Consider the following 428,615-nt stretch of genomic DNA (forward strand, 5'->3'; position numbering starts at 1 on the left):
TCCCTCGAACTCATAACTTCCAGAAGTCTTAAACTCTCCGAAGGCTCTTAAGATGAAGTCAAATGTGGAACAATTGTAATTCACACTATAATTCCTAAAAAAAAAAAAAAAAAAAAAAAAAAAGGATAACAAAAATCAAAACTTTCTGTTGTGTTACTGTGTGGCCTTTAATGAAAACCTGACGTGGAGAAAAAAAAGAAACCTCTGCCCGCATTTAGTTTATTAAGTTTATTCTTCTCTGGGTGTTAAAGGTTTGACTCATGCTAAGTGTTAGCAGTTTACAGAAAGTGCACACGCTCCTAATCATTTGGTTTGTCTCTGATCATTTGCATCTGTATATTCATTCAGCAAAGAGGGGATTCCAATTTTGCTCGATAAAGAGACTCGCGGAATGTGAAAATGGCTTGGGTGTGTTTCAAGGAGCATTCAAAGAAAGTGTCCAGTTTATGACTGACTTGTATTGTGTTCTGCAGAATGGAGGCGGTCCAGCACACGGATGAGGAGGGAGTAGCCGTAGTGTAGACCAGCTGATGGAGCCTCAGTCGTACATCCGTCACAAGTTCGGTCGAACCAGAGTGTCCTTTTTTATTCCAGCCGGGATGGATGCTAGTAGTATCAATGTAACAGTTTTCCGATGTTGTTGTTTTCGATGAAGCCATATTTACTGAGCTGCTTGGTCAAGCCCGAACCCACAGTGCCGGTGATATGCGGACCGGGGAACCATGGAGGCGACGGCCTGGCGTGCACCAGACATCTTAAAATGTTTCTAAGTGTGCTTTTCTTCTTTGTGGGAGCCATCTTTCCAACTCCAAAGAGTGTTTTCGCTCCCAACGTCTCTCATCTTCTCTCATTCTCACAAATTGTGTCAGAAGAAGTACTGTTTCGGGGTCTGACCAACCAGTGTCAGAGAACAGAGAGCCCCCACCCCCACCACGCCTTTCTCACTGAAATGCCTGAGGTTTGTCACAGCTTTATCTGTTCAAGTCAAGATTTTTTTTTTTTTTGTAACCTCAGAGCTCTAAAGGCTCCCACAGTATTGCGTATTATCTTATATAAATATACAGTATATCTACTTTGTGTATGACTTCAAACAATGGCTCATTAATGCATAATAGGTTTGTTTTTTCCATACATGTCCAGCTTTGCTTCTGTGCGTTGCAAACTATCTTTACACTGCTGGCACCAATGCTCTCGCTGAGATTCGTACTCGAGTTCTTTATCAAGAAAAGAAAAAGAACAAAATACTTGAGCTGTACAGTAGATGGGAGTCTTGTCTCCTCCGCAAGTTATTTTAAAGCAGTTAACGGGACGTATAGGAGGGATGTTTTACGTCCAAAATGGAATCCTGAAGATGGAAACAGAATGTTATTAGATTCCATGACACAGTTAAAAAACACACACACACACACAATAGAAATGTGATTTTCACTCAACCACTTACTCAAAGGAGCCTCCTAAAGTCACAAAGTGTGACAAAAATGGTATACGGTATCACGCATTCAAAATAAATGTGTCATAATTCAGATTATTTGGAACATACCTTGGCTATTCTCCAACCTGCCCAGCACAGTTGTCTTTACTTTCGGAGGCAATTGCTAAATATTCAGCATTCCTGGAAGGAAATTGGGAATAAAACATGGCCCTTCATTTGATATATCTATCCATCCATTTTTAGCCGCTCATCCTCACAAGGGTCGTGGGCAGTGCTGGAGCCTATCCCAGCTGTTGACGGGCATCCAGAACTGGTTGCCAGCCAATCGCAGAAACATCGCGACAAACAGACGCACTCAAATCACACCTATGGGCAATTTAGAGTGTCCAATTAATGTTGCATGTTTTTGGGGATGTGGATGGATATCGGAGTACCTGGACAAAACCCACGTAGGCACGGAGGAACATGCAAACTCCACACAGGCGGGTTTGGGATTGAAGCCGGGACCTCAGAACTGTGAGGTCAACGCTTTCCAGCTGATCCACTGTGCCGCCTCATTTGATATCGTAAATTGATAAATTGTTCTTTTGCCTTATACCAAAATAAAGTTTTCCAACACACTAATAAATTGAAGAAATGTACATACGCAGCTTCTCTTAGCGCTTCCTCCCCGGCCGCTGCTATTTTCCTGTAGCAGTATATCATCTCGATGAGGAGCCACACCTGCAAGCCGATGATGGACACGTACATCATAACTTCGGACACGATGGAAGCTGTTCCTCTGGTGGCTGTGCAAGAAAGATGACGTCACAAAAATGCCAGATAGAGCGGGAAAGCGTAAGTATCCGATATCTGAGTTCAAATGCAAGACAAAGGAATTTTGTTGATGATGATTTGAAAGCAAGATGGCAGGTATATAGCATATGTAGTAGATAGAAGATAGCAGATAACAGTGCAATACACCTGTATATTCAGCTTTTGTCTATGTTTTCAATGCAGTTACCTTTTTCGACCACCGTGAGGTAGACCACTTTGCTGACAACAGTGGTGTACTCGTAGTTGTCATAGCTGAGGATGCGGTTGAAGAAGCAGCGGTATATGCCCGTGTCATTTAAGGTGACGTTGAGAATATAAATGGACGCGTCTTGGATGTCGTTGCTCCTCTTGCTCCCGTTCCAGTCCAGACGGTCCATGAAGTGCTCGTTTTCAATGGTGGGGCCCAGCTCGCCGTAGGTGTAGATCTGATGACACAGCGATATTACATTTCTAATCACTTCTCTTTACCATCGTGGCATCGAACGAGCTTTAAATGAGCACTGAAATTGAGATTTCAATTAAAGGTCTGTGTGCTGGTTGATGAGCAAAGTTAGCCTGACCGTCACGTGGCACGACTGTCTTCTGGCATCAAGTCAAAGGAGTGACAGAAAGAGTGAGTCACACACTACTGGTGCGGCCATACGACTACCTGGTTCTCATTTTCACCACTTCTTGTTGCATCACTAAACGCAGGACCGCGGTTTCGACATCAGAATCAGAACCAGCTTTATTGGCCGAGTTACCGGTAACTACAAGAACTGTTCCGTGTTCTGTCACAGACTACCCATCCATTCATTTGCTTTGCCGCTTATCCTCACGAGGGTAGCGGGGAGTGATGGAGCCTATCCCAGCTGTCAACGGGCAGGCGGCGGGGCACACCCTGAACCGGTTGCCAGCCAATCGCAGGGCACATCGAGACAAACAACCGCACTCACAATCACACCTCGGGGCAATTTACAGTGTCCAATTATTGTTGCACACAAGCACGGGGAGAAATTGCAAAAACTCCACACAGACGGGTCCGAGATTGAACCTGGGACCTCAGAACTATGAGGCCGATGCTTTACCATCTGATCCACCATGCCACCTTGTCAAACACTACAACCAAGTAAATCTCAAGTTATCTATCTCCTAAAACGGGTCTGCGAGTGAGCAAAAAGGAACGACTTTGACACTGCAGCCGACGCATGATCATGTCAAAGTGTTAGCACAGATTAGCATTAGCTCCCAGTTTTACTGCAGGGAAAGCCCGAAGAAAGCTGGGCTTGCAGAAGTACTTTAGGAAGGATGGGTTCTGGCTCATGCATGAAACATCTCCACCCCAAATGTATCCAATTCTTGATCCTTAGGGTATTCATCACAAGAAGATTCATATGCGTGCCTAATTGAAGTGTCTAGTGAGTGGACAGTAATTTTCCACAGAATGCTATCAAACAGCAAATAGAGGACTGGGCGCAAGGTCAACACTGCTGCGTGTCAGAGATATTGACATACGGGCAAGATGAGCAAGATCATATATCCGACTGGACGCATGCACACGCCTGCACAAATATTGCAGACCTCGCCAAACAAAATATATGTCAACAATGACAGCCGTTCCCTCGCCTGCACAAAGTCGACCTCTCCTTTGGCCTTGAAGTACCATTCAACAGTGGCGGAAGCTTTGACCTCGCTCCTCCTCTTGCAGGAGAGGCAGCCCAGCTTGAAGCCTTGGCCCACCACCGCCTCGGTGTCCGACTCGGGCTCTGCGCACGCCCCATCGCACCGGTTGTCTGTTTGCAGATGACAACGATACACGCCAATTGCACACACATTGCGTATGTTTAGGGACAATGCACGAAGACAGGGAGAAACTCACCCAAAAATGTGAAGGAGAGGAAAAGGAGCAGGATGTGAACAGCAGTCATGTCACTGATTATATCTTTCTATTACAATACGGGGACTCAAAAAGTTATTTTTACACTCCTAATTTTAGTTTTCCTCTTGATAGATATTGATAATATATATATGCATATATTGCGTTTTATTTGAAGAATATTGCAGATATTAATAAAGGTAGGTCAATAAAGTGCATCCTAGCAGCTACACATGCGTTATAATGTGCAAAATACATCCACCTTCAGGCCTTTCAAATAGATTCTAAGCAGAACAAACACTTTGGCCCAAGTCTACAGTTCCCTGCTGATTACAATATTTATTGCGACAAATTATTGCTGCAGACAATTTTAGCTGTGCTGAAGCTTACTGGTAAAATTAACATGCTTCTTCTGCATTTTTTTTTTTTTTTTACAAAAAAGAAGCGCGTGTCACATTCCACTTCATGCTACGACTCACGGTGTCCTCCGGAATTTCACCTTGAGGTTGTACTGTATTACCTTTTCCCTGAGGTTGTTAAAATGACATTTGACATCAACACAACAGCCTGGAACTCGATGCACTCATCTCTAATCTTGTCAAGCGACAATGATAGTTTTGTTCATATGCGCAACATAAGACAAAAACTGACTCTAGATTGCGCACACGACGTGCACATGATATTACTTTAAAATCGATATCAAATATATATATTTGTACGAACACAACAATCTAAACACGTTGAATCTAATTCTGATTGCGTCAGTTTAATTACTAATGCTCCTCCGGGGGGAATTTGATGTCCTCTCCCACGACGTCAACGGTTTGTTGAAAACATGGAATTTCAGATATTTAATATAATCATCCCTTATTGCTTGTAAGAAAGAATCTTCGATAGCGGTGGCATTGCAGATCACCCTGGAGGCGCGCGACCAAATCCATCATCCAGCAGGGGAACCCAAAAAAAAAAAAAAAAAAAAAAGCCGCGTACGTCCTTGGTGCTGTCGCGGTGCCGACTGATGCTGCGCCGCAACGCGCACTTGTGCACACTTCTGTCTTTCCTCTCAGTTGATGCTGCAGCTGTACTGCGGTAGAATGACCCATTTACGCAATGAAAGCAGCTGCCTCTATTCACTCCTTTTTTTTTTCATTTCCCCGCTCTCTTTCCCTGTAAAATTCCATTTGATATCTTTTTTTTTTTTAAATGCTAGTTTAATAAAATCAGTTAGCTGTGCTGGGTCTTCAAGAAGTTTCTGGCAGGACGAGGTGATCTCAAGGTTCCTTCTCATGACATTGTCTAATCCCACGTCGGCCCCATTTTTTTTTAAATTTCCAATATCTTCATGTATAATTCGTTCAAATGCATAGAATGGATTGAGAGACACATCTTCTTTCAAGATCTAATTTATTTATCAGTCTTAATTTTAATTTACCAGCAAAATCACAGAAAAAAAGGTGTATTTAAACCATTGTTTTTCCACATACACTTCAACATCAACTGGAACATCGGAGCAAGACAAGATAGTTGTCGAACGTTATTAAGAAAGACTGTCTCTTTAAGAACTAGTCGCCGGTCATTCTCAATGTCATATATTTTCATCTCCCGTACAACAAAAACAGACGTCAGTAAACTTGTTTCACCCGACAACCGACAACCCGATCCGGATCAGGTGATCGAAAGCTGTCTCGAAGAAGTGGACTGTCATTGAAGTGTAGTGTACTGGCCCTTTAAGAACCTCCCGACTTGCAGGCCTCGGCGACCCAGTAGCACCATCTCCTGTCCGTCTCTAATTTCATATTATGCCGCTCTTACTTTTATTAACGCCTAAACAAATGAAAATAACCACACGTGGTAATATTACATACCCTTTGTGTTGGTTAGCGTAGAGCAAAATAGGAGGTATTTCCACGTTTCCTTCCGAGAAGCTAATTACGATGATGTGATGCTCTTTAGCCAGACAGTTAGCATAAGTACACACAGCCGAGCTGCTGTTTACTCTTGCTAGCTTTACATCTTTTTTTTTTTTAATGTAAGAACACAAATTACATACCACACGCTGCAACCTGGAGGGAATTGTCACACGGGCATGCCAGAAGACGCGACGCATTCCAAATAAAAAGAGGGGCGCAAAGATTTCGCTCGGGTAAGAGAAAATTACTGCTAGCGTTGATGCTAATTTATCAGAGTTAAGGAATTGAGTGCGAATTATAAGCAGTTACACGCCATGGTAGGGGTAGTGTTGGGCAACAAATGCCTTTGTGCTTATGGAATGATGCTGTTTAATGATGACGAGCAGTGTCAACCATGCTACTTTGCTGTCTGTAAGGCAATTCGTATACTAGTAGCAAGCAGCAATGGGATTGTTTACTCTTGCACTGTGCACACATGTCCACGTTATTGCATTGTTGTTGTGTATATTTGTGTACCTTTCTTGAGACTATGGGTCTGAAAATGTTAGATTTAGGAACCCACCAACACAAATGCAATGTCATTAGATACTTGGACCACTGAGTATATAGGGGAAATCTGATTAACATATCTCGTCAGTTGTTTTTGAAATTGTAAAAAGCATCTGTAGACATCCTATGCATTAATCCAGCCAACTCTTCTCTCACTAGTATCGCGTGACTATGGATCCGAGCTCCAGTGCTTCGTCTGTTCCAGCAGCTTTGACCGTGCAGGTCTGCTTCCCCTCTGTGCGTGCAACGGTTCTGGACAATCTGAATCACCAGCGAGAGGAGGGCCGGCTGTGTGACCTCTCTATCCATGTGCAAGGCAAAGTGTTCAAGGCCCACCGCTGTGTGCTAGCTGCGTCCTCGCCTTACTTCCATGACCAGGTAGCGCCCCCCCACATGTGTGTGTAATACAGCTTTATTAATTGAGATGAATAGTTGTCGATACACGCCCCACTGTTGGCTGGCGACTAGTCTGCTTTTCGGTCCCACGCCTCTTGTCGAGGGTCAGCTGAGATGTGCTCTGGCTCACCTGCGATCCTAATGAGGATGAATGTCATATGAAATGGAATTATTTTGTATTTCATTCTCATCCATATTTTTTTAATGCAAAGAATTTAAGTACATTTGTATTCGTCTTAGAGCCCAAGTGTCATCCCTACAAACATTCAAAAATAGATATTGTAATGAAAAATACGTAGACCATTATTCACTTCAATGTCTATACGAAAAAGTAAATATGAGCGGAGAGCGTGTCATCCATGCTCAAAGTTGCGGACGTCTCATTGGACAGCCAAGTGGTCGCCATATTGCCTGCATGTTCTGTCCGTGACGTCACACTGGAACATTCGCCATTTTAAAAACACGCTGTGCCACCTACTATGGGAGACGAACACGCCCCTTCTGACACGAAGCTATTTTCAAAGAAGAGAATATCTCAGAACTGAGTGAAGTGACCGGGGCAATATTACCCTATCGTTTCGAGCCATATTGAGATGATATGCGGACCACAGCCAAACTGGATGGGGCCAAACCACCTCCGTGTTAAAAACATGCGAGCAATGACGACGCCGCAGCCGAACCGCCTCTTCATCTGGTCCACTTCCGAGCAGTGGCACCGGTACGAGCCACACCGAACCAACACAGCTTCGGCCGGCGGTGATCCACGAAGCCAGCTCGGCCTTGTCGACAAGGCCGGTGGCGATCCACAAGGCCTGCTGCTGCGTGGTAGCCTCCCGACACGCACATCAACACATATCGTACTGCCCTGTATCTCACTTCCTGCTTCTTCTCAAAAACAAATCCATCAAGAGGGTTTTCATGGGGGGAGTTCCAAAAAGCCATATATGTCAAAATCATGTTTTGTGGTGAAGAAATGGCTGGGTCCATACCATTTCTATTAATGACATACTAAAAATCATGCATTTCATCACAGTGGACCTATCCACAGTAGTGATAGGAATGCAGCCCTGCTTTGAGACTGGGAATAGATATCCCCAATAATTGATATTTTCTTGGTTTACATTTTTCATTGTTTGTATAACAGAATTTCTTTTCTTTTTCTTTAGGTGTTACTGAAGAATGTGACAACGGTCTCCCTCCCCTCAGTCATGGACCCAGTGGCGTTTGAGAGCGTGCTGAGTTCGGCGTACACGGGCCAGCTGAGCATCGTTCACGATGACATCGTCAACTACGTCACCGTGGCCAGTTTCCTCCAGATGTGGCACATCGTGGACAAATGCACCGAGATCCTAAAGAGACCCCGAGTCTCGGCAGAAGTAACCACGCCGGATGCCTCAGCGGTTCATGCCGGCAGTGCATCCAGACAGCAGTCACCAAGCAGCACTGACTGTTTGTATCTAGAGCGAGAGGGAAGACGGAAAGAGGCTAAACCTGACGCTTTGCCTCCTTTAGCTACTTGGAGGCGCCCGCAGCAGTTTTCAAGGTGGGGGAGCTCGCGGCCCTCCTCGGCGCAGCACTTGGCCGACTCCCAACTGGATGCCCTCCCGTTTGCGGAGAGCAATTACACCTGCTGCGAAGAGCCGTGCGACGGCAAAACCGGCCATTTCGCCCGCAGTTGTCCCAGCGTGGAGGTGCGGAAGCAGAAACTCGGGTATCAGCCGCGAGGAGCTCTGCAGAGTGTGGACACGCAGCGTGAAAGAAGCATAGACGATGAAGGTGGTGAAACGTCACAGAGCAAGAAGAATGAGAAAAGAGAGCTCGAAGCTGATGAAGGAGTCGGAGAAGAGGCGGTGGGGAAGAAGGAAGGATTTGCACAAACGGGTCATTGTGGTAAGATGAAGCGTTTTTCTTGTTAAACTTAAATCAAGTGTCATGTAATAATGATTTTTGACATGTTATTAATGAAAAAACAACATTGATCTGTTTTTTTTTCACCACAAAACATGATTTTGACATATGGCTTCTTGTAACTCCCGCCATGAAAATCCTCTCGGGGATTCGTTTTCGACAAGAAGCAGGATGTGACGTTGGAGGCAGTAGCATGCTCAAGCGGACTCGTTAGTTTTACCTGCGGGAAGGTAGCTCGTTGTTCCTTCGTGTTAGCCAGAATGCCGGCTCGTTGCATTGCTGGGTATTGCAGGAACACTCGTGAGGATGGATTTACCTTTCATAAATTTGCAAGAGACCCGGTTCGTCGTGAAAAATTGATTGCACAGGTGAGCTTCTTGGGTTCCAAATGACAGGAAATAAAATGTATACAGCTACTTAAAAAAAAAAACAATACTTTGGGGTGTACCACGTAATCCGTCTCTCGTTACGTGACAAAATATCCTTGTACGTATGACAGGGGTGCTAAATGTGTGTGTGGGACAGCTTCCACGTCGGGCTCGCGGACGAGCACGGGTTCGGCCGGGCTGGTTCATCCATACTGTCTGGGAATGCCACCGTGTCCGCCGGTCACGGCTTCAGCGCCGCTTGAACCCAGGGTGGCCTATCACGGCACCGCTTTCCGGCATTGTCGTCGCGCAGGGCCGAGTGCGCTATTGCTGACAGTGTGGTTCTCAGCCGCCGCCGTCCGCGGAGTTGTATTGCCCCGCACGCTTGACTCGATTGTGACATGTTCTCTTCTTCGAAAAGAGCTTCCGTGTCAGAAGTGGCGTGTTCGTCTCCCATAGTAGGGTCCACCGCGTGTTTTCAATGGCGAATGTCCTGGGTGACGTCACTGACAATAGATACAGCCAATATGGAGACCACTTGGATGTCAAATGACACTTCCGCAACTTTGTCCATGGATGATGCACTCTCACTTTTTTATGGACATTGAAGTGAATGTTATATGTATTTTTCATTTAAATATCTATTTTAGAATGATTATAGGGATGACACTTGACCTTTAAGAGTTACACAGGTGAACAAAACCCCTGCAAATCCTTTACATAGCAGTTGAAAGCAGGACATTGCAGCCATAAATGTTGTTCTATATTCAGACAGATGTCCTAATCTTACTTCTGCATTTCTCCAGGGGACTTGCAGCCCATGTTAATAGAGGATGAAGAGTCAAGACGAGGGATAGGGAAGATGAGTTTGGCGGACGTACGTGATAAACCGCAGATGTTGTCCGGTGTCCCACCTTGCCACAAAGCCGAAAGCCCTTTGGGAGAACCCTGTGCCGTTTTAGCCCGAGTGCAGTGGCAAGCGGGTCCCTGGTCTCAACAAGACCCCAGACCACAGGAAGGGGAAGCGGTCGGTAAAGCTGTGGATGGTTTTCAATGTCTCGCAGAGGGGAAGTTTAACTCTGAGACATATGATGAGATTGAAGATGGGACAGGGCAGGTTTCCCAGAGGCCTCTGGTGCCCCCGTCTCCTGACTTCACCATGGCGGCCTCAGAGGGGAGCTGGCTCTCCACCAGCGGGGTGCAAAGCGGTCCGTCGTTTACCCTCTCCTCCGCTCGCCATTTGCCCCCCTCTTCGGCCAGTCTGCCGCCGCCCCCGTCGCCTCCGACCCCGTCCTCGTCCTCCTCGGTGATCATGGCCAGCGCCCCCTACTCGGGCAAAGTCCACTTCTGCCACTGCGGCAAAGCTTTCACGCTGAAGAGCATGCGGGACCGCCACGTGAAGATGCAGCACCTCAACCTGCGGCCGTTCGGCTGCCCCGTCTGCACCAAGTCCTTCAAGATGAAACATCACCTCACCAAGCACCTGAAGACCCACGGAGGGCTGCGGCCATACGAGTGCGGCGTGTGCGGGAAGAAGGTCATCTGGAGGGACAGCTTCCTGAGGCACCAGGCCAGATGCGAGAGGATCGCGTCCTCCGAGGACAACGCGAGCTCGGCTCGGGCCGACTTGGACGGCGGCTACGGTTACGCCTTCGACGGCGGGGACGCCTTCCTCTCGATGGGAGGGCAAGTGAAAGTGGAGGAGGTGGATTTCCGCGGGGACATGGAGGACGGCATGAGTGGCCTCCTGGGAAGTGTGTCCGGGATTGTGGATGAACTTCGAACTCAAAATTTGGACACTGGCGGTCAGGTTTACAAAGAGGAGGCAGGAGAGAACTTTGGTGAAACAAAGTAGTATTGAACCATATAAATAAGTGTACTATAAGAATCTATTTGGGATATTATGAGATATTTCCCCTGAATTGTAAGGTTTTCTTTCAATTTTGAAGCGTGGTTACAAATGAAAGCTAAAGTCAAGAACACAAAAAAGTTGTTCTAAATCTCTTAATTGGAAGCTAAAAAAAAGATCAATGGTAATTAGTATGAGCACTATATCGTGGCACATTTTTCATTTGGTTGTTATTGTACTTTGTTGTTACTTTTTTCCTTTTGTCGCCACAATTTTTTTTTTGTTTCAACGGTATCTCCAATGGACCTTTCCGACTGGTGATCTTAAGCCCCGCCCCCCTTAGCTACAGTTGCCATGTCCCACAAGCTTCCAAAATGGCCACTGAACCGAAAAGGTTCGAATCGATTCTCTATCGAGTATTCCAGATAATATTGCAGTATGTTTTTTTGCCAAATGCGCCAGACTTGTCCAAGAGAGTTCTACAGAGAGGTCTCAACTATTTCACGCAACGATATGTACACGGAATTAAGATTTTGGACGGCGCAGGACGCAATGTCAAGAGTTACAGCGAAACGTTGGCGATCGATGCAAAAAAAAGTCTGAGGCCTCACAAACTTCTCAGCAACAGGATAAAATAGTGGAATCGTACTGCACATTTAAAGCAGGGTGAGTACTTTTTACTTGGAAAGATCACAAGTAATATTGGAGTCTTTATAACTGAATTGGGTTTGATTTTCTACATTTAAACAATGGTGATTAACTCAGTCAGTACCGTAGTCACCAGATGAAAAAGGTTGACTTGGCGTGTAATCGAACCCAGTGCTCTGTCTTAAAAGGTCTTCATGACATTAACTTTTCCAAGCGCAGGCTACTGACGAGCAGGATTGCTTGTGGGACAACATGGCGGCAGGGGCGTGTCAAGCCAGGGCTCCTTAAGACAATGCGGCTGTCTGATTGTCTGTTATTGTACGAGTGATTGACAGGTCGGAAAGGTCCATTAGCTGAATGTTTGTCGGCCTATATCTATCTGATTTACAATTTTGCAACAGTATTTTCTTTGCATTTCCAACAGCACCTAAAAATTTTTGAAGAAAATCTGGGAATTGAAGGAAAGATTCTTGTTTGATATTACATGTCACGATGCACTCCCACAACTCAGAAGTGGCTCTTTCGGAGCAATTTTGGGAACTTTAATGTTACATTTTGGGAAAAAATACTTCAAGGGATGACTGTAATGCGCTTAAGTACGTTTGTAACATGCAGTGTTCTTACTGTTGTTTCTTTTGAACCTAAATTTGCACATGTATTATTTGCCTTCCACCTGAAGTGGAACATGAAAAATAGACGAGTACAGTACAAATAGAATGTTTTTTTTTTTTTTTTGGGGGGGGGTCCTATACTGTTTTGCACTGTAATGAAAAATAGGAGAATAAATGTGTGTTGTTTTTTTTTTTTAAATCTACTTGTAAATGAAGATGATTTACATGACTGAAGCATTCATGCATTGGACATTTCATGAGGTACACCTCCACAGTCGAGGTCCAACACAAAAGCAATTGCAAATAATTTGATGTTGCAAAGATTAAAAAAAAAAAAATACACTATTAAAAAAGTGCTGTAGAATGAGGACGGGGTACCTTGGTAGTGACAGTCACTTCGAATAAATCAGTTGCGTACTGCGGTCGGATCCAGGAAACGTGACCTCCATATGTTATCTGCAAAGACGTATGTTTACATCATAATGTATATCAAGATAATCCCAACAGTATTGGAGACATTTTGAATTATTCCATTTTTATTTGGTGAGCAATATTTGTTATTAAAAAGCAAAGTGAATGTATGAAAATTACAAGCATTTGTCACTAACAGTATTTTGTCTAGACAGAAGATAAACATCCACACAGTACAGTCATGACAATTAAAAATCAAAAGTATTGAAAGAACTTTTGCCATATTTGTGTAAATGCAGTGGACATTACGCTGCTCCTTGTGGTGTATGCGCCTTGGCCACCTGGGGGCAGTATAACACAGAAATATGTTGTTGACGGAGCTGATCTCAACATCTGAGCAAGCCACAGGAATAGTTGTTCTTCATGTAGAATATATACCTGCGAGTATTCTGTCTACATTTGTTTCACCACAACTTGTATTTAAATATCCGTAGTAACACTGCAACACTGATACTATTCGTTAGCCCGTCTATGACATTTCCAATTACATGTGAACATTAAGCTCCCAGACTCAAAAGCAAATCCATGTGGTTGTTTTAATTACACATGTATTTGTCTTTATTTTGTTTAGTTTGATTGTAAGCTTGAAGTTTCAATTTAACACTTCAGAACATTTAATATAATAATATAATTTAATTAATACATGTCATCACAGGATTTCCGGTTAGGTTGCACATGCAAACATTCAAATATGATTACAAACTCAAAAAGTGTTATTTTGCAACTGTAAAGCCAGGACACGCCCCCTCACTGTGGCAAGGACTCATTAACATAAGCACATAGAATATTTGGAAATTATAACTATTCACAAAAAAAAGACAACATTTCACCCAATTGCGCCTCCTTGCTGATCACTGCGCTCATAAACGCGTCGCTTACTTCCTATTAAAACCTCTGAACCACTTGCAAAAGGACCGTCAGAACAACAAATCTTTTTTTTTCCCCGCAAACCGCACAAAACGTCTTTCGATATTATAAATTAATAATAATATGCACGCCAGCAAGTCCTTTGTGGGGCTGTGATTAGCGTGTGACAGTGCAATCGAAAAGGGCCCGTTCACCAGATAGATTTATTGCTGATGGTACTGTACATGATTAATAACCGAGGTGCAGGAGTTACATTCTCAATTCTTACATTTGAACATGAAGCACACTTCTTTTTTTTTTTTTTTTTTACAGAAAGCTGTGAGAGAAACAAAAAGGGTCACGCGTATACAGAAAAACAAGACTGCAGACAGATAGAAAAACATCTCACGAACAATTTTTTTTTTTTCAAACAGAACTCTGAAAGACTTGAACAGCTACATAAGGACCGGGACGAGACCGTCTCCATCCCTGGAGCGTGGATGCAAATATCGAGCGTTAGTGTGTTAACGCACAACGTTTGTTTGGTTGTGAGTCATCTGTGTGTCGGTGTGTTGTTGCGCCGTCATGCTGCGCCATCTGCTTCAACTCTGTGCTTTTGGGCCTCGCAGGAGAGCTCAGAAGATGGTGCTCCAGCGTTTGGGGGGTGGACGGGACTTGGTTTCTCCCTGGGGGGGGGGGGGCAAATGGAGGAAAAGAATCACTTTTTGCTCCCCGAAATCGCTTGCAAAGAGACAAAGTGCGGGCGATTCAAAGACCCTGTAAAGTGAATTCTTTGAGGTGTCCAACCTACTGTATATAATAATCCATTGTTTATGTTTTTGAACCATTTCCACAATGAATCCGCTAAGTAGCAGCTACATTTGTGTTATTCATACTTTTAATTCCCCCCAGACGCTTTTTAACCTCTATCATACGCTTATAAATCATTTCTATACTCAGAAGTATTTTCTAAACTCTTAAACATGCAGTAATGCATAGTAGTAATATACACTGTGACTTTAATTCCTTGCAATATGTTTTATTTTTTTTATTTGTTAGAGGGGTCAGTTTTAATGTTATGAACAGGGAATCGTTTCTATTACTGAAGGAGGGGCATCCACTCAAAATCCCACATTAGGCTAATTATGTTCAATTTGAATATGGAAATAAAGTGTCAGTGATGTAATGAATCTGCAACTGGTGAACCACAATTTAACGAGGGAATACCATTGGCTGAAGAATACAAAGATCATCACAAAACGTCATCTGATTCTATTTGTCCTATTCATTGTATTTCCAGTGATTTTTGTGACTATCAAGAAAATTATGTAAAATGGTCAGATATCAACTTTTAAACTCTTATGGGCTATTTTTTGTTGTTGTTGTCATTGTTAAATTTGTACAAACAAACACGTTTTTAGTTGTACAAGACAGCCAGGAAACAAAGGTGGTCTTATTTATTATATATATTTTTTTCTGTATCCCAAATGCCTAATGGGATTTTGGACCACTCGGCGCCATTTAAATTTCTTTTTTTTTTTAAATACCTTTTCTTTATTATTTACCATTTAAAAGTAAAAAGCTTTGTTTGATTTTTCACAAATCTGAAGCCTCATTTTAAATACTAAGATTTTTTTCGGTAGTCATTCAATTTTGGCAGGGTTGTTAACAACACTCTTCTTTGTGTTATGTCAAATTTAGATGACATTTTTTTCACTTTGCAGGGACTTTCTTCATACTTCCAGTGAAACACGCTGAGTGCCGTGAAATTAGATGTGATTGTCATAACCGTTCACATTTAATGGGATTTATCCAAATGGACCAAAAGAAATCGATGACGTTGCACATGAGATTGATGGATATGGAAAAAAAAATATGATGAGATAATGCTGTGACTCGCCAGCCGAAATGAGGGATGATATTTAACGATTTTCTACTCACTGAATTCGGATGATGTCACTGGTGTAAAGAGATTGAAAAGCTTTTATGAGGTTCATCCCTTTTAAAAAGATGTCAATAGTGAATGCAGAAGGTGTTCCAAAAAAAAAAAAAAAAAGTGGGGGGGGGGGGTCGACAGTTGTGTTGTCGCTCACCAGGTTGAAGAGTCGGGACAGCGTGCTTTGCTCCCTGCGTCGTCTGACCGGCGACTTTGTGCTCTCCGCACGTGGAGACGACACCTAAAAAAACACCCCGGGTAAGCGCACCTGTAATTTTTCACCTTGCTTCCAATACATAAATTGTTTTCGGGACCATCTTTTTTTTTTTTTTTTTTTTTTAAACAAACGTCCTCTTTTGGTGTTTCTGGACACGAGGCTTTGCAGAAAGTTTAATTTCCATTGTGAAATGCTGATGGAAAATAAAAGATAATAAAAAATAAACTAAAAAATAAAGTATAATAAATAAATAAAAATACTAATTAAGAAATTGTCACACAAGGTAGTATAAAGACTATTTTTTTCTACTCGCCTAATGTGGTGAAAGTCAATTGCAGTAACCCCTAAACTTTTAGTTTTTTGGCCCCACAGACCAGTTTCATGTAAATACAAATTTCAACAAACCAGTTTAGAAACAAATAGAAACATAAGACAAAAATGACTTCAAGCTTTAAAGGTCAATGTGAAGTCGTTTGTTTTGTTTTTCAAGGATTAAAATACTGTAATAAAAAAAAAAAACAGCAGACCGTAAGAAACAGTTCTGTAGTTTTCCAGATACATCTCCTCCTCTATAATTATTAAAATCCTGAGCATGCTTTAAATAGCTTGATAGATAGGAGATAAGTAGATTGTTTACCAGCAATATTGTGCTGAAACTCTACTTTCTTTTTATGTAAAATCACAAATGTCAACTCAGTTGGCACTCGAAGACTCACTTCAAGATGTAAAACCTTCGGATTGAGTCAGGGAACAATAATTAGGAAGACGGGGACAAATGTATCATGAAATCCAACTAAATAAACATATGAGCATGATTTATCAGAATTGAATGATCACAAAAAAAAAAAAAAAAGAAGTGATAAATCCCCGGAATGGAAATGTTCCTATGAAGCACTGGTGTCAAACTCAAGGCCAGCGGGCCAGATCTGGCCTGCCGCATGATTTTATGTGGCCCGCGAAGGCAATTTATGAGTATGAACTTTTCGATGATTTTTGTTCAAATCTGTACCAAAATATCAAATTGTCATATTATAAATGATAATGTTGAGATATTGCAACCATTATTGTGTAGCCAAACATCAGCAATACTTTAAAAATGTATTAACCTTGATTTCCAAAACTAGCTCATAAATTTCGCGTGTAAATATGACGAGGCGAAAGATTTTCATGGTTTCACAGTCATAATGGCCCTATGAGGGAAACCGTGACAACAATCTGGCCCGCGACAAAAATGAGTTTGGCACCCGTGCTCTAAAGGATGAAAATGAGGTGGGGCTCACAAGTGAGACAACAGCCACCTACAAGGAGAAAGAAAACACACGACAAGTGGAGGCCGTGTCGCTTGACAAGTACAAGACCGCCTCTGACACGCGAGAAGACGACAAGACGATCCGATCTGAGACGAAAGAGAGAGAGGTGGGAAATGATAGAGAAGACGACAAGAGCCGATCCCCAAAAGAAAAATAGTCACACACGAGCAGAGTGTCGCTACAGGTTGGAGGCAAACAAGGGGAAAGTGAAATTGTTTTTGTAAACCAACCACAAACAAAACAAAAACTTTGTTAGTTTTACCAGCGAGTCAATAAGAAAAAAAACATGCTATAAATCCTATATTATCAAACAATTCATTTAGTCATTAACACGCTATGTTTACATTGTTTACACCAACCATGCACTGTCTGTATTTTATTGCTCCACAAGTGGGTAAGGTACACACACCAGAAGGAGCAGCACAATGTCCATTGAACCGAAGCAAAAAAAAAAAAAAAAATTTCTTTAAATTCAGTTAAACTATGTCATTACTGTATGTTTTAATAGAATACAATAATATAGTGGAAAATACACCATAGGGAGGAAACTGGTTAAATTGAGATTGAGAAATTGGATGTTAGCCACGTCATGCAGACAAAGCATGCATTTAAAAATAAATAATACCATTGAACGTTGCACTCACACACACACGCGCGCATTCAAGCGCAAAGAAAAATTAATTTCACAAAGGTGACTTTGTGTTGACGTACCAAGCCAAAGAGCTCTCGCCACTGCACATGAAAAAGAAACAGTGTCATGAGGAGATGGCAATTGGAGGAATTTCTCTCCCCAAGCGCGGTGAGCCTCCCGTTCACGAAAATTCATTTCAAAGCAAAACACGAGCGTTTTTCTTTTCACGGCGTGATCCCCCCCCCCTTTTTTTGGGGGGGGGGGGGATGCCCTGCAAAGGGAAAGCTAACAAGATGGTTGAAATCCATCATAGATGAGCATATACTTCACTTACCTTTGATTTAGGACGAGGCGAGGATACCTGAGAAGAAACCAGAAGGAATAAAGTAACTCAACGCTTGTGCAATAAATTGTTTTTATTAATATCAGTTCTGTTTTGAGTAAAATTGGCACTAAACAAAAACTGCCGTTTAAAAAAGGGGTGTGTTGACTTTTTATCTCCTCTATATTTCATGTGGAGACATGTTAAAATCATTTTCTTCAATATAGTGTTCCTCAAGGATGCCCTATTTGCCCGTTAACGTTTAATTGAAAATATTCTCATCAAATATGGGAATTATTTGCTAAATGCTGATAGTATGTTATTCTACATTAATGCACATGTAATACACCTTGGCTTAAATATAAGATTTAAAAAAAGGCTCGATAAAAGACTTCAATTTGGATAGTAAACATAGCGCAGTGAAATATATTTAAAAAAAAAAAAGATAAAAAAAAATACATACAATGCTGCGGAAGAACTGGACCACAGCATTTTCATTGGTCCTGCGGCGGGCCGAGGACTGCTGGGGGGATGCGGCCAGGTGACCACGGAATGACCCCTGAGAGGGACAACAAGTGTGATGATATGAAAGATGACTTATGTAAAGAGCAAGAATCTTTATGCATCACAGGTAGCGTTGAAACTATGATCATTAATGGTAATACGCATTATAAAGCGGTAATAAGCTGTGTACTACACCTTTAATTTTAGTCGAAGTAGATCTGTGTCGGAAACGTCGTATTCCAAAAGTGGATCATTGTGATATCAACATTAATATTGTACATCTTTGGATTCAAAAGTTACCCCCGAGAAATGCTGCTCCATTTCGCAAAAGTTATTATTAATAAAGTCACTTTTTTGGTCACAGCTGCTTAATTTAACGACGTCACATGCAAGAGCTGTGTCAAAATTTGGACCCGTTATGTTTCCAAATATCTAAAAAACAAAAAATTCACTGGATTTGAAAGTTAATTCTCCAGTTTAAAAATGTCAAATGGTGTGTGGTGTGTGTGTGTGTGGTGTGTGTGTGTGTGGAGGTGGGGGTCAGGGGTGAGGTTGCATGTGTGGGTGTGTGTGTGTGTGTGTGTGTGGTGTGTGTGTGTGTGGGGGGGGGGGTGACGCCTTGCTGCCCACCTTGCTCCGTTTCTTTTTGTCCCCTCCAAAGATCTTGCTAAAAGAATCCATGATCCCCGAGTTGTGGTTCTTCCTGCCGAGGGCCGACGAGCCGGGTGCAGCCATGCAAGTTGCGCTGAGCTCGCGGGTGCGGTTCTTTCCTCGTCCAAATGCTGTGACGCTCTGCCCGTCGCTTTTGCCGCTCTTGTGACGCTCTTTGAAGGTGTCGCCCGAGCGCCGGACGCCAACCATTGGACGCGGCGAGGGCGAGGTCCGCCGCTTGGCCCGGCGCCAGGCATTCTTCGGAGCAACAGTGTCCGTGTCAGTCGCTGCCGCCCTCCGTCAGGGTCGGCCCATTGTTCCTCTCCCATCTGCCTCAGGTCCTGCTCGGGGTCAACGAGGCCCGACTGATCGGCGTCGGTCTTAAAGGTTTTTGGACGTGCGTGAGGGGGTCCTGCAACCCGGCCGCTCACATTCACACCTAGGGTCATTTTACAGCACAGGTGTCCAACTCAAGGCCCGGGGGCCAGATCCGGCCCGCAACATGAGACTGTCTGGCCCGCGGAGCCAAATCTAGCGTCAATTGCCATGATCTTTGTCAAAAATGTATACCCAAATTTTCAATAGTCATATATCATAAATGATAATTGTTGCGATACTGCAAGCATTTTTGTGTTACCAAACATGAAAAGTCGAAAAACACATTACCCTTGATTTCTGATTCTGAAACTAAGTCATAAATTGATGATGTAAATATGACGAGACAATTCAATAGTTTTATTTTTTCAGTCATAACGGGCCTCTGAGGGAAAACAGAACCACAATGTGGGCCGTGAGAAAAAAGTTCGATACCCCTGTTTTAGAAAAATACACGCAAGCCACACAGAAAAAAGAAAAATTAGAATGACAATATCTCCCATCCAACTGTATATTCAATAACTCCGACATGATGCTATAATCATAACGAACTTGCAAATACATAAATGTTTTGCTCAGTACTCCGTCAATGCGAAGCCGTTTGTGGCGGTGCCGCCGCTGCAGGCTGCAGCAGCTGGCGGACAAAGCCGGTTCTGTTGCGGGTTCGGCCGGCCCGGAGTTACACCCAAGCAGCGTCGGAATATTCATATTTTGGAACAGACGGCTTTTTGTTTATGGTTTCACCTTCTTTTGCTAAATCCCAAAACAGCTTTTTGGATTCAAACAAATGTTTGTGCTGATAAATATGACACTTTGAGGGAATTTATTAAGTATGTGTACACTAGAGACAGGTCACTGATGGTGTAGTGGTGCACACGCCCGCCTTTGGTGCGGGCAGCGTGGGATCGATTCCTGCTCAGCGATGGTGTCGATATCTTCCTTGCGACTGACTGGCGAACAGTTCAAGGTGTAGTCCGCCTTTTGCCCGAAGCTAACTGGGATTGTCTCTGGCTTTCCTGCTACCCCTGTGAGGATAAGCGGCTTGGATAATGACATGACACCAGGGACGGGCGAACGTATATTTGCATTTTACGGGCCAAGTCATGTACAAATGAGCATTGAGATTTTCCATTGAATTAGATATTAACTGAATTAATGCTGTTATAAATGCATAATAACAAATCTCCTACATGTTTATTAATGAATAAAATACAAGCTATACATGGAGAAAGTAATACAATAAATATTACAGGACTCTAAATCAAGTAAACCAATTCTCTAGCTAGATATATTTATTTAAACAGAACTTTTTGGGAAAATTTGAAATTGAATGCAGTGTACATGCAGTGGTGCCGAGAGTTCAATCCGTGACCCTGCTGGTACCTCGAAACACTCACTGGTAACTCAAGTAGCACGTTCTTAAAAAATAATAATTAAAAAAAAAAAAAAAACATGGACGTTGCTCAGCTTGTCTCGGCTCCTCGTGGAAGATAAATAACTCATGCCATACTGTGTTATTATGAACAAGTACATGTGTTGCTGCACCGTTTATGTTCCAATATCATTTGCTTAAAGAATTACGTATGAATCTCCCATTGTCTTAGTATTAGCAATAAGCTAGCGGACTAAAAGCTACATTGCTGCTTTGTTGATTCAACTAGTTTGAGGTTTTCTTTGACAGTCATCTTCAACTGGGAAAAGCAAAAAAAAAAAAAAAAAAGAAAATAAAAATGTCAGAATGAAGCCTCGTAGCTTGAAAAACTTGTAAGTCGGGTCACTTGTACCTCAAGGCACCAACGCATTTTCGCTCCTCTCTCTCACGTCATTGGCTGTGCACATGTTTCCTCACAACACAGCTTTTATGTCTATTTTATTTTTATTTCAATTTTTTTTATAGTGAAAATGGGGTTAGCCGTGTTTGTCCGCTCGTGTCGGACAGGACACAGAAGTCCTTGTGTCAGTCCCACTGGGCGCAGGAATGCCCAGAGTGGGTCGACCACATACTGCTCGTGTCCTCGCGCACACAACAGAGACCCGGATTTGTTTCTGAGGGGGGTGTCACTGGGGGGTGGCAGCAAACAATGGTGCCCATGCACAATCCTGGTAGGAATGTGGCTCTCCACCGAGACACCCACCCGGAGAATTTTAAAAAGATTCTTGTTCCTACAGGATGCAAACACATGGGACGTTTGCTTGTACGGGCGTGCCTTGAGATACGAGTTCTTCGAGATGCAAGCTTTGACTTGAGAGCAAAAATTTGAAGACAAGCACCGTAGGGTACAAGTGAACTCAACTCACGACACAACAGTTTTGTAAAAGGGAAAGATGATTTGAGATACATGATTTGTGTTGTTCACCGTACCTGCGTGGGTTTTCCTTGGGCACTCCGGTTTCCTCCCCCATCCCAAAAACAAGCAACATTAATTGGATACTCTAAATTGCCCCTCGGTGTGATTGTGAGTGCGGCTGTTTGTCTCTATGTGCCCTGCGATTGGTTAGCAACCAGTTCAGCGTCTACCCTGCCCCTCCCCGTTAAAAGCTGGTATAGGCTCCAGAACTACCGGCGACCCTCGTGAGGATAAGCGGCAAAGAAAATGGATGGATGGATTTGTGTTGTCGCTGAACTAAATAAACTCATATCTCAAGGCACCACTGTATTTCCTTTGCATCCTTTAGTGGATGGAACAAGGAACTTTGTTGAAGTACGTTCAGGAGTTTCATTTAGATAAAAGTAGCGCTTTGCCGCGATCTTGTAGCATCTATTAGCAATTACAAACCTTGGGGCACATCAATATCAATTTTTTTTTTTATGGCAGGGGTCAGTCCCAATTAATGGGATTTGTTGAAAATACAAGTTTTTAACTAACTCCAATGAGTGAAGAATTTTTTTTTTCCATTTTGGTACATATTTTACAAAGTGAAAAGGGTTAAACAATTGAGCAAAATATGTGAAGTAAACCCATTTTAATTGCTTTCTTGTTTGCTTAGTGGCCAACCAAAAATTAATCAACTGCCTCACATCTACAGTATTTATCGTAAAGGTCGTCAGACTTCGTTATTTCCCTCCTCATACTGCAGCGCCTCCAAGATGTCATCTTTGAGACGTGATATTATTAACAGATGATAACCGCTGAGCCCTCTCTGCCAAACGTCCATGGAATCACCGAGTTCCGAGCGAAGAGCCAATACATCACTGGCATAGTCGCCGAGCAGTTAACATGAACGCTTTATTCATAAAGAAGAATAGAAAGTGGCCCTTGTTTCATTCCGGGGAGGAAGCGGGGAGCTATTTGGTGACATCATCGATGCCGTGCCGTCATCTGTACAAGTGGCCCAAGTTGGATGGAAGAGGTCATCCGAGGTGACAAAAGAGTGGCTGCAAGGCAGAGAGGGTTTACTCGGGGAAAAAAAAGTAATAAAAAGCCTGGCCTATATGCATCATCAATTATATATATACTTATTTTAAATTATATGTATATACACATTTTCTTAATTTAGGTTGCCTAAAAGTCACATCCCAGTCTAATCTGGACAACATATTTTAGACCCGAGGTATCAAACTCATTTTTGTCATGGGCCACATTGTACTCACGGTTTCCCTCAGAGGGCCGTTATGATTGTTGAAACCATATTTACATGTGAAATTAATGAGCTATTTTTGGAATTAGAAATCAAGGTTAATGCATTTTTAAAGTATTGCTGATGCTTGGGTACACAATGATGGTTGCAATATCTCAACATTATCATTTATAATGGGACGATTTGACATTTTGGTACAGATTTGAACAAAAATCATGGAAAGTTCATACTCATTATTTGCCTTTGCGGGCCACGTAAAATCATGCGGTGGGCCAGATCTGGCCCCTGGGCCTTGAGTTTGACACCAGTGTTTCAGACATTGGGTAACAGCCACTTACCGCCACCTGGTGACCGAAAGAAGACTTTACCTCACCAATCACACATTGCTCATCAGGGGACTAGTTCAGAGTACATTATACCCGCCTGTGACCGTTATGGTAGGTCAGCGGGAGACAGCTCACTGAAATTTGGGGTACACAGCAGACTGGTCCACAATCAAAACTTTTTGGGTGGGGGGGTTTATATTGCAACTACCTTTGCCCCCACCAAATATATAAATAATGCACTTGGCAACAATCCAAATCAGTTTTAAAAGCTAAAATTAAATTGTGGTACATATTAAGAGCAAGTGGCAAGAGCTTACTGAAATGCCGCAAGGAAGGCCAAAGACTAAATGAAATAAAATGACTTTATTGTTCAGCTGTGTCACAACCTCGTCTCCGACAGAAACAGCAGAACTCTCAACTTGCTCGTCGACCTGGCGACCTTTTGACAGTGCCAACCAATTTTCCATCAGACACCCAACGATAGCATACAAAATAGTAACCTACCAGGTGAATGTATATAAAACTTCTCTAGATTTATCCCCAACAAATCCCACAATTTGATCTCTTTAGAACATGTGACATTGACAGTTTATATTTAAAGAAGCACATATTTAGAATGCATCATCCTCCATTTTTGATTATAAAAAAAACTACACAATGTTACATTTTAAGTCAGAGTACAACTGATTATTAGTGTTCTACACATTCTTCCATAAACCAAAGAAACATTGTATATCACTATAACTTAACACTACATGTAATATACGTAAAAAAAAAAATGAAAAAAAAAAAGACAGATGATTAGCATTGAAGACAAAATTAAGATGGCTAGTGTGAAGGCAAGCTGGGTCAGTACCATAACAAAGAATGAATAATACAAAACAAATAAAAATAAAAAAATAGAATACAAAAAGTAGAACTGAAACGGGATAATACAGGCAAGGCTAAAACATGTTACCAACTTTAAGTCCAACTGGTGTGCACTCAACCAAACCGGTAACCTGCTCCAAGACCCCCACCTTTGTGATGTCACATCCATTGCAGTTAATTCAAGCCCCTTTCTCCCAACACCCTGATCCCCCCCACCCCACTCCTCAACTTACTAAAACACTCCCATGGCAACCATCTTCTTTATTTTCTGGTGTCAGGCACTTTCCAAGACCCCTTGTTCCTTCCCATACCTTCACAACTTTACACAGCCAATCAAAATGCTGCTTCAGACCATCCAGGTTACAGGCCAATCACAATGGCAGGCTCGATCAAAAACAACTGCGAAAGAACACAGGACAACATTTCATCTGAGATGCCAATGATATTGCTTTTAAACATATAAATTGGACAGTTATGGATTGGGGGGTGGGGGGATGGAAGTAACGCTCACCAATCCTACAGGTCGGTGTCAAACCAGGCCAGCTGGTTGCTGTCCATCAGGTCCTGGCTGTGACCGAGGTCTGGAAGGGGATCAGTGTGATGGCCCAGGTCGGGCAGAGCGTCGGCGTGGTAGTCGGCCCCCTCCATCATGGGGTCCAGCAGGGTATCCTGACCGTAGCCTGCGGGAAAGGCACGGTACGCTCCATCTGTGATAGGAGGGAAGGGGGCATCAGTATCGTCTGTTAAGTCTATAAACGGCTGCATTAACACCCGCAAGCTCAAAACTAAATTTACTTGTATGTTAAATAAATAAAGAGAAAGCGCTCACCATCCTGCCTGTAAGCTAGAGGGTCTCCCTGAGCCCCCATATCCAGTCCAAGATCTCCAGCCTGGAAGGAAAAAAAAAAAAAAAGCATTTGTGCTCGTTGCATGTGTAAATAAATACTCGAGAGTTTTGACGTGTACACAGATTGTGTATGCACCTCATTCCAGGCCAAGGGCTCAGTTCGGAACAAAGAGCTGGTGAGCTCCACTGACAGACGTTTCTTGTAGTCCTGCGGCTTGTCTTCAGACATGCGGAACAGTACGGCTGCAGCATAGGTGGCTGCGCAAGGAGGAAGAGTTAATTGACAATATGACCCGTAAGAAGGTTGTCCGGTTCACGTGGGAGGCAAATCCACATACCAACACCCTCGTTACGAGAGTGCAGCAGCTCCGTGAGCGGCGCGGTGGCTCCCTCGGCTTCGATGGCCTCTGCCGCCTCTTTGTCCTGAGCCAGCTCGCACAGCACGCCGGCAGCCACACGCTGGATGTTCTCCACTGGGGAATACAGCAACTGGACAGAACCAGAACCGATTTTAAGATTATTAATGACAAAATACATCCATTAACATGAATGCTATGTGACTCGCTGAAATTTGATTTTTAATTCACCTGCACAAAGAGTGGAATGGTGTTAAGTCCTCTGATGACAATTCTGTTGTGGACGTCCCGCGCCAGGATGTGGAGGGCTCCAGTGCAACCTTCCACGATTTCTTCCATACGCACACCTTCCTGTATATGGGATCACACGGGCGAAACTTGCAAAAAGTTTGAACGCCTGCAGTATGGCTGGACGATGGAGTGATTTGATCTAGTCATTCAAATTTGTCAGGATAACTTACTTTTTTTTTTTTTAAAGTTCAAATCGTATCCACACTGAGACATCCTACATCAGCCAACAACATGGCTGCGAACATACAGCAGCTAGTTTACAAAAGCAGTCACTGTCGCCAACTTATCATTTTGGAGTGACTCTTGAGGACTATTGGGTATTTTTGAAAAACATGACTAGCGACTTTAACTGCAACGAGGAAACAGAAATGAGCAGGATAATTTTCACACTGTAGGTGTAGAAGTACTTGCAATACAGTCCCCATTTACATTATAAGTTGCAAAAGCAGTGTTTTATTAGAATGCTGGAAATTTTTGACCTAAGTTATGTACTTTTAGTGCACCAACCTAACAAAGCAGTTCGATGGCTCAATTTATGTTAGGTTGCCAATCATTTAATTGTGTAGACGGTACAGCCTCTCTTTTAATCGCAGAACCTATGTTCCAGAAAACTGTAGTAATAAATTAAATCTGTAAAGTAGGTTCAAATATGCAATATATTGGCAAGTTTCATTTATGCAAGAGGTGCAGTTATTTTATTATTCCACTAGAGGTCCCCATCCACACACGCCAAGTGCCCATGTGAACAGGATGCTTTATGCGTTAAACTGTAAAAGCTGGAGGGATTATTGTACAATCATATTTTTACGAAAAGTAAATTTTTATTTGTAAAGGATTATTTTTTTTCCATTAGGAATTATGATTATTTCAGTGGAAGTTAAGGCTGTGGAAAAACTGCATGGAAAAATGCGAGAGGTCTGTTATCAGGAAAAATGAGATAGGGAAAGCACAAGTTGAAAGCTGTCACTTTTGCATAAGCTAAGTGGGGAAAATTTGATTAAAATCAGAAATATTATTATTGAGATGGAAAAAAAAAAAAAACTGTATATTTTGGAGTCGTATCGTCCAGTCCTACTACACAAGAAATACTTTTTCTGCAGGTCTGGGTACCCACCACAAACTGTTGCTGGTTCCCTCCCATGCTGGTGCGCCTCTGGGTATCTTGGTGAGCTCTGACAAGCAACTGGACCAGGCGTGGAATGGCTCCCTGCTCTCGAAGAGCGCTGTGATTGGCCGGGCAAAGGGCCAGATTGCGAATCAGACCGACTGTCGCCTAGTTAAAAAAAAAAAAAAAAAAAAAGGGGGGGGGGTAAAGAGACACACATTTGAAACCCGAATCAAAACTGGAGGAGGGGGGGGGATAAATCTGGTGGCAAGTTAAAAGGTACCAGACCTTGATAAGTGGCCAGTGGGACGGGGGGTGCAGTAGTTTGACAACCACAGGCAAGCCGTAATGAAGGCGGACGGCGTTCTGGGCCATCTCGGCATCCTGGTGGCGCGAGGTAAGGTGCCGCAGTGCGCAGACGGCCGGCTCTGTGATGTCCTCTCTGTCGCCTGCCCTGAGGACTGTCCTCACAAGGGCCTCGATTCCTCCAACCTGATAAGGGTCACAACGTTTGGAAGATTAGGTCAGTGGTTCCTAACCAGTACTGCCAGATCCCATCCACCCCAAACCCATTTTTTATGCATATAAATATGCATAAATGCAATATGCAAGTGAAAGAAATGACTAAGAAAAAGTGTCATACCTGGCAGACCATAAGTTTGTTACTATAGTTGTTGCAGGTCAAGTTGGAGAGGATGCCGGCCGCACAGGTCACGACGTTGATGTCATCGCTTCCTAGCAACTGGACCAGGGTCCCCAGAAGACCCTCCATTCCCTCCTACAGGAAGTGGAGTCACATTTACGTCACACTTTGTTAATTGCATTACTGACAAGAAAGTAGCATCCAAGAAGACTGAATGTGTTGTACCTGTTTAGTGGCAGCGTCTGAAAGGTTCCTCAGAGTCCACAAGCAGTTCTGGACCAAACGCTGGCTAGGGTCAGTCAGATGGAGTCCCAAAGCCTGCATCCCTCCTACACACAGAAAAGCAACCAAAACAATTGTATTTATCATACACAATACTATCTATTATTGTAGGCGCAAAATACAAATCCGAAACCTGAAGAAAAAAAAAAAAAAAAAATCCCCATTTATTTTTCCGCCTGGAAGATGAACTTACCAGCTTCGACTATTGCAGGTTTGTTGCTGGAGCAAACGGAGAGGACCTTGAGCACTCTGCTTGTGGTCCATAACAGTTTCTCATAAGTGAAGGTCCTCATGATGTTGACCAGAGCTTGGGGGCCACCACTGGCCAGAATGATCAACTGCAACAATGACAGGTTTACATTTAAATGATCTGAAAGTATTCTGACATCTTGTCTTATTTTGAATATGTTACCAATCTCTTTACAAATCTGCAATAGTAAACATAGAACAAACCAAATCTATAAAGAAAAACACTTTAATCAATACCTTGCTTTCCTGGTTGCCATAAGCAAGAATCTGTAGGCAGTCCGTTGTGATGGCAAGGAACTTGACGTTGGTGTTGGACAACAAGGCCACCATCTTCTGGAGTCCTCCGGCCAGGCGAACGGCCATCTTTGCTCCTTCTTGGTGCAAGAGGAGGTTATGGAGGGTGGTGATGGCGTAGAACAACACACTGTCCACTGGTGAACTGAAAGACAGTTCATAACATTTTACAAACAACATATATATAAGATTCAAATGGCCACTCTTCTTTTTGTAGGGGCATTGAACTATTAGAAAGTTAGCATGATAGTTGTTAAATGGATACAATTATACTGTTACAATCATTTTATAACAATAAAATACACAAACGCCTGCACAAAAGTGCATTTCTGGGGCACAACACACTGCATGCTTGGGATGATTCCCCCCACAAACTTGGACACCAAAATGCCTTCTGCTGAGCCGCGATCTTCTAACGCCATTTCCATTTAGATTAGTTTGGCCCAGTTATGAGCCTAAATGACAACTGAAATGTGCCAGATGGTCTACCTCCTCAGAGCTTGCACTTAGCTGAATTTCTTTAACAAAACTACTAATGACTGCACTACTTGTGAAATCCACACACGGGGATATGGACTGTAATTAGTGTAAACAGTATAACCATTAGTTAGTTAATTAGAACTTCACCTTTTCTACCAACTTTAAAAACATTAAAATCATATTAAAAAAAACATTTCAAACATATTAGAAAAATGGTAATTGTAAACTGCATAAAATGTATACAAAATAGCATAGATATAATAATGTCCTGTGCTTTTCAGAGGCAGAGCCAGGTTGGATGGTGTGTGAGACTGGGTCTGCTTTTGAGTGTGTAGGTGTGAGCTATGGCAAACATCAGTTCCATGAGTGGCTTTGTTTGTCAGCTTGCCTTCGTTCTCCCAGTGTTTACATCTGTGGCTGCCTCCCCCCGCCCCCCACAACGTGAAGGAATGACAGTAAGTTAAAGGGAGAATGTGGTTTTCAAACTGCTAGAAATATTTAAACAAAACCCCCTGCCCGCCAAAAATGGCTATTTGCTCACGTCTCCCGTCACTCCACATTGACTGGCTTTCCTTGTCCCTCTGTGCCAAGTTCTAAAATAATATCATAAAAAGAGTCCGTAGATGGGTCAGAAATTACATTTTTTTCAAAAGTTAATTTTAATATTCAAGTGTCAAGCCAAAGATAATTGCAAATTGTATCTTTAACTGCAAAAGTCTGGAAAACAGCAGGGGGTGAAAACTAACCACTGTTTGGGGGAATTCTCTAGTCTAGTGGTTTCTCTTGCTATATAGCTATTTAGCCCCTCAGGAAATACGTTTGGGGGGCAAAATGCACTTATATTACACCTCCATTAGTTACTTACCCAAGCATCTTAACCAGAGCGGGGATCCCTCCAGACTTGAAAATGGCAAGGAGGCCTTCTCGGTGGTGGGAAAGGTTGTGCAAGGTTCCGGCAGAGCAGCGAGCGGTTTCCACATCACCGGTGTTTTGCATTGCTCGGACGACTGCTGAAACCATCTGTGGTGAACGCATCAGAGCGTGGCGCGAGGCCTCCTTCTTTGACAACTGGTGCACCATTACAGCTGCCTTGTTCACTACAACCTGGGGAGGGAAGGTAATGGTAAGCGATGATAGAGTTTTTGCTGTTGAGTCTAGTCTGCTTCTACTTACCTGGTCCTCATCGTTGAGCAGTTTCGTAAGCTCGGGGATGGCACGAGTGGCCAACTCGGCATCATCTTGGTAGTTAATGAGGTTGACCACAGCGTGCTTGAGCATCTGAGAAGGTTCAGCCAGGCGCTGCACTGCGGTGGGATTAGTGGCATCAAGCTGTGTTGGCGGAATCTGGATACCTTCCTCTAAGGTTTCAGGGAACATGGCCGCACGCACCCGCTGGGCACGAGTCATGGCATAGCCTTCGATGTCTGCAGTAGAAAAAAAAAAAATCATTACAACAAAAATAACGACAACAACTTATTAGGACAAACTTTGAGCTAAATGATTCACGGTGATCCACACCTGTGGTTTCAGGGGTGAAGGGCTGGTTGAACTCCCAGTCGTACAAAGTCGGATCATCCTCCTCAACATCAGGGTTTCCTTTCCCACTCAAAGACGGTGCTGTGGTGGTGACTCCAGACTGAATGCCCGAGTCCAGGTAAGACTGCTGCTGCCACTGGCTCACTGCAGCCTTACTGTCTCCCATTGCCATGTCCAACTCCATCAGATCAGCTAAAGACAGGGGGGGGGGGGGGGGGGCCTTGTTACTTTAAAAAGCTGCAAATCTTGCAACGTGGCTGAACTACATGGAAATGGACAGTTGCAAGCAAATCACTGTTGCAATGTGATACCTGGCATTATTATCAGGGTGGAGCGAATAACTTTGAAGAACCACCCACAATATTTTATTAAACCACATACAAGGAAAAAGCGGATTGCACTGGCTGCTGTAGCTATTAATTTCTCTGTCATCACAAGTTTATAAAACGGAAAGAGATGGTGATTGGCGCATTTGTTTTCATAATGATAAAGGTGCGTCTTGACAATATTATTTGACAGGGTGCTGCAATCTCATAAAAATTCTTTATAACACTTCCCTTTTTAAAAAGCCGAATTACAGTATCAAGTTTAGCTAAGAATTTTTTTTTTTTTTTTACATCACACACCTATAGACCTCTGATAGCCTGGTACCCCTCAAATGTATTTTAATGCTGTTGTGGAGCTTGTGAGCCATATCATATTAAAAGTACGTGAACACACATCAAGCCTTACACGAACGTCCTCTCCTGACCACCGGTGACCAACACTTTTTTCCCCTCAATTTGCTTTTTATAATCCAGTCGCCCCAATCAACTTGTTTTGTCACCCCTGCAGTAACGAACGTATTCACTTGCATCTGAGTTGACAAGCTAAAGCCAATTGATCGTAAAAAAAATAAAAAAAAATAAAAAAATTTGCCATGCAGCGGAATCGGAATACATTTTATTGCAGTAGGCTGACAGCGCAATGATTAAAGAGCAAATTTGCCTGATCCGTGCATTACGTGTTGTCTCTCAGCAGTTTTCTCTCTCCCATGCCGCTGACATTTTTCGTTTCTTTGATCACCCTGCCGTTAATTAGACAACTGATACTTACTTTTTTAAAACAGAGTCAAGAGTAAGGAAAAGGAATGATGTGATAAAGTAAACCACTTCAGCTACCCTGCCATATTATTTAAAGAGCAATGTGACAAGTGGATGGCATTTCTGCGGAATTTTTCAAAAAAAAAAAAAAAAGAAAATCATGGAAGAAGCACTTCAAACGCTTCTAAATATCTCCATAAATTCACAGAAACAAAAAGAATATTAAGGTAGATGACCTATTCAACAACATCCTGCTCTTGTCACAAATCTTCGATTTGCAAAATGTGACTTTTAGGGGCAGTGACGCTGTCTGAAATGTCACAGTAATTTTGACAATATGGAGAACCACTTGAAATTTCAAATCATATTCTAAATTTTTTTTATTGGTGTACATTTTTAACCAAAACCTCTAATCTGAATAGAGAAGTGGTTATCCAAGCAGCAGATGAAATGAAAATTGAGGACATATGTTGAAAAAAAAGAAAAAGAAAAAAGAAGTTACACCGATTGATTTCGAAAGTGTGGCGATACACAAAAGCAGTTCCCAAAGAGGCCTTTTTTCTCGAAGCAAAAAAAAAAAAAAAAAAAAAAAAAACTAAATTTCTTCAGAGCTCTTTTTGAAATTTTTGGTGCATTGTCATCTAGTTGAAGTGGCTATTCCAATCACATCATTTTTGGGAAATCTTGTCAGACTTCCAATTTTATGAATGCCCTGTGTCACTATTTAAGTGACACGTCTGGCAAGACTGGTAGAAAAAGATGCAGTTGGTGGTTTTGTGTAATGATATAGAAACTTAACAGATTGACCGGGACACATTAAGATGCCAGTAATGAAAAGTTATTACAAGTACTCATACTCAGTCTGAAAAAACATATTCTTTAAGAGTGCCAGAAGATTGTTTGTTTTTCAAAACTTACACTGGGTAGCCATTGTTCTCGCCTGCCCTCGGCCTGCACAGCAGCTAGGTCTGTGTAGGGGGGGAAAAAAAAGAAGAGAAAAAAAAAAGACACAAAAATGAAGTCACACACAGGAAATAATAAGGATTGGATCGATAAGGCGTTCAACTTGGTGAAGTTCCATTCGATCGCAGTTTCTCTGTTGGAAAAACACTGCCCTTTGCACCAATTTACCTGCCCCAGGTCCCACCACTTCAAACGACTGCTTTGCTCGCTAAAGTAGCTGAAAGGGTGGGGGGAATGCCGAGTCTCCACCTACAGCCGAGAAAGTAAAGCGGTGGGTATTTCCAGGCCCGAACTAGCACAATTCACCATTCAGCTGCAAAGCACTTCAAAGGCATATTTCTCCCCCTCCCCCGTACCACGGCCAAGTTCCGACCTAGCAGACTCCCCTGCCTGCCTGGCTTTCCGATGACAAACTACCTCCTCCTCCGCTCCGCTTTTGCTTCCATGACTCCACCTCTCACGGTGGGGACGAACTACACACGTAAGAGTCAACCGAAACAAACCCCCCACAAAGAAGTTTACCAAGCACACCGGGCTTTGAATTGTGCGGCATTTTTTTTTTGTTAATCGCCATTAATGGCGTTACGGTAATTCTCATTAGCCCCACCGCTTACCTCGAACGTGCTAACCGCCAGCAGGCTAACTAGCAAACGTAAACAAACACAACTGGAAGCTTCAGTGTCAAATAATAGAGGAGGTATCTTAAAAGTGACACAAATATGAAGTGTTAGTACTGCAAAACGAGACAAGTGCTGCAAACGTGATTCGCTAACAAGAATTATTTCCAATTTTCTTAGCTTAGCTAGCCAGGACGTCAGAAAAGTAGATCCGGGCGCCACCACACTAAACCTGCCGTGCTGCCAGCCAAAAATCAGAAAACCTCACCGGAGCCCCCTCCCAAGCCAAAGAGGATTTTCTCCTAGGAACGGCAAAGTGACACGGTGTAAATAGGTCATATGCGAATGATAGCAAACAAGATATCCATTACCAGAATCCAGTGGCACCTCCGTTATTCCTGTTCTGCTTGGGGGAGGAAAAAAAAATCTCCTTCAGCTTGGGTGAAAAATTTGAAGGGCTGCTAAGTGAATCAGCCGAGCAAGTCCGAACCACACCCGCTCTTCCTCCGCCAAAGCTAGTGCTTCCGCTTGCTCGATAGAGCAACAAGATGGCGAGGGACGAAATTACATGTATTCTGCCGCAATCGGAAAAGTAGTGCGTCGTTAAAGTTATCGCCTTAGAATCATTATGCAACTAAGAGATACTTGTCGCCAAATTAAAATATATTTTTAAAGTATAGCCTTTGACAAACAAAACTAGAAGACGCGGTTGCTGGGCCGGTTGAAGAGGGCGCGTCGCACTCATTAGAATGGAATGTGACTCATTAATGACTTAATTAAGAAGTCCATGTTATTTACAGTACATGATACTGGGCAATATTTGAACTTGGTTGTCAAAAAAAAAAAAAAAAGACAGCGATACAAATTACAAGTGGAAAAATTACCAAATTTTTTAATTCAATGAAAGAATCTTTTGTGACTTGGTGAAAGAACGGTGGTTATTTTTAACCAAGTGTACTGTATTTGACAACTAGTGTGTTACTTTTGCAATATTCTAGAGAATATGGGATCAAGGAAATTTGCATGTCAGTCATTCAACAGAGAAAATAATTACAGAGGTGTCTGTATTTTAGTCAAGGACCGCAACGGTGCTGCAAAAGGTATATCATTTTGTGTAATTCAGTTATCATTACAGCCTCTTTAATGGAATTGCTAGAATAACATCCTCCCATCGATTTTATGAGTCGCTCATCCTCATGAGGGTCACAAGGCAGACCCACCTGTCATCGGTACACCTTGAACTGGTTGCCAGCCAATTGCAGCTATGACAACATAAATGTCTTATTAATAACAAAAACAGCTGAACGCTCTAATTCATAAAAAGTCCTCATAACAAAAGCTGCAGGGTGTCATGAAAAAAACACACTGACATATTTACAGCAGTAAGCAATCACTTTTTTTTGTGAGTAAATTGCAGCACCTCACTGTTTAATAATCATACCAATTGTTTTTCCTTTCTCGTATTCAAATGATTAGCATTACTCTATAAAATGAGACACCCGATCGATAAATGCGAATAAATACCTTTTATTTAACTGCTGAACGGGTCTGATTATACAAACCCCAACACAGAGCTCTGAAATAACAGGACCAATCAGCAAGACGATGACTGTACATTCTCGATGTGACCCTACCAAGCTGACACCCCCTGGCCACCCACCCACGGCTCTGCCTGTTGAAACCACTGCTGCGTCATTCTGGACGGGTAAAGCTCACACACCTTTTGCAGTTCCTGTGTATCATTTTGGGAGCTCGGTCAAATGTTAAATTGTGTGTCGTGCTAGACTTAAGTCCAATATTTTTTTTTGTCCATGTTTATAGTTTGTGGTGGGGTATAGTGTGTTTCAAAGTGTAGTGTAGTGAGCATAGTCTTTTTGTTTGTGTGTGTTGTAAATATAACTCCAACATCCACGAGTAGGTTGCACTTATGTCCTTAATGTTCTGTTTCACTCTCTCTCATACAAACAGACTTTCACACGCACACAAATGTGTTTCTCCCTTTTTAAAAAAAACAAAACAAAAAATACACTATTGTTCCAGGCAATAATTTTTGTTCTCAATCGCTTCCTCTGCCTAAGCCACTGACCAAATCCTATCATCTAAGTGCAGTTTCTTCAACATCCTTCAGCAGTTACTACAATTAAAAAAAAAAAAAATCAAAACCACAAACTGAACCATCACAATTAATGGATGGATATACATCTTCACTACTAGTCTCGCAATGAATATTTTCAAAACAAAATTCCAGCCTTCACCCCCACATTGGTCCCTCATACCCATGTAACCATCCTTGACATGTCCCACCCTCAGTGTAACAGCCAGGTAAGAGAGGTAGGTGGGGTTGGGAGGGTGGAGGGTAGGTTTTGGAAGAGGGGATGAAGAGAGGACACAAGTCTTCACATGGAGAGTTTAAGAGAACGAGAAGAAGAAAAAAAATGAGGTCTCCACATTTTCCTTTCCCCTACGTCCCCCTTGCATATCTATGTGTCAGAATAGAGGGAGGGAGGGCAAAAGATGCAGAGGGTGATTACGGTGGAGGAGAGAAGAATGGTGGACAAAGTGTGTTGGTCTTCATGTGTGTTGGCCGTCGGTGGCGGGGGTCTCGTTGGCATTCGGCAAGTCCAAGTCAGTCTCTCGGTTGGATATGCGGTCCAGCTCCGCCTGGACGTCGCTCAGGCCCAATTTCGAGCCTGCAGCCGCGGCGGAGAAACACAGGTCGTTACACGTTTTGCTCCGGAGAAAAGCCACCTCTTCCTTCTTTCAAGCATGCAGAATCACATTATCAGTCAGTGCAATAATTACCACATATCCAAGTCATTAAGCTGCAGGGGGGCACAATTACACATGTTTTAAATTAGGGCTGGATGCAATATACTCGTGCAATATATGCTATTTGAAGTAGAGGTCAAATACCGTTCAAAGATGTGATCTGATGTATTATGTAACCACACAGTGGATCTTATTAATTGCATTTTATACATTGTAATGTAATACCTTTATACTTGTGCATTATTTATTACAAAATCACCCTGGACGCTAACAAAATATCAATGCACCAATATTGCCTCTGATCGCAACTAATTAAAAAAAAAAATGCTAATGAAAATAGTCAAATTGTGTTTGGGACCTTCTTTAACTGGCTAGCAAATTATCCATATTCTGGATTGATATCGGATTTTTTAAAAGTTGTTTCCCATACTCCAACATTTCAACACTTTTAAAGTGCTGTATTTTTTTTTTTTTAAATACTTTTGTGACCAGCCAGCCATAATTGGAATCATGTGAACCGTGTATGGCACAAGTGAATCTACAACAAATACAATGCAACATGCTCTAAAAAAAAAAAAAGGTAAGATGTTGCTTACATTTTAAAACTAACCCTTTTTTGGAAAAAAAAAAAAATCTAATATGCTAAAGCGCCAAGTTCTTATTTTAAATATTGGCTGCAGTATTGCTCATATGGTGGGTGCAGCTCTGGTGCGCTCCTTCATGCTGGGATGGTGATAAAAGGTTCAGCAAGAAAACAGAATTCTCAGAAAATAAGAGCAAATATGCGAGCAGCAATAATCAGAGAATGCGTTGCTCGCACACACCTTATCGGGGCCAACATCCTCTGACTGGGGCGCGCACATACACAAGTTGTGAAGGATGTTAACAGTGAGATTGGATAAAGACGAGGTATGTGATCAAAAAAACGAGGGGCCATTTTTCACGATTCTATTGTGTAATGGATACAAGGAGAATAGAAGTGTGATAATGTTGCAAAATATTAGGGCTTGGGAGAGAGGAGTGAAAAGTCAAAAGATGAGGGATGAGCAATGACTGAGGATTGTGGGAGGACTGGATGCTGACTTTTTGGTCATATAAGCTAAACGTCACAGAAACCACAAAGCGCAGGTGTGCGGATGTTCTCACCTGACTTGCGCACTGTCCCCGGGGTGTTGTTCCCACCCCCTGGCGTTCCCGCTCCTCCTGTCCCCGTTTTCTTTGTCAGTAAACTGTTGAAGAAGTTGGCCAAGACGCCCTCACTGGTTTGACCTGCAGAAAACATGATTGAACCACGTGAAAACACCAAACTGCCGCGATCCTGCTGGCAATTATTACACCGCAGCGTGACGCGGCACACCTGATTGTGGCATGGCGTTGGCAACGTTGGCGGCCGCAGAACGGTTGCTCGTCCGCGGTGAACCGGTGGGTGCTCTGGTTGTCGTGTCCTATGCAGAAAACGATTCCGCTCACAATCGTGGACTTTTTGTGGGTTAGGTCCAGGAAGGAAAAATGAAGTACTCTTACCACTGGTCGCCCGACAGTAACAGCGGGCTGTTTGGCGAGCAAAGACTACAGTAAAGAGTAAAATATACATAATCATGTTAATGTTAGCACATATCATGTAAACAAACGACATGTACAATTGAAATCTTTGAGTACCTGCAATTTTACCAGAAACACTTGATCATCTTCGGCTTGAATCTCCTTTTCGTGGACAATCTGATGAGACATACGAAAACTGTTTCAAACTGGTACAATAGCTTCAACTGGCATGAACCCTTTGAGGACAATGGTTATGAAATACAAGAACGCTTGTGTCATATCATATGAATTCATGCCTTATCCTTGCACATCTACAAATATTATATCCTGCAAAACTTCAATATTTTTTGGCACTCATTTCAGAATGTGAAACCCGTGCATTACGTATATGCCGGTATATTCATTACACAGAGTGAAATACAGTATTTCAAGCCGTATTATTTCTCACCAAATTAATAATTCTGGATTACGGATAATTGAAAGGCCAAAAATTCTGTCTGTTAAAATTCAAATACGGTGAAAAAATTGTCAATATTGAAAAGTCATTGTGTAACACACTTACAAGCTAACTCGAAACATTTGTCAAGGTTTCCTAAACGCATGGTAGCCCGCGAGGACAATTTAAGGCGCCCGCGAGGAAGTGTTAAAACAACACAGCTTTAAATTTTGAATCTGACTTCCTTATGTTATTTACATTTTTAAAATACCTGTAATGTCACAGCACACAAAAAATGTAAACGAAAATATTTCAGGTATGCATAATGAACTATAACTGAAGTTTGCTGCAAACAAGTCATGTAGCCCTACGTACAATCAGTTCTCACGAAGTATCCCTCAGCCTCAAAAGGTTGATGACCCCTGGTTTAGACAGTCTCTCTCAATCTGGGTCAGTAAATGTCAATGTCTGAAGAAAGACGTTTTTTTTTTCTCATGGCATTTTATTTGGATAAGGTCAATTACCTTTCTAACTGGTGGTTTGACGATTACGTCCTCAAACCCGTCATTCGTCTTTATTGTCTGGAAGTTCTCGTGAAGTATCGCAATCTTCTTTTCGTTGTCCCAACCTGAGGGACTGATACGGGGGGTGGTGGGATCATTACAAAAAAAAAAAAAAAAAAAAATTTACACAAGAAAAAAAAGGTGCAACCTCAAGCAGTCAATACGGCCGGTGATTACATAACAATTACAACACTTACATGAAGACTGCATCTCTTTCCACCACTTGTGCAGGGCAGTGGCATGGAAAGCCATAAAGTCTGTGGACCAGATATTTATATAGCACATCGAGGTTCTTCATCTCCTTCACTGATGTATAAATGAGAGATGCTCCATCTGACACCCCTGTCAAGGTTGTTTGCTAATATTAAAATTGAAAGTATGATGGGGAAAAAATGTACAAAAGGTAATTTTGTGCCAGTTTGGACTGTTTAAGCACATGGATCGTGCAATATGTCCTGGACCTAGTTTATAAGTAGGTATGTTGCAGTTAAGCAAGAAATGATCATGCATGTTATTTTCACATTACGCTTTAATGAACTTCAAATTTAGTAAGACATATTATGCGCTGAACCACCATATTAAAATTGAAACAGTTTTGGGAGGGAGTTTGTGCGGAATAAAGGCACAACGTTGATGTCAAGAAGGATACACTGTAGACAGAACTGTCTGATGTGAGACTGAATAAAGTCCAGGTGTTCGTCTCTGTAGTCGTGCTCCTTTTCCAACGTGCTGATGGCATCACACTGGAGGACAGACAAGTCAGTGTCAGACGGAGGGCAATGAGTGACAAATCAGCACTGATCTGCACTGAGATGCAAGCTTTTTTTTTTTTAATAAGTGAGCTCTTATAATAACAACAAAAGATCCAGATTCTGACTTAATCAATGCATCATAATACTATATAACCAAACACACAGGTCCAAACTGTGTGGAATTATTGACTACATTTATACCCCCTTGCTAAGTGCATGTACCTTAGTGCAGACCACTACCATTGGTATGCCCAGGTTGTGCGTGAGTGTGTTGTCTCCTAACGGCAGCAGCACACACTCCTCCTCATCAGCTCTCCTCTGTGGGGTCCCATCCTCCCCACTACCAGGCTCTGTGTATTCCTGAAACTGTTTTACAACTACACAGACAACATAGATGTAGTTAAAATATTCTATCTTCAGTATTTTGTTGCTCACACGTTGCACACTAGCTCCTGTTCTGTGTGTTCGCGGTCTGAGAGGCTACTTCTTGCAAACTTCAGTTGGTTAACACCCAGATTATCTATTCATCCAATTCCTACACCGTTTGTCTTTACTAGGGTCGCAGGTGAGCTGGACGCTATCCCACCTGACCTTGGGCAAGCGACGGGGTAATCCCAGGACTGGTCACCAGCCAATCACAGGTCACACATGTAGTATAGACCAACTATTCCCACAAGGAGGACAAAATATGTGCTAATGGAATTAAATATTTTCAGTTGTCGGTGGGCAGTACGACTCACGTTTTAGCTCGAGATCCCGCAGTGTTTCTGGGGGGACTCGCAGTTTGTCGACGTGTTCCCTCGCGACTGCCGCCCACTTCTGGAGCGAGTCCAGCGCGTTCCACGGCCGCGACATGTCTACCGTTATCAGCAGTAACGTGTTGCTGATCGCGTCCACCGGTACAGCGACTCCTTGTAGACCTTTGTGGTAAAGGTCTCCGTCTAACACCCATACGTTACACCTCGTGTGGTCTAAACAGAAAACACCAAAATTAGACGGGGGGCTAGGGGGGAAAGAACCTGACACAACCATACATTTTGAAGCGATACAATCAAATTGCAAACAGGAAATACTGCGAGATACCATCGATGTCGTCATCGTGCACATTGACGTAGAGATATTCTAGACCTCGTCCTTTCATGTACTCTTCAACTCCTTGTAACTTGGCGACCAAGGTGGTCTTCCCCGAGCCAACTTCCCCTAAACACAAATGCACACAACATGAGAATGGACTTCCTTTTGGGTTAAGAGGTGGCTCTACAAAAGCACTTAAAGACCCATTTATTTAGGCATGTTATGTATTGTATGTTCTGTATTTCAAATCATAGATATACAGGAAAATGGAAAAGTAACTAAACATAAAGAATTGGTTGTATAATTTTTTTAGTATCACTAAAGTTATTTCATGTTGTCCTATTTCCTCGTCTTCCACTTTAGTCTGTTGATTTATTGTTGTTGTTGGTGATGTAGAAAGATAAAGATTAAATTTAATTTTCCATGTAATAAAGAAAACATGGTTGAATACATTTGTAATTGGAATCTGGATTTTATTATCAAATTTTGATTACTATGTGACGAGCTTTCCCAAATATTACAGTCTGTTAAAATAGATGGAATGGCCATGTCAAACAGGATGCAATGGAGTAAGATTTTTGAAAATTTGGAAGAAATTGAGGGTTTTTTTACGTCAGCATTTGTATGCCCTTTTCTGACATTTTGACTTCGAAAAAAAATCTGGTCAAAAAATGATAAAACATAACTTGAGATTCCTCAAAATATCATGTTTCATTTTTTCTGGTATTCAGGGAATTTCCAATATTTTTGCTATTTAAACATACAATACAGAGTATTGTGCCGCGTCTGATATTTTGGCTTGATTAGGCGTGCCATTAATTTCTTGATTAACTGTTAGCATAAGCATTGGTTATGAGGATAAATCCAAGAAATCAGCCCTGGGCATAAATGGTGTCCCATGTAACTGAGCGTTTGGAATAGCACGTAACACGTCACATCCGCCCACGTGGGTCATGTGACTCGTGAAAATGGCAGCGGCCCTGAAAATTCGTAATTGTCGACAAAAATCTTCTCAAAACACTTAAATGAGAGAGGATTTAACATCACATTGTCAAAATATGGAAGATATTACATGACCCATTGGATACATTGTTCATGCAAACCACTGGAATTCCCCTTTAAACTACATCAACATTTGGTTTCAGAGTAACAGTCACATTTTCAATTTCTTGAAAACATATCTGCAGACAACAAATACCTGACTTTGGAAATGCACATACATAAATGCAATATAAACGCTTCCAAGCATCACAGCGTCATTGGCTGCATTTGTATTGGTTTGAAAGCGTAACAGTTTATTGTTATTGTGTTGTCAAGGCTGCATCAATTCCTCCACTGTGCTGTATCCACTCAAGCAGACAGAGGGACTCCATGCAGCACCGATGTTTTGATTGAGATTTAACCGGGCAAGCTGCGGGCCAGTGTACCGCGCTGCACCTCGATAAACTCGCTGACTATCCAAGGCAAAGGTTTAGTTCTGCAAAGGCGACAGTACAACATAGTTCGCATCCTCTTCTCAGCATCATTTCTATTGGAACTACTAGCATGCTACAATGACTTGCAGTGTTGACTCTACGCTCTCATTAATCATAATAATTATTCTTATATGATAAAAATAATAAATACACCTATCGCAACCGACCGTCCCCTAATAGAAAGCACTACGTGACATATTGTAAGCATTCTAGCTGGTTATTCGATAACACATGTACTGTACCCACCCATAACCAGGACATTTTTCCCCGAGGGTAGCTTTGATCGTGAATGCGTTGACACTTCGCTCAGGATAGTCGACCTGAAGACACAAAGAAGCCGGTTATCCCAGGATGATTCATTATTCACGCATTCCATTGAACGACAGGTTAAGTCAGGTTAGCTTGCTCCACTGTCACCAGCTTCTGTCTGGTACTGAGCTAACCTCGTTAGCTGGCGGCTAGCTGTCAAAGCAACCTCCTCGCCGGAAGATTCCAGCTTCGGCGCCTCCAAAGCCCACCCGCTATCGATGACCTCGAATGTAAAGAAAGCTCACACGCACCATAAGTTCTGGCCGTCATCCTCCTCCGGGTTCTCCAGCGTGGTCTTCGATCCAGTTAAGGTGGAGGATAATAATGCACTCCTGCCTGTAGTCGCCATCTTCGCAGGGTTGTCACTTGTCAAGCGAGCAAAGTGCCCGGATGTAATTGGGATTGCACTACAGTGGAGTGAGCTGCACGGTGGGGCCGGGGCGTGGTCGTACCGCACAAAGATGGGGGGGGGGGGGGCTCAAAAAGACATGACCTCACCCTCAGCGTGACAAATACAACCCAACACACGCAGAGGTGCCCTAAAAGCATTTCTCTGTGCGTGCTAGTTTGTTATCTTTTATGTGGGCTTGTGTCCATGTGTCCTCATATAAAAGCTTAAAACCCAAATCGTTTGATGATACAAAGCCCATTGCACATCATCAGCTTTTGTCCAAATGTGGGTGAATGGGGAAAACAAAATATCCAAGCAGACGCATGCTCAGACTTATATTATTCGTAATGTGATGCAAATTTAATACAGGGTGGCCACAAAGTCTCTTTACAGTGCAGTTTAATAAAGGATATTACAAAAGCAGTGAATGAATGAATGAATGAATGAAGTTATGGGAAAGAGTAGTGGAGGCTAGAATAAGGTCAGAAGTAAGTATATGCAAGTATGGTTTCATGCCTATAAAGAGTACCACAGATGCATTATTTGCCTTGAGGATGCTCGTGGAAAAGTACAGAGAAGGTCAGAAGGAGCTACATTGTGTCTTTGTAGACCTAGAGAAAGCCTATGGCGGAGTACCAAGAGAGGAACTGTGGTACTGCATGCGCAAGTCTGGTGTGGCAGAGAAATATGTTAGAATAGTTCAGGACATGTATGAGGGCAGCAGAACAGCAGTGAGTTGCGCCATTGGTGTGTCAGAAGAATTGTGTATATAGAGCCCCTTCCTGCTTGCAGTAGTAATGGATAGCCAGGCGGAGTAACAATTAGAAAGATGGAGGAACGCACTGGAAAGGAGAAGAATGAAGATTAGCCGAAGTAAAACACAATATATGTGCATGAATGTGAGGGGGGAAGGAGGAAGAGTGAAGCTCCAGGGAGAAGAGATAGCGAGGGTGGACGACTTCAAATGCTTGGGGTCAACATAACAGAGCAATGGTGAGTGTGGTAAGGAAGTGAAGAAACGGGTCCAAGCGGGGTGGAACGGGAGGATGGAGCTGCCAGGGAAAAGAGAGGAAGAGCAAAGAAAAGGTTGATAGATGTTGTGAAGGAAGGTGTGAGGACAGTGGGCGTGAGAGAGGAAGATGTACAAGATAGGCTTGGATGGAAAAAGATGACACACTGTGGAGACCCCTAACGGGACAAGCTGGAAGGAAAAGAAGAAGAAGACAAAAGCACTGATTTTAGATAGGTGTACCAGATTTATCGGATATACTCAACAAGGCTTTCTCTGCTGGCTAAAACACAATAATAAGCATTGACCTATACACTTACAACCTAAAATTTGACATTTGTTCCGCAGCGGAGATAAATTCCTTGTGTGTTGTTACATACATCGTCATTAAAGCTGATTCTGATTCTGAGTGTGATGAAATTGTATTCATGTTTTCCCCAATCAATGTCATGCAAAGGTGCATGGAGGGGAGGGCCAGAGGGAAGAATTTAAATGAATTTATTTTGTAGTTTACACCGGTGTAAAAACATCAAAATGCATCCATATAACAAATCATTTAAAAGAATGAACAAATTCAGCTACTTAGGACACATGATACATATATTTAGGAAACTTCTTGCACAGTTGCCATATTTGAGAGTGCTGTATTTGAAAGGCCTTTAATCCATCCCCAGAAACTAATCTTGCTGCTGCAGGGTCTTTTTTTTTCTTTTTTTACGGACCACCAACTGGTCTCAGGTGTGCGGTCATTGCTTATTATAAAACCCCTGAAGCGCATCAGAGCCAATCAAAAGTAGAGAAGCGGGGGTGCAAAAAAAAAAAAAAGCAACACTATGCCACCCACATGTGGCCACTAGGTGACGCTGGTAGACTGCGCTGCCGGTCGAGCGGGGTCCCTGGCTGCTGCCCGCTCACCGCGGCCCCCCGGTGGAGTCAGCGGATTACAAACTCCTGTTAAGTGGCGCACCGCCCCACTCCCCGCCACCCCCACCCCCCTCCTTCCATTTTTCATCCAGAGTGAACCAGGGGAAAGGAGCGCGTCCTGGCCGCGCTTGCCCGCTGGGAATTTGTATTCGGCTCCAATACTTGGTTGTCAGCACCATCCTCACTCAGCTCTGCGGTGTTGTGGGTGACTGAAATCCGAAAAGACAAAAGAGTGTGTGAGAGGAGGAGGGAGAAGGGTCCGGAGACAGCGATGTGATTGTCACGTCAGCGGCGGGGAAGTTTTTGGGCTTGTTCGGACCTTCTCTTCAAGTGGGTGAGTTTTGTGTGTGTGTGTGTGTTGAAGCTGCTGCTGCTGCTGCACCTCCTCTACATTGTGCATGAAAAGTGTGGTGCACGCTTTTCAAAAATCTTTGCAGGGGCACCCATAAAAGGATGCAGTTAGCTCAGATTTTGCATATAAAAATCTGCCAATCAGATAAACACAAGACGGTGAGGGGAGAAATGTGTTGCATGAATTTAAATGGAAGAAAATCCCTGCAAGCGGGGTTAATCTGCTGAATTCTCTGCTTCTTGTTTCTCCTCTTACTCTCTTATTCGTTCACCCTTTCTTGCCCCCACTTCTGTAATCCGCTGTCTTCCTCCCTTTCCCTTAGCTCTAACCACGGAGTTCTGATAATATCCCCTCTATAGATCAATTTTTGCTGCCACGTCATTCAGCTGAACGTAATTGGGTCTCCTGTACCGTGACCATGAACCTGAGTTGTGTGACACGGCACCTCTTTAGTGGATGCTGCTGAAAGGCGATGCTGCTGCACCTTGTCTGCTGATCAATAAGAGCTATAGCGGCGGGTCTCGAGTCTTCCTGTGACGGAATCGTTAATATCACAGCTGTCACAGTCGCACGTGCACCGGGGAAGGTGGATGGCCATACGCACAGTCAAGGTGGCACACAAGACTAGACTGATTGTCACAGTGCGGCGGTTACAACCAATGGAGCATTGCAGAAATGTTACACACCATTTATGGTTTCTGTTTAAAATACATAGCAATTTCAGGGCATGAGGTATATTTCCACAAGAGATAAGTGTCAAATTAAAGGTCATGGGGCAACATCGAATCTGCCTTATCGTTTTGTGCATCTTTAACAGATATTTCAAACATTTTTTGGGGGGACTTGCGAAGGCTGACGGTTACAGAAATTGAGAAATTGCCGGTAAATGGTGGCGCTTGGACACATTGAAAGAAAGAGAAACCTTTGTTTACAATTATATGCCATTGGGTTAATTGAAATTTTATGTTTCAAAAGTGGGGGCACAGTGGAGCAACTGGTTAAAGCTTTGGCCTCGCTGTTTTTAGGACCGGAGTTTAAATCCCAGCCCCGCCTGTGTGGAGTTTGCATGTTAAAATACATCCCATTGGGATGAGTCTTTTATGTTTTTCAATAAAAGTAGTCAATTTAATATTATTGTAAGCCACTGTAGCTGCATAATGATTCAATCAAAATATACGTCCATCCATCCATATATCCCAATCCCTATCCCAATTTTTTTTGCCACTTGTCCTCACGAGGGTCTCGGGGAGTGCTGGAGCCTATCCCAGCTGTCAAGGAGGAGGAGGCAGGGTACACCCTGAAGTGGTTGCCAGCCAATCGCAGGGCACAACGAGAAAACCAGCCACACTCACAATCACACCTCGGGCCAATTTAGAGTGTCCAATTAATGTTGCATGTTTTTGAGATGTGGGAGGAAAGCGGAGTACCCGGAGGAAACCCACGCAGGCATGGGGAGAACATGTAAACTCCACACATTGAACCCGAGACCTCAGAACTGTGAGGGGCCGAGGCTTTACCAGCTGCTCCATCGTACCGCCATCTGGTTTCCTCCCACATCTCTAAAAACATTAATTAATTGGAGACTCTAAATTGCCCTTACATATAATTGTGAGTGCGACTGTTGTATGTTTCGATGTGCCCTGTGATTGGCTGGCGACCAGTTCAAGGTGTACCCCGGTTCCTGCCCATTGACAGCTGGGGTCGGCTCCACCACTCCCGCGAGCCTCGTGAGGATAAGCGACTCAGAAAGTGGATGGATATATACACATTTGTCTAGTGGTTAGCAAGTCTGCCTCACAGTTTCCTTCATGATCATTGTCATCTCCGCTCGGCTGGAATGGACAGGAATTGACAGAAACAAACATTTTCAGTGTAGCTCAATGAAAAATGCACACATGGCAACAGAGCACAGCACCTCGGTCAGTTGTATGGAACACACCTGCCCTGTGCTTGTGTCCATGTCTACATGTCAGTAAGTGCACAGCCCATTTGGCTCTACTTAGCTAAAAATAATCATCACTAACTGACACACACGAACAGACACACGCACCCCCCCCCCCCCACACACACACATAAGAAACATGAATTATGGAGGATAGGGGGAGCGAGATCCAGGTCAGAGTCAGACCCAGTTCCAGGAGTTTCAAATCCCCAAGGATGAGACTACTAGACCACTGCATTAATATTCACTTTGTACCATCTAGCACATCTGCAGACCTGTGGTTATCCTTTGGGGTGAGACTAACTGGCTGGAGGCGAGTCGAGGTTTGTACATTATGGAACCGCAGAACGGGTCTGTGCATTTTGATATCTTTTATAGATGTGATGCAGTGTCTTTAATAATAAATCTGTTATAGGTTTAAAACAGGTGTCAGATAGCTCTGGCGTGTCAAATTGCAATGTTTTAATATAGAGGCGTTTATTTTAAAGATATCATTTAGTTAGATGATAGGTCGGATTCTATTGTGAATACAGTAGAAAAGTGGTTCTCAAATTATTTACATAAAGGTAACAAAAAAAAAAAAGAATACATAGCTTGCCAAATAACAACATCGTGACCAGCCTTAAAAAACAGTAGTGTCGGAGCCTGAGTTTTTTACCCCTAAAAAAAAAGTAATTATTAATATTATTGTCAGCCACTGTAAAATTATGCAGTTTGAACATTGCATTGCACTTGAATTTAAGGAAATTAAAAAACTGTAGCTGCATAATAATTCAATTAAAATAGGTTCCACAAAAAAACTTAAATAAAAAAGCAGACCTACGGTAGTTCTTAAACATTAAATCCAAGTGTACAAAAAAGTTAAATAGCGTTGGATGATACTTGGGCAGTGATTCTCCACACTTTGAGAATCACTGCAGCACCAGGAGAGAATGACAGACAAGTGCTTCACTTGAAAGATAAGGCATAACTGGTGGTGTACCAATATGTTCTTTTTGAAAAGCACTTCATTGATCCAGCCTTTAGTGTTTCTACGTAACACATCGACATTTAAACATGTTCTTGCAGCGCTTCAAATAACTATATTCACACACCATAACGATTTACATAGTGTGTGTGTATAAAAATCAAAATGCAGTTTATGAACACAAAAACAAAGGCTGAGATCCTATTCCATAACACTATATTTATTATTATTGTGAGCCACTGTAATATTATGCAGTCTGACCATTAACACTGTCAATTACAATGTATTGCGTATTAGTTAAATAAAAATTATACCATAATAAATGTTTTAATACAAATGGTTCTAAGAGGCTACACAAAAAGGTGCTGGCCTTAAAAGTTAAATACAACTGAAACGTACTTGACAAAAATACTGTACTGCCCCCTAAAAAAAAAAAGTTTAAGGCACTGTCACATTAGGCACAGTTGGACATATAATTAAGTAATTCTTTCACATACCACTAGGTGGAGGCCATGTACAACTCGTAGTACTTGTACGACACACTTCGAGAACCGCTGATCTAAAGTATTGCACAAAATGAAGCCCCTCCCACAAAAATGTTCGGAAAAGCCTTCTAGAACATGTATCCATCTCCATCTTCTTGTTCAAGTTTGACTCGGACTATGCCCTATCCAGTCAATTACGGGGCATGTAGCGACAGACGACCATTCTAACTCACATTCACCACCGTCTATCTATCTATCTATCTATCTATCTATCTATCTATCTATCTATCTATCTATCTATCTATCTATCCATCTATCTATCTATCTATCTATCTATCTATCTATCTATCTATCTATCTATCTATCTATCTATCTATCTATCTATCTATCTATCTATCTATCTATCTATCTATCTATCTATCTATCTATCTATCTATCTATCTATCTATCTATCTATCTATCTATCTATCTATCTATCTATCTATCTATCCTAATCTTATTTGTTATTTTCTCTGCCTTTCTGTTTTCAGGGCGTGATTGCGCATCGACGATGAGCAATATCTACGAGTCCGCAGAGGCCACGCTGGGCTTTATCAGCTCTCCGTGCCTCACCAAAGTGGAGCTGAGAGTGGCCTGTCGGGGAATCTCAGACCGAGACGCCCTCTCCAAACCAGACCCTTGCGTGGTTCTGAAGATGCAGTCTCATGGCCAGTGGTTTGAGGTAGAGTACAGTGATGGAGTGAGAGAGAGAGACGATTGGAGGGGGATAAATTGTCTGCAATTTTTAACTCATTTTCCGCCTCTTTACTGCTTTGATGTATCTGTTGTCAATTCTTGCAATTTCTTATTTTTTTTTATCGCTTTTTAGTACATTTTCCCAATCTGAAATGAATCTTCATATGATTATGTCAGTGTGGTCATTTCTCTCTTCTTCAGAGAAGTTGCAAATGCTTCGGCACATTCATGGAAATGACTAAGAATTAGTAATTCCGTGCTATTTCTAACATTGTAAATTGCTTATGCTATGTTGATCAAATATATTATAATCGGCCTCTGTTGAATAGATTCACTCCACCCCCCAACCACAAAATTTGGAAATTTGTGTATCCAAGTCTTTACATTCCAAATGGTTGAAAAATATGTCAAGCACAACTGTACTCATCAAAAGGCCCTTCCAGAGTACACTGTTACATTGACAACATCCATCCATCCATTGTCCAAGCTGCTTATCCTCACAAGGATGGCAAGGTGTGCCAGAACCTATCCCAGGTAGCAATGGGAAAAAGGGAGACTACTCCCTGAATTGGGAGTCACTGGTAGTGTAGTGGTACACACGCCTGCCTTTGGTGCGGGCAGCGTGGGATTAATTCCTGCTCAGTGATGGTGTCGATATCTGCACTGCGACTGACTGGTGACCAGTTCAGGGTGTAGTTTGCCTTTTGCCCGAAACTAGCTGGGATAGGCTTCGACTCTCCTGTGATGCTAGTGAGGATAAGCGGCTTGGATAATGACATGACACCATGAATTGGTCGCCAGTCAGTCACCAGGAACACATCGACACCATCACTGGGTGGGACTCGGTCCCACGCTGCCCCCAAAGTCAGGGAATGTGTACCACTAATCATAAAAAAATGACAGCCATTATTTTACTCAGCCAACTTCTTCTTTCACCAATATTTACTTTGGAGGGATGAATGAAATATTTTGCGCAAAAGACTCATTTTATTAGTTATGGTGTTTTGCTATTTGAGGAATGCACTTAATGTTTTGCAATTGTTCAGGATGATTGCAAAACTGTACCAAAGGGACTGAGAAAAACTTTAATGTGAACACAAAATACTTTAGATTATGTTGATATTGCAACTCCTTTTTCTACCTTTGTTTTCTTTTGATATTAGATTTAAGGTAGTGGTATGTTACATGTGTAGACGATGAGTTACGATGTCCTCTAAGAGGGAAAAGACAGATAGTGCATATGCCGAGTGCACAAAATTCTCTTTAAATACACTACGTGCACCCCACATGTCGCCCCTTTACATAATCAGTAGCAGACAAGAACATGATGGTGCAGACACTGAGGCACATTTATGGTCACACATGGAGCCTGCTTGCATGACCTTCACTTTCTGCCAATGTGTGTGCGTGTGTGTATGGAAGAGGGAGCGCATGCACAAAAGTTTTAACAAAAGCCCTGCGGCCTCACCAGACCGATTTATGTTTCAATTCCTTTCTTCCTTAGGGTGAAGAGAACGTAAGAACAATTCTATTCTCCGTGTAGTCAAAGAGCTAGTTGATAAGTCTGCACAATGTAGCGCTCTCTAATTGTATTTGTAACGGCCGCGGTGCTGAGAAGTTGGCTGATTCACAATCGATGCGCACCGGGCGGCGCGCTGGATATTTAATGACGTTGGTTCTTTTGTAAAAACACATTATAAGTGGACCGCAATAAAAATGGAAGAGTTGCAATCTCCGAATTGCACCGTATCGTACCTTCGGGGATATAATGGCTTTATCGCTAATGTGGTGCCTCAAAATTTACTGTAAGAGTACAATAATAAGATCTATGAGTACATTGGTGGGGAGCGTAGACTTTCCGTTCAGGTTCAGAAACTGAGTTCCGATGTACAGTGCTTTTTATGATTATTGCCGTATCTGCACTACACCAACTGGCCAAAACTGAAAAGAGACACGGAAGGAAGATGACTATGAGCTCATCAACTTTCAATGACAACATTGCTGTGAAATAAAAACAAGCTTCACTTGGTTTTTGATCACATGATGTCAGCCAGTATTGCGTTTGCTGCCTCCAAGTGGCCAAATATCACAGAAATTATGTACAGTACATCTTTCCAGTGTTACTGCACCTGCACGTGATAATCGAAAGAAACACAAAACGTGGGCACTTGTAGCATTTTCTCGAGGTACTTCCAGATTCTAAAAACATGCATTTTAGGCGACATAAAGAGTTAAACTGTCAAGAAGTGTATGTCTCTGTTTGAAAATGTTTAATTTAAACAGAATATATGCTTTGCTACAAGCTTTGTTGTAATGTTTGATCGTATGGCATTCTTTAAATGTTGTAAATTGTATCTGCGGGTGCCCACATACTACAATAGTACACTTTGAGCGTCTCAGGGGTAGGTTGTGGCGAACCCCGCCTCTCGACCCAAGTCAGCTGGGAGAGGACCCAGCTCTCGCATGACCTTATACGAGGGCAAGCGCTATAGAAAATGGATGAAAAGATGGCTCATACATGAATTCATTGAAAAACTTGGGTGATCGTGTCTGCGTGCGCATGTGTGGGCGTTTGAAGGTGGACCGTACAGAGGTGATCCGCAGTAGCAGCGGCCCGGTCTTCTCCAAGATCTTCCTGGTGGATTATTACTTCGAAGAGGTCCAAAGGCTGCGTTTTGAACTTCACGACATCAGCTCGGGCAACAACGGCCTCCGGGATGCCGACTTCCTCGGAGCCATGGAGTGCACCTTGGGACAGGTATTGAGGGGAGCAATTGTGGCGTGCTACACGTGTGCAATTTGCCGCGTTAGGCTTGTATCTTAAAAACGAACTGATGATTTTGCTGATGGGCTAGCACCAATATAATTTTAATGTGTTTATTCTCAGCTTCAAATTGTACAAATTTGGGGCTTTCTGGATTTAAACATATGGGGTATATAAGACTTTAGGAGAGCAACATAGTAAACAGTACCAAAAGGTCTCCATAACTACTCTATCTGGCAGAATCTTTTTCTCCCAGAAAATGACCCAAAAAAGAGATTCGACTGACTTTGAAAAGTTATAGATTGTAAAAGATCTTACAGAGGAATCCAACACGTATTTGGGGTCATGATCACAGACCCGTCAAACATTTCATTACAAAAGGTCATCCGGGTTGGAAGAAAGTGCAAGTACTCAGTGCTCAAGGACACGCCCAAGTGAGGGAAGGAGGAAATCTGACACAGAAGTTCAAACATAAAAAAAAAAAAATGGGCAAGAAATACCTGAAGACTGATTTTTTTTTTCCAAAAGATTTATACACTGATGAAATGAAAGTGACTCTTGCCGGGCTAGATGGCGGGATCAGTCATCAGCACAAAGCTCAACTTCGATTTAGATGCCAGGAAGATGGAAGTGGGATTGTGATGTGGGCCACTGCCATTTTTTTAGAGGAGACTTTCTTCACACAGTGCTACAGAAGAAAAAAAGCCTGCATCTTTCAAGAAGAAACTATTTTTATCCAAGATAATATTCACCGTTACATAATCATTTTGGGGGCAGCATATTTTTAACTCTGATATTGTTTTTAAGGGGGACAGAAGATCAGTTTTAAAAAACAACAAAAAACAACAACAACTTTCCCATAAACAGATAGTACCAAATAATTTTGGACGGGCTTAAGCACCTTTTAGGGGGCGTGAAGCCGAGGCCTCATGACACTTCTTGATTTGATTTTCTTCACACTGACTGAATTAAACAAAATTTAAATTATTTTATATACGTCCTGCATGTGCAACTGTCAGACACGTTCTTACAACAATGCAGCATCCATGACGACGACGAAAGGCTGCATATGGAATTCAGTTCAACAAGCTTTTTACTGTGGATCACACAACTTCATCCTATGATTGCTGCGATCGGCAGGCAAAGAGCTGCAGTGCTCTGAATCCCAATGGGATGATTTTTGCCTGAAGTCAGCTACTGTCACTAACATTATGGGATACATGTCCTTGAGCCCTGACTTGCGGCTCCGCACTGCTTCAAAGTAATTTTGTTTAGGAATGTGCGTTATGTTACAGTATGCGTATTTGCTTAGTTAGCTCCTATATGAGTATCCAACGGGATGATGAGAAGAGAATTTTAAGGGGTTGGTGCTTTGCTCAAGGACACATTAGCGGGGAAGTGAACTGGCGCCTTTCCAGTCGCCATGCAGTCTTTTTGCATACTACCAAAATTAAAGGTGCGGTGGTACCATTTAATAATAGGGCAATCAATATTTAAATATATGCTTTATCTATGAGTTGTGCTCATTAAACAAGGGCATTTAGAGGTAAAAATAGGAAATACGCTCATTAAGAAGACCGATGACCAAAAGTGATCCTCAGGAAATGCCGGCTAAGCGGCTTAAATTCCGTTGATGCCGCAAATACAACCAAACTATAAAATATGTGTTAGCAGATGACCCGGCCGGCACAAAGCTGGGAGATTTACAATAGCGAAAGGGGACTTGGATTACTGACACATGGGAAGAGGATTTTTTTTTAAGGGTTAGCGAGCGGTTTGCTGAAATTGGATAACGTAAAGCCAGCAGCATTTTCAATAAAAGTCTTATAAAGAGCTTTGTTTCATTATAGTGCTTTATGTTGGTGCAGTGGAAAAACACCAGAGGAACCGATCTGCTTGGAAAAGGTGTCACAACATTGTGTCACAACCTAGTAACATTGTTTTTTGTTTTTTTTTCAGTATTTTTGGACTAGTTATAATATTCTCTTAGCAACCTGCTGGCCTTTAACAAATCGGAACACTCAAATCTATAATCGTCTTTACTCACTGAAATAAATGAAAATTCCATTAGTTTATCCCCGCCCCCCCTCCAAAAAAAATTGTAATGTATTTTGTCATGAGGAAAATAGCAATCTGTATTAGTTAAGGAGAATTTAAAGAATCTGTTTTACAAGTGGCGACACGGTGGGGCAGCTGGTAAAGCGTTGGGCTCACAGTTCTGAGGTCCCGGTTCAATCCCGCACCCGCCTGTGTAGAATTTGCATGTTGTCCCTGTCCCTGTGCCTGCGTGGGTTTTCTCCGGCCACTACGGTTTCTTCTCACATCCCAAAAACATGCAACATTAATTGGACACTCTAAATTGACCCAAGCTGTGATTGTGAGTGTGGCTGTTTGTCTCGATGTGCCCTGCGATTGGCTGGCAACCAGTGCAGGGTGTACCCCGCCCTCCTGCCCCTCGACAGCAGGGATAGGCTCCAGCACCCACATGACCCTTGTGAGGATAAGTGGCTAAAAATAGATGGATAGGTAGATGTTTTAGAAGTAAGCTCTAGTAATTATAATTTTCCACAAAGAAAAAGGAAAACTAAAATAAGGAATATTGTTATATGTCTACATATTACTCTACCATTTAATGCCAAATATCTGTCGCTTAAAGGGTTATAACACCATGACACTGATATTTAAATATATATGAACATTATTTATCTTTAATTTTAATTGTTTACATATTCTTTCTTTAATAATTATGTGATTTTGCAGGGGTAGTGATCAAGTCCAAGCCTTTTTAAAAAAAAAAAATTGTTCAATAAGCCAAACTGCTGACTTGAATTCACTGCTAGTATTGCGAGTTCTTTTCAAAGTCAAACCAAAAACTGTTCGGAAATGGCTCACACCTCGAAAAACCCGTATGCCAGGTCAATCTTATCTCAAAGCAACACTCCACTGTTCTATGTTTTGCAAGACTGCAGATGAAATATATTTATCTATTTAACACAGTGATGTAACTTTGATTTCAGATTGTCTCCCAAAGAAAACTCAGCAAAGCCCTTCTCAAACAGGGAAACACCGCTGGAAAGTCTTCCATCATGGTATAGCGCCGATTCAAATCAGCCCAACACATTTACACTCACATCACATCTTGGATTTGAGGCAATTAATGTGATAACGTTGTGAGTTCGGTGCGATCGACGGCTCACTTCCATCTCATTTTCTCCCGTCTCATTTTTTCGGCTCCTCGCTCTCTTGACTCAAAAGGTGACGGCGGAGGAGCTGTCTGGTAATGACGACTACGTTGAACTCTCCTTCAGCGCTCGTAAGCTCGACGACAAGGTTTGTATGAGTGCGTGGGCTCTTTGAATGACGCAAAAGTGCTGCTTTCCTCTTTAAGATACCACATAATACTGGTGTGTTCTAAGATTCAGGTGTGTGCACCACCTTAAGTGATGTGGTGTAACGGGTTTCGTTAACTGAAAATTCAACGTGTGTGTCAGCTGGTAAAGTGTTGGCCTCACAGTTAAGAGGACCCGGGTTTGATCCCGGCCCCGCCTGTGTGGAGTTTGTATGTTCTCCCCGTGCCTGCGTGGGTTTTCCCCGGGTTTCCTCCCACATCCCAAAAACATGCAACATTAATTGGACACTCTAAATTGTCCCTTGGTGTGATTGTGAGTGTGGCTGTTTGTCTCTGTGTGCCCCGCGATTGGCTGGCAACCAGTTCAGGGTGTACCGCGCCTCTTGCCCATTGACAGCTGAGATCGGCTCCAGCACTCTCGCGACCCTTGTGAGGATAAGTGTCTAAGAAAATGAATGGATGGACGGAAAATTCAACGTGGAATCAAATGAGGCCCGCTGAGATATTCAGGCACCCTAAATAATACGTACCTACTATCTCAGGAACAGAGATAACTATATTAATTTCCAGGCTTCCCGTGCATGCACACAGGCACATTCATGAATGTCTAATCCAAACAGGCTGCGCCTTAGGGGAACTGCGGAAGTCACCAAGTGCGAGGTGGACGATTTAGAGCGGGACACGAGGAAGAGACAAGGGAGAAATAATGATTTTGTGTGAATGATTTATGGTGATGCCTCATAGATTTATTTTCCCTCTGAAGGACTTCTTCAGCAAGTCAGATCCTTTCCTGGAGATTTTTAGAATAAATGATGACGGGAGTGAATCGCTTGTACATCGAACAGAGGTAATAAGGGTACATGCTTATGTATGGAGTTATTGACATTATTCCCATTAAAGAGCCTTATTTATGTTTGTTTGTTTTTTCATTTTCGTTCAGACGGTGATGAATAACCTGAGCCCCGTTTGGAAGTCCTTCAAAGTTTCCTTGAACACTCTTTGCAGTGGAGACCAGGAAAGGGAGCTCAAGGTGAGTCTGCAGCGGTTATCATTTACAGCGGGTCTTTAAAGTTTCCAGCATCATTTTAGTCATTCTGTGTTCACAAGCTTTTTGTAACGTTTTGCACAAAAGCGGACCCATTTGTGTCACAAAGGAACCGTTTCCTTCTGGGCACAGGATGCAAATGAGTCCCATTTGTGCATTCCCGACATCTTACGGCCGCCTTGCGAAACCATAAAACAGCCTGTTAACTAGGAAATGGATGGACAAATACGGAACTGTTTTTTTTTTCTCTCTCTCTTTCACCGTTTGAACCTGTGTTTTTTAGTAACTGATAAGGCACAGAGCCAAAGTTAGGTGTAGTTGGGTACATGTTTGTGGCCAGAGCAGCCAAAAACTGTACTCAAGTAAGAGTGGAATAAAGTGTGGAGTAAAATAAATCAAGTCAAATTAAAAATTACCGTATTTCCCGCACTATAAGGCACACCGAAAAGCCTTTAATTTTCTCAAAAGTCAACGGTGTGCTTTATAATCCGATGCTCCTTATATATGGATCAATATTGAGCCTTTAGTGCAGCTTCATCTAATGGATGGATAATGTAATCGCAGCCTCTACTGTCACGTCTATTCTATGCGCCCTATAATCCGGTGCGCCTTATAGTGTGGAAAAAACAGTAGTCATTTAAATAATTCCTTGAGTGAGAGAAATTAAGTATTCAGTGAATAAACTACTTAAGTACTGAGTGACTTCTGATTTATTTATTCAGCTGATTTATTCATTTTTCAAATGTAATTTAACGTGTGTTTGTGTGTGTGTGTGTAGCATAATACCACATATTGTCTCCTTCCGCTGTTAAAGTGACCACAATGCCACGGGTTGACTTCAGGTCATCCTCACAATTTCTCAGTGTCATTGTGCTATTTAAAGAACGGGTGCAGGTGTGAACGTGCTCAAATAGCCGAACTTTCACCTTTGCTTGCCAGAATAGATTTGTGTAAATGAGCGCGAGCGCGGTGCCCCGCACATCGACTTCGAACGGTATCCTTCCCATGAATAAACATGAGCTTGATCATCAAATATTCAGAGGCGTCTTAACTCTGCATGGATCCTGACAGCAGGAAGAAAGGGCTAACACACACACACACGGACACACAAACACACACACACACATGCTGTGGGCAATGGCTTCCCAGGCTACCTGTTTGAAACATCAGCAGCGGAGTGAGAAATGGCAGGGCACAGATTTCTATCTTCCCACTGACTCCTTCTCACGAGGCTGATAAATGACCAATGCATGAATTCATTACCCTTATCTTTGTGTATATGTTGTTGTTGGTTTTTTTTTTTTTTTTACATCTCTCCCCATACCCTCCCATCCTTCTGTTGATCTCTGCCTCCATTCAGCAGTAAAGATTCAGTGAATGAAGCCAGGCTTTGTCCTTTTTTTTAAAAATTTCCTAACCCTCTTGCGCCGCTGAAGTGGTAACGAGGTTGCACAGCGAACACACACACACACAAACACACACGCCGGCGCACAAATTAACGTCAAGTACCTAGTCACGAACGCAATCCCCCCCCTAACGTCACGCTTTGGATTTGGCCACTTCCCAGTTTAAAGTGGGAGATGGGGAAATAAGAGGATTACCAGTAGTTGATGTCTCTAATCAAGCGTTGCTTGAATTGGTTGTGATTGCTAGTTGTTAGGGTAACCCCAGCCTCAAAGGTCACATCGTTCTTCAACCAAACGACAATCCACAGCATCTCTTCGTGTTTTGTGTATTGATTTTTAAAACAAGCCCAGACGGCCACACGAGCGTTGCCGCTAGCCCCTTTAAAATTAAAGAGCGGTGTATTTTTGTTGCGTGCGCCGTGGCCCGCTGACTCTCACATTTTCTTGGGGATTGCAACCATTTATCTTGTTCACGGGCTCCTTTGGGAGCTCACATAAGGCACACACAAACATCACACATACACAAAACACGGTGTCTCTCAGGCCACATCCCTCCCAGCATCCTCAGATTAATATTTCACCGCTCCATTGCCCCCCCACCAACACCTCGTTATCAATCATTCAACATGGCATTTCCCGCGCGCGCGTATGTGTATTCGTCGGGGCAATGCCGCAGCTGCACTTTAACCGAAGGTTCTGCGTCTTTTTCAGTGCACTGTTTGGGACTGGGACTCGAACGGAAAGCACGATTTTATTGGGGAGTTTCAGACTACATTCAAGGAGATGAGGGCAGAGCAGGAGGGCAAGCAGGTGAGAAAATAAATGCAGTGACAAAACTCTTGCAAAAAGCCACTTCGCTGCAATTTTGTATCAAATGATATTGATTGGTCAAAAGTTCGAGTGTTGGGAGAGGTGTAATCAAAACAGCAATGTGAATCATGTTCACCAAATATTGAACTGAATACAAAAAGAGTTTGACTGCTGTACAATGTTGTTTATGACAAACAAAGTAGCTTAAATGTGTACTTTGTCTTGCTGTGAGGAGCAACACCAGCTGCCTTCCTAAGGAAAAAAAAAAACTAAAAACAAAAAAACAGATGTCATCCGGCCCACAGCATGCTTCGCCACAGCCTGTTTTGTCCTTTTCGGCATGAAGGATGTTTTCACAGATGTGCGAGTTCCCCATAATGGCATGGCCACTGACACAATCGCACATCATCACCAATCCAGGCTACTGAACTCTGCTCTGACAGCAATCTGTGTCCGGCTTGTTCCCTCATACTGTGAAGGATGCAATGTAAAAAAAAACACATATTTTCCACACCATCGAAGATCCATTCAGGGACACAGAACTTGTTTTACAACTTTTTCTGCTCGTAGAGTTCGCTAGTTATCTGACAACGCTTTATTACACAACTTTCAAAGGCTACTTATTATTATTATATTAGATATGGGTGGAAATGGGAATTAACAGTTGCAAATCCAGTGTCTTTGTTTATTTTGACAAAATGCAACACGACAAAAACACCCAGGTTCTAAAACCTGCGTGTGAAACGCTCCTTGATGTGTTTTAATGTTCATCCTTCATGCTGTTATGAGACTGTGGCAAGGAAGTGAAGAAACAAGTCCAAGCGGGGTGGAACAGTTGGCGGAAGGTGTCTGGTGTTCTATGTGACAGAAGAGTCTCCGTTAGGATGAAGGGCAAAGTTTATAAAACAGTGGTGAGGCCGGCCATGATGTACGGATTAGAGATGGCGCCACTGAAGAAACAACAGGAAGCAGAACTTGAGCTAGCAGAAATGAAGATGCTGAGGTTCTCGCTCGGAGTGAACAGGTTGGATAGGATTAGAAATGAGCTCATTAGAGGGACAGCCAATGTTGGATGTTTTGGAGACAAGGTTAGAGAGAGCAGACTATGATGGTTTGGACATGTTCAGAGGTGAGAGAGTGAGTATATTGGTAGAAGGGTGCTGAGGATGGAGCTGCCAGGCAAAAGAAAAAGAGAGAGGAAGACCAAAGAAAAGGTTGATGGATGGTGTGAGGGAGGACATGAGGACAGTTGGGGTTAGAGAGGAAGATGCAGGAAAGAGGCTAAGATGGAAAAAGATGACACACTCTGGTGAACCCTAATCGGGACAAGCCAAAAGGAAAAGAAGAAGACATTATATGCATGCAAGTCTTTTCTGTTCAAATGTTGCACTGTGTAATCTGAATATTTTATAATGTTTATACAATTTGGCCAGATTCAGTGGGAGTGCATCAACCCTAAATACCAGATAAAAAAGAAGAATTACCGAAACTCCGGTGTCGTCTTTCTCAACCACTGTAAGGTAAAGTATAAGCACCCGTGCATACTGCCATAATCCAATTTACGTCTATAAATTTATGTACTGTATTAACTTCATTCGGAATTTCATCTTTCTGCATTAGTCACACATTTACAATCCAGTGCAAAACACTCATATCCATACAAATATGATCATGCTGAGTTTTGTCTGACGCTGTTATTTTATTTATGTATTGATTGTTTGCTGTGGTTGAGCATCCTACTAAGAGGAGCAAAGTACTACAAATACAGTTGCAGAATATGGTGAAATGCAGTTCTATACCACTGCAATCTACAACCACACCAGTAAACAGACTGCATCGCTGGATTAATAACCTCCTTTATGTTACAAGCTATGACATTGAAAGCTGAAATAGTTTTTGCAGATGTAAAAAGGGTTGCTTCCACCTTTCATCAACTTTCTGCTTACTAATCGAGAGTTTATTTTTTCCCCTCAAACATATTTCCCACGACAGATCATCAAAATGTATTCATTCTTGGATTATATCATGGGAGGCTGTCAAATCCAGTTCACGGTAAATTCCATCAAGTCTGATCGTCACCGAATGAGCTGTGCCATTATCTGCCTGTGCCCACTCGTGCCGTGGGAGTGCTTTATGTCGTGTGTGTGTGTGTGTCCAAGGTGGCAATAGACTTCACGGCATCCAACGGGGATCCTCGAAACAGCTGCTCCCTTCATTACATCCACCCCTACCAACCCAATGAGTATCTAAAAGCTTTAGTGGCCGTGGGGGAGATCTGCCAAGACTACGACAGGTAGAGCGAGCGCTCCAACCATCACCATTCACTTTATTTGGAGACACACACAAATGCATACACACACATGCTCATTAATTCTCACTCCTTTCATCTTATTTTCTCTTTCTTGTCTGTTCAATGAATCACGGATCTCTCCAGCGATAAAATGTTCCCAGCGTTTGGTTTTGGAGCTTTAATACCGCCTGACTTCAAGGTAGGAGGTGCGCGCGCGGGTTTTGTTCCAGATGAAAGGCAAAAACGTATGCGTGTGGTTGTAAATTCTGTAAATCCCATGACGCGGCAGCAAGGCCCTGTGTTCTCTGCCCCGCACGAAGGTGTCACATGATTTCGCCGTCAACTTTGATGAAGACAACCCCGAATGTGCCGGTGAGATGTGCAAACGCACGTACTCGTAGATTTTTTTTTCTTTTCCTGAGTTTCTCGACTCATTCACATTCATGCATCACAGGATGGAAATAGTTCCACAGCATCACTTCTCTCTGACAGTCAGACCCATTTTTCCTTCACCTGGATCGCACATGCACGCACGCACAGACCCAGTCGAGAGATTTGTCACTACCCGGCGCAACTATTTCAAGCTACAAGACACAGAGAAAAATAACACTAATCTGTATGTGTGAAATGGGCTTCTGTTCTTTTCTCTGCACGCTGCTGCTTTGCTTGCTGTGAAGTTCGATGTGCCATGTTTGGTTTGTGCGTATTATGCTGTCATGTCGGGAAAAAAATTGTCCCCTGTTGTGGAAATGAGATCGCATGAGTAGAACGTGATCCTCTCAGCGAAAACTTTTCTTTCCAAGAGCACGACCTTTGTGGTACTGATATCAGCGTATATGCGTTCATGTGTGTGGTAGGAATCCAAGGCGTTGTCGAGGCCTACCAGAATTGTCTTCCCAAGATTCAGCTGTACGGGCCCACCAATATTGCCCCGATCATCCAGAAAGTGGCCTCTTCGGCCTCTGAGGAGATGCACACCAAAGAGGCCATGGTGAGAGAGAGAGAAAATAACATTTTTAAAAATCTTCTTTTCTTTCCTTTTTATAGACTTCATATTCATCATGGCTAAAGAATAACATCATGATGTGAGCGATGGAGGAGGGAATACATATATAGTCAGAATTTATTGCAAATGGCGGCCTTTGCCTTGCTCCAGGAGAAAAATTACTTTTGTTCAAATAGGTTGACAAAAACTACTTTGAAGCTTTTATCGTATGTCTGCCAACATGAACCTGAGTTGAAATGGATATTACACACCTCAGTATGCTGTACAGCAGTCGTACCATGTTAATAATCGTAATGAAAAACTTTAAAAGTTTAGAGAACAGAAAATTATACTTTCATGTGATTGTTTAAAAAAAAAAACCTGAGGTAGGAGTTTAATTCATTCCGCGACTGCACTTGCAACATACTCAAAAGCCATTATTCAGATGCAGCCCTCCCAAAAATCAAAACAATTTTCTTTTTTTATCTGGACAAATTACACTTGTCATCGAACACGCATAACGACACACAGTAATGCCATCAAATGTTAAGAAATGAAGTTTTTGCCAACTTTTGCAATATCAGGTTAGGTTGCCCGCCTATGTACATTTGTATTTGGGCAGAAAATGTGCAAATTCATCGGATGGAATAAAAAAAAAAAAAAACAATATAAATGGCAGACTTAATTATTGTTTTATTTGTTATTCTTCATGTTGCAGCTGAGGCTCTGCCTCCCCTACCTACCCCGATGTCTCTTCTGAAACTGCTTCCTCTCTTCTTTCTTTCTTTCTTTTTTTTAATTATACATGCCTCTCCACATCCTTCCCTTTTCTCGACCTCAAAATTCTCCCCACCCACTTCCCGCCATAGGAATATTTCATCCTCCTCATTCTGACGGATGGCGTCATCACCGACATGGCCGACACGCGGGAGGCCATCGTGCACGCCTCCCATCTACCGATGTCCGTCATCATCGTCGGCGTGGGCAACGCGGACTTCACTGACATGCAGATTTTGGACGGCGACGACGGCATCCTGCGTTCTCCCAAGGGCGAGCCCGTCCTCCGCGACATCGTCCAGTTCGTCCCCTTTAAGGATTTCAAGCATGTGGGTGGCTATGGCAAACTTTCCACTTAATCGCAGAAAGCATGCTGGCTAAATCTAGTGTGTGGGTATAATCAGCACATCCGTTTGTGTGTTTGTGTGTTTCTGTGTGTGCGTGTGTGTGTGTCTGTCTGCATGGGTATACACAGTGGCATTGATTTAGTGAGGTTTTGACAGAGCCTGTTTGGCCGGATTTGTTACACCAAGTTTGCTCTTTGGCAGGTTGAGAAATCAACCAATTAAACAGAAATGTGTGTCTGGCAGATGTGTGTGTGTGTTTGCGTGCGGATAGATGGGGACTCAATAAAAGCGGGTGTCGGGAGACGCGAACTTGAACATTTTGATAAAACGATGTGCAGGTAGTGGAACAGTTAGTGAGCACGGGAAAGAGAATGTTTGGTCGGCGTGTTGGTGTTTTGGTGGAGGAGTTGGGTCAACAAGAGTGGAGCTAATGACGAAAGGGAGCAGGGGAGTGTGTGACAGAGGTGGAAAGGTGATTTTCTGCTCTGTCGTTTCTTTTCAGAGGGGATTAAGAGGAGCGGGCAAGTGTGTGACAGGCAGAGCTGGATGTATCAGGTAGGAAGGAGCAGAGGACCAGTGGGGGTGGAAATTAGAGGAAGAGGAGGCGGAGGGGGGTGGGCGAGCATACTTTGATGGTGCATTGTTTCAGGGAATTACGATGAGATAGAGAGCAAGTGACTGACTTGGACGGTTTTGTGTGTCTTGGATGTGTGCAAGTTGAAAAGTTAACCACGTTGAAAACTTTTGTCTTTAGTAATTTACAGCAGTGCCTAGAGATACAAGTGACCTGACTTGCAAGGTTTTTTTTGTGATATGAGCTGTCGTACGGGCCATTTTTTTGCTTTGAATAGTGGGCAAAGTATTTTGATCTTGACCTTTGATATCATCGTAAAACATTCTGCATATTTAAATCAACCACGTTCCCTTTAAGCAGCAGATATCAGAACATAAATGGAGCAACATGTATATAGAAAATATAACAATACCCATGAGTATACACTGTATTCTTTCTCTGCTGCGAAGAGCGACTAATATTACTACAGTTTACTGAGTCAGTTTACTTGGCCACCAAAACTGAAGTCGCCATCCGCCATCTTGATACTCCTAAAACAATCATGCCGACCTGTGCAGAGACAACGATTAACTGCGTTAATTGCCATTTTCGTGGCTGTCAGATAACATTCCACAGGTCAGTTAGAAAGATGTACTTTGACACCGTTAAAGTTTGTTTTTAAAGGTTTTTTTTTTTTTTTTTAATTTTCTGATCAGCTTAACTCATTTGAAGAAAGTTTTGTTTACGGGTGTTGTTGTTCGCTGTCCACTCTCTGCTTCACCTTTATGGGCCAACGTTTTTTTGCGAAAAAGCGATGTAAATATTTTCCCAAACGCATTTTCTGTGAAATGTTTGATGAATTTCATAATACAGAACTCTGCAAATTGAATTTGATTTTCAAATGCGACGAAACAAGTTTAAATTTTCTGTCTGAAATAGGATGTCGCAGAGACAACAAATGAACAATGCATTTGGCATGTTTTTTTCCATTGCGAATCCTTATTTCCAAAAATATATATTACTGATTGACTTAAAATGTAATGTTTTTATGACCAAAAATGCTTAGGTTTTTTTGCTATGTTATGATCATAGTGCTTTGCAGCAGATTTTGGGAAAAGTTAACATGTCACGGAAATCGTGCCCAAGGTAATAGGCAAGGTTTCTTGTTAGTCACGGGGTTTTGTATGTCTTTCCTTTGCACTCAGCCTTTTTTGGCTTACCAAGACAAATTAAAAATCCTTCATTTTACCAGAACTGAAGAAAATGTCAAGCTCACGCGACAAAGTTTTAATTCTACATGCCCAACTTTGAGGAAAAACCCCACCACAATCCAACCTCTAAACAATCTTCTCCACTCGTTTTGGGAGTACCAAGATGGCGGTCAACTGGTTTCAACCAATCGACATACCACTCGATGTGTATGCGCTATCCAGTCTTTTTTTTTTTTTTTTTTTTTTTTTTAGATCAGTGGCTCCATGTATAATGTATAATACATGTACAATATAGCTCTATGTCTGCTCTATACTGCCCCGAGGTGGCAGAGAGTGCACACCAGCAAGACCAGCACAATGTCCCTTGAATTGAGGCAAATAATTTTTTGTATGTTTTTATTAAGTACATTATAGAGGGCTATTCTACTTATGAGGAAAAACATTCACACCTAGTGACAATTTAGTCTTTAATCAACCTACCATGCACTTTGGGATGTGCGAGGAAACCGGAGTACCCGGGGGAAACCCACACAGGCACGGGGATAACATGCAAACTCTACATAGGCCCAGCCGGGATTTGAACCCCAGACCTCAGAACTGTGAGACAGCTGCGCCAACCGGTTGTTCACCGTCTCGCCAGATGTTATGCAAATTTAGGCAAATTTGTAGCCTCCACTGGGGATCCCTCAGTCCCAAACTCAGTTTTACTGCAGGGCCGTTGATTCTGTTCCTCATAAATCTTTCTTTGTTAATGAATAAGATGAGTTATTTAAAGCGCTCCTCATCACTGATGATGTCGTGGTTCACTGGTTTGACCTTGGTGCAGTCAGAATGGGTTACATTCCTACACAGTGTGAGTCTGAACGTGTGTTTAGCCCGTTTTCTGACTCAAAATGTTGCCCCTGTGATTGACTGGCGACCAGTCCAGGGTGTGAGCTGGGATAGGGTCCAGCTCACCTGTGACCCTAATGAGGACAAGAGCCTTAGAAAATAAATAAAAGGGTTTTGTTCGTTTCACAAAATAAAATAAAGGGGGAAAAATACGCATACGGTATACTGGTAGTTGAAATTGGCCACGGAGAGGCAGCCCAAAGGAAAACTGATTAGCACATCACAGCCTCACAGTTCAAGTGCTTCATGTGCAAGTCAGCACATACAGTAACGTTGCTGTATAATCTTCCCGTCTGCTCAAATTCTCATTTTTATGCACTTGACACCTCTTGTGGTGGCTGCTCCTTCTTTTGGCCTCAGCGTTGAGAAAAATGCAGAAGACGTGAGACATCTGTGCTGTCACTCTGAAATACTGTATAAATTTGAGGCATATTTTCACACCAGTCTGGGTTCAAATTCCAAATAGATTCACCCGTTTTGGCAAAATCATCAATAACCAGAAAGGAAAAGTACTCACACTGTGTTCTTAAGTAGAAGTACAGATACCCGTGTTAAAAAAAGGAGTGAAAAAGGACCAACCTGGCATAAACGTCATCACTGGGTGGTTTTAAACAGTTTGGATTCTCTTGTTAGAAGAATTGTCAACTTTTTGCCAAACTGTTGCTTATTGTTAAGTGATCTGAACTGAGTTCATGTTTGCACTCACAACTGAAAACAAAAAAAAAGATCCTCCAAACGATGGCTCATAGCTTGAAAACCTTATACTGTAATTTCCGGCCAAAGAGCGCACCTGATTGTAAGCCTCACCCAGTACATTTCTAACGGAAATATCATTTGGTACATACATAAGCCGCAGCTGTGTAAAAGCCGCAAGTGCCCACATTGAAACCCACATTGAAAGATATTCACAGAGAAAGACGGTACATCGAAATAGTTTTCAAAGTTTTAATACCTTAGTTTAGCTGAACATAGCAGCAACACGGTAGCAGGAACTGGGCTGGTAAAAAACAAACAAAAAAAAAACATACCGGTAAAAAAAAAATTAGCCACAGCAGCTACACAGTAGCAACACTGTAGGACAACACTAACAGGGCCGGTTAAAGAAAACAGCATATCTAAATCACTGAGATGCAGCGCTAACACTAGCGCGGCTCTAACAGCGCCAGTTAAAAAAAAAAACATACTGGTAAAAATCACTGAGACACAGCAGTAACACAGCAGCAACAAGCTAGTGCAGTGCAAAGAGGGCCGGTTAAAAAAAACATGCCGGTAAAATTAACTTCCTTGGCACATATATTCCACCGGTGTTGCGTTTCCCTTTTCCACTCGATTGCCCTCTCGAGGGTGTTAGAAAAAAATGCACAAATTAGCTGCATCACCACACAAGCCGCAAGGGGTTGAAAGCGTGTGAAAAAAGTCGCAGCTTATAGGCCGGAAGTTACGGTAAATCTACTTGAAATCCTCCCAATGTCAAATCGTTTTTTTATTACCTATTTATAAGACTTCAATAAGAGTTTCCTCACTATAAAGCCGTGCCCATTTTATGCCAACCGAGACCCAGAGGACCACATGTAGAAGTCCTCGGGTTGGGCGTATAAGCTTGTCTGATCATGTCAGTCTCAGTGTGCTCAGCCTATGACAGCATCAGAATCTCAGCAGTGAGTTCCAGCCTGCAAGAGTCACGCATGGCCAGTGATGCGCAAGTCTTAACGTATTCAGCTTTCTCCCTTCTCTCTCTCTCTCTCTCTCTCTCTCTCTCCTTCTCTCTCACTCTTTCTGTCTGTCTTTTTATTGGCAGGCATCCCCAGCTGCCCTGGCAAAGAGCGTTTTGGCAGAAGTCCCGAACCAGGTGGTGGATTACTATAACGCTAAAGGCATCAAACCCAAGTGTATGTCGGACTATGAGTCAACAAGGACCTTCAGTCCCTGACAATGGACTGGCGATATGATATATGTACACGTTTACACTCAAATACAAATGTGCATTGCTTACCTACCGTATACACACATGCACAGTTACATGTAAATACATAGACATTTGTCTAGCTCAGAGAAATAGCTCGTTTTGGTGAAGCAGTTTGAACCCCATCAATGACTATTGCATGTTTGGCCATGATGGCATTAAACTGGGGATTATTACTTCTATATCTTACAGATGTTTATAGAAATAAATCTACTGAACCTGCATGCAGACCTCAGCCTACCCAAAGAAATGACACTATACCTTATTTATATAACTAGCAAATGCATAGATCACACATATGCGATGAATATATTCTGATAACTAGCATTGCACTTTGTACTTAGATGAATAATATTAGTTTACTGATGTTTTTTTTTTTTTTTTTTTTTTGCATAACGGGATGCATAATTCCACTCACAAATCCCCTGTAGATGCTTGCTGGTTATGGAATAAAGTATATCTGTCATTTCAGTGACATTCTGGGCTGTTTTTTTTTCTACAAAAAAATGTTTTTAGCACATAATAACTCAATAATTGTAATAATTTCTTAATAATCTTCCTAAATTGTAAAGAGTTTTTGCAGGGTTAGATAGGTGTGCGTTGTTGAAACAAATCTGTGAACTGTTTTTTTTTTCCCCCTGTAAACCGCATGTTGATTATAATAAAGGGACTTTGCTTTTCTCATTTTTTGGCATTTTCTGTGCGTGTGTGTATGCAAGAGTGTGTGTTTAAAGTGTAAGATTGAGCCCGTCTCTAAGGGCAATTCCAAGAAATGAAGCAGATGAACACACAAGGAGAGGCTAGGGCCGCAGATGTCTCGTACCGCAGAATTTAATGAACTCAGCCGAGGACAGTTTAGCAATGCAGTGAGAATTACAGAAGTTAGCGTCACCCTGACTCACGATTAAACTCTCATTCCCATCATGTGGATGTGGAGAGCTAATTGAATTAATAATTGCATCATAATGAGATGACAGTTTCATGATAGCCTGGGTTAAGAATAGCTGTATATTAATTTAAGCATTTATAACCATCATAATCAAACAGTTGCACCAAAGCACGAGTTTATAGATGAATTGTGCTTTAGGGTTTTGCTCACTGTTAAGTCACCAAGAGTGAAACTAGATGTACCCACACTATACATAAATGAGTGCATATATTTTTGCTCATCTGTGAATGAGTACACAGGTTCAAGTTAAAAACTTTGAGGGATGGGAAGAAAAAATAGGTGTCGTGCAAGTTGTTTGTTTTTGTTTGTCTCAGCCCCTTCGGCACCTACGTCTCCAAGCACATTGACGATGCTGAAAGTGTTGACGCCCGGTATTTGCATAATTTGCAACCTTCCAATGGGACACTGAGGAAATAAACTCGTACCTCTTTGTCGCTCACAGCCAGCCCCGAGTTGCCGATGCCACGCAGCGGCACAGACTTTGTCTGGATACACAAATTGCAGTGGTCCACAGACATTTGGGCTTGTTGGAACACGCTCAAAATAAACTTTATGTTCGATAAATTTTCTAGTCTAAATCTGATTACATATATTGAACTACTAAAATCAGAGCTGAGTCATCGCAGGAAACTTTACTTTCTAATGTCATCGATTTGTTTGCACCGAATCGAGGAAAAGTGCTGAAAGTAACAGGAGCAAGTTTTCGAACATCCATTCATTTTCTTTGCCGCTTATCCTCACAAGGGTCATGGGGAGTGCTGGAGCCTATCCCAGTTGTCAACGGGCAGGAGGCAGGGTACACCCTGAACTTGTCGCCAGCCAATCACAGGGCACATAAAGACAAACAGCCGCACTCACAATCACACCTACGGGCAATTTCCAGCGTCCAGTTAAAGTTGCGTGTTTTTGGGACGTGGGAGGAAACCGGAGTGCCCAGGGAAAACCCGCGCGGGAACAGGGAGAACATGCAAACTGAGTTTTTAAACATTGCAATGCAAAATAAATGAAATAAAGACTTGCCACATGGCATTAAAGCTAATTGCATGTTGTCAAAAAGCGCATCAGTTAATCAATAAAAATCACTTCAAAAAATAAATAACATTTAAAAAAACATCAATAACAACATGGTGTAGCGGCGCACAATTGCTTAGTGCATCTGACTCACAGTTCTGTGGATCAGGGTTCAAATCCAGGCTTGCCTGTGTGGAGTTTGTATGTTTTCCCCATGCTTGGGAGTTTTTTTTTTTTTCACGGTACTCCAGTTTCCTTTCACATTCCCAAAACATGTAAAGTAGTTGAATTTTAGAGTCTCACAGTTTGATTGTCTCACGTATGTGCCCACAAATTCACTGATGACCATTCCTGAGTGAAGCTGCCTATTGCCTGAATCCAGCTGCGATCGGCTCCAGCTGTGTCCGTGACCCTGAACAAGATAAGTGGTATAAAAATGGATGGAATCATCTGTCTTTTCACTGTCTCTATTATTGGAAACAGTGCAAACTGCAACTGGGTCAGTCAATACCTTCAGTAAACGCAACACATTTTTCTTAAATGAAAATAAGTTTCCACCATATAGGATATACTGTAAATGACCTTGAGATATTAATGTATGAAGTCTATTATCAATTTTTATGAGCACACAAGAAGATACATGTGTGTGTTAAGACAATAATGATGCAGAACTGCACACAGGGCCATCTCACCGCTTAACCTGGCCCGCAAAACAAACAGTCAGTGTGTGTGGGGCCTAAATAGCATCGCACTTAAAATATGTACAAAGAAGCACACCTATGTGTAATTGAATTACATAACACTTCAAATATTATATGATGAATGGCTGTTCCATCCATTCATTCACTCGACTAGTCGCCGCCAATTACACAACACAGATGGGCAGACAATCATTTAGACTCGCATTCACACCGATGGGAAATTTAGAGTCTAAAATTAAACTACCGTACATGTTTTTGGAATGTGGCAGGAAACTGGAGTACCTGGAGAAAAAACACACACGTTTTACTAACTAACTAACTACTAACTAACTAACTAACTACTAACTAACTAACTAACTAACTAACTAACTACTAACTAACTAACTAACTAACTAACTAACTAACCAAACTTAAAATTGAAGCATGGAATACAAGAACTTTTGTAAAAAAGTGGTACAATAAGGAAATGGACTACTAAGAATAATAGTTTGACAATTTAATCCTGATTTAAATAACCTGGACCTGAACAATGATAAGTATGGGAGATATAAACGACACAAAAAGGTTTCAAGGTTACATAAAATACGAGATGGGAAAAAAGGTTTCAAGGTTATATAAAATACGATATGGGAAATTTAGTTACTATAACTTTATTTTATTAACTAATTTACATGAAGCCTGATTTCAATGGCTGGGTGGAACTTTTGTGAGGGAGCCCGCGTAGAGGAGGAATGTTTTCCTCAAACACCGGAAATATGTGGGGTGTCATTTGGAACAGAGCAACATTGCAGATGTGAACGCAAGTCAATGTTGCTAAGTCTTGGATTGCTATTTTATTTTTAATATATATTTATCTAGCAAGGAAGATAACGAAATGGCGGCGTGGGGTTGTCGACTTCTTCAGCGGGGAACTCGTCTGATTTCTCTGCGAGCAGCAACTGAAAGGTAAATTATGCTAACTCTGATAACTATATTTTAGTTGACTATCTATGCTCATGTTGTATTATCAAAAACATTTTCCCATTTCATTTAGTGAAACAGTATGACTTTTTAAATATATGCTAAATTAGTAAGTAGCTTTTTTTGGTATTTTTCAAATTAGCTGGCTAACGTTAACCTGGCTGCTCGAATTGGTTCCAAATATATTTGATATTGGTCAGTTATTAATAAGACTAAATAGATAAGTGATGATGATAGCAAGTTCTATTATCATCAACAAGACCACTGCAGTGACATTGCCCAATGAAGAATAAGGACTCGTGTTATTTAAGTTTTATTCAGAGAGATAACGTTATCAATTACAATAATTGTTTGTATAAGATAAATGTAATAAATTTAAAATGTTAAGTATACCAGGTTATAAAATTATATGCGACAGCTTTGTAATTTTTAAACCTATTTATACAGAATAAATCTGCATCTTATATGCACTCATTAGCCATTAGGTGCACTTGGGCAATATAATGATGAGCTGTCCTTTACTCTTGTTTTGATTGCCTGCAGTTAGTTAAGTAAGATACCAATTATTCGATTATAGTAACTGAAGTCATGCTTTGAACCATCTGCACCTGACTTACTATGCCTCCTGTTCCAGTTCCATTCAGTCAGTAACTTGTGTTCGGACCTTAAAGACGACAACGTGGTTTGATGAGCACCTCACAGAAGAGAACCAACAATACTTAAGGAGGGAAGCAGCTGAGGAATACAGACAACAGACTCTGGACAAACTCAACCCGCTAAAAGATGAACCATGGCAGCGACACCAGTGGACAGAAGGTCAGTGTCTTATTAAGAAACCGTTTTGTTTCTCATCACGTGACACTCCCCAAAAAAAATTCTTTTAAATGTGGATATTTTTTAGGCAGTCGAAGAGTTGGGCTGGTAGCTGTGAAGTTGGGGATGGCTCCTCTATGGACAAAAAATGGAGAAAGACATACTGTCACTATGTTGCAGGTACAAAAACAATCATATTTTGTAGTTGTACTGTATTTTCTGGCAGGTTTACTTCAACAAAGATGACAATGACATCCTTATGAGGTGTTAATTATCATTATGAAAGGAGACATTGAAAGGAGAGCATTTTTTTTGTCTGATCATACTTTTGTCAAAATCCCTCGAGAATTACACACTTTACAACCTCTTTTGTGAATGAAGCGAGACATTGAGGCCACCAGATGATTAGGTTAATAGAGTTTAAGCAAGACACAACAGAGATGGAGAGCCAGAGTACTTAGGAGACACTATATTCAGAGAGAGAGAGCATGAAGCAGGCAAGAGAGATTTAAATTTCCATACCTTCATTCAAAAACAGGACATTATTTAAAATTGACAGTGCAGAAAATGCATATTGCATATTGATTTAGTTACAGATTTGGTCTTTTAACATGTCAGAAAACAGGCAAAAAATGTTAATCATTGTTTTTCCAAGGCAAATGTCTCATTTCGATTCAACAAAAGTGAACTAAATAACGTTTTTCTCATGCAGGTTCAGGACTGCCATGTGATACGGCACTTGTCGAAAGAAGAATTTGACGGACGCACCGCTGCTCTTATTGTAGGAGGAAAAAACGTGTCTCCATTCCATGTAAGAAACTATATTGTTTAAAAAAAAAAGCATTAAGAAGGCTCTGTTAAAATATTTTCCCTTGTCTTCAGTAATGAAACAACATTATGTACCACTGCTTAATAACATGATAATAATAATAAGTCTATGAGCTTTGTGCATATTTGGGTGTGTTTTTCTATTATTTTGTGACACTCTTTTACCCTTACAAATTGAATGACATTGATTTAAAAATGATGACGCATTGAAAGACCATCTCGCCTTGCCAAATCTAGTATAGAACGGCTCATTAAGAGTCAATGGTAACTTATCATATCCTGCGATCTGCGCAGCATGAATGCCTGCTCAGTTCTTGATTTAATGGCGTAATAATAACGTAATACACTCAACCGGCAGATTGTTCCTTATTACAGTTCCGGCCACATATCATGATCGTGGTGAAATCATAGAAATGCGTTATGGAAATCTAACTAGATTTTAGAATAGAGGTCCTGTCGGGACTTCCCGGTGTATTTTATGACGACGCTGCCACAGTCAGGAAATTATAGTCACCCCTTCATTGTGGATGTGGGTGAATTTGTGTGTCTGTGCATAAGAATGTCTGTCTGTCTCTGTGTGGGTCTGTATTTGTCTGGAGGAGTGAATGAGAAAGTCCTTCCGTTTATGCGCGTGCGTGTTTCATCCCAGGTGCCTAAAAATATATGAAGCTCAACAGATTTTACAGCTGCTTTGTCCCGCCAACGACGACACCCGCCGTTCATTTGAATACTGACTTTGACGATCCTAATAAACTTGAAGGAGACTCAGATCCACTCATCATAGCGACACCAAGCACCAAAGTGACAGCAATTTATTGGGCTCGCCGCTTTTTCCCCCCTTTGAGGAAATGTTAAGCTGTTTAAAGACGTCATCAATGCTCTGTCGTTTCTTCACGGATGTCTTATTGTTTGGTGTCGTCTTGTCAACTGGTTTTGAATTCTTTTCAAACTTAAGTCGGAGGCTGGGCTTGTTGGAGTGAAACGCAGTTGGGAGGCTGATTCTCAGGCAACAGAAGGGGAGAGAGTGTTTTGGAGTGACTGGAGGGGTTGAGTCGAGCGCAAGCAAATGTCAGACACGTTGCCAAGTGTGTGTGTGTGTGTGCGTACACTTGGCTCCCGCGTGGGCCTAACAGGCCCGCTGTCAGATTTAAAATGCCAGCATCTGACTGCAGCTCACTGCTGGTTCTTCTTCATTGCTTTATACCCCCCCTGCTCTCTCCCCACATTTTTTACATTCCCTTTTTGTGTGCTTTTCCATCCACCTGACTGACAGAGATCTGAAAAGCAAATGGAGATGTTCATGAATGCAGGAGTACCTCCAAAACAGAAACTCACCACTTTTAAAGTCTCTGACAACGCTGTCATTAAACCTGGTATGCACACATGCGGGCAACTCTCATCGGATTTCCATTTTAATTGGGACAGCAACTTTCCAAAGAGCATCTGAATAATTTTTCTTGTATGTTGTGTTTGTGTGGGCAGGCACTCCTTTATACGCCGCACATTTCCGTCCAGGCCAATATGTGGACGTCACGGCCAAATCGTAAGTTCTGCTTTTCTCTCGTAAACTTTAGTCCTTGGCTTGAAGAATGACTGCGAGGAAGTCAGGCGTGTCACATTTGGCTATAAGGACTGACCTCAAAACCTTCCAGTTATACGCAAACTAAAAACATTTTTAAAAAACTGAGATACAACTTGCAAGCTGTCTTTCAGGTGATTTAAAACAAAAAAAAAACCTTTTTTTTTTGGTTTCTTTGTTTCGTCTTGTATTTAATATAAGAGTGTTGTATGGTACCAATGAACCCAGCTCACTTCTCAGTAAGCATCACTTTGGCAAAGAGTGAACAGTTAATTCTTCAGAAGAGAGGTTATTAAACATAACGAAGAGCGTAACAAGCTGCATATTTAAAACAAATGCACAGTTTAGCCTGCTAAATAGCATTTATGTAATGGTGCTATAATGTAGTAAAGCCACAGATTCAACACAAAAGGTGAAGCAATACATGTAGATGGAAAATGTAACACTATTGTGATATTTTTATCCTGTGCAAAAGCAACTAATATTGGTGCCATATGATCAGCTGAAAGGATTTTTGATGCCCTTCTGTTTGTCTTATTCTGTGACTAATGTGGGCACACCAGGAAAAGCAGTGCAACAGCCATGCAGTGTGGCAGAGGCGCTGTTTAGCAACAGCCACACAAGCACCCATAGCGGGTTTTTTTTTCAGAGCATTCACTTTCTTTAACACCATATGTATATATTTTCAAATCAACATTTAATTGAATAGTTGAGCATAAATGAATGGCATTCCAGTACTTCTCAGCTATATGTAACAATGTATTGTGTGTGTTTATGTATGTATGTATGTATGTATGTGTGTGTGTGTGTTTTTGTGTATATGTATTATCTAGAATTGGTAAAGGCTTTCAGGGCGTGATGAAGCGTTGGGGTTTCAAAGGTCAACCAGCCAGCCACGGACAAACCAAAACACATCGCAGACCGGGCGCTTCCGGACCTGGAGGAGTAAGACGCACACGCTAAAACAAACACATCCTTAAAATGAACAGTTGGGCTTCTCTAATCTGTTAATGCGCTCCCGCTCTCAGGATCCAGGCAAAGTTTTTAAAGGGAAGAAGATGCCCGGAAGAATGGGAAACATCTACGTCACAGCTTACGGGCTGAAGGTGAACGCGGACTCTCGCATCGAAATAAAAACAAAAAGCAGCTTTGACCTTGCGCAAAAATAATTTTCTCACCTGTCCGGCCCATCCCCGTGACACGCTTTTTTTTTTTCCCAGATATGGAGAGTCAATACCAAGCACAATGTGCTGTATGTTAACGGCTCTGTCCCTGGCCACAGGAACTGCTTACTGAAGGTAAAAATAATTACACACCCGCGGACACACGCGCGCGCACACGTCTTTAAAGTGAACTTCGAAAGGTCGACCCATGTATGGCTGCTGGGGGGGGGGGGGGGGGGTGATGGGTGACCTTGCACCCGGAAAGGAGCATCTCACCTGTGAGGCACTGTGATCCATCCTCATTGACACTGTGCTTTATCAGCAGTGCGCGTGTCTGTGTGTGTAGGCGGGGGCGGCGCACCTTAATGATCTTAGTGATATCCACACAATCCATCTCCATACTCGACCGGCTGTTCTCATCGCACTCGTGCACGCACACCCTATTATTTGTTTTGCAGACGAGCGATAATGAATACAAATGCGCTGAGCTTTTCACCTCGTTCAGCCCCTTCTAAAGCGTGCACACGCGTGCGCCCACCTCCACCTGGACTCACTTCAGATTACATTATCCCAAAGGGTATACGTGTGGTTTAATAACGTTTATTATTGGATTTTTTTTTTCTTTTTTTTTTTTTTTTGCTATTCTCTTGGGCCCTCGTGTCTCGGGGATGTTGCTTTAAAATTAAAATTACACCCACTGCCGATATTTTTTTCCCTTTAAAATATATATGTAGTTATAGAGTTAGTATAGTTAGTTTAATATAGTTATCATGTACCATCCAATTGCGATAGCACAGGTGTCAGACCCAAGGCCCGGGGGCCAGATCTGGACCGCCAGACGATTTTATGTGGCCCGCAATGGCAAATCATACGTGTCAACCTTAATGATTCGTGTTCAAATCTGGACCAAAATTTCAAATTGTCGTATCATAAATAATAACGTTGGGATATCGCAGTCATTTTTGTGTTACCAAGCATGAATAATAGTTGAAAAACGCATTACCCTTGATTTCTGATTCCAAACCTAGTTCATAAATTTAATGTGTAAATATGCAATATAAGCGGTGAAACGGGAACTCCATCGTGGCCCGCGACAAAAATGAGTTTGACACCCCTGACCTACAGTTTTCAAGTAAATCATCCCTCCAAAAGTATTGGTGAGGTCTATTCCTTTGTTTTTGTTGTGTGCTAAAGACTTTTGGGATTCCGATCAAAAGACGAATATGAGACAAAAGTTCAAAATTCCAGCTTTTATTTCATGGCATTTACAGCTAGGTGTGTGTGTGTTAAACAACTCGTTCCACCTTTTGTTTGAACTCAAATGGTACTCTGTCTCGAGTTATTTAACACATCTGGATGTAAATACCATGAAATAAAAGCTGGAAATCTGAACTTGAGTTTGTCACGTTTTGATCTGAAACCCAAATCTCTTCAGTATACAACAAAAACAGAATGTTGCAACTCAAAATGGTAAATTGGCATCATTGAGGTCCTTTATAGATGTACCATTTTAAATTCAAATAGTTGCCAATGGTGCAGTCTGGATCAGATTTAGATTAAAATTGATTTAAAATGACTGTTTAAATGCCTCGATTTTTCACCAGCAAAGATTAATTGAAAGTGTGTGTTTTGTTTTTTTTAAAGACTTTGTCTTGGTACTTGTCACCTCAATGTAATATCTGTGCAACATTGCTAATCATTATTAAAAAATATTAGTGATTCAGGTGACTCAGACACTGGCAACCAAATTAACCCAAATAACCCCCTTTGCATAAATAAAAGAATAAATAAATAGATAAATGCAGAGATTAACAGCCTTCACACAAGTACAGGAGCCCGAAATGACAAATTGAGACGAGAATACACACAGATAAGGGAAATTGTGAGAAGACGCTGCCGCGCAGCTTAATGGTGTTACACGCTTGTTTGCATCAGTGAGCAAAGGCTAATAGCACAATACCTTCCTGCAATAATTATTATTATTTTGTTTTTGGGGGTGAAATAGACACCAGCGTAACAAACTCACGTCGCATAAAGCACGTGAAATGGTAGTTATATTCAGTTTTTGTGCTTTTTATGCATTTTAAAAGGGAAATACAGTGAACAATTTGTCCAATAGGTCATGTAATATGTACTCTATTTTGACAATGTGATATTAAATCCTCTCATTTAACCCATTCATGGACAGCATCCCATTTTTGGGACATCATGATTTTCACGCATTATATTCTTCAGTATATCAAAATATTTAAGTGTTTTAATCTGATTCTGGTTTTTGGGACGATCTACTAAGAAAACCCAAGTACCCTCTCGTGGGCAGCGTCCCATTTTTGGGACGAGATTCTAAATTGGTAAAGTTATCCATAAACAAAGAAGAAGTGTTCCTGTATTTCCTTGATTGTTGCCTTTTAGGAGACTTTGATCTCAATAAGGCAAAAAATTGCCACCCTGCCCATGAATGGATTAATAGTGTTTTGAGAAGATTTTTATCGACAATTCAAAATTTTTGGGGGGGCTGCCATTTTTGCGAGTCACGTGACCTATGTGCGCGGATGTGACATGTTACATGGGGTTTCAAATGCTCGATTACATTGGGGCACCATTTATGCCCAGCGCTGATTTCTCGGATTTATCCTCGTCTGATGAACAAATAGCAGTATCGGTTGATCAAGAAGACGGAGGAATACTTCCGTACACAGCTGTGATTGGAGCCAGCAAGCCAGCTTCGGGGTATCTGTCCCCCCGCATAACACGTGTCACTCACGCCTTTTTCCTCCGTATTGTGGAGGAAGAGCCGACATCGAAGGGTCGGGCTTGGGACTGGGTTGCCGGTGGAGAATTCACTCGCGCAGCACGCCATCTTGCAGCCATCGCCACGCCGGGTACTGGTTAATTCTGATAACGAACGAGACTTGGGCATGCTAACTCGTATTCCTCCGTCTTCCCGATCAACCGATACTGCTATTTCTTCATCAGATGAGGATAAATCCAAGAAATCAGCGCTGCGCGTGAATTTTGTCCATGTAATCGAGCCTTTGTTGCGGCACGGTTCACGTCACATCCGCACACGTAAGTCATGTGACTTGCAAGAATCAAAATTGGCAATTGTCAATAAAAATCTTCTCAAAAGGCGATTAAATGAGAGAGGGTTTACCATCACATTGTCAAAATAGAGTACATATTACATGACCTAGTGGACACATTGTTAATGGAAACCAGTGGATTTCCCCTTAAAATTGCATTTGTTTGGTGCTCTCAAGTTTCGCTGTCAATACGCGTATCACAGGCTGTGTTTGTGTCCACGTGTTGCAGGTGCGGGATTGCAATCTTCCCAGCAGGTTGGCCACACTGCGCAGCCTTCCTTTCCCCACCTTCTTCACGGAGGAGGAAGGCAACCTCGATGAAGACCTCTACGACGAGGAAATGTTCGTTCACACGGAGGCATCGTTGTCGCTCACCTGACTCCGCCGCCATTTATACCAGCGAATGTTATTGTGAACCTTCAATAAAGTGTAACTCGGTTAACCTCTCTTGAATTCCTTTTCCTGTGAAACCATGGCAACTAGGAGTGATGTCACTATAGGATCCCCTAGTGTAGGGGGGGAGTATATCGGTGAGGAAGCCAGCATAGACGAATGGGTGGGGTGGGGCGTCGGGAGGGGCAGAGTGAAGCGACTCCAGACAGGAGGAAAATGATATGACTTGTCTAAGCCATGGAAGTCAGCACAAAGGAGTTCTTAAGAGGAAGGGCAAAGGTGAGCCAAAGGAAGGGTGGAGGCTGACAAAGGTTTGACATTTGTGCATAAGAGGATAAACGAGGACATTAATGTTGCAGCAGGAAGCGGCAGGTGCTTAAGTGCACGCGCGTGTTTGTGTTCAGCACTATTTAAATGAGGAAGTGTCCCGCTGGGACCCCGGTGCTTCCTCCCTCGCACCGTGGGGACCCTAAAATGAAAACCGAGGCCCTCCGAATTGTGCTTCAACGCCGCCCCGCGGGCCAGTATTCTTTTCACGGCCACCATTCGATATGATTAACCGCTAAAGTATATCTCAAAACGGCCATAGAAGGAGAAGTTTGGAAGAAGTATCAAACTGTAGTTGGCTGGCAATTAAGTTTTGGAATAGATGTACAGAGATGCTTTAAGATAAGCGTTTAACTCATTCTGTTAACCATGCTTGTAACTCAAAACACTCGTCAAATCATCTTTCTCCATCGTAGTGAATGGTAATGCCATTAATTTGTTCGCCCCCCAAAAAACATAGAACTACAAAAAATTTAAGTGTTTTTTTTAAAAGAAACATTATATCGTACTTGAGAAAATAATACAGTAATGGCAACATATAGAATTTTAAAAAAAGCATTTCCCCCCCCCCCTTTCATTCAATGGATGGTGCTCCTGGTGTGTGTGCCTTGGCCACGTGGGGGCAGTATAATACAGATGTGGGTATGTAAAGATGGTCGCTTGTCAAGACGCCACACCAATTTTGGTCGGTCTTTGCAGATGATAAAGAATATATGCCTGTATTATATTATATATCTCCACTGATTGCTCCACTAGTTGGCTAACGCACTTGTTAGCCAAAGCTGAACCTCAACCGGACTCCAAAGATGACTTTCTTGATCTCTACCTGAAGCCTGATTTTTGCAGAAAATGGATAGACAGATAAATATAAACCATAATAGAGTGATATAAACAATAATGCCACCCAACATCTTCTGCCTCCATAAGGCAGCAGGTGGCACTTTGAAATGGTAATCATTTCTTTTGAACTTCCTGTTACGTGCAGCACATCATCAGGCTCTTGTGGGTGGAAGCCCTGTGGATGCTTGTTGGGGGATGACAGTGGGGGTGGGGTTCGGGGGGGGGGGGTATCAAGATTCCAGCCTGGTCCCTTTAGACAGAGGCGAAGTCTCGAGTTCTATAATGCCAACCTCATCTTTTTTTTTTTTTTTGTCCACATCACGCCAAATTCTGCTAAAGTTGTAAGTGGTAAATTTGATCTGAAATGTCGTGACAAGTAAAGATTCAAGGTAAGGTAAAATCCTCCATTCGAACCTTTTATTGATTGATCCATTAATTAAGAGGGATGGCTCGCAGTTCTTTTGCCAACTGATTCGTAAAAGAAAAAAAAAAGCTTTAATTTGGAGTAAGTGCTTCAAAGGGATTGACATTAAAATAAACTTCATTCACAACAAAAAGCTGACTGAACAGTTTACTTCGATAAACAAAAATAACATACAACAACTTTGTGTATAGAGTAATTTTTGATTCCTTTGGATTTATCCTGGTTAAACCACAAAACCGCAGGGAACTTCAATCCATTTTTGGGGATGTTGGATTATGAAAGGATTTTATATTGTGCGTCCCAAGGCAATGAGTGGAATTCACAGCTATTCTTGGATGACTTTTCTATTTTCGTGTGCTGTGGTCCCTTGAGATGAGGGTGACCTGACCTTTGGCCTTTAGCAGACAGAAAACACGTCGTCAAAAAAAAAAAAAAAAAAAAGAGGCTAAATGCCACTCCTGCCGACACTTTCCTGTCATACTAAACATTAAACAAAGAGAATTACAAGCTGCGTATTGAAAACAATCCAACCACATAGCTTTGCTTGAGGATAGTCCAATTGCCTTAATTCGAACAAAGTATGCAAAACTCTTTAGACAGGTTAATAAATTCTGCATGTTGGCACTGTTCTAACACTTTAAGCGACAGATTTGGAATAGAAATGCTGCGTTAACCCATGTAGATAGACAAAATAACAATACTGACACAGATTTATTCTTTATTTGACGTGAAAAATAACTAATGTTACTGCAGTTTGCTGAGGATTACGGCCACGCTACCCTGAGAACGCCCAATCTCGTCAGATCTCGGAAGCTAAGCGGGTTTGCCCCTGGTTAGTACTTGGATGGGAGACCGCCTGGGAATACCTGGTGCTGTAAGCTTCTGTCCCGGGCTAAATGGCAGGAAGGGCATCCAGTGTGGAAAAAAAACTGTGCCAAAAAAATATGCGTTCATCTCAGATGACACGTTGTGGCAACCCCTAACGGGACAAGCCGAAAGGAAAAGAAGACTGCAGCTTGCTGAGTCACTTTCAGTTCTTGTGAAACTCTTCCTTGTTTGTCTATGAATTGAATCATAACGTGTATACTGTAATTATTTTGTTACTGTGTTTTATAATGTACAATATTATACACTGCTATTTTCTTTATTTTAAAAAAACAAACTTTTTGGTGAAGGCTGTAACAGATTAATGACCTTTCCATTCATTTCTGTGGGAAGAGATGACTCGGGTTACGAGTATTTAGGTTACTGAACAAATTAAACTCGTATTTCAAGGCAGCAGTGAAATTAAAATATCAAAATTAAAAAGGTTGAAGTATACTGCACACATTGAGAATGATTGGAATCGGTTTAGAAATGCGGTGGCGGCACGGTGGATCAGCTGATACGTGTTGGCCTCACAGTTGTGAGGACCTGGGTTCGATCCCGGCCCCGCCTGTTTGGAGTTTGCATGCTCTCCAGGGACTCCTAACCCTGCGATTGGCTGGCGACCAGTTCAGGGTGTACCCCGCATCCTGCCGGTTCACAGCTGGGATAGGCTCCAGCACTCCCCGCAACCCTTGTGAGGATAAGCGGCTAAGAAAATGAATGGATGGATGTAACAGATTAATGACCTTTCCATTCACTTCAGTGGGAAGAAGATGACTCGGGTTACGAGCATCTAAGTTACTGAACAAATTAAATTCGTATTTAATATAATTTCAAAATTAAAAAGGTTGAAGTATCGTCCACACATTGAATATTAATTTGAATCGGTTCAGAAATGCGGTAGGAGGAGGTCAATGTATAAAACGTCTTAATTGATTTGAGAATGTTGTCATGGGAGTGTTGAATACTGAAAGTGAAAAATACTTTTCCAATATGTCAAAAAGAAGGTGAAGAATTTTGGAGCAAAATAACAATGGAGAATGAATGAGATTGACAATGATAATAATAATAATCAAATATGTCTCGCTATTGCTGTACAATACTTCCCACTAGCCCCCCCCCCCCACTTCCCCCCACTGTCGATCAAAGTGTCACATCCCTGAATGCTTTGTAATTTGCAAAGTACTTTTGGGCTCAATACAAACATTTTGGTGGGAAATTGCTTGGATGGCAGCGTGACACGATGGATCTGGCCCTCGCCTTCTGCTGGCTCAACAAGCGAGCTGTCTGATTTCCGTTATTAATGAGGTCACACATAGACACTGCATCGCTCAAGAGTGTGTGTCTCTCGCTCTCACACACACACACACACACACACACACACACACACACACACACACACACATTTAATGTCTAAGCGAGATTCCCCAAATAAAATTGGCCAGCGCTCGTGCGACGACTCGCCGTCGCACTGACACACACGACGCTCCTTCCCCGTGTATGTGTGCATGTAATATGAATTATTGAGTGTGTTATTTGAGGGACAGCTGGCTCTTGAGCACGTGAACTCCCGCAGCCAGACGTCCGCTCGCGAGGCAGCCGCAGTCGAGCGGCAGCACAATTTGCAAATTGTTGGTGCAAATTTCACGCTGGCTTGTAACACTCGGATAGGATTTGGCGTGTTTGCTGAGGGGTGCAATTAATCAGTGTTTTTTCATTTTTTTTTTAAGCAGGAGAGGCCATTATTGTTGCTTGATTACACCTCATCTGAATAGTATTTATTATACAGCTGATCTTGGGCTGACGGGTTCCACTCAATTCTTTGAGGGATGCTATTTAACCTTTCCTCAATGATATTTTCCTAGTTTTATACCCAAAAGAAAATGAGACCCGTATAGTCAAATTCACATTAAGTGCATGTTTGGAATACCGTAATTCCCGGCCTACATAGCGCACCTGGTTATAAGCCTCACTCAGTACATTTGCGAAGGAAATACCATTTGGTACATACGTACGGCGCAGCTGTGTAAAAGCCGCAAGCGCCCACATTGAAATCCACATTGAAACATGAGATATTTACAAAGAAAGATGGTTCACAGAGAGTTTAACGTTAGTGCCGCCACGCTAACGCTAACACTGGCGCCACGCTAATGCTAACGCCGCCGTGCTAATGCTAACACTAGTGCCACGCTAACGCTAGCGCTAATGCTACCAGGTCCGGTTATAAAAAACATACCGGCAAAAATCACTAAGACACGGCAGTAACACGCTAAGTGCTAAGAGAGCCGGACCGGTTCAAGTCACTTCCTCGGCACATATATTCCACCGGTCTCACTCTTACCTTTTCTGCTCAAGTGCCCCCTTTGCGGCCGTTGGGAAAAAAAAATGCACAAATTAGCCGCGTCACAGCATAAACGGCAGGGTTGAAAGCATCTGAAAAAAGTCGCGGTTTATAGGCCGGAAATTACGGTACTTGTTTGGTGTTATTTTGTCAAAATTACATGTTGAAACAATTCATACTTTTTTATGATTCAAACCAAAACTAGGCAAACAGCTTTAAGTAAATTGTGACCAATAAGCATTTTCACCCAAATAACTCAAACTAAAATGCTTGCCAAACGGTTGCCTTGTCGATTATCTGACATCAGACACGTTAGCATGAAACGTGCTAGCATGCAGTAGGCTTGATTTTGCTTCCGCCGGTGACATCAAAGTAAGGTGGGATGCAGCCCCCGGGCCTCCAGTTCGCCACCTGTGTGTTAGAATATCACCAGATGTCTTCGAGCTTCACTCCCGGTGGTCTCGCTGTGTGTGCACGGCCCCTCTGCGCCCCTCTCAAGTGATTCCCCCCCCCCCCCCTCCTTCTGCCTCTGTAAACGTGGGCTCCTTTTTCGCGACACAGAGCGGCGGTGCGAAGCCTTCGGGCGCTCGCCCTCCGCTCCACGGGTGTTCGTCGTCGTCGTTCCTCTCTAATATTGCCGTGGGGGCGGGTGGGTGCGCCCGTGACCTTACAGAAAGAACTCTCTTCCCGCTTTCCGCCTGATCCCACTCGGCTCTCCCACAATTAGAGGCAGACCTTATGATACATCGCCATAGCAACACAGCAAGAAGCTCTTACTTCCACTTCACTCCTTCACCTCATCTCCTTTTGGACATTGTCTGAAGGCTAATTGAGGAGGCCGCCCGAGCAAGGTCACGCACGCTTCCTCACTTGACTTTACAGTAAAGGTGTCCCATTTCTTGAGTCAGCGCCCGTAAAAGCGCCTCGTGCTTGTCGGGCATCCATTAAGCCAACTACAGTAACCTTTCGGTAATTTGTAGGGGGAGGGGGGGGGGCTTTAAATGAGCTGTGTTGTGATTAGGAAGGAAATGTCAGTGGTTTTTCAGGCCGGATATCTTCACCGCAAGAATGTAACCGCGGGGCGTCGGGTAAATCAATACTGGAGCCGAGCGAGGGGGGTTGAAGGAGGAGGAAGAAGAAAGCGGGAATCGGAGATCAGCGGAAGGATGTCGTGCGAGTCAACTTGTGTTGCTTCACCTGTGAGACCTTCGGCACATTATTCGCTTCGCTGTCGCGTGTGGGACAGTAAAATTAGGACGAGTCACTTCATCAATTATTGAACTCATTTTTCTCGCAGGCCACATTGATGTCGCAGTTTCCGTCAGAGGGCCGCCATGATGGTGGAAATATTTACTCATCATATTTACATTATCAATTCATGAACTAGTTTTGGAATCAGAAATCAAGGGTAATGTTGTTTTTCACACAATGATGCTTGTAATATCTTACCTTTATCATTTATGACATATGACAATTTGAAATTTTGGTACAGATTTTTACAAGAATTACAGAAATGGGCACTCTAGATTTGGCTTCGCGGGCCTTGAGTTTGAGACCTGTGGTTTAACCGGTCAGTCACTGACAATAGAGGATCTTCATCTGGTCCGGACGGTTTGAGCAAAATCAATTGCTTCGTTTGCGGGAAGGTGCACAAAAGCAAAGTCCATTAAGGCAAGGTCCAGTGAGTCTGGGGTGGAAGAACTTGGGACCGCAACCCCGTCTAACACCTTCGGGATGAACAACAAGTGAAGATTGGGAGCCTTCAGCTTGATGTTCTTCTGGATGAATAGAGCGAAAATGTAGTTGAAAGTCTTCACTGGAAAGTGAAATGTGTAAAACGTGCAAAAAGGCCAACAACGCAGTTTTTCCTTCAGCAACAATGGGCACATACAGTGGATATAAAAAGTCCGCACACCCCTATTCAAATGAATGTTTTTTTTATGTATTTATTTTTCGGGTGGCGATTTTGTTATTAAAGAAATACCAAGTGAAAAAAATGAGGAAAAGCCTACTAGAACATCTGGAATTCATTTGGCGTAGCTCTTTAAATGGTGGATGGCGTGTGCCGACTCCCATTTGACATACGTTTGAATGTGATAGTTCATTATGAACACAGCAACATCCCAGCTATGAGGGTGTGCACACTTGTGCAACCACATTATTTACTTTCACATCGCTTTTCGGAAAGATTCCTTTTTGTTTTAGTTCAGTCAAGTTGTACAGGTTATAAGTCAAGTTTTTTTAAAAAAAGGGATTTTGAACTGATTTACCTTGGTGTATGTTTTTTTTTTTTAAACCACAAAAACCTAGTATTTGAACAAGGGTGTGCAGACTTTATATCTACTGTTGCTTTGACACTTTGTGGTACTTAGTGGACTAGTTGACTCATTTTTGACACGGGCCACATTTTAGTTACGGTTTCCCTCGGAGGGCCGTCATGCCTGTTAAACTATAAAAATCTTTAATGGGTTCATCATATTTACACATGAAATTTAAGCACTAGTTTTGGAATCAGAAATCAACAGTAATGTTTTTTTTCAACTACTGTTGATGTTTGGTAACACAAAAATGTTAAAATATCGCCGTGCATCGAAGATGACGCGCTGTGGCGACGCCTGATGGGACAACCCGAACAGAAAACATATATTATTATTATTATTAATGATATGACAACTTGAAATTCTGTTCCAGATTTGAATAAAAACCATGGAAGTTGACACACATCAGTTGCTTTCGCGGATCGCATAAAATCACATGGTGGGGCCGGATCTGGCCCCCGGGCCTTGAGTTTGACACCATTGTTATAGAATATTCTGAGCAAAATGCTCTCTCTCCACTTGAAAGAAAAGTTAACGTTATATTGATGAATTTCTAAATGTATTGATTGTTTTTGCCACCCTGTTCTGTTTTTGGCAGCACGGTGCCGCAGGTGGAAAGCATTGGCCTCACAGTTCTGAGGTCCCGGGTTCGATCCCAGCCCCGCCTGTGTGCAGTTTGAATGTTCTCCGCGTGCCTGCGTGGCTTTTCTCCGGGCACTCCGGTTTCCTTCCACATCCCCAAAACATGCAACATTAACACTCTAAATTGCCCCAAGGTGTGATTGTGAGTACGGCTGTTTATCTCTATCTTCCCTGTGATTGGCTGGCAACCAATTCAGGGTGTACCCCGCCTCCTGCCTGTTGACTGCTGGGATAGGCTCCAGCACTCACGTGACCCTCGTGAGTCTAAGCAGCTGAGAAAATGGATGGACGGATGTTCTGTTATTATGATCATATTTGACTTTTTCTTACATTGGCTGGGAAAAATCTCCTGGCTCTCCTGCCTCATCGTGGTCCACACCGAGTCAGGTTCAAGTACTGATGCTGACGGGACCTTCATGATTCACTTTTTGTACTGCAGACACCTGCAATTTCCAAGTAAGATGAGTCGGTGATGAACGTGGCTGAAAACGTTCATGATATTTGAACACGTCACGACAAATGGAAAAAAACACGTTTTAAAGTGCCGGGGTCCGCGAGATGCTGAAATTTGACGGCGTATCGATTGAGGGGCGTTTGAGGGAAGCGACCCTTTAAGGTGACGTGTCTGGACTCGACACACTTCCTTTTGTACTCTCACGTGCATTTTTATACGCACTGACATTTTCTCACCTCAACAGAAAGTCGACGGGAAAGGGTTCACGGACAAATAAGCAAACACAAAAGAAACGTTACACAGAAAAGGGATTGCCGTTTTTTTTCCATCACCACGTCTCATAATATCGCCGTGCATGAAGGAGTACGAAGAAAAGTGAACTATCGGAGTAGAGAATGATGAGAATGTTATGATCAGAATTGACTGGAGAATATGAATTGGGTAGATTAAAAAAAAAAAAACATTTTCAATCATAAATATAGTGATGCAGATTGAAGTCACCTTGGAGAGTATTTGTGATATAACTCGAAACGCAAATATCTCAACTCATCTTTTTCCCCATTGAAAATTAATTAGATGCCATAAATTTGTTACCGCTACTCACCCCCCCCTTAAAAAAAAACATTTCCTAATGTGCTTTCAACACAAAATATAGCATGCTATAAAATTGTAAAGACACAATAATTACATCAGTAAATGCAATGTATAGAATTTAATCATTTTTTTGCCACATTTTTCACTTCAGTTCATTGGTCATCGTGCTGGCCCTTCTCATGTGTTCCTTATGGTGACCTACAGGGGGCAGTATACGCTCACATCTTCTTGGCAACTTGCATATTTGCTGTTCTTCACTAAGGAGAATGTATCTATGACTGCGTGAATTGTTATGTTGTTTTTCTACATGTGTTGCTCCTGGATTTGTGTACAAATATTCATTGCTTACACCACCGGTGTCAAACTCAAGGCCCGGGGGCCAGATCCGGCCCTTGATGGATGATTTTATGTGGCTTGCGAAGGCAAATCGTGTATATCAACTTCCATGATATTTGTGATTTTGATAATCTGGAACAAAATTTCAAATTGTCACATTATAAATGATAAAGTTGAGATATTGCAAGCATTTTTGTATTACCAAACATGAACATGAATAGTTGAAAACCCCATTGCGCTTGATTTCTGATTCAAAGCTAGTTCATAAATTTCATCTGTAAATATCATGAGGCGAAAGATTTTCATGGGAGGGAAATCGTAACTCCAATGTGCCCCGCGACAAAAATGAATTTGACCCCCCTGGCTTACAGTCATAACACTATGACACCGATGCTATTCGTTACCTCTGCTATGGCATTTTGTGCTGTTTTTGACACATCGGAAGAAAATATTTGTGATTTCTTTTACAAAATACACAGCGTGTAATTCTCCCTTTTATGCTTCGTTTTGGCAGAAAAGTTGAGTCAAAGCAAAATATCGTCCCAGCAATGGCTCATATCTTGAAAAACTGGTCGGTCAAGTCACTCATATGTCAAGGCAATTACTGTGTTATAAACTCACAGTTCACATCAATGCGTACATCTGTCCATCACATTCAAATAGTGCACTGTAAATGCTAAAATAGCTTCTTTCAGGTCCGCTGAGGCACAGCCTTACTTAAAAAAACACATACCTTATAGTAATTTGTGATCTACTGTACATAGTGCATATTTTACACAAATGATAAAGACCACCCACACTGTAAAAATGATTACTCTGACCGAATCAGCGCACAATTTCGCCGCTGACAAAGACATAATTTAAATGAAGATGCAGATGAGAGCTTTGGCTTCCGAGTGCCAGAGGCTGTCAAGTGAGCCGACATCCAGAAAGCACGCTTTCGTGGGCCTGTCGCGGTGCAACACTGCCACCTTGTGCCTATTATTCAAAAAATCTTTGCAGTCAAAGGAGCTGCACCAAATGCGGAAGGGTCGTGCGAGGTAATTCTTCAGAGGGAAGGGATGGAGAAGTAATCATCTCGCTACTGCGTGGAAGCAAGTACTGCGTGCTCTTTAGCATTATTATAGTTTGTATTTATATTTTTGGCGTAATGCTTTACAATGTCAACATTCATGTTGTGCAAAATGTTCGAGGGGGAATCAAACAGTAATGAGCCCCACTTTCCTCTCGTTTCGGTTTGTTGTAATAGTAACTTAATATGCGCAAGCATGGACACGAAGCCCAAAAAGTGCTTCAATATAATCCCCCAAAGTTTTTTTTTTTTTTTAAAATAGGCCTTCAAAGAATTATTTCAACTACAAAGCAAGATGAACTCCAGTTCACTTGCGATCTGACTGATAATAAATGCTACAGAAAAAGCATCAACGGATGATAACAAAGATCCTCAAGAATATTCAAAAATGGGATGTTTTCACTTATACATGTTTGAGTATTTTTGGAAGTGGTTTCAACGTGTTGTAAATATTTCATCAGTCTTGTCTTAAAAAGACAGAGCAGCAAGCCTGAGAAGTGATTTTAAAACAATCTTCATGAATATCGCGAGAGGCCCCGTAGCTCAGTGGTTAGAGCACTGGTTTGGTAAACCAGGGGTTGTGGGTTCGTATCCCACTGGGGCCTCCACTCCCTGAGAAGGGTTCCGTCAGGAAGGGCATCCGGCGTAAAAATTGTGCCAAACATATATATGCGTTCATCTGAGATGATACGCTGTGGCGACCCCGAAAGGGACAAGCCGAAAGGAAAACAACAACAACTTCATGAATATCGCGCTGTTCCCTGATAGTGAAATGCTTGACACAATTCAATGATTTATAGTGTATTCAATTGAATATAGGTTGAAAATGATTTGTAAATCATTGTGTTCTGTTTTTTTTTTTTTTTTTTTTTTTGCATATTTCTAGCTTTGACGCGTGAGGTCGAAGTGAGCAGGTGGAAGCGGAGAAGTCGGGTGCTGAGTATCACCGAGAGCGACACAAAGTCCACTTCGACTGATGCCGGCCTATTTATAAAGACGGAGAGTGGCAGGAAGGACAACTTCACCTTTAGCCGATCTATTTGGGAATGCGGGCCGCTCGCCTCGGAGAAGTAAATCAGACGAGAGAAGTCAGCCTTTGCGCGGCCCGCAGCTGTGTGACAATATGGCCGACCGGGCAAATGCAGCATCTGACATGTTGAATTTAAAGTCAACAAAGGAAACTGACGTGTCTGCCGCGACTGGAGGAGGCATATCCCGTCCAGAATGCGACAGAGGAATTAATCACAAGCCTGGCGTTATGAATAATTTATTAAAATGCCGAGGAACGGCAAGACTGTTGTCGGAGTTTGAGTATAGTTCTTTTGTTTCATTGGACTGGACATGATGTTTTATAACCTGGACTAAAATTTGGCAAAATGGATCAAACTAGAGAACATGAGCAGTACTGAAAATGAATAAACGAATGTGGAGCATGGTGAATATGATTAATAACAATATAATAACATAAATATATTACCCATCTAATTGGAAATTCAGGTATAGCGCCTCATACACAGAGCCAATTAAACTTGAATTCAGATTAATAGAATTGAATCTCGTGCTGCAATTCAAATATTGTCCACGCGGCGGCAGCAGAGGTCCTCACCCTGGCATTCATCCATCCATCCATTTTCTTTGCCGCTTATCCTCACGAGGGTCGCAGGGGGTGATGGAGCCTATCCCAGCTCTCAACGGTCAAGAGACGGGGTACACCCTGAACTGGTTGCCAGCCAATCGCAGGGCACATCGAGACAAACAGCCGCACTCACAATCAAACCTAAGGGCAATTTAGACTGTCCAATTAATGTTGCATGTTTTTGGGATGTGGGAGGAAAGCGGAGTGCCCGGAGAAAACCCACGCAGACACGAGGAGGGCATGCAAACTCCACACAGGCGGGGCCGGGATCGAACCCGGGTCCTTAGAACTGTGAGGCCAACGCTTTACCAGCTGACCAACAGTGCCGCCTCCTGCCATTCAATTACCGACCATTTCTTGTATTTCTTCAATTAAATATAATGCTGCACGTGATGTAGTATCATCCATTTATTGGGAAATAGGGAACATGTCAAATGTACCAAAAACATGAAATACTACTAATTACAAAAAAAAAAAAAAAAAAAGATGTATCGATACAACTAAGTCGAGATTCATAAAAATGAACTGACATTGGCACCAGGTTAGGACAGCTTGTTCGCACTTGTCGGGTCGTTTTGTGCTTCTTATGTGACTTTTGACCTGAGTTTTAACCAACTTGAAGGCTTCTACTTGCAACGAATCCATCTAAGTTGCGTTGTGTGTCTGTAGTTAAGGTGGATGGTGCGTACACAGCTGTTCCACTTGCACTTCTGGACCCTAAATGTGGGGGGGGGGGGGGGTGTACGGCGAGCCTAATGAAGGTTAGAGTCCTAATGGATAATGACATTAGAGTCAGTTTGTATGCAAAGGCGTTTCAGCATTTATTCGATTTCCTTGATATCCAGCTTGAGGATCATGTACTAGTCCGTGCTACGTCCTCACTATTAAAACAATGCAGCACACAAGTTTAAACTAAAGCACTAGTTGCCGTTTAGTTTACCATTAGTTGTTAAGGTACATGTACTAGTGTGCTCTTTGTCCTCAATGGCAAAACGTACATGAAGTGATTTTTTTCCCCACGTCTCTGTGCACTAGTGGACACCTGCATGCTAGTGGTATTAGTAGTGAAACACTTAGTTATGTACATGGAATTTTCCAGGTGCACTAGTAGTGTAGTTGACCTACTTGTGTGCAGAAATGTAATTCATGTTACAGTATATTACTATACACTATACTAGAAGTGCACTAGATGCACATGGAAAGCCATTTTAGCTGTGTACCTTCACACTAGTATGTTGTTTGTCCTCACTTGTAAAGAAAAATTGAGCACAAAATAGAACAATTGTGTCTTGCTCAACATTTTTTTTCCACTAATAGTATCACTTTTGAACTATATTACCACACTAATAAAGTAGAAAGACTATAGGTCCATCAAGTAGGTATGTGTTATGCACAAAGAGCCCTCTCGTCGTATCGAAATGTCCACTAGTAGTTCAAGGAAGGTATATTTTGCCTTACTAGTACTGCTAGCAACAGCAGACATGCCTGCTTGTAGTACTTGTAAGATAAAAGTCTTGGAAAATAAATTACAGGGAAGAATGAATTGTCTTGCAGTTGAGCACAAAAAAAGATACTAGTACATGGATCTTAACCCTTGTGGTCTGGCCATCGTTACTGTTTCCATGGAAATCATCTGGGTCGGCTCAAAAGTACCACAATAGTACCACGAAACCTCCCTCCCCAAAATAAAACCATTTACTTTTTACTTTTACATATTGGCTGTTAAACGTTAAGCTAGATATTGCGGATTTCGAATAAAAGGTCAAACAGCATCCTGTACGTGCATTTGAACATTTTAGGAAGGGACGGAACAAGTCATGAGAGCGGCGGTAGAGATCGGGTGCTGACCGGGCTGCACTTGGCCCTGGAGGGTGAAGAAGGAGTGGTGAGATGGGGCGAGGAAGGGGATGGACGAATGTGACCGTCCTCCCTTTCCCTGCCAGAGGAGTAAGAACTGGAAGGCCGACCTTTTGGCGAGTGGTGGGCGGACGGGCGGCGCCCGGGGACAGAGTAGCCCCCGGGTGCGGAGTGCCGACTGGGGGACGGGTGGCTCCCGGGTGACGGGTGGAGGAACGGCGAGGAGTGGCGCCCGGAGAGGGGCTCGCGGTTATCGTGACGATGATCCTGGCCGTCTTTGGGGGATTTCAGCACCTTGGATGCACTCTTCGGGGTTTGGGGGGACTTGGCTACATGGTGGGAGGCCCCGCAAAGAGAGTTGGCGGCGGTCGTCTCGCCGTTGTCTGCGACCTTGTAGAGAAAGACGTCGTACTGCAGGGGAGCATTCTTCTCGGGGAGCAGCTTGGCGTCTTTGGGGAGGAGCACCTCCAGACCGATAGTGACTCCATCCTGATGTAGACATACGGCAAGTAGAGAAGGAGGCAGAAATGCAGGGACATTGACTGGGAAGGATGTCAAGCTATGCAAATTGTTACTGCTGGTGGAAAAAGGGGCTTCGAGATGTCATCATAAATCTTAGATAAAGGATACAGCCAGCTGCCCCATAGCCCCTGCTAGCTGAATGCTAACATACTCCAAACTCCAGCAGACACAGAGGCTAAAAATGAACGTCTATGCGGTTTTGTTGTCACCCTTTACGCAAAAACGAAACATAAACGGCACAACAACGAATATGCATTTATCGTAAAATGCTAACCAGCATATATTCTTTATCTTCTGAGAAGAACAAATAATATTACTGCTGTACTGTGAAGCCGAGAGAGGAGCTGAGTCTCCAGTACACTAATATATATCTTCACATTTATCTGTGATAGTTTTTATTGAAATTTTATGTATGTATGCACATAAAGAAATATTTTTCATTATATAGAATTGGTTATCACATTTTATTTAAATTTTTCAATGTCTCATGCTTTTGTTTTAAATATCTAAAAAATATACATCTGTTATGTATATGTATAATTTTTTACAAGTTGAATGTAACTTGAGCATTTTTTAAATTTTTGGATAACCAGGATGGCATAAAAACCAATAACTTTCTGCCTTGTCATGATAACGCAAAGCCGAAATGTACGTACGTATCTAATTCCTCGTGTGGATAAGCGGCAAAGTAAATGGATGAATGGATCTAATTCTAGTTTTTATATGAATACGTTTGAATAAACAAGTGAAGTGCTCCCTTTCCATTTTTCTTGAGCGGGGGAGTATTTGGCTCCTAGCAAAAAGCAGCTCTTATTGACACCATATTCTCTGTCACCATGTAAGACTTCCCACGACCTTTGTGAGGATAAGCAGCTCAGAAAATGGACAGATGGATTATGTAAAACCACTGCACATATATTCGTGTACTGGACTATTTATGTATTTATATGTATAGTTTTTGCCCTCTTCTATCTTTATCTGATTTTTAAAGGTACATTTTACTTTATGTTTATAAAGCAGATTTTTTTTTAACGCCTTTTGAATTGGATCCCATTGGAATGTGCAAGTGTCCCTGATGCATCGGCCGGCTGAGCGTATTTTTCAAGCTCCTACGGCTCGGATGTCAGCCTCATATTTGTCACGGGCCACATTGTCGTTATGAATTCCCTTGGACGGCCGCGATGACACCGACGCCATTTAAATTGAAAGATGACCTCATATACTCTAACTGCGTACAGTGTACACAACACAGTGACGTATAACCAGTTTTGAAATCAGAAGCCTATAAAAACGTGATTTTCAACAGTTTCTTTTCAAATGGAGATTGGTATCTCGACGCTATTACACCCAAATACAATTAGTGATTTTGATATGCGTTTATGGGCCGCATAAAATGATGTGGCGGGCCAGATCTGTGCCCTGGGCCACCAGTTTGACACTGTGTCCTATGGCATTCTCAAGCGCGAGGGGCTGTCCATGGTGCTGAATTTGCACTTTCCGTGTACGTGTGCGAGCGCGTGCGAGCAGCCCTACAGTAGCACAAAAAGCGGGGTCAGTGGAGCGTTCGGTTATTATTAGCGAGGGAGCAGCTGGGCGGTCGTTAGCTTCGTGAGCAGACATGCAGACAAAGAGAGACGCCACAGGGAATGTAGAGCAAAACACGGGGACAAGTTGGATAAAATGAAAAAAGATTTATTCCCACCACTGTTAACTATACTCTTCCATGTATAGCTCCAAAAAAGTACAAAAAGAACCTCAAGTACATAAAAGTATTAGAAATCACATTGAAAACCAAGACACAGCGTGTTTCATATATATAGATTCCAATATTGACTCGAGCAAATACTTTGACGTCATTTAAATCTAGACACTTATTAGCGATGGCGAACATGAAAAAGTCGCAAGCACAGATCCACTTAATTTCCACTTTTTTTATGCGACCTTTTGCAAATATTTTCAGACACTTCACTTTGATAAACACCAATGCATGCGAGCGGTGCGGGGCGGTTAGGTGAGGCCGAGCACAGGTGAGGGGGCGTGGGGGGGGGGGCAGAATGGGAGACAATGGACGTTGGAGTTCATTGGCCAAAGGCCAAGGCAGGGGCGTCAGTAGCGAGGAAAGGTCAGTCATTAGTTCAAAGTGGATAGAGGAAAGAAATGAGATGGGGGCGGGGGGTGGGGGGGGGCACTATGTAATCAGTGTGGACATTGAAGCCTTGTAAACATGTATCCTTGGACTTAGTGTGTGCTGACTTTGACTCGGGGGTGGGCTTGATTATACTTTAAAGGATACACAGTGTGCTCTTTGCAAGGTGTAAACAATGTTAAACTCACTGGCGTGTGTGCTCTCTCGGGTGCTCCAGGCGGGTGCGTTTTGATTTTTTCATACCAGGTTGTTGGGGAGCGCGTTTACCTCGGCGGTGTCGTCTGTGTTGTTGGGGCTGCGGCTGTGGTCGTGGACCACAGAGTTTGGCCGGTTGTTCTCGTGTTTGGGGGAATGCGAGTTGAGGATGTTCATGGCGCCCTCCTCCTTAGGTTGGGGGGACTTGGCGGGGTCCTCCTGCTTCTGGGGGTCGTCCTGTTGGGAAGTTGACTTCATTTTTAGCACAGCTCAAAAACAAAAAGGGCGCGACTAAGGCAGGTTTGATGTACATCGGGTCCTTGTGTGAACGTACACTGCACTTCTATGACTTCAAATTTTCACTTATGCACATTTAATAGTTAGCATTTTGTTTTTATTTGCTGTGGCGCGATGCTGAAAACATACACTACGTACAGTGGACAGAAAAAGTCCACACACCTCTGTTCAAATGCCAGGTTTTCGTGATGTATAAAAAAAATGAGGACATGCAAATCATTTGCTAAAGATTTTTTAACCATTTTTTTTTCATGATTTTTCAACTTGAATTAAAAAAAATAATGAAATAAACAACTCAGACGATGTGGTTCCACAAGTGTACTCACCCTCAGAATTACATTTAAACTCATCTCAAATCCAATCAAACTTCAGATGTTCCAGGAGGCTTTTCCTGACATTTTGCAGTCACATCACTTGTCTATATATCAAATATTTTTTTTTCCATCTATACATTTTTTTTCAGGTTGTAGCTCACATTATGGTGGGAAAGGTTTTAATGTATTTATCCATCCATTTTCAGAGCCGCTTATCATCACAAGAGTCACAGGGTGTGCTGGAGCCTATCCCAACGGGCAGGAGGCGGGGTACACTCTGAACTGGTTGCCAGCCAGGGCACATCAAAACAAACACCCGCACTCACAATCACACCTAGGGGCAATTTAGAGTGTCCACCTAATGTTGCATGTTTATGGGATGTGGGAGGAAACCGGAGTGCCTGGAGAAAACCCACGCAGGCACGGGGAGAACATGCAAACTCCACACAGGCGAGTCTGGGATTGAACCCAGGACCTCAGAACTGTGAGGCCAACGCTTTGCCAGCTGCTCCACCATGCCGCCGGTTTTAATTTATTTTGGTCTATTTTTTTTTTTTTTTTTTTGGTAATCTCAGAAAAAAGCAATTATGCAGGGGTGTGTAGACTTTTTTTCATCCACTCTTTGTCCAGTGGGACAAACTGAATTTTCATATATGTTTCATAGCTTACGTACATTCGGTACAGATGCACAAGCTCATGAGATCCAATGAAAGTAATATGCCTTTACACCGTGTGTATAGTGTGAGGTAATGTTGTAGTTTGTAGTTCAACAGTACTTTTGCAATGCTTTGTACTGTATCTAGTGTCTGCCCCCTCTCCATTTGCATTATTTATTTTATGATAGATAACATAACATAACCATAATCATCTTGAAAGGAGCTTAAAAGCTGACCATCCAATCATTTTCGAGCATGAAAACAAAAGAAGCAAATCAGACCGGACTTGTGACATTTACGCTAGTGCAGTGCGTTTCGTACATCTGCCGGAGCTTTTTAGCCTCTCAACCTGACATTTAAAGCAACTGAGAACTTGTCATTTGCTGCTCTGAAATGCCAGCCAGGTCCAATTTGCTTATCGTAGTTAGCCCAAGGCATTTGGAATCCCCAATAAATACGGATTATGGTTATTCACTTTAAATGTAACCTGCAAGTTTATGTTGATCAGTGTATTGTAAGTTGTGCTGGTGTGACGGCAGTGAGTGGAAATTAAAGTCTGCGCGTGTCAGCTCGTTCAGAGGTCGTCCATTGATCGCTATGTCACGGACAGCTGAAGGTCACAGTCGCAGCAGGCGCTAAGTGGGCCACCATCGATTGGTCGCGCGGGCAGCGGCCGGACGCTGCTTTCTAAATGTCCTCTCCCATCACGCCTTATCGCATCCGTGCGTTTTAAGCGCGTCGGCATTTGGTATGTTCAACTAAACTAAAGCATCACTAAGGAGCACATCTGTATCCCACCAGGTGACAATGTTGGATTAATGGCTATGATTGAATTGTTTTACTTCCATAACAGAAATATGTCATCTTCCAATGTAATTTTGAGGACTTCATTATATCTCAATTCTTATTTATAAGAAAAAAATGCCATAAGTCATGAGATAATTGCCATTAAGATACATTTCATTATTATTAGTTATTATATTGTGTGTGTGTCGGGGCTCCAGTGGGATAGATGTGGTGACCTACAACCATAAATTTGTACTTTCAAGTACACGCAAAAATTCCGATACGGAATGTTGCTTGGGGAAGCAATACATGCACAAGCCATAGCAGGGAATTTTGTGAAACAAAACAGCTTGGAAGCTGCAGAGGCATTCAGCTAAAGCGGGTCAGGGACCTTACAGTGAATTTGTGCCGAATAATTGATTGCGGAGAGCCCAGCATCAGGTGATTAATCATTCCACGATTCAGGAAAATATTAAAGTATTGCAGCCGCCTCCAGCAACAACAAGATCGATGCGAGATATTGTTGTGGGCCGGGAAGGTTCCCACCGAGTGTCAAAATGTGGCATTTAATATCTGGATAGGTCAAAGCGAAGCCAGGTCGGGATAGAAGGAGGGGTGGGGGGTGGGGTGCTTGGGTTGGCAACCGATTGCGGAAACTCCGCTCCGCTTACCTGGTAGTGGTTATAAGAGTTTCTGGGTTTAAATTCCCAGCTAAAGGTGGTTGATGATGGCCTCTGAGGGAATCAGTGAGTGTAAAAAAAAATATCCCATAAAAATACATCCATATGTACATAATCATACAGTATATGTGTTGTATCTCTGTGTAGATATACAATGTATAAACGACGACAAGTTTGCCTCAATTGATTTAAAGATCAGAATATTCAGTAGTTCAATTCACACAGTGAAACTCACACATGAGACAGAAAATACAGAACACACATGAAAATACTTTTCAGAAGGCTCAATTCATTTATGTATTAAAAATAATCCATCCACTTTCTTTGCCACTTATCCTCACAGGAGTCGCGGGAAGTGCTGGAGCCTATCCCAGCTGTCAACGGTACACCCTGAACTTGTCGCCAGCCAATCGCAGGGCACATCGAGACAAACAGCAGCACTCACTATCACACCTAGGGGCAATTTAGAGTGTCCAATTAATGTTGCATGTTTTTGGAACATGGGAGGAAACCGGAGTGCCCGGAGAAAACCCACACAGGCACGGGGAGAACATGCAAACTCCACACAGGCGAGTCTGTGATCGAAACCGGGACCTCAGAACTGTGAGGCCAACGCTTTACCAGCGGCTCCACTGTGCCGCCCATATTAAAAATAATTTTGATATATTTCTTATGTAATTCTATATTTGAATTTCACGAGATCCTGAATTGTGGGTTGTTCCATCGTTGTGAGCGCAAATCATTGAAATTATTTTTTCACTGTCACTAGTCAATTTATGTAACATTGTGTATGAATTTCACATTTTGAATTGGCCCAATGAACTAAATTGACTTTAAATGTGCAACTTTCTGAGTGAACAATTCTAGACGAGCTTTCCCTATTTATCAGGGATAGTAAGATGCACGTATAATTCATATCAGAAAGCACGCATACAGCAGTTGTGGAAAGACACACAAAGCGAACACAGAGGATAAAACGTAATGAACGGTGAGGTCAAATGATAGACAGAAGAGGAGAAGAGAGAAAGCGGAGGATGGAGAAAGAAGTCGGAGACGGTGGCCAATGGAAGGAGGACGGGTGGAGAGTGAACATGAGGAAAGGTGGGGCATACCTGACAGATAATGTTGTCATAGTACGCCAGGTTGTGAGTGTGAGCTTGGGGCACGGGCGCTGGGGAGTCGCACAATTTCCTTACGTTTGGCTGCGAGCCGTCAGCTGTGGTCGAAACCGAGAGGCCGTCCGTCTGCGGCTCGGAGCTCTGCGGACGGTACTTACTGTAGGGTGGGGGGTGGGGGGGAACCCAAAATGTTAGCATGTGGAAACTTATGTGTCACCAAAATCATATTGTGCAATAGATTTTGTTATTTATGTACTGTATATATACATTTGTTGAAGTAGTATAGTAATAGTGATATCATTTTATCAGGGCTATATTTTTAAAAAAATATCGAGTGCAATGATGTGGAACTGCATGACATCAAACTCAGTGGGAGTCTTAGTATTCACTGGCATAATAATAACAATAATAACATAGCATAATACACATTTACAGCTTTATTTATCCTTGGGGGTGGGGGGTTGTGCCAAGTTATCAAAATGGGTACAGACCGACTGTTAAAATGCATTTTTACTTTTGACATATTGTACCTCAGTATGTGTCAGTCTATATATTTTTTGCTTTTACTTGTACAGTAGTTTGTAGTTAGAGGTTTTTCAAGGAAAAATAACATTATTTTTTATTTTAAAAAACACAGAGGAATAAGATAATTAAGTACAATGTCATGAATAAAAATGTGCACCATAATTTGATGCTGCAATTCAGTTCATTGTGCTGCTCTTTATAGTGTGCCCAGCCTGGCCACCAGAAGGCGGTCTTGCAGAATAAGGTTGTGCAGACATAAACGAAGAAGAATAGTACTTCCTGTAAGGGACTGTAAGATTCTGTAATATTTGTCATTTTGATAGGGGACACAGAATATATGCCTGTGAATATTGCTACATTATCCATCTACATGTGTTGCTCCACCTTTTGTTCAAATATCTGTTGTTTCTAAAACCTTGACTATTGATACTATTTGTAAGCAAGTATTTTGCATTAGCAGTTAGCATTAAGCTAATCAGACTTTCAAAAGGCAAAGGATGGGGTTGTTTTAAATTCAGTTGTCAGAAAAAAATTAACAGCAGAATGAATACATTGTTCACTATTTGCCAAACTGGAGTTTTTTTTTTTTTTTTTTTTTTTTATATTTTTGTCCACATGGACCAAACACACACCTGCGTTTGCGAAGTCGTTTGTTCTCGTTCTTGAGGCGGTGCAGCCTCTTGGCGAAGAACACGACAATCATGAAGAGAAGGAGGAGCGCTATGGACGCCACGCCCACCACCGTGCTCATCACCTGGAACTCGGTGATGGCCCAATCGCAGCGCGTGCCTTTGTTCCAGATGTAGTCCTGCACATTGCACCTGCATGGACGAACGCAAAGGAATCCGGAGAGACGCCAATACCGTTAAGACACTTGTGTGCACCGGTACACATGACTGGCCGCCAGTAGCTCGGACCAGTGACTACTAGTACTTAGTTTGGCTAGTGTTAGTAAAAATAAAAAAGATGTGGCTCCAGCATTCAACATAAAAGCACGAAAGAGGCTGATGGTGTCCTGAGTTGTGTCTGCCAAAGCTGGGATTCTCCCTGCAGCCTAAACCTTAATGAGCTCAAAGGATCAGTGAATGTGTATGTGCATTTGCATATGTGCCATGTGCGTGCAACGGATTCACTGTGTGGTTGCAAACATGCCCACCGGCACGGTAGCAAACATATTCTGCATTTTTTTTTGTGTGTGTGTCTTATATTTAAAATTATCTGAGGTGCTTTAATGCCTCGTGAAAAGTTGTTGCAGTTTTGTTTGTTGTAAGAGAGACTGAGATGCATTTATTTATAACCAGCCATTTCACTTACTTATTATATGACTCCCGTCTTGAGATACAAATAAATTTTATTGTATGTTGTGATGACACAATCTGGTCAAATTCCGAACTGAACTTACTGACACTTTCAAAGTTTTTGGTTGCGTACTCTCACAGTAGTAGTAGTAGTAATAGTAGTAGTAGTAAAACAATGCAGCACACTAGTTTAAACTAAGGCACTAGTTGCCGTTTGGTTTAGCATGAGTTCTTAAGGTACATGTACCAGTATGCTCTTTGTCCTCAATGGCAAAACGTACACGAAACGATTTTTCCCCCCATATTTCTGTGCACTAGTGGATACCTGCATGCTAGTGGTATTAGTATTGAAGCACTTAGTAATATATATGATTTTTTTTCCAGGCGCACTAGTAGTACAGTTGTCATACTTGTGTGAAGAAATGTAATTCATGTTACAGTTGTGAGTAGTGTGCAATCGTATACTCGTAGTGCACTAGTTGCACATGGAAAGCCATTTTAGGTGTGCACCTTTACACTAGTATCCTGCTTGTCCTCACTTGTGAAGAAAAACTGAGCACAAAATAGAACTGTGTCAAGCTGTACATTTTGTTCCCACTAATAGTATCACTTTTGGCCTATATTACCATACTAGTAAAGTAGAAACACTATAGGCCCATCAAGTAGGTATCTGTCATGCACAAAGAGCCCTCTAGTCATATCAAAATGTCCACTAGTAGTACAAGTAAGGTATACTTTGCCTTACAGCAGACATGCCCGCTTGTAGTACTCGTAAGGTAAAAGTCGTGGAAAAGAAATTACTGGGAAGAATGAATTGTCTTGCAGTTGAGCACAAAAAGGATACTAGTACATGGATCTTAACCCTTTTGTTGGCCATCATTACTGTTTTCATGGAAATTGTCAAGGTAGCCTCAAAAGTACAAACAGCTTCCTGTACGTGCATTTGAACATATGAGGAAGCGGCGTAACAGGTCATGAGACACCCACACTGGATGCATGGCCAGGCATTGCAGAGAGATAACTCTGTCCAATTATTTTATTATTTAAATCTAAAAAAACAAAGTCACCAAAATATGATGTGTAGTTAAGTATTTGCTAAATCTGTCTTATTGTGCATCTTTACTTACTAAAACACACACACACACACACACACACACACACACAGAGTGAGTAAATATTCAGTAACACCATTCTGGACTGTATATCATAACTGTTGTGCAGAATAGTTTTGCATCTCCAGAATCAGTACTTTTCAGGAAAAGGAAAGAGTTTTTGGACCATGACTCAGCAGAAACAGAGAGATGAGTAATTGTTAGACTCTGCGCGAGACAACGCAGATGGTGCCATCCAGACTTTGAGTATTGCATGACGATGTGTTTTGTCTGTTGCTCATCCCGAATTGTCACCTCAGTGATACATAATGAGTGAATTTTAGCGTCCACCCACTGAAGCCTAAAGAGTACTGTATGTACAGTACACTGTTTTTATTTCCTTGTCTTCAAAATGCATACTTTTCCTTTTCGGTGACCCTGCTGTGATCTTCATGACACATTAATCCAGCCTTCTGTCAGGATCCGGACGACCTAATGGTCTCCTCAATCTTTTCTTTTGCTGCAGTGAACAAGAATGTTGGAAATCCTCCTCTGGACTAGAAATGAAATTTGGGAAAGAGTCAACAATCCATCACTCCTAAAAAAAAAAAAAGGAGGGGGCTTGTATGGGGAATATCTTGCTTCTCTGAATACAGTGAAGAAAACAAATACAGTATCTGAACACCCTGCTATCTTGCAAGTTCTCCCATTTAGAAATCATGGAGGGGTCTGAAATCTTCATCGTAGGTGCATGTCCACTGTGAGAGAGATAATCTAAAAAGAAAAATCCAGAAATCCCAATATATGATTTTTTAACGATTTATTGGTGTGATACAGCTGGAGATGAGTATTTCAACACCTGTCTGTCAGCTAGAATTCTGACCCTCAAAGACTTGTTACTCCACCTTTAAAATTCCACCTCCACTCCGCATGAGTTCCATCCCAAGAACACCATCCCTACTGTGAAGCATGGGGGTGGTAGCATCATGCTTTGGGGGTGTTTTTCTGTACAAGGGACAGGAAGACTGCACTGTATTAAGGAGAGGATGACCGCGGCCACGTATTGTGAGATTTTGGGGAACAACCTCTTTCTCTCAGTCAGAGGATTGAAGATGGGTCGCGGCTGGGTCTTTCAACATAACAATGGCCCGAAGCACACAGCCAGGAAAACCAAGGAGTGGCTCCGTAAGAAGCACATCAAGGTTCTGACGTTACCCAGGCAGTCTCCAGACCTAAACCCAATAGAAAATCTTTGGAGTGAGCTGAAACGCCGTGTTTCTCAGTGACAGCCCAGAAACCTGTCTGATCTCGAGAGGATCTGTGTGGAGGAATGGGCCAAAATCCCTCCTGCTGTGTGTACAAATCTGGTGAACAATTACAGGAAACATTTGACATATGCAATTGCAGACAAAGGCTTCTGTACCAAATATTAACATTGGTTTTCTCAGATGTTCAAATACTTATTTGCAGCTGTATCACACAAATAAATTGTTAAAAAATCATACATTGTGATTTCTGGATTTTTCTTTTGAGATTATCTCTCTCACAGTGGACATGCACCTATGATGAACATTTCAGACCCCTCCATGATTTCTAAGTACAAGATAGCAGTGTGTTCAAATGGTTATTTTCTTCACTGTACTTTATGCTACTGTTGTTTAATGCTCCTTTTTTAAAATTCCTCCAGTTACCTATCAACCTATCTACCTATCAATATCTCAAACATAGTTGACTTTATCTCTTTCTATTTATGGCTTTTGGTGGTGTTTTATTATTATTATTATTATTATTTCCTGAAAAGCAATGATTTTTGGTGATGCAAAGATTCTGGTATACAGCTACAACATGTAAATGTATGTTTGTGTTTTTTTTTACCTGCAGAAAGCGCCCACCCCCGCCACAACAGTGCACACTCCTTCATTGAAGCAGAAATTGGGTTCAACGTCACACTGGGACACACACATCCCGGGACCAGAGCGCACGAAGCCCAGCCTGCACCCGTCGCTCCCCATGGCGCCGCCCAAACTCAAGTCCTCGCTGTTGTCCGGCTCGGGCAATGGCTGGGCGGGTGAAGCCGGTTTGTTCTCTGTTGGAGGCTTCACATTGATGGGAGCACCGGCCAAGAGGGGATTCTCATCCTCCATGTCGGCCGGGGCCGAAGGGGAGGGCTCGGGCTCTTGGGTGGGGGCGGACGCCGAGAGGTCGTCATCAGGCGACAGGTAGTCGTAAAAATCAGAGAACGTCCAAGCTGTGGGGTCGCCTCCTTTTTGCTTTTGGGGTTTTGGAATTTTGGCTCCGTTAGGATCAAGATCCGATGACGCAATCTCCGGCGCCGAGCGGTGGAACTCCACGGTGATAATGTCATCAGACAAGGGGTTCCCGGGCTGATCCGGTCCTGCTCCTCCCGCAGTCAACTCCTCCCCCGCGGGATCTGGATTTAGATGGACCTGTTTGTGGGAGCGGTGATGCTTGGGGAAAGTGGGGTGCCCCGCTTCTATCAGGTGGTCTCTCTCTGCTGAGTCATCACTGAGCACCATTCTGGCATTCAAGGCTTCCTGGTTGATGGATGACTGGTTGCGGTGGTGATGACGCCTGGTCATCAAATGCTTCCCTGCCAAATTAAAACCAAACGACAAATTAGGCAACGGTTCTTCGTGAAGGTTCTCGATCTGGTCACGAGGGGTGCATAACTTTCCATGGGAATTAAAGGAATTCCAGTGGAATACTGGAACGTACTGCAAGGGTGACCAAATGGGAGAATAAAGTGTGACACAAGATCCACCCATCCATCAATCCAGTTAATATCCATTCATTTTATTTATTCATCTATCCAGTTATCCTGTCAATTAAGCGCAAAATATTGAAAAGATTCACCTCAAGGGGAATCTGCGCATAAACTCTAGTGACAGAAACTCCCCACAATGATGAGAAAGCAGATTGGTAAGAAAAATAAAATAAAATAAATGTTGACCGGGTAAAACAAATCCATGCAGTTTAAAGGTTCAAAGGTCAAGTAATTTGCTGTAAATGACAGCCAAAGAGGAGTTCAAGAGTGCAGTGTAATCAAAGTGTGACGCTGCAGGATTAGACACACTGAATGACTGACTAATGTGCTCCGGTGACCAAGACTGGGTGGGGCTGAGTAGATTAAGATTTAGAACCATAGGTTAGAGGTCGCCTGGTCGGCCGCATTCGCCGAAAACATCCGCTGGAGTTCGAAGGCGAAGACAAACTGACGCTTACGAGGCACACCTGCACGAGATCCAATACAACATTTGTCAAAAGTGTCCCTTTACAAATGATTGTATCGTATATTGAGTGAATTGCATTATTCCATATTTAGCAGCAGAGGTGGGCTAGAATTAATCGCATTCATTCCCTCTATTGACATCTTTTCCGAGATTTCCCGCCTAATCTGAATTTTCTACTCCAAATTTGTGCTGATCACAAATCCAAAGCAATGTACGCCGCCACCTACAGGGATCTGTTTGTCACTGGAATGCTTTATACACCCGAATATCACTGGCAAGCTGGGCGAGACCCTCTTCCACGCTTACATATTGAAACACAAATCGGTGTCGGATCAGCGTTCGATTCCAGTTGACGAATATAATCGTCCACGGCAGCGAACGAGTTAAGGCAGAAATAGAGTTAGGTGCGTGATAATGTTCGCACTTAATTGAATTTCAAGAGGACACTTCTACACAATCTCCGCCACATAACAGCAAAGCTCAATCGAGCGCTCGGCCGGCCGTCTTCTCCGTCCGTCCGTCTGTCCGTCTGTGTCCATTGAGACCTCAGCTCATTGTCAGGCACACCATTCATCGCTGATGTTAAAACCATCCAAACGTGCCCGCAGGCACGAAACCTCGGTGGCGGCCGAGGAAAGCACGAGAGTAGCACACACACGCACGCTGTCCCGCACACACCGCGCAGTTGCCATGGTGAGATGCAAAGAGGTGGCAGGTTGAAAGGAGGAGAGAAGCAAGGGGGGCTGTAGCAGAAACACAGAATCCAGTGTTTGCCGCCGCTGCTCCTGTTTTTTAATCAATCAAGCCAGCCTCACACTAAGTGATTTCTGCCAACTCGAGCTCTGGGAAAGGAAACAAAAAAATAAAGTGAGGTGGAGTGAAAGTCTTTGAGAGAGATGTTCCACCCAAGCCGAGTGAAAGTATTTCCTTTGAAGGTGGCGCTTGCCAATCAGTTTTCCGCGGAGGCTCAAATGTCGCGTCCTGTTAGCAGCTGGCTCAGTTAACTATTTATACGCATTAAATGGAACAAGGGCAGATTACAAGAGCAAGCGGCGCACATTAGATGCACAAGGCCCCCCTGCTTTGCGAGTGGATTTCTCTTCTTTGAAATAGCGGTATTCGTGCCTTGAACCGCCACTCCGTCTTCACCTTTGCTTGTCGCCATGGTAACGGGTATGACTGGAGGTGGCCGTCCTCGTAGACGCTCCCGGAATCCGGCGCTTAAGCCAGCGGGGCACCGGGGCAATAATGGCCAACTATGCCGCATCCGTCGTTTTGACTACTCTAACCATGTTAGGAGCACCTAATTCTGCATGGGCATTTCTTTAATATTAATAATTAATTAATGATATGTAATGCTCATTCGCAATCAATGGAATGTATTCAAATTGCCATCACTAGTGGAAAGTTAGGTTAATAGAAGACTCTTAATTGTCCTTCGGCAAACTAGCGGTGTAGAAATTTGAACAGTAGAGTTTGTAACTAATTAAGTTTGTATCAGGAGACGTTCTTCAGTGTACCAAATATGCATGTTTTTTGTTTTTTTGATGTGGGAACTTGGAGAACCCACAACAGCAGCAAAGGAACATGCAAACTCTACTCAGGAAGGCCGAAGCCAGTATTTGAACCCTGAACCTCAGATCATGTAATTGTTCTGCCTGTCACTATACGTCGCTGGCATTGATCGAAGAACAGCAATTTGTACGAAATAAAAAGATTTGGACCAATTCAGGGAAATTGGATCATTTCCCAGGGTGCACCAGATGATCTCTGGTCGGTAGTGACACATACTTAATTGGCTACTGTTTATAGCGGGGGTGCTATTTTGGTCACCGATTCATTGTTTAAAGACCTTGTTGAACTTTAAATTCTTAAATTATCCAAAACCTTGAACTTTTACCTCTTAGCAGTAAATATGATCGGATTTATGATTTCCATACATTTGCTTTTACTTCTGCAAACAATATGTTTTTGCCTTTTTAACATTTTACAGGGGCGGCACAGTGCGTTAGTTAGAAAGCGTTGGCCTCACAGTTCAGAGGTCCCGGGTTCAATCCCGGATCCACATATGTGAAGTTTGCATGTTCTCCCCGTGCCTGCGTGGGTTTTCTCCGGGCAATCTGGTTTCCTCCCACATCCCAAAAACATGCAACATTAAGTGAACACTCTATAAATTGTCTTTAGGTGTGATTGTGAATGCGGCTGTTTGTCTCTACGTGCCCTGCGATTGGCTGGCAACCAGTTCAGGGTGTACCCTGCCTCCTGCCCGTTGACAGCTGGGATAGGCTCCAGGCACCCCTTGCAACTCTTGTGAGGATAAGCAGCTAAAAAAGTGGATGGATGGATGGATGGATGGATGGATGGATGGATGGATGGACATTTTACTGACCGAACGGTAATTTCATCATAATACTGTCCTGTTTTTCAATGAAAAGATTGACATTTTTGGGGAAATGGAAGCGTTTTATTCAATTCGTTGATTGATCAAAAAACTGATTAACCGACTACTACAAAATCATTATTCGCACACCCTGCGTTCTCCCATCCTTTTCACATGCCTTTGTTGGGTGGGGAGCGGCAAATGTCAGCACTGGGAGATGCTGCTGATCTTTCGACGACACCTTACGCGCTTCGCGGGGATACAAAGGCAGATGGACCTCGCGGTGAGAATTCACGCAGACTGAAGAAACACAAGATGGCAGTCTGGATTGTTGCCACAGACATCTTCATTAAAAGGCATGGAATTCTATTCCAATCTGTAAAACTCATGCACCCAACTGGTTGCCTGCTTCTTAGCGTGACACAAATGTGACCTAAAATGACCGAAATGGTAATTGTCTACATAAGGTCTGAAACTAGTAACTCCTCAAGTTGCATTAAAGGGAATTTATGGTCACTTTAGATTTTCAACTACAACATCTCATCATGTTCCCCAATTGCCCATTGCTGTCGCAACAACATATGACAGCATATACATTTTCGGTCATTAAGCCGCAGGGTTGACACTCCTGGGGGCGGGGGGTGGGGGGTGGGGTGTTCAGTGAGAAAAGAAGGGCGGCGATAAGGATGTGAGGGTGGGTGCTCGTGCACGTGAACCCCTGCGACCCTCGGCGTGCACGAGCCGCCTGTTGCTGGGCAGCGGCTGCAAGCTAATTCAATCCCCCCAGATTTAACACCTTCATTCCCACTACTACAACCACGGTTGGCTTGCACCCCACCCCCCCCCACCCTCCACAACCCCGCTCCCCTCCAAGTCTCAAGTGATGCAAATGAGACAGGTCAGCTGCATCCACAAAGATCTACAGGAATTCAAATTGCACTAGAATTGGCATGTGAACCTAATCCAGCCTTTTGTCAGGGACGCACGCACCATGGACCCGCAACAATATACACTTATGCACGTGCATGACATCATCACTTTGAGGATGAAATCACCGTGCACTCATTTTGTCACTCAGAGCAGCTCACACCATGACAACAGCCCAAACGGTGTCCAATTCATTTATTTGATAGCAATAGAAAGAGACTACATAAAAACATTTTTTCTAGGACGGTTGTCATTTGAGCCACATGAAAGATTTTTTTTTTCCCATCCAGTGCAACCAAACTTGCCCTTAATTCCCCCTCCTATGCAAGACATGCCGCAGGTGCAATGTAATTCACGCAAGTTGCACGCACACGCTACACAGACACACACTGTCTGGGTGTGACAAGGTATTATAGTCACGCGTGAAAATGCGGTGGGCCTTACCGTGAGCGGACTCGGGGATGAGAACCATGGAGATGGCGAGGAGGACCTGCCAGGTCAACAAGCGGCCGTCACCGTCGCTGCACGCCATCAGGCTGGCTTCTTCCTCTGACGCTCCGCTGCTCAACTCTACCCTGATCCTCGTCTTCAGATAGTGGAGCGCAATACACTGGCGTCATTCAACAGCTTTGGTTCGGGTCCATCGCTTTGCGGAGTGGCCGTTCCACTATTCCTCCGCACCCTTAGCGCGCCGGCAACGTGTTTTTTTTTCCCCTCCTTTGGAGTGAGTGGAGTAGTAAATGCGCGCCGTCCGAGTCCCTGCAGAATCGTGTTTAATAAGCCGGTGCGTTCGCGGACGAGAGAGCCGCCGCTCTTCCACCTCCGTGCGTGTTTTAAGTGGCTGTGCGTGCACGACGGACAGAGAATTGGCCTGCCTCACTAAGTCAGCGCGACCTGGAGGATGCAAAAAGCTCGTGCGCGGTAATCCTCTTACTGTTTTATTGTGCGATAGGCACCAGACAATACCATTTGCTCGTGATTCACCCAGTACGGACCGGGTATTAGGGGCCGGGGAGGGGAGTGCACCACTTCTCCCAGCAGATGGTGCTGTGGTACATTTCTTTATTGGTAGTTTTATTTCATTCTGTGGGCACACTAGTTACTTAAAAAAAACGGCTTATTAAATATATATTTAACATTATTGCAAGCCCTGCCACAGGAGTGAGGATAAGCGGCCCATCCCAGCTGTCTTTGGGCGAGAGGCGGGGTACACCTTGAACTGGTCGCCATTCAGTCGCATAAAAGATGTCATGTCATTATCCAAAGCGCTCATCCTCACAAGGGTTGCAGGAAAGATGGAGATTATCCCAGCTAGCTGCGGGCGAAAGGCGGACTACACCCTGAACTGGTCGCCAGTCAGTCACAGGGCAGATATCGGCACAATCACTGAATGGGAATCGATCCCATGCATGCTGCCCGTACCAAAGGCTGGCGTGTGTACCACTACACCATCAGTGACTCCTATGAAAGGTGTCATGTCATTATCCAAGCCGCTTATCCTCACAAGGGTTGCAGGAAAGCTGGAGCCTATCCCAGCCAGCTTCAAGCGAAGTACATCCTGAACTGGTCCCCAGTCAGTCACAGGGCAGATATTGACACCATCACTGAGCAGGAGTCGATCCCACGCTGCCCGCACCAAAGGCAGGCGTGTGTACCACTACACCAAAAATGAAATTAAAATCTTTTTGAATCGAATTGAAATTGGTAAACAGATGTGTTTCAAAGCTAACAGTTCAGAACAAAATCATGCACATTTTTTTTACTTAAAATTGAAATACTTCTGGTGGAAGAGTGGGTCAGCTGATAAAGCGTTGGCCTCAGAGTTCTGACGACCCGGGCTCAATCCAGCCCTGCTTGTGTGGAGTACCTGCGTGGGTTTTCTCTGGACACTCCAGTTTCCTCCCAAATGCTAAAAACATTCCACATTAATTGGACACTCTAAATTGCCCCTAGGTGTAATTGTGAGTGTGGCTGTTTGTCTGGATGTGCCCTGCGATTGTCTGGCAACCAGTTCAGGGTATGCCTCGCCTCCTGTCCGTTGACAGCTGGGATAGGCTCCAGCACTCTCACCGCGACCCTCGTGAGGATAAGCGGCAAAAGAAAATGGATGGGTGCCTTTGATCAAAAGATGTCAGACTCAAGGCCCATGGGCCAAATCCTGCCAATCTGTAGCCCCCCCACCAAATTTCCACACATATTGAAATCCCGCTGCATTTAATTCTACCAAACAGTGAGACACATGATTTGTTAAAGTCACAAAAAATAGGGACGATTGCTGCAGATACTGTTGGTCTGGGTCAAATATGTTTCTCCCCTCTTCCGAATGAACAAATTGCAATCCAATTCACTAATTTGGAGGCAATTGATCCAAACCCCTTCCGAGTGGGCTGGCCCACTTTTCGCCATCAATCGCTACCAAACACACTCTGGGCAAAACTCGAGTATCGACTCTCAGCAACGGCGTGGCGAAGTGTTCTGAGACAAGAACATGGCAAAAGGAAAGATGGGATTCAGATATGGGCAAGCGGAGCTGCAGAGTGGCGAAGACTGTGAAAGAGAAAAATGTTTACTGATGAACTGCCAAACACAGCAGAACGAAATTGTTTCTGTAAAATGTGCACATACAGGGTTTGTAATGATATACAGTATATACAGAGCCGTATGTATGGGAAATACATACACACAAGTACATACTATATTTTTAGCCCAAGAATTTTTCTTCCCTAACATTATTTTGAGTGTTTGATCGTGTAGTCTGAACAGATGGATCCAACAGAGAACTAGCATGGAACTATAATGCGCCACATTTGATGCCAGGCTACGTTGGTTATTTCATCCTGTTCCCATGATGAACAGTAAGGGGTGGGCAGGATGTCCAAAACTTCTCTCTGTGTCCATGTTGCGCAAAAAGAGGAAGAGACTTTATTGACAATATGTACATATTTTATAATAGAATGCCGTTTCTCCTATTAAAAACACAGATGCACTTAAAACACCAGTCAGTGCTATTAAATGTTCTGGTTTAAAAGGCGATAAGCAAAATGAAGCCATCTTCATGTTGCATCAAAACTAACATAACCTAAAACCTAGTGGTTAGCACAAGTACCTCCCAATTTGGAGGTTCTAAGTTTGAACCCTGGACTTGGACTGAGATCCCATTATAATGCGGGAAGGAAAGACTGCAGTAGAATAAACAAAGATGGCAGCGAACATTGTTCTCTTCACTTTTGTTAACAGTTGAAGTTCCAAAACTCGAGTTTCATGGACAATGTCAACTGTGACACGAAATGTGAAATTAAAGATTGATTAAAGATCACCATTGGTCCATGAATCAGACGGGAGGATGAGCTGGTAACTTAGAAAAACAACTTTAATGAGCTGCGATAAATCTGAAGATTCCTCAACTCGTGAACACAAATATTTCACAGACTCAACGCTTTGAACTTGACTGTTTGAGCCACTCAGCAACTTCACACAGACACACACAGACACGCACACACGCACACACACGCGCGCGCACACACACACACACACACACACACACCACACACACACACACACACACACACACAGCATCCAGTCTACGAATGGGACTACTGGATAAGGTTTGACCATCAATGCTGTCATTTTTTTTTTTTTTTAAAACATTATTTATGTTAAGTTCAACAACGTTCAGCTGTGACTAGACGCCGGAAGACCGGGCTGAGCTGCCGTCATGCCATCGGGCTGCACGGACGGATCTGAAACAACAAAAGAAGAAGTTAAAAGTGTGCGCGAGGTGACAATAGTAAGAACCTGCGGCACACGGTAACGAATGCTCACACATGCCATTGGGTGCTCCGGTGTGACGGGGGGCCATAGCCTGCATTTGTCCTCCGCTGGGAGCGAGTCGGTTGGCCATGGACTGACCTGAAGAAGGCAACAATGGAGCCGGCGTTTTATCTTCATGCAATTGTTTTTTTTTTTTTTGTTTGTGTGTGTGTAGTGTCTTCTAACCCAGTGGCGGCTCATCGATCTGGTAACTGAGCATTCTGTGGGGACTTGCCCACACTTCATCCTCCTCTAATAGCACCGCTATCACATAACAACTCTAGAACCCATCAATACTCTACAAAAACGCAATGCAGGTTACATCAGATGGAGCAGTTTACAATCAATATTTATTTACTAACATGACAAACCTAAACAGAAGGAACGCATCATAGGCACCAGTGATGAAGATTATGGAATGAAATCTGATTGGTGAAAGAAACTGTGTGTGTGCATATGTGTACATGAGCATACACACACAGCACAGTCATGAGAAAGACTCTTGAGAATAAAGCAATATAATGTCTTGTAACAACTATTTGAATTGAAGTCGTAATTGTAACTCCCACCACTGTCCTAACCTGAATGTTGCACTGGGAATGCTGGCTGGCCCTGCTGCTCCCTCTGCTGCTGAAGCTTCATCTCTGCCTGTTTGAGTTGCTCTGTATGGAAGGTCTGCCTCTCCGCAAGAAGCTGCTGCCGCTGCTGCTCCAGCTACAGAACAACCAAAACTACCGTTTCACCACAGTTTAAGGACGTAAACCCAGTTGTGAAAATATACAACAAAAAGAAGTATTTTTCAGCGGTATAACTAATGGGAAAATGCATCATTAGCTTACAGCCTCTTTCTCACGGTCCATGATGGTCTCCAGCTCTTCAAAGTGCCTCAATTTGATCTCAAGCTTCTTCATTTGGGTCTCCACCAGCAAAGCAACCAGAGACTTGATCTTCCTCTCCTCCACTGCTGCCAAATGCTGTGTGAGACAAAGTTAGTACTGTACATTTTCTGTTATCAGACATGTGATTTGACTGAATGAAAAAAGACTGAAAATTCACTGAAGGTCTGGGGGCTGCAAGCATGATTAAAAGTTTGATCAAAGGATGATCACCAATTTTAACGTGCAAGTTTTATAAATTGTATTAGGAATGAAATATTTCAAGTACATCTATAAATAAATGCTACAAGATTGTTCCTTATTTGCTATTATTAGTATCATTACCTTTCCTCCCCCCCAAAAAATTACAAATTCAACTAAGTAAACTACTAACTTGATATCAGATTTGCATCATGGCATGCTAGCGCACTTTCATAGCGCGTATTATTGTATCCATTCAAAAACGTTTTAATTCCTTATTTTAGTAGATGATTGAAACGGATGAATTCGACAAAAATTATCAACGTCATGTGTCGTTATCAGTAAATAATACAGCTATTTTTACAAGTAATTGCTTCTGAACTCTCACCGTCTGCAAATGGGGTTGGTCGTTGGCCTTGGGTTGACATCTTAAAGTAGCAGCTATGGAAAAGTTAGTTTTCCTTGCTTTCAGTTTTTCAACCTGTTTTTGTCATTTCGTGTGAACTTCCAATGCCTTGAAACCTCTTGATCCATAGTCAATAGTATCCTGACCCCATGTGCACAATGCTTTACCAGGTCGATCGATTTTGCGAATGAAGTCGCTTAACAGAGTGGCAACTTCCTTCTTTCCAACTGTATCGACGATTTCTCGTTCCATCCAATCCCATCGGAAGTGATTTTTGACATATCTATCAATTTCTTTCGCTCGAGAGGCGTCTTTCCTCTTAAGCGCCTCCATCGTGTTCACTTGAAAATGGCTCCTTGAGCTTCCTCGTACACAACAAGCTTTTTCAGTGGTCGGGAGGAACACATTCGACCAATCAACAGACGTGTATCTAATCTTCCACCTCGCTTGCAAAAGTCGGACTGGAATATGAACCAGTGTGAATTTTGGCACGGGTAACGGTCGGAATATTGCAGACAAACTATTCTAAACATATATTTACATATATTTTTTTATCAATGCACTTTAAAAAGACGGAATTCCACCTAAAAAATCACATCTTTGTTATATTCAAAATCATTTTTGAGTTGCTACGAGACTGAATAGGCAATGTTTCGAAATGAGCGGGCGGCCTTTACCTTGGCCTTTGTCGCGGCAGAGGCCAAAGCAGCTGCTGCTGCCGTGGTAACGGTGCTCTCGACGAGATCAAGCTCCATCACTGCTCTCCCCTCGTCCCCTTCTCCCTCCTGACGCTGCACGCCGTCGTCCTCATTACCCGTCCCTGGAAACGTGTGAGACATTCTCAAGTACAGATCAAATATTTGGGATGAAACTTGGTTAAATTAAAACACTGACACAGTACCTATATGAATCCTTTCGCTTTCATCTGAATTCTCTCTTTTGACTCGTTCTCCTTCCACTTTGGGCGCTATTGATTCAACCAGGGGCCCATCAGCATTGGCAGCAACCTGCATTAGGTCCAAACACACATACAGTCAACATTAAATGGTACCAAAAAAAAAAATTGTGGCTAACTGGTCATTTACCTGATGGGAACTGGTGTTTATCTGTATTTGTGATGCATCCATTGAGTCTGAGGGGTAAAAATAAATTTGTAACTCATCAACATGAATCGTGCTTGAATGTACATGGTTGTACTTCAGTCTCACCAGTTAGTTTCAGCTGGTTGCAGGTCGTACCATTCAAAGACTCTTCCTGGACTTGTGAAAATTCCTCTGTACACAAATTGAATCTTTGACAAAGCGTATCAAATTAAAACCACATAAACCGGTTGTGCCTGATCCCCTCACCCAGTGCAGCCTTAGCAGCGGCAGACGCGACCCGTGGATCCACCACCGAGGCCAGGAAGGCCACAGTGCTCATCACGGGGTTTTCGGATTGGCTGAAGGGCACAGGCTGGTATGCCAGCGGGCCGAGGGAGGCGGACGAATCCTCGAGATACGGGTCTTCTATGGGTAGACGGAGGAAGTGCAGGATGCAGTCATCCTGCGTTCTGGAGCCTACATGCTCAGATACTTTATTCCAGTCATCTCTATAGACCTCCAAGGCCTGAGAATGTCCAGAAAAGAGCTTTAACCACATACAAAGGTACTTTGATGTTATGTTTCATCATAATTGAATAAGTCTTACCTCTAACAACAAAAGCGTCTCTTGCTCTGTCCATTCCCATCCTGCACAAGCGCCCTTTGTCTGAGACAAAAGAATAACAGTAAATGTCAGATGTTAAAAAGGGTTATCATAATTTCCGGCCTATAAGCCGCGACTTTTTTTCATATGCTTTCAACCCTACAGTTTATGCAGTGATGCGGCTAATTTGTGCTTTTTTTTTTTTTTTTTTTTACGGCCGCAAGGGTTCACTCGAGTGGAAAATGTAAGAGTGAGACCGGTGGAATATATGCACCAAGGAAGTGACTTTTACCTGGCGGCCCTGTCGGCGCTGCGCTAGCGTGTTACTGCCGTATCTCAGTGATTTTTTTACCGGTATGTTTTTTTTCCACCGGGCTTGTTAGGGCGGTGCTAGCGTTAGCATTAGCGCAGCGGTGCTAGCGTTAGTGCTCTGTAGGCTGGGAATTACGGTACTAATAAGCTATTGAAATAACAGTTGTGGAGGTATAGGTAGGAGTAGGTAATCTACATTGGTAAATTAAAACATTTCAGCATGCTTTCTGCTGTCGCTAAGACCTTTGGGTGTTTCTTGGCATAAACATCCATGCGCAAGCCAAAATTCTGGCAATCCGAAGGCTTCTCTCGGCTCTTTTCCGGGAAGCACAACATGTGCTGCGACGCCGTCACCTGCAACAGTGAGTTCAGACAAGAAGAATTGATTTAAGTACACATTTTTTTTAATAAAGCTGTTACATGAGAAAATGTGGAACAGTACAGCACTGGCAATAAGTTGTAGATATATTTGTTGGACATTATTTTTGAGTATTTGGAAATTTTGCAGATACCTGCAGTGGTTTGTGTTGCAAGGGAGCCAGCCCAGTGGGTGTGTCGGCTAAAACATTAAAATGAGGAGTGGGCGGGGGTCCCATGGGGAGCGGCCTGCTCTCGGCGTCCACCTGGTAGTTAATTAAACCCCACTGCTCCATAAACGCATGCACCCTGAACACAATGATCGCCACAATCATTCTGATGTACTTTTAAGAGAGTGGACGTACTGTATGAACGCAGTACTACACATGTATACCTCATTATGGAACAAACGTCTCCAGTTAGGTTCCGCCTGCAGGATGTTGAACTGAGGTATTCTTGGGGGTTGAGCCGGTATGTGTCAATCATGAAATTACGGTAGGCCAGGTAGCTGCAATGTACAAAAAAAAAAAAAAAGTACTTTCAGCAAATTTTAGATTATTAATTTTTGCTTGTCTAAGGCCTGCCGCACCTGAGCGATGTTGCCAAACGCGATTTAAATTAAACAACCGTGAAAACAACAGTCAGTAAAGCAAAATTGTGAGGCGGCGAATATACAGTGCTATATTGTTAGTTTTTACTGAACCACAAATAACTTGGCGTGATTGTCAAGGAACAAGCAGTTTGCTCTGGCTGTTGTACCTGTACTATGTACAACAATAAAAAAGAGGGGAAATTGATAAGAAATAAAATCGGAGTGTGGATATTTCAGAGGATGTTAGCTCTAGTCATATTCATACTGAATATACATTATTGCATAAAAGTGTCACTTACACTTCAGGTGATTTTGACTTGTTTTTTCCGTTGAAAAATTCAGGGAGGGCGCGTTTCTCTATTGAGTGGATGCTGACAAAAAGACATTTGGAATAAGTAAAAGAAGCAATTTCATCAATAAAACTACAGATATTGTTAAAAGGCACAAGAGCATTTATACATATCTCTTCACCTGTTGTTATTGAACCAAGAAGTGTAACTTGGTATTATGATGTGATGAGTTTGTTCCGTGATGTTGTCCTCTCCCTCTAATAGGCGAGGAAGCTCCACCCTTCCCTCCTCATCTTCCTGGTTTAGAATCCACATGTACAAACACATCATCAACTGGTTATCAACATGAAAACATCTACTTCCAATATTTGAGCAGACAGGAAAAAAAGTCGAAACAATACATATTTTAAAGCCAATCATATTTACCCTTCCTGGAAAGTCGTCTTCCTGGTCATCTAAGAGAGGAAAAAGGAGTATATGAGAATATATGGTGCAAAGATAAAATGGAGGAAGAATTAAAGATCCAAGTCTTATACCATAATAAAAAATATATAGCTATTACAAAGCAATTTAACAGAAGGAGCATCATTTACCCAGGTCAGCCATGATACCTCCTTTGACAGGCGTGTTCTCACTGTCTTTTTTAAAGTTAACTGCGAAGCAGAGTGAAAAACGGCAAAAACGGACTGTTAGCTCAAGTCATGTGAACGACTACCATGATGGGGCAAAAAAAAATCCCATTTAAAATTGTACCAATTTTGGGTAGTACAATCTCCTCCATGTTAGGAACAGGAGTGGGGTCCTCCATATCTTTGGTCAAGTCCTCCTCTGGCTCTTCCTCCTGCTGTCCACGTCGCCTCCTTCGTGTCGATATTCACAAATGAAACGTAGAAGTAGAGCACGACGACGCCACAGGAGAATGAATTTGAATTTTGCATACCCCTTCTTCCCTTTCTTCCTAGCTTCAGAGGACAGCGGAGATGGAGAGCGCCTCCTCTTTTTGAAGGGAGTGGACTTTGTGTCCTGGCACAGACATGGAGAATAGTGAAATGACATTCATTGGCACGTTAAGTCTTTGCCCATCGAGAGATTTTTCCTTCAAAGGGAAGAAAAGCAGTGCAAAAAAAAAAAAAAGAAAACACAGACCTGCTCTTCTCGTAGTTGTATGCGCTGTCTGAGGATAACAGACATGTTCTCTTCATTCACGCAATAGTCTTCCTCATTCATCCACTCGTTGAAAGCGTCTGTGTCCAGAACATAGCCAGCGTGGACCTGGAGCATGCGGCCATGTAAAAAACATTACGGCAGATAGTAGGGGGAAAAAAACAACATTCATTTAGATCAAGTCATTAGATCGGGTTGCAGGGGCAGCAGCCTGAACAGACAAGCCTCGTTTATACAAATCACGCTTTTAATGCCTTTAATGAGAAATTGTTTTTTCCTGATGTTGGTTACACCTGGCTAAATTTGCTTTCATCAGTAATCTTGCCGTCATATTATATTAGTAAGAAGCTAAAGAATCATCTGCTCAGTATTGTTTGGTCTACCTTGTGCTCCCACTGCGGGGCAAGTAAGCAGGATGGTAATATCTGTGCCACTTTTAAAAATGGCGTGACATCCTACCCGCACAATAACTGTAAACAAAGTGCAACTTTGAAGGAGAAATATCAGTGTGTGTACAATAGCTTTCACTGTTATGAAACAACTGCAACTAATATACCAGTGGTGGGTTTGTCTTAGAGAATTGAGAATGCGTGCTCCTCTCACCCTCCACGGTTTTTCTGGATGAGGGAGCTCCTCAACATCCCCATCGACATCATTTGAGGGCAACCAGCTGTCATAACTACGAAGATGAAAACAACTAACAGTGAATGTTTTCGTTTCTGAATCTATCATTGTGTGTTTATATTTGCGCCTGTCTCATACCTGTCCGGGTGCTTGCCCCAATGTACCAGGACATGGTTTTGCTTTCGCATGACAGGCCGTATCCATTCATCTGGAATGCAAATACTGAAATAAAATACAAGTCTGTCCTCACTTTGGAAAATGTAGTTATTACACGCAGGTGCTTTTACCCACCTTCTTCTGTGGATGCGGGGAACGGATATATGTGATGACTGGCCAGGTTTCTGTCTACACTAAGTGTACCCTGCATGGATAAAAGCAAAGCCAGCACATATTTGTCTGTGCAAGATTAACACAAATGACCGAGGAATTACATGCTTGACCCAAGCAGAGTCAGCCCAAGTTATTTTTGTCCACAGCAAACATTTTTGGGGTGATCAAAGAGTAGCCGTTCACCTTTAACATGAGTGACAAAAATAAAGTATCAGGCATTTAAGAATTATGGCCATTTTATGTAGAGAATCTCCATTTGCAGGACCAGGAAAATCATAAAATCCCAGACTGTCATCGCTCAAATATTTCTGGACTCAAATGTGTCACATTTTGAAGACCAATCATGTTACCTGGTGTTTTGTAACGACACAACTAATTCTGCTTGCCAGCTCCTGATCCAGTGAAGGGTCCAGATAGACCACCGGATGTGACATACAGTTCTGCTGTTGACGTAAAACAGACCAAAAAAAACACTGTTCATATTTATTGCCAAATGGAATATTGCTGTTTCCTTGTGCCATTACCTGCAACAGTGTTCTTTCAATCACATCAAACATTTCAACATTCCTTTCAGTCCTTGATGGATTTTGCAAGTCAAACCTCCGCCTGTGAAAGTAGAGAGTGAAGGTTCAGTAATCTATTATCTCTCATGAGCAAAGACATTTCGTGGGGGCGCTCGTCACTCACCAGCCTTGCTCAACTTTGAACTTGTAAGCGGAGCCGAGAATGTGACAGAGTCCACCCCCTGGCCGCAGGTCCATGAAAGACTGCGTCTACAAAATGGTTTAGTGAAACAGTCCTCAGTCAGTGCTATTGAATTGCTTGTGTCTTGCAGATGGTGTGGGAGGTGTAAGCCAGGAAATGATCCAATTTTGCTTCAGTAGAAAATAGATGGATGGACTACAAAAGTGTCCTTGTTCAATCTCGAGCTCAGCCAGAGATAGGTAAATAATTAAATGATGCCATAAAACTGCTTTGTCTACAACAACGGGAATAAACAACCAACTTCCACGTTCGGTAAAACAGGTCAAAGCATTTCCTTCGGGTTCGGATCACTAGTGGACACCAACTGTAGAAGTATTAAACGTCAACACTGTCTACACTACACACAAGATGTCCTCAAGAGCTCCCAGCGATGACCATACCCAATATTTACACTTCGTGCACATTTATCATATAAATGTGATGCACATAATTACCGTTTTCTTCTTGTGAATACATCAGCCAGAATTTTAAAAAATGACATTTTAGCATGTTTGGGTTCAAATCATTACTTCATCAGCCAGCAATTACAGTACTGAAGTTATCATTTTCTGAGCCTCTTTTTTTTTAATCTCTGTAAAGTCTGTTAAACAAGACGTTGGACATTGGTTATGATCTGGTTGGTGTGTTTTATTGTATCAATGAATAAAATTGTGACGGACTTACGGGTAGTTTGTTGCGGGCAGGATTTGGAACTCGTCTTCCAAAAGCATCCTCTTGAAACTGAAGGAGCTGCAGCGTCACAGCAGCCAGTGCCTGACATGACGGAGCATCCACCAACACACACTACACAAAACATATTTCATGACTATGAGAAGTGGACGTTCGCTAATGATGGTGCTCCGTTTTCGCCAATATTCTCCATTCCAACTGTTAATACTGTTTTGATCTAACATCGATGTGATGCTACATTTGATTTTAGTGCATATGTGGATTTCGTTTGTAATGGCAAAATGTCGATGTAAACGTTAACCCCTGATGGATGTCTGTTTACAATCCGCTGGAAGGAGGTGACTAGCTTGCTAGCTACCAGCTAACTACCTTTTTGTAGTGCTTCCCGATCCACTGGCGCACGATCTCCAGCTGAGCTAAAGTGTCGGGACTCTCCCAGAACCAGGCTGACGGAGTGCTGTCTTTTTTGCGATGCGCGGCGAACCCGGAGCTGGTCTGACTTGTCCCTGGAAACTCAAGGTTCGTTCCTCCGGACATAGCGAGAATGAACGCTGATTAATGTAAAACGGGAGAACAAAACTGACTAGCACGCATGCTAGCTCCGGGGCTTTCGCATACTCTCGCGAGATTTCGCGAGTCATTATACTCTTTCTTCGATAGAGGGCGGTAACGAACACCACCAATCGAAACCCCAAAATATCGAGATAAATATGGGCAGATGCGACACGCCTCTTTCGACATGCGTGCTTACATTAACATTAAGATAGTGGGGCAAAAACGCCAGTACAGTACATTCTTTAGTCTGTTGGCAACAAGTAAAACGAAAGAACAAGGATTTGGGTATACTGTAATATGCTGCGTACGGTTGTGCAAAAGACAACACGATCACGGCCACTTAGAATAACTGTTAATTGACCTATTTTGTTCTTACATTTAATATTATTATGATGGAATATATATGATAGTACACGCTTTGATATTGACTAATGAGTAAAATTCATGAAAATTGGTTGAGAAATTAGGAAGTTACGAGATAATGTTAGTGTCCGTGCATTGTCTTTGGTGGGAACGTCACCCGTGCCAATATGGCCGCCACGTAGGCAAGTTGGTGAGCAGGCGGTTCTAGTTTTCGCTTCATCTGTGGTAGAAAAGCGAAGTTTGTCAAACACTCCCAGGAAAATTCAACGCAGCGGACAAAATTCAAAGTAGATTAGATGAACAGTTCCGGGGTTGATATTTTTTAAAAGAAAGGCGTGAATTTTGGACGGATTCAGACCACAGAGGTAAAGGTACGGAATATTACTTTGGAAAGCGAAAGTTAAAATGAGCAACAATTGTACACGGAGTTGGGACACAAACTAGTAGTGATGAACTAAGTTGTTGGAAATTCATGGTGCCTGCAAACGGTTTAAATTGGCTACCTTGGTGCTTTTTCACACCGCACTTGCGCAGTCCGCGCGGGAGAGCGCAAGGATGGCGACGCCCCGAGTTCCACCTTGCCTCTGGAAGCGCTATCGTCGAAAACTACAAGTAACCCGCTGGTAGATGAGTAGACAGCACCGCAGCAAATATGTTTATATTTGTCATTAGCCGAGTTTACATACAGACTTTTGTTTGTCATATGGGTTTAAATCATTCCGATGGAAGGTCTGTAGTAAACTGTTTACATGTGACATCTATTCCGATTGGGTGTATACATGTGCTCTACCGTACGCTCACTGATCTTAAAAAAAAAAAAAAATGGATACCGCATACACATCGAGTGGTATGTTGACTGGTTGAAGCCAGTTGGCCGCCATCTTGGTACTCCCACAATGTGTGGAGGACATTGTTTACAGGTTGAATTATGACGGGTTTTTTCCTCAAAGTTTGGTATGTAGAATTAAACTGGTCGTGTGAGCTTGACATTTTTTTCAGTTCTGGTAACATGAAGAATTTTTAAGTCGACTTGGTAAGCCAAAGAAAGGCTAAGTGCAAAGGAAAGATATATAACACCATGATGACCAAGATACCTTGCATATTACCGAGGGCCCGATTTCTGTGACATGTTAACTTTTCCCAAAATACACTGTGAAGCACTACCATCATAACATTGCAAAAAAACAAGCCTTTTTTTTGCCATAAAACATTCAATTTTAAGTCAATCAGTTAGATGTATTTTTGGAAATAAGGACTCGCAATGGGAGAATACATGCTAAACGATTGTTCATTTGTCTCTGCGACGTCCTATTTCAGACAGAAAATTTAAACTTGTTTCCTCGCATTTGAAAATCAAATTAAATTTGCAGAGTTCTGTATTATGAAATTCATGAAAAATTTCACAGGAAATGTGTTTTCTTGCTTATCCACTGATGAAGCTTGGGAAAATATTTACATCGCTTTTTGCGAAAAACCGTCGGCCTATAAAGGTGAAGCAGAGAGTGAATAGTGAACAACTGTAAACAAAACTTTAAGTGAATTAAGATCATCAGAAAATAATTCAAAAGAACCTTTACAAACAAACCTTAACGGTGTCAAAGTAACTCTAACTTGTGGAATGTTTTCTCACAGCCACAAAACTGGCAATTAATACAGGTCGGCATGGTTATTTTGGGAGTATCAAGATGGCGGATGGCGACTTCAGTTTTGATGGCCAATGAGCCATGCAGTCTTTTTTTTTTTTTTTAGATCAGTGCTACACTTGAATTCAATTCCAAGACTGGGTGTATACATATGCACCGCGTTTAACTTTAATTCTAAGACTGTACAAAGTTCATCTTTAGTTCTGAGTCGACACCTAACTTAGATGTGTCTGTAGCCGTTTGATAAAGTACATACGTGTGCCTGTTTGCTGGAGGACACGTCGTGCTGGTGGTTGGCATTTCTGCCTCACGGCTCTGATATTTCTAACCACTGTATCCTTTCCAGACTCTGAGCTCTCATGGGCGTCCATGGTCTTACTACCTTTGTGGAAGGAAACAGACATTTCCTCTATAATGTCCGATTCAGAGGCAGCCGCCTGGTTGTTGACGGCAGCAGTTTGTATTTCAATCTCTACTTGAAACACGGCTTGGATAGACAACATGGAGGAGACTATGATGCCTTTGCATCCCTTGTCCATGAGTTCTTCGCTGCCCTGGAGGTCTGTGGTATTGAGCCATACGTGGTTCTGGATGGAGGTAATTAAAGTTTTAACATCAAACTTTAATCTCTATTGCTATTCCTGGTATTAGGGTTTCTTGAATCTTTTTTCAGGAAGTGACCCCAGCAACAAGAAGTTTGACACTTTGCAGCAGCGTCTGCAGTCCAGAATAAAGGAAGCAGAGAATATGTCACAAGGGCGCAATGGCTCAGTTCTCCCCATCCTTACGAGGCAGGTCTTTATTGAGGTCCTCATTCGGGAGGGGGTCTCCCTGGTCCAGTGTCTTGCTGAGGCTGACTGGGACATTGCCTGTTTGGCCCACGAATGGAGGTGCCCAGTGTTGAGCAACGACAGTGATTTTTTCATTTTTGACCTGCCAGGTACAGGACTTGCTTATCAGTAAATACGGTGCCTTGAAAAAGTATTTTCTGTCTTCCTGATTATTTTTTTTCGAATATCTTTCACAATTGAGTGTGTATGACGAAAATTTCATATCATCGGACCCATTTTAATATCTCGCAAAGACAAATATAATTCAAAGTTGAGGATTTTATTGATTTTGGAAGGGAAAATCCCAATTTAACACACAATAAACCACTTAATTGGTGCCAGTTTGAGAAAGTGAAGAAAAAAAACATCATGCCACAATCCAAAGAAATTAACCCTTTCCAGGCAGGGGTTACAAATTTGCAACAGGATTAATATTTAAAATTTTAAGTCCAGAGTATCATTTTCTGAAAGTATCAGATTTTACAAAATTACCAAATTTGATTTGGTCCAGAGAGGGTCTAGCAAATTTTAAAACGGTGAATTAAATCAGTCTTAAAAAGATTACGATGCTATTTACAATGCTCCTACATGAGCATTAAAAAAAACCCTTTTTATTTGGAGGTACTTGGGTTGCCTTTGCGAGATATTAAAATTGGCGTCATGATCAGAAGTCTGGGAAACGTAAATAAAAAATCAGCAAGGGGGCAAATACTTAGCGGCACGGTGGTTCAGCTGGTAAAGCGTTCGCCTCACAGTTCTGAAGTCCCGGGTTCAATCTCGGACCCGCCTGTGTGGAGTTTGCATGTTCTCCCCCGTGTCTGCGGGGGTTTCCTCCGGGCACTCCGGTTTCCTCCCACATCCCAAAAACATGCAACAGTAATTGGCCACTCAAAATTGCTCCTAGGTGTGATTGTGAGTGCAAATATTTGTCTCTATGTGCCCTGCGACTGGCTGGCAACCAGTTCAGGGTGTACCCCGCCTCCTGCCCGTTAACAGCTGTAATAGGCTCCAGCCGTCCCCGTGACCCTCGTGAGGATAAGCGGGAAAGAAAATGGTTGGATGGATGGCAAATACTTTTTTTATGGCACTGAAAATGCTTTGTGAGAGGATGCAGATATTTTTCAGTGTATTTTATCTCATCATAGGTGGATACCTGCCACTCAATTTTTTCCAGTGGACCAACGTTAATGAGAGGCTCCCTCACCCCTACATCCCTGCTCGGTGCTACACCACTGACGGTCTCTGCCATTTCTATGGGGGAATGAATCCAGAATTACTGCCGCTCTGTGCTGTCTTGACTGGTAATGACTACGGCGCTCCATCAGAGGCTGAAAGACTCCTCTCTCTGATAGACCGGAGAACCGGCAGCCATAAATCACCCTCTTCCCGGATTGATGTCCTGCTTCAGTGGCTGTCCTCTTTTTCAAGTTCAGCGGAGGCCCTGGCGGAAGTGAGAAGGCTCATGAGAGAAAACGGTGGCAGGAATAAGAAACATGGCCTTAGTTCAAAGCTGCAAGCAGCTATGAAGGAGTACCACGTCCCCCCTCAAAGCCCCTTGAATTGTTGGTTCGCTGACAACATGGTTCCGGAAGAGTATCGGTTAACATTACCCCAGTGCTTGTCAGGGGCCGCAGTACAAGGGTGTTTGACCCCCATGGTGGTTGATGCTTTGGTTATGCGCCGAGTGCTGCTCAATGCACAGGTGGAGAATAGCAGGCAGCAAAGTAGCCATTGTTGCGCCAGAGCTATACGCCAGGCTATATACGGGATATTACTGCTTGATGGGAGGCAAGGGGGTCCTGTCAGATCACAGCAGGTGAGAGTACAAGACAGTTTTACCCAGAGAGGTGGAGGGGGGAAAACGCAGAGTGAATTTCAATTTCCTCAGCAGAGCGGATATGAGCGATTTAGCGACGATCAAGGCGCCGTCGCAGCTGCCCAGCAAGTCTCCAGCGCCCCCGTATGGGTGGAGGAGTTTGATCGGCTTAATCTAACCCTGAGGAGAAACCAAGTGAAGCCACAGCGGTTAAAATTGCATTTACACGTGGATACCCTCAGCAAGGTAACTATTAAAAGTTCACCGTTCTCCTGTGATTAATGTCATTAATGAATTTCAAAATAACTAACGGGTGTTGTGGGACATCATCCAAATTTCCAAAAAGTAAGACTGTATGTACAACACTCTCGCCTCCAGTCCCTTCTGCAACACTCGCCAAATATCGACTGCTTGGTTTTTGTGAAAGTGCGTGTGATCATGTTAAAGTCAATGGTGGAAAAGAATCTTTACGTTTGGTGTTCTGCGTGGAGATGTTGAAGCTTGGTGCCACTATTTAAATTCACATTTTTTATTTTGTGTGATGCAAAGCATTGCATGTACATAGATTATAAATTGAATTTCTCCCTGAGGGATTGTGGGTAAAATACATTTTAAGAAACTAATTCTGTATGTGAAAAAATAAAAATGTAACTTTCTAAGTGGCTCCAACTCAAATAAAAGCTCTACTTCCAATTGAAGGAAAAAAAAAATGGATATGAAGCTATTCTTGAGGGTTTTCCCCTTTATTTTTTCTTTGAAAGAGGTTTTTTGAATAATAGTATATATCGCCAGTGCGCATTTATATTTCCACACAACAACAACAAAAATTGGGGTAGATGGTGAATCGGCGAATAGGTGAATCGCAAACTGAATATGCAGTGGTCTACTACAGTGAAGATAATAAGTATCTGAACACCCTGCTATATTCCATGTTGTCCAACTTGAAAATCACAGAGGGGTCTGAAATTTTCATCATAGGTGCATGTCTACTGTTAGAGAGATACTCCAGAAAACTCAATGTATGATTTTTTTTTTCAACAATTTACTTGTGTGATACAGCTGCAAATAAGTATTTCAACAGCTGAGAAAAAAAATGTTGATTTGGTACATTAACCTTTGTTTGCAATTGGAGGCCTCGCAGCTCAGTGGTTAGAGCACTGGTTTGGTAAACCAGGGGTTGTGGGTTCGTATCCCACTGGGGCCTCCACTCCCTCAGAAGGGTTGCGTCAGGAAGGGCATCCAGCGTAAAAATTGTGCCAAACATATGTGCGTTCATCTGAGATGACACGCTGTGGCAACCCCGAAAGGGACAAGCCGAAAGTTAAGAGAGAGAGAGCCTTTGTTTGCAATTGCTGAGAAACACGGAGTTTCAGCTCCCTCCAAATATTATCTATCGTGTTTAGGTCTGTCTGGAGACAGCCTAGAGCACACCAGAACCTTGATATGCTTCTTACAGAGCCACTCCTTGGTTTTTCTGGCTGTGTGCTTCAGGTCATTGTCATGTTGAAAGACCCAGCCGTGACCCATCTTCAATGCTCTGACTGAGGGAAAGCAGTTGTTTCCCAAAATCTCACAATACATGGCGGCGGTCATCCTCTCCTTAATACAGTGCAGTCATCCTGTCCCATGTGCAGAAAAACACCCTCAAAGCATGATGCTACCACCCCCATGCATCACAGGAGGGATGGTGTTCTTCAGATGGAACTCATCATTCGTCTTCCTCCAAACACGGTTAGTGGAATTCTGACCAAAAATTCCATTTTGGTCTCATCTCACCACAAAACTTTCTCCCACGACTCCTCTGTATCATCCAAATGGTCATTGTCAAACTTAAGACGGGCCTTGACATGTGCTGGTTTAAGCAGGGGAACCTTCCGTGCCATCCATGATTTCAAACCATGACGTCTTAGTGTATTACCAACAGTGCCTTGGAAACGGTGATTCCAGCTCTTTTCAGGTCATTGACCATGTCCTGTGTTGTAGTCCTTGGCTGATTGCTCACCTTTGTAAGGATCATTGAGACCCCACGAGGTGATATCTTGCATGGGGCTCCATTCCGATTGAGATTGACTGTCATGTTTAGCTTCTTCCATTTTATAATGATTCCTCCAACAGTGGACCTTTTTTCACCAAGCTGCTTGGCAATTTCTCTGTAGCCCTTCCACCCGTGTGGAGTTGTACAATTTTGTCTCTGGTGTCTTTGGACAGCTCTTTGCTCTTGGCCATGTTACAAGTTTGAGTCTTACTGATTGTATGGGGTGGAAAGATGTCTTTGTGCAGCTCACGATCTCACACGGGAGCATCTGATTCAGGATAATACATGGAGTGGAGGCGGACTAACATGTCTTTGAGGGTCAGAATTCTAGCTGATAGACAGGTGTTTAAATACGTATTTGCAGCTGTATCACACAAATCAATCGTTAAAAAAATCATACATTCTGATTTCTGGATTTTTCTTTTTAGAATATCCCTCTCACAGTGGACTTGCACCTATGATGATAATTTTAGACCCCTCCATGATTTCTAAGTGGGAGAACCTGCAATATAGCAGGGTGTTCAAATACTTATTTTCTTCACTGTAAATCACCACAATAGAGTGTGTTTGTAAAAATGAAGTTTCAAAAGGATTAGGGCTGATGCTAATTGTGTTACTCATCCTTTCAATCATCCAGGTCCCTGAGACACATCGCCGTCAAGCCCTTTTTGAAGTCTTACGGGTGGATCTCTCTGCTTTGGCTCATCTTCCGGACAGCATGTGGCTACCTGTTGCAGTGACAAGCTTCTGGCTGCAGGAGGCTGTACCAAGACCTTCAGATTTTCACCTCCAGGCCTTGGTTCTGGGAATGGCTTATGGAGAGCTCGTTTTGATCGAACAAACTGGAACTGTAGACTACCAAATTCCTAGTTAGTTACACTCTGATAATTGTCTTTTGTACCCCATGCATCATTTATAGTTCTTATTATATAAGCTAGGCAGCACAGTGTATCAGCTGGAAAGCCTTGGCCTCATAGTTCTGAGGTCCAGGGTTCAATCCTAGACCCGGCTGTGTGGAGTTGGCATGTTCTCCCTGTGCCTGCGTGGGTTTTCGCTGGGCACTCCGGTTTCCCCCCACATCCCAAAAACATGGAACATTGATTGGACACTCTAAATTGCCCGTAGGCGTGATTGTGACTGCGGCTGTTTGTCTCAATGTGCCCTGGGATTGGCTGTCAACCAATTCAGGGCATACCCTGCCTCCTGCCCGTTGACAGCTGGGATAGGCTCCAGCACTCGCTTGACCCTCGTGAGGATAAGCGGCTAAGAAAATGGATGGATATTATATAAGCTCAAAGAAATGGCTCTTCCTGATTATCAATGTGGTGTTTCACAATTGCAGTCCCAAAGCGTAGGTGGTTTGAAGAGCGCCGTTTGATTGGTCAGCTGGATGAAATACGTGCGAGGTCTTTGAGACATCGCTTGGATGTCGCAGGGGCTCACAGTTTCAGCCAATGGCAGTCCTGCCTCTGGAGCGCCAAGTCTCTGAATCAGCTATTGTTGCTCCCAGAAATCAGCATCTCACAGTAAGAGAGAGTACAAATAATACATATATATTTTCCATGTACAGTATTTGCAGTTCTCACAAAAATTTGGAGGTCTTCTGCTTTCAGTTGAAATTCAAGGATAAATCTATAAAGCACTATAACCTTAACAAGTGACCTTAATTTAAACCGGTCTCACACAAGACTGTATCTCTAGACACTGGTTGTAAGTTTTGATTTGACGACTCCACTCTCTGTGTGTTTCAATTAGTTTGTTCAACGGTTCCATGGTGCACGGCATTCTCCACTACCTAAAAAACAACGGAGCAGTAGAGCATATGCTGCCTGACTTTTCTTTCGCCCTGTACTCCATGCTGCTACATGCCGTGGAGAACTGCAGCCTCAAGCCTCAGCCTTTCTCAGGGGAAGCATCGAGGGGACGAGGAGGTGAGCGGGGAAGAAGAGGAAGAGGAGGACAGAGGAGAGGGAGGGGACCAAGAAGGAGAGGGAATGAGGAGATAAGGAACCGCTTTGCTGTTTTAGAGATCAATGATTAGGATAAGTACTCTTTTGGACCAAATGTAAGGGAGCATATTTCATAGACTTGAAGCAATTCTCTATGATCATAGTGCACTCATTTTCCTTTAGTTCCACTTGTGCCTTTGAAAACTTTTGCTGTCATTTCAAACTGTTCAAAACGCATACGGTATTATCAAAATTTGTTCTTAATTTTCTTTATTGGTGTTTTAGGTAATGGATTTTATCATTCTTACATCAAGTGTTTACACTGTCATTTGGCATTTTGCAATAAGACACTTTAAATAAAGGAACTTTTTATATTGAGTCTGTTAGTCCACAATGAACATGAATTGACTAAAACAACAGCAAACAATATCTGCTCCAAGCAGTCATCCTTCCATCCAACCATTTTCTTCACCGCTTATCCTCACAAGGATCACGGGGAGTGCTGGACCCTATCCCAGCTGTCAACGGGCAGAAGGCGAGGTACACCCTGAACTGGTTCGACAGACAATCACAGGGCAGATGGAGACAGACAACAATTGCACACACAGTCACACCTTGAGGCAATTTAGAATGTCCAATGAAGGCATGTTTTGGGCATGTGGGAGTGCCCAGAGAAAACCCACGCAGGCACCAGGAGAACTGCTGAGATTGCCGATAAACTCATCATTTCAGTTGTTTGAGTTTTTGGCGTATGGCTAAAATCAAACCCTTTATGGCATGAGTTAGCTCCCTTCCTCAATACAAGTACTGAGTACTATCATTGTATCAGTCGTTGTAATTGCAAGTTCGTAATACTGTAATAACTTGGCCCATTTCTGCCACTACACCAAAGAAGGCAGTTAGCTCATGGAATGGTGTCATACAACAACATATCCGTATTTACCATGAACAAGTCTATTAAATACAATTGAGAATTTTGAGGGGAAAATGTATCTGCAAATTCTTGTATATGAAAAGGCACATTTGATTGTCTTTTTCTACTCTGCTACAGTGTATGTTGGTGTGTGTGTGTGTGTGTGCACCCCTGACTACCGTAATAATAAAAAAAGATAACAGAATAGTTTTCAGGAGTCATATGACAATGACGTCATGTGGAATGTGGACTCTATTGTCAGAAATCATTGACCCGAAAAAAAATTGAGAGACGCGCACGAATTGCAGAAAATGCTGCGTTGCCTCTGCACTTGTTGTTTCCTGAAAGAAAACTTCGACGAGGTATGTGTTGAATTCTATGCGGTCGCGATGTCCTATTGACAAAGGGATTTACTGGAAGTCGGTTTGCTCGAGCTTAAAGAGATGGTTCAAATTTAGCCACACAATGAGAACTAGTTGCAACTATGTGTTCTACCTTAATCAGGCATGCTGTAGTTTCCCCAAGTAATATTGAATTTTAGAATCCCTCAGATGCGAGGCAACATAGATAAGTAAATATTGGACCATGTCAAATAATGTACTTTTTGTCTCAGTGTATATAATGCGACTTTCTTTAACAGTGAAATAAGGCAAAGTAAAGCTTATCTACATCACAGTTTGAGTCCTGTGGCAGCCCCCCGCCCCCTCTTTCCATGGGGGCACCTTCTTCTACTGTCAAGGTGCCCCTGAGCAAGGCACTGACCCCTCCAAGTGCCGAATTGTGCACTCATTCACTCTGGCATCTCTTCAGCTCCCTTAAATATTTGGTAGTATGTGGTCGTAGCGAAAGTTTATCTTCCTACCCCCAAAATGGCCTTGACAAAAACACCCCCAATTACGTTTTGGGCAAGAATAAATCAACCTTTTTTTTAACTGATTCTGTTGGAATTTGTTGTTGTCTATAGATTTTTGTTTTCAGACTATTTTGCTTTTATGTTCCTTTTATAATGTTATTGTCTGAAATTTCATGCCACAATCCGAGTCAAGTTTCTCTCTAATGCAAAAGACATTTGGTTAAGTAAAGGTTCTATCCACCCATCCATCCATTTTCTTAGCGGCTTATCCTCACAAGGGTCGCGGGGAGTGCTGGAACCTATCCCAGCTGTCAACGGGCGGGAGGCTGGGTGCACCCTGAACTGGTTGCCAGCCAATTGCAGGGCACAGAGACAAACAGTCGCACTCACAATCACACTTAGGGGCAATTTAGAGTGTCCAATTAATGTAAGTAAAGTTTTTTTTTTTTTAATGATTTGGATTGTCAGAGGCAGCCTCTCCTGCAGCCCTGTCCTCCTCAACTGAATGGAGCTGAATCTGCTAGGCTAACACGACCAGCAAACAGCGGTACGTCATCTTGAACTCCTAATAGAAGTTAGAATGGGCCCTGCCTGTCTAGTGAATGTGTCAAATACTAAGTATGGTTTTGTGATCCTTTGCTAGATGCACAACACGTGCAGCAGACGGGCAGACTGGCGATGAGGCGGTTATGTGTACCGGAACTGGATTTGAGGTTTTCCGACGTGGCCGAGACCTTCAATGAGCTGCAAGAACGTTATGAGTCCGTGGTCCGACACGTCAGAAACCTGCAAAAGAACTGCGGTTGTGCACATAACGATCGTCTGACTATAGCCGAATCCGTGGACAAGATCAGTGAAGAACACAGTGAGTGCGTTTAAGTGGGTCATACAGTATCGTGACTATGACTTTCAATGAGGCCTTTTTCTTTTTTATTAAATTTCTTGGTTTTTCAAGGAGACAAATACAAGGTCTCATTAAGCATGAAGGGCTACGACTTCTCCCTCTCCGTGGGTCCCGTGGATTCAGACGCAGCAGATAATGAGAATTCAGTTCCTCCCGCTCTGCGATTAGCTCAAGAAGAGCTGAAGCACGCTTCTGAGAACACCAAGGCCGCCATATCCAAATGTACCACTCTTCAAGAGCTGATTAGCTGGCTGCTTCGGAGCAAGGTTAAAATCGGCGAACAGGTGAAGAGGGCCGCGGCGACTTACCAGGAGGAAGGAAGACTGATTGAGAATCTGGAAAAGAACATGAAAGAATTGAGAAGAGCAAAAGAGTTGTCAGTGAGATACAGACAACACGCTGGAGAGCTTCTCACCGAGGCAGCTCAGATAGCAGGCGCTCCTCTGTAGTTTTGCACATTTCATAACTGGATTCACAGAATACCACCTTACACAAGTCAACTATTATATATGGAATACTTGTGATATAACTGACCCTACTTATGAGTTTTTGAGATATGAGCCATATTATATATTTGCTTTGTCTTGTGAGCACAAACTATAAATACGAGTGTTTTGTGGTGGCAGGTTTGATTCTACTCACTTCAAAACAATCGACAGTTCATCAGCTATAAGTCATAAGTATTCTTTAAAAAGGGAGACTCCAAGCTTGCCATGCTCAGCTGGAAGTTGCTGTCAAACTGAACAAATGGAATTAAAAGTTGTGTATTTATTTGTGTGTGTGCATTGCTCCCTTCTAAACAAGGGATATTTGAACATATTCACTGAAGCAACTCATGGAAAGATATAACAATACTCACAGGTATTAAATACTTTATCCTCTGTGAAGAACAACAAATATTACTGCTGTACTGAGAAGCAGAGAGTACCAGGCTAAGGCCAATAAAACACAATGATGAGCAGCACAATGTGCATTGAAGGAGAATATGTGAGAAAAACTTTAATGTTTTTTAATTATTTATTATGTCCATGCTGTCCACTTGAGTTTTTTTTTTTTTTGCTACTTTTTACAGAAGGCTGGAACAGATTCATGGGATTCCCATATATTTTAAAAAAAGTGATTTGATAGAAGAACAATGCGTTAAGAAGCATGGTCATAAAATAAAAAATATGAATCCTATCTCAACGATTGACAAATATAGATTGCATGTTTTGCACTTTCCCTAATCAACGCCAGGAGGCAGGAGACACCCATAATGTATTTTTTTTTCCACGCAGGAGACAACCCGGGTCAAGAGAAATGTGTTGTTATGGTTATTTTTAACATCAGGGTGGTTAAATATAATCAAGCTTTAATACTCCCGGCCTGAAATGTACAGAAGATCACAGAACAGCGATGGAGCAGCAGCAGATCTTTTCTTATTATTCAAGACAAAGACAGTGATTGCACACGGACACGTATAATCGCCCATTATTGTGAAAGCCTGCTTGCAAATGATCATTTGATTTATGTTTATAATATATTGTTCCTAAAGTCAGACAAATTCCCATGTATCCTTAATCGAAGAGATAGTTTCTCGTAATAAGTGTTCAGCATTTTTGGTGTTTGAAAATGTCAAAATATTACTTGTTCGACAAATGGGCGTAATAATACAATATCTTCCAAAGTGATTCATTAAAATGCGTATTTGACAGATCACTCACGCGTCAAACAAAAATACCGCGGGTGACAGCTACAACCTACGCTGATGGTGGAAATTACCGATGCAAGAATTTGACTGGCTAAGAAATACTGAGGGCGGGGCTATTTGGCTTTCTATTTATTTCCCATTGGCCCACACGTCCTTTTGCTTCCGTTGAGTGTGAGAGAGCTCTCGCTTAAAGATGGTTTGACTCATCCATGGCTTGACTGAGGAAAGTAAACCAAGATGAAGGAGCGTGTCTTCTGTACTACTGTAGGAAATTAAACAGTAAGCGAAGTGACGTTTGTTTACTTCTTGTCGGGACCCAAGAGGACGACACTCCCAGGAGCTTCACTCGATAGCATGCCAGTAAGTGAATGACAACTTGTCTCGGTTTAGTTCCTGTCGCGCCTTAGCCGAGCTAGCTAACTAGCTAAACCTGTAAGCAATTCGTCATGACAGTTCGAAGTCATTCAGCAAGATTAAGCGTGTGTGCCGAGCTGAGATTAATCTTTATTTTATGACTGTCTTTTTTTTTTTTTTTTCCCCCCAATAGACCCACACCGTGCAACCTAATGTTCGCAGAGAAACGTTTTCTTTTGCTTAAACCCGATCTTAGTTACCAGACAGTTTTTGTAACACAAATGCGAATTTGTGTAGTCAAGTAATATGAGCTTGGGCAACATTTGTAAGAAAGCAACAGTTTCAGTATGGCAGACCTGTGGTGTCGTTTTCCGCCGAGAGAGGCTTTGCACTGGACTCTTGTCGTAAGGCTGTGTGGGTGTGTTTTCTGGCAGACAAACCAGTGCACACTGCCGTGGTAAAGCGTTGTTATATCATGTGCAATAGGTTTCAGAGGGACAGACCCAATGTAAGTGTAGCGATTGAAAACACTTCGTATTGTTAGCCTCCAAAAACTATAAGACTCATGCTACTTGCTACAATATACTGTACAGTACTCTCTTTTAACATAGAAGCTTGGTTCTCATTTAAGACAGAGTATTGATCATAATTTTATGTCGCAATATTGGCTAATTGAAACTGCAAATGAAAATCACATTATTCAAACCAAATTTAGCTTTTGGTTTTGTCCTCCTGATACCAAACAAGTTGAACCTTTTTTTTTTTTTTTTTTTTTTTTTTTTTTGGGTGGAGGTTGTGTACAACAATTAATCAAGTAATCCTCAATCCATTGCTCATCAAATTAATCAACAACTATTTTGGTCATGGATTATTCACGGATCATTTAGCGATTTTGTTCAATTTAAAATTGCACAAATCCTCAGAATGCTAGCCCAGTAAATATATTTCTATAATCCACCATGAAAGCAAAGTATTATTTTTTAAATAGGTCATCAAAATAAGAAACTGCTTTTACTTTGGAAAACAGTGATAGGGAGTAAACAATAATGGAATCACAATCAGATTATGCATATTTTGCAGTCCATTTGAATTGTCTTGTTTTTTAATTCAGGGACTTTTTTTTGTAATCTGATTTTTCAGTTAATCTAAAAAATATCTCAATTGTTAAAATAAGTTACTTGCTTCTTACTTTTACCCCTAGGTTTTGTTTTGCGTTTCACAGAAATAATACTGTATAAGTATACAGTATTTCTTTCTTTACAGGTAGTGGGGAAAATTGATGTATTGCGCATCTCCCTCAAAGTTCTGGAGTTGTGGGTTTAGTTCTGGGCTATTTTATGCTTTTTTTTTTTTCCATTTGCATGTTCCCACATTCCCAAACCATGCAATTAAGGTTCATTGATGAAAATTGCCCTGTGGGGGGTTCTTCGGGTGTATGGGGTACCGAACCCCCTGATACAGTCTGTTCGGTCCCTGTACGTCTGGTGTCAGAGTTTGGTCCTTATTATCCGGCATTAAGTTGGACTCGTTTCCGGTGACAGCTGGACTCTGCCAAGGCTGCCCTTTATCACAGCTTTTGTTCATATTTTTTATGGACATAATTTCTAGGCATACTGGGTGTGCAATTTAGTGGCCTCAGCATTGAATCTGTGGCCGAAAGTACAAGATCTCGGATACAAATGACCAAAATGAATTTCCTCCGCAGGTTGTCTGGGCTCTCCCTTAGAGACAGAAGCTGGGTCATCCGGGAGGGGCCACCTCATCTGGCTTCACATTGAGAGGGGCGCGGGGGGTGTAAAATCAATGTAATCTTTCAACCCTCCTCTCAGTAAAATGCACTGCATTTTTACAATATACTGTCAGTCAAAACTAAGTATTTACAGATAGTTCTGAGTCAGCGCTAATACCTGTAGATACAACTATTTGTACCTTGTTTTAAGTGTGGGGAATTATTTCTCAAAATTGCTCATTTTTTTACAGCCAAGGAGGTCTTGCAGTAAAGGAAAGTGTTCACTGCTTGTCACGAAGCATCAGATGACGACACAAAATTACCGTTCTGTCAATTATCCAATCATGTTGTGTAACGTGGAGCATTTTAATTCACTGTGAAATGGAAATGGATGGCTGGACGGGCGGACGTGCTATTCATTTCCGATACAGGCAATGGTTAATGAGAAGCTTCAGTTATTTCACAGTGACGTAAAAAGCTATTTCTGACAAGAAAAGAAAATTGACTCATCACACATCTTCTGATTGCTGAAGGAATAGTGGTTAGAGAGAGAGAGAGAATAGCACCAGGCGACGATGCATCTCCAGCTAAAAGAGCGTAGGTTGCTAAAAGAGGTTTCCTGTCTGTTCGAGCTCTCCATCCATCTCCCATAAAAGTAACACAACGTGCACTTTTGCGGGGACGTGCGCACACACAGACACACACACACGCCACCAGATTGCTATGTCTTATGAACTGACCCTTTAGGGGTGGGTGGATAGCTTGGTTGTGTGAGCACAAACAATAATGCACTTTTTGTCCATTTACTGAACACAGTAAGAACACTAAATCTCAAAACCGATTTACTGTGTACGTTCTGTTCTGATGCTCACATTTGTTTGAATGTGATCTTATTGTCACATTAGCCATAATTGTATTGCGGCAGACGCTCGTACTAAAGTTGTTCTGCTTCTATCGTCATTGCCACTTTTTTCCTTTTTGCCATCACTGATACCTTTTTAATCTCTTGCTGCATTTGTGGAAGTCTTGCCTGACATGCATGGTGATGACCGTTCAACTTCCAATGTTTGTTTTTATAGAGATGTGTTTTGCCTGCAAATTACAATCACTTTTTTTTAAACCTTAATAGAGGTGTTTAACTCAAGAGCTTCTGCTGTATATTTAGTGAGTTTACAACTAAGTCACTTTTGACAGTTTGACTGTCTCAACTAAATTTCCTTGATAGAGCTCAGCTAAACTGTGTGCTTTATATGTATAAAAATGAACATAAAACCCTTTAAAGTTGAACATAAGAGGGTTTTAAAAAATATACTAAAATAATAGTTATAAACAAGACATTAAAACAGGGTTTGAGTGTTGCTGTGTGTTGAAAGCAAAGGTATACAAATGTGGGTTTTTTTCAGTTTTTAAAAATGGACATTGAGTCGGGAGGTCATTTCATATTTTGGGGCCAGCAATGGAAAAAGCTTCTGAGGTTCCTCTGAGTATTCAGTACCTCCATGATCAGTTAATCAGCTGACCTGAGGCACTGGGTGGGAGTTTAGGGATGGAGCAGCTCAGAGCTATAAGGTGGGTTGAGACCATATAGCAATTTGAGGGGGGGGGATTGTTGTGTGAATGTGAACTCTAAGGCATGCAGACATTCAGTGGAGAGTGGGCAGAATAGGAGTTCTGTGCTATCTCTTGCATGTTCCACATTTATAACCAACTGGAGACGTTTGATAGTAGAGGCAAATGGTTTTTGTTTTTTATCCGATCAGCAGGTAAGGTTTTCGAAAGTGCAATCGGTTGTAAAAATGTTAAACTTTTAACTAAAATGCAAGCTTTTTTTTTTTTTTTTTTTTTTTTAAAACTTTCAAATCAATGTAGTCTTTCCAGTTTTGGTCTATTTGTGATAATCTTAACTTTGTTCCATCATGCACCCTGTACCACAGGAAAAAGCAGCTGGGGCAGCTCAGCTACTCTTAATACCACCCACTTCATTGTTTCCTTCTTTTTCCTTTAGTTCCTCATTTCAAGCTTTCTACCGTACCTCTCGCCCACATTTCAACATGAATGTGTATGGGGAATAAACAGGAGGTAGGAACAACAGTTCTCTGCTAGTACTCTAGTTTTTGTCTTTTAATACATGGGAAGGCATATTATTTTTTTTAATGGAGTAATCTCCAGAAAACTACAACTAGGATTTAAAAAGAATGTAATCAAACATATCTCGAGTCAATAAGCACTATAAAACTTTCTACCGTCATGCCATGTGTTCCTGTATGTGTGTGACACTAAGGACAGAAGCGTGGGTAGCTTGCAAGCTCAATCACAGGAACAGGTTTGTTCAAATCCTACACTGAAGAAACACTTTTGTACACACAGAACACACGGGCTGATATCTTGACACATTCTTCCTCACTTCGTGGAACGCTGTTAATTTGTTTCAAAGCATTCTCTGTAATCATTCATATTCAAAGTATTATATTTTCTCGCTCTGGCTCGCCTGTCGTGTATATATCAGTGTTTCCATGTCTCGTGCCTTTCCATTAGTCTGTTTTTGTTGCCACGGGCAGTGGAGAACATAATGAAGTTCTTTTATTGACCCAAATGTCTCACTTCAATTGTTATGGATCCCCTGGGTTGTTATCCAATTCCTTTTATCCATCGTCTCTGTCTACATCCAATTATCTTTCTCTCTCTTGCCTTTGCCATTGATCTGCGCACTGTTCATGCACACAGCCTGTGCCCCTCACCCACATTGCTTGCATTAAGTCCTTCATCACTTCAGTATTATGTTACTTCTTTCTGTTGATGTTTTCCACTGTCTTGTTTACAAGTGATTTATTCATGTGTGCGTGGAGCTTGCCAGTTATTTCATTCTCCCTTCAAGTCCTCTCTTTGTAACTCGCATTGGTTTGATACCTTCACGATGATATAATTACTCGTTGCGTAATCCCCAGATGGTTTCTTGCTTGCCTTGTCAGTTGTACATCAACAGAACAAGCAATTTACTTTGTCTGAAATTGTAGTCTGATTTTGTTGGATGAATTTTGCACCCTCAATTATTCATTATATTTTATTGTCATGGCGGGTGTAACACAGCGCCTGAAAGTGATATTGTAGATCCTTCAGTCAGAATGATTGTTATTGGCCAAGTATGTAAACAACACTCAAGGAATTTCTCCAGTAGTTCGAGCCGCCCGAGTACAACATGCATGTTGAGTATTATAGCAGCGAGACCGTCAATTGACAGACAGTACTTTTGAGACGTCAGGACATTTTTTTTTTTCCAAATTAACAATTGTGCTGAAGATCCTTTAGCATTTAGAGCAGTTTAGAATGTCCATTAGCTCAATAGTCCCGTGAAATGACCTTTCTGCAAAGGGTGTCAAGCAATGTTCCCTCTAATTTTTTACGTGTCTGAGCAAACACTAAGGCCATGAGTGCTCCCTTTGACCACCGTGAGCAACATCAGACGTATGCACTGTGGTCAGTTAGTTTCATTTACATGGCTCATTAAAGCCCAAGTTTCATCCCTATAGATATTGTAATAAAAAAATAAGGTTATGACGGAGCCGAGTGATGCTGCTTTAGGGGGTTGTTCATAGACGCCGCAGTATGCGATGAACAAGTCAAGCCGGGGTGCTTTACTGCGCGCACGCGGTTGAGTGAGGCATTCTCAGCTGGGTTCTTCAGAGCCGCACCCGTCCGCAAAGCCCAACGCGCAGCCTTCGCAGAAGCTGTGACTGCCAAATGTGGCGCCTCAGCCGGTGTGGCTGATTTTCGGCACCGTGGTGGCATATAGTCGAGCCGAGCGGTGCTGCTTTTCGAGGGATGTTCATAGCCGCCGCAGTTCTCGATGAACACAGTCGAGCCACGGCGCATTACTGTGTGCATGCGGCTGATTGAGGCATTGTTGGCTGGGTTCTTCAGATTTGCCGCCCAGCAGCCCGATGCTGTCCGACGCGCACGTCGACATATTTCGTACGAGGATCTTTTGTTACGTTACGAGAGACCAATAACGTGGTCCGCCCCAAACTATTATTATTATTTTTTTTTTTTTTTAGGAGCTGTATACACACCTACCTGGTATTTGGAACCCACGAAGCTCTCGTCCTCTGCACCCATGCAATCAATTTTTCATGATGAACCTGGTCTCTTTCAAATTTATGAATGGTAAATCCATTCTCTGGAGTGTTCAAGCAAAGTCCAGCAAAGCAATGCGCAGTCATTTTGGCTAACACGAAGGAACAATGAGCTACCTTCCCGTAGGTAAAACTACTGGAAACAAGAGAGTCCACTTGGGGGCGCCGCTGTCCGTTACGTCACTTCCTGCTTCTCGAAAACAAATTCCTCGAGAGGATTTTCATGGCGGGAGTTACAAAAAGCTGTATACGTCAAAATCATGTTTTGTGGTGGAAAGAACGCATGGGCCCATATTGGCAGAGGTTTTTTCATTAATAACATACCAAAAATCATCCATTTCATGACAGTCGCCCTTTAAAAGGTTTAGATTACATACCCATGAGAACATTAAAAAAAGTGTTTTTGCAAACGTACACTGAAAATGTCAATAAACAAAAAAATACACTGCTAACCAAATCAAGCAAACTTTGAACTATAAATTTGAAAGGTCGCTTCCAACTTTGTTTCATTTTTTTGTTTTTAACCCACAATGGTATCCGGGTCTGTTTTTCTTGGTGTAAAACGGAATTATTCCTTGCAGAATATCTTTGGCAATACATGTTGAAAGCTGAATGATGCGCATAAACAGTTTTAGGGTTAATCTTATGTTGCCTCCTATATTTAAAATACAGAATTGGCTTTTTGTGCATTGTATTGTCTGTGCTTTCATCCTCGATCAGGCTGTGCCAAGGTGGAATTTTATCATTATACACCATCTCATCCTGCACTTCCTACTTTGGCTTCAGACCAGACCTTTTTACTCCAAAATGGAGAGAATCTCGTCCAGTTTTATCACATTTTCGTTGATTATTAACATACTCCGACATTCATTAAAATAACAGCCCTTTTTTTTTTTAACTTTTACCATTATTATTGAAAGTAAACATAAGCAGCATGTCTAACTATCTTTGCTCTACGTTGCCCAGTCTCTGTTTCTAACCAAAGCAGTGGTGGTGCCCGGTGTTTGTAATTATGAGTGTACCCCTTTAAAGCCCAACTGTCATCCCTATAAACATTCTAAAATAGATATTGTAATGAAAAATACATATATTATTCACTTCAATGTCCATACGAAAAAATAAATGTGAGCGGAGAGTACGTCATCCATGCGCAAAGTTGCAGAAGTGTCATTCTACGATAACCAAGTGGTCGCCACATTGGCTGCATCCTCTGTGAGTGACGTCACCCGGACATTCGCCAATGAAAACGCGGTGCACCCTAACTATGGGAGACGAACACATCCCCTCTGACACGAAAGCTCTTTTCGAAAAGGACAACACCACACAACTGAGTGAAGTTACCGGGGCAATATTACACTATTGTTTTGAGCCATATTCAGATGATATGCTATCACGGCCAAACCGCATCCCCGCCTGATCCACTTCGGCGGCAGAGATGAGTTGTCGCGACTCATCGCAGCCGGCCGGTGTGGCTTATGACTGAGCCGAGCCGTACTGCTTGAAGGGGGGTGTTCATAGACACCGCAGTACGATGAACAACACAGTCAGCCGGGGCGCTTTACTGTGCGCACGCGGCTGAGTGACTCATTTTCGGCTGGGTTCTTCAGAGCCGCCCCCATCCGCAAAGCCCGACGCGCAGCCTTCGCAGAAGCTGTGACCGCCGAACGCGGCGCCTCTGCCGGTGTGGCTGATTTTCAGTGCCGTGGTGGCATATAATGGAACCGAGGTGTGCTGCTTTTAGAGGGTTGTTCACAGCCACCGCAGTACGCATTGAACACTATCGAGCCAGGGTGCATTACTGCGCGCACGAGGCTGAGGGAGACATTGTTGGCTGGGTTCTTCAGATTCGCCACCGTCCGCGCAGCAGCCCGACGCCGTCCGATGCGCACATCAACATATTTCATACGCAGATCTTTTGTTACGTTATGAGAGACCAATTACGTGGTCCGCCCCAAACTATTATTTTTTTTTTTTTTTTTTTTTTTGTAGCTGAACACACACCTGGTGGTGGAAGAGCTGGTGGCCAGGATGTGGTGGGTCCCGTAGGATCCTCCCTGCTCTTGTCCTAGTTCAGGTGACATGTAAGTCCTCAAGAGCGGGTAGGGTGATGCTGACAATCCTTTCAGCAGTTTTGTCTGTTGCAGTTGGGGTTTGTCATTTTTTGTGGCAGCCTCAAACCAGACTATGATGTACACGCACAGTACCGATTCAATGATCGCTGTGAAGAAGCCACACGAAGTACATCCTTTACTGGGCTTTTTTGATGATAGTTGTTTTTCTCCCACTTCAGCTCCTGTGAGTCTATAATCCCCAGGAATTTCCAGTAAAGGTGTCGACTGGTGACACAAGACGGTTGGATAGCGTGAGGGGCAGCTGTGGTGAAGGATGCTTCCCGAAGTCCACAATCATCAGTACAGTCTTTAGTGCGTTCAGCTTCATTGTGTGTAGGCCAGACCAGAGCTCCAACCTCACCACTTCCTGTTAGTACACAGACTCGTCTTTTATGAGCCCGATGACTGTGGTGCCATCTGCAGACTTGAAGAGTTTGACTGCCAGGTGTGGAAGTGTCCCTTGTGGCCATGGATATATTGCGTTTTCAATAATATTTTCTGTAAATTATCACAAATTGGCTAATTATATTGTGAGCAGCAGTCAAAGAGCATCATGCCTTAATTCGAGGGGAAATACTACATGACGCTTACATTCTAAGTGAGAAAATAAGGTGAATTAATATATTCTGGCTGAGGAAAATGTGCTTATTGTATGAGTACGTATTAGGCAGGTCATTTGGAAGCAACTCATTTGTTGACAAATCCACAAAAAGTAACTGACGGTTTCTTTTACCCCCGTCAGTTTTAATTGTTGGAACACACTTCATTATAGAAGGAAAACCCACGATGGTCACTGAAATTTGAAACTGACAAAATTATTGACAAGACACAAAGTCTCTAGAGGAAAAATATTCAGTTAAAAAAAAAATTCAAAAGAATTAAAATTTTTTTTTAGTAGGTTTCAATATGTTTTTATTAATGAATTTCTTCTCGCCATTATGGGTTGTGGTTTAACAGCTACCAACAAATTTCCCTACATGTAGTTTCTTTTTGTCCATTTGCTTTAACTATAAACTGCACCCAAGAAACAAAGCCGGTTGAGAATTAAACCCATAGGAGGGAAACTGTCCTTTTAAAAAGACTGAGTCACACTGTAATTACAGCCTTATTTTCTTCTAGCCTGCTATTAAAACACGTACAGCTCAAGATTTAAGCACCTGTTTTACATATGAAAGATCATACAGCCACAATGCACTAATTTTGCTAAATACAGGCTGTTCTGTCTCATAATCCGTCTCCATTTTATGAGTCACAGACTCCCCTCCCCCCCTACATGTCATTCTTATCACTGGCACAGTCCAAAAATGGACACCTGGCTGCCTTTTAGGGACCATGCACCAAAATAATAACAAATAAAGCTGTAAGCTCTGTGATAAGGAAGGTACAGGGCGGGAGCTTGGGAGAGGTGTTGCTGGAAGGAAAGCTACATGTATTTTATAAAAGTATTGTTGGGATATTATTTGTCTCGGTTGGTCTCACTGTCCTGCAGTGTTACTACATTTTATATACCGGGAGTATGTTTTTTTTCACAAGCATGGGAATGGAGTCAAAGTAATTTTATAACTGAAATCAGAGTATGGTTGTACAGTACACTGCGATTGGCAAAGAAATGGATTTCAACTTCTCCTTTCTACTTCCTTTACTCTATCTCTTCTAAGCGGCCTGGGTAAAAGGACAAGACCAAACATGGACTCTGCATTCCTACTGCCCATTGAGCCTTGGTTGTTTTGTTTAATAGTGTCTCGCTTTGGTCTCCATTTTGTTTGTTCTCAGTTTTAGAAGATGAATAATGCTGAAAGTAATTGTGTCCTATCACTAGAGCATTTTGCAATATTTCGTCTCTTGCACTGGGCAAATTGCGTCAAGTAATCCATAAGTACAGTCAAAATTCACCCCTATCAATATAATTGAGCTCCTTTTTTTTCTGTCGTAATTGTTCTTTTTAATTTGGCTTCTTGATAAGTGGTATAATGGTTGTTGTGCCATACTCAAGAGATTCAAACTTTTCCAATTTTTCTGTTGTTACGGGCAGTTGACATATGTTCTGGAGAGGAAACTTGTTTAATTTATTTTGAAATAAAATCTTCAGAAGAGATAAAAAATTGCTGTTAATTTTGAGCGTTTCAATGATTATTTTTCAGAATATAATGTGAAAAAGTATCGTTATCAGGATGTAAAATTACCTTTTTTGGGACTTAAAATGTTGTCTGTATTGCACAGGTTTCCTTGTGTCAGTATTAAAACCTGAATTTTAAAAGGTAAAAATTTATGAAATGAATTGTTACTTAAAAATATTTGAGTCTTTTTAGTATACTCTTTGGCAGAGAAATGGGTGTTCCTGATAAAATTGAAAATTTACCTAACAAAACATTTTGAATGTTTGTTTGAGCTACGCTTTACAATGTGTTAGATTGTGGCTGAAATATTTTGTCGTCGAGTTAATCAGTCCATGTAAGAATAGGTTTTGTTGTGCATACAGAATTGATGGCAGTGTAGCAGCACAAATTGACTGCCAAAATGTGCCCGTGTACATTTTATCATGTCATTTGTTTTGTGTAGGTAGAGGTGACACCTCTTCAAATGCAGGAACATGTTGGCGATGGACCAAGGAGTGGTGGAGGAATGGCTGTCAGAATATAAGGTACAGTAAAGCTGTTTGAGATACATGTAGGCCTAAGTAAAAGCCTGGGGGTTGGGGGGTAATTTTCAGAGTACCGTTTTTTTCCGCACTATAACATGCACCGCGTTATAAGGCGCACCTTCAATGAATGGCCTATTTTGAAACTTTTTTCATATATAAGGCGCACCGCATTATTGGGTTCATAGAATAGAGGCTACAGTAGAGGCTGGGGTTACGTTATGCATCCATTAGATGGAGCTGCACTAAAGGCTCAATATTGATCCCTATATAAGGCACACCGGATTATAAGGCGCACCGTCGGCTTTTGAGAAAATTAAAGGTCTTTAGGTGCACCTTATAGTGCGGAAAATACGGTATAGTAAATGGCAATAGGTGAAAATCCACAATCTGGAAAGAGATTGTGTAGAACTATAGTTCTAGCCCTCACGCATATTTTAAATACATTTTCCATGTTTTAAGATGTTTGTCACTCCCAGTTGGTCACTGTAAAACTGACACATTAACCCCCCAAAAAAACATTTTAAACTGTATATTCAAGCACATAAATGTTCACCGAAACCATATAATTTTGTCTAAAGAAAGCCCGCTAGCTTAATTTGAGAGGGGGGTGCAAACAGTCAACTGGAATGTGGTGGAAGATTACTTACTCCCATACAACAAATAATTATTGAGCGTATTCATTCACCTTGTTAAGAAGACTTCTTTTTTATTGATTTATACACAAATTATCTTAATGGGGACCAATTTTAGTTGACCACCCTTTTCTAGTATTTGGGATGTTATATTGCGTTTATGGTATTCCTGAGTTCCATACATTTTTCTGCTGAGAGGGTTGAAATCAGGTCATTGGAATTTCATTTCCGCCTTCCCTTTCTGCTCCTGAGCCAGCACTATCAACGTAACAAATGGGTGTGCTCTCACAATTGGGTCTTCTGCATTGAGACAGTCAAATAGATACAGCCATATATGGACAAAGTGGATACAAAATTGGGTCAAGCAGAAATAGCGGTTTCTGGACACTTATGACAAAACCAAGTTTTGTGTTTTCTTATGTTTTTAATGAAATTGACTCTTTTGTATCAAGTCAACGGAGATCTAACTAGCCAAAATACAGGACCATTGAATACGAACAAACTTAAGCTTGTGTATTTCAGACCCTGCCTGACAGTGCTGTGTCAGCCTATGCTGCATCACTTAAAGAAAGAGGTGCCCTCGTCCCTGCACTCTATAAGGTCATCCGGGAGAACTACAGTGAAGTAAGAAAATAGCCTTTTTGAATATTTGTCTGTATACTGCACATGAATTCTCCTGGTTGGATATTTTTAGACATTGATTTGCACCAGTGCTTTGGCTTTGATATGTTTTTTTTTTTTTTTTTTTTTTTTTTTTTTATATCATCCTCAGCTGCTAGAGCCTGTGTGTCACCAGTTGTTTGAGTTTTATCGGAGCGGTGAGCCTCAGCTTCAGCGTTTCACTCTTCAGTTCCTTCCAGAGCTCCTGTGGAGCCTGCTGTCTGTCAGCGCAGCCAGGGACCCACACACCTCAGGCTGCATCGAGGCCCTGCTGCTGGGCATTTACAACCTGGTAGGGGATGAGCGACCGTGTGTGTTTGTGCATGTGATTTTCTATTAATAAAGATTCATTTATAGTCGAGCCTTTTGGACTTTAATAGAAAGGGGTCTCTACAGCTATGAGTTATGAGAAGGATGCAATATGTGCAGACTGTGCCCACAAATATTCTACCAGAGCTCTTTTCATGTTTGATCCAGCTTGAATCCATTTGGGCTAATGTTCTGTGTGGGGGCTGATGCCTTTATGTCTGCATAACAGAATAGGTCATGTGTCACTCAGCACACATTGCTCTCCTCTTTATAATTGACCTGACATTAACAAGCACTCAGGGGGCACATAGACCCTGAGGTGTGTTGGCGTGGGTGTGCACACAACTGTACACGGAAAGGAGACATGCCGGCCTTCACACAAACACCCACACATTAAACATGAGATTTTCTCTGGAGATAAGTGCTAGAACCAGGATAGTGGAGTCTTCTGATTTTCCTCACCTACGGATGGTCTTTCCCTATTCATTAATTTTGTCTCCTACCATTGTGGGTTGTGCTTCTTTCCTTCCCTCAGGAAATAGTTGATAAAGATGGGCAGAGTAAAGTGTTATCCTTCACTGTTCCGTCCCTCTCCAAGCCCTCGGTGTACCACGAGGTAAGTGGCATCCACACAAATGTAAGGGAGAACTTTAAATTCGCTTTTTCAGAAACGTTCAACCACACTGTCATCTCCGTCTTTCAGCCATCCGCCATCGGCTCCATGGCCCTGACCGAAGGGGCTCTTGCCACACATGGTTTGAGCCGAGTTGTGTACAGTGGGCCATTCCTTCAGAGAGAGAACTTTACTGCACAAAACAGGTGTAGTTCTTTTGTCTTTAGTCCTTATCAGTAGATTGTAATTGCGTAAAGGTTTTGTCGTTGGGCCCCGTGAATGAAATATTTTATGTAGACGTGTGAGTTCTTTAATATTCTCATAGAATTCTTGCTGTTTTGTATCGATCATGTCCTGTGTGTGGGCATAACACTTTATAAAGTATATTTTGTTTTTCCAGATTTGAGGTGCTGTCCTTCCTGTTGCTGTGCTACAACTCTGCTCTTAGCTACATGAGCTCTTCTTCCCTCCAGTCACTCTGCCAGATCAGCTCCAGGTACAAACACACATTACCCAGCATCTCTCAATATACCATGCTTCTATTATTACATAGATATATGTTCTACTCATACAAAAATTTTATTAAATTGCATTTACTCTTCTACACTGTTTTTGGGAGCAGTTCTTTTTCTCATTCACAGGTCAAGTTCACGTGTGCTAGATCATTTGGTCAAATTGAATAGTGTTAACGTTTGTCCACTGACACAACTTCCCTTTTTTTGGGGTTGTTTATCCTCCAGACTGTGCATCTGTGGTTACCCACGACAACAGATACGGCGCTATAAAGGTATTAGCACACGGATGACGGTTACATCGGAGTTCTTGGTTCAACTCCTCACCGGGATCCACTATGCATTGTGAGTGACTAAACATACCTGCACACAGATTTATCTTTATTTTGGTCTGGTGGTATAATCTGTGGTTTTTTTTTTTTTTTTTTTTGGTCCACATGTCCTTCTGTCTTTTAATTATTGTATTATGTTGTTTTGTCACATTGCCTATACCCTTGACAGTGTGTGGTTGTCATAATCAACCTCTTCCTTACATTTTCCCACAGTTTTTTTAAGTCAGATGATCAATATCCTCAATCACTTGTGTGTACTGCAGGTGTAACGGGGAAGCGGAACTTGGATCCAAGGCCCTGGATGACGTCCTGTATCGGGCCCAGCTGGAGTTGTTCCCTGAAGCTCTGTTGGTAAGTGTATTATTAAATTGGTACTGTGTGTATGGGGGTGGGGGTGAGCATGTGAAGCAGACACACATGCTCGCCATTATATTGGCCTCATACACAGAACATTATGCTGTATTGTGTTGGTCTGTGTCAGCCTGCAAACTGTGTGTAATCCCACTAGATTATTTACATGCTTTGCACTCTGCTCTGTTTAGCTGTAATCCTTGTGGGGGAAGCAGATTGACCCTAAGACTACAGTATTGCTACACCAGCGAAGGTGCATTCCTGCACCTAATAGGATCTCTTATAAATAATGGTTTTTAAATCACAGAAGTGTAGTGTTCTAGTGTTTTTATAACAACCTGCACATACTGTTGAGATTCATTACAAGAGCTGTGCCAAAATGTTGGTCGATTGATAAAATGTTCACTTTCAATTGATATTCAGAGGAGCTGATTGCAGTTTCCTGTAGACTATACAATTACACCGGTTGTAGTTTATCAGTAGTAGAGAACATACAGCATCATGCTTAAAGGTGTGTCTAATAGTTTGTCCCTCTCACATAGCTCGCAAGATTTCTCCTAAATATTACGAATGCATTGCATTCCATTATGACAGTCCCGCACTCCTGGAAACTACTGTAGTAGTAGACGTTAATTTAATGTGTCAGTCTTAATCAAACCTATTATTATGTTTATAAAGGCAGGTATTATAGCTTCCTCTTGAAATCACATCATACTAAGTTGAGCAGCTTATGAAGTTCGCAGTGAGCGCATGATATTTCTCACCCATTGGAACAAAAGCCACATTGTTGTGGGATTATAACCTTCCAGTCTCTGCTCTTACACGTTCCTTTTGAGAATTTCGAGAAAATGCATAGACTTGAAAATGCTCTTAACTGATAGGCCTTTAAGATTTGAAAGTTTCTTGTGCATAAATCTGAAAGAAATAGGATTCCGGCGCAAATCTCATTACAGTTGGTTTAGTGGACTGATCATACCACTGTCAATAATTCCTTTCTCTCGGTTATGATTTACGAGGGCCACACATTTTGTTTCTGTTTGCATAAATTGTATTTATGCAGTCTTGCATCCCGAGTATTTTTAGTAGATAAAAAGAAAAATGTCAGTCATTTGTCATTGTAGTGTTAACAGTAATGTAGCCATAACACCCTATGTTCAAATTGATTTGTACCTTGTGAAATTGTATCAGCCTAAAGTCAGCTGGGATAGGCTCCAGCTCCCCTGCATTATATCAAATGGATGAAAGTTTTATAACAAGTGAAAAAGTGAGGATTATTGTATGCGGATGTGGATGACTACGGGCTGTACCATGTGAGCAAATTGGAGAGCAGGGCATCTGTGATTATCTTTCCCACAGCTCTGGAGCAGTCATAGTTGACAATGTGTGCTTTATCCAATCTATCAGGTGGGTAATGCCATCAAGTCGACGCAGCAGGGCGCAGCTCTGAAAAGCAACACCAAAGAGGGTGCACGTAGTATCCAGGTGGAGATTACACCCACTGCCTCCAGGATCTCTCGAAATGCTGTCACTTCCCTCTCTATAAGGGGGCACCGCTGGAAAAGACACGGTGAGCCGCTTGCACGCCCGGTGGTCGTCCTGTGGAATATTGAAAGGCAAAAAGTGCACACACATTGCACAAATGAGAGCAAGAAGTTTAAGCACACCTTCATGTCATTGTCCCATAGTCACTGTCAAGTGTTGTTTTTCATTCATCAGCCTTTTGGCTCAAACTATTTTTATAGAAGGTAATGCATTCAGCTTTGTTGTTTACATTTCTGTCAAATTTGTACACAGTGAACCCTTATTTGTCGCTCGGGGTGCGTTCCAGAGCCTAACCTGTTACAGGTGAAAATACTGAGACCTTTAAAAAAAAAAAAAAAAAAAAAAAAGGCTACTGCCATATGCTTAAGACACATTTAAACCTATTCTGTACTATTACCGGACAGTAAAAGTTTCCATAGGAAAAAAAAAAGTGTAAAGTGTAAAATATTAACAAAAATCAATTTTCATGCAGTGGAACTCAGTGCTCCCCAGCATGTTGTGGTACAGCGCCAGTCCTAAACGACAAATGCACAACTCTCAATTTACGCTGCCTGTTAACTGTTAAAAAAAACATACACATTTTATAAAGCAGCAATTACAACAGGGGTTCACTGTACACGCTTTGTGTAATGTTTTAGGTGAGTTATATAAACATAAGCAGCAGAATTCATCTGGTGCTGTATGGTGTTCATTGGTTCAAATTTGTCCTAGTTGTTTTTCATTGACTTTGTCAAGATTCCATCCAAATCTTCCACTCCACAGACTAGACCATGTATTTTGTTCTTATCAGTGCATTTTTTAATTTTATTTCTCTCATTGCATTAATTACTTTTTGTCTTGTTTTGTCATGGCCATGTGTGCCTGTGCACATTGCCTTTTTGTTTTTCCATCTGTGTGCATGGTTTGTGTGTGTGTGTTTGTGTGTTGTTCAAATCCCCACATGCCACACCAGCAGAGTCCCAGGAGGTGAGTATAGACAGTGAGGCCACAGTGGGGGGCATGGTCATCCCCGATATCAGTGTGACCGGCGTGAGCACTGAACGAATGCCCAACGGAGACTCCTTGCGACCACGCTCTGACGGCCGCACCCAGCCCGACGGCGAAGCTCTGGGAGGAGCTTCTGAGGTCAGCCAGGACCACCGAAGTCATGACTCCAGCACACGAGGCCAGGAGGTCAGGAGGCAGAAGTCTTTGAGGCGAATGCTGGAAAATGAGAGTTCCGGGTCAGCCTCCATAGGGAGGAACCAGTACTAGGGTCCTGCCCTTCCTCTCCCTTGCCCCACTCCTGGGGTAACCTAGGTAACTGTCTGTGGGCCCGTTTTCTGAAACCCCTTTTTAGCCTTTAACCACCCTTTCTTTCACCGATTTGCACTATTACGCCATCATTCTAACTGCTTTCACTCACTCTGTCCTTTGTGGCTCAGCCTTCCTCACACTTCCCGGCGAATGTTCCTTTAAATCATTACAAAACAATCCTAAGCACAACTCTATGTATATGACAGCAGATGCTTCCAATCTGTCTCTTTCCACAAATTTTGTGCCTCCTTGACAGCACTCCTGGGTTGCACCTGGACACTTTTTTTTTAAATTATTATTAGGCAGAAGCTGAGAAAAGATGTGCAGGTCTTTAACAAGCTAGATTTTGATGTAGATTGAAAGCAAAATCTTTCAGTGTTGTATGATTTATTTATTTATTTATTTTTTTTTTTTATAGCTGTTTTCAAAATGGAATCAGCACATTACATTAACAGCCCTGCATTTGTTTACCAGCTATTCACTGTTCTATTCCACTGTAGCTGTGTGTAAGGGATGGGTTAGTGTGTGAATGCATGTCTTGAAAGAGTGGTGAAAAGATTTTAACTGTATTTTTTTTTTTTTTTTTTAATGGGACTGACTAATTGAAGGTACATTCCAATGCATTTGCTGTCTTGCTTTCTTCACTTTCCCTTTTGTGGTTTTTCCTCAGCTTGTGCCTTCAACATTGTCAATCCTTCCATCTTTTGGGACTAAATATATATCACTTCCCTGCAATAAACCACAGTTGTTTGGCTAAGCTAACCTTTTGTTTGCTGGAAACCTGAAAAATGGTCTCACAGTAAGTGGCAAGTGCCCATTTCTAGAACTCTGGTAATGGTGTTTCTGCGCCACCTGCTGGAAGAGAGTAATATATTAAAACTTGCCATGCAGCCCATCACCTAAAGTGCAGTTTTGTTCCATAACATTAATTCCCAACACCACAGTAAGCAGAATTTAGCAAATAGGGAACACTTTATTTCTTTTAAAATAACCAAACACTGTTGCCTTAAGAACTGACCGTTTTAGCTAAATGCTAACATATAAATCTCCATTGACATGCTAACAGTTATGGTCTGTTTTACAATGCTCAACTATTTGAACACTAATGGTGCGACAACACACGTAGACAAGCTATAGTAAATTAAGGGAGGTGTCATTATTTTTTTTCATTGTGCCATTCCATTAGATTTTTCCGGCTGTGAAATAGAATGTTAATCAAAACTTGGAATATGCATTTTATGTTCATCCTTTAATTTCAGACAAAAGCCAAATGTTCTAACTTTTTATTAATGCTGTGAATCGATTAAGTGGAAATTGGGGAAATGCCAGTCCGAACTGGTTAATATCCAAGCTATCTTTTTTATTTTTCCCCTTTTTACTTGTCATGGGCATAATGACAAATTAGTTATATCCATTCTCTCTGTTGTTCATTCCACTTCATGTCTGCCATTGCAGACGCAGTGGATCTGGGTTCCCCGGATGACCTGATTGATATCGCCGAGGCGGATGAAGGCCTGTGGCCGGGTGGGGGAGCGCCTGACGCAAACCCGCCCACCATCACGATCAGCAACAGTGTGACCACGTTAAACCTGGGCGCGAAGGCCATGAAGAAGTGTCGTCTTGGCGGGCGCGGTAGCAAGGACAAAGAGGCGAGCCTGCTTTCGACCAGTCGGACGGCCAGCGAGAGCGCCGAGGTATCCCTCAAGCGCCTCACGCTCACTTCGAGCCAATCGGTGCCGAAAGCGGGAGCCCTCACCAGCCTGACGCGCACCGCCAGCGCCGTGTTCTCCCGTTCATTTGAGCAGGTCGCCGCCGGTACCGCCCCGCCCTCCGGCAACCACACTGCCTCGGAAGCCGGCCGTTATTCATGCAGCCTGCAGGAGGAGGGGACGGGCTATTTAAATCCGGGGGCCAACCACACGCAGCGTTCGCCTAGCGTCAGCGTGCACCTCGGCTCGGACCTGTGAAATGTTTTCACGATGAACCTTCGGATCTGATCCTGTGATTCTGCACCAGTAACCTGGAACTGTAAGCCATGCCAACCGCAAGGGACCACAAATGTTTAGATTTTTTTGTCTCTCTCTCACCTCTCACTCTCATACTTAAACTGTGTGGCATTGTTTTCTCTGCCGAAAAGCAGCCAAACGGGGGAAGATGACAAGTCCCCTTGCAGTTTTCTTTAACTCATTGGTTGTGCACCGATTCCATGTCGGGAACAAATTGGAACCTGTTGACGGTACAGTAGGTACATTTTAAAGCTCATCTCCAAACACCGTGTGCAAAAGTGTTTGGAAATTATTTTTAAGCGACATGTTGCCTTTGCATGCCTTTTCCATATGTTCACCTTTACCTTCCCTCCAGTCTGTGGGGGTAGATGTGTGTGTGTGTGTGTGTATATGCGCGTGTTTAAGTATGTATGCACAGTGTGTATTTTTTTTTTTTTTAAATGGTTTATTTTTAGCATAAAAGCTGCTGATTGAATGGTGGGGTAACTGATTCAAAAAGAAAACACTCCTTCCCCGTAGCAATATAAATCTTACCTTCAGTGTTTGGGCAAATATTTAAACTTAAACGTTGTGGTCTGTTTGCACTTTGATCCAGTGACAGATGTGATTCTTGATTTAAAAAAATCTACATTCTTCCGAAACGAGTGTGACGAGAAAAAAAAAAAAGCGCCATGATATAAATATTTTAGTGTTTACAATCGCACAGTATTGTCGCTATTATGAGCAATAACAACTCCCTCGAACAAAGTAAAACAGATTAAACCTCAAATTACTTATAGACCTTTTGATATGGTTACAAAGTATTGTTTTGCACTTGAAAGGTTGATTACATATAGTAGGTTTATAAAAGAGTAATTTTCAAACAATAATCTAAAAAGAAGGTATGCCCCCCCCCCATAAGAAAAGATATGGATTTATCTCATCTAGTCGCCATACCCGGTATTTGTAGTATTTCAGCATTGTTTTCTACGTCCCACCTTCAGCCCATCGTCGCGCGTCATTGGGGCAAACACTAACGCCACCTCCACTCAGTGTAAACTGCCGTTTGTATGAAATGATGTACATAAATTGGTTGGACAATCATTGTGTTTCAGTATGTTGGTTTACAGCTCGTGACTGATTTCTGCTTTTGTTGTATGTCATATTGTTCTAAAGATGTTTTTATTGATCTTTTTATATGTCCGAGGATGTGCAGCTCAGTGTTTTCTGGAAATAAAGTTTTTCTTTTGAATCAAATTTCTTTGTCTTTGAGGTTGCCTGGCAACCACGACTCCAAAGGTGTGTACGTGCCTCCTTTCTTACCCAGAAAATCACTTTAATAAGGATACACATGATAGAAAATGGAAGGATGGACTTGGATTAGCACAATTTAGCTCTCAATATGAATAATCAATACTGTATTTATTTGATAAACACCCTATTTACTGGCATATTCATATTGTACCTCAATTCATGCAATTTTTTTCCAAACTTTTGTTTTAGTTTATTCATGTTTCAATTTGAAAATTTGCATGCATTACATTTTTCATACATATTGGACAGAGGTGCAATGATTAACAGGAAAATTATTAAATAATAATGGTTGAGAATCAATTCATTTTTTAAATCAAAATAAGACAAATGGAAACATCTTTTACTTTGGAAATCAATGGTCAACATTTTTGGTTATTTTCTGCCTCATGTTACGAAGCAAACCAGTAATTGAATAATCATTTGTGTTGGTACTTTTCCCCACTGTTAATTTTAAATGTTCTGTTTTAGAATGAAGGGGTGGAAATCTCTTTTTTTTTTTTTTGTACCTGATTCATTGATTACTTAAAAAAAAGATTAATCCATCCATTCATTTTTCTGAGCCGCTTATCCTAACAAGGCTCACGGGAATGGATTAATATAATAGTTGCAGTCCTACTAGACATAATGGTTGTATTATGATTCATCACTGTTACTACACCACTAACAAAAATCTATAGCCTATATTAGACTGATTGTACAAATATTACTGTACAGTAATTGGTGCGAGTATTATTCTAAAGTAATGAATAAATAAGTATAAATACCTTAAAGTGTATGGTAAGTACAGCAAGTTTTGTCCTCCACACTGTAGTTTTAAATAAGTGTTGAAATATTGAAATTATTATTAAAACATCGAAATGTTGAAAAATATGGGAATACATATTTACTAGAATGAATGACGATTATTTATTTAATCGTGTATTCATTTATTTAAATTTGGCATTCTTTATCCCCCATATTGTAGTTATTTGCCATCAGTACAAATGCTAACATACTTGCTTTGCTGTCCAATCTAAATTTATAACAAACTCGCAGTTTTATCTTCCAGCCACAAGGTGGCGATAGGAACCCAGAAGTCTTTTTTTTTCCACGAGTCGCGTTCCTTTTCCGTTTCCGTGTCCTTGTTAGCACCTAGTTGCTTTTCAGGCTACAAGATTTCAAAACAAAAATGGCAAAAATAAGTAAGGAGACCAAACAGCGGTTGCAACAACTGTTCCAGTGCGGACAATTCGTCATCCGATGGGGTTTTATTCCTACCGTGCTTTATTTGGGTTAGTATGAAGACTTCAAAGAAATAAGCGTGTGTAAAAGACGGCTAGTCTCGTGTTAGCCAGTTAGCATTGGTGTGGTAACGCTTAAGAAATGTAATGTTCTTTGTTCTGTAATAACGTCAACGACTAATTTTAATTCAAGAATGCCTTGATAATGTGCTACAAAAAGGCAAATTTGATTTCAGGTGGGACGAACCCGAAAAATCTTTGCTTAATTGAAACATATGGTAACAAGGTTGCGCAGTGAATGTGTGGCATATTTATTACACCCTACACTACATACTTCTACTATAGAACTAGGCCATATGGTTGACAACGCTAAGTAGAAGTTGTAAAATGTGTAGTTTGGCTTACGGACTTGACTAGGAAGTTCAATTGTTCACGTTGTGGTCTCATGGAAAAAAAAATCTGCAATTGTCACATTGGAAACACCGAAACTGTCGTCATCACTTCATTCACACCTATCCCATGGAACATTTCCCCTCATTTGTACAAGTGAGAGCTCCAAAATTTTGAAGGTTTGCGCAAGTGCAGTGTTTTCTAACTATTAATAACTAAACGACTGACTGAATGGCAGGGGAAGTCTTTAGCCTTACTTCCGTTTAGGGCGTGTGTGCTTTCTCTGTGGACTCCAACTTTGAAATGGGGGGCTCACTATAGTATTAAGGTCGCCCTACATCGTTTTTGCTCTAATTCTGTTATTTGTGTTTTGTTTCATATACCAGGGTTTAAACGAGGTGCTGATCCAGGAATGCCAGAGCCCTCAGTCTTGGGGTATGAGCTGAACACATGAAACACTGCAGTATGGGTGAAAGTTGTGTCAAGGTTACAGGGAGCTCGATATTAATATGTCAAGAGCGCATAAGTAGATGGTTATGGAGCACAAGAAGGAACATTCTCAGTACAATGTTCCCCTTTTATATTATGGTTCATGCTCCCGTTAAGAGTGCATTTTTAAGCAATCATTTTCTATAGTTTTTACAGTATGCCGTAATTTCTCGAAAATAATGCATGAATTTTTTAAAAAAGTTAATACAGCGCATTATATTCAGGTATGGATGAAAAATAAAAAATACAATCACGTTGTATAGTTGTATACAGCTACATGGAGTGGTTTAAAAAATGTATACATATACATTTTGATGATATTCGATGTCTTATGTTACACATTTCTATGTATTACGGTAATGTAAAGCCCCCAACCGGAACTCTTTGACCTCCTCAGGGGAGCTTGCATTTTACGATCGTTAGCGTAGCATGTTTGTTGTCACTGCACCAACGATCAGAAACGAATGCCCATGAGTTTGTTTTAACTTAAACCAAGACAAAAAATGTCGACGACAACGGTTAGTTGTGCAGCTGCTTTTAAAAGAAATGTGTCATCATGCGTGCCAATGACGCCGCCAACCCGGAAGTAGCGCCACAGTCCAAAACAACGATAGCTAGCCTGAATGGCTTCAGGTGGCTATCAAAACAACGTGAGCATATTGGTGGAATGGTTTTCCTGATTTTATTTAGGTCAACTTTGGGGGTGCCCATTATACTTCAGGACGCATTATACTCGAGAAATTACAGTACTTGTTGTACTGTAATGTGAGAAAAGAGAGAGTTGGCGATGCACTTTTCAGATCCAGATTTTGTCATTGCTGTAGGAATGGAATTCCAATGTATACTGAAAATCCAGTATTTTTAAAAAAAAAAGAGAGAAATCATTCTGCAACTCAATTCAAGCTTCATCTTATCCATGACTTCAATCATTGAAAAACACGGGGTTGCCTTTGCCGTTCCTGCCCCCCCCCCTTTTCCTGAGCGTGTTGAGCGTTTCCTGTCGTCTCAAAAACCAAACTGCCAGTCATTGATGTCATTTCTTCAGATGAAAGGGCAAATGCCCTATTTTGCAGTGCATGCGTGTGGTGAAATACCAATGAAACGTTGGCATACTTTTGGGGAAATGCGAACAAATGGCAGCACTGACTTGCGTCATCAACTCTTGGTGTCAACATTTACACACTCTCTCTTGCTCTCTGTTTCGTACATGCTAATCAGTCGCCTTTCGGTGTAATTTGCCATTTGGAACTCGAAATGGGTAATTTCTGTGAATCATAGATCTGATTATAGAGTTGTGTGTGTACTCCTTGATCACTGGTTGCTACTATAGATCCATTCCACACATCCACCAACCACTTCGGGGCAGACTCATATGCGAGTGGCCTGAAATTTGGCCTGTGCGCTGAAGCCTTACTTTGGACACGTCACGGGAGCTGACAAGACCAGAAAGAACACATGTGCTACTTTTACTCAGCTATTATGATCCAAATGTCACTCGCTACTTTTATTCATCCCTTACTGCTTATATACCAGCAGTTTTCGTGCGCGAGACTACAGCAAATCCAATTTAAGCGCGAGCGGCGTTTGTCGAGTTCACCAATCAAACAGCGCAAGAAAGTCACATGACTTCACACGTCTTTGATTGGGCTTTCTGGGCATAGGTATTGCCACTAGATAGCCAGCCCGGATGATCCTCATGCTTACGTGGCCACCTTGTCACATCTCATTGATGGTCTGGTGGTCCACACACCTGACTCTGATGCAGACAGTGTGGGATCCATTCCCACACAGCGGTGGTCTTAGTATTTGGCCTCTGTCTGACTCGTGGCCAGTTCAGGGTGTAGGCTCCCTTTTGCCCAAAGTTAGCTGAGATGGGCCCCTGTGAGGTTAGGTAGATTAATGGATGCTAAAATTAAAAACATTCTGGGGTGTCCCCTCCAGGCTCCCCTTGCACATTTTTTTGGGTCACATTTTTTATGGCTTTGGTGTTTGCATTTTTGAATGAGGCAAATTCATTTTGGATCTTAAATTTCTACATCATGTACGTCGTCCATCCATTTTCTTAGCCGCTCATCCTCACGAGGGTCGCAGGGAGTGCTGGAGCATATCGCAGCTGTCAACGGGCAGGAGACGGGGTACACCCTAAACTTATTTGCCAGCCGAACGCAGGGCACATGGACACAAACGACTAATCGCACTCACAATCAAACCTAGGGGAAATTTAGAATGACCAATGAATGTTGCATGTTTTGTGGGATGTGAGAGGAAACGGGAGTGCCCGGAGAAAACGCACACAGGCACGGGGGGAACATGCAAACTCCACAGGCCTGGATCGATCCTAGGTTCCTCAGAACTGTGAGCCCAACGCTTTCCAGCTGAGCCACCGTGCTGCCACATCCTGTACTTGAAGGGAAATTTATTTTGCTTACTGTATTCTTCAATCTTCCAGACTGTTTAATTTATGTTAAAATATGTATATTTTAAATTATCCGCACTGGCCTGGGGATGCCCCTTGACGCCCCTACTTTTTTTTTTTGGCAATTTCTACGCCTCCCACACACAGAGGTGTGATACTGTGTGTGAAAGAAGAAAGAGAGAGTTTGTGATGGACTGTGAATGAGAGACTGCAACAGAAAGTATTTGTGCGTAAGACAAGTTGTGGGACAGAAAGTTGGTTTCTCTGACAGCCTGGTGGGGAGATTGTATCACACTGAGTGTATACACCGTGAAGAAAATAAGTATTTGAACACCGTTATAGTGCGAGTTCTCCCACTTAGAAATCATGGAGGGGTCTGAAATTTTCATCGTAGGTGCAAATCCACTGTGAGAAAGATAATCTAAAAAGAAAAATCCAGAAATCACAATGTATGATTTTTTTTTTTTAACGATTTATTTGTGCGATACAGCTGCAAATAAGTATTTGAACACCTGTCTATCAGCTAGAATTCTGACCTTTCTGTGTGAGGATATTAGCTGCATAAAGACACCTGTCCACCCCATACAATCAGTAAGACTCAAACTTTTGTAACATGGCCAAGACCAAAAAGCTGTCCAAAGACACCAGAGACAAAATTGTACAACTCCACACAGCTGGAAAGAGCTACGGAGAAATTGCTAAGCAGCTTGGTGAAAAAAGATCCACTGTTGGGGCAATCATTAGAAAATGTAACGAGCTATTCATCGGAGTGAAGCCTCATGTAAGATATCATCTCGTGGGGTCTCAGTGACCCTTAGAAATGTGAGGAATCAGCCCAGGACTTCACAACAGGACTTGGTCAATGACCTGAAAAAAGATGGGACCTCCGTTTCCAAGGTGACTGTCGGTAATACACTAAGAAGTCATGGTTTGAAATCATGCATGGCACGGGGGGTTGCCCTGCTTAAACCAGCACATGTCAAGGCCCGTCTTAAGTTTGCCAATGACCATTTGGATGATACAGAGGAGTCATGGGAGAAAGTTTTGTGGTCAGATGAGACCAAAAAGGAACTTTTTGTTCATAATTCCACTAACCATGTTTGGAGGAAGACGAATGATGAGTTCCATCCCAAGAACACCATCTCTACTGTGAAGCATGGGGGTGGTAGCATGATGCTTTGGGGGTGTTTTTCAGCACGTGGGACAAGACGACTGCACTGTATTAAGGAGAGGATGACCGCGACCATGTATTGTGAGATTTTGGGGAACAACCTCTTTCCCTCAGTCAGAGTATGTAAGATGGGTCATGGCTGGGTCTTTCAACATGACAATGACCCAAAGCACACAGCCAGGAACACCAAGGAGTGGCTCTGTAAGGCCTAGCCAGTCTGCAGACCTAAACCCAATAGAAAATCTTTGGAGGGAGCTGAAACTCCGTATTTCTCAGCAACAGCCCAGAAACCCGTCTGATCTAGAGAAGATCTGTGTGGAGGAGTGGGCCAAAATCCAAATGCTACTGTACCAAATATTAACATTGTTTTTCTCAGGTGTTCAAATACTTATTTGCAGCTGTGTCACACAAATAAATCATTGAAAAAAAATCATGCATTGTGATTTCTGGATTTTTCTTTTTAGATTATCTCTTTGTGTGTGTGTGTGTGTGTGTGTGTGTGAGTGTGAGTGAGTGAGTGAGTGAGTGAGTGAGTGAGTGAGTGAGTGATGAAGAAGACCATTGAAGTAGTAGAAGCTACTGGCCTGTAGCAGTCATGTTCACAGAAAAAGCATAGTATAAGACTATATCTCTGTCCTGGGTGTTCAGTACAATTTGGTGACATAAACAATCTGCATCACTGCTTGATTGTGTGTGTTGTTTTTTTTTTCCTCTCCAGTTTACTTTGGGGATGAGGAACGACTACGTCCACATCAACAACTCCCTCCTGAATACCACCTTGCAATGAACATTTATTTTTCTACATTCTGCTCCAAAAGTCATGATTCATTCAGTTTGTTCATTTAGCCGCAGATATTTATTTGTTGTCGTTATGACATTTTCTTTTTGTCAACCCTGTGTTCCATGTTTGTTTCAATAAATGTCTGACAAGAGGTCCCATCAGAAAAGCGTCCTTATTTGAATTTTTGGATGTAATTTAGCAAGTGTTGGTTGATTGATGTTGTGAGGGATGACATGAGGACAGCGGGTGTTAGGGAGAAGGATGCACGAGATAGGCTAAAATGGAAAAAGATCACACGCTGTGGCGACCCCTAACGGGACAAGCCGAAAGTAAAAGGAAGATTTAGTAAATGTTGATACAGGTGCATCTCAATAAATTTGGATATCATGGAAAACTTTGTTGGTTTTAGTTGATCAAATTCGAAAAAGTGAAAGTCATCTAGAGCCACAAAACATGGAGTGAAATATTTCATAATTGAAATTGTTCTAATTTGGATGTTTATAGGTTATGGGGGAACATTTTTTCTCAAAGAAATAAAAATATACAAGAAACTATTTTTCATGCAGAAATTAGGCAGGAATTGGTCATGGAAATTTTTTCCTGTATTCCTGTGTGTGACACTTGAGTTTCACTTTTCTAAAGTGAACTACTCAAATATATTCTATAATTAATTTAGTGTAGACAAGACATAAATATTACATTTTGATGAAACAGGTTTATGATCACATTTTAGGTTTCAAAAAATGCCTTTTTAAAATATTTTTTACGTTGTAGACAAGCAGGGCAATCAACTTGAGTAGGCAAAATCATTTTATTTGTTTATAAAAAATACAGTACGACAACTTTCAGCTTTTACGTACATTAAATTATTAAACAAACTTGAAATAAATAGTTACCACACCTTCAGGTATAAGAGCAAAATAAATATGTGGAATAATGTTAACATTCTTTAAATAATTCTTTGTAATTAAATAAAATTAAGATATGCACCCACGTGTTTTTGTGTGAGCAATAAATATTTTCTCCATGAAATAATAATTTGAGAAAAACAAAATGTCTCAGTGCGTCATGAACAGAACTCATAAATACATCATTCCGTCAGTGGATTGCGACACCTCATTGCACATACAACAATAACTTCCCCTAAATTGACACGTTTTGCCCAACTTTCCAGAGAGTGCCTTCATTGCGGATGTGACTACTGTAATGGATGATGGACCTCGGGGGCTCTTCCCCTCTGTCTGTCTTTCCGGCGCAGAGCTCGCTTGCCGTCAACCAGGAAGATGTAGAGCTGCCGCAGGATGCTGTGCGCCGTCATTTTTCTCTGGAAAGCGTCCTGGTTGTCGATTGACCCCAGTAGGCTCTCCTCTTGGCTGCTGCTCACGCTTGTGACCTCGTCTGTCTTTTTCATCTGGAGGACACAAGTAACCCATGTTAAAATATGTATTGAAAACAATTAAGAATACAGAATAGAGTAGAGAATACAAAGAACTCGAAAATTCAGCCAGAAATGTTGTCTTCTAACTTTTTTTCACGTCCAATACGCCCATTCGTGAAGCGTTTATGGCGACTTGGACTTTTGGACTTGTCTTGTAAAACTATTTTTAGCTGGCCGAAAGATATATCATACTGCAATTTTGGAAAAACTGTTCGTAAAAACAATGCTACGTTGCTATCCTAACAGGCCATTAAGGATTAGACGTTTGAATGATGCTAACATCCCAACAATTTGTATGGTCACGTATCGTTAGCCTAATAGCTTAATTGCCTCGGACAATTTTTAACCTTTTCAGAAAAAACAATTACACTTTATATATATATTTAAACTGTGTCCAGGTGTCTCACTTCAACTTTTGGAAACTACTATGATGTTGATAACTGAGAATTTACACAGGCATCAAGAAAAAAAAAAAATAGAAAGCACTGTTGTGTTATTATTATTGCTAGTGTACTGTGATAGCAAATTAGAAATGATATACGCAATCATGGTATTAGGCTAATGGTGTATATAGCAAGATGTCTCTCTGGTAACGTGGGTTCGAGCAATGGGATGGGATGTTCAAGGATGGCCACCGTTGTGGTCCACGACCACATAATGCGACTTCCAAAGTTTTGGTGCAACAACAATGTTTCTTGTATTATTTCATTCCCTCACTTAATGAGACTGGATAAGGAACCCGAGCAATAAGTGGTATTGACAACCCAGTCGGAGCTGCTAGATTATTACGAATCCTGAAATTTAATTGAAGGACAGATTACAGCATTTCCAACCTACCTTTTGTTTGATGAGCCTTAGCAAGAGTCTGATGTAGAGTTTGGTCTCAGACAGATTTCTACTGTCGGGGTAGACCTTCTCCACGTATTTCAGAAGACTCGTGTACCTGGTCAGACCTTGGGCCAGCCTCTGGAGGCAAGACTCCTGGAGAGACGACACGGAATCAACGTCAGCCGATCGTTCATCCGTTGACGTTGGTGAGAAGTAAGCAGATTTCAAATACATTTTTTCTTTATATTTTTTGGAACGATTTTTATTTTGCAATTTTGTTATCTACTTTTAAAAACAAACATCTGTACTTTTATATAAAAATAGACTTGGTGCTTAATTTGCAGAAAAACAATAAATAAGGAAATTACATACATATATATGTCACCTGAAAACAACAAATAAGATGTATCTTTTCAGCTGTTATTAACTACTGTAGCTGTTTTTTTTTTGTTTACCTCTCTACAGTATGTTAAGTGATTTTATTCTGTTCTGTCAGTATGATCCAACACCAACTAAATTAGAGGGAAACAACATTTTTGCAGAGAATTAATTTTTCTATGTACCAAGTTATCAAAACAGGTATCTTTCAGATATAGTTGGCAATACTGTACAATTTATTTTCAACCTATATTTTATTTCAATTAACAATACTATACAGATTATTTTTAACCTATATTTTATTTTGTACTCGGCAGATTTCAAAGTCTGTACTTTTTGAAACATTTGACTTAATAACAGGAGTGGAATTAATTTTTTCATTTTTTATAATTACCAGTTAGTATTTTTACTACTTCTGGTTCTTACCTTGCTGAAGTTGGAGCTGGGGCAGTTTTCTGGAAGCTGGGATAGGTTGTAGTCATCCAGTAAATGATACTTGACATTGTTTTGAAATTCCTCATCAAACTGAAATTAGATATGGTGGCGGGGGAGATAGAATCAGTATAACAGCCAGAAAAGCCAAACAAGAGGCTTTTGAAGTTCCACTTACAGCTTTCTGGTGGTCTTTGGCGGCACCCAAAATGGAGTCCCAAACTGGGGAAGAGGTCAACAGGTCGGAGGGGTCCGTCTCCACCTCACCTGAGGTGTCACCTGGCAGGACAGCGGATGCTTCTGGAAGCGGAGCTCCGGCGACACGCAGCGCCAGCGACGCCAGCAAGCCCAAAGCGAGGACGTGCGTGACTAGTTGGTAGCATGAGAAAAGCTTGAATGGATGGAAAAAGAGGAACAAAAAATAGGAAACGTGCACTGCTACACGTTTTTGACTTACACATTTCAGAGGACATGAAGCACTGTTGGTTGACTTGATTTTGCTCTTGCGTTGACCGCCTGCTCTCGTGGAACTTGTCTTGTCTTCACATCACGCTGCCATTATATATTCTCCTGACCGGAGGGATTTCCCAATACCTTCCTGCTTCCAGCATCCATTTGTGTGACTGATAGTGGATGTGTTTGTTGTGGTTCCTCCCAACATGTCAATTCAGTACATTTCATTGAAGACAACTATGAATCATAGACTTTTTTTTTTCTATATTTATTATGTCTGTTCATAAAAAAAAAATAAAATTCTGAGCTGGATCGCAGTCACCACATACGCAATCATGGTACCTGGATTATTCTTAGATTTTGATGATATGATGACATTTTTCTCATAATGTCGATGTCATGAAAAAGACGCTTGACCTTTGCGTTGACCTTATTGTTGCAACCTATAACATAGTTTTGTCGAAGACCTCATGGGATGTACATACAAAGCCGGACAACGTCTACATGGGGGACCCAGCATAAATTGGTTTTGGGGTCATCTGCTTCTGCTAATATCTATTATTGATCATTCATTGTTGACGTTCCCTAACCGGAATCATGATGTAATGTTTTATAATTGGATAACTAACTAAAATAAACTAAAAATAAAACCAATTTACACATCAAAAAAGGACTGGGGTTGATTTACACAATATTCCAAGTGATAAATAAAAAACACCCCACCCAGTCTTTGCTTCCTGCTCACGATGCATACCACTACCCACACCCTCCATTGCTGCATTTTAGTAACCGATACGTGCCCATAGTCCAAAAATATTTTCAATTTTTTTTTTTCTGACAAACAACTGAAACAGTCTAGAAAAAAATAATAAAACTCACCTCAATCATTCCAATATCAGAGAGATACTGTACATGTTTGCTGCACCTGTGTTTAGCCTGATATGATCGTTTTATTTACCACGCGCTAATATGTAATGGGATGGAGACAAGATTTGAGGGAGCAGACTTCGATGGTTTGGACATGTCCAGAGGCGAGCGAGTGAGTATATTGGAAGAAGAGTGCTGAGGATGGAGCTGCCCGGCTAAAGAGCGAGAGGAAGACCAAAGAAAAGGTTGATGGATGTTGTGAGGGAGGACATGAGGACTGTGGGTGTTAGAGAGGAGGATGCACAAGATAGGCTTCGATGGAAAAAGATGACATCCTGTGGCGACCCCCTAATCGCGACAAGCCGAAAGGAAAAGAAGTGCGAGAATATGTAACATAAAGTGGGGTACTGAATGTCATCTAGGTGAGGATTCTCAAAGCGTGGTACACTGGCTCCTTCTTGTGGTAGAGGAAAAAAATAATAATTAGATATACTCTACTGTAAATAAAAAGTACAACATTTAAAATGTGAAATGAAATTAAACATTAAGAAAAAGCTTATAGCTATACCTGCAGCCTGTTTAAATTTTTTCAATCCAGTACAAATTTGTCAAGGGGCATCGCCAGACCCCTGCAGATAATTTAAAATGCACATTTTAACATAAATTGAGCAATTTTCCTCACTGAGAAAAACCTTTACACTGTCAAGTACATGATGTGGCGGCACGGTGGCTCAGCTGGTAAAGCGTTGGCCTCACAGTTCTGAAGACCCGGGTTCGATCCCGGCCCTGCTTGTGTGGAGTACCTGCGTAGGTTTTCTCCGGGCACTCCGGTTTCCTCCCACATCTCAAAAACATGCAACATTAATTGGACATACTAAATTGCCTCAAGGTGTGATTGTGAGTGCAGCTGTTTGTCTCCATGTGGCCTGCGATTGGCTGGTAACCAGTTCAGGGTGTACCCCGCTTCCTGCTCATTGACAGCTGGGATAGGCTCCAGCACTCTCCGCGACCCTCGTGAGGATAAGCGGCACAAGAAGATGTATATATATATATATATATATATATATACATACAGACACGTATGCAGTCACTCACATTTGAAAAATGTAGGGGTGTGGTTAGTTATGCCCGCAGATATAAAGTTACGGGTGTGTGTTCTGTTTGTAATTATGAGTGTACTCCTTTAAGAGTGGAGGGGGTGGTGTCAGGTAAACTAATAAGTACAAGTAGGCTTAGCAAAGACCCGTGTTAAAAAAAAAAAAAGACTGGAAAGTGAAGGAAAGAAGAACGCAATGAGCTTGCCTGTTATTTTTGTGAAAAACTACAATCCATCAGGTTAAATATCAGCACAAATCAGTAATATAATACAATGGTACTTCATCTGAAGCCACCCAGAAAAAGCTCTATATTATCGAGGGGTAACCAACGTGGTGCCGGCGGGCGCATGGTAGCCCGCAAGGACAATTTAAGGCGCCCACGAGGCATGTTCTAAAAATACCACAGCTTTAAATTTTCAATCTGACTTGCTTATGTTATTTAAATGTTTAAAATATCTGTAATGTCACATCATACAAAAAATTATATGCTGCAAACAAGTCATGTAGCCCTTCGTACAATCAGTTCTCACGAAGTAATAAAAAGGTTGATGACCCCTGCTCATGACCATGTCAGAATTTTATACAGTTGACCAGAAAAATGTAGAGAAAACTCTTCAGCAGCTGAAGCCGTCAGCAAGCTGTCTTGACTCGATACCATCTGACTTATTCAAAACTATTGTGAAATCAGTGCTAGGTGATTTGAAACAAATAAATTGCTCACGTCAGCCTGGCCAGTTTCCCAAGCTCTTAAAGTAGCCGCTGTTAAGCCTTTTCTAAGAAACAGAGCACTGGGCGCTTCCCGTGTTAGCAAGCTGTAGACCAATCTCTAATCTCCCTTTCATAGCCAAGATTGTTGAGAAAGCTATTTTTAATCAACTCTGCAATTTTTGACAAATTTTAGTCAGGTTCCTGAACTCATCACAGTACAGAATCTGCTCTTATCAAAGTGCAAAATTATATAAGATTGAATACTGACTCAGGAATGGAGTCAATTTTAGTCTTGTGTGATACCGTAGATCATAATATACTGATAAACAGGTTGGAAATGTGGGTAGGACTAAATGGAACAGTCCTTAAAATGTTCAAGTCCTACCTGGTAGAAACGAGCTACTTTGTAACCATTGGAAGTGCTCAATCTCAACAAATGGCAATGACACATGGAGTCCCTCAAGGATCAGTTCTTGAACCCATCCTGTTCAGCCTATATATGCTACCCTTGGGTTAAATTTTCCAAACAGATGGCAAATAGTTATATGTAGAAGTAATGATTGTAGTTCAATTAAAGTGTTGTGCCACTGTCTACATCAGATAAATAACTGGATGAGCCAACGTGTCCTTCAACTAAAACACAACAAAACTCTGATAATTGTTTATGGTAATAGAGAAAAAAGGGTTGCTGTTCGTAAATACCTGGACTCACTATTATTAAAAACCAAAGACCAAGTCCGAAACCTTGATGTTCTGATAGATTCCGATCTGAACTTCAACAGTCCTATCAAATCAATCACTAAAACTGCCTTTTACCATTTGAAGAACATGTATAGAGTGAAGGCTTGCATGTGTCAAGCAGACCGGGAGAACCTCATCCTTGCTTTTATCTCAAGCAGACTTGACTGTTGTAATGGTCTTCTGACTGCCCCCCATACAAAGTATTAAAGTGTCATATCCAAGTGTGAGTATTTTAAAATCCAGATTATAAACTCTTCTTTTTTTCTCATGCGTTTTAGAGTACTTTCACTTTTCATTGATATTTATTCCACTAACAGCTGTTTTAACTGTACTTTTTCAAATGTTTTTATTTATGTATTTGAATGCTTTTAATCATGCAAAGCGCATAGAGTTACCTTCTACCTTTGACTCCTCTATCTTAATGCGAAGGCTAATTAGCATACATGTTTTGGCACACTGGCCTTTTAAGCAGTGCCTTTTGAATACTTTCAACTTACAGCAAAATGTTTGCCATTATGAGGCATAACACAAACACTGCGTGGAATATTTCCACTTGAAAATAAATCATGTCTGTCTATTTTTGTTAACTTTCCTCTTTCAACTCATTCATAAGTATTAGTCATTGAAACTGGGGTGGGGGGTGGGGAGAACTTCCACAGTGTTGATATTGGATCTGCTGTCCCGAGAATTTTGTAAGAACGGGTTTACGTGTTCATATTTCATCATTTATTGGTGTGATGATGATCATCCATTCATCCTATTTTTTTCCAGACTGCTTATCTTGTTTTAGAGGGATGGTGAGGTGGAGCCCATCCCAGATGACTCTGAGGGAAAGGCAAACTACGTCCCTGACCTTGACAGTTATTCACAAGGTTGTGTAACTATTATTAGTGTACTGTATGTATTTTTGGAAGTGTTAATTTTCTAATTCTCAATTCTAGTTCTTAGTTTTTGGACCCTTTTTTTTTTTTTTTTTTTTTTTTGCTGTTCACCCAAAAAAACACTAAAATGTAAATATTTGTATTGTAAATACAAGGCACTATATCAAATAGTGGGTTTCTCTTGTTGCTGTATCTACACAATATGATGTGAAAAAATAAAATATATGCTTATTACCTTAACACAAATGTACAAAGGTCACGTTCTCTTCACAAAAAATAACGTTTTCTAGTATAGTACAATGTGCACGTTCTGTAGGTGATTGTAATCAAATCTGGAAAATGGATGCTTTAAAGGCCCTGGCGACTGAGACATCTCACTGGATCGTGTTGTGGTTTTACCACACTTTGACAATGAGGCACTCTAAAGCGCCCTCAACCAGCCAAAGCCCCAGTCAACATAATTGTTGCCAAGTCAAGATATTAAATGATTAAAAAATAAAATAAAAATGTAGCTGCCTACTACCTACCATCTTTCTCTGCGTGACACGCACACTCACGGCGAACAACGAGGCACTCAATGAATGTGGACTATCCAAAGGGAGGATACATTTTTAGGGTTCAGGCAAAGCTAGCTAGCTAAGCACGGGATTACTGCTAATGGTACTAATTGCACCCAGGATGCAATGGGGCGAGGGACAACATGTGCTGGGCCGCAAAGTGGTGCCAAAGCCACACCCAAAAAATAATTTTAAAAAATGATATGATGACAAATACGTCATAAATAAATACGCTAAATTTTAGTTCCACAATTAAAAACAACCGAGTTCATAGTCTTTGTAAGATTTGAGCAACCGTGTGTAAAGTATCTGAAACAAATCTCTGGATTCACTCTACAGGTTCTTAAATTTTAAAAATGCAGAAATAAAAGTGGAACAAAGGTTTGAAAATGATTATTTAGATAATCATCCCAGACTTCCTTTCTGCTTCATCATTGTTTTTCAATTCCTTTCACTCTTCCACTGAAATCTTACGTCAGCTCATTGTGGCCAACCCTCCTCTCATCACGCTCTGCATGGCTGGAATTAAGAGTTGACCAACTCGGGTCGGAGCGTTCCTTATTTTAGCCTTTCATTATCAGTTAAACCCACCAAAAGGGAAGTTTGGTTACACTTTGGTTTTCTTTGAATTTGGTGATTGTACTTTCGGAACAGCTGTATGCTTTATGACACAACTGTACGTATGTTTGCGTTCGATACTTGATTTTGTTTGTAGTCTTTTGTTGCTGAAGAGGTTTACGCTTCTAAATGCTTTAGTGGGCCTTTAAAGAAATGTGATACTATAATGTACGTAATGCAATTTCAGTGCTCCAAATTCTAGGGTGGGCCTAGGTCACCTAGGGGCAGGATAATCCAAACATACGGATTTGAATGAGGCCGTTCAAAAAGGCAAAAGTAAAATGAGTCCTTCCTCCCAGAGGATAAAGAATATATTCCAGAGAACTGTTGGATTATCTGTCTATGTGTGTTGCTCCACTGTTTGTGTTCAAATAACTATTGTTGTTTGTTAGCATTAAGTGAAACGGACTGAAAGCAAAGCTTTGTGTGGTTAGAAAAACACAAGAAGGAGAGAAGCGGGGTACACCCCTGGAATGGTCACCAGTCATTCACAGGACACATCAAGCACTCATATTCACTGAAGATTTTAGTGAAACTGCAAGTTTGCATGTTTTTGGAAGGTGGGAGGAGGCCAGAGAACATGGGGAAAACCCACGCAAGCTTGGAAAGGAAGGAGTTACCCTTTGCAAAAAACAAAAAACCAAAAAAACCAAACTAGTATTACTCACAACAATGGAATCAGTTTTTCCAGTCTTCTTCATGTCTGTGTTGTACTGCCCCCAGGTGGCCAACCCGCACACACTAGAAAGAGCAGCCGAATATCCTTGCAATTAAATTGTACAGTATTTGTATAGGGCGATACTGCGGGGCAGCTTTAGAGCGTTGGCCTCACGGTTCTGATGACCGGGGTTCGAATCCCGGCCCCGCCTGTGTGGAGTTTGCATGTTCTCCCCGTACCTCCGTGGGTTTATTCCGGGCACTCTTGTTTCCTCCCAGACCCCAAAAACATGCAACATTAATTGGACACTCTAAATTGCCCCTAGGTTTGATTGTGAGTGTGACTGTTTGTCTCTATGTGCCCTACAATTGTCTGGCAACCAGTTCAGGGTATACAATGCCTCCTGCCTGACAATACCTGGGATATTCTCCAGCACTCCTGTGACCCTTGTGAGGATGAGCAGCTCAGAAAACAAATGGATGGATTATTATTTGTAATGCCTGCTGTTTTTATGAAATACAGTATTAGAGACTGTTGTTTTTCTTCTTGAAAACACATTGAAAAATTAGATTTTCGGGAGGAAAGGGGCCATTGTGTTTCAAATCACATTTCCATTCATTTTAACAATTTTTAGATACAAGTCTTTTGTATCTTTTGTTCATGTCTGTAGGTACTGTGACGTTTTTTTTTTTTGTCTTCCCGGTATGTTGCCGTCCTCTTCCTTTCCTGTGAATGTTGAATTCCATAAGAGGAATTCTATCTTGTCTCAGTTAAGCTCAGGCGAGCACTCTTCAATATTTAATCAAGAGTGCATTTGTTTGAAGCACGTTCTTTGAGTAGTGTGCATATGTACGTGGTAAAGGAAGATGACCATGTTGTGTGTGCAGATGCTGACTTCGAATGGAGGACAAAAAAAAAACAAAGATGGGACTGCACGCATACTGTATTTGTGAGTGCGTAGTGACAATTTGGGAATGCACCTCCTGAGGTATTTGGTTCACTCTCTCTCTCTTCTTGTCCCTCATGGTCCTTCCCTTCCCAATCTCATCCTCCCTCCTTGCCGGCTTTCCACCTCCCACAATAATCCATCCTCCCTTCTCTTCCCATGTGCAACCTGCAGATATTACGCTGGGATCAGGTTTATTTGCTGTGTACGCATCTGATGCTCTGCATGCACAAGTACAAGTGGCGGGTCTCGGTGGAATCCCTGGGGCCCACCGAGTGGCTTATTTCATCATTCACCCGGGGGTGCAAAAAAATCCTTTGTTTTCTTTTTTCTTCTCAGTAATTTAGCAAAGACAAATAAGAAAGCCTGTGAAAATCTTGTGTTTTGTTCCAAAAATGTATGAGCCTTTGCTGGATTGCACGCCCAAGTGGCTTTGTTGTTGGATTGTTTTAGCATCTTTTGGAGGATTTGTTTCTCATCCTCATAGCCGACAGATCAAATTAAACGACATGTTGATCAGAGGAGGCGTTTGCTCCTTGTGAAAGTTAGGATTATAAAACAATAACAATTACAATGATAACGCATCTGATATGATTAATCCAATGTCACACAGTCATGTAAAACACAAGTGAAAAAAACATTATAGAAGTGTTCCTTAGTCATTCTACGATGACACTAGTAGAACATTGAATAAACGAGCAAACGGCGTTTGTCATATGAAGATTCCAAAAGCTTCCCCGTTTAATACCCTGGAGATATTGACAAGAGGACTTTTTTTTCCTCCATAACAGTTCTTCAAACATATTTGAACACAACCAAACCACCAGCGATGAGGCGCGTCTGTTGGCATCGATGGCGTCGGGTGTAATCTGACTACCAGCGAGGCCCCAATTATCCCAGATTAGAAAACGTTTCAGAAGAGTCATGCCAACAGCCTCGTTATACAAGCGCACTAGAGATTAACCCTGCACAGCTCGTCATGTCATCTGCATCGCCTAGCTCGGCTCCCTTCAGAAATCTTCAGTTCCGATAAATTTTTTTCCAAACCATGTTGACTTGAAATCCTCAATTAATAGTTTAGTATTTACACCTTATTCTGCAGAAGGGCCCCAGTGAGCGCCTCCTCCATCAAGTCAGGAAGATTGCGCGCAAGCATGCGCGTTAATGTTGCGTTAATGACAGTTTCAATTTGTGTGTACATTTTTTTAGGTTCCAATTGTTCCAGCTTTGAAGTTTACAACAAACTTTACAACCTCCTTCCCGAGTCTGACTGGGCCAATACACTTCATCAAAGCCAAAAGGTAAGCAGAGCTCCACTAGATTCTGATCCAGATTCTGACAAACGAAACTTCTTTGCTTGGTGAAGTTGTCTATGCCATGAGGTTGGGGTGTATGCAATCTAATGAAATATATTTGCGGTCACATTTGTTTGTGTTCGTGTTGGTGGTGGTGGTGGGGGGGCTCAGTACAGCCCACATCACATTATAACAAAATATATACTCGAGCAGTAAGTGGGGATGGATAAGAGGCAGAAGCAGATTCACTAACCACTATTTTACCCTGTTGTGCAGCAAAAGTCTTTAATTGCAAGAAAAAATGCACATTGCTTCTAAAAGACGTGGAGAAACTGTCAGAACACCACCAAACAGGTCCCTCATCTTTCAACACACCTGCTGTCTGCTTCAGGTTAAACTGGAATGAATAGCGACCAACCCCCCCCACCCAACACCGCCACGCACACTCAGATAAGGATAGTGTTGTTTATCTACGGACAAGTGGAAAAAGTGCTCACACTCTGCATTTAAGAAGAAGTATCGATACGAATGACACTTGTAAGTCAAGATACCGTTTGTTTTGATTTGATTGATTTGGATTGTATTGATAGTTTCTTTTATTACTCCAAAATATTGTGATTCATATGAAATACAAGTGACACAGAAGAGGAGAAAGAAGTCGAAAGAAGGTGGTGAGTCTCCATCACAATAATGTATACTGTTCGATGTCATATACTGCCCCCTAGGAACAAAGGGAAAGTTATGCATACCAGAAAATACACTGCAGGAGATTATTTGACCATCCATCCATTTTTTTTTGCCGTTTATCCTCACAAGGGTCGCGGGGGAGTGCTGGAGCCTATCCCCGCTGTCAATGGGCAGGAGGTGGGGTACACCCTGAACTGGTTGCCAGCCAATCGCAGGGCACATCGAGACAAACAGCCACACTCACAATCACACCTAGGGGCAATTTAGTGTCCAATTAATGTTGCATCTTTTTGAGATGTGGGAGGAAACCGGAGTGCCCGGAGAAAACCCACGCAGGCACGGGAAGAACAGAACATGCAAACTACACACGGGATTGAAGCGGGTTCTCAGAACTGTGAGACCAATGGTTTACCAGGTGAGCCACTTAATTTTGTTTAATTTAATCCATCTATTTTCTGAGCCACTTATCCCCACAAGGGTCGCAGGAACCTTGGAGCCTATCCCAGCTGTCATCGGACAGGTGGCGGGATACACCCTGAACTGGTTGCCCGCCGATCAAAGGGCACGTGGAGACAGACAACAGTTGCATTCACAATCACACCTCTGGGCAATTTAGAGTGCCCAATCCACGTTGCATGTTTTGGAATGTGGGAGAAAACCGGCTGGGACATGAACCCCAGTCCTCAGAACCGTGAGGTCAAAGATCTACGAAGATGCGGCATTGTGCCGCCCATTTAAAATATTAATTTAATTTAGTTTGGGTGGGGGCTGGAAAGGATTTGACATTTGACACGTCCATTCATTTCAAAGGGGTAGATCATCAGAGAGATTTTGAGTTCAAAGTGAGGTCAGGGAGCGAATAAACTCGTATCTCAAGACTACGTAGATTCAATTTCCTTTTATCTGTTTATTGAGTGCTCCCTCAGCCAAAATAGAAAAGCGTTTTCCATTTTTATTAACGCAACGAGGGAATGGCATCAATTCGAATGGTGGGAGTGACACCCCCCAGCCTCCCCCTTACCCCGCCCCCTTCCTCACAATCACGCGCACGCCTAGTCACGCTGCCTACTGCCCTGAGGTGTGCCGTGCTGCGGAACAACTGAAGCAGCTCGTTAAACGTGCGTTGCAGATGCGCGTCGCTGCTCCATAACAGCAGGAAGGAAGCAGGAAGAAGACGGAGGAGGAAGTGGGGGCAAGGGGGCTGGGAATGGCGAAGTGCCACGGACGACGCTGCGCCTGTTGAGGAGCCCCCTCGAGGACACCCACACTCGCTCGCGTCCCCGACGGCCGTCATGGAGGACTCGGACCCCGCAGAGGACGGCCTGCTCGCCGGCTTGCGCTGGAACCGGAGCGCGCGGGACCAAGCTCAGCTCAAGCACAAAATCCGGGACCTGCCGGGACTACTTAAACACGGGCTGCACCTGCGGAAGAAGAGCGTGAGTATCTGGATGTTGCGTGTGTGTCCCCCTCCGCGTTTGATGCAGCTTGTTGACAGTTGGCAGCTTCAAAGCGAGAGCTGCTCCTTTTGTGCCCACGTCACGACTTGTCCCAAGCGTGACTGTCGCAGGGGCACCGCGCGCGCCGTCATCCATAATTACCCAAAGTGCTGGTATGACACCATACCTCCACACTCCGGTAGTCAAGGCAACCCGTCCTCAGGTTATACTGCAACCCGCGGTTGTGGTGCCGATCATAGATGTAATTTCACTTGAACCGTCAATGAATTCATCGTCGCCCCGATGTGAAGAAAAACACAAAATCCATCCGTCATTCACAGGCCAGACGTGACATTTCAAACGACGTGATAAAATCCCCCCCCCCGAGGATCATAAATCTTGCTGCAGGCGCATCCTCAGCCAATTATTATTTCATAGAGTCGCTATCTTGCCTCCATTGACCCAATGTGATATAGAAATATGGTACTGCATGGGTATGTACCATTAATCATACATAACACATTTGCAGTTGTTGAACTTTTTGACTTGGCAAATGTTCCCATTCTCTAATTTAATCAACCTCTCAGCATGAATAAATCTATCTATCTATCCATCCATCCTGAGGAGTTATTTTCTACCTTTTGGATGTTTGTTTGTAACCTTTACCTCGTTAAAAAAAGGACAATTGTGCACATTTTCATTGGATATATTCAGACACTTATGGCTATGTTCTTGTCAGTTCAGGCTCGTCTTTTGTTGTGCTTATATTAGATGAAGTTGTTCTTGCGTTAATATCTGGTGGAACATCCGTGCTCTGAGCTCACAAAGACGTCTAGAACAGAACCATATTCTCTTTTTGATGGAAAAACGATAGCAGGGGTGGCCAACCTGTCAGAGATCAAGAGCCCCATTTTTTTTACTGTGTTATTGCAAAGAGCCACATTGTACACATGAAAGAGACAAAGAGTCACATCACACACATGACGATAATTCTCTCCTCACATACCTTTGCTCAGCCAGATTTATTGTCAACAGCAGCCGTGTTGGATTTATGATTGACAGTTTTGCCAAATGGGGACGAGCACTTAACGGAGTATTGCCAGTTAGTGTTGTCACTGTGTTTTGGGATTGTAGTCTGGGGGATATTTATGGTTTAAATGATTAGTATGGGCAATTGTAATGATTTGTACAGGTTTGCCACTATTCAGAAATACGAGGACACCTAGGAGAAGTTTATTGTTTGCCATGTGGTCGGCTGCAGTTATACATTTCTAGTTTTTGCCCAGGCAGAATTGGATAGAATACTGCGTGCATCTTTTTGCATCAGCTGACATTTATACTTCTATCTCCCATTGATTTTTTTCTGTTTTGCGCCGTAGTGCATTACCACAACAAATTAGAATGGTGTAAAAACCAATAAATCCTCGTTTCCTCCTCAGGCCACACATGAATTCCTTTTTTTTTTGTCTAATAGGAGGAAAAAAAAAAACATGACATAAGCAGTTTTTCCTGAACCTTTAAAGCTAACCTGTCAAGGCATTGATCATCACCTCGCAGAGAGACTATTTTGTGACTTACTCTAATATTCCATTATTGGACCCTTCTGGACTTCAGATGGAACATTTGCTTGAGGCGGCACTTAACCTACCTTGCCGTCGTGGTGATGTGTCCAACTTCACTGACGGACGCACTTGACTTTGCGGGTCAGATGTCACATTTTATTTCCTCTATGTCAGTCGGGCCAAATTGCGCAGTGGCTATTATTAATACATTTGCGGTTTTGTAACAGGTTGTAAGAGCAACACACTTGAATGCATCCTGTGGGTCAAAAGTTGCATTCTCTTGCAGCTTTCTAAGAGCTAGTCAGTCATACTACACACAACGGGTAGTATTTTGTGCCATTACCTCAGAAGTGTGACTGGATCCTTATCTATGTCTTGCTCAAGATGTAAACAAAGAAGTCACAGTTTTATGAAAACATACAACTAAGTAAAAACAACAACAGGAACCAGTGCAGGTTTAGTTTGGGATGATGTCATGGAGGAATCTTCACAACACACTGTTTATTTTGCCTTTCGCTTGACTGATGGCTTCTGACAAATAGGTCACATTCTTTGAATTGGACATGTAGATGAGTATTATGTTGTTTAAAAGGTGTTTTGTTTTGTCGAATGTGACCCATGAAATGCACGTTTTCAGCGAGCCACGGTTCAAAATATGTCTTCTCGATGTAATTTCCTTTGGTGGAGTTGCCTTTTGGTACATCAAGCAGAGAGAGTGCTTTGATATGTTTTAGACTTCCAGCAATATTGCAGATCCCTATAATTGCATTGTACATTTGTTTGGGATAGACAGAAATCAGGGTATGAAAGAAAAAAAATGACACAAATTCACACACTTGGAATACAATATTGACCATATATGGTGAAGAAGCAGAGAGGTTTGTGTTGACAAAATAAATTGAGTTTCATGCTAAATGTAGGTATGTCAGGTGTATACGGCGGCTGAAATAAGTAGCACGCCATTGTTTTTCTCACTATATGGTGCTACTGACATGAAATTTTCACCAAATGTTCACCAGAACAACCCAAGAAATCATATTAAAAAAGTAGAACGAATAACCTCAGAAAAAATGGGGAAAAATGTGAACTGATGCGTGGAAAAAGTGCTGAACCAGCCAACTGGTGTTTATTTAAGTGGCCCCTGGCTTTTGGTGAAGGGTGCGGTGGGGCAGCACAATCGGGGACTGGTTAGAGCGTTGGCCTCACAGTTCTGAGGACCGGGGTTCAAGTCCTGGCCCCGCCTGTTTGCATATTCTCCTTGTGCCTGCGTGGGTTTTCTCCGGGCGCCTTGGGTTTCCTCCCATATCCCAAAAACATGCAACATTATTTGGACACTCTAAATTGCCCCTAGGTGTGATTGTGAGTGCGAATGGGTGTTTGATTCCATGTGCCCTGCGGCAACTAGTTCAGGGTGTACCCTGCCTCCTGCCCGAAGATAGCCGGGATCGTCTCCAGCACTCCCATGATTTTAGGTGTTGTCGACTTTACGTATCTTTTTGCACCTCCCTCGTTTCGTGTGTTCCATACATTTTCACTTCACGTGTTCCCTGTGTCATTTGACATTATTACACACAATGTAATTTCTAATCTTATTTCTTCTGCTTTATTCTATTTACGGATTATTTGGGTTTGCTCCCAACATCTGGTTAACATTTCTTGTCAATAGCACCTTCGGAAATACATTTGAGCACTGGCCCAAGTGGTGTGTTCACAAGCAAGTGGGAAAGTTCAAACTTCTAGCTCATTTCCATATTATCCCACGAGGATCCGTCCCAAATAAAGGTTGGATGAAAGGAAAGTTACAGCGCACAAATGAACCTGCTCATTTGCAGGGGTGGGAGTACCGTGAAGTCACAGATGTACAAGTCGCACTTAATTCCCAAGTCTTAACCTTCAAGCTTCAAATGAGTCTCAAGTTACTTTGGGAGATGCGAAGCACATGGTGTCCTCACTACATTTCAAGCAACTGGAGTCATGGAAACTTTCTCAGTTTTACCATATATTTGATCGCTAATACATAATAATAATAAAATAAATAGCTGATGTTATTTCACATAAAAGTGAAACAAGCAACTGAGTGTATGACCTTATTTTATGTACTCGCATTTGAAATAAAAATGTTTTTTCCTAACATGGTTACGGCTTGCATTCTATGTACTGTAAGAAAATAGACTGTTTTGGACTGATGTCACACACCTTCCGATTTAGAACACTGGCGCCATCTTGGTTTGGTGAATTCGCGTAAACGCACGTAACTAAGCAGGAATCATTTCAGAAAGACGTATGAATGGGGGCGCACTGCTATGTTATCGGTTGCTCAAACGGGCGTTGTAAAGCGTCTTTCTTTCAACTGCCAGCTGTGATCAAGAAGCAGTGCGAGAAAACGGAGCAGTTAGCAACCAAACGGCGACAACCGTGGACGTCTGACGTATTAGCAGAGCCGATCTAGCAGCCAAGCACAATACTCGTGTGTGTGAATGCAATGCATGTCTCCAAAATCTGTATTTTCTGTTTCACGATAATAAGTTTGCAAAAACGAGTTACCGCAGCGCTAGCTGTTTCGTCAGTTGAGTTAAAAATGTAGCCGTGGAAGTGGAGAAAAAGGTGCGGGCTCCACTTAGGACTCGTCCCGGTCGAACCTCTCTCTCTCTGTCTCGGTAACAAAAATGAAAATAATAATCTACACCTCTGTCGTTGATATAATCAACATAATTTAATACAACGCTGACTCTAATCACGCGATACACTAACCTTGGCAGTGTGCTTCCAATGGATACCGCCGCATGACGAACCCAGCCATCGATGAATTGCATGTAGGCCTCCAGACCTTTGTAATTCTTTAGTCGGTCCGCGGTATAAGTAGTTGTCGAGAAGTGGAGATAGTTGACGATGTCGGGATAGGTTACCGACACCCACATTTGTGCGGTCCATTTGTGTTTCTCCAAGGCGTATGTGTCGATATTGTCGATCAAAGCACACTTCTCGTCGTAACGGTTTCTTGAAACGACATCTAATGAGCCCGGATAACTTTCCAAAGTGTTTTTAGCCATCATGCGTCACTTTTAACAGTCGTATGAACATTTGCGTAACTCCGGTATATATGCAAAAGGATTAGAGTGAACAGCGCGTCAGTTGAGTGAACCCATCCACCATGGCCGCGTGCCCCGGATGTTGTCACGTGGTCGAAAACAGTCTATTAACTATTATGTTAAATACTGATATTTAAGAGGAATCAAATACAATGGTCTTTGGTGTGATGTGTGTGATGCTTGAGGCATGAGGCAGCATGTGCATAACATACCGTGAATAATGTAGATTAATGACCCCTAAACCAAAGGGCAAGAAGGGACATTATTTGAAAAGTTCCTTTTTACGCCGCGGAACTTTGATGTCTCAATTTGTGTGACCGATCTGTCAAGGAGTCAAAACGGGAGGGTGAATGTCGGCGTGCGTGCGCGCGTTGTTTGCAATCTAATCGGAGCGCAATCCGTTCCTCGCGGATAATGATCTCACGCTCCGCTGCGGCGCTCTTTTCTTTCGCCCGCGCAGACACACTTTGAAGGCATCGCACAGATAAGCGTGTCAGCATGTGCTCTCGCTTTATAGCCCTCATCGCTCTTCTCCGCTGACAACAAATGTGCACCCCCCCACTGTGATGGAGGCGTGTTTTGAGGAAAAGAAGGAATCACGGCGTTAACGCAAAGACTCGAGTGTGCGCTACAGTATAAATGAGTCACTTAGTGCTAAGTTTGTAAGAAGGGATGATGGAGGAGAAAAGCAGACTTCGGGAGAGATCGATGCTCACCAGACAGAAGACAAAAGTGATGGCGAGATAAAATAGAGGGAGGACAAAGGAGGAAGGCAAAAATGATGGGAGAGTCACGCGGTGCTCATTGCTTTGCAGGAGAAAAGCAAAAGAAACAATTAAGCATTTAAAAGATAAATAAAAGCACATGATTTTCAGCCAGAGAAGTTCCAATTAATATTGTCATGACTCTAAAAGGGCCTTCCTATGTGACATCCTTTAGTCAATGTTGTGATCTTTGGCCTTCCACGTTGTTCTCGTGTTAACTCGTGCATTTGTCTGTCTTCGCTCTCTCGCGGTTGCCGTCTTCATCGTGCTCCATGTTCTCTCCTTCACGAACACAATTAAATATGATCTCTCCTCGGCTCATTTGGCTCCCTCTCCATCTGTCACGCTCGCATCGTATATTCATTGACGTTCGTGAACGTGTTACGTTGGCTCTTCCTTCTCCCTTTGCATAGAAGCATGTGCAATGATCCTCCACGATGGTATACTGCTAATCATTTCATTGATGATCTCTGAATCCCTCCATTTATCTTCATCCGGGTATTCGTTTTCTGCGATGCTTTTCCATCCCACATTTGGATCAGCCGTCCTAGTTTTTGTTCCACCACTCCTATTGCACATTGTCTCCTTGTTTTTAATGGTGACATCATAACCATTGGAGTAAAAGCATGTTTTATCGTCACAACCGCATTGCATATGTATGAAAGGCGCTGAACATTCATGTTCTGAAATGAAGCGATGCATATTGGGTCCACGGAGGCCACACATCTCCGTGATGTCAACCATATTTCAAGGAAGCAATGTTTAAAGCATGCCATTTAAAGCACTTCACGATCCACAATGTTGCTTTTCTTGGAGCTCATTTTAACGCGCCAGCGCAAACAGGAGGGCGCCCCAAGCCCAGTCAAGTCGGACTTCTTTTTTCACTGTCTTCTCAATTCCGTCTTTCTCTGCATGGCATGCATGCTCTCACAACCAACAACAAGGCGGTCTAAAACGACCAAGATTTTAGACTATCTGAAGGGAAGCTGCATATCCAGGGTGTCAGCATAGTTACACATCGCAGTGGCGCCACATATCTGCTGATGTGAACCAAGTTCTTAAATTATGGGGAGATGCGACATGTGATGATGTTTTAGCCACGGCCTAAAAAAAATTAGGAAAACTAAAATGGTGAAAAAAATGTAATGCTATACATCTTTACCGTTGATTATGACATAGCTGTCAGTCTGCGCGTTTGTAGAAATGATCTTCAAACCTGTTTAACATACTTAAAAACATATCCCTGCATTCATTTTGACGTGTCTTTACTTCATTTACTGTTATTTCTGCTATTGCAATCAGTTTTATGACCAATGTTTTACTTCGGTGTGTCAATAAGACCAGTTGGCGTCGTAATAATCCATAAAAATTAAGAGCCTTTTTCCTGGTAGGGAAAGTAGAGCTAGTATGGGTGTGCCCGGGGCAAAGGCTTTACAACACGGTGTGCTAGTAGTGACGTTTAAGAATCGTGATCACAGTCTCACTGGGCCTCCTTGTACTGGCGAGAGAGTAAGCGTGTCGTATTTCATCGATTTCAGGTCAGATAGTCACCATGCTCGCACAAAAACTGCCCTCTTGAGCAAAGTGAATCACGTTAAAAGGGTGATTGAGAAATGATTGTGGCCGCTTTTAAATTGCACACTCGGTGACTAATGTGCTTGGGATTGAAAAACTGGTCTTTCTCATGTTGTGTTTATTCAGTCTATTTACACGTGTGCATGCTTGCCTTTTGTGTGTTTTGTTTTTCCAACAGCAATCACCTGACACAATCCCTGGACCAAGTGCTGGATCAACGGTAAACAAGGTGAGGGCTTGCGCGCTCACCCACACACACACAAATGACGTAATTTCTCTAGTTATGAGGCGACAGTGTCTTTGTTTAGCCTTAATACATATGAGGTCAGTGCTGATTTTCACCTTGGGCCTTAGTCTAGTCCATTTTCACAAATTGCAGCGCACACACACAATGACCCGGGAAGGTGAAGTGTGTTTAAAGAAAGTAATTTATCTTCATTGTAAATCCTCACAATATTGATTAGCCATAGCTAATCAATAAGCAGTAAGCAGGGAATACATTTCTATGGTGAGCTCAAGAAACGTCAACAGCGTTACTTTGTGCTACGGCTAACCACTTATTGACAAGATCACTTTCTTAAATGCGTGTCAACTTATGATTAATTTTTCTAGGTCTTTGAAAAATTGGGACTGTGAACGAAAGCACGGTTCAGCAAATGCAAACTTGTCGCTGTTAGTCAAATCCAGACGCGCTCAATTCATTTGTTGAACAAGCAGCCCTATCATTAAAGCTCTGCAGCAGATCAACATGTGCGGTCTGCCCGTGCGCCTTTCACTGAATCCAGGCACCACTTTGCGGTGCCAAACCGTATCAGCGATTCTGTTTCACAGCGAGAAGAAATCTTTTAATCCCTGCCCTGTGCAAGGCTAAAATAAACATCCTTTTCCCGCCAAGGGACCAATTTGAGCAGGAACTGATAAGAACTTGAATTCAAAAGGCTAATATGAAGATTCTTCACAAAATGTCATCCTGTCATTAATTTTCAATGCCACTTGGCCACTCGATGACACTCAGGGACAAGAGTGAGCAGGAGCTTATTTTATCAAACACATTTTCACTTGTTGTGTCAATGTGCAGCGTGGACAAAATATGGAGGAGAACACTGACACTCACATTACAGTAGTGTCTATTATTTAGGCAAACTCTAGTCTACAATAGTACAGAGTTATATAATAAATAGTAACAGAAAAGCATAGCGCCCTGAGCATTTCTACTATTCAGAGCCCTGGATTATCTGTTGCAGTACTTCAACCCCACCTCCCCACCCCCCAAAATTGGTTGATTAAAATGTAATGAATTTATTTAACTCAAATAATTATTTTGATTATAACGTGTTAACAACATAATTAAACTTGGATTAAATGTGAAAGTTACTGTATTATTGAAATAAATGTTTTTCAAATTTCACATCCATTTTCAGTTCCCCCTCCCACACACACACACACACACACACATATAAATGACCTTGTCCATCTGTCTGTGTACAAAAAATCGAACATAGCCATTGAGAACAAAAGTTTGTGTTTTTGTGTGTGCGTCTCAGTCATGCTCCCAGAGTTTTCCATGTGCTGGCCGAGCTGTGAGAAATGGCTTCCTGTCACATGGACCATATCCAGCTAAAGACAAGATACACCTGGCTAGAATTATACGGTACGTGTGTTTGTATCTCTCTCTAGCTATTGATTATTGACGCATAACAACTGATTGACCAGTTAGAGTAGATGCAGGAAGATTATGTATTTTTGCAATGGCATACTAAGGACGTGTATGAAGATCAGATCTACATTAGATATCCTAGCAAGTGTACGTTTTTAGAATTCCAAGGCTCAGTGGATGTTAATTGCATGATAAAGACCCGATTAGCACGAGCAGGTATGATTAATATGCATCATCACGGAATGGCAGAATGAACGTTGTTGGGGTTTTTTGACAGGCGCAGCTATGTGGGTGTTGAGCTCGTGCAGTGGCTGTGTGAGCAGTGTGTGTACGTGCGCTGTCGGACCACCGCCGTGCGTGTCTGGCAGGTGCTGCTGGAGCTCGGAGTCCTCCTGTCTGGTAAATCCGAAAATTCCACTGTCTCGTCTGCTCATGAGATCAACATTGAGTCTGCCAAGGATATTGTCTTTTTTTGTCATAAATGCTTATCAACGATACGACTCTGTCTGCTACCTTTCCAGTGGACCAGCGCGTCGTCTTCTCAGACTCCAACTCTTACTACCAGTTCAGTTTTGAGGAGTGCGACTCGACCTCCTGCGAATTTCGGGCCAACGAAGCGGATTGGCCCGAGGCTGTTAGGCTCCTCTTGCAACTTGCACCGTATGTTCAGTTTCGCTCAGGAGACAGAACCAACAGCCCGTAAGTCTCGATTCCAATTTGACTTGTGCAAGGGGTGGGGTGGGGGATTGTTGGGGGTTAGATTGGTTCAATAGATGGGTTTGGATGGATGTTGAAAAGATCAATCGATGGTAAACGGATCACTTGATGCGTCACTTACACATACAGTGTAGGAGGCTTTTTACAGGTATGGTTTCTTACCCATTTTAATTTGATTTTACAAAAGTGACTAAAACTTTGGTTCTGTAGCAAAATCTGGCAATTCTGTCCTCATGCCAAACCAGAACAGCGTTTTGGATCATGTCCCGTCCGTCAGTAACAGAGACTTGACAACACCATTAGCATCCGGATTGATCCTACCCACAGGGCCCGCTTTTAAACACACGTCAATTTGGTGCCCTGCTGCTGGATTATTGATGTTTAAAATGGACGAGGAACAGCGCCAAAATATTCCGTGTGGCAAAACAAATAATAGAAACAATTAATATTATTCCCGACACCAGCTGTCATTAACTCTGCAGGGACTGTTTTCATTTAACGTTCATGTCAGACAAGTATAAAATTTAAGTTAATCACTGTGTAATGACACAACAACTAGAGAAAAAAAAAACTCTCCCTTTGAAAAGATGCATGACAAAGATTTGTTGGACATAACGAAGCTCAAATATACTGATAACATGATATTGAATGACTTGTATTGCTCATAATCTGCATTTGTGAATAATCAGGCGATTTCCCATGTTTGTTTTTGATCACACTTGTTCTATCTCACATCAATAATTACCTGAAATGGAGAATGACGTGAAACACACTTTCGTGCTGTTAATCTTATGATTGCTTACGGCGCTGAAGTGTCAACAACGGGGGTCTCAAACTCAATTTACTTCGGGGCCGCTGGAGGTGGGCCGCAGGCTCGGCGGCGCACATGCACACTATAGTGCAATTTCAATTAGAAATTTAAAAAAAAAAACCTTCTTATCGTCTTTTTTATTTTTTAAACAGAAAATAAGACAAAGAAGGACGTTGTGTGGAGAACTACAAAGAAAACTCTCGACGGCAACTCTGCTGTAACTTTACTTCATTGAATCCTGTCTGTCACGGCATGCGTAGTAGTAGTGTGGTTTTTAAAAACGCAATACCACATCAGCAATTTCATCTGTGCCAGTCTGAAATTTGATCGCTGTGTCATTTATCCTTGCGATTGGCTGCCGACCAGTTCCGGGTGTACCCTTCCTCTCGCCCGAAGATAGCTGGTTTAGGCTCCAGTACGCCAGCGACATTACTGAGGACTAACGGTACTGAAAATGGATGGATGAATTATTTATATTTCCACTTTGGGCTATGGGAACGCGCGCATACTCCAGATATTCCTCCTTTTATCTTAACTATTGGCCCAAATAATCTGCGCAGATCGTCAGCACAGATGCGATTATGTATTCAGCGTTCTCACTCGGTCTGGCGCTTTTGACTGCGCCGCCGTTTCCCTTTGATTGCTGCCTTTTTTTTTCTCCGCTGGCACCTGCTTTCTCTCCACCGCACACTCGCCTTCATGTCCTTCGTCTGTCTCGCTTAATAACTTATTTTGGTGCGAAGTGGAGCATCAGTAGTTGTGTTTGAAAACACTTCCACATAAATCATCTGTCTACGTGTTGGACCTGCATAATCCGCAAATGGGCTTTTATTCAACATCCTTTGTTTCGACGCGCTCATCATATTAGGTCATCCATAATGCCTAAGCTTAAATGTTATGTTATTATAATGATGGTGAAACCACATAATGTATAATTGCTATGGGATAATGGGACTCACATGATACATTTCCAGTTCAGTGCGAGTACTCTTGTATTCAGGATTAGATTGTGGATGCGCTACATCCCGGAACATAATTACACCTTGCGCCATCCATCTTTTATGACAAACACGGAGGCGTTGCACGAGGTAGTCAGCGCTAATAAAAATCCTCAACGGTCCACATGAGTGTTAATTAAACACGATGACGTAATCTAAAGCAGTTAGCTTTATTTGCGATATAAAAGTTCATTTTTTTCAACCACCAGTCTCAATTAGTTTAGTGACCGAGGATTTATTATTATTTTGTGGTGAATTCACTGATCTAAAAAAAAAAAAAAAAAAAAAAAGACTGGATAGCAGTGTGTCGATTGGTTGAACCCAGTTGGCCACCATTTTAGTACTCCCAAAACGTGTGGAGGACATGGTTTACAGGTTGGATTATGACGGGGTTTTTCTCAAAGTTTGGCATGTAGAATTAAAACTGGTTGTGTGAGCTTGACATTATTTCAGTTCTGTCAACATGAAGGATTTTTAATTCAATTATAATTAAGCCAAAAATTGCTAAGTGCAAAGGAAAGACATATAACTGAGTGACTACCAAGAAACCTTGCACATTACCTTCGGGCCTGATTTCCGTGACATGTTAACTTTTCCCAAAATACGGTGTGAAGCACTACCATCGTAACATAGCACAAAAACGAAGGCATTTTTTGTCATAGAAAACATTCAATTTTAAGTCAATCGGTTTAATATATTTTGGGAAATAAGAACTCGCAGTTAGCAAATATATGCCAAATGCATGGTTCATTTGTTGTCTCTGTGACGTCCTATTTCAGACAGAAAATTTAAACTTGTCTCCTCGCATTTGAAAATCAAATTCAGTTCGCAGAGTTCTGTATGATAAAATTCATCAAAATTTCACAGAAAATGTGTTTTGTTGCTTATCCACTGATGAAGTTTAGGAAAATATTTACGTCGCTTTTTCACAAAAAAACGTCAACCTATAGAGGTGAAGCAATGAACAACAACAACCATAAACAAAACTTTGTTGAAGTGAATTAAGCTCATTAGAAAATTAAAAAAAAAACTTTACAAACAAACTTTAACAGTGTCAAAGTAAATCTTTCTAACTTACCTGTGGAATGTTTTTTCACAGCCACGAAAATGGCGATTAACGGATGGTTGTTTTGGGAATATCAAGATGGCGACTTCAGTTTTGGTGGCCAATGAGCCATCCAGTCTTTTTTTTTTTTTTTTTTTTTCATATATCAGTAGGTAAATTGTGTTGACCACGTTGGCATACTTTGATAGGAAAGCATAAACAGCAATTTTCTTTAGGGTCACACAGACATGCACACGCACACAGGCTCATCCTTCTTTCTCCATAACAATCGCTTGTTCCATTGGGATCTGTGGATATAAAAATTAGATGCAAATTTGCCCTGCGGATGTGCACGCATTCGCGAGAGACAGCGAGGACGTTCTGTATAGAAGACGATTCTAAACGCTGGTTTTCTGAGTGAATGTATTCGATAAGGGGCCCTTTGGTGCACACTGCCAGTGTTGAAGACAAAAAAAAAAAACCAACAACAACAACCTACAAGCTTTTGTTATTGCTATTCAATGTTTTCACTAAAGCATTATGATGCAAATAATTTCAATGACAAAGTGTCCCTGAACGGAACTCACGCACAAATGGATGAAACATTAATGGCGGCCACATTGAATGGATTGCCAAATGTGGCGAGTATCACATAACTCACAAACCTTTTTGCTTTTTTCCCTTAAACATAGAGTACTACATATTTCTCACTCTTTGCACATTTTCAGCAATTACCTTCAAACATTTGCAAGGTCTTCAACATAGTCCATGATTTAACCTGCCAATGGTGCTATTTAATGTAATTTGGCAAAAGCTCGAAACAGAAAAGGGCCCTCACTTTATGTAATCTTATCATTAATAAAAAGTGTGAATGTTGTAGTGCTTAAGTGACTAAACAGCGGGCACTATGGAGGGTTCTTTCGTCAGAATAAAATGAAAAAACTGAATCTGCTTTTGTCTCCAAGGTCGGAGGAGGACTCTGAGGGAAACCGGGATGTCTGCAGTGAGATCCTCCAGATGAACGCGCTAGAACGGCTCACATCGACAGTAAGTCGATTCCGTGTGTGTGTGTGTGTGTCTGTGTGTGTGTGTGTGTGTGTGTGTGTGTGTGTGCGTGCGCGCATTGGTGAATAGGTTATGTACCGTTATTTTTTTGTACTGTACTTTGTAATTTTTATTTCCCCTCACTGACTCCGATAGGTACAAAGCGAGTTGGCAGCTGCTCTTGCCCGAAAGACACGCAAAGCTTGTAAGTAAACATTTCAGTCAGGACGTATTTTTCTGCTCTCTTGGGACAACTTGGAATTGCAAAATAATAATCATAATAATTAGGCATCTTACATGACTGCTGTGTTTGATTGGTTCGCAGTATCAGAGCAGGACTCTGACATGCCGGACACGAGCCAGCAAGACGTCCGCTCACCGAGTGTAGACACCAGCCCGGTAAAGCAACCGTCATCCGATCTCATATGGAAAAACATTCAAACTCACATTCACACCAGTGGAAAATTTAATTAAACTAAAATGCATATTTTTCGGAACGTGGAAGACAGTCCCTGGAGATGGGCTAAAGGACTTGCAAGAGCCGCACACTAAGGCCAGATCTGAGATTCGAACCCCTAACCTCAGAACTGTGTTGCAGATATGCAAGGCACTTTTAGCAAAGTACATGATACTTTCACTACTTGCAGGCGATGGCAAGAATCTGTGAATAATTTCCACCCATTATAATTGCAAAATATACGTTTTTGAACCTCAATTTTCCTTTTGCACAACAAAAGTAAAAAGGGGCTTGGTGTGTATGGGTTTGTGTGTGTGTGTGTTGTGTGTGTGTGTGTGTGTGTGTGTGTGTGTGTGTGTGTGTGTGTGTGTGTGTATCTACAAAGGGCTCATTTGTTCCGAGTTATTATGCCTCCTTTGCTCTAATCAAACTTAACACCAAACTGTTTTATTTTGCCGCTACTATTTGACCATCAGATAACACCGGATGTATTTCATAAACTACAAAATGGGGGGAAAAACAGCGGATGTCTGTAAATTAATTGCCATGTTTTTCCACAAATGTATAAACACAAAAGGGATCAAGAAACAGTGTGACACACAATTTAAACAAACACAGGGCTTTGTGTGTGTGTGTGTGTGCGCATGTGTTATTCAGCCTTCCCCTCAATAAGCTACGGTGGGGGGTGTTTTCCTCGTAAACAAAACGTGTGGGAGTGATGCCATCATCTTGTGAGTCGCCACCATTGCACTGTGGCATAGATAAAAATCTTAAGGAAATTAACTATCCCCTTCCCGTTTTTCGCAAAAAAATAAAAAAAACGAGTATAATATTTTACCGGCCACGAGTGTTAAGGATATACAAGCACACACACACACACACACCCACCCACATTCATACACATACACACATTTTTCCACATCTATCCTAACACGGGGCACAGGTTTTTCCTCATCACATTTTTTACTTCTTTTTTGTTGTTGTTGTTTTTTAATCTGGCCAGTTCAGCTGCTCATCAGCACATTTTTAATTCATCTTTATCTCCTCCTCCTACTTGTTAGACCACCTATGAAGCGTCGCTTGATGCCCCCGAGAGTCCTGTTTTTTTTTTACAACAAAATCACATTTTCATAATTGTATGCTTTGCTCTTAATTCACCAAAGCTAACATGGTTTAAACTTTTTAAATCCTGATTAGAGGAGAGGGACGGACAAACCCAACTCCCCCCACCACCACCACACGCACAACCACTCCCGCCCACTGAGGCTGATAATCACTTGCACTCACTCTTTCTCCGTCAGATTTGCTGACATGGAGACAAAGGGAGAAGTGCAACAGATAGAGGGAATTACAGAGTATAATGTAGAGTGAATAAGATTTAAAATAATGAGGCTTTAGAGACAAATACCACAGATAAAGAGTCCCGGATGACTTTTTTTTTCCTTTTTCCTGAAATGGGCTTAGTGAAACTTATCACATAGTTCTGGATCAGGCCCAATTGTCCGGTTTCCGTTGGAGCCATACACTGAACCTCCATTCGGGCAGCAAAGTTGTGACTGTTTCCTTCATGTCTTGGGACTGTGGATTGAGATATGTGTTCATGCCCCCTGCATTGCAGCTGGGGGGCATGTGTGCTCTGCAAGTAGGTGGAGGCACCGACGGCGGAGGCGGCGGTGGCGGCGGCGGGACCGTGTGCGGCCGTGAGGAGCTGACCAGCCGACTGGGCTTTGAGGCCGTTCAGCGGCTGGCCAAGGACGGCTGCCGACTGCTGCAGAACCACAACTACCGGTTACCTGACAGGAACCAGGCGGTGAGTAAAGCATGTGTCACGTGCCAGTAATTAAAACCATTTTACGGTACGCTATCGATGGCACACTTTTGGTGTTTCTCTCTGAAATTGACGTTAGTGTGAGGCACGATACTGTTGTCGTTTCCCGATCATTATTAGTATGGAATTTAGTAGAGTGTAACAGTGAGCATTTCCCCGTAAACTCTCTGTAAAGTGTAAATAAGTGTCACCACGTACATACAATGAGACTTAAAGGAAAAGAAAATCAATCCATTGTCTCCACTCTCAAATTCTGTGGGCATGTCTGGCCCTGCTGAAAGATGGATGCTACTTCGTCTGGCATCTTTCTTATGCCTACACATCCGCTTGCAGCGTCCGGTGGCCGGAATATATCCCACCATGTCGCTGGGCTTTCCACTCGGCAACGTCGGGCGCTAGCTGGAGAGCTCACCAGGGATCTTCTCCGTCAGCGGTCGCATTGTCGCCTCCTCGCTTGGGAATTTACATCACGACACCGAGCTGGTCCCTAAAACTCTGGCATTCAGGGGTGATGAATTTTTTGTGGCGTCGGAACGGCTGTCTAGCTAATTGCACGCCGTAGTGGTAGTAATGGGTCTAGCAATTAACTCGTAATTGCACTGGGTACTCACTGATGCGAACGAAGGCACTCGAGTATTTATCTAGTGGGAGAGGGTGGACTCATGCCAGATGCTAAGTGTGTTACTGGGCCTTGTTTTAATCACATTCTTTGTCAGATCCAGTTCCTGTGTCATTTACTAAAAATGTCAAAATTATGTGAGGGGAAAAAAATCTGAACAATTTATTCAGTTCTGTACGAAAACTGATTGTGTTCTTCGTTCGCCTATCCCTTCGGTGGAAGGTGGAAATAATTAAAAGCACATATTTAAACCTCATCCTTAGTGGTGGAGAGCCTATCATGTACCCAAATCATATCAATTTATCGCATATTTGACACTTTTATGAAAGTCATACCACCTCATTTATGGCTGCACATGAGTAATATTAAGACAGGTTGAATAACCACCACTTGACCGGCTCATGTCAATGATAGTAAAAGTGTTACTTCACGCTTAACACTACATGCAGTCTATACAGTCTGGTGTAGCTTGCACGAATACCCATCTGCTACCGTTTTTACGCCACCTCACCAACCTGAGACAATATCGGATCAATTTTGCAAGACTATTTTGTCACTTTGTGAACTTTAAAATAGAAGACCTCAAAAAAAAAAAAAAAAAAAGATCAGATCTTTTACACGTTATACCAATTAGTTAAAAGTTTGTTTCCCTCGACCGATGTTGGTACTCAGGGCTATTTGTTCCCTTGAGCAAGGTAGCTTATTTCCATGGCCCTGCCACTCAGATGGATCAATTCTCCTTTTCCTTTCGGCGTGTCATCTTTTTCCATCTAAGCTTATCTCGTGCATCTTATTCTGTCCTCATGTCCTCCTTCACAACATCCACCAACCTTTTCTTTGGTCTTCATCTTGCTTTTTCGCCTGGCAGCGCCATCCTCAGCACCCTTCTACCAATGTACTCACTTTCTCGCCTCTGAACATGTCCAAACCATCAAAGTCTACACTCTTGAACCTTGTCACCAAAACATCCAACTTTGGCTGTCCCTCTAATGAGCTCATTTCTAATCCTATCCAACCTGCTCGCTCCGAGCGAGAACCTCAGCATCTTCATTTCTGCTACCGCAAGTTCAGCTTCCTGTTGTTTCTTCAGTACCACCGTCTCTAATCCGTACATCATGGCCGGCCTCCCCACTGTTTTATAAAATTTGCCCTTCATCCTAGCAGAGACTCTTCTGTCATATAACACACCAGACACCTTCCACCAGCTGTTCCACCCCGCTTGGACCCGTTTCTACACTTCTTTACCACACTCTCCATTGCTCTGGAATGTTGAAATCATCCACCCTCGCTATCTCTTCTCCCTGTAGCCTCACTGTTCCCCCTCCACCTCTCTCATTGACGCACATATATTCTGTTTGACTTCTGCTAATTTTCATTCCTCTCCTCTTCCAGTACATGTCTCCATCTTTCTAATTGTTCCTCCACCTTCCCCCCTGCTTTCACTGCACAATATAATTTGCAAACATCATCTGCGAAAATCATGTTCCAAGGGGATTCCAGTTTAAAGTCTCGGATGGATCAGATGCAGAAGTCAAATTGTGCAATGCATTAAAAAAAAAAAAAGTTTTCGTGACAATATTAGGGTGCCCCTCCCTAGCCAAACAAAGAAAAACAACAGTTTTAGAGAGGACACCAAATAAGCTGTCTTATTTAATCGTCAGCATCTTTTCATTTTATGGCAAAGTTTGGATGGTTGATAACTGAGAAACCTCTCAGAGGGCTGAAAATGTTTTTCTTTCTGTTTTAGCCCCCATTTGATTTTTCACACTAATGTTTCTTCAATACTTGCGTCAAAAAACCACATACTTTATCTTAAATGCTCATAAGCTGTGTACATTCCAGAGGTGGTTGTCTTTATCCATTTTTTGAATGATGCGAGTGTCATGAACACCATAGGGAGTGACATATAACAAAACGGAATCCGGCATAATGGTACTCCACTTAGTTGAGTATACCATACTCGGAGAGTGGTGGAATGCTTAGAAATATTAATGAAATAAGAGCAGGGACATGAGAAGGGCTCGGCTTGAGTCTGAAACAGCATCTCAGCCATGAGAGAGTTGTTGGATGGTGCAGCACCCAAACGGACCTCGGCTCAGGAAAAAGACTGCTTTTCTTTTACTAGGTTGTCATGGTGACTTGATTTTACTTTCTTTTTCCATGACAGCCATGCTTTGGCGAATCTGTACGGTCTGTTACCATGGCAATATGATTCATGTGTCTGTGTAGTGGTTTGAGTGCATCACTGCCTTTTTTTTCTTTCCCCACAGAACACTAATTTGACTTAATACCCTTCAGTCCGACGCCATTCCGCATATGCACAAATAATACGTGCTTTCTGTGCTGTGCTAGTCTGTCAGATCCTGGAGCTGTGTGTTCGTCAACAATTGCTGCAGGTGTGCAAACTGCTGGCCCCGTACATATTGGGTTTTCATTTTCCGATCCATCATTTTCCAGGAATTAGGGCCTCGAGCTATCACAATACAGATATGACTGTGCACACACGCATACTGGCACGAATTAGCGGGGATCAGAGCGTGCTTCCTTTTTGTCTTTCCACGAGGGCCCGCCTTTCCTCCGCACAGTACGTCACATTGTGCGTGACCCTGTGCGCGACACAGCAGGTGCATGCTCTTTCGTCTCGGCCCGCTGTTCCCAAATCCAAACCTCTGGGGGCGTTTACTCTGCCCCCTCAAAGGCAGATGCGGGGAGCGACCTGGCTTGAACCCACGGAAGAGAGGAAAGAGAAAATGAGTTTCAGCCACTGACAAAAGGAGACAGCGAGGAAGGGCGTGAGAGCGAAGGATGTACAGATGGTTGAATTGAAGGAAGGGATTGGGAGGAGCGGAAGGAAAAAGGCTGACACGTGTTAGCTGGGAACGAATGACCCCCAAATTATCAACTTTCCTGCTTCTAAAGTACAAACATTTAGAAATCGAAAGACTGCTACGTAGGATGGAATTGCGAAGATGTAGCATCAAGTTGATTTTTCTGATATTTTTTCGGGGCCTGGTTAAAATGACTCGTGGGGAAATTGCTGCGGCGACCTTGTGGGATAAGCGGATATACAGTATTTTCGTAGCTCAAAGTCAGATGGATGTGTTAGGCATCATAAAGATGCAAGACGAAGTACCGTCGGGTTTTCAGCAAACATGCGCACATCGTTTGAGACAACGGCTTGGTTTTTATTTGTAATTTTGAAGACATATTTTGTCTATTGTCTTCTAAACTCGCCGTTGCTGTCATGTGAAAACAGAAGAGCATCTAAGGTTTATAATAATAATAATAATAAGCACACGCTGATGGAAAAAACACTTTATCTGATCCCTTGTGTGTTTCAGTACTGTATTCATAAAACATATCTGGATTTAAGTGCTTGCTCGCGTCTCCACCTGACTTGGTTTCCTTTGGCCTTTCTCACTTTCCATTCCTTCTTTGCTTTAATCCCTGTTATATAACACGCCGTCACCCCCAACACACACACACAAAGTCTTTCAACTTCCCACTTTGCGTGCTTATTTTTACTTTGTGCCTTACAAACTCTTTGGCAATTTGTTTTCTTATCTGGCGCCCCCTCTAATCATTTGGGTGTGTTTTCTTGCGATACTAGTACACACAGCATGACCGGTTTAAGCTTTGCACACTTTCAAGCATCCTTTTGATCTTATGTTTTTGTGTGCATGTACCCTCCTCCGTTCTGGAATTGCTTCTGTTGTTCTTGGCTGTCGAACTAGTGTGTCTAATCGGATATATCAACAATTGTCTACTTTATCTACTATGCCGCAGCACATTCCCACCACTTTTGCTAATGTTGTATTTATAATCATACGACTTACATAATCCTGCTTCATTTTTCCATCACAGTCACACAGTCATTATCCTAAAATTGAAGACTAGTGTTTTTGTATACAGATTATGTTTTATACAAAAAAAAAAAAAAAAAACAGTTGAAACCTGAAAAGTATTTGGGATTTGTTCTTGAAGAGATGCAAGTCTGCTTTCATTAGCCAATGAAGTACTCTTGAGCCAGCAAAGTCAAGCTTACGCTCTGTGTCATGGATCCCGATATGGATGTTAGAAATGACTTGTAAGATGTATGAAATTCAAGTGTAACTACTGGAATACACAGCCACATCGTGGCAATATGTAGAAACCATACAATTTTGTATTTAGAGCAATTCAGTTCCGACCATGCCCTGTTAAAATTACTGCAATATTTTTTTGTCACTGTTAGCATGTTGCAGGACTACATGTTCTCTGTTTGATTACGTTAAAAGTTAGAATCTCATTCTCCTCCTTTTTATATTGCTAAGAAATGTAAGTAACTGTGTGCAGTACCACAAGATATTCAGGATGCGTCTGTACTGTGAAATTAGAGACCTTGGAGCAGGTTGACTCCTCTGTGTAGTTCTTTGCAGCAGTTGTGATTGTCTCATAGGCCCTCAGGCTCTTTTTCTGCTCCTGACTGCTTCTTTTGATCCTCTTACTCCACCTGGTTCTTATTATGCCCTATTTTTTTTGTCCACATGCTATTTTGCCTCCACTTTATTGTCTTGTCAGTGCAGGTGTCTTCTCGGGCCAGAGTCACAGCTCAAGTTGCTGTTAGTGTGTTAAAAGCTGAAGTTGCTTTGTTAAAAGCTGTCTGTTATATTTTGAGCCACACATTTTCAATGGGGGACAGGTCTACTCCTCACGTTATTTTACTCCAAAGCCACACATGCAGAATGTGGCTTTGCATTGACTTGGTGAAAAAAAACATGTGCCTGAAAGAAAGGTTGCTTGGATGGCAGCATGTGTTGCTCCAAGACCTCTAGCTACCTTTTAACGATAATAGTTCCTTCACAGGTTTGCAAGTTACCCATGCCATCAGTACTAACACACCCCCATACCAGCACAGTTGCTTTTCAACTTTGTGCTGATCATAATCCTGATAGTTCCTTTGGCCCAGAGGATCCGAGCTCCGTTGTTGCTAAAAACAATTCTATGTGTGCACTCGTTGTTTTGTGTTTTAATTGTGTTTTGTCCCCTGTCGTCATCAGGAGGTCGTTGGGAGGGTTTGTCTGAAGGAGCGAGGAAGGGACGTTTTGGTGTTGCAACGAGTAACATCGTCACTGACGTCGCCGTCAGAACGGCCCTCGCCCACTTCGTTGGGGGGCGGGTCCAGAGAGGAAGACAAAAGGTCGGTCCCACCTCCTTCGTATCAGCGGCTTGCTTCCTTTTCCGACCTCACCTCCAAGTATCATATTACAATGACTTACTTATCTATATAGTTCAGTAGGTTTTCTACCATAAAGGAAAATTGCATGTCTGTATACCTTTTTTCTGCATGTGCCTTTTGTGTTCTTTGTTTTTTTTTTTCCTGTGTTTGCCAAGAATGAAAGCACACCTTAGAAGACGCAGGTTACAGTAAGCGGGTGTGTGCGTTTAGCAACAGTTCCCTCCCAGTTCCTTACTGTTGCAACCAAAGGAAGTGTCAAATCTTTGTGGAGTTTGGAGATGACAGGCACGCGGCCAGCACGTTTTTACCCCACAGGAGAATGATCTCCATGGGTGTGCAAAATTTAGTGAACCATGCAAAACTCCTGACGTGTCCAGCCATGAGGATGACCACCAAACAAGCTCTGCTCGCCAAGGCTGAAGAAGACTTCGACCAAGATGACAGTGATGACGACGACGACGAAGCTCGCAGACATGAGGACGACGCCTGTCCTTTCGATGTTCCCTATTTTCGTTATATTGATGAGGACGAAAATGAGATGGATGGCAGATGGAGTGATGGAAGTGGATCGTGCTCTAGCAAGGAAGATCATGATCTTTCTTCATCTTATAGGTATGTGGTGGTGTCCGGAACGCCGCTGAAGATTTTGGAACATCTGCTAAGCGACCTGCGTCTAGATGACCAAAGAGGAGCCCCTGAGAGCAGAGAGAGTGGTAAGTTTGAAAATGGTGTACACTTTCTGAACTGAGTGATTTAATCTGAGAGGACAGCGTGTGTGCCGTTGTACTTAACAAAAGGACTGCAGTATCTTATATTCATCCCCTGACCAAAGTTTTAACACAATTTATTCAGTTTTTCCCCCATTGAAAGAATTGTAATCTGTTCCAGGCACCTAGAAACACTTTTTGTTACGTTAAAAAAAATGAAAATGTATTCGATCATAATAATGTAAATACATAAACTGTTTTTAAAATGTATTTCCTGTATACATTTTAGCAGGGGTTCACTAAATTTGTATACCAAATACCATCTACAAGAATACTCAGCTCTCCAACTACCACCAATGCAACCAAAAAATTATTGTAAAAATGACTCAATTAAAATGTATTATTGGGACCCCCGTAGCTCAGTGGTTAGAGCATTGGTTTGGTAAACCAGGGGTCGTGAGTTCAATTCTCACTGGGGCCTCCACTCCCCAAGAGGGGTTGTGTCACGAAGGGCATCCGGCGTGAAAACTGTGCGAAACAAATAGGAGCGTTCATCTGAGATGACACGCTGAGGCAACCCTAATGGGACAAGCCAAAAGAAAGAAACTCAGTTCAAATGTATTGCACATAAAATTGTACCTCAGGGGAAAAAAAGTTCTTAAAGATTATATGCTAATCTATTCAAAGTTAAATACAACTGAACTGTACTGAAGTGATGCAATCACATGTCACTCGAGGGAGCCCGCATCCCACTTCTTTTACCGGTACAGAATTACTGTACTATAGAATCCGTGTGTTGGATGTGTGGCTTTAAGTGGCGTCGCCCAGTGAGTGACGTCTGGACCTAGAGTCCGCATGTACTGCTGCTCCATTTTGTTTTTGCTTTACTCGACTGTCGGTGTATCTGAAACTGAACTTAATAAGTCACAGTACCGCTTTTGAGGCGTTTGTGAGTATTGTAGGGTTTTTTTGTCCATACTTTAAAACTACAGACGCAAAAACTTCCCACTCCTTGCGCTGCATTATAGTTTACAAGCAACAAGTTATAACTAAACCTAAGGTGTGTGTGTGTATACATGTGCGTACTTGTGGCTGCGTTATTCAACAGTCACGCCACATTCTGGTACTTGTGTGCAGTCATTCAGCCATGTCACCACCTGCAGAAGAGGTTCAGTGTTCTAGTGGCAATTGTGAAATGTCTCCCGAGGGCGAGAGAATCTGCAAAACATTTTGAGTGTGCTCTCAAATCTAAACATGTACACATCAACACAATAGGTTCTGATTTAATGAATAGGTAATGATTACAACTATGTCCCTCTCTTGAATACAAAATGGATGGATGGATGGATGGATGGATGGATGGACGCATGGGCGCATGGAGGACAAGACCACAATATGGCTGAATCAAGACAATTTATCAAGCTTGTTAGAGCCAAACAATCCCGCAAGAATGTGATTTTATCAAGGCAACAGCTAAGAATATGCATAAGCGGCACAGGGCTACATTATGGACTTTTTTTTTTTTACTTCAGCACCACTTTTCTACGATACACGAGCTACAATTCAATACTAGAGCTACACAACTCTGAACAAATCCGATTTCACTTGGCAGGGACTGTAAGAGCGGTGACCATTTAAATGAAACTCAGAGAGAGCGTTTTGATTTCAACACTTTTCCCCCATTAGTTTGTATTATGTGTACTTAATTTTGTGATCATTGCGCACTGCATTAAGCTTGGGTAGGGGTATAATTATCCAACATTTGTGAAGATTGCAGTTGATTGTTGCATTGGTGAGTCGTTTTCTTGAAGCAGTTGAGGCAGCAACCAGCAGACAACGCTGTTGTAAGTGGTTTCGTCCAGTCCGTCTGATCTCGCAGGGGCAACCTTTGATGAAATGGAAAAAGTGTATTTACTGTTCTCCTCCTCAGTTTGTGTGACTCCAGAGCTTGCCCGGTGACACTTTGATCAACTGTGGTTACAGGCGAGAGCTTCTTGAACCCAGGATTGAATGCCATCCAAATTGCTGCTTTTAATGTTATTCTGCAGCCTCTTTCTTGGCTGCTGCTGCCAATGTAGAAATACGGCTGAATTTATGACTTTCTGCTGCTGTACGTTGTTCTCGAAGGCCACCATAGAAGCGCTCCTTGATTTTGGTTACATATTCTTACTTCGACCGCTCTTTGTCCAATTTTTCTTGGTCATTTTTCGTTTCCAATAGGTTTCCAGTAAGTCGAGTTGTATTTGTGCGGTTCTTCTCTCTTCCATCTTTTCTCTGTGTTCCTCTCTTTGTTTGAAGAGCTTATTATCAGCGATATCGTCCTGTATTTCTTGGTACAATCTCTTCTTGGCCTCTGCCTTTTTCTGCGCAAACTCTTCTAGCTCCTGCTCGTACAACTCATCAAGGCACTTGAGCATCTGTTGTTCTTCTGTCTTTAGCTTTCTCTCCACATCTTTTAACTTTTGCCTCTCCATCATTTGTTCGTCTAGGCCTTCCCTCATGAGCTTGTTGGAAATCAATCTTTGCCGAGCCTCCTCTGCTTCGGGATCCCACAAATCCTCCTTGCTGATGTTCGAGTCCACGCCAGAAGTGTTTTTTGTCGAAGTTGCTAATTCAACTGCCTTAATTTTTGCCATCACTTTTGACGGGTCCATGTTCGTGGGTGTGTCCGGCAGGATATGCGTTTTCTTGAGCGGGTTGACTTGAAATGTCGTATGCGGTTTGACAGACCTCTCTGCTTTCAGGAACATTTCAGCAAGAAATTTGTCCCGATGGACAAAGTTAATTTCTTTTTTATCATCTTTTGACATGTTGCGAGCTAGGGCAGCCTAAACATTTCATAAATTTCCGGTTGTTACAATTTTGTTTTGTTTTGTTTTTTGTTTGGATTTTCCTTTCACTCCCGTCGTTGAGACTAGTGGAGCTGTTGTGACGGGAGTTGTGATTTGTGATGCATGTGAACGTTGCAGTGCATTGTTACAAAGGTAATCGGTGATGCCATCTTAAATGACATCACTGATCATCATCGCCATCACTGAGAAGCTTACTTCAAATCTGTTGATTGCGACACCATTTCTTGTGTTATCATAAGGCTCGTGTTTCCATGCTCATGCCTTTCTATGGGCTAGTGGTGCAGTGACAATTTTGAGCATTTTTATGTTAATTTGCAGTAAATACGACCAGGATTTCTTTTACTTAATGTTAATTTATTCTAAAACCCGAAATTGAAATCAACAATTACTGCTCGTCATTATGATCGCAAAGGGGCAATTAAGTTTTACGGATATTACTATTATTAGATTTTTTTTTTTTTTAGCAAACCACACATATTGAATCATTACATTGAGTATGGAAATTAGATCTTTGATTTTGATGGACTTTTTTTTTTGTATTAGGAAAGTCATTCTGTCTATTGCTGTTTTGTGTTTGGTGTCTTGCTCAAGGGCACCGTGTCAGTAATCAGCGTGATTCAATTTCGATTGCCTGCAGTGGGACTTGGACCGTGACCCTCCGATGGTTGCACATGATCGAGAATCATTTTCTGTCCTTTTTCTAATTTCTGTTGCTAGGCAACAACCCTGAGCTACTGTTGCAATGCTTTTTGTTATTAGGCCGTCAACACTGATGGATTACAACGTAGGATGCTAAAAGGATAACGTCCTCGCTGTCAGACAGTTTATAATTCCGCTTTTTTCATAAGTCGGTGCTGGAATTATAATTTATTCAACGGGCCCGTTCAGCTCGCTTACCATCGTTGTTCTCATTCACCATGAACTGTAATAATAATAATAATAACAACTTTTAGTTACATGGTGATTTTGGAAATACAATATACTGTGTGTATTCCATCCATCCACCCACTTTCTTTGCCGCTTATCCTCACGAGGATCGCGGGGAGTGCCGGGGCCTATCTCCGCTGTCAACGGGCAGAAGGCGGGGTACACCCTGAACTGGTTGCCAGCCAATCACAGGCCCCATAGAGACAGACTACAGTCACAGTCACAATCACACCTCGGGGCAATTTAGAGAGTCCAATTAATGTTGCATGTTTTTGGGCAGAAACCGGAGTGGCCGGACAAAACCCACGCAGGCACGGGGAGAACATGCAAACTCCACACAGGCGGGGGCCGGGATTGAAGCCGGGTCCTCAGAACTGTGAGGCCAACACTTTGCCAGCTGAGCCACCGTGCCGCCTGTGTATTCCTTATATACAATTAAATATTTGTCTCAAATGTTTAGTGATTTTTGTGTACCTCCTTTTCATGCGCATGTGTGTAACGATTATCAGTGCCACTAGTATGAGAATAAAGTCACAGCATGTATTTATTAATTTACAATAAAACATAGTACATATTTTCCAGACATAATAGAACTTTTTTGTTTACCTTCACCTACAAATTACCTGCATAGCTGTTTTTAAAAATCAAATATAACTCTTAGCACTAAGGTTTGCCCACCCCAGGGTTAAACTTTAGTAAAAGTTTCACAAACGAGAAAATAGTACACCATCGTTAGTATGAGCACTTGAATGTAATTATTATCTACCCAGACTGAAATCTCTTTTCTCACAATCCTCTTAATATTGCCCTTTTTTCCTGGTAGTATGACGACTTACAGTATTTGTCATTTTGCCTAAATTTCCCTTTTTAGTATGGCGCTATTATTACTGCTGCATACAGTCTCCAGTGAGTTGTTTTTGAGCAACTGCGTGAAGACCCTCTGGAGTGGCTGGCAGCCTCCGTGTTCTTTTTGCAGCCGGCCTCGGCTCCGCAGTAGGTTGAGCAGGCTGGAACACGCTTTCTCTGGAGGGAGCAACCCTTCCTCATGTGTGCAAATAACGCACGCACAAACAACAAAGTACACTCGCGGATTAGTGCGATTAGTGCAGCACGCAGACTACTCTTTCCTGTGCCTCTCACGAGAGATAAAAGTCCCCCAAGGTCAGAGCTGGATGAGTTATTCATCTGAGTGCTGTTGTGTGTGTGTGTGGGTATTGTTGTCGATGTGTGAATGTGCGGGACTTAGTGTGCCAGCAGGCAAATGTAGAGGGCATATGTTGAGGGAGAAAATGGGTCTTATTTATCATCCTGGAGAGTGTACAGAGGGTAAGCATAGCGGGAGAGGAGTAAAAGGAGAATATAACTGCCCGGGAGGAGAAAATGAAAGATTATTTTGGTGAGCTAGCGAGAGGGTGGTGATTGTTTAGGATGAAGGGGGCAAGGGAAGGACATTGAAAGTGAGGGTAAAACAGCAGAAAAGACCTGGAAGGAAGTCAGAGACAAACTGACGTGCAGCTCACCATTAGTTGTTGGATTCTCTTTTCTATTCCCCGAGGGTTGCAGAAAAGAAAGGTTGGGAGAGTTTGCAACAACATCAGTGACGTCTGACCTCAGAATTTAATGAAGATGTCCGCCGGCCTTCTTCTCGTGTCCTTCGGACATGATGTGAAAACGGCAACTGTGTTTGAATCGAAAGCGCTCGCTCATCATCACTTATTGGTGGAACGGCCCCTGCTCTGTCGTTTATATTTGATTTGCTCTGTGCCTGACGGAACAATATTTGGGTCGTAGGTTTTCCAAGGTGTATGCGCAGACACCGCCGGCGTGTTCCTACCAGGAGTGGTTCATTACCCATCTCTCTCAAGGGCTCTCTATAATCTGTGCTGAGCCACTAGCCAACACATGCCAGCATGCGACAGAACATAAACACATTAACTCTCTCGCAGGGATGTAATGAGAAGCCGAACAATCTTAATTTATTATGCAAAAGGTGTTGCTTTCTTAAGCCTACCAAGAACTTAAGGATTTCTCTTGAGCACAAAATATCCTTGCAAAGACAATCTTGACATGTGAATCTTTAACCCCTCTGGGTCCATCTGCCTGCTCCTAAACTGCACCATTATTTCTACCTGGAGTGCTCAGATTACAGACCAGAAAGTAATTAACTGTTGAAATGTGTCGGGAAGTGATAATCTTCTCACCACGACACATCCCCCTTAGCTGCAGCCACTTGGGATTTATTTGTACATGTTTGTGAATTGGATCTGTATCTGTAACCATGAATTTAATAACCGTGCCTGGGACAATTTCCTGTTAGGGGATAAGTAGAGGCAAGCTAAGTGATAACCTGAGACGGTCAATCAACACAAGTTAATAATGTCTTACAGCTCTTGCGAGTAGAAGGTGTAAGTGAAACTGAAGTTGGTGGTCATTGAGTGTAAATGCTTTATTGTTAAGGGGGTCTATGACTGACTGCCATTTTAAATGTCAAACCTTTTAAAAGCATATTCAAAGTATACGGCTAATGAGACATTTCTCCTACTTCAGAAATGCTGTTGGACGACTTCCTGCTAACCTACCTGGTGTTCATGTCCACCAACGACCTCTGTCAGGCTCTCCTGGGACAATATCCTTCACGGCAAATACACACAAACTCCACACAAAGCCCCATTACACAGTGTACGTTGCCCCCTTGACTACTCCCACCTATAGCAGTGCACGCGGGCGAGGCCAGGAGGAGGGCAAGGATACTCTTTTCCGGAAGCGCAAGGTCCTGCAGCTGGTCTCCCACTGGAGCCGACTCTACAAGGACTTCCTCAAGGAGGAGGAGCACGTTCGGGGCTTCATGAAGGTACGCGCTCCTGCATATCACCACAACGAGCAGCAGTGCCGCGTTCATTTATTTGACCTGTATTGTTCTTCTATATTTGGGTTGTCCTCCTCAAGTGCCGTGGGGGAGGCAGTAGGATTAAATACCACAGCTGTAATGATGAGGGTTTCATATTTCAACTAGCTGTGCAGAAATTTGCGTATGAACTGTCGGTCCGTACATGCGATCGTCGCGCCTGTGAATAACCACACGCTCCGTTGCAACAAGGACACACACGCACACATTCGTCAAATACACTAGTCGTCCCTGTCCAACCTGGCAACTTCATGGCTGGGTTGCTACGGAAACCAAAAGTGTGATGGTTGGCTTGGGTATAATCTCATGTCGTGTGCAACCAAGGCGATAGTTGCCTAGTAACAGAGAAATGAAACAGACTTTGGATGGCGGGGGGGGTGTGGGGGGTGGGTCCTTTGACGGGTCAATGACAACAGTAAGCAGATGTGTGCATGCATGGGTAGTGTCTCTTGACATTTGCGCCTTAATGATGATGATCCATAAACTTAATACTCACCCAATAATGTAAAAAAAGCCTCCAACACTAATATTGTTATAGATTAAAATGGTCTGACACGTGATGCAATAAATGATGAGCTGAATAAGCAGTTTAATAGGTGGAAATTAATCTGGATGCGCTTACCAGTTCCTTGTGTACCGAAGCATTACAGCAATCTATTTTTATTTTTTTTCCCCATACATAATTTTCCTCCCTCATTCTTTCTCATGCAGTATTAACAGTTCTCATAGTTATGATGTCATAGTGATCCGATTGTAATCTTGCTCTGTTAGACTCTGTACAGGTGTGTCCTGGAGGATCTGTATGAGTTTCCGACGCTTGAGAAAGACCTCAAAGAGTTCCAGAAGCTTCTGCGCCGTCGACAGTGAGTGCAACGGCGTTTCTGCTGCTTTTCAAAGTGCGCGTGGAAACGCGTGTTAGTTGTGTGACATCTCTTTTCTCATTGCAGCACCGTGGATGACTGTCCACCGAATCAAAAGGTAAAAGTATGATGCATTTTTTTTCTCAGCTGTGTGCATCTGTCAGAGCTCCAGTAAGCGTGACTGTTGTGTTCTCTGCCAGAGCAAACAAATGCACCAACAGTTGAGTTTGAAGGAAAACTGTTTGCAACTCCGCTCCCCGCAATCTGAGACTAGAGAAGGTAAGACGCTCTTGAGGACGGAATGAAAATTTAAAGCTCCACTGTCATGAAATGCATGATTTATAGTATGTTATTAATGAAAAAATGGCAGCCGGTATGGACTTATCTGTTTTTTCAGCACAAAACATGATTTTGACATATATGACTTTTTGTAACTCCCGCCATGAAAATCCTCTCGAGGGATTTGTTTTTGAGAAGAAGCAGGAACTGACGTACAGGGCAGTAGCGCACTCAAGCGGTCTCGTCTGTTTATACTAGTTTTACCTGTTGCAAGATAGCTCGTTGTTCCTTCGTGTTAGCCAAAATGCTGGCTCGTTGTATTGCTGGATATCGGATGAATCCGCTCTTCATACTTTTCCAAAAGACCCCGTTCGTCGTGAAAAATGGATTACACAGCTGCAAAGGACGAGAGCTTTGTGGGTTCCAAATGACAGGTAGTCAAATAATATTTGTGGGGTGGGGGGGCGTAATCCGTAAATCAGGGGTGCTAAATGTGTCTGTGCCACCCTGGCCGAAGGCGTGATCGGCGGACGTGGCTGACTCATCGCGGCGCCGGGCCGCGGAGATCGATCGGACGGGGAGGCGGTTTGGCCACGCCGTTATCATCGCTCATGGCTGGTGTTGTTTTTATCACCGCCGCATGGAGGTGGATTGGATGGCGAGGCGGTTTGGCCACGGCATTGTCGTTGCTCGTGGCCACCGTTGTTCATCGCCGCCGCGGAGGTCGATGGGTGGTTTGGCTGTGATCCGCATATCATCTAAATATGGCTCGAAACAATAGGGTAATATTTCCCCGATCACTTCACTCGGTTGTGAGATGTTCTCTTCTTCGAAAAGAGCTTCCGTGTCAGAAGGGGCGTGTTCGTCTCCCATAGTAGGTGGCACAGCGTGTTTTCAATGCCAAAGTCGCTGTGGAACATGAGATGCAGCCAATATGGCGACCACTTGGATGTTGAATGAGACTTCTGCAACTTTGCGCATGGATGACGCGCTCTCCTCTCATATTTATTTTTTCCTATAGACTTTGAAGTGAATAATGTGAGATGTATTTTTCATTACAATATCTATTTTAAAATGTTTATAGGGATGACTCTTGACCTTTAAATTCTCCTTGAGCTGATATTTTGGTACGCCTCTGTACCCAAGTTTAATTTTACTGTGTTCTATGGTGCATATGTAGCTCACGACGCTTTTGTCTCGCTCTGGGCAGTTATTTGCTGTGTTTACGTAAGCACCGACTCCTACCTGAGCGTCCACACGCACCCCTCTCTGGAGGCCCACGAGCTGCTAAGAATTGTGAGACTGAAGATGGACAGGTCAGAAGAAGACATGGTGCTTGCTGTGGTCACCCACAGTGGAGGTAATAAACCCATACAGTACTGAAAATACACACGTTTCTCCTCTCCTGGATGTGGTCATTTAAATTGTGCCTGTCCTCTGGTAGAGCGGAGGATGTTACAGCCCAGCGACTGCGTGTATTCAGAGTCTCTGACCCCGCAGGGCAAGCTTGTGGTCTGCCGCAGGGATCTCGCTGAGATCTTGGTCCGTAAATGAACTCTTTGTGTTATTCTTGTATACAGATACGGTAATACTCAATCAATCAATCTGCAAGTATTAAGGTTAATATTTGTCCACAGGTGCCACAAGATGGTGGCAAACTACTATTTTAGTCCTGGTGAAACTCCTTGTCTCGAAGCACCATTTTTGTCTAATTAAAACTCTTCAACTCACTTGAGTTTATATACTTTTTATACCTATAGTACATATAGACAATAAATCCTTCTTGGATATAAATATAAAAGAATCAAACAAAGAACGGTGAGGAGGGCAGAGCATTTTTTTCGTGCCAGGCAAAGTATTTTATGCCACTGTGGAAATTAGTTTATTGCACACTGTTTTCAAATTCTAAATATAATTTTGTGCCATTAGGTAGATGATTTATTTCAGTCCATCTCCTAATAAATGGAAGATAAAGATGGATCTTGTGGTTTTAAATACATGAATAGATATAATTATATATGATTCACCATCATTTGAAATTTTGATATTCCTACTGGAATTTTTTTTTTTTTTAAATCTTGGTTTTGTTTATTTTGAATTGTTTTACATCATAATGGGATAATAATGATCAAAAGACTACTTCATCTTATTGGTGCTTTGGCAAAGAAATGAAAATGTCCTTTGCTGTGTTGCAGCCCCCTTTAACGGACAGTGCCGAGCTCAGCAGGAGGCCAGTGCGCCTTTTAGGGATCAACACGTGGGATGTGGCGGCGGCTCTCACACATCTGGACTGGAGCCTCTTCAAATCCATCCATGAGGTACAAAAAACCTTTTTTTTTGTTGTGTTCTGGTTTGACTGTACTCAAAAAAGCACATATACCTAAAAAAAAATAAAAAAATAGTGCAGTAACTCCCAACCACTTTGTTTTACTAACTCGGGTGTTGTGTGGTCACGCAGCAAGAACTGGTCTACTACACTCTCAGGCGGATTCCCGGCGGCAGCCACACAGCCGCGCTCTCCGTCTTGCTGCAGCGCTGCAACGAGGTCCAGCAGTGGGTCATGTCTGAGGTCCTCATGTGCACGTCGCTCACCAAGAGAGTGCAGCTCCTGAAAAAGTTCATCAAGATCGCAGCACAGTAAGGACGCGCCCGCCACTTGACAAGCGAGAACCTTCTTTGGACCGTGACCAAATGTTCTGTTTGTGTGCTGCTAGCTGCAAAGCGCAAAGGAATTTGAACTCTGCCTTCGCCATCATCATGGGGCTCAACACAGCAGCCGTGAGTCGTCTGAACCAAACATGGGAAGTGAGTGCGTTTTTGGGTCCTGAGCAAGAATCTCGCTTTATTTTTTTTTTTAATCTAACCTAATATCGTAAACACGTTTTTGTTCTAGAAATGTCCTGGGAAGTTCAAAAAGCTTTTCGCAGAGTTGGAGCTGATCACGGTGAGGACAGAATGCTGATATTAATATCTATTGTATTGCGCTTGTGATTTTATTTTTTGAATTCATTTATTTCTTTTGGTCCTCATCGTTGTTCCTCTCTTTAATTTCCCCGCTCATCCTCCAGGATCCGTCTCTTAACCACAAAGCCTACAGAGAAGCTTTTAAGCGAATGAAACCTCCGAAGATCCCTTTCATGCCTCTCCTCTTGAAAGGTGATCCCTCACGTTTATTAAATACGAACCGAAACGTCTTAACCTTTAATCACTTTTAATCTGCTCCTCCAGATATTACATTTATCCACGAGGGCAACAAGACCTTCCACGACAACCTGGTGAACTTTGAGAAGTTGGTGAGTGGAGTCCGCCGTGGGTGTCTTCAAAACATGGCCGCTGCGTCCTAAATTGCTCTCATCTTCCACGGATGGGTTGTTTCAAGCAATATTTTTGAAAGAGCGGAGGATGACTTTAAAATTCAGGTCATTAAGATAAAGGGAGTAAGGAACATGCAAGCCACTCACTCACCTTTGTCATGCATATAGAATTTAGAATGAGATGATGAATTGAAAGATATTAGCTTTTTCAAGAAAACCACTTAGCATGATGTTTTTTAATTTAAATGATATGAACCTTCGGTGTCCACATTGTACTTGATTGCTGTTGAAATGACACTGACATCGTTCCTTCCATCCACAGCATATGATCGCAGACACGGTTCGAATGATTCGACACTGCCAAAGCGAACAAACAGGTGAGGAGAAAATAGGGAGACGCATCCCTCGCTTTTTCACTTACTACACAATACTCATGCGTCTGTGGGCAATTTTTGTTTAAAAATCAAATACAGTATAACTCCCAGCATGCTTTTATAAAACTCAATTTAGTGCTGGGTTGGAGTGGACTGTTCCCACAAAGTTGGAAACAAAATTGTCTTTGTTGTATTAGTGACGTGATGAAGTGAAACATATTCAAAAGTTTACTTGCCTTGTTTCAACCGTTGATTCATCCTGTATGACTGAGAATCTACGTCAACAAGTAAATGATGGTAATTACACTGGTGCCTTGAAAAGATTTTAATTAGTTTCATTGCTGCTTTTGTAATTGCGTAATTGTAATTGGCGCCACGGGGGCTCAGCTGGTAAAGCGTTGGCCTCACAGTTCTGAGGACCCAAGTTCGATCCCGGCGCCGCCTGTGTGGAGTTTGCATGTTCACCCCGTGCCTGTGTAGATTTTCTCCGGGAACTCCGGTTTCCTCCCACATCCCAAAAACATTGGACACTCTAAATTGCCCCTAGGTGTGATTGTGAGTGCAGCTGTTTGTCTCGATGTGCCCTGCGATTACCTGGCAACCAGTTCAGGGTGTACCCTCCCTCCTCCACGTTGACAGCTGGGATAGGCTCCATCACTCCCCGCGACCCTCGTAAGGATAAGCGGCAAAGAAAATGGATGGATGGAAGCTATACTAAACTGAAAGTGTAATCAAACATAATTATATATATTAGAATTGTTTATAACATTGAAGGAGTTTGTAAGGCATTAAACAGTATAAAGAACAAAGAATATAGCTATACATGTGAGGAGTTATCTGTCTGCATGTGGTGCTGTACCATTTGTGTTCAACTCCTATATCTCACGTTGGGTCACTCGAATCTCAAGGCACCACTCAATCTTAAAATTGGGGATTTGGTTTTCCCTCTAATGCCCCCACCCCCCACATCTCCAGTTGGTTCTTCTAGTTTCTTGTTTCAGAACTGAATGTGTTTGCTCCAAACTTGCAGCAGCGCATCTTGAACGGATGTCCGGTTCATTCTGTGTCTTGTGTCGCAGGCAACGAGGTGATCGGCGTCGACAGCGCGGAGCTGAGGGCCAACGTTCACTACCTGCACATCATCGACAATCAGCAGACGCTCTTCGAGCTGTCGCACAAACTCGAGCCGCGGGCTTAGCGCGCACGGCCTCTTCGCGGACACGAGAGAAGTAGCACAGCGCCGGTGCCGTCGAGCCAGCACTGATAAATTGTGCGACACGCAAGGAACGCTGTACAGCACACGTCACACACTTGCACATGCGCAGCAACGAACAACCACTAGAGGTGCCAAGTTGACCACGAGGTGCTATTTGTTTGGACAAAACCACCTTGTAGACACGCGGCACACCTCTAAAGGATCTATTAACTCCATCATCGGAGTATAGAGAAGGATGTAATTAAGTTGTACAGTATCTATTGGACTAAATATGACCTTGATTTTGTTTTTGTTTGTTTGTGATAAGCTTTTGGTTATTTATGAACCTGTCAAGCAGGTGGAATGTTCCTTTCATTTGTGTTGTTGCCTCAGTGTACTGTAGGTCAACAGCGACTTTGATGGTCTCGTCATTTCAGTTACAAAAAAATACATAAATTGCCGACTGAGGAGCTCAGCGTGTTCGCAGCCACAATTTGCGACACCGTGACGTCGCCTTCACGTTTTACAAGCCACGTTCAGGCTTTTTGTCACAGCTGCTAGGTGTACCACGTGGATGTTTAATTTTGTCGTTACTTGTGTGCTTTATTTTGTACCTCAAGAGACAAGTCAGTGTTAAAGCATTCAATACCGCCGTTTTCAAACCTTCCGCCGCTGAAACGTGTTAACTATTAACATAGGGAGTGCCACGTTTAACAATGTACAGTAAGACCTTTAAAGGCACTGACAAATTCTCATGTTGATTGTGAGTGTTTGGGTTTTACAGGTTTTTTTCCATGCATGTGTCATGGTGGATTCATCTTGCACTTCTCTCACTGAACTAGGTTACGTGTATGAATAGATACAGACTAGACAATGTCATTGTGCATTTCTACCCCCGTGTGGACCGAACATCGATTCTATAAAATGTCACACGTGCACCGCAAAAGCTACATTTGGCTTTGTTTTTAATGAGATTATTGTATTCCCAAACAATGGCGCATCGGAAACAAATCTGACTCATCTCACTGAAAGCCCACCAAGTCTCTGTGAGGTTGCTATGGCAACAACCCGTTCAAACACTTTTTCGTAGTTATCGCCGAGGCGCAGATTATTGATGTCAAGGCGCACTCGGTTCAGATTTTCTGACGCGGCGTCGTTTTTGACACTTTTAATGTCACCGGGGCCTCCCTCGTTTGTCATTTTTTGAAAGTCACCACCGAATGCGATCCCGTCGGGGGATTGTATCAAAAAGGTTTACTGCCTCTACTGTGGTAATCATCCGCATTTGAATGGCGCTATTACAGATACACATTTAAGATGTTTTTTTTTTGCACATTTAATGTATCGCTGGGATCAGACCAAAACCACATCTTTTCAGAAACCTGTACCCCATTCCCCGACAACAAAACTAAAAAAAAAAGCATGTTTCTTTAGTCATTAACAGTGCATTGTCAATGAGACTTTATGGAAAAATACAACATTAACCATATTTGGACATAGGAGGTTTCGGCCTGATGTCAGCGATAACGTATTTGACGTCTCTTGTGTTGCCAAACTAGTTTACCAAAATATTAGAGGTTAGTGCAGTTTTATGCCACTGCTTGAATAAATTCCTCTCTGTTGATCAAAATTGAGCATTCTAATCTTTGTCTGGACTGAATTTTTGAAACTCTGGATATGGAATCCAGACCTATCTGTTTTTCTGATACAACGTTTTAATAATGAGGCAGATATTTCAAATGTTTTCCACTTTAAATGGTTTAAAAAAAATCTTTTATAGAGGTATAAAGCAGAAATAACATGGACAATGGGTTTGCACATGTGTGCACACCTCTCGCCTGAAAGATTTCTGCCCTCAGTGTTGCCGTCGGCCTTTTGCAACTTCTTTGACCAAATTTCTTATATTTTCATCAGTTTTGGAGGGAGGGCAAGTTCTTAATAACATGACTGTCGTGACACTTGCCACTTTCCATGTTTTATTCATTACATTGGAAATTATTTCGTACCATTCTTCTGTCCTTGACTTGTGCAGCCATATAATTGCAGTTGTTTTTTTTTACTTCCCCTCGCCAAAAGATTTTTATCCCCCAATTTTTCATTTTATCACAAGAATCTTGCCTTTGAACAGGGGTCTGTAGACTTTTTACATCCACCGCATATTGGCCCTCGTTAGATTGTCTTACTGTCTGATTTGATCATTTTTCATTTATTGAAAAAAAGTGTAACGCATGCATCATCATCAATATTTAAACAGATTTTTGTATGCTTTTTGGATATTATTATTTTCATAGCCCATCAAACGGATGTTGAAAACAGATTTCAGTGCCAAATTGGAAGAAGCATTCCAGAGTCGAAGAATTACAGGACAGCAAATATTATTACCGTTGTTCATATTCAACTGTAGATAACAACCATCCATCTTCATTTCTAAAACTAAGACTTGATCATTTAACTTTACGAAGCTTTACTGTCGTGTTTCTCGGACTATAAAGATAGAAAGAGCTCACGGAAGCAGTTGATGTCAGCCTTGACAAACACACACTCCACTTGATCGGTTAAAATGCAGTTACATTGTGCTGTTAGTTATTTATTCTAATATTCCGTTTATTTGTGCATTGCCAGTGCGGCTAAATGTCATGCTCGAATTTTTAGAAATGCAGAAGCACGATGGAAAGTCGTTCGAGGATTTATGCGATATCCTTATGGTGTGCTTTTATCGTCAATCCTCTCTCTATATGTGTGAACAAACGGCTTTCCATAGAAACGACATTATTTTTGATAGGCGTTAGTTTATAGGCTGTTGTGCTATATTGCGACCACTCGGGGGCGCCAGAGTAACTAGTATAGAGCTGATGGTCATCTGCTGGAGACTAAAATTACAAAAGTACTGCACTGTGAATGGAGAAGCGGATGGAATCTTCAATGTGACGACTTTAGTGTTGACTGTGGAAAGTTTTCCATAAAGAACCATTGTTTGCGTGGTTAAAAAAAAAAATAACGCATTGTAAAAGAGGGCATGTTGAAGGCTTTGTACTTGTGTAAATACATGCCTATGTACTGTTTTTATGTATATATCAAATGGTGAGGCGGAAAAGAAAAGTGAACCACAAAAGCAATACGTTCATGTCTACTCGATGTTCTAAAGCCCGATGTGTTTTCTATAGAGGTGTTTTACTATGTGGACATTTGAACTCAAATGAATAAATTATAGGTTTTATGTGAAATCCGCTGTTCTCGTGTGAATTTGTGCGTCTGTTGTGCAGCAAGAGGTGAATGGAAAAAGCCCATCACAAGTGCACAGGTAGGGCTACCCTGAGAATTGCCCCCCAAAAATTCATCCTTTTTTTTTTAAACAAGTACGTTATTTGCGTGGGGTTTTGTGCGTAAATGAAAAAATAAGGCAGGAGCAAAGGATGCATGTATAATTATACTGTTTAATGCCTTATATTGTTTATATTGTGTATTGACCAGGTTCCCAACATGGGTATATATGGGGGGGCGTAAATGGGGGGCTCCTGCACAAGTTTGCATTCAAGCAAGGACCACCACTGACTACTCATGGCGTTGCTTGAGTTAAGGATTCTGTGGCATCAAATAGTTATATATTCCAGACCAATACTAGTTTGCGGATGTTTGGCGCTGTAATGGCGAGATTCGCACCACTAAACCGTCAGTAGATAGTTTAAATCCCGCAATTTTGTTGCATTTTAGAGTTGAATGAGTTTAAGTGCGTCCGGTGTTTGGCCACGCCTACACCCAACTTTCGCGCGAAACATCAGACTGCACCATTTCAGTAGAAAAGGGGGGTGTTCTGGAGGAACAACCTTTTTTGATAATCCAAAACGATGCTAATCAATCGAAATAAAAGGTGTTTTTATGAATATAAATTTTTTAAAAAATATTCATGAAAAGTTCATTACTACAGATACAAGATCCGTATCCGTAAAATGTAAAGTTGGAGGTGGCGAGGATGTCCCTTCGTTTTCAGCCAAATCCAGAGATCGATGTTAATATTTAAATCAATTTCGACTCGCTGCTGCTGCGAGACAAAAACGGAAGTTTTGAGGCGAGCTTTGCTCTTAAACGGAGACAAAATGGCACGCGAGTCGAAGGTAATACATTTTAAGAGGGTTTGTTGCTGACGACAAGTCTTTGGGAGTTTGAATGAACTGCAACTTGTATTGTCTCCGGTGGGGGGAGGATTTCGAGTTGCCTGTTAAGAGTTGTTGTCTCGGTTATCAAAACATTTAGCAGTTGTTAGACGATATAAGTCAAGAGGCATTTTCGTGTGGGCAATGCAAACTGTGGTGTCGGCCCAAGTGTTCAGAAGTATAGGGTATAGTGGGTAAATATATATATATATATATATATATATATATATATATATATACACACACACACACAGAAATGTAGTTCAACATTTTTCCAATCGCTAGCTAATGTTGTTTTGTTTTACTTCAACAACACGGCTTCCAACCGAGAGCAAAACTAGTTTGCCTATTTAGTGATTTCGTCGCTGTACTTAGCAACTGTGGTGCATCAATGTTTATTTTTTTAAAGGCTTTAGGAATGTTTATTTGTGCCAACAAACAGAAAATGTGTGGTGATACTTTCACGTTGTGTTCCAAATAAGAAAGATGCGTGTGGAAAGGAATCATGGAGAGGAAAGTGCACCATAAAAAAGATTAAAAAAAAAAAAAAAAGACGTTCCTTTCAGAATCAATATTTTTCAGTGTACTACTATGCTACAAAATTCTCATACAAATGAAAAATTCCTCCATGTGTGAACACAAAACTCTGAATTTGGAGCAAATTTGTATACTGTTGCCAAAATAAGTCCACACCAATGGAATGGTCGAGCATAGCAGCACATTTTAGGGTTTTCTGAGAAATGTGTAAACAGCTTACTTTTGATTCACTTTGCCTGCCTCCTCCAGACACTGCATTTCAAGTCCAAGTTTATAACGGCCGAGCTGGCTCGTCTGTTCAGCCAGTCGGACAGCGAGGAGGACTTTGAAGGCTTCAGTGATGACGACGAAAGAGGCGACAGAAGACGTTTTAAAATGCAATTTAACACTAAGGTAGGACTCGCAACATCCACTGATGCCAATATAAATAATAATTCACAGTGTAAAACTGAAAACGTTATTGTTGGCTTCCACTTTTTGGCAAAATATGTTCCAGAATCAAACTAATAAATAGATGGCATTCATGCATTTTCTCTCTCGGTAGATGTTGGAGTCCAAATATGGCAGTGATGAGGACACAAGCTTCTACTCTGATGGTGAGGAGACACCAGCGCCTAAGAGAAAAAGTCTCTTAGTAGCTCTCAGGTGGGTGTACTTTTAGTAATAGTATTCAACAAGTATTGTAGCCGATACGCAGACATGACGTATGGGGACTGTAATGCACTTTTTCACTCTTCAGTTAATGATGCAACGATTTGAGCTATCAGAACAACCACTCTAGCTTTAAGTTCACAAAAATATTAACAAATAAATAGCCTGAAGCAAGCAAGTCTGTTATATGGATGCTAACTCATTTTTCTTGACATTTGTGTTATCTGTTTGATGGTTTAACACTGTCAATTCGCCTTTCTAAGATTTCCAGTCAAACAGTCGCCCACCCCCAACCGGGAGCCACAAGCAAAAAACCTCAGAAAGCCGGTTAAAGAAACCGTGGCGCAGAGGGTGAGGCAGAGGATGAAGAAGCAGGAGGAGGATGAACAAAGAGCGGAGGAGGCCGAGGAGGTGCGGGGAGAAGACGACGCCATGTGCCAAAGCCTAAGGAAGCGGGAGAAAAACATCCAGGAGAACAAAGCTATGGTAGTTAATGTAGCATAAAATGTCAATCATGTGACAAACAATATGACACTTTAATATTCACCTTAACTTTGTAAAGGTTGACGTTTGTTTACTTTTCTTTTTCCAGCTTGCTCAGCTGTTTGCTGATCTCAGCACGATGGCTGACCTGACTTTTCCCAACACCCCTCAAGTGAGCAACTGCCGGGCATCTATAACCCCTCCAATTTTTTTTCCATGATCCAAAAAAAAAAAAAAAAAGAAAAAAAACATCACAACTCTGCTTTCTCACACCAGCTCTCGTTTCATTTTCAATGTACGCAGAAGAAGAAGCGCTCTCCGGTGAAAACAACGCCGCGCAAACGCAAATTAGAACAGGACCGTGGCTCCGAAAGGAGGAACCCGTCCCGTAAAGCCCGACCTCCTGAGAACTTTGGGGTTGAAAATGTGTGCGAGCCGTTGCCCCTCAGCGGCGCCAAGGCGATAGATCTCAGGAGACTGGTGGAGGTACAATGGGAGGACGGGTTGCACACCTTCTTTTAGATTCATAATTTTTTTTAATGCTTTTATAAATAACATGATGAATGACTATTCTTACTGAGTACAGTGAAGCCCTGTTTATCACCACCCACTGGAGGTGAAAATCTCCACTTCAGAGACTGCATAAAGATTTTTTTTGTTTTACCCCTCACACATGCTTTACATACGCCGCCTCTAATGAAAATTAGCGTAGATCGTATGGAAATAATGATCATTCACGCAACTGCATCATAATATAGTTTGATCCCGAAGGTCCTCAATTCAATATACTTCACAATATTCGTCTCGTTACTGGCAGGTGGATGAGGAAAATGCCGCCAACGGGACGAAAAAGAGGCGGAGCCACAGGCGCAGTCAGTTCGAGTTCAAGTCGGTTGACGACATCACCGAAGAGGACTTGGACAATGTAGCGTTCCGCAGCAAAGACAAGATCTGGGACAAGGACAATGTGAGTCATCGGCACACGTTGCTGGTATTTGTGCACCGAGGTCAACTCAACGTGTAGTTCTTTCCTGTGTAACAGTGATAGGATGTAGTGGACTGATGTAGAGTTTTAGATTTGTACTTGATTTTTTTTTTTTTTTTTTTTAAACTTTTGCTACCTTCAATTGCCCAGATATAAGAAAGTGCTTTTGTTTTTACCGCCTCTGCGACGCACTTTGTGTTGTTCCTGCAGGGAAGCTCGTGCCACCAGTGCAGACAGAAAACCCTCGACACAAAGACTGTGTGCCGCAGTGGGTTTTGCTCAGCAGGCAAAGGCCAGTTCTGCGGGCCGTGCCTGAAGAACCGCTACGGCGAGGATGTGTGCACTGTATTACTCGACCCGGTAAGTACCAAAACGCAACTTATATTATTTTTTTAACCCAAAGATGAGAGAATTCCAGCCATTGTGCCAGAGAAAATGTATAGTCAGAGCTTTTGTGACATTTGTTTTTTGGTGTGGTGTGAGATCTGAAATACGTGCCTTAGCTTCCTGTAATTTCTCGAAAATAACGTGCAAATTTTTCCAAAAACATTTTCAAGAAGTTAATAGAGCGCATTACATTTAGGTGTGGATGAGAAATAAAAAAATACAATCACATTGTATAGTTGTATACAGGTACATAGTGTGGTTTAAAAAAAAAACTTATACAAATACATTTCAATATGATATTCAATGTCTTATGTTATACATTTATATTTATTACGGTAATGTGCGACCCCAACCAGAACTATATGACCTCCTCGGGGAGCTTGCATTTTACGACGGCTAGCGTAGCATGCTTGTTGCTACTTCGCCAAAGATCACAAACGACTGCCCGTGAGTTTGGTTTAACTTAAACCAAGACAAAAAATATCGACTACAACGGCTCGTTGTGCAGCTGCTTTTAAAAGAAAAACCCGGAAGTCGTGCCATAGTCTGAAACAACGATAGCTCGCCTCAATGGCTTCGGGTGGGTATCAAAACAGCGTGAGCTCAAAATATGTATGCGGGGGAGCACACAATTGAAATGCTCGTTTTTTTTTTTAAATGTGCCCATTATGCTCATTTCTGCATAGTTTGAGCTCACCTTGTTTTGATAGCCACCTGACACTATAGTGAAAGATGCTACGGAGAGGGAGAGGTTGGCGCTGCGCAAGACAAACTCTCGGGTTTAAAAAATATTTCAAGTCATCAAAGATGAGTTCCACAGCGAAGCACCAAATAAAGCTACTATGGATCTTTTTCGGATTGAAGATGAGTCATAATGCTTTTTTGAAGGCTTGGCCAAGGATGTAGTGGATAAACTGCGCAATGAACAAATATTTAATGCAGTGTTTCATAAACAATGTTAAAGTGTTTATATTTTTAACACTGAAATATGTGTGAAGAGTATTAAGAAAATGTTGTTCCATCAGTGAGCATTTTTTTTTAGTTGGTTGAGGGATTCTGTTCTGACAATTACAGGGACCAGGACAAGCGTGTCCTGTGGCCTGTCCTTAGATATTATTACCGCTACATCAGCACATGCACATTTTTATTAATGATTGTTGTACGGACAATTTTTTGAAAAACAATATAAGTACAAACCTAACAAAATATAAATATAGATAATTCCCAATATTTAAAGCATATGGGTTGCAGCAAATCGATGGTGCGCATTGTACATTGGTAGAAGGGTTTTCCTGGGGGGGGGTGCGCATTATACTCGAGAAATTATGGTAATTAAGGTTGGAAAACTGCTAAACATATCCTTTAAATTCAAGACTTGCCTGTAGTAATGGTTCATCATATTTTCTTACGACAAAATGGAGGCTGTCAACGGTATTAGGCCACATTTTAATACAATATTTTCCCACCAGAGGCACAGTAAACAAATTTGAAAGGTTACACTTTGCAATTCATCATATTAGCAGGGTTTCTGTTACAAATAACGCAATCAATGAAGTCATGAAAAAAAATTCTTCTCTGCAGACGTGGTCGTGTCCTATCTGCCGAGGGATGTGTAACTGCAGCCTGTGTCGAAAGAAAGAGGGTCGCTGTGCCACTGGCATTTTGGTCGGGCTGGCCCGCTACAATGGCCACAACAACGTCCACGAGTATCTAGAGAGGTACGCGAGGAGCCACACACACCCACACCGTCCAGCTACACATTGGTGCAGTTTGCTGAACATTTTAATCGTATTACATTAAAGATAACGTTGTCTTTCCAAGGAGGTGAACTTAGACTTTGTTTTATCTCCATGACAGAATTCAGAAGGAGCTACAGTAACGACCAGAGAGATGTTCCAAGTCCTCCTACAGATTGATAAAGCGCACAATACTTTAGAACTCTTTATTAAATGTTTATACTGTTAGGCCAGGTTTTTTTTTATCTGGTTAGATTGACTCTATTGTCGTAGCATAAAACAAACACTGCTACAGTATTAGTACTGTACAGTTTTGTCATCCCTTTTTTTACATTTTTCTTTAGTGTTTTCATTTCACTGTCCAGAACAAACCAAGAATTCCTTGTAACACATACAAAAACTCTGTATTTACTACTGTGTACTTTGGTGCCTTTGATATGTCTTTAATTTCGTAACTACACTTGTAAGTCATATTTCATATTTTTTGCCATTAACCATTACACCTCCTTATGAAACGCCAACAAAAATAAGAGATGAGGTAATTTATAAAAGTATGCTATAAAAACATAATCACAAATAATGTAAAGAATTAAATTGTTATGGCCACGAGGGGGCAGTGATAAGGATTTATATCCAAAAAATAACTACACAGTAAACTGCAGCAATACTTTTCTTAGTTTTTTGGGGTGAGGCTAAAGTATATTTGCCAGTTTATTACATTTAAAGTTGTTTCCATTTGTGCCACAATGCGAGTTTTAATAGCCCGTTAAAGGTGTTTTTTGTTGTTAGACTTACCTAAGGCAAAGTTTGTATTTTAATTGCGCTTATGTTGGGTCACACGTATATCAAGGTACCAACCACTGTCTCTTAATTGTTATCCTGCTGTAATAATCTAGTTATAATAAAGACCGGCTCCTGTTCTGAATTCTCATGTTTTTGTGCTAGTTTAAGGAGTGATTACCAACCAGGGTAGTGTGTCATGAGCGCTTGAATAGGGATGCTGCAGGAAATTATTCAGTTTCACTTTGTGCCGCAAACAGGTGTTTTGTTTTTTTAAAATATTATGTAAATTGGTTGCAAAGGTTGAGAAATGCCGACTGAGGGGTAACAAACCAGTCTGCTGTCAATCAGAGAGGTAAAGCTGTTTCAAATCACTTTATTCACGTGTTATGCAGGCAAAACATTTTTTCTGCTTGAAGTTTTCTCTTCCCCCATCCCCCCGAGCCCCCCACCTTAATCATTTTACTGACATAACACATTTATACAAACCATTTTTAGAAATCTCCACAAACCGGAGCCTTTGAGGCTAACCTGGGGAAAAACCCCAATATCAAATGTCATGGCGAAGAACACAGTTTAGAAAAAGATTTACAAATGAGATGTCGCTAGAAAATATCAAAGAAAAAGAAAAAAAGTTGGTTGTCACACTAAATATTACTGAAAAACATCTACATTTTGGGAGGATCAGCTATTTTTTTTTCTTTACCTTATTGTAATTTCTCCTAAAAAGAAGAAACACACGTGATGGCGCAAGGAGGAAGGAAACCAAAAGAAAAGCAATACTACAAAGGGGGGTTAAAAAAAAAAAAAAACTGAACCATGCCGTACACAAATACACTCACAAATACAAGTTCAGCAAGAAGGCAAATATTACAACTCAAAGATAATAAATTAGCTTTACACAGTGAGCTGCTGTTTTAACTGGGAGGGGCAGGCTTTCAAAACAAATTCTATAAAATAGATTTTTTTTTTTCCTCCAATAAGACTTTACGCACTGGACTAACACTGAGCAACACCACCAGAAATATCTCATCACCACATAGCTAAACAGCCCGAACAGCCCCACACACCCCCTCCCAAACAGCTCTCACCCACTGCAATTTGACTGTGCTCCGTCTCACCGCACACCCCCTCGCCCGCCACTCGCTCCGACCTCCCCCTCAGCTCGTGTTAAGGCAGCAGTGGGTCACCCAGCGGGGTGAGGGCAGGGTTCAGAAGAGCACAGGAACCCAAAAGCGCCATCGCCGTCCCACGCGACGCTCTTTCGGCTGCTGGAAATCAAATAGACGATAGTGATAAAATGTCGGAAATTCCCATACAACTGACCTCGTCGTGCGTGCATGTGTGTGTGCTCTCATTATTTGTCCCCCCCCCCCACCACCACCACCACTCCCCTAAGACCCCTCCCCGACAATGTAAACATGTTCCACTAGATTGTCATTAAAGTATTGCTTTCACCTCACAAACATAGTTGTAGAAAGCTAGATTGATTTCTTCATAGAAACTTTTTTTTTTCTTTCTAATGGCCACTGCCGCAATAGGAATGCATTATATAATTTTTTTTTTTTTTTTTTCATATGTGCTTTTTCTTCTGTTCCTTCCATGTCGAAGGAATTGTTTTCTTCCGTAGCAGTTCATAAAAGGAATCAACACCTGAATCGGACGGGAGGACAAAAGTCAGATTCGGGAGATCTTCTTCGTGACTGTCGAGAACGACCACACGAAACGATTTCGTTAAGTTGACTCGCGCACACGTGCGGGCTTTCCCGAGACTGCCCGGACTCTGCGACAGTCCTGTACCTTGATTGACCCTCAGCCCTGTTCGACGGGTAAGAAACCGGTGCGCAACTTTGTGCATAGAGATAGATGTCAGCACGATTTATAAAAAGAACATCATTGTTGAATGCTTTTTCTTGCTAATCTTAAAATGACTCATCCCCCCCCCCCCCACTTCATACGGACCCATAATAGATATGTTGTACAAATGATAAGCTTATCTTTCATTTTGCTTTTGGCGGTGTACTTTTGAATGAATTTAATCACATCTTTTTTTCCTCCCCCCACCCCAATGAAGAATCTGTAAAAGGAAAGCAGGCACACCAGCAGCCTCAGCGATGACCTCCGCTAACAGGAATGAATGGGAAAAACCAGTTTTCTATTCAAACTCCTCCTCCTCCTCCTCTTCATCTTCCTCCAGGTGATTGGAGGTGGTCGGCGTCGCGGGCTCAGAGTCATGGGAAAGGGTCGCCACCGTGACGATTTGAGGGGAGGCCCCGAGGCCCTCGGGGGCGTCGTCCTCCATGTTGTCGGTGGTGATGATGGCCACGGCGGCCCCGCCTTTTTTGTTCTGGTGGGTTTTGATGTGCTTGGAGAGGTGGTCGCTCCGCATGAAGCGCTTGGAGCATTCGGGGCACTCAAAGCGTTTCTCTCCTATTGGAGGACACAAAAAAAAAACATCAACTGTGAACTTCAATTCAGTTCACAAATATTAACAAATTCATCCGAAAAAAGGCCTCGAATTGTTAGCCACTCCCAGTTGACATTTACTGTCAAACTAATCATAAAACTGACAATTATGTGAATTCAATTTAAATACTACTAAATATATATATATATATATATATATATATAATAAATAGATAGATAAATAAATAATAAAATTAAATTTAATGCTACAAAAAAAAAACATTTACAAGTCAGCATCAATAGTTGTTTTCGCACAAAGGATACTTTGCATATTTAATCATTATACTCTGATGAAAAAAAACAAAATATCCTCTACTGGGTCACAGTAGTAGTAGTAGTAGTAGTAGTAGAAACTTATTCTTCGTTTGTCTGCAGTATTGCCTCCTACTGGCCAAGACGGGCACACCAGAAGGAGCAGCACGAATTGGATTACAGCATTTAACAGTGATTCACATCCATCCAGTTTCTTAGCCGCTTACCCTCACGAGGGTTGCGGGGAGTGCTGGAGCCTATCCCAGATGTCAACGGGCAGGAGGCGGGGTACACCCTGAACTGGTCGCCAGCCAATCGCAGGGCACAAAGAGACAACCAATCGCACTCACAATCACATCTCGGGGCAATTTAGCGTGTCCAATTAATGTTGCATGTTTTTGGGATGTGGGAGGAGAAAACCCACGCGGGCGCGGGAGAACATGCAAACTCCACACAGGCGGGTCCGGGATTGAACCCTGTACCTCAGAACTGTGAGGCCAACGCCTTTACCATGATGCACAAATTGTTTAATTATATGATTTTATTAGGTACAATACAAAAGTGCTATTTTTTCCTTATTTAAAAAAAAGACTTAAACGTCGTATTTGCGGGGGGGGGGGGCTGGAATGAATTTTAATCAGGAAAGCTTGTTAGTGCCGAGTGTTTTGAGTTACAATCATCATCACAGAACAAATTTAGCTTATCTCAATGGACCACTCTATAATGAGGGAATTTTGATGGTGCAACTTTATTCTTACAATGTATGTTTTAATCACATGGCTAACCCCGTGTTCCATTTGTGATACGTATTCAGCACGCACTTCTTTACAAATACACACACCGTGCATGTGTTTGTGAGCGAGCGACAGACTGCGGCACCTGTGTGCGTTCTCCGGTGTCTCTGCAGCTCGTCGCTCCTGGTGAACCTCTTGCCGCAGAAGATCCAGTTGCAGACAAACGGCCGCTCGCCCGTGTGCCAGCGCAGGTGCGCCCGCAGGTGCGAGGTCTTGCCGTACACCTTCCCGCAGCCTTCCATGTGGCAGATGTGCTGCTTCTTCTTTGTGGGGTCCCCACTGTTTCTGGGCCAGAGGGCGGGAGTCTTTTTTTTTTTTACTGCAGCGCTTAACAGTTACAATTCCATAAATCCAGCTGCGTTATGTTAAATTGTATTTATGATAATGAAGTTGTACTTTGACTGCTGGATGGTAATTACAAACTGAATTGCAATTATCGCAGCATGATTGTGAATATGACAAATCCTTTTCTCTCAAAGATCCACAGTAACACACACGTGAGTACACGCTCCCTATTTGTGACTTTTATTGTAGCTTTATAGGAGAACACTGAAAGATGCTTTGCTACAAGTGTAAATTTGTCACAATCTGGACATTTCCACTTAGAGGTGTACTCGCTTTGGTTGCTAGCGGTTGAGGTAATAACAGTGATTTGGAGGTGATATTAAGTTGACATAATTATACATTGTAGCAAAGCCTCATTTGTTTTCCCTTTGGACAATTTTCTTGTACATGAGAATATATACAGTGAAGAAAATAAGTATTTGAACACCCTGCTATATTGCAAGTTCTCCCACTTAGAAATCATGGAGGGGTCTGAAATTTTCATCGTACAGTATAGGTGCAAGTCCACTGTGTGAGAGATAATCCAAAAAGGAAAATCCAGAAACCACAATGTATGATTTTTTTTTTAACAATTTGTGTGATACAGCTGCAAATAAGCATGTGAACAGCTGTTTATCAGCTAAAATTCTGACCATCAAAGACCTGTTAGTCAACCTTTAAAAGTCCACCTCCATACCATGTATTATCCTGAATCAGTTGTCAATCAATCTGTGTGAGGTCGTTAGCTGCATAAAGATACTTGTCCACCCCATACAATCAGTAAAACTCAAATTTGTAGCATGGCCAAGACCAAAGAGCTGTCCAAAGACACCAGAGACAAAATTGTACAACTCCACACGGGTGGAAAGGGCTACAGAGAATTTGTCAAGCCGCCAAAAAGGTGCACTGTCAGAAAATGGAAGAAGCTAAACATGACGGTCAATCTCCATCAGAGTGGAGCCCCTTGCAAGATATCACCTCGTGGGGTATCAATGATCCTTAGAAAGGTGAGGAATCAGCCCAGGACTACACAACAGGACTTGGTCAATGACCTGAAAAGAGCTGGGACCACCATTTCCAAGGCTACTGTTGGTAGTACACTATGAAGTCATGGTTCAAAATTATGCATGGCACAGAAGCTTCCCCTGCTTAAAGCAGCACATGTCAAGGCCCGTCTTAAGTTCGCCAATGACCATTTGGATGATACAGAGGAGTCGTGGGAGAAAGTTTTGTGGTCATATGAGACCAAAATAGAACTTTTTGGTCATAATTCCACTAACCGTGTTTGGACGAAGACAAATGATGAGTTCCATCCCAAGAACACCATCCCTACTATGAATCATGGGGGTGGTAGCAGCATGCTTTGGGGGTGTTTTTCTACACGTGGGACAGGACGACTGCACTCTATTAAGGAGAGGATGACCACGGCCATGTATTGTGAGTATTTTGGGGAACAACCTCTTTCCCTCAGTCAGGGCATTGAAGACGGGTCATGGCTGGGTCTTTCAACATGAGAGTGACCTGAAGCACACAGCCAAGAAAACCAAGAAGTGGCTCCGTAAGAAGCATATCAAAGTTCTGGCGTGGTCTAGCCAGTCTCCAGACCTAAACCCAATAGAAAATCTTCAGAGGGAGCTGAAACTCCATGTTTCTCAGCAACAGCCCAGAAACCTGTCTGATCTAGAAAAGATCTGTGTGGAGGATTGGGACAAAATCCCTCCTGCACTGCTCCTATCTGTGAACCTGGTGAACAACTACAGGAAACGTTTGACCTCTGTAAATTGCAAACTAAGGATACTGTACCAAATATTAACATTGTTTTTCTCTGGTGTTCAATTACTTATATGCAGCTGTATCACACAAATAAAATTTAAAAAAAATCGTACATTTTGATTTCTGGATTTTCATCCTACATTGCGCTACTAGTCCTAAATTTGACCATCTATGCCGGTTTAGTGACAAACTTTCTACCTTGCATCTCCATCTCTACAGTTTGGGCAGGAGCAGGCAACGCGACGGAGCCTCTTGCTGGGCGGTCCTTCGTGGTCTGAGGAACTCTGCACGGATCCCAACTGGTCTGGACTCATTGACGAGCTGGAGGCCACGTTACCCACGGTGACCGTCACAGGCGGCGACTGAACTTTGACACCGTCCTGCCCCTGCGGTTGACCTGTCGGTAAGAAATGAGAGACCAAAGCATTTAAAAGTTTAGTTTGTTCAGTTCAGGCTTGGAGATAAAGACCAGTTATAGACTGGCATCCGAACCTGGATGGATTCTGTCAATGCTCCCTTACCCTGTAAACCTGTGATGGTGAGTGGCACACCCTGCACTTGAACCCCGGCGTTGCCGAGCCCGGCGATGCTGACCGTCTGTACACCGGATCCTGGGTTGATTTGAGCGGCGCTCAGTGTCAGAGGAGTTCCGCCCAAGGAGACCAACCCTGCGCCCCCCACTGCTGTCCCACCAGCCACCGGTGCCAGCGTGAGCTGCTGTGGCATTGCCGCTCCCAGGCTGCCCTGTAGGGAAACCCCACCAGGGAGCTGCAGCGTCTGCCAGGCAATCTGTCCGGAAGGGGACAGGGTGGGTGTGCGAACGAGGACCTGGGCTGGATTCTGAAAGGCCTGAATGGGCTGTAGGGTTTGACCTGGGGCCAGCTGAAGAGTCTGAATGTGCTGCTGCTGCTGGCCTTGGTTTTGACTTTGAGGTTGGGGCTGCAGCTGGATCTGCTGCACCAGCTGATGTCCCACTTGCCCCACGATCACCTGTTGAATCGTTCCCGGCGCGTCTGCCTGGCTTTGGACTCCGTTGGCCTGGTTCTGACTTTGAGAGTCTGCCTCGGCGCTTTGTGCTTGGTTTTCAGGTGTCGCGCCCTCAATAGCAGCAGAGACCACTTGTGACCCGTCTGACGTACTGTCACCTTCAGTCAGTGGTGTCGCTGCTGCCCCGGACACCGCCGCGGTTGTCATCAACTGGTTGCCGCTGGCAACAGAAAAAGTGCCATCTGCTGATTGGATAAGCTGCACGGCCCCGCCTCCTCCGACGTTATTGATCACAGGCAAAGCCAGGGTCATGCCGCCAAGGTTGATTGGTACCGTGGTCATGACGGGAGTCTGAGAGCCCTGAAGGGTCTGCAGCTGCAGGGGGAAAGACTGAGCGGGACGGATTTGCAGGGGGACCGTCTGATTGGCTGTACTTGACAAGATGGCCTGCTGGTTGGCTGTTTGGAGAATTGCCTGGGCCTGGCCTGGACTCGGACTCTGAATGAGCTGCAGCTGCTCGGGTAGAGCCCCAAGGGAAGCCTGCTGGGTTGGGTTGATATGGATCTGCTGTCCATCTGCAGTTTGCAGGTGAGGGATCACCTGGTACTGGACCCCGCCTCCAGAATTGGGCAGGTTCTGCACCTGGATTATCTGGAACTGCTGTTGCTGGTTGGCGGCCACACTGTTGGTCCCAGCCACAGCTTTCACCTTCACAATGGGAACGCAGCAGTTAGAAGAAGAAGATAAACAGAAGAAGAATGCTGACATCAGTACGGTGAACCTCTGTTATTCACACAGGATCGGGTCAGAGCCGTGCCATGAATAGAGAAAATCCATCCATCCATTTTCTTTGCCGTTTATCCTCACGAGGGTCGCGGGGAGTGCTAGAGCCTACCCCAACTGTCAACTGGCAGGAGGCGGGGTACACCCTGAACTTGTTGCCAGCCAATCGCAGGGCACATAGAGACAAACAGCTGCACTCACAATCACACCTAGGGGCAATTTAGAGTGTCCAGTTAATGTTGCAAGTTTTTGGGATGTGGGAGGAAACCGGAGTACCCGGAGGAAACCCGCGCAGGTGCGAGGAGAACATGCAAACTCTACGCAGGCGGGGCCGGGATTGAACCCAACGCTTCACCAGCTGCGCCACCATGCCGCCATGAATAGAGAAAATCTGTATGTAATTGGCACCCCGGCTGTAATTGCCGATACAGTAGATAAGCCCTAAGTGAAGTTCCTCAAGTCACTTCAACATACTGTGGTGCCTAAAGATACAAGGTTAATTAGTTCCATGGCAAGGCTTGTAAACAAAAAAGAAGTTTGCTTTTAAACCATAAAAATTGCCAATTTGATGAATTCACCAGTGTATAATTTTCAGCATGACCCCGGTTAACAATTTTCTGCGTCACCCGCTTCAAAAATTTCAGCGTGTATCTCAAAAAACTCGGGAGCTCGGGTCATTCATATCTCAAGGCACCAAGGCAATTGTGTTATGAGATAGAGCTTGGATCTGAGGACAAAAAACGATTGTGAGTTTTTAGTGAATAATAGAGGACAGGGTCCAAATTGTTAAAATCCACAAATAGGTGAACTGGGAATATACAGAAGTTCAGGGTATTAGCACAAACTCATCCCTGACCTTGCGTCCAGGTGAGCTGTCATTTGGAACGGTCGTGGCCACCGTTACAGCTACGGGCTGGTTGGTGGTCTCCTTGGCCATGGCAGCTGGCGCTGTAATGATCTGCCAACCGTTCCCGGTGAACTGAGCCGGGACCAGTTCCAGCTGCTGCGGAACCAGGGCCTGGCCCCCAGACGTGTCGACTACAATCTGACCCTGGAGCTGACCCGCTTGCAGCTGAATCTGCCCAGCCTGGAGCTGGATCTGCTGGGGCCCCGTCTGGACCTGGGCCCCCTCTGCTCCCCCCTGCCCTCCGATCTTACTGCAGGTGGCCGCCAGCAGGGCCAACGGAGAGGGCTGAGAGGAATCCTATCAAGGACAAAGTGGGGAGAGTGAGAAGGGACAACTCGGGACTTGCATGCGTACACAAAAAGAACAAAGCACCACCTCCAAGTCAAAAAAAAAACAAACAAAAAAAAAAAAACCAGAGCGGATGGATGGGTTTCAATTATTCTGCACGCAAATACACAAGGAGAAAGAAAAGGCAAGCGTTGGGTGGGGAAAAGATGGCATTGAGAAGAGAAACACAAAACTGACAGAAAGAGAGCTGTCAGTACAAGTGGGCGGTACTACAGGAAGCGAGTGGGTGAGCGTGTGAGAAGCACATTTTCTCTTTTTCTCAGAACGCTGCAAGAAAATGCCGCCTTCTCTCGCTCTCCTCGCCGGAACTAGGTCGCGGGCACAACACAGCAGGTTGATTTTTTTTTTTTTTTTTTTTTTTTTGCAACTCATATAATACCGGGCAAAAATGACGGCGCAAAACACAAAAGGTGCGTTTGAAAACAACTACCCCGAAAATAACTTCCAAAAATGTGGACGTCATTTAAACTGTCTCGTACCAAACACTGCAGGAATCCATAAACAGAATTAAAGCATTTTGAGGCTAACTCAAAGTGACACTTCAATGGCACAATGGCTGAAGTGTGACAGCCGTGTAAAAGCCGCTCGTGAGGCTTTCGGGGCCGGCAACTCAGCTGGGCTGCAACACAAGCAGGAAGTGGAATACACCAGAGGAACGCCCCCCACCACCCACCCCCAGAGGTGTTTGACTGACTGCTGGAAAGCTGCGAGCGAGAAAAGGAGTGCATTTCCGTGGCCCACGGGCAAAGCAACAACAACAACAACAACAAAGTAATCAAGTTTCTTTGGAGTACCTGTGATGCAGAATTTTTCCCCTTTTTTGAAGCTTTCCCTCCTTCAGTTCCCGGTGATTCCTTCTTGGAGTCTGGAGAAGAAGACAAAATGTTTAAAAAAAAAAAAAGCCAACAGTGGAATGGCAAAAGTCACAATTTGATCAGGTGTGTGCCTTCATAAATGCAGCATATGGAGACCGTATTTGGGGTATCAACAAATATTGCACAACAATGGTGATCATTGCCAGTCACCTCATCAGCAACATCACAAGCTTCCTATCTGTCAGACAAGGGAGGGAGAAAACGGGGAGGAGGAGACGGAAAGGAGGAGGAGGAGGAGGATACCTACCACTCATAACGCATTAATATACCAAGAGGGAGAGGGTGTAGTTCACGGTAGAAGGCCGGCCGGCCGGGTACGGAAGCGGAGGACGGCCTGTATGTTGGGCTCTGGGCCGTGTCGGATCTGCCCGTTTTCACGAAACCACCCACCGTCCAGGAAGGGCGGTGCCAAGCGGATTCACAGCGGAACAGCCGCCCCCACCCCACCCTCCCTCCTCCCCCTTCCCCGGTTAACAGAAATAACGGTGAAAGCTGGGGCTTGTCCCCGGCAAGGCAGTCGCGCCCCCCGCTGGCACCTGCGTCGTGCGTCTCTTTTTAGGCGGATTGCGCGTCCGGAAAGCCGCAAACGAGCGGTTGTCAGAATGGCATCCACAACGGCGTTGGCTGCGTTACCGAAGAGGCCCTCCCACTTCCATTTAAGCAGCAGGACAACACCCCTGTTCTGCTGTGGCCGCGTGCCTCCGCCGCTCCGAGCGCGTCCTCGCCGTCCGGAAGCCCAGCGAAAAGCGGCCGCTATTTGTGTGAGACTCTTATTTCCCTTTTATTCGTTCACACTTTCATTTTTAGATAGAAAGGGGTGGGGGGGGGGTCAGATACGCTCAGATGGCTGTGGCTTTTTGTGGGCGGACGCGCTCCTCCCACTTATTCAGATTGGTCGACGGGGTTTGGCGTGCGAAGGTCCGGATGGGAGTTGTATTTTGCGCAAGCCTCACCTCCTCCGACGCTATTGGGCGAGCGGGACTACGTTTCCCACAATGCTCCGCGGAGTGGCGCTAGTCATGTTGCTGTGAGAGCGACGGGAGGGCGGTGACTATTATGTTTGTGGGCTTTAAATGAGGAAAAATAGGCGTGTGCTGGGGGGGGAAAAAAAAAATCCGGTGACAATTCCTACTTTTCCCACAGTGTTCCGTTCCCCCTTAAAATAATTTTATAATAAAAAGAAAAGGAATAAATGTATCCCATATTTCAATATACGTTTTCTTCATAATAAATATGAATTACTGGACGCAATAGGGATCGGACATACAATAAATATTAAAATGACAACATTTTTAAGAAATTATATTTTCCTCAGCACGGCCTTATGGAGGCACTGGCGCCCCAGCTCAAGAACTGCCACAGGGTACTAGTACAAATAAAGAAGATTGGTTAATGATTGATCGGACTCCTTCAACAAAAACAACAAAAAGTAGACTGAAATTTAGATACTCTGATCTATGATTATACACCAAAGTACAAATCAAAACTGAAAAGTTTAGACAATACCTGTTGTGATAACTTGGTACAAGACTCGGGGTGGCGGAAAGTTATTTTTGTGTGTTTGCTCAAGCTTTTATGCTGTCAAAACGCGTTTCCATAGCTTCCCGAATGTTGTGTCATGACTCACAACGATAATAGCTAATGATCACAACTGAAAAATTATACATCAGCTCTATGTGTGTTTTATGTATTTATTTTTTTCATGTTAGACAGCGAATCTGTGCATCTGGTGGTTTTTATGGTGGCACGAGACAAGTGCTGATGAATGAGTGAACTGGGATTGTGAATGCGTGAGGAAGAATTCATTGTGGGTGAGTTTGCATCGTCATTTATCAAGATACTTCAATAATAATTCATTCCCACTCCCACTAGCACGCGCTTTTAAAGCTTCCTAACTGCAGCGCAGCAGCCAAGTGCCCCCGCCCCCGGGCCACTGTGCAGGGCGTTGCTAGGCAACGAGGGTCGGCCTGGGGAGGCAAAAAGGGGTGTCGCTTGTGCGAAATTATTCGCGAGGCTTTGTGCATTTTGCGGTAGTTTTAATAATCACAATGCATAACACCGATATATGTCTTCATTCTTATTTTTTTAATCATTGGATTAAATGGGAGTTTTTCGCAAGTGACGTGTTGTTTGGGTGTGGCACCACTAGATGGCGTCATCTACAAGCTATCTTGTACAGTGTAAGTGGATTTGAATGAATTTCGTTTTTTTTTTTTCATTAAAATATCGTGTCATGGGATACACCATGGAATTTTTTTCCCAGTATTATTATCAAATTATTAAATCAAATTACTAAATAGAGTTAACTTTATAGGTTTTGTTATATATGTTTTTATGTTTCCAAAATTCTTTTTTATGTACAAGACCCAACTTGATTGCATTTTCTTCATCACGGCAGGGGTTGATTTTGTAGGATATTTCAGTTGCGATACTTGTCATTTATAATTGACGATTAGACAGCACAGACGCCTCATGTATATGCGTGATATAATCGTGCTTGTGAGTCAGTGTGTATTTGCTTGCGTGCAGTGTCCTCAATCTTTCTGCAGAAGCGCGCGTGGGCGTCGTGCGTTCGCCCCTGGAAGCTTTGGCGTCAGTGTGTCTCCTCTTCAAGGTAAGGCTGGAAAGGCAAATTTACGACTGACGTGACTTTTTGGCAGATGCCTCGTGCGTGTGCGTGCTTCTCACTACTCACCGAATTGGACTTGAAAGTTGGCAAGGGTACAATTCCAACGAGTGGATTGACGAGATTGCGTCCTATTGTCTGAATGATGTGGGAAAACAGCAACTGTTTTGTTTTGCAGCGCGGTGTTGTGTGCGGCAACACCAAGAAAACATATTCCATCATGTCCACTTACAGTGAAGAAATTAAGTATTTGAACACCCTGCTATATTGCAAGTTCTCCCACTTAGAAATCATGGAGGGGTCTGAAATGTTCATCGTAGCTGCGTGTCCATTGCGTGAGAGATCATCTAAAAAGAAAAATCCAGAAATCACAATGTATGATTTATTTTAATAATTTATCTGTGTGAAACAGCTGCAAATAAGTATTTGAACACCTGAGAAAAGCAATGTTAATATTTGGTACAGTAGCCTTTGTTTGCAATTACAGAGGTCAAACGTTTCCTGTAGTTGTTCACTACACACTGCAGGACGGATTTGGGCCCACTCCTCCACACAGATCTTTTCTAGATCAGACAGGTTTCTGGGCTGTCGCAGAGAACCCGGAGTTTCAGCTCCCTCCAAAGGTTTTCTATTGGGTTTAGGTCTGGAGACTGGCAAGGCCACGCCGGAACCTTGGTATGCGTCTTACGGAGCCAGTTCTTCGTTTTCCTGGCTCTGTGCTTCAGGTCATTGTCATGATGACAGACCCAGCCACGACACATCTTCAATGTTCTGACAGAGGGAAAGAGGTTGTTCCCGCAAATCTCACAAAACTGTACATGGCCGCTGTAATCCTCTCCTTAATACAGTGCAGTCATCCTGTCCCGTGATCAGAAAACACCCCGAAAGCATGATGCTACCACCCCCATGCTTCACAGCAGGGACGGTGTTCTTGGGATGGAACTCATCATTTGTCATCCTCCGAACACGGTTAGTGGAATTATGACCAAAAAATTCCATTTTGGTCTCATCTGACCACAAAACATTCTCCCATGACTCCTCTGTATCATCCATTTGGCAAACTTAACACAGGTGCATCTGATTCAGGATAGTACATGGAATGGAGGTGGACTTTTAAAGGCGGACTTAAGAGGTCTTTGAGGGTCAGAATTCTAGTTGATAGACACGTGCTCAAATACTTATTTGCAGCTGTATCACACAAATAAATTGCTAAAAAAAGCATACATTGTGATTTCTGGATTTTTCTTTTTAGATTATCTCTCTGACCGTGGGCATGAACCTACAATGAAAATTTCAGCCCCCCCCCCATGATTTCTAAGTGGGAGAACTTGCAATATAGCAGAGTGTTGAAATACTTATTTTCTTCACTGTATGTGAGAGCATGTGTCACGGGGTTTCACTTGTATAATGCTGTGTGTGTGATTAGATCAACTGGCTATGAGAGTGTCAGTAGTGAGAGAACATTTCAGTAGTGCGCATGAGGGCGTTTCAGTAATGTGTGTTTCAATATTGTGCGTTCAGGTGTATATGTGTAAGATGGCCTTTTAGTATATTGAAAGAACATTTGGTATTATGTATGAGAAGATTTCAGATGTATGTGTGTGTTTGTTTCAGTTGTGTGAGCGTTTCAATAAAGCCAGAAAGCATTTTAGTAGTATGTGTGAAGAATTAAATCTTTGTATCTCTTCAGTATGATTTTAGTTAAGTCTGGGGGTATTTTTTAGTGCTGTGTGACTTTTTCAATTATGCATGAGCTGTTTTGCATTAGTTATTGATCTTGGGTAAGCAAATGATGGGAAAAACGCTCTCTAAATGATTTTTTTTTTTTATTGATTTGCTGCTCTGACTGACAAGTGTCAGAAGTGGTTACATTTTTTTTCCCTCCCTTAACATTTGTTGTTGTTATCCACAGAGCTCAACATGAGTCATTTGTGTCAGTGAAGATCTTTACGGAGCTGAGAATTTGCAGAATGCGTCCGTTGGCGTCGTCAGGTATTTACAACGTGCTTTCAGACGACTGTAAGCCAACTCAAAACGCAGGCCACCTCCCTGCGGTACGAGAACAACAACAGAACCGACCGAGTGACGGAAAAACTCATCCCGCAGTGATGCATGAGAGTGCCTTGACCCCCGCAGGAGGTAGATGAAGATGGGAGGGGATGCCTTCAGGTACCTTGAACTAAGAGTGAACTCTGTCTGGAATAGTGACCTCATTAACCAGCTGCTGTTCCAAATGAAATTCAACGTTTATTGTAGTGTTGCATAAAAATCTCATTTTATTAATCCATTCAGGGATCAAACAGCTGTGGGGAATTTTGCCATTCCCGCTCCTGATAATGTACTGTATATTTTTCTTGACATTAATAAATAGAATGTGAATGTGTGCAGCCATTTGAGATTTTTTTTTTTTTTTTTGAGTGAAACTGAAGTTTTGAGTGCCTGTGAAAGTTTTTTTTTTTGACGTGAGCATTATTCTTTCTTTTTTTTTTACTGTCACATTCACACCTACGGGCAATTTAGTCTTCATTTAACCTTACATGGCTTTTAAAAAATATTTTTGGACCTCTTAATTGTGACGCGGATATGCTAACCAGCAACCACAGTTTATTATTGATTATTAACAATTATTTGAAAAGCAGAGGGAAATGGAATGGTGAACTGGCATTTGTTTGGACTCTCTTTGAAGCAGTGTGTACATGTGTTGGCGTATTGTGTGTGTGCGCCTGCGTGCAGTCCACCCGCTACCTTTGAATACGACGACTCCCTCCCAAGACTTGAGGACGACCTTTCCAGCGGCGCTAAGTGAAGGGTGCAGCACATCATAAAGATCCAAGGTAAACGTGTAAAATTGTGCGGTAGCAGGACCTGAGCCAACTTGCCGGCGTGGCGGAGCTTGACGCCGTCCCCTCGTCCGGGGCCGTCTATGTCCTGAAAGGCGGCCCGGAGGCAGTGGGTGTGGGAGTGTGGTTCGGGCGGGATAAGAAAGTCTCTCCCAGGTGACATTTACGGCAAGATTGACGCAATTAAAACAGACATTGTAACATTGTATATTTTAAACACTACAGTGCATAATCAGAGCATATAATTAGGTAAAACGCTGCTAGCTTATTGCTAACATCTAATATGAATCAGAAACACACACGAACAGAACATATAGAATTAAATGTTGGATGAAAATCACAAACTAAACTGTACAATTTTCTCAATTATACATCTGCTAGCTTAATGCTAACATACAGCACAATGTGAAATCCCATAGACGGCGTGCTCATGGAAACTAACATGAATGTTGCTGTGACTATAAACCTTCAAATAACTGCTACTAGACAGACATGGAGGATCATCACATATATCCATCCATTTTCTGAGCGGCTTATCCTCACAAGGGTTGCGCGAGTGCTGAAGCCTACCCCAGCGATCTTCGGGCAGGAAGCAGGGGACACCCTCAACTGGTTTCCACCCAATCACAAGGCACATATATCTAGACAAAACTAGATTAAGACAATTACACAACAGATCTTTAACCATAAAACAAAAACAGATAAAATTAGTTTTTAAAAAAATGCTACTCAGTTGTTTACTATAAGAGTCATATGTATGTAGGGATGCACACAGGCTCCCCAGCCCCCAACAGGATGACCCAGACCCTCCAAATGCTGAGGTTGCAGTGATCAAATGCAAGAAATCCATCCGTCAAGACAGAAAGTGAAAAATGACGTCTGGGAGTGTATGATTATGCGCATCAATCAAGAGACACGCACGCACACGCTTGACCACACGTGAACCTAGCGGAGACGCAGAACGTAAAAAAAGAAAAGATGAAGAAGAAATTAATCTCATGGCGTGTGCGTGCAGTGCGGGAGCGAGTGATGAAGGGCATCATTGGCCAGGAGAACAGAGATCACGGTCAGAGCAGGATTTAATCACAAAGAACGAGTGAGAGGGCAACTTTTTTTGTACGTTTCTCAATTGGTGCTTGAACATAGTGAACCACTTCACTTGAGGGAGGAAGACATGACGCGAGCTTTCAAAATAAAAGATAATCCAAGTCACATGACGTCCCCCCCCCCCCCAGCTCATCATTATCTTCTCTCCGTTTCATCCCCACTTCCTCCATGCGGCGTTAAACGCTGAATCGCTTGAATGTGCGATAACCAGCTGGGAGAAGTCGAGGTTAATAGCAGGCTTGGCGTTTTTTCTTTCTTTTTTTTTTTTTGCACACCCTCCCCTTCATCACGACGCATTCTTTTACGAACACATCAGGCTTCGTGGAAATGACCGGCTGAATAGTCCCTAAATGGCATGTTCATTTTCAAAAGCAGACAAATGTTGGCGTAATTTCAAACATGAGTCACGAATCAGGACTTTACTTTCAAATTCTGCAGGTTAAAGAATAGGTTGTTGGCCGACTACCCAAAAATAAATATTACAACCGCAGGAACAACTCACGTGCCCTTCTGATGATTAGCGCCCCCCCCCCAAATATATATATATATATATATATATATATATATATATATATACTTTGACCACAGAGGTCAACCTAACCTTTGAATTATTTTGTCACTTTGAATCATAGCCTCCTCCAAAATGCCACCCACGTAACCATCTGCAATTTCTCATTCGTGAGAGTCAGGATAAGAAAGATGATTATGTTGTATGTTTCAAAATCTTTATTATCATTATTATTTTTTGCCTTTCTCTCCTGCCTGATCAATGACAAATCATCCAAAGTCATTTCTTGCATCTGACACTCTTAACAAAGTTGGACATTCAATCATTTTATATACTACAAATAAAAGCCACCCATTTATGTCACCTTCATAGTTGAAATCTGAATCAAAACATTTCATCTTTTCAAGACCTTAAAATGGGAATTCAGTCCTGGATCAGTTTTTGAATCTATTCTACATCTTTGTAGATAATTGCTGAAAGCATCCGAAGACCAGCAATTTTGTAGTAATCATTAGTGGAGATAGAGCGTTACATTGTTTTTTACTATTTTAAATTTTTATATTCTTCTCAGTCTTTATTTAAAAATGCATTATACAAATGTTTTATTTCACTGATGTGCAAAAAAGACATTATTTTTTCAATGATGGGTTTCTATTGTGTAAAAGCTATGCCAATAAGCATATAAAAATGACCTCTACTAAGGTCAATCAAAACATCTATCCATTTTCTTTGCCACTTATCCTCATGAGGGTCGCAGGGAGTGCTGGAGCCTATCCCAGCTGTCAACGGGCAGGAGGCGGGGTACACTCTGAACTGGTTGCCAGCCAATCGCAGGGCACATAGAGACAAACAGCCACACTCACTATCACGCCTTGGGGCAATTTAGAGTGTCCAATTAATGTTGGATGTTTTTGGGATTGGGGTCGAAACCGGAGTGCCTGGAGAAAACCCACGCAGGCACGGGGAGAACATGCAAACTCCACACAGGCGGGTCTGGGATCGAACCTGGGACCTCAGAACTGTGAGACCAGCGCTTTCCAGCTGACCCACCGTAGCGCCGTAATTAAATCAAATTAAATTAAATTAAGCCGGGATCAGTTTTTGAATCCATTAAACGTCTTTGAAGAGAATTGCTACATCCAACGTAATCATTAGTGGCGATTGACCGTTGCATTATTTTTCACGATTTCTAATTTTTACATTCTTTTCAATCTTTATTTAGAAATGCAAAATACCAACGTTTCATTTCACTGATGTGCAAAATATATATTTTTTCCACCCCGAGTGGTTTCTATTGTGTAAAAGCTGTGCCAATAAGCAGATTAAGTGACATCTACCAATGTCAATCAAAATTGAAAATTCTCATTTTTTTATAACGGCCGAATTTTGCGATAGCTTTGATATTGGATGTCATCCGAATGTTCAAGTATACCAAAATATATGAGTAATACGTATATTATGTTGTTATCATTTGTGCAAGTGGTTGTGAGAAAAAGAGCGTTTTATCAGTTCCAATTTGAATTCATGTTCAATCCAAACTGCTTCCTGTGAATATCATTTTTTTTTAAAAATCCTCATTTGGTGAACGTGGGTTACTGCGTGTCCTATGTAAATGTACTGTATACATGAATGTGAAGTAGGTACTTTAACAGTATAACTGCTAAGCGGGAATCTCATTGTGCCGCGTAGACAGATGAGATGACACCTGTGACCCTTTTGCACAAGTCTTTTAAAAATTAAATTCCCATATAATAAAACTGCATTTGCAAGTGCCTTTTTGGTAGTGCTCAGCAGAACCGTGATACAAATGCGTAAAATATGCAATTTGCATTCCAAGGTGGGGGCGAAGCCGCGCGATGATTAATCTATTTGTTTTTGTGTTTCTATGGCATTTATTTGTCAAGCTTGCCAGGTCGCTTTTGTTTACACGCAATTATCCGACCTGTGGGGATTGTGTGAGTGTTTTTCTAGACAGAGAGTTGTTAAATTTAATTGCAACTGCAGAAGAAAGGCTAATCTCGATCATGTGAATGTTTTCATTGCGGCGAACCTGAAATGTCGTCTGTCAGCTCGGTGTTGACAAACGACAGACTTGCCCTGCGTGTTAATTACAGGAAGACGTGAGAGGTGGTGCTTCAGGCGCATCCTGGCGCGGCGCACACCTTAAAATGCTTCTTCACCTTTTTGGAAACCAAAAAGCCGCAGATTTTTTTTTTTTTTTTGGGGGGGGTTGAATCATTTCGATGCACTTGAAGAGCGAGATTGATATACGTTGAATAAAAAGCACAGTGGCGGTCTTTTTCTGGTAGTAGACCAAACGTAAATCCATGTGCATCAATTTTCCTGATTCTTGCAAAAATTTATACCAAGATTTCTTTTGCTTTTTAAAAAAAATCTCTACATTTATTGTATTATTATTATTATTATTATTTTTGTCTTGAACATGGAGTCATGCAGCGCAGTATCCACAGGAACACAATTTGCAGGTTGAGACATGTGACGTTCCAGCAATTTGTTTTCACTTTGTCAGGCTCACGACTGCCACCTATGGAACTGGAGTGGAACAGTCGCAAAAGAAATTTAAAAAACATTTAAATGGATGTATTTAAGGTTACTTTTAAGTGATTTAATATTGATAACCAGATACATACTGGTCAACATTTTTTTGCACTTATAAGAGTTAGTGCACATAGTTAGTTACCTTGTAGAGAATATAGAGTGTATCTGCATACTTATGAATATCATTTTGCTTGAAGACAGAAGGAGCCAAATTGATTAAGCTGCCTGAGTCCATAAAACGTAAGTGCATTACATATCTATCACCCTTGGATGTTTTTATTTTTTTGAGCCTCAAATGATCAGTTATTAGACAAGTTCTTTCACTTAAACAATATTTTGCAATATTTTTGTTTCTTCGCGGAACAATGGCGGTGCTGACGTAGACCATAAAATACAGGTGTGTACTTAAAAAAATGTATTAAATTTACTGTGGTTTAAATAGAATATGGTACAATACTACCAAGTGGCAGTCTGGCTAACGTTCATTTAGAAAATTTGTTCATTTTTGAGACATCCAATTGGCCAACAGTATTGGTCAGCTTTCCCTGGGTTTTGTGCTCCAATAAGGAAATTTGTACTTCTTTACACATTTCTGCAAAAATGGGGGAGACTTGTTGTGCTGTTGGTCGTTACAACAGGTGAGACAGATATTCAAAGAGATCATTCTATGGAATACCAGCTGAAAAGACCAGAAAATATTGATGGATTTCGGCAATTAAACGTGATGGATGGTGCCCCACTAAATACACACGCCTGTGTTGAGATCGCTTCATTTCAGGTAGGAATTATTCTTCTCAATCTCAAATTACCAAAAAGTATTTATAATGCCAAGTTGGCTCATTTGAGAGCAATGCGTTTAAAAAAATAAATAAAATAAAACCACAGGGAGTCGTCTCCTATGTACACGGAAGCGTGTTGCAGCCACACGTTAATCTTCGGTAAACCTCTCCCCGACAGACTTTTTTTTTTTTTCTAATATGCATTGTTCTCAAATGAGTCCAATGCGTATTTAAAAAAAAACAACAAAAAAACGTCAGTCACGCAGAGGTTTACCGAAGTTCAACGTGTGGCCGCAACGCGCTTCCGTGTACGTGGGTTGAAGCCTATCCCAGTGGTTTATTTTCATTTTTAAATATGCATTGGACTCATTTGCGAACACGTCTGTCACGGAGAAGTTTACCAAAGTTTAACGTGTGGCCACGACACACTTCGGGTACAGAGGAGCTGACTCGCTGTCTCCCCCCCCCCCCCCCATCATAGCTAATGAATGTGAGTTTGTGTAAAACCAGGGGCCATTTATTTAACTATTGGTAGTTGTATTGAAAAAATCTGAGTGACTCCATCACTATGTGGGATTTATTCTCGATTGAGAACATATCCAGGAACGAAGCATTTGTATCCGTCCAGACTTTTCTGCGCTTTCAAACTCTTCCGTGTAAATCTCGACGACGTACTCACCAGATACATGTGTAGATCCAGTTGTCCAAGACAAGCACAAGCGGGTTAACAGTCCAATTTCTTATCGGCGAAAACAATGACTGCGGCATTAAATATGCGTCCTCTACGGCCAAGTGTCCCTCATTTTTCCACGTACCTTCGTTTATTATCATCTTCTAAATGTTTAACGGTATCGGACAAAACTCTGGGTGTCGTGTTATAAGACATATTTTTGCATCGTCTCCAACAGACTTAGCATTGAAGAATGGTTTGTTTGATCAGCACTTCCGGCCCGTGACGTGATTTGATGCACAAGCTCTGTAGTAAACGTGTAGCGTCCGTAGCTTTTTTCTCCAAATTAATTGCATAACCACCAAATTGTGTTGAATATTATTGTATATTTGATTAAGGTTTAGTTGCTTGTCTTTTGACTCGGTCATTTCCCTCCTAATTGTCCCAGCAGGGGCAGCCGGGCAAAATGGCCGCCCTCCAAACGCAAGAGGACCCCTGCCACGGCAACAAAAGAGGAGGTAAGCAGAACACCGAGGAGAAATAAAAACCTCCAGCCATCAGTCTTCCCTGGAGATGTGCCAGATCTTTATTTCTCTCTTTTCTTCTCTGCGTTTTCTGTCTCAGGGGACACAAAGTGAGTGGAGAGCACACGCCAATCTTTTTTTTTTTGTTGTTGACGTCTGATGGCCCGTGATAATGTGGTCTTTATCAACGGCTAAAGGAACAGGTTGGGGCTCGGACAGGGTTTCGTGGGGTGGGGGTGGAGCTTTCATGCTGGCCTGCACACACACTTTCGGTGTGGGAAAAGAATGCAAGCAAAGAGGGGACAGCTGTTTGGGTGGCTCATGAGGACGACGATGAGGGTCAGGTTAGAGTGAAGATGGCCGACTGTAAAGTCCACCTGGGAAATAAACAATGCCTGGGGGCCGGGGAGGGGGGGGGGCAGAAGCAGGGGGCATTAATTTGGTCATGTCCACTGGGAGTGGATTAACACCTAAACCCCAGGAAGAAACAACTCTAAGCGATTCAAACCAAAAAAAAAAAATCATTTTAAAGATGTCAAAGTTCTTAAGACTCAAATTATTTTACATTACATTTAATTAAAAATCAAGCATATAAATGACATGCCATCTGTCAAAGTGTGTGAGATTGATCTGCATTTGCGTATTCTGTCAGGTGACCATTTATGATTCATATTATACTCAATCTGGGGTAGCTGGCTAAGGGCAAATTTCTGATTGATAGATTCACATGATTGATAAGAGAAGGAAAAGCACAGGAAGAGTTTTTTGTTTTTTTGTTTTTTGGGGGGGGGGCTGACATTTGTTTTGCTGAATGACGTGAAATTGCAGAGGCAGTGCAGTGGGTATCCTCCCTTCCCTTCCCTTCCCCCGGCGGTTGACTGATCAGCCCCAGGGACAGGATGGGATGGACCGGTTCGCGCCCCCCCCCCCCCCTGCAAGACTTCAACATTTTTTACACGCATTAGTCTTTAACAACACTTGTCTCTTTGACACGTTGTTTGTTGGGTGTGTGCTTGCTCACACAACCAGGTTGTAAATTGCAAATAAACACGCAACAAAACCCTCAGAAAAGGGTTACAACAGGACTCTGATTGTGTACCCCGCAAGCCATGCAATGTACCTGTAGTACAAGCTTGAATTTGCTTTTAATATGTTTTATATTTAATACAGAGCAAACATTAAATTAATCCACCTATTTTCAATGGCGCACCTTGAACTGGTAGTTGGTGTTGGTGAATTGCAGGGCACATATGGACAAAGCAGTCACATTCATATCTATGGACAATTTAGTCTTCACTTAACTTAGCATCTTTGTTTTTGGAATGCGGGGGGAAGCCGGAGTACCCAGAGAAAACCCACGTAAGCACAGGGAAAACATACAAATGACTGACACCTTGTAAGTCACATCTTCTGTCTCTTAGTTGTTTTTCTTCTGGCACGGTGGTTTTGGAGCTGATGTTTGTCATAAATCATATTGACCATGTACTACTGTCAGGTCGTAATGACTGTTTTAAAAAAATAGGCTGGTGATAAAAAAAAAAAAAAAACATTTGCAAACTCCCCTTCTTTGTCGTTAATCAACTCACCCAATTTTTTTTTGCCTAGCAACAAAAGCAAATTGAAAAAAATATATATTTGTAATGATATTTGCAGCTGTTCACATTGAACGGGTCAAGAACAACGCATACATTTTAAATATGTACTGCACATATATATAAAAAACAATTAAGCAATATGTTGCCGGTTCTGTATATTAATCCCAATGACATTGGAGGACATTTTGGAAGTGACAAAAAAAAAAAACAATTACAATTAAAATTGTTGTAATTTTGAGCAGCATTAAAATGCTCAGCCAATTACTTATTGTTGAACTCCTCCGCTGTCAAAGTGCTTTTTAGGATTTATTATCTTGGATGGAAGGCGCAGCCTTTCAACATGACACTTTTCTTTTTTCTTTCTTTCTTTTTTGTACGGAAATTTACAACGTTCCGGAGCCGCAAAGAACAAGAGACGACCTGTGTTGGCCTGTGATTGGTCCACCGGCCTACAGGCTTCCAAGGCACGAGGAAGCATCAAGTACAAAAAGAGCAGACAAAACACGCACGCAACACACAACACAGACTTGGACATGACAGCTCAAACCATGGCTGCAACATTAATGGGGGTAAGTTTACATTTATTTTTATTAGACACTGTTAATGTAATGTGAGGTTCAGCTAAAGTGGACCTATTCGTGAGAAGGGGGTACATTTCGTCGTCATCTTGAGGGGCTATGTACAAATTATATTTCCAACCATAATGTCTCACGCGGTTCTAAAAGGTCAGTGTGTACCCGCATAGGAGGACCCCCGGCTGGGCAACACCCCTCTGGCCATGCTGGCGGCCACTTGCAGCAGAATAGGCGAGGCAAGTCCCCCCTGCTCGGCCCCCGACCTCCCCAACGGGCCCACGGGACTCCCCAAGGGCTTCCACCCGTGGAAAAGCAGCGTCCCGGGCACTTGTCTCACCTCACTCGGGGTCCCCTCCAGGAATAACGGGGTGGGATTCTCGGACCCCTCCAGCCCCTTTTCGGTGGCCAACACTGACGAATTGCCAGCCTACCAGACCTCAGCAGGGCATTCCGAAACAAGTTTTCCCGAGTTGGTCCTCGCTAAGTTTTCCTCCCCCGTGGAAGGCATCGCGGGGAGATATCCGCGGCATCCGTACGAGTCGTGGTTCAAGCCCGTGGCGGATGTCGGGGGCGGGCCTTCCTCATGGTGGGACGTCGGCACGACTTGGGTGGACACACCGAACCCAGCCGGGATGGCCTCATCTGTGGCGGGCTACTCCTCCGAGCGCAGCCACGGCGCCGTTCAGCATCTTCTCCCCGGCACGCAGCACCTGTTCGACGGCTTCCGGGCCCCCTATTCTGAGTCCACCCCGCCGGGGTCCTCCGCGGGGAGCTCGGTGCTCCCTCCACGCCCCTCTTCGCGTCGTTACACGGGCAGAGCCACTTGCGACTGCCCCAACTGCCGGGAGGCGGAGAGCCTCGGTCACGGTTCGGCGAGCCCACGGCGCAGAGCCGTGCACAACTGCCACATTCCGGGCTGCGGGAAAGTTTACGGCAAGACGTCCCACCTGAAGGCTCACCTCCGATGGCACACCGGGGAGCGGCCGTTCGTGTGCAACTGGCTCTTCTGCGGGAAACGCTTCACTCGCTCCGACGAGCTCCAGAGGCACCTGCGCACGCACACCGGGGAGAAACGCTTCGAGTGCCCGGTGTGCCGCAAGAGGTTCATGCGCTCCGACCACCTGAGCAAACACGCCCGGACGCACGACGCCGACTGCACCGAGCGCGCAGAGGAGGAGGAGGCGGGGGGCGGGAAAGGCGGCAGTGACACCGACAACAGCGTGGGCGGAAGCCCGAGGGAGTCCCCGGAGATGCACGGGACTGGCCGCGCCAACGAGGTGAAATAACTTGCATATTTTGGGGTAGTTTTTGCATTAAAAAAAAAAAAGTACGAAAAGAAAGAATTGGCACTTTATGATGAATGTCAGAATAAACACGTTTACCTCATGTCATTTGTAACCTTCTTGAAAAAAAAAATAAACGTCCACTTGTTTTTACTTAATCTGCTTCCTTGGCATAAATGATGTGCAATTATTTTTTTTCCAAGTTACAATTGAGTTTTAATATCTGGGGGTCATTTTTCTTTAAGTTAATGATACCTAATTCCGGTTGTTTAAAAAATGGTCTCGTAGCCTATCTCACTGGTGCCAGTAAAAAAAAAAAAAAAAAAAAATCGTGTCTTTCTCGTGAGGAAGCTCGTTTGCAATTTATGTATTACAACCATAACCACAATAATATCCTAAACAGTCAACTCACGTTAGTCTTAACATCCTACGCATACGTTCAATGGATTCACTAGACTCTTTTTTTTAATCGCTGTTTTGGTTTAGCAATTTTTTTGATTGATTCCCAACAAGTATGCGAGATCAACAGGTGTATTGCGGGTCCAAAAATAATTTCTTCACTCAAAATGATGAATGTTTTAGTCGTTAATTTTTTCCCCCAGAAGAGCAATTCAATACTTTAACACTAGATTTATTTAGTTTTTTTTTTTTTTAATGGCAGACTTTTTCCACTGTGAAATATGGCATGTCTGAATCCAGGATAAATTAGGACGGCGGTAGCTCGTACAGTAGTATATTGCATTGTCTTCATACTTGGTTTTAGTTTTATCTACGTCTCCATCTAGTGTTCAGATCACAAACCTGAAAGCAACAGATTAAGACTACAGTATTTTCAATCATTTTTTTGTCCCCACAATTGCACATATACAAAGTACTGCAAAAAATAATAATGGACTTGTTAGAAAGAAATGAAATAAATTCAAGTTAAAATAAATGTATCTTTTATTTCTATGCCTTGATATTTGGTTGGAAAATAAATGTTAATACTAATCAATTAATATTATCCGGTCGTTTCACGTGAGGCCCTCATCTTATATGTAACAATACTGTGTAATTATTGAATAAAAAAAATCCCGATATGGTGAAATTCATACAGAGGTAGCCAAAAGTAAGTATGCTATTGTTCATCTTCATGTTTCTCCAGTTTAGTGTACATCTAGTTGTTCACATCACAACGACAGTATTGTTGCTTTGACGTCAAAACTCCTTCTTAGCTAAAACTGCACACATGCAAACTTTTAAAAAATGTATTTATTTAATTTATTATGATTGCTATTAAGATTATGAGATGATGTCAACAATCTTGGGCTCTTTTATTGTGAAAGAAAGACATGTTATACAACAAATCACAGTGGACACTAAACCTACAAACAAGTGCTGCTGTTACTTCAATGAGATGATTCACTTATTGTAGATTTTTTTTGGGGGGTGGGGTGGGGGGAGTAACCAACATCGTACCTCAAGTAGACTCACTGTATAATAGTACAACTTACTTATCAAGTAATGAGAAAATACATTACAATAAATAGTAGTGTTCATGGCTTAGCAGAAAAAAAAGATAAAGCAGCTAATGCTGTAAACATAAATCGTCTCAAATTGAAATCACATTTAAAAAAAGAAAAAAAAAACAAAAGAAAAGGACTGGAAGGTCATCTAGTGCAGAGAATGGACGAGCACTCTACCACCTAGGATCTTAGTACCTTTCGAGCTTAGCTTGGACATGTACCGTGGATTCAAAAGTGTTAAGTCATCAGTCCAGTTCGGTTGGTTGTGGCAGGTGGCCAACATACAGCAAGCGCACTTTTCATTTGAGGTCACGTGTTCATGCTTATGATATTACGCTCCCAGGAAATGGTACCCTTTTATTGTTATTCCAGTGGATTTGTTACTGTGCCCTTAATGCCCGACGTAGCACACACACAAAAAAAGTTATTTCAATCCCACTGAACGGCTCTCGTGCCCCGAAATGATGGAACACCTCAGTAGTACAATGCAAAATAAGTGCAAGTCTAAACAGATCGACAACTGAAAATCACATGAAACTACTCTGATAGAATAATAATAATAATTACCCCCCCAAAAGCCCAAAAAGCCTGAATGCAATGTAATTGATCAGTCAACAAAAAATGAAACAAAAGAAAAATGAAAGAAACGAATCAATTAAAAACACGCAACGCGCAATAGAAAATAAGTGCACATCATAAATTAACCCTAAAGTCATAAAGCAACATGCACTACGTGTGCAGACAGCGGAATTGGTGAAAAAGTCGTACCTCAAGCTGACCACAAGGGGGCAGGATAAGCCCGAGACAAAATATTTAGATCATAAATTTGGGAATCGAAGCCCTCACGCCACACAAGACACAAGCACGCAAACGCGTATAAATTAGAGTGGCAATGGCTGGATGATCAACTTTTTACAAAACTTACATCAGTACCACCGCACAGGGAGTTGGGGGGGGGGGGGTGCAGCCCTATAACCAAAAATACTGTACTGGCCATCTCAGTCCCAAAGTCTTAAAAAAACAACAACATCATCATCATAACATGGAGGTTTTCAATTGCTTACTACCGTCGGACATTTCCCATCGGCAGCCAAGTAGATCACAGTCTGACTCCTCGACTTCCACTTGCGCCCACCGATCACTGCCAAGGTTCACCGAGGGGCATCTTGACTTGAACGGTCATCTCCAACGAATGGTCAGGCGACCGGTCTCTTCTGTAAGTCACTGTTTTCTCATTGCTTGTCGGGATGAAGGACAATTCCTGAAGGGTGGCGGCGAATATGCAATATCGGTTACGATATTCAGCAATGTTGCAAAATTTATTTATGAGCCATGGTTGGAGTACGTTTATGGACCGCTGTAAGTCAGACAAGCAGTCCAAAATAGTTTAGACACCTTTTCCCTCCATTTTCTCAGCAGCATTGCATTTACTAAAGCTGGGAGAGGAGTGGAAATGTAAAACGCAGATGTAAGCATGTTGGCTTGCCTGCAGTCATATAGCAGACAAATCCTGACAGTTAAACGATCTTTAATAATTTTTTTTTTTTTCAAAGTCAGCTTCTATTAACTCCTTGCTGGGCTCGCGGGTGAGCTCACCTTGCTAGTGCAGTGATATTCTCCGTCCTGACCGGCATCTCCGGGCGACCAGCCTCGTTTCTGCAGGAGCAGCCTGGAGACTGCCACCACCACCAGCCCGCACAGAACCGTCAGCGCGCACACACTCAGGAAGGTCCCGACCAGCCGGCCTCGACTGGCGCACTCTGTGGACACACACACACACACACAAACACACACACACACACACACACACACACACACACACACACACACACACACACACACACACACACACACGTGTCAGAAAGAGGTGCATTTTGAAGTTAATGAAACACGTCCTATTGGCAGGGGTAGGGAACAAAACCTATCGTAAAAAATTAACTTCCCATCCTGAAAGTGATTATAATACCAAAGTAATAATTTAAACCTTAAAGGAGAATTCCGGTGGTTTGCATTAACAATGTATCCGATAGGTCATGTAGTATGCCATTTTCGCGAGTCACATGACCTACGTGGACGGATGTGACGTGTTACGTGCCGTTCCAAACGCTCGAATACATGGGACACAATTTAAGCCCAGCGCTGATTTCTCGGATTTAACCTCATCTGATGAAGAAATAGCAATATCGGTTGATCGAGAAGACGGAGGAATACTTCCATACAGATTTGAACCTGTGGCTGTAAATAATGTTGAATATTCGGACGATTCTTCGGGCGGAATGATGCGGACTGGGAGGCCTAGGTTAACCCTAACCCCTGAAAATTCGTAATTGTCGATAAAAATCTTCTCAAAAGACTATTAAATGAGAGAGGATTTAACATCACATTGTTAAGATTGAGTACATATTACATGACCTATTGGATAAATTGTTAATGCAAACCACCGGACTTCCCCTTTAAATGTAATCCAAAATACTCAGCCTCATACTAATATCGTTACCAATTTATGTTTAAAGATGAAGGGCTTACAGATGATTATGTTATAGAATTAACAAAACAATGCATCAGAGGTGCTCTGTAACTCCGACTAACGACTCAGGCTAAACTTAGCTCCTTCCCAAGAGTCGAGCTATCATTTCATCATATTTGCTTGATACCCATTGCTACTTTCCTACAAGCCAGGGCTTTCATTTCAGCCTATGGAGAGCATTTTTGAAAGAGCACAAATAAACTAAATACGGCAGTACTGTAGTTGAGCGTTTCAGCTACTAGCTGAGGTTGACTCTCTTTTAGGCATTTGAGAGGCTGCCTTTCAGTTGCAGTCTATGGTGACCGGCCTGTAGAACCCAGACGAGGATATCCAAGTAGGTCCCCCAGAGGTTCTAAGAGTTCTAGGACTTTGCATTTTACAGCCCTACTCATGAATTTGTCAACTAGTGTCAATGACTGTCTGCTTTCAATTGTCCAAATTTCCCCGCAGGGATAAGTAAAGTTTTCAGTATCTTGAATAGGTGCATTTGTAAATGTCAAACCGCAAATTGGCGGGAGTTCACTGTACTGTGCTTCAGTATGAATGATACGCACACGCACACAAACGGCGCTCTGAATAGTTGGCTATTAGCCGGGTCTCTGCTGGGACCGTGTGTGGATGACAGCCTCGCGGCTCAAAACAAAGAGCCCAAAGACATTTAGTAACAGGGTTACTATGGAGACCTGGCTCCCGCTGCTCCCGGGTGGAGTAGGCGTCAGCAGAGTGTCCCGCTGCGTTTAGGGGATAAGGGAGGATTGGGGGGGGAATGCACGGATGCACAATGAGCAGTTTTGTTCCAAAACTCAGGCGGGGATGAACTGTAACACTTAGATGTGCAAACGCGTGTGAAAGTGTAAACCTGAGCGTTGTGTATTTGAAATTGCGTACGCGTGCGCATGTGTGTGTTTGTAAAAGAGTAAAGTTGAGAAAGAGAGCAAGGAAGAGGGGGGAAATGTAAAATGCAGCTGCAACTCTTGACAGCAGGCTTGCTGACTCAAATGCACCAGGGTGCAGTTGACCCGGAGTGATAGTAGTGCTGGAATGAAGGCAAGTGTTTGACTGTTTGTGTGTGTCTATGTGTGTGTGTGCATACCTGCTCTTGTGCTAATGTGAAGCTGGTTCCGTCCAGACTCTGAGCTTGTTTGAAACCAGTAGCGACAGTGGTCACCACTGATGTGCATACACTGAATCCAATTTCCCCCTGGTTGCGAAATAACGATAATTTGATTATAAATAATAACAATAATATAGTAATCATATATTGTATATAAAATAAAATGTTAAAAAATAATAAAAAAAATTATAATTTGGTGATGTTAAGAGTAAACATTAAGGCAAAAATCCCAATTGTTGAGTTAATGAAAAAAAATCATCATATAAAAAAAAATTCACAAATTCTGCCAGGGTATGTAATCTTATGAGCACAACTGTATGTATATGCAGTCATAGGCACCCGTCATATTGCAATAAAAGCATAGGCTACTTTTTCGTAACCTCTAGATGGCAGCATACATTTATAAAATGTAAACTTTTTTCCCCCCAGTTTCACGTATGCCCAACTATAGTGCGCACTATTGAGTTTTGACAATTTTTTTAGGGGAAAAAATATGTATTAGTATGGAAGCATATTGCTGCCACACCCCAAAATAAGGTCCCTACCACATTATAACGTGATGTTTCACATTATAATGTGATTTGTTTCATATTATAATGTGAATCATTTCACATTATAACGTAGATTTGTTTCACGTTATAATGTAGAAAATAATGAAAAAAATAAATTTCACCCCTCTTCACGCAAAACGTGGAATTGGTGAGCTTTTTACGTAGCCGTGGTGATTACCTCTTGCATGAAGACTGGCCCTTATGCATGGAGCAAGAACATGCATTTTATTCTTAGCATCCTATAGTTTTGTGAAATGTGTGAAAAATGCAATGAAATGAAAACATTGAAACGCGTCACATTATAATGTTAAACAACTCACGCTATAATGTGAAATGATTCACATTATAACATGTAATTAACTACATTATAATGTGAAATATATCACATAATGTGGTGGCGACCTTATTTTTTTTTTGTGTGTCGCAGCAATACACTTCCGTACATTACTGTATACACAAGAAATTATGGTACAATAAGCCAATCCTGTGCTCTATCTGCAGGCTACTAGTAGTACAAGAGGTACTACAAGTGGAGTCCTAGGTGGTTCATAAAGGCCTATTTTACCTTGCAGAGTACTGAATCATACTATGTTTTACTGCAGAAATGTCATACTGTTGTGGAAATAATATCATTAGTGAGCCAAAGTAGTACAATGAGCGCACCGTAATTGTTCTACTCGAGGGTACCAAACAATAAAAAGCTCTACCTGACATCAAATCGCTGATATAGAAGACGTCCGATTCGCAAGTGTGGTTACAGTGTCCCGCCTCATGTTGTCTGAGACCATGAGACGCGTGACAGTCCACACACTTCCTGGAAGAGACGCACAACGCCAACAAAAACACATCAGCTTTACAGATACACAGCGGTTACCCATCATGCTTTGTGGCAGCAAAAATAATGACGCACCGGTGTGACTGGCAGGAGCTCTGACAAGCAGGACATCTCTCGCAGAAGTCTCCAGAGAATCTGTGGTTGTCACACACGCACTGGCCGCACACACACGCGCCTCGTCCGCTGCACAACGAGCCGTCAGGTGTTTGGCAGGTTGCCGTGGAGATGGGACAACCGCAGCTATGGCCTGTCCAATTGTCCTCGCACACACATTCGCCCAACACACACACACCACGTCCTGAAAGGAACAGACAGGAGTAAGACAATTTGCACGACGGTTTTAGGTTATGATTGCGTTTCGTTCGTAGTTTTGTCTTTAGAAAACGTACCCCCACACAGCAGTCCGTCTTTGTAAGAACAGGAGAAATCATCCTTCTCGCAGTATTTTCCATAGATCGTACCAAGTCTACTGCGTTCACACACACACTTCCCACATTCGCACACCCCACGGCCGCTGCAGTCCACATGAGAGCCTTCCGCTCGACAATTCCACTTTGATTCATTAACAAGTCCCTGAAGCGGCACGTGCCGCTGACCGCCGCCATCCGTAGTCCCCCCACACGGCGACCGGTCGTTCTCGTGGCAGCGTCCGGTTGACCCGCAACGACACTGACATTTGGAGCGGATCCGAACGGTGGTGGATTCGTTGTAGCCCACAGGGCGAACCATGGCTAGGATGTCTTCATCCGCACCGTGGTCGGGACAGGAGTGGAGGCCGATGCTGACGTTAAAGTAGACCTGTGGTCAGTTTAAAAAACAAACAAACCAAAAAAAAAAAAAAACCATTAGCAAGCATGTGAATATTCAGCCTTGAAGACATGGATGAATTGAGTTCACAGTTGGTTCAGAGAAACATAGTGTACAGTGAAGAAAATAAGTATTTGAACACCTTGCTATATTGCAAGTTCTCAAACTTAGAAATCATGGAGGGGTCTGAAATTTTCTTTGTAGGTGCATGTCCACTGTGAGAGAGATAATCTAAAAAGAAAAATCCAGAAATCGCAATGTATGATTTTTTTAATGATTTATTTGTGTGATACAGCTGCAAATAAGTATTTGAACACCCAACAAAACCAATGTTAATATTTGGTACTTTGTTTGCAATTACAGAGGTCGAACGTTTCCTGTAGTTGTTGACCAGGTTTGCACACACTGCAGGAGGGATTTTGGCCCACTCCTCCACACAGATCTTCTCTGGATCAGGCAGGGTTCTGGGCTGTCGCTGAGAAACACGGAGTCTCAGTTCCCTCCAATGATTTTCTTTTGGGTTTCGGTCTGGAGACTGGCAAGGCCACGCCAGAACCTTGATATGCTTTTTACAGAGCCACTCCTTGGTTTTCCTGGCTGTGTGCTCCGGGTCATTGTCATGTTGAAAGACCCAGCCACGACCCATCTTCAATGCTCTGACAGAGGGAAAGAGGTTGTTCCCCCAAATCTCACAAAACTGTACATGGCCGCTGTAATCCTCTCCTTAATACAGTGCAGTCGTCCTGTCCCGTGTGCAGAAAAACACCCCCAAAGCATGATGCCACCACCCTCATGCTTCACAGTTGGGACAGTGTTCTTGGGATGGAACTAATCTTTCGTCTTCCTCCCAACACGGTTAGTAGAATTATGACCAAAAAGTTTCATTTTGCCATAATTTTAACCACAAAATGTTCTCCCATGACTCCTCTGTATCATCCAAATGGTCATTGGCAAACTTAAGACAGGCCTTGACATCTGCTGGTTTGAACAGGGGAACCTTCCATGCCATCCATGATTTCAAACCATGACATCTTTGTGTATTACCGACAGTCACCTTGGAAACGGTGGTCCCAGCTCTTTTCAGGTCATTGATCAAGTCCTCTCGTGTAGTCCTGGGCTGATTCTAAGGATCATTGAGACCCCACGAGGTGATATCTTGCATGGGGCTCCACTCCGATTGGGATTGACCATCATGTTCAGCTTCTTCCATTTTCTAATGATTGCTACAACAGTGGGCCTTTTTTCACCAAGCTGCTTGGCAATTTCTCCGTAGCGCTTTCCAGTCGTGTGGCATGGTACAATTTTGTCTCTGTTGTTTTTGGACAGCTCTTTGGTCTTGGCCATGTTACAAGTTTGAGTCTTACTGACTGCATGGGGTGGACAGGTGTGTTTAAGCAGGTAATGACCTCACACAGGTGTATCTGATTCAGGATAATACTTGGAGTGGAGGCGGACTTTTAAAGGCGGACTAACAGGTCTTTGAGGGTCAGAATTATAGCTGAGAGACAGGTGTTCAAATACTTATCTGCAGCTGTAACACATATAAATCGTTAAAAAAAATCCTTCATTGTGATTTCTGGATTTGTCTTTCTTGATTATCACTGTTTCAGTGGACATCCACCTACGATGAAAATTTCAGACCTCTCCATGATTTCCAAGTGGGAGAACTTGCAATGTAGCAGGGTGTTCAAATACTTATTTTCTACTGATTGTATGGGGTGGACAGGTGTCTTTATGTAGCTAAGGACCTTACACAGGTGCATCTGATCCGTGGAGTGGAGGTGGAATTTTATGTAGGGTCAGAATTCTAGCTGATAGACAGGTGTTCAAATACTTATTTATCGCTGTATTACACAAATAAATCATTAAAAAAATCCTACATTGAGATTCCTGGATTTTTTTAGATTATCTCTCATAGTGGACACGGACCTACGATGAAAATTTCAGACCCCTCCATGATTTCCAAGTGCCAGGGTGTTGAAATACGTATTTTCTTCACTGTATAAACTTTATGATTGTTGGAATCATTCAAATTTGGGTTGTTTGTTGTTTTGCTTTCAGGCCTGTGGGAGACAACATGTACGACGAGTGGGATTAGTGAATGTTGTAACCTTCCCAGAGCTCCCTCACTGTTGGGTGTTTTTATTCCCTTTAAATGTGGGCGGCTTACGAGGGGAAAAAAGTAGGTTGATCCCAAAATAGCGTCTTTGTTCCCCCACTTGATAAGGACATTTAGGAGCTGAACGCTTAGTGAAAGGCCAGCATTTGTCTTGGCAGTAACGGGAGTGTGTGGGTTGGAAAGGTTGGCGTCTTGATAAAGTGGACGTTAAGTTCTACTTCAAAACAAATTAAAAAGACCTGTTTTTTTTTTTTTTTTTAATGAGGCGCACAGGAGAACCTTCGCTAATGATGCTCCTGCGCAGGAAACATTCTGTCTTTACTCATCAAAGGAATTTAATAGGCCGTCGATGTTAATTAGTTTGAAAAAATATGCACAGATTTTATTCTTTTTTTTTATTGTCGTGCTGATAACGATTGGGGTACTTTCCATAATTCATTTTATCCAAGCGTGGATTAAAGGGCTGAACTACTGAGGCATGATTCAGTGGGAGGAGAGGAGATTTATGAGGAGATTAGGGAGTGAAAGGAAAGCAAAAGGACAAAACAAAGTCCTCGGTTGGCGTGACTGAATCTAACAATTTTTTTTTTCACAAGGTTCTGTGGTAATATGATACAATACTGCAGATTTGACATTATGTTCTAAGTCGGAACAAAGTGATTTTAATTACCTGTTTCCAAATAATACATATATTACAAACAAACCAGTCAGGAAATCACCGTTTTTTTTTTTTTTTTTTTTGCATTTAATAGAGTTTTTAGACCTAATCTGCTCATTTAAGATTATTCTCCTTTTTCTTTTCTGTTGTTTGTAGTGAAAGTAATTCAATGCTAAAACTTTGTTGGGTGTGCTTTTGTGGCCTTACCGTCTGGTTAGGCTGCACCCCGAGGCAGCTCTGGCCTTTGGCCGTGGCCCCTTCGGGGCAGATGGGTGACACGGACGTCCAGTACCTGCTGAACACCTCGTCGTCCACTGACACCAACAATGTCACTTCTGCCAACAAGCTCTAGAAAGAAACACATCGGCGTGAGCCAATGCGCTCCAAAAAAGAAATCTTGCATAGCGCCGTAGGAATGCAGATGTGATGATGGGAAATTTGAGCCCCAGAGCGATAATTGTGACTATTGAAATTTGCAGCGTGTCCTCAGAATGCCCTCATTGTTTATTTTTTAGTGCCCTGAAATGCGAGAAGTTTATGGGAAAAAAAGAGGTGGGGCCGAAAATAGAATCTTTGTTTTTCTACATAGTCGGGACACCTAGTTTGTGGGAAGGAATTGGGGTGAGGGGGGTGGATGGAGGGCTGGGGGGCTCTGATGGCTGTTACAATAGCAGCTTCTGTTCAAATTCAGCTGCCTGTATTTGTGCAAGCGTGCACCCAGATCTGTGGATTCGGACGATTCTAGGAACAAATAAAGGAGCGCTGTGCTGGAAGCGGGATTATAGGCCAGACGGCAGCCAGAGGAACAAACCACTAGTCACACACGCACATGCACACGCACACACACTAGTCTCTTGAGATATTCCCACTGCTGCAGTCTCTTTTCCAACCTAGTCCCGTCCTTCTTTTGTCATCGGACGTTTGAACCGATGAGCGCGGGAAGTCCAAAATAAACTAGAGGAGCGTTCACCTTGTACGAGTCCACCACGAGATCAATGAGGTTTGGGGACTGGAAGAAACCGATCTTCCCCAGGTAGGAGCCAGGGAGCAAGCGCACCAACTCCTGCGGGGAGAAAATGTCCCAGATATTCCTGCATTATACAAGAGCCAAAACAATATCTTACTTTTTAGAACAGGTGTCAAAAGTACTCGCAATCTGTTTTAAAGTAGATGCACAGATACTGTGTAAAATAAGTTAATAAAATGGTAATAACAGTGGGACTGGTAATGTGCTGATTCAACTCATGTATTTGTGTAAAAATATTACATTATATAGTTACTGTATATTGCTTACGTTTTTAACATCTTAAGACAAAAAAAATGAAAACTAGAAAAAATAGTTTCTCTCTAACTTAAGCAGTGGTTGTTCTGAGTACAAAGGAAAAAAAACACATTTCATTTGTTTCATGGTGATTAAGAGCTGCATAGCAACAGCTTGACTCTTATGCTATCTAAGCAAAATATTCCCATAGTTTTGCTAGTGTTGTGAAGTACAGTAACTACCCGAAAAATGATAAATGACTTAATGGTAACAACTAGGAAAAATAAAGTCACCTCATGTGCTCTTTCAGATTTGATGGAGAATTTTTGGATGGAGGAGGGTCATGGTTTTTAGGATAGATAAGACCAATCCTTTACGGCCACGGATGGCGTATATACATATATATCTACGTTCCCAAGATCTCAATTAATCAAGATCCTCCTTCTACTTTTTTTTTTTTTTTTTTTGCTAAAGTTGTATGATCATCTGTGAAAACTGAAAAAAGTAACGAGCCCATTTTGACGCAATAAGCTATTGAATGTGTGGATAGTTGTTCTCAAACGTAGGCAAAAATAAAAATAATTGGAAATACTCAAGTACATATATGTGAAAAATCTATTTGAAGGCAGTATTGAAGTGTTTGTACTTTGTAACTTTTTTTTTAACCATTGCTTTTTTAACAGCAGCTTGGAAACTCTTATGTGAGTTGTTTTTATGATGCAAGGGACACACGAACAGTCTTTACCGTTGCACGGTTCAAAATACCTGAATGACGACACCACATCCAACAGTCTTAAGCACTTTGGACTCATTCACCTTTTGACTAATGATGATGAAGGCCACCAAGTAAACAACCTTGTTACAATTGACGCAACAGCCTTCCAATAATTGTGATTTGTGACATGTTTTCTAGGGTGTGGATATTACCTCGTACCACTGGTACTGCTGTTTCTCCACAGCAAAGATGGAGTAAATGTGTTTTTCCAGCAGTTTGTCAGACAACTGGCCCAGACTGGGGTGGTCCTACGGTTGAATATCAAAAGAGAAAAATTGCCTTTTTTTGTTTTAGGGTTAATTTACTAGTGTAAGTAATCATCTATGTTGCTTCTATGGCCTTTTTTTCCCCAAGCGAACTCACCATCCTGGTGCTCCCAGTGTAGACGTTGTTTTCCAGGTGGCACAGACCGTCGTGAGGAATGACGATTCCCGCCAGCCGGCTGTCTAGGGCGAGGTGAGAAGGTTGGTCGGTCATCAGGAGTAACAGACGCTTGGCCTCTGGACGCCAGCCCACGGCTCTCTGAAAAGGAGACGCAGCTAAGTGGAAATAATATCCGCGTGCTTTCCCTCAGGAAAGAAGCGCCGCTTTCATCACAGTTTATTTATTCTACATTTTTTTGCAGAATTACACCTAAGCTAACAGTTTCCGGATACCTTGGTGGAGTTGTTGGGGAAAGAAAGAAGTTCAAGTGGAGTTAGCTGAAGGTGAGTAGCCAAGAATTTTCTTTTTTTTCTGCAACTTTTGTCAACATTGCATCGCCTCAGCAAGTACAGCAAGATTAAATCATTAGGAATACTGTATACAGTAGCTATGTACAGTATAAAACTGCATATTTTGTTGATCTACATTTGGTTCATTTTTAATTATTTTTTTTTAGTTATTCTAAGTCTTTTCATTATCATACTGATATCAATTTGTCATATCAACTATCGTACCGTGCAAATGTAACATTAGTTTATTTATTCTTGCAGCAGTTTGTCCTTTGTTTGTTTTTCTTTTATTATTCTGTGGTCCATTCCAGTAGATGTATACAGTGAAGAAAATAAGTATCTGAACACCCTGCTATATTGCAAGTTCTCCCACTTACAAATCATGCAGGGGTGTGACATTTTCATCGTAGGTGCATGTCCACTGTGAGAGAAATAATCTAAAAAGAAAAATCCAGAAATCACAGTGTATGATTTTATAACAATTTATTTGTGTGACACAGCTGCAAATAAGTATTTGAACATCTGTGTATCAGCTAAAATTCTGACCCTCAAAGACCTGTTAGTCTGCCTTTAAAAGTCCTCCTCCACTCCATGTATTATCCTGAATCAAATGCACCTGCATGAGGTCATTAGCTGCTTAAACACACCTGTCCACCCCATGCAGTCAGTAACACTCAAACTTGTAACAAGGCCAACACCAAAGAGCTGTCCAAAGACACTAGAGACAAAATTGTACCATGCCACACGACTGGAAAGCGCTACGGAGAAATTGCCAAGCAGCTTGGTGAAAAAAGGCCCACTGTTGTAGCAATCATTAGAAAATGGAAGAAGCTGAACATGATGGTCAATCCCAATCGGAGTGGAGCCCCATGCAAGATATCACCTCGTGGGGTCTCAATGATCCTTAGAATCAGCCCAGGACTACACGAGAGGACTTGATCAATGACCTGAAAAGAGCTGGGACCACCGTTTCCAAGGTGATTGTCGGTAATACACTAAGATCTCATAGTTTGAAATCATGCATGGCACGGAAGGTTCCCCTGCTTAAACCGGCACATGTCAAGGCCCATCTCAAGTTTGCCAATGACCATTTGGATGATACAGAAGAGTTATGGGAAAAAGATTTGGAACTTTTTGGTCAGAATTCCACTAACTGAGTTTGGAGGAAGACGAATGATGAGTTTCATCTCAAGAATACCATCCCTACTATGAATCATGGGGGTGGTAGCATCATGCTTTGGGGGTGTTTTTCTGCACATGGGCCAGGACGACTGCACTGTATTAAGGAGAAGATTACCGCGGCCACATATTGTGTGATTTTGGGCAACAACCTCTTTCCCTCAGTCAGAGCATTAAAGATGGGTCTGACTGGGTCTTTCAACATGACAATGACCTGAAGCACAAAGCCAGGAAAAGCAAGGAGTGGCTACGTAAAAAGCATATCAAGGTTCTGGTGTGGTCTAGCCTGTTTCCAGACCTAAACTAAATAGAAAATCTTTGAACGGAGCTGGAACTCTGTGTTTCTCAGCGACAGCCCAGAACCCTGCCTGATCCAGAGAAGATCTGTGTGGAGGAGTGGGCCAAAATCCCTCCTGCAGAGTGTGCAAACCTGGTGTTCAAATACTTATTTGCAGCTGTAGCACACAAATAAATTGCTAAAAAATCATACATTGTGATTTCTGTATTTTTCTTTTTAGATTATTCTCTCTCACAATGGACGTGCACCTACGATGAAAATTTCAGACCTCTCCATGATTTCTAAGTGGGAGAACTTGCAATATAGCAGGGTGTTCAAATACTTATTTTCTTCCCTGTATATATTAAGAGATGCTCTTACTTTTATAATCCACTTAATTCATCTTGATTATTTGCAATTGTACCCAGTACCTTTGTATATATTAGGAGAGGAGTATGTATTCGCTCATGATTTTTTTTCTCGAGCGCACTTGTCAGCAGCACAACATAAAGAGTGATGTGGAAAATGTAAGCACATAGCATAACACATGTGGTAAGAGACTCCAATTTCACTCTGAGTTCATATGGCTCTCAAGGAAAGGAAAAAAAAATTCTCTCACTAGTCACAACCCCCCCTGTTTATGTCTCTGTCATAGACTGTGGGAGAAAAGGGGGTCTGTGAGTATATTTAAGGAAAGTCGGCGAGCTAATAAGATAGGCATGACATAATGGAGAGTCTATTTGTGGAGCCATGAGTGCCCCGGTGTTTCCCTGCAGTCTGGTTACTCAGGCCCCCCTGCATGGCTTGACTCACAGCCCCCCTGCAGTCATAGTATGAGCTACTGCCACTGTGTTGAGAGCGTGTTGGTCCGAGCCAAATCGGGGCATCATTACGTGGGATTCCGGGGGGTGTTCTCTGACGCTATGTCAGAATGCCACCATTCTAGCGCAAAAAAAGGCCCCCCTTTGACCAAATGCACTGACCGGTCAATTTCAATTCATATTTATTGGACTATTAAAATAAAGGCTGGGCTTTCCCTTCCTTTAACATTCCAAAAGCATGCATGTAGGTTAATCAACACACAAACACAACACAAAAGATTGTTTTGTCGTTGTCAATGTGCCAATTTTTTACCAACGATGCCTTATAATTCCTTCATAATTTAGGTTGATTTCTAAAAATCGTATTAAGCAACGAGCCCATGCTGCCGACCAAAGGTGGACTCACACACCTGGCACACAGCAGCCTGCAGCATCGCGTCCAGGCCTCCCTCGGGTGTATCCATGTTCCCCGAGATGCGTTGGCGTTTGATCACGCGTGTGAACTCGCTCATGTTTCCAGTCATGCTTAAGACGTGGTGGAAGCCGTGGGCAGGACGGCAGTGGATCGCGTAGTCACTGGATTTAAGAAAAAAAAAAAAAAAGAAGCCCCAAACGGAAACAGTTATTGATTGTTGTGTTCACAGTGAAAAGCCCCTTGTCTGAGTCTCCCACTCAGAGGCAGCTCGTCATTGGAACAATGGGTCATCCAAAAATCGCAAAGTCACTCTGAGTCACATTGCAGATTGAGGGAAAAATCCTCGGATTTCGCTTTGTTAGTTGCGCACCTCCTTTGGTCTAAAAATATATTTGCAATTAAGTTCATGGATGATGGATAAAGGCAGCACCGTGGACAGATGGCTAACGTTTCTGCGTCATAGTTCTAAAGTCCGGGGGTTCGAAACTAGCCTACCGCCTTCCATAAACACGTCTTAGTTTCACTGAAGTTTCCAAATTCCCCACACGTGTGAGTGTGTACGTGCTCCGCGAAGGTCTCCCAATCGCTCAAAGTCAGCTGGGATCGGCTCCAGGTCACCCGGGACCCGAGTGACAATAAGCGGTATTGAAAATGGATGGATGGAGCAAAAACAGAAACGTCCAAGCCTCAGATGTCCCTTCCCCTTTCCTCAGCATCTTATGTCAAATAATTATTCGTGCTTCATTATGCCACTTGAACGTTCTGCTCTCAGATCTACTTGTACTCCCCCAAATCTTCAAAAGCGGACCAAAAAGCAAGAGACTTCAGCTTTCGGGCTCATCTCAGCTTCCAGGAACTATTTACTGTATACGTTTACTATCTATTCATACCTCAGAGCAGATGGAGAACCTTCTTTTTTTTTGACGAAACTGGGCTGCGACCTGAATCATCTTTAAGTTATGCTGCCCTGCCAGAGACCCCCACTGCTGAGGGACTCTCCCATGATGCGCTGATATCCTCCACTCCATCTCTCATATTCATTTCATTTGTTACTATAACTTCTATTTAGCTTTTTATTTATAACTGTGCAACACAAACAAACAATAACAATAAAAAAATACTGTTTCATTTCATCATGCACGACTGTTACTATTACAGGACCACTACTGCTATGTGAATTAGAGTGCAGATGGCCCATAATAGATCTTGGTTCTGTTTCAAGGACTCTTCCATTCATGTAGAAATGAGCGCGGGGCTCAAGCTAACCTTTACGACTTTTCCTCTTGTCCATGAATTAGTGCTACAAAAACAGCGTTGAACAGGTTTTGCAACCGGAAATCTGACACAGACCACCTCGGGACACCTGTTGTAATATTATTTGAATATGCTACTTCAATCAGCAAACGATTCTTCCGACCTGCAGGGGTTGTTGATCTTGGTGGGATGCACGTTGATGTAAGGCGACACCGGCTTGTCCACGAAGGAGCCGAAACCGAGCCAAAGGTCTGAGGAGTGCTCCGCCATGCGCAGGGACAGAGCTACACCCACAGTCTTGAGCTGCAACGCGAGGGGGAGAGGAAAAGGTACGGAAAGAAATACACATGCATATTCAAATATTCATATCCTGTCTGAAATAATTAGAAAACTGCGGGGGTTGCGGCTTTTTTGAGCGGGCTTAATATGACATTTAAAGCTGTGAGGTGGAGGCGCCAATTAGTTTCAGCACGCGCCTGAAGGTTTTTTTCCCACGTATTTCATATTCGTGGTGGTTCAGTGGGTGGACACACTTACGTGATCGAGATTTTCTTGCATGGATGCGGATACATCCACCAGGTAGTAAAGATCCACCGGATATCGCGGCAGCTGCTTTACGCTAACTATGAAGCTAGCCTCCGCACCTAGCGCGCACAACGATACACACACAAGGATAGAAACTGAATGCCTGAACTGTGAGTCAGGCGCCCCGACCACTGTGCTGCCCAAGTAGAGAAACTGAAATTGAAATCGAGCTGTGCCCACCTGGCGTGAGCGTGATGCTGACGTCTCGCGGCGACACTTGCGTGCCGCTGACGGCGCCGTTGACCTCCACCTTGAGGTCGGATTTCTCTGTGAATTCCGGTCCGCAGCCTTTTCGGAGAAGGTTCACACGCAAGTCACAGCGATGCCAAGCGGCCGCTCCATCCAGAAAGTCCTGAGTCAAATATTAAAATACAATATCGAGAATATGAATAAGGAAAGCGGGCAGGTGGCCGAGGAATGAATGCTTTCACACACGACGCTGGACAAAGGTCAAGGTTCACAAGCTTTGGAAAGCACCTGAAGCTTGTAAACACATTCGTGTCAACTGTGTAGTCCAGGTCGTATGTAAATGTTGGATGATGTGCTAGTTCCCAAACAAGCCACTGTGTTCTTTTGTTTTTTTTTTTTTGTTTTTTTAGTTTTTCACTTCCTCAAGGCTGGGCAGTGATCCTGGAAGGATGCTTTATGAGACAGAACTCCCAGGCAGATGCACACGATTACAGCGGTAGACTAGACTAAACATATGGGTCAAATGTGGCTTTGCCTTTTCTGCTGCGACGTGAGAAAGAGTAGAAATGGAATGGAAACATTCACATGTCCACGCAGGGGTAAGCTTTAAACATCATGTTCACATCTGTGGGTGGCGTACAAGGCGAAAACAAATGCATCATCCCAGGAATGCCAGAGACGCACGACTAAGTAGACAATTTTTTTTTTTTCGACACATTCCATACCTCTTGGAAGCACCAGGAACACTGCGGTCCACGTCTGAGGCACTCTTTGCAAGACGTAATCAGAGCAGATGAGCACAAGTTGTCGCCTATAAGGGAAGATAGTGACAAAAGAAGGGAGAAGAAAAGAGAATTTGCATATGAAATGGTGCGTGGTGGTTATATATAACAGCAGCGGAGCCTGGCTGGATGATTAACGCTCTCGTGGACCATTTCGACGATGGAAGGACAACTTATCATCTTGCACGAGCCACTTCGGTCGCTGTGGAAAAGCAGTTAAGCATGGGAACAGGTGCCCCTCCAAAAGGCCACATGAGCACAGTACGTGAGTCAATCAGTTCACGTTATACACACTCACGTTTTAAAGGAGCCAGACCGTGGCATTTAGTAAGCACTATTTAACCAGTCGTAATATTCCTTGGGTGACTAAAGCTGGCATTAATGATTCATTGAGATGATGTATCTGCTGAGATCACTTTTTTTTTCATGATGCTCGATGCTCAGAGAGGGGAATGTAGGCTAGAGAATGCCTGCAGGTTGAGGAACACATCTAAAATGGCATTATGACCCAATTATATCAACATTTAACAGGCAGCAGTAAATAATTCCCAATCATCTTGAAAATATGAGAGTATGGTGGGCTTTCTTGCCTCTTGGCTCTCTTTTTCTTATAAATATTTCATCTGTGGGATTCGTTAGATCTGCGTGTATGTAATAGCAAGTTTTCAATTTACAGGTTAATGAAGTAAATACGTTATAACACATAATAAAATGTGTTCAGATGTCATAAATGGGAATAAAATGTGTATTGCAAACATAATCAATTCTATATTTTTTCAAAGTAAACTAATAAGTACAGAAAATAAAAATAAGGTCATTCGAAAATATGATAATATTAATAATAATTTAATTTCATAGACTCAACCCCCCACATCAAGCTGAAAGTGCAAGTGAAAGTGATGTAGGTTCAAGCAATGCTTACAGGGACACCGTGAGCAAAATGTAGCTTAATTGCAAGATATGATAATAATTGGACCCTAATGAGGCCCCACTCACCCGGATGGGAAGTTCCAGCGCAGAGAGCCACGATGAGCAGGAGACACACAGGGACGCTGCCATATGTGAATGGCCAGGAAGTCATATTATCCACGCCGGGTGGGTGAGCAGACGGAGCGGGGAGGCTGCGTGGACTCACTGCTGGGAGTCTGGAGAGCGGGGACCGTGCGTCCGCCGCCTCGCCAACAAAAGCCGGGAATGGCGCACCGAGCCGCGGCGCATTGTTCCTCGGCCAATAACCCTCTAATCCCGCGGAGGTATTCACATCCTTCGGTTCCAATCAGCTTAGAGGCGCGTTCCCTCGTGCAGCCCCACCACCGGGAGGGCAGGTAAAGAAACGGCTTTTGTGCGGCTACGGTAACCCCCCGCGCCCACCCCCTCTCCATCCACGCAGTCCGTCGCGATCGAGCCGGGGCCGCGGTCCACACACTGATCCCAAAAGAAGTGGCCGCCGGCGTGCACCAGCGTGCTGACTGGACATGCCGAGCACCGAGCGAGTTATAGCCGCTGGACTGACTCAGGTAGGCGGTGCCATGGCAACCAGAGAAAGAGAAAGCGAGAGAGAGGGAGAGAGAGCGAGAGAGTTGCAAATTAGTAAATGACCTTTCACAATGACGTCATCCCGCGTTGAAAACGATTAAAAAAAACAGCCCAATGCAAACAACTGAGACAAATTGCTCGAATGGTAAATTTAGCCTTCTTATCTGTCACCTTAGTTGGAATGCGTCACTCGAAAATAAGATGGTGCGTGGTTTAAACTGCCTACCTTACACTTCAACAGATGAATCGGTTCACTTTGGAAATTCGAACAGAGTTATTGCAAATTAGCTGACTTTTCTAATTGCGCCGATTAACTGCACGTTTTTTTTGACAAGTAAATAGCTATAACTGCTGTCGAAGTGACATGGTGTTGTTTTGTCAAATTACTCCAAAACATTCCAAGTAACCATTTTACATAAACCCTACAAAAAATGTCTTCATGTCACCCGTTTTGGTTGAAATTGGTTCAGACTGTTTCTGTAAAAGCTCTCTTCCAATGAACTCATCAACAACTATTTACAATATGAGTTCGAATGATCATTGTCACCCACAGGTTCTGAATGATTAATTACTTTTTTTTTTTTTTTAAAGCAAATTAAAGCAATGAATCTTTTTGGCAGCACAAGGCCGGACACATGTTTTTGTAGTTGTTTTCAGTTCAAGTCAGCTGTAGTCAATCCCCTTTCTACCACCGCAGTATCTTGGCGGCTGTATTTGTACATGCATCACGAAATACAGTAGTCACCGGTTATGTATTTTTCAAAATGACAGTAAATTTGCAGTTCCCTCTGTCTACAGTAAGTATTTGACTCAAAACTGATGGTAATAAATACAAAGATTTTTTTTTTATCACTGGAAAGTGTAACCTTTGTTTACACTTTGAATTCTTTCCCTGACCAAGCTTGCAGCTCGATTTATTTGTATTTCACATCAGATAGTCACCACCGAAATGAATCAAATTCTTATTCATCTTTTCCAGCCCTCCTACCCCCCAAAAATAAACCTAGCACCACAATTTTTCTTACTTGTTTTTAATACAGAAAAATAGCAATGTGTGGTAAAAAACATGGACAACACACACAAAAAAGGGAATGTGAAGAAATAACTGGTTTCATGGAGTTTAATTATCAGTGCATGTTGGGACATGCCAAAAGTTAGAACCCTGCAATGTTGCATAGGTGCCTTAAAGGGGCGTGGCCTCATGAGTGACATAAAGAACATGGCCACTTCGTCTTTTTTGTGTGGATCTGGATGTGAGTTTTGACCACCAACTGCTTGTGAGTTTTTGGCCATTTTTATCAAGCAATAAATGGCTGAAAGGGGATTAGCAACTGTAGCTCTCCTCCCCCCAATGTGAGGGCGTTACAGTATTTTCATTTATTTGTCACTCGCAGATAGAAGCGACCCTACAATTGACAAAGCAGTAGAGAGCTTAACATTTTATATTGAAAGACCAAAATGCGAAGCCAAGCCATGCTTTTTTCATCTAATAATCTTTATCTTAACACGTATGCAATATTCCATAGATGGGGTAACATAAAAATCTTCTACTTAAACATACCGTACGTAAAGAGCATGCAACAATACTCATCAGTATTTATTCTTTCTGGTCTGTGGGAATAACAAATCGCAATCAGGGTGTCTTCTTCTTCTTCTTCTTAATGATCAGTGCTGCCTGGCATGTTGTGGCACAATGCGGTACTGCACTCAAGACGTGCAATCCCAAAATCAGACTCACCTGTATACAGCACAACCTGTTAAAAGTGATCCAATGAGCCACATTGGAGGCACGAAGCATAAACTTTGTAGAAGTCAAAAATAATGTGCATTTTTCTTGAAATGTTCACCGGCTAGTCACTAAAACATCTGTCAGATCAGAATCTACTGTAATGGATTGTCCATGTTTGACACAACAGGGGTATATGCAGAACTGGTGTGGTGCACTCCAGCTGAACTATGGCCTCAGATTGAACACTTGTGTTTGTATTGCTTCTTCTGGGAGCTGTTTGACAGAACCGAGCCGAGCGCTCCTGTGCGAGTGTGTTTGAAGACGTGCGTGTTGGGGTTCCGGGACGGAGTGGTGGGGTTCCGTGAAAAGCCGACTTCTTGTGAAGGGGGTTCACATGTTGGCGCTCCAGTTGTAGGAGGAGCAATTTTTTTTTCTTCCTTTGGTCTATTGTGCTCAGATTCCAATGACATGGAGTAACCTTCGCTGGCTGCTCTCCTGAGCGGGAGCCAAAAAATGTCCTAAACAAGCAGGAGAACGGCAGCTGCGCACCGACAAAAGACACAATCCGGAGCCCGCCATCTTTGGCATGATCAGTGGGGTGCGGGGAGGGGATGGGGGCTCATGTTGGGATTGGCCCGCTGCCCAAACTCTGACTGCGAGCGTGCCGACGGTCCCTGATCGATACGCGTCCGTGAAACAAACACACTCAAGATAGTTCCTTATCTGGTCTGTTTGGGCCAATGTCGTTCACAAGCCTGGAGCTGGGCCTGCTATGTACTCATCCACTCATTAGCATAATTTGTTAAACAGGAATTTGAGGGTGGGGGGTAAGGGGGGTGGTGCCATTCTTGCTACTCCCGCAGTCACTTTTGGTTATGGTAATAATGCAAGCCAGCACCCTGCTGCATTTACTTGACGACTGAATGAAAATGGGAGCTTTTTATTTTCAAAATGTTTTAAAACTTACTCTCACATGCCAAGAAAACAACTATAATAACATGCGTGGGTCTTGGTGTAAACATCTTGAAATTGGCTATGATGACCCATCTCTCAAATGCACATTCTATCTCATGAACCTCTTCTTCAGTCGGATCATATTTGGTCTTCCGGCGCGAGGGTGGTCAAAATATGGATCTGATCTCCCCAAGCACAAACTTGATAATGGACTCTTGTGTAAACATACCCCTGGCCTCGTCAATACTGGTCAATGTCAATATGATGGAGGTAGATCCTTGTCATAATGATGACATTAAACACTCTTCTCCAACCCTTCCTGCCTCCACCTTTCCAGCCCCCCATTCACCCTCCTTTGTTTGTGTTAGCAGTCGGCTAAGCTTTCCCTCACGCTGGCCTGCTCTCATCATCCTCCCGCCACACAAACTCAGTACACATCGACGCCGGCACACAAACACTTGTGAGCATCCGCATTTGAAGCTCTCCCCCTCTAGCACCTGCCCACCTTCCCTTTCCATACCCCCCCCCCTTTCAAAGTTGAATCCTCTCGGTGATTTTCTCTCTGAACTCTCTCCCACGCTCCTTTCAGCTGCAAACTAGATACGCCGATGGGAGGACAAAGTAGGGGTTAGTGGTCAGATGGGAGCAAAGCAGGGATTCCCATCTATGCATAAACACACAGCAGCCACCAAGAGTCAAATACAGATGTGATGTTATAACACTGACATATAAAGTGACATACTGTATCATATTATCTGACACGCATATCAAATACCTATACGTATAGGGAATACATCATGAATTAATTTAGTACAACAATACTCAATAAAGACTGACTTTAGACCAGCTTTAGGTCCAGACCCTAAGGTTTCGGAAAAGGCCACTCTCATCTATTAAGATGCAAATATTCTATTTAAATTGAGTAATTAATCAAGCACATCAAACTGTTTTAAATGTTACTATTTGTAGCCATTTATGCGGGAGATTTAAATAAAAAAACTTAGTGTGATGTTGAGAATTGCATTGTAATGCTTATGTAATAACCAGGTCACATGTATACGTTGAACAGCCTGCTACAGCTACTTCGCTGTTTTGAATGTGACAGTGGGAACTTGAAACCAAATTTCAGAATACGGACTCACTTCAGCCTGATCAGGAGCTTGCGACGAGATGCCTATTGAAAAAAAGTTTGTGAGTTCTTGTTATGAAGTTTAATTGGAGGATTCCACGAGTAAACAGATAACGTGCTGTGTATCATGAATGGAAGAACGCTGGAAAACTGTAAGGAAAAGATTGTAAGTGTGTAAGTGCACAATTGGAAGGAATTCGGGAATGGAAGTGAGTGATGCCCCTGACCTCTAATGTGGCAGGTCATAGCTCTGCATTCTGAACAGACCTGAGCGCTTAAGGTTTTTTTTTCTACACTGACATCTTTTACTTGCCATCTCAATTTATATACACTCCCTTTTGAAAGTAGAGGAACTGTGTGGCTGAGGATTTATTATCACAGTTTTTTTTTTTTTAAATCTAGACTGCATTTGTGTTAGACATCAAAAAGCTGAATATGAGACGGTACAAAAATTCATGTTTAATTTAATGGAAATTACATCTGAACAGATGTACAAATTAGAAAATAGCACTGTAGCTGTAGCTGAAGTATTGGATACGTCAGACTTAATACAGCAAATCATTTGTTTGCATAACTTGCGTTAAGCCACTGACATCACCAACCTCCTACATCCTTTTCTGATACTTTTAGAAGATGTCATGGTTGCCTCCTTCCCTTTTTAGATTCTTTTAGATGTTACACATTCAGGTCTTCTCTGTAGCACCGCAACATGTAAAATCCACTCTCTACAGGGTTTAAGTCTACTGACTGACTTCCTCTCCCTGCATCTCCTGAGCTCCTTTATTGTCTTGAACGTTATCTTTTCAGGCATTATCTCACTGCAAGATGACGGATCTCCAAATCAGTTTCATATTTCTCTTTCAAGTGGAATACAAACAGTTTCTGTAGACTTCCAAGTTTATTTTGATGACGCTGTCACATGTTGTGCCAGAGAACGTTACTTAGGCCATCGCAGAATAAGCCGAGGTCATGACATGACCTCCACTGAAATCTACACTCGAGCCTTTGTGTTTCAGGATATGAGCAGATAACTTTCTTTATCCAAACATTAACCTTTCCGCCACTTCGTCTTTGCCTCCTCAGTCCCAGATTTATTAATTGGAGGATCAGTGTCATCAACAAACACACCCATCAGTCCCATATTCAATTGTAAAAAATAAAGGCCTTGGCCTCACTGTTTCGATACTTTTGGAGGCGGGTGCGTGCACGCTGCGTCCGTAAAGAAAGCAGCAAAAGACATACCATTAAGTCGAATGTATGCGCAATAAATCCACAGCTGCCGGGTGAAAACGGAAAAAGCATCGGCTTTATTGCCCTTTCCTAGCGACAGATAAAATATGCCATAAATACCACGGGGGTGTTATTGCTCTTGCGTTCTGTATTAATACTCATAAAATATGTCCACTTGTTCCTGTAAAATTTTGATTTGTCGCACCCTTGTTCCTCTTTACCTATATTGAAATCTCGGTAAAATAAATACAATCCAAAAGTTGCAAAGCCCAGGAGTTATTATCCACATAAATACAGCCCCTCTCTTAACAATGATGCTATTTGTACACGTGTTTTTCCGCATTCAAACTGCAATACCTTGAAGTCGTGTGTGCGACCTCGTCAGTCAAGTGTCAAGGTTAATACACGAACAAGATACATTATTATTTTACTTGTTCACTCCCTGGTCGGGTGGAAGGATGTTAAAAGGATTTGAAATGCGCTTCCCTGGATGAGGAGAACATAAATGAACACTTTGTTTGTGGCTTAGCGGTTGAAAATGATCATTTAGGGGTTCCAAAAACATCCGCCCTGTGTACGTAAACCGAGGAAAACCCCGTAATTGCTGTCATGTCACTGCTGACATTTGTTTTCTCCGTCTGTGGCGTTGTGGCGAAATACATTCATGGCGAAATGTAGGTGGAATCGTGCACCTCATGCGACCGCAAGCATGACTCCTCGACCACAGTGACCTGTGTTTTTTTTTTTCAATTTTTATTTTTGTTTTGTTTGAACAAACTTTTAGCCCTGGGGAAATTGAGTTTACGTACACAAATGGCAAACCCGGCCCTTTAAACGCTTTTTGTCCTTCTGAACTTCTGACTTGAACTTCGTCCTGGGATTAAAAAAGTCGTTTAGTTGCAAACCCGGAACATAATAAAAGTCCTTGATCTGTTTAGTATGAAATGAAAGGATGAAATCCCCGGAGCGCTTGTTCATACATTACCCTCTTCGTGCCCGTTTTAACGCACCATGGAGTCGCGGAGAGTCCCTGAGTTTCTCAGCCACATCCTGGGTGGCAGCTGCTGTGAGGTGTAATTCTGTCAAGGCCAAACAGAGCCGCGCGGCTCTGTGCCAGCCCTCAATATGAGATAGAAGGAGAAAGTAAAGCAGAAAAGTCACCAGTTTGTGGTCCTGGGGCCCAAATGTCTGTAATCAGGCGGAGAATACATTTTGGATGCCGGGACGGCGTAACCGTCACGTGGTTGGTGGTTTGGTCTTCTTTTGTGCACGCACAAATAGTGTACACAGTGTTATTCTGTGTGTGTGTAACACGACCAGGCAATCACGCTGAAATCTTCCCCTATCTCCTTTCATCCAGTAAAAAGTCTTGCTGATAACTGATGACTCCTTTAACATCCGAGTTGACCCTTACAAACAGGAACTGTACATTACATAACCAGAACAAAAATTTGCTAAAATGACTCTTGTCAAGGTTTGTACATTAAGTACCACTTCAAAAAAATACTTTGCCAAGTACCACCAATATTAAAATACAATGGGGTAGTGGGACAAGGTGTTTAGCAAAAACGAGGCCATGGTTTTATTCCTAAAGTCTAATATTCACAATTTGAACACTAACACTGCACTTCCAAAAAAAGTCATATGTGGGAGGTGGGGGGGATTCCTTGACAGACATACATAATGTAGCCACATAAAAGTTAAATATAAATCATACTTCATTTAATGTTTGAAAAAACAGTTCCAAACGATAAAATGAAAATGTATTGTAGTTAAAAGTTAAGTACAACTGAACTGGATTGAGGGAGAAAAAATAGAGCCAATTTAATATCATGCACAGTTTGAGCATTTAATTCAGTAATTCTTTCATGTACCATATACTTTTAGAATCACTACCCCAGGAAATTGAAATGATTCCAGAGTGGAAAACGTCACCATCATAAACCTTTACTAGCCTTGCATATTACTTCAATTTTGCAAAGTACCTTTTGAGGTGCGGCACAGTGGCTCAGCTGGAAAGCGTTGACCTCACAGTTCTGAGGTCCTGGGTTCAATCCTGGACCCGCCTGTGTGGATTTTGTATGTTTTCCCCGTGGCTGTGTGGGGTTTTTCCAGGCACTCCGTTTTCCTCCCTCATCCCAAAAACATGCAACATTAATTGGACACTCTAAATTGCCCCTTAGATGTGATTGTGAGTGTGACTGTTGTCTCTCTTCATGTGCCCTGCAATTGGCTGGCAACCATTTCAGGGTGTACCCCGCCTCCTGCCCTTTTGACAGCTGGGGTAGGCTCCAACACTCCCGCGACCCTTGTGAGGATAAGCGACTAAGAACGTGGATGGATGGATGGATGGCTATCTTTTGAGGTTGAACTCCCTAAGTTAGAATGGCCATTCCAGTTTGGTGGTCGTACTGCAATGAATAATAGTCTTTGTGAAACAACCAAAGAGAATATTTCCTTTTCTTCCAAAATGATCTCAAATCCCCAAAAATAAATAAATATCAAGTCACAACAAAAAAAGTACACAAATTCATTAGGAAATGCTTTCAGTTTCTTTGACCTTCCTGCTCGTTTCCTGCCTCCCCGATAGCGGAATAGCAGATAACCTACATAGTAGCGGGCTGATATCAAGGACAGTCAGAGCTGTCAACAATAACTTTGTTGTTTCAGGCCAGATAACAAGCATCGTATAAACACAAAAAAATACAAGGAAGCAAGTAATAGTCCAAATTTGATCATCCGTGGGCTCTCATGGGAAATGTTTTCACAAAAGTCCCAGAATAAACTTTGTATCATTACTTTGAGGAGGGAATAAAAAAGGATCTGACATCACGGGTGCGGTGTAAATACTGGATGGAGATTTATGAGTCCTGGGATGCACTGTACCCTCTCAGTCTGTCTTACAGTAGACTGGGACCCGACTCGAACAACAGGTCCAGTAAGCCATTACATCACCTTTGCAAGTGCATGTGTGTGCACTTGAGCATTTATTTGTCCAAGTATGGTTGATTCTGTGTGGCTCTCCCACTCCCTGTGCGTCATTCCGCGCTATGTCATCGCTCGGCAGAAAGTGATTCTTTGTAGTAGACTTGAAAAGATCCATGTGGTCTGCAACATTTCCTTGCTTTTGTCCTCAAAAAAAAACCACACAAACACACGCACAAGCTGCTCAAGTGGACTTTGGACCACGCTGCGGTCCTATGGGAATGGAGTTGTTTTTCCTTCCTGGTTGTTCCGGTTAAGTTTGTCATTCAGTAAAGTTTCCCGCGTGGTAAGGTCAGGTCACATGAGGCGGAGAATGATAATGCCCAGGCGTCGCACCTCGGAAACACGCAAATCCTATCAAATGAACGGCGACTGTGTTCCTCATGTAACAAGATTAAGATTGCAGGCAAATGGGGGAAGTTCTTAACATATTCCGAATTATTCCTTCATGAAGAAAGTCGCACCTTGTCTGCGCATTTGATAATGAGATGCAACATTTTGAAACATGGGTAAACAGTCTCCTGAATACTGTCGGTGAGTGAAAATAGTGCGTTGACATGTATTGTTAAAACTCAATAGCTGTAATGCTTTGTTGCAGATGGAGCTGGTCAGCGCTGAAGTTAAGTTTGTGTTTCGAGTGATTGCATAATGTTGTTGAATATTGTTACTCTAAGACATTTGAATTAGAGTTTAGGAGGATGACATCACCATTTTGGTTCCTCAGTGCAATCACAGACTTTGATGGGCACAGCAGATGATGTGTCTGTAAAATGAGAAGTGTTGATGTTGATATGCACCAGTATACCAGTATATATACAGTGAAGAAAACAAGTATTTGAACACCCTGCTAAATTGCAAGTTCTCCCACTTAGAAATCATGGAAGGGTGTGAAATTTCTATCGTAGGTGCATGTCCACTATGAGAGAGATAATCTAAAAAGAAAAATCCAGAAATCCCAATGTATGATTTTTAGCGATATATTTGTGTGCTACAGCTGCAAATAAGTATTTAAACACCTGTTACAATTCTGACCTGTTCGTTTGCCATTAAAGCTCCACCTCCACTCCATGTATTATCCTGAATCAGATGCACCTGTGTGAGGTCGTTAGCTGCATAAAGACACCTGTCCACCCCATACAAATCAGTAAGACGCAAACTTGTAACATGGCCAAGACCAAAGAGCTGTCCAAAGACACCAGAGACAAAATTGTACAACTCCACACGGCTGGAAAGGGCTACAGAAAATTTGTCAAGCCGCTAAAAAGGTCCACTGTTGGAGCAATCATTAGAAAATGGAAGAAGCTAAACATGACGGTCAATCTAAATCGGAGTGGAGCCCCATGCAAGATATCACCTCGTGGGGTCTCAAAGATCCTTAGAAAGTTGAGGAATCAGCCCAGGACTACACGACAGGACTTGGCCAATGACCTGAAAAGAGTTGGGAGCACCGTTTCTAAGGTGATTGTTGGTCATACACTAAGACGTCATGGTTTGAAATCATGCATGGCATGAAAGGTTTCCGTGCTTAAACTAGCACATGTCAAGGCCCGTATTAAATTTGCCAATGACCATTTGGACGATACAGAGGAGTCAGGGGAGAAAGTTTTGTGCTCAGATGAGACCAAAATGGAAATTTTTAGTCATAATTCCACTAACCTTGTTTGGAGTAAGACGAATGATGAGTTCCATCTCAAGAACACCATCCCTACTGTGAAGCATGAGGGTGGTAGCATCATGCTTTGGGGGTGTTTTTCTGCACATGGGACAGGACGACTGCACTGTTTTAAGGAGAGTGTGACCGCGGCCATGTATTGTGAGATTTTGGGGAACTACCTCTTTCCCTCAGTCAGAGCATTTAAGATGGGTCACGGCTCGGTCTTTCAACATTACAATGACTCGAAGCACACAGCCAGGAACATCAAGGAGTGGCTCCGTAAGAAGCATATCAAGTTTCTGGCGTGGCCTAGCCAGTCTCCAGACCTAAACCCAATAGAAAATCTTTGGAGGGAGCTGAAACTCGGTGTTTCTCAGCCACAGCCCAGAAACCTGTCTGATCTAGAGAAGATCTGTGTGGAAGAGTGGGCCAAAATCCCTCCTGCAATGTGTGCAAACCTGGTGAACAACTACAGGAAACGTTTGACTTCTGTAATTGCAAACAAAGGTTACTGTACCAAATATTAACATTGGTTTTCTCAGGTGTTCAAATACTTATTTGCAGCTGTATCACACAAATAAATAATTAAAAAAAGCATACATTGTGATTTCTGGATTTTTCTTTTTGGATTATCTCTTTCACAGTGGACATGGACCTACGAGGAAAATTTCAGACCCCTCCATGATTTCTAAGTGAGAGAACTTGCAATATAGCAGGGTGTTCAAATACTTATTTTCTTCACTGTCATTCATGTCATGTCAGTAATATATTTTTTGCGTTTTTAAAGTTAGCGGTGGTTTCGGAACTGCAAAGGATTCTGTCAGACAGAAACTATGTTGACATTGTGGCCACATCGTTAGCTTTCGCTGCACGAGCTAATAAATTTTGACAATAAATGTTTCTTTTGAAAATATGATAATGTTTAGGTTAGACACTATCAGGTATGGAGATGTACCTGGGGAAAAAAATCTGAAAATCCCTTTAGTATGGCACAGTATTGTTCTCCACCTCTGCAAACTGCAACCACAGTAACAAACACCTTCGGTTGTTAAATTATCACCTTCCCCACAGTGTTAAACAAATGTGTGGTGCCTCAGTAATAATAACTAGCAATGATTAATAAATGAATGAACAATGGCGTACCTAGTGGTTAGCACATCAAAAATAAGACTCAATTAATCTCAATCTAATTCATATTTTGCTTTCGCGGAGTCTGTTGATGACTCACACTATGAGATGGCGTCCTCTAGTGGGCTTTATTGTCAAACAGGACTGGACACGTGTATCCAAAATTCTTGCTTCCACCTGAATGACATGCTGAAAAAAAGGAATCAAAAAAGTTCGAGGTTTCACAAGTTTTGAGAAAAAGAGGCAGGGTGGCCCGTCATCTTTATGTGTATGGCAACCTCCAGTGGGGGTGAATCACGCTGGCGGCCCCTCTGCTGACGTTGCCGTTTCCTCCACAGATGGAGGCCGAACAAGAGGACGGCGGCCTGGCGCTTTCAGTGGACGAGCTCCTCGTGAAGGAGGCACAGATCCAATTTCACTGAGATGAGAGGAAATTTAGAGGCCACTGACTCTGCACTGGGACTCTCTTCAACTGTATGTCAGTGTCTGTGTGTGTGTGCGGGGTCATAGTGGTTCCTGCTGTGGTGTGTTTAATACTTTATAAGAACTCTGTTTACTTTGCAGAGCTGCTGCCAACACAGCAGATGTGACTCAGATGCTGAGTACAACTCTGGAAGTAGATCCCAAAACACTGTGCGGATATTTTTACTGCGACAACGCAAAATGCAGCACACATTTTAGACAGTAGCTTACGCCAACGTTATTTTTATTTTTTTATTTTTTTGCAGAACTCAGCTTTTCAAGACTAGTGAAAATGTTACGACGGCAACAAAAGTCAAAATTTTATCCATTAGATTTGGATTGTAGGTAGTCAGAGGGTAACCATAAACGTCAAAGTCGGCTGAGACAGCCACCAGCTCACCTGAGACCCTATTGAGGACAAGCGGTAAACCCGATGGATGGATGGATGGATGCAATTTATACATTAAAGGTAAGAATCTTTCTTACATTTAGTCATGGAATAGATCTTTTGAATCCATGCTTTTTCCTTAGTGCCGCCAAGGCCTTTAATGGCGGCCTTATTGAGTGCAAAAGATCACCCACAGCGTCTGCAACGTTGTTAGGAAGTAGTTTTGACTTTTATCGTATCCAGCTAACAAGCACTTTTAGTTTTACAAACGACCTCAGGACGTGTGTAATATAGGAAGTTTCATTGATTATTTTTTTTTTCTGCAACGGCCCCTCATCTACGGTCGCTGCATGGCCTCTGTACGGTTTGCATGATTGTGCCCGATGCGAGTGTGCCCGGCTGCAGGGGGCTGGGGGAGGTGGGGGGCACTTATCGCTGTGCAGGATTTCTCCACAATCCAATAGATGTCACAAGTGTTGATGTCGCAACTTTCCGACCTTCTTTGGTGCAAAAGAAGCACCAGCTGGACGGTTGTTTACTTCAGAAATGTTTGTATACTGTAACATAGTGGTTGAAACTGCTAAGTGCAGTAATTTAATTCTGGCAAAAAGATATTTTTGTGTGTTTACCAGAGACCAACAAGTATGTAAATAATGGAACTTCGCCCACATTAATTAGCGATGCACTCATTTCATTGCTCAGACTTGTCTGGCTCAACCGGCGGCATCTGGAGTACACAACACTCACATCCACCACGGCACGAACACTAATTACGGCGATCATCGCGGCTCACTTAGCAAACAGTCATGCAACCAATGACTTGAGGCTGTCACACCTACGCCGACACGATAGAAACAAAGTCAATCTCTGACTGGGCTGCGGCCTCTTTGCTTCATTTCCCTCCTCTGCTCTTGTGGGAATGATGATGGATTTTTATTCTCATCCTCCTGCAGCTATTCCAGACCAGCTTTCTCATGACTGTGAGTCACACTGGCAGCAGATGGCAACTGGAAACCTTAAAAAGGCCCTCAGGGGACACCGTAGCCCCTGGCACCTCCTGCTAACTCCTTTCTTTAGCCACTTAACTGGAAAGAAGTTTATATCTTCAGTAGCTGCGCTTAGGTTACTTGCAGCCTTTGGCTCACTCGTAAGGTGTCAATGATTGATTTTCCACTCTTAACAAACTCCTACAAAAGTACTCTTTTTCAATTAAAAGTAAGTTTATCTATATTAAATTTTAAAACAGATATTATGTATTCTCAGAACACAATTTATTTTTGATAGTTTTGCCTTATTTACGTTTTTTGTTTTTTTTAATTAATGTGGTTGGATGTTTGGTAGTGGTTGGAGGGGTTGTAGGTGCAGAATGGCAGCCCCACCTTTGTCTTACTGAATGAAAAATGCATGAAATAGGAAGTAAGTTTAATACCGTAAGTCCATCATCCATTTTCTTAGCCGCTTATCCACACAAGGGTCACAGGGAGTGCTGGAGCCTATCCCAGCTGTCAACGGGCTGGAGGCGGGGTACGCCATGAACTGGTTGTCAGCCAATTGCAGGGCACATAGAGACAAACGCCCGCACCTTTTGCATGTTTTTTGGGATGTGGGAGGAAACCGGAGTGCCCGGAGAAAACCCACGCAGGGACGGAGAGAACATGCAAAATCCACACAGGCGGGGCCGAAATGGAACCCAGGACCTCAGGACTTTGAGGCCAACGCTTTCCAGCTGCCGCCTAATACTGTGAGTGTAATGTATTATTGTTTTTAATATCCATCACCATATCAACTGTCATGAACCTCCGGTGCGGGGCTGGGCCGAAATGCAGGACTCCAAGACGAGGACATGATGTTAGGCGTAGTTTTTATTCAAAGCTGAGGTCATACACGGTGTAAGCAGTCCGAGAATGCACAGGTACAGAAACGCTAGGCGAGGCAGGATCCAAAAGACATGCAGCCAGGTCTGATGACTAGGAGACAAACTATGAACTCGGACTTGACTATGAAACATAAATTAAGACAGGACTAAACTGAGAAACACTGTGAGGAGGATACCTCAACACTACACTATTTTCAGTGGTGGAGATTCTTACTGTCAGTGAATGCCACTCACTAACTCAGGGCACAAAGAACTGGCAAATGCCAGGGACAAAAACTCCAATTTAAATACACAGTCTAATTACAGTTGCAATGTGAAACAGCCGTGAGCGGTGACAGTGTCACCGCTTAGAGCAGTGGCCACACCCCTCTTGGCCATGGTCCAGCCTAGCTCATGACAATCAACAGCCATAGAAAGGATGCATCAAACTACCTACCTAAAAACTGCTCAAATATCCACCACTTAAAACATTTTAACACTTCCACATGCATGCAATTCGTCAGCCCATCTATGGCGTTTCCCATTATGTGATACCGTTTACCTAGTGGACTTAAGTGCAGTACTCCTCAGTAATCCTCTTTGTTTTATGTTTAGTTTGGCAGTAAACTTCAACTGCAAGTGGCGTCAAAGAGCTCAAACACTCTCTTTTTCTAAAAATCTGTTTACTAAATAACTTGTTGTTGTTAAGTGAATAAAATTGAGTGCATCTCCACCATGCAGTGCTCTTATTTCATATTTGTGCTTGCAAGTCAGAGCAAAAAAAAAATAATCTGAACTGATTTATCTGATTAAGATGCTGTCATGAGTGGGGCTGGAGCACTGCCAGGAGGGGCAGGGCCTGGTCACCGTTCTGGGCGGTGCCACCTCTGGCACTCGTCACAGCTGTTGCGCAGTCGGCACGTCAATTGACGATGTATTTATGCTGGCGTTTTAATCATGGGCATTTGCCAGTTCATTGAGCTTGCATCGGGTCACCGGGTCACCGGGTGTGGACTCTGTTTCTGAAATAAAACCCACTGGACATTATGCCTTTGCCTCTGAGTCCTGCATTTGGGTCCTCCCTCGCACTGATGGCTCGTGACAGATGCAACTATTTTGTATACTGTATAGCATGTCTTTTTTTAATATAGCTTTTGGTTTAACTGAATATAGAAACATTTGATTTCTTCTGTGTAAAGTACATTATGGCAAATATTCACGACCACCCCAGTAGCACAGTGATAAAAATAGATAAACCCATGTTTTCAAACTTGTTGGCTATTATTGGAAGTGAAAATACTTTTCGTACTTGTGCAGCCAGTAGATCTCATTGACCTAAAGGATTTTCGACCACGAGCACTGAATACAAACACATTGCATGAGTCAGTATACAGTAAAACACGCCGCTCTGTGTTCTTTACAGGGGACTTTTACCCTCAGGACAGTCAATACTGTAAGTTGATTGATCAGTTAAAAAGCCAGCCGTGGCATGATAAAAAGATGGCGCCAAATCCAATGTCTCCACGCATTGATTGTACACAAGAGAGATAAAGCTGGAGCCAAGTGTGATTACTCAGGGAAGTCTGCGATCATTTGGGGCCTTTCCCTTCATCACCCACGGTTGCTAAAGCAAAATAAATTAAAAAGCAGGGATCTCTGTCGTTATATCACATAACTCCCGACAAAACATTAGCATCTGGTCATTAGAACGCAAATAGGTCAACAGAACAAAAGCAAACCAAACTCAGTAACATGAATCATAAGCATAAGAGGAGTATACCAGTATACTGACCGACTGTTGTTTGCATTCTTCTACGAATGCCAGAATAATGTGAGTTATCTGAGCCCTAAAAATGTTTAGAACTGCTCATATTAAAATTTCAAGCAGTTAATATTACACAACTATGATCCCAAAACAGTTTAGTTTCTTTTATCCATACAGATGTGGCAAAGACTCTTCGTAGCTTCCATTAACAACCCAGGCTAAACTCAGCTCCTCAACAGTACAAAGCTTGTCTCTTCGATGACCCGCATTACTTCATCGTGCATCTTTAAAGCCAAATCCCACTTAGAAACGACTTTCGTGTCATCTTGTGGCATTCCGTGGGCATTTCAAAAGAGCACTGCAAATAGGTGAATTTTTCAGCAAATAGCCGGAAATAAGTTCCATATTTAAAGGAAAAACTAAATAGGTGATTCTGTGACTAGTGAATTGCAAATATGCATGGTGTTGGTAACTCATCTCACAAGCCAAGTCATCATTTAAAATGCATGGTGTAAATGATTTAATGTGGATTCGTTGACGACGCGTGCGTGCGCCAGTCTGCGGCGTGCGCGTGCAGCTTGAAGTCGCGTGGACGTCACATGGTTCTCATCGCATCACTCCCTGCTTCCGTCAAGTCTTGCTCCGCATTCCTTTCCCCGCTCATCTTCTTCGGGTTGCACTTCTTGTGCACTTTCTCCCCTCACTATTACTTTTGAGCAACTCGACGCAACTTTGTCCGGTTCCGGTCGTCCGCTCGCGGCGGACTCGTCCTGCCGGAGGGCGGAGGAGAGATGCCCCGGGAGGGATGTGCTCCACCCGCAAAATTCTGTGGAGCCTCGTGCTGTTGTCGGTGGTGGAGGTGGGCCTGGGAGTGGCGAGCATCGCGCTCGGAGCCGTGGGCATCGTCTGGGTTCGGGGGCAGCACAAGCCGCAGCAGGGCGACGCTTCGCCGGTGTGGAGCGGACTCTGCGTACGTGACTTTCTTACTTTAAAGTGGGTGGGAAGTGAGGTGGACTGAAAATAATCATCTTTTTACAAGTTCCGCTAAGAGTATGGCTTCATATTTAAGTGAAGAAATATCTCATTTTATGTTTTATAGTAGATAAGACATTATCGGTAGCTGGAAGTCGTTCTGCAAACTTTTAAAAAGACAAAAAAAAATGTCACTTCATACATTTAATTCCTCTTACATCCTTTCTAGATTGTTTCATGTTCTCCCTTCAACTCTCAATATATAAAAAAAGTGCCTTCAGTCATTCTCATTAATATTAAATGTTCTCATGCTGTTGACTGTCTGGAGGGGAAAAAAAAAATCTGTTGAAATTCTTAATATAGCCATCTCCATTTATATGGAGGCCATCATTATGCCATGTGATGTAAAAACATTCAGATAAATGCAAAACCTAACTATTAATTTTGAGTGTGGAACAAACCCAGTTGTCCCTCAGGTGCACTGCGAATTGATTTGAACAGAAATTAGATGGATATCTAGTCGGCCTGTGTGAGGTTGAAGGGGATGGGATAAAAGTCATATCCATCCCCGCTAATGACTTGAACCTTATTCGCTTTCCCACTATCTACTTTTTTTCACGACTAAACATTGATTGTGGCGATCCGATCATCTCTCATGAGGATACTATGGCAGGGAAATGCTCCGTTCCTGTCCAATGCGTTGCAGTTAATGTGCTTCAATGTGTGGTTCGTCTAAAGATGGAATATTTGTTTTATTTATTCATCACCCTCACAATGTTGTTTTGGCAAGAGTGTGCAGGAGGGAGCAAGACCTGCAGCACATGCCAGGAGCCCCCCTGCCGTTAATTGGCAAAGATAGCCCGACATGACTCAGAGCAGGTCACTTTGCTTGTTTTTTTTGGTCTTCCATTTTTACATCCTGTGAAGCATGGAGGTGCCAAGCATCGTTTAGGAGCAGTTGTAGATGAGGCCAAATACCTCTCTGTGTTAGCACATAACTGTTTTGCTTCTGGTAGTATGGAAAACGATGACAGGAAAAGCCTACTAGAACATCCGATCTGATTTGAGGTTATTCAGAGCCGCGTTAAACGGTCGAAGCTGTGTGCCGACTCCCGTTTAACATGATTTTGAACGTGAAAGTTTATTCTGAACACAGCTACATCCCATTTATTAAAGGTTGTGGATGTTGGTGAAACTACTTTATCTCAGTTGTGAAAAACTCTCTTTTTTTATGTCAGAGAAACGGCTTGTGCAGGCTTTTTAATATTTACGAAAGAGAAGATTTATATGATAAAAGGAAACTCCAAAGATGAATAACGGACACTAAAAGGAGCGGGAAGCCGAAACGATTGGTCAGCAAGCTTCTTGAGTCATTTTCAAGGCAGCCATTATCGTTCACACTTTCAACAGCTATTAAGAGATTGATTTGATTGCTGAATTCATTTGCGTAATATGTAATGAATTGCTCATATTTTATTAGAGGGCAAATTCCATTTCCGACTGCAAATTTTATTTGGATGTCAAATAACTTTATTGGAAGTTCTACGGCAGATTTATAGAGAGACTTCTTATTCTAATGGGCATTTCGTTTTTAATGTGTGACTGTTTTGTGACATGGATGCTTGTGATGTAACCCTTTGCCTTACAGTGGAGAGGTCCTGGGTTTGAATCCCCGCTCCACCGCCCCTCTGAGCACATGGTGCCACATTCCAAACACATGCAGCTTCCATTCATCCCAAACTATCGATTGGTCATCACTGCGAATGAGTTTTAATGGTTGTCTACGTGTACCCTGCGATTGGCTGGGGCCAATAAAACAACCCCCATCCCCACCCCCTCCAAAAAAACTCACTAGAGGAGCAGTTTTGTGACGTTGACTTTCAAATGTTGTCACTCTTTTTCAGTTTCTGCTTTGCGGGATGTGCGGAGTGTTGTGTGCTCGAAAGAGGACCGGACTTACTGTAAGTACAGTAATCTTTCGTTGAATACTGTCTTGTGCCTAATATATGCCGATTTCTCTTTGGATGGAGACTATTTTTGCCGCGGCAAACAGGAAGAGGACTCCAGCAGCTTGACACATGGGGAGTCTTGATTATTATTTCATGATTTTTAACCCACTTGTATCTCTTGGTTCTTCGCTGGCTATTAGCCCTAATATTCGACTGTACACAGTTTTCGGGAGCAAACTCAATGCATTAGATTTTCAAGAGCATATGCAATCTTCTTTAACAAGTTGGTATATTATTATGTTGTTATTTTTTCCCATGAGATATATAACATATGCCAGTGGGTATTGTTATAGGTGTCTCTCGACACTGTTTGTGTGCAAATATCAATTCCTTAAAGCATTACATCGCTGCCACATAGATGCTATTTGTTAGCTCAAATATGGCATTCCCCATTATGTGTTATCATTAAGCTAGCTGATTTAAAAGCAAAGTTATGCAGATGTTTTAAATGCACAACGTGTACCGTAATTTCTCGAGTATAATGCGTCCTTAAGTATAATGCGCACCTCCAAAGTTGACCTGAAAAATCAGGAAAACCCTTCTACCAATGTACAATGCGCACCACCAATTTGCTGCTATCCATATGCTCAAAATATTAGGAATGATCTGTATTTATATTTTGTTGGGTTTTTATTTGTATTGTTTTTCAAAAACTGTCTGTACAACAATCATTAATAATTCGGCTCCAATATGTAGCATCTTTCATTATGGCATCGGGTGGCTAACAAGACAATGTGAGCTCAAACTACGTAGAAACGAGCATAATGGGCAGATTTAAAAAAGCGAGCATTTCAATTGTGTGCTGTCTCCCGTCTTTTTTTTTGTTTTAATATAATGTACTCATTACTCCCTTACTACGTAGTTTGCGCTCATGTAGTTTTGCTAACGACCTGAACCCATTGACCTCTCGTTGTTTTGACTGCCGCGCTGCTTCCGGGCTGCTTGCGTCAGCGATGACATATTTCTTTTAAAACCGGCTGCACAACTAATCGTCGCAGTCGACATTTTTTGTCTTACTTTAAGTTAAAACCAACTCACGGGCCGTCGTTCTGAGCTTTAGTGCAGGAGCAAAAAATACGCTACGCTAACGATCGTAAAATGTGAAGCTCCCCAAGGAGGTCATAGAACTCAGGTTGATGTTGCACATTACTGTAACATATATAAATGTGTACCATACGACATCTTATGTCATATCGAAATGTATATGTATTCCTTTTTTACCACTCTATGTACCTGTATATTACTATACAATGTCATTGTATTTTTTATTTTTCATCCATACCTAAATATAATGCGCTCTATCAACTTTTTGAAAATATTTTTGTAAAAAATTGCGCATTATTTTTGATAAATTACGGTTTAGTTTGACAGCAAACTTTCACTGGAAGGGCCATTCAGCACCTGGAATTTTTTCTTTTCTTTTTTTTTTTAAATCACTCTGTCAAGCTGCTGGTTGCTGTGAAGTGAGCTGAGTTGAGTTCACTGCCAGCTTACAGTGCTGGAACCTCAATTAGTGCAATGTTACATCTCCCAAAAAGAGCATAAAATCTGCTTTACAAAAGAGAGTAGCCGAGGAAGACAGTTAAAACGTGTGTTGTCCCTCCATGTGCGTACGGTGTACTGCGTGCTGTGCGAGAGACGTCTGAGGAAAGCAGAGGCGGCAAGCAGTCACCTCTCCTCTTCTCTTTCTGCGTCTCTGTCAAGTCCTCGTCTTTCGTCGCCTTCCACTCCGGGTGTCGGCTTCTCTGGCTCATGATGGATCGGTGTCAGCACATTGGCAAAGAGACCTTTCCTTCACCCTGTACCCGGCTCCATTTATTGCCGCTTTCTCCGTCTCTCGCTGCCAAGCATCTCTCCATCTCTCCTCTCATTTCAATAATCTTTCTCTCCCGGTCTGTTTCCGCGCCTGCGGGCCAATGATTGCATTAGCTCGGTCGGGTTCCGGACTCCCGCCAGCCGCCTTGCGCACCTTGCAGGGTAATGGCTGAAATTGGAGACGCGCTTTTCAATGTGGTTAAAGGCCGTGATGGCACCTCTGCTCGCAGCGGTGACACAGAATACAATACTTTGAAAATCAACTTGACCTGATTATTCGACTTGGCAAATAAAGGATGTGCAGTCATTTCACCCTCATATCTGGTTGGAAAAAATGATTGCCGTGCTTGGATTCCTACCCAGCGTGATGCCCTAGATTTTATATGCATGCATTTACTGTAGATACAGTGAAGAAAATAAGTACTTGAACACCCTGCTATATTGCAAGTTCTCCCGCTTAGAAATCATGGAGGGGTCTGAAATTTTCATCATAGGTATGGCATGTCCACTCTGAGAGAGATCATCGAAAAAGAAAAATCCGGAAATCGCAATATATGATCTTTTAATCATTCATTTGTGTGATACAGCTGCAAATAAGTATTTGAACACCTGAGAAAACCAATGCTAATATTTCGCACAGTAGCCTTTGATTGCAATAACAGGTCAAAAGTTTCCTGTAGTTGTTCACCAGGTTTGCACACATTGCAGGAGGGATTTTGGCCCACTCCTCCACACAGATCTTCGCTAGATCAGACAGGTTTCTGGGCTGTCGCTGAGAAACACGGAGTCTCAGTTCCCTCCAATGATTTTCTTTTAGGTTTCGGTCTGGAGACGGGCTAGGGCACACCAGAACCTTGATATGCTTCTTCCAGAACCACTCCTTGGTTTTCCTGGGTGTGTGCTTCGGGTCATTGTCATGTTGAAAGACCCAGCCATGACCCGTCTTCAATGCTCTGACTGAGGGAAAGAGGTTGTTCCCCAAAATCTCACAATACATGGCCGCGGTCATCCTCTCCTTAATACAGTGCAGTCGTCCTGTCCCATGTGCAGAAAAACACCCCCAAAGCATGATGGTACCACTCCCATTCTTCACAGTAGGGATGGTGTTCTTGGGATCGAACTCATCATTCGTCTTCATCCAAACACGGTTAGTGGAATTAGGACCAAAAAGTTCCATTTTGGTTTTATCTGACCACAAAACTTTCTCCCATGACTCCTCTATATCAAATCCAAATGGTCATTGGCAAACTTAAGACGGGCCTTGATATGTGCTGGTTTAAGCAGGGGAACCTTTCGTGCCATGCAAGATTTCTTCACTGTACGCTTATAAAAGAAATCGAATAACACTGTTTTTAACATATTCTTCAACATTCTGATAACATAAAATAAAGATGTATGCTTGGATCCCCCCATTGGAAGTTCTTATTTTCTTTTTTGCTCTTCTTATCTGTCCGGCAGATGATTTTGTTCTCCGCGTGCTGCATCTGCGGTCTGATCGGCGGCATCCTCAACTTCCAGTTTGTCCGCGCGCTCAGTAAACGAGCGGATTCCATGCAGTCCGTCCACCTGGCCGCCATGACGCTGGCCTGTCTGGGTAAACCGGAAACAATAGCGTGACGGCAACGGCGCAAATGTGCAGATTTCTCCAGTACGTAATTTCTGGTTTCCTGTCTCGTCTGTAGGGATCTCGTCTTGTACGTTATCCACGTGGCTCACCTGCCGACTCGCGAGCTCTGAGCAGCAGAGGATGTTTTTGGAGAGGGAGCACTCGCTGCACCATTCGCACGAGATGACCGAGAAGGTAGAGAGGTATGCCTTCCGATCGCATAGCTTGCCATATTGATATAATCCAGGCGTGTGTTCAACAGGACGTCCTGGACAACTCCAGTAATGGCATCCCTCAGATCTCCTACAATTGACACGGCAGTGCCTCACTTTGATGACAACTTTGAATATTTACTGTCATAGCTACATAAAGCATGCCCGTAAATGCGATGAGGTACAACAATATCATCCAAAGGAGGTGGACAGAATATATTGAGGGATGGATGGCTGGAGTTCATCTGACCAAACCAAAGAGGAGGACGAATAGACATTTTAGTATGAAATATTTATGTGACATTATCAAACCTGCTTTAAGTTAATAAGCAGACTGGATTGATTTTTTAAAAAAAAATATTTTATTCATAGTGCCTCAAAGGAAGTTATTTCAGCCTTCATCCTAATGTGGGTTTATGGAAGGACAATTGTGAGTCACTTGTTTCAAATGTTATGCTATTCAATGAAAATACATTAAAGGTGCACAATACTGCTTGGAAAACGTTCGTAGCATTAGGTACACTTGTCCAATCTCGTCATTAGTTGAACAATATCATTAGAATAACTGTCAGTAATTTATGTAAAACAGTGGGGGCATTTTTCTATTTGTTTTTTTTTAAATCATATTGAATAATCAGAATATGTTTTTATTCCAGTACTCTAATTAGAAAGTGAAACTCAGATTTTGGACTCAATACAAAGGTAAATATTTCATGATTTAGATAAGGGATGGATGAATGGATACATTTACATCTCTCTCTCTCTCTCTTCTCTCTCTCTCTCTCTCTCTCTCCATATATATATATATATATATATATATATATATATATATATATATATATATATATATAAGTTGCTACTTGGCCCTCTGAAAAGTAATATTCTGTTTGAGTGCACAAAAACAATTTTTATATGAGTGAACTTTTTTACTTTTAATTTAATTTATTTATATGCACCCGTAATGATGGTAAAATGATAAAAAATGATAACCTTATTCTTCATCAAAAACCTGTCTGGCAGTGTAAACAATTTAATATCATCCATCCCATGGGCAAAAATATATTTGATGGCAATAACATCGGATCTAGATAAGATAGTGCAGGCACTGTATGGTCTATATCAGAAATAAAGACAGTAGGTCCAGCATATTTTTGTATAAATGCTTCTTATCAAGTAAGTTAATAAAACTGCAATACATTGAATGGATTTTTTTTTTATGTGTGTGTGTGTCAAGGAAAAAACGAGAGAGCCCAGGTTACCCGAATGATCCTAATGTGTTTCCGTGGGTGAAAACAGGATCCAGAATCAATGATCATGTGTTGATGAACGGCTAGCGCCAAAGCACTCCCCTTGAATCGACCTTATGTAACATTGGCAAAAAACAATGGCAGCATGTCATTTGCATTTTAGACATTCACGAATATTACATGCGGAATGATCATATAAAAGTGTTATTAGTGAGTTAACACGCACTGTGTAAAAATATCTCTAGCGATGAAATCAGGGAATGCACTATGACCGGATTTGTGTCCCATACGTGGTCTGGTGGTTTGGATTCCTGGTTTTCATTCAGGCGGAGTGGGCTGAAACTCCCAGTATGGGAAATTTGCGGCTTCTGCAAGTTTCTGTGGGGATGACTGGAAAAAGGCCGAATCACTTCCTGTGAACCGGTGAGGACACCCACATCATTTCAAATTGAAACTCAAACGTTAAACTTTTCCCCCAGTTTTATTAAACACCCCTTTAGAAGTATACACATTGAATCTCATTTGATTGTCAACAATTTCTTCATATCGGGACTGGTGGTTGTACAGCCAATGTATGTACGCAACAGTTTAATCAACAAGGCTTCTAAATTTCTTGCCGTTTAGTTACCCTTTTGCCTTATCCTGCGCGATGCGTTTGAAATCATGATCGTGTACAGTCATGTGTGTTGCGCCATCAGAACAACGGAAGTCGGTGTTCTGTTGGAAAACTGGATTTTGTTCTTTTTTTTAAATATAAAACACACTAAATATTCTGGCTGTGCAGACTGATAATGTTATGTCATTCGACAGTTATCACTTGCTTATCAGAAGCACTAAGATGCTAAATTCTAATAAATGTTCCATGGGATTTTATTAATTTATTTCCAGAATTATCTATTTCAAACTATTATCTTCGTCTTGTAGTATTTCCCTTGGCTGCACTACTTCCAGTATGTGTAAGTGTGTACTATATTTTATTTTTATCTTCTCAACCCAGATTTCAGCCTTTTTTTGTAAACTGCCATCTCCCTAGTTTTATTTTATTTAAATTTCAGTATTAAAGAAAGAGGTAGTTTAAGTCGCGTTAGTCCCCACTTGAGGCATGGATGCAAATGTGCTGTCTGTCACTGAAAACATGAATAATGGCAAATGCTATGACAAAATATTCATGTACCTACTGTATATATTAGTTTCCCTTTCGATGGAACATAAGCATGTTGGACAGTTCACCAGTGTTACTTCCATCTCCTCACCAGCAGAGGGCAAAGTAAGCACATATTGAGCGTTACGAAAACGGAAGTTGATACTCGTTGACTTTCCGTTTTTCCGGGACAATATGGCGAACCTGGAGCATGTCGAAGACCAGTCAAAACACGTGAAAATGCCTGGCGACACCCAGCAGACTTACCCTCAGAAAGCGGCGACTATGTTTTCCTCTGCTGCGGGGAATGTTTTCGCAGAGGTTTCGTGTGCTATCCCATCTTTTGCGGCCGCTTCCGAACTCGTGTCAACGCCTTACTCGTGTCTGGTGATGAAGACGCACCGAAGACACGTCGCCCTGCCGCCGATGTACCTGAACAAGAAGAAAACGGGATTACAGGGGGAGCTGCAAGCCGAGCTGCTCAAATTCTCACCGAGGTGACAACATAAACACTCACACTCACTTTAGAAAGTGGAAAAAAAAACTTGTTCAAAAGCAGGAAGAAACAACCACTGGAAGACGGGTTTGACCTGACAATGATTGAACATGGAAACTGGACCTTCAAAAAATGTACATAGGATAACAAATGTTGCAATTCCACCAAATGCGTACATTTCACGTATCCCTTGGTACTTACCAATTATTTTTGGAAATGTTCCGTGTGGGAATTGTGTCCTGTCGTGTTATTGTGCAGAGGGGACCTGAATACGAAACCGTACTTTTACACATTTTTCATGCATCCCCGTCAAAATAAGAGTTTTCTAAAAACTGTAGAAGACAAGTCTGACCTGGGGTTGAAAAAAAATCACCGGACGTGCTCCTCAGTTTACAAAACCACACTAATACAGTAGTAAAGTTGTGACCGTATATATTTCTGTATAAGTAGTAAAGATGCTGATATTTGGTAGTGTCATGATGTCTTTTCCCCTCTAATGTAAATTATTAAAAGGTTGAGAAACACTGTTCCTGAGGACTTTGGACTAACTTTACAGTCCAAACCTCATTTAAAAAAAAAGGAGTAGAGAAAGAGGAAAGCATTTAGTTTTCTGAGATTTTGTGGCATACACATTTGTTGTTTTTGAGAATTTGGATTTTTATCAAGCATATTTAAACTTGTCACATTTTCTCTTGCAGGCTTCAAGGTGTACCTCTTGCTTATGACAATATACAGATTGTGCGCCACTTTGGAGACATTTACGATGACAGCGGCTACATCCACATGGACATAGAGGCCAACTTTATTATATTTCAACCTAAAAAAGGACAAAGATTGCTGGTGAGTGTTTCATTAGTCTTCGCCTCAGTAGAAAAATTGTGAGAAAGTCATTTCGCTCCTTGTGCTTCTGCATCCAGGGGAAGGTGAATAAACTGGGTGTGAGCCACGTAGGCTGCCTGGTGCACGGCTGCTTTAACGCCAGCATCCCCAAACCCAGTCTGGTCTCTGTGGATACCTGGTGGGAAGCAGGGCCTAGGATCGGCTCTGAGCTCGAGTTTGAGGTGATTGCGCTCGATGCGGACACTGCCGGTGTGCTCCTTATTAGGGGAAGGCTGGACAAAACCAGGTATGTCTGTGCATTAAACTAGGCTGTTTTATTTTTGCTCGTTTTAAACCGAATACCATGAACTTCTCTTTATTGCAAGGGATACATTGTATAGATGAAAACTAAAGTTTTTGAAAGTTATTCTAGCCCTCCTACAATGAGTAACGAATCACCTACAGTGAAGAAAATAAGTACTTGAAGACCCTGCTATATTGCAAGTTCTCCCACTTGGAAATCATGGAGGGGTCTGAAATTTTCATCGTTGGTGCATGTCCACTGTAACAGTGATAATCAAGAAAGAAAAATCGAGAAATCAAAATGTATGATTTTTTTAATGATTTATGTGTTACAGCTGCAGGTAAGTATTTGAACACCTGTCTATCACCTAGAATTCTGACCCTCAAAGAAAGTTAGTCTGCCTTTAAAAGTCCACCTCCACTCCATGTATTATCCTGAATCAGATGCACCTGTGTGAGGATATTAGCTGCATAAAGACACCTGTCCACCCCGTACAATCAGTAAGACTCAAACTTGTGACATGGCCAAGACCAAACAGCTGTTCAAAGACACCAGAGACAAAATTGTACAACTTCACATAGCTGGAAAGGCCTACGGAGAAATTGCCAAGCAGCTTGGTGAAAAAAGGTCCACTGTTGGAGCAATCATGAGATAATGGAAGAAGCTCAACATGATGGTCAATCTCAATCGGAGTGGAGCCCCATGCAAGATATCACCTCGTGGGGTCTCAATGATCCTTACAAAGGTGAGGAATCAGCCTAGGACTACACAACAGGACTTGGTCAATGACCTGAAAAGAGCTGGGACAGAAGAGTCATGAGAGAAAGGTTTGTGGTCAGATGAGACCAAAATGAAAGTTTTTGGTCAGAATTCCACGAACCGTGTTTGGAGGAAGACGAATGATGAGTTCCATCCCAAGAACACCAGCCCTACTGTGAAGCATGGGCGTGGTAGCATCGTGTTTTGGGGGTGTAATTGCAAACAAAGGCTACTGTACCAAATATTAACATTGGTTTTCTCAGGTGTTCAAATACTTATTTGCAGCTGTATCACACAAGTAAATTGTTAAAAACAATCATACATTGTGATTTCTGGATTTTTCTTTCTTGATTATCACTGTTACAGTGGACATGCACTTACGATGAAAACTTGCAATATAGCAGGGTCTTTAAATACTTATTTTCTTCACTGTAACTAACTGACAATACATAGAGTAGTGTTTGTGTCAAACACCACAAACATGTTTCAGGGAAATTAATGTAACACCATTTGTGTACATCAGGGTTCAAGAAATGTTGTCTTTTTCTGAGAGCGGGGAATTGAGCGTCTCCGTCGACCAGGCCGAGCTAGAAGACACCGCAGTAGTTGCAGAACCCAACGACGAGTTCATCGAGGATAACTCCATCAAGAAGAAGAAGAAGAAGAAGAAAAAAAAGAAAGATAAAATCAAAGAAGAGATAGAAGAGGAAGCGGCTTTGTCGTTCTTCCAAGGCGATTGTCACGTCACGCTAGAGCCAGAGGAGAAAAAGAGCGGCACAAAAGGTGAGAAGAAGAAGAAGAAAAAGGAGAAGAGGATAAAAGAAGAAGAGTGTCACACCCCGCTGGAGCTGAACGGAAAAAAGAGTGACACAAAAGATGAGAATAGGAAGAAGAAAAAGGAGAAGAGAATAAAAGAAGAAGTGGAGGTACAGCTCTCTCCCATGGAAATCCACACCAGTGACTCCAGCGGTTACCATAGCGACAAGCCCAATAAAAAGAGAAAGCATGAAAAGGAGGATGAAATCACAGAAAGTTTTACACAAGATGCTGGAGAACCAAAGTCCAAGAAGAAAAAGAAGAGGAAAAGTGACGTTTGAAAACTGGATTTTTATCTGATGTGGAGGAAAGGGCTGCAATTGCCATACTTGGCCTGATGGGGGAGCAAAACTGCTTCGCAAAAACAGCACAAGTAGGCTACACGTCTTTGACATAATACAAATACAATATGTATTTTTATGTGCCTTACAGCTCTCCACAAACTCCCTTAAGAGACCACGTGATCACCTGCAGTCAAGGAAAAACTTGGGTAAAGGCTGTAAGGGGATAAGAATATTAAGAATATTAATAGTGTATGTGTGTTTGTTCGTTTGAATTAAATCCAGAAGAATATGCAAAATAAAGAAATTGTTCAAAAATAGTTTATTTCCTTTTAGTCGGATTTGAACTCCACGGATTGCGAAAGGCTCAATTGTTGAGCACTGTAATCCCTCTTGCGATAACTAATAATGGCATCAAATACGTTTCATCTTTCATGCTGGCCAGTGAGTGTCAGTTTATGAAGTGTCGATAGACAACCTAAAGAGCTCGGAGTGTGTTTTCTTTAACTCCCACCTCTGCACACACACACAAATCCTGGGAGCAGGGAGTCTTAATTAGTGTTGAGGTGCAAAGAGCCGGAGAGCTTATCGGGGGGGGGGGCGTCTAAAGAGGAGAGATAAGGGGGTGTAATTAAATGGTCGCAACTTCATCCGTCACGTCTGATCATCTGTTTCTGTTATCGCTTCGTGGCCTAACCTAACGCCAGCACACCTAGTCAAGTTTTTTTTTTCATCCTGTAATCACTGATTATGTAACTCAAAAGTAATGAGAAGTAATTATTGAATGACCTCTAAAAACGAAACGAGAGCTCAAATATTTTCTTTTTAGAAAAGTGCACCATTGATTCTTGGTCTCATTTTTTTAGGAAATAAAGGATTCAGAATGGGGGGAAAAAAAAACCTATGAATTATTGTGCCCCCACAACTATTGATGGTATTTATTGTTTTAACTCTGGCCGATGAAAGAATGTTTAAGTGCTGCTCGGAATTGCATTTTTACCCCCCTTATAGGGAAAAAAAAATATCTAACCCTGATTCCTACAAGCCAGAAGCTGAGCTCCACTGTTTAGAAACGAGGTGAGTTATGGAAGTAGATAAGTGCTATCAGGATTTGAATTTTAAATGTAAAATGATCACATTTTCAGTAGTCGTATTTCAGTGTAACTTTTCAATGTTAACAATTCAATTGGCGACAATTCGCTGTCTAAAATTCACCGTCTGTGCCACCTGGCAGGGTTACTCCAGGTCAGAATCGAACACCCAGCCAATCCAGTTGTGCTTTCTTGGTGTGTGACGTCACATGACTATGAAAGCGTAACTGCGATTGGCTCATTCTGCCTGGTTGCACTGACGGTGAATTTTAGACAGCGAATTGTAGCAGCCATTGAAAATGTTATCACTTTACATTTCAAATTCAAATCCTGGTGGAACTAATCTGCTTCCATATGAGGCAGTTGCGTATTTTGTCTTACCTCTAATGTTCTGTGCGGGAACCCTAAAAATCTGCAGATCATTTGACACATATATTTCCCTGCATTTCATGTAGCGACAAACCTAACTGACAATTCGTTGACTAAAGTCTTCCACAACGCATGTGCCAGTATCCTTGACACAAAGATGCCAGTTTTTCATGCAGTGCCGCCTGAAGGATTGAAGGACAGGGCCATTCAATATTGGTCACTGAATTATTTGATGATATCATGAACCATCGATGATGAAATCACTAATTTCCTTGCAAATTGTGCTTTGAGAAACATTCTTAAACTTTAGGACTATTTTCTCCCGCAGTTCACAAAATGGTTAACCTTGCTCCATCCTTGCTTGTGGACAGCTTGAGCCTTTCGGGGATGCTCCATTGAAAGCTAATCAATAGGCTCAACTGTTTCCTGTTAGGCTGTCCCAACTATGGACAACTACTATCCAAAAAGGTGTTTTATTGGGCATTCGTCAACTTTCCCAGGCATCAAATTCAACATGAATGCATGCAAAACAAAAATGTTTGAGCGTGTCATTGTATTCAATTGAATATATTGATATATGTATGCTGACCACCACCACCACCACCATTATTCCACTGTGCTTCCTTACAAACCAAGCATCTCCAGCGGATTTCCATTGCTGGGATCATTTCAGCCTTCAACAAAGAAGATAACATGCACTGTTTCCAAAGCCAAAGCAGAAGTGGCTCACACAACTGGACGAATCCTAAAATCAACATTGTTAGCTCTTTTAATATAGCCTACCACTGCTAGATAGAATGATTCGTAATCCTTCCACAGGTGGTCAAGGATATTTAAAACTTTATTGAGCAAATGCTTACAAAATAAACAAAACGAGCCACTACAACAAGTCACCAAACGCAACACAGAAACTGACAGGTTAGCTAGTTAACAGGTAGCAAACTCTACGCTCTCATTTGCTGACCCCCGTGTCACCCAACAGGCTAGTCCCGACCTTAAATAGCCAGGCACATTCAAAGCCAGAGATATATTGAAGGAAATAAGTATTCGAACACACTGCTATATTGCAAGTTCTCCCAGTTAGAACTCATGGTGGGATCTGAAATTTTCATTGTAGCTGCATGTCCACTGCGAGAGAGATCATCTAAAAAGAGAAGAAAAGATTTTTAATGATTTATTTGTGTGATACGGCTACAAATGAGTATCTGACCACCTGAGAAAACCAATGTTGATATTAGGTACAGTATCCTTTTGATTGCAATTACAGAGGTCAAATGTTTCCTGTAGTTGTTGGCCAGGTTTGCACACACTGCGGGAGGGATTTTGGCCCACTCCTCCACACAGATCTCTAGATCAGACAGGTTTCTGGGCTGTGGCTGAGAAACACAGAGTTTCAGTTTCAGATTTTCTATTGGGTTTAGGTCTGGATACTGCGTAGGCCACGCCAGAACCTTATTATTCTTCTTACGGAGCCACTCCTTGGTTTTCCTGGCTGTGTGCTTCGAGTCATTGTCATGTTGAAAGACCCAACCATGACCCATCTTCAATGCTCTGACTGAGGGAAAGAGGTTGTTGCCCAAAATCTCACAATATGTGGCTGCGGTAATCTTCTCCTTAATACAGTGCAGTCGTCCTGTCCCATGTGCAGGAAAACACCCCCGAAGCATGATGCTACCACCCCCATGCTTCACAGTAGGGATGATGTTCTTGGAATGGAACTCATCATTCGTCTTTAGCCTCTTCCATTTTCTAATGATTGCTCCAACAGTGGACCTTTTTTCACCAAGCTGCTTGGCAATTTCTCCGTAACCCTTTCCAGCCGTGTGGAGTTGTACAATTTTGTCTCTGGTGTCTTTGGACAGCTCTTTGGTCTTGGCCACGTTACAAGTTTGAGTCTTACTGACTGTATGGGGTGGACAGGTATCTTTATGCAGCTAACAACCTCACACAGGTACATCTGATTTCAGGACAATACATGGAGTGGATTTAGACTAAAGGTGGACTAACAGATCTTTGAGGGTCAGAATTCTAGTTGAGAGACAGGTGTTCAAATACTTATTTGCAGCTGTAGCACACACATAAATTGTTAAAAAAATCATACATTGTGTTTTCTGGATTTTTCTTTTTAGATTATCTCTCCCACATTGGACGGACATGCATCTAAGATGAAAATTTGATTTCTAAGTGGGAGAACTTGCAAAATGGCAGGGTGCTCAAATACTCATTTTCTTCACTGTACTGGCGTGGAGAATGCGAGTGTGGCAACCCCATGAGAACAAAAAAAGATTACCTGTACCTCACGGGCATATTTTGCATTGACTTTAAAATATTAAATGAAATATATCATAAGTACTTAGTTGACTTTTGTCTCTCGCAGGGGTTTTGAAACAATTGCTAATCGAGCGGCCGCAGTAATCGAAGTTGTTTGGGCCCTCGTTGCCTCGCTCTGGCTTTTGCCTGATCTCAACTCTGGCCCGTGTGCACCTGCACCTCAGCTCCCCTCCATCGCCTCCCATCCATCTTGTCATCGCCGCTATCTCTTCCCAACGCAGACTCCCCCCTTTTCCTCCCCTCTGCTCCCCCCACCAAGCCTTTCCCTCTCCTCCTACTTGTTCCCCTGATTTATTGGAGGCGGAGTGCAGTTCACACGCATTCCACTCAAGACTCCCCTCCTGCCACTGGACCCTCATATCTAGGCACGCTCGTTTATCTTCATGATCCTCTGATGGCCAGAAGAAGAAGAAGAAAAAGGAGGAGCGAGTGGTGTTTTTGTTCTTGAGCAGGCCAGACAATCTTTCCCTCACACCTCTGTCTATGTTGCATAGTGTGTGTGTGTGTGTGTGTGTGTGTGTGTGTGTGTGTGTGTACGCTGGCTGTGTATTTCTCTCCTGTGTCAAAGTTTCCATGCCTGGCAGGCTCCTGCAGGAGAACATTCCCCCGGTGGAGAACACACACACACGGGCGGAAACGAGTGCCACACACTCGCTGGCTCGCTCGCCCACACATACAACACCTCATCCCTGACCCGCAATCCGCAAATCTCCATCCTTCGGCCCGGATAATTAGTGATGTGGTCGGGCCCTCAGCTCGGTCCCAGAGCCCCCAATGGCAGCGGGTCATAAAGCTTAAGTGTTCCACCAGTCAGAGCGGTGCAACTGCCGCCATTAATCGTCCAACACGGCCCAGGCGAGGGTTGAATCGTATCAAAGCTCCTCTCTCGCAGTCCTACTGACATCCATGAAATCCCTTTATGGCCCTTTCAAAGGCATTGCTGGGAGACTTTTGGCACCTCTGCTTTGCATCTCCCCTTTTTTATGCTCAGCTCAGTTGCACAGGTAGGCAAATATCCACGCACACGCCGGTCCAACTCTTTCCCGAGGGTTCAATGACCACACGCTATTGTACAGGCACACACACGCTATTAACCTTGAAAGTAAACGTTACTTGTGCTGGTGAAGCTGGATTCCGATAGTTTGTTTGGTTCGCTGGCCACCCCAATGACCTGCCCTCAGTAACCGTGGCAACCAGGAATTGATTGTGCGTTTGCTCAAACTCACTTGCGCTTTGGTATACTATGAAACATACAATACAGGAAAATATTGTCTAGGAACATATTTGAACCCATCCAAAATATCCTGGTATATTATCTACAACACCTAGAGGTGATAGCGACATGATAACTGTAATTGGAGTTGATTCGACATAATCATGTGATCAGTGGCGAGCATTGCATTGTCACCTCTTACTTAATACATATCCATCCATTTTTTTTTGCCGCTTATCCTCACAAGGGTCGCGGGGAATGCTGGACCCTATCCCAGCTGTCAACGGACAGGAGGCAGGGTACAACCTGAACTGGTTGCCAGCCAATCACAGGGCACATCGAGACAAACAGCAGCACTCACAATCACACCTTGGGGAAATTTAGAGTGTCGAATTCATGTTGCATGTTTTTGGGATGTGGGAGGAAACCGGAGTGCCTGGAGAAAGCCCACGCAGGCACGGGGAGCACATGCAAACTCCACACAGGTGGGGCCGGGATGGAACCCGGGTCCTCAGAACTGTGAGGCCAACGCTTTACCAGCTGCGCCACTGTGCCAAGAAGTGAGCTGCACTTAGTTTGAAGGTAAAGGCTGTATCCATTGCTGGAGCATCAACATTGAGGGTGAGTACACTACTTTTTTTTCAAAAGTTTCAATATGCATTCATTAACTTCTTTGTGACGATTAAGATTGTTGCAATGCATGGAATCGCCTCACCCTGAACAATCATTCCTCTGCACGTTTCTACTATACGTCTGCCATGTGTCGTCAAGGGGTGAGTAATTGCATATAAGGTATTTAACACTTTAATTTGCCTTATTACCTATGGGAAAATGTATTACATATCGGACTCGGGGTTTTGTTTTTCCATCATTTTGATTGGACAGTGACAAAATACCGCAGAGAAGAGCATTAACAAATATTTCAGTTTCATTAGGAAAATAATACTCATTTTGGCCTCTAAGGCCAGTGATCCTCTCTGGGTGGAGTGAATGTGCGTTTGTCTGTGTGTGCGTGTGCGCGTGCCACCTTTGCAACTGGACCGCTCTAAGGAAACCAAAGTTTCATTACACAAGACAAATAATACTCGTGCTGGAATCCCAAATAGGCATTTGAATTGAGAAAATATAAAATAGAGCCGAGAAATGTCTCGTAGGGGAGGCCAAGTATAACAAGCTAAGTAAATATCTGTCCCAGTTAAATGAAACAAAAGACTAAAAGCAGTTAGTAAGTTAATAAAGACTCATCTGATAGAGCAAAGATATAATATAAATGATAGCGCTATGAAACGGGAAAATATGCATCTCAGATTATAATGCAAATATTGTTGTCATCCACGAATTCCTTCATCCCATTATATTACCACATATATTATGCGAGAAAAAACACATACTCTCCCCCCCCCCCCCCCCCCAAGGGATTACAGTGCAGTCAACGGCGTGGCCCAATAACTGAAAGGCATCTGGACAAGGCAGCTTCCATGCTGAGTTCCGCAAACATTTTCCCGTTTGAGATCCACGTTGTCAAAAAGAATGATAGCTGAACTCACGAGCGCCTCCCGAATACAGCCGTATTTATGCTACTTTTAAGACCCGAGGAAGATTGCACTCTTGGCTGCGGCACCGTTCGACAAGCCATCAATACACATCGACTGGAATAATATGCGTGAGCCTTCTACCTTTCTGTACAGCTCACGTGATTAATAAAAGATAGACGCTTATACGTAAATATGACCCCAGTTAATTTCAGTCGTAAAAGACAAAAACATGTCAGGACAGGAAGTCACGTATGGTCAGAGATTACCACCAGTGGGTTAATTTCACAAAAACTCCAAACAACCATGCTGTGCAGCGATCTTAATAAAGACGCGATATAATCAGGAGATAATCACTGTTGTCTAGACGGTCGTTCATAACTGCCAGGCACAAGGAATAGGACAAAGGGTACCAATGGAGTTTTATTCCATTTTATCTTTCTTTATCTTTTTCAGTAAACCAAGTATTAAATACTCCAAGGCCAAAACATATGTTATACATGCACCATCCGTGATATATGGATATACTGTATACAGTATAGCATTGGCCTCACACTTCTGTGGTCCCACGTTCAATCCTGGACCTGCCTGTGTGGCGTTTGCGTGTTCTCTCCGTGCCTGCATGGGTTTCCTCTCACATCCCAAAAACGTGCAACATTAATTGGATTAATTGGAGAGAGATATAAGAGAGAGAGAGAGATAAGACTTTGAGACAGAAATAGATTTTAGTTTTGTCAATTTAGACTTGATTTTTATCCTTCCATCCATTTTCTTAGCCGCTTATTCTCACAAGGGTCGCGGAGAGTGCTGGAGCCTATCCCAGCTGTCAACTGGCAGGAGGCAGGGTACAACCTGAACTGGTTGCCAGCCAATCGCAGTGCACTTCTAGACAAACAGCAAGATTCACAATCACACTTAGGGGCAATTTAGAGTGACCAATTTCATGTTGCATGTTTTGGGGATGTGGGAGGAAACCGGAGTGCCCGGAGAAAACCCACGCAGACGCAGGGAGAACATGCAAACTCCGCATAGGCGGGTCTGGGATTGAACCTGGGACCTCAGAACTGTGAGGTCAACGGTTTACCAGCTGATCCACCGTGCCGCCCTAGATTTATATGTATTCCTTAATTTTTTTGTTCGTAATGCTGATTGATGGAAATTATGGTGTCACCACATTAGAAATGGGACTGTTTCTTGAACCAATTGGATTTCAAATTCACCTTATAGGGCCCAATAACAGCTTCTGTTCTCTGATTGGTCGGTCAGAGCACGATAAGTTTGACCAAAGCTCAGTCCGCCACTATATTTCCACAATACTCAGGAGAGCGGAAAACTCGTCAATTGTGCCTCATCATCTGGGTCACGTCCGTCATGTAAGTAGTTTACAGTTTACAGTTGAAAATGCTGCGAAAAATCAAACATGGCACCTTTAAAAAGCATGTCTAAGAAGTGACCAGGCTTCGTTTGAGTAAATAAACACTTGAGACAGCAGAGGAGGGAGAAGGGGAGGTGTTGACATGTTGGATGGTGGGTGGGACAGCAAAGGGATTTTTTAGTGTGTCGATGGATAGTTTTGGCATTGGGTTAAGATGGGGTGGGGTGGGGTGGGGTGGTCATTCAGAAAGAAGGAGCTGTGACTTGGTGAGTGGGTGGTGGCGTTGAAGGAAGTGAGATGGAAGGTTGCTGGGTGTTGTAGTGGAGATATATGGTTAGGCCCATTGGCTTTTATCCAGCAACGTTCATGAACCACACACACACACTTGCACGAGCCCCACCTTTGGCTGGCCACCCAGCTGTGTAAACATCCCGTGATTGGCGATGGTCTTACCGCTTCAGCCAATGGGAGGCCGGGATACTCTGAAAGGTGGGATGAGCGAATCAATGCGTCAGATTGTGGGTGCACATGCAGGCAAGATCTAAAATGTAAAAATAATAATAATAACAATAATAACACTGATGACAGTGTTCAAGATGACACACTAAAGTATTGCTCAAGATTTAGAATCCTCTCCATTACTCACTTCCTTGATTCTCCCCCTCCCTTTTTCATGTCCAACTTCAAATTAATTGGACAAGAATGGCCTTCATCAAGTTCACTGCATTAATTCCCTTCACGGCAACATGCACCATCGCTTATATCCCGTCATGTCCCCCCCCCCCCTTCCCCCATTTAATCACCCAGTATGGTTATCAAGGGAATGTAAAGGTTGCTTGCATGTGACATCGAGCCAAAAACAACATTTCTGCACATTGGATGTATGCGCTTTTTGGGCCACACACACACACACACACACACACACACACACACACACACAATGAGAGGCACGTTGAGGATGTTAGCCAAACTTCAAAAAGTGCCGGGAATACCTGACACAGGAAGTCACTTCACTGATTATTGTTTCCTGTTCTAAAGTCAAACACCCCCTCAAAGTGGAAAACTTTCCGGAAAAATTAAATAAGCATGGGTGTGCAAAGTATGGCCTACGGGCCACATATAGGACCCGCAATGTTCTGTTAACAGGCCCAATTTAGCCTAATTATTAAAAAAATGTAAAAATATATATTTTTTTTTACATATTTTTACAATGAAGTTAATTCAATGGTGTTTTATTTTCCAACACGGATTACCTTAAGTCTCTTCCTCCCCGGTCTGTCACTCACGTTTTACTGTTCGACGTGATGTATAGTGCATGACTAACATCCAATAAAAGAGGGATTTAGTATTAAGTGCTCCCTTAGCTGCGACGAGGCACGTTCAGAATGTTGTATTTCTCAGCAAAGCCAGGGACGCGAAATGTTTAAATCTGTCTGCAAATATGGCGTTCCTCCGTGTTTCGCTTACGCCCCAGATGTCATCACAAGCTCTCCAGTCCCACTCTTAGTTTGTATGTGTCGGACGGCCAGTGTTTACTTCCACAAACATTTAGTCACAGCAAAAATTCATCACTGAATTTCGTACTTTTCGACCGGTAGTAACAGCAGAGAACAGGAAATGGCTTATTGTGAGTCTGTCCTGTGTGTTTCCGCTCAGACAAAAACTGGGATAAACCCCTGTAGGTGTGTTTGTGCGCCTCTTTTGGGGGCTTTACTCCTTATTTAAGACCAATATTTACCCAGCAGCCCCAGGGTGAGATTACCTCATATTCTACCGCCCAGCTGCTCTTTCTCAGCGTTTCCATGACGACCGGCGGAATGTCCCATCGTGTTTATCTGCCCGACCGAAAACCGGAGAGGCAACGGAGAGAGAGAAGATGACAATCCAGTTGTGTGAGTGTGCGCAAGATAAACACTCACATTAGTTCATATCACTAGAGGCTTTCCTTTAACCATCTCATTTATTAACTGGATATTAATCAATTAATTTAGTTCTGACGGGTTGTAAAAATACAGCACAATATAACTGTAATTCTTATCTTAACGATTAATGTTACGTCTTTGTCTATTTAAAAAAAATAGCAATAGTGGATAACTGACTGTATAAAAGTGCATTGCATGACACAACTTGTAATAAATCATAGAAGCGAATTAAAATTTACACCACTAATATGATAGGTGCCGGCACGGTGGTTCGGCTGGTAAAGCGTTGGCCTCACAGTTCTGAGGACCTGGGTTCGATCCGGGCCCCACCTGTGTGGAGTTTGCATGTTCTCTCCCTCCCTGCGTGGGTTTTCTCCGGGCACACCGGTTTCCTCCCACATCCCAAAAACATGCAACATTAATTGGACACTCGAAATTGCCCCGAGGTGTGTTTGTGAGTGTGGCTGTTTGTGTTTACATGTCCTGCGATTGGCTTGGAACCAGTTCAGGGTGTACCCCCGGGCTCCTGCCCGTTGACAGCTGGGATAGCCTCCAGCACTCCCCGCGACCCTCGTGAGGATAAGCGGCAAAGAAAATGAATGGATGGAATATGATAGGTAATTAGTGTACGTCAGCAGTTAATTGATTATATTGTGAACTAACAAAATCAATTTAAAAAAAGTGTACATATTGTGACAGAAATAGCTTTTCGAATACGATTGAAGGAATTAATCATTGATTTGTGTATACAATACCTGTAATATTGTATTGTACTTGGTGTGTCGCAAAAACTCGTTTATTTTTGCTTGACTTATTCTATAACATCACTTCCAGTTTGGGGAACCAAAACGTTAGTGTTTAATTCTCTTTAGATGGTAACACGCGGTGCTGGGCGTCAAATTCCAATAACGTTAAATTTAGCGATTCCGACTTACCATTCTCGCCCAACAATGACCCCAACATACTTCAAACCAAATACCAATATTTTTTTCCCCCCTCTTCCTTTATTGATTGATTATGACCGAGCATGTACTTTGGGGGATACAAATACACAATGGAGGACCTTTCAGCACCCCCTGCAATGTGGACTCTCCTCTGCCATGGGAACTGACAGTTATTTGCTCTAATTTGCAACAGAAAGCTTTTTGCTGTGTGGTGACTGTTAGGGAATGTTCTATTTGGTCTTCTCCTGGGCCTCTTTAAGTGATAAAAAAGTGTGCTTATTTAGCCTGCGAAAGGGCAAATAAGACTGCATGACCCTCCTGTCAAGAGACTCCTGTTCTTCAGAAGGTCTTCAATGGCCTCCAGGAGGACGTCGCATCACTTGGAGAGGCCCTGAAGCTTCACGGAGCCGCTTCTTGGGTGCCACATGCGGGTCACCCTTTTCAAAGATCAGGATAAGACCTTTTTGGACAGAAGCCAAATAGGATCTCACCCTGTCGTGCACCATCCGGATTCAGACAAAAGCTTGATTCGCTTAGAAGAGATGCTCTCTTCCTTGTCCTAACAGACTTATAAAAGGATCTTATTTGTGGAACTTTTGGACTTGGAGATGGAGATGCACAGTCGCCTATTTGACTCCACTTTGCTCCACCTTGTCAGTGATGTCAGCCTGATGGATTTCCCGCAGAAGCAGCAGGTGGATGATAGCCCATCCAGCGACACGTCCTGGAGCCCAGAGCGCACCGTGTGCATGCCCGGTCACCCGGGGATCAACCAGGGAGGGAGAGGAGGAGGAGGACGACCAGGCAGGTCCAGGCGGAGGAGGATCATCACGGTGGTACAGCGGCAGGCAGCGAATGTGCGGGAGCGGAGACGGATGTTTAGTCTGAACGAGGCCTTCGACGCGCTCAGGAAGAAAGTGCCGACTTTTGCCTACGAGAAGAGACTCTCGCGCATCGAGACGCTGCGGCTTGCCATCGTCTACATCTCCTTTATGAAGGATCTGTTGGAGAACACGTGACGTTCACTATCCGACCCAAGAGCCAGTACTCTAGTATTTTACGTTGCTGGCTTCAACAGCTTGAGGATCTGACTAAGTTAAAAAAGACGTTTTCTCAGTTGCAAGATGACCAAATACTTCCAAACGATGGTATTTTTGCTGCGTATTTTTTTTTTTTTTAAGAGGACAGTCACTCACTGGTCGAAATGTTAGGCACACCTGCACATGGATCCAATTGGGGGGGGGTAGTAATGCTCAAATTTGATACATACTAGCAGGTATTCATCCAAGATGTTTTTTGGATTCTCAATGTAGTCTGTTAAGTGATGCATTGCATTGCAAGGTGGTTATAACATGTGTTAAAAGCCTCATACTTGTAATGTAAAGTGCACTTTTGTACTGTATTGGTCAAATTTCAACTTAATGAAAAGGTCAAATTTATACCTTTCCAAATCTTTTAACTGCACTACTAAACTAATATTTTGTCCCTCCCACATCGCCAAATAAGATTTTTATTCTATTGCATTCCATTGTGCATGTGTACCTAATGAAGTGTCTCTTCTGTCGATTATATTGCATTTGACCTGTATGATCACATTTAGCTTTATTTTATGAATCCCAGCACGTCTACCTCAGAGTCAAAAGGTTCTGGGTTCGAGTCTCGAATAAGGTCTTCCTGTGTGGAATTTACATACTTCCTCACACAAAGAGAAAAATATGCATGTTACGTTCACTGAATACTTCAAATAGTACATAAAACATGAGAGAATGCTTGTTTAAATCAACTTGTAAGTAAACCTTCCCTGCCCCCACATCTCACTCAAAGTCAGCTGGGTTAGGCTCCCGCTCACCCGCTGTTGTAAGTAAAGAAAATGGCTGGAATGTGCAAATGCGTCGCAGGTGAGGCGTCATATTGCCAAGTGAGTCAGGTGATATTTTCTTTTCAGCACCTTGGAGAGAGAAATACGTAAAAACCTCACCTGTGAGAAAGACAGAAAAAGAAACAACAGCAACGCTGGAAGCTTGACTGATTGTCACTGAGAGACTCATTGTCTGTGTCAGGTGCAAAGTGGGATTTGCATCACAAATCCAGGCGGAATATTATCTTTGACACTGAGGTGTTAATTGGCTGATGCAAGCCTGCACGTTCCCCGTGGGGATCCACTTGGTCAGGACGAGGCCTCCAGCCGGCCTTTTTTTCCCCCTTGTTTCTCCCATCACAAGTCGTCACTTCCAGACTTGTCGACTTCTTGTTTCTTTATTGTATTTTATTATTTTTTCCCTCCTTCAAAAAATAGTCGGGCCCTCCATTCACTTCTTCACCACCTCCAGTGTTTGCTTTACGCCTGGGTCCGTGCACCTCCTTAGCGACCCAGCTGCGAGCACGGATCCGCCCCGAGAGCTTCCCGGGACGGGGCGTCTTTTAAACCTGAGCCGCGGTGTCGAGGTCCCCGCGGGGGTCAGACCCATTTAAGCGCATACCTCAGCGCGGGGCCGCTGACGGGAAAATAAACACGTCGGTCTGGTTACGGTCGAGCTGAGGCCTCCCGCTGTTTGCAACCTCCTGTGTTGCACTGGGTTTATTTTTTGCCCTCACCCACCGTTCACATCTCTGCGTCTAGACTGCAAGAAAGTCGTTACTGTAAGTCATTCAAAGAGACTTGACGGACTGCGTTCAAATGTAATGCGGATCGTGTAACTTGAGAACATACTGTAGGCCTACTGTACTTTTTTTTTTTTTTGTATTGGAGAAGAGGCAAAAGTACTCATACTTTGCCAGTAAAAGTATCCACTCAAAAACTGCAAGTCCTGACTCTTGGTTACTCTTTAAGTACCATTTTTAAAAGTACTGTTTAAAATGTACTAAAATACAAAAGTCTAGTTTTTAAAAAATAAAAATTGTCAGTGCGCTCTGGTTCACGCTCCCTTTTGTTCCGCCTTGTAAGGCCCTCAAATCTCAAAGGCAACCATGGTTGACTTTATTTCTCTTTATTTACATTTTTTTTGTTCATCCCTGGGGTTTGAAAAAAAAATGGTAGGCTACTTGCCAAGGTAAGGAGTCAAAGTACAGCGATGAAAAATAAATAGTATTTGTAATTCGTTACCTGCCTTTTTGGGTGAACATCTACTTAAGTATAGTAAAAATGCGGTGTAGTATTTGTACTTCGTTACTCCCCACCACTCCTGAAAATGTATAAACAGTTGACGTCATTAGGCATATGGAGGATACATTGCGGTAGATTGGAGGACAAATGAAATGTACCTTGAAGGACGCTCTTCCCTCTTCTGCTACCTCATTTCTGACAGTTTCGGTACACATTGTACCTTAAGGAGTTGGATACACTGCTCGGCAGCGCACACGCATGCGTCGAGTGTGTCATACGTTAAAAAGGAGTCATCGGGGTGCTGTACATTATGCAATAATTCTTTAGGGCAAGTTGCGGCTTCACTTCATTCCCCACTATATGGTTATGATAATAATGGAAACATTTTGAATTCAAGTAAAGTCTTAGAACGGTTACAATGTATAAATAAGGAATTTTAAGGCCATTTAACTCAAGGTGGAGTGCCCCAATTTAAATTCGAATGCTATAAATTGTAATTTACGTGCACAGATATAGTGTAAAGTAAATAACAAAACAGCAACAAGTGTTGAGATTAATATTTACAGAGAAATGATAAGAACTTGAGCTTTAACCATAAAAATAAATGACATAAAATGTGTTTTTAGAACTGGGTCAGATGAGTACAAAAAAAAAGACTAAAAGTAAGCTCAAACAAAGCGTCAGTCATGGAGAATATTACTATACCGACATAATCCCCATTTAAGAAAACGCCCACAAATATATATCTTGTGCACAACTAACAAAAACACCCACCACCCTCCCCGTTTTTTTATACTCTTCCTCTGATATTAACACAAGTTATTCCTGCAGTGGTATTATGTTACACCCATCCCCACCCAATCACAGCACTCCCCAAAATCCTCCATCTCTCTCCCCTCTATAAGAAAGAGAGTGGGAGACACCTCTCCCTCTCCGCCGTGCTCACTACATTTGCTATCAAATCTCCACCGGCCGCAGTTTTTATTTTTATTTATTTTTTTCGGGGTGGTGGTGGTGGTGGGTCATGTGGTGTTTTGCGGACTGGAGTTAGGAGGGACAAGTGGGTATAGGGCATCTGGAAACTGGTTTGGAGAATGCGGGAAGACGACTCCTCCCCAATGGACAGTGCGGGGAACAGTGAGGAGGAGACCGAGCGGCAGCTACCGAGGAGGGGCGCCAGGAAGCGGCGGGCGGCGGCGCGCAGGGGCGCGGACGACCTGGACGCGGAGATTCCCAAGAAGAGATGCAGGAAGAGCTGCGGCCGAGCAGGCGGCGCTGCCAGTAGCGGCGGCGGAGGCAGCGTGGGAAGCGAAAGCAGCGAGGCCAGCAGCAGCCCCGCTCGCTCCATCGACGATCTGCAGAACCAGCGCGTCATGGCCAACATCCGAGAGCGCCAACGCACGCAGTCGCTCAATGAGGCCTTCACGTCCCTACGCAAGATCATCCCCACGCTGCCGTCGGACAAACTCAGCAAAATACAGACGCTCAAGCTCGCCGCCCGCTACATCGACTTCCTGTGCCAGGTTCTGCAGAGCGACGAGTTGGACGCGCGGGGGTCCAGCTGCAGCTACGTGGCGCACGAACGTCTCAGCTACGCCTTCTCGGTGTGGAGGATGGGGGACGCCTGCTCCGTGTCAACCACAAGCCACTAGTGGATGGGCGACATGGTAAACTGGAGCTCCTCCGTTAATACCAACTTTTAGCACAACTTCAGTTCTCGTCTATGTTCAAATTCGGAGCCTTCGTATTGGAAATACCGTTACATCTCTGTCACGTGGCTTTTGTGCCATGCAATTGGCATCAAATTTAAGCTCAAAGTATAAAAAAAGAGGTTTAAAACAGGGGTGGGCAACAGATGGCCCTCGGGCCGTGTGCAGGCCGTTCCATTCTTTCATCCGGCCCAACAAGCATTTACATTTTAAAGGGGCCTGCAATATTTAATGCATTTATTTAGCATCTTCATTCCATATTTCTTTATATTTGTCAATTCTTTTATTTATTCATCTCAATAAATAATTGGTTAAATTCTTTATTACATTAAAAATATATTGAATTAAATTCTAGATTAATTACTATCATGAAATTGTAAAAACAAATACAACTACAACATGAAAATTTTTGCTACAATGTATTTTGATTTTATTTATTTTTAATCCATTGCTGATCTGCATAAAAAAAAAGCAGTTGGATGCTACCCCCCTCCCCCCGCCCCCATAGTATTAGGAAATGTTCCTTTAGCGTGGAGAAATGTTTACCATGCCATTAGATTGGAAACATTTCTTTATTTGTCAATTCCAAGAATGAATTCGTGCCTTGTGTTTTCTTCTTATTGACCGCAAACTTTCCTTGGCAGATGCTCCACTTTGAAGAACCGGCGGCTCGGTCCAACTCTCAATAACAAAAACGGAACCATGGAAAAGTGCAGCTGAGGCCCAGCTGCTGAACTTCATTCCAGCGAGGAGAGCGCGATGTGCGATATTTCCCGTTGCAGGGACTGTTATGTTTGCAAGGGAGCACTTATAGGACAAGACGGATATGAAGAGAGACCACTGCGACTATATGAATGTTGTAAAAACAAAATCAGCTCAGAGGAACGTGCTCTGTTTTGAAATGGGGAGAAACAACACAATTCTTTTTCCAGTCCTCGCGACAATGTTTCGCAGCAAATGGAGTATTTTGTATTTATTTTTCTACTGGTGAGAAATCCATTTGCCCCAGTCAAATAAAGTTTGAGATATTTATTTTGGGGGGTATCGCAGAATGCTGAATGGATCTGTAGTCTGCACATTCTGAACGTTGTAAAATATTTGGTAATAAACAAATGAACTTTCTGGGAAGTATTCATTCAGTTGTTCCCAAGCAATAATAAACTGTTGATGTCTGAAACAATTAAGTGTGGTAAACACTCCTGAAACTCACCTGAAAGTATAACAACAAAGTCATTTCCCTCGGCTTTCCCAGTTAATCAAGAGAGTTTATTTACTTTTGTTGTAGCACAATCCCCAGTTAGCTAAGCCACGGTGGAGGGGGTGAAAGAAAACATCTCATGCCTCTGGATTATTCCGCAGTTATTTCTTGCACTCGGGGATCTGGGAACGCCGCAATTAGCTGGCAGGCGGTGACTGTGGAGTAGTGGGGAAGCGTGCATGATATTCCCAGATGTGCGGCACGGGAGACTCCTGCAGGTGCTTTTGCAGTTATCCTCAGGAACGTTCACAGTTAAAGAGGTGGGTACGGGTGAGGGTGCATACTGCACAGCGATTACATAGCTGCCATCGCAGATTGAGAAGCTCACTAGCTATGAATACAATACTTGCATAGTCTATATATTCTTTTAGTCCTCTATTTTACTCATTTACACTTTGATGCCTCATTTTCTAAACTTGGTGATTTTGATCTACTCATTCAAATTCGGCAGGGTTGTTAACAACACTCTCCTATGTGCTGTTCCGAATTTAGAAGACATTTTCACTTGACATAAACAAAAAGGTCAAATTTAATGCGAACTCTCTTCAAAATATGTTATTGTTTTGAGCATTCTGAAATTCTATTTCCAACTTTATGCTGCGTTTTTCAAACTGAGAACTACTTCTTCGGTACTGGTTTATGCAAAGAGCTTCAGTTTTGATACACACTTCTGAAGTAACTCCTCAAAATATTTGATCTCATTGTTGTTCCATAACATGTCTCCACAGTATGGCTTGGTCATGCATGCAATACCTGGTTAAAAAAAACAACAACATGAATGTCACACCTATGTAGTGTGATTTAAAATGGTGAGGCGGTGGGCTGTTTGTGTTTTTTTTTTTTTTTTTTGTGGGCTGCCTGGTGCCATTTAGCCATCACATTGTTCACCCCTGATTTATGGCGATGTCATTCTGTTTTTAATCATCTTGCAAAAAAAAAAAAAAAAAAAATCTGACAGTAAGAATAACCAGGCTCACACTCATATGACAAGGAATTTAGGGGACACAGTACAGACAAAGTAACTCGTAACTTGAATAGTTGAGGGATGATAATGGACGCACTGGAGCATTTTTGCATTGTCGGTGTCGCGCAGAAGGGAAAGCAATCAGCTCTGACCTGAGGCCCTTTGCCCGCCACTGGAGGGAATCAATTCCCACCCGTAGCTCACCGTGGCAGTGTTATCTTAAACTTGAGGCTGTTGCTCTGACATACAGGAATGTCATCTCGGAGGCTTCCAAACACACGGCCGGCTATGCACATATAGGATAGGCACACCTAGAAGATTTCTCACGCTTACCAAAGAGGGAAATTGCATTCCACAGTACCAGAAAGAGCAAAAACTCTTGTGCCTTTTAGCCCCCCTTTGAGGTTAGAAGGTAAAAGGATGACTGGTTGTTATCAGTGTGCAGCCATTTGGCTATCTGGATTGCACGGAGCGCTGATATATCGGCTCTTTCATGACTGCAGGCCATTAATCACAATTTCATTTGGCCTGCTTTGGATTTGCTCTCTTTAAACTGATGCGAAAGTCAAAGGTGCAGTCCGCGTTGGTTTTCAACATGACAAGCTGTGAATCTTAGTAAAAATGGACTTCCTCGTTATTCTGTTCGCGGCCCTGTTTCACCTTACCTGTCTTATCTCCCCAGACTTCCTTTAGCTTTATGTCTACGTCACTTCCATTTCTTTTTTTAATTTATTTTTTAAGATGTTATCCATAACACGGTAACAAGCCCTGGTTTACATTCACCCTCAACACCACAAGACAAGCATGAAAGGGGGTTGGGATCACTTGTATACACACACCACACACACACACACACACACACACACACACACACACACACTCACGCACGCACGCACACACTTATTTTGCATGCAGGACTGGTCTCCATTAAAGGCAATTATCTGTGTTTCACATCAAGTTGACGCAATTGCGTCTGTGTGTGTGTGCGTGCCCAAGTTTACGTTAATGTGGATGCGGTCTCTTTTTATTTGCATCCTGCAGCTTTTGTCTCCCATTTTGAAATCAACAAAGTTTACCTCAGGGTTCTGTATCGCACGTCACTTCTATCCTGCAATGGCCGCTGCACAGTTATGGCAATCATGGGCACAGGAAAGGAGGTTAAAAAGTTATTTTAGGACACAGTGGGTTTGTTTCAAGGCACAATTTCAACTCTAATTTCCTGGAAAACACGCATAATGCGGCTCGATGTTTACGGAATAGGATTTGCATCAGGGTGGCACGATGGAAAGCATTGGCCTCACCGTTCTGAGGTCCTGGGTTCAATCCTGGACCCGCCTGTGTGGAGTTTGCATGTTCTCCCCGTGCCTGCGTGGGTTTCCTCCGGGCACTCCCCCCCCCCCCCCCATCCCAAAATCATGCAACATTAATTGGACACTCTAAATTGGTGTGATAGGTAAAAGGTGTGATTGTGAGTGTGACTGTTGTCTGTCACCATGTGCCCTGCGATTGGCTGGCAACCAGTTCAGAGTGTACCCTGCCTCCTGCCCGTTGGGATAGGCTCCATCACTCCCCGCGACCCTCATGAGGATAAGCGGCAAAGAAAATGGAGGGATGGATTAAATACCACTGAGGTTGTACACTCACAATATTTTTCTACAGTCACACGTGATTTGAAATGCTGAACCACTGCATTGCATGATATTACGTAAGACATGTGGTATATTATACAACATTATGGCACATCTAATTCAGTTGCTTTTTCTTTGGCTTTTTTAAGGCCAATGGAGAAAGGCAACAGGAGAGATGAAAAATATGATTCCCAACTTAATACAGAACTTACTTAAATACAGTATGGCCACTCAGTCATCAAATAAAGCACCATCAGAATTAACGGTGAGTACAATTTATTATTGTGTTCTACTGTTTTACATGACAGCGGAGAAGTTCTTTTTCCACACTTGACAGATAAGAAGTGTCATGCATGAAGCAACGCTACTTCATTTAACTCTACAAGCCTGCAATCAAAGTCGGTCATTTCATTTTATTTCCTTATAAAGTGAGCCCTCGAGTTCTCCCGTGAAGAAAGAAAGCAGAAGCAACGTAATACTTTTGTCTTAGTGCAACTCCTCAAATCACTTCAACATAGATCCTTGGCACCAACAGTTGATAACAGTTTTACAATGTCCACTGTCTTTGCTTCCCGTGGGAAAACCTGATCCTAAATTTGAACAAATTACACTGGAAGACTTTATCGGCTCGAGGTTCCACGATAATGAAAAAGGGTAATGAAAAGTTTTGTCTCAGATAGTTTGTTGTGCAATAAAAGCAGGATGATTTCAACGTTGCAGTCCTAATCGAGAGCCACGATCGCTTCAGGGGCTTTATTAAACAGGGGGCGTGGGGGGTTGGAACGCACCGGGGATGTGACACAGCAGAGGTGAACACCCGCCACCATAATGAGAAGTCGCGCACGCATTTCCTGAGGGCGGTGCCAACTGCACCCATCAGTCCTGACCCGTGACCTCTGAAACTAACCCTGTCACCCACGCTGCGGCGACCCCCAGCCGGTACCAGGAGCGACGACCATCTACCTCCACAAAGTCTCTATTCAGCGGGCAGGCAGAGGTGCGCTTGACTCAAAACAGTCCGAATAGTAAGCATAATGAATGAGACGAGGTCCAAGTGAGAAAAAGATGATGAGCAGGCAAATGAAGGGGATGAACATACATGAAGGCGCTCAGTTGCGCTGCTCAGGAGGGGGCGGGGGGGGGGTGTTTATCTTGCAGATTGAGTTAAACATGAGCCTCTTCCACATACCAGACAATATCACAGTGGCTCAGCTTTAGGAATATAAACATACAAGCTTTATCAAAGACGAGCATGACTCTTTAAAGCGCACGGGCTCTTTCGCCTAACTTAATTTACTGCGTCGTACACAACGCTCCCTTAATGGATTGAAGCTGTTTGAATATCTTATTCTGCTTGAAAGTGGGGGACTTTGGGGGTTCTCTTGATGTGTGTGTGTGTGTTTTAGGGGCTTATTTACGTTTATCTTACACAACCACTTGCGGGCTCATTCAAATGCTGTATTATGAGAGTCAACACATTGTGATGTTGTTTTATTTGGAACATAAAGAGAGCACTTTGTGTGCTTAGTCTGGTCCATTGACCGGCACAAGAAAAGAAAAAAAAATTGTGCTGATGTGGAAAAAAAAAAACAAAAAAAGATGTTTCCACTGACTGTTTGTATTCATCCGGTGTTATGTAAAATTTTGTGGGTTTTCTCTCTCGAACGCAGGAAGAGTTTATTGGCGTTGCGAGGCAGCCGTTCATCAGCGAGTCCCCATTTGGGCGGCGAAGGCGGGGGCAACTTGGCAACTCCGGCGGCTCACTGTTGGTCCAAGGGAAGCTGGAGTACACTGGGAGAGAACTAGAGCCTTCCCTCTGGTCTTCAGTGAAGGGTGGTCTCTCTCTTTCTTTAACCACTCTCTATATTTCTCCTTCCTTGATCCTTCTTTAATATGTTGCCATCTTTTCTGCCTTTCTTTCTCCCAGCCTCAAATCCCCTCCTCCCCATCCTCTTTTCCTCCTAATATCTGCCATATCATCTCCTTCTCTCCTTTCGCCTCTAATTTCCTCCTCCTCTCTTAACCTCCTCTGTGTTTACCTCAGCACACAAATACAAAAACACCCAGCGTGCCTCAAAAGTCACTCAATAGTGTGGCGGGGCCTTGAAAAACAAAGAAAACCACACCAGACAAAGTAAAAGATACCACAACTCTTGGAAAAACAAAGTATTGCTGACTCGGTGATTAACGCGAGCCAACCACATTCTCAGTGATGAGCATTTTTTTTTTTTTTGTTTACTGAAATGGCCATTGTCAAGGATATTAATAAGTTATCACGTGTTTGGAGAGCTATTTGGTGAGTTTTACAGCCCTGGCGTTTGCCATCTAATTTTTCTGTCGTCTGTCTTTTCAGTCTAGTAAGTTAGCGCCAAACTCACCTATACACACATACGCACAAAGTGCAGATATGGGACAGCAGGAAAAGTGTAAAGTAACACCACCTTTAAAAAAAAAAAAAAAAAAAAAAAGCAAAAGGTCCCTTGACACCAAAAGCTCATATAAATGCAAGGAGGGACACATAAACATTGAGGTGATGGCATGTGTGTTTATGGGTCTCTGCGTGTGTGTCATGCAGGTTTACGGTAAAGCATTTTTTTTTTCTTTAATAATGCAGCTTAGTGCTTATCAACAAGTAACACACCACTAAGGCAGTGAATACAATAATTCAGAGCAGGACCTGCATCCAAATCCAGCCGCATCCCAATAGTGTCCCTATTTGTGAAAGAATGACTTTCAATGCCTTTATGGATGGGCTCTGCTTTATTTCATGTTCTTTACAGCTTGGTAACAAATTTGAGGGCCCCATTGTGAGGAGCTGGCACAGGATGTAGACCCTCCCCCTAGCGCTTATTGGTACACTGAAACCTGAGCCAGGGGAAGTGGTCCTGCGCATCATCACGTCAAGGCAGACAAATAACTCACCATTTGAAAAGTGCTCACGTTCTACCGCTTTCCTTTTATTTTCTCTTTCTTCCCCATCACTCAGTCCTTGTCATCTTCATCGTCGTTTATTGTTTTTCTTTCCGGACTCACCAGGAGTCACTAAAGCAAAAGAGAGAGAGAAAAAAAATTACCTGTGTTATCTCAAAATGAGCTAACATTTTAAACTCAAAAGTGAGCCGCGGCTGGCTGGGGTTTAGCAGGCCCCCAAATTCCAGGAAATATTTTCTTGCGCCATTCCCTGAAGATTTGCGGTAGTCCTGCCCACAGTATCCCCATAATGTTTGAGGTGGAATTTCCAAAACGGATGAAAGACAGGTTTATTTGCACAGTGTGGAAAAGCGAAACATTGATCTTGCTTATCTCCGCGTGGCCGAGTTATTTTGCCGTGCAAATGCAAGTGTGAAAATGCAGAGGGAGGGAGCCACGCCATTTATTGTGCTGCTGCTTTTAAGGGGATGAAGAATGGGGGGGGAAAGAAAGAAACCACCAACTTAAATGTAACATAGCGGCGCCTTGAGATGCGAGCAACCCGATACATGATTTTTTAAAAGATACAGACTATTTTTTTGCTTTGACTTGTGGGCAAAAGTATGAGATACAACAAGAAAGGCTTCCTAAAATGTTTTGGTACTTATGAGGCTTTGGGTCTGCCTGTGAGGTTTTTGCTTGTTCTCCCCATCCTAGGTTGGGTTCTCTCTGGGTGCTCCAGCTTCCACTCAAATTCCCAATACATTCATCATAGCTTCACTGCTGACGCCTGATGAACGTGGAACTCACGCCTGACAATATTTCAACAGTGCCGCTTATGATATTTTCCAGACACTTTTGGTCCAATTCTAAATTGTCTTACGGTGGCATTTCAATTCAGAAGCCAAAAATGATCAAACTCTGATCAAAATTCATGAAAATAGCACTCATGACCAAATTGAATTGACAGATGGTACTCGAATGACCCAGATGTTGCGCACCAGGAAGTGACCATGTTCCTCCCCTTGCCGCCAGTGTGACGGCGTGAATTAAGCAGAGGTCAGCCAGGAGATGGTTGGAAGAAAAGCATCCCAACACGCTAACCTCTCGGGTAAGGAGACACACAGACACACACACACGCTGACGTAAACATCTCGCCGCTAAAATACTTGTGAGTGCCTTGGGGATGTTGGCCCGCTGGCCCACCAGGGTGACCCTTGTTACCGCAGTGATTAGATATTGCAATGCCTCATCTGCAAACATTTAGGGAGTGTCACCCTTAATCTGCATCGTGTCACCCTGCCACCGTAGGCAACACACGCAAGGATGTGACTGAGGGCATTTGACAAATGTTACACGTTTTCTCACTCTCGTCTACCTTGTAAAATAGATCTGACTGCTAAGAAAGAAGTACCCTGCAAAATGTAATATATTAGACCTATGAGGTCCCGCATGGGCCACAAATAACAAATAGTTTTTTTTTTGGGTGTGTGAGAGTTTTTTTTTTCTGTGTTTAAGGTTTTTTGTTGTTGTTGTTGAATGCATGGGAATATCTTTGGCATGTGCAACAGGTTTCTTGCTGCACTGTATGAGTTTTTGTTCTTGTATGTATGCATTTTGGGGTGTTCTGAGAGTTCTTTTCGTGTATGTTAGAGGTCTTTTTTTTTGGTCAGGGGATACCGTGTGCAGTTTTCTAGCAAACTCTATGCCGTGTCATTTCTTCATCATTAAATTACCGTTGGTTGTCACATTCCACCTTCTCACCTCTGACCTCTGACACACCGGTCTTCCTCCTTGAGGCCAAAACCATCACGAGCGCCACACATTAGGTCACTCATTGGCTTACTGCAGCTCGGCCGCACGTTCGCTCTGGGAGCAAGTCAACGACTCCTTCGAGAGACATTAATAATTTACTCGAGGCTCTGCGGCGCACGGAACATTAATATGTTCTCATGTATATGCGCGCATAGAACAACTCAGAAATGTCCAATTATATATCCCAGTAAAGTTTCCTGATATACTGCTGGATCAAGACAAGTTCTGTTTCCCTGAAAACGGAGAAGCCGGTAGCCATCGCTCACGCGCAGCAGTCCAAAAGGGACTGACTATTTATGTGAGACTTGTGTAAAAAAAAAAAAAACAAAAAAAAAAAACAACGTCTTATATTATAAGTCAAGCAGTTGGAAAGTAAAACCGCCATGCCGCTTTGTCATCACAGTAAGCCAGAACACTCACACTCCAATTCGTGAGACTACAGAATGAGAAAATTCAGTAAATCTATCCACAAGGGATGGGATTCTGCTGAAAATCACTCATCATGAAACAAGTGAGAAGTATTTCTCGTTTTATTCAAAATTCATTCAGATTGTGTTTATTCAGTGGTGTGTACTTTTATCACACCTCTGGTGGATTATAAAAGACCGAAGAGTTGTGTATGACATCCACGCACAAAGTGATTTATTCAAGACATTCCACTGGTATGAGCTCCTCTTTCTGGCCGTTCAACAAGTTCCGAGGAGACCAGGACGGAATAGCAGCGACATCTCGTGGTCAATTGCAATAATTGTGCTTCACCCTGAAAATAAACAATAGATAGATAGATAGATAGATAGATAGATAGATAGATAGATAGATAGATAGATAGATAGATAGATAGATAGATAGATAGATAGATAGATAGATAGATAGATAGATAGATAGATAGATAGATAGATAGATAGATAGATAGATAGATAGATAGATAGATAGATAGATAGATTAGATAATACAGGTACTGTACATACTTTTCTGCCCCTTTAAAGCAAGTAAGTTAGTTTCTTTCGGCTTGTCCCGTTACGACTGAATTATTTTATTTTGTTTTAGTTTACAAATCCTGGTTTGTTGTTAAACCAGGTCGTGTGGGTGTCAGACACGGGAAGACACGGAAAGGCAAATGAAATACAAGAAGGTCGGGGTGATCTCTTTTGCATGTATTCAGTGAATGGACAAGATAGGTGCTCCATTCCCCTGGGGGGGGGGACGTTACCGTTGCATTTCCCCAGTCGTCGACCGTTGTAGCTTCCAGGTGGGCTCTTCACCCCATTTAACAAAAAGTATCCTGACCTAAAAAGGAATTTACAGCGACTCCTGGCACGCAATTCATTTCTTTCCTCCATCACTCCTCTCCCTCCTACAATATTTAAGTCCTGTACTAAGGTATAGCTCATCTGAATGGATGGCACAAGGCAATAAATTATTTATTACCACTGGTTTTGTGGAAACAGGATGACCATGTGATCCGACCGGATTTTATTGTCACAGTCACTTTATTTAAGTGGAGTTCAGTTGTTGTTTTGCAATGGTTTGAAAATACAAATCGTCAGACTGGGAAACGATTTTTGTAAATATGCGGGTTACCCTTCTTATCTATGTAAACATCCGTAATGGAGAGCTGCAAACCACTGCAAAATACCGCAAAACAAAACTACTGTAATGTATCTTTGTCCGTCTATGGCTGTCTGAAGCCTTCGTTTTGCTGCAACGCCAACTTATGTGAGGGGGCAGTTGCCCCCAGCGGCCCCTGATTCCACCGCCTCTGTTTGATGTTGGGACTGTCAAACTTTACCAAGCAACACCTCCTCAAAAATACTTAGCTGTCCAAATACCAGCATAATGGTCATCGTTAAAATGCAGTAATGTAGTAGGCCTAAGCGTTCATCAAACGACAGACAGCTTCTGTTCCTTAAAATTCTATACAGTGTGATAATATTGCAAGCTACTGTAACATTAAACAGTTTGAATGTTAACACTGGGGAAATAAAAAACATGATTCAATTAGAAAGTACAAATTTCCCAAATAAATGCTTTAAAAATAGTTATTAAATGCAAGTACTTGGGGAAGTATAAAAATGACATATCAGTAACCTGCACTTCCGCAGCAAAGATTTCAAGTACCACTTGACCTCGCACACTGCAAGTAGTGCTCTTATTACACTTCACAACTACTTTATATCTTTGGCCTTGATGATATTCAATGTCCCACATGGTTATGTCTTTGTACTCTTTCATGCTATTCAACTCAACCCCAGTCTGTGCTTCTACTGTAGTATTTTTATTTTTCAAATTTCTTTATAATCCCTCAGCGAGCAATTTACCAATGAATGATCAATGATTGATGAATAGATCTAGCCATGTTTTGGTTCAATTTAAAGGCTGTTAAACGATGATTTTTTTTTTAAACAACCTACTGGAATGTACTAAACGTCATATAAGTTTGTTCAATCGTGATTATTTCTGCATATGTGTCAGTCAGTCACACGGGCGTGTTTTACGTCATCGGGTCCCAGCCAATCAGGCGGCGGCGTGCACAAACCGGGCACCCGCGACGTAAACCTCGCAAACATGGCGACGCTCGAAAGCGGCTACGGAGATTGGAACGACGGGCGTTTTTAACCGCGCAAAAGACAGTCCCGTTCGCCTGTTACGATGTGGTGGGGTTAACCAGGGTCACCGGACGCCTTTTGAACGATGTTCGCAGAGGTGAGTTGCAGCTGACGTGCACGTTAGGCAGAGTTTAGAGGCTTTTCGCCGATGCTTGTCAGGGCAGTGGAAGCTAGGCGGCTAGGCGTTAGCCCAGCAGGTAAACACACGCACACACCGACCGACTGTCACGGGAGAGGACGGACGCGGCACAGCCTCTCTCTATTTCGCTCTCTCGGGGTTTCCACAAAGCTCGCCTGCTATAAGTGGCGCTCGACCCGGGATTACACCGCTAACGCGACGCTAATACGATGAGCTCGGGATATTCGTACTGTCGACACGGCGCTAGAATTAGTGCGACGTAGTTCTTGTTAGATAGGGAGTGTTTAGATTATGATAAACGTCCACCACAGGCCAACTTCGACATCGCGGCGAACACAGGTGAGCCGGGGTGGTGGCTCGTGTGTCGGCCGGGTGTCTAAACTCTTGTCTGTGGGAGTCTTTTAACTGGTTGATGAAATTGTAAGAAATGTTGTCACTTCCTTTTGACTTTTGTCAGCCTCCAAAGCTTTTGTGCTTTCATATTTATAATGTTAAGCAGTTTATTGGCGGTCCCAGGAGCTTTGTTACAAACTAGTAGCAGGACACATAAGCAGAAGTGCTATGTGACGTTTATTAGGTTTTATTACCTACTGACAGTGTTATCTTGACATACCAGTTTAAATCATTCCCTCTCATTGCATTGCATTGCATTGAACTGAAATGCCATTCAACTGTTCTGTTACGCCCCCAAACCATATTGTATCTTTGTAATACAAACAATATACGATAAAAGCTATCCTCTATTTGGTGACGTTCTCAAAGAACTATATAGACGTCAGTTGAGGAGCTTTATTTTGATCAAAGTTGTGAAAAGTACAAAATTTCAAAGTGTAATTACTGTCCTGAAAGTTGCCTGCACGTGTCGGGTTTGTACCTTTAAGAGGCGCGGCCTGGTGAGTTTTGCCAGGTGCTAGAATCAGGTAAGCACCTGCACTTGTGGTGTTCCCAAATACATCTCCTTGCGTGTTCTCATTTGGTATTTTTGTCTTTTGACTGTTGGTCTTGTTCAAAAGACAGTTGAAAGCGCATCGGCGACTGTGGCTATGTTGGTGGTGTATCTGAAGCTCAATTGTAACTCAAATTTTGGCTCGCAACAATGTACAATATCAACAAAGCGAAGGCTCGTAGTTTTCAAAACTACAGTTTGGGCAATCATAAACCAATGTATCACTGTATCAGTGTTTCCCAACGCAAATATTTAACACTAACAATGTCACAAGAAGTTGATATAGTACACTGATAATTTTGGGACCAATGAAGTGACTTCAGATAATTCCCTAATGTGGTACAGTGGTTGGTAATCAGTGTAATACTTTATATCTATAATTGCTCTGCATTTGTCACTTGTTAGCTCCGCATTGTAGAGACAATTTCCTGGGGTTTTCTTCCTAAAATCTTGAAACAAACCCCATAATCTTATGGTTCTGTGCCACTTAGCATTGTTTTTTTCTTCCTGTTCTGTTTGTTTGTGGGTAAGTTCTACGCATCACCTGTACTTGAGGGCGTGGGGGGAATCTGCATTGGAAATGTGACTCATTCTTCCTTCAACTCTGTTTAGTAGTACTTTGGGTGATGATGACAGAAACCTATCGAGGTAAATGAAAATGAAACTTCCTTGGCAGAGGTAATAAAATTTAATTACCGTGATGGAACCTCTTCTCGGCACTATTTAGCCTTGATAATATGGCTTTAGTTGCTACTGCAGTATTCTTTGTGTCAGGCAGTGTGGTCGGCAGTTTAAGCATGCATTACTCCTATCGTTTATATCTGTTTATGAGTCGTCATCTTGTTCTGTAAATTAAAGCTGCAAAATGAGGAATGGATTAGCCCACTGAAGTTGAGTCTGAAGTCGGCGTGCTCAACAATGTGTGTGTGACCGGGACTCTTTATGAGAGGGTGCACACTCGACATGCACCTGCATCCTCTGCAATCCGACGCGAGTGCACTGATTTATTCACGCCCAACGAGCCCAGCTGTGTGCATGCTTGTAAACACTTTTCGTATCGATTAGCATTTCAACCCACAAGCGTGTCATCCCAGACATTGTTTAAGGTGGCTTTTCAAGCATCTTTACGATAAGATTTTATCACGTCAAGGAATTGAGTCCTCCTGTCTCTGCGCTGTTAAACTATTCGTTTTAATGCGGATGCTGAGATAATATTTCAACCGGTCACTTAACCCTGACCACCTTACCTCGGGCTCCTTCATTTGTAAAAGTACCACAGTCACTTGTTGACCTTGTCTTTCCGTGTTTGGCCCATCTGTGAGTTCAACTGACCGCGTGCAAACCGGCACTCTGTCACACTCGGTCTGGATGTCACCTTGGACAACGCGGATTTCCTTCTGTCCATTAAAGGAATTCATCGACCTGACAAACTTAAGTCTTGGAGTGCTGTCTTGTAGCCATGCGGAAGGACTGTGAGATCCGTGGTTCCACAATATGACCAAGGTGGCTGCATCCTGCGTGATGTGGTTAGTTATTGTCTGTGTTAGTGTTTCAGTGCTGCTGGTATCTAGTTCCGTTCAGTCCAAAACCAAAAAGAGCCTCTTTCCTCACACCGCTGGCTGCATTCGCAGACTACAAATAACTTTGCGTGTCAGTCCGACATCCTATGGGAGTAACATAAACCACCAGTGCCTGTCACCTCCGGAGCTGATTCTGTTTGTTTTGTGTATCCAGAAAACAAAAACAAATATATGGTTGGAAATGGGGTTCTACTGCGGTTTTACAGACCATGTATGCGCACTAGTACTTACATTAAGGTATGTGCTTTATGATCAAATTTGTTACTTGTCAGCTACACAAACTGCTTTGCGTCACGCCGTTTACAACATTGCACGGCAGAATGTTCTTTCAAACGTCGGGACAAAAGCAGTTCAATACACTGTAATAAAGGCTTCCTGCAATTGCCAGACACTGTGTCATATATCAAACAACTGGAATGAGAGCACACTTAAAAATGCGGTCCCTTTATCCAGCTCGGATCAAGAATGCGACCCAGACTGCAGGTGGTCTGAGTCATCATCCCTCAATCTGTCCTGAGTCCACTCACACCTCCTTGTGTCTTAAGTTCTATTAATGAACGTTCATACCATGTTTAAATGGGCTGATTTTTTTTTTTAAATCAACCAATGTGGTTGTTGTTTATTATGGAACTCTTCCCTTCTAAATGCTTTTAAAGCTAATAATACCCTGCGCTTGGCCTACATGGCAACTCTTTGCATAATGGATTTCTGGATGGATTAGGCATGATCGGTCTTCCCTGTGACTCTCTCCCGCATTAATTGGGGATCACTCACTGGCCAGTTTTAATGATGTAAGCTAACCTGCTGCCTAATGACCACACTGATCCGGGCTGCGGCCACTCTTTGAGATCTTTGCAAGTCTGTCAAGATTGAATTTAGTAATGCTTCAGACACAGAAAGAGATGCTGTGACCCAGTCCCCGTCCCCCCCGCTCTCTCATGTTTTTCCCGAGTGACTGATTTCTGCTTGGTAGAATCAGTTATTCACTTTATATTAAATATCAACCCCTCCGTTACAATCCTCTGTTGTTAATCTTTAATGTTTGACCCACTTGGGTTGTAAAAATGTGTAATGGTACCTTAGATGTAACCTTAATGCATATCTTAAAACCCACACATTAACGGTGGAAGGTGCCACACCATAAACATGACAAGAACATTCTGCACAGAAGCTCTGTATTATATTTAAAGCACTTCTACTTAGCGATCTCAGCCGTATCACACGCTGTGTGGTGGGCCCTAGTCAATCATTTATCCATCCATTATCTGAACCGCTTATCCTCACAAGGGTCACTGGAGTGCTGGAGCCTATCCCAGCTGTCTCCGAGCAGGAGGCGGGGTACGCCCTGAACCTGTTGCACTCACAATCACATCTAAGGGCAATTTAGGGTCTCTGATTGCATGTTTTGGGGCATATGGGATGAAACCCACACAGGCACGGGGAGAACATGCAAACTCCACGCAGGCCGGGCCGGAATTTGAATTCCGGTCCTCAGAATTGTGAGATCGAGGATCTAACTAGTCAGTTATACTTTAACCTTACAGTAATCTAATACCTGTTGACAGGTGCACGTGACGTTCAGAATAACAAACATTCCATTTCCTCTAAAGGTTTTGTGCATGGGCCATAATTTTTAAGATGTAATAGGCCATCTACTACCAACCAAACTCAGAGCTATTTTCTCTTTGAGCTCAGCATTTAGACGCATTTGTGTGTGCATCACATGAAGAACCGAGTGTTTATGTGTTCAACACAACCCTTGGGTGTTAATCAGTGGAGCAGATGGTTCATGTTATAAACCCAGCGTAAGCTGTAATAACTCGCACTGGTGGTTATCATCTCGCCTCCAAGTGAGCCAAGCATTGCCGCTGCCGTCATCTCTTCACTCACAGCTGATAGACTCCATGTTCACTGCCTCACCGCTAATGGCAAACGGGGTTCATGTTACACATCTGAAGTCCATGTGTTCCATGCAGTGATTAGGCTTTTTTTTTTTTTTTTACTCTGTAAGAGCTGTGGTAGCATTTTATGTAGCCACATAAAAAAAGTCAAACATTTTGGTTCAAAATTAAGTTACTCTATGTAGACTGGAATTACTTATGTACTATGCAGATCCCATTTCACCCATGTTTATTGAACCACACAGGATGTATTGTAAATGCTTTGTTAGTGTGCTGTCACATGCTACAGTGTAGTGATTATAAATGGAGCTGTGACAGTTCCAGAGAATGCTGAATGCTTGTGGTCGTTACTCCAAGAATGGCGTCTTTTGTGCCTTTTTTTACGGCTGAAGATGTTGTTATCAAAGATATTAATTACTTTGTTGTTGTTGGAAAGAGAAACCACACTGCACCTGTCAGTTTGTTGCTTTTTGATGTGTAATTTGAGGTTAACCAGAGATCTTATTTTGTGTTCTACTCCTACTTTGACTTTTAGTTGTGAGTCTATTAAGAGGTCTTGTCTATCCTGTTTGAACACTCCCTTGGACATTTGAAGAGACTTGACATACTTGTACCTTAAACTTCAGCATTCCTAGTATGTTTTCATTTCATGGTCACTGGGTGAGAGTATGGCTGAGCAATACGGCCTCAAAATAAAATCTCAGAATTCTTTTCACCAAAAATCCAGTTTTGGATTTTATTTATTTTGTCCACCCTTTTACTTATTTCAAGAGGAAATGACAATGGCATCATTCAAAGCAAGTGTTGCACTTAGTTTTTTCCTCTCTGCCTCATTGCCCATGATATCAATTTTTTCACCAGCATTAGCTTGCATCAACTTCTATACAGTTATAGAAATAAATAATTTTATTTCCTCTATGTAAAAAAAAATCAATCTGTATGTAATTCCAATCCTTAATCTATTGTTATTTTTTCAATAATGTAAAATCATAGAATAAGACTAAAAACTACATGGTTCATCTGGTCCATGTCTCTTGTACGCCTCCTCTTGGTCCTTCACTTTATTTTCTTGTCTACGATTGTACTAGGGAGGCAAGGCCACTGGGGCAAAATATTTGCAGCCTTTGAAGGACGTACCTTTGGTCCAAAGTCATCAACATCAATAAATCACTGGTTTTGCCTCATAAAAATGGGGAACATGTTTTTGGTGATAATTAGCATAATTAACTTTCCGATTGTCTCACGCTGGGATTGTTTCTCATTCTTATTCCCCTAATGTTGTCTGTTTATTAGCCGGAATTAAATGCAGCTAATCACTTTTTTAACATCTAGTTGGTAGAGGGGTTTAAAAAATACTTATGCTACATTTGCTAACTCAATGGGGACAACATCTTCAATTTAGCAACAAATTAAAAGCTGTGTTGTTCGTGGAAGCAGTGAACTCTGTAAGATGTTTAAAAAAAAAAAAAAAGTATTAGGAAACTGTCCTGATAAGGATGTCAGCTTGTTCAGAGTTGCTGTTGTCCTATCAGTGCATTAACTTCAATGTAGAACCTTGTCTGGGCTGTACCCTCTTGACAGGCTATAGTTAATGAGAGAGACAGTCTGTTAAAAATAATGCCAGGGTCAGGTGACTACATCAAGGTTTTGCAGTGTACTGCAGCATCATCAGCACTCAAGTGTGTCACAAGTTCAGCTGCAAGAGCTGACACAAGCCATTCAAGTCATGGACATGTCACTTGCAGAAAGCTTTTTCGGTTGATATCCGTGATGGTGACTCTTTGCCATTATATCAGTGCTGACAAAAGCTAATTGAAAAGTACTACGACTACATGGCACCAACGTAATGTAGCAGGGATGAGAATTTTCTGCCGATTCGCGGAATTCAGTTTTTTTTCTGCTGAAAATGTCATATTTGTGAAACGTGTAAATCCGTTGAGAAAATTGAGGGGGTAGGGTACGGCTTGACGTGGAGCGTGGCTGTGATCAAGACCGGCCGCCAGCATCTTATCGGCACGCTCGTGAAATTAGTCACAGCTGTGATAGTGGAAAACAGCATTGCCATCTGTTTGCATTAAATTTGATGTTTATAATAACGACAACATTCCAATTTCCGGCAGCATTTTGGCGATATTTCATCTGTATTTTCACTTATAGTTATATATATAGTTATAAAGACATACGTACACATATGTTATCGAGCGGTCTGCACGTTTGCCAGTATGGCGAAAGTCATGGAGCGAAAAGATGAAAACCGTGCCGGGGAAATTGATAAAAACCACGGGGTAAAAAACTGTTTCAGATGGGCATGGCTTGAAAAAAGTGTAACCGTGCCGACAGGAATGAAAACAGTATCAACACGTTTCACCGAATACATACATAAAGTGGACGTTCCCGGCAAAGTGCTGTACGCTCTGTGTTCCCTATAACTTGTAAGTGCAGTAGCCTATTTGATGTAAATTTCACTCAGTCTACATTTTTATGTCTGAAGTTTGGCAAAATTATTTTGGTTGTTTGGGCTCACATTTTAAGTTTTCAAAATGTTATGATTGCCCTGTATTTACACTGTTAGAAGTTACCAGAGGTCACCATTTAATAGTGTGTTTTATAAAAAAAAAAAAAAAAAAAAATTCCGTGCCCCACAGCAGACTTTTTCAGTGTTTTTCCAAATTGGTCATTCTCATCCCTGATGTAGGGGTCCACATCCTTAAGTGGCGATAATTTTTTTTTTTTTATGACTCTTTGTCTTCACACTTACGGGTTCTTTCCTGTGAGTTTGCAGTACAATTTTATAAGTACCTACAGTACATTTTGATACTGGCTATATTGCGATGGTTGCCGGTTAAAACTGTTTTCCTCAATTATCCCAGTATTAGCACTATTTACGCAGCTTTTCAGACGTAATCTCATGTGTTGCAGTTAACTGATGTTGTTTTGTATTTTTAAAATTACATATTTAGTGGAGCTGAATGGTTAGTAGACATCTATCATCCGCGGAATCCACTGTTGAGGTGAAACAATGCGTCAGTGTCATTGTCTCACTCGGTCTATGCAACACTGTACTTCAAGTAGTAATGCAAGGCAGCAGAAGATCATCACCGCTGATCATCGCATCGTCTGCCAGAGGCAAAGGCCTCAGCGGTTTTATCTCATGTCACCGTGGCTTGTGGAGATAAATCTAACCTTTGTATTACCTTGCCACACTGATCAATTGGGTGAGAGTTTATTTTTATTTGTCAAAGTTTCGTTCATCAGCTGGAGTGGTTGATTTACAAAAGTGGTTTGGCGACTCATCCTTGGCACAAATCCCTGCAGGATCCCGCCATGTTTTTAATAGACACTGTTGCCAGAGTTGTGTACTGTAATCCTCTGTGTGGAAAGGCGGTAACAGTGTTGCAACGATATCTGAAACCAAGCTCGGAGCTCTTTCACACAAAGATTCTGCATGTGAATGATAAGGTATCTTGAAGATGAAGTTCCCTATCGTCTGGTATGCAAAATGTATTTGATATGCTAGACATCTGCAGGCCATCTTCTGGTATTTCCCCTACTGCGTACAGTAAAAGGTGGTGAAAAAGTTTTTCTCTGGGATAACAGTTAGTTAGCCATCTGACCCAACTTGCTTGTCCAGAAAAGTGGGCCACCAGACTTGCTTGCTGGCAGCGAGAGTTTTGCTTCCTGCACTGACAATAACAGGAACGATATAGGAAGTGGCTGACAAGTATGCACAATTGCAACTGCGCAAATCTTTGACTGATTCCATTTTAACCAGCAACACGTCATTGCATTTCAGGTTACACCATGTCTTCCTGCATCCCGACAGCCAGCGTATTTTAACTGTTTGCTTCAAAAGTGCACTTACTCACATTTAGTTCCGTTCAGTTACTCAAATTTAATACTTCAATTTATTTAGGAAGTTTTAAAAATTGTTCCATAAACTGTCACGAAAGGATGATTCACTTTTTTGTTCTTGTCATTTTGTAGGCCAGTCTGTCCTTTTGGGGATGGGGGGGTCTCGGAGTCGTGCTGTTTCTCATCACTTTCGGACCCTTCGCCATATTCTATCTGGCCTTTTATATCCTCTGCTTCATTGGCGGGTGAGCCGGCGCACACGTTTCATCACGCACGCAGTTCTGTCAGCCCGTCACTCTTAACCGTTCCTCTTTTATTTCCCCAGGGGCTTCGCGGTCACTCTGCTTTACGGAAAGATCAACTCCGAGAAGTACTTGGAGAAGTGCGAGCACTCCTACCTCCCGCCCCCACCAATTGGTATTTTAAAGGTAAACCTACTGCTCGTTGAGTGGCGGATCTTAGTCGTTTTCTCCTGTAATGATTTTCTCTTTTTTTCAGACGTTGGATGAGATGAAGCTCGAGATGAAGCCCATAAAGATCGACAGGCGACTGACTGGCTCCAGTTTCATAGATGAACCCCTGCAACAGGTTGGTGACAGCACATTGCAGCAGAGTGATCACAACTCGGTCGAGAAGCACATTTTTGGAGCACTTTGCGACTCTCCACCTGCTCCACATCGGAAACTTTAAACATGATCTAAGTAGAAGCACTATCACTATGTCCCTCTCATACAGCAACAATTTGAACAGCCGGAGCCAAATGCACATTTACCATAATTTCTCAAAAATAATGAGCACATTTTTCCAACAATATTTACAAAAAGTTAATAGAGCGCATTATATTTAGGTATGGATGAAAAATAAAAAATACAATCACATTGTATAGCTGTATACAGGTACATAGCGGTAAAAAAAAAAGGTATACATATACATTTCAATATGATATTCAATGTCTTATGTTACACATTTATGTATATTACGGTATTGTGCGCCCCCAACCTTGAACTCTTATGACCTCCTCGGGGAGCTTGGATTTTGCGATCGTTAGCGCAGCATGTTTGTTGCTACTGCACCAAAGATCAGAAACGACGTTTTATGCACAAATATTTAATCCAAAAAACGTTTAAGTCAAACAGTGTTAAATATTTATTTAAGACTCTAATATATGTTATCAACAGTATGCCATCATTCAGCATTAATTTTAGCTGGTTGAGGGATTCTGTTCTGAAAATTACAGGGACCAGGACCAAGCGTGCCCTGTGGCCTGTCACGAGATTATATTACGGCTACATCAGCACATGCACAATGATTACTTACTATTGTTGTACTGACAGTTTTTTGAAAAACAATACAAGTACAAACCTAACAAAATATAAATATAGATAATTCCCAATATTTAAAGCATATGGGTTGCAGCAAATTAGTGGTGCGCATTGTACATTGGTAGAGGGGTTTTCCTGATTATTTTTTTTTTTTAGGTCAACTTTGGGGGTGCGCATTATACTTCAGGACGCATTATACTCGAGAAATTACGGTAATCTTAATGAATTGTCGACAGCATTATCATTCCAGTTTGGGCAAATGAGGTTATCTCTCAATTTAATAAAAAGTAAGTTTGTTGGACATTACATGAGTCTTTTCGTGATGTTTATATTAATCTGCAACTGGACTGTGTGAAATGCATGAAAACGTGACACAGTTGCGTTAGTTGCTCGGTGTAAGCGTGTCATCCTCTTGCTCAAGCGGCGTGACCAGCAGCGTGGAGTGGTGACACAGCACTTTGTGATGGTCAGATGACACTGATTGAGATGCTTCTTTTCCTTGGAATGCATGACAATCCTTTCAGAATTTCAATTGACCAGGACCTTTTTCATTTTAATTTTCCACGCCGCTTATCCTCATAAGGATCGCAGGGGAGTGCTGGAGCTTATCCTAGCTGACTTTGTGCTAAAGGCAGACTGCACCCTGAACTGGGCACCAGTCAGTCGGAGGGCAGAGATTGACTTTTTTTTTCTAAAAATTGCCTTGTGTTGGTTCTTTTGGACACACAAATAAGGTTAAATTAATTTTTTGTTGTCGTTTGCCTTCAATCCATTTACAAAGGCCGTCAAATAGGCGCAGATATTCACTATTTGCCGTCTGGCCCGATCCTTATTCCCCACGAATAGCGGGAGTCCACTGTACTTTAAAACATTATCATGGTCATCTGTTTCATCCCTGCTGGTGACCTTGATAAATAATAAGGATAACAGTGTATTGTACTCAATAACGATTATGATTTTATCTGCTCTCCCTCTTTTTTGTCGTGTTTGTTTTACCCTCGTCCTTGAAGGTGATCCAGTTTGCTTTGAGAGATTATATCCAGTACTGGTACTACACCCTGAGCGAGGATGAGTCTTTCTTATTGGAGATCAGACAGACGCTGCAAAATGCCCTGGTCCAGTTCTCCACGCGGTAAAAAAAAAAAAAAACACATGTAGCCTCCATTTCAAGAATGACACCTGCAAAATAACATTCGAAGATGTAGGTGCTATTGGCATTTTGTCACGTTTATTTTCCTTGTATGGGTCAAGGTCAAAAGAAGTGGACTGGCAGCCTTACTTCACCACTCGCCTGGTGGACGACTTTGCCACCCATCTGCGTGTCTTTCGTAAAGCTCAGGATCGTCTCTCTGACAGAGAGGATAAACAAAGTATGGGCCCACACACAATTAAATCTGCATACAGTTGTTATATCAGGGAAGAGAGAGAGAGACAGATTATGAAATGTTGGAGTATTTTTTTTTAAACAGGGGACATAACAGAGGAGCTGATAGACTCATTCTTTGAGGCTGAAGTTGAGATGGAAAGGAAGATCTGCCGAGACGTAGTCTGCACTTCTCTTAAGGATGAAGAAGGTGAACATACTCACGTCGGTGTTGTTGTGTTCACTGCATAAAACAAACGTTATGTGATTTCTTTGCTGGTATTTGTGTCAGGTTTCCTTCGGGACTTATGCGAGCTGCTGCTGTATTTGTTACTACCTCCTGGAGACTTCCACAACAAGAATATGAGATATTTTTTAAGAGTGAGTGCACATGAAAACCTCAACCTGTGCCTGCAGTGTTCTGAATTCACCTCCACGTGTTTTATTAGGAGGTGTTGGCGCGTGGGATCCTGCTTCCTCTCATCAACCAGCTGAGTGACCCGGACTACATCAACCAGTTTGTCATCTGGATGGTACCGTCTTAACACTTTTACAATGCGGGCATTGTATTTCAAACGTTGTGACTTGAGTGCGTGTGTGTGTTTTTGCAGATCCGAGACTCCAGCTGTAACTACGAAGCCTTCATGAACATCTTGAAACTAACAGACAAGCCTGCAGAACTGGAGGCTGTGAAGGACAAGGTGATGGAGGAGCTCCAGTACTTGCGCTCACTGGACACAGCGGGAGATGGTGGGTCAAATCTTTCACAGCTGGTATAACAAGATGAATGCTGACATTATATGTTGCATCCGTTTGTGCTCCAGATATCAATGTGATCAAGAATCAGATCAATAGTCTTCTGTTTGTGAAGAAGGTGTGTGAGACCAGGATCCAGAGACTACAGTCTGGCAAGGTAGGAAAGGCCACTTCTACAGTATTTTCATTAGCCTAAGACCCTTAAGACAATTTGAAGATCAAGTGTCATGATTTTTAGTATGTTATTAATGAAAAAACGGCAGCCCGTATGGACCCATCCATTTTTTCACCACAAAACATGATTTTGACGTATGTGGCTTTTTTGTCACTCCGACCATGAAAATCCTCTCGAGGGATTTGTTTTCAAGAAGAAGCAGGAAGTGACGTACAGGGCAGTAGCGCACTCAGACGGGGTCGTATGTTTCCATTACTTTTACATGCAGGAAAGGAGCTCTTTGTTACTTCGTGTTAGCCAAAATGCCAACTTGTTGCATTGCTGGATATTGCTCGAACACTCGGGAGGATGGATTTACCCTTTATAAGTTTGCAAGAGACCTGGTTTGTCGTGAAAAATGGATTGCTCGGGTGCAATGGACGAGAGCTTCGTGGGTTCCAAATGACAGGTAGGTGTGTATACGGCTACTAAAAAAAAAAACAATTGTTGGGGGGGGGGGGGGACCTAATCCGTAGGTCAGGGGTGCTAAATGTGTCGATGTGCGCATCGGAAGGCTTCCGTGCAGCAGCCGCTGGAGGACGGCCTCCGCAGGCCTTTGTGGATCGCTGCCGGTCTTGTCGACAAGGCTGAGTTGGCCTTGTGAATCGCCGCCGGCTCGACCTTGTCAGCATGGCTTCGGCCGGGGTGGCTCGTAGCGGTGCCGGCCTCGGTGGCTCATCTCCACCGCAGAGGTGGATTGGACAGGGGGGGCGGATTGGCCGCAGCGTCGCGGCCGCCATTGTTCACCGCCGCCGCGGAGGGGAGGTGGTTGGCCGCATGTGGTTAGGCTGTGATCTGCATATCATCTAAATGTGGCTCGAAAACGATATGGTAATATTGCCCCGGTCACTTCACTCGGTTGTGAGATGTTGTCTTCTTCAAAAAGAGCTTCCGTGTCAGGAGGGGCGTGTTCGCATGGACATTGAAGGGAATAATGTTATATTTATTTTTCATGACAATATTTATTTTATAATGTTGAACGGCATGACACTTGGGCTTTAAGGAACAGTGATGGCAATTCTAATCCAATGTTTGATTAGCAGTAGAATTCTCATGTCCTCTCGGCCAGTTCAGATTTCTAGCAAATTTAACATATTCATTTCACACAGCCAAAATCAATTTAAATGATAAGAGCAACAGACTATCACAAAATGCCCATGGGATGTCTGAAGGCTGTCTGATGAAACATAATATCCACAAGTGTCTTCCTTTCTGCAGGAGGTGGATGCTTTGAAGCTTGCAGCAAACTTCGGCAAGCTGTGCGTCATCCCACTGGACCACATCCTCGTCCACAACATAGCCCTGCAGTTCTTCATGGGTAAATCCGCACCCGAGCATGCCTCGGATGGCGAACGCCACTGTCAACCATCCCTCATCTTGACTCCTGCCCGTCGTCTCATTTTATCGCAGATTTCATGCAGGCAGCCGGGGCCCAGGCGGAGCTCTTCTTCTGGCTCACCGTGGAAGGCTACAGGGTGACGGCGCAGCAGCAGCTGGAGGCGATGCAGCGCTGGCAGAAAGATGGCAAGAGGCAACCCAACGCCACCAAGGGGCTCCTGAAGGCAGCGGCGCTCGGCGTCTATGAGCAATACCTCTCTGACAAGGTCAACAAATTTATCCAGACCAATGTGCATAATGACTAGAACTAACCCCAATGCCATATTTTGGATGATACAATACGTGAAGAACACGGGTGTAATCTAGTGTCTAGACCAAAATTATTCTACAATTATAATACTCACTTACTTTGCACTTCTTGCCATGATGCCGAATTTATCTTTTTTTTTTTTGTCCTCTCAGGCCTCTCCCAGAGTTCAAGTAGATGAGGACTCGATAACACGCTTGGGGGAGAAACTGCTGAAAGATGATCCCACGCCAGAAATATTTGATGACATCCAGAGAAAGGTGTTCAATCTTTTCTTATGAAGGAATTTGGGGCTTTCGTTCTCACGATGAAAAACGAGTGGCGCCGTTGTGTCCCAAGTCGTAACCGAACAAATGGTGTTTTCCCGCAGGTGTACGACATGATGCTGAGGGACGAGCGCTACTACCCTTCCTTTAAGCAGAGTCCTCTCTACGTTCGCATGCTGGCAGAGTTGGACATGCTCAAGGAGCCCAGCTTCCGCGGCTCTGACGACGGCGACGGCGAATCTTTCAATGGCTCGCCGACGGGAAGCATTAACCTGGTAAGGCCTCGCTTCCTCTTCGCTGGAGCGCCTGGCTGACGCCCACGCGCAGCTGTCGAGTGACGAAGGGTTTGTTTCATTCCAGTCGTTGGATGACTTCAACAATTCCTGCCACGATGAATCTATGCAGCTCCACGCGTTCATCTCCGACACAGGTACACAACACACCTGATGTTACGTTTAAGGCTGGATTTACACTGCGTTATGGTTCCAGTGACAAAACCGAACAGAGGGGAAGTGTTTTTTTTTTTTTTTTAATAATCCTTTCTTGTGGCACCTGCGGTGTAAATCCATCCCATTTGTTGTGTTAACTGAACTCACTTTATCACCCTTCGTTTTGGGACCAAACTCCATTTTTCCATCTTCTTTCTTTTGTATTCCATCACCTACATTGTTCTTTCTTTTCCCTCATTTGTTCTGCCATTTTGTCCCCGTCCGCTCCCTCCATATTGCTCTCTTTGCACCCGCATGCTCTTTTCTGTGTGTGTGTGTGTCGCCCCCTCCATTGCGGATGTATCGTCGGGTGGGGTAGCTGACGCTTGTATTCCCGGCTTCTGGGCTGCTGCAGGTGTGTGCAATGAGCATGGGAAGACGTACGCGCTTTATGCCATCACTGTATTCAGACGCAACCCAGACGGCAGCGAGGACTGCTGGAAGACGTACCGGCGTTACTCGGACTTCCATGACTTCCATATGAGGATCACAGAGCAGGTCCGATCTTGTTCTGCCTGCATGTTGTTGTTTTTTTTTTTTTTTTTTTTTTTGGTGTGATAGAGTGTGAGATAGTGTTTTTAGCGTGTGTGTGTGTGTGTGTGTGTGTGTGTGTGAGCGTCTCCATCTTGATTATTTCATATCCATTCGTGTGCTTTTAGTTTGAGAACTTGGCGTCCATCCTCAAGCTCCCAGGGAAGAAAACCTTCAACAACATGGATAGAGACTTCTTGGAGAAGAGGAAAAAAGACCTCAACGCTTACCTACAAGTATTAGTCCTATATTTTAGGGCAGGGGTGCTCAATGCGTCGAGGCCGTTTCGGTCGATCCCGAGGAGGGGGGGAAAAAAAAAAAAACTTTAGCTCACCGTGCATGTGCAAAACGACAGTATACGAAAACACGCTTCTGCTTAATTATGTTGTGTAATATTTGCTTATGCGGTTATGCAAGGCACTCAAACATACATTTACACATGAAGAATCCTCAATATACTTTAAAATATATTTTGCATTTTTGGATTCGGTAGTGCTTTGTGACTTGGTCACTCAATTTCTTCATTGGTCATTCAAAAAAAAAAAAAAAAAAAAAGTCATGTCCCCAGCCCCCTATCCCCGTCGATCTCGATAGGCTGGATGCTTGAGAAGTAGATCTTGGGGTAAAAAAAAGTCTGGGCACCCCTGTTTTAGGGTCATTTATTTATTTATCATTTATGGGCATAATCAGAAAATATGTATATTAATATCCAATGTGTGTGTTTTGCAGTTGCTGCTGAACCCCGAGATGGTGAAGGCGTGCCCAACGCTTATCCCGTATGTCTATGACTTCCTAGAGAACAAAGCCTACAACAAAGGGAAAGGAGACTTTGCACGCAAGGTAAGAAACAAAAGAAAAGTGGATTTGTGTGTCATATTAATCTTCATGTAAAATATCATACACACATGGTGGATATAGAAGGGCATGGGATTCCGTTTTCATATAGATTTGGCATACACGCCAGGCCCCCGACAAGTTGCGGTCCCTAAAATGATCCCATTTATGTCGCGTTCCACCCCCAGATAGACACGTTTGTGAATCCCTTGCGGAGTTCCATGAGGAACGTGTCCAACGCGGTCAAGTCGTTCCCCGACAGTCTGGCCGAGGGCATGAACAAAGTGTCGGACAACATGGGCCGCATGTCCGAAAGACTCGGCCAGGACATCAAGCAGTCCATATTCAAGGTGCTTCCCGTGGCTAAGATATTTCTGCTTTTATCGTCCCAAATGTGACAAATCGCCCCTGCGCTTTCAGGTGCCTCCTCTTCTTCCCAAGGCAGACATCGACCCCGAGCATTGTCGAGTGTCTGCGCAGCTGGACGACAATGTGAGTTGAGCTTGAGTGTTTTTCATTTTAATGTAATTTTTTTTTTTTTTTTTTTTTTTTTTTGCACGGACCTTCAACGTCTTGTGTCGGCGCGAGCAGGTCGACGACAACATCCCGCTGCGGGTCATGCTGCTGCTGATGGACGAGGTGTTCGACCTGAAGGAGAAGAACCAGTGGCTGCGCAGGAACATCAAGAACCTCCTGCAGCAGCTCATCCGGGCCACTTACGGGGACACCATCAACAGGTCCGTCTCGTACTCACAATTCCTTTGTACGGTGTAACTGTTTTTTTGTTTGTTTTATTTGTTTTTAAATCTGCGTTATTGCTGGATCGTCTGTAATTGATAGCACAATGCACACAACAACAACATAGCTTTGCCTCCAGGAAAATTGTGGACCATGTGGACTACTTAACTTCGCCAGAACAGGTGGCAGACTACGTCAAGAAGTTCAGGTAACTTTGTAGCTCTTTTGGAACGCTGAGCAATGTTTGTGGGGGACTTTTCTCAATTCTGACCTCCTTGCAGAGACGCGTATTGGCCTAACGGGATTCTGGCCGAGGCGCCGCCCCGTCGGGACAAGAGCATCCGCATGAGGACTCGCGTCGCTGCCAAAACCAGCCTGCTGGGCATCATGCCAGGTGATGACGCGCACACACCAGAAAACGAGCAAAATATGAATCTGAAGGGCGGCACGGTGGATCAGCTGGTAAAGCGTTGGCCTCACAGTTCTGAGGACCCGGGTTAGAGCCCAGGCCTGCCTGTGTGAAGTTAGCATGTTCTCCCCGTGGCGGCATGGGTTTTCTCCAGGTGCCCCCCCCCCCCCCCCAATTCCAAAAACATGCATGTTGGAACCTGTAAATTGCCCTTAGGTGTGATGGCGAGTGCGGCTGTTTGTCTCGATGTGCCCTGCGATTGGCTGGCGACCAGTTCAGGGTGTACCCCGCCTCCTGCCCGTTGACAGCTGGGATAGGCTCTGGCACTCCCCACAACCCTTGTGAGGATAAGTGGCTAAGAAAATGGATAGATGGATATGTCTATATGCATCACTCCAAAGTTTTTTGTTCAAATATCAGTCGCTTAAAGTGTTCTAAATCAGCCACTAACGATCCTAACCGTTAGCCCGTCAATGGCATATTCCGGGATATTTTAATCATCTGTCATGGCATTTTTTGGAAATATTATCATTATTCTCTCACTTCTACTGTATCTAAAAAAAAAAAAAAAAAAAAAAAAACACAAAAAATTCAAAACTTCACACTCATAGGAGTACAACTTTATTATTTTTTTTTTTAATTTGACCTTAAAACTCCTTCCTACGCTGATATAATTATGGATTTTGTGAAAGTCATTTTTGTTGCGGATAGGGATCTAGTTTGTGTGTTATGAAAATATTCAATTAGAAAAAGGAAGTGAATCTTTCTTAATATGAGGTATTTTTGTATCAGACTAGAATAGTTGATTTTCGCTAAGTCTTCACTTGCTCACGTTATTCATCATCGTAGATATTGTAATGTATCATATATTTTCCCCCAATAGCTCAGTTATGATAGCGTTATTATCGCTGGCAAGATATTGCGAGTTGCTACGTGAGCCCCACAAGTCCCGCCTGTGGTGATTGCGCTTTGTGTCCACACAGACGAGCTGAAGCACATCATCGGCGCCGACACCACTCGCAAGGGCATCCTGCGCGTCTTCGACATGTTCCAGTACCAGGCCACCAACCGGCGGCTGGTCTACGTGTTCCTGGAGGGTTTCTTGGAGACCATGTTCCCCCAGTACAAGTTCCCCGAGCTCTTCGTCAAGCTGCACTCCCGCTCGCCGCGCGTCCACCGATACGGCCATAAACTCAAGAGTTCCTCGCTCAAGAGGTGACACGAGTCAACCGAGCCGGGCGGGCACGGACACGAGTGGACTCGCTCGCTCGCGCGCGCGCGCAAAGACTTAAGAGCTAAATGTGACATTGGGGGAGGGGCTCATGTCCAACATGAGAAGCCCTCACGTCTTCTTATTGAAAACACTCCGAATAATCCCAACGATGGTCTCGGACAGCACACGTACATTCTTGGAAAGCCATTTGAGCATTTATTCAATGTCCTAGCGTAAGACAATTCTGCACACTAGTAGAATGTGTCTGACCTGTGTTTTTTTTTTCCACTACTAGTGCCAACTTTTGGCCCACTAGTGAAAGCCATTTGAGCTTTCATCAAATATCACAGCTATTAAATCAACATATTCCATAGTTCACTACTAAGGTTGAATTGCAAACTAGTAGTACAAAAACAATCGAGTTTGATACAGTGTTGGCACTACTGCTCTGAATTGTCCTGCTTGTGAGGACAAACTAGTGCACGCATCTTCCGATGAATACTAAGGAATAAATGCTCAAAACGGCTTTCGTTGCAGTGCATCCACATGGTTGTGTTTTTTTATTCCCTTTCGGTTTTGGATGTTTTTAGTTTGGTTTTGCTAAACCGGGCCCCGTCAGTGCTGCTCCCCGGTGGCCCGGCGAGTACTGTTCCGTTTTTTTTTTTTTAAACTGCAGGAAGAGATAAGATCGCGACGACCCACCTTGCCTTACCTTCCTTTTTCGCGTGTACTCGCCCCCCCTTCTTAATGCTGTGGACCATTTTTAACTGCAAAAGCTGCACTCTTTGCATCCATAGCAACCAAATATCTCCAAAGGACTGGCTAACGAGGCGCTGTTTTTTAAAAAAAAAAAAAAATGACTGAACAAATATAGGATGAATGGATTTTTTTTTTTTTTTTAATTCTTAGTTTCCCGCCTCGGTGTTTTCTTTTTGTGTTGCATCATGATTGTCAAAGAGGAAGCCCCCCCACACTTCTCCCCCCCACTTGAACTGTCCATCCTGACCCCAGATGACCAAAGCTGATGCTTTTCTGTTCTGTGAAAGACATATGAAGCGAAACGATGCAATGATCACCTCACGCTGTGTTTGTGTGTGTGTGTGTGTGTTGAGGCTCAGCTGTCCGTGCAAGCACACTTTTAAGTCCACGTCTGTAGAAAGCCGTTTGACGATTTTAGTCGATGGAACGTCTCGATATCGAGGTTAAGGTCAATCTGTATGATCTTTGTCCTCACTAGTAAGACAAGTTGGAAATGGTGGTGCCATACAATTTGAATTATTTGACCACGTTTATATCCCAAATCATCTTTCCCTATTGAAACGAATGGAAATGTAATTAATCAGATCCAGACCCCCAAAAATGTGCAATTTTTTTTTTTCCAAATGAGTATTTACAGAAGAATTGTAATGCGGTAGTGTTTAGAGCGTCGGACTCACAGTTCTGAGGACCATGGTTCAAATCCAAGCCCCGCCTGTGTGGCGTTTGTGAATTGATAGCTGACAGCTTTAATGGTTTGCTGATCCCGTCTAGTTAGGGGAGTGTTAAGCATATGTTCATCTAATTAATTTTTGCTTACATATCACGACAAAAAAATAATAATAATAATAATGATAACAATTGACCAAGTAAAATCTGATCTAAAAAAAAAAAAAAAACACACAAATCAATCCAACCAACTGCCTTACTAATAATGTATCCCCCCGCCCCAAACAATATCACACACTAGAAGGACAATTTTGGCATACTAGTTGGTAAACTACATTAATAGAGAGGCAAAACTACACTAGTTGACACCTGTGTGCTACTAGTATTACTAGATGTTATCTAGTGCAACAGTCTTATCACTAGTAGTTCTAGAAACGTGTGGCTGTCAACTATTGAGCTGTTTTCCCCCCTTACTTAGTACCTGTAGCTATGACCCTAATCAGTGTAGTTGTGGAAAAAGGTGACTGCATTCATTCCACAAGTGCGCTAAATAGATCTATTAAGTGAGCACAGAGCTTACTAGTACACGGACCTTAAGATGGATATCGAGAATATCAAATAAATGCTCAAACGGCTTTTCACACGCGTCAACGAATGTATTCTCTGCGCTAGTGTGTGTTTCGTGCAAATGTGTGCGTTTGCGTGGTCCACGTGCGGTCAATCCGCAGGAGGGACTCGGCCTTAGGACAAAACATCTACCGTGTGAACTGACAAGAAGCCCTCCACTCCACTCGACTGAATTCTCCTTTCGCGATATGGACAAATAAGCCGAAAACACTTTTTTTTTTTCCCCCACGCCAGACAAGCAGGTCTTAAATTGTGTGCAATATCATTTTTCTTGGATGCATCTGCATTTTGCATTATTGTACAGTGAAATTGAATTCATGTTCTTTAAAAAAAGAAATGTTTCTCCTTCTTAGTCTGACAACATTCCATTGTATTTTTTTTCTTTTACAGACTTGTTTTATAAGTCACATTGGTTTTTTTTTTTCCCCCCAAGGGTGTGGCCATGTTTTTTTCCCCGTGAAGATTTACCTTTTATTAGCAAATTAGCTCCGATGGCTAATTAGGATGGGACAGGCCTCGGACCCCCTCTCCCTGCCTCATCCCGAAACAATTGACAAGTGGAATCGCTGCTCACGAGCACTTCTAGTAGCAACTTTGGGCGGAGCAGTCAATGATTGGACCTCAGCCGTGGTGGCCTCCGGACGCCACCTTTTACTCTGCACACCTTTCCATTCCGGAAGGCTTTTTTGTTTGTTTTTTGCACCCCAATATCCATAAAATGTTCATCTGTACAGTTTGTCATTAGTGTGCCTAAATGTACTGTCAACTCTTATTTTCTTATTTTTCTTTAACCTAAATGAGAAAAAAAAATATCTGAATGTCATGATCACTTCCAGCGACTGAAAATGACTCCCCCCCCAGCTGCCCATTATGCTTACAAACAAACCCTTGAGAGCAACTGTGGCTCACATAACACTAATAAAAGGTAACTCTGACTAACAGACCAACACTGTCTGGCTTGTGTTTTACCCTTTTGAGCACTGGAGGGGCTCCACTGATATCAGTATAGACTGTTTTCGACTGACGTCACACACCTTCCGATTAAGAATGCGGGTGCCACCTTGGTTTGGTGAATTCGCGTTAACAGACGTAACTAACCAGGAATAATTGCCGTATGAATGGGGGCGCACTGCTATGTTATCGGTTGCTCAAACGGCCATTGTAAAGAATCTCTCTTTCGACTGCCAGCTGTGAGCAAGAAGCAGTGCGTGAAAACTGAGCAGTTAGCAAGCAAACGGCGACAACTGTGGCCGTCTCGTATTAGCAGCAAAGCACAATGCTCGTTTGTGAATGCAATTCATGTCCCCAATAATCTGTATTTTCCATTTTATTATAATAAGTTTGCAAAAACATGTTAGCGCAACTGTAGCTGTTTTGTAAGTTGAGTTAAAAATGTAGTCATGGAAGTGGGGGAAAAGGTGCAGGCTCCACTTGGGACTCTCTCTTGCGCTCTCGCTCTTAGTAACAAAAATGAAAATAATAACCTACACCTCTTTCGTTGGTATAATCAACATAATTTAACAACGCTGACTATAATCACACAGTACACACACCTTGGCAGTGTGCTTCAAATGAATACCATGGCATGACGAACCCAGCCGTTGATGAATTGCTTGTAGACCTCCAGACCTTTGTAATTCTTTAGTCGCTCCGCGGTATAAGCGCTTGTCGAGAAGAGGAGATAGTGGACGATGTCTGGATAAGTTACCGACGCCCACATTTGTGTGCTCCATTTGTCTTTCTCCAAGGCATATGGGTCGATCAAAGCGCACTTCTTGTCGTGACGGTTTCTTGAAACAACATCTAATGAGCACCGATAACTTTCCAAAGTCTTTTTAGCCATCATGCGTCACTTTTAACATTCGTACGACCATTTGTGTCACTCCGGTCTATATGCAAAAGGATTAGAGTGAACAGCACGTCAGTAGAGTGAACCCCTCCAACATGGCCGCGTGCCCCGGATGTAGTCATGTGGTCGAAAACAGTCGATACCAAGCACCGTGACCTGTTTCTCTTAATTCCTTCATGTAAATGTTAAGCTTCAATGAAAAATTGCCCAGTCATAAATAAACATAATCTGCCTCGAGTGTCAGAGCGAAAAGAAGTAACTTGTACTGTAAACTGTTGATATAAGACAAATTAACAGTATTCAAACGAGAACTCCTGTGAGATGGAGTGATTATATAAAGTTTAAAGCTCCACTGGTGTTGTACTTTAACATTTTATATCATATATGATGCACAAATGGCTTGTCCAACTAAATAGCTTCATCAGAACTCAGTATTCTACAAGTAGGAAAAAATCTTCCCGTGATCATGTAAAGTGATTGCCTTTATCTCAACAAATATTTGTATCTACAACAACAATTTTGAGTTTGGAAGTGTCTCCATGTCGTCTTCCTCACTTCACGACTCCTTTTTCGCTTTCCCCACAGGGTCAATGATGACAACCACTCCCCACGCGGCCAAACCTGGACATAAAAGTTAATTGTAGTTTTTAAAAAGTGTTCCTTTTGATGACACTGACATCGCGTCCAGCTCACCTGCAGCGAAAGTAATCTGGGCGATCGTCCCCATGGAGGTCGGCCCGCCGAGACGCATCACCCTGCGGGCGGCGTTGAACACATACATCCCGGACACGATCAAGCCACCGCCGCCGATGAGTCGACAGCTCCAGCAGCTCTTAAACGTCTGCATGGACTTCGACATTGGGACTTGGTCTCTTGCCGTGGCCTCGGGGTTCGCCATCTTGCTGCGGTATCTGTCCTAAAGCTATCTGCTAAGGTGCGTGTAAACGTCTAATAGTGTAAGCGACAGCGGCTTAAAAACTTCGCAAAGTGTAAAACACGCATGGAGGATACGTAAGAAACATATATTCACCTAGTTTCATGTTTTGGGACTGAGCATAAGGCACGTGTGCTCCAATGTTAACTCATTTTCAGGTGGATCTATTTGTCGCAAAAAAATGACGTAGACGTGTTGCGTGATGGCGTCTATACGAAGTGACCGGAGACGTTGCGTGGGTTTGAATCACTGATTAAAAAAAAAAAAAAAAAAAGAACTGGATGGCTATGGAAGTAGACAAGTGCCACCGGGATTTGAATTTGAATAGGTTTTTAAATTAAAATGAAATTGAAATGTTACGTACTTCTATACATGGCTCATTGGCCACCAAAACTGAAGTCGCTGAAAGCAGATATCCGCCATGTTGATACTCCCAAAACGACCATGTCGACCTGTGCGATAATCGCCAGTTTCGTGGCTGTGAGAAAATATTCCACAGGTAAATAAGAAAAAATTACATTGACACTGTTAAAGTTTGTTTGTAAAGGGGTTTTTTTGTGTGATGATCTTAATTCACCTGAACAAAGTTTTGTTTATGCTTGTTTTCGCGAAAAAGCAACGTAAATATTTTCCCAAACTTCATCATTGGATAAGCAAGAAAATAAATTTTCCGTGTAATTTTTGATGGCTTTCATAATTTGATTTTCAAATGCGAGAAAACAAGTTTACATTTTCTGTCTGAAATAGGACATCGCAGAGACAACAAACGAACAATGCGTTTAGCGTGTATTTTCCCATTGCAAATCCTTGTTTCCATAAATATATCTGATTGACTTAAAATTTAATGGTTTTATGACAAAAAATGCTTCGTTTTTTTATATGTTATGATGATAGTGCTTCGGGAAAGTTAACATGTCACGGAAATTGGGCCCACGGTGTTATATATCCTTCCTTTGCATTTAGCCGTTTTTGTTTTACCAAGTCGAATTAATAATCCTTCATGTTACCAGAACTGAAAATATGTCAATATCACACGACCTGTTTTAATTCTATATGCCAAACTTTTGAGGAAAAACCCCAACATAATTCAACCTGTAAACAATCTCCTCCACTCGTTTTGAGTACCAAGATGGCGGCCAACTGGCTTCAACCAATCGACATACCACTCGATGTGTATGCGCTATCCAGTCTTTTTTGCTTTTAGATCAGTGGTTTGAATCGGATAGATTCGGATTACAGTACTGTATGTCTCTAATCGAATTTTTAATTATAAAAAATATACAAAAACATTTTGGTTGTTCGTATCGTAGTGTTTATATTTATTATTTAGTCATTTACAAGGCACCTTTGCAACTCGGCAGGCAGTAAAAATATTTTGTTTTAAATTAAAGCGCGTGCGTTTTATTGTTCGCGTTTTCTAACGTGTTTAAAATGATCTAGAATTTGATGTTATGGTGAAAAAGCCTACAAGTCTTAAAACTTGCTAAAAACGTAACGACTCGAAGTAAAAATCTACTTCCGGGTTACGGTGCGCATCGTTCCTCTGTGACCTTTTCAAAATAAAGTCTTTTGTTTACAATGAACGTAAACTGTCTCTGGGTTTTCACACTCACATTTTCAAACATTAACCTCAATTCTCGAGGGGACTTCAGAGCCCTCGGCTGTCGTCCTCGGTGTCAGTATTGATTACTAGAGCGAATTGTGAGCATGTTGCTGTATGTTGCTCTTCATGTCGCGTTGGCGTTCACGTTCAGCTTTGGTCAAACCGGGACGCCTTGGGACTCCACATATGTCGCTGCTGTATACGAGCACCGCGTGATCCTCAATCCGGATCCCCATGTGCCGGTTTCGAGGCTGGAAGCCCTCCGACACATGCGCAAGAATCTAGCCGTGTACGAGGAGCAAGCTGCCCTGGCTGCCCGCCAGGTGAGCAAAATTTTTTTTAAATATTATTTTTAAATACTCATAACTCCCCAAAAATGATTACAACTCACGTTTTTTTTTTTAAAAAAAAAAGCTAGCTTACAAATCACCAGCGACATAATAATAGTACTAATAACAACAATAAGATTTGGCACTCGGGTGAAGTTCTTTGCATTACATTTTTTTTAACACAATACCTTAGTGCTCGTAATTCATGAGTTAACTGACCCGCATGATTACTTAAAATTAATTCATTACTTGCGGTTCGTGTTGGACTTACTGACATTTGTGCTGACATTTAAAAGTTAATCTTTAACTTGGAATGTTTACCATTGTGGACCATAGGCCCCTGGACTTTTTAGTTTTTTTCAAAACAATTCACAATTGAATTATTGATCATACTGATATGATAGTATTTCAGTAAGAATTTGTAATACTGAAGCTCTAGAGCGATAATATGAATAGAAGTTTAGTTATGACTACAGTAACTTTGCACACCAGGGTGCCCAAATCGTGGTGTTCCCAGAAGATGGTCTTCATGGTTTCAACTTCAGCCGTGCGTCCATTTCCGGTTACTTGGAGACCATTCCTGACCCCCAAGTGGATACGTGGAACCCGTGCGTGGAACCGGAAAGATTCAATAGTACGGAGGTACAAGTGGCTGTTGTTTTTCCATCCAGTAAATGGCATGGCGTTCTCTTTAACGCACGTTCTACGCTCACCAGGTTCAGCAGCAGTTGAGCTGCATGGCTCGCCGCCACAACCTCTACGTGGTGGCCAACATGCCCGACGTGCAGCCCTGCCCCCTGAAGTCGGACCCGACCTCTTCTTGCCCCGCGGACGGACGCTGGCAGTTCAACACCAACGTGGTTTTCAGGTGCGACGCGTCTCCAATCCTTTTCAAACTGCGCACGGTTGAGAGACGGCAAAATGTCCTCACGCAGGTCCGACGGACTGTTGGTGGCACGCTACCATAAGCAGAATCTTTATTTTGAGGAAGCGTTTGACACCCCGCCACAGCCGGAGATCATCAGTTTTGACACCCCCTTTGCTGGGAAGTTTGGTCTCTTCATCTGCTTTGACATCCTCTTCTACGAGCCCAAGGTCACCTTGCATGAGAGGGTGAGATGACTCTTATGAATATTGGACATGACCGTCCATTTTCTTTTTAGCTTATCCAGTTCAGTGTCACAGCATTAAAACAATACACATAATAGAAAAATATTAGGGAAAACGGGTTAGTCGGTAATGTTACCAACATTTGCCTCATTCAATTCAACCTAAGGGAGTTGTTTTGGCACCAATATGCCACCAGGTGGAGCCAAACCAGCACTGGGCTGGGCTTATGCTGGGCTTCATTTTGAGAAGAAAATTAGCAGAGGGATTTTTTTTCAGCAAATAGAGGATATGTTAAAAAAAAAAAACTAAATCTGCAGGGGAACACAATACATTTTCTATCAATCATGACAAACCATTATTTATGGTGTAATCATCTGTTTTAATATGATTATACCTAGCTTACATTATTGGACCACATTAGTGACATCTACACAATCGAATGAGATCCAACATAAAAGTTGGTAAAAAAAAAAAAAATATGCCTTTACAAAAATTAAGACTCATTTTAATTGTTAATAAATTTTGGCCTTTGACTTGGTCTTCCAGGGTGTGCGTCAGATGATTTTCCCTACAGCTTGGATGAACCAGCTGCCCCTCCTGGACTCCGTCCAGTTCCAGCGGGCGTTCAGTCTGGGCGCCGGCGTGACTCTGCTCGCTGCCAACATTCGCAACGACCGACTCATCATGACAGGAAGCGGTATCTACACTCCTTTCGGGGCCACCTACCACCACGCGCAGAGCGGAGACCCCGAGGAGGGCCGCCTGCTGGTGGCCAGGATCCCCGTTTTGGGTGGGGCCGCAGAATACGGCAAAGTCGAGGAGACCGCCACAGATTCAGGATACTGTCACCATGATGACTGTCCTTCCTCCCCACTGCCCTCCTCGACATTCACTTCCACCATGATGTACGATCCATTCAAATTTGCCCTGCTCAACGGCACAGAAGGCAACCTGAGGGTGTGCGACGGCACTTTCTGTTGTCGCTTGCAGTTCCAGCGCTCTCCGCAGACTAAAAGCGATGAGCTCTATGCACTGGGAGCTTTTACCGGAAAGCACACTGTCAACGGGGTTTATGCTGTGCAGGTATACTACAAAAACTGGGCTTAAAAAAAAACAATCTTACTTGAGCAAAATTACAGTGAAGAAAATAAGTATTTGAACACCCTGCTATATTGCAAATTCTCCCACTTAGATATCATGGAAGGGGTCTGAAGTTTTCATCGTAGGTGGATATCCACTGTGAAAGAGAGAATTTAAAAAGAAAAATCCAGGAATCAAAATGTACGAGTTTTTTTATTACAGAGGTCAAAAGTTTCCTGTAGTTGTTCACCAAATTTGCACACACTGCAGGAGGGATTTTGGCCCACTACTCCACACAGATCTTCTCTAGATATGACGGGTTTCTGGGCTGTCACTGAGAAACACGGAGTTTCAGCTCCCTACAAAGATTTTCTATTGGTTTAGGTCTGGAGACTGGCTCGGCCATGCCAGAACCTTGATATGCTTCTTACGGAGCCACTCCTTGGTTTACCTGGCTGTGTGCTTCAGGTCATTGTCATGTTGAAAGACCCAGCCACGACCCATCTTCAATGCTCTGACTGAGGGTAGGAAGTTGTTCCCCAAAATACTCACAATACATGGCCACAGTCATCCTCTCCTTAATGCAGTGCAGTCGTCCTGTCCCATGTGCAGGAAAAACACCCCCGAAGCATGATGCTACCACCCCCATGCTTCACAGTAGGGATGGTGTTCTTGGGATGGAACTCATCATTCGTCTTCCTCCAAACATGGTTAGTGCAATTATGACCAAAAAGTTCCATTTTGGTCTCATCTGACCACATAACCTTCTCCCGTGACTCCTCCATATCATCCAAATGGTCATTGGCAAACATGCACCTATGATAATAAATTCAGACCCCTCCATGATTTCCAAGTGGGAGAGCTTACAATATAGCAGGGTGTTCAAATACTTATTTTCTTCACTCTATGAGCAAATAGTTTTCTTAAAACAACTAAACATTCCTAACCTGGAAGCAAAACATAAATTAGTGTATTTGTCAATTCATCTTTACGGAGCTTCTATTTTGTTTGTTTGCTTGAGTTGAAATATTCAACCTTAGTTTGTTTTTTTTTTTTTTTTCAGTAAAGGACACACTCATACATGACGATGACTAACAAGCCACACTGTGCTTACAGGTATGCGCAGTGGTCCGTTGCGCGGGGTCCAAAGCCAGCTCCTGTGGGCAGGAAGTGGAAGAGGCGGAGACTCAATTAGACTTTGTTCTGGAGGGAGAGTTTGCGAGCAAATACGTGTACCCATCAGTGCTGGGGAGCCGTTACATCCTGGAGCAGCCACAACGTGTGGAGAAAAACAAAGACGGAAGGGTCACCTTGAAACATTCAAACACGACGGCGGGGCTGGTCACTGCATGCTTGTACGGACGTCTTTATCACCTGGATAATGAGTGACGCACTGCAAGTCTGTCAGCGGACAACAAAACACATTAAACCTGCACTTGACTGAAACTACTAAGAGGAGCATTAATAAAAACAAATATCTTTATTTTTTTTTTCTTACCTCATTACAAACATTGCACTAAATATTTTTCACTTCAGGAAAGGTGCTTGTTCCTGAAAAGGCAATATTTCATCATGAAGCGCTCACGCACTTACTCAAACATCAAGTAGTCGGGCTGCTGATTCCACAACAATCCTTCATAAAAAGAGGCCCCGTCCGCGCAATGTTTCGGGCGTTCTGGTTCCTCCTAAAGTTCAAACAGGGTTCGATAAGAACCCCCCTAGTAGGTTCCTGTGATCACTGTCTACCTGGTCCCATTTAGAATCTCCAAAGTTTTTGTTCTTTAGACTTCTGAGCTTCCCTTCACCAAAACTTTTTGTATAGTATTGAAGGTTTCCAGAGTAACGATGTGAAAGTGGCGGTACTTAGGGGGACTGGATTAAATCAGGTAAATCCAGACTAAAAGACCAGGTACCAAATGCAAGGCCTGCCACTGGCTATGATATGACGTATGTCTTCAAGAAATGTAGCATACTGCATTTCTGAGCGAATAAAGTAAGCCTTGCATTATTTAATATTTAAAGGTTTACCCAAAAAGATATACACTAGTTTTATTTTCCCCCCTCTTTTGTGTTTTCGAGGGTTCAGCGATCTGTTAAGGCTCCTGAGTAACACACTGGCCTTCCAACGCTACAGTTGGGGATTTGGGGGACGTGGGGGTAGCAAGTCCTCAGTAGGTCTCGGAATCCGAGTCGTTCAGTTCTTCGTCAGTAGTGATACAGGACAGGGGGCGCTCAGGTCTGCAGTAAGACGCGCGGTCCAGCCTCAGAGGTGGCAGTGTTTCAAAGGCCATGCCCTTTGCGACGTGATTGGCCACAGGATGATGATTGATGACCGTGTGAGGAAGAGAAAATGGCGGCAGGGTTGCTATGGTGACCATGGGGGAGGCGGGCATCATGGAGTTGAGGATGAGCGCCAAGCAGTCGGCAACATCGCGGGTGGGGGCGCAGGCCAGAGCAGGTGTGTATCCTACAGACAGGAGAGGAAGTGAACGTCAAGGTCCTGTTGTTTGGGAATTAAACGTGGCAAACGCTCACCATTCTCATCCACCGCTTGCACGCTTGCTCCCTTTCCCAGAAGTTCCTGGACGGCCACGGTTAAACCATTCTTGGCTGCGACGTGGAGTGGCCTGCGGGGAAGGTGGGGGAGGAGGGTGGGTCACAAAATGGACTGAGGAAGAGCATTTGCCTGTGAGCTGACATATAACCTACGTGCGCAGAGAGGCGTTGGTGCAGTTGATAAGATTTTTATCTCTTATTTTCTCCAGGATCAACAAGGCACACGTCTCATGACCCTGGCAGACAAAATGATGTAGGGTTAGGAAAGGGCCACGAATAGATATACAGTGAAGAAAATAAGAATTTAAACACCCTGCAATATTGCAACTTCTCTCACTTAGAAATCATGGACACACAGATCTTCTCTAGATCAGACAGGTGTCTGGGCTGCCGCTGAGAAACACGGAGTTTCAGCTCTCTCCAAAGATTTTCTATTGGGTTTAGGTCTGGAGCCTGGCTAGACCACGCCAGAACTTTGATATGCTTCTTACGGAGCCACTACTTGGTTTTCCTGGCTGTGTGCTGCGGGTCATTGTCATGTTGAAAGACCCAGCCACGACCCATCTTCAATGCTCTGACTGAGGGAAAGAGGTTGTTGCCCAAAATCTCACAACACATGGCCGCGGTCATCCTCTCCTTAATACAGTGCAGTCGTCCTGTCCCATGTGGAGAAAAACACCCCCAAAGCATGATGCCACCACCCCCATGCTTCACAGTAGGGATGGTGTTCATCATTCGTCTTCTTCCAAACACAGTTAGTGGAATTATGACCAAAAAGTTACATTTTGATCTCATTTGAACACAAAACCTTCTCCCATGACTCCTATGTATCATCCAAATGGTCATTGGCAAACTTAAGATGGACCTTGACATGTGCTGGTTTAAGCAGGGGAACCTTCCGTGCCATGCATGATTTCAAACCATGACGTCTTAGTGTATTACCAACAGTCACCTTGGAAACAGTGACGGTGTGATTGAGATCCCACGAGGTGATATCTAAGGGGCTTCGCTCTGATGGAGATTGACCGTCATGTTTAGCTTCTTCCATTTTCTGATTGCTCCAACAGTGGACCTTTTTGGCGGCTTGACAAATTCTCTGTAGCGCTTTCCAGTCGTGTGGCATGGTACAATTTTGTCTCTGGTGTCTTTGGACAGCTCTTTGGTCTTGGCCATGTTACAAGTTTGCGTCTTACTGATTGTATGGGGTGGACAGGTATCTTTATGCAGTTAACGACCTCACACACACGCATCTGAGTCACCATAATACATGGAGTGGAGGTGGACCTTTAAAGGCGAACTAACAGGTCTTTGAGGGTCAGAATTCTAGCTGATAGACTGATGTTCAAATGCTTATTTGCAGCTGTATCACACAAATAGATCGTAAAAAAAATCATGCATTGTGATTTCTGGATTTTTCTTTTTCAATTATCTGTCTCAAGGTGGACATCCGATCTCATCCGACCAAAAACCTTCTCACATGACTCCTCTGTATCATTCAAATGGTCATTGGCAAACTTGCACTTACAATGAAAATTTCAGACCTTTCCATGATTTCTAAGTGGGAGAACTTGCAATATAGCAAGGTGTTCAAATAATTATTTTCTTCACTGTACATTGTAAGTTTTGCTTAATGTTTTCACCTAAAAAATGCTTTTAAGGCCTGTAAAGCATCCAGAATTGCAAGCACCTGTGAGCAGTTTAAAACGTCCATTACCTTACTGCAAGCCAAGTGTAAGGCTGTGTTCCTGTTGGTGTCCTGCAGAGTGAAGTCTGCTTTGTTGCTGCTAACCAACACCTCTGCAACACATCCGTGCAGTAAAGTTACACAATGAAGCTCGGCAAAAGGCGAACTTTGTGCCTGCACTGACCCACGGCGTTCGTTTGCCCATTGAGAGCTGCCATCATCAGCGGCGTCCTTCGGGTGTGTGTGTCAGCAATGTTGGCGTGCGCTCCATGACTGAGGAGCAGGGAGATGCATTCGACTCTGTCTGCAAAAGCGGCGGCGTGAAGCGGGGACCTGCATTAGTGTGAACACGGTATGCGCTGTCAGAAAATATTGCCACCAAACAGGACGTAAGAAAAATGTATTCAGAAGACACAAAGGGATAGAGTCCAATATAGACATGCCTGCTATATAGTTACAGTCAAGTGGTGATCAATACTACCAATAGCTTCAGTGAGGTCAATCAAAACTAGAAATGAACATATACTGATATCAAAATGTAATTTAAAATGCCAATTACGTGTTCACTTGGCACCTCTCACCTGCCCTTGGAGTCAGTGAAGTTAATGATGTTTGCGCCGAGGGAATCGATTAACATTTCTGCCACTCCTTCGTTGTCGTTCATACTGAAACACACAACACCCCATCACTTGTGTCTGTGACTGCATCAGCCATTCATGGACAAAAGTAGAAGTATTTGACTGTTTCCATGTGCCCTGCGATTGACTGGCAACCAGTTCAGGGTGTACCCTGCCATATGAGGGATAAGCTCCAGCACTCCTGTGACCCTCATGAGGATAAGTTGCACAGAAAATGGATGGATGCTTACACTGCGCAGTGCAATGGGCTGAAGGTATTGCCTTTTATCTTTCTGAAGACCTCTTGCTCTAACAACAACTCCACACAAGCATCACATCCTAAAGGGAGAAAAAAAAAACAATAAGTAAAACTTAACAAGTGATTTCTGTGAGGCTTTTATTTTCCCGTTAAGTTTGCGTACCGCTGTAGCAGGCCCAGTGAAGCGGCGTGTAGCCTTTGTTGTCAGTGAGTTGCGAGAGGCCATTCGAAGTGCCAGGCGCCTGCAGCATAGCACCGAGGACGCCCACACGGCCGCAGGCAGCCGCCAAGTGCAGAGGGGAGAGACCACGAATGTCCTTCACACATGCGCCGGCCCCACTCTGTAAGAGAGCTTCCACACACTCCTCCTGGCCCGTCACCGCCTGTGGTGACAAACAATTCAAATGGTAAATGGCAGACTGTCTTGGTCATTCGTCATAACATAACAACATCATAATATAATGATTCCACACCCACTAATATGAGTCATCTCACCCCTCGATGGAGGGCCGTCCTGCCCCAGCAGTCTTGAACCTGCACGCTGGCTCCTTGACTGAGCAGCGAATACACACACTCGGTGTGTCCATTCAGCACAGCCAACATCAGTGGAGTTCTTCATAAACGCACAAAACTACATCATGCCTCGAAATAAGGACTCTGATCAAGTTGTTTGTATAAATTATATTAAACAGATGGCCAGAATGATGAATTTATCCTTCCATAACTCACTGCTTGTTGACATCTAGTGCATCCAAGTTGATGTGCTGGTCATTGTTGCTCATGAGGAGACGCAGGCACCCTGAGTGGCCATTTGTAACTGTGATATATACACAAAGTGTGACAATGGAATTACTTTAAAAAAAAAAAAAAAAAAATCTTTTTTTTTGCTCCCATTTCCCAGGAAAGTGGTGAAACACTTACGCTTAACTATTTGCAAATTATGGCATCACTGCCTTAAAAGTAAAAGGTCACCGTTTTGTTTCTTGTAATACACAATTTAATTCACATATTTTGTGGCTATTCTAAAATGGGCAGTTTATTTCGCATTTTATTACACACTAAACTTGAAAAAAATGTCTAGGATTTTATAGCAACTGTGGCAGGCGGTACCTTTAGTACAGGGGTCGGGAACCTTATAGGCTGAGAGCCATAAACAGCAAATATTTTAAAATGTAATTCCAAAAGAGCCATCCAATACTTTTAAAACTAAATACAAGTGTGTTTGTGCACTTTATGTAAGATCAACACTTTAAGAGTACAATAAGTCTCTAAATTCATTTAAATAACATTATACTGTTGCTAACCAATGATGACAAAAGTACTTTTTACTTTTACTTTTTTGTTTGCTGATGGTTTAGACGTCTGTTTCATACGTCATTAAATTAAACTTCATGCAGCCTTGGAGACTTCCATCCATTATTCATGAGCGTAGGTTGGTCTTAATGTTTTTTTAAACGTGAAAAAGACTTTTCATATGCATAGGTATAACCAAACATTGCAATATTCACATGCCTTAGTGTGTGATATGAGATGGGAAGTGAGTTCCAAGTTTTCACAATCACCTGATCTGCAGGTTGAATTTTTTTTCATTTGTCTCCACTTATGTGCGCTTGCCAACGATGCTTGCCGACAGAGGCATGTCATTATGTAAAAAAAAAAAAAAAAAAAATTCCGGTGGTGGGCAGCCCATAAGCACGCTGTCATTATAAACCACATTGATAGGCTGCATAAGGACTGTAACATTTGTAATTAGGAGTGTACCCCATTAAGAGCGGAGGAGGGGGCGGTGCAAGGTAAACTAGGAAGAAGAGTATGGGGCTGTTATTGGAGGCGGTGCAGCAGGTCATTGTTAGAGAAAGTTAGGTGTGGTGCTAAAATATGTAGACATGTGAAACAAAATAATTTCTTCTACCTGCAGCATGTAGACTGGTCATTTTGTGTGAATAGTCACAGGTCATGGGCGAAGCGCCGCGGTGCAGCAGAAGTGAGACACACTCCTGGTGGCCTCTGGAGCAGGCCAGACTGAGGGGAGTTCGGCCTTGGTGGTTACGGACATCTACATCCGGCATGGAGGTTAAGAGGACTTCTAAGGCGCCGCAGTGTCCGTGATAAGCCTGAACAAATGAAGGAAATGCATCCATATTGTATGTGCACTACTAATATCTTTGGTGTGGAAGGACGCCAACCCCTTACCCCGAATTCCTTAACTCACCGCCAAGTGAAGTGGGCTGATCTGCCCATGGCACTCAGTGTTACTCGGGAAGTCTGTTCCTGATGACTCAATAAGCTGCAGGAAAAATAAAACACATCATGGAATATAACTAATCAGATGCAGAATTGCGCTCCAATTCGATAGCACAAAAGCAAGCCTGATGAAATTTACATTAACAGTCCTTTAAAACCACTACACTAAATAGTTTAGCCTTGATTACATTTACTACTTATCCTCACTAGGGTTCCAGTACTGGAACCTATCCCAGCTGACTGGTCGGCAGCCAAGCAGGTTACATATAAATAGACATTCACATTCACACCTGCGGGCAAATTAAAGTTTTCGATGAACCTACTGTGCATGTTTTGGGGATGTGGGAGGAAACTGGAGTAGTGTAGTACATACAAAATCCACAGAGGCGAGGCCGGATTTGAACCCGGTTTCTCAGAACTGTGAAGCGGATATGCTAACAAGTCATCTAATTGTTTCCATATGCCTCTAAACCAGTTTGAGCAATGCCCTATCTGTCCAATAGAGGGAGCTAATTTCATAAAGAGGACCATTCACATTATTTCAACTACCGTACTTTATAAAGCATTCTTACCACATCAAGAGGAGATTTACTAGCCATCTAAAAAGAAAAACACAAACAAAGAGTGTTTATTCTTTTTGGGAATTCAACCCACTCAACAAAAATGTAACTTTTGAGGTGGCTCAGATTGTATTCAAATAATTTGCATTTGTTTTACATTGGCTGAGGTACACACCAGCTCCAGAGAGAGCGTGCGGCCGTAGGCTGAGGCATAGTGGACTGCACTGTACCCCTGTTGGTCCCTTACTCCTGGCTCAGCATTGTTCCTCAAAAGGTACTCCACACATCTGCGACAATCAGAACCGTAAGAATGTACACAGTAATCCGCAACTGAAGATCTGTGAGAATTTTCGTGAACTAACATACTTTCCGTCAGTGTCAGCTGCTGCAGCATAGTGCAGGGGGCCGCAGCCTCTCTGGTCGAGCTCATTGACGCTTGCCCCGGAGCCCACCAGGGCAAACACACAGTGGTAATTACAGTTGGCCGATGCATAATGAAGTGGAGTCCTATGAAGGTCAGAGTGATTCATTTTCTGGGCAAGTGAAGAATTTTTTCACTCTGTTCTATAGCAGTCATGTCGAGGCACTATTGTGGCTGTTAGGTTACCTTCCATAGTTGTCTTTTTTGTTAAAGTCTGCTCCTATGTTAAGCAGTAAATTCAGGCACTCCAGGTTCCTGAACAGGGATCATTCATTAAATGTCATTTCGTCAAATTCACTCTAATACATACTGCAAATAAGATGGATAAGGACTCACCCTCCAGCTGCAGCAGCATGTAGACAGGTCCTTCCATAATCATCGGGCGTGTCAATGTCAAATCCTGGAACAGATATTTCAAATGCAATCAATGTGATGTCAACCAGGTGCTTTCGGAGCCCAGGAAATGTACCAACTTTAATGTACCTGAGGACAGCAGTTTCCTGCAGCAGTCAGGGAAGCCTGTGAGAGCTGCCAGGTGCAGCGGGAACATCCCATGAATACCTCTCCTGGAGTGATAAAAGGGAGAGAGCACAAGTTATTACAAGTATTTCAGAACATGGGTGAAAGACAATGACATTCTTGCACATGTGCTTTTAGAAAGGATGCATAAAGGTTAAAAAAAAAAACTTTCCTAATTGTGCATTTATGTCTCAGTCAAAAGGCTATCATCAACAATGTCACAAATTAGAAAAAAAAATCATTTTCTCTCTCGCCTTGAAATACAAGTGACCCAACTTTCAAGCTTTTCAAGACATGCGCTGTCGTTCAGAAGACTTTTTTTTCTTTTTTTTGTTATAGTCTTATAAAGAACAGTTATTTAAACAAGTGGTGCAATAACAGAAGAGATGGATGAAGTGGCTGGGAAGAGGGAAGTCTGGGCTTCCCTGCTCAAGCTGCTGACCGTCTGACCCGACTCCAGAAAAGTGAAAGATAATGGATTAATGGTGCAGCAGCACATGTAGACAGACAATATGACAATACTCACGGGTATACATTCATTATACTCTGGGGGGAGGGGAACAATGTCACTGGAGTTCAGAGTCACAGTAATTCTAAAACTCACATTCATTTAGGATTAGTGTATTATACTGCCGTCACGTGGCCAAGTTGTGCACACCAGAAAGTGCCGTAATATAATTACATATAATAATGGGCACACTGTTTAAGTATTTGTATTTTATTTTATGTTATTACGATATGGTTTTGTAAATTAAGTATTATGGAGTGCCATTTTTCTTTAAAAGAATGTTTTTTTGGGGGGGAAGGGTCGAATGGATTACAGAGATTTCCATTGATTTTAATGGGGGAACGTTTCTCTGAACTCCATATACAAGAGTTTTGAGTTAAGAACTGTGGTCACAGAAATAATTAAACTTGTATCTCAAGGCAGCAGTGTATATTAAAAGCTTAGCTTTTACGACATTTACTACGACTGACTTGGTAATGCAGGCTCTGTGTTTGACGAGAGCTGTGATGATAAGCTCGTGGCCGTAGCGTGCGGCAATGTGAAGGGCAGCGTTTCTGTCCCTGTCCGCGCAATCAATCTCGGCTCCTGTAAACACGTAAATATGAGATACACTGCTCCCCTTGCAGCACACAAATAATGAGCAGGCATCCATCTTACCATTTTGAATGAGGGCCTGAGAGCAGGAGAACCTGCCGTGGGTAGCTGCCATATGGAGGGGAGTCTTTCCATCCTTACTCTGCAAAGATGGACAATGGCATTTGTGTATGTAAATATGAAAGCTCGATCCAGTCAATCAGTTTTGCAGTACAAGTAGAGGTTCATTGACACTGGTTCATCTTTTACTGCAGGGTTGTGGAAAACTGAGCTATCTGTGAATATCACCCGCAAAAACAGGATATTCCAAGTAGCCAGGAGCATCGGGGAGCCATTCGTCTCCCCCAGCATGTCCCATATGGTTGTGGATCTTGAGGCTCCATGTGTCCTCGTATCACTTTCCAACAGTCCTTCAAATGTATCTTTTTCCCGTTGCTACTGAAGCGCAAACATACATCCAAAGGTGCTTGGAGACACAATCTCCATGGGAACTTACCATCCTCTTAAAAAGGTTTATAGTAGTAAAGTGTGCACTATATGATTGTATAATAACAACATTGCACCCACCCGCATGTTAATGTGTGCTCCGTGGGCCAACAGTAGCTCTTGGCACAACGCCCCTTGCCGTGAGGAGGATGCAAAGTGGAGGGCAGAGAACCCCCTCTCATTGACCTACAAGAAGTGAACACACCGCAGAATTGAAAACGTATATTCAGCAGGTTTAATTATGAACACACATGCCCGCGCGCAAACCTGGTTGACACTAGCCCCGGCCTTGACGAGCTCACTGACCACCACATCCTGGCCATTATAACACGCCAAATGGAGTGGCGTGTTACCATAGGCATTCACCACATTCACCTAAGAAAAACACATTTGACTTATTTGAATATCTTTTCATCATCGTTGTGAGGTGTGAACCATTGCAACTGCTGACCTGGACCCCTAAGCCCAGCAGGTAGTGTACGGTACTACTCATCCCGCTGGAGGCAGCTGCATGCAGAGGGGTATAAGCCTTCTTGTCCTTACAGTCCACCTCTGCGCCACTGCTCACCAGTAACTTAACTACCTCCAGATGACCTGGAACCGAGGTGTAAAACATAATGAGATTATTGGCCACATTATGTTGACGTGTTTTTTGTAGTATTCATTACACCATAAGTACAAAAGTAGGGAGTGGAGGTTGGCACACTTTTGTACTTAAGGACCACACTGGATTTTTAAAACTGACAGAGAGGCCAGGTTATATAGATAAGTTTAAAAAGTAGTTAAAATATTTATCTAAGTAATAAATACTATATTATATGCAGAATCTATTTTACATTTTCATTTTATGCATTAAATAACACAACATACCATTTATATTTGATTAATCACATAATAAATGTATGATATATAACTGATTTTATTATGTACATACCAATTGTGTATACGTAATCAAAACTGAATACATATATTTTAACTAAGCAATTTTAGGAAGAAAAAAAAGCTAAATTAATGAAACAAATAATACAGGGCTCTTGATACGATAGTGGTCCTGATTAAATGCTGGAGCAGGCCATACTTGAGTCCTGGTGGCCCATACGTCGTTTATTCCAGGTATAGCAGAATGATCCCAAAGATACATAATTATAATTCCAAGTACACACTCGGGGATACAATCCCTAGGTGCCCAAGACAATGGATTTATGGTGTGCAATGAGATACTTGAGCCATCAGGTGTGCAAGCCAATCAAAGGAGTAAAGCTAAGGAATATTTCTTTATCATTTGTTCTTGTTTTATTAATGCAAATATATACTGCAATTACGACTTTACTATTGCATAAAAATACAGGTTACTGATAGACATTTTCTGGATTGTATTAGTAGTATATAGGAACAGAACACATTTGTAAACTGAGGACCTCAACAGGATGTGTTATGGGGTAGAGACCCATTTTCTAATCTTACCCATGTAGGCAGCCCAGTGGATGGCCCTCCTATCCTTCTTGTCAAACGCATTGATGTTAGCTCCTCTGGACAGGAGCAACTTTACCATCTGCAACCCAAAAGTAAACAAATATACATTACTGTCCACATAGGGTAATCCTCTAATACCATTTGCGAGACCAACCTCTGTGTGTCCGCTGAAGGCAGCGTGGTGCAGAGCGGTGCGTCCTGCCCGGTCAGACACGTTGACATTGCTAAGCAGCGGCACCAGTGCCTCAGCACAACGCACAGCCTTGTTACTCGCCGCTACATGGAGTGGCGTCTGCCAGTTCTTGTCCCTGGCGTTGACGTCGGCGCTGTGCTTCAACAGCACGGCCACGGCATCCTGAACAAACAGGGATCAAACTAAAATTGCAAACTCAGACATGATCATTTCCAATTTCAACTGATATTAGTAGAACATGATATAAAACAGTACTTAAAAGTTTTCATCAATAAAAATTCTTGATCTGACAAAATTTATCTGAATAAAAGTTAAATGCACTGGCCTGTCAAGGAATATACATGAACATTCTATACCCACAATGTAATGAAGATGCTGAAATTTTACTTCAACAAAATCGGCCTTAGTGGCAACAACGTAGCGATACATTGGAACAAACATTCCTGTCGGCAATCGTGATGTACTGTTGTGGGAGAGAGGGGGGGGGGACGCATCAGGGGACTGCCGTAAATAGGAGGCCAGCTTGCTAGAACGCGCCTTTATGTGCCACACCTCCTGAATCAAGCGATGAGGTGGATGATAGTCTAACGACTTTTTTTTGGGGGGGGGCACTCCGTCACACTGCCTCGCGATCGAAACAATGAGCACCTCTGGTGTAACTGAATTTCCTTTGACATGGCTCATTATGTTGATGACTTTCGACGTAAATGCACTCGCAGTACGTGAAGCAGCTCTAAACATGCGCTTTCGGCCTAACTTCCGTACATGCCCAGTACGGTTAACTTGCATTTCCTGTTTCCGGGTCAATACTGGTTGTTTTGGAGCAGGCTTGTTTAAGGTTACCCTAACCCTAACAACTTTTATGAAATAAACACATAAATTAATGTCAATAGTACACAAAATAAGCAACGTCTTTCAATATCTATTTTTTCTACTCGTAACAAATTTTACGTGTGTGATTTTTCGTGCTCGACTGTACAGATTTGCGCGTATGGAGGCGCTTGAGCGCAGTCCCGCTCGTCAAATGTGAGTGACTGCAAAAATTTATAGAAAATACTGTAAATGGTTGTGTCTATGTGTTATTATGTCCCTTTCAGAGACATCACCTGGTAGGGTGGCACGTGATGGCGAGTCTGCATGTGAGTGTCGGGGCGTGAGCTATGGCCAACAGTAGCTCCTGCGCGAGTGTGCTCGTTCTGTTATACTTTTATTCCGACGTTCATCAAATGGCTGAGAAGGGAATCAACAACTGTGCCTCTCTTTTCAGACGAAGATATTGCTGAAAATAAGTATACTGTAAAAATTTACAAAAATGTTGCTATAATCTTGGTTTTTCCACAATATTGGGGGGATTTTCGCATTAGAAGACTGACAGACGAGATTCTTTCAAAAAAAACAAATCTGCTGTGATATGTGGGGGACACAATCATGACGTTTTGGGAGAGTCCAACTGAGTGTGTGTTTATGAAATTGTTACCTCACTGCATGAAGCCACAGCACGGTGAAGAGGAGTCAACCACTTGTTATCTTTGGCATTAACTCTGGCTCCTTGGAAGAAAATAGCAGATGGAAGATGAACATCAACACAGAATTGAAAGTGCCTTCATGATAACTAAATGATTTGAATGTTTTAAAAAAATTGAAAGCCACACCGATCTAGCTGAAAGATTTCTTTATTCATGACTGACAAGTAGGAGGAGTCTTTTGAGCCAATAGTGCCTGGAGGATTTAAAACTCCCTTGATCCTCATTGACATGACTTTGGGGGTTAAAATAGCCAACAAACTGCACCTGTTACTTGCTCTTCCCAATATTGAGGAAGAGGGCAGCACACGTAGGCGTAGGCACGTGTGCACGCACACACACCCTGTATAGTATTGCTGGTGGTGACCCCCCGTGTCCATCTGATTTACAGAAAGCCAAGAAGGTACACATAGACTGTCCCAGATGATTTAGGAATCGCTAGCAGCCTCACCAGTTGCCACTGGCCTAGTGAGATCATGTCACAAGGCAATGAGTAGACATAGCACTGGAGCATGTGACCGTAAAAGATGAAAAACAGGACATTCCCCAGAAGAGATCAGTTAAATATTAAATTGAGTGTCTTAATCCCAATTTCATGGATAATGTCAGCATGGCATCTGAAGCTCTCAAGATCCAATGACAGAATGAGACTGTTGCTTTCTTTACCTGAGAGAATGAGTAGTTCAATGATCTCAGTGTCGCCCAGGTAAGCTGCAGCATGTAGCGGTGTCCGCTTTTCAGTATCCTGTTACACAAGCCACAAATTTTCTATATATATATATATATATATAGGAATTGTACCTTTTTTTTTCGTTGACATGATGGCTGGAGAATTATATTGGTTCACTGTGAGGGGGTTGTTTTTGTATTATTATTATTATTATTATTTTGACAATAAGGTAGCTAAATCATTAGAAAAACAATATGATGTAGTGCAGTTCTTCACCAGTGGTTGCAAGATTACATGTATCAGATCTTTTCAGACTGCGCAGGTGTCCCTAATGTTTCATCTTGAGCCTAAAATGAAGTATGGCCCGGAAAGGCCACCGTACAACCTCTCAATTCACAAAGAGTCTTTGCTCCCATCCATCACTGCACCCTGTCACAGCACCCCCGCTGCGTGTTTCAGTGTAGCAGAGGGCAATCAGCAAAGTGGGGCTGTAAACAAGTGTTATGTGACTGCAAAGGGAGTGAGCCAGTGTTGCTGACTCCAGGAAGAGACAGTGTGATGACCCTAGCAATACTGACCGACCATCACAGAGACAACAAAGCTTAGAGCAGAATTGGCTGGATAATATATCCCGGAACAGAGTGTTCGACAAAGGAATGAGATGAGGTGAAGGTTGTGTCCTAAAACTAGAGATTGCGGTGCTTCTGTGTCTTCGGTCTTCAGGGTTGCCAAAAGGAGCTCTCAGGCAGTCAAGTGATTAAATTGATTCTCCTTGGTTTGTTAAGATGGTATGTCGTGTGACAATTCTTACAAACTCAACATAGAGCTAGCTTGTTGAAAACAGAAGAGCTAACGAAACAAGCAGAGAATGTACTGCTTGATTTACCTGAATATTGACATCCTCTTTCTTGAATATGAGGGAGCGAACTTCCTCCGGATCCACATTGAAGATGGCTCTGAGCAAGGACGGCTGCAACAAGAATAATACTCATTATGTTATTACCATCCAAGACTATTCTCGGAGGGCATTATGCAAGTGGTGTCTGCATCTGACTACCACATAAAATTCCAGGTGGTAGGTCACAAATGGTTGTGCATGCCAGATTTGTTGATGACAGAGAAGCAGCTGCAGCACGCTGAACAAAACGTAAACCTGACAGGTTGAAGCTGTGCTCTGTGGCCACACGGCGCGAGGTCAACGTAACTTCACAATGCAGTCTTCTACATTTATAGTTATGAATTGGTTGACAAAAAGTGATGTCAAAGTCCTCAAAGGCAGAGCTGAACATTTGTCTTCTAATAAGAGAGGAAGACAAATCTTCTTCTTGTACGAGTACTAACAATGTGATTTACCGCATTAATGCATTCCCTCGAATAATGCCTTGCACATTAATATAGACAGCAGACTGATAAATCCAAAAGTATGTCCAATTAAACTTAAAAACCTCACCCCAAATAGATGCAACCTGTGTTCAGTTTAGGAGGACTAGGCGCTTAACAAAACACACACTACAAAAGCATACATGACATCTGTAAAGCTGAATTTCAGTGTGAAGTTAAGTGCTGATGTATAGAGATCAGAACATCCGGAGCAACACCTGCTAACTAGGCGAACTAGACCCAGGACCGGTCGCTGTTACCTACACAGGGCAGATAGAAAAACAGACAACCACTCACTCACATTCACGTCACTGTCAGAAGGAATTGAACCCATGCTGCCGCCTGCCTGTACCAAAGTCAGCCGACGATGGATCACTACACTGTCTGTGACTGTAAAGATATTTATTGGAAAATATTAGACTGTAGCATAAATATCCATCAATTAATACCGCTTATCCTCACGATTGTATTAGAACAACCATTTTTTTTTTTTTTTTTTTTTTTCATAAAAATGGTTGATTAAGAATAAAGGCCTCCTCTCAAATAAATGCCTGGGTACTCTCTGCCGTGGAACAAATAATACTCCAAAACTACTGATAACTATTTTTTACAAAGATCTTTTGGGGAATACTTTCAAATGTGACAATTTCAGAATCAAAACAGTGATGACAGGACTTTTTAGATATCTTTTAGTTATCCACTACAAAAAACTTCACCATTCACCACTTCAGCATCACAGTCTTTTTAATAAAGTACTGCTTAGATAGTGTACTTTAAACAGTACTTTTGTGTGCTCTGATTTTGCTGAGAATGGCACTTGATGAGACGGCCTGTCAATCTGAAAAAGGTCTGAAGAGGCTTCCAAAAACCCTCATTTACAGTCTTCCAAGTACTGTATTGTCAACAACATACTTATACACTCTCTTATCGTCTGGGAATCCTGGCTTCTTAAATCGACATTTTTCCCAATACAACTCTGACTCTGTCCCGGCTAAAAATAAGCGAGGCATGTTGACGACTTGCAAGCTAGTTAAAATGATAACAAGTGTAACAACGCCAGTTGTGTGGTATATCCTGTGCATCCTCAGTACTGCTATGAAAGTACATACCTCAAAGTGCATTCCATCCGCATAGCAGTGTGTCAATGTTCGGTTTAGAACTACAATGGCTTTGGCTTTAGTGATAATCTCTACATACCAGAATTTGTCTCATTCATTAACCTGCTGCTAAAATTGGCTCGTACGGAAGTGCACTGTATTTTTATACAATAGACAGTGTGTCTACTTATGTAACTGATCTCACGTTTTAACATGGAGTCAGGTGTGACGGTGACACACAAGTGGACTCGAAATTTCAATGTTTTCATTCACAAATTCAGTCAGGAGCAGAACCAAAAAGATGAGGCCATCTCACCTTGTCCTCCAGGGCAGCAGCCCTTCTAGGGGCATGAGGAGATCGGCGGTCTGGGGTCGATTTGGCCTGAGGGGGTGGGGGTGAAAAGGAGGGCTCATCCTCTTCCACCTCCTCCAGCACCACGATACAAACACGACTAGCGCGCTCCGACCGCATCAGGAAGCAGAAAACACAAATGAAGCAGTGCCTCGCTTGCCAAAAAAACTCCCTGTTCCCTCTTACATATGTGCCCAATGGGGACCACAGGGGTCACTAACAAATCCCCCAATGACAGCCACTTCCTTGGAAACAACCAGTGCCATCTTGATGTAAAATCCAAGCACTCTTCCAGCTCTGCAGCACACCTCCTCTCCTCCTAGCTCTTTGCCGCTGTAAACAGAAGCAGCGGAGACGGCAGGGAATTCCTCTGCGTAATGGTGTCGGCAGGCAGCATGCGGCAGAATGACGGCGCTGCCTAGCGGCCAACACGAAGCTGCGGGTCCTCGTCCGCTGTTGTGCGAGCGTGCTCACAAAAGAGCGCCGGTGCATGTGCGGGTATGCATTGCGCCTTTCAGGCAGACTGCTGAAGCCAGCTCTTTCCAGAGAAGAGACCAAGGGGGGTGAGCGAGGCACTGACGAGGGAGTGTGCATGTACGTGTGTGTTGGTGTTGGGGGGGGGGGGGGGGCAGTTACCTAGAGCTCCACAATAGCCATGAATCCTGAAGATAAATTGAGCAAAGGGTTGGAGGTCAGTTACACGTAATGCAAACAAGAAGGATGGTCCAAATTAATATTGACGGATTTGGCATTCTCAGTCCAAGTTCTCTGTGAGAAGCGTGAGAGAAGATCGTACCGGTAATTAGCACAAATCGACAGAGCAGTCGATGAATCCCTGATAAATGCATCTTTTTTGGTGTATTATCAGTGGCATTGCTTCAAAAGGCTCCTCATTATGAAAGTGGAACAAACAGGCTCTGTGAGAGACTGCGAGGGCAGCTAACAAGACCAGTCTGTGCGTGTCGTTGTCTCTGTGCGTCACACCGCCTCATATTCAACACACATCCTGAAAGGCGCAACGCTGCCAAGCCGCACAAGCCCATTAACTCAGAGCGAGCGTGGATGAGATCAACAGAACAGTCCCAAATTATGAGAGCAGTGGACTCACAGTTTGGCACGAACAAATACACGAAGAATCGAGACATAAAGAGCTGAAGCACATTAACAGTGACGATGAAGGCAATATTTCTACACATGAGGACAACCGTGGGAGTTCTGAGAAGGCATGTGTGACTGGTAGTATATGATGACCTCTACTCTGACTATGTGCCAACATGCATCGTGGGTAACGTGATCCGATCTGGGATTCCTCAAAGGCCAGCATGCTGCGCAATGATGAAGACATGGATGTACTGTATAGGACTAGAGCTGCAATGTTAGAATATTTTTATTAGTGCTTATACTACCAAATAATCAAATTAAAACAAAATTTCTTGTGCAATATCGAACATCAAAAAGTAAAAGTGAGGTGTAGTTATTTGCTGTCCACGTGCAGCCTCCCAATCTGCCTTTCTGAGTACTGTTGCGTGACTGCGGGTCAGCTGTGTCCAAGCAGCTCGTGTATAAATGTGCTTATTTTGTTACCGTTTACGCAATACACACTCTCTCTCTCTATTTCAACATGAAGCAGTATGTGAGTCTCCATTAAGAGTCAGCGTGGACAAACGATCACTGCGAAGATTCCAGGCAGAGACAAAACTTGGAGGTGTTTTGTGATTGAATTATTTGATTAACAATGGTTACTTTCAGCCCTATTTGACTTTTGAAGACAGTAGAGAAAGGTATCAGAAACTGTCCGGGGGAGGAACTTTGGGACCACCTACTCTCCAAATAAAAAAATAAAAAAAAAAAACTGCAGTAGTCTATTACTCATCAATGTACGCTGGCACTTGGAACAAACTTATAGTAAAAACAGTCAATTTAATCAAAAACTTGGCCAGAACCACAGGACTGGTCCCTTTCCTCTCAGTTCCTTTTTTTTTTTATTAAAACTTTTTATTATATTTTCTTTGGAGTTGTGTGTCCATATTTTACACTTTTACAAGAGTAACAGTGTTGATCAGCCAAGAGGGGGGGGGGGGGGAGACAATAACTAAAATTGGACCTTGGCACCAAATATAATGTAGACTAACCCCCCCCTCCCAGCCCCCCACTAATAACAACAGGGCGGTCCTGTGCTCTAGTAGTGGCTAGCAGGTTTGCCTCACAATTCTGAGATCCTGCGTCCGAATCTCAGTTTCCATCTGCTCCCAGTTCTTGTAGGGAGTTGCCCTGTGATTGGCTGGTGACCAGTGAATCTTTCCTCTTGCTAAACTAAATGTCGACTGATACAATATTTGCTCCATTTTCCCCGCAAACTTAATAAAGACAAGTGCTATAGAAAATAGATCAATAACAGTTACTTGAACAACAACATTAGCCATTTCAAAGTTAAAGGCTGCGTTGCAAATTTCAATGGCTACGTTCCTCACAGACCGCTCGGGGCTTCTTGTGACCACAATTTGGAAAACAATGTTCTGACAGAGCCCACAGATTTTCATCAAAGAATGAGCAAGCCTGAGAGTAAATACAATTGTGTACTAACATAAACAAGACTTCGCAATGTGCTGGGAGGCTTTCGGGCAACCCGCCATTATCAACACAATACTGATGTGCATCTTGGAAATGCATGATTAGAGCTGAGCTGAGTAGAACCAAATTTTCTTTTTTTTGTGTGCGGGTGCTTGACTCTCCATCCTTCTCTCGAGGCGACTAAAGTACATGCCGCCCTCTAGAGGACAAACACAAATGCGTGTTGACAGTGACATTCACCCCTGAGTCAGTTCCTGTCCTTTCAATGACTATTTTCAACTCTGTCCGGTTTTTCTGTCAGTAAACGCCACGGAGAACAATGCAGAATGAAGATGGGGAAATTAGTCACACGATCTTCCGCCTCTGGAGTGCATACCAGCCGTCTGGAGGAAGCATCACAAGTGGATTAGTTTTGAATCTGATGTAATACGACTATGGACAACTAAAATGTAGTTCAATTGTTGTAAAATGAGACCAAATGCCATAATATAATACAAACAAATATACAGCAGTTGCATCTAAATCAACTTACAAGTTATCTTCAAGCATATACTGTGTAAGTCGGGAAAACAAGAGCGTCCACTCGTGTAGCACCCTACAAATCAATCATTACAAAAGCCTGTGACTCCTATTCGGGACACAATGTGGCCCATTTGATAAAAACTAGAACACTAGATTGGACTTCAAGACCGGAAACAGACAATACAACAATTGTGTGACACAGTTGGGTCTCTGATCTGTTGACAACAGCTGCTGAGATGCAAGTACTGTCGAATTCCTGTACTGAAGTGGAGATCATTTTTCATTGCCTCATATTGGTGGCAAAAGTGCTCACACCCTGTACTTGAGTAAAAGTACACAACAGTATGGGGGGGAAAAAAAAGACTGGTTAAACTAGGTCACTGATTGCATTCTTGTGCTAATGTAAAATTAGACTGAAATACAGTAAAAACTGATTTTTACTAACAATTATATACAACACCTGTTTCGATAACCTGTACACAAATGAAATATTAAAGACTACACAATTTTTGAATGTCAGAAACTAATGTTTTTTAGGTTGGCACAAGACGATGCATTCAGCACCAATCATTATTGTAGTTAAAGGCCATAGATGGGGAATATCTTGCCTCTCCAACAAAGGTCAACATTAAGACTGTCTTTTCTAAATTCCTGTGGGTCATCCACGGAGGTTGAAAAAAGTATCAGTAACGAAGAAAGTGCTGCTATTTGACGACAAAAATCAGATCCGGCGGAACGGTGGGCCAACTGGTTGGCCTCACAGGCCTGAGGACTGGCGTTAAAATCTTAGCCCCGCCTATGTAGAGTTTGCATCTTCTCCTCGTGCCTGCGTGGGTTTACTCCAGCCACTCCGGTTTCCGTCCGCATCCCAAAAACATTCATTAATTGGAGACTCTAAATTGCCCATAGGTGTGATTATGAGTGCGACTGTTGTCTGTCTCTATGTGCCCTGCGATTGGCTAGAAACCAGTTCTGGGTGTACACCAATGATAGCTGGGATAGGCTCCAGCAATCCAACGACCCTTGTGAGGATAAGCGGCTCATCAAATGGATATATGGAAAAAGAGGTCATCAAATGTAGGGAGTAAAAGTAAAATGTCAGGAAAAAGACCTGAAATCCACTTAAGATCCGTGAACATGTATTTGTACTTCATTACTGATTCCCTACCAGTGTGCCGTGGCACATTCGTGCCGAGATCATCAGATATACTGCAGGAAATTATCTAATTTCACTGAATTTGTAGAGATTTATGTTTTTTGTTCATATATGAGAGCAACGTCCAGTGACAGTGCTGTTTTCAAATGTACAGACCAAAATCAAAATGGCAGATGAATAAATACTCCAATAGCCTACAGATACCTAAAAACCTACGTATGGCCAGTAACGAAGTATTTGTGCTCCGTTACTTGATATTAACACCATTGTTAACAGGTGACTGATCCCCACCCCCAGATGCCAAATAAAGACAGACAGCTGACAAAGTAAACTCCTTGTGGCTAGATAGAGCAGAAATACAAGCTACATCTTAACTATATCTTTCGTTATCCTCTTTTTTTTTGCCGTCAGTTGAGATAGCTGCTAACAACAACAAAAAAGTTAGCCGGCTGCTATTCCAGTGGTTTTTACAAACAAAGGAACAAACGGCACAAAAACGCCCAAGCATGCTGAAAGACTGTACTGTTTTAAATTAGTGAAATTAATTTATGTTTTCACTGGATAAACGTGCCACAATGCAACAGGCACCTCGACTTCAGTAGCCTCCTTTGTTAGGATGCGTTCACTGATTTGTTTACCGTTAGCTGTTAGCTTTCCAAGCTAGCTCTTGAGTCGAAGAACGATGGACATCTGTTTCACGTCAACTTTTTTTTTTTTTTAAATCATAACCACACTTGTGCAGCGAGCTGATTCACGTTCGATAATTGCATTATAGACCGCAGCAGGCAGTCTGTTTGAAGGCGTTCACTGTATAAAAACAAAAAACTAAGGCGGTCTTAACTTCAAAGAAAAGTATGAGGTGTGTCGATAATTTCAAAATAGCAACTACGTGACTGTACCTGGTCTTGTATCTTCATCACAGCCATAATCCCAGGTATTTAAGGAACGGGAGGCAGTAAATCTGCCCGGTAACCGTTCACGGCAAGCCGGGGTTGGGGGTGGGGGTGGGGGTGGGGGTGGGGGTGGGTGGGTGGGGGGGGGATACTGAATGAACGCTGAGCCCCCCCCCCCCCGCCCCCTCCTCAACACACACGCCCCTAACTTCCTTCCTGCTGCGGAAAGATCAATCCACGGCACGAGACATAACCTGGACATTTTTCGAAGTCTTTAGGTATCTTTTTATATTTTTACCATTTCAAACCTGTAAAACGAACTACCTCTATGCAAGATCTTTCAAATATTCACAACAGAGGCCCACAAAATATTGTGACTACTTCTATATATGGACGTCGCGTGAGGCTTTTCCCAACATAAAAATGAGTTATCAAAATATTTTTTATCAAATTTATTTTATACGATTGGTGAACTGGCGTTTTGTAAATACTTTCACTAAATTGAACAGTGAACATATTTTCCACTGATAAAACAAATGGTTAATTATAATTTCATGAATTATATGGCATGTCATTATCCAAGCCGCTTATCCTCACAAGGGTTGCTGGAAAGCTGGACCCCATCCTAGCTAGCTTCAGAAAGACTACACCTTGAACTGGTCACCAGTCAGTTGCAGGGCACATATCGACACCATCACTGAGCAGGAGTCGATCCCACGCTGGCTGCACCAAAGGCAGGTGTGTGTACCACTCCACCATCAGGGATCCCACATGAATTACATATATTATTAAAAGGAATCCAAAATATTTTCATACACTAAGAATAATCGTTTTGTCTGTTCAAAGGTAAAATGATGCCCCTGAGTTTTACCCATGGTAGAAACACATAATGGTAGCCACATTTATTAATAAATGAAAAATAAGCGAAAATAGTGATGCATGACAAAAAACTGAGGAAAAAAAAAGTTTCAAATTGCTCTTTACTGTTCCATTTCAAACCAAAGTTAACAGAATCAAACCATTAAAACCAAAAGAAATCTAAAGATAATACAAAAACTACACTAGTTTCCCAGCACTTGAGTGTCAACACACACTGAGGAATCTGATTTGTATCATTGGTCACAATATTAAAAAATATTCACAACCGACATTATTAAACCACAATATACATAAAATCAAAATCTAATTAATGGGTTCTTAGATGCCCATTGCCTTGACTGTGAATAGTTGCTTGTCTCTTTCTATCCTGCAATGTGCCTTTCCCCTCACTCGCAACCCTCATCAACACAAGCGGTATATATAAAATGGAGGCCGCTCCAAAATCATGACATAACATTTGAAGGGTTTCCTCCGTGAACTCCCCCAAAGATTTTTCAACTGGGCCACACTAGAAAATTGCTTGCCACACAATCCACATTTCCTCCTCACCATGTGGCTTTCCAGATGTCGCAGTCAACTCTCTGTGTCATTTGTTTCCGGTTTCTCACAAATTTCACAAAGGAAACCATTTTTCCAAATGAGTCCAAATGTGGGATTTTAGATTGTAGATTGCATTAACTCTTTGCTGCAAGTCAATTGGGGTATGTCTCTATCAGTTTTGCACATCGATAGACTGAAATTCTTGCCCATTCTTCCTTCCAAAACAGCTCGAGCTCAGTGAGGTTGGATGGAGACTGTTTGTGAACAGCAGTCTTCAGCTCTGCCCACAGATTCTCGATTGGATTCAGGTCTGGACTTTGACTTTGCCATTCTAACACCTGGATACGTTTATTTGTGAACCATTCCATTGTAGATTTGGCTTTTTTTTTTGGTATCATTGTCCTGTTGGAAGATACAGTAAATCTTCGTCCCAGTCTCAGGTCTTTTGCAGACTCCAACAGGTTTTTGTTCCAGAATGGTCCTGAATTTGGCTCCAGCTGTGTTGCTTTTACGCCAAACATATCGTTTTGCATTGTGGCCCAAAAACTCGATTCTGGTTTCATCTGACCAGAGCACCTTCTTCCACATGTTTGGTGTGTCTCCCAGGTGGCTTGTGGCTAACTTTAAACGAGACTTTTTATGGATATCTTTGCGAAATGGCTTTCTTCTTGCCACTCTTCCACAAAGGCCAGATTTGTGCAGTGTACGACTGATTGTTGTCCTTTGGACAGACTCTCCCACCTTATAGACTTCTCCAGTTCATCCAGAATGATGATGGGCTGCATCTCTAAAGGTTTCTCACCAAGTGGCTTCTTTTTTGACTTAACTGCTTTCAAACCCAAAGATGGGATGTTTACGTCACTTTATTGTTGGTCAGAAGTGTCCTCACGAACAATATTTAAAGCAAAGTCTTAGCCCCCGTACGCCCCCAAACTTTCCTCTCCACTGTGATGGAAGTTTTCAGCTTTAACTCAAAGTACTGAGAACTTTTGACCCAACCTGATGTTGAAAGGCAGATGCCTTCTGGCACCAGACATCAGAAGTGGATGCAAGATCCATTTTAGAAACATAGCTGAAGGGCAGATCTCTTTCTTAAGGGGGAAGCAGAGGATGATTGCTCCTGGTTGGGAATCACTCGTGTATATAATACAGTACACAGTACAGTACTGTATAGCAATATCAATGAAGTGCTCATCCACTAGATGGCATAAGCTACACAATGAAATCTTGTTTCAGGAAAGTTTTTCATTGCTGTAGACATTCCTGCATCTTGTTTTGGATGGTATATCGGATAAACTCAAAAGTAAAAATGTAGATGTACAATCATTAAATTAAACAAGCAAGCATTGCAATGTTGTTCAAGCAGAAAAGAGTGATCAATGGGTCTTTCAAGTGAGCCTGTTCCTGGTGTTTGGACGAACTTGAAATGATTTCAGTCACACTTGAACGCAATGTTCTGTCCACATTTGATGGCATCGGCAAGAGTGCTTGCCGATCTGTCAAGGTTAGGAATCCTGAATTCAGTTAGGGCTCATTTGGGCGATTTCCCACATCAGCATTTCTCAGAATACAAGTCTTGAAATGGACCCAAAATCAGCAACTTTTGTTTAATTTCTAAAGCCAGGGACTTTTTAAGCCGTGACACAATTTCATGTGATTTGGTGACACTGGTGTCAGGGTCATATTTTGTAAAAATCCAAATATATTTCCAAACCATGATTCAGTTAAGGTTCTACAAATTTGTTATTGTGTGCTAAATGTATACATGTTGACAGTGAGTCGGTAAGGGCAAGCCCAATTAGTGGCAGCAGCCTCAAACAACGCAGCGATCGCAGATGCCTCGGGCCCATTCGACCAGCTGCTCCAGTTGTCATTGTAGTTTCTCGCTCCACAGCATTTTGTTGTTTAAAAATGGCATGTTTTTAATTTGTAGGCACCACCCACTGTTAATATAACATTAATTTCATGCATTGTATATTATATTATATACAGTACAAAAAAAAAAAAAAAAAAGGAAATGGCAAGCTGATCGTTGTCCCTGCGTTGCCTTTGGCATTTTTGTTGACGTGTGCAGAGGAACTGTTCCTGTTTGAGCGTCCACCAATACACAAAGGAGCTATTGCGCCATTTCCGCCTTCGACCCATCCAGCTGCCCCAGCCTAGGCAGCTCCCCGAGGCATACTTGGGAGCTGCTTGGCTGTCGTACGTGTCCATCAATGACTTGCTTATGATAGTGGTCCACAAAGTGAAGTGGTCGAAGGCAGAAATGACGCAATCCTTACCGCGTCCTTTGGTACTGTAGTACTGAACAATAGTGGTTGTTTTCTTCCTTGTTTCTCGTATTCGGTTACCAATTTGTCAACAGCGCCTAATATTTTAGAAGCGACTGCCTCAAGTCTCTCAGCGATAAACACCATGAACGCAGTCGCGATCTTCCATTACAGGAAGCGAGTTCTCCAACATGGCGTAGCATTTCTGTTTATTCCTAATAAAACGAAAGTACTGTACTCACCAATGGGGGTCATTGGTAAATACACTGAATTACTAAGAAAAAGCAATTGTAGTCCATGAATTAAAATAATATATATATTGGTGCAACCCACAGCTGTATGATCGTACTGTTGATGCAAAAAGAAGAAAACAGCAGAAGACTTACATTTCATTGTTTTAAACAATTATAAGGCATGTTCATTGGAAAATATGCAGTAAATGTCAACCGTAATAACGTGTCATCTGCCATTCTGAGCATGCTCTTCTATCCATGTTGCAAATGGACCCATTGGATTTTTTCTGCTGCATGATAAAGGGGAGATATTGCACGTGTATCCATATTGGCAGCAGTGCTTCCCATCTGCACAACACTGGCCCTGAAAATCAAAAACAGTCTGGTGTTAGAAGACAATCTTTCCAGAAAATACATATTTACAATAATTACTTTCATCATTTATGAACTACTGTACTGTATTGAAACAGTTTCATTTCAGCTATAGCAGGTTGCAATGTTTGCCGTCCATTTAGTGGCTGACTATGCGAAAATACAAGGAATGAGAGCACAAGTGTGTGCGCAAGTTGGGTTGATGCTAAATAAAAAGTTGGCTCCACAGTGTCCGACATTCCGCCATTGGCAGGAAACCAGGAATCAGCCCTGAAGCAAGTATTCCTGACTTCAGACCTGAAGATAGAAGACACAGCTCCAGCCTCCACCAGGAATGGCGAACACCAGATAATATTCCGGCCACATGTGAACAGACGGAAAGGACACCAAATCCGTACCAGCGGGTAAGGACAACAATTCCAGGAGTCGGACGACAATCCTTTGCAACAAGATGAGCCTTGTGGGCAGAAGAACTTTGAACTGCAGCGAATGACTCTAAACTCCTGCTCACTACTACTCGTGTATACTGCAGCTGCTCCATGCCTCTGGAATGAGATTAAAAAAATATACACCTAAAATCATATGATATAGTTGGCATGTGCACAAAAAAAAAATCCATACTACAGAAACACTTTGGTGTGACAAGAGAATTTGGTGTATTAAAACCACTCCACATTTACAAGTTAAGAGTTGTGGTATAGGTATGTTTACTACAATGTATGATAGAGAGTATTCATATATTATACATGATACAACCACAACTCTGCAACTCCACAGCCAAATGAGAACCAATAAAAGAGCTATATTTTATTTATTTTTTTTAAACCTTTGCAATAACATGATTGGATAATATTATTGTGTTAGTAATTTTCGATGGTCAATTTCAGGTTGTACATGTATACCTGATGTTTTGTCCACTGAGTGCTGAGAAAGACAATTTTAAAATAATTTAAAAAAAAAGAACCCTGAAAATTATAGTATATAAACTGTGCTAACATGAAAATTATATCTCATACTTCTATACACTGAGACTGCCCCAATTCGTCCTATAAGGAACAAATACTTAATACCAATAAGGTACACCAATACTTAAGCTATAGAAACAGTGAAGTCAATACATTCATTTTGCTCTATAATACTTTATAGCGATTCAGTCTGAAAATTGGTTTGTCCAGTCTAAAAAAAAAAATAAATCTGCTTCTTGCCCATGATTTATTTTATAGAATTATAATGATGGTTGTTTGAGTTCATTCAGCTCCTATAATAATTTATGAGAGGAAAGATGATTAGCCAGTCTTTCCAAGAAGAAGAAACATCACTACACTGCACAGATGAGATTTTAATATAAAATTGAGGCAAAGTACTCACCCTTTCCTTGTTATTGGCATGCAACAATGGTCGAAATGGGGTGACAATAGGTTCACCAGCAGCTATTTTTAGCAGAAATGGAAAGTCCATCCACGACTTGGTGACTTTCTCGCAGTGCTGGGAGGCCATGTTACAGCGAAAGCCTCGAGGGCAGCAGTGGGACAAGTCGGGACAGCACACAGCCTGGAGAACCCCAGGATATACTGGATGAAAACTAGTAATTCACCACTAACTAAAACTGTAAAATGCCAAGCGTGTGAACTTACATTGGGGTAAGCACAGCAGCTGTAGCCCTGCTCAGTCTGACAGCAGGTTTTGTCGTCAGAGCAGACTGTTCCATCAGAACATGTGATGTTACCGGACACGAAGGCCCCGAATGAGAGATAAACGCAGAGCCTCAACATCTGGAATTACATGACAACCCCAACAGGCAGTGCAAAAATCAAAATGAAAGACCACGCAATGTGAAGTTCTACTCAACATTTCAGTGACAAAATAGTTACACTTAGCAGTGAAAGTCTTGGACTTACTTTGTCTCATCAGTTCTCCAACAGCTTCCTCAAGACGGTTTAGCACAATTCTACTTGTCAGGTTGAAACTTCCCAGTTCTGCTCATTGAATCTTGAACGTAAACATCACACCCACTACCCTCATGTGACTTTCAGATTTCAGTAGTCAGCCTCCACCCCCGAACGCAATTCACAACCCTTAAAATGGACTTTGGGTTTGAAGTTTCATTTCCATGTTGCTTTAACCACCTCCTTGGCTTTAGTGGTCAACTGTTAGCCAAATTTTGGAGATTTTTGCTGTTGTTGCATCTTATAGCATCATGATATGAAATATGATACCCAAACATACTGTCAATCTTGACGAAACAATAGCTGTTTTTCTACTAGTAAAAAAAAAATAAATCTATGTATTAACAGCAAAAACACTGAATGGGGATGAAATTGTCCTTGCAAATGTTCACATTCTTCACTATTTTATCCTGTTGGATTTCAATGTGACGTTTGTGAGGTGTCAAACCTTTTTTGCATCAATCGCCAACGTTTCGATCTAACTCTGACGTCGCATTCCGCGCAGTCCAAAATCTTAATTCCGTGTACATATCTTTGCGTGAAATAGTTGAGACCTCTTTGTAGAACTCTCTTGGCCAAGTCTGACGCATTTGGAAAAAAAACATGCCCCAATATTAACTGGAATACGCGATAAGAGAATCGACTTCAAACACGTTCTGTTCAAACGCCATTTAGGAAGCTTGTGGGACATGGCTAAGGGGGCGGAGCTTAAGCTCGCCATCGGAAAGGTCCATTACCGCCAGGGTATGGATGCCTACTGAAAGCAATTTCCACATTTTTTGCAGGTTAGGTTGTCTTATTAGGAGTTTAATAATGGAGAAAAACATGCAAGGTAACAGTAAAAGAAACAATTGATGGAGGTAGTTGGGGGGGCTATGAAACAAACTTTGAAAATGTCATCTTTCAGCAACTGCAATGATGGCTATAAATGTGACTTTATTCAGGAAGTCCCCATTCACGCGTGCACTGTTGTGCAGCAATGAACGGAGGTGTGTTCTATCATACAGGTCCAACTTCAATATGAGGCTGGCATGACATCAAGCATTCTGCACGACATGCAAAGGAGAAAGCAGATGACTCCTCGGAGGGAGAGTTCAGTCACACCGGCAGAAGGGAGTTGAGGCCTGCTGTCAACAAATCTGATACTCCCCCCCCAAAAAAGATACACTTGACTCAACAAGGCTCCACAACCTCAGCAAAGCACAGCAATTGTCAAAATCTGAGCTGGATGTTACTGGTGGTCAAAAAAAAAAATTAAAAAATAAAAAATAAAAAGCCCAAGTAGTGAACAATCAAGTCACAGCTAGTCCAGCTCAGACTCCGACTGAGATGCCGCCTTTCTCTTCTTTTTTCTGCCATGCTTCTTGTGCTTCTTTTTCCGCTTTTTCTTCAACTTGTCCTGTGTTAAAAGGGAGTTTGTTTTCCCCCGTCAACTTCATAAGATTTCAACGTGATGGTACTTTAGACAGTGAGCTCTTACTATGATTTTATCCTTTTCTTCACTACTTCTCTTTCTCTTTTTGATTTCAGCCTAAGAAGAAGAGGAAAAATAAAATCAATACCATGGAAACAAGGAAGTCACACAATAAACCAAATGTAACAACAGCATTTCACAATCATGGACTTTTTGCCTGCATTCGAGTTGCTCTACCAACAGCCTACACATCCACTGCAGGTTTCCTCATTTATTACACTAGCACCTTGAATTTTGTCTTGACTTGTGAGAAAAATCTGAAATATAACCTTCATACAAACTCATTTCCAATGAAGTTGGGACCTTGTGTTTAACAAAAGCAGAATACAATGATTTACAAAATCATATTCAACCTACTGTAATTTCCATCCTAAAAGCCGCGACTTTTTTTCCCCCCACACGCTTTCAGCCTTGCTGCTTATACAGTGATGCGGGTAATTTATGCCTTTTTTCTCACGGCCGCAAGGGGGCACTTGAGTGGAAAAGGTAAGAGTGAGACTAGTGTAATATATGTGCTGAGGAAGTGACTTACCGTTTTTTTTGTTTTTTAAACCAGCCCTGTTAACACTGGGCTAGGGTTAGCACCGACCTAGCGTGTTGCTGCCGCATCTCAGTGATTTTTAGTTATGTTTTTTTTCTTTTATACCGGCCCTGTTAACGTCGCACTAGCATGTTCCTGGTGTTACTGCTGCGTCTCAGTGATTTAGCTAAGTTTGTTTTTTTTTCCAACCGGCTGTTAGTGCTGTGCTACAGTGCTGCGTCTGTGTAGCTGCTGTGGCTGTCTTTTTTTTTTTTTTTACCAGTATGTATTTTATTTATTTATTTATTTAAATCAGCCCTGTTCGTGCTACCATGTTGTTACTATGTTAAGCTAAGCTAAGGTATTAAAACTTTGAAAACTCTCTGTGTACCGTCTTTCTTTGTAAATATCTAATGTTTCAATGTGGGCACTTGCGGCTTTTACACAGGTGCGGCTTATGTATGTGCCAAATGGTATTTCCTTTACAAATGTACTAGGTGAGTATTATAAATCCGGTGCGCTCTGTAGGCCGGAAATTACGGTATATTTAATGGAATACACTACAAAGACAAGATATATAATGTTCAAACGTGTTGCAGCCATAGATTCCAAGTTCATGATTATTTGCTGAAAACAATTACAATAACTGCCAATGTCTGGATGTGAAGTGGTGAATATCTGCTCTCTATCTGAATTCTAAACTCTATTCTAAAATAACCAAACCTTGCAACAATGTAGCTAAATTTACAAGAATAATTGGACACTCATTTTTGTCGTCATGGTAATAAAAGCTGGCCTCAGCTTCTGCATTGGACAGAACTGCCCATACCAAAAACAAACCAACTACAGAGAGTAAGAGATGCATGTTAAGTGTGCTGTAAGTAGTGATATATATGCATTTTAACGAGAAAAAAAAAAAAAAGAAAAAAAAAAAAAAAATCACAGACCTTGACAAAACACATGGGAACTGTTTTAAATTGTGAATTTAAGACTTACCAGATCATCTCCATCTGAATCGGCAGACGACTTTGGCTCACTTTTAATTTTCTTTCGACGGCTTTTGTCATTCTAGGCGATAACATTGAGCACCTTTACCGACGTTCATAATGAATTTAAAAAAATAAGCATGCAGAAATTTCCAACTTGGGGCCAATTAAAAAAATTGAACAAGCTTTAATCACCTTATTGTTATCGCCTTCTTCCTTATTTCTTCTCTTTTTCTTCTTGAAGGGAAAAAAGAAGATTTAAGGTGAATGTTAAATTGACAAAATATTTTGACAGTTGTTCACTCTCAAATTAACAAGTACAAGATATGCTATTAGAGGGGAAGTGGGGAAAGATGGAAAAAAAGAAGACCTTTCTTTCAGCATCTGAGTCTGGATCTGAGTCATCTGATGCTCTCCTGGCTGACGACTTCTTTCTTTTCCGCTTTTTCTTCACGGTCTTCTTTTCGAGCTGTGCACAAACAAACACAGAAGTAGTTCAGATGAGGTCAAATAATTTTCCCAGATCACTACTGATATGTACTATTTTAAATAAAAATAACCTGCATTGCAAGGATCTGATAAACGGGATAGGCTTTCTTTCAGCTTTGTCCCTTTCGGGGTCGCTACAGCGTGTCATCTCAGATGAACGCACATATGTTTGGCACAATTTTTACGCCGGATGCCCTTCCTGACGCAACCCTTCTCAGGGAGTGGAGGCCCCAGTGGGATACGAACCCACAACCCCTGGTTTATCAAACCAGTGCTCTAACCACTGAGCTACAGGGCCTATCTGATAAACGGGATAAATCAACTATTAAAACAGAATTCGTATAAAAACTTGGGTGCGGTTCTCCCTGTGGCTGTGTTTTCTCCGGGTACTCCATTTTCCTCCCACATCCCAAAAACCTGCATGGTAGATTAATTGAAGACTCTAAACTGCCTGTAGGTGTGAGTGTACCCTTGCCTCTCACCCAGTCATCTGAAATTGGCTCCACCATGCCAAGGACCCTATTGAGGAGAAGCGGTACAATACGGATGGACTGGTGGATGGTATCAATACCAACAGAGTGCCCATTTAAATTAATGAGTACTTTTGTCAAGTTGAACACATTACCGCCATCATTTTTCCATGACTACTAAATCTTACTTTGATGTAATGTAAATTCATTTGACTCCGCCCCCCCCCCAAAAAAGATAGCATTCCTTGGCATCGATAACCCCTCACTTCAATGTTTATGAACAAAACTCTTGAGGACCCCTTGCAATGTCTCGCCAAGGGGGTGCAGATTATCCATAAACAACAAAACATGTTGATTGAAAATATTTTAAGTAAGAGAATGCTGGAAATGCTTTCCAGTGGGATTCTGGCATGTACAATACGTGCTACCATATTGCACATACATGAATCACCACTGGTTCTATGCCCCCACTCCCACTACGCCCCAAAAGATCAAGTTATTACTCAAAAAATAACGGCAGGAGAGACTCTTAAACTATTAATATACTGTACAAATTGTGAGTCAAAAGTGATTTGCCATTTGTTGGATATGTCTTTTAGCTGGAAATGGCAAATTATGCTTACCAATTCAAGAAAAATACTTAACCTTAACTCAAACTAGCCAGGGTATGAAGAAGTCCGTGCTTAACTATCTAAATATGCAATTTGAGTTCCCTTTCCATGCAAATATTTACAGTTCCCAGACTGCAGTGGGGATGAGCGTCCCAGCTCACTGTCTGATGTATAACTTGATTGTAATCAGTACTTCCAAAGTATCATTCAGAGAAATGTGTATATCTCTAAATGTCAAGGTCCACCAGTTTAAAAGGCTGTGACTCACCTCATCTTCAGATTCTGAGGAGGAGCTGCTGGAGGAATCAGAACTCGATGAGGAGGAGGAAGAAGATGAAGAATGCTTGAGCAGAACACAATAAAAGCAGGGTTCATTAGATTTGAGGGAACTCGCTTGTTTGGGGGACAAAAAAAGACTCAATAAAAAGAGGTGGGGTGAAAATTGGAGGTCTCCCCTCACCCTGCTGGATCTCTTCTTCTTCTCCTTTTTCTGGAGACACATTAAAAAGAGAGCGTGAGGCATTAAGAATATTTAAGTAAGATTTTTCCAATGCAAGCTCCACACCTCCTTTTTATCCTTCTTTTCATCCTTTTCACGCTCTGTTGCCTTTTTGTCTTTGTCTTTGTCCTTTTCGCTCGCACCCAACAGCTTTTCCCGGTTTTTTGCCAGTTCTTTCTTCCATCTCTGTGAGCGAGGAAGAATTTCGACAACAGTCCAAAAGACAACTAATGTACATAGAATATTCAAGATGCTGATTTTCATCACTCCTTGCTTTAAAATTCACCACAGACACTGTTGAGTAGGAGAGATGTCGGTTTTCACACCTCATTCATTTTGTCCTCAAAGTCAGCCAAGGCCCGTGAGCCTTTCTTCTTCTTCTCCAGCTGCTCTTTTATCTCTTCCCTGATTAAGACACAGCAAATGATTTAACTAAAGACAGCATTCGCAACTAAATGCTGGTACTGTGCCTTGCACAATCTGGGTTTCAATCTCCATTGAAACATAAGTAATGGAATGAATGGTAGGTTAAGAGAAGACACTGAATTGCCCATAGTTTTGCTTGCGAGAGTGAAGCCCGGCTTTTGCCTGCTTCAGTTACCTGCGACACTAATGTGGACAAGTGGCATAGAATATAAATTCAAGAATAATGTCCATTTTTTTAAGTAGTTCAATTCATATAGTGAAACTCAGATTCACGACACAGTAATAATATTCATTTTTTTCTTTCAATGTTATTATTTCACAGTTAATGAATACCCAAAATTCACAATCTCAAGAAATTTGATCATCTGAATTAATTTAAGAATAGAAATGAAGTGTTCAATCTTTGAAGTTTTACTGCATAATTTACCAAGTGGCATTTTTATCCTGTACCCACCATGTTGGTCGAGGTCTGCCTAAATAATCCTGTATGGTCGGGCCGGAGTTCTGTACCGGTCCCCTGGATCGTGCCGCGGCGATTGGGTTTACGTAGGCCTAAAATGTCAAACATCAGAAATTGAACAAATCTCATAGTAGCATAATGTAAATATAAACAAGATACTTTACAGATGCCATCGAGAGAACTACAATTGTTTAATATAATATAATGCGTTGTGTTTCTATGGAGAACCCTCTAGTAAATCTCATGACAGGACCAGGGTCAACAGAAGCATTTTAACAATAACGTTCCACCGAGGGGGACGACAAACAAAAATTGACATCACCAAGCCATATTTTGTTTAAAGGGCCACACCTTTTAGTATACTGTAGGTCGTAAAAGTCGCTGCATGTAGACACGCAACGATATTATATAGGTCGTGCTGCCTTTGCATGACCAGTACCGATGTCGTACTTCGTTGACTTTAGTACTAAGAGCCTAATTTATACTGCTCTACAGTAAGCTAACGTTAGCGTCACCTGCAGCTATGCGGACCAGTGTACGAGCAACGTTCACAGTTGCCATCATCTGCCACGGCGTTGAATTAATAACACAAAACCAAATTAATTTAACTAAGGTACGCTGCTTTACAGTTTTATTGCCAATAAACTAGGTGTAGGCTTATTACGAGCTAGCTTGGTCAGGGCTCTGTTGTGCTGAGCTGGTGGCAGGTAAAAATTTTCGGATTGAGACGAAAACAGAATAACTCACCACTCGATTGTCTCTCTTCCCCATTTTATCTTAATTATGTTGAAATAATCTAGCAGAGAGCACGAACATTTGTGTTTCCTTAATATGTAACTCGTGGGTACGTCAAAGTAGCATTTTTTTCGTCTTGCTAAGCGCTACGTCTCCTTTTACATTTTTTTAAGTCAGCCAACGTGTCCGTGGGACGCTGCTGCCACCCTCTGTTTATCTTTATATTGCATGTAAATTGATGGCCCCTCTTAAAAAAAAGGTCTGCTTTGGTGTTTTTTCACAACTTTAAGTGCAGAGAGGGGTAAAATACTTACACTGATACAGGTACTTGTGCAGAAATACTTATTTACGTAAATGAGAAAAAATGCCCAATTCCTGTGTTGATAACTTGGCACAATGATTGAAAAGGGGAAAAAAATACATATATATTTCATTAACTTGGATTGTGCTCGCATCAAGATCCAAGAATGAACAAAAAAAAATGCTTAAGGAAGTCAAATTCAAAAGTTGCAAGAAAAAGACTCAAAGTCACAGGAAACAACACTGCAAAATCTATTTAAGTACAGTAACAAAGTATTTCTACTTCATCACTTCCCACATCTGCCTCCTGAAAACTTAGTGTCCACTTGCAGAAACTTGATTTAATGTGTTCATCACACCAAACCACAAGCACAACAATAAACATGCTCAATGAATAGATGACAGTGATAAGGTTAACATGAGGATTATGATCCATGGAAATGTAGGCAACAGTTCATGTAGACGTCTTGCACACACATTTCATATTGAGCAACAACTACATGCAACCAACCCCCCTTTCTGTAAGTGCCAGAAATGCCACGGCTCTTGCTTCCTCTGACATTGCCGTGTCATCTGCTATGTTCTTTAACATTTATTTTTACCCGATTTATATGCATGGTTTAATTTACATGCACGTCACGTGTAACTAGAATCCAACACAAATCTCAGGAGAAAAAGCATTTTTTTAATTCAGCTGGTGTAAGCAATAATACAACACCAATTCTTCAATTCTTACAATAATACCGTGATTGTTTTGTTCCAAGTCCAAATCTGGTGTGCTAAAAACATAACGCAGGAACATGTGTGTGGCTTGATTTGCAAGATGGATCAAGCTTTAAAAGTTTCAAAACAACAAAAACCTCTAAAAGCTTGAATGCGGAATTCAGTTTTACTCGTTTGAATGTGATACTGTTACTGGCTAAGAAAATATATATATATACAGTATCAAGTTTAAAAGACTAAAGCAGTCATTACCAGAACTATAAATGAAAAATATTTCGAGCTTTGATTGCATTGTATGTCGCCGACACCGATATGTAATTTCCAATCAGAATGTTCACACGGTGCTCAGTCGAAATGATGGATTGTGGATTATGTTCACAAATTAGCAATAAAATGTTGCTGTTGTGACAAAACAGTTCATACAGACAGCTGTATTCAGACATTAAGTACTACAGTGACACACGTGATAAATAGAATCAACAGTAGGACATGATCAATGGCGCGATCACTGGACAGTTTAAGAGAGAACCTGAAGGAGTTGTAATGTGGTTAGTAAGTAGCCAGAGGATGTGCAAACTGTGCGAGAGGTTTGGACACCGATACCAAAAACCTGAGAAAGAATGAGTTTGTGTATGTTTGTGTGCGTATATGCGAGTGTGTGTGTGTACGTGTGCTAGCAGCACGACCAGTTAAGAGAGGATACACCAGTGTTAAAAGTACGTTACTGTTTTGCGAAAACTATAGGAAAAAAAAAATACATCTCTGCAACTTGCTTTTTCCTTCTTTGCAAAAATAAAGAAAAAAAATTGAACATTTCGGGACATACAAATAATGGGGGAAAAAAAGGTTTAGGATATTTGTGCATTATTATAAAAAAAAAAAAAACACAAATTTGCAGCCACTCTCAAGCTGAAGAAAATTCAACATGCACCCGCAAAACCCGCCACACATTTTCGACAGACAAAACTCTTGCCGTACAACATTCCATTGACCCTCACTACGCTACCTGATCTGCTTTTGTGACATTTCTATGGGCTGACAATGTAAATATCAAACCTTTTCTATAATTCCTGCTGCACTACAAACAGTACAATACAGTCACTGAGCCTTGTATACATTCCTTACATTGTCAATCTACCATTACACAGGTTCAGTAATCCTCTATAGAGTTGGTGTAAGAATATTTTATGCCGGGTTTCTTAAAAATCAAGTACACAACTTGATAAAAACATGCATATAAGACTTAGCAATAAAATTAGAATTAAATACAAAATATTGGTAGCGTAATTCTATGCCAAATGTACTGAAGGAATTGCGGGACTAAGGCCACCTATTGCAAGCGGGTGCATTACTGTGTCAAACAAAAAACAAAATGTTATACGAGACCTTGATGACTAACTATCAGCCTGTCAGAAACATCAAGGAAGTGGCAAGAACCCCCCCCCCCCCCCGAATCTTTGCCGCAGCACCAGTATTAGCCCATGATGATGATGATAAATGCCTTTAAGTGTGATTGACCCCAAGGTTGCAGCCATTAGAATCCTGCTACTGGTCTGCAGTTGTACGGGGCATCCTCTGGATGGCAGTAAAACGTTTCTAAGCCCCAATAGCGGCAGTAAGTGGCAGTAAGTCATGACTCATTTGTTTGGTGTCTACAGGAGCATCAGCGCACACTTTATGTGTTCATAAATGCGACCATGCTTGGGTTTCACAAGTCCAGAAAGCAGAAGAAAGATCCATTTTGGCGCTCGTGCCCCCCTCCGATCAAGAAGACTCCAAAGGGGGCTCAACACTACTCAAACAGTAGTCGCTGCATGGAGTCTACAGTCTGTTCGCTGATTAGTCCCAATCACAACTGTCTTTGCATTGATAACGTAGTCATTCATCAACATTTTAGAACCTAAAAGCAGCAAATTCAATCCATCAGTTCACGGAAGGAGGATAGTTTTTGTGCATTTCCAGGGCAGGGTGTCCTCATTCCTAGCATTACCTCCTTTTGCGTTCCCTCCTTGAAGGGTTTATGTACACCCACCACCTGATCATTCATGTTTTGTTCTGATACCACAATAAATCACAGTGGAATAAGTTTAAATGGTGAACAGAAAAGGTACACATATAAAACACAAAATCGCACCAGGATTCATCCCCATTGTTTTGATACCTAAATATTACCATGGCTATTATTTTTGTGTGATTTGTGACTATAGGTTTATTTATATACATGCTGTTTCTGCAGGATCTCAATTTTAAGGTGGAAAGAAAAAAAACACCTAAAACATATAACTTGTTCAGGTGAAACACAGTTTGCTAGCTTCAAGTAATGGCTGAAATTGTAAAGTTAATAGTGATGACTAAATGGATCTCCCAAATTATATTCCAGACTCATCCAATTAGAATTTCATCCAGATGTAATGTAGATTTGGACCACCTCTAAAATATACTGAAGAAATGAATACTTGTCTTGAATTATTTTGTGTTTTATACTTCAAAATGAATCCACTTTGCAGCTAATTTCACTGCGCTAGGAGTCGTAGTTTAAAGTAGTTGGATTGAACAATCACGCATGATCAAGATTGACGAGGGGCTGGGTGAATACATTTTACGGACACGGTGAGGGACAACGAGGACTCTCAGGCAGTCCTCTCTTCAATAGTGGGCTTGTTGCTGGGGATGGGCTGCGCTGCATATACACTTCTACTGAGGCTGTCCACGCTTTGGAAATAAGGGTGGCTAAGTGCAGCAAATGCAGATATCCTCCTGGAGGGGTTGAAGGCGAGGAATTGCTGTAAAAAGGACAAAAAACATGGATGAATGGGTCATCTTTCTTTAAAACCTGACAGCACACACCTGATTTTTCATTGGCAAAATGATGCCCAAGCAAATGGAGCTGTAGGGAAAAAAAACAACAACAACAAAAAACTGGTACACAGGCTGTAGCAATAGTCTTAGATTTATAAATACTTATTTTATAATCCAGTGAGTGAAATAACGTGTTATTTAAGGGACTGTGGGTGTAGCAGCCCAAAATTGTCATTAGCAATGATGATAAAGAGGAAGCTCATGGTGTTAGGTGAGGCAGCATGGAGGGGTCTTGTACTGGTCGCTATTCAAGCTACCATCGCCACTGGGTATCAATATAGGAAACATCCACTTTGTAGCTTCCTTTTTAGGTTCCAAAACATGTAAACATTCACAACAAAATGAAAAAAAAATCAATTAAGAACTACAATGTAATACTTAATTAAAGTTCCAAAGATTTCTGGCCATATTATAAACTCAAGTCAAAACAAGCCCCGCCGAATTTCATAACAAAAAAAAAAATATATTAAAAAACTGCTTTTTTATATATGTACCAATAAGAGAGCACGCCCTTGCTCGTCTATGTCAGGAACCAAGTCCTCTATTGGTTTAGCAGGCTGTGGGGTGAAGGCACTCTGTGGTAGGGCCACCTCCTGGGGCCAGTCTTCTGGTGAAGGTACACCAACAACACTGTTGAGGATGATAATAAGATATGTTAAGCATTTTCTTCCTTGGCTCCAACTGATGAGTGTTCATCCTCACTGATGTGCAAATACTCACTCAAAAATTTTCCCCAGCTGATCAACATCTGAGTTACCACGAAATAGAGGTCTGCAAAGAAGAAGAAACATGAGTGAGACTTGCTCCTGCTTAAATATTTTTATCAGTGGTGGCTTCCGCCGCTCTTAATTCCCAACAACTCATAAGAACCAATGTCTAGCATTTACTGAACAACCTAAATTCTAATATGTTCCATGACATTATATTGAGTTTATTGAGTCTATTGGCTTCATGTCATAGCATTTCTATTGGTTTACCTGCTTGTCCAATCAAATGTCAGCCTTTGCAGTGCCATGTGTCCGAGGCCTTTAGATCCATCCATCCATCCATCCATTTTCTTAGCCGCTTATCCTCATGAAGGTTGCGGGGAGTGCTGGAGCCTATCCCAGCTGTTAACGGGCAGGAGACGGGGTACACCCTGAACTCGTTGTCAGCCAATTGCAGGGCACATCGAGACAAAAAGCCGCACTCACAATCACATCTCGGGGCAGTTTTGAGTGTCCAATTAATGTTGCACGTTTTTGGGATGTGGGAGGAAACTGGAGTGCCCGGAGAAAACGCACGCAGGCATGGGGAGAACACGGAAACTCCACATAGATGGGTCTGGGATTGAACCCTGGACCTCAGAACTGTGAGGCCAACGCTCTACCAGCTGCTCCACCGTGCCGTCCCTTTAGAATCAGTATTTAACACTTTCAAAAATTAAATGTAAGCAATCAGCAACTGTTTCTTTAACCAGACTTCAAAAGTACATGCAACAGTTTGATAATGATCAATTTTGCTTTTGTATTATACAGTATTGATGGATTCTATGACTGTGACAGGATAGTGGCGGAATTAATACACGGGTTGAGTGAGGTAAAATCTAAACTGAAACTGGCCTACATATTCAATTCATGGCCTGCCTTTGCATCCTATGGGCTGATGTTTGTGCACATTTTCTGTAGCTAAGTTACAGTTATTGCAAATACGGTCGCAGTAAATGAACAGACATATTTTTTTTGGGCCAAAGGAAAACGGAATAGGTGAATCTTAAAGAAAGATACCTCACACTTGCATCTCTATCTTGGGCATACGCCACTGTGGATTAGTATTGGTAACACAAATGAAAAAGGGAGGAGAGCGGCAGCGAGGCTGCTGGTGGTTCCTGTGGCTTTGGCCCGTCTTTGGAGGCCCGTGGGCGTCCATGCCTGCTTTGGCACCCGCACAAATTCCAGTAGTCAGCATCAGACCAAGCTTGCCGTCGGTAGCATGGGACGGAAAAAGCCAAAGCATCCAATGTGTGCATTCACTCACTCTCGCTTTCTTTCTGAATATAAGTCTTATGATAGGAAAGAGAAGCGTGTGATTATCCGAACAGAGAAGCAGCATGGGAACTAGACCCTCCTTGCAGAAGGACGCAAGGTGTTGTCAAAGGCTTAATTCTAACTATACCCTTTGTGCCCAACAAACGTGGTACTTCTGAAACTATGTTAACATGTCCTATTTTTAGTATGCAACCGAAGTTGTCATGATAGTGAAGTGGTGCCCCTTTTCTTGCAGCTAAGCCTCAAAACAGACAATTGCGGCTGTTTTTGTATAATGTTGCCTGTACTCTTCTGTTCCTGTACAGCTTTGCAAATGTGATCCCAGGTTTCCAGAGAGGTAGGCAGCAAAGATAGGGCAGACTGCGGCTTGCCACTTGGTGCAGTAATCATATGCATCAAAGTGTTTATTAAGTTAATACAGAATTTACTGCATTTATTCTAAACCACCATCCTTAATTAACAAGCAGTTCTATGGTCTAAGTCTTCTTTAAACATCTTTTGAGGAGAAAAAACATTAATTGAGTTTTATAACATCTTAAGCCAAGTAAGTTCACACCAAACCAGTTTTTAAAAAAAATCACCTCCAGCGAAACCATCATGCAAAAGCAAGTAGGGCTGATAATTCCGAGAGGTCCATTTTTAAACCTGCTGTGGTTTGTTGGTTTGTTAGTGATGGCCACAGGCATGCACACACACAGGGAAGAGTCCGGTCCACATTTCCAGACATTGTGTTAGTGTATATACGGGGATTTGCATGACTATATAGTTTACCCACCCCCCACATGCACACACAGGGATATGGTGGGTTGGGAGAGTCAGCTGAGTCATGCTTCCTTTGGTGCCAAGATTGCTCTGTCCCACATTCCACTGCAGCAACCTCTGGAATGTTTGTGTATTTGTGTGTGTGTGTGTGTGTGTGTGCGTGGTTGCACGTGAGTGTCAAGTTGGGTGGGAAACAGAGAGAAATAGAATGTCTGATGTGGTGATGCAGTTTTTTTCCACCAGACTTTAAAACGGTAAAAGATACACGTGCGCGTGAGGTGTTGGTGGAGGTTTATCAATAGAAAAGCCTCTGGCGTAACCAACTGTGAGAAAGTCAACATGGATGTGGGGCTTCTGCTGGATCATTAACACAACACCGACGACCTTTTAAGATTAAAGGAATGTCAACAAGCGGCCGGTTTTCTCTTTCCCCTTCGCTTCTATCCATGACTCACCCTGACACTATCCCAGCCATGAAAATGTAGACCTATATATTTGCTCAAATTCCTTTCGCAACAATGTAGTCATTGTGCCCTGCGATTGGCTGGCAACCAGTGTACCCTGCCTCCTGCCCGTTGACAGCTGGGATAGGCTCCAGCACGCCCCGCGACCCTTGTGAGGATAAGTGGGTAAGAAAATGGATGGATGGACAATGTAGTCATTAAACATTGGTATGGTTAACGATGAAAGGGGGAACTTGCCTGTGGGTGATATCTGATGTTTTTGGGTCTTCACATTTTCTTCAACTTAAATATTTGCAATGCACAGATTGAACGTGTTTTTGGCTGCATTCAAAAATGTCAGGAAAGGCGAGACAATAATTTCCTACTTTGATGGTTTATTTTAAAGATCGATTAATTGATTTAAAACACATCTACAGTACATACATAGAGAAAAAAAAAACTCGGGCAAATAGTTTGTATTTATCAGTTTTACCCAATCGTGTGAGGATAAGTGGCTTGGAAAATTGATGGATCTACATAGAGAACTCATAAAACAACGAATATTTCCAAACAAGATTCACTTTTGCTGGGATATTATTCAGTATTGGTGTGTTTGTATTTTTCTACGGGTATCCGGAGAGACTGCAATCTGAATTTGAACCAAACATCCCACCAAAATTATAAATACCACATTTCCCCAACTAGAAGCAGCTACTTTTTTCCCGCGCTCCGAACCCTGCGGCCTATGTAACGATGTGGATATACTGTATAAATATATATTTTTTTCGTTAACGGCTATACATTTAAATGTACACTTTTAAATGTAAACCTTGTTCGAATGTCATGCTTAAAACATGCCCATTCTCTATAATGCACTAAGGTTTGGGGTATCTCTGTAATTTGACACCGTATATCTGTGGTGTACAGTCCGGTGTCGCTAATGTATGTGAAAAAAAAACCTCTTCACAGAGTGGGCGGTGCTTATAGAGGTCGTGCACCCACATCATAAAATCACGTGACTTTTGTTTAACTCGCCATATTGCCGGTCAAGCTAAGCATTGCTCAATGCTAAGTGGGTTGGAGACAACACGGAAATATGTCTTGTAGCACGACGCCCAGAGTCTTGTCCGATACCGTCAGACATTTAGAAGGTGAAAATAAACGACGGAACGTGGAAAAATTACATGAACTCGCCATAGAGGACCTGTATTTAATGCCAAAATTGATGTTTTCGGCAATAAGAAATTGGACTGTTAATTAATTTCTGCTTGTCTTGGACAACTGGATATACGCATGGATCTGGTGAGTAAGTCTTCGAGATTGACATGGAAAAGTTTGAAAGCGTATAAAAGTCTGGACGCATACGAATACTTTGCACACAGGCTTGACGGCTTGTGAACACCGAAGTGTGTTCGGCGACACGTTAACCTTTGCCAGAATCTATCGAACTTTTCAGCTAGTATTCAATACAAATATCAATATTGAAATAAGTGACTCCTGGTTTTACACAAACTCACATTCATTAACTATGATTGAAAAAAAAAGATGACGGTTGACGGCTCGTGAACGCGGAAGTGTGTTCGGCGATACGTTAACCTTTCATTGATCTTTTCAGCTAGTATTCAATACAAATACCAATATTTAAATAAATGTCTCCTGGTTTTACACAAAATCACATTCATTAACTATGATTGAAAAAAAAAATGACGGTTGACGCCTCGTGAACGTGGAAGTCTGTTCGACATGTTAACCTTTGCCGGAATCCATCGATCTTTTTGGCTAGTAATCAATACAAATACCAATATTTAAATAAATGACCGCTGGTTTTACACAAACTCGCATTCATTAACTATGATTGAAAAAAAAAAAAGAGGACAAGCAAGTCAGCTCCTCTGGAGCGTTCCCCAAGAAGTACTCAATAACAATGGGTGAAAAAAATAAGATGGAGTCGGCTCCTCCGTACACGAAGCGTGTTGCGGCCACACGTTAACCTACGTAAACCTCTGTGTGACCAACGGTTTATTTTCTTTTTTTTAATGTGCATTGGACTCATTTGAGAACAATGCATATTAAAAAAAAAAACCTCTGTCGGGGAGAGGTTGACTGCAACATGCTTCCGTGTATGTTGGAGATGACTCCCTGTCATTTTTTTTTAATACGCATTGTTCTCAAATGAGCCAACTTGGCATTATAAATACTTCTTGGGAATTTGAGATTGAAAAAAATAATTCCTACCTAAAGTGAAGTGATCGCTACACAGTCGTGTGTACTTGGTTGGGCACTGTCCATCACGTTTAATTGCCAAAATCCATTGATATTTTCTGGTCTTGGAAAATATGGTACATACATAAATTACTTGTGTGCATGTTCACTTGCCAACCCATATGACTCCCCCCTGCCCACACACTTATCTATCATTTAAAATGGTAAAAAAAAAAAAGAAGTCTCATTTGTCTTTTCAAGACCTGTCCAAGAGGGCAGTATGTGATGACCAGTTATTTTGTACATCGGGCAATTTCCTGGGGTGACTTTCCAAGTAATTTGATATTTCTCAAGTGCTGCGAAGAGTTAATCTCACAGTTGAACATCACAACATCATATGAGTGCATCGGGAGATCAACCTGGCTGTCACTTAATATGTACTGTAATCTGATGAATACAAAAAAAATTCATGTAGGACCTATTGTAATAGTCAAATAAAATTATGAATGAGGATGTTTGCTTCATTGTCCCCAAATAGTCAAAAGATAAAATCTTTTATTTGGGGCGGGAAGACTGCAAACAATACATTTCTCTTCCATTGTTCCGCTCCACTCTTACAGCGTCTCCTTGGCGCCCTTTAATCTCTAACAGGTGGCCTTTTAAAAAGCCACCGTAGTCACCTTGAGAGGGAGGTGTGTGCATGTGTGTGTCCATGAAAGTGTTCTACGTCTGGCTCTCAGTCCTCAGGCGAAGTTGAACAGAGGGTTATGAAAACTGATTTGTCATAACCTTATAAGAGTAGGCTACTCTACCTGTTGGACCATTGTTAATCTCAAAAATGAAATCTGGACACAAAACAAACCGGTTCCTTGAGGAATATAGTAAGTAAGTTTCTTTCGGCTTGTCCCTTTCGGGGTCGCCACAGCGTGTCATCTCAGATGAACGCACATATGTTTGGCACAATTTTTACGCCGGATGCCCTTCCTGACGCAACCCTTCTCAGGGAGTGGAGGCCCCAGTGGGATACGAACCCACAACCCCTGGTTTATCAAACCAGTGCTCTAACCACTGAGCTACAGGGCCTCAACCCCATGAGGAATATATGGAATGTTATTTTATGAGAGAATGATGGCCCTTTAAAATGAATCTTCTGTCATAATATTCTACCATATTTCTAATACGAGATTAATATTCCATATCTCTCAGATCTGATTAATTTGGGACAGCAAACCTGAAGGCTATCTTCTATTGAATAGTAGTTTCCAATCTATTTATCAACCTTTTCTTTTGAAGTTGTAATGAATCGGGAAGTTTAATGGATGTGATAGCACGTCAAGTTTAAATTAAGGTGGAACACAAACACCAAATGGAGCGACTACATTTGTGCGTTATACACAGGGAACTGCACTCCTCAGTTTATTCAAAGCTGCTTCATTTGGATTTGTCTTTCCAGTGCATACTTGTTCACAGTCACGTTTTGTCTTCCCACCGCATCTCATAGATACACTGCAGGTCAGCATGTACTGTATCTGATGGATGTGTGAGGACGATTGGGGAACGAAGAATACGTTGCCAGGAAGACTCCTCCTTTTAGCACAATACTTATCGACACTAAAGCAGACTATTAAAGGTTGCATTTTATAATTTTCAGAAATTAATTGCATGCAGACTGCAATGAATATGATGATCCTGGAACAGCTTTTGTTCATCTCAAAGCATTTGAATATGCTTTACATAAAAAATTATCTATAGCTTGGGATGACTTGAGCTGCGAAGTCAGTTAAACCACAAACTGCCAAAACCCCTACTGTATATCAAGACACTGCGTCTCGGCTCATGCGCTGCAACCACAGCAAGCTGACAGTCATTACTGGAATAGTTTGATAAGCCAACTGTAATGACACTATTCGCATAGCTCAAAGCACAGCAGAAAGAAAAGTCATTGGATGAATAGCGCACCAATTAATCTTTTTTTTTATTTTAAGCAGCATGATTTGTTGGAAAAAGGAGTAATGTATAAGTCTATAAAACCATTTAACTTCAATGCCCACCATGGCCGTAATCATACAACGGTGACAAGCAACACCTACGTATGACTTGACAAAAAAAAGTGTTGTCACAAAATAAACTACAATGGCACTCAGCGTAAATGTAAACCTCCATCATAGATAAACATAAGACAAAAGCACATCACTACTATTATTTCCACAAAAAGTTTGCACGGTAAACAGAAACCAGTTGGTGTGTTCGTTACTTTTTCCCTGTGTCATTTCACATGATTATACGTAACTTAATTTCTGAGCACATTTGTTCTACTTTTTGTATGTATGTATTTCCTGGGTTGTTCCCAACATCTATTGAAACTTTCATGTCAATAGCATCTTGGGAAATACATTCAATGAAAAAAATGGTGAGGTTAAATACTCATTTCAGCCGCTGTAAACGTCTGAAGGCAATTTATAACAACACTTCCTCCCGTTGGGCTTTTGCACCTGGTAATCTATTAATTAATACTCTAGTGTGTTAAACAGTGTAAGTGGCCAGAAATAACTTTTATCATAAATCCTACACTGAACACGTATTTCATATTGAGTCCCACCTTCTCCTGAACATCTCAGCGAAGATGCAGCCGACGCTCCACAGGTCCACCGGGGTGGCATAACTAGACTGCAGCAGCACTTCTGGGGCTCGGTACCACAGTGTCACCACCTAAAGCATTCAAAGAGAACATTTCTCAGAAAAAAAGCGGGGATAATAAACTCTTTTTTTTATGGATAATCACACTGTACAGCCATTGTATGCAGGGAAGCAGCGACATTGTTACCGACGACAGAAGGGAAACCCTCCAGATACAACTCAGTGACCCCTAGTTATAATGGAATGGTTCCAGGTGCTTTCCTAAACGGCAGGATTTATCATCAACCTGCTGCTCTTGTTCCACCTCCTCAGGCCCAGCAGCACACTGATCAAAATCAAAAAGTGAAAACACAAAATAGTGCTGCGTTTCACCTCCATAAATACTGATTGCATTCAACACCCTCATCCTTTATTTGTATCATCATGTATTAAGTTATTTATTCATGAGCAATAAATGATCCTAAAAACAAGAGAAAAATATTGGATAAAGTTTTTTTTTAACTGATCAGGTTAACATAATTGACATAATGGCGCTTCCGGCAAGACTGATTTTGCCAATCAAAAATATCAGTCACATTTCTACTTTGAAACTAACACTATAAATAGAGTTTTGCAGATGTGAGATGCTCTCATCTCCTGTTTCCTGCATAAGTGGAAATAAGGGAAGGAAGCTAGGGCTAAGTTGTCTATGAAACCCTGGCTTTGAAAATCTAGCCATAGGACCAAACAAATACAGTGACAGATAAAACTTAAACGCCCCAATAGTTTTACAAATTGGAAATGGACATATTTTGGCAGTTGACTCCCCTCACGTGACGGCACTTGAGATGTCATTAAGTCTTACAAGATTTCATTGTATCTTGTGAGACTTCAGCTCAGTGAATTCATAAAGGTCATTTTCTTTGCCTTTTTTTTTGGGATGGGGGGTGTGGGGGGGGGATTTCACCACAGAACGTAGACAGCCCTGTCAGTTGTCTTTTGTATTCAAGTGAATCCGTTCACTACCACATTCACACAGTTTATCTACGTCAGTGATTTCCAACATTTATAGAGCCAAGGCACATATTTTACAATTGTAAAATGCCACGGCACACCAACAAAACTAAATGCCACCAAAAATGGATCGATTAATTACCGTATGTACTTCCTGCCATCTAATAGAAGAGGATTTTTTTTGTTCCGTCTGTCACTGTGCCTCACTGGGATAAATAGATGAATAAAGATACATTATGTCTTGGAATAAATCTTTTTTTTAGCAATTACATCAAATTTGATAACTTCCCATGGCACACCTGAAGAGCGCTCACGACACACTAATGTACCCAGGCACACTGTTTGGGAATCACTGATCTACGTCACTGCAAATGTGTCAACCTATCACACGTTAGGAGTTCATCATGGATTTTGCATTAAAACACTGGTCAGTATAACCTGACAGATGTGCATGAAGAAATTGATCTGTGGAGAAAAAAAGTGCCTTTTTTGACCCCAACTAATACCTCAGAAACATCCATCCATTTTCTTAGCTGCTTATCCTCACAAGGGTCGCGGGAGTGCTGGAGCCTATTCCAGCTGTCAACGGGCAGGAGGCAGGGTACACCCTGAACTGGTTGCCAGCCAATCACAGGGCACATGGAGCCAGACAATCAGACCTAGGTGCAATTTAGAGTGTCTAATTAATGTTGCACGTTTTTGGGATGTGGGAGGAAACCGGAGTGCCCGTAGAAAACCCACGCAGGCACGGGGAGACCGTGCAAGCTCCACACAGGTGGGTCCGGGATTGAACCCGGGAACTCAGAACAGTGAGGCCAACGCTTTCCAGCTGCTCCACCGTGCCACCACCTCAAAAACATTCCTTGTTAAATCTTTAACCCCAAATAATGCCTGTACAGTTATCAATGGCCACTCTGGAGTTGACTATTTCCGTACACTGGGAATAGCTTCACTTTAGAACAGATTTTTACAGTAAAATTCCCCAAATTTTAAAATATAGAGTATGACATAGGCATAGATATGTTTTAAAACACATGGATTGTTGTCTATGCTGCTGTCCAAATGATCCAGTTTTATTACTGTTTTGCCACTTGCACGCTTCAAATGTATGCAGTTTTACACCACTGCATTAAGCATGTAGCATTGCAAATTTCTGTAGTATGAACATGTGCGTGCACGTGAAGCCTTCTAAGAAGAACCACAGACCTAGAGCTCGCAGTATATCCGCTGCAGTGCTATTCAGTTATTCAAAAACCTAAAATCCTGCCCGCAAACACAGATAGAGGCATTTATATCGCACTCATGCCACCACATCACGCCGCACACATACAGAAACAGACAAAAACACACCGGAAGAAAGATGGGGTGACTGACATTAACAAGTTCTTGGATACCATTTTGTAGCAGTTGAACTGTGCCATAGAGGTCTCTCATTGTGCTTCTGAACTGCACAATAAGCCGAGTACAATAGTTTTATTGTCAGCCGTTTCTAGATAAGACCCCAAACCATCACATTAGTCCCTCAATCTTTTCAGATCTCTCAATTCTTCTATGCTCTCAGAACAAATCCCACTTTCTTCAACTTAGACATTAAGCATTAGAAGAAGCTGCACACATTTAAGTGGAAGAGGAAATGTACTTTGACAGTGTTGAAGGCATAACACCAACCCTTTCACACACCATTTGCCACTTTATAGAAAAGACATTCATTCTTCAATTATGAGGCGTTTTTTATGACACATTTTATGGAGCTCTTTTATGGCAAGAAATGTCCAAGGTTTTGCCCTTAGTTTGTAATTTGATATTCTGCTCCACATTTAGTATTAACCTTCTACGTTATCGGTGAATGTGGCATGGATAAATATATAGGTAGTTAGTGGGACACAGGAAGAAGGAAGTTAATGTTTTGTTTCTAAGGTCTATTGTTTCTGATGTCAATTTGTCAATTGGCTGCTTTCTTCCCTTCTTCCACATGACAACACAAACACCAGAGGGGGGACAGACAAAGCTGAAGGAGAAAAACCTAAAAAGTTAGTCAGCGTGTGTGCGGTGTATGAGTCTGACTCCAGATTAAAGGATGACATTCTGAAAATTCCTTTCAGATGAGAGCATCCTCCCCCTCACCACCGCCGACACTGTCCTCCACTCTCGCTGCCGAGCTCTCTGCCCCAGTGGACCTCCAGACCTCCTGGGTCAGACCTCCGTGGCCGTACGACTCGCAAATACTGGACCTCTGCCACCAGCATTCTGTGCTAGCACAGCAGAGGAGGACAATAGGGTGCATCCACGCCAGTCTTTGGGTGTTTGTTAGTGAATGTGGAAGTGGTTCCACGTGAGTGAGCACCTGCATTTTCCTAAATGAATATGCTTCAGTGCCAAATGTCTTTGTGGGAATGTGTGTGTGCCAGTTATCTAACACGTGTGTGATGTTTTAAAGGCTAATTACAGTTTTTCATCTAGCATCCCTGTGGGCAATTTAACATTGAACATACTCAAGATAGTTGATAGCAAAGATCAGTTAAATGTGTGTGGCATTGGCGAGAGTCTTTTACTCATTGTTAATAATAGAGTGGGTACATTATCCCAAACGCTGATAAATAAGGAACATGATTAAAAGCTTGAAATAATTTACCCATTCCTTGGAGAAAAAGTGTAGGAAATGTTTGGTGTTGTGACGTTTCTCAGCTTGTACGCATTATCAGTCTTAGGTCAGAATGTGATTACATTCCTGAGAGCAATTCAACACAAATTAAAGTCTCCCAAAGTGAATCTCAGAGGAAAGGGGATAAAAGGTTCAGGGTGTGTAGGCAGGCCACATATGGGAAGAGCAGAGGATATAGAAATAATTACAATATGAGGAAAATTGTAGTCTACAGGGTTCTCAGTCTGAGAGTCAGAACAGGCCCCATTCAGTCCTGTAACGACACTCATGACTCACTCACTGCTTTCCCTTTTGTGCTCCAATTTACAGTCACAACAATCACACCACACCTGGCCAAGAAAGGACATAAAAAGGAGATTAAAGGAGATATTGATATATGACTAGAAAGAAAAGCGCGAGAGCAGCAGACAAACTGTATACATTAAAACAGACTGTTGCCAAAGTATGCACAGCATACAGGAATGCAGCACGAGGCCCTCAGCAAGTGAAACAAAGACAGCACAGTCAGTGGCTTTCTCTCCCCTGTGCTACCACATCCGCACATCATTAGCTGGAAAATTCCAGATATATGCCGTCATTTTTTCTCCCCCCCTCCCCCCACCAACACCACCCCCTCTTCCTGCTACGGACACAGCTTCCATATCCCGTTGCACTTTTGTGTATTCACATGCGAGACTCCTGCTGTTCAGAATCGCCACTTGGCGACTTGGAGCAATGCCAAAAGCCGGTGACAATTAATATAATTTAGGCCAGGGTAGAGTGCGAATCTGGAAAATTGATATGCGTGCATACACGTACACATGGGCAATAAGAAGCACAGTGCACGTGAGGGCAAGTGTAAATATAAACAGCGAAAGTCAGGCAAAGTCATTGTCTACTTTTAAACATATGCAGCATATCTGTGTGTGAATGTACCCAACTAAATGCGCTAGCTAATACTGTGGGACAGCTCCTTCGCTCTTGGCCGCAGTCAAAGCAGAATGGCTTTTCCTTTTTTCCCATGTGGAGCTGTTTGAGGAGATATCTAAACAATCCCAGAGTGTGCTACACGTGCTCTCCTGCGTATGACCCCCCCCCCCATCTCTCCTTGGTCCCTGCCTGCTCTTCATTGTTTCCGTTTACAAATAGCAGAAATGCATTGAAGCGCAACATATTAATTGATAGTACTGATCGGTTCGTTATTAAAAACAGAGACATATTCTGTGTCTTCATTCTTGTTGTGCTCCTGGATGTATACAGCAACATCAAATGGCTCGTATGATGAGAGATTGTTTGATCATAGGGGCAGTTATGCCGTGCTCTTGAAAACATATGAGAACCAGTCCTCTGTTTTCAGTGAAGAAACTATGGTTTTAAGTCATTTTTGTCACCTGAGATGTGTCTTTTTTTGTAATTGCAGAGGGAGTCCTTACTGGGAAAATCCCTTAATAACAAAAAAAAAAAACTCTTCAGTATTCAAAAGAAACTAGTTAGGACACTTATAAAATAAATTTAATTATTCCCCCCAATTTGCAACAGAGAAACTTTGGCTGAAGACCAGCACGTTTGCTCCAAATCTTTCCTGTTAAATATAGCAACCCCCAGGATATTTTGAACTCAAAGCAGAAAAACAGTAAAGTCTGACAACAAGTGGCATTCCCCTTGAATCTAATTTAACAAGCAATGGCATGCACATGACATGCACAAGAGTGAGAGTTAATTGTTTCATCAGACCAACGATCAGAGTGTATGATTGTAGTACATGTGAATGGTGAAGATGGGACCTAATATCAAATTATAAATAAGGTCACACGCGATGCTTTGAGCCAGGGGTGCCCAAACCATTTTACCCCAAGATCTACTTCTCAGGCATCCAGCCTCTCGCGATCGACCGGGGTGTGGATTTGTTTTTTTTTTTTTTTTTTTAGAATAACCAATGATGAAATAGAATGACCAAGTCACAAAGATCTACCCACTACAAAAATGCAAAACACATTTATTTAAAAGTATATTGGGGATTCTTGATGTTGTTGTTATGTTTGTGTGCCTTCCATAACCACATGAGCCAATATTACACAACATAATTAACTTTAAACATTTTTTTGTAACTATCTGAGTTCACGTTGATGATCGCTAAACGGCATACGAATGAAAATGCACACATGGGCTGTCACTCACGTCGGTAGATTCGTCCGACTACAGCGAGAACCACTCACGATCTCCGATGTCCTTCCACACATTAGCCATGGCTTCACAGCACCTTTACAGCTGCAGAGATTTTATTGAAGATAATATTTCCACCTTATTATTAAAAGATCGTCTTGGAAGGACTTCTTGTTATTAACGATGATGTGACGGAACCAGGAACGAATGGCGGCTTTCATTGTTGAACTCTGATGTGTGAAAAGTGACTGCTGTGCGGCCAATTGGGATTTTAGTTCGATCACTTTTGTCATTCTCAGCTTGCTTTTCGGCGGAATGTCGTTGTCTTATTTTCCATAAACAGTTCCAAAATGCCCCTCCACATTTCACCACAATGACAGATGAGGCAAACGCACTTTGAAAATGACATCGTGAAAAAGTTGTCCTCCTCCCATTCCATATGAAAGTGACACGTTTTTGTTATCTTTACTGCAGCATCCATACTCATGTTTGTTAAGATTTCTGAAGCGAGAGCTTAAAATAGGGAAGAACTCACTGACAGCGTGTTTTCCTGTACTGTCGTTGTTTGCACATGCGCGGTGAGCTAAAGTTAAAAAAAATACAGCTGATATATTTTTTTTTTGTTCTCAGCACGCCGTCGCGATCGACCGAAACTACCTTGCGATCTACGTATTGAGCAGCCCTGCCTTGAGCAGTTCACACAATACCAAAAGTTGAGATTGAAGGTTAATATTGGACTTGTTTGCAAGGGTACAACTCTCACAAAGTAACTGAAGAAACGGGAGATAGGGCATGATCCAATGTCTGAAAACGGGGAAATTTACACAGCAACCGAGCAGAAACAGACCTGCTAAAAATGCAGTAATATGGAGCTTTGAGGCCCTCCCTCAAAAGTTTGGATTTTCCGTCTTCAAAAGGTGTAAACAAGAAAACAAACCATGTCAACAGTTTCCTGATGTGACCATAATTGATGAACTAAAAATCCTGAGGTAATGACTCTGGACGTTGATTGGATTTAAATACACAAACTGTCTTTGAACAAGCAAACGTTACATTTCGAGCTCGATGAAACAAACAACCGTCACCCAATGCACTTTGGAGGTCAGTTCCTCAATGAGCCATCTTGGCTTTAAAAAAAAAAAGAAAAGAAAAAAAGAGATGTCATGTTAGATTAATCCATCAGTTTTGCCCATCTGCCTGTCATTCAAGGTAGTTCAATGAAGCCATAGCCAGGCTAAGTCATTAAAATGCCATTTACAAAGCAACTGGCCCCCAGAGACTAGCAGAGGCAGCCTAATCGAGGCCTCTGTACCAACCCAATGGGTGGTCCCCTTCGTTCTCTTTCTCAGGGAGGGTTGAAATATGCAAAACTTGGTAAAATGGTGATGTGGATGAGGTCACATGCAACCATGCATGTGAACTTTTGGATAGGCATTTTTGTCATAGTAACAAAACATAGCACCAGAGCAGCATTGATGAACCTCTGAGGTTTTAACAATGTTTTAGTTTCAACCATGGATTTAAACTACCTGTCACAGTCACAGACCAGTGGGCATGAGAAACTTGACTGAGAAGTCATCTTTGTCATTCAAAGAGAAGGTTAGAAACCCCCGCAGTGGTGCACGAACACCGAGTCAACCAAAATCAGAACTAGTGTATGTAAAACAGAGGGTTAGTGCAAAGTTGTTAAAAGTATTCTCGTAATTGTGCAGTGTCAAAAGGAAGTTTCTGTTTGTAAGAGTGAGAAAACGAGGGCCTGAATACTTAACAACTTTATGTAAATAATCACACCAGATACAGGTGTCATTTTCGAAGTGCAAAATGAATCACTGAGAGAGAAGTGTCTTTTTCCCTTAAGCAACAGCAGTTCTCCATAGCCCATCTGTCTCCCAATAACGGTGGCAGGTGACTAAATAACTAACTGCTACTCTGTGTTGGGCAATGGGGAAAGATCCTCTTAAACGGTGTGGCGTTTTGTGTGCATGCAATACACTGGTGGTGTCGTCTGCCTTTATTAGCCAGAGGAAGTGTAGAATGATTGAATGATTGCATGTTTAAGGCCGATTGACAGGGGGGAATTTTAGACACAGCAACAGTCATCTGGAACAGAAGACCCAGTACTGCACTGCACCACACACACATTTAAACTAACACAGTTGTATTATTGTGGCCTTTGCTGTATAATCAAGGAAGGAAATGAGCGCATGTGTGCAAATCAGCTCAAAAGTTAAATGCCTTTGTGTGCGCGCAAATGATTTACTGGTTGCATTATCTGTCACCCATATCTTAAGGTGAATTCCCTATTTTAATGCAACATCAGAAAGCGTCCCCTTGCAAGTCATCAGTGTTTCAGCAATGGCCAGAACTAAACCCCAACTCTACAGAAGAGTTTACGGCTTTATGTAAATTTGTAAGTCATCACTGAACCTGATTTCTGATCTGTCGGTGCTTCCCTGAAGTTGCTATTAAAAGCTGCCTAAAAGATGTATTGTCCAAAGTCATTAAAAAAAACAAGAAAAGAAACCCCCTTTTTTTCCATCTGACCCTCAATGTGAGAATTAGGCTGGTTATTTAAAGTAGACAAAAATAAGAGTGTTAGAAACACGAGACAGAACTTTAAAACACTTTTAAGTCAAGACTTAACACCTTTTGAAAGCCCAGTTATAAACTGAATAGTAAATTAAAGCTAATTAAAACAAAAACTGCCATCTACCATCTGAAAAACATCTAGAGAGAGGTCTTGTATGTGTCAAGCAGACCAGGAAAAGCTCATCCATGTTTTTATCTCAAGTAGACTTGACTACTGTAATGGTCTTCAGACTGGACTCCCAAAAAAAAAAAAAAAAGTATTAAACAGCTGCAGCTCATTCAGAATGCTGCAGCTCGCGTTCTGACCTAAATAAAGCCGTCAAAGCATATAACTCCAATCCTAAAGTCCTTGCACTGGCTTCTAGTCAGCTTTAGAATAGATTTTAAAGTTCTCCTACTGGTCTATAAATCACTAAATTATTTAGGTCCTTAACACATGAAAGAAATGCTTACGGAATACAAATCCAGTAGAGCTCCGAGATCGACTGACTCGGGTCATATAGTGGTGGGCAGAGTCCAAAGCAAACATGGTGAAGCAGCATTTAGCTATTATGCTGCACACACATGTAATAAGTAGCCAAAAGAGGTGAGGTCAACGCCAAGTGTGAATGTTTTTAAATCCAGGTTGAAAACTCTTCTTTTTTCCCATGCTTTTTAGAATATATCTACTTTTCTATCATATGACTTGCACTGTATGCGGTTTTAATTGTCTTTTTTTAAATATTTTGTTTGTAATTTTTGTTGTTTTTATGCAATTTTAAATGTTTTAACTCTTTATTTTAAAATGCCTTTAATCATGTAAAGCACATTGAGTTACGTCGTGTATGAAATGCGCTATACAAATAAATTTGCTTTGCTTTGCTAAATAACACAATCACATTGGAGAAATCTAGGTCAGTAATTAAGGACACAAAAAGTACTAAACTACAATTGCTGCCTGTGTTAATCTTTAATGTCTCATCTCTCCTTAATTCAATGACTTCCAAAGAGTCCTTCAGTCCTCATTTTATCTGGTCATCAGAGCCCAGAAACTCAGAAGCGGGACATCAAAGTACCGACAGTGGGAATTGGAGGGGTCCCTGTGTCTCCTCATCTTTTCGATCCCTGTCCACTCTAGCCACTGAGGGATTTCTGAGAAGGGCCGCAAGAGCCCTTAGCTCTCACTTTACAACTGAGAAACGCGATTATGTGATCCAGTGTGGCAGAACTGCCCGCTCACTGCACATCGCATGTACATCACTTTTCATCTAACTCCCAGAGGACAGCAGCACAGCTTTGACAGCAGCATGTCGGCATCTTCATGATAAAACGTGAATGAGGCTCACTATTACCGACATATGTTGCTCCAACAGTTGAAAAAAAATGAAGCAAGCCAGAGATTTGTTTAGCAGGGAATTCCAAATGGCTTCGTCTGTTAGATTGCATCTGAACGTATGTAATTCAAAGATTGGGATTTACTAGCCCTGAGATATGGACTCACCACAGAGGTGAGTGCCATCTGGAAGCTGTAGATGCGGGCGAGACCAAAGTCAGCTAGTTTAATCTGTCCTCCACTGGTGACCAGGATATTCTGTGGTTTTAGGTCCCGGTGAACGACACGGTGTGAGTGGAGGAAGTCCAATCCCTGGAGCAGCTGATACATCATATCCTGTAAGAAAATAAGAAAGCAATAACTCTTTTTGTAAATAATTATATTTGAACAGATACCGTACATTCTCAGTGGATAAACATACCCAATTTAATGACACTACAAAACCTGTATAATTAAGGTTAGGGTTACAAAAAATAAAAATGGAAAAAAATCAATGACACACATTTGTTTTAGTGACCTTATTTAATTGCAGGAGATCAAAGTAATTTTACCTTTTCACTACAAGTCAGTTATATATATTAAAATGTGAAACAAATATACACATTAAACAAATGTAGGTTCTTTGATATACAGCGGTACGTTGATATCCGAGTTAAATTTGTTCCATGACCAAACTCAAATGACTTATCAAATCAATTTTCCCCATTGAAATTAATTGAAATAGCATTAATTGGTTCCAGCACCCACCCACCCACACACACGTTATTGTGACACGTTTATAATCAAGAGAAAAAACACTGTATTGTGAAACATATAGGACAATGGAAAGAGATACTCATTTTATGCAGTTAACATGAAAATCTCTCTCTCTTACACACATACAAACACACACACACACACACACACAATAGTATTTCCAAGTTTGTGTGGCTTTAAAACGTGTGGCATCAGGAACTCTAACTCCCTAACCAGGTTTATTGGATCCCAATTAGCAGTTACAACGACTGGCAACCAGTTCAGGGTTTAGCCCGCCTTTTCCCCTAAGTTAGCTGGGATAGGCTCCAGCACTCCTGCGACCCTTGTGAGGAAAAGCGACTTGGAAGATGGATGGCTGGATGGAAACATACAAAAGCTAATCTTCCTTGGGTCTGTAACATAAACTGAGGTCCTCAGATATGAATTTGTGCATCTAATCTTGTACCCTCTGTACAGTATATACAGTATATTACAATCGTTTTAAAAATGACAAGACACTTTCACAGATAGCAGCAACTGCTGTGTCACACTAGCATATACTGGTCCAAATCTCATGAGCTTCACTGAAAAGGCAGGCAAGGTTTGGTAGTAAAGGAGTTAACGGAGGAGGCCTGTGTCTTTTCTTGTCGGCTATGGCAGATGTTTGATAACCGACACACACACCAATGATAGAGGGAGGGGCCCGCTCTATACAAGCATGGAGCTCTGTTTCATAGCAGCTGCTCCGCTGGAGTTAATTGGCGTTCCCTCTCATTTTATGGCCACAGGCTGACCTCAGAAATAGCCATAGGCGCTGCATCAATAATGCTTGAGCTAAAGTAATCTAATGTGAGGCGAAAGCAACTATGTCAAACCAGCTTGGACTTGTTCCTTTCAAACTGAAACGTTCCCAAAACAGGTCTTGCACCTGTAAGCAAATAACGAGACACTGATAAAGAAAGTGGTGGTTTTGGCTCCAGAGGAAAGCTCATACCAGAAGGGCGGCGCTTTGGTTTTGCATCGTTTATGGTATTCCAATAAAAGACCAGCTGCCATATACTAATTCAGAAGGGGAAGGATTGGATGTATACTGTGTATGAAAACCACTACAAAAATTGTTGTTTGTGGAGCGCTGTTGCGTCTTATCACAGCCTTTGCATACACACGCTCTCCTGTAAACACACATGCCCCTTAGCCCACCAGCCTCCCCCCAAAAAAACTCCCCAGCCAAGACCTCACAAGTGACATGGAGTTGAGCCCACAGCTCTATTCACTGGCTGACCAGCTGGTGAGTGAGTCAAAGAGGCCTGCACACTCAAGCAGAAAACATTAGCAAGTGGCGCGGGGCTGGCTGCTGTGCTGCGGAGGAGATGGGACACCCCACCGTGTACTGTGGACACGAGGAGCTGAGTGTTCGCGTTTGTATACACACAAACTGCGTGTCCTCCTGGCCTTGTATTCATGTAAACGCGGCACACAACATTTCTATTTGTGTGGACCTCAGCTTGTTGGGGTCAAAGTTTGTGTGTGTATGAAAACCTGTGGCTCTGAAAATGTTAGTGCGTGTGTGTATGTATGTGTGTGGTTCGGGAGGGGGGGGATATAAGAGGAGGGGTCTTGACCAAGGGCAGGCAGGATGCATAAACAGACCTTCCTTTCTACAGCTCCATCCAGCCATGACCTAGTGTGGAGGGCAGCAGACAGACAGGGTCATAGAACAGAAAGAGACAGTTGGTTATTTTGTGTGTGTGTGTGTGTGTGTGTGCACGCGCTGACACAATAGTACCCCCCTGTCAGTTCCTCTCTGCTTTAAATAACCATTTCACCGGGCTTCCTTTCAGCAAGATTTGCTCGTAAACACTAATTACCTTAGAAGTGTGACTCTTGGACAAACACACAAACAATGATGACCCCCCCTCTCCACCCCATCCCGGCCTGAGCAGATTCCTCTCTGATAAATTAATTTCTACTACAACGGAATCAATCACATCCAACAGAATGATAAATAGAAAATACGCAAAATCTAATAGTGTTGTTGAGTTTGAAGTTAAGTTTAAAGTGGCATAAATTTTACTCTGTTTCCAAGCGAGCAAACAAAACTGAAGTCAAGTCAGCCAAATCAATAGGCCCTTTTTTTTAAAGCAACAGGTTTTAAACCCCCCCCCCAAAAAAAAAAAAAAAGAGTAGTACCAGGGAAGAAAAGTAGTAAGCCCTCCACAACATGCAGTCACAACATGGCTTTCTGGGTATGCTTTCCTTTCTAATGCAAATGCGCCAAAGGCAGCCAAATTGTTTATTGTAGCGAGGCACAATATGGGACATCTGCCGCTTAGCGTTAGTGTAATTCCCTCCCCATGCTTCATTTACCTCCCCCTTTATAGGCGTAGAGAATAGAGCTGTGGTAGCTAGGATGATGGCAGCAGAGAAGGGTGGGTGACACCCAAGCGGCGGCCTGGGCCAAGGCGCACCGAGCCTGGGGTAGCTCGGGTGCTTGATGTCCTTCCAGCTCATTTAATTCCTGGAGGAGGGCCTCTTTCATCAATGAGCATGTGGTGGGTCTTGAGGCCGAGTGGGTGGGTGTGCAGGGTGGGGGGCAGAGGTGGACAGGCTGGCAAAGAGTGGGATGCCTGGTTTTATGCTGGTTTTCAGATGTTTGTAACCATTTTAAACATCTAGGTGATTTAATGTCAACCCACAATAAGTAGACATAAGTGTACCAAGTCTGACAGCGGCTACAATAATTCAATCTGATGAATTTGCTCTGGAGTGGGGACATTTTGGGGGCGAGTAACCGGGCAGTGTCCACTGTCCTAGAAACAAACATGAGCCAATGTCATATTGTCACTCCATCATTGTCATTTGGTCTTGCAATAGCTCCAGCTGTATGAATGTTAAGGAAAAGCAGAGTGAGGGGAGAAGAGGAGCCTCGAACCAAATAGGTCTCGCCCGAACGTAGCTGGGATAGGCTCTACCAAGCCCACGACACGAGTGAGGATCAGCGGTACAGAAAATGAATAGATGGGTGGATTTAAAAAAATGTCTTAGCCTGTGTAGTAGGGAAGAGAGAAATAAGCAGACGTTGGACCACTCAACACTATACTCTCTTTGGCTTAACGACTGCTGAAGGCCTCAGGTCTTAGCCGCCCGTTTTGGTTATGCTTACACAGGATATCATCGATATTGCAGCTCGACACTAAATGTTCACAAGTAAACTTGGCCCTGGGGTGGAAAAAAATGACAGATACTCTAGCTTCCCCAAGTTCTCCATTTCAAAACTGACACAAACTCAGAGGCCCAAAAATTGAGCTAAAACTCTCCCCCGTATTGTACATGTTAAATCCCGGGACCTGGGGGTGAAACACGATTAAGAGATCTTGAAAAAAAGGGAGGTTTGTGGGAAAGAGTAAAATAAAAGAAGGCAGTCACAGAGGAAGGGTTAATGGCGCGTCCAGTTCCGACCTTTGGGCAAATTGTAAGTGAATACCCAGTGGATTTTTATCAAACGTTCTGGAGGAACCAATGAAGGGACTTCCTTCAGCTCATTATCACTGTTAACTATAACTGTTACAATCAAATGTAAAACTTTTGTGTGAAAATCAAAAACAATTACATTTTACTGCTTCATTTGCACCCTTGTTTTCTGTGGACAGACTTGAGTCTTGCAAAGAGAAGAGACGGTATAAAGAGGGAGCCATTAATTTGCAGTCCATTTCCCAGATGGACTGGCCTTTAAAAACACCCTGGTAGCTCTGCTATAGCAGAGACCTGCAGTCTGCCCTCATTGGCTTTGGTCAAAAAAAGCTTAGTCAGTACCAACAGTCATGACTGTGGTCATGGAAGCCACAGAGGATTAGCAAATATCTAAAATCTAAAATAGAAACTGAAGTAATAACTCGAGATGAAACTTGCCTTCATTTAACTTTAGTGGTTTGGTATATATAAAATACAATAGGCAAAGCAAGCAAATACAAACTGTAGAACCAATAACATAAAATAATAAAATAAAATAAATTGATTCTCAACTCTTAAAGTTGCAGATTAGCAGTCACCGGTCATTACCTTGATGGTTTCTGGCGGTACGCCGGGGTCAGGGGCTTTCTCTAGGTAGGTGGTCAGGTCTTGATCCACATGCTCAAAGACCAGGGTGAGTTTGGTTTCACGGTTAGTCCGAGACACTGTACACACATCAAAGAGCCTGGAAACGCGGGAAAAGGAGCACTTAATACAACTAATTGTGCTTGGCATACAAAAAGGACTTACAACTAGTACATTTTAAACCATTATGTTAGACATCACACATGATGTATACAAATCTTGTTTACTTGGCATCCAAAGAATTAACTCCCCAAATGCTTCTTGCTTTTTCTTTGGTGTTTTTTTGGGTGGTCACCACATAGGGTACCCAGTGATGACAAAGACAAAAACTGGAAACCAGAAGTGGAACTTGCTGCAATATAGGAAAGAGTCTGGCTGCTCAAAAGGCACAGTATTGCTATGCTAACATCTTCCTGTTCCATCTCCACGTATGTGCATATCAGTAGGAGGGCAAATAATATTACTTTCTTTAGTGTTATAGTGTGAAGGTTTTTTTTTTAAAAAACATAGTATTAACAAAAATTATAATTTCTTGAAAGTCAACTGGTGTGACCCAGCAGCTTGTGTTGTTTGGAGGTCGGGCTGTACGGCAATATTTTGTGAATAAATGCACGACACAGTTTCCTTCTTCGTCATTCAGAACTTGAGCTATGAACTTTCACAAAATGATGTTGAAAGAAGATAAAGAAAAATTGTGACAAAAACAAAAGCAGTTACTGGCAGTGTTATGACTTGGATAACAGTAACAGCTTGCATGTGGAAATTTCAAAGCAGTACAAAGTGAACCAGGTTTTATTGCACCAATCCATGATAGAGAGACCATCGATAGCATTTTATAGTTCTATTCCTCCCCCACATTTTAAATGCATTTACACTTAAAACTTCTTCTATTCCTTTCAGCTTGTCCCGATTCGGGGTCGCCACAGCATGTCATCTTTTTCCATCTAAGCCTATCTCGTGCATCTTCCTCACTAACACCCACAGTCTTCATGTCCTCCCTCACCACATCCATCAACCTTTTCTTTGGTCTCCCTCTCGCTCTTTTGCCTGGCAGCTCCATCCTCAGCACCCTTCGACCAATACACTCACTCTCTCGCCTCTGGACATGTCCAAACCATCGATGTCTGCTCTCTCTCACCTTGTCTCCAAAACAACCAACTTTGGCTGTCCCTCTAATGACCTCATTTCTAATTCTATCAAACCTGCTCACTCCAAGCGAGAACCTCAATATCTTCATTTTTGCTACCTCAAGTTCTGCTTCCTGTTGTTTCTTCAGTGCCACCGTCTCTAATCCGTACACCATTTAAACAGATAAACGACAGACAAAAATCACAAGCATAGAAATACAATAAAAATGATAAAATATAGATAGAAATGAATGCCCATATTATAGTGTCCTTGTACATAAAGTTACATGTATGTACCTTTAAGAGGGAAAGCCGGGTGGCATGCAACATTGGCAAAGTGGCATGTGACTGTCAGCCAAGAGCTGTGGGAGGGTTCTCGCTATTTTACTGTCCTCCTGGATTTCAATAACCTTTTGAAAAGGGCTCTCCTTCCCCACATGGGAGGGCATTAACCCACAAAAAAAACCTCCACCATGAACAGTGGAAGCATGATTTTTGAACTGCGGTATACCGTCTTCTCATGTGGACAAAGGAACATAAAGTGCCCGGACTAGAACTTAATATGGTTGTGCCAAACTAGGCAACAAGCAAAAGACAACAAACCAGATTATGTCAGCAGACCTGCAAAAGCAGGCTTTGGTGAAAAGCTAAAAAAAAAAAATGCAGTGTGTCCTCTTCAAAGAACTGGGAAACACAAGCAGCATTCCTTCGGCAGCACTATGACAACTCTTGATGCTCATTGGCATGTTTAAAGGAGCTGCGGCAAGGGCATCATCTTCCATCGCAATAGTACGGGAGACTCACGGAACCATAATAGAAACCCAGTGGCCATGAGATGCGTTGACACTGTTTGGTTCCTGGCATTAAATGACCCCATAAAGTATGTCTGGTATAGTCTTTTCAAAACAATGTCAAATATTATTTCAGTACAAGTGAATGACTAAATATTACATTGCAGACAGTTAAACATGACAGGGACTACTTTTTGTTAATCTGTCTTTATCGATTGATGAAATGAATAATTTTTTTAATTTTGCTTTTAGTCCGCCATCGAGGCTTCACGTCTGTGCCAACTGTATTGTAGGAAGAGGACTTGGAAACGCTCGAGCCAGTAGTGTGAATGAGAGGTGGTTCGTTCAAGGTATTAGTACGATGTGTGATGTCCAAGAATAAATGCCCCTCTCCTCTTGAATCGTTGAGGTTAAACGCCTCTCACAGCTCGATTGTCGGCCTACAATGGGGGCTCTCAGCAAACACTGAACATATGGAATGAATAATGGAGCTCATTACCAACATACAGGGGGTTGCCGGGACTCTCACAGAAGGTCCACAATGCGCCCTTCCCGGTTTGATCTGTTTTATTATACTGTTTGGCCAAATTAGTGGGTCCCTTCAGCAATTCAAAGAGCTTCAAATAACTGTAATATAGAATTGAAACTCCTGCTTCCAAACTGGCAGATTTTACACTAAATCGAACTGAGATTAGAACTTTGATTATATTTCCATTGTGAGTGCGTTAAGACGAATCCATTATCCATCATTATTCATTGACACAATAAGGAATTATTGTTAGAGGCAAGAATGTGAATGCGTGTTTGTTGAGGGCTTCCGTGGCCAGATACAGGAACTGACTGGCAATTGAATTGAAAAGTGAAACAAAAAATGGCCCCAGTAAGAACTTGACAATGGAATTAATAAAAACCTACCAGTGGTGAAACATTTGCCAAATGGAAGTAGAAATTTGAAACACACAGTGACGCCAAAAACGATTCATATCTCGGTCAAACTTTGACTTGGTGTTTTCCTTTTACCTGGTAGACACACATTACTGGAAATTGACTACTATAATAATGTGAGAAGGATTGTAAAGATGTCGTATTTAGTGACTACTGAACGACAAATTCAAAATATGTTCATATTCCGTCAATAGAGGCGTGTCAAATGGTCTAGATGTATCGTTTTTTAGAACGTTTTAGAGCAGGATTTCACAAAATTCTACCAGTTCAGTTTTCATTGGATTGCTGTCGCGGAGTAAAACATTGCAAGCTCATTGGTCATCAAGTTGGCACACAGTTGCTTCCCAGGTAATAATTTCTAATTTGTATCGCAAACTGGTTATCTTTGGCTAGCCCTACTCCAGATTATGCTTAACATTACCAGGATCCTTTACATATTATTGTTATTTTCCAAATGTACAAATCACTAATAATGTTCAATATTTCACAATTTGTCTTCCATTGAGAAGATTCCAATTCAATAAATACAAATTCACTTTAACAACAAATTTGGCCAGAATACGAACATCTCAGTTCTGACAGCAATTTTTTGTTTACATTTAAATCTATACAACATGCATTGCATGCATGAATCCAAACTGGGACGCGATGGTGAAATGTCCACTGTACAGCGGTCTCCTACAACTGGACTGCAAGCCGGTACTGGTCCGTCGGACATTTTGCTACTGGGCCGTACAAAGGGGAATAAGTTTTTTTAAAAAGTCATTCTAAAGTATCAGGTTCATCTGCAATTCGTCTATACTTTATACGCAAACGCAAAAAAAAAAAAAAAAAAAAAAACGCTTGCAACTGTCAAGTGATATGCTAGTTAAAAAAAAAGTAAGCCCACAACCTACCAAAAATGTGTAACAAAATGCATAGCTAAATTAGCTACAAGTGATGCTTCACCCTGTGTTAACAATCATAGATGTACTGTTGGGATACACAATGCACTCCATCTTCATTGTTACGCGTCAAATAATCTCAAACTATGGACATTCTCAGTCTTTTTCCGACTCTTTCCTGCTGGCCCCCATCACGTCAACTTATTTCTACACAGAATAACTGCGTGTAACTGCAGTAACATTAATCTGTGAGGGAAAATTATCCTTTCAAGGCAGAGATAATGCTTCAACCTTTTCTTTAAATGATCAAACTATTCACGTAATAGCATTATTCGTTGCACCCTTACTTGCTTCCGTTGCCAACACCCTATATAGTCTGTGAAGCAGGTTTTCTGCAATGACAGCGACAAAATTACACAGTAGACTGGATTTAAACAACACACTTCTGCTGTCGTCTCCCATTACCCTCAGGGGGCACCGGGTTGTTGAAATGATAGAAGCGCAGCGCTTCCACTAATCACAAAAACTCCGTTCAGAAAACTGATGTGTTGTTGTTTTTTTTTTTAAATAATTTGTTTCTATGTTGTTTCATGAAAATATTGTGAAACTGAACTGATACTGCCACTTCCCATTGAAATAAATGGCAATGCCATTAATCTGTTACAGTGTCTCACCCCCCATTTTTTTTAAATAAATAAAATAGTACTCAATACTCATTAGTACTACATATTTTGAAAACAGTCAATAAACATTTGAATCCAATTTAAAGTCAAAAGCATCATAATTAATTCATTGTGATTGCGCGTCACCTTCTTGTGTGTGCCGTAGCCACCTGAGGGCAGTGTAATAAAGACATGAAATGTAAATGAGAGAGGAGTTTACAACTTCTCAGTAAGCATCAGTAATAATAATTTTCACAGAGGATTAAAAATATATCTTCCCGAGTACTGTCCATCTACATGTGTTGCCCCAGTTTTTTTGTTTACATATAAGTTGGTTGAATAATTTTAACACTGTTACACTGACGCCATTTCTTAGCCTGCCTCTTGCCTTGTTCATTGTTTGTTCGCATTGAGAAAACAGGCCCTTCCTGAGGCAAATTTAAGTGGTTGTTGGAATGCATAATGTATAATTACCTTTTTATGTATAGTTTGACAGCAAACTTCAACTAGGATTGGTATTTCAAGTTTCATGGCTTTTTTTTTTTAAATGAAAAAAGAATTGTTCACTATTTGCCAACTGCTGCTTGCTCTGAAGTGAGTTAAGTTCACTGCCTCATACAGCGCTCCTATCTGTTTTGCTTGCAAGCCTAAGCCAAGAATTGTCAGAACAAAAGTTTGAGCTTGAAAAACCCGTGGGTCGGGTCACTCGTTATCACAATGAGTCGGAAATGACTGAATGATTCTGAACACATCCATGGTGAGCAGCACACATTAAATTGTACATACTAGAGGAAGTTTTGTCTTCCAATGCGTTTACTGTTTAGACCACATGCACATTAAACATTTTCTTCCCCCACACCTACCTGACAACATTAGGATGCTCAAAGGCTTCAAGCTGCCTCAGTACCGCCACCTCCCGGATGGTTGAGAGAGGCATGCCCTCTTCCTCCGTCTGGACACGAACCCGTTTTAGGGCTACAAATCGTCCCCCGTTCTTCAGATCTCTCGCCTTGTACACTTTTCCATAAGCGCCTTCTCCGATCTCGGCCACAGGCTCATACTGCGTACCAATCGCCTCTTTGTCCATTTTTGCTTATTTTCCCTCCTCGTCTCTCGTTGAAAATAGTGCGGGGATTCCCGGGGAGGCTGACGAGCCAGACTTTCTCACCAAGTCATAGTCACAGGAAAAAGTGGACACGTGCAATGCCTAAATGACAGACAGACACGGATGGAGGTAGACACCATCTTTGTCAGAGTTGGTCAAAATGTGCTCCAGGTAGCAATTACAGGACTGTCATCATGCTTAATTCCGACTATCACTACTGCAGCCTCGGCGTCTCCAAATTTCCACTCCTGCTCCTCTTACGCTTGACAATTTATCCTGGTAAAAGTAATTTAAAACACACAAAACATCACTTTAACGCCAGCGTTTTTATGCTAGCTCTCAGCTAAAGATATGGTGCGTTCAAAGACTCGAGATGCAAATGTTCCAAAACGTGGGCAGTCTTCGCTGCCTTATATGTTCAAGGAAATTGAGCATAATTTAAGAAGAAAATAAGATATGTGCCTTATAGGCTAACTCGTTGTTAGTGCTTTATGTAGTTTCTTCGCCTGTGTCCATTTTTACCTAACTTTGTTATGCGCTAAACGTTTGTCACTGAGGCCACACAAACGCAGCGACCACGTGTATGTCTCCTGGATGCATTGTCTAAACTTCAACAACTTAAAGTCTCTTTAAAACACTGAAAAAGTCAACCTTCGCATCTCGAGCCTTGAATTATCACCTTAAGAATTGCATTCCCGGTATTTGAACAACACTTACATTCTCAACAACAGCCGTGGCTATTTTAACACATTTTAATTGACTAAAAAAATAAAATAAACTCAAACGCGAAGTATAAATACTCCTTTTTGCGGGCTAAATGTATCTGGAGACCAGGGCAACATATACATACACTTTTGGTATCGCGTTTAAGGCAACTTTTAGTGTTTACCTCGTTTTATGTTGTCAACAATATGTCGCAACGTCGGCATGTCCGATAAAGTGAGGAGGCAGTAAAAAAAATAAAAACTGAAAAAATAAAATCAAACTGGTCGCTCAAATACATCCCAGTCCACTGTCCTCCATGCGGGGGCCACACAGGTAGTTTTTAGACGGTGCATGCTCTAACCCCCCATCCCTCAAACTGCACCAGCCCAGGCTAGCGCACTCAAGCGGGGGGAAGGAGAGGAGGAGGAGGAGGAGGTTGAGGGGGTGGCGGAGGAAGGTTGTTCGAAATCCATACACACAACTGAGGGAGGGGTGGTGGTGGTGGTGGGGGGGGGGCGCAAGACAAAGGCAAACGCGTGATACAAGCCCTCCAAAGCCACGCTCCTCTTTAGATTGCCCCTTTCTCTCTCCCTCTCGCCCCCTTTTTCTCTTCCATATATCCCCCAAACAGGCCCATGCAGCAGCAGCAGCCTCGCTCGGCCGTGTGAGCTCCGTCTCCGCCTGGCTTTCCCACGCCGGCTGAATGTGGCCTGACCCCCTTCAGAGAGGTTTGACACGGAGCGGGGACATTTCCGCATTCCTCACCGACTACAAAGGCACACCGCCTCCTCTTTGCACTCCCCTCGGCCTCCTCGCTGCTTTACCATTCATAGTGCTCCTCGCCGGCCCGTTTTGTCTCCCGTGTCGAACTCAGGAGCGCCGCAGGGGTCGGGGAGGGGAGAGTGGAGGTTTATTGGATGGACGGCCACACTATCTATCCCTCCTCGCGGCCATTGAGGAGATCCCGTGGCAACAATGAGCCAGCGGGGCGTGCAATGTGGCGAGCCCAACCTGGATGGTCCCCAAGGGGTCAGGTTCAAGGCCCCTGGGTTCGATCTGTGACATGGGGTCACTTATGCTCCGGTGGTCATTTGGACTACAGTACGTCATGCAACAGATCTAATTTAGCCATTACATGTGCTAGGATGGCAAACATACAGTCTACCAAAGGTGGCAAAAGTACTCAAAAATAATATTATAGTTGCACCATAATGAACAACATTAAAATACAGTAGCGTAATATGCATGTGTTCATTAAAAAAACAAAACTATTTATTTCTAAACAACCTTGTGCCTAAACCGTAACACTGTGCTTAAATATAAAAACAAGATAAAAAACTGTACCGTACTAACACAATTGAATTAAAACATGCTCCACATAAAAGTTGAATAAAAACCTTATCTAAATAACTGTTATAACACATTTAAAAGATTAAATGCAATAGTAAACTAAAACTTCAAGCTTATGCTACATGTACAATTCGAACATTTGAGGAATTGGAATCAATTCATTGATCAATCGATATTTCAATCATCAATCAGTTAGATAAGCAAAATCTCAAACATATTTTACTTTAACTTTCTCTATTTTGCCCCTCTTTGGTGACTGATTTTATTTTTACATTTTGACAAAATATGGACTGAATACAGACCCAGGGGTTGTGGGTTCGTATCCCACTGGGGCCCCCACTCCCTGAGAAGGGTTGCGTCAGGAAGGGCATCCGGGGTAAAAATTGTGCCAAACATATGTGCGTTCATCTGAGATGACACGCTGTGGCGACCCCGAAAGGGACAAGCCGAAAGAAGAAGGAAATGGACTGAATACAGGCAATGAGTACAAACTATATGATTCCTTGTAATTATGATCTTATAAAAAGAATATCATTTGATACAACGCAGTACAACATGATAGAAAAAACATGTAGAGTTGGTGACGTGATCTGTTAGTAATATGCTATTACTAACCTTTTGCTAACGCAGTTGTAAAAATCATAATTCCAGTAAATATCCATCCTTCCATTTTCTTAACTGCTTATCCTCACGAGGGTCATGGGAGTGCTGGAGCCTATCCCAGCTGTCAAAAGGCAGGAGGCAGGTACACCCTGAACTAGTTGCTAGCCGATCGCAGGGCACATGGAGACAAACAGCCACACTCACAATCACACCTAGGGGCAATTTAGAGTGTCCAATTAATGTTGCATGTTTTTGGGATGTAGGAGGAAATCGGAGTGCCCGGAGAAAACCCACGCAGGCACGGGGAGAACATGCAAACGCCACACAGGCGGGTCCGGGATCGAACCCCGGACCTCAGAACTGTGAGGCCAACGCTTTCCAGCTGCACCGCTGTGCCGCCCCAGTAAATATTTCCATGAAAAACTCATGTAGGGTATTACCATAAATATAAAACAAATGAAAAACAATCGGAACAGCAGTTGCTGAGCAGGAGTTCTTGTGCGGCATGATGCTGAATTCTTATACCATGTGGTGTTGTAACCTCGAAATGTCATGTATGCGCCATCGTAAACTGAAGACTCCCTGCATACATTGAGTGCTGTGTTATTTACTGTTATACTGTAAAACAGGTTTAAACTGTGCTTTATAGCTCTTTTGGTTTTATAGCAGATCACATGCTGCATTTAACATTGAGGAAGGAACAAAAACTGCTCACTTTCAAATGAACGAATAAACTGCCCGTTACAAAAACCCTTTTACAAACTGATGAAAAGTGTATGTCTGTCTACTGGTTATACCAAAGGTATTAATGACACTCAAAGGTCTGTTGTCAGGGCTGCCACTGAGGATTTGGGTCACCGTGAGAAAAATAGCCCTTTGAGCCTCACCATTTCAATGCTGCACATTTTAAATACCATTTTCCAGTGGAATCGCCATCAATATTCAGTATCATAAAGCTACTGGTGGACTACATAGCAGACTGCCATATTTCCATGAGTCTTGCCAATTTTGTTTTCTTTCTTGAACTCCAATATTTAGCTAAAAGTACTGCAATTCTGCACATGAAGTTCAGAAAAGCAGATTCAAAACTAAAATACAGAAATTGAACCGACACTGGCTCAGTCAGCCATGTGTACCAGTTCACTTCCAGTGACCTGAATTGTCCACATACAAAAAACCTTTCCATAAAGTGTATTGCTAGGAATATTCTGTTTAAATACAACCTGAAGAGAAAAAAGGAAGAAATAAAATAAATACAGACCCAGGGGTTGTGGGTTCGTATCCCACTGGGCCCCCCACTCCCTGAGAAGGGTTGCGTCAGGAAGGGCATCCGGGGTAAAAATTGTGCCAAACATATGTGCGTTCATCTGAGATGACACGCTGTGGCGACCCCGAAAGGGACAAGCCGAAAGAAGAAGGAAATGGACTGAATACAGGCAATGAGTACAAACTATATGATTCCTTGTAATTATGATCTTATAAAAAGAATATCATTTGATACAACGCAGTACAACATGATAGAAAAACATGTAGAGTTGGTGACGTGATCTGTTAGTAATATGCTATTACTAACCTTTTGCTAACACAGTTGTAAAAATCATAATTCCAGTAAATATCCATCCATCCATTTTCGGCACATAGAGAAAAATAGTCACAATCACACCTAAGGGGCAATTTAGAGTGTCCAATTAATGTTGCATGTTTTTGAAATGTGGGGGGAAACCGGAGTGCCCGGAGAAAACCCACGCAGGGACGGGGAGAACATGCAAACTCCACACAGGTGGGTCGTGGATTGAACCTGGGACCTCAGAACTGTGAAGCCGACTCTTCACCAGCTGATCCACCGTGCTGCCACCATAAATATTGAAGAAAAAAAAGTAACTCGCGAGATTAATAATGAAAAAAATATTCATATAAGATGAACTGTCACAATGCACTGTCATGATGTGAAGTAGGAGTCACTGATGGTGTAGTGGTACATACACCTGCCTTTGGTGTGGGCAGCGTGGGGTTGATTCCCGCTCAGTGAATGTGCTGATATCTGCCCTGCGACTGACTGGTGACCAGTTCAGGGTGTAGTCTGCCTTTCGCCCGGAGCTCTCTGGGATAGGCTCCAGTTTTCCCACAACCCTTGTGAGCATAAGCGGCTTGTGTAACGACATGACATGATGTGAAGTACATTCCGCCTTCCAAATTATGAAAACAATTGTTGGTCTCGACGTTTTTTTAAAAATTAGGTTTACTATGTAAACATGCATTCGTCAAATTAAGTCATTTAGAAAAAGGTGAAGTATATGTATTTTATCCCAGCCCCCCTAGTACCACAATCACAGGCTTGTAAGCCGCATTATCATAATCAGCGGGAAGCTAAAGAAAAAAATAACGAGAAAAGATAAAAGAAAGAGACATTAGGGCAAGCAAATCATCTTGCGAAGCTTGATTGATTTCTTATGTTGCGTTACTGTATTCTACGTATATCGCTGCCCATATCTTAAGCCAAACTTAACGAATTTGCATTACAAAAGACCCAAGCAAACAACGCGGAAATTAACATTTTTTTGTCATAATCGTTTGTGTGAAATCCACTTTGAGAGCCATCCCTCGAGTTGAATATATTAGCACGATCGCCTCTTTTCTTCAGCTGCAAAACAAACCAATTATACTCGCTGTGTGCGGTAAAGAGACCTCAAAACATCTATGCAAACACATTCTGAAATTGAGTGTTGGATATAATTTCCCACATCAACTAGCATGTCAGTGTTTGACAAAGTAATATTTTTTGTATCAACTTTCCACAGTCTCTGTTTATCTTGTGAAAGGGAATCACTTTCTGGAGAAGACAGAGGAACAAGTCAGTCATTTGGGAGCACCCTGTCTTTTTTACCTTCGTGGAATGTATGAGAGCTTCTGAGCTGACAATTAGTTCAAAAATGACATTGTGGATGATAAATCACGTCTATGTCTTGTTTTAAGTGGACAGAACAAACCAAACCACGAACTGAGAGCAAATCCAAAACATGATCCAAATGCACATAAATCTCAATAACAAGACTGGACCGAGGTTGCAATTTTTTTTTTTTTTTTTTTAAAGGAAAGAAATTCCAGTGAACTTGTGTATGGTCAGTCAATATCTGTAAAAAATTAAAAACACTCCCATCCAGTTATGAATCACAATGCATGTTGCTGCAAGGCCTCATCTGGCAAATCAGCCCTGTGTTGTGAGAATCTGCCACTGGCGTCCCTCGTCTGGAGGAATGCAGCTCGACAGAGCCACTCCTCTAGATTTTATATAAATATAGCTTAAAACATGTACTGTGCGCACATTTTCACACAGCAATGTCCGTGAATGCGTGGGGGATCCAATAATGTCCCATAATGATATGCAAACAAGAATATTTAAAAGGATTCAATGTAGTACTTGCTTGGGTGTCATTTCCCAAAGCATTCATCATTCAGTAATAATCCAGAAACTTCGTGATGATGTCTTACTTCATCATACCCAAAAGGGACAATCAGCATGTTGTTATAATATAGTTTTTATTGTTGTAATTGTTATAAAATAAACCGTTCTCAAAAATCAGTGACGTCCCTTGACTAGGCGCTCCTTCTGAAAAAGAAAAACCTCCCGCTTGGTGATACTTGGAGAGGTAAGCATTTTTCAAGTAGTACATATTACTTCTTAATATGCGGCACTGTCAAGGCGACAATCTAAATACTGTAATCCATTTCTCCTCCTGTGTTAACAACAATACGTAATGACTCCCCCATAATTTTTCTTCTTAATGTAATCCTGTAAACTTGCAACACAACAAAAACAGCTACCAAAACATTACCTCCCAGTTTTGCACTTGGCAAAGGAAACAAAAATTTCCAAGAGCAAGTTGAGAGAAGCCGGTTAAATGAGACAGATGAGAAATCAAACGATAACGCGCTATATTTGTGTTTCTGTATGTGTTTGATTGCATCCCTGTGTGATTTTTCTTTTTTTTTTGTGTGCATGCGTGTGGCAGCTGCTCATCAGCTCAGCCAAGAGAGAATTACAACCCTCCCGTGGGGGACCAGAGAAGCCAACAAGGGGCAGGTGACTCGCAGTCGCTCCCATATCTCCTTACACACACGCACGTACAAATACACGCGCGCATACATGCATACAGACAACAGAAGAGGTTGATTGCGGGCCTGCCCAGCGCTAAATAGGCTTTGGGGAGGGGGTGAAGTTTCATGCAGCAGGTAGAGTGAAAACCCAGAGGTCTCGAAGTAGACAGCTGCCACATCTGCGGGATGAAACTGTCAGGTGTAGAATTGGACTCCTTTTCAAGTTCCCAGTACAAATGGCAGGACTGATAAGACTCACTTAGTTCAACGTTTGAAATGCCGACACTGCAAGTTCAAGCGCAAAATCTGATACGGTGCCAGGCTTTGCATTTGTGTCGCTCTCACTTGATTTCCTCTCTTCCGCTTTCTTGTCCAGCCAGACTCAAGTCCCGAGTGTGTGGCGCACGTAAAAGTCCCTTCTCTCTTCTTCTCTTGTCCTTGTCCCTCTCTTCTCCCCGGCACAGGCCCCCAGACACAAGCCTCTTTCTGTTGGGCCATCGCTATGACAACCAAGCCACTAGCTTGAGGAGGCGACATAAAAACCTGCTCTTTTGCCGGGACACAGGAGCACCTGCCGCCTCCAGAGATGGGGAGGGCCGGCCGGGGCTGGACACACAACCATATGCAGGCACACATACAAATCCACGCGGTCACTAAGGTCTCATACACATATTCAGAACTGTACGTGCACACAAAGTTAGACAAAAGGAGAATCACACAAGACATGAGATACAATATAAGACTTTACTTCCCTCTACTAATAAACTGGCTCTTCTGGTTGAATTATATCGTACAAGGGAGTGTAATATTGCGTCTACCAATTATCAAATATAGATCAGGTTGGGCAGGTTTTACATTCAACTTCATTAGGGTGAAATCATTGCGGCATGCTAGTTGAAAGCAATCTGGCGAGAGAATATCGTATTAATATTTACTCTCTTTTCCATGGTTGAATGGGTACAAAAATTACATATGGTCAAAAGACATGATTTCATGACAATAAAGCAGAATTTGGAGGACAGTGCGGTGGTGTCGAGTAAGCGCTTTACTTGTCAACAGACTCCATCACCACGGTAACCCATGTAGTAACCCAAAATCCTTCTGGACTTGCGACTTGGTAACCGTGTTACAAATGTGTACAAACAAAGACTAGCCATTTCATTAGGTACAGCTGTACAATCTGAAGAGATCCAACGTCATTTGGCAATTTGATCTCATTGGATGCATAATGTGGATCCATTGATAGTTCTTATAAAAATGATCTCACAGTTGTCGGAGAGAGTTACCATTTTTTTAATGAGTGAACTTTGATTTACCGTATTTTCCACACTATAAGGCGCACCACATTATAAGGCGCACCTCCAATGAGTGGCATATTTTAAAACCTTTTCCACATATAAGGCGCACCACATTATAAGGCGCACCGGATTATAAGGTGCATAGAATAGATGCTACAGTAGAGGCTGGGGTTATGTTATGCATCCATTAGATGGAGCTGCGCTAAAGGCTCAATATCGATCCATATATAAGGCGCACCGGATTATAAGGCGCAGCGTCGGCTTTTGAGAAAATTAAAGGCTTTTAGGTGTGCCTTATAGTGCGGAAAATATGGTACTCATTTAGAGCAAACTCATGCTAAATATGCTTCACTCCAAAATCCAGATGTCCACTGAGGTACACTGTGGTCATATGTATGGAATTGTGTCTAAAGATGTGTTTGGTGTTAGTCTTTATTGAAACAAACCCAGGATCCTGTCTAGCTAAACAATGTGAACTGTTTTACCCAAGAAATAAATGATAATTACATTCTCTCCAGTTGAATACTACGAGCAGATGTTAAATGAGTGTTTAGGCCTTTGCTAGGAAAAAAAAAAAGAATTAAATGTGCAGGGCTCATGTCATTTATCACTCAGGAGTCTAAATCTCCTGCATCCCCATTAACTCAATCAACAAGTGTTGGTTTAATAAGCTGAGCATGCTGGCTGGCATCCTCTTGTTCCAGGCGGAATATTCTGGAGGGACTGGCAAAAGAACTTCCAAAGCCTAGCTGCTGTTCATTAAGCGTATTAATGATTAACTGAGAGTGCTATTGTCCCTTCGGGTCCAGCTGTCCTTCCTCTGCCTGATCCACTCCAATGCCTCTGGGCCACTGAACTCTATTCATCTGTTTAAGTGACAGCTGCTCCTCACAGTGTGCTTGTGTAATCACCTGCAATCAGCAGCTGGTAAACAACGAAGGAACAAGAAGGAGATATAAAACATGGGACTTGGCCCGATTAATTAATGAACGCATTGATGTAACATTCCTGTTCGTGATTTTGCATTGCAGCACTCAACACGCGAACACGTGTGAACATTTCTGTGTGCAGATGAAGACTTCCACGTCCCTTGATGAAGCATTTGAGAAATGCATCTATTATCTATTTCCTTGTTATCCAAGTAAGAATCCAATGCTGGCTTGAGTTTATTTGTTGCTGACAAAGGCTGTTTTAAGGTGAAAAGGATATCACTCTCTAGTCTACTAGCAAGCTAACCATTATGTTTTGGTAAATTAGTCTAAGACAGCCCGATCAAACATTTTATACATATTGTCTTCCACAAACCTAATGCTCACTCTTTTGTTCCCACTGCGCCCCTTCAGAAGTGATTATACTCCATCAGACAGTTTTGCAATCTTCTCTGTACAATTATCTACAACGTCCACATGCCTTATCCTTCTCACCCAAAGATTTATGTAGACATGGGAGGAAATTGAAAAAAAAAAACCCCAAAAACCAAAAAAAACAAACAAACAATGAAACATTTCGGGGAATAACTGCTGGTGCAACCCCAAAAGCAACAAGTTTTTGTCATCATTCCGGTTTAAATCGGTGGCAATAACTTGGTTCTCACTTACCTGGAAGTACCTCGGCATGTAATTGTTGTTTAGCTGTTCTGAAATGTCATATGGAGAATTTACTTTTTGATATGCTGAATAAGGGGCGGCATGGTGGTTCAGCTGGTAAAGCGTTGGCCTCACATTTCTGAGGACCTGGGTTTGATCCCGGCCCCGCCTGTGTGGAGTTTGCATGTTCTCCCCCGTGCCTGTGTAGGTTTTCTCCGGACACTCCGGTTTCCTCCCACATTCCAATAACATGCAACATTAATTAGACACTCTAAATTGCCCCTAGGTGTGATTGTGACTTCGACTGTTTGTCTCCATGTGCCCTGTAGTTGGCTGGCAACCAGTTCAGGGTGTACCCCGCCTCCTGCCCGTTGACAGATGGGACAGGCTCCACACTCCCTGCGACCCTCGTGAGGATAAGTGGCAAAAGAAAATGAATGGATGGAATATGTTGTATAGGCCAACATGTTGTAGGGTGGGGGATGACTCAGATGAATGAAACAAGAACTTCCCTAAAAATTTCCTAAATATCAAGCTGATTTCATCCATCCATCCATCCATCCATCCATTTTCTTTACCCCTTATCCTCACGAGGGTCACAGGGAGTGCTTGAGCCTATCCCAGCTGTCAATGGGCAGGAGGCGGGGTACACCCTGAACTGGTTGCCAGCCAATCGCAGGGCACATGGAGACAAACAACAGTCGCACTCACAATCACACCGAGGGGCAATTTAGAGTGTCCAATTAATGTTGCATGTTTTTGGGATGTGGGAGTAAACCGGAGTGACCGGGGGAAATCCGCGCAGGCACGGGGAGAACATGCAAACTCCACACAGGCGGGACCGGGATCGAACCCAGGACCTCAGAACTGAGAAGCCAACGCTTTACCAGCTGATCTACCGTACTGCTTTCATCTATTGTATCCACAGGCCAACAGAACATGTTTTATTTACTTCACACCTCTCACTGATTACATCAGGTGCTTGTGGCTTTCATACTGAAAACAAGGAATACCTGAGTCTTGTGATATTGCAGTGAGATTTCGTTATCCACACATCTCTTTTCTTGCAGGAACTATGGTATCTGTTATCTGAACAATGTGCTGGTGGGAACTACTAGGACGTATGTGGGCACCCCTTCAAATGTGATGATAGGCTTTGGAAACAACGCCGAAGAGCAATGAGCGTACGCCGAATACCGTGCGCACTTGTCCTTCAGTATACCGTATGCGCACACGGCCCCAGAGGTTCATGTTAAGCGATGAAAAACCTGACTTGCAAAAGGGAAAATGCAATTCTTTGAAACACGCTTTTTGTGCGTCTAACTTTCATTGTATTTTAAAAAGCATGCAGGCTGGTTGTGGTTTGCTTGAAGCTGCTCATGTGGGACTTATGCACCCTTTTACCCCTTATAGGTGCAAGTACAGTGTTGTTTTCCCTTATCCCGTGTTTTACGATGGGGTGAAGCATAAAGGACAAGCACAGACCTGAGCAAAGGGAGTACTGACTTTCAGCCTTGGATGGCAGTGTATCTTAGCAGCCAGTTTATTGCGGGAGCGAACATAGAGGTGGCTGTGTCCATTCAAGTCTTTATGCATGCACGTGCAACCAGCCGCACAAACACATGGCCTCAGACACCAGTCGAGTTTGTGGCACTTGCACTGAGGTAAACATCACATTTTTCAGCGTTGTGTGTGTTGGATTTGAAAGGCATTTTGCGTTTTTCAATCTACAGGGAAATTAAAGAGTGCATGCAGTGATGGAATAAATGTTCACATTCATTTCTATTTCCATGGTAAAAGTTATTTAAGATATTATACACGATCCTGTCTGGGGTTGACAAATGTCATAATTAAAGGCTTTGCTGCTACCTCATTTGCTCTGCATTTTGAACAATTAGAGATTAAATGTTGCACCAAGTCTATGAGAGCATTAGTTTTTTCACTTTCTTCATAGAAACGCCAAGACAAAGAGCGTGAATATCAACACTAATGCATTTTATCAGTACCAAGTACTGTTAAGAGTCACATTCAGTAACTTAGATTTCGTAGATAATTACGCTTATTATATAAGGATCGCTTTAGATTTACTGTCGATTGTTAACTGCCTGCTTAATGCATGTCAAAGAGAGAAGAGGATCTGGGTTATAGACAGCAGGATTTGACATTGGCTTACTTCCTGTCATTGACTGCAGGTCACATGGTGAGTGCGTGGGCGCTAGATAATGGAATGCGTTAAAAGGGTGAGGCTCCTTCCACCAGACACAGTGTCACATGCACACAAACACACTAAAGCTAACGGCTGGGTTCATGTGCATGTTGTATTCAAAGAAGAAGTGCAAGTAAGTAACATTTGCATTTTTTTTGACTGCGTATTGAAGCACACTTCAACTTCCACAATATTATGAATGAAGTTTAGTTCCTGTTAGGCCCTCGGTTCATTAAAGCAAATAAGACGGGTCCTCTGAAAGAGATACAAAGGTTCAATGGAGCAGCGGTGAACAAAGTGTAATTCCTGTGCAAACTTAAGTGCATAGCATGTGCAAGCATACACCCACGCACTGCGCAACATGTGCATTCAGCATTCCCAGTTTCCTTCAGTTATAAATTTTAGCGTGTGAATGGAACTTTGCCATCCAATCAAATCAGCCACATGCCATGCAAACATCCCCACCCCTTTTTCTTTGGGCCCTGGCTACTTTTGTTAAATCTCTCTCTCCTTCAGTTAGAAGCTGACATTTGCGCAAGGAAAGCCAAGAAGCATTTCAAGTCGTAATCAGAAGCGTGACTTCCGCTCATCAAGAACCTCAAAGGCAGTGGTGCGTGTGCCCACTTCAAGTTTTCATTGAGGAGCAAATTATAGAGTGCCTGTGAAGGTGTTTGTAAATGTGTTGGTCCTTTCAGACAGAATCAAAGTCCATTTGTTAAAAATATACAGCACCATTCATCTTCTATATACCACTTGTCAGAGAGAGAAAGAGATATGTGAGCCTGTATCACAGTGGGCCAATGACTCCGCATGTGGCCCCACTGGAACGACTGCACCACACTCACAGACACACACACACGTGCCAATAGTGTGGCCTTGATGTGGGCTGCTGTGCTGTGTCTGCTCTGAGTGTCTGCAGATGGAGGCCAACGCGTCCAGTGAACAGGAATGGAGAAAAAGAATCAACAAAAACCAAAAAGGTTATAGCTATTAGCAGCTGAGTGACTAAAGGTGTTCTGTAGTGGAGTACAATGGAGTAAAAGTTGAGTCGATTCATCAATTTCATACATCTATCCATCCATCCATTTTCTTTTGCCGCTTATCCTCACAAGGGTCGCGGGGAGTGCTGGAGCCAATCCCAACTATCATTGGGCAGGAGGTGAGGTACACTCTGAACTGGTTGCCAGCCAATCGCAGGGCACATGGAGACAAACAGCCGCACTCACGATCACACCTAGGGGCAGTTTTGAGTGTCCAATTAATGTTGCCCGTTTTTGGGATGTCCAATTAAAACCCATTCATGGGCGGGGTGGCAACTTTTTGCCTTGTTGAGATAAAAGTCTCCTAACAGGCCACAGTCAAGGAAATAACACTTCTCTTTTGTTTAACGCATAAAACAAAGGGCAAAAAATATGTACCCTCTGACGGGCAGCGTCCCAAAACTGAGACGCGTATGTTATCAGTTGTGAAGTGGTACATACTAGAGATATGTTTATTAATTAATTCTTATTCTAGAACAACACTTACACATTAATAATACTGATGGATTAGCATTTTGAAGACAAACATGGTTGCGTACTGACCTTTCTCCCATTCTTCTCTTGGAAAACGGTCCATGTGTACTTGAGAAAGCCATGTTGGGTCAGGAAGGAAAGGGAAATAACTCCGTGCTAACTTTGTCCAATGAGTTATCCTCTCCTGATACCAAATTATGGCTTCGGATTAAAGCACTTAAATATTTTGATATACTGAAGGATATAATGCGTGAAAATCATGATGTACCAAAAATGGGATGCTGCCCACCACTGGGTTTTAATGTTGCATGTTTTTGGAATGTGGGAGGAAACCAAAGTGCCCGGAGAAGACCCACGCAGGCATGGGGAGAACATGCAAACTCCATACAGGCGGGGCCGGGATTGGACCTGGGTCCTCAGAACAGAGAGGCCAACGCTTTACCAGCCGCTTCATCAATTTCAACCTCAATAGAAGTTTGAGACAGACAAGCTAGCCACTAAGGCTACCCGTTTGTGACATTGTAAACTATATGTAGGGAAATAGTGGATAACCTGACCTTATGTAACAGGTCCTGCCTTGGGCCAAGCACCAGCGCAACCGCCGCCACATAAAGTTGTGGAAATTGGTTTAAGAGTCTCTTTAATAAACAGGTAGTGCTTCCTCCTTGGTGAAAGAAAAAAGAGGGAGGCAATTAAATGTGCCATTCACTTACGTCAAAGAAAACACTGTCCCTCAAGTTCATAAGGACATGTCAGGATGACGAGAATGAAGATGAAGAGCATGATGCTTGCAGCCCGTCAAGTAGAGCAGTGGTGAAATGTGGCAGCAGACGCGGACTGGGAGGCTGAAAATGGAAAATGTGACATTTGCAAGAGCAGCAAAAGGGCCCCCATTTGAGGCTGTGTCGTGTGTGCGTGACTCAGCTCTTGGGCCCTGGTTCTTGGAGCGCAGTCATGACAGGTCACGTTGTATTAGATCTGATAAAATGCACAAGTTTGTCTGTTAATCAATTTCAGAGTATTGATGACAAAACACTTGAGTGGTTGTTTCAGTCATACTTAATTTAGAGAGTCCTCAGTTTTTGGGTGATTTATAAATTCTTCCAATGCATGATACTGACATAACAAAGTAGATTATTTAAAAGATGAGGTGACCATATAATGGGATTGATCCTGCTTCTTAGAATATCACAGCATTAGCTTTCATTTGTGTTCCTCGATATAATTTCTTCTTCTTGAGTAAGAACCAAACACACTAATGCATTGTATGCAATAACTGCATAATGTAGCTGTTGTTAATTATAATGATTACTCTTCAGCTGTTTAATAGTCAACAGAATGATAGATCATATAAACAATCAAACATACACATCGTTCTTGATTTGAAGCATAAAAATTCCAAATTAGTTTCAGAGAATGACAAATAATAAAGAAACCTCAAGAATAGATGGTGGAAGTTTTTTTGTTTTTGTTTTTACAGTCACATGATGCTAAATAAAGCAAACAGGCATTGTTGACAGCATGCCTTTAAGCAGTTATATCTGGTTTCATAGCATCACAAGATCAGAAAACAATTAAATGATAAATTATGTTTATTTTCCAAGCTGTTACTGTAACAAACTGGATGTTGACCCAGAGCAGGAAGCACAGAAGTCAGAAAATGGGGGCGGGGGGGAAGAAACGTTATTTCAGCTTGCCTCACAGACCAGTTGAGTTGGGAAGTGGTGTGGATCAAGTGTGCAATGCCACAGAAATAGCTTATTCTAAAGAGTGGAGAATAAACTCAACAGTGAAGTGCTGTAATGTTGATTTGTGGAGCTTTGCACAGGATGGAGGTGATGCAAGGACTCCATCTATTGGTGAAATTGCAACTCACAGTAAAAAAAAAATATATCTTTAAAACGAACAAACAAACAAACAAACAACAAACTAAACACAAACCAAATCAAGGCAAAAACACCCCAAAAAAACTGAGCCCAAAACCCACAATTCTTTTTGTTTTATGTCACTAATTTTTAAAACAAATCAACAATATCATAAAAACTATGTATTTTTAAAGTAATAGGTATATAAGGAAAATAATCGGTTTTCCATAATCCTTTATAAGACATTCACAGGACATTACATTAAGTACACAAATTATAATTAAAAACACAATATTCCAA

At 42.4% G+C, this 428,615-nt stretch overlaps 30 protein-coding genes, 1 long non-coding RNA gene and 1 pseudogene across 87 annotated transcripts; 17 read left to right on the plus strand and 15 right to left on the minus strand.

Moving 5' to 3' along the window:
- Positions 1–1,114: 1,114 nt before the first annotated feature.
- LOC133493166 (sodium channel subunit beta-1-like) lies at positions 1,115–4,766 on the minus strand. The gene is made up of 6 exons (XM_061806203.1): positions 4,107–4,766; positions 3,854–4,020; positions 2,436–2,673; positions 2,079–2,220; positions 1,541–1,612; positions 1,115–1,345 (listed from the first exon to the last, which is right to left on the minus strand). Exons 1-5 carry the CDS (start codon positions 4,153–4,155, stop codon positions 1,546–1,548), a joined length of 663 nt encoding a protein of 220 aa, XP_061662187.1. The 5' UTR covers positions 4,156–4,766; the 3' UTR covers positions 1,115–1,345; positions 1,541–1,545.
- A 1,033-nt stretch (positions 4,767–5,799) lies between these two features.
- zbtb22a (zinc finger and BTB domain containing 22a) lies at positions 5,800–12,404 on the plus strand. 2 transcript variants are annotated; one of them, XM_061805631.1, is made up of 5 exons: positions 5,800–6,246; positions 6,722–6,940; positions 8,125–8,407; positions 8,471–8,848; positions 10,041–12,404. In XM_061805631.1, the coding sequence occupies exons 2-5, from the start codon at positions 6,734–6,736 to the stop codon at positions 11,087–11,089; spliced, it is 1,917 nt and encodes a 638-aa protein (XP_061661615.1). In that variant the 5' UTR covers positions 5,800–6,246; positions 6,722–6,733; the 3' UTR covers positions 11,090–12,404. The 2 variants fall into 2 exon arrangements, with proteins under 2 accessions (XP_061661615.1, XP_061661538.1); XM_061805554.1 differs by having other exon boundaries at positions 8,125–8,848.
- Positions 12,405–12,568: 164 nt separating this feature from the next.
- On the minus strand, positions 12,569–19,398 carry LOC133493202 (myelin basic protein-like). Its single transcript, XM_061806311.1, has 6 exons — positions 19,210–19,398; positions 18,539–18,634; positions 18,088–18,114; positions 17,834–17,854; positions 15,753–15,836; positions 12,569–14,345 (listed from the first exon to the last, which is right to left on the minus strand). The coding sequence occupies exons 1-6, from the start codon at positions 19,312–19,314 to the stop codon at positions 14,295–14,297; spliced, it is 384 nt and encodes a 127-aa protein (XP_061662295.1). The 5' UTR covers positions 19,315–19,398; the 3' UTR covers positions 12,569–14,294.
- Positions 19,399–23,854: 4,456 nt separating this feature from the next.
- Positions 23,855–33,654, minus strand: LOC133493254 (catenin beta-1-like). 3 transcript variants are annotated; one of them, XM_061806446.1, is made up of 17 exons: positions 33,497–33,654; positions 32,464–32,513; positions 30,446–30,655; positions 30,101–30,351; positions 29,793–30,031; positions 28,391–28,592; positions 28,098–28,242; positions 27,848–27,951; positions 27,623–27,757; positions 27,268–27,471; positions 26,989–27,147; positions 25,815–25,934; positions 25,566–25,716; positions 25,364–25,485; positions 25,210–25,270; positions 24,892–25,087; positions 23,855–24,779 (listed from the first exon to the last, which is right to left on the minus strand). In XM_061806446.1, exons 2-16 carry the CDS (start codon positions 32,474–32,476, stop codon positions 24,897–24,899), a joined length of 2,307 nt encoding a protein of 768 aa, XP_061662430.1. In that variant the 5' UTR covers positions 32,477–32,513; positions 33,497–33,654; the 3' UTR covers positions 23,855–24,779; positions 24,892–24,896. The 3 variants fall into 3 exon arrangements, with proteins under 3 accessions (XP_061662430.1, XP_061662591.1, XP_061662512.1); XM_061806607.1 differs by lacking the exon at positions 33,497–33,654 and adding an exon at positions 33,123–33,335; XM_061806528.1 differs by lacking the exon at positions 33,497–33,654 and adding an exon at positions 32,677–33,025.
- Positions 33,655–35,006: 1,352 nt separating this feature from the next.
- dync1li1 (dynein, cytoplasmic 1, light intermediate chain 1) lies at positions 35,007–42,484 on the minus strand. Its single transcript, XM_061806708.1, has 13 exons — positions 42,297–42,484; positions 41,983–42,056; positions 40,271–40,387; positions 39,928–40,158; positions 39,410–39,564; positions 39,085–39,178; positions 38,633–38,768; positions 38,397–38,508; positions 37,554–37,613; positions 37,419–37,463; positions 37,252–37,339; positions 37,041–37,163; positions 35,007–35,815 (listed from the first exon to the last, which is right to left on the minus strand). The coding sequence occupies exons 1-13, from the start codon at positions 42,392–42,394 to the stop codon at positions 35,697–35,699; spliced, it is 1,452 nt and encodes a 483-aa protein (XP_061662692.1). The 5' UTR covers positions 42,395–42,484; the 3' UTR covers positions 35,007–35,696.
- Positions 42,485–44,477: 1,993 nt separating this feature from the next.
- Positions 44,478–67,906, plus strand: cpne4b (copine IVb). 3 transcript variants are annotated; one of them, XM_061825551.1, is made up of 16 exons: positions 44,478–44,703; positions 48,646–48,836; positions 51,429–51,608; positions 54,632–54,703; positions 54,870–54,944; positions 55,727–55,810; positions 55,904–55,993; positions 58,126–58,224; positions 59,658–59,744; positions 60,217–60,276; positions 60,384–60,517; positions 60,659–60,713; positions 60,835–60,886; positions 61,372–61,505; positions 62,369–62,605; positions 67,077–67,906. In XM_061825551.1, exons 2-16 carry the CDS (start codon positions 48,666–48,668, stop codon positions 67,206–67,208), a joined length of 1,662 nt encoding a protein of 553 aa, XP_061681535.1. In that variant the 5' UTR covers positions 44,478–44,703; positions 48,646–48,665; the 3' UTR covers positions 67,209–67,906. The 3 variants fall into 3 exon arrangements, with proteins under 3 accessions (XP_061681535.1, XP_061681554.1, XP_061681545.1); XM_061825570.1 differs by having other exon boundaries at positions 44,579–44,699; XM_061825561.1 differs by lacking the exon at positions 44,478–44,703 and adding an exon at positions 46,864–46,986.
- Positions 67,907–70,609: 2,703 nt separating this feature from the next.
- On the plus strand, positions 70,610–78,770 carry mrpl3 (mitochondrial ribosomal protein L3). Its single transcript, XM_061825584.1, has 10 exons — positions 70,610–70,847; positions 71,497–71,678; positions 71,764–71,855; positions 72,388–72,486; positions 73,777–73,876; positions 73,986–74,046; positions 74,916–75,027; positions 75,111–75,188; positions 75,303–75,380; positions 78,558–78,770. The coding sequence occupies exons 1-10, from the start codon at positions 70,777–70,779 to the stop codon at positions 78,705–78,707; spliced, it is 1,023 nt and encodes a 340-aa protein (XP_061681568.1). The 5' UTR covers positions 70,610–70,776; the 3' UTR covers positions 78,708–78,770.
- A 2,304-nt stretch (positions 78,771–81,074) lies between these two features.
- LOC133504305 (5S ribosomal RNA) lies at positions 81,075–81,193 on the plus strand (annotated as a pseudogene).
- A 3,937-nt stretch (positions 81,194–85,130) lies between these two features.
- Positions 85,131–90,089, minus strand: LOC133507076 (uncharacterized). The gene is made up of 3 exons (XR_009797224.1): positions 89,962–90,089; positions 86,811–86,923; positions 85,131–85,298 (listed from the first exon to the last, which is right to left on the minus strand). It is a non-coding gene; the product is annotated as an uncharacterized LOC133507076 (long non-coding RNA).
- Positions 90,090–94,655: 4,566 nt separating this feature from the next.
- On the minus strand, positions 94,656–109,147 carry cspg5b (chondroitin sulfate proteoglycan 5b). The gene is made up of 5 exons (XM_061826282.1): positions 109,060–109,147; positions 103,933–104,668; positions 100,301–100,489; positions 99,138–99,300; positions 94,656–95,529 (listed from the first exon to the last, which is right to left on the minus strand). Exons 1-5 carry the CDS (start codon positions 109,145–109,147, stop codon positions 95,335–95,337), a joined length of 1,371 nt encoding a protein of 456 aa, XP_061682266.1. The 3' UTR covers positions 94,656–95,334.
- Positions 109,148–111,550: 2,403 nt separating this feature from the next.
- smarcc1b (SWI/SNF related, matrix associated, actin dependent regulator of chromatin, subfamily c, member 1b) lies at positions 111,551–121,353 on the minus strand. 3 transcript variants are annotated; one of them, XM_061806825.1, is made up of 28 exons: positions 121,066–121,353; positions 120,691–120,810; positions 119,950–120,035; positions 119,787–119,868; positions 119,613–119,702; positions 119,224–119,293; positions 119,071–119,140; positions 118,912–118,987; positions 118,291–118,416; positions 118,085–118,167; positions 117,898–118,004; positions 117,738–117,797; positions 117,571–117,599; positions 117,326–117,441; positions 117,154–117,225; positions 116,657–116,770; positions 116,418–116,571; positions 116,149–116,259; positions 115,597–115,656; positions 115,257–115,515; positions 115,116–115,181; positions 114,993–115,039; positions 114,809–114,914; positions 114,585–114,727; positions 113,265–113,399; positions 113,007–113,139; positions 112,438–112,524; positions 111,551–112,355 (listed from the first exon to the last, which is right to left on the minus strand). In XM_061806825.1, the coding sequence occupies exons 1-28, from the start codon at positions 121,231–121,233 to the stop codon at positions 112,288–112,290; spliced, it is 2,838 nt and encodes a 945-aa protein (XP_061662809.1). In that variant the 5' UTR covers positions 121,234–121,353; the 3' UTR covers positions 111,551–112,287. The 3 variants fall into 3 exon arrangements, with proteins under 3 accessions (XP_061662809.1, XP_061662886.1, XP_061662940.1); XM_061806902.1 differs by having other exon boundaries at positions 112,444–112,524; positions 119,613–119,705; XM_061806956.1 differs by having other exon boundaries at positions 119,613–119,705; positions 121,066–121,251.
- On the plus strand, positions 121,078–130,265 carry aste1b (asteroid homolog 1b). Of its 7 annotated transcripts, none has more exons than XM_061807412.1 (8): positions 121,489–121,985; positions 123,604–123,854; positions 123,931–124,197; positions 125,233–125,903; positions 125,976–126,149; positions 128,576–128,807; positions 129,281–129,464; positions 129,694–130,265. In XM_061807412.1, the coding sequence occupies exons 2-8, from the start codon at positions 123,617–123,619 to the stop codon at positions 129,977–129,979; spliced, it is 2,052 nt and encodes a 683-aa protein (XP_061663396.1). In that variant the 5' UTR covers positions 121,489–121,985; positions 123,604–123,616; the 3' UTR covers positions 129,980–130,265. The 7 variants fall into 7 exon arrangements, with proteins under 7 accessions (XP_061663312.1, XP_061663396.1, XP_061663465.1 ...); XM_061807481.1 differs by having other exon boundaries at positions 125,979–126,149; XM_061807566.1 differs by having other exon boundaries at positions 125,233–125,325; positions 125,440–126,149.
- A 144-nt stretch (positions 130,266–130,409) lies between these two features.
- On the plus strand, positions 130,410–133,293 carry si:ch73-345f18.3 (uncharacterized). Its single transcript, XM_061807989.1, has 4 exons — positions 130,410–131,162; positions 132,122–132,200; positions 132,297–132,518; positions 132,609–133,293. Exons 1-4 carry the CDS (start codon positions 131,112–131,114, stop codon positions 133,004–133,006), a joined length of 750 nt encoding a protein of 249 aa, XP_061663973.1. The 5' UTR covers positions 130,410–131,111; the 3' UTR covers positions 133,007–133,293.
- A 1,109-nt stretch (positions 133,294–134,402) lies between these two features.
- On the plus strand, positions 134,403–154,695 carry hycc1 (hyccin PI4KA lipid kinase complex subunit 1). 6 transcript variants are annotated; one of them, XR_009793177.1, is made up of 15 exons: positions 134,403–134,607; positions 142,450–142,541; positions 142,751–143,016; positions 145,131–145,212; positions 146,367–146,468; positions 146,617–146,796; positions 147,349–147,429; positions 147,517–147,632; positions 147,827–147,922; positions 148,167–148,283; positions 148,534–148,621; positions 150,026–150,188; positions 151,116–151,462; positions 152,915–153,153; positions 153,237–153,375. XR_009793177.1 is itself a non-coding variant. In XM_061807895.1 (11 exons), exons 2-11 carry the CDS (start codon positions 145,162–145,164, stop codon positions 153,424–153,426), a joined length of 1,506 nt encoding a protein of 501 aa, XP_061663879.1. In that variant the 5' UTR covers positions 134,403–134,607; positions 145,131–145,161; the 3' UTR covers positions 153,427–154,695. The 6 variants fall into 6 exon arrangements, 1 of the variants encoding a protein (XP_061663879.1); XR_009793205.1 differs by lacking the exons at positions 142,450–142,541; positions 142,751–143,016 and adding an exon at positions 136,307–136,406; XR_009793203.1 differs by lacking the exon at positions 142,751–143,016.
- Positions 154,696–155,843: 1,148 nt separating this feature from the next.
- tomm7 (translocase of outer mitochondrial membrane 7 homolog (yeast)) lies at positions 155,844–161,376 on the plus strand. The gene is made up of 3 exons (XM_061810015.1): positions 155,844–156,029; positions 156,755–156,803; positions 161,163–161,376. The coding sequence occupies exons 1-3, from the start codon at positions 155,927–155,929 to the stop codon at positions 161,176–161,178; spliced, it is 168 nt and encodes a 55-aa protein (XP_061665999.1). The 5' UTR covers positions 155,844–155,926; the 3' UTR covers positions 161,179–161,376.
- Positions 161,377–162,289: 913 nt separating this feature from the next.
- il6 (interleukin 6 (interferon, beta 2)) lies at positions 162,290–165,070 on the minus strand. Its single transcript, XM_061809886.1, has 5 exons — positions 164,759–165,070; positions 164,480–164,670; positions 164,296–164,394; positions 163,501–163,644; positions 162,290–162,636 (listed from the first exon to the last, which is right to left on the minus strand). The coding sequence occupies exons 1-5, from the start codon at positions 164,772–164,774 to the stop codon at positions 162,424–162,426; spliced, it is 663 nt and encodes a 220-aa protein (XP_061665870.1). The 5' UTR covers positions 164,775–165,070; the 3' UTR covers positions 162,290–162,423.
- Positions 162,511–210,510, plus strand: rapgef5a (Rap guanine nucleotide exchange factor (GEF) 5a). Of its 9 annotated transcripts, XM_061808049.1 has the most exons (35): positions 162,516–162,649; positions 163,551–163,704; positions 168,939–169,039; positions 171,769–171,869; positions 172,002–172,129; positions 173,037–173,128; positions 173,514–173,659; positions 173,758–173,793; positions 173,939–174,224; positions 174,287–175,245; positions 182,414–182,464; positions 183,780–183,886; positions 184,170–184,291; positions 184,414–184,591; positions 188,429–188,510; positions 188,664–188,712; positions 188,833–188,906; positions 190,583–190,774; positions 196,451–196,590; positions 197,242–197,342; positions 203,663–203,741; positions 203,822–203,966; positions 204,792–204,883; positions 204,968–204,998; positions 205,081–205,159; positions 206,370–206,519; positions 206,604–206,701; positions 207,355–207,477; positions 207,618–207,796; positions 207,874–207,964; positions 208,053–208,103; positions 208,228–208,315; positions 208,388–208,452; positions 208,796–208,850; positions 209,927–210,510. In XM_061808049.1, the coding sequence occupies exons 10-35, from the start codon at positions 175,102–175,104 to the stop codon at positions 210,043–210,045; spliced, it is 2,685 nt and encodes an 894-aa protein (XP_061664033.1). In that variant the 5' UTR covers positions 162,516–162,649; positions 163,551–163,704; positions 168,939–169,039; positions 171,769–171,869; positions 172,002–172,129; positions 173,037–173,128; positions 173,514–173,659; positions 173,758–173,793; positions 173,939–174,224; positions 174,287–175,101; the 3' UTR covers positions 210,046–210,510. The 9 variants fall into 9 exon arrangements, with proteins under 9 accessions (XP_061664018.1, XP_061664033.1, XP_061664026.1 ...); XM_061808034.1 differs by having other exon boundaries at positions 162,511–162,649; positions 163,555–163,704; positions 171,769–172,129; XM_061808042.1 differs by having other exon boundaries at positions 171,769–172,129; positions 174,295–175,245.
- Positions 210,511–213,993: 3,483 nt separating this feature from the next.
- On the plus strand, positions 213,994–219,903 carry cdca7b (cell division cycle associated 7b). Of its 2 annotated transcripts, none has more exons than XM_061809755.1 (10): positions 213,994–214,154; positions 214,980–215,123; positions 215,275–215,375; positions 215,645–215,867; positions 215,974–216,036; positions 216,168–216,323; positions 216,682–216,831; positions 217,060–217,209; positions 218,818–218,954; positions 219,094–219,903. In XM_061809755.1, exons 1-10 carry the CDS (start codon positions 214,047–214,049, stop codon positions 219,113–219,115), a joined length of 1,254 nt encoding a protein of 417 aa, XP_061665739.1. In that variant the 5' UTR covers positions 213,994–214,046; the 3' UTR covers positions 219,116–219,903. The 2 variants fall into 2 exon arrangements, with proteins under 2 accessions (XP_061665739.1, XP_061665654.1); XM_061809670.1 differs by having other exon boundaries at positions 213,999–214,154; positions 216,168–216,350.
- Positions 219,904–220,108: 205 nt separating this feature from the next.
- On the minus strand, positions 220,109–229,675 carry sp4 (sp4 transcription factor). 3 transcript variants are annotated; one of them, XM_061808806.1, is made up of 7 exons: positions 229,509–229,675; positions 229,181–229,251; positions 227,988–228,335; positions 225,883–227,056; positions 225,560–225,758; positions 223,350–223,549; positions 220,109–222,182 (listed from the first exon to the last, which is right to left on the minus strand). In XM_061808806.1, the coding sequence occupies exons 1-7, from the start codon at positions 229,513–229,515 to the stop codon at positions 221,908–221,910; spliced, it is 2,274 nt and encodes a 757-aa protein (XP_061664790.1). In that variant the 5' UTR covers positions 229,516–229,675; the 3' UTR covers positions 220,109–221,907. The 3 variants fall into 3 exon arrangements, with proteins under 3 accessions (XP_061664790.1, XP_061664703.1, XP_061664626.1); XM_061808719.1 differs by lacking the exons at positions 229,181–229,251; positions 229,509–229,675 and adding an exon at positions 228,866–229,129 and having other exon boundaries at positions 223,350–223,543; XM_061808642.1 differs by lacking the exons at positions 229,181–229,251; positions 229,509–229,675 and adding an exon at positions 228,866–229,129.
- A 190-nt stretch (positions 229,676–229,865) lies between these two features.
- Positions 229,866–244,386, plus strand: sp8a (sp8 transcription factor a). Of its 10 annotated transcripts, none has more exons than XM_061809291.1 (8): positions 229,888–230,022; positions 230,971–231,875; positions 233,800–233,879; positions 233,994–234,721; positions 239,099–239,141; positions 240,799–240,868; positions 242,869–243,038; positions 243,215–244,386. In XM_061809291.1, the coding sequence occupies exons 6-8, from the start codon at positions 240,817–240,819 to the stop codon at positions 244,328–244,330; spliced, it is 1,338 nt and encodes a 445-aa protein (XP_061665275.1). In that variant the 5' UTR covers positions 229,888–230,022; positions 230,971–231,875; positions 233,800–233,879; positions 233,994–234,721; positions 239,099–239,141; positions 240,799–240,816; the 3' UTR covers positions 244,331–244,386. The 10 variants fall into 10 exon arrangements, 9 of the variants coding, with proteins under 9 accessions (XP_061665275.1, XP_061664909.1, XP_061665232.1 ...); XM_061808925.1 differs by having other exon boundaries at positions 230,971–231,072; positions 231,791–231,875; positions 233,800–234,721; XM_061809248.1 differs by having other exon boundaries at positions 230,971–231,072; positions 231,811–231,875; positions 233,800–234,721.
- Positions 244,387–245,621: 1,235 nt separating this feature from the next.
- On the minus strand, positions 245,622–264,143 carry itgb8 (integrin, beta 8). The gene is made up of 16 exons (XM_061810136.1): positions 263,691–264,143; positions 262,638–262,723; positions 261,904–262,075; positions 261,676–261,782; positions 261,302–261,441; positions 259,880–260,045; positions 256,843–257,001; positions 256,632–256,727; positions 255,414–255,506; positions 254,651–254,791; positions 251,249–251,657; positions 250,935–251,157; positions 250,732–250,838; positions 249,453–249,560; positions 247,429–247,592; positions 245,622–247,093 (listed from the first exon to the last, which is right to left on the minus strand). The coding sequence occupies exons 1-16, from the start codon at positions 263,773–263,775 to the stop codon at positions 246,971–246,973; spliced, it is 2,379 nt and encodes a 792-aa protein (XP_061666120.1). The 5' UTR covers positions 263,776–264,143; the 3' UTR covers positions 245,622–246,970.
- On the plus strand, positions 261,399–286,846 carry LOC133495494 (transmembrane protein 196). Of its 13 annotated transcripts, XM_061810749.1 has the most exons (10): positions 272,218–272,791; positions 275,378–275,513; positions 275,604–275,672; positions 275,768–275,970; positions 276,843–277,104; positions 277,345–277,630; positions 282,386–282,442; positions 285,764–285,899; positions 285,988–286,114; positions 286,174–286,846. In XM_061810749.1, the coding sequence occupies exons 6-10, from the start codon at positions 277,421–277,423 to the stop codon at positions 286,271–286,273; spliced, it is 630 nt and encodes a 209-aa protein (XP_061666733.1). In that variant the 5' UTR covers positions 272,218–272,791; positions 275,378–275,513; positions 275,604–275,672; positions 275,768–275,970; positions 276,843–277,104; positions 277,345–277,420; the 3' UTR covers positions 286,274–286,846. The 13 variants fall into 13 exon arrangements, with proteins under 13 accessions (XP_061666657.1, XP_061666425.1, XP_061666505.1 ...); XM_061810673.1 differs by lacking the exon at positions 272,218–272,791 and adding an exon at positions 261,399–261,467 and having other exon boundaries at positions 276,843–277,630; XM_061810441.1 differs by lacking the exon at positions 272,218–272,791 and adding an exon at positions 262,730–262,955 and having other exon boundaries at positions 276,843–277,630.
- A 1,811-nt stretch (positions 286,847–288,657) lies between these two features.
- On the plus strand, positions 288,658–292,310 carry polr1f (RNA polymerase I subunit F). The gene is made up of 4 exons (XM_061825597.1): positions 288,658–289,008; positions 289,706–289,847; positions 289,925–290,133; positions 291,413–292,310. The coding sequence occupies exons 1-4, from the start codon at positions 288,707–288,709 to the stop codon at positions 291,984–291,986; spliced, it is 1,227 nt and encodes a 408-aa protein (XP_061681581.1). The 5' UTR covers positions 288,658–288,706; the 3' UTR covers positions 291,987–292,310.
- An 11,061-nt stretch (positions 292,311–303,371) lies between these two features.
- Positions 303,372–303,782, plus strand: LOC133490390 (fer3-like protein). Its single transcript, XM_061815899.1, has one exon. The coding sequence runs from the start codon at positions 303,372–303,374 to the stop codon at positions 303,780–303,782; it is 411 nt and encodes a 136-aa protein (XP_061671883.1).
- Positions 303,783–306,796: 3,014 nt separating this feature from the next.
- twist1a (twist family bHLH transcription factor 1a) lies at positions 306,797–308,634 on the plus strand. Its single transcript, XM_061825609.1, has 2 exons — positions 306,797–307,533; positions 308,220–308,634. Exon 1 carries the CDS (start codon positions 306,961–306,963, stop codon positions 307,516–307,518), a length of 558 nt encoding a protein of 185 aa, XP_061681593.1. The 5' UTR covers positions 306,797–306,960; the 3' UTR covers positions 307,519–307,533; positions 308,220–308,634.
- Positions 308,635–318,675: 10,041 nt separating this feature from the next.
- snx13 (sorting nexin 13) lies at positions 318,676–341,185 on the plus strand. Of its 2 annotated transcripts, none has more exons than XM_061811387.1 (25): positions 318,676–318,853; positions 327,307–327,419; positions 327,500–327,602; positions 327,673–327,762; positions 329,507–329,628; positions 329,748–329,866; positions 329,966–330,070; positions 330,152–330,240; positions 330,309–330,392; positions 330,471–330,609; positions 330,684–330,772; positions 332,048–332,147; positions 332,240–332,433; positions 332,630–332,734; positions 332,845–333,015; positions 333,101–333,170; positions 333,584–333,726; positions 333,888–333,995; positions 334,489–334,599; positions 334,782–334,943; positions 335,014–335,085; positions 335,185–335,330; positions 335,471–335,539; positions 335,613–335,725; positions 336,724–341,185. In XM_061811387.1, the coding sequence occupies exons 1-25, from the start codon at positions 318,842–318,844 to the stop codon at positions 336,957–336,959; spliced, it is 2,865 nt and encodes a 954-aa protein (XP_061667371.1). In that variant the 5' UTR covers positions 318,676–318,841; the 3' UTR covers positions 336,960–341,185. The 2 variants fall into 2 exon arrangements, with proteins under 2 accessions (XP_061667371.1, XP_061667324.1); XM_061811340.1 differs by lacking the exon at positions 318,676–318,853 and adding an exon at positions 318,987–319,234.
- A 133-nt stretch (positions 341,186–341,318) lies between these two features.
- dmac1 (distal membrane arm assembly component 1) lies at positions 341,319–342,004 on the minus strand. 2 transcript variants are annotated; one of them, XM_061811955.1, is made up of 3 exons: positions 341,866–342,004; positions 341,548–341,776; positions 341,319–341,475 (listed from the first exon to the last, which is right to left on the minus strand). In XM_061811955.1, exons 2-3 carry the CDS (start codon positions 341,750–341,752, stop codon positions 341,411–341,413), a joined length of 270 nt encoding a protein of 89 aa, XP_061667939.1. In that variant the 5' UTR covers positions 341,753–341,776; positions 341,866–342,004; the 3' UTR covers positions 341,319–341,410. The 2 variants fall into 2 exon arrangements, with proteins under 2 accessions (XP_061667939.1, XP_061668028.1); XM_061812044.1 differs by having other exon boundaries at positions 341,548–341,770; positions 341,866–342,001.
- Positions 342,005–342,152: 148 nt separating this feature from the next.
- On the plus strand, positions 342,153–347,359 carry btd (biotinidase). 2 transcript variants are annotated; one of them, XM_061811816.1, is made up of 7 exons: positions 342,153–342,287; positions 343,543–343,714; positions 344,213–344,362; positions 344,437–344,588; positions 344,656–344,833; positions 345,377–345,913; positions 347,027–347,359. In XM_061811816.1, the coding sequence occupies exons 2-7, from the start codon at positions 343,661–343,663 to the stop codon at positions 347,297–347,299; spliced, it is 1,344 nt and encodes a 447-aa protein (XP_061667800.1). In that variant the 5' UTR covers positions 342,153–342,287; positions 343,543–343,660; the 3' UTR covers positions 347,300–347,359. The 2 variants fall into 2 exon arrangements, with proteins under 2 accessions (XP_061667800.1, XP_061667711.1); XM_061811727.1 differs by lacking the exon at positions 342,153–342,287 and having other exon boundaries at positions 342,394–343,714.
- On the minus strand, positions 344,653–368,303 carry LOC133496205 (serine/threonine-protein phosphatase 6 regulatory ankyrin repeat subunit A). Of its 2 annotated transcripts, XM_061811600.1 has the most exons (32): positions 363,011–363,203; positions 361,104–361,187; positions 360,214–360,292; positions 359,502–359,572; positions 357,986–358,186; positions 357,823–357,910; positions 356,810–356,952; positions 356,626–356,733; positions 356,440–356,544; positions 355,936–356,014; positions 355,749–355,863; positions 354,735–354,817; positions 354,588–354,651; positions 354,438–354,506; positions 354,197–354,337; positions 354,006–354,117; positions 353,843–353,869; positions 353,239–353,313; positions 352,939–353,140; positions 351,756–351,843; positions 351,522–351,639; positions 351,190–351,409; positions 351,019–351,106; positions 350,732–350,815; positions 350,335–350,483; positions 350,181–350,263; positions 348,620–348,702; positions 348,446–348,537; positions 347,409–348,377; positions 347,221–347,311; positions 347,025–347,113; positions 344,653–344,820 (listed from the first exon to the last, which is right to left on the minus strand). In XM_061811600.1, exons 1-29 carry the CDS (start codon positions 363,164–363,166, stop codon positions 348,079–348,081), a joined length of 3,306 nt encoding a protein of 1,101 aa, XP_061667584.1. In that variant the 5' UTR covers positions 363,167–363,203; the 3' UTR covers positions 344,653–344,820; positions 347,025–347,113; positions 347,221–347,311; positions 347,409–348,078. The 2 variants fall into 2 exon arrangements, with proteins under 2 accessions (XP_061667584.1, XP_061667497.1); XM_061811513.1 differs by lacking the exons at positions 344,653–344,820; positions 347,025–347,113; positions 347,221–347,311; ... (11 more) ...; positions 353,239–353,313; positions 363,011–363,203 and adding an exon at positions 368,195–368,303 and having other exon boundaries at positions 353,748–353,869.
- Positions 368,304–371,351: 3,048 nt separating this feature from the next.
- On the minus strand, positions 371,352–375,219 carry LOC133496621 (progranulin-like). The gene is made up of 5 exons (XM_061812466.1): positions 374,381–375,219; positions 374,117–374,254; positions 373,851–374,033; positions 372,881–373,027; positions 371,352–372,474 (listed from the first exon to the last, which is right to left on the minus strand). The coding sequence occupies exons 2-5, from the start codon at positions 374,252–374,254 to the stop codon at positions 372,337–372,339; spliced, it is 606 nt and encodes a 201-aa protein (XP_061668450.1). The 5' UTR covers positions 374,381–375,219; the 3' UTR covers positions 371,352–372,336.
- A 127-nt stretch (positions 375,220–375,346) lies between these two features.
- fam133b (family with sequence similarity 133 member B) lies at positions 375,347–381,298 on the minus strand. Of its 3 annotated transcripts, none has more exons than XM_061812258.1 (11): positions 381,111–381,298; positions 380,358–380,455; positions 379,804–379,882; positions 379,544–379,663; positions 379,439–379,468; positions 379,247–379,321; positions 377,779–377,877; positions 377,604–377,642; positions 377,419–377,490; positions 375,909–375,959; positions 375,347–375,827 (listed from the first exon to the last, which is right to left on the minus strand). In XM_061812258.1, the coding sequence occupies exons 1-11, from the start codon at positions 381,132–381,134 to the stop codon at positions 375,732–375,734; spliced, it is 783 nt and encodes a 260-aa protein (XP_061668242.1). In that variant the 5' UTR covers positions 381,135–381,298; the 3' UTR covers positions 375,347–375,731. The 3 variants fall into 3 exon arrangements, with proteins under 3 accessions (XP_061668242.1, XP_061668157.1, XP_061668326.1); XM_061812173.1 differs by having other exon boundaries at positions 377,604–377,645; XM_061812342.1 differs by lacking the exons at positions 375,347–375,827; positions 375,909–375,959 and having other exon boundaries at positions 377,419–377,511; positions 377,604–377,645.
- Positions 381,299–381,697: 399 nt separating this feature from the next.
- cdk6 (cyclin dependent kinase 6) lies at positions 381,698–414,632 on the minus strand. The gene is made up of 8 exons (XM_061812590.1): positions 413,983–414,632; positions 412,852–413,195; positions 407,544–407,679; positions 402,918–403,085; positions 393,014–393,123; positions 385,701–385,751; positions 385,475–385,610; positions 381,698–384,904 (listed from the first exon to the last, which is right to left on the minus strand). The coding sequence occupies exons 2-8, from the start codon at positions 413,073–413,075 to the stop codon at positions 384,752–384,754; spliced, it is 978 nt and encodes a 325-aa protein (XP_061668574.1). The 5' UTR covers positions 413,076–413,195; positions 413,983–414,632; the 3' UTR covers positions 381,698–384,751.
- Between the last annotated feature and the right edge of the window lie 13,983 nt (positions 414,633–428,615).

Source organism: Syngnathoides biaculeatus, chromosome 1, assembly GCF_019802595.1.
Source record: "Syngnathoides biaculeatus isolate LvHL_M chromosome 1, ASM1980259v1, whole genome shotgun sequence".
NCBI classification, from domain to species: Eukaryota; Metazoa; Chordata; class Actinopteri; order Syngnathiformes; family Syngnathidae; genus Syngnathoides; species Syngnathoides biaculeatus.

Bases quoted from the DNA above. Each gene is read 5' to 3' on its own strand.
- rapgef5a (XM_061808034.1), top strand. From the start codon at position 175,102: ATGGAGGACTCGGACCCCGCAGAGGACGGCCTGCTCGCCGGCTTGCGC. The intron at 197,343-203,662 runs GTAAGTTTGAAA...CTCCTACTTCAG, and splicing joins CCCTGAGAGCAGAGAGAGTG to AAATGCTGTTGGACGACTTC. The intron at 208,316-208,387 runs GTGATCCCTCAC...CTGCTCCTCCAG, and splicing joins CATGCCTCTCCTCTTGAAAG to ATATTACATTTATCCACGAG.
- snx13 (XM_061811340.1), top strand. From the start codon at position 319,187: ATGATAAACGTCCACCACAGGCCAACTTCGACATCGCGGCGAACACAG. The intron at 327,603-327,672 runs GTAAACCTACTG...TCTTTTTTTCAG, and splicing joins CACCAATTGGTATTTTAAAG to ACGTTGGATGAGATGAAGCT. The intron at 329,629-329,747 runs GTAAAAAAAAAA...GTATGGGTCAAG, and splicing joins CTGGTCCAGTTCTCCACGCG to GTCAAAAGAAGTGGACTGGC.
- hycc1 (XM_061807895.1), top strand. From the start codon at position 145,162: ATGTTGGCGATGGACCAAGGAGTGGTGGAGGAATGGCTGTCAGAATAT. The intron at 145,213-146,366 runs GTACAGTAAAGC...TGTGTATTTCAG, and splicing joins AATGGCTGTCAGAATATAAG to ACCCTGCCTGACAGTGCTGT. The intron at 150,189-152,914 runs GTGAGCCGCTTG...CTGCCATTGCAG, and splicing joins GCACCGCTGGAAAAGACACG to ACGCAGTGGATCTGGGTTCC.
- twist1a (XM_061825609.1), top strand. From the start codon at position 306,961: ATGCGGGAAGACGACTCCTCCCCAATGGACAGTGCGGGGAACAGTGAG.
- LOC133490390 (XM_061815899.1), top strand. From the start codon at position 303,372: ATGGAGATGCACAGTCGCCTATTTGACTCCACTTTGCTCCACCTTGTC.
- smarcc1b (XM_061806956.1), bottom strand. From the start codon at position 121,233: ATGTCCGGAGGAACGAACCTTGAGTTTCCAGGGACAAGTCAGACCAGC. The intron at 119,706-119,786 runs GTAATGGCACAA...TTACGTCAACAG, and splicing joins TTGAAAGAACACTGTTGCAG to CAGAACTGTATGTCACATCC. The intron at 113,140-113,264 runs GTAAGCTAATGA...GTTGTTCTGTAG, and splicing joins TGGACCGTGAGAAAGAGGCT to CTGGAGCAGCAGCGGCAGCA.
- dmac1 (XM_061811955.1), bottom strand. From the start codon at position 341,752: ATGGCGAACCCCGAGGCCACGGCAAGAGACCAAGTCCCAATGTCGAAG. The intron at 341,476-341,547 runs GTGAGCTGGACG...TTTTATGTCCAG, and splicing joins CCAGATTACTTTCGCTGCAG to GTTTGGCCGCGTGGGGAGTG.
- itgb8 (XM_061810136.1), bottom strand. From the start codon at position 263,775: ATGACTTCCTGGCCATTCACATATGGCAGCGTCCCTGTGTGTCTCCTG. The intron at 256,728-256,842 runs GTGAGTTCGCTT...ATTCAACCGTAG, and splicing joins ACACTGGGAGCACCAGGATG to GACCACCCCAGTCTGGGCCA. The intron at 254,792-255,413 runs GTGAACGCTCCT...GTTTCTTTCTAG, and splicing joins TCGTGGTGGACTCGTACAAG to AGCTTGTTGGCAGAAGTGAC.
- LOC133496205 (XM_061811600.1), bottom strand. From the start codon at position 363,166: ATGCGGTCGGAGCGCGCTAGTCGTGTTTGTATCGTGGTGCTGGAGGAG. The intron at 354,338-354,437 runs GTAACCTAACAG...TGACCTTCATAG, and splicing joins AAAAAAGACAACTATGGAAG to GACTCCACTTCATTATGCAT. The intron at 350,816-351,018 runs GTAAGCATCCAT...TGTGTGTTTCAG, and splicing joins AGCCCATTGCACTGCGCAGT to TATGAACGACAACGAAGGAG.
- dync1li1 (XM_061806708.1), bottom strand. From the start codon at position 42,394: ATGGCGACTACAGGCAGGAGTGCATTATTATCCTCCACCTTAACTGGA. The intron at 42,057-42,296 runs GTGCGTGTGAGC...TTGTGTCTTCAG, and splicing joins GATGACGGCCAGAACTTATG to GTCGACTATCCTGAGCGAAG. The intron at 35,816-37,040 runs GTGAGAACATCC...CCGCGGCTGCAG, and splicing joins GGGGACAGTGCGCAAGTCAG to GCTCGAAATTGGGCCTGAGC.
- fam133b (XM_061812173.1), bottom strand. From the start codon at position 381,134: ATGGGGAAGAGAGACAATCGAGTG. The intron at 379,883-380,357 runs GTGGGTACAGGA...TGTCTTAATCAG, and splicing joins GGCAGACCTCGACCAACATG to GGAAGAGATAAAAGAGCAGC. The intron at 377,646-377,778 runs GTCTTCTTTTTT...TTTCCCTTCAAG, and splicing joins ACTCAGATGCTGAAAGAAAG to AAGAAAAAGAGAAGAAATAA.
- LOC133493166 (XM_061806203.1), bottom strand. From the start codon at position 4,155: ATGACTGCTGTTCACATCCTGCTCCTTTTCCTCTCCTTCACATTTTTG. The intron at 2,674-3,853 runs GCGAGGGAACGG...CTGTGTCATCAG, and splicing joins GAGAGGTCGACTTTGTGCAG to ATCTACACCTACGGCGAGCT. The intron at 2,221-2,435 runs GTAACTGCATTG...TTTCTTGCACAG, and splicing joins CCTCACGGTGGTCGAAAAAG to CCACCAGAGGAACAGCTTCC.
- sp8a (XM_061809001.1), top strand. From the start codon at position 240,817: ATGGCCGCCCTCCAAACGCAAGAGGACCCCTGCCACGGCAACAAAAGA. The intron at 240,869-242,868 runs GTAAGCAGAACA...AACGTTCCGGAG, and splicing joins CCACGGCAACAAAAGAGGAG to CCGCAAAGAACAAGAGACGA. The intron at 243,039-243,214 runs GTAAGTTTACAT...GTACCCGCATAG, and splicing joins TGGCTGCAACATTAATGGGG to GAGGACCCCCGGCTGGGCAA.
- si:ch73-345f18.3 (XM_061807989.1), top strand. From the start codon at position 131,112: ATGCTGCGTTGCCTCTGCACTTGTTGTTTCCTGAAAGAAAACTTCGAC. The intron at 132,201-132,296 runs GTACGTCATCTT...ATCCTTTGCTAG, and splicing joins AACACGACCAGCAAACAGCG to ATGCACAACACGTGCAGCAG. The intron at 132,519-132,608 runs GTGAGTGCGTTT...TGGTTTTTCAAG, and splicing joins CAAGATCAGTGAAGAACACA to GAGACAAATACAAGGTCTCA.
- il6 (XM_061809886.1), bottom strand. The intron at 164,395-164,479 runs GTAAGTGGAACT...ATCTAATTTCAG, and splicing joins CCAAAGACCACCAGAAAGCT to TTTGATGAGGAATTTCAAAA. The intron at 163,645-164,295 runs GTAAGAACCAGA...TCGTCTCTCCAG, and splicing joins CCAGCTCCAACTTCAGCAAG to GAGTCTTGCCTCCAGAGGCT.
- cspg5b (XM_061826282.1), bottom strand. From the start codon at position 109,147: ATGGCGTGCAGCGACGGTGACGGCCGCTTGTTGACCTGGCAGGTCCTC. The intron at 99,301-100,300 runs GTGTGTGTTTGG...CCCACCCTACAG, and splicing joins AAACGACTTCGCAAACGCAG to TAAGTACCGTCCGCAGAGCT. The intron at 95,530-99,137 runs GTATGCCCCACC...ACTTCCCAACAG, and splicing joins ATGACAACATTATCTGTCAG to GACGACCCCCAGAAGCAGGA.
- cdk6 (XM_061812590.1), bottom strand. From the start codon at position 413,075: ATGGACAAAGAGGCGATTGGTACGCAGTATGAGCCTGTGGCCGAGATC. The intron at 385,611-385,700 runs GTGAGTATTTGC...CATCCTCAACAG, and splicing joins CAGCTGGGGAAAATTTTTGA to TGTTGTTGGTGTACCTTCAC. The intron at 384,905-385,474 runs GTACATATATAA...TCCTTTTTACAG, and splicing joins AAGGGCGTGCTCTCTTATTG to CAATTCCTCGCCTTCAACCC.
- polr1f (XM_061825597.1), top strand. From the start codon at position 288,707: ATGGCGAACCTGGAGCATGTCGAAGACCAGTCAAAACACGTGAAAATG. The intron at 289,009-289,705 runs GTGACAACATAA...TTTCTCTTGCAG, and splicing joins CTGCTCAAATTCTCACCGAG to GCTTCAAGGTGTACCTCTTG. The intron at 289,848-289,924 runs GTGAGTGTTTCA...TTCTGCATCCAG, and splicing joins AAAAAGGACAAAGATTGCTG to GGGAAGGTGAATAAACTGGG.
- LOC133496621 (XM_061812466.1), bottom strand. From the start codon at position 374,254: ATGTTGAGGCTCTGCGTTTATCTCTCATTCGGGGCCTTCGTGTCCGGT. The intron at 374,034-374,116 runs GTAAGTTCACAC...GGGGTTCTCCAG, and splicing joins GCTGCTGTGCTTACCCCAAT to GCTGTGTGCTGTCCCGACTT. The intron at 373,028-373,850 runs GTGAGTACTTTG...ATCTCATTCCAG, and splicing joins ATGCCAATAACAAGGAAAGG to AGGCATGGAGCAGCTGCAGT.
- mrpl3 (XM_061825584.1), top strand. From the start codon at position 70,777: ATGGCGGCGTGGGGTTGTCGACTTCTTCAGCGGGGAACTCGTCTGATT. The intron at 71,679-71,763 runs GTCAGTGTCTTA...GATATTTTTTAG, and splicing joins GCGACACCAGTGGACAGAAG to GCAGTCGAAGAGTTGGGCTG. The intron at 75,189-75,302 runs GTGAACGCGGAC...TTTTTTTCCCAG, and splicing joins TCACAGCTTACGGGCTGAAG to ATATGGAGAGTCAATACCAA.
- aste1b (XM_061807328.1), top strand. From the start codon at position 123,617: ATGGGCGTCCATGGTCTTACTACCTTTGTGGAAGGAAACAGACATTTC. The intron at 124,198-125,232 runs GTACAGGACTTG...ATCTCATCATAG, and splicing joins TTTCATTTTTGACCTGCCAG to GTGGATACCTGCCACTCAAT. The intron at 128,808-129,280 runs GTTAGTTACACT...TCACAATTGCAG, and splicing joins TGTAGACTACCAAATTCCTA to TCCCAAAGCGTAGGTGGTTT.
- btd (XM_061811727.1), top strand. From the start codon at position 343,496: ATGTTGCTGTATGTTGCTCTTCATGTCGCGTTGGCGTTCACGTTCAGC. The intron at 344,589-344,655 runs GTGCGACGCGTC...GTCCTCACGCAG, and splicing joins AACACCAACGTGGTTTTCAG to GTCCGACGGACTGTTGGTGG. The intron at 345,914-347,026 runs GTATACTACAAA...CTGTGCTTACAG, and splicing joins ACGGGGTTTATGCTGTGCAG to GTATGCGCAGTGGTCCGTTG.
- LOC133493202 (XM_061806311.1), bottom strand. From the start codon at position 19,314: ATGGCTGCACCCGGCTCGTCGGCCCTCGGCAGGAAGAACCACAACTCG. The intron at 18,635-19,209 runs GTGGGCAGCAAG...TGTCCCTCTCAG, and splicing joins ACAAAAAGAAACGGAGCAAG to GGGTCATTCCGTGGTCACCT. The intron at 14,346-15,752 runs GTGAGCGACAAC...CCCCCCCCCCAG, and splicing joins TGTCCCGACTCTTCAACCTG to GGAGAAACCAAGTCCCGTCC.
- LOC133493254 (XM_061806446.1), bottom strand. The intron at 30,352-30,445 runs GTGTGGATCACC...TTTCTACTGCAG, and splicing joins CTTCACCCCTGAAACCACAG to ACATCGAAGGCTATGCCATG. The intron at 27,952-28,097 runs GTAAGTTCATCT...TTCTGTGTGTAG, and splicing joins ACCTGCAATAGTCGAAGCTG to GAGGGATGCAGGCTTTGGGA.
- sp4 (XM_061808642.1), bottom strand. From the start codon at position 229,114: ATGCACTCCTTTTCTCGCTCGCAGCTTTCCAGCAGTCAGTCAAACACC. The intron at 228,336-228,865 runs GTACGAGACAGT...TGTCCTTGATAG, and splicing joins ATGGATTCCTGCAGTGTTTG to GATTCCTCTCAGCCCTCTCC. The intron at 225,759-225,882 runs GTAAGGGAGCAT...TCTTACCGACAG, and splicing joins CACCATCACAGGTTTACAGG to GTCAACCGCAGGGGCAGGAC.
- tomm7 (XM_061810015.1), top strand. From the start codon at position 155,927: ATGGCAAAAATAAGTAAGGAGACCAAACAGCGGTTGCAACAACTGTTC. The intron at 156,030-156,754 runs GTTAGTATGAAG...TTCATATACCAG, and splicing joins TCCTACCGTGCTTTATTTGG to GGTTTAAACGAGGTGCTGAT.
- zbtb22a (XM_061805554.1), top strand. From the start codon at position 6,734: ATGGATCCGAGCTCCAGTGCTTCGTCTGTTCCAGCAGCTTTGACCGTG. The intron at 6,941-8,124 runs GTAGCGCCCCCC...CTTTTTCTTTAG, and splicing joins CGCCTTACTTCCATGACCAG to GTGTTACTGAAGAATGTGAC. The intron at 8,849-10,040 runs GTAAGATGAAGC...GCATTTCTCCAG, and splicing joins TGCACAAACGGGTCATTGTG to GGGACTTGCAGCCCATGTTA.
- LOC133495494 (XM_061810673.1), top strand. From the start codon at position 277,421: ATGAACTGGTTGTCAGCCAATTGCAGGGCACATAGAGACAAACGCCCG. The intron at 277,631-282,385 runs GTGAGTGTAATG...ACTCTTTTTCAG, and splicing joins TCCAGCTGCCGCCTAATACT to TTTCTGCTTTGCGGGATGTG. The intron at 286,115-286,173 runs GTATGCCTTCCG...TGTGTTCAACAG, and splicing joins ATGACCGAGAAGGTAGAGAG to GACGTCCTGGACAACTCCAG.
- cdca7b (XM_061809670.1), top strand. From the start codon at position 214,047: ATGTTAATATTTAAATCAATTTCGACTCGCTGCTGCTGCGAGACAAAA. The intron at 216,351-216,681 runs GTACAATGGGAG...CGTTACTGGCAG, and splicing joins ATCTCAGGAGACTGGTGGAG to GTGGATGAGGAAAATGCCGC. The intron at 216,832-217,059 runs GTGAGTCATCGG...TTGTTCCTGCAG, and splicing joins AGATCTGGGACAAGGACAAT to GGAAGCTCGTGCCACCAGTG.
- cpne4b (XM_061825551.1), top strand. From the start codon at position 48,666: ATGAGCAATATCTACGAGTCCGCAGAGGCCACGCTGGGCTTTATCAGC. The intron at 55,811-55,903 runs GTAATAAGGGTA...ATTTTCGTTCAG, and splicing joins CGCTTGTACATCGAACAGAG to ACGGTGATGAATAACCTGAG. The intron at 60,277-60,383 runs GTAAATTCCATC...TGTGTGTCCAAG, and splicing joins GCTGTCAAATCCAGTTCACG to GTGGCAATAGACTTCACGGC.